Raw genomic sequence first — 465,130 nt, 5'->3', positions numbered from 1 at the left:
CCTGTGGGTGTTATAGAAGTCGACAATGGGATATGGGTTAAGTTGTGGCTTGGCGAGAGGCTAACAACCTGTCATTGCAATGTCAGAGTTTGGTTTTTTTTCAACTCCTTATATGCCAAAAGCGGCATTGAAACTTGAAGGTTGCAGCATGTGCACTGCATTTATGGGATATAGGCGTAATTGTATGTAGAAGCGCTGGTGGCCCAGAGGTAACATCGTGCGACTTTCGATCCGGAGGTAGCGGGTTCGAACCCCGGCTCGATCCAATGAGTTTTTCGGAACTTTGTGCGAAATGTCATTTGAAGGAAAACATCGTGAGGAAACCGGACTAATTCCAATAAGGCCTGGTTACCCTTCGGGTTGGAAGGTCAGATGGCAGTCGCTTTCGTAAAAACTAGTGCCTACGCCAAATATTGGGATTAGCTGTCAAAGCGGGCCCCAGGCTGCCATGAGCCGTGGCAAAATGCCGAGATAACGCAAGGTAGATGAGGATGAGGCGTAATTGTATGTATGTATGTATGTATGTATGTACGTATGTATGTATGTATGTATGTATGTATGTATGTATGTATGTATTTATTTGTAAAAGGGGCGTCCGCAAGCTAGCTCGGTCCCATGGATCGAATGAGCGGGTCAAGAGGATAGGGGCGATCGATTTTCGATACAAACGTAGCACCTATATTGACATCATGGAAAATATTTTCACACAAACGAAATTAAATCACGTTTATGCCCTATTCTTGTTTTTGAGCTATGCTTCAAATGCATCTACTGTTTTAAAATATATTTCCAAGAACGTTCCGTAAAAAAAAATCCAATTATGTATTTCAGGGAGGAAATGAGGAATATATCCCTTGATTTTTTCCACGTTTTTCAGATGTGAAAAAAAGAGGAATTATTTTTATCTGCCTGAATCACGTTGTAAAGTTAGTGCTTGTGATTTTAAGACTATTATTATTTACTACACAAGTTGTTCACAGAAATCGCGAAGCTTCTGGTTGAGGTAACTAGTGACTGAAGAGCTGGCGACAGTGGCGACTTCCTCGCACAACATATCAGCATTGCGATACAGCGAGGAAATGTCGCCAGTATCCTTGGTACAAGGGCCTATTTTAGACATTAGCTAGCTTTTAAGTTTATTCTTAGTTTCTTATATAATTATGTAAATATGTTCATGTAAATAAAGATTTTACTACACAAAGCATTAACCCCTCAAATGCCTTGTTCCAGATCTGTCCCAGACAAGTTAAACTGTAACTAACAAACTGAAGGAAGGAAGCAAATATTTGACAACGGCGTTCCAGGGGTTAATAATAAATGAATACATTACAAAGAAACGTAATTTTACTATATTGTACAGTTAGCTGCGAAATTACATAGAGAAATTAAGAATGAGTTGATTGATAAATTCGCTGTGCACTTTTTCCGCTCACAGTAAAATATTGGTGTGTCTTAGATGTACTGTAGCACTAACGTCAATCTAATATCAAATCTAGTTCTTATTTATACAGCTAGAATGGGGCTTCTTGTTTTTAATCAGGTAACTTTGTAGTTCACGCTACCTCTATTATAAGTTTCCTCGTTAAATTTGATACTGTTTGCAAATTGCTACGAGGAATTTAAAAACACATAAACTATGGAAAACAATAGTTTATGCGTCTATCTTTTTTATAAGTAGTGATAACTAAAAAATATTTCAAAGATTAAAATGTTTTGCAGTGATTGTATAGTTAGTCATCAATCGATAAAATAAATAATAGCGTATATCGTACCAACGATATAGGCTAGTTTCCTATACTTAAAATAAAATATTTTATGCAGTGCACGAAATAAACGGGCCTCCCGATCGTTTTTGCCCAGAACGTGCAAGTTGTGGAATGAGCTACCTTCTGAGGTGTTTCCCCTGCGCTATGACATGGGGTTCTTCAAGAAGCAGGTATTTAGGGTTCTCAAAGGTCGGCAACGCATAAGTGGCTCCCCTGATGTTCCTTATGTCCATGGGCGGCGATGACTGCTTACCATCAGGCGGCTCGTCTGCTCGTTTGCTGCCTATTTCATAAAAAAAAAGCACCACATAATATGAAAAATATGGACAGTAGGTTATGTTTAAACATAATTTCAATTTAATAAGTCAAAGAGAACGATATAAAGTAAATGAATTGACCGTGACGTCACTCCTTCGTATTTCATAGTAGTTCCATATTAGCAAATCGTTTTGACAGTTGTTAAAAAGAAGCTGATTTGACTAGTAGGAAACTAGCCTGTTAATTACCTAAGTACCTATTTGACATTTTGAATAACTCACTCTTCCATGTTTGGCGAAATAAAATGGTAATCGAAATCTGCCTTTTTCACTTCAAGTATTTGCATTGTAAAAGCGATAGCAAATATTCGGTTCAATGAGTCAAGAGATTAACGCGCTCAGACGGCCATGTAAACGGAATGACGTGGCGCCGCCACAATTGCTTACCTACAAATATAATCCTATTAATAGTAGGTATCGTTGATTAAATATTAGAAAATCATACCATCCCATACATTACAATGCGACCGCCTAAGAACGCGCATACACTACAGCGCACATAGATGGCGCCACAAAAAAAATGTCTTGTAGCTTTCGATTATACTTGTAGATTGGCGTTAAGTCATAAGTGTCACTTTCAAGCCATAAAGCTACAAGACATTTTTTGTGGCGCCATCTATGTGTGGTATAGTGTATGCGCGTTCTTAGGCGGTTGCATTGTAATGTATGGAATGGTATGATCTTCTTATACCTATTTAATGCCATTAGCAAATATTCGTAACAGCTGAATCTTCAATATGGCCGAAAATACACTATCATAATAATATATGTTTATAGATTATGATCAGTCGGACGGAAAAAGGACGGTATGTTGCCTATGATCATATTTATTGATGGCTTATTTGGCCGAGCGATCGATCGATACGCCGGCCGGTACATTACCACTTTTAAATTTATTCTAAGCCTAAATTTAATTTAATCAATACATTACCTACGTTCCCCATATGGTGACGGGTTTCAATTTCACCACCGCCTTTTCTCCTGTGGATGTAGTGCCATCCCTTTCAAATCAATATGTGTGAGAAAACGGGACGACAACACGATGTTGCCAGTTTTTAATTTCTAGTCTTTTTGGTCAGACTGATGAGGTCTGATGAGGTCATCATGTCGCTATTCTACTGAAAAAAAAATCGTAGATAGGCTTGTGTCTGTTTTTAACCCCCGACGCAAAAACGACGGGGTGTTATAAGTTTGACGTGTCTGTCTGTCTGTTTGTCTGTCTGTCTGTGGCATCGTAGCTCCCGAACGGATGAACCGATTTAGATTTAGTTTTTTTATCTGAAAGCTGAGTTAGTCGGGAGTGTTCTTAGCCATGTTTCATGAAAATCGGTCTACTATGTCGCGGTCGGGGGTTTTTTTTTTTTTAATTTATGCATATAGTCCACATCATTCATCCATCGGTTTTACTCAATACCCTAGTTTAATTTAGACTCCATCATCTCAATAGTCCTTACACTCCGGCGGGCGCTGTTTCAGCGTGATTCTCATGACACGAGCGAGGGCATCTACTCGATGTAGGTACCCCTTACATTTATTATTACAAGTACTAAGTATACCTGTTAGCGAGCTTTAATTACATACAATACAGGGTGTTTCAATGAACGTAATACAAAATCCACGCCAGTACCCATCACTGGCCAGTTCACGGAGTTTAGCCGTCGCGTGAACTCCTATATGCCTGAAGAGGGGCCTCCGAATTAGCCCGAAACATGTCGCAGCAATAGCGATATAATAACGTGAGTACAACCGTAGATTCATTAATTATTTGAATATGTCTCACGAAAGTTTAACGTGTGCAAAATATGTTTTTCAAACTCGTCTTCCTATTGCTAAAACACTATGTTAGGTCGCGTGTTGTTAAACTAGTTAATAATCATTAATATCATTGTTTACCTAAATCCTGTTATTTTGGTCACAACATGGTTACCCTACCTAGGTTGTTAAGAGAAAATAGTTTGAACACTTTGAACTGACATATTATGAATAAAATGCATTCTGACATGTTACCTGACACAATAATCAACACCTACGATGACACCTACAACTGAAGTATACTTAGCAAGACATGTCATGACGTCACAATGAGTGACCACATTTCGAAAATTGAATTTCATTTTTTTTTTATTATTATTATAAATGGGCTTACTCTTGGCCACAGACGAGCCAAAGGCAAATGAAAGACGTGGCCTACGATGGAGTGAGCTCGCCCAGAAGATGCCTGTTCACTCTTGATTTGAAGGTTGCCGGGTTATATGAGCTCGGAAATATAGCCGCCGGCAAGGAATTCCACTCCTTGGCAGTGATGCGCATAAGAAAAGAAGAAGCAAAGCGCTTCATGCGGATTCGTGGAATATCCACCAAGTAAGGATGGAGACCGGCCGTGCGTCTATTAAGAGTCCGATGGTAGAATGGGGACGGTGGAATAAACTCGTGTAGCTCTTGAGCACACTCCCCGAAGTGCAACCTGTAAAACACATTTTGTTAAAAAAAATATCAAAATTTAATTACGAATCTTAAGACCTGAATACGTGCATTATATTCTTCGTCGTTAATAGAGCCGGAATCACTTATTTTGTATTACGTTCATTGAAACACCCTGTATGCAAGTAAGCACTTTAGAACTGTCCTAGACAAAGATATATTTAAGAGTATTATGTAATAATCTTAAATATTTCAGTAGAAATGTAGGCTTAGTCAAATATCAGAAAATTCCCAATCGCGCATGAATACGCAAATTCCAAATCAATGAAAAGGTCCCAGACGATTTTCTGTTTAACATATTATTTTTTTAGGATTTATATGCATTATACATGAGTCTAATCAAAACATGTTTTTCAATACTTTTTCAATTCGCCGGAGTCGAAATCCCTAGCTCATTAAAAAATAAATGTCGACAATTCGTCGATAGCTCTCAGTGAGAAGAGTAGAAAAGTGATTATAATGTCAAAAGGATCTTAATCTCATAGTAATATATTTACAAAACGAAAGCGTACCTACTTTATACGAAGTATATTCTGTTTTAAAGAGAGCAAGAGGGAGTTCTTGGGTCGACCGGCAGGTGGCCGTCCGGCGGGTCGACCCAGGTATCGCTGGGATGACAGTATGGCGATGGCCACTGAGCCAAAATAGTTAGTTAGTATTTTAAGCTTTTGTTCTGTGATTTTAAAAGCTTGGACTCTGATTTTTACCATTGCTGTAAAACGCAATGTATTGCAAATTTATCATGTTTAAAACGTGAATGAATGACTGAAATCATTTATTACCAATGAACGTGGCAGTCAAGAGGCAACGTCAATAACAAATGATGACTTACACATGAAATGTAAGAAATCTAAAGACTTCACATTTTTTAAATTTTTGTACAAAAGCTCGTTGAGTTAGTTGTATGTGTTTTAATTGATATTCGCTAGTTACAGGAAACCCCCAGTATAAAGTGACATATATATTCCCACCCACGGCTTCACTTGTTCCCGCTTTGTCGGCCAGCCCTCTTCAGCCCGGGCCGTGGAGTGCTTGAGAATGAAGTTAGAAAACATGGAGGAGTTATTTTTACTCAGAGCACACCTCGGACAATGGCGATCAAATATAAGAAAGAGACGCGCTCCTACGCACACAGTCTAAGCTCGTGTAGGTGAACGCGTAATACCATTCTTGTATGAGTGAGATATGAGTATAACAGATCGACTTGTCGCTTTCTTGACAGGCTGTAACTGTGAGATAACCAATATGTGGGCGGCACTTACGGTGTCATAGTACTCATTATTATACTGTGCTGAGGGTATCCATATCTGCCGTTGAACTGCACTCAAAGCAATTTTATTACCTTAGCTAAGTTAAATGTCAGGAGATGAATGTTGATGGATGGAGAGGGAAGGGTAAGCCCAAACAACGATGGATGGATTGTGTGAAAGAGGACATGAGAAAGAAAGATGTGAGTGTTGAGATGACGAAAGATAGGGGAGAATGGAAGAGGAAGACATGTTGTACCGACCCCACATAACGTGGGATAAGGGTAGGAGGAAGAAGAAGAGCTAAGTTAAATTTCAAAACTGTCGTGTGTATCTATATTTGAAAATACTCGAAATACATAATGAAGAGAAATGCCGAACGAAGAACTGCCTGATGCGTCGCGTGAGAGACAGCTCAAACAGCCTTGTGAGCCTAGTGTTGGAATCGCCTGCTTTTGCTTTCTGGAGACACTGGGATAGTGTACAATTGTACATATGGCATCCAGAGGCCAAGTGTATAATATATTATAGTTTTAGTTTTTTAGATATAATATGTAATGTAAATGTTACTAACATAGGTTTAAGGGAGTGTACACTAACAATATGGATTTTTTCCGAAATAAAATTATTGAATTGAATACTCAGCCCCAGTATTACGGGAACTCTCTGCATACAGCAGATTATTTTTGCCTTAATATTTCAATATATTATTTTTTCTACTCGTCGACTTCAATCTGTCAATTAGGACACCACAGACTAAACTATAAGTGCTAACTTGTCAGTGTTTGATACTCTATGGCAGTTCCGACTCAACTATAATATCTCATTATAGTTAACTTTAGTTAACTGTAATAATTTCAAAAATAGAACTTCATACAATTTCTATACTAATGTGCAGATGCAGGAAAATTTGCCAGGTATCGCAAATTAGTATAGAAATTGTATGAAGTTCTATTTTTTAAATTATTACAGTTAACTAAAGTCAACTATAATGAGCTTATTATAATTGAGTCGGAACTGCCATAGAGTATCCAACACTGAAAAGTTAGCACTTATAGTTTAGTCTGTGGTGCTCTAATTGACAGATTACAGTCCACAAGTAGAAAGAATACTATTTTGCACCAACATACCATTTTTTATATTTACTTTCCATTCATAAAGTAAATATCGAGAGCAAACAAAGTCTTCAATTTTCGCGATAGTGATACTGATAGTCGATGCAATGAAAGCTACTGAGCGGACGACCATATAAAATGAAATTGGATTGCAAGATTGTCTGCTCAACAGGGACACCTCGGACCGAGGCGAAGTGACAATCTTCAACGCTACGTGGCAATCGAAACGCATTCTGGTTCTGCCTTGCCTCTATCGCACCGTAATAGCCGAATGGCATTTCTGCGACGCGATTCGAAAACGAAACGCCGCGAAAGGAGAGGTCTAACTCTGTCGCGCCAATACGCAAGAGCGATAGAGATATCTACGAGCGTTTCGTTTCGTGAGCGTTTGTGCCATTCGGCTACGTACCCAGGAGCGACTTACTCCGCGATCCTTCGCGGCCGCGAGTGCAAAGCCCATTCAGTGGTGACAACCTTAGCGCGCCGCACTAGAACTCAATGTCGGCTGCTCAGGTGCGGTCCATTTATTAATGTAGGTAAAAATTTATAATGGCGGCATTCTGTGAACATTAAAGGAGTGAGTCTTCTGTACTTGTACTATTATAATATTCTGTGCCACTACAGAAAACCGATAGGGAGAGAGCTACGATACACTTACGAAACGTAAGTGAATGGACGTTGGCTAGTTACCCGGGGACCGAGGCAAGGCGTCGCTGGTCACATCGCCACTTATATTTTTAAGGTTTGTTGTTCATTTGCAGAAATTGAAAGTACTTAATAACATGTTTCTCCTCCTCTGTTTCCTTAAAAGACTCTCCCTAAGAAATGCGACAACCAGATATTATCTTCACAAGAACAATCTTACTTAATAGATCTGTATGTATAGTTGATGGCGAGGAAAGACGTTTTTTATCCGAGAAATCCTCTTTTAATGGGGTAAAAATTATCTCACTTTCACCCGGTAGTCATAAAATTGAGGCAACGCCTGTTAATTGATTTATGCATTTTACTTAAACTGAACTATTATTGCCTTTATTTTTTTATCAGGCGCTATCTAAAATACTAAATTGACGCAGTCACCACTTCGACTATTTTGGCGAAATTATTTTATTTAGTCACGTAATAAATCAGTTTTATAACAAGAGGGAAAGTCCCCATCAATACTTTACGTTTCATGTCCAAGTTCAGGGTGTGTATGACTATTTGTGTAATTGTATATGTATAAAGAGAGGAGTACCTACAGTCGCTTTTCGGTGAAGGAAAACATTCTGAGGAAACCGGACTAATTCCAATAAGGCCTAGTTACCCTTCGGGTTGGAAGATCAGATGGCAGTCGCTTTCATAAAAATTTGTGCCTACGCCAAATCTTGGGATTAGTTGTCAAATTGGACCCCAGGCTCCGAACCGTGGCAAATACCGGGATAACGCAAGGAGGATGATGATGATGCAAGAGAGGAGTACTCGAGTGGAAAGATTTGCGAAGTCCAGCGTGGCTCCCGTATAGTAACTTAATTGGTCGGGTTCGAGTCCCGCCGGAAACGTATTTTTTTTTCCATTAATAAAAAAACTTGAAGCACGTATTAGTTTATGTAAATGTCAGCCAAGCAACTATCTAATGTATTTTACACAAGAAATGCCGCCTCACATCAAAAATCTCAATGTATCCATCCACGTAACACCTGGCTCGGTGTTGTCAGACGACCGTCAATTTTTAATTGGAGACATTTCCTTTCTACTGCCTTGAGGTCACGAGCCATGGGGCCTGAAATATGTAACGACCCATTTAAACCGGCCTTGAGTTATGTTACCGATTTTTATATACTGAGTAGATAATAAACAAATATATTACGATCCGCCTGATTGGAAACAGTCATTGGAACTCCGGCAGTGCTACATTTCGTCTTTTATAGTATAAGTAGTCAATTGTTACACCGTTAGGAAACTTTTAATTGGGCACATTATATGATACATAGCTATCCGTAACCAATGTAATCAAAATGTAATAATAGACTGTAGTTTGCGTGCTACGTGTGTGTCACACTCCTTTAGTATATAAGCATTAACTCTTCGTATTAGAATCAGAATACTTCGAACCAGAGGCCTTTTCTTAACGCCCAATACTACATGGCGACCTTACCAGGGCTGAAGAAACTTCCTACAAAATCAAATTGGCAGCGATTAAAGGACTATTGCATTCGGTTATTTAGCGTTGTCCAAATTTAAGTATTTATTTTTTATCTGTAGTACCTAGCGCATGAAAGAGGATGTCATGTTACTACAACATACATATAAAATACCTATTTTAGTTTTATATAATACTTACACTGGGACAGAACAACTTAAATTTCAGATGTTTAACCTTTTCTTTTATCGGGTATCTGTCCAGTTCTTGATCGCAGGACGAGCCTCAGGCAAAGGACTTTATATCGAAACGGACTTTCTTATTTCCGTTAAAATCAAAGGGCCATCTCTCAAGTTTTTCCTACTTCACAAAAACTTTATAAACCATTTCATGCGATAGGACGCTAAATTACGAGTTCGCGAAAAGGCTCAATGTTGAAAACATTATTTTCTCAAGTCTTATATTTAATATACGAGTATTACTTCCCATAATTTTCATTTAATAGAAATCTTCTTCTTCTTCTTCTTTACCTTAAGTATTATTTAAGGAAAATAAAATACCTATAAGTAGGTACGAATCGGATTCGCGCACTGCGGGTTCCGTACGATAAAATGTAATGTAACTTTATGCGAGTGTTTTCACTTCTGGGCAAAGGCACATGACCCCCAAAATTATTTAATCCGGCCAGTTGTTCAGGTAGATATCTTTTCGAGGTAGGGAGCCCTAAAAATAATTATAGACTAAAATCATAAATTAAATATAAAAAGATTACCCAAAGGTTGTCTGGAAGAGATCGCTCTTAAACGATAAGACTGCCTATTGATACCTCTGTTTAATTTGTTTTTGTTTCTTGTGCATTACTTGTAAACTATGTGAGGTGTGCAATAAAGAGTATTGCAGTGTATTGTATAATATTGTACGATTATACCATCCCATACATTAAAATGCGACCTATAAGAAGAGAATACCATTCCAGGCATTAAAAGCGACCGCCTTGCCTAAAGACGTGCAAAAAGAAGATGGCGCTACTAAAAAAATGGCTCGTTGCAATCTAGATGGCAACAAGGCATTTTTAGTGGCGCCACCTACTTTTAGCTCGTCTTTAGGCAAGGCGGTCGCTTTTAATGCCTGGAATGGTATTATCTTCTTATATTTATTTAATCTATGCTAAAATATATAAATAGGCACATACATAAAACAAAATAGAACACTTAAACTACTAACAAGGAAAAAGGACGCTAACAAAGTCGAATCACGAAGACTCGTAAGTATAAAAGCCAAGGATTCGTCTCTTTTATCTGCAACACTTATCAAACTACGTCCCTTCTTTCTTAATGGCAAATTAAGTTCGGGACATTACCGATAGGTATGCCAACAAAAGCCGCCCTAATAAAGGCCCGTTCACACGATACCAGGCTCGGAAAAACGTGCGACATTTAGAAAATAAATAGTCTGTTCCGTGTACTTTGGCATAGGCAAATAGTAGTATAGAATATACCTACATAATATATATTTGCAATATTTGCATGGTAACTTTATCCAATAATCTCGTTTAATTTTGGACGCATCTCAAAATCTTAAAAAAATGTTTCTGCAATACAGCCATAACTCTAAATACCTGTCTTTCAGGCCATGTATCTAAATTGGATGATCTTATGGAGGGTTATATCATTCCGAGTAAAAAAATCTAAATTTCAAATTCATAGACCTAAAACTCAAGAAGTAAGATCCTATTTAACAGCCTCAACCATACTCTCAAAACTCTGAGGCGCGATTTCTCGAAAAAACGGTTTTTAGGGTTCCGTAGTCAACTAGGAACCCTTATAGTTTCGCCATGTCTGTCTGTCCGTCCGTCCGTCCGTCCGTCCGCGGATAATCTCAGTAACCGTTAGCACTAGAAAGCTGAAATTTGGTACCAATATGTATATCAATCACGCCGACAAAGTGCAAAAATAAAAAATGGAAAAAATGTTTTATTAGGGTACTCCCCCTACATGTAAAGTGGGGGCTGAAATTTTTTTTCATTACAACCCTAACGTGTGATATATTGTTGGATAGGTATTTAAAAATGAATAAGGGTTTGCTAACATTGTTTTTTGATAATATTTATATTTTCGGAAATAATCGCTCCTAAAGGAAAAAAAAGTGCGTCCCCCCCCCTCTAACTTTTGAACCATATGTTTAAAAAATATGAAAAAAATCACAAAAGTAGAACTTTATAAAGACTTTCTAGGAAAATTGTTTTGAACTTGATAGGTTCAGTAGTTTTTGAGAAAAATACGGAAAACTACGGAACCCTACACTGAGCGTGGCCCGACACGCTCTTGGCCGGTTTTTTGAATTGTGGCCGTATAGCAGGCACAAGGCGATATGCTGCTTTTTACCTCGACTATTATTTATGTCAAATTATGAGCGTTTTCCGTGCCATGTTCATTACATTGCGTCATTTGATTGTTATTTGATTGCCCGTGTGGTGACGGGTTAAGAATTTCACGACCCCCTGTCTTCCCGTGGGAGTCGTAGAAGTCGTCTGTGGGATTTGGATTAAATTGTCGCGTAGGCGAGAGGCTGGAAACCTGTCACTGCGATGTCACAATTTTCGTTTTCTTTAAACCCCTTAATTGCCAAGAGTGACACTGAGACTTTAGTAGTTTCATGTGCTCTGCCTACCCTTTTATGGGATACAGGCGTGATTGTATATATGTATGTATACAACCTGCCTGCCTGCTGCGCCGCGGTCCCGGGTTCGAATCCCGGTAAGGGCATTTATTTGTGTGATGAGCACAGATATTTGATCCTGAGTCATGGATGTTTTCTATGTATGTAAGTATTTATATATTATATATTATATATATCGTTGTCTGAGTACCCACAACACAAGCCTTCTTGAGCTTACCGTGGGCCTCAGTCAATCTGTGTAAGAATGTCCAATAATATTTATTTAATATTTATTTATTTATTTATGTATGTATTTATTTGATTGGTGTACTGAATTCTGTGCAACCTCAACACTCAACGATCCGAAATGTGACTTAAATCGCATACGAGTTCGCGCGCCGCATCTCCTGTAGTCCTAGCACATGATTGCCGTGAGAGTATGTCGCCGCAAGATAGATCACACGTCTTCTTCTGACTGTATTAATGACATAAGGACGGGTAGTCTATCTCGCGGCGACATACTCTCGCGGCAATCATGTGCTAACCCTACTGAGGCGTCTTGTGCCGCCTCCAGTCAGCCCACCTCCCCTGCCTGGGATGGTCTGGACCTGGCTTAGCTTTAGGTTAAGTTAGGTTCATTTTGATCCATTTTGGTTCATCCTGCCTCGCCCTCTGGCGAGGAAGCGGTATCCGACCATGAACATACAAACGTGCGAAAAAAACGTGGCTCGGCTCATAGGGCCTATTAAAAAAAAAACTCCGTCTGAATGAGCCTTAAGGAAAGCACTTCGTGTGGCTTCTTATAAGATAATAAAATTACAAGCGTTGCGAGGATTACCAGACATCACAACTTTTCTCACGGCACAATATTATAGTGGAAGCATAATAATATGTGGCTATTAATGCGTTTAATATTGACTGTATCTCCATGATATAAAGCCTGCGTGCGTAGCCGAATGCCCAAACGCTTACGAAACGCTCGTAGATACCTATCTCTATCGCTCTTAAGACCCAGACCAGAGAGCCAGACTACCTTTCGCGGCGTTTCGTTTTCGTTTCGCGTCGTAAAAGTACCATTCGGCTACGGGGCCTGACTAGAAATATATGACTAGTTGACTACGCGCCATCTTGCGGAATTTAATTAGAACTATTTTTAACCCCCGACGCAAAAACGAAGGGGTGTTATAAGTTTAACGTGTCTGTCTGTCTGTCCGTCTGTCTGTCTGTCTGTCTGTTTGTCTGTCTGTCTGTGTGTGTGTATGTCTGTGGCATCGTAGCTCTCGAACGGATAAACCGATTTAGATTTTTTTTTTGTCTGAAATCTGAGTTAGTCGGGAGTGTTCTTAGCCATGTTTCATGAAAATCGGTCTACTATGTCGCAGTCGGGGGTTTTTTCAAAATTTTATCTTCATACTATACTGAACTGTCGACCCATACATCAGAATAACATCGCCCTCCTGACAATAGTCATATATTTCTCTTCACGCTTTACAGGAGGTAGTCAAAGCACTTTTCACCCGACGGAAAAAGTTAGGTGTATTTGAACAATGGTTGAAGAGTTGAAGTTGAAGAAGAAGAAGAGGTCTGTCAGTGGCAAAAGTGACATTTTCTTCAAACAAACATATCTCGTTTGACGCTGACATATCCTAAACATACCGTATCTAGATCTGATAATTCATGAATATTAAAGTTAAATTTGATCGATTTTTTTTGAAAATCAATCAATCTAAATTATGTACACACATAAATTTATGAAACATACACATACATACAGTCACGATCACTCCTGTATCTTATAAATGGGGTAGGCAGAGCAGATGAACTACTCAAGTTTCAGTGCCACTCTTAGCAAAAAAGCGGTTGAAAGAAAACGAAAAAGATTGTTCAGTGCTTCTAAATTATGTCACTTTTAAATATTTACATATACAAGTCAAAGAAAACCAACCACTTAACTCGGGGTTAGTGGGCTGTCATCTGTCAAATTCCATATAAAATGGTGGGTCAACCCTCGGGTTACTTCATTTTCTTTGGTGCAAGTGGCCCTTAGTAGGTTAACCCACGGGTTAACTCTCCATTTTCTTTGGTGCAAGTGGCCCTTAGTGGGTTAACCCACGGGTTAACTCTCCATTTTCGTTGGTGCAAGTGGCCCTAAGAGTAGTAATTCATAAATGTACTTAATTATATATTCAAAAGCTTGGCGTTATTATTTTATGTGCAACAACACAGTCCTAATAACCTATAAAATAACCTACTTCATAACAATACACAGCTTTAAGCCAGAAGCTACATAAATAACACAATACCGCACGTAACAAATACACCTGTGTCATAAAATACCTCATTTGTCGACAAATACATAAAAATATCTGATTTACAACCTTATAAAGTCACGGCACAAGTTTCAATGGCATTTTGTCAGTCTACTTTCAATTTCGCTTCTTATTGTAAGGAATGTCACGAAACGAAAACCATTTTCCGCTTTTCTGAAGCATGAAAGTTCGATCGAACTTCCCTTCAAACAACGCTATAGGCTTAAAAAGTTTGACTGCTTTACCCTTTTTATATTATGTTTCCGTATTAAGTAAACTAAAGTAGGTAAGGTAACGGACCCAATCATGGACAGTTTAAGAAAAATTTTCGCCTCTTTTTGATATTTCACTCATAAATGTAAAAATTCTACCGGTAAGCGTGTTAAATCTTGAATGTCCTATCCTTCTTTTACATTTCAAGCGTATTGCAGAATGGATACTCCTATTGGTTTCTTCATAGTTAACAAATTAAAAATAGGTGTTTTTTCTCCAATTATGGACGGCAGTTCTCCAGTAATGGATCCCCCATTATGGACAGTGAAATAAGTTTAAAATTTTACTTTTAAAGCCAACTGATACTCAATGAGTCAATATTATATACCATAAATACAATTAGTTTGAGTTATTTTAACATAGGATTGTTTCTTGTAAATTTTGGTTTTGTAAATTGTTCCTTGTCCATCATAGGAGGTAGGCAGTTTTTCGGTTCCAGTAATGGACACTCGCAAAATAACGCCATTTCTTTATATCTTTGGAGCAACAAACTAGTATGTTTTATACCGGGTACGTATCACAATGTCTAAAATTAAAAAACCTAACGTTAAATGACCTACGTTCAAAATACCTAAAATCAAAATACCTAATGATTTTAAATACCTAAGCAAGTTACACCTACGCACGAATTACCGAAATTTAAAATACCTATTGGACTAAATACCTAATGTTTGAAATACCAAAAACTATGTCACCTAAATTTTATACACCAACATTTGAAATACCCTATGGTCAAAATACCTAAAATGATTAACCGGTCAAAATACCGAAATAGTAGTGTAGGTTGCGCGAGCGTAAAAGAAGGTATATTGAAGTATTAATTTTAAGAATAGTATAGCTACGCATAATTTATCTAGGCATATTTTTGTTTGTTCGAATATATGTTGTGCATAAAGGTTTTTCGTCGAATGGTTTTTATGCATAACATTCTTTAGTCGAAATTTATCACGCAGAATTTTTATCATAGCTAATACTACTATATTGATGTTGCAGTTATAACCTACCCTAACCTAACCGACATTCATGCATTCTCAACAAAATATTGTATTTCTTGAGGTCGCAGTTCTAACCTAACCCAACCGACTCTCCTGACTGCATTTAGTATGGGTGGTTATTCTGATTTTAAGAAATATGCCAAATACAATTATGCAAGTCAATGTTATTCATAAAAAACGATCGGGGTAAAAAGTATTATGCGAACTTATTTTCGGACAACGTAATATTAGTATTATTTTAGATTATGTCAAATAATTTTTCTGACAAATTAACATTCGTCGAAAATCGATTATGAGAAGATTGTTATGCGAAAATCGTTTCGGACAATTAAAGGTATGCCAAATAGAGGGAGCCCGATTGGTTTAAATCCTATATTAGAGTAGGTTTAGGTTAGGTTAGAACTGTGACCACGCGCAAAAACAAACGGTTTAGAGATTAGGTTTAGGTTAGGTTAGTACTGTGACCACACACAAAAACAAACAGTTTACAGAGTAGGTTTAGGTTAGGTTAGAACTGCGATCACACAGAAAAGAACGGCTTACAGAGTAGGTTTAGGTTAGGTTAGAACTTTGACCCTACACATCAACGCACGACCTTTAAAATAGGTTTAGGTGAGGTTAGAAGAAGGTTAGGTTAGTTGTGACCAAACATAAAACAAATAATTTACAAATTGTAAAATTTTATAAAAATTAACGATTGAAATAGGTTTACAAAATTTAAATAATATTATGCGTAATAAATTTTATTTAATGTAAAACAAAATGAAATGAAAAAACACAAAACAAAATACCACGATATAAAGTATACTCGGAATAAGTTATCTACGAAGTAAAAGTCCACGGTTTAATTTGACTTGTATCGATCATTCTACGATATGAACTGTCGATGAAATGAAATTATTTGAAACGTTGTCTTTGAAATAATATTCGATTAATTGTCTGTCGACGATTCAAGGGTAAACCGGTTATTTAAGCCCCATTTATTAGGCATTTCTGCTTTTCGGATTTAATCATTAGGTATTTCGATTTTAGGTATTTTGAACGTAGGTCATTTAACGTTAGTTTTTTTGATTTTAGGTATTTTGAACGTAGGTCATTTAACGTTAGTTTTTTTATTTTAGACATTATAATATGCACCTTTTTAAACTTTAGGTATTTTGAATTTCGGTCGAAACACCATTATGTATTTTGATTTTAGGTATTTTGAACGTAGGTCATTTAACGTTAGGTTTTTTAACTATAGACATTGTGATACGTACCCTTTATACCTTATCTCATGCCTAATGCAGTAAGTAAAACGCATTCAAGTTTACACCGAGTATTATTTTTTTATTATTTTATACATGAACTCAACTCTCTTAGCAACATTACTAAGGATTCGTCTTGATATTTTTTTCAGTAAACTGATGAATTTTATCTTGTCGCCAAATCCTTCAGAAATAACCGAATTAATTGAAACTTCAAAATGAAACAGCTCTATAACTCTAGTTTATGGTACATAGCCGTCAGTTTTTAGAAACTGATTTTAGATACTTATTTTTAAGGATTTGTGTTTTTTTGTCCATAATGGCATCACCGTCCATTATGGGGTATTTCACCTTATCTATCGCTTCATATTATTGAGATTTATATGAGATTTTTTTTTAATTATCAAGATAAAAGACAAACTAGAAAAAACAAAGGTGCCAAAAGTAATTTTACTTATGTTTGAAATGAAATCAAATACCAGAAATTGAATTCGAATTTTTCATATAAACTTGCAGTATTGTTACATGGACTCATAATTAGCACATTCATGCTTAAACAATTATGAAACTTTGAAAGCAGGAAATCTTAAGAACTGGGTCATCTTAGGCACCGCGGTACCTTACCATCATCCATCAAATAGTTATAGCCTAGCTCATACGTCTTACATTAACATGTTTATGCGCATACAATGTAATGTCATCATATAGCAGAGCTTAGTGCGCGAGTCATGGCTTGAGCTCCCTGACACAATGGCAAAGAGATAATATTGTAAGTTAAATGCCCATGAACGCGATAGCATACTCGTAGTAGGAAGTAGGCATTATTTTAGAGAGTAGATGAGTTTAAGTATATAAATAGGTATATTTATTATGTAAGTGTGATAAATACTTAGAGGTATGTGAAATGATTAACTTAAATAAACTCGACAAGGGAACAAATGAAATTATTTTATGAAATATTTTCTTGATTTGTGATAGTGTTTAGTAAAATGTCCCACTGACAGCGGCTATAAAGCAATCTACAAAGTTTCACAGATTATAAACAAAAATAAATATCACTAAAGATAGAAAAAATCAAAAGTCCACACTTTCAGCTAACGCGGCTAAGATTTTTATATGTATACCACCAAACCACCAGCCGGCGCATTATGTTTCCAATTTTATCACTTATCTATGTGGATAAAGTAGGTATTCGTCACGCTTTGGCAAGTATGTCAGTGTGACAGTGACAGATATCTTGTCATCGTGAATAAGTGATAAAAACTAATGCCTACGCCAAATATTGGGATTAGTTGTCAAAAAGCGGAGGCTCCCATGAGCCGTAGCAAATGCGCGGATAACGCAAGGATGATGAATACACCGGCAGCATCAATAATGATACACCCAAGGCAACTAACCCCAGGATTTGGCTTAGAGTTTTGACGAAAGCGACTGACATCACCTACCAACCCAAAGGTTGTTCTGTTCTATATAGTGGCATGTTTAGAAGTCTTAAGGAGCATTTACTATGTGTAACTCATTTATTCTATCAAATCATTACACATAATTACATAAAATCAACCGAAACTTTCTTTCCTAACTTCGTTCAGCCAACCTTGTTAGGGACGTAAAGTATTGGGTTGGTAAGAAAGTAATGAGCGATCGATTGAATTCCACATAAAATTTTTGAGAGAGTTCTAGAATCTTCTATGGTCGAAAGTATATAAAGGGCGAGTCGCACAGTTTCTCGTCAGTCATTCACTAGCTGTCGCCGAGCTAATATAAGGAAGAAAATGGACGAATTAAAAGTGCATGTAAGGCATTGCTTACTATATGAATTTCAGTCTGACCATTCAGCCGCCGAAGCAGTGCGTAATATATGTCAGCGTATTGCTCCTGAAGTTGTGTCTGAGGCCACGGCGAAACGATGGTTCCAGCGGTTTCGTAGTGGCGACTTTTCATTATCAGATCAACCTAAGTCTGGTCGACCGGTGAAGATTGATGTAGCCAAATTAAAAACCTTAATTGAAGGAGATCCGAGGCTAACGAGTCGTACCCTTGCTACCGAGTTAGGCTGCTCTCATGTCACCATAGAAACACATTTACACGAGTTGGGAAAAAACTACAAATACAGTGTATACCGCACCAACTTGATAGAGATCAACTAAGCCGCCGTGCCGATATCGCATACAACTTCTGTCTTTTCGCCGCACATTCAACTGGTTGGACCATCTTATCACTGGAGATGAAAAATGGGTCTTATATATAAATCACACACGCAAACGTCAGTGGCTAGCTCCAAACGAAAAAGGAATAGAGGCACCAAAAACAGAGCCTCACCCGAAAAAAGTTATGCTGTCCGTTTGGTGGGATATTCATGGTATTATACACTGGGAACTCCTACCAAGTGGAATGACTGTTACCGCATCAGTATACTGTAATCAGCTTGAAAATTTAAACCAAAAAATCTGTCAGAATCGTCCACAGCATGCTAAAGTTTTTTTCTTACACGACAATGCTCGCCCACACATTGCAAAAGTGACTCGGCTAAAGATATTGGAGCTAGGTTGGAAAGTGATACCTCATCCACCGTACTCTCCAGACTTGGCACCTACGGATTACGCATTGTTCAGATCGCTAAGCAATGCCTTGAATGAAAAAAAGTTCGATGATCAAGCCCATCTACGACAGTACATAGCTGAGTTTTTTGAATCTAAACCTAAGAACTTCTTCGCCGATGCTATTCATTCTTTACCAGAACGATGGAGACAAGTAGTAGATAACGAAGGCCGTTATATTTTTGATAAATGATTAAAATAATAAATTAAATAAAAATTACAATATTGGTTATGATTCGCTCATTACTTTCTTACCAACCCAATAGTTTCTTGTTTTCCCCTCATTTGTTGCCGTCTTAGAAATATCGGGGCGTACATACTTAATTGATTCTTAGCAGGATGTAGGTAAGGAGTGGATTACCTACTTATCTAAAAATAAACGTACGGACATGCGCGTAGGTTGTGTAAGGTGAGGGTTCGGAGTAGAGTGGAAACGACTGTTTAGATTAAATGATGATTTAATACTACTCTCATACATGAGTAATTGGTCCTTATATATAACTTATCAGCTACGTACATAACTATACATAGTATACACTACACCATCCATCGCATGTTAAAAATAAAAATAATAAACATTTTATTTTTATTTTTGTTTAATATTACCTTCTTACAATAATAATATTTTCTCCAATTTTATTTAAAGTTTATAGTAAAATGAAGCTAAGACATAAAAAAAAACTTATAAAATACAAGGTTTGGTGCGATTTTTATGCACGACATCTTCTTTTCCATTTTTAAGTATTTTCACATTACATCCTAAATCCTCTAAAACTAAATAAGGTCCTACATAAATGCTTTGCATTTTATTATCTGATACATTTCTTAACCATAAGTAACTACTTTTGCTATAGCTAACAGGCTTTGAATGGGAATCATATTTCTCCTTCCTTTTAAGTTTGCTGTTTATTAAATGAGTGCGCGCATCTGCCTGTGCCAGCTCTAATCTATACTTTAATTCTAAAGGATAACTACCATGATTATATAAGGGATTAACGTTACTATTTCTTAAATTGCTAGGAAGCATGCATAACTTACCGAAAACTAATTCATGGGGTGTGTACTTCGTCTCCGTGTGCACGGTGTTGTTATACGTAAAGCACCAGTAAGGCAACCAGTCACTCCAAGAATTCGGTTTATTTTCGCATTGTATTCTTAAATAAGCTCCCATGGTTTTATGCGAATTCTCTAGAGCACCGATTGACTCATGGTGATACGCTGTGGAGGGTAAATGAGTAATTTTTAATAAATCACATACCTCTTTCATCGTGTTACTGATGAACTCGGTTCCTCGATCAGTGGCTATTTCCAATGGAATTCCATACCGCAGTACAAAGTTCTCAACAAATGATCGAGCTACAGTAACTGTATCTTTGGAACGTAATGGATATGCTTCCACAAACTTTGACAGTTCACACTGTAGAGTTAGCACGTAACAATAACCATGTTCATCTTTTGGCAAGGGTCCTACTGTGTCTAAATAAATCTTTTCTAACGCGCTATTGGCTGTAGTTGTTATTTCCATCGGCTGTTTAGTTGGTGCGCAATATTTTTGTTTTTGACATTGGGTGCATTTTGATACAAAATCTCGTATGTCTTTTTCCATACTAGGCCAATAATAGTGCTTTTTTATGTTATTAGACATCCTCCTAATCCCCGCGTGGCCACTTGTGGGGAGTAGGTGAAAGTCATTAATTATTACGCGTCTATCATGTAAATCATTTATTCTTTGTACATTACTTAACACACATATTCGTGGTCCGGACCAAACGTCATAGCTATTTATTTCTGCCCGCAATAAAATCTTTATTGAATTCATTTCTTATGACGCATAATTCTTTTATATTTATTTTCTTGCAAATTGCATCCAATTTTAAATCTCTCGCTAATTCGGCTCGCGATAGTAGCGATTGAGATGTTGGATTAAAATAAATACACGATTTGCTGGGCACGTAATTAAAATATATAGACGTCTCTTTTACGAAATTCTCTCTCATATTTTTTTTATAATCTCTACATGAAGTAATACACAACTCAGTAAAAATTTCCGGTTTTTTAATGATATCCACAATTCTTGGGTGATCAAGCCTCGAATTAGTAGGTATATTAAGAACCGAAGAACTTGTACTGTCTGTACCTTGCGTACTCTCGATCTTTCGTCTTTGCGCTCGTGTCATCACATTTATAACTTGCTCATTCATTTGTTTCAAATCCTCTGACGTAATATTTATGCGAGACAGAGCGTCTGCCACGGAATTCTGAGAACCTTTTAAGTATTCAACTGTAAAGTTATACTCCTCCAATTGTAAACGGAACTTTAATAACCTACTGGTAGGGTCTCTCATAGTAAACAAATACACTAGTGGTCGGTGGTCCGTTTGTACTTTAAACTTTCTACCATATAAATAGGGTCTAAAGTAGCGAATGCTCCATACTAACGCTAATAACTCTTTTTCAACGGTAGGGTAATTTAATTCTGTCTTGTTAAGACTTCGACTAGCGTAAGCGACTGGTCGACCATCACCGTTACACAAAACTGAACCTAAAGCTTTTCCTGACGCATCACATTGTAAAAGAAATTGGTTTTCCGCCGAAAAATTTGGATATTGCAGTACCGGTGGTTTAACTAGTGCAGATTTTAATATTTGAAATGACTGTTCACACTCATGGGTCCATATAAATGGTACATCTTTACAACACAATTTATTGAGTGGATAAGCTTTATCTGCGAAATTGACAATAAATTTACGATAGTAACTTGCAAATGCCACGAAACGTTTAACTTCGTCAGCTGTCTGAGGAGTCGGATAATTATTTAGAACTTTGGTTTTTTCGGGATCTGGCAAAATGCCCTTTTCTGAAACAACATGACCCAAATATAATATTTCTTTTCGTAAAAATTGACACTTGGCAGGGTTAAGCTTTAAATTTACTTTCCTTAATCTACTGAAAACGTCTAATAAATTTTGATTGTGTATGGCTAAACTTCTTCCGAAAACAACTAAATCATCCTGATATACCAAACACTGCTCATAATTGAGGCCTGACATGGCCACAGTCATCATGCGTGAAAAAGCGTTAGGTGAAGTTTTACAGCCTTGGGGAAGTCTGGTCATTTGATATTGATTTTTACTTGTTTGAAATGCTGTGAGTGGTCGGCTTGATTTATCTAAATTTATTTGATAAAATCCTTGATATAAGTCTAGATGCGAAAAATATATAGAACCTGATAAGGAGTCTAAAACCTCAGTTATATTTGGAAGTGGGAATTTATCATCTTTAATTTGATTATTTAACTTTCTATAGTCGATGACCACGCGCCATTTCTTTTGTTTTGAAGCATCTAACTTTTTAGGAACCAATAATAACGGACTCGACCACGCACTTCTTGCCTCTTCAATTATTCCATCATCTAGCATTCCTTTAATTTGCCTATCAATTTCAGCCTTTTGCGAGTGTGGCAATCTGTAAGGTTTGACATAAACTGGTGAACTACCCGGTTTTAATTCTATCGTCTGGTTGTAAAGCATTGTAGTGGTCAATTTATCGCCCGGTAGGAAAAAGACATCCGGATATTTTGCGCATATATTCTCAATTGATTTCTGTTCCTCTTCGTTCTAGTAGACCGAGTACATTTTAGGTGATCGACGAGTTTAAACTTTACTGGTTGAAAAACACTTGGAATAAGTAATGCTCCAGTGCCGTATTGTTTATGACACTCGTCTGGAGGTCGCGGGTTCGAACCCCGGCTCGCACCAATGAGTTCTTCGGAGCTTATGTGCGAAATGTAATTTGGTATTTGCCAGTCGCTTTTCGGTGGTTCCAATAAGGTCTAGTTTAGGCTTGTGCCGTTTCGTTCATTGATCGGAGCGCTCCGATCTCGTTCAATCGCTCCCACGAACTAGTTCGCTCTTTTAGGTCTTTGCTCATTTAGTTCAGCCAGACTAGCGACCACTGCGGTCGGAAAGGTCAGAACGAATGGGACCGAATAGTGTCAAAATGATACGAATAGTCCACAGATAGTAACATTCTCTATACTGAACTAAATGAGCAAAGACCGATTCTCAGAGCACAAAAAGATTCAGTTCATTTCGGTCATTGATGGGATTTTATTCCTAACAGTTCATAGTTCGTGAACGACACAAGCCTAGTCTAGTTACCCCTCGGGTTGGATGGTCAAATGGCAGTCGCTTGTGTAAAACTAGTGCCTACGCCAAATTTTTGGATTAGTTGTCAAAGCAAACCCCAGGAACTCATGAGCCGTGGCAAATGCCGGGATAACGCAAGGAGGATGATGATGACTCGTAGTATAACACGCGTTTTCAAACAATAGTGTTACCTTTGTCACTCTTATAGTGCGATCTCTGTCACTCTTAACAATGTGATAAGAAGATAACGATTTTAACGATTTGGAACTGTAATAATGACAGCCAATTGTAATATATTCATACGATAAGAATATCAAACGTGACGAGTCAGGAAAAGACTTAAGCACAGTATATTAAAAGAGTACTATCGTACAGTATGGCCACTCCCGCTCCCCGCTGAAAGTGCCGCCCACCCCCTCTCGGTTACCTCACAGTTACCGCCTGTCAAAAACACGAACAGTCGACCTGTCATATTTCACTCATACAAGCATAGTACGCGTTCACCTACACGAGCTAAGACTGTGTGCTAGGCATGCGCCTATTTCAATATATTTGATCGCCAGTGTCCGAGGACTTAAGTGAGATTTTTTATTCGTTAGATCCAGCTTTAGCTGATGGTAATGTAATAAAAAACACGAATAAAATATTTTCAGGTTTCCACGTCTTGCAAGTCACAAGTTCGCGGGAACATTTTCGAAGATTTTTCCAACTAGTAAATTTACCAAGTTCCGGGAAAGTTTACAACAAGCGGGGCTTTATAAGTAATTTCCGATAGACTAGAATGTTTCAGGAAACTTTGGTGCACGAAGTGTTTAGTGAGTCACTTAACTCGTAAAGTTGGTGGGTAGGTGTGTAACGGCCTGATTCGAAACTAGATCTGCGTAGGATGTGGATAGGATGTATGAAAAAACCGGCCAAGAGCGTGTCGGGCCACGCTCAGTGTAGGGTTCCGTAGTTTTCCGTATTTTTCTCAAAAAAGTACTGAACCTATCAAGTTCAAAACAATTTTCCTAGAAAGTCTTTATAAAGTTCTACTTTTGTGATTTTTTTCATATTTTTTAAACATATAATTATGGTTCAAAAGTTAGAGGGGGGGGGACGCACTTTTTTTTCCTTTAGGAGCGATTATTTCCGAAAATATTAATATTATCAAAAAACGATCTTAGTAAACCCTTATTCATTTTTAAATACCTATCCAACAATATATCACTTGTTGGGGTTGGAATGAAAAAAAATATCAGCCCCCACTTTACATGTAGGGGGGGGGGTACCCTAATAAAACATTTTTTTCCATTTTTTAGTTTTGCACTTTGTTGGCGTGATTGATATTGATATTGGTACCAAATTTCAGCTTTCTAGTGCTAACGGTTACTGAAATTATCCGCGGACGGACGGACGGACGGACGGACAGACAGACAGACAGACATGGCGAAACTATAAGGGTTCCTAGTTGACTACGGAACCCCAAAAACTACGTTTCTTCAAACAATAATAATATCATCAACGTTTACAATAACACAAGTGCTTAACGTTAGTTTTTGGTTTTAAATAAATAAATAAATATTAAAACACATTCTTACTAGTCATACATTATCAATTGAAATACCTACAGTTTTCGTACTTATTTTACAATGAAACTTTCGTTCGTTTGTTCGTTGTACTCCGTTATTATTTTATACTTACAATAAAACTTCTATTTTCAAGTTGTATTCTCACGAATACATATAATATAAGATTGACTTCTGGTGAGCAACGGGCAACCCTCAAATCCTTCGTAATTCCTTGTGGAACTATATGGAAGAAATAGGAAATTTATCGATCACTCGACAGTTGCATTCCCGAGCGTTGAACGTAACCGGATCAAAACCAACGTACAGAGGTCTCGAATTCTGTACATTTTAGGTGATCGACGAGTTTAAATTTTACTGGTTATTTTAAGTTTGAAAAACGCTTGGAATAAGTGCCCCAGTGGCGCTTCGTGGAAAATGATTTATTTTTAGGAAATTGTTTGCCTGCTACGGGCCTCTAAATCGTTTCGACGTCTGTTGTTTAGTGCATTTTTACGGCGGAAATGTATTTAGAACGGGCTTAGAATTGTAGTCTGAAATGTTCGGAACAAAGTTAATAGCTACTTTAACTTCATATTAGTGTTATTTTTGTAGTCATCCGCCAATAGTTTATACTCGTATCGTTTAAACTCTATAATTATACTATAAAACCAAAAATTACATACATTTTCAATGACCTTTACGCTATCGCGGAACATATTCTTAAACGTGAAAATAATACATTACGATACTAGTGCAGAAAAAAGGAAGTTAGAAATTAAAACACGACCGACGGGAGTGTTTTAAATCGACACGAGTTACGAATTTCCTTTCCGCACGTGTATTGTACGACGTTTTTCAGTACAAATGGACCTAAGTATCGACTTGGCAAGAAATTGACCACTTCTCGCACTAGTGTGTAAAAAAGCATCATCTGTACTGAAAAGTTATGTTACTATTGTACTTTTACAACGTCATTGTCAGTGTCAACAACAAAGTAACATCACATAGAAACATTTCGGACACTGGCGATCAAATATATGAAAGAGGCGCGTTCCTAGCACACAGTCTAAGCTCGTGTAGGTAAACGCGTACTATGCTTGTATGAGTGAAATATGACAGGTCGACTGTTCGCGTTTTTGACAGGCGGTAACTGTGAGGGGGTGGGCACTTTCAGCGGGGAGCGGGAGTGGCCATATTGTACGATAGTATTCTTTATTACACTGTGACATAACGTAGTCTACTGAAATCCGTCGCGTCGGCCGCCTTGTTTGACATTTAAATGTCAATCAATGAGTAGGCGTGGAATATTAAACGGGGCGAGAAACAATTTGGTTTTATTTTAGTCACTTTCCTCATTGACCTACCTACAAGGAAGGTTCAGAATGTTTCAGGCTGTCAAATTTCTCCAGAAAGTACTTTTAGACCTTTTCTTGTGTAACAGATACTTTAGGTCCCGAATTAAGTAGCGTTGGCACTTGATAAGAGCTACGCACGCTTTGTGTTTTTTTTTATAGAAGTTCACAAAAGGAAAGAACCTTAAAAAAATTGAAATTAAAAAGCCTGTAGCGCGTATTTTCTGTCAGTAAAGAGTAGAAAGTAATAAAAAACATGTACATGGTACTCATTTATAATTATAAATAGAGAAGCGCGACGTGAAATAATATTGATAACTTGTTTCCCATGAAATAATTCCCATAAGAGAAGTGTCGTTCAAGCAGCAGGGTTAGCACATGATGGCCGCGAGAGTATGTCGCCGCGAGATAGACTACCCGTCCTTATGTAATTAATACAGTTAGAAGAAGACGTATCATCTATCTCGCGGCGACATACTCTCGTGGCAATCATGTGCTAGGCCTACAGGGTGCATGAACAAACGCCCCATCGTTATCATTCCTTAGAGTTAAGTTGTTATCTCTGTCTTTGACTACAATACAGATGTAGTGCGAAAAGGGTTTCTTTCGTATTTTTCCGGAAACGTTCGTATTTGTCATGCTGTCAATGTCAGTACATCAGAATCTTGTACTGAGACTGACTGAAATAGCATGACACGTTCGTATATTGATTTAAACTAAGGTAACGGCGGCTATCAACGCGGGTATCGAAATCGACGTCCATTACCGCCGCATTTGCAAATACGCATTTTATAGGCAAACCGACCAATTTCTTAAAAAAAGTTACTCACACAAAGGAAGCCTGTTTAGTTGACTAACGCACATATAGGCGATAGAGAGTGTGAATGAAAGAAGACGCTCGCTATTTGACAGTTTTTGCCACGGGGCCGCGAGAAGAGGTTGTGTCATACTGACGTGTGACGCTAAACCTAAGTGAACTCCAATCTCATTTAGTAGTTTACATAATAATTATGGCAAACAGGTGAAAGTTATGCATTTCAAATTATTGTTTATAGTTTTCTACATGACTTCTGATTACTTTTTACGTATTGTTTAGCCTGGAAATGTGTTTAAAGTGGAAATTAAAAGACAGCGGTGAAAGGCGCCATTTCGTGAGTAGATTCCATTACTGTGGTATACCACAGTAATAGGTAAAGTAGTGATATTAGTTCTTTTTGCTTTATTTTAAGTATATGTGATCAGTTATATAATGTCTTACAGTTGTTTCAATCTTGATCTATTCACGCTATCAAAGAACTATTTACGCGGTATGAAAATTATTCAACAAAACCTTAATTTTTAGCAAAAACTTCATGACTGATTTCGTAGTTTCTATGAAAACCGTTAATTTGTAAATTTTTTTAAACATTGACATAAAGTCTGATGCTTACTTACCAGTTATGTAAGCTTGGTTTTAATATAAGGTTGCAATATTTTATTTTGATTTGTAATGAAAATACATCTGTATGACTTTATTTTTATGGGTCGGAATTAGATTTTATAATACTCCAATTTATGCCTATTACCGATGGTACGATCAGATAACCCTCGGTAATAGAATATATAAGAATCTATTACCGATCCATGCAATATTTGTTTGGGTCGGTAATGGGTTCCTATAGAAGTATCTATTACCGAGCGACATATTAGTCTTGTATCAAAATATGACATTTAGTGTACCGTAAGTACAGATTTCTTAGGTGAAACTGAGTCTTCTGTGGGTATTAATAAAGGAGGATAGTATAGGTATATGTATTTGTCATAATTTGTATATTCAACCGTCGGTATTAAGCTCCGAATTTTGAGATGGGTTTCTATTTACCGATGGCAGAAAAACACTGTCATTCATACCCTCGGTAATGAAATCTCAATTCGCGTTAATAGAATTGCAGCCTGTTCATTGCCACGGTAATAGAAAATTTAGGTATGTTGGCTTCAATAATCATTTTATGACATATAATAAACTAAAATGATCCTAAAACTCTTCAAAACTAATAGTTCAATAAATACTCTTCCAAAAAAAAAATATTTGTGGCCGTTAATGAGCTTTGATACCCTTAATTTTTTGGTATCTTTTGAAATCTTCCTTAAGTATCACGTTAATAGGCGCCACTACCTTAACACGATCTTCACTCATATTATTAAATTAAATCGGGAGTTAATCGCGTAAAACTTACGTTTTATATTTAACCCGACGTTTCGGACATGACATTACGTCCGTGGTCACGGGTAGACTGGCTGGGAGTTGTATCAACATCTTCTAGCTGTACGAGTTTTTCGAACTACCCGCACTTGATTGTCATCAGTCACTTTTACGCTAGGGTTGCCACTCTGCCTACATACAACACTCACGACATCCGATGGTATGGGACGGGAAGACAATCAATCAAGTGCGGGTAGTTCGAAAAACTCGTACAGCTAGAAGATGTTGATACAACTCCCAGCCAGTCTACCCGTGACCACGGACGTAATGTCATGTCCGAAACGTCGGGTTAAATATAAAACGTAAGTTTTACGCGATTAAGTCCCGTTTTAATTTAATAACACGTTCGTACGTTTCCGTAACAATACAAAGGCAAATCTTTTCGCACTACATTTGTACGCTACGAACGTGAGCGATAAACTGTTTGTCTATGCGCCCTATTTTTAGGGTTCCGTAGTTAACTAGGAACCCTTACGCCGTGGCTTGCGTGGGCGACGGCGATGCGACGCATACGAAATCAAACCTTATCGATATGGAAGTATGAGACGCGACGGCGACGGTCGCGCAACCGTCGCCCACGCAAGACACGGCGTTATAGTTTCGCCATGTCTGTCTGTCCGTCCGTCCGCGGATAATCTCAGTGACCGTTATCACTAGAAAGCTGAAATTTGATACCAATATGTATATCAATTACGCCGACAAAGTGGTAAAATAAAAAATGGAAAAAAATGTTTTGTTAGGGTTTGTAGGTTTTAAATGTTCATGTAAAGTGGGGACTCATTTTTTTTTCGTTCCAACCCCAACGTGTGATACATTGTTGGATAGGTATTTAAAAATTAATAAGCGTTTACCAAAATCATTTTTAGATAATATTCATATTTTCGGAAATAATCGCTCCTAAAGGAAAAAAAAGCGTATCTCCCCCTTCTAACTTTTGAAAAATATGAAAAAAATCACAAAAGTAGAACTTTATAAAGACTTTCTTACACTGCGCGTGGTCCGACACGCTCTTGGCCGGTTTTTTCTACGTAGCGTAGCAAAGAAAATGATAGGTTGAACCATGACGCGTGTGATATGTATATATGGGTTAACTTAAAATTATTCATGTATTTGGGTCAAAGGCTGAAGTGTAATAATAGACTTTATAATTCATTTGTCACATACATTTATCGTTTACCTTTTTTGATGTACGAGAACATAAATTTGTTCTTCTAAAAATAAAAGACATTTTCGCTATCTTGGCACTCAGATAAGTACTAGCAAGTTATATACATCCGTATAGACAGATAAAGTCTAAGAAAAAAACGTACTTCAGTACCATACCTCTACATACAAAGGTACGGTGGCCTAGATGGCATTACACCTTTGGGGTACGCTCTGCTAGATGGCGCTAATATTAATATTTGACATTTTTTTAACACATATCAAGCTTTGAATATGGGCCTAATTGTCAAAACTGAGGTTCAAAGTTCTAAGCCTGTGTCAAGAGATGGCAGTATAATATGCACTGTGATTACACATTTTACTTCGACAGTAACTCTCTATAATACTCGATCCCCTTTGGTACTAGGGAATAATTTATGTTTTCATTTGGTTTATAGATATTGCGTCCCTTTATTCTCTTTCGGATTAATAATAATCATCACTAGGGTAAGGACTTTTGATCGCATACCGTGGTTCTAAAATCCTTGGAGCCGCCATTATGAAAAAATTTCGAAGTCAAAGTCAAACAGTATGATGTCGATGACATTGAGCAAAAAACAAGAAGTACAATCGGGTTTAGAGTTAAATATTTAGGCTTGCAACAGTGTTACTGCGACTGTATTACTGCAGTAAAATCCGTGAATTAAGTGAGGCCCTGCCATGGGGAAAACATTTGCAAACATTGTTTACTAAAACATTGTTTAAATTTATGAAACGAAATGACGGCTAAACTTGTAGTTATAAGTCATTTCGTTTCATAAATTAGTTAAGTTCATAAAAAAATATAGTACCTAAGTAGTTAAGTTCATAAAAAATCTACGCGTCATATTGAAATTGTATCGTTTCGTCATTACCCTTTATGCCAATATCCATTTTTTTTCCTTATTTTTAACATGTCAGGTCAATTGAATTTCATAACCACTAAAATTTAATGCAAATTTAAATTCTCAGCAAAATCCAAACTAAAAACAACAACGGCTGAAAATCTCAGCATGCAAACGTGATTGAATGCAAGTGCATGCAGGTCCGCATTATAAACCTAACTGGTATTTCCAAAGCCTAGCGAATAAGCCTTAGAAAACCAATATATGCTTGATCCAAAAACACACCTTTATATGATAGGGAAAACAAACAGTGTGAGAAGGTATCTCATTGAAGAAATAATTTAATACATTTACTAAACTAAATATGCAATACAAATTCTCATTCTCAAGCACTTAACAATTGCTCGAACAGGAATTAGACGATAATGCAAAAAAGCTACAGAAACTTTTTTTTAAATTAGAAATGGGCTTACTCTTGACCACAGACTAGCCAAAGGCAAAGACGTGGCCTACGATGCAGTAAGCTCGCCCAGAAGATGCCTTGTTCACCCTTGATTTGAAGGTTGCCGGGTTATATGGGCTTGGAAATATAGCCGCCGGCAAGGAATTCCACTCCTTGGCAGTGCGCATAAGAAAAGAAGAAGCAAAGCGCTCGATTTTATCTTGACCTCAAGAAAATACTGGCCACCATAAAAATCATTTGGTTTTAGTAATAAATATGTAAGTATTGTAATAGTAACAGGCTGTTAATGTTTCGAAACTCGTTATTCTTAAACAGAGTCGCGCCATAAGGGTGCCCTTTTGCTCTTGCTTTACTTCGTTTGTTTTACAAGTTTCATTACAATCAAGAATTTTTGAATTGAATTAAAGAAAAACGTAGTTTTAAAAATAACATCGAAATGATTTGAATGGTACCCAACGCTTATTCCTTCTATTGAGCGAGCGCTCTGCCTAGAATCAGCATTGAAATAAATAAGTAAATAAATATTGGGGAAACCTTACACAGATTATTTATTTATTGATTTATTTATTTATTTATTTATACATAGAAAACATCCATGACTCAGGAACAAATATCTGTGCTCATCACACAAATAAATGCCCTTACTGAGATTCGAACCCAGAACCGCGGCTTAGCAGGCAGGGTCACTACCGACTGAGCCAGACCGGTCGTCAAAGTGCTAAACTCTCGAGTTCACCGTTCACTGGTTCCCTAAACCATCAAGACCTACATGGGCTGTGTATTTGGCGAACTGTTTGTCCGGGTCAGGGGTGAAAGAACTCTCGCGTGATCCAGCCGTGTGGCGAACTGCAATGCCGGCGATGTACGAAGGTGTGGCGAATTTGGAGTTAGACAAGAAAGCTTTAAGAACAAAAGGGGAATTAAAAGTCCCTCGTTGACCCAGATCGCTGTAAAGTCATCGAAGAAAGAACGTCGGGATGTTCTGTAAATTCATTAAGTATACGCGTTATAATGCGATTCCATATTTTTGAAGTAATACTTCTAATGCGACGTCGAAATGACAGCCTTAAACGTTTAACACTCAGTGTTGCCAACTCGAATTTTGAAAAACAACACATTACAAAAGGATTGAAATTACAAAGTATCAGGCGTCCATAGGTTACGGTGACCGCTTTCCACCAGGCGGACCGTATGCTTGTTTGCCAACGACGTAGTATAAAAAAAAAACACTTTTTCCTCGCGAAAAATAGTGCGTGGAGTTCGCACTATTTTTTTCACGTACACCTACGTCGTTATTGAACAACCTCACTTATTATGAACCCGCCGAAAAGAAAGGCATGACATTCAATAATGATATCAACGGTTGTCTATTGTTTACCCGACAGTCATTTAACATAATATTCATATGCCCGAATCTAACTTGCCTGAATTTCATTTGCCCGAATGATTTATTTACCATAAAAATTGTATGACATACTGGTTGTTTATCCGAATGCCATACTATTTGTTAGCCATATTATTAAGTGCAATAATATGGTTTAATATAATATTCAAACGCCATAAGCAATTATTGCCATATTAATTGTTGCCCATATTTGAACCTAATTTCTGATAGCAGTTTCATTTTCCAGGATGTCACAGTTCTAACCTAACCTAACCTACTTTTCAAGCAGTTTCATTTTCCAGGGGTCACAGTTCTAACCTAACCTAACCTACTTTTTTTTTTTTTTTTTTTTATACTACGTCGGTGGCAAACAAGTATACGGCCCGCCTGATGTAAAGCGGTCACCGTAACCTATGGACGCCTGCAACTCAAACAGTGTCACATGCGCGTTGCCACCCCATTAGAAACTTGTACATTCCCTTTTGCTGTGTTAAGTACTCATTTCTGATAGCATTTTCATTTTCCAGGGGGTTACAGTTCTAACCTAACCTAACCTACTTTTCAAGCAGTTTAATTTTCCAGGGGGTCACAGTTCTAACCTAACCTAACCTACTCTCTGATAGCAGTTTCATTTTCCAGGGGGTCACAGTTCTAACCTAACCTAACCTTCTTTCTGATAGCAGTTTTATTTTCCAGGGGGTCACAGTTCTAACCTAACCTAACCTACTTTCTGATAGCAGTTTTATTTTCCAGGGGGTCACAGTTCTAACCTAATCGAACCTACTTTCTGATAGCAGTTTTATTTTCCAGGGGGTCACAGTTCTAACCTAATCTAACCTACTTTCTGATAGCAGTTTTATTTTCCAGGGGGTCACAGTTCTAACCTAACCTAACCTACTTTCTGATAGAAGTTTCGTTCTCTAGTACTTCTAGTAGTGTCGCCTCTGTGATAATTAAGCATTTCGATGATTCTGCCAAATCACATTATGGAAATTGACTTTTCTGGTCGCTAATTTGGATGACAAATGATGGTATGGAATGTGGTAACTACTGATTTCGATGATTCTGACAAATGACATTATGGAAACTGACTTTATGGGAAACAAATTTCTGGCACTTGATTAATATAGTAAACAATGATTATGGCATAAGATGTTATGAGAAACAATATTATGATTGTTGAATAGGGTGGCAAATAAAATTATGGCAAATGAAATTCTGTCAAATGGGGGTATCCCGATATCAACAAGCCAAAATAACGAAATGTCTGTCGCTTATGTCATTTTAATCCGGATTCTCGAATTTACTTACAGAGGAAACAGTTGAAAGTGGAACCTCGATGTTATAATAGATACTTCAGACGAGTCATACTTAAAGCGTATTTTTTTCTATAAATCAAGTCCCAAGCTGACGACCGGTCTGGCTCAGTCGGTAGTGACCCTGCCTGCTAAGCCGCGGTCCTGGGTTCGAATCCCAGTAAGGGCATTTATTTGTGTGATGAGCACTGATATTTGTTCCTGAGTCATGGATGTTTTCTATGTATATAAGTATGTATTTATCTATTAACATGAACATATTTACATAATTATATAAGAAACTAAGACTAAACTTAAAAGTTAGCTAATGTCTAAAATAGGTCTTTATCTATTTAAGTATGTATATCGTCGCTTAGCACCCATAGTACAAGCTTTGCTTAGTTTGGGGCTAAGTTGATCTGTGTAAGGTGTCCCCAATAAAAAAAAAGTAAATTTAACAAAAATATCTAAACCGATAAGATAGGCTCTTATCGATTTTAGCGTTTACATACACGTGCCGAAACTAAATTTTTCAATTAAGGCGAAGTCCTCCGTAATTAATATAGCTTATGTGTCGACATATAAACATGTTATTAATTTTCGTGACTACATTAAACTCCCAACTTTGGTTGGAAAGCTGACATATTTCATTGTTCAGTTGTTCACTGACATAATAGCAGGGGCGGCTCACTCCGCGATTCTTTTGCCGCGCTACAAGTACATCCTGGCGGCCGCGAGTTCGCGGCCTACTCAGGGGTGGCGCGCGTTCTCACGGAATGCACGTTCGCACTTCTTATTGTTACTTTACGTCGCGAGTTTTTTTAAGGTTCATACGCGATGTCCGCGTGTCAAATGGCTAATAATACTTAGTTAAATAGACATCATGAATAAAATAAATACCATAGGACATTCTTACATAGATCTACTACTAATTAAGTCCCACGAAAAAGTTCAATATGGCTTGTAATGTTGGAACTTGAACAAAAATATATAAATACAGTATATATACCTAGATAGTACCCAAGACTTGAATATAATAGTATAACATTTTATGTGAGTATTAATTCGTTTTAATCCATAGGTAACCCTATCGCCGGACGCCGCGCACGTGCGGCTCGTTTCCTTGTAAGAATTTTGTAGGTATTTAAAAAGGCGGCATTTTGTAAACATCAAAGCAGTGGGCCTTCTGTACTTGTACTATTATATATTCTGTGATAATAGTTCCTGATCATAATATTTTAATGTTTAGAGATAACAATTAAGTGTGACAAATACAACTTGTCAGTAAACCTCATACCTATACCTATCTTTTGTATGCTAGTACTCACGTAAGTCAGAAACAGCATGATCGACTCTGCCGATGATTGAAAGGAGACTGTTTTGGACTGTAGGTATGTACATTAACTAAACTTTGTCAAACTTTGATTGACTTTGTTACCATGCAAAGTAGCGTGGTCTTGTGTTGGAGGCCAATCTCTTTTTGGGTCGTCGCGCCCACCAATTAAGTTAATAATTTAGTTAGGTACCGTCAAACATTCAATAATTCAGATATGTTGGTATTTTGACTAAAATTGTGTAAATTTTTCTTAAATTTTTGACGAGCGGTCTTAGCGTTGTACTCGATCAATCTGAGTAAGAGTGTCTTATAATATTTAAGTACTTATCATTCTCGGTTATTATGCACCGTTAACTGGCTGCCCTAATTGATAACGTTTCAAAATTTTCAATGTCCCTAAATCGAAAACCATTTCAAGATATACGCCTGTAGATCACAAAAATATATTTTTCAATTTTTTTTTCCATATTTTTAGTAAAAAAATCTTAAAAATAGTTTAAAGGGGAAGTGACGTTACAAAATTGTTCTGAGCTGCCACTATAACCAAAAAAAACTTTCCGGTTGGGATGTCACCTGAGTTTTACTGTGACACTTATCACCGCTCGTAGTATGGAAATTAGATGTAAGGAGCGAAATCTTTATAAGTATCAGAAGTGCACACATAAAACCATAGATAGGTTGCGCTGTAATTGCAGGTACATAAGGGTTTGACACGTCATTTTTCGCCTGTTCTACTTTGACAGATTTCCTTCCTTATACTTCTACATTCCACAGCTCGTAGTTATTCAATATTTGTTGACAGTGACACTTGACAGTCAGATATCTCGGACTGTTTAAGCTGACTGTTAAAACTTTATTTTTAGGAATGATTTTGTCGTTTTCTTAGGTGTATCAAACAACACATGTGACGTCATTAAGTTGAGTCTTGACGTTTGTAACTTATACGCTCTTTCTGCTCGAAGTAGTAAGTAATAAAAAGGGATTTTAGCGTTAAAATAGCAGTTTAATTGAAAAATAAAAAAATTCGTGTATCTTTTATTATAGAGTTCTTTCAAATCAAACAATAAAAAGTAGTACTCAAAAATATAAAATGTTGTCAATTATAGACTTTTTAAAATAAAAATAGGTATACAATGACCTAACCTCTTTACAAAACATTTCAAACTTTCCTAATAATTAAGAAAGTATTTTAGTTGTTTAAGACTTTTTTTACAAATTGCGAGCCCAGTCAGGTTACGGCTTCAAAACACGCGATTTTTATTACCGCGACACTTCAAAATCATGTAACACAGTCGCCGTACAAATTGTTTGCCATTAGTTTTATTTACTAGCTGTTTATCATTTTTTTGTTTATATGTTTATTAACACAAACATTCGTACCAAATGACTTTCTTAGATTATGTTTAGTGATAAAAATAATAATTAACAAAATAATATAAGGAGTCTAAGTAAGTTGATACATACAAATAAGTGTAGGTAATTAGCTATACAATAGTCATTTGTTTTACAAGCTGGCAAAGTTGTTGTTTAACCGCACGTGCCAATATTGATACCCCAGCAAGGGAAAGACTCCCATATTGAACCGCTAAAGTGGAATCTTGAGCTTTGCGATGGTTTCAAGGCACGTAGGTTAAACAAACTTTGCCACCGAGTAAAACACAACATTTTTCACCACACCAACACGAACAAAATACTGACTATAAAACATCAAACTAAATGAAATCCAGCAATATATTCAATGTTTATAATTGAAAATAATTAATGTGTAGGTAAATTCTACCAGCTCAAGGCATCAAATTAAATTTTTATGAAATTACTCTGCACTCTTGTGAATAAAATGCAATTTTGCTATTCGTTTTCGAATACCAAAATTGATCTTTACCAGTTGGTGTGCTGAATATTGCTTTTTTCAGCAGTTATCTACACAATGTACATTGATTTATTTTATTACAACTATATATATATATTGTTTATGTAAATTATTAGGGAGAAAGCCACGACTAAGGTAGGTATTTTATCCTTCAAAATGTCGATATAAATATTATGTGGCATCTATTCCTAATTTGTATAACCTATGACGGAAGGAATTTCTCATTCCGTATCTCTTACTATAATTAATATGAAAACCCAATTTTGTTTACATTAAAAAATCAGGAATGTTTTACACCCTACACAGCTGCTCTTACCACTTTTAAGCACAGTGTGCTCAAAATATAAACAGCTCTTACCTGTTTTCTTACATCGACGACAGAGGCCTCTGTTAATTTATAGACAACGGATATCCGGAGATAGTGGCGTCTAGCCACTAATTTACCGTCTTTAGTACGCGGCTAATTTCATTGTTCTGAATCGGGGTAAGAATGACTGGAGTTACAGCAACTATAAAAGTATAAATAAGTTAAAAATCGGTCAAGAGCGTGTCGGGCCACGCTCAGTGTAGAGTTCCGTAGTTTCCCGTATTTTTTCAACCTATCAAACTGTTTAACCTATCAAGATCAAAATAATTTTACCAGAAAGTATTTATAAAGTTCTACTTTTGTGATTTTTTTCATATTTTTAAACATATTTTTTTTTACTTTAGGAGCGATTATTTCCGAGAATAATAATTTTATTATAAAACGATTTTAGTACTTAAACCCCTATTCATTTTTAAATACCTATCTAATTAACAATATATCACCCGTTGGGGTTGAAATGAAAAAAAAATAGTCCCCACTTTACATGTAGGGGGGATACCCTAACAAGACATTTTTTTCCACTTTTTATTATTTTATCACTTTGTCTGCGTGGTACTAAATTTCAGCTTTCTAGTGCTAACGGTCACTGAGATTATCCGCGGATGGACGGACAAACATGGCGAAACTATAAGGGTTCCTAGTTGACTACGGAACCCTAAAAAGTAACAATGCTCGATACCCTCATATTGACAATGACTTAAGATTCAAAGTGGCATCTACCAATAATTTACACTGTAGAGTACTGGGGGCCGATTTTTGAGTCTCACTGTCACTAAAATACCGGTTGAAAACGGTGAATTGCCTACTATTTTCAGTGACAATTTCCTGAATTCGAACGCCGTGAGATTCAAAAATCGCCCCCCTGGTACTTTAATCTTACTAGTTTGTACCGCTTGGCAAAACAGAGAAGAAATGGAAGTAATTTTATTTATCATAGCAACACTTAACTGTTATCATAGAAAAGTGTCAAAATCTGTCATCTTTTCTACTCTTTTTGCCAGGCTGTGGTTTAAACAAGTTGAACACCTAAAATACCAATATTTCTACTACGACTCATGTACACTCTCGACATTCGTAGTAACTAAAATATGCGGACACGTATAACACCACTTTATTCCATACATTTTATTCATGAGGAAATAAATAAGTAATGTCTAGTCGTGGGATCTTGATCTATGCCCTTGTCGCCCATTTTATCTGGAAACTGATAATGTAATTACTAAAATAACTACTTAAGTGGTTTCAGTAGAAATATTGACGTAAGTATTATTTATTCAGTACAGTTTCGAAGGCCTAGCTGGTAGAAAAAGTGTCAAGACACGTATCAGTATTCATGTAACCTTTACTTTTCCTTCTGATAAATTATTCCGTGCGTTACGTTTATTTTATCACAGGCTAAGTAGGACGCTTGAGAACTATTTCAGTCTGGAAATAGGTTTTCCTTTTTGTACTACTTCGGTGGTAAACAAGCAGACGCCTAGTGGTAAGAAATCACAATAGCTCCTGATGCTTGGAATGTAGGAAAAAGGCAATTTTAAATCAATTCATCCATTGACCGCGTACCTATTGTTTTATGTTATGAATCAACGGTAAACGCATTGTCGATTTTCATACATTGCCTCAATTTTATGTATTCTGCGTGCTTCGTCTTTTGCATATAATATCGGCTGCGCGCTTAAAAAATGGAAGCAGTGTGATTTTTTACATACTTTTACAATGTCTATGACTTTCAACCAGTCATGGTTGATTGAACCGTGTTCTTTCCAACTTACAGTAAATAAGTTTTCGGTAAGCTGAAACTTTAGCTAAGTCCATTAATCTTCAGTTACTTACAAATCATTAATTCTTGTATAGTCAGTCACAGTCGGTAGGTTTTATGAAGTTTAGGCGCTGGAAACTCGTTTGGAGGATTTTTAAGGTTCTGAATTCCGTAACTCAAAAGAAAAACGGAAAATGTAGGATATCTTTGCAGTCTGGCACGTCACGCACGACTGATCCTATAAGGGTTTAAATATTTCCTTTTTTGGTACGGAACCGTAAAATATAAACAAAAATTGGTTTGATCGTTGTATGATACTTAATTATTAAAGCATTTACATACATAGGTTGCTGAGATAGAGAGAGACATTTAAAAAGTTAAGAATTTCACCGCCCCCTTTTCTGCCTTCCAACTGTTCAACCAACCAAACCAACCAATAACCACACTACGGAACGGCCCTACCGGGACCATTAAACGCGGGATACCTAAATGAAAGGTGGACTGATGAAACAGAGGCCAAACCCGGCAAAGACTGGCCACGAAAGGCTAAGAACAGGGAAGCATGGCGAACACTGGAGGAGGCGTTCACCCAAACAGGGGTCCCTACAAATAAACTCTAATTCAATTTATAAGATTTACCCATACACAAATCACACATCTAACAACAAAATATTGTAGAGAATTAAATAAAGGTTTTTTTTATGGATTCAATTGTGGTGTAGACGATGGACTAGCAACCTGTCACTGCATCATCACAATTTATTTTCATTTTAACTCTATAATTTATAGAAGTACCGCTTCTTTCCGCCATCGCCCTACGCGACAACATTTCCATCTTCATCATTTAGATAGCTGGCAGTCCTCAACTGTGCGTTTCTCCAGAAACTACCTGCCCCGCACAGCTAAACTGTGGAATGAATTGTCGCCAGCGGTATTTCCGGACCGATACGACCTTCAAACCTTCAAGAAAAGAGTGTACACCCATCTTAAAGGCCGGCGACGCACCTCCAACACTTCTGGTGTTTCGGGTGACCATGGGCGGCGGTGATCGCTTACCATCAGGCGACCTGTCTGCACGTTTGCTTCCTATCCCATAAAATATCCGCGGACGGACGGACGGACGGACAGACAGACATGGCGAAACTATAAGGGTTCCTAGATGGTGTACCCTTGTTTCGCCGACAAACTTTTCATCGAATATCATTTTATCGACAACAAATCATCGAAAGTTTAGTTCGAGTAATATTGTTTCGAGTAATTTTGTTTCAACTACTATTTATTTGAAATTTTCTTAGTTATTATAAATACTATTCAACGAATATTGTTTCATCGCTGATTCGTTTCAAAGTACTTCAAATAGCAGAACTACAAAACATCGCAATTCATTTATTCGACGTATTATTACAATACTTTCTCATTTGTCGTACTACACGTTAATAGATGTTTCTATTCTAGGAAACTTCAAATTGTCGATTTTATCGTGGCACATCACATATTTACGTCCATAATTAAAAAACTTTGACCATTGGCTTAAATCCTACAGTAGGTTTAGGTTAGGTTAGTAGAACTGTGACCACACACAAAAACGACCAGCTTACAGACTAGAGTAGGTTTAGGTTAGGTTAGAACTGTGATCACACAGAAACAAACGGCTTACCGAGTAGGTTTAGGTTAGGTTAGAACTGCTACCTATACTACAACCAATGGCTTTTAAATTAGGTTTAGGTTAGGTTAGAACTGTGACCACACACAAAAACGACCAGCTTACAGAGTAGGTTTAGGTTAGGTTAGAACTGTGATCACACAGAAACAAACGGCTTACCGAGTAGGTTTGGGTTAGGTTAGAACTGTGACCAAACAAACAGTTTACAAATTGTACAATTTTAGAAAGAAACATCATTGAAATAATATTATGCGTAATGAGTTGTATTTAATGTAAAACAAAATGAAATGAAAAAACTCGAAATGAAATACCACGATATAAATTATACTCGGAATAAGTTATCTACGAAACAAAAGTCTACGGTTTGATTTTACTTGTGTCGATTGTTCTATGATATGAACTATCGATGAAATGAAATTATTTGAAACGTTGTCTTTGAAATAATATTCGAAGAAGTGTCTGTCGGCGATTCAAGGGTAAACCGTTCCTAGTTGACTACGGAACCCTAAAAAAGAGTTCACTGAAACTCGTGTAGTTTCACGTGATCCACCTCCCCTTTCGAAAATATAGTTGTAAGTTTATGTACTTATGACTGTGTGTGTGTTACGATAGCCTGTATTTTTTTTTCAAATATCAAGTTTGCCGACTTATTAACTTATTCATTAAACATGTCTCGTTTCGATCTAACTTCTTCTGAACACAAACTATTAACCAACTAGCTCCAAAGAACACACAAGTTCCAAACATTAGATTAGTGACACCGTGGCAAGCACTTATCGAGCACGTTTTAACATAAAAAAAATCAAAATGAACATTTATTTTCAAGTAATTATATTACAATGCCCTTATCAAAGTCAAACAAAGCTACACTGGCTATATCTTTACACCACTGTCTCGGGAAGATTTAAATCCCTCAATTGGAGCAGGGTATCCACTACAGATATAGGAAGTATGTTCGGACGTGCCGGGCGATTAAAATTTGTTTGTATGTATGTATGTATGTATGTATGTATGTATGTATGTATAAACTCTTTATTGTACAAAACACAAATATGACACAGGATAGACAGTACAAAGGCGAACTTATCCCTTTAAGGGATTTCTTCCAGCTAACCTTTGTATAGAACAAGCATGTCCCAAATTCTTAAATCCACACACACTTGTCCTTTAAACAGAGGACTTTGCCACACCCCATCGGGGTCCACGTGCAGCTTTTTAAATGTGTAACACCCATTGTACATCCCATGGTTTGCAATAAAGATTTACTTATTTACTTGTTACTACTTTCCGACTGGCAAGAAACTCAGTGATCATCATCCTCCTTGCGTTATCCCGGCATTTGCCACGGCTCATGGGAGCCTGGGGTCCGCTTTGACAACTAATCCCAAGATTTGGCGTAGGCACTAGTTTTTACGAAAGCGACTGCCATCTGACCTTTCAACCCAAAGGGTAAACTAGACCTTATTGGAATTAGTCCGGTTTCCTCACGATGTTTTCCTTCACCGAAAAACGACTGGTAAATACAAAAGTTAATTTAACTTGCTCTCTATTGAATCGAATATACACGAGCTTAGCATACAGAGGTAGACAACGAAATTTTAATTCCCGTTTTTTATAAGCTTCAGTACAAGAAACTATTCGTGATAATTCACAAGCACGCAAGACGTGTTTTAAAGAAACCGCTTGTCTTATCTTTAAATCTTGTATACAGATTTATACTTAGATATGACTACTTCCTTGGATTTAAAGGATTCTTCCTACTTAAGTCACGCGAAACCCTTTTCGTACGGGTGACGCGTGACGGGGTCGAATCCACGACCTTTGCCCTCTCTACGGTAGCTAATAAATTTCAATAAAACATCTAAATATAGTGCATAAATCTAAAACAGGCAAATGTAACAGTTAGTTAGTTGAATAACCTAGGTACATATTTTTATTAATACAAAATAATATGACAGCAATGTAAAGCAAGTACCTACTTGTCATCGCAAACATGACTGTGTAGAAATTCAATTAGAGATTTGAGAAATTTTTCATAAATAAATTATGGGGTGCAAAAAAAGTAACTAAATAAAATCACCTATTATTTATGATAATGATAACACATTTATTTCAAAAGCTGAAATATCTTCTATTTAAAACTACTGGTGACCGTAAGGCTGGCTCGTTCCTCGCTCAGCGCATTGGCATCGCCATCCAGCGAGGAAGCGCAGCCAGTCTTATGGGCACATTAGGTACTGGCAGCGACTTGGGAGACATCTGTAGGTACAGTGTAGTCCCCCTAGGTTAAGTTAGGCTGCTTTATATATTAATTTTATTAAAGATTTGCAATATTGATAACCACAGAACTTAATTTAGATAGAAGAAACAAATTCATATATTTGTATAGGTGCCGAGCGTGTCAAATTTTGTACTGAAGTTGATTCTTGCCTGTAATTTTAAATATGTCTCAGGCTCTTGATTGTTCATAATTTTTGTGTTGTTGCAATTGAATATCACGTAACGAGGCATTTTTTATGTTTTGGTTGACTTCAACTTACAAAAATTGACGCCCGAAAGCCGCAAGCTGCGAGTAAAGACGGACAACTTACTCAGTGGATTTCACTGAGTTCATTTGACACGCTAAGTAGATACGTTTGCTTGATCTATGGTATATTTAATAATCAAACGAACTTACCTGTGAAGTTTGATTACAATTATACGAGTATCCAAATCCGAGACAACAAATATTATTTACTATGCAGCACACGGAATCGTACCGTCCAAAGTCACACATTTCAGAGATATAAAATTTAAAAAACAAGTTCTCGCCATGCATACCTACTACCTTCAACATAGCCCAGCGCCCTGCGGCGTAAACCCATCATTATTTTAGAGTAGATCTTTTTGTGTCGTGAAACCATTTTATTGTTATTTTCGGGGATGGGGGCGGGACTTTGTTGTCTCGGATTTGGATACTCGTATAATTGTAATCAAACTTCACAGGTAAGTTCGTTTGATTATTAATTATACTTCCTATCCAAATCCGAGACAACAAATATTATTTACTATGCAGATGTTCAGAGCCTTGCATGTCAATACAAATACTGAATGCGAAAATAAAATAAAGTATGGACATCAAAATACGATATAGTGTTAAATTTCGTATGAGTACCTACTTAATGGTATTAAGTATCTGATGATGTGACGTCATGATGACGTCATCAAGCAAATTAAAAGTTATTCCTATTATTTAAAGTTAAGTTATTCCTATTATTTTATATATAACCTATTGAAAATGTTATAATTATATTAAGCTTTAACTTATGAATATTTTTGATATTCCCTGGTTATGGTAACACTGATTAGTTTGCAACTTCTAAGGTCTTAGAACGGCGCTTTTTGGCTTTTAATGAAATGTTTTTAAATTAGTATTAATTACGTTTTAAAGTCAAGGTCATTATAGTTTCATCAGTTTTCATTTAAGGTTTTTCTGATATACAAGAAATCTCATGTAAAATTATGCGTAGCAACAAATTCCCTTTTGTGCATTGGCAATGCAAGCAATAAGCATACGCAGTTACAATGTTTTATTTATATTCCAAGGTGAATTAAAAGTCAAATTCAATTACTATGCAATTAAAAAGTAAGTCCATACAATGCCTTAGTATACTATTTTCTAAATATTGTTTTAAAACGTCATATCACTTTGTTCATATAACATAAGTAACGGTAAGTATTATATTAATTTATATAGATGCCAACAAAAAAGGCTCCTATACTTAAAAAGGAAGAAGTAAACTTAGCTAGTTACTAGTTTAATACTTAAACAAGTATTATGTAATTATTGCCGATGTTTTGAGGACAAACTATACAACATTCAATTTTAACATCTGATTGTAAAATTGTATAGAAGGCAAATGAGCAGACAGATCGCTGTCACCCATGAACACCAAAAACCTGAAGCATTAGAAGTTTTTTTTTTTTTTTTTTTTTTTTTTTTTTTTTTTTAGGTTTAAGGTGTGTTTGTCCGGTAATCCTTCAGAAGACAGTTCTGCTTATTCCACACTTGCCACAGTTTCCTTTATTAATTAATTGAGGGAGTAACAAACAACAAACATACATACTAATAAAATAAAATAACGTTACAGTAAAGCTGTACTATGTATTGTGATACAAAACTACAATTAACAAGAAAGAAAATAGGTAGTTGTGTTATACAATCAACTATCATAACTATTTAAACTTTCTAGTTATTAAGCGAGACAGTATGTCAATCAGGGATTTCAAATTTAAATATTAATTTCATTGGAAACTTTATTTTCTAATTGGATTTATTAATCTAGCTGTTCACGGCTGCAATAACTCTGCATAACTGCACAACTATATTGTGTGTATTAGTTTCCATCGGCGATTTTACCCCGGGTATATAGGCCTAGATAATGTGCACCACCCACGAGTCAGCCCCTGTTTTCCGTACCACAATTCCCCTATAGTTTAGAGCTCTAAATATTGTATTAGATTTCTCTTTCAATCGAGGTATGTTAATTAAAGTGTAGGATATAGTCGTTGCTCGCCTGAAAGGGATTTATTGCGCCTTGATTATTTATTTTCATCATTATAACTATTATAACAGCGAGTAATTAATGATGACACGTACTAAGCATTGTAAAGTGATTTGTGTAGGTATAGGCTGTGGTATAGGTCATAGAGCTATGACTGAAGGGTTAATACGGCGTATATTTTATTATTTTAGTGTATGCATGATGCTCATATGGTGTAGCAATATTATATTGTATGTCTTGTCAGAGCAATAGTATTAGCAATTTTAAGGAAAATAAGATTTACATTTTTGTTTACTGTTCAATCATTGGTTCATTGGTTCAATCCTTAGACGAAAGTGTTCTTATATTCTTTCTGTATAATGTGCGTTAAGTAGGTAGGTACCTACATAAGTTATATAACAACACTATTAAATCTGATTAACAAGTCTCGAGATAATGTAAATCTCATTAACATTAACACTTTTAAAGCGGAGTAATGTTACTATCTTTAATTTGTGAGAGACCAAGGAGCGGAGCGGCCGAAGAATAAACAGATTGAATACAGCGAGGAGAGAAGCAATCGAAGAACGTTGGAGTTGCGAGCGAAGAGCGAAGTGACCGATGAACGTAGCGACAGAAGCGTGAATCCACCGAAGCGTAAACCGATTGAAAAAACACAGTGGACAATGCACTGTGAGACCGGAATTCTCAATGTAGTTTGAACGAAAGAAGAGCTCCTGAGACAATTTGTGGAGAAAATATAGTCATTTTAAGGTTGACTTGATATGCATATAGCTAGAACGCTATAAATACAATGTTCTCTATAAAATGTATCTATAAAAGTGGAGCCATCGATACAGTTTTGAAGCAAAGATCACACTATTAATGTTTATTTTATTTATTTCCTAATAAAGTGGAGCCCACAAAGTTTCAACACTCAGAGAGCGGAGATCTTGACTTCATTCGTGGAGAATTACATAGTAAGTTTAATTTAAAATGATAACATTTTGTTTTAATTTCTTGTGTTTTATATATATAATTATGGTTAGTATTTAAATTTATCATTATTTTTTGACTAAGTTGTTTAAGATTATTTTAATTCCTTATTTATTGTATTATTATTTTTGTATTTTTGACATGTTTTGTTTATGCCATTAAAGGTTTTGAATTGAGTTGAATGGATAGCCTATCACTGTTAAAATGTGCCACAAACAGCTACTACGCCTTAAGCGGAGCCTTCGATACAACTTGTGAACAAAGATAGCAACGTTACTGTTAAAGTAGGGCACATATAGCTACAACGCATTTAGCGGAGCCCTCGACACAATTCATGAAGAAAAATAGCCACGACACTGTTAAAGTGGGGCACATATAGCTACAACGCATTTAGCGGAGCCCTCGACACAATTTGTGGAGAAAAATAGCCACGACACTGTTAAAGTGGGGCACATATAGCTACAACGCATTTAGCGGAGCCCTCGACACAATTCATGAAGAAAAATAGCCACGACACTGTTAAAGTGGGGCACATATAGCTACAACGCATTTAGCGGAGCCCTCGACACAATTTGTGGAGAAAAATAGCCACGACACTGTTAAAGTGGGGCACATATAGCTACAACGCATTTAGCGGAGCACTCGACACAATTTGTGGAGAAAAATAGCCACGCCACTATTAAAGTGGGGCACATATGGCTACAACGCATTTAGCGGAGCCCTCGACACAATTCGTGGAGAAAAAATAGTCACGCTACTAATAAAGAAGGGCATTTTACTGTAGGTTCAGATATAATTTTGCATGCCATTTTTGGCTAAACATGTATTGCTACTCAAAAATAGTAATGTACCAACTAATGTATACCATGTTTATCGCAATAAAGTAATTCATTCAATTCATTCACAAATGGCTACAACGCATTTAGCGGAGCCCGCGACACTATTTGTGGAGAAAAATAGCCACGCCACTATTAAAATTTGGTACATATAGTTACAACGCATTTAGCGGAGCTCTCTCGACAACATTGTAATCTCAATTTTCATCACTCATCAGGGTTTTATTTCTTTTCTACCCGATACTCAACCAATCATCCTTGACGCTATTATACTGGAGTACTATTTCAAGACATGCTTACAATATTTATTATTGACACAAGTAAATCTTTATTTACAATAAGCTCTTATAATTATAATCTCTAATGTCTTAACAATGTCAAACAATATCTAATGTTCTAATGTCTTTATTTTTATTTCTTTATGATTTAATTGCTGGACATAGACACATGTCATCCAAATAGTAGGTAATTACTTACAAAAAGAGACTTGCTCACATAGGGTACTTGTCTTCACACAAAACTGATAGAAAAAATTTGGATGTGATCATGATGCCGAGCTAGAAACCCGTAATGTTCGCATAAATCCTTTCGTCGGCATCGAAGTACGGCCCGTACTATATACAACAGCAAGCAACAGGCAACACTGTCAACACATTTGTGATCCCTATTACCACGGCATAAAGTCTAACGATAGTCAGTTAAAGGTGTTGCTGTTTGTGCCATGGATTCGGTATTAGTTAAGGCGCCTTAGGTAAGATCGTGCAAGCGCGTCCTGTTTTAATGCATCAGTTACTGGCAATGTGCAGTCGGTCATTATATTTATTAATACATTATTGAATGAATCAACAGAAAAAATATAGTTTAATTATTGGTTCCAGTAATTGTAAATATTGCTACAACTATTGCTCGTTTGACTTATAAATATTGTTGAATGTTGTTACAATTTAGATAACGATGCGTTTTTCTTTTAAACTTTTTATAAAAGGCGCTTTATCACCAACCAGAAAAAATATGTTTATAGATCAGACATGTTGTTAACGTATAATATACTGTTCTATACGCCTACGATATATACGAGTAAAATCATATTCGTAAATATTGAAGTCAGAGATCACATCGATTGTCAGTAGGTAGTTTAATAGTTACATATAGTAATATGTCAGTAGGTAGTTTAATAGTTACATATAGTAATATGTAATCTGTGATTTACGTATTACTTAAACACATATACTAGTACTTTCCTACTGCAACTTAAGTATTCATACCGAAAGCCTTTTGTTTGAAAAAGAAGGTAGTCGTAGAAAATCCTATCGTATGACCAAATATGACCGCAAATAAGTTTAGTATTTCGTTAACTTCTTAGTTCTAATTATCAATAGGCAAGTGAGGCAAGCTACTTAAATGATAGTACAATTGTGTGTTAATGTGTAAAATCACATTAGCTCGTAGCTACGATCGAATGAAAAACGAAACTATTATACACTCGCCGATAACCAGACTAAACTCGCCGGTACTATACGGCGGTCGGCAGTTGTTCAAATATGGTTTGAATTCTATAATCACCATTTAGCGCACTATAGGTACATAAGTAGGTATTAAATCACTTACCGAACTTCATAAATTCACAACATTTACACTTTTAGAGGAACACTTATTTTGACGAAATTACGTGTGACTCGGACGACACAAAAACATGTAATGATGGGTTTACGCCGCAGGGCGCTGGGCTATGTTGAAGGTAGTAGGTATGCATGGCGAGAACTTGTTTTTTAAATTTTATATCTCTGAAATGTGTGACTTTGGACGGTACGATTCCGTGTGCTGCATAGTAAATAATATTTGTTGTCTCGGATTTGGATAGGAAGTATAAATGACATCTGTGTTGATAACACATAAATTCTATATATCGTCACTACTTTGAAAAAATCTCGTATCTCACACTGCTCATCAAAGTTAAAACGTAGTAAGTCTCTATGCATTCTATACATACTAACTACATTCTTTTCTTCATTGACAGAAGAAGATACAAGTTTTTTTAAAAGTAGTGACGATATTTGGTTTATCGTTCGGCCGTCTGAGAATAAAACGGTGTCAAGAGACTCTAGTCTAGCCTCTCAATTAATCTGTTTATGACGAGTCTTTATACTCCAGATAGTTTGAAATCTAAAACGGGGCCAACTTCGTATAAGCCTGTTATGAGGCACAATCTTATTAGTCTGAAATATCATACTCGTACTCACTGTTGTAGTTGTGAAGCCTTAAGTGTTTCAATGTAGTGACAGAAGATCGTTGTACGTTAATAGGATCTAACTAGTAGGTAAAGAAACTAAGAAACAAAATCTTTTAGGTATTTCTAATTTGCGACATTGTTATAAGAGTGTTTATCTAGGCACAGGCAGAGTTCGTGAAAAAAATATTCATATTCATATTCTTTATTATATTCTAAATATAACATGTCACATAATAAACATTATACAATTTAGTTATTAACTGTAAATTGGTTAATATATACTTTAGACTTATATTGACCGGGATATAGACCGTGATTACCTTTTTGATTTTTGTCGAGCTCCCGATATTTCGACGCAGTTGCATGCATCATGATCACGGAAAACTGACGAAGGCGGGTGGATGTTAAAGTTGTATAGACAGCGCGCGATCTACCCTCCTTCGCGCGCGTCGGCTGCGTTCACTTTCAGCGTTACCACTGGTCGCGTTCACACTCGATGGTCTGTCCAAACACACTACACTCACAGTGTCACTACGTTTGTTCAATTCTGACTTCACCGGTTTTTTACACAAACAAATCACTGGATTCCATACATTAGATAGTTTGAAGCCATCCTCACGATTGAAATTTTTATATTTGTGAATCTCAATGGCTTCTCTTACCAATCTCGGTATGTAGTGGCGTTCCGTCGAAATTACCTTAGGACTATGCAACTCGATCCAATGATTTGCACCCGACTCAATGAGATGTTGAGCAATAGCAGACTTGCGAGTATCGTTCTTTTTGACTGCAGCAATGTGTTCTCTAATTCTGCAGGCAATAGTGCGCTTGGTCTGCCCTATGTAAGAACTGCCACAACTGCACTCAACTTTGTACACACCAGGTTTTTCCAGAGGAAAATTGTCCTTAGGTGACCGCAAGAACTGTGCAATTTTCCTGTGTGGGGTGAAGATAATTTTTACAGAGTAATTGTTTAGTATTTTAGAGATCTTATCTGTCACTCCCTTTACGTACGGCATAAACGCTGGTTGTCTCTCTAGTCAATATAAGTCTAATGAAAATAACCGTGAATCATTCAAAACTCTTAATATATACTTTTCTCAAACATGGTATGAAATATTGATGTTATGTGCCTTATAATTGGCAGCGAAGTATGACGTTGCAGGTGCGGCTAGGACGATTGATAGATAATGGAATTTCATACAAACCTTGCAGGCCAAGGCCGGCAAAGTCCTCTTTTTTAATTTCCAAACACAGATAATTGTGACATAACATTTAGCCAATTAAAAAAAAAACTATAAGGGGCTTTATAGACGTGCCGACTGCAACTGGTACGGGCCCTAGACAATATTTGATTTTGGGTGCGTTTTCATACAAAAAAAATTTTTTCGTTTTTTTTTGAATTTTTTTTAACTTTTTGTTTTTTTATAAGCGCATCAACGGGGAACGAAAATTCGATTATTTTTGCGCTACGACGCACCGTTTAGGAGATACAGCCATCCAAAGTTACTATTTTCAGTAGACTTTATTTATTTCATACCATGTTTGAGAAAAGCACTATACATACCTCGGCGGGAAATGGGGTTGCCCGCGTTGCAACCCCCTTTGTCCCGGCCTCTGTAGTAATGTACTATTATTAGGTTACTAAATATTTAAAAATTCTTCATAACTATAGAACGTGCACTGAGAGAAATTTGCATTGTGAATTTAATAAGTTCGACTTGTTGCGGTTTATCCGTTTGAAGCCAAACGTATGTTTAAAACAATATGTGTCAGGTTGTTTTTATAAAATCGACTTGTTGATTCAAATATATTGCCGATTCAAATGACAAGTAGCTTGTTGTTTGAACCAAAGAGCACGTAGGTGCTATTTTAACCAAAAAACTTGTTGAACGAACATGAAAACTGGTTGTAATTTCTCTCAATGATGTGCTCAAGAAGCCAACGTTTCAGTTTTGACTTAAAGCCAGAGAAAGAAGTAGCCGAGGTGACTGTGTCGGGCAGCTTATTATAAATAGTTGGTCACATGCGTGACCTTGTTCGACCGCGCGAGTCTTCTTTATAATAAAGTTTCAATGCCAATCAGCAATTTTGGGGTTGCAAGAAAACTATATTGCAGTGACAATGCTGAGCCTATCGCCCACCACAATTGCACCCATAACCCACAGTCAACTTCCCTACACCCATAGGAAGAAAGGGGGTTGTGAAATTCTGTCTCCTGGCTCGTAGTAAAGGCGTAATCAAGCAGAAACTGTTTAAAACATAACATACACTGCATGGTTCTATAGAATGACCAATTATTACGTCACCTATTCACGTCAAAATAGTCTGAATTGAACACCACGTATTTACATGAACGGGAAACAAGAGAAGTTCAATAAAGGCTTGTAAAACGAACCAATGATAGATGAGCAAAGTTTTGACGGTTCACTCACTAAAACTAGTACTTACATACGACCCGATTCGAATTTTTATTATACGTCTAGCTCTAGACACAACATAGATCGGATATGTCCGTATCAAAGTTGAGGTCTTTGTTCGAAGAATCTTTTGACAATGACGTATCCGGTCCATATATTCTTATAGTACTAGCCTCTGGCGATCATTGTAATACATGTAGTGTAAAGGTCCCTCGTCAACTTCACAGAGTTAAATTAACCTGCCAAATAAACCCAGTCAGAGGTCAGAGCTTCTATTTATTATTTATTTAAAATAATTTTCCTAGAAAGTCTTTATAAAGTTCTACTTTGGTGATTTTTTTCATATTTTTGAAACTTATGGTTCAAAAGTTAGGGGGGGGCACATTTTATTTTTATTTTTGGAGCTATTATTTCCGAAACTATTAAAAATATCAAAAAATGATTTTCGTACACCTGTTTTTAAATACCTATCCAACAATATATCACACGTTAGGGTTGGAATGAAAAAAAAAATCACTCCCCACTTTACGTGTACCCTAATAAGATTTTTTTTACCACTTTGTCGGCGTGATTGATGTACATATTGGTACCAAAATTTCAGCTTTCTAGTGCTAACAGTCACTGAGATTATCCGCGGACGGACGGACAGACATGGCGAAACTATAAGGGTACCTAGTTGACTACGGAACCCTAAAAAGGTAGAGGCTTACATGGCTAGCCCGATTTTGACGCACTTCAAAGTTGGCATCATTCGACGCGCGAAGGCTGCATAGTTTGAAGTTTATTTTGTTCCACGGTTTATTCAAGTAATGAATTCGCGACTGGAACAAACACCAGAACCGATAAGGATAATAAAAAACTTTCATAGCTTACAATACCAGACAATCAGAAACTATTGCGTCATCCGTTTCGGTCTTTATTTGTCTTATAAAATGACTTAGGTTTTCGGTTAGGTATCTCGCAAATATTGATATTGAGAATTGGACACAAATCGATCAAGCTAGGTGTCATCTCTAGGATAACACGCATTCCTGAGTCACAGTATAGTAAAGAGTACTATCGCACAGTAGGTATGGCCTCCCTGCCCCCGCTGAAAGTGCCGCCCATCCGCACTTGGTTACCTTACAGTTACCGCCTGTCAAGAACGCGACCATTCGATCTGTCTTTTCTCACTCACACAAGCATGGAACACGTTCGCCTACACGAGCTTAGACTGTGTGTAGGAACGCGCTTCTTTCATATAATTAGATCGCCATTGTCTGAGATGTGCTTGAGTTTTTATATTAATTTCCGAGCAAAACTTGATCTTACTGATATTCTACGTTATACAGGATGTAACAAAAATGGTGGTGATCCGTTTAAGGGCGTATTCAGTATCGTATTCTCATCAGGAAAAAGTAGAATAAAAAATTTTTTTCGCAAAAAATTTTTTATCTTTGTATGGAGATTCGACCGATTCGCGCGGCCCGGCTCATACAAAAGTGAAAATTTTTTTAGCGAAAAAAAAAATTTCTTCTACTTTTTCCTGATAAGAATACGATAATGAGTAGGTACGCTCTTAAACGGATCACCACCATTTTTGTTACACTCTGTATATAAGTTATTTATTGTATAACAAAAATAATCCACGAGTTTTTGGGTACCACAAGTTTAGTATTAACTCGGATTCGCATGATCCCTCACAAATTATCTGTAATGAGATCTAAAGCCTCATTCACTCGATTTCGCGTCGAATATTTCGAGATGATTAAATGAAATGAGTTCTCTTCGCTTTTTGACGTTTATTACAGATTAAAATCTTCTTCGGAACCATGATTCTATAATAGCGCATTTTTGTGTAAGTAATATGGTTGATTGGTTGACTTTGAATAAAGTAACCGACGATATTTGGAAATTTTTGCCAGAAGAATTGAATACCTATATATTTAGTTTACTCAAAATTTAAATTGTTATGAGATTCTGCAATATTCTGTAATTGTACTTCTAGAACTCTAACTTTGTGTCTTGGTCATGTAATAAAACTATATCATGTAAAGATACTTTTCTCAAACATGCAATGAAACCTACCTCTTTATATCGCACCATCGAGACTAAAGTGCATGACGGCGATTTGAGGGGAGCTGTTCGACTGCTTCTGTCAGACTCCGCCCTTGCTCCTTCTAATGAGAATACACTACTTGCTTTGAAACAGAAGCACCCGCCTCCATCTAGGTTAGTAGTTTTGCCACCTGAGCCTTGCATTACAAGCCCGTTTCTGACCGTAACGCCTTCAAACGTAGCCGCGGCAACCGCATCTATCTATAATGGGTCTGCCTCTGGTCTCGATGGGTTGCGACCCCAGCATCTCAAAGAACTGATTTCACCTGCCGCAGGTAACAACGGTCCCCGTTTGTTGGATTCCCTAGCCAAATTATGCAATTTCTTACTGAAAGGTATGCTAAACCTGGAAGTAAGACCATTTCTTTATGGGGCCTCCCTTTGTGCCCTATCTAAAAAAGACGGCGGAATCAGGCCAATTGCGGTTGGTAGTATTTTTCGACGCCTCACGGCTAAACTGTGTTGTCGAGCAGTCAGAGAAAGCATGGCTTGCTTCTTGCAGCCCCGACAGTTGGGGTTCGGCACAATTCTGGGTTGCGAAGCGGCAATACATGCCACGCGCCACTTCGCAACAGAACATAATAGTTCTCATGACATCATCATCAAGATAGATATAAAAAACGCATTTAACAGTGTAGAGAGAGACACAATTCTGAATGAAGTCCTAGATCAAATTCCACTCCTTTATCCCTTTATCTACCAATGCTACGCCTTGCCGAGTAATCTCTTCTACTCGGGTAACCTCATCCAGTCACAAGTCGGCGCTCAACAAGGCGACCCCTTAGGACCTCTTTTATTCTGTTTGGCCATACACAAAATTATTTCCGCAGTAAGCGCGCCATTGAACGTATGGTACCTTGATGATGGTGTCATCGGGGGCAGCCCAGAAGTTGTAATTGAAAACTTAAAAACTCTATTACCGGCCTTAAAAACAATAGGATTAGAAATAAATTCTACAAAATGTGAATTGTTCGCCTGCGGTAATGTAACTCCCGAAACACTCACCAATCTGGAAACAGTTCTGCCGGGATTGAGACAGATTGATAAATCCTCTTTCCAACTCTTAGGTGCTCCCATATTTTCCGAGGGTGTCAGCTCTGTATTACAAAGTAAAAGGCAGGCACTCGCGGGGGTACGTGAGCATCTGAATCACCTGTCGAGACACGTCTCTCTCATTCTTCTGCGGAACTGTTTCTCAGTACCTCGCACTACCTACACCCTTCGAACATCCCCAACCTGGCTATATATACAAGACCTACAACACTACGACGACACTCTAAAACTCATCCTGGAATCAGTGCTGAACGTAAGCTTGAGCGGAGATCAGTGGCTTCAGGCAAGTTTACCCGTGCGTTACGGTGGTCTAGGTGTTCGTCGAGTCCAGGATATCGGCCTGGTGGCCTTTTTGGCTTCAGCATTCGGTTCAGCTAATCTCGTCTCACGTATACTAGCTATAGATAGCACCGACACCTGTATACCATTCGCATCCGATGCTTTAGCCAAATGGGCCACATTATGCCCTTCCAACGACCGGCCGGAAAACCCGGCTGTTCAGAGGGGCTGGGACGATATCCTGTGCAGGCTCCGTCAAACTAACCTACAGGCTGGTGCCTCGGGATACGATCTAGCGCGACTCAAGGCGATTTCCCAGCCTGAGTCGGGTGCGTGGCTGCATGCCTTGCCTTCTCCTCAACTGGGGACACTGCTGGACAACGATTCCCTAAGAATCGCAGTGGCCTTAAGGCTAGGGAGCAAGGTGTGCAATGTTCACCGATGCATTTGTGGGGCGTCAGTTGAGGAGAACGGCCACCACGGACTCAGCTGCCTACGTTGCGCCGGTCGTTTCCCCAGGCACCACTCGATAAACGAAATAATTCGTCGTGCGATGCTCTCGGTAAGTGTTCCGTGCCTCCTGGAACCGCCAGGTTTGTCTCGAACCGATGGCAAACGTCCCGACGGGCTGACGCTGGTTCCTTGGCAGAGAGGGCGGTGTCTTATATGGGATGCAACGTGTGTGAGTACATTTGCTGCATCCCATATCAGACACACAGTTAAGACGGCAGGCTCAGCAGCAGAGACTGCCGCCAAAAACAAACGCCTGAAGTACTCTGCCTTGGAAGCCACTTATGACTTCGTGCCCTTCGCGGTTGAGACAGCCGGGCCCTGGGGAAGGGAGGCGCGTGAACTCTTCCGAGAGATCGGAAAGCGCCTCAGGGAGAAAACAAAAGATCCCCGTTCCGAGTCATGGCTTGTCCAACAGGTCTCCATCGCCATACAGCGGGGTAACGCTGCTAGCGTGATGGGGACCTTTGGACCCGGCATGGCCCGGAACGGGTTCCTTTAGGTATCGTACCTTTTTTTTTATATATGTAGTAATAATTGTTTTTTTTTTTATTATTTTATAATTGTACGCAAGTTAATAAATAAAAGTTGTTATTACAGGATTCAAAATAATACATGAAATATTGTCTTTACGTTCCTTAAAATGGGCTGGGAAGTATCGCTTTTTGGGCGCAACAACTCGAGAGGACTGTAAAGGGATTTCATATTATTTTTAGGACTAGGCCTGCAAAGTATCTTTTTTTATAAAATATTGTCCTTTAGAGCATTTTTTTTTTTATTTCATTGTATGTTTGAGAAAAGCACTATACATGCCTCGGCGTGAAAACGGATTCCCGGCCTCGTATCCCTATCCGGCCTCGCTTGCACGCTCGCTCGGCCGTATATACCCACTTGGCCGGAAATCCTCATTTTCCCGGCCTCTGATGTAATGTACTATTCATTTATACATAAATTTCATTTATAAAGAAATAAAACGCGACAATCAGTTATAAATTTTGTAATAACGTTTCTCTGAAATCTTGATTGGAATTTTATGTAAATACTAGCTTTCGCCCGCGTCTTCGCTCGAGCTAAGTTCGAAAATTGCGGAATGCTCCATATAAACTTCCACCTCCCATTTCAGAAAAGTGGGGGTCAGAAAGAGACAAAAAGTAGCCTATGTCATTCTCCATCCCTTCAACTACCTCCACTTAAAAAATCACGTCAATTCGTCGCTCCGTTTTGCCGTGAAAGACGGACAAACAAACAGACACACACACTTTCCCATTTATATTAGTAAGGATATATTTTTTTCCAAAAGAATATTAATTTATTCGCAATTTCGTTTCTATGAAAATTCCTTTCACTGGAATTTATTAAATAAGTTATTTGGGACGTCTGAATTCCATAAATTTTGATTTGAATTATATTATTTCTTATTTCTTAATAATCAGAAGAGTGTAACAACTTATTTAAAAATCGGTGTCTGATAATGTTATGTCACGTGCCGCCCAAACTAAAAGTTATTGGGTTGGTAAGAAAGTAATGAGCGAATCATAACCGATATTGTAATTTTTATTTAATTTATTATTTTAATCATTTATCAAAAATATAATGGCCTTCGTTATCTACTACTTGTCTTCATCGTTCTGGTAAAGAATGAATAGCATCGGCGAAGAAGTTCTTAGGTTTAGATTCAAAAAACTCAGCTATGTACTGTCGTAGATGGGCTTGATCATCGAACTTTTTTTCATTCAAGGCATTGCTTAGCGATCTGAACAATGCGTAATCCGTAGGTGCCAAGTCTGGAGAGTACGGTGGATGAGGTATCACTTTCCAACCTAGCTCCAATAGCTTTAGCCGAGTCACTTTTGCAATGTGTGGGCGAGCATTGTCGTGTAAGAAAAAAACTTTAGCATGCTGTGGACGATTCTGACAGATTTTTTGGTTTAAATTTTCAAGCTGATTACAGTATACTGATGCGGTAACAGTCATTCCACTTGGTAGGAGTTCCCAGTGAATAATACCATGAATATCCCACCAAACGGACAGCATAACTTTTTTCGGGTGAGGCTCTGTTTTTGGTGCCTCTATTCCTTTTTCGTTTGGAGCTAGCCACTGACGTTTGCGTGTGTGATTTATATATAAGACCCATTTTTCATCTCCAGTGATAAGATGGTCCAACCAGTTGAATGTGCGGCGAAAAGACAGAAGTTGTATGCAAATATCGGCAAGGCGGTTTAGTTGATCTCTATCAAGTTCGTGCGGTATCCAAACACTGTATTTGTAGTTTTTTCCCAACTCGTGTAAATGAGTTTCTATGGTGACATGAGAGCAGCCTAACTCGGTAGCAAGAGTACGACTCGTTAGCCTCGGATCTCCTTCAATTAAGGTTTTTAATTTGGCTACATCAATCTTCACCGGTCGACCAGACTTAGGTTGATCTAATAATGAAAAGTCGCCACTACGAAACCGCTGGAACAATCGTTTTGCCGTGGCCTCAGACACAACTTCAGGAGCAACACGCTGACATATATTACGCACTGCTTCGACGGCTGAATGGCCAGACTGAAATTCATATAGTAAGCAATGCCTTACATGCACTTTTAATTCGTCCATTTTCTTCCTTATATTAGCTCGGCGACAGCTAGTGAATGACTGACGAGAAACTGTGCGACTCGCCCTTTATATACTTTCGACCATAGAAGATTCTAGAACTCTCTCAAAAATTTTATGTGGAATTCAATCGATCGCTCATTACTTTCTTACCAACCCAATACTTATAATATATGTCAGCTCTCAATTCATCCTCTCATTTGACTCTTTGATCAGCAGTGTGGCCAATCCTTCATTATATTTACTGAATCATACATACATACATACAATCACGCCTGTTTCCCAGAGGGGTAGGCAGAGATCACGGATTTTTCATTTCCTACGATCCTGACAAATCACTTTCGCTTCACACACTTTCATAACGTTTCTCATACACACTCGTCGGTTTCGAGTACTTCTGACCTGGCCTTTTTGCAATATTTCCCCGATTTGAACAAGAAAAGTTCGCCTAGGTCTTCCACTTCCAACTGACCCTTCCACTCTTTTTTCATATACTTTCTTCGTTACTCTCCTCTCATCCATCCTCTCTACATGCCCGAACCACCTTAACATACCCATCTCAATCTTTGTCACCACATCTACATCCACTCTACACTTCTCTCTTATCACGCTATTTCTGATCCATATACAATTATACAGAATAATTAACAGTAGTCAGACTGATTCAGACTTCGCAATTTGTTTTGTTTTTATTTTAATTAGATACGCCAAAAACAATCCATTTATTGCACTATACTCCACCAATGATTTTATTGCACTATAACACTTTAAGTATTCTCGCGCTCTGTACACATATTCAAAGTCACACACAGGTCGAACGCGATTAATTAACATTATTTTAGCTTTTTTCTTTTTGCCAAACATCCGAAACCACCTGGCCGAAACGTTGAAAAAAAAAAAAAGGTAAAATAATGTAAATTAATCGCTTTCGACCTGTGAGTGACTTTATTGAACTATACATTGATAGATTTATATAGATTCTTGGCAATAATGCGAAACATTTTCATGACACAAAAAAGCATATAAATATAGAAAAATAATCCGGGGCGTTGCGGGCAAGGCACGTGTTTTAAACAAAATGTTTACCGCACTAGTTCAAGGTAAATAATATTGCAACAACTGTAAGAATATATGAAAACTAAATCCATTCTTAAGTTTAGTCTTAGTTTCTTATATAATTATGTAAATATGTTCATGTAAATAAAGAAATTTCTAAATCCATATGAACGTCATTAAATATTTTATCATTTAAAAGAAATTCGATTCTACGAGCTAACATAAGAAAACTACAACAAAAATGAATTCAAATAATTAATGAATCTACGGTTGTACTCACGTTAGAATGCTGTGACACACTTCAGGCATATAGGAGTTCACGCGACGGCTAAACTCCGTAAAAATGAAATCCTTCGAAAAAATGCATTCGATTGATATGACATTATCATAATTTTTTGAAGAATCGGGGAGTTTGTACTAGTTGATATGGTGAAACTGTACATAATCAACGGTCCAGATTATCTCTCGACGCGCCCTCAGTTCAGTCAACAGCCTTATTAGAAATCCCGATGAAACTACACGAAGTCGTATCATAACAAGATGAAAACGGTATACTTTAGTTAATTCAGAATCAGTCTAGTGGTAACGTAGTTAAATGAAGCAGAGAAAACCGCAACTCATACGCCACACTGAAAATGTTTGTGCAGACGACGAACTATGCCGTAGTTGGTTAGCCATAGTAATTGTGTTCGGATATTAACGGCAGCTATTGTGTGTGTCACACAACGGTAATTTAGCTGCCGGGTGCTGCCGTGTAGCTGCAAACTACAAGTGTTTGTCAATAAGTCCCTACGGTCAATCCTCCGTATCTTCTGGCCGAAGTTTGTGGAGTAAGTGCCGACAACCTCCGTACGCCCAGGAAGTGGCACTGCTGAAATGGAGATGGATCAGTCATACCCTTCGAAGAGGAGCTACCAACAGATACTGGTATCGCGCTTAAGTGGCGGCCTCGAGGAGGAAAGCGATCCCGCAAACGCCCCGTGCACACCTGCAGGCGGAGCGCAGAGAACGAGCTGGAACGAAGCCAATAATAGAAAGGCGTGGAAGGGTCTTATGGGGTGCCTTAGCACATTCAACAACAACATTACCATTATGGTGATTTTATTGATACAAAAAAGTAACGGATTAAACTTTGTATCTCTAAGAAATGCGGTGATGAACGAACATCACTCATTCTCCGATAGACGGTGATGGAGCGCCTTGTAATGGTGCAATAATATGCCTCGCTTTGCTCGTCGTTGTACCTACTTAAAATTGCTTTTCAATATCTAAGTACCTAAGTATCAAATTTTAAAAAGACATGTTTATCGTTTAAGAGGAAAACTGTTAATTATTTACATTCCACTACCCATACATATTACTTACTTAAAATATGAAATTTTCTATAAGGTACAGCGGGGCAAATCTAAACTGGGGCAAATGTAACTGATCCATTTTTTCCATGTTTTACAATATTTTCATTATGAAATAGAGTGTCCACCGGTTATATATAGTAGGCGTGTTCAGTGGATACATGTAGAACTCACCATCATAGTATGTAATGGAAAAAATGGATCAGTTACAATTGTCTCCCAGTCGAGATTTGGCCCGCTGCACCTTAGCTGAGTTTTTTTTCACACTTCGGGTCTCGACCCTATAGTAAAAGATCGAAAAGTGTTTGGGCTTACTACAGTATTCACAGTTTATTTTTTACCCTTGATAATATAATTTTATACTCAGTGTATAAAAAGTCTTATGCATTAAGTCAAACAGTTAACCTCTGTACGTTCAGTGCTGACACTGCTGACACGCCGTACATTTCAGGCAACAGCTTTAAATTAAAATTTCAGTATAACCGAGCACAAACCGGATTATAATTTTGCAAAAATGATATACAGCAGGCTCAAGGGATAAATTTGTGTCCTACTTGCGGAATTGCTGACGCGAAGTTACAAAGTATGGTAATTTTATTTTGCGAGATGTTTCTAAATTGAAAATTAACATTTTAAAGCTGTTTATTAGTTTGAATAATGTTGGAACTTGTTACCGTCAAAAAATCTACTTTTCAGTTTAAAGACGAATGACAGATAGATCATAATTATATTCATCATGAATTTCATCATCATTACCTTCCTTGCGCTATACAGTTAGAAAATGAAAAGGGAAACTGTCGAGTACACACAATAGTGTAAACTAGAAAAGATAAAATTTATTTGTGCATATATTACAGTTCTTTTGGTTTTTTTTATCACTCAAATTCGATAGTAACTACTCCATCAGATGATTTTGTACTAACAACTCGATGTTTTTCCATTTTTAAGAAAACGCCAAGTATAAAAATACGTTATAAAATGTCGAGCCTTTGTTTTTTTGTGTGTATGTTCTTTAATCATGCTTTCTTGGCATCTTTACAAAACGAACAATGTAAAAAATTGTTCAACAGTCTTACAAAGCTTTATCGTTAACTTTTGTCGTGCGAAGATAAACAAACGTCAAAAAGAGTCAAGAAGACGATGTACAATATCACAAGCAACTTGCAGACTCACAAATTGCCTAAGGTGCTCTTCAGTCATTCAGCGCCACAGAGTATGAAAGCTATTTTCTAACGTCTAACCTAGATCCAGTTAAGAAACTTTATTAGTAGTATTTTTCTTCACTGTGGGCACTGTGGCAGTTTCAATCTTGTGAGTGAGTTGAACAATAATTTGTGTTTGGATATACGAATCTTCAAGTTAAGCACTATAGAATACGTGCGAAGAATATACCTCAACAACTGAACAGTCATAATTTAGACCATCTCATTCCATATACGAAGTCCCCATAGTCGTAGATTTGCGATATTCTTATACATTTTAAATACAAAAACATTTTTCCTCAAGCTGAAAACAATATTTCTGTGGAACTGAAATTCCCGCCTCTTAATTTCCTGCCCATTCCGCTCGCTGACAAGACGTGGAAGCGCAGACCAGTCAGCAGCCGGAGTTGTCACGCAGAAGTCCAGTAGCGAGACTGTATCAACCGCATTTAAGCTTACTGTACTTAAACTCACTGTTTCCACACGGTAATATCAGATTTTCCGCTTCACACCAGGTATCAGGCTTTCATGGTGGTGACAGCTTCCAGCTTCCGTGCTGTTTAAACTTATTGGCTGAAAGTAATAGCTGTCATAGACAGCACTTTATTTGTTCTTAGGAAAGAACACATGTCTATAAGCAGTAGCAGCATCTTTAAATAATATGAAATATTTCATACCTTGTACTGAGGGCACGCTCATGGGGCCACAAAGGTCACTATAAACCATGTCACCTGGCTGCAATGGACCTCTGCTGGACTTCTAGAATGGTCTCCGAGCTTGTTTTCCATAGGCACAACCCTCACACACAAAACTGTCACAGTCAGTTAGTTCCACACCATTTATCACATTATTATTGCACATTTTCTGAATTTCTTTAATGTCCATGTGTCATAACCTCTCATGCCACGTACGCAAGTCTGATTTTTGTACTAAATTGCACTGATTCAATACAGTTTTCACTTTCGCTTCATATAAGTTATTTCTTCTTAAAGATGCACACATAACTTTTTTATTGTCCAGATAGATAAACGCGTCAGAGCCTTTTTTAACAATTTCATAGCCATGTCTTGTTATCACTCCTTCAGAGATTATATTTCTGTTTAAATTAGGGACATATAAAACGTCTTTCAAAACACTGGTTTCCCACTGACCATCGACCCATTTATTTAACAAAATGTCTCCTTGTCCGGCAACATCTAAAATTTCCTCATTGCCCAATTTCAATGGTGAACCTCTGTACTCGTGAATTTCTGTAAAATATTCCTTTTTAAATGAAATATGTCCAGAGGCGCCACTATCCAATATCCATCTGTCATCTTCCTTGGGTTCTTTCCACTCACAGTGTGTAACATTGAAAGCTAACATGTCACTTTTCCCTTGACTTTTCTTCGGAGCCCGACATTCTCTCGCATAATGGCCACGAACACCACAGTTGTAACAAGGATAGCGATGTCCTTGATGTTCCTTATTCTCTTTTGAATTTTTCTTACTTGAAGAAGGGCCGGGCTTAGTGGTAGTGAACACTTTCTTCTTCACCTGTTTAGAAACACACAAGGCGGTTTCATTTTCATCTTCCACACTTAGACTCGCCTCTTCATCCAGTAAACGAGCAGTCAAGTTGACAATAGTTTGGCTCTTAGTATCTAATGACATCCACGCCTGACGTAAGGATCTGAATTTAGGTGGAAGAGTACTCAATATCTTCGTCATAATGGCGGTATCACTGATACTCTCGCCGCTTTCTTTAAGTTGTTTAGCCAAGGATTCAACTTTAGCTATATGTTGAGCTATGCTATCCGTTGGACTCATCTTGTATTGATAGAATCTCTCGTGAATCATCATCTTAGTAAGCTCAGACTTTTGTTCATAAATAGATTCGAGCTTATTCAATATTTCTAACGCAGTCTCACAATTTTCAATAAGCGTAATTTGATTGAGATGCATGGCCGATGTCATGATGAACATCGCCATTCCATCATCTTTATTCCATTGTGTGGCATTCGATTCCGTTTTAGCTTCCTTTATATTTAAACCTTTCGCTCGTAATGCGCACATAATTTGTAACTTCCACTGCTTAAAATTTGTTCCATCGAATTTCTCGACTTTTCCAGTAACCTCCATCTTTGTTTCCGAGCCACTATTTCTCACTGCATTTGCACACTACTTTACCGTCTTTCTTTGTTAATCACTCACTCGCGTGGGCTAAGGGGCCCATAACCAATTGGCGATTTAAGAAAACAAGACTACTTTCTTTAAATAACATATATTAACGAATATAGAAAACTGACACCGGTAAGTAAAACGTGAGCAATCTGACAGAGAACATACAACTAGCTCCAAGTGGCTATTTAGGGAACCAAACTTAGAAAAATAAAGTGCTGTCTATGACAGCTATTACTTTCAGCCAATATCATATTTCAATATTTAATATTCAGTTGTGGCGAGGACGATGGGCTAGCAACTTGTTAACTACAATATCACAATTTAGTTTTCTATCGACCCTTTAACTGTTAAGAGTTTTTTTTTATTATAAATGGGCTTACTCGGGCATTGACACTTCAGCACCAGCAGTTTCATATAAAATCCTAGGGTCAAGTTTACCTACCTATAGAAAAGGCAATAAACAGCGAAGTTTATTCAGAAAGATCCAATTGATTCCATTGGTACATTTCTTCCTTTAACTTTATTTTCCTTCGTGTAGTTTCCAGTCCACTCTAATGAAATAAACTTTAAATATACAACCTTGTACTCGTTACATAAATTTCACAACTTTCTCGCATGTTAAAGTTAGATTTTCAATTTGACTTATAAACTTTTTTCTGGGTAAGTTTGGTGTTCAGTCGTGCTTAAGAGTTTAGGAGCTAATACAGTAAACGAGAAGGATGAATTCGCTACTCTTTACACATTGCACATCGGCATGCATAAATGTACCATAAATATAAAATCTAAAATTTAACATTCACACAAAGAAACAATTGAGATTCCGTGAATGTGTAAATATAACTAATTCCTAAACGTTACGTTTAATGAACATGATTAGTAAACCTTTGTTTCTAAAGCTTTTCGCTTGGGGCGCTCCTAATAATTCCATATCAAATGAAAATTACCGAAATATGCAAATGTATTGGAAGTACAAAATGTCACATAAAGAGACGTTTTTTAAGATTCTAATCCACCACAGTTAACAGATCAAATTCATGCAGCAGAGGTCTATGGATCTTCTTATACAATACATTTTTGGGAACCCTTAACGTTGGCAGACGGTTTGATGCAACCGACTCCAAATCTAAATGAAGATCTTGCAAACTTCAGTTACAATGACTTTAATAAAAATCTCGCTTAGGACTCACAAGAAAATAGCATCTAGGGATTAATGATATTAAAACTAAAAAATACAATATCGTTATGACCGCAATAGTTACGTGCCGTGTGTAAGGGCTTTCATTTGCTACTCGTCTGATGGCACTGTGGAGCAAAAATATATTATGCTTAGTACACAAAATATGGACACCTATTTTTTTTTACAAAATGTTAATTATTGAACGCAATGCAATTAGATTCTTTGGTAGCATATTAATAAGCCAGAAACCAACTTAAATCTGATTTTATATGTATAAAAGTGTAAATTTATTTTATATAATACATAAAAAAAATTAATAACTTAATAAACAAATTCATTATAAGTATTTGCTACTATATAGCTGCTATATTGTCGTCGGTTACCGCGATAGTTACGCCGTGGCTTGCGTGGGCGACGGTCGCGCGACGGCGATGCGACGCATACGAAGTCAAACCTTATCGATATGGAAGTATGAGACGCGACGGCGACCGTCGCCCACGCAAGACACGGCGTTACTCATGAAATAAAACCATGGAAACGGATTAAATCACGTAAAATTAATTTAAAATTCATCCCGACGTTTCGAACACTTTACAGCTGCATTCGTGGTCAACGGTTGACTAAGGAAAAATTACAATGTGCAAAAGCTTCCCACATACAAGAAATATTAACGAACCATGACCATCAATAATGTAGATTTTAAGGCAGGTTCACACACTATTAATAAAGCTAGTTATACAATACTCAAAAAAATTACCATTACATACTATGTTACAAAACAATTAGTCACAACACAATTAGTAACAATCTACACAAAATTGACAAAAACAAACTGCAAATGTCCAACACCATACAACACAAATGGCTCACAGTCTTCGTCGTGTTTGATCCATTATCAGCACGGGAAGCATGGTCGCGCGATAGACGATAAAATAGCAGGCCGTCCCTATCGCACTATTAGTAAGTGCGATAGGGACGGCCTGATATTTTATCGTCTATCGCGTGACCATGCTTCCCGTGCTGATGTACTACTGGATCCCAAGCCGGTGGTAAAGTAAAGCCATATTTTCTTAAAGTTTGGATATTTCTTGATCTCAATGGCCTCGCGCAACATTCTGGGTATATACCGCTTCTCCTTAACAAGAACCAGAGGCTTATCAAACTTTCAAACTTCAAACTTCAAACTTTTTATTTTGCAAGAATACACGTAAATACATAATAGGTCTTAAAACTAGGGAAGCGTCAGTGTATTCGACCAACAGGCATGCAAAAGATACTTAAACAGATTAAAAATTGAAGTTATAAAATGTCAACATGTAACTAACCTACCTTCGGAAATTGCAAAACAATAAATTTTAAATCATGTCAAAAAATAGGGTAGGTTCACATTAAAGGTATTAATGGTTACAAAGCTAGGCAGAACGGAACGGTTATACATTCAATGTCAAAATAAAACTAACACACTTATAGCCTGATTGGCTTTATCCATGACATGTTCAGAGACTGCAGACTTTTGCCGACGGTGCTTGACATCCGCTATGTGTTCCTTCACCCGTGTGGAAATACTTGGTTTCGTCTGCCCCACATATGACAGGCCGCACTTGCTACTTAACTTTTCAAAAATTTTTATGGTTGAAAATTAATGCTAGCATATCCAAAAAAATTTAAATATCCCAACTCCGTTACGTAATCTACAATAATGAATTTGAATCTCCCAACAAGACCTTCATACAAAAGTAAACATGTTCGGGGTTTGCTGTATATGACATATGACATGCGATGTTTACCTCAAAATTTCATTGAATTTAGGTTTAGCAAAATTATATTGTATACTTTCAAGTTTTACTCAGAAAATATTCTAAACTGACCACAGTGCAGTGTCTTAATTTCGGTTTGTGTAGTGACTGTAGCAAATTGCTACGGTGCCGGGCATTCTGAGTACCTTGTCTGGACGTGATGGAACAGCTTAGAACTCTTGAAATAACCGCAAACAATGAACATATTGTATGTAGGTACTAGCACTGAATAAATACACCGTGTCTTTTTTATTTCCGTTAAATTCAGCACGCCGTGGCTGTCGTGAGGCTCATTAACAGAATCTGGTTTATCGTTTTTTGTTAAATTCGATTATTTTTTGTTGTTTTCATATATAAAAATAGAATAAATTAATGATAAAGTATGTCTAACAATATCATTCCAAGGTTAGTGTCAAGTAACTGACGGCAAATGACAAAATCAAAAGTGGTAAAGGTATACAACCAATCAGTAATTTAACTATTTTTTTTCTTTAATAACTCAATAACAGTAAATAGAAATATACAGTTTCTTAGAGATAGTAATTGTATCTAATAAAAAAACACGATTTAGGTAGGTACGGTCATGCCAAAAGAAATTAGATACTCAAAATTTACATACTTTATTCTTTATTACAGCTATCTATTTTTTCGAAGTATTCACCGTGAACACGTATACACGTTTTCATCCGTCTAAACCACTTAGAAAATACCGATGACCACTCTTCTTTAGACACCTCAGAAATTTCGTAATTATACGCAGCCAACGCATCATCTTTGTTCTCAAATCGCCTTCCTTTTAATTTTTCTTTAATTTTAGGAAAAAGATAAAAATCACAGGGGGCTAGGTCAGGGGAATATGGGGGGTGGGGCAGAATAGTCACGTTTTTTGAGCTGAAATAGTCAAGTGTTCTAGCGGAAGTGTGCGGGGCAGCGTTGTCGTGGTGCCAGAGCAGGTGCCGGGTTCCTGACTTCGGCCGCTTGTCACACCAAGCTGACAGTACTCTTGGGGCACAAACTGTCACATACCATTCTGAATTAACTGTCTTTTGATCTTCTAGCACTATTGTATCAATATGTCCCGTCTTGCAGAAAAATGAGGCAACCATTTGTTTTTGTGTGCTTCGGGTTCGGCGACATTTTGTTGGCGTCGGCTCATCTTCAAAACACCATACTGTGGACTGTCGCTTTGTTTCGGAATCGTAGTTATATAGCCATGTTTCGTCACCAGTAAGTATATCATATACGTTTTTGTTCTCGCCTCGAATTTATCTATCATAAATTTGCACCAATCCACGCGACGGTCTTTCTGTAAATCGGTGAGCTTGTGCGGCACCCATCTTGAACAACGCTTATGAAGAGACAGTTTACTATGAATTATAGTTTGCAATGCTGCTGATCCAATGCCCAGTTCACGCTCGAGCTCTACATATGTAATTCGTCGGTTCGCACGAATATTTTTTTCCACAGTCTTTACATTTTCTTCAGTGACTGCGGTTGGCGGCCGTCCGGTCTTCGCCTCATCTTCAAAGCTCTCCCGTCCTCTTTTAAATTCATCAAATCAATTGAAAACAGTTGCACGTGAACACGCAGACTCTCCAAAAGTCGAGACTAAATAAAAGTTCAAAACACTCTTGAGGTGTTAAACATTTTTTAAAGTCATAATATATCATAACACGAAAATCACGTCGAGTAAGCTCCATTGTTGCGGAAAATTCCCGCCAAAATTATTTAGAAAAAAAAAATTAAAAAAGGAATCCTAAGAATTTCCAAGTGTTCCATTTTTAAATTTATAAGCAGATAACCTACCTTTACATTGGTGTATAACTGGCCAGTATCAATCAAATGACCATGGAGTATCTAACTTCTTTTGGCATGACCCTCATACCTACAGTGCAGTAGATTTGAGTACCTATCCAATTATTACCTATGAACTATTTAGGAATATAATTATATGGCTTATGGTATATAATAATTATAATAGATCATTAATAACTAGTCATCATCCTCCTGGCGCTATCCCGGCATTTGCCAAGGTTCATGGGAGCCTGGGGTCCGCTTCGACAACTAATCCCAAGATTTGGCGTAGGCACTCGATTTTACGAAAGCGACTGCCATCTGACCTTCCAACCCGAAGGGTAACCTAGACCTTATTGGAATTAGTCCGGTTTCCTCACGATGTTTTCCTTCACCGAAAAGCGACTGGCAAATATTAAATGACATTTCGCACATAAATTTCGAAAAACTCATTAGTGGGAGCCGGGGTTCGAACCCGCGACCTCCGGAACGAAAGTCGCATTTATAAAATGTGTGGTTTTTTGTTAAACGTTCATCCCACAAATATATTCCCAAATATCATTCGTGAATTTTACTCGCTTACGTAAATTTAAAGCTGCCCCTATAAACCCGTTCCTGCGATTGTCTGGCTCTGGGATAATCTGTAAAGAAAAATAATGATCATACCTAGTGATATGGGTAAATACCCTTTTCACAATAATTCTTGCCCTTCGTTTTAGTTGAGTGCCAAAGTGCCGCGACGTTAAATTCTTGCAAATAAATTGCGATTTCTGTTGCGATAATGTGGAAACGCACTAATTCATATTGAAATATTTTCTTCTATTTCATTATAGGCATTTGCGCAATTGAAGAAATTCTAATGAAATGAACATTTCTTCTAAATAATGTCATTTTATACATACCTACAAAAAGACAGACAGAAACTCACGTCTGTATTCCTAAAAGGGGTGGGCAGAGCACATATAACTACTCCAGTTTCAGTGTTACTCTTAGCAATTAAGGGAGTAAAAGAACTTGAAGTTATGATATTGCAGTGACAGGTCAGTCAGCCGCTCACACCACAATTTTATTTAACCCATATTCCATTAATCGACTTCTACGACAACCACAGGAGTCAGGAGGTGGTGAAATTCTTAACCCACACGGAGAGCGAAAATCACACTTGTGTTGAAGTCGACTGAACCACACTTGTGTTGCTGGATTAGAAACCAGCGTGCGTAGCCGAATGCAAAAACGCTCACGTAACGCTCACGAAACGGAACGCTCGTAGATATATCTATCTCTACAAATATCTACAAGCTCACTTTCGTTCGTAATGTATACTGTATTTAATCTGTGGCATCAAAGTAATTGTCGGCGGGAATTTTAGTTTTGACAGCTGTTAGAAAAAAGTTATCAAGTTAAATCGGTATAATGGAGAAAATTGGAGTTCGTGGTGTGATTCAATTCTTTTTTTTGGAAGGGAAAACGGCGAAAGAAATTCATGAAAGGATTTCTCCTACGTTGGGCAACTCTTGTCCTTCGTACGAGACCGTTCGACTGTGGGTAAATGAGTTCAAGCGTGGCAGGACAAGCATTGAAGATGCACCCCGACCAGGTGCTCCGAAAACGGCGGTTTTACCAGAAATCGTAGATAAAATCCACGATCTAGTTTTAGCTGATCGACGATTGAAAATACGTGAGTTAGCTGAAGTCTCAAGCATCTCGACGGAGCGGGTACATTTTATTTTGCATAATGAATTACACATGAAAAAGCTTTGTGCAAGGTGGGTGCCGCGGCTTCTCACTCCAGAACAAAAGCGTATCCGCATGCAAACATCTGCTGCAAACTTGCAGGTGTTTAATAAAAATCCCGTGGAGTTTATTCGACGTTTTGTGACCATGGACGAAACCTGGATTCATCACTATATTCCAGAGACGAAACAACAGTCGAGACAATGGATTAGCCATGGTGAGTCGGCTCCAAAGAAGGCGAAGTGCGTCCCATCAGCTGGAAAAGTGATGGCGTCAGTGTTTTGGGATGCAAAAGGAATTATTTTAATCGACTATCTTGAAAAGGGAAAAACTATCACTGGGGCATATTATGCGTCCCTTTTGGACCAATTAAAGGCAGCGATAGCTGAAAAACGTCCAGGGTTGGCAAAAAAAAAAGGTCATGTTTCACCATGACAATGCTCCGGTCCACTCATGTCGTCTCGTTGAACAAAAATTGGCGGAATTACGGTTTGAAATGCTTCCGCACCCTGCTTATTCGCCAGACTTAGCTCCTTCAGACTATTATCTATTCCCAAAACTCAAAAAATTTCTGTCAGGCCAAAAATTTCAGTCTAATGAAGAGGTGATACTAGAAGTAAACGCATATTTTGAAGACCTGGAAGAAACCCATTTCCGTGAAGGCATCGAGAAGTTGCAGAAGCGTTGGGATAAGTGCGTTGAACTTCAGGGAGATTACGTAGAAAAATAAAATATATATAACACATATATTCTTTTTTTATCATATCAAACCAAGTTACTTATCAAACCACCCTCGTATATTTTGCCATCAATCAATTCAATTTAAGAGCGGGGCTCTGGTCGGTGCAGCTTGATGAAGTTATCTCCTCTTTGGTCGATCCGAAGCCAGTCTTTTAGTGTCCTGGTACGACACGGTCCTTACATGTTCCTTTACTTGGCTCATATAACTCTTTCTTGGCCTTCCCCTTCCTCTCCTTCCATTTAATTTCCCTTCTATTATGTTTTCTTCTATTATGTTTATTTTGCCATGACAACAATTAAAAGTAGCTGTAAAGGCAAACCATGAAATCTCTACCCACAGTCCCTCATCCATTATAGTTCACGCATCATTAACAACAGGAGTGTTCCTGGGTATCGAGTATCGCTTTACTATGTCCATTAGTCTCCTAGTTACATAGTTACATAGACACTACTCTGACTTTTCTTTTCCTTGAATTTTACTATGTAACACTGACAGAAAGGCTCTTCATTTCCTTGAATACCCTAATCCTACGTAACTCTGCACGTGTAATAGTTATTTGTTATACAAGGGTGCAAAGTTGTATTTTACCACGGAGTGTGGAATTAGAAAACGAGCTAGTTAAAGGATTCTACAGTTGAAGTTCGATAATAGAATCCTGAACTTGGCGAATTTTTCAACACACGAGAAGTAAAATACATTTGCGGGTGTGTGTAACACGAAACTTTTCCCCTCACTATAGCGAAGAAAGTACAATGCAAAAAACGCGTTTATCACTGCTTCCAGTAGTTTCACAGGTTGTAAATCATCTCCATCACTAGATTCACCCACTATTAATAATTTTAAAGCAGAAAATTTGACTATATTCAAGGTCAATTTACTTTATCCACTAGTGGATAAAAAGCGTTTTTACCCGCTGGTATGAAAGGATAAAACACGTGTTTCTGAGCTAGTGAGGGGAAAAAATCTATATTTAGATACCTACTTATTTAGATTTTCACTTTATCAAGCTTCCACTTATCTGGGCCATTTTTTTCAACGTTGTCCACCCCACTTTTTTGGTAACATGGTTATTTTTTACGCGATTAATACTCAGAATCGCGAGGTCTTTCGATCCTGATAAGAGCAAAAAAATGTCCCAAGATTTCCATACATTTTTTCGAACCTTCCATTCCGTTACCGCCATACAAAATGTATGAAAAAATGGTAACAGAATGGGAAAAATCCTTGGGACACTTTTTTTCTCCTATTAGAATGGAAAGAGCTCGCGATTCTGAGTGGAAACCACATAAAAATTTCCAAATCCAAAAAAAAGTGGGGTAGACAACTTTGAAAAAAAATGGCCCATCTATCCTAACCTACTTAACTTTGACGACTTATTTCAGTGCAGACCTTTCTCGCAACTTTTCTATAGCGCCTTCGAGCTCGTGAGTGCCATGTCGCCTCCTTTGTTCTATTAATAAAGACACGTGCTGGCGAACGAATAAAGGGAACCTTTGAAAGTAATTTCAACTTAATAAGGAAAGGAAAAGAAAAAGGAGTCGCGCAAGATGCAAGTAGGTGTACAGGTATCTACTAACTTAATAAAATAAATAATTAAAAAATTAAAAACCACGACTGCAGTTTTAAAGCGAACTGAAAAGATGAAAATAATCTTTAGATATGCTGGTCAGTCAACTTGATTAATATAGAGTGTTTAGTCAGGTTCAAAAATAGCTAAAGCAAAAGTTAATGTTCTTGGAGGATATCGAGACCGTACCTGGATATTTTATTTCATTGCAGTCGGGGGACAATGGACAAAAACCTGACAGGAAGGTCATTCGGCATTCAGAAGTTATGGTGGAACAAAGAAACTCACATACATATATACTTACAAACATGAACGCTGAAAACAATACACTTTTTTTGGGGCAGTCGTGTAAAAAGAGACACCAACCTACTTGAAAGCTTCCTAAGTTCACGAATATTCGAATTAGCAAGCGAAACACAAACACCTCGATCACCTCGAAACAGTCACGATTTGTTTCCGAATTTAATCGTTTAAAGCCCCATTTAGATGGTACGAGTTTCTCGCCCGTTTTGGTTGAGAAACTCGTATGACATTATCGTATGCGATAATCGCCTGGCGATAATCGTACGACAACGTTTACATTCGTGCGAGAAATAAAAACTCGCATACGAGTATCGTATGCGATACTCGCCAGGCGAAATAGTTTAGACGGAGAGTTGAATTTTCGGGAGATATTTCCATACAATAAAAGTTATGGTAAATATCAGAGACCCGATAGACTGCCGGGACATGCAACGTAACCTGGATGCGATACATCGATGGAGTGTTAAAAACCGCCTCTCTCTTAATGTAGCCAAGTGTTACATTATGAGTTTCACCCGAGCTAGGCAGGAAATACCCGCGACCTATTTCATTGATAGCGAGCCGCTCTCCCGCACTCATTCTATGAAGGACTTGGGTGTGGTATTTGATCCTGGGCTTACGTTCCATGACCACATACGATCTTTGGTGACGGAAGGTTTCAAGCGCCTGGGGTTTGTTACACGCAACTGCAAAGAGTTTACGCATGTAGGAGTGTTTAAAATTCTTTACACTGCTCTTGTACGATCCAAACTGGAAGCAAGTGCGTGTGTATGGAATCCATACGAAACAACCTATGCATTGATGATCGAGAAGGTTCAGAAGTGTTTTTTGCGTACTCTCTATAAGAAATTGTACGGATACTACCCTTTCATGTATCCGACAGCTTACTTACAGGGCACGCTGGGATATAACGCACTGGCGACACGGAGACTGTTCGACCAGCTGGTGACAGTCCTCCGTATCCTGCGAGGTCGTCTTGACTGCCCTGAGTTAGTTGGTGAGGCATGCCGCCTATTCGTCCCGGACGGGCGCGCACGGTTCCGCGCCGACCGCCTGCGCCTCTTCGCGGTCCCTCCCGCTCGCACGGTCTCGCGGCGCAACTCACCAGTTTGCCGAGCGATGAACGCGCTCAATAAGCTCGGTGCTGTGCAGCACTCATGTGATGTGTTTGCGGATGGCTGGACGGTTGTTGAGAGTGAATGTTTGAAGATATGCGAAAGTCTGACCTAATATTAATTTACTGTGCTTTTATTTTATTTTTATTATTATTATTTTACATGTTCGTCGTACTGAATTCTATTTAAATGTATTTATCATTAATGTTATTTTGTCAAATAAGCTGTATGTACTTTACTTTAAGAAATGTAATGATTTAGGTCTCCTGTAATGTTACATTTTTATATTTTTTTAAATAAATTGAAATTGAAATTGAAATTGAAACATTTCTCGACTCGTCTAAACCGGTTCTCGTATGACATTTCTTCTAGAACGTGCGATTATCGCACGAATCGGAGCGAACCGATTTTCATGCGAGTTTTGCCTGTCAACTTCCGTGCTTAGTTGCTAATTAATTAATTATAAACACATATATTATATGCTTTTTTATAATATTGGATATCATTTACTTTGGATTTATTGGAATTTAAGTTGAATAGTACCCAATAATATTAAAAACACTATAAATTATTTATGATGACGGTTTAAATAATATTTATATAATAGGGAAAATAATGAATTCGACCGTAGCGTTACCTAGCTAATAAAATCTTGGTTGCGAATGTTGCGATACTTGCGATTAGGTTTAGGATATAATTGAACATGTTTTTAGGGTTCCGTAGTCAACTAGGAACCCTTATAGTTTAGCCATGTCTGTCTGTCCGTCCGTCCGTCCGTCCGCGGATAATCTCAGTAACCGTTAGCACTAGAAAGCTGAAATTTGGTACCAATATGTATATCAATCACGCCAACAAAGTGCAAAAATAAAAAATTGAAAAAAATGTTTTATTAGGGTACCCCCCCTACATGTAAAGTGGGGGCTGATATTTTTTTTCATTCCAACCCCAACGTGTGATATGTTGTTGGATAGGTATTTAAAAATGAATAAGGGTTTACTAAGATTGTTTTTTGATAGTATTAATATTTTCGGAAATAATCGCTCCTAAAAGAAAAAAAAGTGCGTCCCCCCCCCTCTAACTTTTGAACCATATGTTTAAAAAATGAAAAAAATCACAAAAGTAGAACTTAAAGACTTTCTAGGAAAATTGTTTTGAACTTGATAGGTTCAGTAGTTTTTGAGAAAAATACGGAAAACTACGGAACCCTACACTGAGCGTGGCCCGACACGCTCTTGGCCGGTTTTTTTTTTTTTTAATTAAGTGATAGCATAGCATTATACTCCATATGGGGTAAAAAAAAATCTGTCGAATTGAGCACCTCCTCCTTTTTTTTAAGTCAGTTAAAAATGCCAGTAAACGTTAACTCTATAATATTGATAATGATAACCCTAATTTATTTTTGGTTTTAGCAGTTACTGAGAGTTAGCTATAAATATAAAAATACCATGATTTACATGATTTCTGTTCCTAGGTAAAGAGAATTCATTTCGACTGAGTAGCGCATAAACTCGTATACGATTCTCGCATACGTGTTTTGTTTACACGGAGACATACAAACATCAAAGGCAAGGCGATAATCGCCTCCTCCCGTGCGATATCGTACGCATAGTTTACATGATACGATATTTTTTCTCGTACTTCGATAATCGTACGTTCGAGGCAAGAAACTCGTACCATCTAAATGGGGCTTAAGGAGCGGTGTTCCCAAAACCCCGCTTGGCGCACTGTGCGAAATCCCAGACAAAATTGACGGTTAGGTAAAAACACGGTTTCTGAAAACAGCTCAGATACGTTTTCAAATGACATGAATTATATTCGTTCATAATTATGAACTTCGTTATTACGTAGTACGTAAAAAAATATGCACATGTTGACACGCAAGAGAGCCCTACATCCCGTATCGAAAAGGAAATAGAATAAAAATTGACAAGGGCCCCTTTCTCACGCTCTGATTGGCTGCAAATAAATCGCTCCTTATTTTACCGTTGTTTAATGACGTGACCCTTTTAGGATCGGTTCCGAAAATATAATCAATTTGTATTGTGATATTGACAGTTAACCTTTATAATGTGAAGTCGTGGTTCATGGTTGTAGTTAATAGCTTTATTCACAAAGAATGCCTTGAGTCGTAATTACGTGATTTTTTTGAGGGACACCTTACACAGATCAACCTAGCCCCAAACTAGCAAACCTTGCACTATGGGTGCTAGGCGACGATATCCTGACTTATATAGATAAAAACATACTTATCCCCACCTCTGGTGTTTCGGGTGTCCATGGGCGGCGGTGATCGCTTACCATCAGGCGACTTGTCTGCTCGTTTGCCTCCTATCCCATAAAAAAAAAAAAAACTTATATAGAGGTACATAGAAAACATCCATGACTCAGGAACAAATATTTGTGCTCGTCACACAAATAAATGCCCTTACCGGGATTCGAACCCGGGACCGCGGCTTAGCAGGCAGGGTCACTATACGCGCTAGGCAAGACCGGTCGTCAATTACGTGATATTATAGGTTTTTGTGTAATCCCGAGTGGTGAAGTTTTAAGAATTTCACCACCCTCTTTCCTCCCGTGGGTGTCGTAGAAGTTGACTGTGGGTGATAGGTTCTATTCTTCTGTTGTGCTGTGGGCGATGGGCTGGCAATCTGTCACTGTAATATTACAATTTGTCTTATTTCAACTCCTTGTGGCACAGCCAATGTGGTACTGAAACTTAAGCAGTTTCATATATTCTGCTACTCCGTATGTCGTATGTACCTATGTTTTAACTAATCTGCTACACCTATTGGATTCGCTAGGTGCATGAGACTACTAAATTATGACTCACGTCACGTCCCAATTTTTATTAACGTTCGTTTTTCATAATTCATAAGACAGAAAGAATTAATAGATACTATTTTTTTTGTAAAATAGACTACGAATAGTTCCATTATTCTTTTTTCTCATCCATCACCATTTTTCTCGGCAAAGCGAAATATGTCATTTATACAACTCTAAAAGCTGAACGAAGATGATTCACTTGTAATTTATTTCCACCATTCATTCTGAGATTGAGTCTTTTGTGAAAGGGACACCTGTCAAAAAATCGACACCTGGGTCCTTATTTATGTCTTCTATATTGACAATAATTTCGAAAATAAGGATAAGGCGGTTATTAAGGTGTGACCATATTATAGGCATTTATTAAAATTGATAATATTTTATTTTATTTGTTAGGAAAACTTACAGCTAAAGTTACAATAAGGCTTATTTTAACATAAAAACAGTGAGCCAATAACAAGTTTCCACAGATAGAAACTGGGCAAAGTACATGCGTGCAAAGTTACAGAAAATTTTGAAATATATTTTAAGATCCATACAATACAATACAATAGTTCCATTACAATAGTTATCCATTACAATAGATCTATTACAATAGTTTGCGTATAATATCAAATCATCATCAGCCTCCTTGCGTTATCCCGGCATTTGCCACTGCTCCCCCTGAGCAGGGACCTGGGGGTCTGTTTTGACAACAAGTCCCAGGATTTTGCGTAGGCACTAGATTTACGAAAGCGGCTGCCATCTGACTTTCCAACGCGAAGAGTAACAAGGCCTTATTGGAATTAGCGTATAATATCAAATCATAGTTATTTAGATTAACTGCATGTTTTTCCAACTAATCACGTGCGAAGTACGTGCACTTCGAAATTGTCATTATTCACATCGCTAATACATACTTTCTATGAGCTGTCAGTTCCCTTACTTCACATTAGATACTGTGCTGTACATTGCTAGCAATTATTTTTTGTTAGAAAGTTTATAAAGTATTTTTTTATTCATTAAATTAAGGGCACGGTTTTGGTTAAGTTAAGGGTCATTCTACGAGACAGCGTTTTTTGTCTTATTCCTCTGTCTTTTTTTATTTTTGAAATTTGACCAATAAGGACATACTCTTGTGAAAATAGATTTATTTTTAGACATAACTATGGTTTTGGCCCATATTTTTGTAAACTCATTCATAAAATAAATTCATTTTAACTTTTTGGTCCAGAGGAATAAGAAATTTAGGCCCAGAGGAATAAGATAAGTCAGGATAGGTTAACAAAAATGTTAAAAAGCCGTATATTTATAAATTATATATTGTACTTTTGTTCACAAAACTATCAAAAAAGTATTCTAGAATATTTTTATATTTATTTTTATTAATAACATTCAGACTGTAAATGCACTAGGTGCTAAAAAGGTCTAATTTTTTTATTAATATTTTTAAAAAGATGTAAGTTTTTTTATTAAGTTACTTTAAAATATAGGAAATCACTTGAAAACTACTCTTCTTTTTGAAAGTCGGTTAAGAAAAACAAGAAAAATTTAGGAAATTCTTATTCCATTGTCCAAAATCCATAGGAATAAGGGACAAAGGAATAAGAAATTATCGAAAAAAAACCAATGATTCATAATGTGTATGTACAACGCGGCTGTCGTTAATAATATGAATAGATAGTACGTAAAGCAATTAATTAAGCAAAAAAGTACATTTTTAAAAGTTACACAAATCCCAAAAAACCGAACAGAGTAATAAGAATGATACCTGAACCACGGACAGAGGAATAAGATATTTACCTTCGTAATTCCGGAGCCACGTGCAACAGCCGAAACTTCCACCTCGTACCACGTTCCGAACGCGACTGATTATTCCCCGCGGGGGAAGTTTGTCTACAATCTTCAATACGTTTACGATACAGGCGAATAAAGCCCGCACCAGAGAAATAAGAATTTTGTCGCGGACATCTCTTATTTCCTAAATTTTAAATACAAAATTATAGATAAAAAAATACTTGTTAAATTTTAGTAATGTAGTAACTAATAATGTATCCATGTACTCAATCAAAATATTCGTTAAGATGACTGAATTGAAGTTATCATCACATGTTTAGAGAAAAATGGAGAACGGACACGACAGAGTAGTAAGAATAACGGATATATTTTTTTAATATAAAAAATTACAATGACCTTATACTAAAGCTAATCGATGTCCCAGTCGACTAGAGATATAAAGTATCTCTGAAAAAAAACCAGGATTTTAAACTAAAGTTTTCAATGAAATAAGCCTCCGGACATTGAAAATTAGGGTCTCGGAGAATCACCCTTAAATAACTATGTTGGCTACACTGTATAATTTTCGCATTTCTGCAGCTTGATTGGTTGATAAGTTTGCATCACGAAACGCACGATTCGCATAGACTGCATTCTTGACTATCATACGTGCTGACACGTATGCTCAGTCCTTACGAAGTAATAAAATAGTCAATGTATATTTTTTGATACGTAAGTAACGAAAAATGTTCCCGGTGTTAGAATATAATGATATACCTTTTTCTATTAAATTTTAACCTTTTTATGTAATGTATAATATATAAGTGATAATAGGCGTTCAAATAGATGCCTTGTAAGCGCGATCCTGCCTATAAGTAGAATAAAATTTAACTACTACTTTGGACCATACAAACTATTTCGTTTTTTTTTTAACATATAAAATTATTGCAATCTTCAAGCATTCGACGTCAAAGATGAGACAGTTATTTTCTACTATTTTATGTCTCATTGTAAATCAATAATAAATAATATAAAAATCGAAATAAGATGTGAATTCATATATTACTTAGTGTGACTACTTAAAAAAAAAACAAATCAAAATATTTGTTAAAATAATTTGATTTGTTCCCATGGTTGCGAATAAATAATATAATTAAGTTGACAGCTTGCTGTGGTTTAAATCGAATGGGTTGGCAACGCGCTCGTGACACTCCTTGAGTTGCAGGCGTCTATAGGTTACGGTGACCGCTTTCCATCAGGCGGACCGTATGCTTGTTTGCCACCGATGTAGTATAAAAAAATCGCTCGATTCAAAGGATGTCCAATGTGATATACAGAGTGGGGCCTGTAACAAAGGCGAAGAATTGAACTCTAGGCTATTCTCCTTATACTGATCAACATTTGTTCGGCGACTTTTAAAAATAACTTGTATTTTGATTTTTATCACCCTTGAAAGTTTTTTCTAAGAGGTAATGTATTGCGAATTCTGTTAAGTCTAAAGTGTGACAGACAACGTCAATGACAACAATAATGGCGTACATTGAAGCTAATATTTATTTTGTATGAAAATTTAAAAATTTAAAGACTTCATAATTTTTAAAAGTCGCCGAACAAATGTTGATCAGTATAAGGAGAATAGCCTACAGTTCAATTCTTCGCCTTTGTTACAGGCCCCACTCTGTATAAACCAAGAATATTATATACCATGGATATTGCGTGCCGAACATTACGTTGAAGCCAGAAAATTTGACCTTGAATTACGTCACGCCGGTCTTGCATCTCTTTCTTTAGGGTGTCCATGATTAAGCATACATTAGGGATATCCCGCGGAATTTGACGTATTACGTTTATACGACTGATTAATTTTGTAACTTATTAAATTCAAATCCGATCAATCGTTTTATCACGAAAGTGAACATCCATCCTCACAAACTCAAAAAGTAAGGTACATTAGGGCAATTCCGAAAGTCGTCTAATTAGGAAAGTCGCATAGAAATCACCATTATTTCCGTCATATCAAGATTCCCCTTTCGGAATTATCTGAACATTTCTGTCATTCGGAATTACTCTAATGCACCTTACTAATTTGTCAACCGCCAATAAGGTCCATTTCTATACCACTCTGCAGTTACTTTGCCTTACGCCACAAAATACGGTACAGTTTTTACCAGTGGTAAACTACTGGGATTTTTTCAGAACCGTTCCAGAATAAGAGCGTGGTGAGTGTTGCAACACGAGGCTTAAAATATAACTTTTCTTTTACTGACACCTGTATTTATTAAAAAATGTTTCAGTCACTTTAAACTATCACAATAATATTTTGGTAGTAACTACTGGGAAAACTAATCCCAGTAGCTATCAACCCCCGGTGTGGTAATTAACAATGTGGGGAAAATCCCAGTAGTTAGGACAGGTAAAAACTTGGTGGTAACTAGTGGGAATAGCCACAAAAATATAAGGGAAGTATTTGTCAATGGGGAAATAATGAAATACTAGGACGTTTTAAAACAGTATCTTTATTTTTAAGCGCCGCCCCAAATCTCAAGGAAGGTGGTTCTCAATTCGTACGTATTTCAATTCTCTTCGCATGTATATATATATATATGTATCTCAATTTAATGTTTATGCCACGATATCTCCGTCGTTACTGGACCGATTTTTAAAATTTCTTTCTGTGTCATAATCTTCAGGCTTAAAGTGCAAATCTGCAAATTGTCGAACGCTCTGAAACATTTCCTTTTATCGGTACAATCGACAGCCAACGCTGCCTCCTTCCTTCATCTTTTGGAACACTGAAAAGTTTAATATTATTCATGTTAATTGTAAAGACATAAACAATAAAGTTGGTATTATTATACTGTGATATGAACTATGAACATAGAAACCGTACCAAGTTGATAGATTTAGCTCCATTCAATAAGAGTAAATACCATGCAAGAAAAAAGATTGGTCACCCTAGTCGTAAAACCACACATAGCATTATTTTTCTTTAAAGGTCATATTTATCGTTCTAAACCTATTCGTGGGAATTTTGATATAATTTGAGACAATGAAAACAATATAATGATAAGAACTAACCAAGATTACAAGCAAAATAGCAGAAAATTTATTGCCAGCGAGGTTTATGAACATTTTGGTAAAATAAGTACTTACTTGTGAAATTTTACGTCGGATTTCGGTTTCCATTTACTTCCACAATGGTTCACTATGCAATACATAGCGCAGAACTTAAGTAAATCGTCGAAAAACGTTTATTTCACAAAATAAATATCTGAATCGGTGAATGACTTTTGACAATTCTGACATATCGGGCATATTTTTTTATTATTAGTGTTCCCATAGTACGCAGGAGGTAAATACCGGAGAAATAAGGTTTTTGATTGAGTTTTTTTTCGTATAATACAAAGAAAAGTAAGTCAATTTGATTGAAGAATGTTTTATACGTTTTTTTTAGTAACTAATCTGGCAATACATCACAGTGTCGGAAAGAGATAGAACATAGGAGTAAAGGTGAATGAACCTGGCTTCAACTCATTGGTCGGCACGCAAAATCCATGGTATATAATATTCTTGGTATAAACAAAGAAGAGAAACATTTGAGAGTGGTTTTTTGTCGTCATGGCAACGGGTTGTGGCTAACAGGACTTACACATCACTGTGACAACTTGACTGTCGCAACAAAGCCACTAAGATTTTGACGAGGGATAATACGGATTTCATGCTCGACCCTAAGTGTTGATTGAAATTAGAGATCAATCAATCATTCAGCGTAATATGCAGTAGGTACCTAACCAACGTCATACCACGTAAATGATTACGCTTCGTAACTGAGCATTTTTTTTTGCCACTTTTTTGAAATGTGATATTTTTGAAAAAAATTATGTTATTTCTAGTCAGAATCACTAGCTTTTTCAATCCTAGTAGTTAAAAAAATTGTCCCATACGATTTTTTCTTATTTTGTTACCATTTTCCGTACATATTGTGTGGGATAACAAAAGAGGAAAGTAACAAAAATGTATGGAAATTCTGGGACACTTTTTGTCTCCCAGTGAGATTGAAAGTACTCGTGATTCTGAGTAGAATTGACATAAAATTCCCTAAAAAAATCAAAATAAAAAAATGCCAAAAAAAGAAATGCTCAACTACGAGTATAATATGTAGGCCTGGCACATGATTGCCGTGAGAGTATGTCGCCGCGATAGATCACGCGTCTTCTTCTAACAGTATTAATGATATAAGGACGGGTAGTTTATCTCGCGACGACAATAAGGCGACATACTCGCGGCAATCATGTGCTAACCCTGATGGTAGGAAGTTTTCTCTATAACTCTTACGTATATAGTGGCTGTGGTAGTGGCGTGACAACCAGACTGCGGTTTGATCGTCACGTAGCGTCAACGATTGTCACTTAGTGTGTAGCCGAATGCACAAACGCTCACGAAACGCTCACTATAATATCTCTCACGATCTATCTCTATCGCTCTGGCGCGATAGAGCCAGACTACCTTTCTGCGGCGTTGCGATTTCGTTTCGCGTCGCAGAAATGCCAATCGGCTAGCAGGTAGGCCTGGGTACGTAGCCGAATGGCATAAACGCTCACGAAACGCTCACGATAATATTTCTTTCGTAGCTATCTATCCCTATCGCTCTTGCGTATTGGCGCGATAGAGCCAGACTACCTTTCTGCGGCGTTTCGATTTCGTTTCGCGTCGCAGAAATGCCAATCGGCTACGGGGCCAGCTAGGCCCGCAGATTGTACGAAACTTCTTGTAGTGACCAAAAATATGTACATAGTTTAATTATGTTTCAATAAAAAAAGTTTCTTTTTTTACGAGGATTTTGATAAACAACAAGAAATGGGCTGTTTATTACCTGCCGTAACAGTAGGTTCAAAAGTAATTCGTCATTTAGTGTCCGACCCCAATTATCAATTAATGGAAGAAAAATTGGGTCTTAAGAAGTATTTCGCCGAAAAACAATTAGTATCAGATAAAAGAAAACCGTAACGAAACAAAAAAAAATCGTTTGTAGATTAATCTTGTTTTTAATCCATACTAATATTATAAATGGGAAGGAAAGTGTGTGTGTATGTTTGTTTGTCCGTCTTTCACGGCAAAACGGAGCGACGAATTAACGTGATTTTTTAAGTGGAGATAGTTGAAGGGATGGAGAGTGAAGGCTACTTTTTGTCTCTTTCTAACGCGAACGAAGCCGCGGGCAAAATCTAGTTTTCCTATAAAATAAATATTTTTTATTGCTGTTGATTATAAATATTAATTGAATTAAATATGGAATGACAACAAAGTTTACTCGTATTTTACTTCGGGTATTACGCGGAGCTTCGAAAACCAGTGAAGGCCGAAATCCGAGCTCCATGTAGGACCGAAGACCCGGAGCGTCCCTGACAGTGACAGTATTCCCGAGCTCATATAACCCGACAACCTTCAAATCAAGAGTGAACAGGCATCTTCTGGGCGAGCTCACTCCATCGTAGGCCACGTCTTTTCCTTTGGCTAGTCTGTGGCCAAGAGTAAGCCCATTTATAATAAATATATAAAAGAAACTACTTGAGTAGTTTCATGTGCTCTGTCTACCCCTTCATGGGATACAGGCGTAATTGTATGTATGTATGTATGTATATAAAAAAAAAAAAAGTTTCCCGAGCATGCGAGGCCGAATACTGAGCTGCGGGCAGGCGAAACTACTTACACGTCTCACCATCGAGGATTCCCTCCAAATATTACCTAGTCTTGTCTCAGTGTTAGGCATGATTTATTTGATTTATTTGATTGGTGTACTGAATTGTACGAAACAGTCTACAATTTAATCAGAATCTCACGTGAATTCCGCGCACCGTATAAATACGATCTTAGCCTTAACCCAGGTGTTAACACTTTATATGAGATGCGTATCAAAATTAAAAACAAGCGGCATATTTCAATGTACCATCTGACAGCTATTCCATGTTTCTAAAAAAAGACACAATGAATGATGATCATTAAAGCTTGACTTCAAAACACTGGGTACCAGGCAGTGCCAGCAATCCTGGCTATTAAGCAGCATTTATTTCCCTGAAGTACAAACTTGGGCTTGTTCCCACGGTTGGCTGATATTTAGGCCAACATACTTATTGTACATTATCACGAAGTCAAATAAAAAAGTTGTCTTTGTTTGTTATAACCCCGACGATTTTTAAAACTACGTCTTTGTTATTAGTTATATTTAGTTACCTACATGATTACTGATTTCAATATGTATTGTGTTGTTCTTTTTATTGAGAGGATTGAGAAGAGTTTCTCATAGACATTGATAGTTTCCTTTTTTAACCCCCGACGCAAAAACGACGGGGTATTATAAGTGTCTGTCTGTCTGTTTGTCTGTCTGTGGCATCGTAGCTCCCGAACGGATGAACCGATTAAGATTTAGTTTTTTTTGTTTAAGAGCTGAATTAGTCGAGAGTGTTCTTAGCCATGTTTGATGCAAATCGGTCAACAATGTCGGGGATTTATTTCAAAATTTAAATTTTATGGTTAGGTTCTATTTTATCTTGCCCTACACTGATGATTATGTTGACTGAGTTGCCGGTCGAATCGTACGGTAGGTACTAATTATCAGGAGTTGCATAAGTTACATTTGAAAATAAAAATCAACCTCAAATTAAATGTACTTTATATTTATCATACTAACCACATAGGTATGTAAGTGACAAACAAGCCTATGGGCGCCAGTAATAACAGATTCTCAGGAATCTCAGGAATACTCGGAAGAAAGCTATAAAGTACCTATAGGTAAAGGAGATCCTGCCGACGCACAGGGCGGCATAAAATCTGATTTTCAAGTCTATCTAAGGTACCTAAATAATACAGGAAGATAATACATCTACAAAAACTGAGGCTCTAGGCAACACTACGCAAACATGATATTGCAAAAAATGATATCCAACTTCATAAGCCTTTTGTAATACACTAGAACCCTTGTATCCTTTAAAACGCTGTCGTAAAAGACCCACTAAAGTCCCTAATGAGGTCACAAGCGTAAAAGGTCCAGCTCAAAATGGCATTTACAAATGATGTGAGCCTTTTGAGGAGAAATTGGACTTCCATTGTAACAGTTTCATTTGTTTCTGTAATGGATTTTAAGGATTGTTGTTTTACTGCAGAATATTAGGTATCTATTTTTTTACTTACCCTTGTCTCGACTATTAAAAAGTGTTAGTGTAAACTAGAAGTATTTATTAAAAAGATTTTTGTATTTTACAAACATTTTAGCTCTTTAGCGATAAGACCGCCTGTTGTCTGCCTCTATTTATAATCATTTGTTTTGTCTCCGCTGTATCTTTTTTCTGTATCTCTTGCTGAGGTGTGCCAATAAAGAGTATTCTATCTATCTATCTATTTTCCCTAGGGAAATTTGACTAGGTTTGGGTTAGGTGCATTATCCTGTTTTGTGTACTAACACAATTTGAGCACACTATGTATATTGATATACAAAAATCAAAAATAAATCAAAATAATTTATTCAGCAAATAGGCCACAGGGGCACTTTTAAACGTCACATGTACATAGGTATTTAAAAAAATATTTAAAATTGAGTTGAAATTACAATTGATACTATTATATACTAATTCTAAGTTCTAACTAAAGTTAACTCTATACAATTAATTAGAGATGTAGAAGGTCTCTAAATGTCGAATTACAACCAAGAACTACACTAAATTTTAATATAAAAAGTACAAATACAAAAAAAAGTCTAAAATTACTTTAGAGGTGCAAATGACTCTAAATGTCACAACTAAAAATAAAATGTATATCTACTTAATCTAATTCTCCTTAGAGATGTATATGGTCTCCATGAGTCAAAATCATATATTTAAAATATTCACTAAAAGAAAGGAAACAAACGACAACCGAACAAAGTGTCCTAATTTAATAAAAATTAGAATTAAAGTTACTAAGTTATAACAGCCCCAGTAAGCTTAAACAGACCGGTCTTCACAGATGGCACCCGTTCACGAGTATGACGCGTATCTCAGCCATCGCCTCCCTCAACCTTTATTCGGGAAGGTGGCGACCCGATCAACGACGCCACCGCAGCAAAGACTTTTAAGTGTGCATGACATGTTCAAGCTTTACATATTTATTTATAAGAGTGACTTACAATATTTGAACATTATCAACATTCCAATTAAATAAGTGAAGTCTTTATTAATTACATTAACATCCTATACAATAAAAATTACACGTCAAAAAAAAACTAAACCTAACTTAACCTAGATATTAAGTAACACATTAAGTACACAGAGCAAAACACCAATCTATTCTTATCTAATCTATTCTTAACTAACTTAACTAACTATCAGTCAAAAAGCGATGGACAACCTCTGCACCAGGAATGACCCGGAGCGGGGATCTAGAAGTTATTTATAGCCTGACCAGAATTATATGACTACGCGCCATGTTGCGGAATTTCATTATAACTATTTTTGCATACTGTACTGGGTACGTACCCGAATGGCACAAACGCTCACGAAACGAAACTCTCGTAGGTATCTATCTCTATTGCTCTTGCGTATTGGCGCGAGAGAGCCAGACTACCTTTCGCGGCGTTTCGTTTTCGTCTCGCGTCACAGAAATGCCATTCGGCTACGGCACCTGAACTGTCATCGCATACCTACATCAGAAAGAAAGCGCTCTCTTGGCAAAATATACAATTTGTAACCCAATAAAAGTTTGTAATATTTTTGGTATATGTGCAAAAATGTGTACAAAGAGACTTATGACCATATCTTATACTATTAAACGAGCAATTCTTGTATATTTATTTATTTATTTATTTATTTATTTATTTATTTATTTATATATACCGACGATCTCGGAAACCGCTCTAACGATTTCGCTGAAATTTGTTTTGTGGGGGTTTTCGGGGGTGAAAAATCGATCTAGCGTAGCCTTAGATCCCGGAAAACGCGAATTTTCGAGTTTTCTTGAGTTTTTCTTTCGCATTTGTAAACGTAAAATATGGTCCTTAATTTCGCCGCGCGCGCATCGATTCCGCGTAGCTCAGTCGCACGAGGTCGGTCTAATGTACGCAGATAGATCGTAGGTGTCAGGGTTTCGAATCCCGGCCAGAAATTAAGTTTTTGTTTTTTGTCTTTTTTTTTGTTTTTGTATTTATAAGAGTTTTTTTTTTATCTAAAGACGTGATATATTAAAATAGAACCGAGCGAAGCTCGGTCGCCCAGATATTATTTTTTATATTTGGTACTCCCAGTGGCAGCTCACTAATGGAGAAAAAAAGAAAACTATCAACGTCTATGAGAAACTCTTCTCAATCCTCTCAATAAAAAGAACAACACAATACATAATTGATTAAATAAATATTTAGGTAACTACTTAAAAAAAGTTAAGTAAATATTTAAGTAAATATTTAGGTAACTATTAAAATAGTGCCAATACTGCCAATAATTATTTAGTGTTGTATTGTCTAAAGACCTCTTTGGTAACTCCAAAAACCATATTTGTAAGTCCAGTATTTCGCCAATCTACACTTTGTGATCTAATTTAATGTCACCAACTCGATGTTACATCGAAAACCCCTTTGAAATCACTACATAGTAGCATAAATAAGGTAGGTTTGCTATTTTCAGTGGTAATAATACCATTACCATTTCCTACCATTAACGTAATTATCAAAAATATGCCAAAGACGAAAAAACCTACGTCGACATGTTTGAAGTAATTAAGTAATGAGCTGTGGCTGAAATTTTGTAAACTACAAAACAAACGAACATTTGTTCTAAAATCAGCCCTTGTCAAAACGCCACCTACATATTTTGGGCAAAACTAAAATTAAACAACATTGTAAGTAGGGACTAAGCACGGTGTATGAAGTTAAGCGTCACCTTGTGTTTTTGCCACCCCTTCAGAGATGGCGCTGGACGTATAGGAATGCTCAGTTCACTATTGCTTCATTTAGTGTTAGAGGTTTACAAAAGATGGCGCATAATAAACATATAAAATTATATGGCCATACTAAAGTCCTATAAAGTATACACGCTCTTACAAAATTGTAAGTTTTATGTCCATAAAAAAATTATATACAATAATTTACTACAAATTGCCCAAAATTCCATATCGACACTAAACCTTTTCAGAAAAACGCTATGTTGACTAACTAGCCACCGAGACACTAGGCTGCCATATTGACTGTCAACTGACATCATCAATAAAATTAATTGTCATGAAGTAAACGCTACACTGAAATCGTAAGCTTAATATAATTCGCGTTTAGTGACTAGAAACGATGTCAAATCAATAGTATTATCGCCACATTATCTCAATGAAATAGCATTAAAATATGGAAATGATTGACGGAGAATATCTGAACTAAACGGGGTAAGTCAATTTCGAGAATTTTGATTAAAATAAAGATATCCGATAACGATACTAACTTCCCGTCATAGACCCACAGTGTGTCTCTAAAACCAACGCCAAATTGTATCTAAAACCATGGTATTTTCATTAAGGTAAACAATTCGCTTAGTATGATAGATAAAGGGAGAAGACCGCTACTAGGCGGGCCACGTCTGCCGTATGCATCCGGATAGGTTTGACGACCGGTCTGGCGCAGTCGGTAGTGACCCTGCCTGCTACGCCACGGTCCCGGGTTCGAATCCCGGTAAGGGCATTTATTTGTGTGATGTGATGAGCACAGATATTTGTTCCTAAGTCATGGATGTTTTATATGTATATAAGTATTTGTATCTAAATATATAAAAGAAGAAACTGACTGACTGACATATCAACGCACAGCCGAAACCGCTGGTCCTAGAGATTCCAAATTTGGCACGTAGGTTCCTTATAAGGTGTAGAGGAGCACTAAGAAAGGATTTTTCAAAATTCGCCTCCTAAGGGGGTAAAATGGGGGTCCAAATGTTATATGGAAAACAAGATTAGATTAGTACGCGGGCGAAGCCGCGGGAAAATGCTAGTATTATATATATATCGTTGTCTGAGTACCCACAACACAAGCCTTCTTGAGCTTACCGTGGGGTCAGTCAATCTGTGTAAGACTGTCCTATAATATTTATTTTATAGGTAGGCCAGTATAGTTGATAGCTATGAATGCCGCGAGTAAAGCGCGGGCGTGGCCCAGCCGGAGATGGTAAGACGACCTTGACACCTTTATTATCAATTGGCCAGAAATAGCACAACAGGAGCTGTGGAAATCTCGGGGAGAGGCCTTTGCCCAGCAGTGGGACACATAAACAGGCTATTTAAAAAAAAGATTGATGATGTGATGTTTATCATCCCTTTTCATTTTGGCGTTGGTTATAGGGACACCCGGTATACCGACCAATTCCAGCTTACATTTTCATTAGGACAACAACTGAAGGGTGTGGTTTGGATATCGCGATTCGGGCATTTCGCTTGTGCTTGCCTGTAGATGTATTGGCATGGGCGAGACGCACTATCATTTTTGAACGTCGTTCTCATAGCGATGTACCTTTAAATTGGCCTGAGGATACCTACAACGAGTTGCTAAGAGTGTCCACACTGATATTATATTCACTAGCGTCTGCCTAAATTACTTTCCATAAATTTCACTAGCACTAATATGCCTGCACGAGCATAGTTGGGTCACAGTATAATAAAGAGTGCTATCGTACAGTATGGCCACTCCCGCTCCCCGCTGAAAGTGACTCCCACCCCCTCTTGGTTACCTCACAGTTACCGCCTGTCAAAAAAGCGAACAGTCGACCTGCCATATCTCACTCATACAAGCATCGTTCACCTACACGAGCTTAGAATGTGTGCTAGGAACGCGTCTCTTTCATATATTTGATCGCCAGTGTCCGAGATGTGGTTGGGTTACGAAGACAGTTAAGTATCCACTGAATATGTCACACTGTCGCAGATCTGTGTTGACCCTGTCAGTGTCTTATAGTATGTAATGCTACTTGATATCCTTTTCGTCAAAACTAAGTCGGTGCAACAAAGTAAGTAAGTATGTTACTATACAAGGGTGTCCCAGAAGAACCACGCCACGGTGGCACTGGAGACCTAACCAATCTAACATGACCTCAGTAAAATATTTACCGTTTTCGAGTACGTGGTACTTCTGAGACAACCTGTATAGAAAAGGGATTCCTAAATATATATGAATTCATAAAACAAAGTAGATATTTTTTAAGGAATTTATTTCATCAATTTCAAACTACATTTTCAAAATTACAATTGATTATAACTACGTTAAGCTATAATTTTTACCTAACTTTTGATCCGGACCTACATCCTCATTTTTGAAAAAAAAATTTGACACGTTTTCAAAATTTTTCAAATTTAGAATTTAACAATATATCACTATCCTACCGTCCATTATGCGTTTACTACATAATATTTGAGAGCTAACAATAACCATGAGGGGAGCTAGGAAATCTTATTTATTTTTCTATTTTAATAGCAAGGTAAGTAAGTTTTTAGTGTTCGTTTCTAAGAAAAACATCTAAGTTATAGCTTCCGACCCATGGTATGCTAGGCTTAGGTACTTAAAAGCTAAGAGTAAAATCTATTTAGTTAAAATTAGTTGCACGCTTGCATAAGCTGCGCTGCGGTGGTTTAATGCTTACGTACATATCGTGTAAAACTGTCTCACATACAAATTCGCTCGTTCCCATACAAAACTACCGATTAGTACTATCACTATAGCTAAAATTAAACCATTATAACAAAATAAATCTGTTAAAAACGTAATTTAAGTTTCAAACAACGTATATTACTTCAAAATCAGGTACAAATTAAATAAATTAAGTCTAAGGTAACTGAAGCATTAGAGGAAGAATATGAGATCGTTTTGATTTTCATCAATTTGACAGTCACTAACCACATAAAGAGCCCACACACGGTTTCGTAGCAAAAAAAATATAAAAGAAAACTGTGAATTGAAAATTACGTTTTTCAAATGGTTTGTTAGCGACTGAATAAAGGTTACGATACGTTACAATTAAATTAAGTAATAAATATTAAGAGATGTCTTTAACTAAACATGCAACATTTTTTGGCTTTTCTTGTATCAAAATCACAGAAATCACTTTTAACATGGCGTCTACTGAATCTATACTATTCGCCAAGTTTCACCCGTCGCTCACGGCCTTCCGTGGTCGGGTTCATAATCATTCAAGGGCCCCATTTTCGCCATACTCTACTTACATCTAATACTTAACAAAAAATATAAATAAGTCAATGTGAAAGTTACATAACATGTGCAATCTTTTCTATAGTAAATACAGAATTTAAGTGCCGTTAAATTACACAGGCGAAAGCTTACTATTAAATAAAATCCTTACGAGTAATACAGTTCTGTTTCACAAAGAAATGCATTCGCAAGTCCCTATCTATATGTAGGAATCAGTCATACTGTTGGAATAAACATTGAGGCAGCCAAAAGCTAAGACGCCCATTTAAAAAGCACACGAAATAATACTAAGTTTTATGCCTACTTTGGCTTCTACTAGCAGTCACCAATTCTACCGGTTAACATCATCTCAACAAGATTGCGAAACTTGTTATCAACACGTACCATCTACTACCGACATCGATCTTCTCATATGTATAAGAAAGTACAATATTATAAGAAAAACAAATACACACGCGCTTTCGTTCAGAAATAAATGGAATACATCCATTCATATGGAGTTTCACAAATGGTTATTATAAAAATTATTGAGAGCTTTAGGCCTTGAGTAAAATATAAGTAAATATCGATAATTATATACATAACTGCACTTATTATAGCGCTGAATCAATAAATAGTTGAATACGGTATAGTTGCGTAAATAGCTGTCGAATAATACGGTTATAGCATAACATATTTTGACTATTGTAAGGTTATCAATTATCATTCTTTGCGTCAATCGTTTATCATGTTCGTTAGCTAAATAACACATGCTAAATTTAACTGATGAATAGCGTAAACTATTTCGTTACATATTTAATAACATATTGAAAACGTTGTTTGATTAATACGTGAATAAATAATCATAATATTCTTTGTACAAGTTGCCGCGATGTGGGACTAGCATAATAGTAGTGTTACTCACAGAATACATCTGTAGTTTGTCCAACCAAAGAAACCACCGGAAATTCTTTCATAGCGCAGACTACACAATTCTGGCCAATAATTAAATACATGAAGCATTTCCTTAGCAAATGATACATAATTACAATCTAATTCTTTGGTAATTTTCACTTAGTCCTTTTACCTTAAAAGTACATTAAATAGCGTTGTGCTGCTACAGATCAAAAAGTAAAGGACACTAAATATGAATATCCTTTCTTCTCTGATTCGAATCAGCGTAACTTCTCCTCAATCATTTTTGATTGCCCTCGAAGTTCTTTCACAGGTTTTTCCCAAACGTCGAATAGACGTGTTCATAGTAGAACAGCGGGTAAGGGTGTGGATAAGGCCATGTGCTCCGCGCCCCTGACTGGCAGTCTTTGTGCGGTGACGTAGTGACGCATCAGGGCAGGGACGGTAGGGAATGCCGTGGCCGCGCCACCCAAGGTGTACCCTTCGGTGTTGCGACAGATTCGCATGTGCATGAAGCCACGGGTTGACCTGTGGACAAAAAACAATGATTTCATTAGTTCATTGAAGTAGTACGTATGTATTTTAGTGGTAGAAGTAACTAAAGAAGAAATAAGTTTTTGATTAGGCATGGCATCTTGAGATGGAAGCACAAATTAAAATAGATATTTTTAGAATGGAGATTGTCTGGGGACCGAGATAAACGGCGGACTCAATGACAGGTATTTGCCTAGCAGTGGGCGATAAATGGCTGATATGATGATGAGTTTTACAAACAAAACCTAATAGAAACGATTTGATTTAACTTACTTTAAGCTTAATGAATAGTCGTGTTTCGCAGATTCGCTGTTTCGTACTAGAAAAGCGCCCTCATCTGCATCCCTTAGTAAACTTTCTGCTTCGACGCGCGTCAGCGTCCCGTGATACCACCTGAAATCAATAAAAAATATAATTTAGTTTTTGAAAATACTAAACATAATTATTACCAAATTCAATGATAGTATAAATCTTGAGTTTGAGAAATAATATAATATTTGAACAGATTTTGTATGCTTACCCTTGTCTATCAAGCGGTAGCGATGCGTCGACAAGATCTCTCGGTGGAACTATGGGTCCCAGGTTAAGGTGCAACCCCTTGGAGCTGCCGGAACCACTTCCACTATCAAAGTTCAACGACAATTTCTCTTTGTGCTTGTTACCTGAAATTAAAACAATAAATTCAGTAATATAGAAAAGATAACTTATGATTTAGTGTCACATTATCTTCCCAAAAAGTACCCTTAACCAAACAAAATGCTCCATTTCGTTTAACGTCAAGTAACACGCGATGGTCCTTAATCCCAAACTTCTAACTCAAATGTACAGCTACAAATTGATCGCAGCGTGTACAGGAAAAAGTTCCCTCAAAAAGCACTCAAGCAAATTAAATATTGGGAAAGCAGTGGCTAGAGAAGTTCGTGTGGAGCAATCTAAAGTCATACATCTTAATCGGCATAATGCGGCCGCAGTCAGAGCTACTTAATAGTAGCGATGGATGCAGGCCGACACTCCCTCCTCGGGCCTTTGTAGCAAGATTGACAAGTAAATCTTTCTGACGTTATTGAATTACGGTACGACTGGGAATTTTTAGGAAATATTAATTTTGTGAGTAAAAAAATACTGACCTAGATTTAAGTCCTGGACGCTTTGGCTGGAAGATGCATTTGAAATGACACTTCCAAAGTCATTATTTAGCTGCAGCGATTGTCCTCGCAATTTACGACGTAACTTGGGCATATCAAACGGCAGGGATCTCAGATCTGCTTCGGCTTCTGCTCGTCGTCTTCTTAACTTCGGCATATCGAATGGAAGATCTGAAAGATCTTGGTCCGGATCTTTACGCTCTTCCTCAGCATTGCTGTTCTTAAAGTTGATAAATGTATTTCTTGAGTCGACACCCTCTCGGGAGTGAATTGATATACCACTATCAGATCCTTGAATTTCGGCGTCACCCGCTGTTGTTGAATGACGGAATGTAAGATTTAATAAATTCCGGTTTTGTAATGCACGCCTTTTAGGCTTTGCTACAATTTCAACAGTCGTCTGTATCGTATTTCCAGTTTCGACGTCCTCAGGAGATACTTTTTGTGAGTTGTTATTTCTGTTATTATCAGACGTTTCAGATGCTGGTTCTTGCGATGACTTGTCTGATATAGGACTAAGAATATGAAGTTTGTTATTGTGATGGCCAAACCCCGACAGCTGCATATGATGTGATTTCGTGAAAGGGACATTGCCGGAATCTGAACTATGTGAACTAAGAGAAGACGACCGTCGGCTTTCTGAACTACTACTGCTCCTGTCCTCACTAGTGCTACTCCGAAGGGATTCCATACTTCCACCGCTACTGCTGGTTGCCATACTTTCGGTGCTGGAGTATTTGCGCCTCGGACGTGGAGCCCCGGGCCTACCTTTGAATTCCATTATAGGACCGACCCCCTTTGGCCCTGTGTGTCGATTCATTTCTGGTGTGTCAGAATCGGAAGTGGGTCGGCCCTTAATCTCTAAAAAAATACCGTCCTTCGATTGCCCCCTCTCATCATCGGCGTCACGAGATTCACGACCAGCGCTTAAGCGGTGCGCAGCGTCGAGTTCAGTGGACGCAGAGCCCTTTAAATCAACCATGCTAGCGTCGCTACTCGTTGGCATTTCACGTGCTCGCAATGATTTTACAGGTAACCGTAAGTCCTTCAGCCGCGGATGAGCTGGTTGCGTCTGCGGCAAGTTTGGGGCACTTTTGATGCTATTCATGGCGGAGCCGTCTTTCTGCTGAAATTTTGTTGGCAGGGGAGCTGTCGACGGAGGTGAGGGCGTGTAACCACGTAGTGGTAATTGAGAAGTGGAAGCATTGCGATCCTCCTCATCGATGTGTATTTTTTCAAGCTCTTCAGATAACGCTGACGCATTGCTTTCGTTTTCTCTTTTCTGGCGGATAGTAGGAATCTTTGATCGACGGACGCTATCAGTTTTCATTGTAACTTTTCGGCGGCCTTTGTAATCTGGTTCACCACGTTCTACAGCTTCAAAGGCAGACGATGCGGAAGATATAACTTTCCTGTCCTCAGCTTGTAAAAGTGCAGGGTGGTTGCTGACGCGATCAAAATCGTCCAAGTCATCGTCTGAACGTGCGATTTTACAGTCAAAGGCTGTTTCGTATATTTGGCGGGTGGTCATCTCTTGCGGCCAGCGTGGCAGCGGCGCCGGCACGTAAAAGACGCTACGAGAAGGTCGGTGCTCCTCTACATCTTCAGGCGCGGCGCACGCGCAGCCGGCCGCGTCACGCCCACGGCGCCTTGGCGGCATCCACGCGCTCTCACCCGACGAAGAGGATGACCGCTCTAGCTCACGAAAGCCATCCTCTGCGACAGAGAATCGCTTGGGCAAGTTGGGACGCGCGGCAACGTGTGGGGCGTCTAAGCTGGCGGACTTTCTATAGCGTGGGCCGCGTGATGAAGAAGTGGTGGACGCCGTCGGGGCCGACGGAGCCGGCGGCGGAGGGCAGGCGTTTTGAACAGGTCGCCGTAGTAATAAGGACTAGGGTTCCTACGCGGTGCGTTGGCGTATCTCGGGTCTGAGCGACCGCTATCGGGAGAATGCAGAGATGGTGCAGTCGCAAAAGGATCGAATTCGCCAAATTCGTCTTCCTCTCCGTCCGTCGATGACGAAGGATCTTCGGATGTTGATTCTGAAACAATTGAAAACAACATTCATATAATGTAATCACTTTAATACATTTGCACTCGGATATTAATAATTTTATATGGACATAGCAATCCCGAAACCAAATGGCACTCGTTCAAAGCTCTTAAGGGCATCCCAGGTAAACTAGGGCCGATAACAAGGCAGACACAAATGGTCGACCGCCGTCTGAGGTCGTTTCGTCTCAAGTGCCATCATTTAAATGAGCACGCCACCGTGCCATTGCTCTCGAGAAGCAAACCGATAATAAGGAATGTGAAATATATTTTTCTTAATATTACGTTCTTACAATTCGCCCTTTTTGTACAATTTACTAAATGCAACAAATAGCAAAATGTCAAGAAACAGAAAGCCTTACAGACTTCATCCATATTCAGGGGAATAAAGGGGTTTTTTTACAAAGTTAGTTTGTTAATGCTAGTCTCACTCACTCGTAGCAGCTAATGTAATTTAAAAAGCACCTGGAAATACCCTAATGAGAGTTCCTTGCTCCACACAACAAAGGAGACATTTTCAATGCACGTTAAGCTAAAAAAGCTGGGATTTATTAAGCCTTGAAACTGAAAGGATACTCCACAGTCATAGGAGGATTCGTATCCGAATACTGTGACATTCTCTGGCTTTAATACAGTGTGTTTCTTGGTAATAAAACTACAAAACTCTTTAGGTTTCGTGTGACTTAGCACATTTTAACTGATATCAACATTGAGTCATTCTTATATATAGTTAATGTCATATCTTCAATAGATAGGTATGATTATGATAATGTATATATTGATAAGCTATTCCAAGGTTTAGATATCAAACAGTGTAAATAATAATGTAAAGATTTACTGATATTTGTTTGTCATGTTCATTTATCCTCACTTATCATATGCCGGCACTTGAAAGTGATTCCTGCATAGTTACAAAAACTATGCAGAGTAGTTTGTAGCAAGATCCTCGCTACTTTCCCTGCATTTTTAGGTGCCTCACATTTCGAGTGTGTCCTATCTCTCCGTGAGGACAAAGGCCCTTTCTTCCGGCGCACAATCGCGCCGCAGTCTAGTTAGTGTATTGTTCTCGAGAGTGTAGGTAACTACTTACTCGCCACGGGATAAAAGAGAAAATAATGCAATGACCAGGCTATAAAAATACTGTGACAATGTTTATTTCATCACTGAATATAACTACATAGGGGTACAATTTTTTAAATACTTTTTGATGAATTTCAGTCTGTAGTATTTCACGTGATTTAGGTGTAATACTTACGCTAAACCTCGATTTAACAAGAATGATGATGAAGTACGTAGATAGTTTAAACTTGAACATACTCTGATATTGAAAGAATTCAACAAAACATTTATTTTGATCTGGAGGCCTTACAGAAAGTCTTACACTTACAGAAAGAGCAAAATGGACGCACCAACGTTACTATCATATGCTTGTCCACCTGATTGATACAAGTATATTTTAACTATGCGGATTTCGCCTATACTTGCCTAAACTTGTGAAATACCGTGAGCGATACGCGCATATACTTATCATTGTGATGACGTTCACAAATCATAATAGAGCTTTAAGAAATGTCCTTTAATTGCTGCTTTTGCCGTGTCACTACATTTTCCTACAGCCTTGTAAGCATACTAAGTAGCAATCTACCGTATTTTTTCATTAGCCAAAGAACGGGCAAGTTACCACTATTACCGGGCAACAATTGCAAGTTTTAATCAGCCCTATTGTCGCTCGTCAGTAAAGTCTAGACTGGAAAAATGTCCGGACGTAATAAGCAGAGGCTTTTGATTGCGGTCTACTCGTTGGAGCCAACTTTTTAGCATTGACGTCATGCGGATGAATAGATTGCATTATGATGATTTATAAAACCTTTTTTTTATGTTGTACGATAATGCTTTACTAACATTTCTAGCGACTTATCGCTATCGGGAGATATTTTAACACTTTCGGGCGCTCTCTCTGTGTCAAACACTATAAAAGGACGTCCACAAATGTCTAGCGTGCCCGAACGAAGCCGAACTGTGTCTTTTGTGGTTGATTCTATCATTGTATTTGCGAGAACTAGTAACACAGAGGTAAACTGAGACCCTCCATTTACCTCAGCTCTGTTTTTGTCTCTGTTTTGTAAAGAGGTGTGGAACAACTCATATCTTCTTAATTTTTTATATTATATTGTACTGAAATCATTAGATAAAGCGACCATGTCAGATCACCGAATCGTCTGAATTCCCAAAACCCCTAATTTACATCCAATATGCCATAATGTAGCAACTTTCCTTCACAACCACACACGTAATAGCGAACCTAACCTTTCCGGGGTTCAGAAAGACATTTGGCACGTAAATCGCGGCAATTTAACAAATTTTCTCGCGACGGGTGCCGGTCAACCACGCGGAAAAGCAATTACGACACGTAATGACGACACTTAAACTCCCTACGGCGCTAATAGACAATTTGCCCATTGGGTATGTTTTCCAATGTATCGGAGACTTGATCGAAAAGTGTCGGCTGTTTTCTTCACTAGCGCATAAAATAGAATTAAGTGGTTCTCGTTGAGCAACCAAATGTGAGTGTTGTTTAGTAAAACGTCCCACTATGTCGATTGCTATAGCTGCTTTGTCAGTTTATTAATATTAATGATCTGATTTTGATGTCCCTGTTAACATGAAAACAATATTAGATTCATGTGTTTGAGAAATAGAAATTCTGCTCAGCAACTATCATCTATTTTGCGGAGTCCCTCATATTAACTAGCATTGAAATTTTAGGCAGAAACAAGTGACACTTTTGACAAGTGGCATGATATGTATGAGACGTTTCGTTACAAATTCAGAGTCTCGCGCCAAGACGTATATTTTGTACAATTGTTACAAAATACCTAGCGTAATATTCGTTTTTTTATCAAACAAACCACGTCAACTGAATTCTAATAAAAGTAGTGTTCGTTAGCAAGCAGTTTAATTTGTATATAAATAATACTTAAATAACTTACCAGATTCGTAGTAAGGTTGTGAGCGATGTCTGGGCTGTCGCTCGTGTCTAAGCGGCGCCGACGGCGCTGGCTCCGGCGGTGACTCAGCCGAGCCCTCTGGCGCGCTCTCAGGGCTTCTCCTAGACACGCCAGGAGCTGACAAGTCAAAGTCCGTCCTCCTTGCCGATTCGTAATCAGCTCGTCTTCTAGCTGACTCAGCGTCAAACTCCACGCGTCTACCGGAATCCCCGTCGAATTCTCTGCCAGGGTATCGTCTCCCTGATTCGTAGTCGTAAGGACGACGGCACGAGTCGAAGTCGTAGTTGCTACGGCGTGTGTCGTAGCGCCATCTGGCGGAGTCTGGGGAGCGGCGTTGCTCGCGGGAGCGGCGGCTGCGCTGCGGCGAGCGGCGCGCTGTGTCGCGAGGTGTGCAGTATGCCTCTATGAATTCAACCTGTAACAATTAGAAAGACATTTGAATATTTTATAAAACTCTTCATACAGTAGATAGATAGGGATACCTGACATATTGTTTCAATCTGCATAGCAGTAACTAGCGTCCGTTAAAATTTATTATCTGGCAACCTTCCGTAATTGCATACCAAACTACTATTAGCAAGAAAGCCCTCTATCATGACGGTCGATTATGTGGCACGGTAAAGTGGTAATAAAATGCAGCGGTCACATATCCGTCCGGAACGGCCGGGACGGTCTCCCCTCCCGTCATTACCACGGGTCGGTTTATGGGGACGGGTATAAAGAATATTATGAGATATTGTACCAGCATTGACGATACGATGAGGTGATAACATTCCGAGGGACGGTGCCAAATTTAGTCCGTACCAAGACAAATTGTTATGGCGCCTTGTTTTGTTGTGACTGCTGGAAGAACGATGTTGGGATCACATTACGACATATAATGTTGACGTATGAATGAGTTTACATAGCCATAACAATTATCTAGTCCATTGCTACAAGATTGTATGAGCTACACCTAATCCCACACACTTCACTACACCTATCGTAAATAAAAACTTTAAATAATAATGTTCATTCATGATGAGCACCAATGTTTATTTGTCAGTTTATCAACAATGGAATTGTTTGCAAAACACTTTCATTATCTCACGATGGCATGCTTCACGTTCTCACTCTTAACATTTCATAAACTGCTCAATCTAGAATGACATTCTATTTATTTTTAACGAGTTTACTTTCCATGCCATCGCCTTTTCTAAATCACACATGGGTTGGAATCTGTTTAAACGGGATGATATCTGTTTAAGCTCGGGGTGTTTTTGGGCCATTAGAGCCCGTGATGAGTCCCCGCTTCCGCGCCCCCGGCTATGTTATAGGGCTCTCATTAAGGACCAAATTAGTGACAGCTCTGCAGGATCCACCTTGGCGCGTAAACAACTTGAGTGTTTAGTATTTATGCACCTATTAATGCTTTATGATGAAATGTTTTATGTGATACCGCAATGGAATTAAGTCATTTGGAAAGGTGAATGTTGCCTTGAATTCACAAGATGAGAACAGTTATAATAGTAGACATTTTATCATCTGTAAGAAATGTCCAAGTGTCCTTCACTCACAAATATATCCACTAAAAAATTGTAAATAGTTTTTAAGAGATAGTTTTGTCTAGTTCGGGTTTGTATTCCGGCATATCATTTTTTAAATAACCTTGAGTGTATTTGAGCCTGTTGAATGAATACGAAAATAAATAAATAATTGTTATTATTTTTCACAATTGCTCTATATCACGTTATAATATTGCTTCAACATTCAACGCAAAAGGTAAACAAAATGAACAGATTGGCATCAAGTAGGTATATAAAAGTCATAGCTCAAAAAGAGAAAGGGCTGAGATCCGGTCTGCCCTCAGGGCCAAAGAACTCTTTATTCAAACTTTTCCTATAAGGGCTTGCTTCATCTGGCGCATTGTTTAACGATCCGCCGTTATGCATGAAAATTATTTTACATAATTAAACGACGGGCAACCCTCGCCCTGATTTGCGATGTCTACCGAGGTTTGCTCGTTATTTGCATATTTTGCTAGTACTTAATTAAAAGATCTCTCAAATTTAAATGCAGAAAAAGTTATCTATTCGATGAACATGGCACTGAATTAGATGTTTTATCATCTTGATAGTATCTGCGATGCAAAAGTCAATTCATTGGCATTATTATGGGCGTCTCCAAAAAATAAATCAACTATTGTTTCCAACTAAATGTACTTATTTCAAGTTAGTGAATCGTTGAAGTACGCTTCTGTCGTACTAGATAGACTACCTAACTCCATGCAAATGATGTACCCATGGTCCAAATAGACGCACATTTTATTTACCGATTCAAATCAATGCCGTCATTCGGCCGGCCGTAAGGGTTAACTTTGAAAGGGATCAAATTGAATTCAGCTGAAGCTCGCATGCTCCCGTCTGTCCATTCATCAATTGTATCGCATAAAGGGGGAATAGTAGACAACAACTCACTTCCTGCGTACTATTCCACTAGATTGTACCTATAAAAGCAAACACGGTTCTATCGGTAATTAATAGAACTTTAGATTGGTTTTTATGATGAAACAAGCAGTCGACAATTTAGTAATCTGTATATGGTTTCAGCTGTGGTTACTGAAAGAGTAAGTCTAAATATTTCTCAAGTTATACTATTTCAACCAAGACTGGCTTCCCCTGGTCGATATTTCATATCACCATATCAATTTATCGTTAAAAACCAACTTCCGGTTTAATTCGATAAAGGTTGCAGATTAAAATCTATTTAACCTTTGGGATTGCTTGATATTATCTATTAAATTTAGGTACAATTACAATGATATGAAATATGACTCGTACTGTTATGGTATCCAGTGTTAGTGTAACTAACTGTGTGTCTCTGGTACCACTAGCTAACTTTTTATTGCCAGTTACAGGTTGTATGTGCTTACTCGTTTTCATTCGAGTGCTATTTAACAAAAACTATTTGATTGGAATATTATATTTTTATTTTTATTGAATAATCGAGTAAAAGTGTCCTTGCTAATAAATGTACCCACACCCAGGTCAATTGAAAAATGTCGAGACATTCTTACGCCTCGTTCTCCGTGATGTATTTGTTTCAGACTTCCCTTTTATTTTAATTAAATTCGACGAGTGAGGACAGACGGAACGGCGCAAAAACAGCAATAATATCGGCCTTGCCGACTGAAGCTTCTGTCTTTAACTCGGATGTTAATGTCATACAAAACCTATCTAAATACGCCCTTTTGTACACAAATAAGAATGAGGAAACTACAATCGATACATAATTAAAAGTCTCCATATCGAATTGTGAATCAACGAAGATTTATAGCTAGATGATTGACTTCTTAGAAACAGCACAACGTATCAAGGACCTCACAGATCCTGATGAATTCTAACCGCGTCGTATGACTCAGCGACCTTTTTACACCTTAAGTTTTCGGTGTCATTTAAAATATTTTAAGAGATAATGATATATTATCTAACCCCTAGTGTCGACTTCACAATGGTAGTGTGATCTCCAAATATTATTTCAAAGACACAACAATGCCGACTTAAGTACAACTGTACCGAGAATTTGATAATCTTTTCGTAGTTAGCAAAAACTAAGTTGCTATCAGCATGATTCATGATTACGTTTTTCGATGTTTCCATGTTGATAATGATAGTGCAACAAGTGCGTATTAAATATTGAGACTGAAGAACCAAAAATACGTAATATAATTGCGGTATATGCATGAGCTAAACCACTTCCAATTCAAGTGCCTAAACTTTATGACTACAAACTACAATTCATCGTCTATGGCGCAATACATAATGTCTACTTTTACTATTTAAATAACAGTTTAAGAAATAAAGTACGTAGATTAATACTCATGAAAATGCACATAATGATACATTAATGACCCAAGGAAGTCCATATAAACAATTCCGGGTTCGCCCGCGTGAGTAATCCGAAGAGCACGAAGGATATGGGACAAGCTACAGACGGCGGTGAGTCAGACCGTATTAATACCGGAGACACGCCTCCAGGGATACCAGTGTACGTAGCCAAATGAAGAAACGCTCGCGATAATATCATTTTCGTAGCTATCTATCTCTATCGCTCTTCCGTATTGGCGCGACAGAGCCAGACTGCGTTTCCATCGGCGTCTAGCGTCAAGGATTGTCATTCGGCTGGGCCGGCTGCTAAAATAGCTTCAGAGCGTCGCGTGACTCCAATAATCATTTGTTTACTTTCTAAATCTCGTATACAAAACACATTACCGAACCGAAAACATCCGTATTTCAACTTGTATAAAACTATTTTTATATCAAACGATCGCGGGAGATATGAAATTGAGACTGAAAGGAGTGTAACGCGCATTTCATAGGTCGTTGGTTTAACGGCAAAAATATTCCTAACAATTGAGTATTTTAGCACGTGACCTAGTTGAGTCAGTTTTATATTGGTGTTATATTTTTTTAGAACTATTAGTTATATCTTCAAGGACGTATTCATCATTCCTAAGCAAATGCCTATCATTAATATTTTGTTCTAGAAGTCTAATTTTATAAAGCAGTTACTGTGTGTCTGATAGCGTCATAAGGTCAATACAATTAATTTTATCAATTAGTCTACAAATAGGCCAATGAACATAAAAAAGATTAGGTACATTTAAAATTATTCTTAAAGGAAATATTGAAGAAATATTTGAATAAGTCATTTAAGTGAAGAATTATAAGCATTACAAAGAATATCTTGATAGAATCCCCCAGTTGTCCTCTTAATTAGCGTGGCTTTTAGCAGATGTTTCTTGAATTTATATGTATTGTGTGACTCACTCCACTCAACTCCACTGTTTACAATAACAACGAGGACAAAAAAAATCGTAGGTAATCTTATGCTTCGCACTTCAAGATTTATGATCGATAGGTATAGGTATTTCAGACGTAAAATATTCCTAAGAAATCTTGAATCGACATTTGTGTTTATTTAAAAGCGTAGTGCTCTTGTAGATATAGTATGACATAAGCGTAAGACCATGTTTAGATGTTATGTTCGAAGCTCGAGAATGTTTATGACGTAAGTATCAGTGAATAATTTAATCTTAATGATACTCATAATGATATGAAGTAAATCTGGTTATTAACTGGAAGATTGTAATGACGCAAAACTACAACACCAGTGGTATTATACCACCAAAGTCTGAAGTACCAACAGGCACAGGCATAAATATCGACAAGGTCCCAAAATATGAGGAACTGTGAGATTCGCGTATTTTACATTTATTTTAGAAAAGCCTATCCATATTTCGGAGTATCAGGACTCCATAAGTCCATAGGTGTATTATAGATTGCTAGAATGTGATGAGACTGGGGGTTGCTAGACAGCTGCTATCAGTCTGGCCACTCCCACCCCGTCAGATCACGTTCCGCAAACTACAGACCGCAAACAGGTACCTTTTTATTATTTTCACTTTCGTAGGCTTCACGTACGTGCTTTCATTATGCCGGGCTTGGTTAAAATCCCTGCCAACTGCCTCCGCATTATTTTAACCATAAAAAATATACTTAGGTACTGTATTTTTTGTTCGTTTATTTTTTTTATTTTTAATAGTACTAATAAATGCTGTGCTGTGATACTCGTCGAGTCTACATGCGTTGAGTATTAGCTCCGCTCTTCCTAAGACGGTGTGTACCCGCTTGGCTATAGCAAGTCTACCCTATGACGTACTTAATCTTATAAATCAGACAGGCATTTTAAATTGCAGGCATATGTATATTATGTGCTTTAGCAGAATCTTTCGTATTACGAAATGTCACGCATCGCGGGCGTTTCCTAGGCGCACATTTCGATATTTTAAGTGAGAGTTACATTTAATTATACTCCCATTCAAATACGTATTTCAAGTAGCAGAAGATCATTAAAAATAATACTTTCTAGAACATCACAAAAGAGAACTTAGATCATTACCCCGCATTTCCTGCTCACTTGACTAGGCTAGACAAACAATTGTTGCAAATGACAAAACAAGAGGAGGAAATAAGCTTAATTACTAAGTTGCCGGTCCGAGCCGAAGGGCCGAGGGCTTCCTTGAGGAGGCCCTTGTGACTGTTTCAATGAGGAAGCATGCAATTACGGAAGAAATTTACACACTTCCTTAAAAGGTCGTTGTACGCACTCAAATTTAGCATTAAAATCTTAAGCCGCGTAAAAATAGAACAAGATTTGGGTAGACAAAAAATCAACAATGACTAGAAACCTCATAACAACATAGGTTCATTGTTATGTTGATGAAAGGCAGGGATCAAATTAGTTCCTTTTCTTATCCGTTGTTCGTCTGTCAGTGCCCGCACACTTTGAAAGAGAAGTTTGAATGTATCATTCAGAGCTACAAGTTGTAAGTTATACCAGAGGGCCGGATGGAGCACAGATAAATCTTTGTTTATGAAGGGCCCTTAGAATTCGCTTAGAACTTTGTTAGGTCACGTCTTTACAAATTAGGTACTGATGGCACTCGACTGCCTTGAAACTTGAATTCCGTTTAGGAATTTGTGAAGTCATTAGACTGGTATTTTGATTGTAATTTTGTGATGACGTATGCGTTAATTGACGCACGGTTATTATATTGAGATGTTACAAAATTACGTAACAATTTATTGTTATTTATGAATTCCAGTAGGTCCTAGCCGTTTTTCCCAAAGTTTAATACGTAGTTAGGTACTTTGGAAATAGGCCAAAGATTAACTGTCGTATCGGACGCCAAACTTTGCTCTCTGAACTCTTAACTGAGTTAAGGCAGCCCCAGGGACTGACTACAAATCAATATCATCCACGACCTTATCTTTTATTGCTTTAGTTAGCTTATTGTTTTGTATGTCAAAAAAAATCTTATCGGGCTTATTGATATGGATGTTATTAGATCATGTATGCTATTGTCTTCTGCTAGTCATTCCGATATCAAGGCATGTATAGATGTAGTTAATAATTGAAAAGGAGGATAAAGTGGAAGGAATAATAAACCTTCTCAAGGACGAGGGAAAATCTGCCTTACAAATGGAAGGCTGGAGAATGTTGGGGTATATTGTTATCAATGCATACTTGAAGTTTAATAGGTAATATTAAAGAGCTGGTTCTAAACAGGGAAGCCATTAACCTAAATCAGAGGCCACAAATAACTCACCACATGCACCACTAGGATCCACTGCGCGATCTGTCGCATCTTTGATATCAACTTTTTGTTAGAAGGCATGGTTACAAAGTCATACAATCCAGTCTTGACTATAATGTAACAAACTATGCAAGGAATCCACAAATGGCACGGAACGATCGCTAACTTTATCGACCGTTTCACTTGTGACACGCACACACACACAATATAGAACTACACTTTCACAAAAACTTGTTCTTATTCTACGTACACGAAAGGTCTGTTACTCAGCAGTTTTTAATGTATAATGACGTGCACCCTAGGTGTTTGGCAGTAAAACCTGCGTTATAACACCTAGAACGGTTCTTTACTTCTCGAGTCCAACTGGAGACTGACAACACTGTTCAAACACTATACGCGAATGTGTAAAACGGTGACTCATCGCCCCGCATACTGTTTACCGAGGCTTGAGTCATCGCGGTCGGGCGCCGCGGGCGCGCTTCAAGCGCTTCGCTAACCGTCGGCTGAGGCGTAAACCGCTTACAAATGCCAAGCGCTGGAATGCTACGTTATAGGAAATCGACTCCATTAATACCTCCGTTCCGCACGTGTACAACGACAAACCACGCCATAATAGACTTTAAGCTTGTAGTCGCAAGAACTAAGGTCCTTATTCAGAGTTGGTTGGGTAGAGCGACGTTAACTTTCGCGTTTGAGTTAAAACTTGTGTTACGGCACGGCCTCAGTAGATCGAATGCCGTTTTGAGGTCGTTCGCGCGATAGGAACGCTAAAATATCTAACAAACTACTGTAGGTAATTGTCAGTACTGAGTAATCGTCTTATCTGTAGTGAAGGCGCACTTCGACTCTGTCTAATTAAAATAGATACGAACTAGATTAGAAATAGTTTCAAGCTTGTTTCGAAACCAGTGTCCGTACTCAGTTATCCGTGGTGCGAAACGGTAACTGGCCAAGCGTAACTTTTTCACCAACCAATGCTGCATTCGGGTGGTTCGTTTAAAGTTCTCTTCTTACAAAAAGAGCAATCGTTGCTGAATCAAGGATTTAGCTTAAAACAAACTTCTTATGATTAGATTGTCTCGTCGAACTCTGGCATTTACATTTGCATACGGCCGACCTTTTATAGGCCTTGTGTATACGTAATACAAACAAGATTTTAAGTTATGCAGCGAAATGTTTTAGACGTCCGTATTAAATTGAGAGAGGCAAACACACGTCTAGGTATTTTTTCGTGAGTTGGTTTGATAGCGCAGGAATTAAAAACTTGATACCAAGATTGTTTTCTTGATATTAATTTAAAGTAGAACATTTATAAATGTATGTATGTCTATGTACAGTGTAGGTATTGTAACTGCAATTGTCATACGATAAACAAACAAATACATGCCTTTCGTTTTCGTGTTGTTCTTTGGCGAGCATATTTTGTAAAATTTAAATCTAGCACGCTGTTAACAGAGTCAGTGAAATAATAAAACACTATTACTAAGATTAAAATCTCGTTCGCGCAGAAAAGGTATGAAATCGCTCCAAAACCTAGCCACCTAGCTTAACTATATACAGCTCAAACTTAAATAATAATTTTCTAGAGCCAGATTCCAGACACGCTAATGACACTTAAGTGCCAAGTCTTTCAAGGATAATGCACTTAGAGATGACATCACAAAAATGACTCACGCAAAAATGCCCCTTACGCAATGGACAAATTAAAAGGAAATGCACGCGAATATTTCAATTTACGAAATTCGCGAATGTGAGTCAGCGCAGAGTTTATAAAGTAAACCCGCAAAAGTAAAGGTACATGCCAGTATTTTGACTATTAACATTCGTCGAAGTCAACTTCTCCACACATGTAACTTTGAACTTAATAGAAGCAAAGTTTAAGACGAGGGAGGCAAAAGGGTTAGGCGGAACTGGAGTCAGTTTAACAGATATCAGCGATACATATCTCTAATTTTAATTCGTCTTGGGTGAACCTGCCTTAAATAAACAATGAATTATATATGAACTGTGGATGAGATGATCGAGTATTCGGAGTATTAGTACTTTTATACAGGGACAGTTTTATGGCAGTCATATTTTTTATGTTGCTCTTTCTATCATCCTTACAAACCAGTTACGGCATTAGTTTACTTAAGGGGTGTATGAGGATAGAATAATCTAGAAATTGGCCTAGTTAATCTGCAAGGGTTAATACGCCCGTCATTTAGAAAAAAATACCCTGTTCCAACATAGACTGTCGTATTTACCTTGTCCAAAACAATTCTCAAACAATTCCCAGTCCCAAATGTATAATAAAAAAAAATATTGGGGACACCTTACACAGATCAATTTAGCCCCAAACTAAGCAAATCTTGTACTACGGGTGCTAAGCGACGATTTACATACTTAAATAGATAAATACATACTTATATACATAGAAAACATCCATGACTCAGGAACAAATATCTGTGCTCATCACACAAATAAATGCCCTTACCGGGATTCGAACCCAGGACCGCGGCTTAGCAGGCAGGGTCACTACCGACTGAGCTAGACCGGTCGGTATGCTAAATTATGGTTATGATTTCGAAATGACGGGCGTTTTTTCAACCACTGCTAATCGTGTCAAATTAGTTTACTGAGTCACAATGCTGGTAATGAGACATAATCTGTGCTTCGATAAGCGCGGTGCAGTACTCTTTTAATTACCGAGTGGCTAATCAGGTGTTTATGACTGCCAAATGACTTGTTTACATTCAAGTTTCCTCCGCGATGACTAACGCAATTAGTATGTAATCGGGTGTGCATATGATTAAGGCGATTTAACTACTGTACATAGTTTAAAGTTTAAATATGACGCGCGTTGGCTAGTGACTACTTACAGAAATATCTAATAATATAGTTTGATTAAGTTTGGTTTACTAATGAATGACCAAAAAACTTTTGACTCTGAAAAAATGGCATCGCTAATAAGTTTCTTGCTCAAACACATTTTATCTTTCATATCGTCACTACTTTTAAAAAAACTTGTATCTTCGTCTGTCAATGAAAAGAAAATTGTAGTAAGTATGTATGGAATGCATATAGACTTACTGCGTTTTAACTTTGAGGAACAGCGTGAGATACGAGATATTTTAAAAGTAGTGACGATATATAATTATACGAGACCAGAAAATACTCTGAAATCTGAATTCGTTCGTAGAAACGACGGTATGAAATAAATGTGATATTATAGGTATCTTTGGCGTTAAGTTTCAAGCCGGCAGATACTCGCCGCAATACTAACTAACGACTTAAGTCATATTGCTATCTCTTTCATCCTTATGGAGACTCAGTGTAATAGAGAGTTAACGTACTATAACATCAGTCGGCAACAAGTATAAACATAATACTTCTACACTATCATTGATCATATCTTTTGAATTTTCTGACGGTCAGAAATATTCTAGAAAACTTGATGAAGTGTGTTGAACTAAGTTGCTTAGCGTAATGGGGAAACAGGTGTGTATATTTATGTACAGAGGCTTATTTTCACATTATCACTATGGTAATTGTCCTATCGGTGAGTCATAGGCGTTCCCTATCACTCTGGGTCACATATGGGCTGTGACGCTCACGTGAAAATAATGACTCATTTTATGTAGCAGGTGTTCTGTTTTTGACGTTTTAAGCGCGTCAGGGGTGTTGTTCTGAAACCGCCGTATTTGTGAAGTCGAACAATGTGAAAGTACCACATCTTTAAATTAAGTCACTGTGGTCATAGCGACGGCCTGGCAAATCCGCTGGTCGCAGGCTCGAGTCCTGCTAGAGGTGTGAATTTTTCCATTTTTCATGCATGATAAAAAAACAAATAAAAGTGCCATGTTCAATTGTCTCTGTTTGTTTCATAATTATTTGGGCCTTATATAACAGACAAAGCCAATAACACAAAATAATATACTTAGGTAGAAGTCTAGTGTATCTTCTTTATCTTTAAGTACTTCTTTACTATTTCAAATTTACAATTGCATCTCAACAGCTCGAGAAAAAGTAGCACAAATTGGATATGAATGCTTCGTATTTAAAAAGTTACTCCTACTAAATTTAACTTCTGATTAGCAGAAACGTCTGCAATCGATGCCGTTAGGCTTAGAATAAATTTAAAAGTGGAAAATGTCTGCCTTGGGTGAGACTTGAACTCACGGCCTCTGGATCGATACTCCAGCGCTCTGCCAACTGAGCCACCAAGACTTCAACCACCCTACTATATTGCACCTATCTTGAAATGATTCTGTTGTACGTTATGATTGACTTAACTTAACCCTTAACCCTTAGTGCGTTTTCACATTATCCGATCCGATATCGGATGTCGGACCGATATATCATACATTACAGGCGCCATCTTGGATTTTTTCTATTGAAATCCTTCCGACATCCGATATCGGATCGGATAATGTGAAAACGGCCTTAAATTCATAGTGATGTATATGCATCATCTATTTTTGACTCTAATGACAGCTGCATGTCAAAATTCAAATTTGAATAAATCTTCGTCGTCATGCATGCATGGGTTAAATGCATGATCTTGATAAAGATTTAGGGCCCATTTAGACTGTACGAGAACTCGCATACGAGTTTTATTACATTGCGGTATTTGATGGATGTGCAAAATAATATGTAACCTCAACAGCCCGCAACGTAACTAAAATCGCATGCGAGTTCGCACGCCGTCTAAATCAGGCCTTATTCAAATTTGAATTTTGAAATGCTGTCAATACATCACTATGCATTTAAGGGTTAAGACATTCCACATTTACATTTTAACTTTTAAGTAATATTGTGCAATCAATCTTAATTACTTTGTTCATAAAGTATTTTCAAATCTATCAAACCATTAATAACCGTTAGTTTAAATTGATTACACATACTTACGTCATTTCTGTTTGATAGAATTAGAAGACGTCATCATTTTACGAAGGTTCTTAAGTACCTATCTTACTTAGTATGGGTATCTATTAACATAGTTAGAAAAAGACAGGTAAACGCGGGCGAAAGACTGCAACTGTCACGCCATTCTTGTGCTAGACCAGCTGCGGAGCAAGCATAGAATCTCATCCGCGAGGTAGACTACCCGTCCTTTTCTAACTCTATTATAGAAGAAAGGGTAGTCTCTTTCACAAATACTCACTAAGGATAATTCAAGCGTACCCCAACAGCAGAACCATCGGAGAAATGTCATTCAGTCATTGTGTGTCTCGTGCCAATATACCTACGGGAAAGCACGGTATTCGAATTAAATCCTTTAGCTTTCCTAATGATATCAGAGCAAATTAGAATAACACAAAAAAGTAGATATAAGTACAGATGTCATATATACCATAGATCAAGCAAACGTATCTACTTAGCGTGTCAAATGAACTCAGTAAAATCTACTGAGTTGTCCGTCTTCAATCGCAGCTCGCGCTTGCAGCTTTCGGACGTCAATTTTTGTAAGTTGAAGTCAACAAAAACATTAAAAATGCCTCGTTACGTGATATTTAATAGCAACAAAAAAAAAATTATGAACACTCTAGGGCCTGAGACATATTTCAAATCACACAGGCAAGTAGGTAACAACTTCAGTACAAAATCTGACACGCTCGGCCGCCATACAAATAGATGAACTTGTTTCTCTAGTGTATATAAGAGTAGGTATTTCCGGGTTCCCGGGACAAGAAGTAAGCAGACAAAAATGGCTGTGTGTCGCGCCAATCGAATCCTGCGCTATGCCAGCTGGTTAGGCGAGTGTTCGACTTGCATAAATGGGAATAAAGCCGGGACCCAGGGGTCGGTTACAGTATAAAGCGGAAGCAAAAAAGTGACGACCGGCCTTTTGGGCAGCAAACATTTTGGACGCTAAACAGGGTTGCAAGCGTGAGAAATAAACTTAAATGTTGTGCGTCATTCGTAATGAATTTTAACTACCTGAGCTACGTAGTCTGCAACATCGTACATATTTAAGAAAAATCACGTCTGTCACTGTTAATTACCTATAAAAATGCGTTTAGGTGGAGTATAGGAGTCTTGATTCTATTGAAAACTTGGTTGCCTATGTAAATCATATAACCATAATGAATTATTTCAGGCAATAGATGATAAATGCCATACCTATCAATCGATTATTCTAAGGTACGTCTATGTATGTTTATTTTTCATGTAGGTACTTAGGTGAAGACGTCAAATAAAGTTACCTACACGCGTCTAACCCGAGAAAATGTATATATCTCAGAAATTTTAGAATCATACATGGAAGCGGCAAAATACTTTAAAAAAAAGTGCAAGTAGGTACCTATGCCATTAAAAAAAGTCCATTCGCTGCTAACTTACGCCAAACAATTACGACACCATAAAGGCCAAACCCTCCCAATTCAGAGTCGTTGAGCCTGAACAATTCCGACACCCAGGTACCATAGCCACAATCACAATCGCTTACGCTTCGTAGCACTCTCCCTATCACTCTTCTGTAGTGGTGCGACAGAGCCAGACTGCATTTCGATCGCCAGGTAGCGTCAACGATTGTCACTTCGGCTAGTCCGGCTGAGCATTGAAATCGTTCGCACTGCGACGCATATTTTACACGCCTATTTGAGCACTGGAAGTATTTGGCAAATACCAGTGAATCTATAAATACCAGCAAATCAATATACTCGCGAATAAGTTGGACTTAGAAAATAAATAACGATAAGAAACGCAATCGCAGTACATCCTCGGAAGTGACACTGTTGCCATGGCTACCATACGTGTATGACTGTAAAGTAAAAGCTACCAGTGCTACCTGACAGATGACGGCCTTCTGTCACATTTATTGACAAATTTGACAATGACTTAAGATTGAAAGTGGCATCTACTACCCTGTCTAGTCAAAGCAAAAGTAACTACCAATGTACTTTTACTTTACGTCACTTGATATCAGTTTACGACTTATACCTCTAACATTGATGAGTCACATGTGGAATACAATTTGATATAGGTACTTAGACGAAGTAAAATATTACAATAGTTATTTGTTATACAAGGGGGCAAAGTTGTATTTTAACGCCGAGAGTAGAATTGAAAAACGAGCAAGTGAAAGGTTTCTATAGTTGAACCACGAGCGAAGCGAGTGGTTCGAGAATAGAATCCTGAACTTGCGAGTTTCTTAACACACGAGAAGTAAAATACATTTGCACCCGAGTGTAACACAAAACTTTTCCCCTCACTACAGCGAGAAAACTACAACGCAAAAAATGCGTTTAGCACTGCTTCCAGTAGTTCCACAGGTGGTAAGTCATCTTTATTACTATAGATTCACCTACTTTTATCAATTTTAAAGCAGTTAATTTGACTTTATTCAAGGTCAAATTACTTTACCCACTAGTGGATAAAATGCGTTTTTACCCGCTGGTATTAAAGGACAAAACACGTGTTTCCGAGCTAGTGAGGGGAAAAATAACTTACAAAACTAGCACCAAGAAGCGAAAAAATTGCGATCGCGGTACCGTTCTAAGAAATAACTTAGAATTTAACAAAAGTTAAGAAGACTAATCGCGGTATTTAACGTAAATAAGTACATAATCGATAGTGACAGCAAATTCTTTGACCACCATACTTGTATGTTAACTAGACAGTTTTTTACGACTTATCATACTGATGAATGAGTCAAACTTTTGGGATACGATTCATAATAGGCGCGGTAAAGTAATAGGTAGTAGAAAATAACGATATACCTCAAAAAAAGACTAGCCGACGTATTGTGCTTCCAATTTTATCACTTATCCACGTGGATAAGACCATCTGTCACTGGGATCCTTTTAATTTACCGAAGATTTTTTTGTCGAATTTCATTTCCCAAACGAATTTTGCCAACTACACGTTTGTCAACTCAATCTTTCCCATAATAACATTTGACAACGTTAAAATCCGTCAAATGATAATTTCCCAAACTGTTGTAATGCAACTTTTATAACCCCAACTGTTAATTTCGCAAATGTTTCACTTGGACTAGAAAAGTTTGCTCAACTTTACTTTCGTCAAATTAATTACTGGACAAAATTATTTAGTCAAATAATTTGTTTAGTAAAAAAATTTTTCCTTAAAAACACACTATGCAAAACCAGTTTTTGACAAGTGTTTTAACATGATTGTTTTCATTTACCGAATTTCATTTCCCAAACAGATTTTAACAACTACTTACACGTTTGCTTCCCACAAACACTTTTGACGAAAATACCATAATTATGACGAGTCAAATAATCTTTAAAAACCTAAACATAGCCCAAAAACCTAAAAGTAGGTTTAGGTTAGGTTGGAACTGGGACCCCCACACAAAATGTTGCTAAAAAAGTAGGTTTAGGTTAGGTTGGAACTGCGACCCCCATACAAAACTTTGCTAAGAAAGTAGGTTTATGTTAGGTTGGAACTGCGACCCCCACACAAAACTGTTGCTAAGAAAGTAGGTTTAGGTTAGGTTAGAACTGCGACCCCCACACAAAACTGTTGCGAAGAAAGTAGGTTTAGGTTAGGTTAGAACTGCGACCCCCACGCAAAACTTTGCTAAGAATGTAGGTTTAGGTTAGGTTCGAACTGCGACCCCCACACAAAACTGTTGCTAAATAAAGTAGGTTTAGGTTAGGGAAGAACTGCGACCCCCACACAAAATGTTGCTAAAACAGTAGGTTTAGGTTAGGTTAGAACTGCAAACCCTACACAAAACTGTAGCGAAGAAAGTAGGTTTAGGTTAGGTTAGAACTGCGACCCCCACACAAAATGTTGCTAAGAAAGTAGGTTTAGGTTAGGTTAGAACTGCGACCCCCACGCAAAACTTTGCTAAGAATGTAGGTTTAGGTTAGGTTCGAACTGCGACCCCCACACAAAACTGTTGCTAAGAAAGTAGGTTTAGGTTAGGTTAGAACTGCGACCCCCACGCAAAACTTTGCTAAGAATATAGGTTTAGGTTAGGTTCGAACTGCGACCCCCACACAAAACTGTTGCTAAATAAAGTAGGTTTAGGTTAGGTTAGAACTGCGACCCCCACACAAAATTTTGCTTAAAAAAGTAGGTTTAGGTTAGGTTAGAACTGCGACCCCTACACAAAACTGTAGCGAAGAAAGTAGGTTTAGGTTAGGTTAGAACTGCGACCCTCACACAAAACTGTTGCTAAGAAAGTAGGTTTAGGTTAGGTTAAAACTGCGACCCCCACACAAAATGTTGCTAAGAAAGTAGGTTTAGGTTAGGTTAGAACTGCGACCCCCACACAAAATGTTACTAAAAAAGTAGGTTTATTTCGAATACGTTAAGATTTGGTTATATAAAAAAATGTCAAAGTAAATGTGGTTTATTTATATTTTTGTCAACTACTCGGTTTGAGTAAACAAGGTTTGTTAAAATAAAAAATGCCCAAGAAATGTTTTACCAAATGTTAGATTTGGCTTTTTTTCTGTTGGGATAATATTGGTTGGCAATTAATCATTTTGATTAATTGAAGTTTGGTAAAATGAACATTGCCAAAGTAAGGAAATGTCTAAATATTTATTTGGATATCATTATTTTGGCAAATATGTATATGTCACACGATAAGTTGGGAAATGATGAGTTGCCTTTTAAATTTTTGGGATACATTGTTTGGGATGTGAAAATCTGGCAAATAACTTTCGGTAATACATTAGTAACCCTCTGTCACTCTCACACTGACATACTTGCCAAAGCGTGACGGATACTTTATCCACATAGATAAATGATCAAATTATTGGAAGCATAATACGCGGGCTGGGTTCGCGGTTCCTAATATCTTTATTAAATATCGTAGAAAGTATCGTTCTTATGAGTTGTTTGTTAAAAAGCTGAAGGACTTCTTAATTGACAAGGCATTTTTTTACGGTCCGTGAATTCTATAGTAAGTTTAATTTAAAATGATGAATGTGTGTTTTTTTCCTTTGATATTTTGTTTTAATTTCTTGTGTTTTTTTTTTATATATATAATTATGGTTAGTATTTAAATTTATCATTATTTTTTGACTAAGTTGTTTAAGATTATTTTAATTCCTTATTTATTGTATTATTATTTTTGTATTTTTGACATGTGTTGTTTATGACATTAAAGGTTTTGAATTGAATTGAATTGAATTGAGTAACGAAAGCAAAGAAGAGTCGCGGTACCGAACAGCCAATGACAGTATGAGCCAAGGCCGTACGTGTACCTAAGTTAACTAGGCGGTTGTTTACAACTTATCACTCTTATGTTATGAGAGTGATGAGTCACACGTATGAGATATTGTTCGGAAAGGCGCGGTAAATTAATTACTTATCAATGCTGTGGGCGACTTATTCAATCCATGATTAAATCTAATAATTAAAATTTTGTGATGTATGGCTACAAAATGAAAATATTTTCTATAAGTTTCAATTAAAAGTAAACTGCTAAACAAATTTTACTAAAAAGGCACGAACTAAATAGCTGCCGCTAAACGAAGTAACACTTTCATTACGACTTTACAATTAGGTATTATAACTAGGCACAGTTGTGTCTGGTGCTAGTAAAATTCAAAATTTTATTGCAAAGAAATTTGACATTTCGTGGCGAATTTGTGTGTAACGTAAATTCAAGAAGACCTTCAAGTTTGCCACCGCTAACTCGTCTGGTATTGCAGGACTTGCAGATGTTCATGGGCCGCGCTAAACGCTTACCACCAGGCTATCCGTTTGCTCATTTGCCTCTCATTTCATATTTAAAGTAAAGTAAAAGTAAAAAAATCGTTTTCCCCTCACTAGCTTGGAAACACGTGTTTTGTCCTTTAATACCAGCGGGTAAAAACGCATTTTATCCACTAGTGGGTAAAGTAATTTGACCTTGAATAAAGTTAAATTAACTGCTTTAAAGTTGATAAAAGTAGGTGAATCTAGTAATAAAGATGATTTACCACCTGTCGAACTACTGGAAGCAATGATAAACGCATTTTTTGCGTTGTAGTTTCCTCGCTATAGTGAGGGGAAAAGTTTTGTGTTACACTCGGGTGCAAATGTATTTTACTTCTCGTGTGTTAAAAAACTCGCAAGTTCAGGATTCTATTCTCGAACCACTCGCTTCGCTCGTGGTTCGACTATAGAATCCTTTCACTTGCTCGTTTTTCAATTCCACACTCGGCGTTAAAATACAACTTTGCCCCCTTGTATAACAAATAACTATTATTCAAATAGGATTTTACAACCTCTTTCGAATCGTCAAAATTATATTAAAATTAAATTAAACAATAAGAATAAAATAAAAAAAATAGACCTGATACCATGCAAAGCTCGGGGCATATTCTAATGCAGTGGTAAGCAAGGTACAGTCAACTGCTTGGAACCCTAGGCCACTGTAGAACTATGTCATAGTGACATTATAAATTAGATTGTAAGATTTCTCTTACTACTTGTCATTTTGACATGGTTGTAGAATGGTCTAGGGTTCCAGTTGGTTGACTGAACGCCCCTGCTTCAGGTTCGGCCCACGAAAGGATTTTATCCGTCTCTCCACTGGTCCTTCAAAATAGTATTAAATATGACCAGCACTGTACTCAAATTTTTTTTGTGTAAGTCTGGCCCTCCTCTAAAACTCCTTCGGCTTTTGCCCACTGCTGTAGTGATAAGCGACCCCAAAAAACTAAAGCCCACTTCAATGGTGATGTCACTGACTTTCTCGCACCGCTCGCGTGACACACGGGTCATGTACGGGCATTGCTCGGTCGTGAATCTATATTTACACTTTAAGGATGGGCTACATCCTTTTTAGACATTTAGACGACCTAGAAAATGTAACATTTTATAATTAGGTATCTAATCTATCTATAAATACTTTGGTCGGAGACGAATTTAACGTTTCAAAGAGTTAGGGCGTCGTTTGCGGGAGAGGGGGTGCGATCCTCGTTCTGGGTCATATCTGGTCCAAGAGGTCTCCATTGCCGTCCAGCGGGGTAATGCAGCGGGAGTAATGGGGACTTTTGAGCCAGTACGATCCAGGGAGGAATATTTTAGTTCTAGTAACGTGTATGACCTACCAGATTTGTTGTTGTTGTTGTAGTCCTAAGGCACCCCAGAGGTGCAAAGGGCCTTCACAAGCTCGCGCCAGCCGCTCGTAGCTCATTTTCGACGGACCGCTTCCTTGAGTACCAGATTTGTATTGATTTAATTTAATTGTACAATTCAGATTGTTTGAATGAATGGTTTTCTCACAGAATAATTCGACAAAAATTTAACGTTTTTCATTTTAGTTTCAAGCTGATATGATTTTAACCAACTACATTGTCGGTTGTCGGTAAGATTGATTTAGAGTTGATTTTTTTATGGAAAATAGCGCCTTAATAACCGACAGTAAGTACCCTTTTGATTGTAAATGACACAAATGGGGACACTTTTATCCCCTAAAGTGGCAACGGTAATCAGGATGCTAATTATCTTCGATCGTCTTTTTTAGGGTTCCGTAGGCAAATTATTTTGAACTTGATAGGTTGAACAGTTTTTCAAAAAATTACGGGAAACTACGGAACCCTACTCGGAGCGTGGCCTGATACGCTCTTAGTCGGTTTTTTTAGGATGAGTCAGTCTTAGTGATTAAAGACTTTCAAAATCTTCAGAAGTTTAGATTCGGCATGAAGAACTGAATGAACTTAGCTAATTAGGCCTGATTTAGACGGTGTGCAAACTCGCATGCGATTTTAGTTACATTACGGGATGTTGAGGTTCCATAGAGCCATCAAATGCCGCAATGTAATAATGCTCGTATGCGAGCTACTAAATGGGCCTTTAAGTTGGCACATATCACCTTCTGATACTAGCTACATAACTCTACAGACATCTAGTCTACCCGAAACAATGACTTGTTTTCTTAATTGTTATGACACTGCCAACGCTTAGTCAATAGTAATATTTAACTACGCACTGACTTGTCATTACCACTCATTGCACTATGAGCCTACGCATAAGGTAGGCAATGACACACCCCCAATAGGTATGCTTACACTTCAGGACAAATAAACGGCCCAATCCAAAATTTAAGATACGTGATTTTTTTATAGGCCTGAAACATGAAATCAATTACAGACAAATACACCACTTTTGGCACTGTCTTAATATCCAGTAGGGTAAGCACATGATAACGATTACCCTTGTCTTACTGTATTAATAAAGTGGGACGGGTAGTCTATCTAGCGGGCATATTGTCGCTCCAAGCATGTGCTTGCCCTACTGGTGCCTTAAAGTTCCAATTGAGCCAAAAGTCTTTTACCTTTTTTATGTAAAGCTACTATAAATTGTATTTACACCGATGAATTTAGGTATGTGCTCAATATTCCATATTAAGGAAAACACATTAGTAATCTAATACACGAAGCCCCTGGTGATTTGTATTGCACAAGTTACCGATAAATGCTCTCGAATATTTTGCACGAATATCTCGTTTTGTTATAGTTTAGGAAAAAGAGAAACAAAATTATTAATAAAACTTTAAAAATTATTAATTTATTATGAATAAGAGAGCTATTCTTTTTTTGCTCTGACGTGTATTCTAACTAGAATGACGAGTGATTAACTAATAAGGGTCGGTAGTTACCAGTTGACTCATTTTTATTCACCCTGAGTCATTCAGGGATCTCATACATACCCACCTCAATCAATTGTTCTAAGCCGGTGATTAACATGATGATTTATAATTTATAATCAATGTGATACAGCTCAACTAGATGCAAATATTTTGTTAGTAGAATAGAAATGTTTTGTTTCCTGTGCATTACTTGTAAGCTATGTGAGGTGTCAATAAAGAGTTTTGTATTGAGATATAAAGAATTCTATTGTATTTGTAGTCTGTGACTTTCTTTTCATATTCATTAGAGAGTTAGAACAATAGTGTTTAGATGGGTTTAATTTTATTATAAGAGATAACGCGAGTTTCAAAATCCATGAACAGATATTTACTTCAATAATATTAATACCTTCTTAAACAGAGTTCTGTTACTTGTAGCTTACTCTGCAACTAGTTAGTTTCATTAGTTTGACAGCATAGAGAGTGAAAGTATTATTACATTTAAAAGTACACTTTCGCTTTGTACTTGTTCTATCAATCTCGTTGGAGAGTGAGATCTGGCTAACCACTCGATTTGAATATACATGTGTACATTGGTCATACATACGGCAGGTTCGTATTTTGAAATTTTGGTGACGCGAGCTGACATGTTTCGAAAGCGCAGTGGGGACGAAATTTTTTAAGTAATAATTATAGAGGTAATAAAATAACGATATTCGACGAACATCCGACATCCAAAACTTGAGTATTTCCTACATTGAGAAGAGATGAGGCAGTTTTCTGTAACTATGGCATACGAATTTAGGGGACATTAATATTTAGAATATTTGCAGAGAAAATAATTCACTTCAAATCCTACTTAACACAATTCAACAAGATAATCAATTAATTGCATTCAAGTGTCAAGTTTATTCTCACTTTAAAAGTTTGCGAGATGAGACAGATTCATGTATATGTAAATACCGCATAGGAATTCCAGAGGATATTTATAATGTGTATAGAGAGAATAATTAACTTAAAATCGTACTTAACACGATTATATAATAAATTAATTGCACTCCAGTGTCTAGCTTATTCTCACTTTGAAAGTTTTTGAAATCGCTTGTTACTTTCAAAGAAGGTATTTAAACTTTGCCCGCGGGCATAACACCCACTGCCTCGGGTATAGAGAAATCTCTGTATCTTAAGTTTTTTTGCAGGGTACGTAGCCAAATGAAGAAACGCTCACGATAATATTTGTTTCGTAGCTATCTATCTCTATCGCTCTTGCGAATTGGCGCGACAGAGCCAGACTGCATTTCTGTCGGCGTTTAGCGTCGACGATTGTCATTTGATTGCTAGTCAGAAATCTCAATATCTTAAACTTTTTTTGCAGGTTTACAAGAGCATGACGCAGGGTGCGGCGGATATACTTTTGTGACGTGACATGTATGAATAATGGCTTTGACACAAAGCTGGTAAATGGTAACTTTTAAAACGTATGAAGCGCCACTCAAACTATACATTTGATCGAGATTTTGGATATGGCAACACATCTCGTTCACACTAATACGATTATGTCAGATTCGCTTTTTATTATTTCAACCCTTAACTACTTTGCAAGTCAAATGTATAGGTAAGTATATGTCTATCATATACTAAACACATACCGATACCTACCGAAAAACTTTTACTTTTGAGCATACCATAAAAATACATATAAATGAATAGCTGTATAACACGCAATTTTATCATAGGTACAGCTATAGGTAATATTATTTCATGTTTTTGGTTTTGGTCCCAGTTAAAACCGTATATTAATATCAAAATAAGATGAAAATAAACAATTTGTAAGTTGGAATCTTCCCCAGCTCATCTTGCGAGCATACCACGGAATATATAATAGTACAAGTACAGAAGGCCCATTGCTTTGATGTTCACAAAATGCCGCCTTTTTAAATACATACAAAATTCTTACAAAGAAACGAGCCGCACGTGCGCGGCGTCCGGTGATAGGGTTACCAATGGATTCAAACGAATTAATACTCACATAAAATGTTATATTATTATATTCTTGGGTACTTTCTAGGTATATATACTGTATTTATATATTTTTGTTCAAGTTCCAACATCATAAGCCTTATTGAACTTTTCCGTGGGACTTAATCAGTAGTAGATCTGTGTAAGAATGTCCTATGGTATTTATTTTATTCAATATGTCTATTTAACTAAATATTATTAGCATTCCACACGCGGACATCGCTTGCAAAAACCTCGCGACGTAAAGTAACAATAGAAAGTGCGAACGTTCATTCCGCGAGACAGCGCGCCACCCCTGATTAGGCCGCCGGCATGTACTTGTAGCGCGGCAATAGAATCGCGGAGTGAGCCGCCCCTGAGCATACCTAAATATAATAGTAGGTATAACTGCAGTAGAAAACAGATGACCTTTTGAAGAACGCGCGAAACCAGTGACTCACTGAGTCATTCAACTTATGATCGTATCTGAGCAACGAACTCGGTCAGTTGTCCGCGTGACGCGACGCACATGGAAGCCCCCATCCTTATTAAGTCCTCTGACTCAGCCTTAAGTACAATGTTTACCTTCATAATGAGTGTTATGAATCAAGTGATTAAGTAATGGTATTTATGTTGCGTTTATTTGCGTTATCAGCGTTGTTAGCTTCAAGAATCTTCTGTTATCTTGTTAGGGCTAAAGTGTGCCGGTAATTTTTATGATACCGTGTAAAAAAAATTAGAAAGCGTTCACAGGTGTCATAGTTATAATTTATATTATGATATAATCAAACATGTAGTGCCTATCTAATCAGATGAATAATATTAGAAGCTTTTTATTATCTATGCCATTATCATTATCTACATTGGCAAATTATCGCACATTTAATAGTATGAATTCAATGTCACAAAGTGAATCATTTGTTCTAGAACAACCGATATTATAATGATACTTATAAGTGAAGTGACAGAGATGTATGGAAGAGAAAGACATGCTGCGCCGACCCCAAGTGACTGGGATAAGGGCAAGAGAATGATGATGACGACTTATAAGTAAAGTAACTTACATTAGAATTAATTTGATATCGTATTGATATTTGTAATTATATTTTATAAACAACTCGACGAGTAAATTTTCCAAATATAATATTTATTTAGAGTTATTTTGCATACTTACATTAATAATAGTATACACGTAAAAAAAATAATCTTCCATTTTTTATTAAGCTTTTACATAGATTGGTTTGGTTTTTGATATCGCCATTCACAAATAGCGTGCACCACGTGCTCTGTGCGTAAACAAAATTATGGTAGGTATAAGATAAGGAATTTATTGCGTATATTTATATCGAAAACTTCCAATTTAAGTAATAATCTAGACTAATAATATACTGATACAGGGAAATACCCTATTAAAAACCAATAATTTTAGTCAATCACTCTATTTGCTCAGATTTGTAATTTGTAATGCATTTAGTGCTAGGAGCGTAGCATAAAATAAAGAAATTGTATTCCTATGCGTTGCACCGAATGTGTTAAAAGTGTCAAAACTTAACATCTCAGTTGCTTTAAACACTTCAAGAACACAACTCGGTGCTTTTGTTAAGATTTTGTTTACGAGCTTCGAATTTTTAAAGTTAAAAAACTGTTTTAAGTAAGACTGGAACTAAAGAATAATGAGGATGAGATTCATCATTCAAAAATCAGCTTCAAAAAGTGAAGCACTCTTACGGTAGATGCTGCTAGTGTCTCCCTATGGGCCCATATAGTGAAAACATTTTTCCTATGAATGAGGCTCAGGATGGTAAATCGCTTAGCACGTGTACAATTGTACAAATGGCAGCCTTAATGCCTTAAGGCATTCTCTACAAGTCAACCCTTGGATCAAACTTACAGTTGGTGCAGGATTCTCGTCGTCCGTCTTTTTCGTTTCAATTTACTTTTCTTTTTATTATTATAAATAGGCTTACTCTTGACCACAGACTAGCCAAAGGCAAAGACGTGGCCTACGATGGAGTGAGCTCGCCCAGAAGATGCCTGTTCACTCTTGATTTGAAGGTTGCCGGGTTATATGAGCTCGGAAATATAGCCGCGGGCAAGGAATTCCACTCCTCCTCCTCCAACTTATGTGTACTTACTTTAGGTGCAGATATTTCATGGAAGGAGCTAGGCCGGGGCGCGGGGCCGGCAGCTATGCAGTCGGCTGGCACGCTGTAGTCAGCGCAAAGGGCTGCCTGCAACAATACCGCCTTTATTAAACATGGCCACACTGCAGCAATTACTGGAGGGTATGGGGTAATATTAGCTACGAAATATGTCGATAAAGTACTTAGGTAGCATAGACCATGAAAATGAGTACCGACCTATGAAAAATGATGAAAAGGAATATAAAATAATTCATTATAATTTTTTTTAATAAAATACATTAGTATTTTTAACAAAATTAATCACGTCCCCACAAAACTTAGTTATAAAGTTTCATGAATCGTGTCTTTACAATTCCAGTTGTTTATTTTGCAAGGTATCTTTCAAAACCATGTACTTATACCAGAAACTGCAGTGAATATTAGATAAACTTAATTCGAGGAGATTTGGAGAACCATGCTATAACAGGATTTTAATCTAATATCCAATTATGTGAGTACTTTGAGATAGTCAACAGTTAATAGCACGCGACTGAAAGACACAAAACCTACACAAGTACACAGTCATTATCACTCTGTTACATAAGTGTAGATCGTACACTATTAGTGTTATATGTATATGGTTAGTTAGCCAGTTGTGCTACTTTACTATGTATAAATATTTTGCCTGAATATTTATGTTTGTTGTTCACATTAGTATAAGAAAACAAAAGACATTCTGAGCCTTTTATATTTGTGCAAATAAAGCAAACTACCCAAGTTACCTGCTCGGATACCAAAAATAGTTTCCGTCAAAGCAAATATGTTGCAAAATAAATGATCGGGAATAAATCTCGCCACAAGAACCTTAAATACATCACTGTCTCGGTGACTGACGGCGGGCCCGTGCATTCTTAATCAGTCTCGATTGAACTGAAAGAACGAGACCCGCGAATGAATGAAATACGACCGAGCAAATGAGCAAATAAACGGTCAGTTTTGAATCCCTATTGATTGAGATAATAAATAATAAATAGGTAGTGCGTGGAGTCCTTTTGCGCGGATGAAGTGAAACTTCGTAATATGTTGTTCAAAATACGAGTTGGCAACACTGAGCTGTCACTTGGAAATAACATTAGAAGATTCACTTCAATAAATTATTTGGCGTTAAACTTTGGATTGAAAAATCATCTGAGTTAACGAATTCCCCATCTTTTTAACCCCCGACGCAAAAACGACAGCGTGTTATAAGTTTGACGGGTCTGTCTGTCTGTTTGTCTATCTGTCTGTGCGTCTGTCTGTGGCGTCATAGCTCCCGAACGGATGAACCGATTTAGATTTAGTTTTATTGTTTGAAAGCTCAGTTAGTCGGGAGAGTTCTTAGCCATATTTCATGAAAATCGGTCCTCTATGTCGCGGTCGGGGATTTTTTCAAAATTTTAATTTTGTGGTTATTTATGGTTCAGTACGTAGGTCTATTAAAGACCCATAAGCTTTTCTAACACTGAACTTTTTTAATAAGTTAAAATCAGCAAAAGCTATCATCATGTAAGTACAGTCATCAAATAATAGGTAATAGTGGAGTAAAAGTAAGGTACCCTGGACATAATTCAATAACTCGTCCTTTTTGATATTTTATTGGGTATTATTATTAAGCATCAAATAGTAATTATGTACATAGATAAAAAAAAATACGATCGTATTCATATCTTATAAAAATCATGAGATAAAGTACATTATCCCACTTTTCGCTAACAGCAAAATAGTTAACCGAAAACTTTGTTAGATTAACTTTGTGGTGCACTCAGATGCGATCAGTTATTAGCGATATTACACAGAAAATAAATCTGATTGTGTACTTTTTTTTACCGTTTTCATTTAATGTGAATATCTAGGTAGGTAAAAATGGTGACCATGATATATATATCAATTTGCATTGTATTGAGTATATATAGACATTTAGCACCGATCTTAAACATATATTTTTAACGCTTAAATAAACATGAATTTCTCAGTAGGTATAAATTGTAACTGAGATTTTTTTGCTTAAGACCAGGTTTTTGTGTACTATAATCATGATTTTATCAAAATTAATACTGTGAAGGTCGCGCTTAAGAAACTGTAAATGTCAGTAATTTAAAAGGGTGCAAAGTTGTCGTAGAGCGGCTGTCGCGGGGCGGGGGAGCGCGCGGGGCGCGGGCCTGGGAGAGCGCGCCGCGCACCGGCCGCGTCACCGCGGCGGATCGGTTAATAGGTTAGGGACGTAAGGTACCGGCCACACCAGAGCGTCGCGTGTCTCGGGGCGCGCAACGGACGTCCGCGCCACGCCACCTGAGTGTAATTCAAAAATCGTCTCCTCAGTACATTTTGTATAGGAAGGACGTAAGACGCGCCCCAGGCGGCGTGGCGCGCGCCGCGCCGCCTGGGGGCGCGTCTTACGTCTAAAATAAACACAACGGACGTGGCGTGGCGCGGGCGTGGCGAGGACGAGGCGCGGACGGGGCGCGGACGCAATCTAAATTACACACAAGAGGTGAAAACACGGCTCGATGCGTCATTATACAGGCTGATTTCGTTGCGGAAACGTCTTCCTCGTCCGATGATGAAGATGCGTTTGCCTTGCTGCAAATTCTCAATATGCAGAGGCACAGGAGATATTGGGTTCACCCTATGCGAAAATTATCCGAACATTACAGATATTTCGAAACCATGGAAAAGTTGCATGAATATCCCGATCTTTTTCGTACAGTTTATAAAATGTCAAATAAAAATGCAAATAATAAACCTTTGAATTCAGATTTCTTATCCCTCATGCCTGTTTGCCCCACCCAACCATACCCAGGCTGGCCCCGACTCCAAAAATAATTGATTTGTTTATAATTTGGATGTTTAGATTATTGCAATACGATAAGAAATCTGAATTCAAAGGTTTATTATTTTTTGCGTTTTAGTTTCTCCGTGTTTTGTAACGCGCTTATTTTTGAAGGCGGTTTTATATTAAAGAAAAATTTATTTATTTATTGATTTTAGTGGTTCCTATTGATATTATATACGTACAGTAGTGAAAGAATTATCCTTTAACTCCTAACCATTGAGGAGTTGACCTTCCATCATCAGCTCAGCGACATTAAAATTTTTACCATCAATTGTAAATATTGGTGTACCTATTAAAAATACACTAAAAACATTACATGTGCCTATAACATTTGAAGAGTTCCCTCGATTTCTCCAAGATCCCATCATCAGACCCCGACTTGGTGCCAATAGGACCATCTCGGGGTTATACCCGTTCGATTAAAAAAAAATAATTTGAAAATCGGTCCACGATTCTCGGAGATATCGAGTAACATACGTACAAAAAAAACCGGCCAAGAGCGTGTCGGTTCACGCTCAGTGTAGGGTTCCGTAGTTTTCCGTATTTTTCTCAAAACAATTTTCCTAGAAAGTCTTTATAAAGTTCTACTTTTTTGATCTTTTTTCATATTTTTTTAAACATAAGGTTCAAAATATAGAGGGGGGGACGCACTTTTTTTCCTTTAGGAGCGATTATATCCGAAAATATTAATATGATCAAAAAACGATCTTAGTAAAAGTAAACCCTTATTCATTTTTAAATACCTATCCAACAATATATCATACGTTGGGGTTGGAATGAAAAAAAAAATCAGCCCCCACTTTACATGTAGGGGGGGTACCCTAATAAAACATTTTTTTCCATTTTTTATTTTTGCACTTTGTTGGCGTGATTGATACATTGGTACCAAATTTCAGCTTTCTAGTGCTTACGGTTACTGAGATTATCCGCGGACGGACGGACAGACAGACAGACAGGGGGAAACTATAAGGATTCCTAGTTGACTACGGAACCCTAAAAAACATTCAGTCGAATTGAGAACTGTTACGTACGCGTGCTGGCTTGCTGGCTAGAACCGAACTGGGGGTACCCGCAGATCATCATGATCTACCCACATGTCAATATATAACATGCCTTTCCCTCAGGATAGATGACACTTCACTTTTTCGATTTTCTGTTTTAAGTCCGTTACACTACACTGTCTATTCACTTAATCTATATTGTTCACTTATACCCTACACATGCTTTCATAGTCTTTTGGGATTATTATAGTATTGGTAACTAATTATCTAACTATTGGCTATCTGCATTATAGTGAGCATCATCTCCACTATCAGACTCTATATCTGTGCTACCATATTCCTGGAGAGCTATCTTCTTCAAAGATGGTCTGTCGGACGGTGGGCTTTCACTCGACCGGGGTCGTTTGTTACTGATCAGTTCATTTCTTGACACTGAATCATTGGAATCCCGAACTATACACTCTTCTGGACCTTTAACCCCAATCATCTCTGCCCACTGGCTCGGCGGGGGAATTCTTATTGTGCCAAATCCCTCATCGTCTCCCCCTTCTTCCACTTGTTTTGATTCTTTACCCTTACTTGATGATTGCATTCCTACATCAGTCTGTATTTCTTCTCCTCTTTCACTCCTAGTAAAACCTAGCATCTGGTTAACATGTCTAATGAATAATTTTTTTTCTTGTTTAATTTTATATCTTAACACTCCAATCCTTTTCACTATTATTCCTTCTAACCATCTAGGCCCCTTTCTATAGTTCCTGAAACAGACTGTCTCTCCCACTCTGAACTCTCTCACTCGTTTTGTTTCATTTTCCTGGATATCTTCAGTCTCCTTTTGTTGAATAGAAAGGGGGTGAAGCCTATCAAAGTTAGTCCGAAAACGTCTATTGTTGAGGAGTTCTGCAGGTGTCTTACCGGTGACAGAGCTAGGTGTAGTCCGCAACCCATACAATATCTTATGCAACCTGGTTGCCCATGGGATATGTGACATCTTCTTTAACTTTAATTTCAAGGTCTGTACCGTTCTCTCTGCCTGGCCGTTAGACGCTGGATGATATGGAGGTACTAGTATGTGTCTAATACCATTGTTTTTAAAATACTGACATATCTCTTCTGATGCAAACGCTTTCCCGTTGTCACTCACTATTGTGTCTGGCAGCCCTTGTTCAGCAAATATCTCATCTAGCTTATTAATTACCATACTTGAACTCTGGTCACTAACTATTTTGACTTCTGGCCATTTTGAGTAAGAGTCAATTAGTACCAAGAAGACTTTGCCCATGAAAGGTCCTGCAAAATCAATATGCAACCTAGACCAAGCCTTTGGTGGCGTAATCCATCTATGAGTCACCTTGGCTGGCATATTCCTTACTTCTTTACAAGTTTGGCAATTCTGTATCAAACTCTCTATATCTCTGTCAAGTCCTGGCCACCAGAAATAACTTCTTGCTATTGCTTTGGTGATGACTATGCCATCATGATTGCTGTGCAGCTCTTTCAGAACACTTTCACGCAGTTTCAGAGGCACAATTACTCTACCTCCCCACAATATACAGTCCTTGTATTCTGTTAATTCATCTCTCCTTACATGAAAGTCTCTATATTTTTCTTCAACTGTACTTGGCCACCCATTCCTAATCCAGAACATCACCTTTGCTAACACACCATCAGTTTTACTCAACTTAGCTACCTCTTTAGCTGTCATCTGTAATTCAACTGGTGTCTCATTGAGGAACAAAACATTTACCTCTTGCAGTTCTTCTTCTTTTTCAGTACTTTCAGGTGCGGGCCATCTACTTAGTGCATCAGCATTCCCTATTTTTTTCCCTTCAACATATTTTAACTCGTAATCGTATGAGTTTAGCAATAGTGCCCATCTCAACATCCTGGGTGAAATCACATTAGGTATCGGCTTCTTCGGATCAAATATACCCAAAAGCGGTTTATGATCCGTCTGTATGACAACCTTACGGCCAAAGATATATGCGTAAAATTTCTGTACCGCAAAAATAATTGCCGCAGCCTCTTTGTCAATCTGCGAATAATTTCGCTCATGAGAGCTCATCGTCCTGGAAGCAAACATGATTGGCCTCAGGGAGCCATCCTCCATCCTGTGTTCCAGAACCGCACCCAAACCGTACTGCGAGGCGTCACATGTAATAACCACTGGTTTCTTTAAATCATAATGCACTAATGTATCCCCCGCAGTCAGCATTCTTTTTAAGAGACTAAATGCTTGTTGGCAATTTGGAGACCATACCCACTTGGCTCCTTTCAACAGTAACTTGTACAGTGGTTCCGCTACTGTTGCTTTTTGTGCTAGAAATCTGTCATAAAAATTCAGTAATCCAAGAAAAGCTTGCAACTCCTTTACATTCCTTGGCGCTGGTGTCTCCATTATAGCCTTTATTTTGTCTCCACAAGGATGCAACCCATTAGCATCAATCATGTGTCCCAGAAACTCTACACTTGCCTTCCCAAACTTGCACTTCTCCTTGTTGACTCTCAACCCTGCTTCCTTCAGGATTTGTAAGATGCGTTGAAGTCTATCCCTGTGCTCCTGTATTGTGCGACCAGTGACCACAATATCATCTAACAGCACCGCTGTTCCCGATACCCTCGCCAATAAGTTGCTCATCATGCGCTGAAATATCCCAGGGCAGGCTTTAACCCCGAACGCTAACCTCTTACATCTAAATAGACCTTTAGGAGTATTCAATGTTAGCAATTTTGAAGTAGGTTCATCTACAACCACCTGGGTGTAAGCTTGCTCCAAATCTATCTTACTGAATATTACCCCACCTTGCAACACTGCAAAAGCTTCGTTCAACGTTGGCAGAGGATAAGTATCAGTCTCAGTAGCCATATTCACTGTCGCTCTGTAATCCCCACAAAGTCTGACTTTCCCGTTCTTCTTAATAATTGGAACTATTGGGCTGGCAAACTCCGAATGACTCACAGGTTCCAACACATCTTCTTCAACCAATCTGTCAATTTCTTGTAAAACTCTTTCTTTAATTGCAAATGCCACGGGCCTACATTTCAAAAATTTTGGTTTCGCATCAGGTTTCAGAGGTATGGTTACTACTGGCCCGGTGTATTTTCCTAAACCAGACTGGAAAACTTCTTCATATTCTCCCAATAACGTATCTATACCTGCATCTTCTATCCGTACGTTATTAATACCATGAATGCCTATACCCAATTTTGGAAACCAATCCCGGCCTAACAAATCTGGTCCGTTGCCTCTTGCAATCAGCAAATTTAACTTTGTATGTATATTTTTAAATTTTACATCCACTTCAGCTTCTCCCAGCAACTCTACTTGATTTTCAGTCCAGGTTGTCAACCTAACCTTTGACTTATCCAAACTTGGCAGGTTACCATTCCAAATTTCCCTCGCTGTACTCTCTCTCAACATGGTATATGCTGCTCCGCAGTCAACTTCCAAGTTTACTAATCGACCATCTAATTGCACCTCTGCATAAAACGGAGCCACCACTTTGTTTGACACCCAGTTACACAAGACATCCTCATACAATCCATTAAGTCGACTTGATTCCTTCGACTTACCTTTGTCTCGTGTATCCGAACATACCTCTGCGATATGGCCCATTCTTTTACATACATAACATCTACTATATCTGAACCTACAGAAATTCCCATGTTTTTTGCCACACCGCCAACAATCCTTATTCTCCTTATTCGGTTCTAACGGTCTTGCTTTAATTTTATTAACTTCCATTGGCTCATCCCCGCTAGTTGTAGCAGGCGCCACGCTAGAGGTCGCCGTCGTCGCCGACGCCGCCATAACTATCACTCCGGCGTCCGCCGTTTCTGCCGTTAACGCCAATTTTACCGCTTGATCGAATGATAACGTCGTCTGCTGCAACAACTGCTTTTGGATATCCTTATCACGAATGCCACATACTAAGCGGTCGCGCAATGTGCGATCCAGATCGGTAAAATTGCACTCTATAGCCAATTTCCGCAAACTAGCCACGTACTCTTTTATATTTTCAGTGCCCGATTGACACCTCATATGAAACTTATACGATTGCACTATTTCATTTTGTTTAGGATTAAAATGATCGTCTAACACGGCCTTCACACTTGTATAGGTTATGTCCGTTATCTTTTTTGGCGAAATTAAAGATTCTACCAAATCATATAAATCACGACCACATACCGAAAAGAAATTCGCTTTTTTTAGTTCATCCCTTTCAATACTATTCGCGAGCAAACAATAGTCGAACCTATTCACGTAGTTTTTCCAATTATCTTTGTCCATATGAAATTCACTAAATTTTACCGCCATTTTATTCACAACACTAAATCAACACTTTTAAACATTCAAACACTATGTTTAAAGCACTTTTAGCCTATTTTCGAATTAAATCCCGTCGCCAGAATGTTACGTACGCGTGCTGGCTTGCTGGCTAGAACCGAACTGGGGGTACCCGCAGATCATCATGATCTACCCACATGTCAATATATAACAAGAACCTCCTACTTTTTTTGAAGTCGGTTAAAAAAACAACCTTTATTGCCGGCCGGCAAACGGCTAACCGATTGAAACAGAAACATAAATAAAAAGAGAGGGCGAACGGCGACACCTGCGTGTCGGCGATTTCAAAGGTAAGCGCACGTGCACCCGATCTCGCTACCTACGCCCAGGTGCGGGCGCGGCTTTCGACCTTCGCGCCGTGCAATAGAATTTAATGTCGGCTGCTCGTGTGCGGTCTGTTTGTTTTATAGAGTGGCGGCATTTTCAACATCAAAGGGTGAGCCTATTTTGTGCAAAATTCTGTTATATCAATAACTTCTCACGTCACTAGATTATCGACTTTGAATGTCGAGTATATTTATAGTATCATCACTTTATTTCAGTGTACGAATTTCGTATGTGTTAAAAATCATTGTTCTAGCTTCATAAACCAGGGAGGAAATAATGGAGAGCGTTTATATGTCTTGTTTTGCCTTAATTCAATATCATCACATATTTTTGTTGCTGATAAAATAATACATCCTATATATCAAGGCCTTGTAGCTCGGCGAAAGAATCGTGATCGCGGAGTGCGCCGGCACTGATTATAATTATTTTGTCCAGTTTTTATAATAACCTATACAAAAAGTACCGATAGAATAGGTATTCTAATCTATATCTGCATAGAACTATTTAAAACAAACCACAAAAGTTCATAGTTGATCGTTATTGGTACAGTCAGCAACTCAGCTGTGAATACAGATAAAGTGCCAAATATATGTATACACACACCTTAATGTACCAAGTACCAACACTTGTACAGGAAATAAAATACTCTATACATATTTTTGGCACTTTGTCTTGCCAGCTGTGTTGTTGACTGTACACGATCTAAAAAGGAGCCGAACGGTTATTATAATTACGCGGTGACTTGCGTAGTCGGCGGCCGCGCGATACATAGTGCTGTCTCTGTTCAGGCCCCGTAGCCGAATGCCATTTCTCCGACACGAAACGAAAACGAAACGCAGTCTGGCTCTGTCGCGCCAATACGCAAGAGCGATAGAGATAGATATCTACTTTCGTTTCGTGAGCGTTTGTGCCATTCGGCTACGCACCCTGTTCTCACTACCACGAATTTGAAGAACAATATTGCTGTCTCTCTCAATCTTTAGGCGTCATTCATATATTAAAGACTGTATCGTTAAGTATGAAGACAACTTTGAGTAGCCGTATTTATTTGCTATTATTTTTTTTTTCTTACAACAAGACATGGGCTTAATAAGGCACATAATAAGGTACACATTTTGTCCTAGAAACTCGACGTAAAGCATATGGTTTAGACAGTATTGACTTAATCCTCCCGAGTACCAATTACGATTCCGGACAAATGCTACTAGAAAATTCACAAAGTGCGTAAAAGACGATACGATTGTGAAAAAAAATTGTACGGTGCGAACCTCAACGACACATGATCCACAAAGCAGAATATCTGGACATAGTCTAGCCACTGTTATAACAAAAAATAAAACCGCCTTCAAAAATAAGCGCGTTACAAAACACGGAGAAACTAAAAAGCCAAAAAATAATAAACCTTTCAATTCAGATTTCTTATCGTATTGCAATAATCTAAACATCCAAATTATAAACAAATTAATTATTTTTGTAGTCGGTACCAGACCTGTTCGTCGCCTTGCTATTGCCTGTTTGCCCCACCCAACCATACACAGGCTGGTACCGACTCCAAAAATAATTGATTTGTTTATAATTTGGATGTTTAGCTTATTGCAATACGATAAGAAATCTGAATTGAAAGGTTTATTATTTTTGGCTTTTTAGTTTCTCCGTGTTTTGTAACGCGCTTATTTTTGAAGGCGGTTTTATTTTTTGTTAAAAAGTTTATTTATTTGTTGATTTTTAGTGGTTCCTAGTGATATTATATGTATCAGTCCGAATACATGTACATTGTACAGTAGTGAAAGAATTATCCTTTAACTCCTAACCATTGAGGAGTTGACCTTCCATCATCAGCTCAGCCACATAAAATTATTACCATCAGACGTAAATACTGGTGTACCTTTGAAAAATAGACTAAAATCATTACATGTGCCTATAACATTTGAAGAGTTCCCTCGATTTCTCCAGGATCCCATCATCAGACCCTGACTTGGTGCCAATGGGACCATCTCGGGGTTATACCGGTTCGATCAAAAAAAAAAATTTGAAAATTGGTCCACGATTCTCGGAGATATCGAGTAACATACATACAAAAAAAAAAAATAAAAAAAAACATTCAGTCGAATTGAGAACCTCCTCCTTTTTTGAAGTCGGTTAAAAATATAAAGTTCAGGATCTGTGTATGGCGGTCATTTAGAGAATGTGGCATGGTGCTTACTCTAACTCCGACTTTGATGTCGAATTTGACTATCATACACTGTTTATATCGATCTGGTTTAGGCACTGTTCAAACACCACGAATATCAATTAGACTTTGGCCTATGGCTAATTTTTTTATCTGTTTCTCTTATCCTGCTCTCATCAAAAATTTACGGCAATCCGGAACGTTGCTCAAAAATGCGTTTTTTTAATTATATAAATTCACCGCATTCATTCTGCGAGTACCCAATTGAAAAACCACGAAGAGGACTCTTAAAGAATATATTTTAGCAGCATATTAACCTTTGTTTGTTGAAATCGTACTTGAAAGAGTCATTGAAATATTCTCAAATTAAGCCAGACAGGGGTTGTCCGAAATTTATTTGCTAGACCTTAATGAAAGTACCATAAAGTCCCTAAAATAAAAAAAATATCAGACCTTCTTATATTAAATAGTGCTTACCAATACCTTCAGATCATACTCTCGGAACATAATAATACAAAATTATGCACATGTCAACATTTAGACGAGGTTTGTTTTGTCCTTATACTTAACGATACAGTCCTTACGTCATACTAAATGTGACAATCCATGTTAAAGGATTAAAAAAGCGTGACATTGGGGGGTCCAAATAGTAGTCCATAAACCACGTCTTTGACCAACGTGAGTGATATCTCTGTCACTCTTTACGTCTTTACTAACAGAAATTTAAATAACAATAGTGCTATCTCTGTCACTCTTTACTAACAGAAATTTAAATAACAAAAATGCTATCTCTGTCACTCTTTACTACCAGGAACTTAAATTATTATAGTGCTATCTCTATTCTCTGTCACTCTTTACTATCAGGAACTTAAATTGTTATAGTGCTATCTCTGTCACTCTTTACTACCAGGACCTTAAATTATTATAGTGCTATCTCTGTCACTCTTTACTGTGTGCGGGAAGTGCACATACCACGAGTTTGACTAACATGAGTGCTATCTCTGTCACTCTTTACTACCAGGAACTTAAATTATTATAGTGCTATCTCTATTCTCTGTCACTCTTTACTATCAGGAACTTAAATTGTTATAGTGCTATCTCTGTCACTCTTTACTACCAGGACCTTAAATTATTATAGTGCTATCTCTGTCACTCTTTACTGTGTGCGGGAAGTGCACATACCACGAGTTTGACTAACATGAGTGCTATCTCTATCACTCTTTACTACCAGGAACTTTAATTATGATAGTGCTATCTCTGTCACTCTTTACCACCAGGAACATAAAATTTATTATTACAGTGCTATCTCTGTCACTCTTTACTACCAGGAACTTAAATGATTATAGTGCTATCTCTGTCACTCTTTACTGTGTGCGGGAAGTGCACATACCACGAGTTTGACTAACATGAGTGCTATCTCTGTCACTCTTTACTATCAGGAACTTAAATGATTATAGTGCTATCTCTGTCACTCTTTACTTCTAGGAACTTAATAGTTATTTGTTATACAAGGGGGCAAAGTTGTATTTTAACGCCGAGTGTGGAATTGAAAAACGAGCAAGTGAAAGGATTCTATAATTGAACCACGAGCGAAGCGAGTGGTTCGAAAATAGAATCCTGAACTTGCGAGTTTTTTAACACACGAGAAGTAAAATACATTTGCACCCGAGTGTAACACAAAACTTTTCCCCTCACTATAGCGAGGAAACTACAACGCAAAAAATGCGTTTATCTCTGCTTCCAGTAGTTCCACAGGTAGTAAATCATCTTTATTACTAGATTCACCTACTTTTATCAATTTTAAAGCAGTTATTTTGACTTTATTCAAGGTCAAATTACTTTACCCACTAGTGGATAAAATGCGTTTTTACCCGCTGGTATTAAAGGACAAAACACGTGTTTCCGAGCTAGTGAGGGGAAAATATTTTTTTCGGTTTCGGTTTTGGTCTTGGTTTCGATGTCGGTTTTGGTGTAGGTTTCGGTGTCGGTTTCGGTTTCGATTTCGGTTTTCGTTTCCATTCCCGTTTCGGTTTCCGTTTTCGTTTTCAGTTTTGTTTTTGTTTAAACTAACAGAACTAAAACTAAAACCAAAACCAAACCAGAAACGGGAAACCGAACACGGGAAACCGAATATCGGATACCGTATATCGGATACTGGTTACCGGTTACTGTCTACCGTTTACCGGATACCGGTTACCGTCTACCGGTTACCGGTCACCGTTTACCGGATACCGGTTAACGGTCATTGGTTACTGGTTACCGGTTACCGGTCACCGAATACCGGAGACCTGTCACCGGTTACCGGTTAACGGTTACCGGATACAGGTTACCGGATACCGGATACCGGTTACCGGTTACCGGATACCGGTTACCGGATACCGGTTACCGGATACCGGATACCGGTTACCGGATGCAGGATACCGGATACCGGTTACCGGTTACCGGGTACCAGATACCAGAAACCAGGTTTTGATTTCTGATTTCTCATGTTACAACGTGTATAGATTAGTCGATACCAAGTCGGACACTTCCGATTAGGCGATTTCGGCTCGCATTGTTACGCAGCATTCGAGTGTTGAGTTTCTCACACATGAGGCCCCCTAATAAAATTTGTACCACTCATATTATTGATTTGACTCTCGCAACACAAACACCTCATGCCCACACAAATACACACAAAATAAAATCATTCACAAACTTCAAATCATTCAAAAACTCAACAGTCACACGCGCTCCTCGCGGTCCTCTAAGAACTCCCTTGCGAGAGTCGACACTTCAAAATGAAGCGACATCGCATCGGCTCATCGTCCACAAATCCGAAAAGATCCACCGATAAATTTGTACCGGAAAGACCTCACCGCGACAATGTCACATTACCCAAATTACTTCAAAAATCCTCTGAAAGTGAAACAGTTCATTAGGTTTACCGTAAGAGTGAGTGAGACAGACACGCACTGTGCTTCAAATTTGCCTCGCCAAAATACGTTACACACGACTCGAAAGAATACAGTCTTAAGCGCCGCCGCAAGCTTTCATACATATTACGTTGTTGTGATCCAAGCATCTCGTCAAGCTCGATAGGTACTATTATTGAGCTAACGACTTGACCAGTTTAACGTGACCTATCGGACTAATTGATTTGTATGACTTTTGTCACTTGTAATAAGGGAGCTCTCTTATACTGGACGGTGAAATATTTGTTATCGAAGCGTTTTGAAAACGCGGCGCCCTTGATATCGCCGAGCGAAACACGTGTCGACGACTCGCCGCCCGTTCCCGCTACTACTATACTAGCTATACCTACTCTGTGCACGACCTTATTCTGCAGGTAATAACGTTCATATTAAAGCGCAAGTAAGAAAAATATCAATTAAGTAATGAATCTTACATATTTGTTGTTTAATTGATTTCGTATAGTACTAAGAATATATTAACGGCAAAATTTACCATCTTTCAATTTAGTTAGGTATTTTTCCTTTCCTAAAATTATCAATATTTAAGATTTTGAACAAGCGCCAAAAGTATTGGTATAAGTTTTAATAATTTATCAACACACGTAATATTATATTCATAATAAATTGCAGGATTACGGTTAACAATATTTTCTAGTGAAATACGCCTGAAAATGTGTAACTTACTAAACCTTCTTTATAAATGATAGTTCTGTATGAATTATTTATAAAAATTAGATGTTTTTATATGAAATGCAGGTGTCACAACATAATACAAGCACTTTTTCCGGATTACATTTAATACTTTAGTTATAAAATCAAAAATTATTCAAAGTTCGTTTTTATTTTTTTTTAAATTGAATCAGAACCCTAATTTGATTAATAATTTGTATTTTAACTATCACTAATGATACTTTATACGACAGAAAAAGAAAATTACGGTTATCGAATTATGTCCAGGTCAAACTATTTTTCCTGGTCTATAATACATGTAATCAATTATACACAAAGAAAGCATCAAAAATATGTGACTCGTGCTTATTCCTAGAGCCATAACAGTATCTCACACAATTTTGCAGCCGTCGAAAATGCAATGTGTTTAAATAAAATCAAAGGAAAGAAATGTGCAAAACGTTCGATTGCTCTTTCAATCTAATTTAAAATACAAAGCTTGTCTCATTCTCGATAATCTATTTAACAGTACTGAAGAATTCGCCCCCATTTAGAAAAGAGCTAGAATTAATTGTTCCCAATTATCTTTTTGTTTTGGCCCCCAAAATTAAACCGTCTCCGTCATTAATTATGAGCCAAACGGCCAAGTTTAGCAGTTTAAAGTATTTCCTTCGAGATACATTTGTAAAGCTTTGGGCGTTGAAAGTTGCCAATTTATGGCCGCTCGCAAATATTTGCACAAGTTTTCAATAAGGTTTGCACTGGATAGGTTCGAATAACATTGCTCTGGCTGCAATCAAAGACCCTACAGACAGGAGATAAGGTAGTATTGGTAGTAACTATGACTTCTTTTTTATGATGGATGCTCTCCTAAAGACTGCCAAATAACAAACTGCATTCCTAAATATTTTTATGGTTCGAGGTATTAGCAGATAATAAGAGAGAATTGCAATTGCAGAGTTCTATAAAATAATTATTCTCATTGCTAATGGTATGGACTGTACGGAGTGAGTTGATGATAAATCAATAACATAATAAATTTTAAATAAGATAAGTTTATAAATTTAATTTTTAACAAAACTTGTGATAAAATTTCATTATTCCTACAAGAATAATATGATCAAACCCAAGTACGCCAAACATTCTCAGAATATTATTATCATTTCATTCTTTCACAGAGCAATTTTAAATTCTCATTTTTCATTGAAACATTTTAAAATTGCACCAGCTATCGCATCACGGTGCACTAAACGCTTACCCCTTGCTAGGGTTTCATATAAGATAATGGTTGTATAATGGCTATACAACATCTATACAGCCTTTATACAGCGTGTAGAAAGGGTGCATAGTTCTGATATTGAGTTATGCAGACGCCCTGTAGATGACAGCGACTAAGCTTATTGCTTGTCTGGCTATTTTGTGTTAGTCATATCATACGTCCTTGTGTGATCAGGTTTATGTAGAAAATAGAATATTATTTATTTATTAAATTCCAATAGTTCTACTACCTATCGGTAATATATATTACTCGTGAATTCTCATAATTATAGGAACTTAACCCGTATTATGTTATGTGTAACCACAAGCACACATTGCTGTTTAGTTACCTATTAATAATATTACTACCTAATACTAATTACCTATTTATGTATTAAGTAAAGATGCCTGCACTTTTCATTTTCACCTTTAAAAGAAAGAAAGAAAATAAATGGAAGGTGCAGTGGGGTACTTTCGAAAGTCGTCTTATTTCGAAAATCACATAAAAATCACAATCATTTCCATCATGTCAAGATTCCCCTTTCAGAATTACCGAGCATGTCTGTGATTCTAAATTACCCCACTCCACCTTATTCAGGACGTTAACACCATTCTTAATATCTATGATACACAAATGTGTAGAAAGAATTTTTCATTATAAATCACTAAATAGTGATAGGTATTAATATTAACATCACTGAAAAGATCTCGTCTCGTAAAAGAACGTCCTGAATTCTTTTTAAGCCAAAAAAAAACAGTACCTAATTTAAATCTTATTAGAATATAAGACTAGGACAAGAGAGATAAGGTATAAATTCGAAATTCAAAAACACTAACTAGCCTTGGTTCGTTTGTACTATTTTTCGTCCTTCGTCTTTTTATTTGCAATGAACTATAGGTACATATAAAACGCACGGAACAATAAAAGGTGCCAAGACCAATCTCGACCGTCCACATTGAACAAAGAGGGAGTCTTTCAAAGTCCTCGCCCCTCCAATAAGATTATCATACTGTCGGGCCAGCGGAGCGAATAGATAACATTATCACCACAAAAGAACTGCTGTTTAAGAATTAGTCTTTTAACTAATGTATAACGTGGCAGGTACTGAAAGTCCATTATGGGTGATGAAATATTTGGAAGAATTCTAAAGTTTTTGCTTCTGAAATATAATAGAAAAAAAATATAACTTGCTGAGGCTACACCAAAGGATAGATTCAGTTCCAAAGTAAAAAAACTTGCAAGATACAGTCAGCATCGATCGACCGCATCAAAGCTTTCAGTCGAGACAATAGTGTATACTTTTAAAACGACATATATATTACCTACACTACATCAACGCATTGGGAAAGGTACGGTAGGTAAGGTAGGTATAGTGTGTCAATTAAATCTGCAGCTGTATGTACATCATACTGAATTCTATTTATTCATAGTACTCATCCAGGATGCCAAAGTGCTTGAGTTGTTCATTATAAATTGAGTATTTTAATTTAGGTTGGAATCTAAATAAGTTAATAGAAGACAGAGAATCGTTAGCGACACTCTGAGTACTCCTTCAGAACAAGGGGTTCGCATGATTTATCGTCTTGTCCCTGTATTTTAAGATTTAATGGTGTGAAATGAACGATAATGCTACGGGATTTGAAATAATACGTGTTAAAATTGTATTTTTGGAAACTGGAGCTATAAATACCAGCATTAGGTGTTTATTACTTTTTCCTTAATCTTCGATATTCAAGACATTAAAGCTTTTTCAAATATGAAGTATCACATTAAGTAGTTTAAGTACCAGCCTGTTAGGTTCTCCGTATAATTATGCTGTCTCTATAAAGTGAAAAAACGCCGGAATTGGCTACAAGTGTAGCGCTACCAAACTATTGTCCGCAGTTTCACCAGAAGGATTATAATGGTACACCCACGCTGTCCCTGATACACAATTTTATATAACAGCCAGTGTAGGGGCACTATTACAATATAAAATTTCATTATTTAATTGTTTTAATTTTTTTCTTACAAATTAGTCAAGAATCAAGCATCAAAGTAGTATCGAAAAACTTGCTATTTATAGTTTATTTTAAATACAAGGATCGAATGTATTCAATACCATAGATTTTACAATTTTTTCGTCGCGGGTTTTATTGACTTCTTTAATATATACATATTTTTAAATAAAAGGAATAATGGAAAAATTCACACCTCCGGCAGGACTCGAACCTGCGACTTCTGGCCTTGCCGGGGCCATCCCGCTCCCAACTGTGCCACGGAGGCCTGCTGGATGCGTGCGAATTCATCCATGCCTTCCCTCAATTCTCAACCGCCTTAGGGTAGCGTTGTAGCAAACATCTACCCGTAAGAATACATCTCAACAGCTTAGCATATTTTTTCTTTAATATACCTTCACAATGTCATCGCGTCATCATACTATTAACGTAACCGTAGAGATAGTAGTTGACATGTTTTGCTCGTCAGTTGTTTATTTAAAAATATACCTATTGTTATGTTATGATACACGTTCGTGTAAATAACTTACTACGAATACCTGTCTCACAACTACTAACAACAATACTATGATCACATACATCGATACAATCGTAAGGACTAAGCGAAACCATCTACAAATTACGTGAGCTCAGCAAACGTCTAATCCGAGGTACATCTGGAAACGTGTACACACCGTATCTTGTTGTTACAGGATTTGCCGTCGTGACCGCCTAGGATGCGTTAGTCTAGATTAAAAACAATATCTAGATGGCTACATATTGGAGCAGACGATACAAGGTACGAGTATGTTCTGAATTAAGGATGCAGGCATAAATAAATTGGTGTTGCTTGTCGCTACAATTATCTGATGATTCAAGCTTTTCAAATGTTGGTCGACACATTCATTCAAATTTTGGTTGACACTATTGAAGACTTGAAGGCTACGCACTAAAAGATGTGTTAGTTTAAACATGTTTAAAGTTAACTGGGGACTGAAATCTTCTCGAGGCTGAGGCGTAGGGTTAGAGCCGGCGTAGCTTTATTTGACGTTCATATGCGCATTGTAATATGCCTACTTGAAAAATAAATATTTCATTTTCATTTTTTTTTTCATTTAATGTACTGTGTCTCTTAGTAGTAGAATGTGTAACTAAAATACTTGGCATTTTGGTAGCAAATAAGTTCGCAGCGTACGACGACAAAAACAAGCATTTAGTCAATTGTGCCTATATTGACACAAATGTTTCTATTCACAAACTATTTCACTTATGTGTTTACACTGAAACACACCATACTTGCCAGTATAAAAAACGTGAAATTCAAATTTCATACAGGAAATCTACTATCGCTACATATGGCTTTGCCAGAAGTATGAGATTGCGCTTTGATGCAGCGTAGATACACAGCCAGGAGTATTAGATTCGTTGTGGTGTGACACTTAGTATACCTACATACACGAACCTCGAAGCAATTGCCGCACATAGTTGAAATTGTAGACGAGCTGAAATTTAATTAACTACCCTATTGCGTGAAACCCCTCACATATCCGAGGTACCGTTTATATCGATTATCATCGACACAGTGTTATGTATCGACAAACAGGTATTAGAACAAATTTTGTAGTAAGTACTTCAATAAAAGCCACGAATCAGTGCTAATTCCAACATTGTATGATACAAAAATATGATGTCTTAAAGTGGCTATTTTCGATATAACAACTAATATGGTGCCTTGAAAAGTGAGAAACAGTTCAAAAGCAAGATTATTCAAATTCGTACGTTGTAGCAAGTTTTGCCATTCACCCAATATGCTGTCAAGAAAATATCTGCAATGAAGTAATTAGAACCTAAAGATGAATACATTATATTTGCTTGCCTAATACTCTGCCCTTGTTAAAAGTAATTATTTTTATGATGTTTATATTTTTTTACACACTTTAAGTGCACAAAATGTTTAGAAGTAATATGTCTTAGAAATCATTGTACCTACTTATATTACGTTTATTTAAGATTAAAACGAAATATACTTTCTGTATTATCTATCATGAAAGCAGGTTTTCCCGCAGTATATTGTCAATAAATCCTTTCATGCTTGCTAAAGATTTTCGTTTGGCAAACTCGATATAATTTTTATGAGTAATATTAAACCGTTCGAGCGAACCCCAATAAAGTCTCGAACAAAAATATGCTCAGTCAACAAACAAAAAAAGATTATTACTACTGTTTATGTTTCAAGCACCCTTTACTTAACGAATATTGTTTTGAAAATCTGGTAATAAACAGAGTTAAAGAGAGATATAGACCTATAAGACCTATGTTTATTAACAAAAATAAAATTTTGGCCTTATTATTACAATATGGTTTGTTGTAATCAGTAATAATCTAACATTTGCTGCATATGTTTTCAATTATAAGCCGACATTTGTTTAAGCCAAAAAAATATTCAATATTTATTGAAATAGGCCACGGGGACACTTTGACATGTCAATATTGTCAATGACAATATTACATTTAAAATAACCATCAATAATATGAATTGTAACATTAGTGTAAAGCCATTATAATTTTTTAGAGATTTATATAATCTCTAAATGTCGACTTTCATCTAAAAATAGAGGTAGAGAATGCCTTAATTCAATGAGTCCGCCAGTTGTACTTTTTTTAATTGTGCAATAATGTTTATACTTGTAAATAAATAAAAAATACACATGGCAAAGCCCATTTTCCGCTTACGGCTTACAAGCGATGGCAGTAACAGGTCAGTACCGGGCGGCGGTATTGTGGATCGACGAACCGATAAGATAGTCTGACATCCAATCACCCAGTGCTTATAGGTTTAATAGATAACCATCGCTCCCCGTAACAGGTAAACATGTAATATGTATAGCCATCGTATTAATTCTGTTGCAACAATGTAAAGATTAGTAACTACGTAAGTAGCTTCATAATTTCATTAAAATAAAATAAAACAAAATAAGATAAATTTACTGTACCGAATGGTGGTAAAAAAGTCTGAACTTACCAAATCTGGTTAAAAGGTTTTAACGTAGCAATCTAAGAGTAAAGATACGGCGATGACCCCTATAAAATGTTTTAAATTAGTCATAAAGTAATACAAGTTCTCAAAAAACTCGCAGCCTTAGACATGTTCTCGGAGAATAATAAGATTTTTAGTATCAATGTAATACACAGTGTCAATAATTCAGTAGAAATTTTAATTATGTCACGTTTGATATACCTTCAAACCACTTTTAATAGACCATGAAGCAAATACATGCCTACGTAGTACGTGCAATAAGTGAACTCATAGTAGCACTGAATGCGAGAACGCCAGCAACGTCCTTTTGTGGTCAAAATAGGCTCTGAATACCGTTTTAATCCTCTGTAACTATTCGCGCCGGTGTCCATATACCACAACAATACCACGGCAGAACTACTATTCACTTCGCTTTACCTCCGCTTAGCACAACCAGTTTAAGAGGGATCTAGTTATAAGTATAATTTATATGCAATCGCTGACCACAGTTATACTGGATTTCTGAACAATTGAAAAGCGATTGAAACACGTGGTCTGCATAGGTACCACATTTAATTACAGGTACGACCCCGACAGCGATGATCATGATTTAATAATGTTTAAATGGATTAACCAGGTTCTTCATTAGTACCAATAGTAAATGGATTGCATTTCTGTGCGATTTCTTTTGGCTCAGGATAGTTTTAATGTTTAAGACGAAAATGTTATAATTGAAATGTACATAAAATACCCATATTTAGGTGTATGAAACATTTGTACCTAAAATAAATATCAGCGTAAATAAAATAAAAACTATAAATAGAGCAGTCCCACGTTGGGTGCCACTTAATAAGGTTAAATAAAGCTAGTAATGACGAATGATGTCGGGCGCCCGATCTACCATTTGTATGAAAGGTAGGTCTAAACATATTGACTTAATATTGATAATATTTCATAGTGTCAAGTAAATAAAATTAGGAAATAACTATTTAACTGTCTTAATTAAACAAATACATCTTAAAAAACCGGCCAAGAGCGTGTCGGGCCACGCTCAGTGTAGGGTTCCGTAGTTTTCCGTATTTTTCTCAAAAACTACTGAACCTACCAAGTTCAAAACAATTTTCCTAGAAAGTCTTTATAAAGTTCTATTTTTGTGATTTTTTCATATTTTTTAAACATATGGTTCAAAAGTTAGAGGGGGGGGGACGCACTTTTTTTTCCTTTAGGAGCGATTATTTCCGAAAATATTAATTGATTGCCTGTGTGGTGACGGGTTAAGAATTTCACCACCCCCTTTCTTCCCGTGGGTGTCGTAGAAGGCGACTATGGGATATGGGTTAAATTGTGGCGTAAGCGAGAGGCTGGCAACCTGTCACTGCAATGTCACAATTTCGTTTTCTTTCAACCCCTTATTTGCCAAGAGTGGCACTGAAGCTTTAGTAGTTTCATGTGTTCTGCCTACCCCTTTATGGGATACAGGCGTGATTGTATGTATGTATGTATGTATGTATTAATATTATCAAAAAACGATCTTAGTAAACCCTTATTCATTTTTAAATACCTATCCAACAATATATCACACGTTGGGGTTGGAATGAAAAAAAATATCAGCCCCCACTTTACACATTGATATACACATTGGTACCAAAGTTCAGCTTTCTAGTGCTAACGGTTACTGAGATTATCCGCGGACGGACGGACAGACATGGCGATACTATAAGGGTTCCTAGTTGACTACGGAACCCTAAAAATGAAGTCCCTCGTTGAGCGCTACTTTTAGTCGAACCCACATACCTTTGTACGTCGTATGTTTTAAAAGAAAAACAATCTGTCGTTAGTAAATTGTTACGTCCTATACATTTGAAATAACTTGTCGAATATCCAAAATATTACATTTTTAAAACAATGTCCCGCGTTGGGCGCCACTTTTAGTCGAACCCAAATCAAAGTGTGTTATATATATGTTTTGTAAATGAAAAAAAAGGAACTGTAGATTGTAAATTGTTATGTTCTATAAATCAAAAGTCTCGTTTAAATAAAAATAACATTTCAAAATAACGTCCCACGTTGGGCGCCAATTTTTCGAAAATAGTGCAAATAGTGTTTCCTACTTCATTCAAAAGTTGCGGTACTTATCACATTACTTACCAAAGCTATAAAATCTAACGAAAATGGCAATCAGATGAAACGTCTCCGGTCATCTGATCGAAACCGCGAGGCGGCCCGGCGGGAATGCGGGATATTCGGAAGATTTCCATCTGGAATTAACCGCGGTCCCGATACTTCCGATTGGATCGCTTGCATTGTGCATTGAGCAACAAATAGCCTTTGAGACATATTTCAAATCGAAGCGGCTATAGCGTATTTATTGGTTTAACTAAAATTTGGTAAAGGACGAGGAAAGATATTAATTTTGTAAGTACTAGCGATTAGAGAAATATACAATTTACAGTCTGACCAAAAAGAGTAGAAATTAAAAAGTGGCAACATTGTAGTGTGATCCCTTTCATATCAATATATGTGAGAAAACGAGATGCACTACGATGTTGCCACTTTTTAATTTCTACTTTTTTTTTGTCAGACTGTAATTGATGACATTTTTCTTTCAAAAAGAGCACAGAAAAATATTATAAAAGGTTGTTGGTAGGTATATGTATAATTTCATGTAGTGACTGACAAAAACTAGTACGTTTTTTTGTCAGCTGTATCTAAGATTATTCAATAATAAGACTATAGACTGTGATCAGTGTGCGTAGCCGAATACACAAACGCTTACGAAACGCTCACGATAATATCTCTTTCGTAGCCATCTATCTCTATCGCACTTGCGTATTAGCGCGACAGAGCCAGACTTTGATTCTGCGGCGTTTGGAATCGCGGAAATGCCATTCGGCTACGGGGCCAGGTCAGCTTTCCACTCAGTAATGCAAAATAGGCCGTTCAGAAGGTAACCAAGTGACTCTAAATTAGTTTCCAAATTAACGTTTTTTAAAGGAATATTTCTTAGGTTCATAATCATTTAATATCTCTTTAACTAGGCATCTACCGTAGCGACATAGCGCATCCAACACAAAAAGGAACGTATATACCGAACAGACAATACTCAGCAGCTCATACATTTTTAAATCCAACCTCCCATTCAGCTCTTAACAAGAAACTCTATTCTTGTCCCTAGATTGTGCATGTGCATTGTGCGAGATTAAAACCATCCTCAGATGCTTGGGATTCCCTAAAGGGGTCCGATCTGAGGTTAGGGCCCGGCGATTGAATGTGGTCGGTGCAGCGAGGGCTGACCAGAACCTCTAGCCAGGCGTACAATCCTTGACGTTATGTAGCGAACGATAGTAAACGAACTCTCGCACCAATACGGAGGCGATAGAGAGAGATACTTCCTTGCACGATACGATACTGAGCTTCAACGAATGCACTCTTTGCTAGACGGCCGGTATAAAGTTGAAGCGTGCCTCGATTAACTAAGGATACCTACCCTACTTTCACTGAGGCATATCGAAAGAGGCGTATAAGCGTTGATAGACACAGAATGAAATGACGTTTTAGTTCAGTATGGCGATAGTGATGAATTGTATAGTGTGCGGGGAAGTTGATTTAAGGCTAAGGTATGGGAAAGGGTAGTGATTTATAATGAAAAGGATACAGTTAATGTTTAGTTTGGCTAATTTGAAAATAGTTTAATGTTTATCATCATTTTCTTTAGAGGAACATAATAACACACACATTAACAAAAATACTTTTAAACTTACTTATAATTAATTATCATATTTAATAATGTCATTGAGAAATAAAATGTACCTTATTTATTTGCCCACATATGTGTAAAATAGGTTTGTATGCGCTACTTTCAGTAGTTTGTCTTTTCTTGTAAACATATCAGGTGCCGTAGCCGAATGGCATTTTTGCGACGCGAAACGAGAACGAAACGCCGCGAAAGGTAGTCGGGCTCTGTCGAAACGCAAAACGATAAATTTTAACGATTTTTGATATCAAAAGCTTTATATCTACCATAAAGATAAATATAAATCTATACCTAATTGAAACTTTCCAGTTTGACTCATTTGGAAAGGGTTAACATTAATGCAAAGGGCGACACTTGACTTCCGGCCGAAGCGAACGAACACTGTCGAAATGTTAATTTACCGGAAATTAACGCTGTTCCTACTCGCTACCCTTGAATTTACTCTTATACTCATATATTAATGCTTTAAGGTAAAAAGGTCTTAACTGCCATACTTTTGAAGTATTTATAGACCTTTTGATTCGTTCCAATGCAATGAGTTATTTTAAAACAAACTTTGTATGGAGAAATATAACGTTCTAATTTCAATATCAGAGTAAAGACACCAGACGGAGGCATGTACAATATTTTATGTGTATTTATCTCTTCTATGATAATTGTATATATGTATTACGTATACACAAGCACTTCATTGTACATGTAATACATTACAAAGTCGAATTATAACTTATTATAAGGGATTTCTTCTACCTTTGAGCAATTGAGGACTTTGTAATGAATAAGTAGTCGAACATGAAAAAAAATGTCCAAAGTAGAACTGAACATATTGTATATCAGTATTTTTGGTAAATAATAATATTTATGAAAAGAAAAAAAATTACGTACCCCAATAAAAATAAAAGTATTAAGCCATTTTGAAAATGAATAAGTTCCAGCTACCCACAGATAGAAGATAAATAAAATGCATCCACACTACACAAGCACAATCTATTCCCATTACCGCACACTTGTAAAAAAACCCGGAGATAAACGTTGATAAATTATCTGCATGATAGCACATCAGCTGAAGCACTCCGCAGCGGGTAGCTTTATGTTCTTCATAGCTTCTGGCTATACTCGTACACGTGAGAAAATAACAGTCGGTCTTTTGGGAGCATGTGTGTATTTGTGTGTTTTTGAGAAGTGGTGTAACTTTTCACACGTTCGAAATATTTAAACTTAGTAACCGGGAACAATAAAGCAAATGTACAGATAGAAAAGATTTGCCTTCGTATCTTTACGGAAACGTACGAACGTGTCATGCTATTTCAGTCAGTCTCAGTACAAGATGTACTGACATTGACTGAACTAGTATGACAAATACGAACGTATCCGGAAACATAGGAAGGAAACCCTTTTCATACTACATCTGTATTTACATACCTATGTATATGCCACCACTATTATAACAATAATTATCAATATCGTCAGTATCACTATCATCACTCTCACTATTATCTCTATCACACTTTATAAAACAAAGTCTCCTGTCGCGTTCGTTTGTTCGCGAAACACTCATAAACGAATATATGTAAATATTGATTCTTGATCATCGTTTGAAGAACAATAAATGGAATCCGTTTCGTTTCCATACATGTTTACATGACATTTTGTTTCATTTTCTGCTTTTTAGCTACCCGGGATACCTACTCGTACTACTCACGTGTCTTTGAAATACATCCCCTTCGCTTTTTGTTCATTTAGGAGTCTGTTAAAGATAAAGTTCAACTTTTCTCTGCCTTCGTCCACAACCCAACATGGGGATGTTAGCCTCGCGTTACATGCATTTATCAACTTGATGGGGCGCTGCTCGATATCGCCAACTAGACGCCTGATTTATACTGCGTCAGCAAACGCCTATCTATTTGTAGTAAATAGCTGTAAATATACTTGACGAGTTATGACACCGCGCTCGGTTTCGATAAAGTTGATTAATCCAGTTTTGTGGGGATAAAGTGATGCAATATGTTGGTGGGAACAAACATTTTAGGAGATCCAATTATTATATTCTCTTTACGCATGAAGATAAAAGTAACTTTGGTTTCGACAAAGACTGTTCAATTCGAACAGTTTCTAAGATATAATTAACATGTAACTTCGATATCTTCGTGAGAAACAAAATTCGTAGTACTTACTGACTTTTTGTCATCCGACGATATTATACCGACTTCTCAGCGTCTAAAGTAACGTTTCTTCAAATAAAAACGTAACTTTTGCCTCTTATACACGATCCCTATCTATATCCAAGTTTAAAATTCGACTAAGTAGTCGGGTAGTAACCCGATTCGAACTGTAATTTTACTCGAATTTGTATACTTAGCCATTTGAATACTTTCAATCAGCCCGGCGCCGTTCTTTGATAATGATAATGTAACACTTTTCAACCTTCCCCAAAACAGACAACAAAGGATGTATATTTATTTTCCCCTCACTAGCTCGGAAACACGTGTTTTGTCCTTTAATACCAGCGGGTAAAAACGCATTTTATCCACTAGTGGATAAAGTAATTTGATCTTGAATATCGTAATTTTTTCTGCTTTAAAATTGATAAAAGTGAGTGAATCTAGTGATGACGATGATTTACCACCTGTGGAACTACTGGAAGCAGTGATAAACGCGTTTTTTGCGTTGTATTTTCCTCGCTATAGTGAGGGGAAAAGTTTTGTGTTACACTCGGGTGCAAATGTATTTTACTTCTCGTGTGTTAAAAAACTCGCAAGTTCAGGATTCTATTCTCGAACCACTCGCTTCGCTCGTGGTTCAACTATAGAATCCTTTCACTTGCTCGTTTTTCAATTCCACACTCGGCGTTAAAATACAACTTTGCACCCTTGTATAACAAATAACTATTACATTGTTTATCCGTATTATATATTAAATATTTTAAGAACAGTGACCGAAAACAAGCCTCGTCACAACACAAATTAAAAAAACAGTGTATCGTCACTTTTTGCTTGTTTGCGCCCATCGCATATCTTTTTTCGAGAACACCCCATGTTACGCAGCAGACTGTTAACCCTTCACTGTTCACTGTTGGCGCACGGTGTTTAAAATAAGGGACCGGGCCCTTTGCATATAAACCTATTTTTCTTCAAGAGGCAACCGAAACAGGGGTTAAAAGTGCACATCAAATAGGTATGAGACGTGATAAATAAAAAAGGGGCTCTAATTTGCTTGGGTCTGTGTATGTGTAAGCAAAGGATATCTTTAGTAAAAAGTGTATGTATACGGTACGGTATTGTGATACGGTATACGGTTTTGTCGATGATTTCAGAGAGACATAAAATAGTTTACTAATAGTTTACATAACATAGCATAACATAGGTTGTCTGGAAGAAATCGCTCTTTACCGATAAGACCGCCCGTTGTTTACCTTTTTTGGTGTTGTTTCTATATTTTGTATTGTTGCTTTTTATCAAGTTGTGTAATAAAGAGTATTTTTTATATTATTTATTCTATTTAATATGTGACCTGCCAAATCAACAATTATACATAACTTATCAACGCGACGCGGATTTGAATTATTATCAAACACTTGATTACTTTGAATTTGGACGAGAATTAATTATGTAGTGTTTTAAATCACTCTTCTTTTCATTTTACAGTCATTTAAAGTAAAATACATTTTTAAGCAGTCATTCCTTTAATACAATTACCAACACGAATGATTTGTATTGTATTGTAACATACATAGTTATAAGCTGAAATAAATGAACTCATTGCTTGCCCGAGTAATTAGGCATAGTATATACATGTCTACACGATCAAGTGCGCTCAATAAAAGATTAGCTTCGGACTAGTAATTTATAATAACAGTACGTGTACAAGCGTACACGCGCATATCCCAATTTTGCTCGAAATATTCACAAACATTTCTAGATTCTTTTCAGATAACGTCATCAGTCACACTAACAATGAACATTATTAGAAGAACACTTACCGAAACCAAATACTGTTGTATTATTTTCAGAGCTCAGTTACTCTTCAGTCTTAAACAGAGAAGGGGGAACCCTTTGATGTCGCCTTAAACGGATTAAAAATGAAACCGCAGCCATAACACAAAACAAAAGGCAAAACATTCACAAGCCAGTTTATTCCCAAAACTGTCAACGACATCTCAAAGGCTAAGCTAACCGCACTTCATCATCTTGACTTGAACTTTGATGAATTGTAAACTTTATTAGGTTAAGTAGAGGAGGAGTGTAATTTCAATTGTATGATTGTAATAATAGGTTTGGAACTGGTCCCACCAAAAACGATTAAGCAATGTTATAGGCGAATAGAAACAACTTTATCGGGTTAAGTAGAGGAGTTAGTCCGTTTTCACATTATCCGATCCGATATCGGATATCGGAAGGATTTCAATGGAAGAAATCCAAGATGGCGCCTGTAACGTATGGGATATCGGTCCTACATCCAATAACGGATCGGATAATGTGAAAACGTACTTGTAATTCCTATTGTGTGATTGTGATAATAGGTTAGGCACTGGGCACACCAAAAACTAGTAAGCGATTAGCTATCGGCGATTTATCATGGATATGTGTCATCCACCCTTAATTACGGCCTCATGCTTTGGGGAAATTCCGTTGACGTTCAGAGGGTATTTATTATACAGAAAAGATGTTTACGAGATATTTCTCGTAAACATCTTTTCTGTATAATAAATACGATGGCGGTGTTCGATTTGATGACAGTTGCAGACCTCTATTCCTTAAATTCAAAATTCTCCCCTTGGCTTCTATGTGCATTTTAAAGGCATGCCTATTTACCAAAAGCCATCCAGAATATTTTAAAAAGCGAGAAGAAATGTTTGCTAGAGAGTTAGCTTAGAGGTAAATCACTGTTTTTTTATACATATATCAAAGTAGATATTTATCTCATCAAACAATGTAAAATTAAGATAATTTTAAGATAAACACGAACCTGTTTTGTTTATTATTACTTTATGAAACTATAGGTCTATTTTCTGTTACATTTACTGTAGATAAGAAAAATGTGTATGACTGTTTGTTTCTGAATAAAAGGAAAAAAAAAAAAGAGTTACGGGCCCAGTACACAAATATGATATACCAGCCAGCTTGTAAATCTGATATTTATAGGAAAAATGCTTATAATATGTATATAGTGTTGTTTAATAACCTCCCGCTTGAATTAAGAATGTTGAATGGAAATGAATTTAAGAAAGAATTGACTAAATGGCTACAAGATCATTGCTTTTATAGTATTAAGGATTATTTAAACTTCAAATTGTAATATATAATAATGTTTTTTTTTTCTTTTAATATTTTATTTATAATTTGTAATGTGCAATAATTCATGTGTAAATTAATATTTTATTTTATTTATAATTACTAGGGAGTTGTTTTATAACATTAGGATCTAGTACTATTAAAATGATATGCATTTACCTGATGTACCATTACGGAATGTAATATACAAACACTTTGCATTTGCATGTTGGCTTTATGTCGACTGAATACTGATTCTGTATCTATTTTTTAAGACCTAAATTGTGACGTATTCTAGCAAATAAACATTTCTATTTTTATTTCTATTTCTAGAATTGATGAAAAGATAGTAGCTCTCGTGAAAATAAAAGAGAGAGCTAGAGATTATAGTTGATCGCTCGGGCTATCATCGCGTCTCTTTTATTTACACGGGAGCGACTATCTTTTGTTCATTTCTATCGACAATAGCTCATCGCTTCCTCGCTTTTGGTGGGACCAGTAAGAGTTTAAGAAACCAAACATTCGATACAGTGCCAAGTTTGAAGAGCCGCGGATTGCTGAAAGCATCGCTAACAAAAGAGCTCGCGTTTGAGTCCACTTCGTAAACGCCGCGTCAGCTTTCAGGCGCATCTGTGCTGGCAGCTGTTTACACAGAACAGCAAATATCAGCAAAAAATTAAAGGCCCTTATGTCATTTTAGGAACGGAGCATGATATTTCTTTGAGTTTTGAAGATGGCTTCATCAGTGTGCTTTATGTCAGCACCGCAAGTTTTACAAACTCTAGACAAAGAAATTAATTTAACATACTTTACTAAGTATAATGAATACGACATGAAGTAATATTTACAATTATAATATATCAATCTTATCTACCTACTTGTGGAGGGTTTCTAATTTTTCATTTAGCTCAAAAATCTGTTCTAGTTTTTTTTTCTGGGACTTATTCAAATATAATTATGTTATTATTTAACCTTTATTTCGCATACACTGAAATCTAATTTCTCATTATGGTTCAAGTGACATTAAACATATTACCAACTATAAGCTTTATATCCATTTCAGTAGACAAGAAGAGCGTATTCATTACTTTATGAAATCAACTGTTCCACTCAAAGTTGAGCCGTTACCGCGTCCCGAGGGACGCCTAATGTGATTAGCTGCTGGATTATGCAATAACTTTAAAACTGTGTCACATGTGTATGTGCCTGTGCCTCTACCGCAACTTTTTGACTTTATTTTCATACCATTATTTTTAAAATCGGGACTTAATCGCGTATAACTACATATTAAACTGACCTCCAACGTTTCAAGGACGGCGTTGTCCCCGTGGTCTCGGAACCCTAACTCACACTGTTTACAGAAAGCCTACGCACACTGACAGGTATTTGAATGCCCTTTCTCACCACCACCCGCGCCACCTGCAGTCAGTTGTCTCACCTGCAGTCTCATCGCTGGTGAATAGAGCGTATGATCTGTGTGACCCTGAATATTTGAAGGATGAGTTGTCACATATTCAGGAGGTGCTTAGAAGGAACGGGTACAAGAATAAAAAGTGGCAACCTAGACGGAAGGCAAGGGGGAAACGTCCTGAGGTGTCCAAACAACCGGCATTTCTGCCGTATGTTAAAGGTGTGACGGATAAGGTTGGTACAGTACTTGGAAAGTACTCTATAAAGACGGTGTACACGCCATTATCCAAAGTTGCAGGAAGCCTAAGATCACCTAAGGACGTTATACCGTTTCAATCACCTGGCGTTTATAAAATTGATTGCAGTTGTGGTAGCTCCTACATTGGAGAAACTAAGCGCACCATAGAAGAAAGGGTAAAGGAGCACATCGCGGCTGTGAAAAATCGTCAGGTCAACAAGTCTGCCGTGGCTGAACATTTGTTAGAGTCAGGGCCAAACCACTGGATCGAACTACATGACCCTAAAGTCCTTTCCACGGAACGCCATTTCTACAGTAGAAAAGTGCGTGAAGCCATTGAAATCAAAAAACATCGCAATTTCAATCGGGACGAAGGTTTTAGGATCTCATCCACATGGAATCCTGTCATTAATAAGTGTAAGCCGAAAATAATATCGACAGTCGTTAAATCAAATATCGTCAGTGTTGTATGTCGACAGAGTAACATCCCTAGTGCGCAAACAGTTCCAGTTGATAATCAAAACCAAGTGCGGGTAGTTCGAAAAACTCGCGCGGCTGTCAGAAGGTGTTGATGTCATTTCAAGCCAGTCTTCTCCGAGACCACGGGGACAACGCCGTCCTTGAAACGTTGGAGGTCAGTTTAATATGTAGTTATACGCGATTAAGTCCCGATTTTAAAAATAATGATGTGTAATAATCGTGAAAGTTTAAATCAGTGTTTATTTTCATACGTTACTCGACAGCGTAAGCGCCACGGAAAATGTATGTTTTTGGTTAGTTAACTGTTTTTTTTTTATTATTATGAATGGGCTTACCCTTGGCCATAGACTAGCCAAAGGCAAAGACGTGGCCTACGATGGAGTGAGCTCGCCCAGAAGATGCCTGTTCACCCTTGATTTGAAGGTTGCTGGGTTATATGAGCTCGGAAATATAGCCGCTGGCAAGGAATTCCAACGTATCTACCAAGAATATCTACAATGAATGTCATTTCACTAGTAAAAATAAACGATGCTCTTGTAAGTCAAAAACTTATTCTTTTTAATTCTATTCTATTTGCAAAAAGTCATGTTTAATAAGTTTTTGAACGTTAAAATCTTTATTTTATTTTTAAGTGTAAATAAGTACATGTTGTTAATATTGCGAACCAGTAAAGGAGTGAAGTTCATGTTTTATATTCATTTTGTGTGATAAAATATCATTGATAATGTAATACAGTAATGTTTAATAAGTTTAAGGTAATATAAATAATGTTTAGTAAGTTTTTGAATGTTAAAATCTTTATTTTATTTTTACGTGTAAATAGTACATGTTGTTATCATTGCGAACCAGTAAAGGCATCAAGTTCATGTTTTATATTAATTTTGTGTGATAATATATAATTGATAAGGTAATATGTATAACAATATTATACTATAACAAACATGCGATATATTTTTAGTCTTACAACCAAATACGATGTTTTCAGCAAATACCTGAAACAAAAACAAAATTTTATTTAGTACGGATAATAGACATATCAAATGACCCATTTTCTTCAAAAAGGTATATTAGGTACCTATACTACTTATATACAGTAAAGGGAGGAGGATATTAAAGAATCGAATCGGATCACCAGAAAATTCGCTTCTAAATTAAACCGTCAGTTAATTAAATGATATCAATCGCTGCTCGGATTTGAAATTTGGATAATTGTAGCCACCGGGCGTTTCGTCCTATCAATACAATCTCGATGAAACTTTAGATTTAAGAACATCGGTATATTTCTTTTTGAAGTGTATCTCCATAATAGTGTTGCTTAACTTCAAAACTGGGTAAATCCATTCTGCTATAAGGTTGATAATCTTTCAGATCATATTATATTTTTTAACACGCTTTTATTAGGTTGTCGTGTATGTAACTAACTATGTAATGGAATCTGCGGAGGCTAATTTAACCATCTTCCAAGGATCGTAGCGTAATGAAAATTGGCAGCTATATGTAGTTCCGATGACAATACAATAATATGGTACTGTTGAGCTGATCTGATGATGGAGTCGGAAGATATGAACTGGAACTACATGATGGAACATCGTATCATAGCCGTTTTTGGGTTTCTTAGAAAAGTCTTGTAATGAACTTTGACTACTTACAATTAGGTTTCAAGGTCTGATGATGAAGCCGAAAGATATGAACTGGAACTACATGATGGAACATCGTATCATAGCTGTTTTTGGGTTTCTTAGAAAAGTCTTGTTATGAACTTTGACTACAATTAGGTTTCAAGGTCTGCTGATGGAGCCGGAAGATATGAACTGGAACTACATGATGGAACATCGTATCATAGCTGTTTTTGGGCTTCTTAGGAAAGTCTTGTAATGAACTTTGACTACAATTAGGTTTCAAGGTCTGATGATGGAGCCGGAAGATATGAGCTGGAACTACATGATGGAACATCGTATCATAGCTGTTTTTGAGCTTCTTAGAAAAGTCTTGTAATGAACTTTGACTACGATAAGGTTTCAAGGTCTGATGATGGAGCCGGAAGATATGAACTGGAACTACATGATGGAACATCGTATCATAGCTGTTTTTGGGCTTCTTAGAAAAGTCTTGTAATGAACTTTGACTACGATAAGGTTTCAAGGTCTGATGATGGAGCCGGAAGATATGAAATGGAACTACATGATGGAACATCGTATCATAGCTGTTTTTGGGCTTCTTAGAAAAGTCTTGTAATGAACTATGACTACGATTAGGTTTCAAGGCCTGATGATGGTGCCGGAAGATATGAACAGAAAAGGGGGGGGCTCGTGGGGCGAAGCCCCCGCATAAAAGAAAGATCAACGTTGTATTTAAAACAAGTTGGGTTAGGGTTTTCTTGTTACCCTTAAGAGTAACGAAAAGGGGGCTCGGGGGCGAAGCCCCCGCATGAAAGAAAGATCAACGTAGTATTTAGAATAAGTTGGGTTAGCGTTTTCTTGTGACCTTTAAGAGCAAACAAAGGGGGGCTCGGGGGGCGAAGCCCCCCGCATGAAAGAAAGATCAACGTAGTATTTAAGATAAGTTGGGTTAGCGTTTTCTTGTGACCTTTAGGAGCAAACAAAGGGGGGCTCGGGGGGCGAAGCCCCCCGCATAAAAGAAAGATTAACGTAGTATTTAAAATAAGTTGGGTTAGCGTTTTCTTGTGACCTTTCAGAGCAAACAAAGGGGGCTCGGGGGCGAAGCCCCCGCATAAAGAGAAGGTAAACGTTGTATTTAAAATAAGTTGGGTTAGGGTTTTCTTGTTACTCTTAAGAGAAACGAAAAGGGGGCTCGGGGGCGAAGCCCCCGCATGAAAGAAAGATCAACGTAGTATTTAAGATAAGTTGGGTTAGCGTTTTCTTGTGACCTTTGAGAGCAAACAAAGGGGGCTCGGGGTGCGAAGCCCCCGCATAAAAGAAAGATAAACGTTGTATTTAAAATAAGTTGGGTTAAGGTTTTCTTGTGATCCTTAAGAGTAAAGAAAAGGGGGCTCGGGGGCGAAGCCCCCGCATGAAAGAAAGGTCAACGTAGTATTTAGAATAAGTTGGGTTAGCGTTTTCTTATGACCTTTAAGAGCAAACAAAGGGGGCTCGGGGGGCGAAGCCCCCCGCATAAAAGAAAGATCAACATTGTATTTAAAATAAGTTGGGTTAAGATTTTCTTGTGATCCTTAAGAGTAAAGAAAAGGGGGGCTCGGGGGGCGAAGCCCCCCGCATGAAAGAAAGATCAACGTAGTATTTAGAAAAAGTTGGGTTAGCGTTTTCTTGTGACCTTTAGAGCAAACAAAGGGGGGCTCGGGGGGCGAAGCCCCCCGCATGAAAGAAAGATCAACGTAGTAGTATTTAAGATAAGTTGGGTTAGCGTTTTCTTGTGACCTTTAAGAGCAAACAAGGGGGCTCGGGGGGCGAAGCCCCCCGCATGAAAGAAAGATCAACGTAGTATTTAGAATAAGTTGGGTTAGCGTTTTCTTGTGACCTTTAAGAGCAACCAAAGGGGGGCTCGGGGGGCGAAGCCCCCGCATGAAAGAAAGATCAACGTAGTATTTAAGATAAGTTGGGTTAGCGTTTTCTTGTGACCTTTAAGAGCAAACAAAGGGGGGCTCGGGGGGCGAAGCCCCCGCATAAAAGAAAGATAAACGTTGTATTTAAAATAAGTTGGGTTAAGGTTTTCTTGTGATCCTTAAGAGTAAAGAAAAGGGGGGCTCGGGGGGCGAAGCCCCCCGCATGAAATAAAGATCAACGCAGTATTTAAGATAAGTTGGGTTAGCGTTTTCTTATGACCTTTAAGAGCAAACAAAGGGGGGCTTGGGGGGCGAAGCCCCCGCATAAAAGAAAGATCAACGTAGTATTTAAAATAAGTTTGGTTAGGGTTTTCTTGTGACCCTTAAGAGTAACGAAAACCCCCGCATAAAAGAAAGATTAACGTAGTATTTAAAATAAGTTGGGTTAGCGTTTTCTTATGACCTTTCAGAGCAAACAAAGGGGGGCTCGGGGGGCGAAGCCCCCCGCATAAAAGAAAGATCAACGTTGTATTTAAAATAAGTTGGGTTAAGATTTTCTTGTGATCCTTAAGAGTAAAGAAAAGGGGGGCTCGGGGGCCGAAGCCCCCCGCATGAAAGAAAGATCAACGTTGTATTTAAAAAAAGTTGGGTTAAGGTTTTCTTTTGACCTTTAAGAGTAAACAAAGGGGGGCTCGGCGGCCGCAGCCCCCTGCATAAAAGAAAGATACGTTGTATTTAAAATAAGTTGGGTTACGGTTTTCTTGTGATCCTTAAGAGTAAAGAAAAGGGGGCTCGGGGGGCGAAGCCCCCGCATGAAAGAAATATCAACGTAGTATTTAAGATAAGTTGGGTTAGCGTTTTCTTGTGACCTTTAAGAGCAAACAAAGGGGGGCTCGGGGGGCGAAGCCCCCCGCATGAAAGAAAGATCAACGTAGTATTTATAATAAGTTGGGTTAGCGTTTTCTTGTGACCTTTAAGAGCAAACATAGGGGGGCTCGGGGGCGGAGCCCCCGCATGAAAGAAAGATCAACGTAGTATTTAAGATAAGTTGGGTTAGCGTTTTCTTGTGACCTTTAAGAGCAAACAAAGGGGGGCTGGGGGGGCGAAGCCCCCTGCATAAAAGAAAGATCAACGTAGTATTTAAAATAAGTTTGGTTAGGGTTTTCTCGTGACCCTTAAGAGTAACGAAAAGGGGGGCTCGGGGGGGGGGGCGTTTTCTTATGACCTTTCAGAGCAAACAAAGGGGGCTCGGGGGGCGAAGCCCCCCGCATAAAAGAAAGATCAACATTGTATTTAAAATAAGTTGGGTTAAGATTTTCTTGTGATCCTTAAGAGTATAGAAAAGGGGGGCTCGGGGGCGAAGCCCCCGCATGTAAGAAAGATCAACGTAGTATTTAGAATAAGTTGGGTTAGCGTTTTCTTGTGACCCTTAAGAGTAACGAAAACCCCCGCATAAAAGAAAGATTAACGTAGTATTTAAAATAAGTTGGGTTAGCGTTTTCTTATGACCTTTCAGAGCAAACAAAGGGGGGCTCGGGGGGCGAAGCCCCCCGCATAAAAGAAAGATCAACGTTGTATTTAAAATAAGTTGGGTTAAGATTTTCTTGTGATCCTTAAGAGTAAAGAAAAGGGGGGCTCGGGGGCCGAAGCCCCCGCATGTAAGAAAGATCAACGTAGTATTTAGAATAAGTTGGGTTAGCGTTTTCTTGTGACCTTTAAGAGCAAACAAAGGGGGCTCGGGGGCGAAGCCCCCGCATGAAAGAAATACCAACGTAGTATTTAAGATAAGTTGGGTTAGCGTTTTCTTGTGACCTTTAAGAGCAAACAAGGGGGCTCGGGGGCGAAGCCCCCGCATAAAAGAAAGATAAACGTTGTATTTAAAATGAGTTGGGTTAAGGTTTTCTTGTGATCCTTAAGAGTAAAGAAAAGGGGGGCTCGGGGGGCGAAGCCCCCCGCATAAAAGAAAGATCAACGTAGTATTTAGAATAAGTTGGGTTAGCGTTTTCTTGTGACCTTTAAGAGCAAACAAAGGGGGGCTCGGGGGGCGAAGCCCCCCGCATGAAAGAAAGATCAACGTAGTATTTAAGATAAGTTGGGTTAGCGTTTTCTTGTGACCTTTAAGAGCAAACAAAGGGGGGCTCGGGGGGCGAAGCCCCCGCATAAAAGAAAGATAAACGTTGTATTTAAAATAAGTTGGGTTAAGGTTTTCTTGTGATCCTTAAGAGTAAAGAAAAGGGGGGCTCGGGGGGCGAAGCCCCCCGCATGAAAGAAAGATCAACGTAGTATTTAAGATAAGTTGGGTTAGCGTTTTCTTATGACCTTTAAGAGCAAACAAAGGGGGGCTCGGGGGGCTAAGCCTGCCGCATAAAAGAAAGATCAACGTAGTATTTAAAATAGGTTTGGTTAGGGTTTTCTTGTGACCCTTAAGAGTAACGAAAACCCCCGCATAAAAGAAAGATTAACGTAGTATTTAAAATAAATAGGGTTAGCGTTTTCTTATGACCTTTCAGAGCAAACACAGGGGGGCTCGGGGGGCGAAGCCCCCGCATAAAAGGAAGATCAACGTTGTATTTAAAATAATTTGGGTTAAGATTTTCTTGTGATCCTTAAGAGTAAAGAAAAGGGGGGCTCGGGGGGCGAAGCCCCCGCATGAAAGAAAGATCAACGTTGTATTTAAAAAAAGTTGGGTTAAGGTTTTCTTGTGACCTTTAAGAGCAAACAAAGGGGGGCTCGGGGGGCGAAGCCCCCTGAATAAAAGAAAGATACGTTGTATCTAAAATAAGTTGGGTTACGGTTTTCTTGTGATCCTTAAGAGTAAAGAAAAGGGGGGCTCGGGGGGCGAAGCCCCCCGCATAAAAGAAAGATCAACGTTGTATTTAAAATAAGTTGGGTTAAGATTTTCTTGTGATCCTTAAGAGTAAAGAAAAGGGGGGCTCGGGGGCGAAGCCCCCCGCATGAAAGAAAGGTCAACGTTGTATTTAAAAAAAGTTGGGTTAAGGTTTTCTTGTGACCTTTAAGAGCAAACAAAGGGGGGCTCGGGGGGCGAAGCCCCCTGCATAAAAGAAAGATAAACGTTGTATTTAAAATAAGTTGGGTTAAGGTTTTCTTGTGATCCTTAAGAGTAAAGAAAAGGGGGGCTCGGGGGGCGAAGCCCCCGCATGAAAGAAAGATCAATGTAGTATTTAGAATAAGTTGGGTTAGCGTTTTCTTGTGACCTTTAAGAGCAAACAAAGGGGGGCTCGGGGGCGAAGCCCCCGCATGAATGAAAGATCAACGTAGTATTTAAGATAAGTTGGGTTAGCGTTTTCTTGTGACCTTTAAGAGCAAACAAAGGGGGGCTCGGGGGGCGAAGCCCCCTGCATAAAAGAAAGATCAACGTAGTATTTAAAATAAGTTTGGTTAGGGTTTTCTTGTGACCCTTAAGAGTAACGAAAAGGGGGCTCGGGGGGCGAAGCCCCCGCATAAAAGAAAGATTAACATATTATTTAAAATAAGTTGGGTTAGCGCTTTCTTGTGACCTTTCAGAGCAAACAATAGGGGCTCGGGGGGCTAAGCCCCCCGCATAAAAGAAAGATCATCGTTGTATTTAAAATAAGTTGGGTAATGGTTTTCCTGTGACCCTCAAGAGCAAATAAAGGGGGGCTCGGCAAAAAAGAAATACTTAAATTTTGTTTGAATTAGTTGAAATGTGACAATATTTTTTTCTAATCGAGTCAAACAAAATCCCACTAGCTGAGAGCTTCAAAACAATGTATGGCGAAAGTATGTCTCTCTAATGTCTTCAAAAAGTCCGCAATGGCACATGTCTATATTGTCTATCTTTTACGGATAACTTACTAGGTATAAACATATTTATGATAATACCGTAATAAGAAGGTAGACTCTAGTTATTATTAAGTAGCAATTAGCAATAAGTACACGTTAAGCCACAAATGACATGTAAAATCCGCCTACTTGAAATAAATTTATGTATAAATGTTAAAAGTTATTCATTATTAATGACTAAAAAGTCGTCAAGTCACGTCATTCAAGTCTATGCACCAACTTCAGCATCAACACAGGAGCAACTTACCGAATTTTATAACGACCTTGACTCGGTTATGTCCTCAATCCCAAACAAGGATATAAAAGTTATCATAGGAGACCTAAATGCTAAAGTGGGGAGGGATGAGAGTGGCGACTCCTCTGAAGTCCTCGGAAAATATGGTTTAGGAAAGAGGAATGAGCGTGGAGAAACTTTTATACAGTTTTGCACGGAGAACCATTTTACTATCATGAACACATGTTTCCAACATCACCCACGACGACTGTACACTTGGATCTCACCAGGAGGGGCATATCGCAATCAAATCGATTACGTTGCGATCCAGTCAAGATGGCGGTCGTCTATTGTCAACGTCAAAACGTTTCCGGGGGCCGACTGTGGCAGTGACCACCAGCTGCTTGTTGCAGATTTCCGACTCCGTCTTAAGCGTATCCTGAAACCAGTTGTCAGGAAATGCTTAAAGTTGAACGGCAGTGCCTTGCGTGACTTCAGTAAAAGATTGCCTCTCAAAATGAAGGACGTTGCCAGGGATCCTTTTGAAGACACAGAGACATCTTGGTGTAGCTTCAAGGCCGCTGTGTCTAAAGCAGCAAAAGAAGTCACTCCCTCTAACATAAATTCAGCGAACCGGAAACCATGGATAACTGATTTTACATGGGAGATTATCGAGCGTCAAAGGGCTCTCAAACAACAAGGCCTCAATACCGAAACGTCAAGGATGGAATATTCTAGATTACACACTTCCGTTAAAAAGGCATGCAGACGTGACAAGAATAATTCCATTCATGCATTGTGTGAGGAAATTGAAGCCCATGCCACAACTGCTCACACCAAAGACTTGTTCCAGAAAGTCAAAATCCTTACCCGCGACTACAAAACCAGAAATTGGCACATAGCCGACACTGATGGACAAACTTTATCAGATCTGGGCAAAGTATTACAGAGATGGAAGGACTATTCGGAACAACTTTATAGAGAAATCCCTGAACATCTCCTGGAACGGAATGACGCCGACCATGCACTGGAACCGGACATCCTCCTATCTGAAGTGGAAGACTCCATCAGGCGCCTGAAGATAAATGCTGTAGGAACTGACGGTATATGTGCTAGTCTCCTTAAAAATCTAGGCAGTGAGGGAACACAGTTCTTACACCAGATCTGTTGTAAGGTGTGGAGAACTGGTCAGTGGCCAAGAGATTGGACGGAATCGTTGGTAATACCTCTTCACAAAAAAGGCTCGACGCTCAGGTGTGACAACTACAGAACTTTGTCTATCATATCACATGCTAGTAAGGTATTTTTGAACATCATAAACTCACGATTAGCTAAGTTCTTGGACCACCAAATACCTGCTGAGCAAGCTGGCTTTGTGCCTGGGCGTGGAACTCGAGAGCAGATTTTTAACGTGCGCCAAATCATAGAGAGATGCCGCGAATGGAACAAGCCGTTGGTTCTGTGCTTTATTGACTATGCAAAGGCATTTGACTGCGTTAGATGGAAAAATATGCTCAAAGTGATGTCTGAGATGGGTGTTCCTGCCCATTTAGCGCATCTCATAGAAAACCTATATGCCGAAAGTACTGCCAGAGTCCGCATTGAGAATACGTTGTCAGACCAATTCAAGCCGGAAAGAGGAGTGAGACAAGGCTGTATATTGTCTCCCAAGCTCTTCAATATCTACGGCGAATATATTGTACGCAAGTCCACCGAGAACTGGGATGGCGGCATATCGATCGGCGGAAAGACAATATGCAACCTGCGCTATGCTGATGACACAACGCTCTTGGCTTCCGATGAGGAGGAGATGAGTCGTCTATTTAGGCGAATAGAAGCTGAAAGCATCAAATTAGGACTTCACGTCAACCATGCTAAAACCAAGCTGATGTTTGTATACAGGAAAGACCCACCTCCGCGAAGCCTTGAGCTAAAAGATCTCGATTGTGTCAGCACCTTTATCTACCTCGGCTCGCTAATATCTAGCAATGGTAGCTGTGACGCGGATATTATTCGGAGGATCCAGATAGCAAAGGGTGCCATGGCTCGGCTTGATAAGATCTGGAAGGACCGTGCTATACTGCAACAGACCAAGGTTAGACTGGTGCGTTCCCTGGTGTTCCCGGTCTTTATGTATGGTTCGGAAACATGGACCATCCGAGCAAATATGAATAAACGTATCGATGCGTTTGAGATGTGGTGCTGGCGCCGGCTTTTACGGATTCCATGGACGGCAATGCGTACTAACCAGTCCATTCTTGAGGAGCTACGCATAAAGCGCCGGCTGTCAACAATATGCCAGGACCATACTCTTAGTTATTTCGGTCACATTTCACGTCGCCCGCCAGATAGCCTGGAGAGAATAATTATGACGGGCAAAGTTGAAGGCACGAGACCTCAGGCACCTCCCCCTACTAGATGGTGTGCTCAAATTACTGCACCCATGCGATTAAAACTGCACGAGGCCATGCGCTTGGCGAGGAACAGACGCCTATGGAGAGACCTAGTCTTCAACAGAATGACATGATGTCACGATCCTCAGCATTGAGGGAACGACTAAAGAAGAAGAAAAAACTATGTGCTTTTAATTATAATATTTGATTGTAAAAGCGTGGGGCGCTGGAACAGGAAAGACTTTCTTGTAAACAAATACTAATCCGAACTTCCTGGCGAATGAAGTTGCATAAGAACATAACGTTTACATATGCCGCCTAAGGGTTACCAAAGAGAACCAAAGATATCTCGTCCACGAACAAGAACTCTGCATCCTGTCACTGTAGACACTTTCCCCTTTTGTACTTTGATTACCGGAAAAAAGCGGCGTTCTAAGTGTCGGTGACTGTTGACTCTCCTCGCTACTAGCGCATATTTTGTCTGAGTTCGACAAACTGGTACTTTGAACACTGACTTTTAATTGATTTGACTGTTTAATGTAGAACCTACTAGTCATGCTGCAACTCCAGTTAGCGCGTCAATCTGTGTAACCTCCTTCCCGTAACATAGCATAATTTGATTTAGCAGCAAGTTATACAAAAAGTCTTGCCTGTTCCAGCGCCCCACGCTTTTACAATCAAATATTATAATTAAAAGCACATAGTTTTTAAACTTCAGCTCACAAATAGAGACAACTTGAACGATCCATAATTTATTTTTGGCTTTTACGTGCATTTATAAAAGCGTGTTTTATAGTGTTTTTTAAACTATTAATTTATTATACATTTAACTTTAAAGCAGAATGGATTTACCCAGGTTTGAAGTTAAGCGACTCAATTGTCTTCCTTAGTCAAGTGAACCCCATAAGAGATAGAGATAGATAAGAGTAGATAAGTAAAACATTTAGTCTGTTCGGAAAGACTATAGATAGGTTGCAAAATGTATTCGTTCCCATACATATTATAACGACTGTTCTCTTTTCAATTTAAAAATAATTAAACGTAGGTATCATCACGTATCTAATCGAGATGAAATCTAACATACGAAAATATTCGATTAAACCCGCCGCATGTGGATTAGGCGACAACTCCGATTTCAATTAAGCGCGCTTGTTCGGCGGCGGCGACAGAGCTCCCGAATTGGCCCGTGAACTGGTAAAAATGTTTGGAGAATACATTGCCATTTTATTTTCGTGTTGTAATTCTACCATGCCGTTGTTAACTAGTGTGGCGGACGCAGCTTTTTTGGAACGTACGTGGGGAGCCTTAATTTTGCCGATTGTTTTTGCCCTGTTGATTTTGCAGACTTAGCATGTGCTTTTAGCTTGTATTATCAGTTTTTTTAAGGGTGGAAAAGGGGATATGGTTAAAACAAAAACTTGCTGAGTGCAAGTTATGTTTGTGTTTAAAGTATCAGAACTAAAAATCTATTGATAGTGTGTGCTTCATTATTTTGGGACTTATTCGGGATCGGGACAGTATTGAAAAACAATATTGTTTCGTTACAGTTTTAAATTTTATCTCCAGTTACAAAAATCGGATCACTTGGCACCAACATGCTTTTAACGAGCATTAATACCTATAACTACAGTTAGTTGCAAGAAAACTTCAAAAAGACATGAAAAACTAGTTCCAAAAGGACAGCAGAAAAGCATTATCTCTCAGCGACTTTCAGCAGCAGCTAAATAAAACCCAAAGTAAAAAACTAGGAGAAATGTTAGGGAACCGGCATGTGTGCAATTGGCTCCTTTTAAGTATTTCCCCACTTTCGAGGGAGTATAATCGCTTTCCTGCAGGCCTAGCCAAAGTGACTATGGTTGACGCTACATGGCGTACGAAACGCAATCTGGCTCTGTCGCGCCACTACAGAAGAGCGATAGGTGGGGCTAGCAACGAAACGCTTACGAAGCGTAAGCGATTGTGACATTGGCTAAGTACTCTGGACCCCATGATATTCAAACGAAGAAGGCCATAAGCGACTCTGAAGCTTTATATACTTACTGCTTTATTTTTATGGAACGAAATAGAAGGTACATTTTTGAACAAATAGCTGCAGACGCAAAAAGTTTCAATTGCGGCAACAACCAACAGAGAATAATTGTCGCCAACGGAAAACTGTTTTAATTGCATGCTGAATTAAGTGAACATTTTAGTACATATAAAAAAATGATCATAAAACTTTGTATCAAAGTATGTAGGTATTTACACTTACATATTATCTACCTACAATATTAACTTATTTACTTGCCAAATTTGTAACAGTCTACTCGTATTTGTGGTGACCGACAAAAATGCAGCATTTATGATGCAGTATTCCTGTTTCCATCCGAGTGCAATGCAGATCTTATAAAACCTACCTCCCGAGGGTTAGATGTGACTAGTTTAAATATAATCCCTTTACGCGATCAGAACAGTAGCATATTTGATAATCATTATCAAAGTAATACGTACATTAATAACCAAATGAAATACATGAAATAAAACTATGGAAACGGATTAAATCGCGTATAATGAATTTACAATTCATCCCGACGTTTCATTTCATGAGTAACTTTACTATCGCGGTAACCGAAGACAATATCAAATGAAATACATTATTAGTAAATACATTGAAGGGTAAGATTTATAAAGACCTCGTCAGACGTGTCGTCATGTATGGACCAAAGTGTTGGGCCCTAATAATTGAAAAGATATTGCATGTAGCGGAGATGAGAATATTAAGATGGATATGTGGAGTCACAAGAATGGATAAGATAAAGAATGAGTATTTAAGAAGAAGCCTGAAAGTTGCACCGATAGTAGAAAAAGAGCGAATCGACTATTGATCATGTGATGCGAAGGGATGAAAGATGTGACGAGAAAGGTATTACGAATAAATGTCGAAGGAAGTAATAGGAGAGGAAAACCGAGGAAAATGATGGACTGTGTGAAAGATGCTATGAAACGGAAACAAGTGAATGATGAAATGAAAGGTGACAGAGAGGTATGGAAGAGAAGGACATGCTGCGCCGACACGAAATGACTGAGATAAGGGCAGGCGAATGATGATTATGATGGAGAAAGAGATGGCTAGCCACGTAAGCTGGTGCTGAAGACCCGAGTTTCATTCCCAGCTTGGCTACCGTTACCGACTTGGTCGCTATTTCTTTGTTTTATGATATATATTTCAATCCATACTATATAATATTATAAATGGGAAAGTGTGTGTGTCTGTTTGTTTGTCCGTCTTTCACGGAAAAACGGAGCGACAAATTGACGTGATTTTTGAAGTGGAGATAGTTGAAGGGATGGAGAGTGACATAGGCTACTTTTTGTCTCTTTCTAACGCGAGCGAAGCCGCGGGCAAAAGCTAGTTTATTATAAAGAATAATATTTCATGAATATTATAAATGTTATGCTCGGATATTGCGTGGACAGACTCGGTTTGTTTTAAATAACCCTAGATAATGCTGGAGCACGTTTTCGTGTAAAAATGGAAAAAAAGGAACAAGGTTTTGCTTTGCCGTAAAAAAATAACATATTCCAACAGGCAATGTTTATGACGTATAAAAGTAGCAATATTTTATAGGCACCTACACAGTTAATATATTAAGACAGTTATACAATCCTTTGTTGTACGATTAATATTGAAACTGACATTTATATTTAATAAGGAAGATCCCCTCTTAAGTAAATGTATTAACTTACACCTGCATATTAAAAACAACCAAAGGTAGTACGCACACACTTACACACACACACACACACACACACACACACACACACACACACACACACACACACACACACACACACACACACACACACACACACACACACACACACACACACACACACACACACACACACACACACACACACACACACACACACACACACACACACACACACACACACACACACACACACACACACACACACACACACACACACACACACACACACACACACACACACACACACACACACACACACACACACACACACACACACACACACACACACACACACACACACACACACACACACACACACACACACACACACACACACACACACACACACACACACACACACACACACACACACACACACACACACACACACACACACACACACACACACACACACACACACACACACACACACACACACACACACACACACACACACACACACACACACACACACACACACACACACACACACACACACACACACACACACACACACACACACACACACACACACACACACACACACACACACACACACACACACACACACACACACACACACACACACACACACACACACACACACACACACACACACACACACACACACACACACACACACACACACACACACACACACACACACACACACACACACACACACACACACACACACACACACACACACACACACACACACACACACACACACACACACACACACACACACACACACACACACACACACACACACACACACACACACACACACACACACACACACACACACACACACACACACACACACACACACACACACACACACACACACACACACACACACACACACACACACACACACACACACACACACACACACACACACACACACACACACACACACACACACACACACACACACACACACACACACACACACACACACACACACACACACACACACACACACACACACACACACACACACACACACACACACACACACACACACACACACACACACACCGCAAAATCACGTTTTTATAAATATTGTTCTCGCTTTATGTACATATATATACCTCTATAGCGATCACTCTCTCAAGTCTCAGGGACCAGTTTGAAAAACCAGCGCCAGGCTACCAGGTAGCCTAGCACATGCTGAAACTGGAACCCATTTGCCATTGCTCGCTCAGGTTTTTTTTGTATTATTTTATGTTATAGTTGCCTTCAATTTATTTTAAATAATAATATTGTAGCTATAATATTGTATTCCACTGTTTTTGGCAAATAAAATTATTCTTAATCTTATAAGATTTACCTATAACGTTGAACATAAACATTTTATAGTAAACATTAACTGCAAAATATATTACATTCACAAAATTAAAAAAAGTCACGGTACATTAAAACCGATTCAAAACAAACTTAAACCGTGAAATCAAAACAACGACTATTCATAAAAAACCAATCAGATTCCACATATAATTTTGTGATTTTTGTAATAAGAGCAAAATCTTTGAGAATTTTGAAGGCACACAGCTTAAGAGAACCAAAATTAAATGTTTTTAAGAACCTTCTGTACAAACAACGCGAAAGTACCCACTAATTAAGATGTTGTATGTTGACTAAAAATAAAATATCCTGCGTTTGCTTTCGCGGTATTTTCCTTAGGTTGTTTACACAGTAAATTAGATTTACTGACTAACAGAACCTTTCGAAGATTGGTTGACATACAGCGTAAAACATCTTCACATCAACACGGAAAGATGATATTTTTCCCTCCTAGGAAGGATCAATGTAGCTCTTTTCTGCGAGAAGAGATCAAAATGACACTTGTATATTACAGGATATTATTTTAATTATATTTGAGAATCCCTTGCATCGTTCAAACAACGCATTATTTTTTTAATAAATCGGCTGACTCATGGCCACTGACTAGCCGAGCCGAAGACGTAGCCTACGATGAAGCGAGCTCGCCCAGGAGGTGCCTGAGTTGAGTCCCTTACCCTTGAGTTGAAAGTTGCTAAGAAATATTATAGACGCCTTACATATGCAACTTTGCTCTTTTGTGACACAATCTACTTAATTTTAAATACAAATACGCAAACACAAGACTCGCCCTTAAACTCTCACGTCATTTTCGCTGTTTTTGCAATAAAAAAGTGTTTTGAAACACGATACAAATCTAGAGTAAAGTGTTTTCCGCGATCCAGACGCACTCGGCAGAAAATTGATATAAACCTGTTGTGGGGCCCGCTCCGTTTGCTCAGGTGGCGGTGACTTATTTGTTTTATTTGCCGCAGGCAATAGTCGCCTTTCAGGCAACGTGGTTGGAGTTAAAGTAGAGAAAAGGTGTGAATAATGGAAGCCAGATAAATGCACCCTGCACCGAATAGGTCTTGAGTATAATGTGTTGTTCGCGCGGCGAAAACAAGCGGGAGAAGTAACCCTTGCGAGGTGACAGACGTGGAGGCGCTTTAAATATTTTATCTGGCCAGTGTTTTTTGAGTCTCTTCGCTTTGTTCAGACTATTCTAAATCTATTTTCTACTTCATTGATGCTTTCAGAAATCCATAATAATAAAATGCGAGACATTACTTTGCTAATCCGCGAGTGGTTCGCGGATTATCAAAGAAATTTCTAGAATTTTATTTTCATTGATGCTTCTTAATAATGAAATTGGTAGGAAACGACTAAAAAACATAACTACGAGTATTTGGGTGTTGTCTTTATAATAGTTTTCTTCGTTTACGTACCTAACAAATTGTGAATTTACGTAACACGTTATTTGGAAAAATATGTTATTCTTTGTGATAATTTCAAACTGTTTAAATATGTTTTGGCAACAGTAAAATAATAGTCGCAAATTATTGCCGTAGAGGGGTGATAAGGATACAAGCTTGGCCTGTGCGGTAGATAAAAACAATACGAGTTTAACTTCCAAATTTAGGATGAAATACAAAAATAGATTTAAAAGAAGAAAATTATAATAAACAGTTTACCACCAAGAATATTTGAGTTTTGCCAAGTTACTGAGAGCAATCCAGGAATAGGTTGACTGCCTCAGAAGAGCAAACACTCGAGGTAGACTAGAGTCAGACATTAAATCAAAAGCGGCCACGTGATCTAAATTCAATAGTCCCAAGAAGCTGTCCAAGTAACGAAGACAAATCAAAGTCACCGTGACCTGACGGACTTCACGCTCCCTTCTCAAGAACCCAACATTCTAAAAACGGCTTAAAACACTTAGGAAACTATGGCGCTTATGGCGTTTCGGATCTGAGGGGTGATTTAGCATCTATTTATCTTAAGCCCTCTGTTGGGCTGAGACGTATCGGACACTTCGATTAAGGTAACGGGAAAACAATAAATTCTTGGTCCTTCCGTTATAACACTTGTAATATAAGTGAATCATCATCATCATTCTCTTGCCCTTATTATTATTATTTATTATTTATTATTTATTTATTGGAAAACCAACAGCACATGAAACATGTTAACAGAAACAATAGAAACAAGAGGCCAATTACAGGTTCTCACCGATAGAAATCTTATAGAAATTAACTTCACTAGGTATTAGGTATTACAAGTAGGTATACAAATATGCTTAGACTAGACAAGTACATAAATCTAATGTTAATATAGATGCGAAACAAAAGAAAAAACCGGGAAGATTAAAAAGAAGAAAAATCATCAAGCATACGAAATAGAAAAGAAAACAAAAAATAAACATTAAAAGGCAAGCTCACATAAAGAATTTAAGAGTTAAATTACGCCGTATAGCCTGGGTATTTGCATTAAATACGTCAATATCGTGCTCTCTAGATAGCCTTATCCCTGTAATATAAGTGAATATAATAAATAAAATAAAATAAAAATGCCTTTTATTCCTCGCAACACTTATACTTAAAATAGTAAAATAAGTGATAGATAAGCCTCTTGCGATACTTCTGTAAGGATCTACCGGTAAAAACAAAAGTCTAAACTTCGTTTCCTGACCCCTTATTTACTCTTAAGGTTAGTGATCAGATCAGCCTAATTAATGCGTATTGCAAATGCAGAAATTACGACTTGAGTTTTTCACGATGGACCCTAGACAAAATGATTTGCACTTCGCTGCTATACTTAGGTACAGGTCTGCCGTCCTATCACTAAAACCCATCTAACCCACAAATGATAGTTTTGAGATATGGGCAAAAAACATAAAAACCCATATCTCTAGGAAATGTGTCGATTTAGTCCAGATTTCTTTTATTCTTAAATTAAAACTAAATTCACGCTAACATTATTTAAAATCAATTTAATTAAATATTGTTTAATTTATTAGAAATTCGCCATTTTGTGTTTAAGTTATGCAAATAATTCCTAAAATATGTATGATTTTACTGTTAAAACACGGTTAAGTATACTTTAGCCGTTTTTTAGGATTGAATAATACATAAAACATGGCTTAATAACGGCAAAGTAAATTTACGTGTTTATAGTAATCGTAACTGAGCATTGCATAATAATCTAAAAACATAGCTTAATAACCGCAAAGACACTAAACAATTTTATACTATCGTATATGCTCTAAAAAATGCTGTAACCGTTTTTAAGCTATGCAATGACTACTAACATCGAAATAATTTGTATGCATTCCTAATCTAAAAGCCCGCTATATGACAAACCAGCGACGATTACTAGGTTTTAGCATTGTCATTCTTTTTAAAAGGAGTTTATCATTTTAGCAATGTCCCGTTTACCTGCAGTACCTGCACTAAGTTTCAAGAGCAATTCAATTTGTTAAATGAATAAAAGACAACTGTATGATATTGTAACCATTTATTTGCATGCATAAAAAACCTCGTTATAAGTTATGTTACAAATTAACATATTTAAACTTAATATAATATTCTAACATTAGTGAAAACTAACATAACATTAATATGAAACAATAAAATTCGCTTTTTACATTGCAACAAATCAATTTGCTATACCGACACGGCGAAAGGTGTCGCTCTTGGATATCCAAAGTTACTCGTATTATTACTATAATACACTATTAAAATAATGTTTTTATTACCGAGTTATATAAGGTTAAAAACGGTTGACATTGGCAGTTCTTACAAAAAGAAACACGGATTTCATTTATTATTCGCCAAGCAAGTGAAAATAGCAATCTTTATTTATTTTATACTTCAAAAATTCAAAATACATTTAGGATTGTTTGACATAATAATTTTCTCTCTTTCCGCTTGATTCCGTTTTTCTTAAAATTTATTTTTCTTTTTTTGTGCGTTTGGTTTTCGACAGTTGTATTATTAATATTAATATTACGAGTGTAGTGCTCTATATCGACGGTGGTTCTACATCGATAAATGGTTATATGTACTTATGTGTAGGTCAGTCCTCCTTTTCTGTATGTAAAACTTCTGGATTTGAAGGGTCTGAATGAATTGGTACAGCAGGATACTTATATATCATACATCTTTTTTTTTTCTTTAAACTATAGAATCAATATAGAGATCTTTGTTAACAATTTCTGGTAAAATCAGGTGCATCATTGCTTAAAATTGTATTAACTAGGTTAGATTTAAGTCTGTTTCTCTGTTGTTTGTATGAATTGGAGCGGATAAATCAAGATAAAGCTTCATTTTGGATGATACATATGTTGTCATTTTACAATTTTTACATGCTAGGTATAGAGTTCTTCTTCTTTCGAGTCATCACTTGTAGTTTCAATACATCTGCGACGGAATAGTCAAAAACCTTCTTTCCTTATATCAAGATGAGAAGCATTTTGCGAATGATTAAAGAAGTAAACGTTGTTCGATTTTGTTACAACGAAGGATAAACCCAAATTCGATGATCGTCAGCAACGGTTTTAGCTTGGACCAGTAAAAGGGAGTTTTAAAATTGATGTGTTTTCGTCAGCATTGAAAATTAAAGCAGAAACGTTCGACGTGGCTAAGTTAGGCAAAGAATTATGAGGTATCAATCTCAAAAATTCTTGAAACAATACACAACGATAGAATGTTCCTTGGTAAAGATCGAGTTGAGCAATCCCCTTCTGTTCTACATTTATTAAACTTACTGCTGGTGTGATGACTTGTGGTCGGTTTTTCGGTATTCATTTTATTCGCAGATCTCTGTTATCGTTTGTATCCTGAAGTTCGTAACAAGCCTAAAAGAAATAACATTAATTAATGTGATTTTTGACTGCATTACTAAATCAGCTTGACGGTAATATAATGTTGCGCAAGTAATCCATGCCTACATAGGTACTAAAACATTGTAAGGTAAATAAATGCTTACAAAATGTATGTGGCTATGGCAATGCCTACATAGCAATAGGATGGTACAATGTAATTTCTTGACTTTTTTGTTTACGCTTTATTTGTACACAATAGTTTTAACTGGGCTCTTGATCGAATAACTTATGAGTTAGGTATTTACTTGTCGCGGCAAACGTGTGATAATACGTTAGCAAAACGCAAGTTGTGCTTGAAAAAAACCTTAAAAAAAAGATATTTAACACTTACCTGGTCTTCGGTTTCTTAACATTTTAAGGAGAAAATGTTCATTCACCGGTCACTACAGCCTTCGCACAACCTTCTGCGCGCGAGCCGCTCGGCCGACTGTCGGACTGGCGCAATAACTTTGGAAGGTATATTTTTACAACAAGCGGGGTTTTAGCGTAGCTTTGCTGGTTTGTCCTGTTTCAGTGTGGCATTATGAATATTTTTTAGTAATAAATTCACCGTAAAGCGCAGTAACTAGGTTTTAGTGATGTATTTGTAACCGAAATTACAATGAAAGTCTTTAAATACACGGTTAAAGGACTTTAGCCGTGTTTAAGCGTAGTATTTTATTTAAAAAAGTGAATGTTATAAAATGTAATAACGCAATTAAACGGCTTTAATGGGAATTTATGAAGCTTATGTCAAGTAACGTTGTTATAGTTATGTATCGTGTGATAAAACTATGAAGATAAACAACCGCTAAGCGCTTTAATATAAGTTATAGAAGACAAATGTGGGTTTGCGGTTTTATACTATTGGAAAGGGTTATAAAATAGTGCACTTAGCGAGGTATGTCGACTCTGTATCTCGGTAACTAAAAATGATAAAAATATGATTCCAAGACCAGTCGATGGGGAATTCTTTCCTATTTAAGAATATTTATCCAAATGAAAACTGGTAATATGCAGCTTAGAGGGGTTCTAGTGATAGGACGGCAGAGGTGTTTTGGTAACATCCAAAGAATATTAACGACTATACTTTTTAAGATAAGTACGTCAAAATCGACAAATATTAGCTTCATCATCAGTTATGTATCAGTGTCAAAATGAATCGCTGTAATAAGTTTTGATACGTTACTTGTATTTAATAAAAACGGGCACACATGTGTACTTATAAAACAGACTTCTACAAAAGGCGTGCCGGCATTGGTATGTAGCTTTTATTCCCCTGTGAGCTAATGTTATACGAAATTGTAATTACTTTACAAAAACATCATTTTATTATAAAACAAGCCAACAAATCCAATTAGTGTGCAAATCGTTTCACATGGCACGCTACTTGATGCAAGTTTCTGAAAAAAAACTAGCACTCCAAGTGGCTTTATAAAGGTGGCCAATGTTTACGCTGCGTTGGCAAGGCAACGAAGGCGGATACTTTACTAGCTTTTGCCGGCGGCTTCGCTCGCATTAAATTCGATAATTTCGGAATGCTCCATGCAAACTTCCCCCCCCCATTTTAGGGAAGTGGGGGGTTAGAAAGAGTACTTAGTGCCTTTTCACATTATCCGATCCAATATCACCCCAATGATTTTGTAACAGTCATTAGGAATTATAACAATATTATGACTAGTTTGAGTGACGTGTCTCTACAAAGTTATCTGACTGATTAAATTTCAACGATATTATTGAACTATAACTCTTATTTAAGTACTAACATGAATATTAATGCGAGCACGATATATAGAAAATAAGTTACGTAGTCGTTTTTTGCCAGTGTTGCCACTATCAGTGACTTGTGGTAAGAGTACTAAAGAATACACAAAGTAATGAGGGTTTTCAAAATTTTTTTTTCGCCAGGCGGCGATACCGAGGCGCCCGGTTCTTTCTTGACAGAAAAGTTCAAATGAACAATCTACATTCGATTTATAAATAATTCTCAGTTTAAGATATTTTAAGGAAATGCCACACCTCCACATATAATTAAAAATTATTATATATATGTATGTTTATTTATATATGAAATAAATATAATTATGTAATATACATTTTAATCTGACCATATATAGGTATATTTATATTTATTATATATAAGTATGTATATTGCGATTGCAATCTTGACCTGTGTTTTCATATTTAATTTTAAAATCGTGCACCAAACTAACTGTTTCTGTTTAGCCCGATGGTTGACTGGTAGAGAATGCCTCAAGGCGTTAAGTCCGCCATTTGTACTCTTTTTTTTTAATTTTGTGCAATAAAGTTTAAATAAATATTTAAATAATTCAAATTAAACATCATTACAGCACTTAAGCGTCCTTGAGCGTAAAAAAATTAACCTCTTCACTACTGACTAGGTGAAAATACTATAAGTAGGTATTATATTTTAGTAACATGACGCATTCATCACTTTTAATAGCAAAATTGCGTGAATAACCATCATAGACTGGACTATACCTAAACTATAATCACAACTATAACGACGTTCAAGTCCAAAATGTCATATATCATTATCAAATTGTAGGCTTTTAGTACTTTCTAGTTCTAGTTCTAGTTCAGCTAACCAACCCTATAATAACCTTTGTTGTGAAACCTAAATAACCTTCACCGCTATGAATCAAAATAGGTATAGGAATGAGTCACTTGAAATTACCTATATTTACTTGATACGGTATATTTTACTAGCCGTACTAAGCTACGTTGAAAAGGGCTTAAGTCTCTAATAGTCTAAGGAGTTTTATATTCTTTTCTAACTGAAGTTCTAGCAGATAGTAGATTGGTAACCGCGTTCGATCGCGTGCGGTAGCCGTTTAGGTTACAGTTCTTGTATAACCAAGGTTACAGTTATATTCATGTTTTTACGGTTTTGCTGCGATGACTAACCGGTCTATTTACATTACTTTATAAATGGATGGCTGTTACATTTATTATCTGGTCTCAAGGCCGCTATCTATTGACGAAAGCGTCAGTAACGTTAGCAAATTCTTTTAGTGGTGATAGGCTTTTAATTCTGCTTAGGGTAAACTCGCCTCATTCGGTGACACGCCTAATTCGGTGATACAAGTTTTGAAGCACTATTCCGAAAGGCGATTTTTAGGTAGTTTCACCGAATTAGGCGTGTCACCGAATGAGGCGAGTTTACCCTACCATTAGCTACCTATTGTTTAATTAAAGGATTATTTAAACATTACATACATACATACAATCACGCCTGTTATCCCATAACGGGGTAGGCAGAACACATGAAACTACTAAAGCTTCAGTGCCACTCTTGGCAAATAAGGGGCTGGAAGAAAACGTATTTAAACATTAATTTTCAGATATATACTTAATGAGCGACAAGTACGCCGAATAATACGAGTATCCAGTGCACTGTGGGCCACTTTAGTTAGATTATGCTACTTACCTTAGGAATTGACAGGTCACCATGTTTAATGTACTGTGAAGAAGGCTTATTATAATATACCTATATTCACTTGGCCTTAATTCGCCTTAATTACAATCTTTTCACTGGATTTGAATAATCTGTGGCCAAGAGTAAGCACGTTTTCTACTAAGATTGATTATTACTTGGTATAACCAGTTATTGCTCACATAAATCAAAATAACGACAAAATGATTTACTACGATACTTCAATTCAAAGCAGGACAATCAATATTCGGTCAACGGCAGTCGACAAGGCTACTTAAGCTACTGGTAACCACATTGCCCCAATTCAGCAGTGAGACATACGACCACAGATGTCATATATACCATAGATCAAGCAAACGTATCTACTTAGCGTGTCAAATGAACTCAGTGAAATCCACTGAGTTGTCCGTCTTTAATCGCAGCTTGCAGCTTTCGGGCGTCAATTTTTGTAAGTTGAAGTGAACAAAAACATTAATAATGCCTCTTTAAGTAATATTAATTGCAACAACACAAAAAAATATGAACACTCAAGGGCCTGAGACATATTTAAAATCATAGGCAAGTAACAACTTCAGTACAAAATCTGACACGCTCGGCCGCCATACAAATGAATGAACTTGTTTCTTCCATCTAAATCTAATTCTGTGGTTATATCCCTAGTTATTGCGCACATAAATCAAAATAACGACAAAATGATTTACTACGATACTTCAATTCAAAGCAGGACAATCAATATTCGGTCAACGGCAGTCGACAAGGCTACTTAAGCTACTGGTAACCACATTGCCCCAATTCAGCGGTGAGACATACCACCGTACAAGCGATGCCTTCTGCATAACTTATCGATCCTGATGACTCATGACTATGTTATTTTTATCTTTATTTTATATGCCGGATGTCCTGTTTGATGATTCTACGGAATTTTGGTGAATGAGAATGTCCTAACTCGGCGGCAACTTGGTGCAAAGTTGAACAATTTGGGAGAGTAATAGTTTTGAATGATTCACGGGCATTTTCATTAGACTTTTAGTTGAAACAGATCTTATAGTGTGGCATTACAAAAGTTAAGGAAATCTAGTGGCAATTTATAGACTACTTTCTCATGACGGGAAACATACTTCTAGTTCTTGACGTTCAAGTACGAAAAACGGGATACGAATAATGTCGTTAACTTTTATAATACTTATTGTCCACAAAAGTGAAGTTAGAACTAAATTTGTATAACCCTTATATTTAATTGTATGTTACCCGTCATCATGATACTTGATCAGCAGCAGAACAAAAACAAAAGGTCTTTATCCTGGCCAAATATAATTCTAATTTTGTGAGTGAGTTCCTGTCATTTCAAAGAAGTGACGATATGCCGAATTAGGTTATTCACCAAGCTCGAAGCGGGTTCGTTCACGGCAAACTCTAATTACTTATATGTTAAAAGGAGCGCAGTGAGAGCGTGGTTTCTTTTTGTGCATCGTAATGGTTTGGCTTTGTCGTTGTTGCATACAAGATTTGATCATATTGTTCATCAAATTTTGTTAAGTAATGTTAACCATACTTGCCAGACCTCATATTTATTAAGTAAGTAAGGCGCACTAGGGTAATTCCGAAAGTCGTCTAATTTCGAAAGTCGCACAAAAATCACCATTATTTCCATTATCAAGATTCCCCTTTCGGAATTACCAGAGCATTTCTGTGATTCGGAATTAACCTAATGCACCTTATTAAGTTTTTTTTTTAATATGGTAAGAACTTTATTAAACATAACATTAAACATCAAAATAAAAGAATCTCATTTAAACTAAACTAAACCTAACTTAACCTATTGGGACTACATTGTATCCACAGATGTCTCCCAAGTCGCTGCCAGTATCTAATGTGCCCATAAGACTGGCCGCATTTCCTCGCTCGATGGCGATGCCAATGCGCTGAGCGAGGAACGAGCCAGCCTTACGGCCATTTCAATAAGATTCTACGATTATTGTATGAAAACCTGAACTTCCTTAAGGTTATGCGACACAACCTGACACCATGACACAAAGAATCCATTAAGGCAGTAGGTACGTACTACAACTAAGAATCTTCAAGCTCAGGCCCCACCAAGAGTGCCTATCATAGTCCAACAATAGGTAAACTCTTGCTAAACCGTAACCGTCCATGTTACCAGGAATCACGTGGATGTGACGCATCGTTACGGATGGACACAGATTTTTCTACAATGAATCTCGTTATATGTTAATTTTTTGAATCACGCGTGTGAACGTTCTAAGTTCATCGAAAGGCAAATTCAATGCGTTCTAAGAAAACAATTCTTGGAATATTACGAATAGATATTCGCTTTATTAGAGCTGTGTCAACGGTCATTTCTTTATAAATGCCATATTGCTAACCTTGGAGTTTTAACTGAATGAGTTAATTTGTGGACAGTTTATTTTAGAAAGTTAAGGGTACTACAAATTCCTGTGAAAGAGAGAAGTCGAAGAAGAAAATTATAAAACAAAAAAACTTGAAGTAACTCTTAGGTATCAGTTACTTATAGATGATTGTAACGAATGTAAGGTTAACTAATTATTGTAAGCCAAACATCTTTGAGTTAAACCAAGTATTCAGACTCGTTACTCGTTAAGGCGGTTTTCCTACCATCTCATTCGTCGCCAAACACTAAAGTTTGGCTCCAACTGCAATTCTAATTCACAGAGCGACGTAATGGTAGCAGCACTTGACGTCTTTCCGCACCAAATAATATATATCCTATGTATTATATTTATAAGCGCTGGTAGCCTAGCGGTAAGTGCGTGCGACTTTCGTTCCGGAGGTCGCGGGTTCGAACCCCGGCTCGCACCAATGAGTTTTTCGGAACTTATGTGCGAAATGTGATTTGATATTTGCCAGTCGCTTTTCGGTGAAGGAAAACATCGTGAGGAAACCGGACTAATATTCCAATAAGGTCTAGTTACCCTTCGGGTTGGAAGGTCAGATGGCAGTCGCTTTCGTAAAAACTAGTGCCTACGCCAAATCTTGGGATTAGTTGTCAAAAGCGGACCCCAGGCTCCCATGAGCCGTGGCAAATGCCGGGATTACGCAAGGAGGATGATGATGTATTATATTTATAATAGTTTATAAACAGAGGAAAGTTCTTAAATATTTTGCTCCTTTTTTTAAATAGCCTATATACCCACTGACGGGCAAAGGCCTCCCCCCTAGATTTCCAATCCTCTCGATTAAGTGCAGCATTCGTCCAGTTGTGGAGAAAGGAGTCCAGGTCATCCCGCCATCTCTTTCCGGGCCGACCCCTCAGGCGTTTGCTTCTTAAATTTACTCCTTAAATTAATATAATCCTCTTTGATACTGACAAGTCAAGTAAACTAAGCCAAAGATCTACTCCAAGTATTCAGACTCACTATGTGTTCGTTCCGTCTTCGCTGTTCCATCTCATCGGCGCCGAACGATAAAGTTTGCCTTCAACTGCAATTCCAAGACACAGAGCATCGTAGTCTCTTCGTACTTCACGCGGTTGCGACGAGGTTACTTTCACTTGTACTTTACTTGTACAAGTTAACATGTGAAAAGTTTAAGAACTAACTGAAAGGTAACGTTAGGTATAGTTTTTTAAAAAGCTACTGGTATTTTAAAAGAACGTACTTATTTATATAAAATTCTGGGATATCCACCATTACACATAATTCTGCGGAGCGTTTGACGTCATCGCCTTATTGTTAACAGGAATTTTTAGATGGAAAAGTAAAGAGAAGACTAAAACTAAAAATATTAAACAATGTTGTGTATGTTGCATTATCATAAGGGTTTCCCAAAAACACCTACTGTTGGGCGAGAAAATAAAAATATAGACTAAGCAAAACTCCGAGGAACAGAAGAATAATATATACACACCATGGCCAATGAATAGAAAGCCTCAAATGACATTTTTGTTGGCCTCGGACGACAAATAGGTACATTTGTAGACTTTGACATTTTATACTTTACTGGCCTAGGTATGTATCTAATCTTTTATTTCTAGAAGCAATTGCAAATACCCAAGCATCAAAACTACACCTTTTTTTAATTTATTCATATCATAAAAAAAATTACAAAAATCTTAAGAACTAAGATGCGCCACAGGAACTTATGAGAAGTTTATGCGTGGTGCAAATGCATCACTCCGCTCAGCTGCACAGATAATAAGCAGGTAAGTACATATTTTAGGTAACGGTATGTAATTGGTGCAATTTCCCAAGGGCTTATTCTAGAATTAAGCTAGCTATTACGTTTTATGCTTAGATTTAGTTTCTATACGTGGGTACATTTGTTAAATCCTAATCACAAACCTAAAACCTAATCATTTATTTAAAGCATCTCTGGTACCAATTTCAAGTAACATCAATCTCTTAACTGTGTTTTTATAGCCCATTCGACCTGAGCACAGTTTCGAATATTCCTTATTTCCAAGGTATATTCTCAACGGATGGCTAGAATTGGAGAGCCAGTTATTGAGATAGCTAATGTAACAGCAACAACTTGTAAATTTGCTATATTTTTCAAACGCTATCAGGTAAACCCAAGTACGACACATATCTCAATAACTCTGACATGCAGCTATTCAAATTATAAGACCAATTTTATTACTGAGCCTGCCATGAATTATTGACGTCACAAAAACGTATCTAAGTAAATTTTGGTTCCATTAAGAAACCGTTTAGGGGCGCTATTTACTTTCTCCGTGCAATTAATATCATTTTACATAATGCTAATAAAACTATTAAAACCTGATGGTAGGCACTGAAAGTCTGGAAGCCTTGAAAGTTACTTTGACAACGTTCAAGTCTAAGCGTTCTATCAACATCGTAAAGTGCGTGTATTGTGAATACGTGCACTTGAACACTGTTGTTTATGAAATGTGTTTGTAAACAATGTTTCTCAGAATGTGTGTCTCATTACGCAACAGTGTTTACAAACGTGTTTATAAAGATTACGAATATGCGCTCTTGGCGTTTAAAGGAGAATTAGATAGTACATTTACACAGGCTAGCCTTTACTACAGATGAATTCTTTTTGGCATCATAATCGGTTCTGATGACAGCTTACGGTCTTCGGTTTTATTGATAGACTAATAAAATTGCCAATACGTTTTTCCTCGTCACAGTTGTTTGATTTGCTCGTACTATTTATGCATTATTTTCCATTTGGCTAGTGTATGCCTACAATTCTAGGCTTTCCACTACCTCCCGTTTCAATTCTGCCTTCCAAAATGTTTTGTAAAAACTTGTCATGCCATATCAGATATCCTAACATCCTAACATCGCTCTGTAAGCGATTCTTACATTCCTGCGCTCCCTAAGCCGCGATAAAAAAACACACATACATCATACCCCGCAGGCGGCCGGCGTAGCCGAATGGCAATCGTCGACGCTAGACGCCGACAGAAATGCAGTCTGGCTCTGTCGCGCCAGTACGCAAGAGCGACAGAGATAGATAGCTGCGAAATAGATATTATCGTGAGCGTTTGTGCATTTTGGCTATGTACTGATCTCTCGCTTGGAGATTTACGACATGACAATTGCAACGGCGTACGCGAGCGTGGCAAATCGCACCATTATTCAAAACATTCGAAAAAAATGCAATATGCTTACTCAGTGTCTTAACGTAATGCTTTATCTTTTGAGTAAAAGTACAGTGCAGGTACATCCGAGAATTCTACATAATATTGTACGTTATATGTAAAATACGTAGTGACATAAATACAAAGCTAGTTTTTTTTTTCATAAATAAAATATTTTTTGCTATCCCGGCAGTTTACCATGGCACATGAGAACCTGAGGCCCGCTTTGGCAGGAAATCCCAAGATTTTCCGCAGATACTCATTTTACAAATCTACTGCCATCTATCCTTCCAACCCAGAAGACAAACTTTTGGGATTAGTGCATATTTTACTTCACCAAAAGTAACGGCCCAATAATGAACGACATTTCGTAAGTATATGAGTGAAATATAAGATTAGTAAGGATTTGAGAAAATAACATTTACCTTCTAAAAAGTGAGCCAATTATGTAACCCTTATTAAATGCATTATTTTTTCTTTTTTTAACAAGAAATTAATATAATGTGATAGACAATGGTTTTCTGACTCTAGAAAAAATAATAAACATCGATTTAAATCAGTTTTAGAAGTAAAATAGGCTAAATCTTATTTATACATATAAATATATCATTATTGGTAAAATAATGTACACTATTTGACAAACCCCTATGATAAAATGTTTTAACATAAAATAGTTACTAACTCTGAAAAAATCTGCCTAAATCATATTAAGTATACATAATTATACTAAAAATATGATTCAGGCCATCGCCATCATCCAGTTTTTTCACACTTTTCCGTCATTTTATCTTTATCCTTAATTCTTAAATGCATGATTTTTATTTTTGGTTGGAAATAGTGTTTTTAATTAGTTATTTAGATGTAGGATCTAGGAAAAACAAATAAAAAAATCCAGCTTATATTTTGGCTAGTTTATTTAAAAATATATGCATTGTAGCCAAATGGCAACAATATGCATATAAGGGTTAACTACAATTAGTGCTCACTCGTTTGTAAATAGGAACTTAAAGTAAAACTACAAGTATGTATATTGTAAATATTCAAAGTTTTATAGATCGTTTCGTTATGTTAATAGCGTATAACTCTTTCTTAAGAGACAATAAAACCGTTTACGAGTTTATTAAAATCGCTGTGCCGTTTTATCTTTTCTTTTACTGTGTGTCTTAGAATAATAATACATCTTATGAGAATAAATCATTTAGTGTACATAAATAGCGAAAGCGTCACACTTTCTATCTAAAATAGTACATTAGGATACAAGTGCGTAAAAAAGGAAGTTCGAAACGAGTGGCGATAAATTAAAACACGACCGAAGGCAGTGTTTTAAATCGACACGAGTTACGAATTTCCTTTTCGCACGTGTATCGTACGACGTTTTTCAGTACAGATGAGCCTCCGAAGTTTTGACCTGGCATATAATGAACCACTTCTCGCACTAGTGCGTAAAAAAAACACCATCTGTACTGAAAAAATATATTTCTGAATCGAAACCAGCTGTTTAAAAAAGAAAGGTATAGATTCCAAAAGCATTATGCATTAGTACAGGCATACAATTCACAAATATACGCCTGTATTCCCAAACGGGGTAGACAGAGCACATGAATGGTTCAAGTTTCAGTCCCATTAGCTACCATAACCCATAGATAATGAAAAATGTGTTACAATATGTTGGACACCCCCGTATCCATTCACCCGCTCTAGTTTCAAAGACCCAGTTCTGAAAGTGCTGTCGCATCTCACCGCTCAGCGCTGCATTGGATGTAATCGGAAAATTGCTGACAGACCGACGGCCCTCGACGTTTGTACCGCTAGGAAAATTAAACTGGATAAGACAGTTTTGACGATTTATGGAAAGTTTTCAATAAAATTGCATAATACTTAGTAAATAATAAGTATTAAATAAATGTCACACACAAAGAAAAAAATTACCAATGCCTCCAAGTGTTCCAAGCTGGATTCGAACCAGCGTACTCCGTTAACCGGACGGATGCCTCAACCACTCGGCCATCGGTACACGAAAGCAAGGGACGAAATTTTCGAGTATATGATACAATTACCGATAATAAGTATATCTACTGGACACTCCGCGAATCCATTCCCCTACTCCAGTTTCAAAGCCCCAGTTCTGAAAGTGCTGGAGCATCTTACCGCTCAGCGCTGTATTGGCTGTAATCGGAATATTGCTAAGACGGCGGCCCCCGACTTTCGTACCGATAGGAAAATTAGGCTGAAAAAGCTGTTTTATAGATATGTTGCCGTTTTAAACTTTTTCATGCAAATAGGAAGCATGATATTTCATTGCTATCATTATTTTCCAAAGCAACATTTTTAAATATTTCCATGATAAATCATCCTATCATCAAATATCAAATATTACAGCCCGATTAAAATTTTAAGTAAGGTGAAGGCACTGGTGCTCGCCGACGCCACATCTCGGACACTGGCGATCAAATATATGAAAGAGGCGTGTTCACTCACTATACTGCACTGCACTTCCTACCTTTTGTAAATAAACACTTTCTTGACAACTTAAAACTCGTTTATTCCATAATCAAACTAGCTACTTATAGTATTTCAGAAAAATCTTAATAGCGTGAGGCAGCTTTTATATGACAGTTTATCAGCGACATCTAGTGGGACATTTGGAAGTATAATAAGTAAAATATTACATTTAACATTATCGGCCCCCAAGTACGACTTGTCCTTCATAAAGATCCATGTAAACAAAACAAAGCAAACTAGTGAAGTAATAACATGAATCAATAGTATTAAGATTAAATTGCGTAGTAATACTCAAGTAGTGTTATTCTTCACAAAACTAAGACACATTAACTTCTTAAAACGATAGTTAAGAATCCAGAGGTAGAGGACAAATTTTAGCAATGGGTCTGCGAACAGTACCATTTTTTAATTTCAACGTCACTACTCGTGTCAAACCATCTCTACCAGGATGCTTATCTACAATACGACCTAACAACCACTTTCCGGGAGGGAGTCTTTCATCTTTGACCAAAACTACTGTTCCAATATCAGGATCAGGATTAGTCACGGTCCATTTATAACGGTTTTGTAGTGTTGTTAAATACTCAGAACTCCAACGAGTCCAAAGCGATTGCAACATCCTTTGGAGCAACTGCCAACGATCTAGACGAGATACGGGCACAGTTGTGAGACTTTCTTCCGGAACAGTGATAGGAGCTTCGCCTATAAGAAAATGTCCCGGTGTAATTGGAGAAGCATCATCAATGAAATTGCTGATGGGAGTTAAAGGCCGCGAATTAACACAGGACTCCACTTGAGTCAACAGTGTGGCATACTCTTCAAAGGTCAAAAGAGTCTGCCCGATGACACGCTTCAGATGTGACTTTATCGACTTCACGCCGGCTTCCCAGAGTCCACCAAAATGTGGTAAGCCAGGAGGAATAAAGTGCCATGTGGTTTGATCATTTGCCAAAACCTCAGATATTTCTCCAACTACTTCTGAGTTCCGATTCCTAAACATAGTGTCGAGCTCTTTAGAGGCTCCAACGAAATTGGTACCACAGTCGCTCCACAGATCACTACAATGACCGCGTCTAGAAGTGAAACGACGAAAAGCAGCAATAAAAGCAGCCGAGGACAAGTCACTCACAAGTTCTAAGTGAATGGCCTTAGTCACGGTGCACACAAACAAGGCAATGTAGGCTTTACATGTACGTTGACATCTACCAGGGTACAATTTTAACTGTACTGGACCAGCAAAATCCACTCCACTTTTGCGGAAGGGCTTATCTGGCGTTATACGACACGCAGGTAACTGACCCATCAATTGGTTGATCGGTGTTGCAGACTGTTTGAAACAAGGAATACATTTATGAATAACCTTCCTAACTAAATTCTTAGCACCGATTATCCAATATTTGCTACGAATTCCGTTCAGAGTCAGTGTAGGACCTCCGTGCAAACAATGAATATGAGCATCATTTACAACTAAAGAAGCGAAATGACATTTCGAAGTTAGAACGACAGGTGATTTTGTATCAAAGTGTACATTAGCATTACGTATACGTCCGGTAACTCGAATAATGCCATTTGTATCAATAAATGGGACAAGTGAGGTCAAAACATCAGATTTCGGAAGCATTTGGCCTTTTCTCAGCATATATAACTCTTCCTGAAACCAAAATTCCTGAGAGAGTCGAATGCAAACTTTGGTGGCATATCTCAATTCAGTAACTGTAAGATGCTGAGGAAAAGTCTCCGACACTGTCTGATTATGTTTTGCATCAACATGTGCTTTACACAGTTTTACAAACCGTAACAGGTACGCTGTAACGCGAATCAATTTAGTGAGAGTAGAAAATCTAGCCAAATATGTAAGTCGGTCATCACTCTCATTCGATACACCAGCTTTAAGTGCTACTATCTTACTATCATTTCCTTTCGAATTTTCTTTGGCTTCGAGTTGTGTTGTTGGGATGTCGAGAGAGAGCGAACGACAATCATCAAAATCATTCATTTGGTGAAGTATAGTAGGTCCGCGCCACCACAATTCACAGTCTTTAAAAAGATCGGGACGAATGCCACGCGACGCAACGTCTGCTGGGTTATCAGCCGATTTGATGTGGTGCCACCGGCCACTACTTACATTATTAATAGTCTCAGTGACTCGATTGGCTACGTACGTTTTCCAAGTGCTAGGGTTTCTTCGAAGCCACGCTAAGACAATCATCGAATCTGTCCACGCAAAGACAGAGTCCTCTGGCAATTTAAGACTGTGCTGAACGTCTTTGAGTAACTTCGAGAGCAGTACCGCGCCACACAACTCCAATCGTGCGACTGATACTTGTTTCACAGGTGCCACCTTTGTTTTAGCAATGATAAGTGAGACGTGGATTCCGCGGGGCGTGATTACTCGCAAGTAAACAACAGCGGCGTAAGCTAAACAAGAGGCATCACTGAACCCATGAATTTCCACTCTTTCCTTGCCGTCAAATTGTGTGTGAACCCAACGATCTAAATACAAGGTCGGCATGTGACAGAGCTGGTCTCTGTAGTTTGACCACTCTGTGGCAAGTTCGAGAGGAAGTTCATCAGTCCAACCTATACCACTCAACCAAAGTTTTTGCAAAAACATTTTTGCAGTGATAATCACAGGCCCTAAGAAACCTAAAGGGTCATATGATTTAGCAATGTCCGACAGTACTGACGTTTTGGTAAAGCGTTCTGTGGGTTCTGAAATATCTATCTTAAGTTCGAAAACATCTCGATGTGAGTTCCATTTGATACCCAAAGCTTTGATGGTTTCATCAAGCTTGATCTCGATACTTGGTTGACTCGCCTTTTCTGAGTTTGGTATTTTCTTCAAGACGTCAGGACTGTTGGATGCCCATTTGTGCATTTCAAATTTACCTTTAGCCATAGCTTGTGTGATACGACTCTGTAACTTAGTGGCTTGTTCCACGTCATTCGCACCAGTGAGTAAGTCATCCATATAAAAGTCGTTGCTTATGACTTCAACTAAGTCTGGGAATTTCTCTTTTTCATCTTGTGCAAGCTGTTTCAGTGTGCGAATAGCGAGGAACGGAGCACATGATGTACCGTACGTCACAGTCAACAAACGCTTCTCGACAATTTCATCTTGTGGGGATGCACGCCACAATATGCGCTGATAGTCTACATCTTCTTTAGCGACGAGTATTTGGCGGTACATTTGCTTTACATCAGCTAGCAAACAAATCTTGTGAGTACGCCAACGAACTATGAGATCTCGTAAGTCTTGCAGTAGTGGTGGTCCGATTAGTAACTCGTCGTTCAGAGATGAGCCATCTGAGGGCTTTGCTGTTCCATCAAAGACCACGCGAAGCTTGGTTGTGGTGCTGAACTCTCTTATCACAGCATGATGTGGGAGATGGTAGACTTTGTGAGTTGGCTTATGTTGTGGGTCTACATCTTCTAAGTGATTCAGCTTCTGATACTGATCAATGAAGTCGGCATAATCTTTTTGGAATTTAGCCTTGTTTGCAAATCTCTTCTCCATGTGCATCAGTCTTTGTAGTGCGATTTGTCGAGAGTTGCCTAAGTTCTTCTCATGATCATCTTTAAACGGTAAACGTACGACGTAACGACCATCTTCTTGTCTAGAGTGAGTTTCTTTATAGTGCTCTTCGCATTGTGTCTCAAGATGTGTCATCGGTTTCTCATGTGGTTTGTACTCTTCAGTCTCCCAGAATTTGCGGAGGAGTTGATCTACCTCGTGGAGTGCGTGGTGAGCTACTATATTGTGGGGTGGTAGATTACTTCGTGATCCTGATGCTCCAGAGACAAACCATCCGAGTTTCGAGTTTTGTGCTATAAGTTTGTCATGGTTGTATTTCTGTAGTCCATCTAGCAGAATAAATGCATAGACCTCGGCGCCCAGTAGAACATCAATAGGTCCCGGTGATTGCATGTGAGGATCCGCTAGTTGCAATTGGGAGAGGGCAGGCCATTGTGAGATGTCAAACTCCTTTGAGGGTAGCCATCCATTAATCTTCGAGAGTACGTGAGCGTTAACTTGCATTATATAGTGAGTGTCTATTGGTGAGTAAATCTCTAAGTTAACGACGTGTCGTGGCTGTGAAGATTGGTGCTCTAAACCGGTGATATTAGCTGGCTGTAAAGTCTTCTTCAGGCGCAGCAGTTGCGCAGCAGACTCGGTAATGAAAGTCCCTTCTGAGCCTTGGTCAATAAGGGCTCTGAGTTGTACGAGAGAACCACTGCTATCCTTCAGATATATCTGTGTTGTGGCTAGTATCACTTGTTTGCCTTTTTGTGAAACCTTCAGACTTGTGAGTTGCTTAGTTTGTGCGTCATTAGGTTCTGTGGGTGTCTCAATTGTGACTGTATTCGCAGCTAAACTCTGGTGGTGCAATAGCGTATGGTGTTTGCGATTACAGGTTCTACACGTTGTGGCTTGTCTACAGTTCCGTATGGAATGTCCTTTGACAAGGCAATTGAAGCATAAGTTGTTGTTCTTTACAAAATCTTTGCGTTGGTCTATTTCTAGTTGTGCAAATTCAGTGCAGTGACAGATATAGTGACTTTTCTTACAATAAGTGCATTCCGTATCAACTTCAGTGGTGAAAGATCTCACACTCTTTACTTTAGGTGCAGTAGCTGATTGTTGAAATGTGATCTCTTTTTTCTCTTTCTTTTGTGCCGCTTGTACCATTTCCATTGCTCTGAATCGTCCCTCTAAGTATGATGTGAGCTTGTTAAAAGTGGGTAACTCTGTTGATGACCCAAGTGATTGCTCCCAAGCTTTGTGAGTTTCACTATCTAACTTGGATACTACAATATGCACGATGATCGAATCCCAAGTAGTTGTGTCAATCTTCAAATTCGCTAGACTACTGAGACACTGGTTTGTAGTATCAAGAAGATCCTTGAGGCCTTTAGAGCATTCGTTAGTGAGTTTCTTCTGACTGAGCAGGCGATTCAGTACGGTATTAGCTATCACTCTATCGTTGTTGTAGCGGCAAACTAAGGCGTTCCAAGCCTTCCCATAGTTGGCAGCTGTGAGTTCGAAATGACGGACGACTTGTTCTGCTTCACCCTTCAAGCTTGACCTCAAGTAATGATGCTTGTGTACGTCACTCAGACCCGGCTCATTGTGTACCATCGACATAAACAAATCCTTGAAGTGCATCCAATCTTGGTAATCACCAGAAAACGAAGGAAGGTTTATTGGCGGGAGTTTACTCTTCGTGACAACTTGGGGTTGAGCTGCCTGAGGCACTTGAGGTGAGGCACTATCTTGGGTTGTGACAGGTTCCGTCAGTTCCAACAAACTAGTCTTGAACTCCATATAGAAATCTTCCACATTGTTATAGAGCGCTTTCAATTCCTTTTTCTCTTCGGCGTCTTCTGAAGACTTGAGGAAATCTCGGTGTTCAGTAAGGAATTGATTCCAATATTCTTCAAGCGACTCTATGCGTATCTTCAAGTAACTCTGTGAATAACGCGTTGACGAAGTTTTCTTGTGGTTAGTGTAAAGTCTTTTAATCTGACTAAACAGTTCTTCTTGTGATGCTATGTTAGCCATTGTTGTTTAAAATTTGCTAAGTGTTTGACAGTCTATAGTTATTGTAAGTTAATTTTGAACACAATTTTTCAAAGTCATTTTTCACCCGAAATTACGCTAAGTCCAAGAATTCACAAAATCAACTAAATCCAAATTTCAGCAAATTTTTCTAAGTGTTTAATTTTCACGGTTTTTTGACTAAGTGTTTTTTCGACGGATTTTTTCTAAGTCCTAAATTCACTCGAAATTGCACTAAGTCTTTTTTCACGCGAAATATTCTAAGTCTATGTTACCGCGAAAATTAACTAAGTTTTTGACACTTCACTTTTATTTCCACTGTCACTGTACTCACGATTATCCGGTTCGAAGGACCAATGTTCACTCACTATACTGCACTGCACTTCCTACCTTTTGTAAATAAACACTTTCTTGACAACTTAAAACTCGTTTATTCCATAATCAAACTAGCTACTTATAGTATTTCAGAAAAATCTTAATAGCGTGAGGCAGCTTTTATATGACAGTTTATCAACGACATCTAGTGGGACATTTGGAAGTATAATAAGTAAAATATTACATTTAACAAGGCGCGTTCCTAGCACACATTCTAAGCTCGTGTAGGTGAACGCGTACCATGCTTGTATGAGTGAAATATGACAGGTCGACTGGTCGCGTTTTTGAGAGGCGGTAACTGCGAGGTAACCGAGAGGGGGTGGGCGGTGCTTTCAGCGGGGAGCGGAAGTGGCCATACTGTACGATAGTACTCTTTATTATACTGTGCCGACGCTGCACTAGTAGTTGACACTTTATGTCAAAATGACAAGATAAAGTGCCCATTTCGAATATTAGTGCATCATCGAAGACTAGTAAGTACTTTCACCTTATTTTCAATCTGACACCAAAATTCAAATTTCTAAAATCATAATCGAAACAAAAAATCACAAATTCATGTATTACTCGTTCTTTATAATGCAGTAAAATGTGCAAACCCCTACTTTATTGACGTCTTTATGTAAATGGCGGCGCTTCACTCGAAGAAATTAAACTTTTACGGCGAGAACCGGAATAAGTACTTAATAAAGGTTTTATTAAAGTTTGCTCCTCATAATTTTTAATTGCTGGTGACAACCAGGGCGAAATCTAATATCTAAGGATGATGTTTAAGAAAACAACATCAGTAATGAATATAATAGTATAGTTACTAAAACTTTTATTTTCATTTTATATCTTCAATAATAAAATTGACATAATTTCGTTATTTATTTATCAATCTTGTCATTTAGTTATTCCTTACAAGACAAATTATAGTTTCATATAATAAACAAAATATTTATTCACATCGTATCTAGAGCTATTTTTTGACGAATATTAAAGTTTGAATCAAGCAAAACGATACAACAAAATCATCAAAACATTTACTGAAATAGTTATTTGTTATACAATGGGGCAAAGTTGTATTTTAACGCCGAGTGTGGAATTGAAAAACGAGCATGTGAAAGGATTCTATAGTTGAACCACGAGCGAAGCGAGTGGTTCGAGAATAGAATCCTGAACTTGCGAGTTTTTTAACACACGAGAAGTAAAATACATTTGCACCCGAGTGTAACACAAAACTTTTCCCCTCACTATAGCTAGGAAACTACAACGCAAAAAATGCGTTTATCACTGCTTCCAGTAGCTCCACAGGTGGTAAATCATCTTTATTACTAGATTCACCTACTTTTATCAATTTTAAAGCAGTGAATTTGACTTTATTCAAGGTCAAATTACTTTACCCACTAGTGGATAAAATGCGTTTTTACCCGCTGGTATTAAAGGACAAAACACGTGTTTCCGAGCTAGTGAGGGGAAAAGTATTTTATTTTAGTTCGTTTGTTACGTACAATAAACAACATAATTCCAAAGTAATTCTCAGACATTGTAACTTTTCCAGCAATTTTGGTATCTCTTTAAAGGGGTATAATACTAACTTTTTTCCGCGGCTTCACTCGCGTTAGAAAGAGACAAAAAGTAGCCTATGTCACTCTCCATCCCTTTAACTATCTCCACTTAAAAAATCACGTCAATTCGTCGCTCCGTTTTGCCGTGAAAGACGGACAAACAAACAAACACACACACTTTCCCATTTATAATATTAAGTATGGATATATATCCGAAGCCAACTGCAATAGTTAATTAGGATTCATATATTAAAGATTTTTTTACTGTTATAACAGTAAAAAAAGCTTTAACAGACAATCTAACTACTACTTAAGTAACACATGTATGAATTCCTTTATTTCTTTCGTTGTCTGAGTACCCGCAACACAAGCCTTCTAGAGCTTACCGTTGGGACTCAGTCAAGCTGTGTAAAAATGTCCTACAACATTTATTTATTTATTTTTATTTACCATGCTTCACCGAAATTGCTGGAAAAGTTACGGTGTCGGCTAGTCATACCTTGGTTCATGAAGAAGGTACAATAAACAACTTTTTAGGGTTCAAACCTAGCGTGTGATATATTGTCGGATAGGTATTTAAAAATGATTGTTTTTTATATTGTTAATAATTTCGGAAATGATCGATACAAAAGTAAAACAAAATGTGTTCAAAAGTTAGAGGGGGCTCTAACTTTTAAACCAAAAGTTTAAAAAATATGAAAAAAATTATACAAGTAGAATATAAAGACTTTCTAGGAAAATTATTCTGAACTTGAGAGGTTGAATAGATTTTGAAAAAAATACGGGAAACTACGGAACCCTACACTGAGCGTGGACCGACAGTCTCTTGGCCGGTTTTTGATTTCCTAGAATGAAAAACGGGAAAACGGGAGAGTTTTTCTCGTCCATTACGTCTTGGCTTGGATTACGCAACGACGCGGCAAATCTCTATATCGTTAATTGGAAACTGAGTGCAACGAGCAAATACAAAAAGAAACAAAAGCTAGATTAAAAGCTGGTTTATGTAAACGACTTTCTTTGGTGCATTTCTGAGTACGTTATGTATTTGTTCTACATAGATTAAAGTCTGGTATTTCTTTGTCGGAACACGAGTTAAAATTTAGGAGCGGTTTCGCTATATGTCCGATATGAATCCGATCCGAATCCGTGAAAACTATTTGTATAATAATTTACACTCTAGATCCGAAGAATGACGGAAAGAAATCGGATGTAGTGCATAAAGTACCATAAAAATAGTTCTACAGCTATGACGGATCTTATTTTCACGGAAACCGCTCTAAGATATGAAGGTTTTGATCTCGTCCTGGATAAATATAAAATAAAAAAATAAACATAAAATAAATATTGGGGACATCTTACACAGATCAACTTAGCCCCAAACTAAGCAAAGCTTGTACTATGGGTACTAAGCGACGATATACATACTTAAATAGATAAATACATACAGGAACAAATATCTGTGCTCATCACACAAATAAATGCCCTTACCGGGATTCGAACCCAGGACCGCGGCTTAGCAGGCAGGGTCACTACCGACTGAGCCAGACCGGTCGCCTTATACAGTATATACGGGACTTATAAGGTTAATACGGGTGGAGGGTCCACAGATTACCAGCCGGCATAGGCGAAGTGACAATCGTTCACGCTTCGTAGCCTATCGTAGTAAATTTTTTTTTTCTATTTTAGTCATTGTTGGGAGTTAATCGGTCCTCGCTAGAGATACGGGCGGCCGGTTGCTCTTTGCTTGGTAACGGCTGGTTTTGTTGTATTTTGTGGTGATACTGGTGTTTTAGAAGTTAGATCTGGTAAGGTGGTAAGGTCAGGTAGGTAATAAGGGATTTGATTATGTTTTATTAAATCCTAAGGGGGTGAAATGGACCCCCATTTCACCCCCTTAGGAGGTGAATTTTGAAAAATCGCCATCGCCAGCTTGACCAGTTTGCACTTTTCACTTCGTTGTGTTGAAATGTTAATAATAATAATAATAAGCCCCCAGGGTAGCTTGTGGCGAGCTGAATGGGAAGTGGCGTCCCTTGGGTCCCATGCCCCCGAGAGTCGGTCAGGCCCCTCCCTCCGGCTTGCCTTCGCTGGCCGGCCAGAGTGAACACTGAGCAGGGGTCGCAGGACTCTCACCTCTGGCTTGCCTTAACCGGTCGTCCAGAGTGGGGTGCCAGAGCTATATGCTCGCAGGGTGGAAGTGAAATATGCATAAGACGCGAGTTGGCACAGTGGCTGTTTCGTACAGACTGGGTAGAAAGCGGCGCACACCTCTCCACACCCTGAGCCGCTCACGCTATGTTGTCCCCTTGTCGCTCCGTGCGAGCGGCCGTTTTCGGGGACCCATATAGTGAGTTGGCGAGTCACCGCCTGCCTATTTTTTCGTGTTTTTAAAACATATGATCAAGGCAGGTGCCATAGACCTTTCCATAGACCGGTCACTAGCACACTAACATCTCAACCCAATAGCCCAGTATAATTTGTTTCTTTTCATTGCAATAGTTTTACACTAACCGGGGCTTGTCCTTGGGTGCATTCTATAGTGCGGACAGGGACAATCGCCGGCTAGTGTCACATTACTTTAAATTAAACTGTCTTAAAGGGCCTCTGCGCTGTTGGCTTCGGCCCCACGCACGCCTCCCAAAAGTCCGGGACCCCATGGTCCCGAGAACTGGAAAAGACAAACAAATAATAATAATAATAATAATATTTATTTATCAAAAGAGACACACGTTTACATGAATATCCATCAGACTCCAAACTAGGCTGAGCCTGTATTTTGGACGTCTGCGAGAGCGAGTTGACAACTACATAATTTTATACATAATTAGATTTGTAACAACAGTGCTATTATAGCTATAGGTAACTATACAAACTAAATTATCATTAAAACTAATCTAAAATCTAAGTTAAATAGGTTCTATTACTAATATTATTTTCATTTGGGTGTGTACACTTGCGTGTAAGTCTGTGTTTGTGTAGGTAGTGTAAGTGTGTTTGTGTGTGAGTGTGTGTGTAAATCCCCTCCCCTCTCCCCCTCGGCTTCGTAAATTAACCGATATTGCGGCGCTGTCGGCATGAATCATGTTTAATAAAGACACATATATGTTTTATTGATAATCCGTAATCTGCTGGCAATTTTGGTCGGTATTTAATAAAATTATTTGGGACTTTGTTGTAGAACACAAATTACTAAAACGCAGAAAGGCTTTGTTATTTACTTGTTGAATTTATTTTGTTGTAAAACACATCCAATTTACTACAATAGGCTGATTGGAGTTGGACCAAGTGCGGAGATGTGATGTCATTGTTAATGTTAAAGTTCTTAATAAAACATAAATACTATTTCACATACTTAAGGATACTACTTCACATTGTTCTGTTCCGTTAGTTTAGACGTTAAAAAATTTAACAATAAATGAATATTCAAAAACTAGAAGAACAAACTACACACTATCCAAAATAATAATACATAAGTAAAAGTATTCTTCCAAGTCATTATCACAACAAATAATTGACTAATAACTAAATGTACCTACGTGGGCACTTAAATACTGTTTGTACTAATTATGTATTCTGTGATACTGTACAAGTGTCAATACAATACTATGATTAAGAGGATACGGTAGCGAAAATGCTAAAATGGAAAGGAACTTCAACTTGGGAATTTTAGTTAAATATACAAGTGTTATTAACTAGATTTATCGAAAAAAAATTGTCCATTAAGAACAACTCAGTCAAAATATATTTCAAAAAAATCTTTAAAGTCGAGGTTCCGCTCTCGACTCTTTCTTCCTTCAAAACTTAATCAATCGGAACGAAATTTGAGGATCTATGTCGGACCGTTAAGCTTTTTTGGTTAATTGTTACCAATCTTGAGTATCACACCTTTTCTTGCGCCACAATGAAAAAGGCCGTTTTTGAAAATTTTTGATTGGCTCTAGTTTTTAAAAAGCAGAATATCAAAAAAAATCAAAACGGTCCGACACAGATAAAAATAATAACAATCTGTGTTGCAAAAATCATTGCTCTATCTTCAAAAACCAGGGAGGAAATAGTCGAGAGCGTTTGTATGGAGAATTGACCCCTACCGTATCGTCTCCTTACATAATTATTACCTACGTAACCAAGTAACTCATTCTCATTACGTTGTTACATATTTGCACACATAACTTGAACGCCCTTGACTACCCGTGAGTAATGTATAGTTATCACGATAGGGAAACTTACAGATACCTGTATTATTAATACTATGCACTGATTAAATTAGTCATGCTTGTTGCCACTTCATTAACCTTGTAGTATCTTTATCATTGAAGTGAGTGGGATTGAATCATACTTATAAGTATGCTTAATTGCTTAACCTCAATTTTTGTTGAATTGTTTAAGCAAGTATTTAAGGAAAATTATGATTCTTCAAGATCTTACATTTCAAGAAAATACACTCTTCGAGTAGCAAATATACTCGTAGGCCCGATCCAGAAAAAAAAACCGGCCAAGAGCGGGTCGGGCCACGCTCAGTGTAGGGTTCCGTAGTTTTCCGTGTTTTTCTCAAAAACTACTGAACCTATCAAGTAAACGTACTACGTTGGGGTTGGAATGAAAAAAAAAGTCCCCACTTTATATGTAGAGGGGGGGGGGGGGGTAGCCTACCAAAACATTTTTCCACTTTTTATTTTACCACTTTGTCGGCGTGATTGATATACATATTAGTACCAAATTTCAGCTTTCTAGCGCTTACGGTTACTGAGATTATCCGCGGCCGGACATGGCGAAACTATAAGGGTTTCTAGTTGACTACGAAACCCTAAAAACCTGCAATCTAAGATGAAGACACGCATAACCTTTAACAGCGGCATTTGTTTCGTTTTTGAATTTGAAACTCTCAATGAATCTTAAAACCTTTTCAAGGATGAATATAGACCGTTTTGAGCAAGCTCGCTCCATCGTAAGCTCGGCTAGTCTGTGTCTATGAGTTATTCATTTACAGTTACAAACACGCTTAAAAATATTAAGTCGGTGATAACCTTTCGGGCGTTCCACAATAAAAGGATATTGCGCATCGCACGCAGCCGCGCCGCTGACGTCACGCCGCCGTCACGTGTCCGGAGGAGTTTTCCGAGTGAGCGCGCCATGACTCACCCTGGGCGTGTGCCGCATGGTAGAAGCAGATAGCGTATTGGGATAAGTATTTGGAAAAAAAAATAACCCTTAAATTGGCAAAAAATGCTGAAATTCGTGCGTTCAAAGTGTTCAAACCCACCCGGAGCTCAATAGTACTGACGATTTTAATTCAAAATCACATCCTAGTTACCGTTGCCAAATTAATAAATTAAATACTAACATTTATAACTATTGTATTGTATTGTAGAACGGGCGATTTTCCGCAACTCGACGTCTTGCGCCTATTTATAACTAATAATATATTTTAAAGCGAAGGTTGTATGTCTGTTATCATCCTTTTTATGCTTAAACCGCTAAACAGATTGAGCTGAAAGGCATATGAATGGTTTAAGTCGTTAGGAAGGATTAAGGTTCAAAATCACCATATGTAAAATAACAAAGATAAAAGTAAATACCTATAACGTGTGCCATAAAGAGATAAGTGTGACTTGCCTTTATTCTATTTGTTATGGGTATTTTGCTTATTATTTATACATTTGCTACACGCATTTAGTACTAAGTACATTAAGTACTAAGACTACTAAGGCCCGACCGAGATTCTCAGCCGCGAATAAATTGTATGAAGTCTCGGCCGGCCGAGATTTTCGGCCGAGACTTCATACAATTTATTTCCGGCCGAGAATTTTGGTCGGACCTTTTAAGTACTAGGGTCAAGTAGCCTATTCTGTAGGTAGGTACTCCACTTTAACTACCAAAGTCGCTATAAGTTTCTTAATTACAATAAAGCACTTAGCCTTGAACTCGACACAAACGAACATAGCGCACCCAAGACCGTCACAAGTGCTAACAAGACACAACGAACACTTTTAGTACTAACATTCGCAATTTATGAATATTACACGTACATTTGCAGGTGGAAAAGTTTCTATGCTACGTCGTGTCACATATCATCATCATCCTCCTTGCGTCATCCCGGCATTTGCCACGCACGGCTCATGGGAGCCTGGGGTCCGCTTTGACAACTAATCCCAAGATTTTACGAAAGCGACTGCCATCTGACCTTCCAACCCGAAGGGTAAACTAGACCTTATTGGAATTAGTCCGGTTTCCTCACGATGTTTTCCTTCACCGAAAAGCGACTGGCAAATATCAAATGACATTTCGCACATAAATTCCGAAAAACTCATTGGTGCGAGCCGGGGTTCGAACCCGCGACCTCCGGAACGAAAGTCGCACGTACTTACCGCTAGGCTACCAGCGCTTCTAATAACTTCTAACGTTGTGTCACATATATGAATAGATAATAGAAAGTACTGATATTGGTGGTATACACAACTTGCGCTAGTTGTGTTTTAATTATATGAGCCTTATATAGTGAGTGGCTAGTAAAAATGATATTTTAATACATTTTATCATATTGAAGCGCTGGTAGGTCACGGGTTCAAACCCCGCCTCGGACCAATGAGTTTTTCGGAATTTATGTGCGAAATGTCATTCGATATTTGCCAGTCGCTTTTCGGTGAAGGAAAACATCGTGAGGAAACCGGACTAATTCCAATAAGGTCTAGTTTACCCTTGGGATTGAAAGGTCAGATGGCAGTCGCTTTCGTAAAAACTAGTGCCTACGCCAAATCTTGGGATTAGTTGTCAAAGCGGACCCCAGGCTCCCATGAGCCGTGGCAAATGCTGGGATAACGCAAGAAGAATGATGATTTTGTCACATATTACTGACAAAAAAGGATTTATGATATGATCGAGTTGTAATTTTGTATCAACTACAATTTTGTAATTACATAATCCTCGCAAGTGCCAAGTCCTTATTCGCTAGATTAATGATAATTTTACTCAGTTCAATGTTAATAATTAAACTCTATAACAAAACGTTTCAAATATTTCATTCTATTAGCATGAATTCGAGCAGTCGACAAAATTAACTAGCCACATGTTATTGATACACTAATTATCGCACACCCCTCACAAACCTGTCACCTGGGAAACAAGACGTCTTCAATCCGAACAAAGCCGCCGAATACATAATTTACAGCACGAGAGCCGCAAAGGGCTCGCAGAACATTTTAATCTATCCTCCACGCAGCTCCTAATGTCTCTATGTACTTAACTAAATTACTTGCATAAATCATATTTAAACGTGACGAACGCTACCTCCGAAACGACTCTACTACGTGAGTATCTACCCTAATATTTCAGCGATTAGGAACAAATTCCAGTAAAAACAAAAATACACAAATGTTGTACGACAAATTTACCCAAAAATAGCATCTAGTCACGTAGTATTTCGGTTCATAGTCTGATTAAGTGCGAAGGAAAAATGCAGAGAGGGAAAACGGTTATCTACGGTAGACTTTTTTGGTATTATTTTCTCGGATGACATCTAGGGATTTATTTTTAAGTTTCGGAGCGAAAATTATTTTCAAATACTTAGCTGAAGTTTTAAAGGGGAAGAGTTGTGGGTAAACGGGCGTGAATTATGGAGGATGTTCGAGTAAAGTGGATTACAGTTTAGCGTGTCGTTCTCGTGTGTTAGTACGTTTATGTGGCCGTTAGGGAGTTAGTTCTGTGTTTTATGGTTTTGTTTTCAAGTACTATGATAACTGTATGACAGATACTATTATGATCTTTATCGTAGTTTACACATGTCGAGTTTACACTAACATTTCTCACTTGGAATGTTAGCCGTCGGGTCTCCAACGTTTAGGTCAATCAAATTTATTGAAATAATGTCAAAATTCTAACTAACTATTCTGGCTCAGTGATTCAAAGTGAATAGCGATACCTGGGACGACCCGCCGGACGGCCACCAGCCGGTCGACCCAAGAACGCTCTCTTGACAGCCCGATCGTTTCCCATTCTAAGTAAATGACCGAACCAGCGAAGTCTGTGGGCTTTCGTTTCGCCGATGATATTGGGTTCGGCCCTAACTCCTCGATCTCGGCATTTTTCCGGATCCTCCAGGTGCCATCGTCTCTCTGAATAGGTCCTAGGAATTCTAACTACTCAAAAATAACGATAGATGTTTTTACACTAAAGAAAAAAGGAATGAAACGTCGGGTTAAATATAAAACGTAAGTTTTACGCGATTAAGTCCCGTTTTAATTTAATAATATGAATGAAAATCGCTCTCAAATTGTACAACTCAATAAGACGAAGTACCCACCTTAATAAATAATGTGCCCTTTAAACTTGAACGCTTCAAAATTCATGACAATTCAAAGACACTCAATACCTTTTACCGATAAAATAAAAAATCTGTTCCCGTAGTAAACTCCGACCGTCTGTTACTTCCCACAGCGAAGCTGGCGGAACATTCCCGTTCCTTACCAAACGCTAGTGATTGCAACACTGAAGGAAAACCAGTCTATCTGTGACCTCGAAATCCGTATCCGTAACAATCGAGCATTAACTATTGACCTGCACGGTATTAAAAATAGTTGCCTAATATGTGTTCACAACTTTGACGTGTAAGCAATAGTATAGTCATATTTTTATCAGTTGGTCCGCATCTATATTTAATGCCTTGACTGTACTTAAACTGTACCTGAAAGAGAAGTATGGCCATTGTAAATGACAGATCAATAGGCTAGTTTCCTATAATTAAAATAAAATATTTTATGCAGTGCACGAAATAAAGCACAACATAATTAGAAGTGAAACATGGACAGTAGTTATGTTTAAACATAATTTCTATTTAATAAGTCAAAGAGAAAGATAAAAAGTAAATGAATTGACCGTGACGTCACTCCTCAGTATTTCACAGTAATTTAATATTAGCAAATCGTTTTGACAGTTCTTAAAAAGGAGCTGATTTGACTAGTAGGAAACTAGCGTATTTATGTGGTAGGGTACATCAAACAGATATCATTTCCAGATATAAAACCAGATTGGGAAAGTATGTCCAAACTACAGAAAACCGCAGTCAAATAATACCAGGGCCCATTTCTCGAAGCTACAAGTTACAATTTACAAGTGGTAGTTAATGTCTAGGTAGTATATGACATGTTCAAAAGAGACTTCCGCTTGTAACTAGTAACATTCAGTTTTGAGAAATAGGCCCCACACCCTACTAATAATTAGTGTTGTTTTACTGCACGATTACCCGTGAGTATGTTATTTTTCGGAAAATGTCAACGATAGTGCGAAGCAACTAACAACACACTACATAACGGTCGACAACTAACATGCTTCAGCAGGGCTATTATGCTTGTAGCAGGGCTATGGTCATGGTTTACCATCAGGAGGACTATATATACTTTTCGAAGCCACCGATATGGCTAATAAAGTCCCAATGGTGTTTTTACTAGCTTCTCTATTCCCACGCGCTCGGCACGTAAGCAGAATAGCACCGCTGGCAACATCGATGATTTATACTCACCCTTATCTGTAGGTACACTCCACTCCATTAAGATTAGGTATTCATGTTGTACACCTGATACTTTGAGTGTCGTGTATTGAGGCTGTGTGGGCGAAGATCGGGCTATTTAGTTTTATGGACGTGAGCGTTTTCTTGCCTTTGTTTTGCGCAGCGACTTTATGGTAGGTAAGAAAATTCTAGAAATAGATATTTACTTTCACGATTGGTTCTATCATATTAGCGAGTATTTTACAAGCATTCAAGATGCTAATATTATAACAATTTTACTTTAGTTGTCAATGGCACTGGATACACATGTGCCGTACGCCAAAAACCCTGTGGGTCAAAATAGCCATCCGCTGAGCACCACAAATTCAAAGGCTTCACGATATACCTGGTTAGAGATGGCGAGACGAGCTTGACGCCTCGACGCACACTCACAAAGACTAATTAAAGTAAGTTACATATGTATGTAGTAATGGAATGTATATAATACGCAAGTACCTATGACGGGTTAGCTTGCACGTTATTCTGTTAGCAAAGGAATATTCTAGATTTTAACTGACATGGATTTCCGCAAAGTAACGCCTGAATCCATCGGTGCGATTTATTTCATAAGTAATATTTCTTTATAAATACGACTAATTATTATTTTTGTTGGCGACTGGCTGGTGCGCGACCTCCTTCATAGTTTAAAATTATGTCACTTTCAAAAACTGTCCTCATGTTATGAAATATGATCAATCAGTCGTCAGTCTGCCTTCTGTCACGAAACTAAGCTTGTGTTTGTTTACCAATAATTAAAATTAGTGCATTTACTACATGTTTTCATCATTTCACGTCAATAATAACAGTCCACAACCCCGCTAGCTATCAATTTTCTTGCAGTGAGATGTACTTTCTTTTTCTCTTTGTCTATCCAATCTTACCTTCCAAGGTGGTTTCTAAATTGAAGTACATTGTATCGTCGGTAAACGACCAGATTAAAAATCGCCCATCGCCACGCGAAGAAGTCACGTTCGGCCACCAAATGACTCTCTCGGGAACCAGAGATTAACGTCTCGTGTCTGTCCTCGGTCTTAAATCACATTAAGGTCCCCTCTCTGTTTAATGTGTACTAAGGATGGACGTTACTTTGCCGTGAAGTACGAGTAACGCTGTGATTTCGAATATCGAGATGTTGAGACGTGATTGGAATAAGATGTGTATTTAAATCGAGAATTTATTTGGAATTGAATCAATAAGGTTGGCTGTACTGGTTTTGTTCTTTTAATAACAAGCTTTTATTGAACTTTGGGATTGGGTTTTTGGCGTTTTAAATAATGACATTTTATTAAACTGTGCATATTAGATTACTATACCACTAATATGTGCTTACTTTTATGGAAAACTCTGTTTAATGTGTACTATTTAAGGATGGGCGTTACTTTGCCGTGAAGTACGAGTAACGCTGTGATTTCGAATATCGAGATGTTGAGACGTGATTGGAATACGATGTGTATTTAAATCATGAAATTATATGGAATTGAATCAATAAGAATGGGTTTTTGGCGTTTTTAATGGTGATCTTTTATTAAACTGTGCAGATTAAATTAATATAAATTACTAAATATGTACTTAGTTTTATGAAAAACTCTCTGTTTAATGTGTACTAAGGAAGTAAGGATGGACATTACTTTCTGAAGTAACGCTGTGATTTGGAATACCGAGACGTTGAGACGTGATTAGAATAAGATTTTTGTGAATTTATTTGGAATTAAATCAAAAAGATTGATTTTGCTGGAACGATGAGCTTTTATTAAACTTTAAATGCTAAGTACTTGTAGCTTTTTTTAAGTTATGTATAATTGCAGTAAAATGGGTAGTCTTGTTGAAAAATCAGCCGCTAACTTGTGTCATGCATAGTCACAATTATAAATTTGAAAGTCATTATTTAATTAACAGAGAGTTTAGAGACGGTTTTTAAAAAATAATACAATAAGATAATATTTTCACAAATAATTTGCGGCTTTGTGTAAATAAAAAGTGCTAATTTGGCAAAAACATACATAAGAGTTTTGAATGATTCACGGTTATTTTCATTAGACTTATATTGACCGGGATATAGATTTTCCGTGATCATGATGCATGCAACTGCGTCGAAATATCGGGAGCTCGACAAAAATCAAAAAGGTAATCACGGTCTATATCCCGGTCAATATAAGTCTAATGAAAAACATACATGCCTGAGCTGCAAAAGTACATGGCAAAATCAATGAATTTATTCATAATTTCTCCATGCATTTCTGCAACTCACTATTCATCTGTAAGATAAACATTGTGTAGGGACCCAAATGATGCAAATGAACCGGAACGCGTAACCCCTAAAAACCAAATAATTCAAATACCTAACATTCGCCAACGGCCACATATTGTCCGAGGCCTATTCCACTCTTGTTTTTCGCCCCTGATTGCTAAACTTTATGGCGCAGCAAAAAACACGCACCTTTTTTAGCCTCGCGGTCAAATGCGTGTAACTGTAACGATATATTTATGACGGCGTGTGTGGATGCGCCTTTGCTTAGCGCGTAGACAAGTGCGTAATCGCTAAGGCCATTACAAGGTGCGAGAACTCGTGAGTTTCATTACATTAGTATACTGGTTTGTAAGTAACTTCAGTAGTTAACTCATTTAATTGGCCCTTTAATAATGACACATTAGAACGGACCGGGGCGGGCCGAAACGTCCAACGCTTTTTTTCTGAAACTTCAATGGTGTGTTCATCGAAATATTTTTCTTGTTTGAGAATATTAATCAATCGGAATATTAATTAATATTGATTAATCGGATTGTTTTTTTTATTTCTCTCTCTTTTTCTATTTCTATAATTTTTATCTATTCTTTAAATTGTCGTCTTGCTTTATGGTTCGAATTAATATCCATATAATTTTTGGTCTAAGTATATAAATAAGGTATATATTTATTGAGTATTTGTTTATTTATTATTATATACGAATATATTGGTGTATTAATTTGATTGTATATGTATATATCTGTTACCATGTGTATACAAAATTTGCATTTAATTCTTTTAGTGGTTGTACATTTTTAAATTTGTCACTCATCGTTAATTCGCTTCTACTCATTTCCTCAAAGGTTGACTGGAAGAGATCCCATTAAGGGATAAGTCCGCCTACATTGTATATTACTGACTCTGTAACTGTGTCTCTTTTGTTTCCTTTTGTACAATAAAGCTTATACATACATACATACATATTAACTGAAGTGCCATAAATGTATCCCCTGAACACGCGTACCCTATTACCACTGGACGCATATGGCACTCTTATGGTTTAAAACGTGGAAAATAATTCGATTAGTTGAAATTTTTCTCCAGTAGAAATTGGCCCGGTGCACCTTAGAAAGAGCTGCGTGCGTAGCCGAATGCACAAACGCTCACGAAACAAAGCGCTCGTAGAATATCTATCTCTATCGCTCTTGCGTATAGGCACGATAAAGCCAGACTACATTTCTGCGGCGTTTCGGTGGCATTTCGCGTCGCAGAAGGACCTGAACTTTTGTAATAACAGTTTAGGGGTTAAGTTGTGACAAAAACTGGCGATGGACGGTGTTGAGTATTTGTAATATTTAGTGGGATGTATTGTGGCTCGTTTAATTTGTTGCGTGCAAACCATTTGGATTAAGTAATTTGTTTTAGTAATATAATTGTCTGCCTGTCTGGCGATGTTAATGTTTCTATCGCAGACATTAAACAACCCAAAAAACAAATGAGTGTTAGTTACCAGTGCTCATTTGTTTTTGGTGTTGTTTTTAATTAAGTTGTTCCATTACATGCATTGAATTGCTTCATTGGATATTTTTGTGGATAGGTGTGTAGGCTTCCATGTCTAACAATGGCGATACTTCACTAAGATACGCATACCCAATGTTTGTTTTTTTCAGCCTGTAACTTTTTTATTATTATTCTGCGAAGCAGTTTTTTCAGACTTGAATCATTTTATCTCATCCATTAAAAGATTAAAGGAATGGCACAAAACCGTTTACCGATTTGATATAGACAACGACATCATATTTCACATTAAGTACTTGTGTAAGAGTATCTTTGACGCCCGGTCTGGCCTAGCGCGTAGTAACCCTGCCTGCTACGCCGCGGTCCCGAGTTCGAATCCCGGTAAGGGCATTTATTGCTCAATAAGGGTGATGAGCACAGATATTTGTTCCTAAGTCATGGATGTTTTCTATATATATAAGTATTTGTATATTATATATATATCGTTGTCTGAGTACCTGCAACACAAGCCTTCTTGAGCTTACCGTGGAACTCAGTCAATCTGTGTAAGAATGTCCTGTAATATTTATATTTATTTTTATTTATCTTACCCACATTCACTGATACTCTTAGCAAGAGCAGATTCTCAAAATCTGTTCTTCGCTCCAATAAACACTTTAGACGCTTGCATCTCAAGCGTAACTTCAACCCTCTGAAAGCCCGTAGAGGTGACCATCTGTCGTAGCTACGTGCTACGCGCCGCGAGCTACGCTCCCGGCTACGTCACATGTTCTGATTTAGAGCCTGCCTCTACGGAGGCTGATGACCCTTTGTGAAATAAATGTAGGTAGTGTGCAAATAGATACATCATTTTTAAAAGTTCATCTAAATTTCAGTAGTTATGAATTTAAATAACCGTCTGTATGACGTAGGGAACAAATCAAATTATTTTATTAAATAGTGGAGACCCGGGTTCGATTCCCGGCTTCGCCACTAGTGGGCTTGATCGCTTTTTCTTTAGTGTATGTTATCTATTTCAGGTTACAACCGTCTGTATGAGTAAGAAAGTGATCGTATTTGTAATGTTATTACTATTCTCGTTCGGCTAAAATGTCAGAAAAACTAATAATCGTTTTTATGTCTTCCTATTTGTAATATTTTACTCTTTCGTGTGTTTACGAAGGACAGGGACAAATGGAAAGAGTTAGGGGAGGCCTTTGCCTACAAAAGGCATACAGATAAAAATTAGAAAATATATACCTATATGTATGTTAACAACAAAATGAAATGTAACAAAATGTCCGAAATAAAGGCTATTTAATTTATTTATTTATTTTATTATATATTCTAATAAGCAGAGCACACGACATTGATCGAGTTTCAGTTCCACTCTTATTAGTAATTAAGGGCTAGAAAGGGCTAGTAAATAAAGAAATAATAAATAAATAAATATTATAGGACATCCTTTCACAAATTGCCTGAGGCTCACGGTAAGCTCAAGAAGGCTTGTGTTGTGGGTACTCAGGCAACGATGTATATAATATATAAATACGTATATGCATAGAAAACATCCATGACTCAGGAACAAATATCTGTGCTAACCCAGGACCGCTGCGTAGCAGGCAGGGTTACTACCGACTACGCCAGACCGGTCGTAAAGGCTTATAGAGAATATTCGCCCCGAATCGGGAGCAACGTTAAGTGCAATCGCACATAGTGCATACAAACAATTTAAATCGAGCTTTTTCGATTTTCGCCGTGTCACAAACATTTGCATACAAAAAGGCAATGTTTCGTTATGGTCGATTGGGATTTTTACACGTCACGGTTCTAAAATCACGACATACTCGTAGTTTGTTTTGAAAACATTGAGATATGGCAGTGAAAAATCTAAATAAAAAAAAACATCCCACATAGGTAATTTAGTTTTAATTCAACTACTATTATTTCCAAAAACTATGTTAAAATACACACCCCAGATTCGTAAAGATTGGTTACATGTACCAAATTCCACCTAAGAAAAAAATTAAATGTCACAAAGACAGATTTGACTTGATGTGACGTAAATTATGAATTACGACAAAAAATCTTGGACTATGTATGGAAGCTATGCTCTTATTATTATAAGATTTATCATACATAGTTAAAAAGCTATAAAAAATATAAAGTTACTTGACACGAGCCTTCATTCTAAAATTAATAGATGAATTCATCAAAAATCCCAATTAAAAGTAACAAATACGCACACAAAGAACAATTTATCTCTAACCCTCCTCATCTTCCAATTTAGGGGACAACGCATGAATTTACAAAATATAATATGTACCCCTTAGTCACAGGTTAACAGGGTTAAGGGACACATGACATGCCAACTAACAAGAGATAACGTTACACTGTGGCTGGTCGGAAGTGAAATTAATTGTAACAATAATTTACTGTAACAGGCCACTCAGACCGGTGTATAACTACCGTCTGCCTGTGGGCAAACTTTGTCTGCAACGTTTTGTTTTAAAAGATTCGATTGTGAAGTTGAGAGGAAAGGGGCCGGCTCTCCGTATAAATGCTGTCTCCATTTTTCTCTTCGGATATTGACATTATGAAAGATTTTTTTTTGTAAAATGTTTTACACATAACTCAAAACTACTGTGTATCTTCCGTGACGCCTCGTTTGTATTTTTTTTTGTTATAATTATTATGAGAAAAATCCACACAAATAAATGATTATTTATTGAACATGTTGAACAAATAGTCGTTGAATCTTTGATTTTTTTTAAAACAAATCAAAACCCTTTACTTGTACAACTACTACAAATCGAAGTAAATCAAACGAAAAAAAACATTACCGTCTGTTACACCACGTCATTGCCTGTCCAACAAATAAATATACATAGTACTAGCTTTTTCCCGCGGCTTCGCTCGCGTTCGAATGAGACAAAATGTAGCCTATATCACTCTCCATCCCTTCAACTATCTCCACTTAAAAATCACGTCAATTCGTCGCTCCGTTTTGCCGTGAAAGACGGACAAACAAACAGACACACACTTTCCCATTTATAATATTAAGTATGGATTGATGCTGAGTACTAATTTTAATTTAATGTTCCACAAATGGATACATACAAATATTTCAATGCAAATGTCAGTGGTCAATTGATCATGTAAAAATATTTTTAATATGTCCATACCCAGAGAAAAAAATATACACCGCGTGTATGAAGAAGCACCCATTGTCAATTGTTCAAACCGCAACCAACTTCTAATTCCACCAATTTTATGCAGACAGCGAATCGAAACTAAACGAACCGGTCACAAGTCTTAAAACTTATTTTAACTAAATTTTACCTGACTGAGAACTTATTTTAACTTATTGTTACCTGACTGCGATCGAAAAAAACGCATAATTAGTTGCCGGAGTGCCAATTGAATACCTGGAAAGAACAGACACCGTCATGAATATTCAGAAATGCTTTTAGTGAAGGTTTATTGAAAAGAAAAGGGGAGGCTTTTGGACTTACGGAACAATGATTTAGATGCTATAGGTACATATAGAGGTTAAGTATGCGTTACAATAGCATGGGGCCCCTTTAAATGCTATTTTATTCAAAGCTTTTTTTTGTGAAATTGTGTTACTGCCTTGCATACTTACCTGCGAATAACAATTTTGAACTTCTGTGTTTTAAAATTTGTAGGAAAGATGATAAAATTCAACATTTATTTATTGTTCCTATTAATACTTGTTCGCCTCGTGCACACTTCACCTGGGGCCTATTGCATAACAATTTACAACTCATATTACAAGCGGTAGTCCCCCTCCAATTCATTTTATAAGAAAGAGAGTTCCACTTGTAATACAAGTTGTAAATTGTTATGCAATAGGCCCCAGCTCGAGTTGTGGTCGTGTTTGTCGCTCCCGTATTGGCTTACATAGCCATGAAAAACGTTGTCGCCCCATTTGACACTGCTTGTATAGTATGTTATAGACTTTGAGGCCAATGATGAATGATATTAATACTTAATACAGTTGTAAGATAAAATATTACAAGTATAATTATATAGAAAAAATAATTTCCATACAAAATCGTAGCCTTATTTAATCATTTTACGTCTTAAATGTGACAGTGGAGGATGGCGCCCATTTCATAAATAACTAATCGTCTAAACGTCGTTTTTTTTATGTCGCACTGTACTACATGTGTTATTTTTATGTCTTTTTTACCACCTGTTATTAAAGAGAAGAAAGTAAGACTAAATAAGTACGTAAGTTTAAAACTAATTCATACGCGGATGTATATTTTATTCGGAACAAAAGCAAAAATGAAATAATTTCCAACAAATCTTGCGTCAGAGTTTAGCTTACGTTATAATTCACTAATAGATTTACTAATGGCATAAATATCTTTTTACTTATATCTTTTAATATCATCATGCCATAATCTCATAGCATACATAGTTATAATAACCTAGACCAATACCCGCCACTGAGCAAATCCCTTTATCTTTCCCGCCGACTGGGCGCCTCGTGTGTGAATAGACAAAATACCGATTAATTACTTTTGTTTCCTTTTGACCAGACTCACCCTCTCGCCAATTCGACCTTTACTATCAAAACGAAGTGTTGCAAATATCCTGCCCGTATAAGTACGTATAAGAACGAGCGAAATTCACGGAGCAATGATAACAAAATGTCAACATTTGGATATCAATTTCGAAGTTCGAATTGAGCACACAAAATGGGGGATTTTTATTTAGAATTCTCCCTCGGTATGCTGAAAAAACTAATTTGTAACTCGGTTGTAATTTGTACTCCCATTGGTAAGAATTGTGCATTATATACTGTCTTTATAAATTATTTCATCCTCCTTTCGTTATCCCGGCATTTGCCACGGCTCATGGGAGGTTGGGGTCCGCTTTGACAATCCCAAGATTTGGCGTAGGCACTAGTTTTACGAAAGCGACTGCCATTTGACCTTCCAACCCGAAGGGTAACTAGGTAGGCCTTATTGGAATTAGTCCGGTTTCTTCACGATGCTTTCCTTCACCGAAAAGCGACTGGCAAATGTTAAATGGCATTTCGCACTTGAGTTCAGAAAAAGTCATTGGTACGAGGCGGGTTCGAACCCACGACCGCACGTTCTTACCGCTAGGCCACCAGCGCTTTATTTTACATAAATATATTTTTCACTGTCTCATATGCGTAGCAGCAATGCATTTCATACAAAACCTATGACTCTGATATCGCGTCGACCGACATTCACAAACGATCCTCATCACATCACGCCAATACTGTTCAAATCGCGCAGGCTATAAGCTCGATAGCAACCCCAAACAGTAATGAAGTTGCACACTATTAAACTACTAACCAAATCATCATTATCATCAGTGAAATCTTCGTATCAGCATGCAATCGGCTGACTACAGTAAAGGTTCTGTTCGGAAGCAGACTGGGCTAATGAAACCATGTTACTCTTACGCGTTACTATTACGGCACGTGTATTTACTACTATAACTTTATTAGGTACTATATGAAGGGTACATTTTTCATATTTCATACAGGGTGTAACAAAAATGGTGGTGATCCGTTTAAGGGCGTATTCAGTATCGTATTCTCATCAGGAAAAAGTAGGATAAAAATTTTTTTTCGCAAAAAATTTTATCTTTGTATGGAGATTCGACCGATTCGCGCGGCCCGGCTCATACAAAAGTGAAAATTTTTTTAGCGAAAAAAAAATTTTCTTCTACTTTTTCCTGATAAGAATACGATACTGAGTACTTAAACGGATCACCACCATTTCTGTTACACTCTGTATAACTAGTGGTCATCAAATAAAACTATGGAAACAGATTATATCGCGTATAATAAATTTACACTTCATCCCTACGTTACGTAGTGGTCATAGCCAAAGGATTATAAATCATTCCTGTAATTTATGTCGCTTGTATTCCCAAACTTTTTAACTGGAACTGAACAATCGGCCCTCTAGATACTGTCATAAACAGTTGCCAATTTATATTTAAATTTCAGTCAATAGAGGTGTCAAAGTAGGGATTTTACCTTAGAGGTGGTTTATTCTAACAGCAAATATGTCATCGCGATGTGTATTCATTCTGCCATAAATCAAGTGTCGTGTGTCGATAACTCTGTTATGAATTTGTAATTACGATTCTCGAAGCGTTGGTGTTAGTCAAACTCAATTAAGTGCTAAAATCGTTTAGGTATGCTATGAGCTAATTTACAGCATTTACTAATGACGTGTCAATAATGTGTAATGACTGTGACACAGCAAACAAAATTCTTGATTTACAGGAGCACAAACTGAAATGTAAAATTTGAAAAAAGTGACCGTGCTTTCGAATGCAATAACCGAAAATACCGAAATAGGCAGTAACTAGCGTCGTGTGTACGTTTTACTAAATATTTAGTTTTAGTTAAGAAGTACTATCAGATGCAAAAGTGCGTGGCGAATTTATCAATGAATTCATTCATAATTTCTCCATGCACTTTTGCAGCTGATAGTACATAATCAAAACATAATTAATTTTGTTTTTTATCATGCAGAAACGTCTGCGAGCGATATTACATATTTTTAAATAAAAGGAAAAATGGAAAAATTCACACCTCCGGCAGGACTCGAACCTGCGACCTCTGGCCTTGCCCCCGCAAGCCCCCGGCAAGGCCAGAGGTCGCAGGTTCGAGTCCTGTCGGAGGTGTGAATTTTTCCATTTTTCCTTTAATTTAAAAATACAAAACATAATTGTGAATATTGTAAAATAGTTAAATTTTACGTTCCAGTAACTAAAATATTTTGTTATACACCGTGTTTCACTTAACACTAAAAACCTGAAAACACTTTGTTCAGAATCGAGAGTAGAATCGATTGAGCTATATCTTGATGGGGGTAATATTTTTATTTAAATTAGTATTATTAATTATTTTTTACGTGCCCATTCTATTGTACTCGTAATACAACATTGTGTATATCGCATTGCTAGAGGTTGTTTACCTTTTTTCAGTATTTAGGGGTATTAATACTGGCCGGTTACTTGGACGATTATTTTTTCCGCTACTAGTTTGACGTTGTTTGTCAGTTTAATCTTAATGTTTATCATAAGTCATAACAAATTGAACTCTTACCTAATTACAACCTTGTCATTTTGAATATTGAGTTTATTTGCTTACTGCGATTACCTGTCCAATTTGAAGTTTACTGTGACAAAGCTTTAAAGTGTTTTACAGTGACATCTTAGCTGTCTATTGGTAAACCTTATGTCGTTGCAGTAACGTACACAAATAAATAGTCTTATGGTTTATGATGGTAGTTAGCAATTATTTTATTGAGTGTAGAGCTAAAAGTGAAGTAGAGCTGTACAGAAAATTAAAAATTCAATTAAAAAAAAAGTAACGATCAGATTAAAAGATGAATACTCTAGATGAGTTTAAAAAAATAAAAATCAGTTGGGGTGTCTGAGGTTTTGAGTGACACCGGAAACACCGTGTATTATTTAAAAAAAAAACAACATGACTATTGAGTAGGTACAATATAGGTAAATGAGTTGTTTGCATTGTAATAATAATAAACTATTCTTATTCTTCTTATTCTATTCTTATATGTAACCTTTTCATTTGTGGCTAAACTAAAAGCGGGTGTCTCTCATAGCATAATTCTCTCCAATTTTTTACTTCTTCCCTTTAAACCGCATTTTTACCAAGCGGCAGACGAAATGATAATTTTCATTCAATCCAGTGAAGTATTTAATTTAGCTCAAACCGTTTACCGCTGAACTAATTCCTGGCCGCACGCACTAATGACGACCGTCATTTGTTTGTAATTACGCCGGAAAAATGCCCCTTTTTTTACACGACGATCACGTACTGGCCGCTGAAGAGTAATGCCACTTTAATTATAGGCTGGTGTTAACAACTTTTTGAAATGAAACTTCTAATGCGACTGCCAACTGACAGCGTGAAATGAAAATAAGGTAGTTTCATTTTACAATCTCCTTAAAACAAACATTCATAATAGGATAAAACTTGTCAAAAAATCAGTACTTAAAATATCTAAAAACTATATTATTAAAGAAAACTAAACCAATAAGACTTATATTAACCGGGACATAGACCGTGATTACCTTTTTGATTTTTATTGAGGTCCCGATATTTCGACGCAGTTGCATGCATCATAATCACGGGCAACGGTCAATACAAGTCTAATGAAACTAACCGTGAATCATTTAAAACTAAAACTAAACCAAGTTACACACAACAAAACACAAAACAATATTATAATCAAATCAACGCAATTACAGAGAAGTCAGACCAAAGTCGACGGAAACAATTTCGTTTTCTTTTTCCGCAATCACGAAGCTTTTTATTTTGAACAGTCGCCACTAGCTTATCAAAGCATACCCAACAGCAATACCAAAACGAGGGTAATCCCCAGAATTTACGTAACAATTTCTTTATTATGCCGGCACAAAGGGGCCGTGGACGCCACAAAAACCTGAGATTTACCCTAACAATGTCCTTTCTTTGGCCATGATGCGAGCATTTTTATAAACGTTTCCCTGTTGTGACAGACAGCTCCAAGAGGACATCTTTATAGTGTAAGAGGGAGGCCAATATTAGCATGGCCTGTACAAGTGTACGTGTGGTAAAGGTAGTACCTTTACCACACGTACACGTTATTGAAAAATAGGCCACTCAACATCATACCCGTAGAGTACGAGTATGATTACAAATAGTACTTTTACATCTATGGGCATTTTCAGAAATTGGGACCCACCCACATCTATTAGTGACATCGTCAGTTGTTAACAAACAGTTAACTCGCTGTCAGTTTTGAGCGCAGTTCTCGTTTGTCACTCTCACCAAAGTGTTTTGCAAAATTGAGGCTTCAACTTGAAAAAACACAGTGGTATCTTAAAGCGTTGTATAAAAACGTATTGCGTTTTCAAATTACTAGATTCTGAACTAAACAATCTCCAGCTTCCTTCATTTAGCTCAGAGTCTTTTGGCCGTTGCTTAAACCCGGTTTATACTTTCATTTCTCCAAAAGTATTCTACATTGTATCGCTGACCGCACGTTTTTTCGCCAATGCCCACTGAAAATGCCTTATTCAGTGAGGCACATTGGGCGGAATGGACACAGAAATGAACCTTTATAATGAACTCGGACGGAAATACGATTATACAGGTGGATGGTCAAGATAACGTGGATTTTAAGCTGGATACCGCATCTGGATCAGCCTTGCGTGTCATAAACGTTTCGTTGCGTGAGAACGAATTAACGACAGGGACTGTTTGTTTTGATCGAATGGACATGTTCAAGTTACCTAACAGCGTGCGTAGCCGAATGGCATTTCTCCGACGCCAAACGAAAACGAAACGCCGCGCCAGTTTGTCCGGCTCTGTCACGCCAATACGCACGAGCGATAGAGATAGATATCTACTAGCGTTTCGTTTCGTGAGCGTTTCGTGAGCGTTTCGTGAGCGTTAGTGCCATTCGGCTACGCACCCTGGATGACTACAATTTCGATTTGTATTTCACGACGCGACAGTCGAGTCGTGTGATAATCCCTATTATCCCTGCTAGAACTTTAGAGCTGCTAGCTTCCTTTTTTTAACCCCTGATGCAAAAACGACGGGGTGTTATAAGTTTGATGTGTCTGTCTGTCTGTCTGTCTGTCTGTCTGTCTGTACGTGTGTGTGTGTGTCTGTCTGTGGCATCATAGCTCCCGAACGGATGAACCGATATCGATTTAGTTTTTTTTTGTTTGAAAGCTGAGTTAGTCGGGAGTGTTCTTAGCCTTGTTTCGTAAAAATCGAACCACTATGTCGCGGTCGGGGGTTTTTTCAAAATTTTATTATTGTACTGCAAAACCTATGTATTTAGATGAGGCTTGAACGATTATGCTTGTAAATACGAGTATAACTTTCCTCATACCTTCTAGAATCAGACGTATAATGTTTCTTAATTCGATGTTGTTGCTTTATTAATTTGAGTGATTATGTTTGTAGTAAATAGGTGGGCGAGCACATTAATTGCAAGTTAAACATACGCAAGAGTAACATGTTAGCACTGATTGATTAGAACGATTATTATTTCACTGATTGATGAAGCCATATTACGAATATTTTTTGACGACCGGTTTGGCCTAGTCGGTAGCAACCCTGCCTGCTACGCCGCGGTCCTGGGGTCGAATCCCGGTAACCGGTAAAGGCATTTGTTTGTGTGATGAGCACAGTCATTTGTTCCTGAGTCATGGAATTTTCCTATGTATATAAGACATAAGTATTTGCATATTATGTATACAAATCGTTGTCTGAGTACCCACGTCACAAGCCTTCTTGAGCTTACCGTGGGGCGCAGGCAATTTGTGTAAAGATTTCCTATAAAGATGTCCTATAATATTTTATCCAGATTTCCCAATAAGTAGGTACCTATACGATATTGGTAGCATTAATAAAAAGTTGTGACAAATTAGAATAGAAAAGAATAATACTTTATTTAACATCAAACTGAACAAATAGTAGTAGTAAGTAGGTACTCATTGTATATCATAACATCAAATTATGTCAAGGTACCTACAACCAATGGTTTTTTTAACTACATACTTGATCCGCCACATGCTTCGTCAAAACACAGATGTAATCCGCCCAAGCGTCGTCAGATTTTTATTCTACATTATTAATAAAACAAACCACAACATCTGCAACACGCTTCGTCAACACACAAAAACTAACATAACTACAAACTATTTCCATCCCCTCTCTGCACCGTGTATGGTATACGTTTTAACCAATTCCTTGCCGACGGCTATATTTCCGAGCTCATATAACCCGGCAACCTTCAAATCAAGAGTGAACAGGCATCTTCTGGGCGAGCTCACTCCATCGTAGGCCACGTTTTTGCCTTTGGCTAGTCTGTGGTCAAGAGTAAGCCCATTTATAATAAAAAAAAAAAAAAAAAATAGCTCAATAAAACCCCGTACAAAATATCCTTTCGTCAAAACCCCATAAAATCTGATTTAAACCGGCATTAAATCAACGGCTTCCAATAAACGAGTCCTTTGTTTACACTGCACCAGTGTCGATGTTCGCAGTTCACCGTTAATTCTCATCTGGAACCCAAAGGGGAGTTCACACCTTATCTCCGGGAGGCAGTCTCTTTAAAAAACAAAAAAATGCAGAGATCTATCGCAAGGGTGCCCGCTTCAGAGAAAATCCTAAGAGATTACGCACTGAGTGATTGCTCTTTGAAAACTCTGCGGCGGCAGCGACGCAAGTGAATGTTAAGGCCGATGCATCTTATGATTTAGGTTTGAGTTTGAGGGAACTATTATTATCAACCAAAACTTAGTTACAGCCCAAACCCAACCCTCTAGCACTTTAAAAATAAAGCTCTCTTTTGTGTTCGCTTGAGTCACTATTATCGTATAAAAATTGCTGAATTGCCATCTCTCGACGTGACGCCTGTGTACCGTGATGGGGAAAGTTTTCTTATTATTTTTTATTTATTACATTCACGGCGTTGTTGGTGGCAAATTTCTTTCGTTAAATAGCTTGAGGTAAATGTTTACGTGCAATATTAAATTTCTTACTGGTTGGTTTTCCTTGAAGTATTTTTTTTGTAATTTAGTGATATTTTTATAACAAGCTCACTTCTCTCAGGTTCTGGCCTAAATAAATTATAATTGGAATAAAACGTAGGTAGACAGTTGTTAGGGTTCCGTAGTCAACTAGGAACCCTTATAGTTTCGCCATGTCTGTCTGTCCGTCCGTCCGTCCGTCCGTCCGTCCGTCCGTCCGTCCGTCCGTCCGTCCGTCCGCGGATAATCTTAGTAACCGTTAGCACTAGAAAGCTGAAATTTGGTACCAATATGTATATCAATCACGCCAACAAAGTGCAAAAATAAAAAATGGAAAAAAATGTTTTATTAGGGTACCACCCCTACATGTAAAGTGGGGGCTGATATTTTTTTTCATCCCAACCCCAACGTGTGATATATTGTTGGATAGGTATTTAAAAATGAATAAGGGTTTCCTAAGATCGTTTTTTGATAATATTAATATTTTCGGAAATAATCGCTCCTAAAGGAAAAAAAAGTGCGTCCCCCCCCCTCTAACTTTTGAACCATATGTTTAAAAAATATGAAAAAAATCACAAAAGTAGAACTTTATAAATACTTTCTAGGAAAATTGTTTTGAACTTGATAGGTTCAGTAGTTTTTGAGAAAAATACGAAAAACTACGGAACCCTACACTGAGCGTGGCCCGACACGCTCTTGGCCGGTTTTTTTTTATAATAAACATTAATTAATTCTGTGAAAAAGCAAATGATTAATCTAATTAACAGAATACTAACTTTCGTTTTTACAAAGTAGACATTTTCAAACCTTTTTTGCATACGAATTTTTTACCAACTTATAACCTCTGAACCGTATACATACTAACAACACCACAACCAATATTACTTACTTTTTTCAAACAGAAAGCAGTTAACCCTTTCTATTTCCTGTATTTTTAACCGGTCCGGAAACATAACCCGTGAGCGACACCTGATAGCCCGGCCGCTTCCGTTTCCGTTCGGCCGCCATGATTGTTTACTTCATTCGCAATCGTAGCATTATTTAATCAATGTTTGAACTCTGAACTCATTTAAGTTATTCTTTGTGTTGGAACTAAATTACACAATTCCGAGATTATGTCAAATCTGAAGAATTCTTTCCAATTGAATAAACTTTAGGTACTTCTTCGCAACTGTCACATTTTGTTTATAAACTGTTTAGGTCCATTTTGACGACTGGTCTGGCGTTGTCGATAGTGACCCTGCTTGCTAAGCTGCGGGTTCGAATCCCGGTAAGGGCATGTATTTGTGTGATGAGCACAGATATTTGTTCCTGAATCATGGATGTTTCCTATGTATATAAGTATGTATTTATCTATATAAGTATGTTTATATGTATCTATATATGTACAAGCTTTGGTTAGTTTGGGGCTAGGTTGATCTGTGTAAGGTGTCCCCCAATATTTATCTACATTTCGTGTTTACTATTTTATATTCGCACATTGATAGGTATCACAAATAAAAAATATGGATCTTTTATTGGACATCGTGTAAGGTTTTATCAAAACAGTGAGAGTTGGCAAAATTTTGTAAGTTCGATAGGGACGGCCATGTTTTATCGTTTATGGAACGACCATGCTTGCCTGCCTGCACGTGTAAGTTAGCAGTATTATGTATAACGTTAGATAGACATCCTTCAAGGCAATACTCGATTATAACTAAATTATAAGTCTTCAGTGTCGTGACATACATTCATTGTGTTCATATCTACATACTTGTTATTTAGATATGACATGTGACATGTGACATGTGACTTTTTTTTGTGTAGTACTATTTTGCTGTTCGACGAAGCCGAGAAGCGGAAACTTCGTTTAGCGACTCGGCCTGGACTTTGACGCTTTCCAGCCGGAGGTTCCATACATCCCTCAACCCCTTTTACGTTACTACCTCTGTTTTTATTTTTAATTTATGTCGCACTATCGGCACGCGTCAAAGCCACAATCTGCTCACTTTGGCGCCCCCCGCCATCTTGCCATTCTGTTGCCATTTTGTTTTTGACACTTCACTTTAATCACCGCGAAAACAGTCCCGTTTTCATTTCGAAGAGAGCAGTGTTTCCCGCCAAAGCAAAATGTTGTGTTTTAAATAACACCGCCTTTGTGTAAATGAACAGAAAAATGGTGTTTTAACGTCTAACGCTTTATTGCTGGGAGTCATTTTAATTTTGAGACAAAATATTGTACGGAATTAAAACTCTGATCATTCTATCCTAGTACCGTGACAATGTATGTTTTTAAGTAGGTGTTTTAGCATGTATACTGTAATTTATTCGTACGTTTATTCATAATGTATTTACTACAAGCACTTGAATAGTTTAACTTTATAGTTATTTTGCAGTTCAGCTTTAATAGCGCTTTTATATTGGCAATCCAACCTCACAACTAATTTACAGGCTGCTAGTAAAAATATGTAATCATTACGTTCTGAAAACATACCTTTATAAAGAATGCAAATCAACAAATGCAAATCTAAGGTCACACTTCGTTACATTTTGTAAAATCAACATCATGTAAAGGCCAGCATAACGAAGTTTATGCCCGCCGCCGTGATAGCCGAAACCCGCGCGATTTCATTTCAACCACCAAATAAAATTTAGCGGCCGCGCCGAATGTAAATTCAAATTACCCGCCCAGCCAATGCAGAACACAATAATTTTCAAAAATGACATCGAATCAACGATTTATTATCCATTTCCTGATGGGAGCGAACAAATGGATTCGCATTATCAATTGCGCTTAAGGCTTTCCATTTCGGTTCAATTAATGGGACATACGAATAATTCATATGTATAAAATCAGTGCACGGTACAAATTACTTCAATTTTTCGATACGATACGGAGTCCAATCATTTTCAAAAACGCGTCATTGTTCTTTGATTTACAATATCCGTAGCTGCCATTAAAATGCCTGTGCACTACAGATACAGCGCATAATCCCATACCATCGTACGTTCATATTTTAATCAGTCTTTTTACCCATACGAACTCTAATAGAAATGCAAATTGTAATACGACGATGTCACGTGTAAATTATTATTTAAGAATAAACGATTGATTGATTGAGTCTGTGAAAACCTTGACGAATACGAACTATTTTGAAGAAAATATGACGGTAAAGGATTATACTCTACATGAGATCTGGTCTGTAATGAGCATGACCTGCTAACAATCGAATGTTGCCTTTGTAGCATTCAAACAACCGCGAGCTTAAGCATGGACAGGATATGTTATGCCGTTCTCAAGAAAATTCTCCCATGTATATGGGGAATGTGTTCATCTCAAAATAGCCCTCATATTAAAATGAGACTGTTACCGAAAACGGCCCAAATGTAGAGTTATACTTACATTAATGTTTTGATTGAATATCGTGGCAGCAAATGAACTCCACCGCAATGTTTGTGACAGCGAACGCAGAGCAGTTCGTGCGAGCACCGAGTAAATAGTTATTGTTACGTTTCAATTCGCATGACGAACCCTGATTGATGCTGTGATGAGCTGCCAAATGCAAAATTGCATTTTAAACCCATTAAATAAAATTGTGAACCCTTAAACAATAATTATAAAACTATACTTAAGACTTATATTGACCGGGATATAAACCGTGATTACCTTTTTGATGTGATCATGATGCATGCAACTGCGTCGGGGGCGCGGGACCTCAATTAAAATCAAAAAGGTAATCACGGTTTATACCTCGGTCAATATAAGTCTTATGAAACTAACCGTAAATCATTTAAAACTCTTAAAACTATACTTGTACAGGGTTTCTTAAAGTAGGATCCACGGTAAGGCGGTTACAGGACTTGACACGACCGAATTTGAATTATTTCCATAAATAAAATATCGCTGATCATGGACCCCTCTCCCCAGAATTATGAAAATTGTGGATATGTGAAAGTGGTTTGTCACTGCAAAAAATTAGTAAACCCTGCCTCCAGTTACAAAAGAATACTTCAACTGTAAGGTGGTTTCAGATAAATCATTTACATAAGATTGTCTTCGGTTACCGCGATAGTTACTTATGAAATAAACTAAATTAATTATACGCGATTTAATCCGTTTCCAGGATTATATCGCGTATAATGAATTTACAATTCATCCCGACGTTTCGAACACTTTAAAGCATTCGTGGTCAACGGGTGAATTGTAAATTCATTATACGCGATATAATCCGTTTCCATAGTTTTATTTCATTAACTAAGAGTTCAAACAAAGCAACAGCTGTTTAAAAACTTTTCCCCTCACTAGCTCGGAAACACGCGTTTTGTCCTTTAATACCAGCGGGTAAAAACGCATTTTATCCACTAGTGGGTAAAGTAATTTGACCTTGAATAAAGTCAAATTAACTTCTTTGAAATTGATAAAAGTAGGTGAATCTAGTAATAGAGATGATTTACCACCTGTGGAACTACTGGAAGCAGTGATAAACGCATTTTTTGCGTTGTAGTTTCCTCGCTATAGTGAGGGGAAAAGTTTTGTGTTACACTCGGGTGCAAATGTATTTTACTTCTCGTGTGTTAAAAAACTCGCAAGTTCAGGATTCTATTCTCGAACCACTCGCTTCGCTCGTGGTTCAACTATAGAATCCTTTCACTTGCTCGTTTTTCAATTCCACACTCGGCGTTAAAATACAACTTTGCCCCCTTGTATAACAAATAACTATTAATAGGTCCAACAGCGCACAACAAACAACTCCCATTTGAATCCCAACCATCATTGTTTTCCGATGCCCTACGCTCCGTGCATAAATCTTAAGGATATGCTAATTTTATTTCATTAAAGCGGTTGGACCATAAGCAATATTGCTCCGCTGAATTACTGCGGACCCGCCCTCGGATTAGCTAATGGCCGTTTATCTTGTAAAGATCCCCTTTATAAGGACTCCTGTAAGACCATATATCCCTATTTAACCAAACCAATGTAACTATGACCTCAAGATTCACTAACAAGTGTGTGGAAGCAGAGATCAGGTACGCACGAAGAACTTGCTTGCAGTTGGTATGCGATCGTTATAGTCCTAGATGCGTTTTAATTTAAGTGACTCTTAAATAATCCTTCGGTACAAATTTTTACTTTCACGGTATTATTTAAGGGAGTTAATAAAAGCTCTGAACGAGGAAAACTAGGGTGTCGAAGTAAGCTTTTCAAAATTCTAAGAAAAGCTTGACTAACAAGAGCACTTACCTAACAAGTTTGTCTAGAAAATACTAAACATGTAAATGAAAATGCTCCTCGTTCCGGAGTGAAACTTGTCGAGCGATCTTCGATAATTTTACGCGAGTTACCCGATTTTACATGTATAATATGTCAGTGTCTCACGGTAGTTTTATTATTAAAATTGTCTAGAAAAGTTCACTTTGAGACAAGTTTCAATGATCAACTGTACATTTTCACTCTATTATTGAAATTTAACGAGCTGAAAAGGGTTTTAGTGACAAAAACAAATGTCTTCTTAGTAGTTCCAGATGATAATACTTTTACTTATTACTAGCTTTAATAATAATCTGTATACAAGCACTAGATTAAAGTCAGACAAAATGATACTTCGCTTAAACGTCCCTATCTATACCTATAGACATACAATCCTTACTTATTCATATGTACTCGTACATTAACAACCCAAGAGTCATTTCTACTATCCAAACACATCAAAATTGGGCCTATCATACCCAGAGTCGACCTGCAATTACGGGAACTGTCGTTGATTGCCTCATTATGGATTCCTTTACGGTTCAGTTACCCTGTAATTATGCTTCCAGGTCAATCCAGTATGATTTTAAGGTAAATGGGTATTATGTACGTACGAGTACGAGTAGGTACTAGAATTAAGTATTAGTCATTTGGGAGCAAACAGTAATATAACGTTTATTTTCAAATAAACAGTCGTTACAGAAAACATTTATTTTATATTATCTTTTGCCCGCGGCTTCGCTCGCGTTAGAAAGCGACAAAAAGTAGCCTATGTCACTCTCCTGCCCTTCAAGTATCTCCACTTAAAAAATCACAATTCGTCGCTCCGTTTTGCCGTGAAAGACGGACACACATTTTCCCATTTATAATATTAGTATGGATTAAGTCAGTCGCAAGTAGGAATACGGTCTGTCTGGACGTAAGCAGTTACCGTAACATACGGACGCCTGCAACTGTTTAGCACTGGCAACCATTATCATAATAACATAGCCCAGCAAATTGTTTAGACACCAAAGTTATATTACCCAAAACGGCCCGCTAGATGCGGTTCAAAATCCTAAAGGAACGATCACGTTACTTGGGTACATTCAACCAATTTGAATCATAGCCCACTGTGGAACCTTTGCACAGTAAACGTCAATGTGACTTCTTATGGCAAATGGAATACGGTTTAAATGAGACAGGGTTCTATACAGGGTAAACAATTACTAATCTAAGTCGTAGCAAAAGGTTAGTAACGAAGTATCTTTCAAGCAAACATCCAAATCTCTATTAAAAAACCTCGCAAATCCGGCTTTTTCAAATCCTTTTAAGGGAATTTCATCTCGCGGCGTAATGAACTAATTTAACTTCCAGATCTCGCAAGGAATGACTATTTCAAATCTCGGGGGGAATGATCCGACAAATGAACAAATAGACATAGACATAGACATAGACATAGAAAATTTTTATTCAACATCACATGAAAATGTTACAAACAATGAAGTGATACATTAGGATTTGATAAAGTAAAAAAAACTTAAATCTAGATAAGGGATAAATAAGGGATATTTAGCAGCTAAAGGGCAGTCATCTGGTGATGTTCATTTGTATTTGGGTCACGGAAAGTGTACGATTATAGACTGCGTAATCTGTGCATTGTTTTGTAAATGAATAGACCAGAGATTCTACAGAACAGTGAGTTTTTGAAGTTCTAGAATACTTTACTAGATAGCGTAAACATTGTGGATATTTTGGGGCGATGTTTAGTTTCTCGGTATAATGAATTTTACCTGACGTTTAGGCTTCAAGTAACATATTATTTATTAATTGTAAAAACTCACGGAAATGTTATTTCTATAATACTTACTCGATAAATTACCTATACACTTCTTTATAGACATTTACTGTTTAGAGGAACCTCAAAACGCGAGATGACGACCAAATAATATGTTTGGTTTTATAGGTACTTCAGTGATGAACAACTTTTGTTACGAGCAGTCATATGTAAATAAATTAAAAAAAATCTGTAGAACATTTTATTTTAACTGGCGTAGACCATTATTTTATCACTGAATAGAGCAATTTTACCTAACAGATGTTAATAAGAAGTTATATACAATTTACAGTTACCAGAATACATTTTCAGGAGGTAAGTTCCATTCTGCTGCGCTTTAGCATAATAATAATTATGTTCCGTACGAGACTCATAACGCCATCTCTGGTCCAAGCGATATAACCACATATGTCGCGTCATACCTATCGCGGCCAATACGAAGCGCGATATACACCGACGTCATCCTACGTCACGATATATTGTCCCCTGCTACCCAACTATCCTCGATACATGTACACGTAGATTAAGCATTTAGAATTACAAAAAAAAGCACGTAAAATTTGGAATTTTATTTCACCATCCAAGATAGTTAACCTTCTCACCTACACGCAACGCCTAATCACATTGCTTTTATTCATATTTTCAATAAAAATCAAAGGCTGCCCTTTGATTCTTATATTATTCTGTCGAATTGATTGAAAATAATTTAAGGTTGAAAGTCGAAAGACGGATCCAAAACGCGTGGAGGAGCTATTGGTCTATGAAGGAACTGATGAAGGGCGACCTTCCTCTGACCTTAAAACGGAGACTCGTCGACATGTGCATCCTGCCTGTCCTAACTTATGGTGCTCAAACGTGGTCACTTACCGAGGCGCAAAAGACCAAATTGAAGGTTTGCCAAAGAGCCATGGAGCGCAGTATGCTAGAAGTAAAACGGATTGACAGAATCCGTAACTCTACGCTGCGCTCTAAAACAGGCATTACTGATGTTGGAGTTAAGACCGCCAAGCTGAAATGGGGGCCGGCCATGTCTGTCGCATGCATCCGCAGAGGTGGGCAAAAATTGCCACGGTCTGGGTGCCGCAAGACGGGCGAGGATCTGGCAGACCTAGGCGGAGATGGCGGGATGACCTGGACGCATATCTTAGCGACTGGCCGGAGATTGCTCAAGACCGTGACGGATGGAGATCCATGGGGGAGGCCTTTGCCCAGCAGTGGGACACCATGTAGGCTATTAATAATAATAATAAGTGGTATCCACTGGGAAACTATCAAACACACTTTTACCTTATTGCATTTGTGTAGGTAGTTACTGTGATTACATCACAATTTTCTCTTTAAGAGGTAACTTTATTTCGCAATATTTTAATACAATTTAATATAAAATCATGACATTGTTATAAGTACTTTGTCCAGCCTTAAGGTAAAACCTTAGGGACCGATGCTCGTTATTCAGAGTGGCTAGTTAGTAACAAAGCCAATCGAGGCGATTACGCGGTCTACTAAATTAAGATAAATTGGAATGGATTAAAGCCAATTCAATTTAAAGTTACGATAGTTTTAATTTTATTTTGACTTTTATAAGAAATCGTAAAAACGTAATTATTACCATTCTTGAGCTTATCGTGGTACTCAGTCAATCTGTGTATGAATGTCCTGGAATATTTATTTATTTATTAATTGTATTAATCATTGTTATCAAGAAACATTAAAATATTGAGACTTATTGTTTAATTTTCAGATTGTTCAATATCAAGTAGATTTTGTCCGCTATTTTGTGTCAACTGATTTGCATAGCGCCTGATAAAAAAATATGGCAATAATATTTTTCAATGTGAGCTATGTACAAAATGCTCACATTAAATCTCGGAAATCATTTTCGGGATGATTTTATATCCCCGAGACGCGAACTATTTCTGTGCCATATTCAAACTAATTACATGCAGCGGTATAAGCGGGAAGAGCTTACACACACAGAGACTAACATACTTTATGCTCAACTGATCTCACCCACCCAACAGTTTAATCATCGCACCCGCTAACACCTCCCGCTTAATGAAATATAATCATTTCCTTGCATAAATGGTAATAACCGCTCTAATTCTATGCAGCACTTGAGCGAGCAGTCCGGTTCAATTGTTCGTGAAATCGAAAATTATGACCGATCCACACCGCCGTCCGAAACAGGCTCGATGCCCAATTTACGGCCTGCGTTGCTCTAGCCGAAGTGACAATCGTTGACGGTACGTGGCGATCGAAACGCAGTCTGACTCTGTCGTGCCACAGAAGAGCAATAGGAAGAACTAGCTACGATACATTTACGAAGCGTAAGCGATTGTGTATTTCGCTAGGTGGTTTAGACTATGAATATGAATGAACGGATCCGCAGCTGGCTTTATAGTAAGTGCCCGATTTATAGTTGCGAAAAAGCACTTTTGTAAATTGGTATAGTGTGTGCTAAATTTTCATTAGGTGTTTTCGAATAACTTTTGTTTCGAACGTAAATCACCAATACACATAGCTAATGGCTCTGTGAACCTTGCTAGCATAGGTACGTTTCAAAATGAATAATTTATTGGTCTACCATTTTAAAATAATAAAGAATGTTAGGCTAACAACATTTCACAGGAATCTATTCACTGAAATAGAGAGAGGAACCACTGAAATTGAAAAACTGAAATCTGATCCTTTTTGCTGTGTACTTAACATAGCAAAAGGGAATGTACAAGTTTCTAATGGGGTGGCAACGAGCATGTGACACTGTTTGAGTTGCAGGCGTCCATAGGTTACGGTGACCGCTTTACATCAGGCGGGCCGTATACTTGTTTGCCACCGACGTAGTATAAAAAAATCTGAACAATAGACATACGAAAGCATTATTAATGAAAAATATACTGAAATAGAAGCAGTAATGTTGTAAGTTATAGTTGGCATTCTAATGTTAGCTTAAGTCTAATTTTAATAATTATAATAATCGTAATGTAGCTAATCCGAAGTACAATCATACCTAACAACGTTAGCTCATCATCATAATATGTACTTATCAAACATCAACGTATCTTAAATACCCCTTCCACATTCTTCAAATTCAGCCGAAAACGCTCTGAACTCACACAAACACTTAATTGGGCGATTAAACTATTGTTCCACGCCCCTCTAGAGCCTTCGAGGATAATTCATAGCCTTTTATCACGGCAGATCTTCCTTTCATTCGGAATTTAATTTCATTTTCACCCTCTCAGTGTTTAAGAAAAGAATGACCGAATGACTTCAGTTTGAGGGACGCGAGATTTGAGGGGACTACTGTGTTTGAGGATAAGGTATTGAGGCTTCCGCGTAATTATAATGTCTTCGTAAATGTCAAACTTGAATGGGATAAGTTGCGCTGCAGGTTTGAGGGAGTCTCGGGTATATGAAAGACACAAGTTAAATAGGTATTTTGAGTTGAGCACCTTAGGTTTGAGCATTGACACTATGAAAAGTAATAGGACAACGTATACTAGTTTTAATTTTGTAAACGTATGTCCCTTGTGCCCCTTTATTTCTACTTTTTCATGGACCCGGTGTGGTGATGGGTTAAGAAATTCACCACCCCCTTTTGCTCTCGTGGATGTCGTAGAAGAAGTTAAATTGTGATGTGGGCGATGGGCTAGCAACCTGTCACTCCAATGTCACAATTTCGCTTTCTCTCAACTCCATAATTTTGAATAGTGACACTGAAACTTGAGCAGTTCCATGTGCTCTGTCTACCTCTTTTGTGAATGCCGGCGTTAGTATATGTATGTATTGATATATTGACCTTTTAGGACGTGAGCCTGACAACTGACGAGGGATTGACCTTTTCATAATCACTTCTAGTCTGTAATAATGTACACATGCTAAATATCAACTAAAACCCTAAATGAGGACAGCTCTTATGAAAAAATCTCCATGATATTAAATGAAGACCGAAGAACGCTTGGCTTTCATGCCATGCTTATGTATGAATATGAATACATCCGAGGGCTTACCGAGAACGTTTGGCGTGTTTTCTCTCTGTCGCACTCGTAAATTTGCATGCCTATGTGACGGGGTGGCAAGAAGTCGAAGGTCGTTCGCGGTGCAAAAGTTCCGAGAGAAATTCAAGTATTCTGCGTGGGTGAATAGGGTTATATTACAGAGATAATATTATTCTGATATTTGAGGCATCAGAAAGCAGTGAACCCAACAAAGTTCATTATTATTGTTGGTAATCGGTAAGCGATCCTTTCCTCTATTGGTAGTGGTTTATAGACGTAAGATGTACTGTATTCGAGTGGGACAATAGATAAATTTATATCTGGATCTTTTATATGGTGTCAACTGTGATATAACATTACCAAGCTGGGGTTCTTCAAAAAGCAGTTAATTATGTTTTCAAAGGTTGGCAAAGCATAGGAAACCTAAGTGGCTCCTCTGTTCTTACTTCTGTCCATGGGCACCGATGATTTCCATTAAGCAGCTCGTCTGCTATTCTGGCTTTACTGCCTCTTAAACATTTTTTACTTTCAAAATTTTACTTGCCTGCGAAATCTTCAAGCATTTGTTGTTCAAGTTTTTGCAAATTGTTCATCTTTTCCTATTTTTTTTCGATATTTATTGCCCAAAAGAAAAATCTAGCAGTACAAAAAGGCGGACTTAATGCTTTAAAGCATTCTCTACCAGTCAACCTCGAGGCTAATAGAGAGATTGTGAGCGGTCCTATAACTACATCCTAAGCCAATCTGCCCGTGTCAAGTCTATACTTGGTGTACCTTTTGCGAGTCGTTCATTACTTGGCGACAATGGCGCCGCCGACCAATCTTCGCCCAGACTAATCCGATCGAATTGCTTACGACGTTATTGGCTCTAAATCTTACAACAAACCTTACTCTTGAACATCTGAACTACTGATATACAAATACACTAAAGTTTTAGACGACGCATCGTAAATTGTTACTGCAGGGATCTTGATTTATCTCAGTTATAACAAAACTTATCATTCTCATGAAAATAATGTAATGGTATCTCCTTCAATGTGGAATGACTTGTCGCCTGCGGTATTTGCGGACTGACCTTCAAGCCTTCAAGAAAAAACCGGCCAAGTGCGAGTCGGGCTCGCGCACAAAGGGTTCCGTAGCAGCAAATATTTAACCAAAATTACAGTTAAATCAACCTATCTCAAAAACTATAAGAGATACTTTGATCAAACCAAAAATCGTTGAAAGAGTTAATTAGCATGCATCACCTCTATTTTTTTTAGAATTTTATACCCCGTAGTTATAAAAATAGAGGGGGGGGGACATACTTTTTACGACTTTGAGAGCTGATATCTCAAAAACCGTTCACTTTAAGAAAAATGTTTTTTAGAAAACTTTATATCATTTTAAAAGACCTTTCCATTGATACCCCACACGGGTATGTACATCGAAAAAAAAATTTTCATCCCTCAGTTACATGTATGGGGGGCCCCACCCCCAATTCTTTTTTTTACTATTTAGTGTCATAATTTTGTAGCGGTTCATACAACACATATTCCCATCAAATTTCATCACTGTAGTACTTATAGTTTCCGAGTAAATCGGCTGTGACAGACGGACAGACGGACAGACGGACAGACGGACAGACGGACATGACGAAACTATAAGGGTTCCGTTTTTGCCATTTTGGCTACGGAACCCTAAAAACGTGACCGGTGGACGGGAGTGATCGCTTATCGCTTACCATCTGCCCTGTCTGCTGACCTGTCTGCTCGTTTGCCTCCTATGTCAGAAAAAACATCGAAATTATGACGTTACCAGATTGGTTCATAATGGCAAAGGAAATCATGCCAAAGATGCCTCTTTTCAATGACCATTTAAGACTTAAAAAGCAGACAAAGGTAAGCATCTAGTGTCATCAACAGCTACCTGCAATACCAAAAGTATTACAAGTTCGATTCTGGCATTTAATATGGAATAACGATGATGAAAGAATGACCACTCAGTAATACTTCGACACTGCTAATAGACTACCATGTTTTTCCAAAATAAATCTCGAATATCGAATTTCACCACATCTAGACGTGTCTGGGCTCATTCTTCAAAGAATCACGAGCTGATTCGATCCCGACGATAAAAACATGTGTCCCAAATTTTCCATACAAAATTCGAGTTTCCAATACGTCACGCACGTAGTAAGTTCATACTAAAATCGTGACGTAAAATGAAAAAAAAAAATAGGACACATTTTTAGCCCAGACACGTGTGTGTAGTGAAAATCGATATACGAGATTTATTTTGGAGAAACATGGAATCTATTAGCAGTGTCGAAGTATTACTTAGTGGTCATTCTTTTATCAAGAATATATCGTCCTTCCATATTAAATGTCTGTAGGTACCATGTATGTAGGTACTGTAGGTGCTAGTAAAGTTTCACCTTTTACTGCTACTTTTGCCCATCGATTCGTTACAACCTCTCCGGTAGTTTGGGAACAAATATTTGTGCTCCGAACCGCTCTCAGAGTACTTATTGCGGTGTTAACAAATAGAAGTGGAATGCTTGAAGAGTTCAGAAAGACGTAAGTGCCAGTAATTTCCTACTAACATAACTCTTTTTTGTGGCAGCAAGGCATCTGTTTACATACGTATATGTGTAAGTATTACTAAGAAGTAACTTCTTTAACGGCAGGTGCTACTTCGTATCGTCTTTACGAATATGAATAGCAGACTTTGAATGATATTCCTACTAAATTGAAAGAAAATATTTAGGTACGTAATTAATGTATACTTACTACTAAGAAGTAGCTTTGATGACAGAGAACGGTCTTGCTAGGTGCTTAGTATCTTCTACATGAATAACTCGCTCACATTTTTTGTCTTAAATAGGTAGTTTAGTAGTAGCTTAGTAGGTTGATAGAAAAGCTTTTCTGCTCGTACTCATATTTTAAAATGTTTGATTTTGTATATATTAGTAGCATATATAATATACAGACAGTATTGGCCGACATAAAGAGTTCATAATTAATACTCGTATATGTGTAGGTAAAAGTATATATGTTTTTCAAGTTGTTAACAAAAGTGAAATGATGATATTTTAAAAATCTTATTTTAAAACGAATAAAATTAAGTAATTGTATTTTTTTATACATTTTAAACCGTTGCAAAGCAATAGAGGTACTGTCACTATGCTATTCGTTTCAATATACGCACACCCTCCCTTAGTTTTCTCTTTTTACATTTATTTTATTGGCTGAAGACATTTTACTTTAGGGTGTAAATTTGATTCGAAGCTTTGTACGTCTATAAGAATCTAAACTTGTATTTTCTAACACAATATTCTTTCTATTGATTTTAGGTGCTTGCAATAATTTTAATATTTATTCTTTAAAATTTACATTAGGAGTTGCATCAAAAACGTTTTAAATTCCATATTTTGATCTCTAAAACTGCTGCCATTCGGTGCAATTCGCAAAGTCACCAAGAATGATACATGTTTTCATTTTCGCATTGTGACAGGGGGGAAATGTGTGACGGGCGTGTTTCTCCAAAATCCAATATGACAAATTCGGTAGGACGTGATTGGAATGAATGGAGGTACAAAATTTATTTTGGCTTGTCCGAAGATGCTCCACCTGGGGCAGGATGGGTGAGTTTTTGATGACACGTCGTCTGGACGAGCGACGTTTGACGAGTTCATTAAAAAGTTTGTCGAAGTGCCACCGAATTTGAATTCGATGAAGCGTGGAACGCGTCTTAAGAGAGTGCGTCCCTATAAGAAAGCCTGTGAATTTGCGTTATTCATTGAATCGAAAATAAATATGCTCAGTTATTGTTATTATTTATTATGTATACCAACTGTGATAATTAAGTCGATGACAAGAATGAGAGGTATAACTTGTCCATGACTAAAATTACCTATTCAACGCATTTCTCGATTTTTCTTGCAATCATTTTGAATTTTCTCTCACATAAAATATTTTCAAGCATGCTTAATATTGACAGTAAAGTTTCTCGGAACACAAACGAACATATGAGCTAAAATAGCATAGCGTTTTTCCGTCCGCGAAGGGTGAAGCAGCGCTTTCGCGTTTTAATATTGAATTCGAAGAGCGAGCTCTTGTGCAAACACGGGTTCCGTGGAAATGCAAATCATTTCACACGTGGAACAATCGTAAAAATTGGCTCCTACGCTTGCTCTGCGTTTGATTTCTTTGCCGGTTCAGCGTCTTTATAGGTTTTATAAATAGCATTTGGCTTAGTCGGTTTATAAAATTGAAGCAAGATAAATCGGAAAAGCTTCGAAAGCGGTATAATATTTTGAAGGACGGCAGTACTTTTTTTGTACCATATTTGGTAATAGTAAACGAACTAATAAAAGGCTAATCAAATAAAAGGCTAGCAATGCTTAGTGCAGATTGCCTGATAACTATGATATGATATTCCTAGGAATATTCCAATGAGCCGGATTTTACTATATGTCGTCGTCGTGTACACGTAGATTCGTGTAGGTATGAATTTCGGAGATATTAGTGATTGTATAATAAAACATTTATTCCACTATCATTTTCATTCCTCTATTCAAAAGGGGCCGAAAGAGCCTTCATTTGTTGTGGGCTTTATCAAAATAGCGGGAGGGCATTTTAAACCCAATCAGGGGAAAATCAAAACGCGGAAAATAGAAGGGGGCTAACGGAGGGTTAAATTCACATCAATACGCTTTATGATTTGTGCTGACTTTACAATTCTTTTGCCGACTTACCCAGAAACGGCTGGTAAAATTGGGTTGCCAATAGCTATCCATGTGTACGAGCATTGCTAAAGAAATCGTATCTGCCTTCTTGTTGATGTCTTAGTAGAACCAAATCTATTTACACAGAGGCCTTCAATTTGAGATACGAGTATATCAAAAAACAATTTCATCCCTTAACACATTCACTGCCAGCAACACAAACCTTGTGCTCACCCTCGTACAAAATCATATCTACTGGCACACCAGCTAGGTACCGCATAAAGTGTGTTAGGTATAACAAATAAGAATTATAATTTTCAAATACAAAGACAATATTTCTTACACGTATTTGAAGTAGATTTAGTATTCATAAGATTATTGACATTTGCTTTTATTTTTTCATAAACAAACAAACCGATCAAACCTTATCGGACCCCACGACAATAAATCGAAATTAAACTCTCAGTTTTTCCGCTTTAATACGAAGACATCGGTATTTCGATAATGCTCCTGTTATCTCATACATCTCCCCTCACGGAATTTATCTGGGGTGAGCATGCGAAAAAATACCCTAGTAATGAGTACAGGGGTCAACTTTAGTACCTCTCTTATTCCTTTCATCTAATGTCTATGTTGTATAGAAAGGCCAACTCTAATTCATTGTGTATAGAAGACTGTTTTTAGATTGATAAGTTCTTTAGAGGTACGAGGATGTGAAAGTTATGTTGTTTTATCCGTCCATCTTCGCACTAATCTTGGATTTGCGGAAGTCGAATTAAATGGCACTTTTCACTCAGCTATGCACCATTTAATTTACCATTAAATAATATTTTATGTATTTTACTGCACCTATCCTGGCCGAAAACCATAAGAAATGAGGATCTGTGGAGTATGTACCGACAACCTCCGATCGCCCAGGAAGTGGTTCTGCGGAAAAGGAGATGGATCGGTCATACCCTTCGAAGAGGAGCTACCAACAGCGCCAGTATCGCGTTTGAGTGGCGGCCTCAAGGAGGGAAGCGAGCCCGCAAACGCCCCGTACACACCTGGAGGCGGAGCGTTGAGAACGAGCTGAGGGAATATGGACTGAGCTGGAACGAAGCCAAGGCGGTAGCTCAAGATAGAAAGACGTGGAAGGATCTTGTGGAAGCCCTATGCACCTATGGGGTGCCTTAGGACATTCAACAACAACAACACGGTGAAGCAAAACGCAACATAAAGTGTTTTCTAAGTATATAGTAGTATCTAGAGCACCGGTCTTGATAGTCCCGAGATCCTCCGATCGCAAATTACTATCAATAGTAATTGTAATTGTTTAAGAAATAGCTTACCAATAGGTACATCTCACCAAATAATTAGATCCATTTTTATAGGTACCTGCAAGAAAATAAAAATAGTTATTAGTAAAACATTTACGAAATAAATAGCATTGGCTACTTTTGTAATAGGTACTACTTAGCTTCTAACATAAGTTTTCGACGTTTTAGAATACGACGTTACTGGATAGAAAAAAGGTCACGGATGATTTTATGGAGAAAGTGATCAACGCCCCCATTTTTAATCGCCCGAGCGTATTTTAAAACATCAAAACTGTTACACAGGTTCTGGGTCTATAATAGCCATTATAGGAACTCGTAAATAAAAGTAATGTCGAAGTACTGAATGCGCCTAGCATAAAATAGCGAATATTAAACGGTTCTCAGGCACGCCACGCCAAAGCATGCTCCGAAATTATGGTCCCATTAAATAAACATATTGCGTACCGAAAATTCCTCATAAACCGAACATATCGGTACAGATATTGCTCTTTAGTTTCCTATAAGATTGCCCATTACCGGGGTCGCCCTACTGGCGATATTTCTTGTACAGTCTTTACTGAAATTCTGTTGGGTCGTGACAAAGTTTGAGATCGCCCCGGTATGTTAGAACGGCTATATATTGTCCTACTGTGAGCGGAACTTTTGTTTGATGAGATAACTTGTTATATTGAGGAACTGCTGAGGATGGCATGTTTGTGAAGTCGCGCGTTTATTAATTAAATGGATATCAAAGAGTCAATATAATTAAATGCTCTGAAGATATTTCACAGCATTTATGATCGTACTAGCTTTTGTCCGCGGCTTCGCTCGCGTTAGGAACAGACAAAAAGTAGCCTATGTCACTCTCCATCCCTTCAATTATCTCCACTTAAAAAATCACGTCAATTCGTCACTCCGTTATGCTGTATTAGTATAGATTACGGATTATATGTATAGATTACTAAGCTTTCTTCTTAGGATGAATCTATAATTACGCACAGTTCGTTGACCTCCTCCTTTAAAAGCCGGCAAACGGTTGACTAGGCACCGCTAAGTGCCTGCCTAGACGAAGGCTAGGCGAAGTGCTGAGGGTTAAGCTGCCACCCCTGTCCGTTTTAGGCGCTACGCGAGAGTATTCACGCGTAGAAACTACTTAGGTACAGATATAAATAGCGGATAGGTACATTAGATTAAAATGGCAAATAGTACTTATAGAAATATTTATAAAATGATTTTTCATATTTAAAAATTTAATGGCAAAACTTTTTTATGAATGAACATAGTATACCCTCGCTAATACCTATATGTACTTCTTGGTATATGGAAAACTAAAACTATAGAAAAAAATCTTAGCCAATTTTCCCCTATTTTTGATCGATAGTTACAAAAGCATGATAAATGACAGGGATATATTTTTTCAGGCTTTGTAACAAAATTTTAATGAATATTGTATTACGCACATACATTTGACCGTCGTCAACTTCTCCACATTCTACTGAGAAGATACTATTTGGATACTTTTGCGCCTAACAGTAGATTTCAATGTGAATACTAGCCAAACTTATCTTTGCCACATTAGCCATACGCTAAAACATATAAAATTCTTCAATAAATCAAGCACAAGTACGAAGAAATATGTAAATAGAATCTCATTCGTCACAAGCCCGATGAAACCTTTCCATTTACGAGGGCGTTAAATGTCGTCCTTGAGGAGTCCTTGTCGTAGATTTATCTATTACTTCATAAGGACGAGACATATGGGCGCCAAGTGTACAGTCCATGCAAACAATCGCGCGTGTGATGCGAACCCGTCAACCAATCGCGCTGCGCATTTCACTAAGGCGCATCAGAAGGTTCAGTCTATATGCAATTTTGAAAAATTTTGGGAACAAATCAAGTTATGTTTAACAAGTACACAGACATTACATTTTTATAAATAACTAGTACATAATTATTATCAACCTTTTTCTCGAATCACTACTTTGTAGTGATAAACTATCTAAATAGAGATGCCATAAATAGGTATTAAAGAAAAAACAACGAATACCTCCAGTGGTGAGGTGACGGCCGGTACAGTATTCAATCTAACTTGTATGAATTGCATTATCCTTACTTTTAAATCTTCGAGTCCTTGTCATTGCCGGAGATTTAGCGAGTCCCAATTGGACTGGCTGTCACACGTCAAGACTCCTAATTTGAAACTGCTCATTCAACCTTCCGACATTTGAAAGCCTGATTGACACTGAACGCGACCTAAATGTTTTATAAGTAGGAGGTTTTATGCCGGGATAGATTCGTCAGTAATATTTATTTATGTACAGACTGATCAATAACCTAATCACAAAATTAAAGATCTGAAAAAACCCCCGAACGCGACATAGTACACCAATTTTCATGAAACATGGCTAAGAACACTCCCGACTAAATCAGCTTTCGGACAAAAAACTTAATCTAAATCGGTTCATCCATCCGGGAGCTACGATGCCACAGACAAACACACACAAAGACAGACAGACAGATAGACAGACACGTCAAACTTATAACACCCCGTCGTTTTTGCGTCGGGGGTTAAAAACTAAAAATAACTAAACACATTTAATTTTCAACAAACAAAGGGAGCACTCACGATAGTTTCAACAAATTTATTGGCAACAAAATACCGCTGACCGCACTCAAAGGTTAGAGTCTCCGGCTTTACGGGTCGTCGAGTCGTGTGTACCGGGCTTTATGAGTGCAGTTTATGACTGATCTATCAAGAAGGATTATGTATAGAGTATCTACATTGCGGCAAAGTCTGGATTGACATTATTTTGTATAATTGGACAGGGCGCTCATCCACACACCTTGCAAAGTAAATGGTCGCGCACCGTGCGGTTTCAGAGGAATTTCCTCCCGCGGACACTCCGGCTGTGGAATGAGCTCCCTGCCGAGGTATTTCCGATGAACTACAGTATGGGGTTCTTCAAAAAAGGAGTGTACAAGTTTCTAATAGGTCGGCAACGCGCATGAGACACCTCTTGAGTTGCAGGCGTCCGTAGGTTACGGTGACCGCTTTCCATCAGGCGGGCCGTATACCTGTTTGCCACCGACGTGGTATTAAAAAAATGGTCTGACGTTTACAACCTAAGACCCTCTTCCTCCTCCTACAATAGCATCATAGAACCAAAGTAAGTAAACAGCCGAAATTTTGCTTACGACACAATTTAACCTATATCCCACAGTCGACTTTTACGACACCCACGGGAAGAAAAGAGGTGGTGAAATTCATAACCCGTCACTATTTATACGGGCAATATGGGGTGTTTTAGGTTTTCATTGGCTCATGTCACCCCTTGCATAACCGAAAATAACTAACTTATTACCCACTAATTATCAATCAGTTTCGTATACGTCCACTATATGTTCCGCTTTCCCGGGATCTTTAATTAAGTTACCGGCCGACACTGGCCAGTGGTCCGCAAACTGCGAACTACCGGCTTGTGAAATTAGCCGCTTGATTATAGACTCGCCTATGATAGGATGTATACGTATAGGTTAGGTATAGATCCATTCCTTAATCAATTACCGATATGTATAATTCATATGGCATAGATCTCCCTCGCACTTAGCGTTCTTCTTCTTCTCGTGTCGATAGTTTCTTCTTTTTTATATTAAGCGGAACCATCAGAAGGTCGCAATGCATATTGCCCGGTCTGTGGCGTCCCGTAGATCTTCCACGAAGTATGTGTGTGGATTCGCAGGAAAGAACAGTATGTGTGTCATGGTTTGAGGAGCCGTGCCACATGTGCGTAAGATGTCTGAGCAGCTTATGCTGCCCCACTTTACCAAGTTCTCCTTGCTCCGGCCAACTTGGTAACGCAGTCTGTTTAAGATCTGGAAGTCGGCACTTAGCGTTAGAAAATGATTTGAATTTAAAATCCACCGCTGGACGTTATGTAAATATTTGTAATTCGTAAAATCTGAATTGACTAATCATAGTTATTACTTAATCATGGAATCTGAACACACTTTTTAACCCCCGACACAGAATATATAATAGTACAGAATATATAATAGTACAAGTACAGAAGGCCCACTGCTTTGATGTTCACGAAATGCCGCCTTTTAAATGCCTACAAAATTCTAAAAAAGAAACGAGCCGCACGTGCGCAGCGTCGGGCGATAGGGTTGCCTATGGATTAAAACGAATCAATACTCAGGTGAAATTTTATGCTATTATATTCCAGTCTTGGGTACTTTCTAGTTATATACCTCTATATCCTCTATATTTACATATTTTTGTTTAAGTCCCAACATCACAACACAAGCCTTATTACACTTTTCCCTGGGACTTAATCAATAGTAGATCTGTGTAAGATGTCCTATTTTATTCATGATGTCTATTTAACTAAGCACCATTAGCCATTCACACGCGGAAATCGCATATAAAACTTAAAAAAAACTCGCGACGGCGACGTAAAGTAACAATAGAAAGTGCGAACGTGCGTTCCGTGAGAACGCGCGCCACCCCTGATTAGGCCGCGAACTCGCGGCCGCCAGCATGTACTTGTAGCGCGGCGATAGAATCGCAGAGTGAGCCGCCCCTGCCCCCGATACAAAAACGACGGGGTATTATACGTTTGATGTGTCTGCCCGTGGCATCCTAGCTCCCGAACGGATGAACCTTGAACATGATGAACATTTAGTTTTTTTATTGTTTGAAAACAGAATAAGTCGGGAGATCGCTCCACTATGTCGGATTTTTTTCAAAAAATTTTTGTATAGTAACCACTAGATTGAGAATTTTTGCAAGAAGTTAAAACGGAGACGTTTACTAATAGATAGAAAAACCATCTTGTTAAAATGATCGCTTTATTACATAGCAGTCTATCCTTAAGAATAAATATTAAAAATCTTGCTATAAGAAAATATTGTTGAAAAGTGATAATTTATTACCCGTCTACAAATAATCAGTGTCGGCAAACAGTAACTTTTAATCGAAAAAAAAAATCAATTAACTCCGATCCCACAGATTCAGTATCTTATCAAGTTTAGTAATTAAGGAGTGGACGACAGAGGAATCCCGAATTCCCCTCGTAGCGATCTCAAAGAATTCTTAAAGTCCAATTTGATTATGAAAGGGAAGTTATTAATTGAAGTTTTAAACGGCTCTGGGTCAGTTCGTGCATAATCCTTTTCGTTACCTTCTTAACTGGTCACATTTATAGTCCTCTGTTCTGATTCGTTAGCACTCCCACATCCTCACTTTTCTGTCTTGTCTACATTCCAATAATTTAAAATCCTACATGTTTCTTGATTCTTATTTTGATTGTGATGTAAATTACATTTACTTTAGTTACTCCTACGATTATGGAATAGATCAATCAGTGTAAAAAGTTTTGTTTTTGTTTGCGTTTGAATAAACGTCACTTGAGACAGAGTGAAAGATCTAATCGATATCGTATCAAGATCTAATTCATGAGTTCTTTGCAAAATTACAGTCAGCCATACTGCATAGTATGAACCGGATGATGGAGGTCAAAATGGCCTACAAAACTTTTCAATTAGAATTAAGCAATGCTAAAGTAAATGGAGCAACGATGTCACCTTTCAAAGCTTCAAGAAAAAAGCGTCCCATTTTAATAGGTAATCATCATCGCTGCGGCATCAAGCGACCTTTCTGCTTGTCTGCCTCATAGATTCGTAAAAAAATAAAAGTAACGAAATAGGATTGTGAACGAAGCGGCACTGCAGAGCCTTTTAAACGTCGAATCGGGTCAGCGGACGGCTCGGGCCGCTGAACACGGGCTTTGAATGACGGGAATCGACACTTGTCCATACAGGAAGTATAAATTGAACGAGTTTGAGGTTCGATTAAACTTTATTGTTCGCATCAGAATACTTTGACGTATCATAAATCTTTGCTTAGCGATTGACCTGCGACTTCGTCCACGTGGAATGATGATAATGTTGAGATTGATCAATAAAAACTAAGACATGATCTTCCCCGGGTCACAGACAGTCTTTTTATCGAAGTTTGTATTTTCCCTCGATATTTTTTACATGGTACCGAATACGAGTTGCCCTACTTATGGACATACAATACATGATATCCTTATTTAACATATCGCATACTATTGTCTTCGGTTACCGCGATAGTTACTCATGAAATAAAACTATGGAAACGGATGTGGGACAGACGAAACGAAGCATTTCTACACGGGTGAAGGAACACATAGCGGATGTCAAGCACCGTCGGCAAAGGTCTGCAGTCTCTGAACATGTCATGGATAAAGTCAATCATGCTATAAAGTTTGACAAGCCTCTGGTTCTCGCTAAGGAGAAGCGATATATACCCAGAATGTTGCGAGAGGCCATTGAGATCAAGAAATATCCAAACTTTAATGGAGAGGATGGCTTTACTTTACCACCGGCTTGGGATCCAGTAGTACATCTGATAATGGAACAAGCACGACGAAGGCTGTGAGGCATTTGTGTTGTATGGTGTTGGACATTTGCAGTTTGTTTCTTTGTCAATTTTGTGTAGATTAATTGGTTAATTATTTTTTAACAGAGTAATGGTAAATTTTTTGAATATTGTATAACTGGCTTTATTAATAGTGTGTGAACCTGCCTTAGAAATCTATATTATTTGTGGTCATGGTTCGTTAATATTTCTTGTAAGTGGGTAGCTTTTGCACATTTTAATTTTTCCTCAGTCACCCGTTGACCACGAACGCTGTAAAGAGTTCGAAACGTCGGGATGTATTTTAAATTCATTATACGCGATTTAATCCGTTTCCATAGTTTTATTTCATGATATCGCATACTCTTTTGATAACATTTAAGGCAAAAAAATAGATGACCCAGTATATGCGTTCAATGCGCGCAGCGATGTAGACGCGTTGATGAGTAATTAAAATAAATTGCGAATTTAGCGCGGCTATAGGCCGCGTTGGCGATTTGACACGATGGATATCTCCAAACCGAGTCAACCCATTGTGAACGAGTTCCTCGCCTTTCTGCAGCTAAAAAACAAGCTGTTGCGGGAAGGAAAGATGGATGCGGCTGCTGCTATGCAGATAAGTTCTCGTGCGTCGAGTTTTACCATCGAGGACATCTGCCAAGCGAAGCAAGTGCTGTGCCAGTCCCTGGGGATCGTCGGCACATATGTACCTCACCGGAGAGGTGATGAAACCGGGGAGAAGACCCTTCAAGATATTAAGAAGATCCTGAAGGAGAATGAAGACCGGATTCCGGAGTTTTTAGCGACGGATACCATCCTGACGTCGCGTGAGCCGGATCAAGTCGACGTTCGCTGCTTGGAAAAGGAAATCGTGGCCCTTAAATCAAGTTTAGCGGAAGTTAAAATTAAGTTTGAAGCGAGCCTAACAACAATAGCCGAATTACGCAACGAAATCGCTACTTTGCGGAATGCCCCGATTCGGACGGCTGATTCAAATATTAATATGGACATAAATCGGCCTGACACAAGTGTTCGGTCGGTCAGTTTGCGCAATGCTGACACGGTAAAAAGTGCAGCACGTGTCGCCGCTCCGCGCGCGCCCCCCCTGCGCGCGCGACCGCCCCCGGCAAACTCGACACTACGTCAGCGTGCTTATGCTGATGTTGTGGGTCAGCCTCGAACAGCTGACCGGGCCAAGGCACCTACTAAGGTGCGCGATGAACGGGCCCCACTCAAGAAGTCCTCCAGCGTCAGTGTGGATAAGGAGGGATTCACACTGGTGGAAAGAAAAAACAAGACACGTAGGGCGCCTCGAAAGTCTGTGTGTGGCACTGCAGAGCCGGTTAATTCTGGTCTACGGGTCGCAACACCGAGTAGGGCGCTGTATGTGTCTCGCCTGCACTACTCCGCCGTGGCAGACGAGGTGGTGGACTACGTTCGCCGGAAGACTGGCTACACGCTGAGGGTGCAACAGCTGCAGTCGCGTCACTACGTGCACTTCAGCTCGTTCGTTGTGCGCGTGCCGCGGCCGCTGCAGGACACCATCGCGAGCGCAGACTTCTGGCCGAAAGGTGTGGTTTTTCGGCGGTTCCGGGGCAACCTGCCGAATCCTACACCGGGGCAAACGACGCAACGGAGCCACGCTGTTACGTCATCGCCCAAATCAATTGTTTAGTTGTAAACTTTTATTGTTTGTTTTTCTTCATGTTCCTATTTACTGTTTTTTTTTTATTTATTTAAGTTTCATGACGCATTGGATTTATCTGTAATGTCATTGAAATATGTTTTCAAATAAATAAATAAATAAATAAATAAATAAATGTGGGCACTCGCAGGGCAGCCGTCGGAGAGGAATAAATAAATATTGGGGACACCTTACACAGATCAACTTAGCCCCAAACTAAGCAAAGCTTGTACTATGAGTGCTAAGCGACGATATACATACTTAAATATATAAATACATACTTATATACATAAAAAACATCCATGACTCAGGAACAAATATCTGTGTTCATCATACAGATACATGCCCTTACCGGGATTCGAACCCAGGACCGCGGCTTAGCAGGCAGGGTCACTACCGACTAAGCCAGACCGGTCGCCAATGGCGGAAAATTGTAAAACGTGTTTCTCAGGACACAGCATGATGGCCACCGACCACTCTGTCAAGAGTGATACGCAGTCTTCTGCCTTCTTCTTAGAAGGCAAAAGAACGGACAAGTCTCCTTAAACGTAAGCAATTCCACTAGCTTGCAATAAAAGGTACCTTAACTTTCTCACATCGACAGCCCGTCAGCAAAAGGGAATGTACAAGTTTCTAATGGGGTGGCAACGCGCATGTGACACTGTTTGAGTTGCAGGCGTCCATAGGTTACGGTGACCGCTTTACATCAGGCGGGCCGTATACTTGTTTGCCACCGACGTAGTATAAAAAAAAAAAATCAAACTTCCCTAAGTACCCATGATCTTCAATCTAAAACGGCCTTACTTAGCAACTCGCAGAAAACAGCCATATCACCATAACTATACGACAAACAGCCAAGGAGCAAGATCGAAAACTTCCATAGACAAAGTTCGAGGGCAGGGTAACGAAGCGGACCGCATCGCCACAACAAACAGGATCCAAACTAACCCGACGTCATTTGACTTTGTTGGACGTCTCAATAGGCAGATCGGTTAAATAAGTACAGTCAGTTGCACAGACATAGACATCGAGCTTCACTAATATATTCTTATATTTTTTTGATGTTGGAGGCTCTCCGAAGTCTGTGCAACGACAGACCTGACAGAACCTGTTTATTTATTGCTTTTGTGTTCAAGCTATGGAGTGACAGACCTAGGCAGGATTCCGAGTAGTGGTAACAAGAGAGTAGTTTTTGTCTTTCGGCCTATCGTTTACCTTCGTCCGTAGCGTCCATAGGTTACGGTGACCGCTTTCCATCAGGCGGGCCGTATACCTGTTTGCCACCGACGTGGTATTAAAAAAACCTTTTTTCCCCTCACTAGCTCGGAAACACGTGTTTTGTCCTTTAATACCAGCGGGGGAAAACGCATTTTATCCACTAGTGGGTAAAGTAATTTTACCTTGAATAAAGTCAAATTAACTGCTTTAAAATTGATAAAAGTAGGTGAATCTAGTAATAAAGACGATTTACCACCCCGTGGAAGCAGTGATAAACGCATTTTTTGCGTTGTAGTTTCCTCGCTATAGTGAGGGGAAAAGTTTTGTGTTACACTTGGGTGCAAATGTATTTTACTTCTCGTGTGTTAAAAAACTCGAAAGTTCAGGATTCTATTCTCGAACCTTTCCTTCAACAACCTTCAACTATAGAATCCATTCACTTGCTCGTTTTTCAATTCCACACTCGGCGTTAAAATACAACTTTGCCTTTGTATAACAAATAACTATTATTAAGGATTGTCCCGGAGCTGTAAGTTCACATTTTTGACACATGACATCGTCCACAAAACGTAAATTGGCGCGACCTAATGAAATTTTAAATAAAATCCTGTAATATTATTTAAAAAAATCAAGTACTTAAAAAGAATGTTTCGCTTACTTTAAACATAATCTAACACATGTTACATTTTTGCGGATCTTCGTTAGTGAGTATTTTGCTATATTAATTTATCACGCAGGATTTACTTATTATGTCATTTATCATTCATTTTTATTTTTAAACTAGTGCTGTGGCAAAGACTGTCATTCGATTCAAATGACATTTCAGGAAGTTGATAGAAATCGTATATTTGTTTTAGCGCCTCCTTGTACATAGGGCCTAATCGATTCAACCAATTCGTAAATAATCGTTAGATTTGGCAAACGATACGTCTTAGCCACATCGCAACATACTTCAAAACAAATGTGTCAAAAATGTGAACTTACAGATCAGGCACAATAAAATATTTACGTATACAACATGGTAATCATCACGTATAATATTCAAAGTTCGGCATCAGAAATTCTTCAGTCCAACAATAGTATGAATAGGATGCCGGACCCAGGCTGACTCACCAAAGTTCGTACAAGGCTGAATGCAAGACCCTAACGAACTGTTGGATAACTTCGGGAATTCCGCTTTAGTTCTACAAGTTTACAAGGTATTATCAAAAGACCTTCAAAACAATGAATATTTGGGATAACTACTTCTAATTATTATCTTGTGAACAGCGACGATCTTAATATTTTTACACGTACAATACGACGTATTTTAGACGTGTTAACCTTTTTTAAGACGGGGTGTTATAAGTTTGACGCGTCTGTCTGTGTGTGTGTCTGTCTGTCCGTCTGTATGTATGCACAGGGCATCGTAGCTCCCGAACGGATAAACCGATTTGGATTTTTTTTTGTCTGAAAGCTGAGTAAGTCGGGAGTGTTCTTAGCCATGCTTCATGAAAATCGGTCCGCTATGTCGCGGTCGGGGGTTTTTTCAAAATTTTAATTTTAATTGCGTATGTACCATATTGTACCTACATATTTACTGTTAAAAAAGTTGCGTAGAACTTACAACAAGTTACCAACTAATATTTCTATGTAAAGAAATAGCTAAACAGTGAACAGTGCTCCCAAACGGTTAGGTACTAGAACCAGAATGGTATAAAACAATACCGGCCAAAGAAACCTAAACGCAAAACATGAAAAAGGATTTATTTATTTAAACTTTATTTCACAAAAGAACAACTTTATGTACAAAAGGCGAACTTAATGCTATGAGGCATTTTCTACTAGTCAACCTTCACATTCACAGTATTATATTTATTTATTATGTATATAAGTATTTATATATTATATATATCGTTGTCTGAGTACCCACAACACAAGCCTTCTATATATACAATTTACACAGCATTACAGTTTGCACCAAAGCGCTGGCAAATTTAAACATGCTTAGTGAGAATAATTACAGTAATTATGGTTAGTTCATGCAAATACACAATATACAATTGGAAACAAAAAAAGGAAATAATAACAAACGGTAGAAATATGTCAAGAAAAAGGCTTTATGCAATACATGTCAAAAATGCGATAAACAGCACAGCATTTTATTTTCACTCATGCATCATCTCACAGAATCTCAAACAATCACGACACACATTCACCCATCTACTATTAAAAACTATCATATAGTCTAACCTCCCTATATTTCTATCTAGAAAATAACCAACAATTTCTAGCGGGCATAGTCCGAATGTATAAAGTTAGCAAAATGTATTCTACGCGGATTGAACGTACAAATACATGCAGGCGCCAACTCTGGCTAACGAAGCGAGTTTGTACGGCCCACCTAGCCTAGCCAAAGTGACAATCGTTGACGCTACGTGGCGATTGTAGCTCAGCCTGGCTCTGTCACGCCACTATCACAATATAATAAAGAGTACTATCGTACAGTTTTGGAGGAGGTAGGGTATAGCGAATGATATTCCGCTTTGTGTGGTAGGGCACAGCACAGCGGATATCGTCTCGCTCGAATCTAGAGCAGAGCCCAACTGGGAAAGTACCTCCGCCTTACAGAAGACCGCAGCCAAATAGCACTAGACCCTACTCATAGTGTTGTGTTCCTGCCGATGAGTAAGGCTGCCAGAGCTCAACGAGGGTACGGTGGGCTGAAGACGGGAGGACTTACGGAACTAATTTGTTCCGTCTATTGTTCTTTGAGTCGTCGGCAACCCGAACCCTCCTTAGAACTTGTACACTCCTTTTTGCTGTGTACTTATACTTAGTACAGCAAAAGGGAGTGTACAATTTTCTAATGGAGTTGCAACGCGCATGTGACACTCTTTGAGTTGCAGGCGTCCATAGGTTACGGCGACCGCTTTCCATCAGGCGGACCGTATGCTTGTTTGCCACCGACGACCGACGGTATGGCCACTCCCGCTCCCAGCTGAAAGTGCCGCCCACCCGCTCTCGGTTACCTAACAGTTACCGCCTGTCAAAAACGCGACCAGTTGTCCTTTCATATCTCACTCATACAAGCATGGTACGCGTTCACACACGAGCTTAGACTGTTTGCGTATTAACGCGCCTCTTTCATATATTTTATCGCCATCGCGTGAGCCACTACAGCAGAGCGATAAAGAGAGCTAGCTACGAAGCGTAAGGATTGTGACGCTGGCTAGGTACCCAGCTTTAGTAACGAATGTCACTGTACGTTAGTTTTCCTCTTGCAGTTGGTCCCTAAGGGTTGAACTGACCAACTTTTGCCTACGTCTGACCATGGTGGTTACAATTGTAAAGGGCTCTTTTGTGCGTGTTACTCAAACTAAACTAATTTTATAAACAGCTACGTACTATTTTAAGATGAAAATGCACAATGTATTTTGTTTTAACTGTTCATTTGTATCGGTTCAGATTCAACGTACGTTTTCCAATTAAATTCATTTTTAACCCCCGACGCAAAAACGACGGGGTGTTATAAGTTTGACGTGTCTGTCTGTCTGTCTGTCTGTCTGTCTGTCTGTCTGTCTGTCTGTCTGTCTGTCTGTTTGTCTGTGTGTGTGTCTGTCTGTGGCATCGTAGCTCTCGAACGGATGAACCGATTTTGATTTAGTTTTTTTTGTTTGAAAGCTGAATTAGTCGGGAGTGTTCTTAGCCATGTTTGATGGTAATCGGTCCACTATGTCGGAGGTTTTTCAAAATTTTAATTAGTTTTTTTTTTAATAAAAAAAAATTACAATGGTATGTGGCTGATTCTTAGCGGCCCGAAATGTATTACAAAAACACCTAAATACTATTTTTTTCAGCCTTCTAGCTCAAAAAATAAAGATTTTACACCGGGTTAGATTTTTTTGAAAAAAAAAATTATCCAAATCGGTCCAAAAAATGTCTATATATACGAAAATATAAAATTCGTGTGGCACTATTGTGCCACCGAAAGCCCAAATCTGAAGTCCATTTTGGTCTATCTCTTATCGTTTCCGAGATATAACGTCTTGAAAGTACGAAATGTACTAAACTTCTACTATTTGTTTGTGAAATCGTTGCTATCACATTCCATCAGGCGCTCATGACTAAATTGTATGGAAGAGTCGAAATCCGACTCGCACTTGACCAATTATCGTAGAAAGTTGTGTTTCGACGTAAAACGATGAGGTGTTATAAGTTTGACGTGTCTATCTGTCTTTGTGTGTGTGTGTGTGTGTGTGTGTGTGTGTGTGTGTGTGTGTGTGTGTGTGTGTGTGTGTATGTGTGTGTCTGTCTGTGGCATCGCATCGTGTCGTAGCTACTGAACGGATCTACCGATTTTGATTTATTTTTTTGTTTATAAAAGGTGAATTAGTCGAGTGTTTTTATTTATATTAGCTGTAGGTGAGGGCCTTTCTTCCCGTGGGAGAAGGCGACTGTGGGATGTGGGTTAAATTGTGGCGTAGGCGAGAGGCTGGCAACCTGTCACTGCAATGTCACAGTTTCGTTTTCTTTCAACCCCTTATTTGCCAACAGTGGCACTGAAACCTGAGTAGTTTCATGTGCTCTGCCTACCCCTTCATGGGACACAGGCGTGATTGTATGTATATGTAGCTGTAGGTGATGGCCGCTGGTCCAAGATGGTCGCCGCCACAAAAAAAAAAATATTTATTATGGATTACAGAGGCAAGCATAATCGCGCGATAAATGATATAAAAAACCCCCGACACAAAAAAAAGGTGAATTAAAGTAAAAATTAAATAAAAAAAGGGTGAAAAAAACTATAAGTGCGAGCTTTCAAAAAGTAATAAAATAACTAAATAAGTAGCTCTAGGAATACCTACCTTCCTTCTTACGAAATACCTACCTTCTTCTTCTTAGGAATATCTACCTACCTTCTACCTTCTTACGAAATACGTAAGATGAAAACCTAACTACGAAATTCTTGAACGTAAAACTTTTGGTACTTAAACATAAAATTACTTGAATTCTTAAACACAAGAAATATGACAAAATAAATTATTAATTATTATTCTCTTTATTGATTTCCATTCTTAATTAATGGTAAAGTGTTGTCGCGTCGGGGGACCGCTCTCAATATTAGCGCGAGGGCAGACGTCGTTGACGGTTGTGTTTCCGATGCAGTCTTTAGAGTCTTATTTTAAGATTGGGTGTTGAAATTTTTGCTCAGCACTTATCTAGTTTGTTTGGTTGTAAACATATACGTTACTTGTAATTCTAATACTTCCTTTGACATTTTGGTTGTATAGTTACATTGTTCATGTTCAGGTAGTTAGTTTAATGTATGTACCTAGTGAATTTTTTGTTAAACATTTATTAAGTTAGTTTAGCTGTGTAAATATTTAGTTTTTAAGTTTCAAGTTAGACAGGCAAAGAGCGGTCCCCCGACGCGACAACACTTTACCATTAATTAAGAATGGAAATAAATAAAGAGAATAATAATTAATAATTTATTTTGTCATATTTCTTGTGTTTAAGAATTCAAGTAATTTTATGTTTAAGTACCAAAAGTTTTACGTTCAAGAATTTCGTAGTTAGGTTTTCATCTTACGTATTTCGTAAGAAGGTAGAAGGTAGGTAGATATTCCTAAGAAGAAGAAGGTAGGTATTTCGTAAGAAGGAAGGTAGGTATTCCTAGAGCTACTTATTTAGTTATTTTATTACTTTTTGAAAGCTCGCACTTATAGTTTTTTTCACCCTTTTTTTATTTAATTTTTACTTTAATTCACCTTTTTTTTGTGTCGGGGGTTTTTTAAATTTATAATTTAATATAAATCAATAAAATTGATATGACTAGTAAATGCCAAGGTAGGTATTAGAGTATGGTTCAATGGGTCTTTGATGAGCATCCGGTCTTGCTACTAAATATTCAGTCTCGAGATTTTTAACCCCCGACGCAAAAACGACGATCGGGCGGACGGACGTCTGTCTGTCTGTGTGTGTGTCTGTCTGTGGCATCGTAGCTCCCGAACGGATGAAGCGATTTCGATTTAGTTTTTTTTTTTGAAAGCTGAGTTAGTCGGGAGTGTTCTTAATAGCTTAATAATGTTTCATGAAAATCGGTCCACTATGTCGCGGTCGGGGGTTTTTTCTAAAGTTTAATTTTGTGGTTAGGTTATTTTATTCCAAATTAATATTGTTCAAAACTCGCTTACCCATACTTACGCTAATTTCACCAACTAATTCAATTCTTTTTCCATACCTGGAACAAAATAAACGTAGTTATTAGTTAAATATTCACGTAATAAATAGCGTGATATTTATGCTAGTCTTAATTGTACCTGGAGCAGAGCCTTTAAAGTATGATGGAAAGTATTTAGCCGCTACCGCTACCGATTTAAGGGCCAACAATATCTGAGACCATAGATAAAATATGCTGAGAGCAGTAATCAACTTATCACCAAACAGCATGATAAGAGCTGCTAAGACGCGAGCAAATTAGAACAGCCATTCACGGAAACCTTAAAACTCGATCCCGAATTGTTCCCCCGGGAAATTATGGACTTAACACCTGACGAGGCTCAAATTTTAATGTCGACGCAGCCCCGAGCTTCCCTTAGGTTCCAGAATAAATTAACATGTTTTTGTTGTGACGTTTTGTCCGCCATCGAATTTCAATGAGTTTTAGGACGCCATTTTCTTGTCGAACAAAATGTAAACTTGCCATGTCTGTTTATTTGATAAAGCTCGGTGTTGAAGCAAATTCGATTCAGATCATACAATGGCTCCTTTGTGACGACACTGACGACTAAATCCATACTAACTAATATTATAAATGGGAAAGTGTGTGTGTCTGTTTGTTTGTCTGTCTTTCACGGCAAAACTGAGCGACGAATTGACGTGATTTTTTAAGTGGAGATAGTTGAAGGGATGGAGAGTGACATAGGCTACTTTTTGTCTCTTTCTAACCCACAACTTCCCTAAAATGGAGGGGTGGAAGTTCGTATGGAGCATTTCGCTATTTTCGAATTGAACGCGAGCGAAGCCGCGGGCAAAAGCTAGTATTATATAAATTATAACTATCCCCGATTTATTTGTATACCTACAACGTTTTTTAATCCAATCTATTTGTGCTGAAGTCTACTTCAATAAACTCTAGTTCAATGTACCTAGTGCATATTTGTTTTTTCATTGTATTTTCTCGGAAGCTTTAGTATTGTCGTGCTATTTCAGTCAACATTCCTTTTTATTTCTGTTTCTTATACTGAGACTAACTGAAATACCATGACACGTTCATACATTTTGCACTATAACGTACACCTTGAAGAATTTTAATGCAATATCCTTTAAGTCTTTTCTCACTGTTGATCAAAATACTTTCAGTGCAACTTTTCATTCGTTATTTTTGAAGGAAGTATTAAACATGCGAAATTTAAGTAGTAAAGCAGCGAACAAAATACGACCCAGTATATTACAGTTCAGTAGAATGCCTTGTTAGTGAATCCTGAAATATCCTCCCAAGGACCATAATGTTTCTTATCACGAAACTTTTGCCGCAAACTGGTCCTTATCGTCGTCCGGCGGCATCTTAATACCGGCGCAAATTGCGTGCAGATCTTGTGCCAAGTCGCTTGTAGCTGGTATTCCAATCGTTGACCAAGAACACGGTAGACCAACATTAGGATTTAAGCTTCAAGATCGAGTGAGGAATGTCGAGATCCGACGCCGCACCAAGGTGCAGGACGTGGGTGACGTCATTTCCAAACTCAAATGGAATTGGGCGGGGCATGTTGCCAGGCAGAGTGATGGCAGGTGGACCAAAATGTTGACCGAATGGTGGCCGCTATCGGATGTAAGAAGCGCCTGGCATCTATTGGCTCGTTGGGTGGACGACATTCGAAAAACTGCGGGGCACTTCTGGATGAGATTAGCCCAGGACCGGGATAAGTGGCGTACACGAAGGGAGGCCTGTGCTCAGCAGTGGGCGATTAATGGCTGAAATTATGATGATGATGATGAGGGTTTCCAGCACAGAATAAATAAAGATACCTCTGCAAATTATGACCTGCGTGCGGTATTTCGGGACCGATTTGACTTTCAAATCTTCAGAAGGACTAAAAGGCAGACTAGCAACGCACCTCAAACCCTTCTGGTTTTTCGGGTGCCCATTGTGCATATTGTATTGCGCATACGCGGTATCATCGAAACCGGGCGTTGGAAAATCGGACGTCAAGTTGCACCAATCTTAATAATTGCAATGCGAATCGAACGCAGCCGGAATCACCCTAAAGGGACAGTTTCATTTCATTTCATTTCATTAACCATAATGCAATATGATCATTACATGGTAAGTCAGCATTTTACAATATTTTATAACATCCATACTATACTAAATAATATAAATGGGAAAGTGTGTGTGTCTGTTTGTTTGTCGGTCTTTCACGGCAAAACGGAGCGACGAATCGACGTGATGTTTTAAGTGGAGATAGTTGAAGGGATGGAGAGTGACATAGGCTACTTTTTGTCTATTTCTAACGCGAGCGAAGCCGCGGGCAAAAGCTAGATTTACTATATAAGTAAGTAAGCTTAGTATTAACAGTGTTTTTTTTTTATTAAAGAATGATCCACGATTGACCCTGTGTCTGGTGTTAGGTAGTAAGTGTTCTTAACTTCATAGATGCGTTCGTTCGTTCAAATATTTGGGTTGTTTTAAACTGGTCAGTCCAAATGTTAGACTCGTCTACGCTCCCTGAAGTATAGGAATATGGTTGCGCCTTCTGACGTTGGCTCTCGCACTAAAGAGGTCTATTATAATTAGGCTGGGCACATGTCACTGTCAGGCACGGTTGTTACCTCCAGTCTTTATGCTAGGTTAACTGAAAGGCTTAAGTTTGTTGTTTATTCTCAGTGCAGCCATTTTACTTTGGGACCTTAATTATAAATACTTAAAAACTGAGCTACATGTAATGTTCTTGTATATCAATTTGAGCACACATATATGATAATGGTGGACATTGGTGTAAGTAGGTATTGTAGGTGTTATTTAACATTAAAACACATGATTCCAATGGGTTTTATTCACCGCTCGTTTACTTCCACATACTTACTTCCTATATCGTTTACGAGTAATGTGCCAGGTGCTATGGTCACATTACATTATGGTACATTAAGAAGGTAAAAACAAAAGATGAAGCAGAGATATAGTTACGTGAGCTTTCAAAAGAGCCTTGGGATTTTTCAATGGTAATACGGAAATAAGGCAATGTCTATTTAAGGATTACCTACGTCCGATTTCACCCAAAAACCAATAGCGCTTTTGAACTCTCTCGAGCTGTACTTACAATTAATATATAGGCCCACAATTTTTATACTTAAATAAGTTGTAGGTAGGTAGGTGTACTTAGAACAAACCTGAGATCAAATCAAATTTAAAATTGTTGAAATTGCGAAATAATTTACATATGAGTGAGACACGTTCGTGTGAGTAAAAATAATTGTTTTATAACCCACGTCCTCCTATGTTGGTATGCTAAAAACATTAAATTGTACTTCGAACAGCGCCTGCACGTTTGTATATGGCAATAAAACTCGTTTTGCTCATAACGACCCGAATTTTTCTTTAGGAGCGCTGTCATTTACATTTTTTACGCGCGCTCAGTGGAACATAAGTGACGTGTTGAATACAAAATGTACATTACACGGCCATATATGTAATGAGGACCGGACATTTCATTTTATTCACATAATACCCAACAATTTGTGGTACGTGCTAATAAATTAGAGGGGACAGCTTCAAACGAAATTATAATCCAAAATCCGACTTGGATATCAATTTCACACCCACAATCGAGACTTGTGACGATATGAGAGCCTCTATCATGATGTTTTGACGTTTTAGACTTGTGTTCCTACAAATGACATTGCGAGAAAGTCCACAGGGCCCCCAAAAGGTTACTAAAACCAAAAATTACTTGAATTTCCGTGATGCATTAGGTACACTAACGAGTAACATACTTTAAAATGTCCAAAACTTATAAGAAAATCAAAGCTACACACGTCGGCATGTCACCAAACACTCTTTGTTTGTTTAACCTATTGGCAACTTATATTGTATCCCACTCATAGACAAAGATCCCCCACTCGTCACAATCACAACACATGTCCGCCAGCCGTAACAGGACTCCAAACACACAAACTCTTTATTTGTAACATCAAAAATCTTTCAACTTATTCCTTGTATTCCCAACTTCCTATCCATTCATACATGCACCCCATACTGTAAACCACATGTACCCCAGAGCATCACAAATGACTGCGCCCCGCGTCACGTCCGAGGCGCAAGTTTACGTAACTATCTGAATATTTACAAAGTTGTCCGGACCTTCGCTCGTTAGGGTTAGGTGTCTTGGCCGTGTCCGATTTGGCGGAACATCATTAGAGATTTACACAGAGATTTGCATATGAATTAAGACTTTATATGACATGAAAGTCGTGGATTTAATAAGTAGGCAAAGGCACAAACTACTCTTTACCTGCGATAACGTTCCATCGCTGGTTTTTAATTATATATATGTCATAGACATCATAATATTAGACACTTTGGTGAGGAATGCAAGTAAGTAAATAATCTATAATTATAAATAGCGGATGCTGATCAAAATGTAATGTTCCAATTTTTTTTTTTTCGATTAAAATGGGATTTATCCAATTTTGATCCCATCCACTTAACAGCACTGATTTTAAATAAGTTAAGTCGCTGGACTTGTTAAAGAAAACGTGATACCTATTTCATTAGATATCTACTTAATACCGAATAAAACATAAATCATTTATTATTCGATATTTAAGCTTATTCAATAGAAACGAACGTCACAGAGAACTCCCAAAACGGAAATCAATATTTACCATTCAACGCCGCCGGTAAAACTATCACATAATTATCTACATGCCTAATATGCATTTTCATTATTAACGTCATTTAAAGTACATACATATTAAACGCATAACACATTGCAATTAATCAAATGGAGTCATTTGTGAGTGTTATCTGTACTTATTATTGTCAATAGTTGGTTCCTACATGGTGTTCGAAATTAAAGGGTCTCACTAACTAGGTACCAGTTCGCTGGACGGTAAACACTGATGTAAATCAATTTCAAGGACACCGTTGAAACGTCGGAGGTTTAGTTAAAAACTTAGTTATTCGGCGCTGTCCCTTTTACTTTTAACTGACAAACTAATTCAGTCCGGCGAATTGGCAGGTAGTCAGTACTACATACAATCACGCCTTTATTCCAAACGGGGTAGGCAGACTACATGAAACTGCTCAAGTTCATAGGTCATATGCTCTACCTTTGTCACACTGCAATTAAATTGTGAGTCAATGTTGTGATAGTTTGGTCCCCTTAAAGGGCATAAACAATATCATTTCAGTAATGAGCATCATTTGTATGACGGAAAAGAGTAGGTAAATAAAGATTCAGATCGCAAGTTATTCCAAGTGCAACTCGAGTAGCGGTACTTACGTAGGTATATCAGTCAAATCCTTCATATGCTAATAAGGTATGCGCTACGGTATCTGCTTCAAATTATTTCATCTTCTCTAGACGGTATTAGTTATTTGTTATACAAGGGGGCAAAGTTGTATTTTAACGCCGAGTGTGGAATTGAAAAACGAGCAAGTGAAAGGATTCTATAGTTACCAGAATAGAATCCTGAACTGGCGAGTTTTTTAACACACGAGAAGTAAAATACATTTGCACCCGAGTGTATAACACAAAACTTTTCCCCTCACTATAGCGAGGAAACTACAATGCAAATGCGTTTATCACTGCTTCCAGTAGTTCCACAGGTGGTAAATCATCTTATTACTAGATTCACCTACTTTTATCAATTTTACACCAGTTAATTTGAATTTATTCAAGGTCAAATTACGTTACCCACTAGTGTATAAAATGCGTTTTTACCCGCTGGTGTTAAAGGACAAAACACGTGTTTCCGAGCTGGTGAGGGGAAAAATAAATTAGGTACCTACCTAAAATGACTCGGTGAGCGGTTAATACAGAAGCAAAAAAAAATGTCTTGGTCATGTCCGAATTATGAAAACTTGCATTCAAGATAAAAAGGGCATGATTACGATTACGTAGCAGATCATTACACTAGACAGGCTCGTAGCCTAGTCAACCGCTTACCGCGTAGCGAACGATACGCAAGTCTGTGTTGCACAGAAAAGCGATAGAGTTGCGTATCCTTCGCCGCGGAGCATGCACGATTGATCACTTGTCTACAGGCAATTGAATACATATTCTGCAACGATAACTGTAATGACAAAACGGAGCGACGAATTGACGTGATTTTTTAAATGGAGATACATAGTCGAAGGGATGGAGAGTGGCATAGGCTACTTTTTTGTCTCTTTCTAACTCCCCCCTCCCCGCTTCCCTAAAATGAGGGGGAGGGTGGAAGTTTGTATGGAGCTGTCCGCAATTTTCTTTTATAACGCGAGTGACGCTGCGGGCAAATAAGAGTAGTTTAAATGTGTGGTTACAAATAGACTTGAAATTTATAACGACCGAAAATAAACTTGTTAATGAACCAGGCTGCACAATAAATGCATTAACGCGAAAAACAAAAATATATCGCAATCAAATAATAAACAGTTGGCAAGCATAATCCAGTGCACACCCGGTCCTGGCAAAATGACATTCCTTATCTAAAGGGTCCATATGATATGACTTATAAGAAAAGAGGACGAATTTCTGTTGGACTAGGGTATTCTATATTTAGAAACGTCTGCAATTTTTCTGATTGTTAAAAAGTTAAATTTATCATGTTTAGCGTACCTATCTTAACAGGCCCCGTAGCCGAATGGCATTTCTCCGACGCCAAACGAAAGCGATACGCCGCTGGCTCTGTCGCGCCAATACGCAAGCGCGATAGAGATAGATATCTACTAGCGCTTCGTTTCGTGAGCGTTTCGTGAGCGATTGTGCCATTCGGCTAGCCACCCAGTGTGCGTAGCCGAATGCACAAAAGCTCACGAAACGCTCACGATAATATCTCGAATCTTTAGCTGCGCGACAGCTACCTTTCTGCGGCGTTTCGATTTAGTTTCGCGTCGCAGAAATACCATTCGACTACGGGGCCTGATGGTGAGTTCCACATATGACTTAGAACTCCAGTTGCCGTATAAGTATAATCGTGTTAATTTAAAACAATAATATATTGAAAATGTACTTATTGCGCTGACAGCCAAAAAAACCTTTTACAAAAGAAAGCCACACACCCGGTACCAAGCAATATGAATAAAATATCGCGCCACGCGCCGCGGATTTACACTGCACAGCTTTATATGCGGGACATGGAGTACTGCGCACGTTTTACAGACTGTGACACGCCACTTATTGATTCTGAGTACGGGGTGGAACATAAATCGTTTAGTTTGCTTTGCCGATTTGTACAAGTTATTGAGAAAAGATCTTTAAAGTCAGTGGTAAATTATATTTGAAACAGCACGTCGGTTCAAGTATAAAATGCCTTCATAAAGATGACCACGATGATGAGATGATCGCTCTTTAGCGATAAGACCGCCTGTTGTCTGCCTCTATTTATAATCATTTGTTTTGTCTCCACTGTTTCTTTTTTTCTGTATCTTTTGCTGAGGTGTGCCAATAAAGAGTATTCTATCTATTTATCTATATATCTTCAAAGGAAAAACTGCTTATTACATTATGAGATAACCTGAAAGCAGTATCAAATACTGCTTCAAGTAACCTACTAAGATGACATCATAGAGACCGCCAATCGACTCTTAAATAATAACTAACAATAATATGTGTAGTTACAGTTCTCTAAACATCTAACAAAACGATATTTTTTCCTCTAGTTCTGTGGGTCTCCAATGATGTTCTTCTTTTCAGATTCAATTCTCTTCAAACAAGATAACCGCTTCAAAACCTTTCAGATCAAATGTTTTTCAACACGTGTCTATGAAATCAAAGACATAAGAAACTGATAAAATCTACGATCAGCAACATCTGATCTCTCTTGGCACACTTCCCTGCAACCCCTCCAAGAAAACGCAAACTAAGTATCTAAAAATCGAGTTTCCAATTGGACAATCGCCCAAAAGCATCCCTCACTTTCAGAACTAGCGTTTAAACAAACTGCAACGAGTGTAATCCACTTAACATAACCTTTACTTTTAAAAGAGCGTAACTTTACAGAAGTAACAATGACATTTAGTCGTTTATAAAGTAAAAATACAATTCCTACTTCAGTATTTATGAGCGTACACACACCGAACACATAAACACGGTGTAACATGAGGAAACTGAATATTATCATCACATTTTAAAACTAAAATATTGTATTAAATTTTCTGGATTACGCCCTGTTTTCAAAATGATTACCATTAAAACAAAAAAAAACTATGGATTGTCCGAAATAAATGTTTTTTTTTAAACAAAGTCGTTTCTTATTACCTCTCAGTCGGCCACTTTAATGGCGTTAGTGACATTATGGGACATAGTCTCACCATCCTCATTGATAGATGTTAAAAAGTGCCATGTAATAATAGGTTTTTAGAAAAAAAAACTCATGTTAAGTTTTATGAATAACATTTTCTTTTTTAAGTAATAATACATATATTTGTTCCTGAGTCATGGATGTTTCCTATGTATATATTATATATATATCGTTGTCTGAGTACCCACAACACAAGCCTTCTTGAGCTTACCGTGGGCCTCAGTCAATCTGTGTAAGAATGTCCTATAATATTTATTTATTTATTTATTTAATACATCCAAAGAACAAAAAATGATTGTGCTAATTAGCTCTAACTCATATAACATTGTTTCTTTCTTTCATCAGAAATGCGTGGTCACACCTCGGACACCGGCGATCAAATATATGAAAGAGGCGTGTTCCTAGCACACATTCTAAGCTCGTGTAGGTGAACGCGTACTAAACTGGTCGCGACTGGTCGCGTTTTTGACAGGTGGTAACTGTGAGGTAACCGAGAGGGGTGGGCGGGACTTTCAGCGGGGAGCGGGAGTGGCCATACTGTACGATAGTATTCTTTATTATACTGTGGCGTGGTTAAAATTATTCGGTTTCCTCATGTGACACCGTGTATACGTGTAACATAAATAAGGGTATGTTAAAGCGAGGAATGCTTCATAGCGAGATTATGATAAGAGCACTAGTGCTTACTCGTTCGTTGTACCCGGTGTAGGACTTGAATGACAATGTTGTGTTATGAGGACATTCTCGAGCAACAGATAATCGTAAAGAATACGCATTGTAGATATCGTTCCAGATTATTGCTATATGATACATTCTTACACCATATCGCTCATGAATAGTAATTTTATTCAATGCTCCCAGATGTTATCAGTTACATCTTTAGAACTAGTCAGAACATGTATGTCTATTGGGTACTAGTTATTTTGTTAAGCACTACAACGGCTCTCATTATTTGCACTACTTGTATCGAGTTTTTTCTAAGCAAATAGCTTATGAACTCTTACAGTTCCACTTTGAAATAGGTTACCAAGGCGAACTGAACGACCGTGCATAACAAGTGAATTCAAGAGTGTCACATCACTCAGTACTTCATAAGTAATTTTATTATTTACATTCCCTTACCTTCCTATAAAATTGAATCACCTCGGGAAAACTGCATCTGGTTGAAAATCATCTTAAACATTTTACAATTACAGAACACAACGCATTATTAACGTAACCACAAAATTAAAATTTTGAAAAAACCTCCGACCGCGACATAGTGGACCGATTTTCATGAAACATGGCTAAGAACACTCCCGACAGTCCCGACTAACTCATCTTTCAGACAAAAAAAACTACATCAAAATCGGTTCATCCGTTCGGGAGCTACGATGCCACAGACAGACAGACAGACAGACAAACAGACAGACAAACAGACAGACAGACAGACAGACAGACACGTCAAACTTATAACACCCCTTCGTTTTTGCGTCGGGGGTTAAAAAACAAAACCTGACAACCTGACGCAAGGACAACTCAAAATCGTGAATCCTTCCACAGTAGGTAATCCATTAATTCATCAATAAACGTTTTTAATCACTCACACTAAAATCCCGAATAAACTAGAGCTGGTCCCCGGCAGGGGTGACTGCAGTTCCCATTAATATTGTATGGAGCTACGTGTTCTGATTAAACTCGGAACTAGTATTAGGGGCTTCGAGGTGGGATGCGGACTCGTAAAAGTAAAAAGTTCGCTGGACGACTAGGTGTACGAGATTTTTGAATGGAAAGGAATTCAGGAGACATAATAAACATTATCCCCCTTATTCATAAACGTTCACTAAAGTTATCAAGCCGATAAAGTTCGTTTGTCCCTTTCTATCTCACGAATGCGTCGGAAAGGGACAAACGAACTTTATCGGCTTGATAACTTTAGTGAACGTTTACACTGAGAGAAAATACAACCAGTTTTCATGTTCGTTCAACAAGTTTTTTGGTTAAAACAGCGCCTACGTGCTCTTTGGTTCAAACAACAAGCTACTTGTCATTTGAATCGGCAATATATTTGAATCAAAAAGTCGATTTTATAAAAACAACCTGACACATATTGTTTTAAACATACGTTTGGCTGATTCAAACGGATAAACCGCAACAAGTCGAACTTGTTAAATTCACAATGCAAATTTCTCTCAGTGTAATGAATAAGGGGGTAAATATTTAGGAATACAGGGTGAAATAAAAAGGACCCTTTGCACAGTGACTTTTAAGGTCATAATGAACAACTTTTATTATGGGACCAATGCTGAAGTCATGAAGAAATTGGCTGTCCCATACATTCCGACTGACGTAATACCGCTCACTTCTATGGAATAGCCATATTTTCTTTTTGCATTTCCAACATAGGTTCCATAATAAAAGTTGTTGATTAAGACCTCGAAAGTCACTATGCAAAGTATGGCTGGTCCTTTTTATTTTAACATGATAATGATGAAGACAACTTAGGGATATAAATCTTAGCGATAAGTGGCTAAAATTGTAAATCACAACCTTGAAGACAACCTTCTTCTTCTTCCTGCCACATTCCCATTTTCAATTGGGGTCGGGCCTCCTTGTACGTAGGCGCCAGGACCGTCTGTCCTGGGTTGTCGTTGGTGAGATGTTCAGGGCTTTTAGATCCTTCTCGATTCTAGTCCACCAGGTAGAAAGTGAACTACCTCTGCCACGGGGTTTTGTTGGGATATTTAAGGCTAAGACAACCTTGAAGACAACCAACCTTTTAAAAATTCATTTGACACTATTAGTACTAGTTACCTCAATTATATTTTCACTTATTTTTTCTGATTTCAATGGCTAAGTTTACATATTAGGTACGTCAAGAAATGTCATTGTTCTACTCGTAAAAGTCGTAAATATGATACGACCAAACCCAGTCGCTGAGGCCGAAACCGGCCGGGACAAGATCACAGGATGACGATGACGATACGGTGATCATATCGGATATCAGCGGTAAAGGTGATGTATTTGTTTGAATAGATCATTTGTCTGCTGATGGATCGATGAGGTCCACAATGATCTGTGTGACCTTCAAGTGACTGAGTGGTATCAGATCGCACAGGATAGAAGCGAATGGCGGAATATAGTGTCGGTCAAGATCCACTTCGGGTCGCTGAGCCATCGCAGTAAGTAAGTAAGATCATTTGTCTAATATAATACGCAATATTGAACATCTTACCCAACTATAGGTAGTTTTTTTCCTGCATTAGCAACCTTATTTTCTTATAGGTAGTTTATATTATTATTAATTTTAGAACAAAACGCATGCATGATGTTGATGCAATTCCTCGCCAGTCTACCCGTGACCATGAACATAATGTGATGTTCGAAACATCGGGCAAAATATAAATGTAAGTGTTTACGCGATTAAGTCCCGCTTTGTTCTAAAATTATGAGTTCAAATCGTGTTAGTCTAAATCAATATATATTATTATTGTTTTTATTATAGGTAGTTTTTTCCTGCATTAGCAACCTTATTTTCTTATTCACATTTCCGAGAGTGAGATGCAAGTACGTGGTGTTTAAAATGTATGAATACGACTCCGTAGCCCCGACTGTACAAACTGCAAGTATTTGCATAGGTCTCGAGGGCTCCTCGGCGACGGAGATCTTTCAGACATTCTAATAAGGGTTGCGTACTGGGATTAAGCGCGGCTTGTATTTTCGACCATTTCCAGGGGCATTTGAAGAGCTACGGGTTAGTGGTCAGCGGTTAGCCAGGGTTTTAAAAGACTCAAAGAACATTTTAGCCCTTTAAGGGTCAAATAAGCCCCATAAGCCCCATCGTAACCTTGAAGTCCTAAAAACTTTTGAAAATAATAATATACAAATAAATGATCTTATTATTTATAAAGGTGATGTTATTGGGCAGCAGTTTTTGCCAAAGGTCTAGTGTAGAAGGATTATACTAGTGCTCGACAGTGCGTACCAGTAGATGCCACTTTCAATCCTGAGTCATCTATACTAATATTATAAATGGGAAAGTGTGTGTGTGTGTGTCTGTTTGTTTTTCCGTCTTTCACGGCAAAACGGAGCGACATATTGACGTGATTTTTTAAGTGGAGATAATTGAAGGGATGGAGAGTGACATAGGCTACTTTTTGTCTCTTTCTTTTTGTTTCTTTGTCCCCACTTCCCTAAACTGGGGGTGGAATTTCGTATGGAGCATTCCGCAATTTTCGAATTTAATGCGAGCGCAGTCGCGGGCAAAAGCTAGTTGTCAATAAATATAACAGAAGGGTGTCATCCATTGGATATTAGCGTGTTAAAAGACAGATATTTTTAAAGTATAGCTATATATATACGTATTCCACCCCTTTCACTAACACATTTCACTGATTCAGTCACACACAAAAGTTCAGCGGTCAATAAAAACAAAATGTCCAATACCCTCAGTGCTTAGTCCCAATATTCTCTCACTCTATCCACTAGAGATTCCCATTCAGATCCTATCACATTGAAACAGGGTACAAAATCGTAGGGTGTCATACAAGTCGCCCAGCATAGGTTAATCCGATTCAATTTCCTCCATATTAGCTCGTACGCAAAACAAAGGGTGTACTCTGAACCTATTATGTGTCCACTCAAATTGGTACTCTCTTAGTAATAGATATTGAAACCGTATCGTATCAGGTATTGTGTTTCTACCAAAGTAAGAGCTCAACGGGAAGTTTCTACTGTATTACAACATAAAAATTATCAGAGAAGTACTGAAAATTCCCAGAGCGGACACTAAGCTCTCATGAGCCGTGGCATTTTGGCAGCTTAGGGTCCGCGTTGGCATTTTTAAAAGGGATATTTTAGGAAGAAGAAGAAAAAGAAAACTGAAATGAGGTTCAAAATAGGAATAAAAAGAGCTAGGTATAGTAAATGACTGATATAAAAAAATGTTCGTATCAAAGGATCTATTCATAAATAAGAAGACGATGAAGAAATGTAAACTTTCAACATAACCAAGTAAAGAGCTTAAAAGTTATGTCTCGTCTCAAGCAAGATGTACATTTTATACCAGACATCTTTGACTTTGGCAATGATAAACAAGATGCAAAAGCATTTACAGTGAGGTTAAAATATTTGCCCGGAGTCAAATTTGCATGGCCAGAGATTAGTCTGCGTTTGGAGAGTGCTGGCAAACTGGCTTACGGGGCAAGTACACGATGGGCGCAACAGTACCTCGTATATACTCGTAGACTATCCGTCCTATTTAAATTAATACGGCTAGAAAAGGATGGCCAGTCGGGATACTCTCGTGCCCACTTTGTGCTCGCCTTTCTCACTGCAAGATCCCATGTTAGGAAGGGCAAACATTAACTTTCTAATTTCACTCGAATTTGCCTGAATTTGGGAAGGTTGGGCAAACATTTTTAATAACCCTGCGACGGATTAGGTGGACCGCACCGGACTAAGATGCTATAGGACATATTTTTGAGTAAGATGTGTAAACCCATATTTTTACACTTGACTGTACAGTCTGTGAAATGCTAAAACTGGCTATTTATTCCAATCTTTTTTAATTTGCTATATTTATTTAGATATGATATATTATTTATATTTATTGATATGATATTTATATATTATTATACATAAGTGTAAATGTGATTTGACGTGTAATATGACTTTACCAATAAATATGATTTATTTATGATAATTGATATGTATATAATTATGTATTCTTGTTCAGCTTCGTTTTTACTTCAAGCTTCAATTCAAACATACCTATATTTCTAAACAGATTCACAAACAGCGCCTGTAATTTTCTTGTACAACTGTTAGCAGCTTAAATGAGTTTGCTCTCAGCTGAAGTAGTCTTAGCAGTAATAGGAAAGCGACATGACTAGTGACACGTAATAGCCCCCCTTGCCCGAGGCTTGTATCAAGGCTCGCAGCCTGCATGAAATTACGTAAGCTCTCGCAACAATTTTTCAATCGAGTATGGCTCCGGGCGAAATCGCTTCGACGCTGAGGCGTTATTCCATCTAACTTATTGACGCAAATATTTTGGAACCAGTATAAATGCGCTCACATATAACGAAAAGTTTTCATAAATCTGTAGATCTTAGTTTTACTGGTTTTCCTAACAATCTAAGTCGTAGTTTGGTTATGAATACGCGAGCTACGCGCTAAATTGAGGATGTTTAGTAATAATTTAGGAGGATATATCGCTCGGTAAACATTTTCGGCGTACGCGTTGGTAAACCTTTATCGATACTTGAAAATACCGGATGGTTTCAGAATTAACACGTTATACGAATACATAAACATATGAAAGATACGTATTTATTCTATACAGATTAAACAGCGATTTCAACTCCAGGGTAGCGCCTAATAAAAAAAACCGGCCAAGAGCGTGTCGGGCCACGCTCAGTGTAGGGTTCCGTAGTTTTTCGTATTTTTCTCAAAAACTACTAAACCCATCAAGTTCAAAACAATTTTCCTAGAAAGTCTTTATAAAGTTCTACTTTTGTGATTTTTTTCATATTTTTTAAACATATGGTTCAAAAGTTAGAGGGGGGGGGACGCACTTTTTTTTCCTTTAGGAGCGATTATTTCCGAAAATATTAATATCATCAAAAAACGATCTTAGTAAACCCTTATTCATTTTTCAATACCTATCCAACAATATATCACACGTTGGGGTTGGAATTTAAAAAAATATCAGCCCCCACTTTACATGTAGGGCGGGTACCCTAATAAAACATTTTTTTCCATTTTTTATTTTTGCACTTTGTTGGCGTGATTGATGTACATATTGGTACCAAATTTCAGCTTTCTAGTGCTAACGGTTACTGAGATTATCCGCGGACGGACGGACGGACGGACGGACGGACAGACAGACATGGCGAAACTATAAGGGTTCCTAGTTGACTACGGAACCCTAATTAAAGGCTATGATTCAATTTGAGCAAAATTTTAACATCAATAATCAGGCGATGTCTGAAATATATCACTTTCGTTGATATGAGATGTACCTATGGATGATTTACATAAATAAAACAATAAAACAACAAAATAACTCCGTATCAAATTACAACTAGTTAAAGCGTTTCAGTAAATCTGATATTCATCATATGCGAAAGTATAAAATAAAATAGTTACCTATAACTAAAACTGACAAACTGCCAAAGTTCCCAGAATTGTGTCAATAGACAAACCCAAACTGTATTCAGCTTGCCGTCAACAGTTTGCTAAAATTAAGCGGTTAACAAAGCTGACGAGGTTTCGCTTCTCTCCGCCCTTGTTTTGTTCTAGACTTCCTAGAGTAGGTATAATATAATTGGATATCAAAGCCCGAGTTAGATTAGCTAACTTTCTGAAGTTGGGTATGAGCGTCACTCTGTATATTTGCACCCAGTGTTGTTGCTACAGAAAAAAGTAGGTAGATAATAAAAAGGAGTCAGCTGTCAAAATTACCAAGACTATTTTTTAGTGGAGTAAAATCATTTAACACTTTTTGGCAATGTTTTTATGATTATTAAAAGTTACATACATCATCATCCCCCTTTTGCGTTATCCCGGCATTGGATCATGGGAACCTGGGGTCTCTTTGGCAACTAATCCCAAAATTTGGAGCAGGCACTATTTTTACGAAAATGACTGCCACACGACCTTCCAACTCGAAAGGGTAACATGTTTTCCTTCACCGAAAAGTGACTGGCAAATATCAAATCATTTTCACATGCACATTTCGCACACAACTTCAAAAAAACTCATTGGTACGAGCCGGGGTTAGAACCCGCGACCTCAGGATTGAAACGCACGCACGTTACACGCTCTTACCGCTAGGCCACCAGAGCTTTTTTACTAAATATTACAGTACACTACTAAATAAATATTAATATCAGGATAAAATTAATCTGTCCCTTTTATTAATTAACATTTTGAGCGCTCCGTTTTATTACAAATCATAATTTTCATAATCGCCAGCCCATTTTTCAGCCTTAATGTCCCCGTCCGATGCCGCGTTTAAAACAAAAGATTGATATATTCTCTCTTTTTATTAGGTTAAGAATGATAAATATTTCCACGCCCTTGGTTTTTGGGAAATGTTGATGTTTCTTAATTATCTATGGAGATGTACCTCGGAAAATGTCACAGAGTCATTATTCATAGAGAACTTTACTAATTTCTAATTAAACCTTCCTAACTACCTACACATTTACAGACTATATAATATGAGTACTTAGTTGTTTATTGTGTTGTTATTTTAGCTTTATTTGGACTTTTACGCGAGTACAATCACATTTTTTTTTCTAAGGTAGGTAAATTTTATGTTCTTCCTACTCAGAATCACGAGCCCTTTCGATCTAGGGTAAAAAAACAAGAGACAAAAAAATGGTCCCAAAATTTTCTATTATTTTGCAAAGTGTAAAAATTAAATTTGGGCCGCTTTTTTCCGCCTAGTACGATGAAAAGGGCTCGTGATTCTGAGTAGGAAAACATAAAATTTATCTATTTTAGAAAAAAAAGTTTTAGGAATCTTTTTTCGCGAAAATGCCCGTTTATCTTTAACATGACGAATGACATGATTTTATACCTTCCTCAGTTAGGTATTGAGGAAACGACTAGCGACTGACGCAGACGAAGAAGATACAGTAAGTTTATACAAATTTAGGGTCTCGAAGGGACAAAGGACAAATACCATGTTAAATAATCAACAGACGTATTTTTATTTTTCTCAAAACTCTCCACACCAATCCTCAAATAATCAAAAACAATTTTATGCCTTCTACAAGTTACGTAAACATTGCCCATAGGGTCAGTGACATCTAGCGGTGTAACTGAGTAAGGCCTGATTTAGACAGCGTGCGAACTCGAATGCAATAGGCTAGTTTCCTATACTTAAAATAAAATATTTTATGCAGTGTACGAAATAAAGCACCACATAATTAGAAGAAGAATATGGACAGTACTTATTTTTAAACATAATTTCTATTTAATAAGTCAAAGAGAAAGATATAAAGTAAATGATCTGACCGTGACGTCACTTTCATAGTGATTCCATATTAGCAAATCGTTTTGACAGTTCTTAAAAAGAAGCTGATTTGACTAGTAGGAAACTAGCCTATTTTAGAGGTAGTTACATTGCGGGCTGTTGAGGTTATGTACAATTTTGCACAGCCATCAAATACCGCAACGTAATAAAACTCGTATACGTATTAACAAGTTACATTTGCAAATCGATTTCCAAAGTCAGTAATAATTGGCAGAATCACCGGTCTGACATGGTGACAGGCCCCGCGGGGCGGGAGTGATACCGCACACCTCATTACTAGTGTAGTGTAAAGGCCAGCACAGACGGACCAACTTCGTATCAGCCGACAGTTTGTCCCGTCTATTTTAAAATTAAAAAAGTACTTTAGTTAGGTATTTTTCCACTTTTAAGTTTATTTAAAATTTTATTAATTATTAGTCGGCGCCAACCAAGCATTCCGTCATTCCAGCCTGATAGTAGGTGAGCAATAGCTGAAGCCTATGGACGGCTGCGACAAATATGCGCCATGGCGACCCTAACACACTCTCGTTGGAACCTGCACGGGAAGCATGGTCGCGCGATAGACGATAAAATATCAGGCCGTCCCTATCGCACTTACAAATAGTGCGACAGGGACGGCCTGCTATTTTATCGTCTATCGCGTGACCATGCTTCCCGTGCTGGTCACCTTACTCACCGGTTGTAACGCTATAATTAGGAATCCTATTTAAGAATCCTGTCTCTAATTTAGGAATCCTGTCTCATATTTATCGGAAAGATTATGTCATCGGAAATATTAGGTTAACATAGGATTGGATGGCTTGGATTGTCGGTTACCTATTAATAATAATAATTAGTCACATTACGTCAATCAATAGCCTCTTTTCATTTAATTATAATAACGTCAACGACATCCGCATAGCTTTACACAAATTAACAGTAATTAACATTATACCTATGTTCTGGGTAATTACATAACTAAACCGAATAGACCACTACCAATAATTACCGTAATACAATTATGATCCGTATCACTTTTGATATAAGGCATTATGTAGTTACGGATGTATTCCGGTGTCCAGTTACTGTCAATTATCTATTAACATTGAATACAAGGTAATAATGGACTATATATAATTGTAAGTAGTTAAATATGACAAAATCAAATACAAGATACATCCGTATCTTGTATGTGTTCTTCTTCAATCGTTGCCTCAATGCTGAGGATTGAGATATCATGTCATGGGCATCTGTACCTTGCCTGTCTTGTTTGTAAATTTTAAATTCGTAAACGACTCTAACCAAGTGTATAGGACCGAATATCTCTTATACATACATACATACAACATACAATCACGCCTGTATCCCATGATGGGGTAGGCAGAGCACATTAAACAACTCAAGTTTCAGTGCCACTCTTGGCAAATAAGGGGTTGACAGAAAACGAAACTGTGACATTGCAGTGACAGGTTGCCAGCCTTTCGCCTACGCCACAATTTAACCCATATCCCACAGTCGCCTTCTACGACACCCACGGGAAGAAAGGGGGTGGTGAAATTCTTAACCCGTCACCACACGGGAAATATCTCTCTTATAATACGTTGCATTTTCGAAACCGATCCAACTCAATAGCGATTTGTTCCAAGGTTGGGTTACCTTCGTTCTAAAGGTGCGACCTAATTACCTATATAGCAAGAAATGTTTCGTAAAATTTTGTGACTTTGTATTTCAAAACATACAATAAACATTTTAAGGAATATATTGAATTTTTATCAAGAATCTATATAACAGTCTTTACAGACCAAGCCTAGGACCAGGTCAACATAAATTTAAAGAAGTTCAATCACGCGGCTCCAGAACTGAGGGCCTAAATACCAAGAAACATGTCCTTGTCCTGTGACAACCCTTGTAAATTCGTACGTAAGTGACTTAAGGCAACACTTTGAACGTATTTCGCAGTAAGCCCTCTGAACCTCCGAACCGATAGCAAAGTCGAACTGCCCTAAATCAATAAAGGATCACTTATTTCCAATCGGCGAGTAAACGGTAGTGATTTTCCGTGTTAATCTAAAAAGGGGCAACAGGCTAAATTAATAGTAATTATGCTCGCAAAGCCGTTAATTGAGTGATATTGGCAGCAAACTAATGAATTATTTATTGGTTTTTAACGCCGCTGGTATTTCAGTCAAAACAACGTAATATTTATGGCATATTTTGTGCTTATGATGAGTTTTTAGCGTTTGCGAAAGATGAAATGACCAAATGACCCAGGCTGACATTGGCTATAACCAAATCTGCTTTGTGACGTAAAAATAGAAGTTATATTGCATTTTTCTGCCACTATAAAGCCGCTCTAGCACTTATAGTAAACCACAGAAATCATACATACTACATATATGCCTGAAACAGTTTTCAACAAGTACTTATTCCCTCCGATTTTAAATATTGAATAAAAGCGGTACCTGTGTTTACAAAGAGTCCTCGAAACGCGAAAATCGAGGATTCGTTATCTACTGCCTATCTATTACGAGAATGCTGCAAACAAGTGACTACAGGAGGTATACGAAAATGCAATAAGTATTCAAAATATTGCGACAATTCCTTATTTTTCTAATACTACGAGTAATTTAATGGATAACACGTAGATTTTGCCAAACTACTGAGGCAACGATAAAGAAAACTACTTTTTCTAGCATATTCGAAGTCAACAAGGCAGGTGGCAATCTCTCGCACAAATCCCCAAGGATTAGGTACGGGCCGGTGGCCACAGGCGCGCTCCAACACCGAAATATATATATTTACCCATGGGAATTCCGTTTTGGTGTTGCTGAATCACGACATTTTTGTCTAGACTGTAATCTAGACTTTCCGAAGCTTCTAATCATTCTGGTTATCAAAAGGTACAGGGCAAAGAAAACTACATTTCCCAGCATATTATGTCAACAAAGAAGGTGGCGACCTCTCGCGCAAACCCCCAAGGATTAGCTACGGACCGGTGGCCACAGGCGAGCGCCGACCATTTATACAATTTACCCATTGATATTCGGTAACATGGTGAAGCTGAATTAAAAGAATAAAAACCGGCCAAGAGCGTGTCAGCCACGCTCAGGGTAGGGTTCCGTAGTTTTCCGTATTTTTCTCAAAAACTACTGAACCTATCAAGTTCAAAACAATTTTCCTAGAAAGTCTTTATAAAGTTCTACTTTTGTGATTTTTTTCATATTTTTTAATCATATGGTTCAAAAGTTAGAGGGGGGGGATGCACTTTTTTTTTCCTTAATATATCACACGTTGGGGTTAGAATGAAAAAAAATATCAGCCCCCACTTTACATGTAGGGGGGGTACCCTAATAAAACATTTTTTTCCATTTTTTATTTTTGCACTTTGTTGGTGTGATTGATATACATATTGGTACCAAATTTCAGCTTTCTAGTGCTAACGGTTACTGAGATTATCCGCGGACGGACGGACGGACGGACGGACGGACGGACGGACGGACGGACGGACGGACGGACGGACGGACGGACGGACGGACGGACGGACGGACGGACGGACGGACGGACGGACAGACAGACAGACATGGCGAAACTATAAGGGTTCCTAGTTGACTACGGAACCCTAAAAAGCTGTAATGTCCCTATACTTTTATATCGCTTAAATCTATATTCTAATCATTTACTTTTCAATTAAGGTACAGGGCAAATAAAACTACTTTTCCTAGAATTCGAAGTCAACAAGGCCCAGGCAGGTGGCGATCTCTCGCACAAATCCCTAAGGATTAGGTACGCACCGATGGGCTTTCGTGCGATTCCACGACCGTGCTCCGACCATTTATTTACCCATTGGAATTCGGTATCGAGTTGCTGAATTACGGATTTTTTTCTGTGATGTCTTCAGATTTCTGTTGCAGACATGAAACCAATCTAAAACACATTTTTTTTTTTCATTTAAAAGAGAAGTAATAGAGTAGGTACGAAGATGTAATGACAAAAATTGAGACACGCATGTTGAGATAGTTTGGACACGTGGAAAGAGTGTGTAAAAGAAGGCAGTGTATGGGAGAAGTAGTAGTGAAAGTTGGAAGGGGTAGACTTCGGAGGACTTATTCTGATAAAATCTCGGAAATCCTGAATAAACGCCACGATTTTGAGGAATGTTATGAAAGAAAGGAGTTAGGAGAGGGACACACATTGTTATTGTTACCTGGTCTACTACAAATTAAGAACTTAGCCTGAACATTTTTATGTTACCGAAAAATTACCAACGATTTTTTTTATAAAAGTTCTATAAATAAAAGCACGTAAATGTTCGAAACACCGAAAGCCTCGCTAAATAGGTCAATCAGCTAACTAAATTCCTTCTCGTTCGTTACCCTGCCAAGTTGCGAAGTAATACAGTTTTCACGTCGTCAACAGATGTCCGAGTGCCAATCAAATTAGGGCGGATTATCGAGTGGCAGTCGATCAGGCAAAGTCACGTTTGAGAATACGGGATTCTTTTGATAGCGGCTTTTTGGAAATTTGGGAACTTGGATTGGCTCATTATATTAATATCTCAATTTAAACTTTTCGCTAAAATATCCTGTTAAATATTGAGTTATTATCAACGGTCTCAACGGAACGAGTACAAACTGCCTCTCTTAAAATTATGAACCATTGTAGCAACGGCTTTAACCCTTTTATACACATAGGGATCATAATTATTATTATACGCCAATAGAATGTCTACCTTCGGAATCCGATTTAAGGTTTTACGAAACAAATTTTATCTCTTTGTTAAATGTCTTAGTTTAGACAGGTCTGGAGAAATGAGTTAAACAATGAAGTAGATGTGATATTTTTACACGCTGCGTTCCTACCCGGTTTACACGACCGTAAGTATCCAGTCTCATTTAAGCGATCATTCCGAGCCAATCTTGCGATTAAGTCGCACGCCGATTACTGAGGGTTCCCAATAAAAGTTCCCTTTGAGCTTTTTGTCAAAGAGATTGATACTGTTACGGTATTCTGGCAGAATTCAATTTCCCGATCAGTTTCTATCAATTTTCTTTTTTTCATTTTTCATGAAAAAATCTCTTAAAATAAATCATATTGAGATTACTTTTAAGCATCTTTCTTAAAATGTTACCTATTGACATCTATGAGCGTCGGCTACTCGTATGAGCCATATCGATATGAAAACAGGTTCTGTAGACGGAAAAGTTATGGAGTGTAAAATTGTACTCTTGCTGGCTACAGGCCCTGGCGTCGCAATGCTGTTGCGTCAGTGTTGCTTCCAGCTCGGCCATACTTACACTAAGTATTCATTTATTCGTCATATTTTTTGAATACTACATGTCAACTTCAGAGAATAATTTACTAATATACTTATCACCAATTCATATAGAGGTCAATAGACGCTAACGGATTCGCTAGTGCGGGGTTGACTTTACATTCGTAGTGCTACGAATGCTACGATCTACGAGTACATTCTCATCATCATCAACATGTCAGCCCTTTACCGCCCACTTCAGAGCATAGGCCTCTCTTCTAGTACGCCATGTATCCCGGTCCAAAGCTAGTTTCATCTAGTACAGCAGTAGTGCAGTACAGTCACCGGTATGAATAAGTGATGATTTCTGTACCTCGTCGCATTTAATCATTTGACAACTCTTCGTATGACATTTCAAATAAGATGTTAATGTGACAAGGTATAGAAATCATCACCTTACTTATGCCGGTAACTGTACATTCTAAGGTACAGCATTCTAAGGTGCGTCTACACCGCAGAAAACTTATGTAGTTGTCGCTCGCAGGAATAACACCTTTCGTACAAATTATATCAATCATTTAAAACAACTAGGTACCCAATTCTCTTAATCCCTTTAAGACTACTCATTTTACTACCAGAAAACTTCTTTTCTACCTAGCGTTCAGTACGGCCAAATGCGAAAAATGTTTTGCATTCAGTAAAATAATCATTAATTCACGTAAAATAAAATAAAATATATTAAAAAGAATAATAAGTTCCGAGGTATCAAAATGTAAATGTCAAATTTGATAAAATCTCACTTCCTCCTTTCATACATCACCTTACAAATTTTACGGATGTCAGTGTAGATACTTGACATCGCGGTTTAGATGTATATTACAACATCATGTAATTTAATGGTTTAGTAAAGTAAATATTCGGTAAAATGCGAGTCGGACCCTGGCTTTGTCTCTGATTAGTCGTAGTTATACGGGCGGCCGGCACATGTGCTCGTTTCGGTAATGGAATTAATTTAGCATCGGCACCAGGTGCTGGACTGATCGATAACTACAATATAATGTTCGGTGGTTGATACGAAAAGAATGGGATTGTAATGAGATTCCTACTGAAAAAAACGGAGAACAAAAAATGTTGTTAATAACATCTGACACGTCATTCTGTCGTATTCGAGCAATGTTTCTAAGATTCAAGTAAGATGAAACTGCGAAATGACACCGCACCGATCGCGTCGTCAAACTCAAAAGTGATTTTTCTCATCAAGAAATCATTTTTTTACACTGTCACATGCTATCTTTAGTATATTGGGTTGTTTCACGTGCGATCTATAGAGGTACACAATTACACATTAGAATTCGAAAGGGACCGTTTGTCAATTATTTGGATATTAGGTGCTGCCAAATGATGAGACAGCTACTCAACTCAAAATTCAAGAATAATAGAATTGAGCACAACGGAGTGAAGTTCGAAAAGCGACGGTGAAGAGTGCTTACACCTTAATCATGAGGATTAAATTTGAATAAACCCAGCGAATAAGGACAATTATTTATAATCTGTTTTAATCTGAAATAGGTTAAAATGATTAATCTTTTTTCTTGGATTCTATCTTCACGGTCTGATCCGTCATGAACGATTATTATGTATTAATTTTCCGGTAGTTAATACATACGCATGAACGAAAATATAGTAGTAGATATACAAGTATGACACAAGTACATATATCAGTAGTAAATACACACATGAAGGAGAAGGTAGGTAGTACCTGTTGGTGGACAAATTTAAATTATAATAAAAACTGTATTATCATATTAAATTAAAATTAATTTTATAGAGCTTCGCCGTACACAGGAGTTGTTGGAAGAAATGGAAGAGAACATAGGGAGTGAGTCGGTGAATGGAATCATATAAAACTCATAATTAAATTATACATGGTTGCGTTGAGAAACAGAATAAGAACAGAACTAATATTTAGGTAGAAATGGATGAAAAAACAGTAGCAGATATGCAAGTAACTCAAAAATAGTTAGCAGATATGCAATTAAAACAGAACCTAATATTTAATTAGAAATGAATGAAAAATTATTAGCAGTTATGCAAGGAACTCAGAGGGCTGGAATAAAAAAACAGTCTAAGTAATTAATTCCCAACTGAAAAGTAAATGTGGTTAAGGTTAGCATTAGAAACAAAGTACGAGACGGCTTTGAGAGCTCCCCCGCGAAAACAATACGAGCCATTAGGAGGAGACGTAATTGTTGTGGGCGTTTGTCGCCGCATTTGAATTGAGCTGAATGTGTAAGATATTTTCCCTCGCATTTCTATATTTGGTTATGTTGGAAACTATGTGAGAATTTATTGCGTAGCCAATACCCTTATTTAGCTTTATAAGGATCACGGTACTTCAATATGCTGAAATGTGAATGAATCAATACCCTTTGCGTCTATTGCAGATGACTTATGACATTAAAGACTGACCGTTTATGGTAGTTGCATATGCCGATGCTAGACTGACAGTCTACCTGACAAGAGAAATATTCGGAAAACAGCGTTGAAACTGTTGAAAGTTCTTACCACAAAACTTGCGAACTTCTATGTAGGTACACGTCAGTTGTCCTGCGAGTCTTTCCCAGTCTTGACTGTCTGTCTAGCGCAGCTTGCGTTCTCGCTACCCAGTCATATATCTAGAGAGCTCATGTTGTGTTAAACTGCATGGTGGTCAATATAGAACATATCACTCTATGCGCAAACTACCCAGAGAACTTAGGAACCTGGAAGGTTTGTAGCAGGTAATCCAAAATATGTTTAAAACCCGACCCGACCTCCTCTTCCTGAAATTTGTCTCCTAACCCATTTTACCAAGCATTTTCACACATACAAATCTTCATCGGAATATTGATAGAGCGTTCTTCGGTGGGAAATTTTATTGCTGTTAGATTCCGGAGGCGTGAACCGAATATTCGAGACTAAACCGGAATAGGTCCCCCGAGGAAATGATATTCACATGTTTTCATGTTCGGTGTGATTATTGCTGTATGCTTCCATAAATCGTGGATGTACTTGGTTTAGTATAGTCTCATAAACAGAGCTGAATACGGATTTTCAATCACTATATCCATTAAGGTTTATACGATTCTCTAAAAGAGTACTGTGTAATATAATAACATATGCACATAGTACGTATAAAAAAGTCTATAAGATGTATTTTTATTTTAGATAGATTAAAACTGAGAAATACTACAATACTAATGGTACTAGCTTTTACCCGCGACTTCGCTCGCGAAAGAAAGAGACAAAAAGTAGCCTATGTTACTCTCCATCCCTTTAACTATCTGCACTTCAAAAATCACGTCAATTCGTCACTCCGTTGCGCCGTGAAAGACGGACAAACAAACAGATACACACACTTTTCCATTTATAATATTAGTATGAATTCTAACAAATAAGGATTAAAACTACCTACTGACAAATTTTCAAATGAATATAATCTGAAATAACAAAATAATGCAGAAAGGAAAGAGGCGGGAAATACTTATAACAACAGATAAAGAAATATCTGAATTACTACCTGTCATAGAAGTTGATTGTTAATTCTTCTTACCTTAAATTATACAACTTCCTTGGTGTGAAGTTACGCTTGTTTTCATCTTCAAGTTAATCTTGTAAAGCCATAATCCGGGTCGTAAAGTAAAACATTTCCAAAGTGTTGCGCGGAAAGTCGGAAACACAAAACTTATTGACTTAATATTCTTCACACTTATTTTGCTGGACTTGCGAATTTTATACAACATTTTCAGAACACCATTTTTCTTCGGGGCTATATCGCGTCTAATAAATTACACAACAGCGCTTAAGCGCAAGAAGTTATTAATAGTTGCTATTATAACAATGACAACGGTTTGATGACCGGTCTGGTTCTGGTTAGTGGATAGTGACACTACCTCAACTGCCTGCTAAGCCTAAGGGCTTTTGTCGAATCCCGGTAAGAGCATTTTAATTTGTATGATGAGCACAGCTCTCATCTCACGGATGTTTTGTAACATTCTCTGAATATCCACAATACAAAGCCTTCTTGAGCTTACAGTAGCATAGCACTTAGTCAATCTGTGTAAGAATGTCCTAAATTTATATTTATGGTCATCATCATCCTTCTTGCGTTATCCCGGCATTTGCCACGGCTCATGGAAGCCTGGGGTCCGCTTTGACAACTAATCCCAAGATTTGGCGTGGGCACTAGTTTTACGAAAGCGACTGCCATCTGACCTTCCAACCCGAAGGGTAACTAGAGCTTATTGGAATTAGTCCGGTTTCCTCACGATGTTTTCCTTCACCGAAAAGCGACTGGCAAATATCAAATGACATTTCGCACATAAGTTCCGAAAAACTCATTGGTGCGAGCCGGGGTTCGAACCCGCGACCTTCGGATTGAAAGTCGCACGCACTTACCGCTAGGCTACCAGCGCTCATTCAGCGCAAATTTATACGTCGTACTCGTCGTACTCCTCGTACCATAATCAGTAAACGTTTCATCCAAGTATGATTAATTTTAGACGCACTTATACCTCCACTGGAGCAAATTAACTTGAGGGCACACTACCCCCGCTAGTTGGATTATTCAAATAACTTTATCCCCAACCAATCTAAAACATTAACTCGGTCTTGAGTTACGTACCTAAAAACAATTTCGCCTTAGATCGTTGGGCCGAGTCGTTTGAAATATTCAAATTGGCGATGAAAGCCGGCGATGGTTAGTTAGGCTCGCGATGGGGACCCAAACGTCAACATGTAAAATATCTGGTTACAGTCTGCGATCTCTTCTCTTCTGCGGTATAGATATACCGCATCTAGCTACATCTAAATATAAAGAATGTGATTTTCATTTGTTCTTAAAAACAAATCTAGACTGACCAAAAGGTGTTTTGCTACTAGCTACCCTTTCGAAATCTCCTTTAAACGCTAACACCTAATGAATCGTAACTCCGAAATGCAAAAGTCATCATACGTAATATACTTCGTTTCATAAGAAGGAAATGCCACACTCAAACATCCTATGCGAAGTTTTACAATAAAAGATTTTAAACTGAAACTTATGAGTCACGCTCAAAAACAAGCGCAATCTTTTTCTACGAAGAAGCTTTTTTTATTTTCACTCTTTCAAAGCATATTTCTTTATAGATATTTCATAATTCTTTGTAGATTTCAACTTTCTTTTAATATCAACTTCCTCTAAGAATATAAGTCCAAAGATCAGCACCACACTTGAATACTACGTTAAATATATACTCTATATGTAGACGTTTTTTTTAAGAATCCAAAATCCAGCACACACTCGAAGTAGCTAATATTATTTGGAAACTACGTTGCATCTTAAACAAGGTCGGTTCGGATTTCCGAAGCAGGATAGTCTGCATTTTAATGTACATTACTTGAGATCTACCGGGAATAGATACTCGCAGCCACTCAATATCCTAAACGTGATCGCACTGTTGATACCAAACACGAACAATACGAACATCGATACAATTGGTAACCAGGTACTGACAAGCGAGCTCACATCGAGTTGGATTACGTTGAAATTAATTGAAACGTGTAGGTACTTCGTGTTGATAGTGCTTTTAATCAACAGCTACTTTACTGTAATAATACTTCGATGACAGAAATCTTCAACATGGTTACTACGTTTTAGTTACTCGTTTTGTATTTGGTTTTGACAATTAAACAGAAAAGTGTACACGAAATATGTATTTTTGTTCTGCAAAGAATAAAAAAGCCGTATTCATTTACAACCCAATGCATTCATTGAGTTGTTATGCCGTCACAAATATCAAACAACAGTTATTTCTACATTAAATATGATTCAGAAAGCTATATTAAGCCTGTGACTGAATTCTAAATGACTTCGTCGTAGATTTAAATTCAAAGACATGCATGAGTTGCCATCACTGAAAACACACACAAGGAGAACAACATGCAACACGATGTTACCTTAAAACCACGATGAAATGCCACTTAAAGCGGCCGGATCTCGGTCTACTCAACAATCACTATTATCCTAGAACACTGGCACTAACGATATAGTATTTAGCACTCTGGTCTCTCAGACAAAATGTTATTGAAGCGTTTGTTTTTGTGCCGGGAGTGCCGGCACGAGACGGCCCTGCGAACGCTCGGGGGTGACTGTTAGTGTCACTCCGACCAGCGGGCTCACCCCATGACGTCATCCTAGACCAATGGGGTGAAGCTGCGAGCGCATGCGCTCCACGCTAGCCGTCGCGGCGCCTTTACTCCGGCTCGCGCTAAACTTCTACGCCACATCGCATTGCACCTAGTACATTGCAGCTTTGATTGATTACGATCGTCAGACCCACCATGTACCACCATCAATGTATTTTCTGAAGGCGTCACGTGAATTTTCCAGATTTTCGTGGAATTTCGGTAGTGAAGTATGCTTCTGGGGGTGACAGCTTTGAGAGCACCCCGTTGGGCTTTTCAAAGGACCAGCGTCATTCTTTTTGCGCCGCTTGGAACTGGATCCACCGCGTGTTTTAAATAATTGAGACGATGGTTATATGATTTAATTTGCCTTTTTGCGCGGCCGAATGTTTTGGCTGCGGTGGGGTGTATATTTTGTGCATAAAAAATTCCGAGTTGTACAAGGATTTCCTTTGAACAAAACTCGCAAATATCACCGACATGCGAACGTGAGAGTAATTAGACAGGATTGGCTATTTTTTTAAATGAGGAAGCTTTTCCGTGCCAGTTTAATTAAATCAATATGTCTGGTTGTAAAACTCATATATTCTTGCTAAAATTAGTTTTCTGAAATACCTTAGTGAAGTTGCTGATAGTTTTGATTTAATTATTCATTGTCAAAATGGGCACTAGTGTCAAGTTATTTTCGTTAAAATGGATAAATCTTATCAAGAATTTCTCGATAAAAACTGATGAATGGAAATTGAATGGTTAAAACTAGTTTCACTAAAATCTCATTCTCATGTATTACGGAAAACTAGTTTAAACTGTAAAAATCGCATTTTTACCAAAAACATTTTATTCTTTTTTATAGTAAAGTACCTATGTTTCTAATAAATGGTACTCAGTTTTGCAGATATCTAGTATATCTACTATGCTGGTAATGGTACTTATGGTTCTTCATTTGCCGTTGAATTACGACCATACTTGCATCATTGGATGAAAATTAAAAAATAAATTATTTCGATTTGAGTACAACAGGTATTACACGCTTTTAATCACATGTCATGAATAGCACCTTGATCGATAGTATCGAAATACAATCAGAAAGTGCTATTTCATACTCAATCACCGCCGTCTGGTCACCGGGCGATTTGCGATCCGTCTTACAACAATATGCTTTTAAAAGGCGATTTTTTTTCCTAGGCAGGAAAACACCTCTTAGGAGCCAGGACACATTTTTCGATTTAAAATTAATTTATATAATAAGATTTCAAAACTTGAACTTACACGTACACTGGGACTTACCTAGATGCAGTATGCAGCTTAACCTATCCGCGACACTATCCAGAAGTTGTAGGTACGTCTGTATTAGTTATGTCAACCCTTAAAGTTTCTTACAGATTTTCGTCCGGTACCCCGTTATATTTGTTTTGACAATTGGCATAGACATTAGTTATCTGGGAATAGAATCACTGTAACCTATGTCAAAACGTTCGATTCAATTCTCATAAACACGTAATATATATTTATTCAAGCACACAATTTTGGCGCCCAACGTGGGGCCCAAGTAACAAATTACAAACTAATAAGTATAAAGCCCGAATTTAATACTTTCTAACATACGTCACGTACATTTCTTTCACGTATCTAAATTTAATTTTGCAACTCTCATACGACATTACGAGTATGGCGATTTATTCATTCTTGAACACGCATGGTGAATAGGTACCTCTTAATTTCAGTTTTCAATTAAAACCACGACAACGCGTGCCAGGTATTTTCCTTATTTGACGTGAAAGGCTGAGGGCCTACCGCGAACATTCACCGTGTTGTCTCTTTGTCTTACTTGTACATTCATCATATTCCATTCTCTTTATTTTCCCTAAATTTCCCAACAACATAGTCTAAGTAGTACCGAATATTTGATGGGACTTTTTTAAATTATGTTTTAGTGTAACTACACCAAAAATTTTACTTTTCAACAGTCTGTTATAGAATATAGAACTCCATAGTAGGAGTATATTGATAGTTTAGCACCCTATAACCGATTAAATCAGGAGCTACTTTCCGGAAACCTATTAAAATGAAAAGATCACGTTTTTTGAAACTTGTTAATAATAATTTTGACAAAAAGAAATATGTATTCTGCAATTCAAGCTATATAACAGCACTGCGTTTTGCAATCCAAAAATTTTGATAAAGAAGTGAAAAAAGTCCGAAGCGTAAAGTCGCACACAAGTATCACACAGAAGAATCACCGTTGAACACTCGCAGTAGGCCCTCAAAGATTGCCGTCGTGATTTATCGTCAAGTTTTCGACGCCATATTTCATACAACCTGAGTCCTGTATTTTTTGCCTAGCCGAAGTGACAATGGTTGACGTTACGAGGTGGATACGGTTATTAAGCGTAAGCTATTACGACGCTGGCTAGGTATCCTTGTCTTGCCTTTCTGAGCAGCCGACAAAAAGCAGGCGAGACGCGACGATAAGTACCGAGTAATTGTTATGACTTTGATATTCGTTTGAAGCAGTAGAAGTAATGAAAGTATTTTTTGCGATAAAAGGATTTACGAAAAAGTTACGCAGCATTTTAAACAGAGAAATGACTCAATTTTGAACGTAATAAGCCTTGGTAAAGAGTACCACTAACTTTGAAACTATAGGTCTAGAGTCGCAGCGTGTATTAGTTTTTTACAGAAATTTTAAAGGATCTTGACGCTCTTGACGTAACTGGTAACCAAAGAGCTCACTTAATAGCTCAACGTATAAGCATTGCAATACACCGAAGAAATGTCGCCAGCTTCATTATTACAATGTCTCAAGGGCCTATTTTAATAGTTTTAGAATTAGTAGAACTCAGTGAATAGATATTAGAACTACTTTTAGTCTTATACCAAATTAGTTTAGTATATTATTTAGAACTTAAAATGTCTCATGATGAATTTGTCAATGAAAAAAACATGAAAGAAAAATAATCGTTTACGTGACTCAAGGACCTTTGATCTTAATGTGATATCAAATGTGTGTCAATAAAGATGCCAAGAGCGTTCTCACAGCTTCTTACAGCCCACACAGTTTTCTATAAATCAACGCAATGAGTCACATTCTAGTCTTGATACCGCTAATATGATCAGTGATGGTATGAACGTGACCACAATGAAACTGAAATATGTGAAAACAAATGAAAACTAAAATCGTAGCACTCTAATGTCTTAACAGATCTATTAGCTCCGATATACTCTTAGATTTATATTTTAGTTTATAGCTCCCGTATTTTTCACAGCGACTGTACCATGAGTCTATAGCAAATTCTAACGAAACACACGACAATGAAAAGGCAAAAAAAAAATATTTTTCATGAAATAAAACTATGGAAACGGATTATATCGCGTATAATAAATTTACAATTCATCCCGACATTTCGAACACTTTACAGCATTCGTGGTTCAAAACGTCGTGATAAATTGTTAATTAATTAAACGCGATATACTTAATCCGTTTCCATAGTTTTATTTCATAAGTAACTGTCGCGGTAACCGAAGACAATATTAAATTATTTTTCGTTAAAAAGTACGGTAAAATACTAGTATAGGTATTTAGGTAATGCTTCAGATAGATATAGCTACTTTTCAGTACAGATGGTGCTTTTTTTACGCACTAGTGCGAGAAGTGGTTCGTTTCTTGTTAGGTCGAAACTTCGGAGGGCCATCTGTACTGAAAAACGTCGTACACGTGCGAAAACTCGTGTCAATTTAAAACACTCCCTTCGACCTTGATTTAATTTACCACTCGTTTTCCAACTTCCTTTTTTCCGCACTTGTGTCGTAATGTACTATATTTTTGTTTCAAAGCATGCATTTAAAAAAAAAATAGTAATGTTGATATATTGTAACCTATCCGCAAGTTCCCAGGGTGGCTAGCCGAATGGCACAATCGCTCACGAAACGCTCACGAAACGAAGCGCTAGTAGATATCTATCTCTATCGCGCTTGCGTATTGGCGCGACAGAGCCAGCGGCGTATCGCTTTCGTTTGGCGTCGGAGAAATGCCATTCGGCTACGGGGCCTGGTCCGCATTTGTCATGTGTAACATGTGGCTTCAATCACCTTGCGGTATCGAAAATCTATCAATACCAAACGCGTTCAGTGTCGGATCGCTTTACTGAAGCCTCAAGCAATACAGGATGAATCAGACGTGAACAAGACTTTAAAACCACATACTGTACGGAACGCCGTTGTCAAAAATTTGATACTGAACTGTTAATTACAGTTTAAATCGTCTGGGACAGATCTGGAACAATGCGTTTGAGGGGTTAACGCACTCTTTTATCGTGTTTTTAACTTTTTTAAACTATATTTTATAATCTATACTCATTGAAAACTTACAACACTTCCTGAATAAAGTTACAGAAATAACATAATTACGAGTATAATATATACATACATACATACAATCACGCCTGTATCCCATAAAGGGGTAGGCAGAGCACATGAACTACTCAAGTTTCAGTGTCACTCTTGGGAAAAAGGGGTTGAAGGATAGGCTACTAGACTCGTATCGAATTTAGCACATCAAGTTATTGTTTTCTGTAGTATTTGACTTATGAAATCAATATTTATAGCTTGCGGGCATTAAAAGTGCGTGATGACTGCGCATTTTTAATTAAAGATGTGTGTATGTTTTTTTTAATTATGGACTCCGAAAACGATGTTGGCCAATGGAGTGACGTCACATAATTCAGATCAACTATAGGTATGGAAATTAGAGGGTGTGACAATGTGAAATATTTTTTCTAAATATACTGTCGTCATGTCATAGATATTCTATAGATTAATATGGCTGATGTTGTTTTTGCCTGATCACGTAAAAGTAAACTTTAAATATTTTTTTGTGGGTTTTAAGTCGTAATAAAATATGGTACTATTTTTTTTCGTTTAATTAGACAGTAATTAATAATATAAGACATACTTTGAAAAAGGGTCAAGTAGCCTATTGCAGTGACAGGTTGTCACCCTCTCGCCTACGCCACAATTTAACCCATATCCCATAGTCGACTTCTACGACACCGACGGGAAGAAAAGGGGTGGTGAAATTTTTAACCCGTCACCACACGGGCAACATATAATAAAATTACAGAAAACTTATATAATCATTACGACGACAGCAAAACTGATTATAAAAAAACTAAAATGTCACTGATGAAAGTGTTGAGTGGTTGAGTGGGATACTACTTATTTTTCAAAAGACTATCCTTATTGTAGTGCTTGCAAAAAAATTAAATTAGGTAAATCTTTATTTTCTGACTACAAAAAAAAATGTTGCTTGATTCTGCTCACGTCTTCTGATCATCCTGTATATCATGTGTCAACCAATATAAACAAAATTGTACGCGCAATATCAATTCGTAATCAGTAAACAAAGCGAGCATTGTCGAGAAACGAATTAATCAAGTAATCAAAAGCAAATATAAAGCTACAAACAGGAAAGGGTGACGATAGACTGGTCCTAATCCTAGCTAGCAGGGCACGACAGGTAAGCCGGCTAATTTATCATCCCGAAACAACAGGGGGTTGGATGGGGTTTACATAGAGATGTCACGAATATTCAGCGACTACTTAGTATTCGGCTATTTTGCCGAAAATTCGAATACTGAATATCTGTTAAAACTAAACATTGACTAAAAAAATAACAAAAATTACAAACCACCAAAAATTTCCATTGAAACAGGCCCAAATTATGAACAATAGGCTGATTAAGAAAAAAGTGATGTTTACTGCAAACCATTATTATCTATTTTATACGCTGGATGGATTGTGTGAAAGAGGATATGAGGAAGAAAGATGTGAGTGTTGAGATGACGAAAGATAGAGGAGAATGGAAGAGGAAGACGTGTTGTACCGACCCCACATAACGTGGGATAAGGGTAGGAGGAAGAAGATTATTATCTATTTTATATTTAAAAAGTGTTCTTAAAAAAGTTATTAAATGGCAAAGATATTTTTATTGAGCATTTGTTGATTTCAAATAAGTAATTTTATTTAATATGATTTACTTCGATGATATGATATTACTATATCTGACTGTTCTGAGCAAGAAAAATTGAGTTTTATTGGCGATGATTTTTTTAAATAAATATAAGTCGAAATGTACGAATGTCGGTAGGTCGGTACTCGGCCGAGAGTGCGGCCAAGTATTCCGTATTCGGCCAATAGCAATATTTGAGACCGGGGCATCCCTATTACATGCCCTCTTGTATAACGATTCAAACGAGGGACCTGTAAGTACGGCGCTATTAAACAAACAGGCAGTGTCCATATTATGAAGTTACGACTGGCAATACTGATGACAGCCAAATTGCCCGCACGTGTTGCCAGTCTTTACCTAATAATTTGAAGTTTAACTTTATAGGGTAGACGGTAGACATTTGTAAAAGCTCTATTCCCTTGCAATTCGTAAATATACCTCTACGATAGCGATGCTTCTAAATTAGTGTGAACGTTTCTGCTATTTATATTTGCATTTTGTCGATTTACTTATAGTTTATAAATTGTATTCATGTTACTTACAACCGTTATGTCACTAAAAACTGTGTTTAATTTTTAGTCCATCCATAGTGTATCAAGATCTGTTGACTGAATATTTTTTTTAAATAAACAAAAAGTCTGTATCCATTCAAGTAATTACGTAGATCAACTCTATTTACGATGTCTCAGATACTAGTAAACAATTTTGAAAGCATTAGCTATTCTTGTAAGTGCTCCAAAACCGTGCCATGGCGGAGTTTGCCCACTGTTACCATAGGTTACGGTACGGTACTGACCACTCAGCCCCTCGTGATTTCCGTAGCGCCTACATCCGTCTGTAACTTCTGCTAACGGACAAGTGGAGCGATAGCTTATATCGTTAGGTTAGGTTAAAAGACAATTTAGCTTTCTCGTGAAAAGTATTTATCAAATTCACTGGGTCTCAACACCTTTTATAAAGGATGGCTAAATTACGAGTCTTGTACGATCTCTTTCGACTTATGTCAAGTTCTTAAATTCGTCCCATTCTCATTAGTAGTCATTGTCATATTTGGATCGTATTCGTTGATTGACTTTTTCTTATTCCGGCACATTATTTATTCATCACCTCGACTACTAGTTACAAAAGCTTCTGGAAGCAATATAATCGTTCCATAACCGTGCCGTGGGGGAGTTTGCCCGCTGTTACCATAGGTTACCTAACCCCTCGTGATTTCCTTAGCGCCTACTAGTACATCCGTCTGTAACTTCAGCTAATGGACAAGTGGAGCGATAGCTTACAACGTTAAGCGTCTACAACTACGTACGTCTAGAATACCATTAAGAGTTCTCATAAACAATATTATGAGAAACATGTGTAGGCTAGTTAGCTACTTACCACTATGAATTCAGAATACGTAAATCGCTATCGACAAGGTCACGTAAAAATATGAAAAAAGGAACAGCGCCCCCAAACGGCTAGTTACTAGAGTCAAAATTTACATACATTTTCCGTGAAGTTTTCGCTTTCGAGTAATGTAGGTATTCTGAACTCTTGGTAACCACACATCCACACCACACTGTAATGAATGTTTATACATATTATCGCATTAAAATTTAGGATACAGTCAACATGTATTTCTTAAGACACAAACAACAAAATTAACAAAATAATTCTGAAATAAAACTATGGAAACGGATTATTTATATCGCGTATAATGAATTTATAATACATCCCGACGTTTCGGACTCTTTACAGGGTATTTAAAATAAATCTGGTAAACCTTAGCTAGAAATCTAGATATATAAACATACATGAAATACAGCCACATCTCCGAAAATTTTATTGGTCTCAAATATATCGGTACTAGCATTTGCCCGCGGCTTCGCTTGCCTTAGAAAGATACAAAAAGTAGCCTATATCACTCTCCATCCCTTCAACTATATCTCCAGTTAAAAAAATCACGTCAATTCGTCGCTCCGTTTTGCCGTGAAAGACGGACAAATAAACACAAACACACACACACACTCCCATTTATAATAAATAATAAATAAAAATAAAATAAAAATAAAAATAAAAAGCCTTTTATTTCCTGTTATTATGTACAATGAAATCTTTGCTATTTGTTAGTAATTGTTAGTTTTTCTCTAGTTCTAATTTAGTTTTTTGTTAGTGATTACATTTATATTTTAAGTAAGTTTACAATTATATCTTTTGATAAACAGGAACCCCTTAGGTGAAGGACTCCTAGGAATTTATAATATAATAATATAAATATGGATTGCATTTTCATTCCCAAACAGCCAAACGAATAATTTCGTTCCAAAACCACCCCACAAAATCCTACAGTACAAAACAGAATACCGACTCATGTTCCGTAATCTGCCTTTTAATGGTTCATAATGCAAGCCTTTTTTCCCAATAGACATGTCTATAGAGAAACATTGATGTTTCATGTTTGAAATGCGCTCGTTTGTGTCGTCCATTCGAGGAGGATTAAAATTGCAGCTTTGATGATGATAGCTCAGGTTTTATAGCGAATATTCCGCAAAACATTTGGTATTAATTTGCGTGGGGTACAGACAACATCGCAACGGATTGGACTACTACGCGTAAAAGGTATGTACTGAATGATTGTCTGAATAAAAAATAGGTACATAACTCTAATGACCCCTTGGACTATGACATGGGGTTCTTCAACAAGCAGGTATTTAGGGTTCTCAAAGATCGGCAACTCATAAGTGGCTCCCCTGATGTTGCTTATGTCCATGGCCGGCGATGTCTGCTTCCCAACAGGCGGCTCGTCTGCTAGTTTGCTGCCTATTTGACTGTATGCGATTAAATACTTGTCTTTTTATAATTAATTGTACCTGCAGATTTATTTATTATCTTTTTTACGCGGGCGAGACTCAAAATGACTAAACGACTGAAATATTTTCGATGTTATGTTTAAATTTTACAAACATAATTTTATTATGTTTAAATTTTAATTGAAACAGTCAGCTCAATTCAAATCCACACAGCCATCGAAAATAATTATTTAGGAACATTTTTGTAGTAATAATTCAAATACTACACATGCTACTATATTTTTCCAATACGGAACAAAAATATTGCATACTTACTAAACTCCAAAAAGTTTTCTTTGATATGTTTCTTACTTAAGTTATAGTTCAAACAGTAACAACCGAGTTACGTAATCCGAACACTGGGAGTTGGTTAAAATTAACTCGTGTGTTCTTGACACGGTTAAAGTTGGTCAGAAAACTTTTAAAAAGTTTTGTAAAAAAGCACAAAAAGTATAAATATTAATAGCTCTTTCCAAGAACCTCCTTTGACTCAAGCTTTGAACCATCCGGGTGAGTGCCTTCTTTATGGATTTAAGAGATCGTAGCAAATATATCGCTTCATATATCTATAGTTTATCCTTATCTTATCCTTGAAGTTTTAAGTTCAAGGTTTATAATTGTGGTTCCCACATAATATTTACTTTTATAACATTTAAGCCGGAAAGGCGGATATTAAGTTAGACTTCAGAATCATTTGTAAGTTTTACTTAAGTATCTAAAAACACAACTGTACTGCAGAATAAGATGAATATCGTTATATGTATGTATGTATGTATAAGCTTTATTGTACATAAAGGAAACAAAAGAGACACAGTTACAGAGTCAGTAATATACAATGTAGGCGGACTTATCCCTTAATGGGATCTCTTCCAGTCAACCTTTGAGGAAATGAGTAGAAGCGAATTAACGATGAGTGACCAATTCAAAAATGTACAACCACTAAAAGAATTAAATGCAAATTTTGTATACACATGGCAACAAATATATACATATACAATTACATTAATACACCAATATATACATATATATCATTCAAAATCAAAAAGCTTAACCTTAGGTCTCATGTGACAACTTGGGAAAAACTATTACGTATGTCCAAGTGTTCTTCTGAGTAAGTTTTACAGATAGATTTCTTTTGATAGTCTTTTTTTTTGATCCCGTTGAAATGGTAGAAATAGCCATAGAACACCTACTTAGCTGTTGACCTGGCAAGTGTCAGCCTTTGTGATAATAACTCAACGAATTCATTACATTCCCATTTTTTATGCTTATACCAGCTTATGGCAAGTTTTCAGCTTACAGAACCAGCAGTAATTAAGAAGGATGGTTTGAAGGATCTATCATTACAATAAAAACGCGCCAAGGTCAATAAACCACAACAATGTCTGGACTAGCCAATGCGTTGGAATCCGTACATTCCTAAGGCTGGAAGGTGCCGATCAATACATTCTTTCGAGACCACAGGCTGCTAATTATGTCAGGCGAAAACAAACTGTATCGTCTTAATTACAAATATTACAATGCTATTTTCTGATTGAAAAAGAAACTGTTGTTCAGCCCTAAGTAAACGTATTTCGGTTCCTTGATGATGAAGTAAACTGCTTACCAAATAGCAATCTGAAAAGACAAGCTTATATCCCATACCTGAAACAAATAAAAATAAATTATTAGTAATATTTCACTGATTAAGTACATACCTAAGTACTGACAGGAAAAAACGGTGACATTAAATAAATGTCAGTTTAATTTTGACTGTAGCTCTGTTAAATTGATAGACGTACATCAAATAATCGATAAACGGCTTCAAAAATACTTATATTAGTGTACTAACAGTCAAATAAATGAAGAATGTGCTGTCTCAGGCAAGGCAATACATTTTAATTCATTTATACTGGCCTTAGCGTTTATTTCAGACGATTTATGGTGCAATGTCCGAGAGACATCGCTTTAGATGGCTAAAGAGACCTATGCGAGAGCGACATATTCTGCCACATAGCTGACAAGGGAAGCTTGCAACCGATTGTGACGTTTTGCTATGGTGTCTTCTTTCCCTTCATTATAGCCTTTAAGTAACGGCCTTGCTGGCTGATTTCCATAAAATTACTCTTAAATCAATAATTTCCCTTAGTAATAGTCCCTTTTTGCCACTTTTTTCTACGTCAACAAAAATCAAGAAAGTGACGAGTGAAATACCATATCAGTATACTTAATGGCAAATATAAAAAGCGAAATGTACTCAATATATCAAAAACTCACCACATGACATACGATACCGCGGTCGAGTCTTTATTAAATTCTTATCTGATGTAGACGTTTTGAACTGTGGTGTGATATATGATGACAAATTTACAGCTTAATTTATTATTTCACTTAATTTTGGACTTCTTTCACCACTACAAAAAGCCTTAGATAGGTATCTTCATGCCAAAGGGTTTATTAGTTACCTACTTTATCCAAATATTTAAAATATGGAATTATCAAAGCTGCGACTACTTGCAGGTATGTAATACATATAAACATCGTATACTCATAAACTACCGAAGCTAAGTCCTTTTTAAGTATTTATTCGCTAAGTAACTTTGAAAGACTTTATAAATAAACCCACAAAAGACAAAAAAAACATTGGCTGGCTGTGTCTTAGATTATTTTAAGGATTCAGATTATCTTGACAAAACAAACAATATTAATTCTTTATTTAACAATAAATTGAAGCATCCATCTTAGTCTCTACACAAAAAATCCAGAATTTAATCCGAATACAAATAATAAGTTTAGGTTACAGGACCATTAGCTCGACAGTTTCTTGTTTTATCTAAGATACAGAAAACAAATGAGTTGGCTGGACAAAGGCTGTTCATATCTTGTTGCACCATCTTGTGACAAAACCTGCCACCTGGGTCTGTGTTCAGGGCCAAAAAAAATAAGCAATCTCATTCTTAATTGAATAATTTTAATAAACCTCTCTAAGGTAGTCAAGTCAACGTTAAAAATGTTTCTGGAATTTCCAGACTACTGTCTTAAATTTCAAAAACCTATAAATCTAGTTTTTTTTTTCAATTATTTCCAGAATTTTGCTAGCAAAATCAGTAAACTGGTTTAATTATAACTGTGAGATCTCACTATATCCACGAATACATACACTAGATAGAAATGGCTTTGCACTGATGCTTTTATTGTGCCAGTTGCCTTTCGGCGAAAGAAAACCCCGGGAAAACATGCAAACTATCCTAACCAGATCTAGTTTAGCCATAAGAGGACTATGGGATCAAATCTAAGTCGTCCAGGAGAGTAAACTTGTACCTACCTAGTAGTGCCCTGCCTGTGGTTCTATACAATAGGTTTTTTTACTCGCAAATGGACGGAAAACAGGAAAGTAATGAAAAATTCGACCGTGTCATATTTATATTTCATTAAATCTTTATCAAAACGAGGATAAAATAATCCTGCTTTCTAAGTAAGCCCTTGCGCGACTCGATATGAATCCGCAGTTTGCTTCGACTTCGACATAAAGACAGATAAACACGCGAACCAAACAAGTGGATGATAACGATCGGTATAAATCAGCGGCGTCATGCAAAAACCACATACCGACAGACAAGCCAATTCTAATTTACAGTAATATCATTATAACATTTAAAGGATATCATTCAAAATATCCCCCATCTCATGCTTTCCCGGAGCTGCTGCCGGCTCAGTCGAAGTTATACAATCGTTGATGCTAGATGGCAATCGAAACGCAGGCTGGCTGTCTGTCACGCCACGGGAGGGCGATAGAGATAGATTTGAAACCCTGCGAAGGCCGAAGGCCGAGCTCCACCCAAGGCCCGGAGCGTCCCTGAGAGGTTCGCCGGCGGTCCGGGAAGTTGGAGCTTAAACACGACCCAATAGTAAAAGTGTCTTGAGAAGCTCATGGGCCTGATAATCGTAAGCGTATTTGCATTTGGCTACGTACCCAGAAGAGCAATAGAGAGAGCTAGCTATTACGAAGCGTAAGCTATTGTAGCGTTGGCTATCTAGTCAATACAGGAGTATCTACTCCTGTATTGGTACGTGTGAATGTGAAACGCACAATGACTGAATGACATCATGCAGATGTCGTTCTGATGTCAGTTCAGGTTTGAATTGGCCTAAGAATGTACAGTTAGTGCGACAACGTCCCATCTCAGTGTGACGCGCTTGTTGAGATGAGTCTTTCGTTTACTAACGGATCGTTTCATTCTAGAAGTCGCATGCTTAGATTTGACAAATTGAATCTGAGTGAAATGACAGGAATGAATTAAGTGACACATAAAGTAGTCTGTCATTTTCTGAACATCTCAAATAAACTTGTGACACTTACATAGTTTGCCTTGGTCCTCTTCAATTTTTTTTGTAGCATATTTGTGACAATCCATAAGAAAAGGGCCCTTATGGCGGTTTCTAGTTACGGAGATATCGACGTTTTTGTAAAATCGTTCGAAATTATCGATTTTTGAATTTATGCAAAATAGTAAAATATACGAATAGACGTGCAATTGTAGCTTGGTTTCAGTAGTGTACGTTAAGTATTTCTATATTAAAATTCAGCTCAAAGTTTAGTAGAAAAGGGCCCTTATGCCAGAGCGCGTTCGAAAATATGAAAACTGTTGTTAAAAAATGTTGTAATTACTTACAACTTTTGTTTATAAGTTAGTTTATGTTATATAGGTACGATTCAATGAAGTACTTTGATACCTAATTTAAAAATTACCCGATTTAGGTACCTAGTCGTCACTTTAAAATAAAAATCTTACTCGTGAGTAGCTACTAAGTGCAATCTGACTTCAAACCTCACTCGGCGGCGTGTCAAAGCGAAGATGTTCTTCCTTTGACTAATGCCGCCGTTACCACTGTCTCTCTCTTACTCGCGACACTTCGCACGCCGCGCTGATTAATGATCAAGATTTTAAGTTTACTTCATATAACATTTTTTCTTTGGTATTCTGTTATAATACAAGATAAGTAACTAAAATAATAAAATACATTAGCAATGAGTAATTTTTATCTGTGATGGTCATAAGGGCCCTTTTCCCAAATGTATGGGAGTCAATAATTTGTGATTTTTATGTAACTTTAAAAATTTATAAATAAAAAAATAAGACATGCAGAATAATTCTGACACTTTAGTTATAAATGTGTAGACTGATTAAATATAATTTAGAAGTCTCTATACGAAAATTATTATTATTATAGGAGCAGATGTTAAATATTCTAATTGTGATATTCTGATTAAAATATACATATTTAATGAACCATGGGATTTTATTTCTATCCTTAAATGTAAGTTGAAACATATATAACTATGTACTATAGTTCAGATAGCAACATATTAGAAGAAAAGCCAAAAAAATATGTTTTCCTAATTTTTTTCTTATAAGCGACTTGCCCTAATCAAAGCTCGATTTTTCATGATCTGGAAGTCGATGAAACACAATCACAACTGATTCTCAAAGAAATGTACCTTGAGATACACAATCAATCGTCATCTATGTAACTTCCAATGGGAACACCCTTAAAGTGAGTTTCAAACTTCTTTTCACGTTTTCTCAAAAGTGCAATACTTAGCATGTGTATGCTTGATGATTTTTAAAAAAAAAAGTACGTGGCCTAGGGCCATGATTTTTTTTGTATTAGATAGCTTATTTAATGCAGATTTAGGATCTGTGCCTAACTCAATACCTGCCATAAGGGCCTTTCTGTGATGGATTGTCACATTTTGACAACGTCGTGACTTAACACAATACAAGAACTTGAACCCAATTTACGAGTTGCAATTTAAAATGGTTTTAGGAAATATTACTATTCCGTTACATTAATCTCTATTACCCGAAGGTTGCCTGGTAGAGATCGCTTTTTAGCGATAAGACCGCTTGTTGTTGCTTAGTTTCTTATTTGATCTTGTTGTATTTAATTAGTTAATGTGCCATTATTATTCGTAGGTCCAAATTTCTGACAGCTAAAATATGAATCAATTAGTTAACGATGGTGTCATTGCACTCATTGCACTGTTGCAGTTTGAATCGGGGCGTAACCTTAAAGAATTGCAAACAAAACGTCAACACATACAAAAACCCGAAATCAATGTTTGACTCGATCGATCATTTCATTCATTACTCTTGTCAGAAGCTGATAGCGTACAATAACCTGTTATATTATGAATTTATGACAAATTTGACAAGTGCGAGTCGGACTCAAGCAATGGCAGTTCCGCAAATTTAATATTTAAGGACTAAGTTTGTATTTATTTATCTCTAACCCATATGTGCCCAACACATTTTTTTCTCTCTATTTTTTGAGGTGACAACATTCTCCTACTTATTTTAATGAGTAGTAGCGTGTTTTCAGCAATGGGTCACAACGACCCTATGGGCATATATGGGCTAAACCATGTTAAATTCACATTTTTATATTTAGACTTATTTTCCTGTACATCAAAAATCGATAGAATTAATAAATGGCTTATACTCTGTGCCTTAAAACCTTTCAATAATTACTTCACACGTGATTAACTTTAAAACAAAACTTTACATGTGCGGAAAGTTTGTAAATTATAATTTGGGTAACCCACATTTCCTTTATAATATAATATCCACTCGGAGTTTGATTAAATCATTCTCCGACAGCAAAATTAACAAACTACTGGCAAACTATGCAAACTTTTTACATTGGGAGAAGCTAAATGAACGAGTTGATGCTTCGTGATTTTAGAGCTAAAATTACTTTAAATTATATAACGTTTCAGACAGAATAATGTCTATTATCAAAACTATAATTATTACTGTAAGTATTCATTAATAGCCACAGATTGATTATTTTTATAAACTTGACTGATAGTGACTTGTGCAGCGTCGGAAATAATAAAAAATTAAGTATTACCGAAGTCCACTCCTCCAATGTAAAATCATTTGGTGGAAACTAATTTGTGTTTTCTTATAGCTGCATTGTACTTCCCTTAATACCCAGATGCCGTAGCCGAATGGCATTTCTGCGACGTGAAACGAAAACGAAACGCCGCGAAAGGTAGTCTTACATTTTATTCTCAAGTAATATTAAGAGTGTTTAAATTTAATCTTAGTCTTATTTCTAAATTTATGTAAATATATGTAGCAAGTAGACTAATGTTTTTAGTTTTTAGTTAAGTTTAGCAAAAAATGTATTTTGATATCCATCTTTAGTACTCAATAATTGTAGATACTGTTAACGTAGGGAAGAGTGGGCCTCCCAACACAGGCAACTCCTTACTTACCGGGCGGCTCCATCCCCTAAATTATGACCATGTGTTTAAAGAAATAAATAATTTTTGTATTTTCTATTTTTTGTATTTTGTCTGGCTCTGTCGCGCCAATACGCAAGAGCGATAGAGATAGATATCTACGAGCGTTTCGTTTTGTGAGCGTTTGTGCCATTCGGCTACGTACTCAGCTTATGCTCTAATCTAACGAGCCAAGTAAAACTCAAGCACACGTGATCCGCGGTCATCGCCTCTCGCATCATTACGTTGCATTGTTGCATGTGCGCTGTTGCACGCATACTCCACTTTGACAGCGATATCACCAAGCAGGTGACTCATGATATCTTCTTATCTTTTAGGGTTCAGTATATTATCAGGAAATGTGGAACCATTACAGGATCACTTTGTTCTCCGTCCGTTCGTCTTGCCCGTCTGCCTGTCTGTGTGTTTGAAGTTCACAAATGATCTGCGGTAACATTCGGATACAATCTGCACCAGTTGGAAAGTCTGCTAGAAACCTTGCTGTCATTAACATTAATATATCAGGAACAATCAAAAATAATGTAACAAGATGATGCTGCTCTCATATCGCGCAAATTTTTTATGCGATATTTGCAATATTGAACTCGTGAGTATTCCAGCAGGCCTAGCACATGATGGCCGCGGGAGTATGTCGCCGCGAGATAGACTACCTGTCCTTATGTCATTAATACAATTAGACAAAGACGTGTCATCTATCTCGCGGCGACATACTCCCGCGGCCATCATGTGCTAGGCCTACTGGCCCCGTAGCCGAATGGCATTTCTCCGACGCCAAACGAAAGCGATACGCCGCTGGCTCTGTCGCGCCAATACGCAAGCGCGATAGAGATAGATATCTACTAGCGCTTCGTTTCGTGAGCGTTTCGTGAGCGATTGTGCCATTCGGCTAGCCACCCTGGTTACCCTTTGGGTTGGAAAGATGGCAGTCGCTTTCGTAAAACTATAGTAGTGCCTACGCCAATCTTGGGAATAGATGTCAAAGCAGACCCCATGCTCCTATGAGCCGTGCCGGGATAACGCAAGGAGAATGATGAGATGTCGTATTGAACTCATGCGATCACGGAATGTATGAAATTTGACGTTTACTTACAAAGTAAATAATATACGAGATTATATTCCAGTACCATCATTTTCACAAGCAGGGTCACTACCCATACCACCAGACAGGTCGTAAGTTAGTAATTATTATTTTTGTTTAAACTACCTATTTTTTTTATGTTTCCCGTCCTCGCTTTTGCCATAACATGTACTACGTAGGAAGTTGCAATGCCATATCAGATAACCAGTGGCCCGTATCTTTTACCTCTAGACATTAACTGCGATAATCCTACAGATTCTTCTATTTTTAAAATGTGAGTCAAACCTTCAAGGGTATCAAGTAATGCAGTAGTAGGAAAGAATAACAAAATACAAGATAAAAAACCTGCTATACTTACTTTTGGGTACAATGAAGTATCAAACTTATGTCACAGATTTCGTAATACCGCAGATACACCATTCGCTTCAGTTAGGTTGTATGCTGTCATGGATTAGATTCCGGTTTGCAGCCTTGCAGGAAATTAGTGACATGCTAATTATCAAAACCTACTGCCATTTCACCATGAAACTTAGAGAACTAAATAAGAGAGTCATTTTACCAAATCCTACCTAGCATGCGTGTAGTCCATGTTTGTAGGTGGCAAATTAAGGAAAGGCACAGTATAATAAAGAGTACTATCGTACAGTATGGCCACTCTCGCTCCCCGCTGAAAGTGCCGCCCACCCCCTCTCGGTTACCTCACAGTAACCGCCTGTCAAAAACGCGAACAGTCGACCTGTCATATTTCACTCATACAAGCATAGTACGCGTTCACCTACACGAGCTTAGACTGTGTGCTAGGAACGCGCCTTTTTCATATATTTAATCGCCAGTGTCCGAGGTGTGGGAAAGGTCTTGTTAACACCAGAAAATTGCATGTTTGCATAGTTTAAGTAGCATAAAACCAGCGTGACTCAGGGGACCGTAACCATAGCAATAAGAGGCAAGAAAAACTTGATTCACCCATCTACTAAATTTTATCCAAATGCGAAAGAAAACTAGAACATAATAAAAGCTTAAGAGACTGAAGTCTCGTCTAACGTTATTTAATCTACATCAAAGTCCATAAAGCCGCGAACGTCCTCAGTTATAAATCTGGCATAAAAAGATGACTATCGCAACCTCACTACGTGTCTAGAGGCATAGACTAGCGGCCTGATTCAAACTCTAATTTACAACACATATTAGTGTCAACTTACAGAGAAATAATACTAAACTATTGATTTTATTGACATCAAAGACATATCTTATCACACATATAGCTTATCACACAAATAAATGCCCTTACCGGGATGCGAACCCAGGACCGCGGCTCAGCAGACAGGGCCACTACCGACTGCGCCAGACCGGCCGTCAAACGAATAGAATATACATGTCTGGAATATTATATGTATGATATACAGCGCGTAAACGTAATAAGGGCGATAAATGAAACCAGGCGTATAATTCAATATTGTTATCATTAATTAAGAGGTGTTTTTGATTTACCCTTAATTTTCACCCCATAATGAATTTTTGAAAAAAATCTCAGCAGCAATGTACTGTAAACGTGGTTGCGATGACAATCAATGACAACTGTCAACGAGCGTTTAACGGGAGTGTGTTTGCATTACGTTGCGGGCCGAATTAATTTGTATGGATAAAAAAATATTTCGATTTTAAGTAAAAGTTATCTAATTACATTTTATACGTCCTATACTCACCACCGTTAAGAGGTTCGCCCGTATTAGGTTTACACCCTGTATAATATACTTGACTTATTGGATACATACTAGTTATGTATTCTGTAGAATGAGTTTATAAGACTTGTGCTAACTCTAACAATTGCTACGTAGCAATTCTGAGCCGAAACGACCCGAGTTCGCCCGCAGTTTTTGACCACTGCTCTGCATCTGCTTCTAGAAGTAGATACGATATTGGATCGGATACATGTCAGTATTCTCAGTAAGTCAAAAAAAAAACATCACTTCTGACACTGTCTCTGATATATTCTATCCATATCGCATCCAGAGCTAATATTTGACGTATATCCAAGTTCGAACCAGGCCGTTCATCGTGTGATATGATAATGACGTCACGTCACGTCATCGAACCTCTTTAATCTCCCGGAGCAAATTGCTTTCGGATGCTGATCGATATTCTGGCGCGATTAGATATTCGCACAGTCATTTTCTATTGTAGATCATAGGCAAAAACGACTCAATGGTTTTTATAAAATATTTACACTTAATATTGAGAGGAAAAGGGACAGGAACTTCTCCACGCATAGTTAGTGTCATGAGAGCAAAACTACATTTGTGTGAATGGGAGCTTTCGAACGGATCCTTCTCGTCCTAAAAAGTCTTCATTTTATACCCAAAGGTACTTAAATCTAAACCCCCTTATTCATAAACGTACACTAAAGTTATCAAGCCGATAAAGTTCGTGTGTCCCTTTCTATCACACCAGTACGTCGGAAAGGAACAAACGAACTTTATCTAACCTAACCACAAAATTAAAATTTTGAAAAAAACCCCGATTGCGACATAGTAGACCGATTTTCATGAAACATGGCTAAGAACACTTCCGACTAACTCAGCTTTCAGACAAAAAAAAACTAAATCTACCTCTAAATCGGTTCATCCGTTCGGGAGCTATGATGCCACAGACAGACACACACACAGACAGACAAACAGACAGACAGACACGTCAAACTTATGATGGGGTGTTAAAAAGCAGCTATTTTGACAGTTCTCATATTTTATGTTGAATGCCATTATGACAAGTAGTTACCTACAAAATTACAAATTTTAACATGTAATGCAACATTTTGCACTCGAGGAAATCGGATACAATATAAAGATTCCAATAATCAAATAAAAGCAAAAGCGTATATTCTAACAGTTAGGTATTCGAAATGACCAAATCGTATATTTATGATAAAAAACCTGCGAAACTCGTCGAACAGATAAAGAACCGTTGAATAAATACCGACCGTTCCCAGACTTCAACCTTTTCCTGGGCCCATTTGCTCTTTTACCGCTAAAATAACAAAAGTGGACCCTTAGTACATAGGACCTTAAGTACTTACCTACCTACCTACTTGAGTAAAGCTTAGGATTTAAAGTTTGAGCGAACTCTATTATCTATATATTTTTTCTCTTTCCTGTGAAAATTGTGACAAAGGGTGTATATAAAAATCTAAATTTTGTGTAATGATCTCTTTCAAAGTATACCTATGTATACACCGTGTTTTTTTTTTGTTTTCCGTTAAATTCGACACGTCTTAGGTTTATTATCAGGAACCACTCTGTATATCACTTTTAGTTAAATTGGCAAAATAAATTTTTCATCGTTTTCATACAAAATAAATTAATTTATTAGTGGGAGAGACCCTTAAGAATAACATTCAAGTTAGTGTCAAGTGATTGACGGTACATGCCAAGACAAATAACATTAGGAATTGGTAAAGGCTGTCACACACACGTGTTCAGTAATTTTCTTAATTTTTTTAATAACTCGATTAACCGGATGAGTTAAGACACTAGTTTCTTAGAGAAATTAATTGCATTTGATCTAAAGAACCTTCCCTTAAAGTTAAGGGAATTCAATAAAAACAGGGTGTATATTTGCCAAGGTTTTCGGATAAAACTATCTATCGGATACTTACTACATTCGTTTAGCGACTTATCGATATAAAAAAGGTGTATCTAAATACAAAATAAAAAAATAGAACCAGCCAACTCTAATACATTACATTACGTGAACAACTGTCAATAAAAAAATTAGACAGACAACTACATTGGTGCGTCATTGTTTTGTTTGTTTTACTATGACAGCAGATTGTTCCATCAAATTTTATTAAAAAAAATACCTTTAGATATCTTACAAATCCATTAAGTAGGTAACAAAACGAACTTGAAAACTATAAATAAATTGCCTAGATAACGCTATAACTAATACCCATTCATTTGTATCAGATTACAATCGGATTCCAAGACAGATAGGAGTCTGTATACAGCCAGTGTTCTGTCAAGATGAGTATATTATTGTCATCGCGTGTGACGAGTTAATTATATAAGTATTACGTGCGTGGGAGTATGTCGCGTTTTATATATAAAAACATATTAATTTTTAATTTCGAGACTATTATTTTTATTTATATGTATAATTTCACTTTGTGTGCACTCATGCTATCAATATTAGCGAACGAAACGCAATTCAATATAAACTGCTACTCAGGAATCTTGTCCAAATATAAACAACTAGCTTTTGCCAGCGGCTTCGCTCGCGTTAGAAAGAGACGAAAAGTAGCCTATCTTCTATTCACTTTCATCCCGTCAACTATCTCCACTTAAAAAATCACAACAATTCACCGCTCCGTTTTGCCGTGAAGGACGGACAAACAAACAGACACACACACTTTCCCATTTATAATATTAGTATGGATATCTCTACAATCTACTTTCAAATTGGTGTAGAGGTAATCAAGACAAGTAAGCCGCGAAAACTGAAGACCCGAGTTTGATCCCTGACTACTACGCAACTTCAAGACTTGACAGTTTTATCTATGGTGTCCATACACTAAAGAAAAAGCTCCATCCATCCATAAGTTATAAACTGATTTGTTTTATCATAGCGTTAATAACAACTTATAAGCAAACAGGTTATCTCTAGGTCCATGGGGTCCCAGCGCGAACAAGTTGTTCACAGAAATCGCGAAGCGTCTGGTTGAGGTAACTGGTGACCGAAGAGCTGGCGACTTCCTCGCACAATGTATCAGCATTGCGATACAGCGAGGTAATGTCGCCAGTATCCTTGGTAAGTAAGTAAGTAAGTAAGTAAATATTCTTTATTGCACCACAAGGATAACAGATTACAAATAGCAGACATTAAACATAGGTAGCAACAGGTACAATGCCTCAAGGGCCTATTTTAGACTTTAGCTAGCTTTTAAGTTTAGTCTTAGTTTCTTATATAATTATGTAAATATGTTCATGTAAATAAAGAGTTTAAACCAGCAAACATTGTGTTATGTCTACTTCAATGTTTAAGAAGCCATGGATATAGGCGTTCCTCCATTCCAGTTTCATGTTAAAACAGAAGCAGCAAAAACTCGAAGCACTATGTTACCTGCAGTCCAGCCTGACAGCTTCCGCTGGATTTACATAAGTAGGCGAGAATGTAGGCCACGGCGCGGCTGCTACAGGCTACAGTGGGTACCTACTACCTACTTTCCTCTATCATGCCTAGGTAAAAACAGAGAGGATCGAGCATATAGAGAATTACTGTCAAAGTAAAATGTGTCACAGTGCCATCTCTCGACACAGACTTAAAACTTTTAAACCTCAGTTTTGACATCAGCATATCTTAATTTCCCGGAAGCATACATCATAATATTCATAATCTGACAATGGATCCCATTTTACAGCCATTAAAAATAACCTAACAGCACATAATTCATAGACTCTCATATCATAAATGTTTATTAACAGCTTTGACCAATGTTGAGGTCACTGACCCCCTGGCCTTGCTTGGCGGATGTTCGGAAACACGAGATATTGCCATTAAATTAGACTTTCTTTTTGCAAACCCTTTTATTTGGGATTCCCGGGTGACATTTTGTATCTTTTTGTGAATCGGCTCTCGAGAATGTAAGCTTTTCCTTAATTAAATTATATAGGCACGTAAGTAAATTCCAGAATTGACGGTCGAATATGATTGAATGGTGTAAATTTACATATATATAGCTCATAATTATTCCGTTACAGCTACATAGGTAGGTAGGTAGGTATGCTTGTGAGAATCGGTCCAATATTTCTTAATAGTACAACGCAATTTAGAAAACGGGTGGTGAAAACAGTCATAGGGTGCCCGCAAACTGCAAGTTTTATAGAACTGCACGCTAACTGTAGCAGTTGAGTTGCAGTTGCAGCCCATCTGTATCGGGTCATAGCGAGTACTGGGGTATATCCAACGTGATGATGATCGCGGAAAAGCGATAGAGAGAGCTGCGATAACGATATTAGCGTAATCGACCGTAACATTAAAAATTACCCAGCAGGGCTATTATGCTTCCTATTTTATCATCAACGTGGATCTGTCGCTCTCACGCTGACATATTTGCAAACATTGATCCACATAGATAAGTGATAATATTGCAAGCATCATTGGCCTGCTGGGTACAGTACTCGGTCTCAATAAGTTTTTTTTCGCCATATTACCTACCTACACAGAGTTAAGATGCAAAAATATGGCGAGGGAACGTGGGGTAAGTAGTGCATTTAAACTAAAAACTATGCAAACTTTTTCACAAAGTTCAGAACAATCTGCAAAATATGCAGTCGAGTTGAAAGAACCCATTAACTCAACGAATTTTAATAAGTTACTAAAAGCATGTTAGATATCAATTTACACTCATATATCATAACAGAACAAACTGAATACATTTAAGAGTGAATTAATCACAGAAAAGACGGAATAAAGTAAAAAATCATGAAGATAGAGTAAATAAAGACGGTGTGAGTCACAGGTCAGCGCCTTCGTGCAACCTGTTATTGGATGTGTACACAGTGCGGCTACATTTTGAAGTTCACAAAGTTATCAAATATTCGTGTATAGAGATTCTATTGCTAGTTTTACCTCGATGACCTGCAATGGCGTCATATACTTTTGATCCTACAAGGAATTATATATTTTATTTAACAATATGTATGTCAAACTTCAAACCACTTGCCTGGGTAGCCGATACCCATAACACAAACCTTCTTGAGCTTGTTTTATGAATGCATTTTGGCAATACAGTGGCTATGCAAGTTGCTGTTAGGAAAATGAAGTATGCACTAGCCCTGCCAACTGAAACAGTTTAATTAAAATATCGTGAAAATTGTATTTATGAAACCTACAAAGGTAAACCATTTACGAATATGCTTAAACTAAGAACATTTAAATGAACAGTCATCTTTTTTATCCTAAACAGAATATAATTGTTTCCCGTATTTGGTATTACCTAACCTACTCTAATAAATTGGAAAAATTCCCACACTCGCTATAAATTATGATGCGATTGTTTATATTGTTTTAAATGGAACAAAAAATAGGTTATCGACTGTTCAGACCCTTTTTATCATTTAGTGTTTTAATTTATTAAAGCTACGTCAGACGTCGAGTGTCAAATATCATAAAATTATTATCTAATTAACATAATCAGCACGTTAAGAGAGTAATAAAATAATGTCAAAAAAATAAAAAAATGATACGAAATAGTTTGAAATTATTTTTCTAGTTTCATAATAGATTTCTCCGCCCTACCGCACTTCGTTCTCCTGAATTCTGAGGGTCTTGACCATGGTAAAAATTATTCATTCACAGATTACTAGACTAGCCTTTTTGATCCCTTGAGCCTTCTAAGAAGCGATTTGCTAACCTTTTTTTTCTGGAAGGGAAAAATGCGGTTACGCATACCACTCGGGTACGGGGATGAACCCGAGTGATTATGTGGGACTCCTTTACCCAAGTTTACCCACTAAACGACCCCCCCGTCTTACACCTCGGTGCTGTATTGGAGGACATGGGAAATACAGCTGTACGCTACGATGCCCCCCAGCAAACGGCTGTCAAGCCCCAACATTAGACAGATAGATTATCCGCCAGGAAAGGGGCATCGAAGAATACCCTCACCATGAGGACCTTCATTCTATCAGGTGACAGTCGTCCCCGTGACTGCCACCCAGAGGTCCTCGTAAAGGCGAAGCGATTTGCTAACCTGATCGAACCCACGCGTTGGACAGTAGCACTCCTACTGAACCAGTGAGCAAAAATTTTCTTAGTCTAATCAAAGTCAAAAGCCTGGCGATGCGGCAAATTGCTTTTGAAAGAAGTCAAATTGAATATATTCAGATGAAAACTAAAACAGTCAATAAATAAATTATCTACTCCAGGTTCGACCGAAAATTTGTCACTTAGCAATACGCGCATGGACCAATAGTGTGGTCTTGAAATACATGAGATTGCTAGTGTTCTAGAGTTCAAGTTTAAACTGGTGTCCGTAAGGCGATTGGCCGAGAGACGGTCAGTCGTGTCCCCTGTTAATTTACCTTTATCAACCCTCACGATTTGCATAATTCGCTTTTGCTTTATCGCCGCTTAGGAAAGTTAATTATGAACGTGTCCCAAGAGATTTATGTTTGCATATTATCAGTTATTTTGTTAAATTTGTTCTAAAAATATACACTGTAACTATAAATAACATCCGATTTCAAATAATTTAATTTGAATCGCAATCAATGCGAAGGTATGAAATGTGTTCCCGCCATTTAAAGTCCCTGACCTGACAAATGTAACCTCGGTCTCTTTAATTTCTTTCTTTACTCTAACTTTATTCACCCAATAGGATATTACTCGTCAGGCGTTGAAAGTCGGACCAGTGGAAGGCCATCGTAGTCTTCTACGATACCCACATGCGTTGGTTCAGCAATATCAAGAAGGGCACACGCCGCACACGCGTTGGGCTCAAGGGATCCTTTAGAAAGGCAAAAGGCCTGAGTGGAGGGCACTGCAACGTGCAGTCACAACCCTCGTTTCGACGAAGTATTAGAAATAGTAGGTAGGATATTACTAAACCGATGCGCGATTATCATACTGTCTTCACTGTCCATCAGCTGTGAGATGTGACTAGAGACAAGTTGGCATCCTTAGCTTATTTTTTCCCGAAGCAATCACTTTTGAGAAATCGGTTTTTTGCTTCTGCCTAAACATTATCAAAGACATATATAACTCCGTATAGACAGATACAGTCTAAGAAAAAAACGTACCTCAGTACCATACAGAAAAAGCTAGGTTCCGTGGCCTAGATGGCATTACACCTTTGGGGTACGCTCAGCTAGATGGCGCTAATATTGATATTTGACATTTTAACACATATCAAGCTAAGAATATGTGCCAAATTGCCAAAACTGAGGTTCAAAAGTTTTAAGCTTATGTCGAGAGATGGCAATCTATGCACTGTGATTACACATTTTACTTCGACAGTAACTCTCTATAATACTCGATCCTCTTTGACATTATCTTTGATCAATGATCACGTTGTAGGGTCAAATGGTTATTAACACGAGTGATACCTACGTAAACATCTAACGGTACCACTACTTAACAAAAAAACTAATAAATTAGTGTTACCGGATTCGTTACAAACTGTCCCATTAATCATTGAAATACCTAAAGATTACATTTTGTAGTTTAAAATTGCGTGAATATGGATTTTAAGTGGAAATGCGTGTTTGACTTACGAACCGGCTGAGTCATTGGACACGAACGGAGCCTCTACCATTTTTTGAAGTTTTTTAATACGTTACTCGATGGAGAAATTGTATATAGAAAGTGAATAATGCTATCAAACGGTTACTTTTTTTTTAATTATTATTATAGTTAAATGGGCTTACTCTTGGCCACAGACTAGCCAAAGGCAAAGACGTGGCCTACGATGGAGTGAGCTCGCCCAGAAGATGCCTGTTCACTCTTGATTTGAAGGTTGCCGGGTTATATGAGCTCGGAAATATAGCCGCCGGCAAGGAATTCCACTCCTACTATCTAGAATGAAAAAATAATACCGGTAAACCGGATCGAATAATGTGAAAAACGCTCTAACAGGAACGGAAAATATATAACAATTTTAGGAAGGATTCTATTCAATTCAATTAAAAAACTTTAATGTCAAAAACAACACGTCAAAAATTTTATAGGCAAATGTCATAGATGCCGCCTTTGATATATCGTCACTACTTTTAAAAAAACTTGTATCTTCGTCTGTCAATGAAAAGAAAATTGTAGTAAGTATGTATGGAATGCATATAGACTTACTGCGTTCTAACTTTGAGGAACAGCGTGAGATACGAGATTTTTTTAAAGTAGTGACGATATGTATCATATATATGTATGATGTCGGTTGTACATCCGATATCGAATCTGATGATGTGAAGTCGAACTTACACTATCATGGTAGGGGCTCAGGCCCGAAATAACGTGGGTGATACTTATTTATCGCCGTCAGACTGCAGGTGATGGCATTCGTCGCCGAACCTTCTTGCTCGCTTTAAATTATTAGCCACATACTCGTACAGTACGACCATGTATATAAATACGAGAGTGATTTACGAAATTTTACTAACAAGATCGACACGTCAGTGGCCATTGACGGCAACGAAGTTGACAACCGTCTCATAATCGAGTGGAACATAATAATTATCATGCAATTTACTAAGCCCCACACGCCAAGCGATCCGATCCTGAGGCCTTTGAAAAACGTGAGGTCTTTAAAAAGAGGTAGTACTTTGTCACAGTTTTTACCTTACTTTCTATATCAAGACACTGTATGAGAATCTTACAAAAACCACTGGTATGTCCAGTATAGGTATAGTCAACCAATTGAAACCCTAGGCCTCTGTAGAACTATGTCATAGTGACGTTATAAATCAGATTGTAAGAAATCTCTTTCTGCTTGTCATTTTGACATGGTTCTAGAGTGGCCTAAGGTTGCAATTGGTTGACTGTACGTCGTCTTCAAAATATTTTTTGATTAGCTTCAGATTAGCCACGCTACAAATAAATAACGTTTGCCCGCAATAGGTACTAACCATAAACACCCATAGCTAAATCGAATCAAAATCTCAAAATGTATTTTTGTAGAAATAGACTCTCAACGGTTAGTTCAAAAAGAACCTAGAATAATTATCCAATCTTCATAAAAGATTAGCACCTACGCAGCATGATTCAGACAACACCAATTATCTTTTAACAATAAAATCCACTGCTTTTATTGCTTAATCACACTAATGACTGATTGAAATGCTTTTTCCGTTACTTAGCCATATTTTAATATTTTTGACTCCTACTTCTAATTGCTACAATCAATAATTATTATTTTTACATTACGTTTACCTATCCTTAAAATGTTTACTACGTCGCTTGGAAAGAAGCATATGTCTCACATGATCGCAAGCAGTTACTGTAACCTAAGGATGTCTGCAATTTCAAAGGTTACATGAGTGACTTTGGCCCTTTAAAAACCTGTACCCTTTTTTGAAGAAGCCCATTCGCTACCCTCTCGAGAAAACCAGTACATCCAAAACTGTACGGTACTTAAAACTGGAGCAGCACTGTTGCCTTGAAAAGCAATCTGGGTCACCTTTTCAAGTTCTTAAGGAAGTAAATTAAGGTTTTCCCTTTACCGTAAAATTCCACAAAAAAGGAAAAACGTGCCCTAAAGAGATTACGAGTGTTTGTCCACAACGGTAGCCGTTGGCAAACATGTGTTAAGATCAACATCAATAAGACCTCGAGAAAACACCTGGTTTCAATCTTTAGAGTGATTCAACGCATGCATGAATTTATTGACTATAAAATGCATGGTGAAGTTAGATAAATACTTGCACTTCAATGCAGAGATCTGCCGTTGCACCAAGATGCAAGCCGTAGCTTTTGTCATCACCAAATTGGGAGGGACATGTTGCTAGGTAAAGTGCAGGTGGACTAAAATTTTAACCGAATGGTGGCCGCTTTCGGATGTCAGAAGGTTCTGGCAACCGTTGGCTCGTTGGATGGGCGGCATTCGGAAAATTGCGGCTTAATTCTGAAGACCCTCCCGCCGCTATACCTTGGGCGGCAGTGATCGCTTACCATCAGGCGTTCACGACCACCATCTGTCTATTCGTTTGTCTCCTATTTCAATTCAATTCAATTCAATTCAAAATATCTTTATTCATGTAGGCCTAGTTACAAGCTCTTATGAATAGTTCATTACATATATATTATGATCTTAATCTAACCTAATTATCAGAGCAATTTATTGTTGTAAATTATTGTTCATAATAATATTGAGTCTATAATATACAATTTCATATAAAAATAATCGTTAAACAAAAAATATATAATTAGGTATATGTATATATAAAAATACATGTCTAGAATATTTCTAGGAAAAATCCAATGTCCAAAAAAATACAATATTAATTTCATCAACAATAATAATAATAAAAAAACGTAAAAATAAGAAACCATTTCGAATAACAATTAATCCCACGTTGTTTTATCATTCATGTAGTCTTGTGTTGTATAATAAGCTTTGGAAATGAGTACACGCTTTACATGATTCTTAAATTTATTAATTGACAAGTCAGTAATATGATTCGGAAGTTTATTATAAAATCGAACACAATTACCCATGAATGATTTTTTAATTTTACAGAGCCGTGTGAAGGGCACCGCGAGTTTATGTTTATTTCTAGTATTTATATTATGTACATCACAGTTTTTCTTAAAATTACAAATGTTTTTATGTACATACATAATATTCTCATAAATATATTGACAATGCACTGTCATTATATTAATGTCCTTAAATTTATCTCTAAGTGAGTCTCTATGGTTCATTTTATATATTGCTCGAATAGCCCTCTTCTGCAGAATAAATATGGTATTTATCTCTGAAGCACTGCCCCAAAGTAAAATACCATATGACATAATGCTGTGAAAGTAACTAAAATAAACTAATCGAGCTGTTTTCACGTCTGTTAACTGACGGATCTTGCTCACTGCAAAAGCTGCAGAACTAAGTCTATTCGAGAGGTTAACAATATGGGGACCCCACTGAAGTTTAGAATCTAAAGTTATACCAAGAAAAACTGTACTATCTACCAGTTCTAATTCCTCATCCTTCACAACGACACTTGTTTGCTCATTCCTTACGTTACTATTAGTGACAAACTTAATACATTTAGTCTTTTTTTCATTTAATAATAAATTATTAGCATTGAACCAGTTCACTACTTTAGAGATAGCATTGTTTACATCACTGTGAGCTTGTTGCTGTCGTTTGAGTTTGAAAATAAGTGAGGTGTCGTCTGCAAACAATACTATATCATGGTGGGTCTTTACAAGGAATGGCAAGTCATTTATGTAGATAAGGAACAGGAAAGGCCCCAATATTGATCCCTGTGGTACACCCATAGAGACCAATGACCCAGTTGATCTCTGTCCATTGACATCTACCCTTTGTATTCTACCATTTAAGTAGGACTTGAGTAAATCTAGTGCTGATCCTCTGACTCCATAATAATGTAGTTTCCTGATCAATGTTTCATGACAAACACAGTCGAAGGCCTTAGATAAATCACAAAAGATACCTAAAGCATCTTGTGACTCCTCCCAGGCATCGAAAATATGCTTAATTAGCTCAACACCAGCATCGGTTGTCGAGCGACCCCGTGTGAAGCCAAATTGCTTATTATGCATTAAATTATTAACGTTAAAATGTCGTACTAATTGAGAAAGAACTAATTTTTCAAATATTTTACTGAAAGTTGGCAGCACAGATATTGGTCTAAAGTTAGTGGGGTCAGAGTGGCTGCCGGATTTAAATAAAGGAGTTATTTTGCTATGTTTCATTAGATCAGGAAACTCGCCGCAGTCAACACTGTTGTTGAATATAACTGCTAAGTCAGGCGCTACAATCTCAACTAAGGATTTTACGGCATGGACGGAGACCCCCCAGAGGTCACTAGTTTTTTTGACATTAATTGATTTAAATGCCTTTACTATATCTGAGGTACAAACATGTTCAAAATAAAGGTCTCTACAACACTCAGGAACGTTTTCCTCTAATAATGTGACGGCAGATAAGGGTGATGAATTTAAACCCTTAGTTGTGAATGCTGGTATCTCGGTGAAAAATTTTTCGAACTCTGTTGCTACTTCAAAATTGGAATCTATAATTTTGTTATCAATATTCAGTTTAATATCTTTTACTGCGTGTTTCGAGCGACCAGTTTCCACATTAATTACTTTCCACGTTGCTTTAATAATGTCAGAGCTATTTTTTATTTTATTACTAAGATAATTTCGCTTAGCGATATGACAATCTATCTTGAACTTCTTCGAATATTGCTTAACATGTTCTTTAAATTCATCACTCGTATTAAACCGCCGTTCTTCATACAAGGCATACAATGCACGTCTTCGTTGATGTAACTCTGCAGTAGCCCACTCACTAAAAACTGATGCACCACTAACTACGACCGATTTTGAAGTAAATATTGCATTATAATGTTGCAGAAAAGTGTGAAAGAATGAATTATACATACTATTAGGACTCATATCGGAAGACAGGGAGGGTAGCGCCTGAACCAAACTTTGCTTCATTCGTTCCACGCGGTCGGAGGTTACTGGTACAAAAGTTATTTGTTTTCTCAAAGTATTTTTCCTTAATGTCTCAAATACTATCAATTGGCCTAAATGGTCTGATTCTAAGTTGCTAATTACATCTTTAGTAGTAGGAAAAATATCAGTGAAAATATTATCTATACAGGTGGCACTAGTGGCAGTCACTCTAGTAGGCTCCATAAAAATATGATTGAGATTACATGATTTGAAAAGATTCAACAATCTGATACTTATTGTTGAATTTTCCAAGATATTTACATTAAAGTCGCCGCATATAAGTATTTTTTTACTAGAAGATGATATTTTAAGTAGCACAGATTCCATAATTTTTTCAAAAGTTTCAAAATTACTTAATGGCGGCCTATACACACAGACAACAATAAATTGCTCCAATTCTACAGCACTTAGTTCTATAGTCCGTTCAACAGACATGGAAACAATATCCTTACGTTCCTTAAATTTTAACTGGCTATTTATTATAATTAACGACCCACCATGTATGGAACTATGTCTGGTGAACGAACTTGCCACCTGGTGATTATTAAATTGAGGCATTAATTCATTGTTTTTTAACCAGTGTTCAGTAATACATAAAATGTCTACATAAAATTCGTTCATGAATAGTTCAATTTGTAAATCTTTTCCTCTAATACATTGAATATTTTGATGCACCAGGTGGATATACTTTCCTTGCTCACAGTATTGATTCTTATAGTTACTTAAAATTAAATTGCCAGAGACAGAATCTTTTGTCTTAGAAGCTAGTTTAAATCATTGGTTATGACTGGAACCAATTCCAAGTTCATACTTTGCTGCTCAATAGGAGCAGAGTTGTCTGCCAAATTCTTGGCAGAAATGTCAAATAAATAGGATAGCGATAAAGCTATTTGTCTTTTATAATAATTTGAAAGGTAACATTTACCTTTAGTCAAAAACACCATAGGCATATGATATTTACTAACAAATTTGTTAGTGTCAATTATGCTAACCTTACTACTATATGTACAAAGATTATATAAAGCTACATTCAACTTATGTCTAGTGTTATTTTCTTTTTTTTCTGCCTCTGACATCTTTCATAAAAAAACAAAACGTTTTTGGAGCTAATGCTAAACCAGAACCAGTCGGTGCTCGCCGATTGTCTTGATTTCGGGTGTAATCTAATTTACGAGTATGTATTATATAAGACGTAGGAACACTAGGAACCTTGTATAATTTGAGAGGCATGAAATATTTGAAGGTCAACCTTGTCCAAGGTATGTTTTAGCAGTTCGTCTTCAAGCTCATGCTTTTAAAGTTTTTAACCAGTATGTTTAGATACATATATTGAGAAAGTAATATTACCCAAAAACACTCGTAACTTAGTCGATATTCGTGAAAGCCATGTTTTATTATTCAGATATCAATCCACTCAGGCCCAGATAAACAGTAAATCGAATTATGTGTTTCATTACCGATTCGTCTTTGCTTTTTTAGGCTGTTTCGAAATCGACAAATGACAATTTGTCATAGCGATAACGCTTAACATGTGTTTGTTTGACCTCTGTGTGTAAGAGTTTAAATGGACACTAACTTTTGTTGTACTGTCGGTCTTTAGTAATTTTAAAGTCAACAAACAAATTTAATTTAATTTAAAATAACTTAAAAGTTAAAAGTTAAGGAACCGGGTCGGGAACACCACGCTGCGCTCTAAGACTCAAATAATAGACGTAACTCTAAAAGCGGCTAAGCTAAAATGGGATTGGGCTGGCCATGTCTGCCGAATGCCGGACGACTTGTGGGCCAAGATAACCACGGAATGGGAGCCCCACGAGTCAAACCGGGGATCCGGCAGACCACGTCGGCGATGGCGGGATAACTTGGACTCCTTTTTGAAAGATTGGCCAGATGTTGCTACAAACAGGGATGAGTGGAAAAAGAAGGGGGAGGCCTTTGCTCAGCAGTGGGACACATTAGGCTCTAAATAATAATAATAATAAATAATAACTTAAATTTATAATAATTAATAATATTAGAAAGATACTATATACAATGCAAGTTGAACTGAAAACTAAGATACCATCAGTACCTGTTTTAATACAATAACGGGTATTAAGACTCTCAAGACTTCATAAAAAGAACATAAGAATGACCGGCATCACCTATTGGGGAATTCAGTGTGCGCAGCCGAATGCACAAACGCTCACAATAATATTTCTTTCGTAGCTATATATCTTTCTCTGTCGCTCTTGCGTATTGGCGCGACAGAGCCAGACTACATATCTGCGGCGTTTCGGTGGCGTTTCGCGTCGCAGAAATTCCATTCGGCTATAGGGCCCTCTTAGCCACCATTTTTCAACGTAACTACTTTTGGGAAAAAGCAAAAAACTTGTGAGTCAAACCCATGTGTCCAACCATCACTGATACAATCAAATACATTATTTAGGGACAAATTACAACCAAAGCTTACATCCTAATATGTACCTAAATACAATGACCATTTCCAATCGAACGAAACGGATCAGATTGTTGAAAAAAAACCACGCGAATGAATCACTTTGTCGAACAAACATTTCCAAATGCAGGATCTCTCTCGTTCATCATTACATTATGATAATAAAATGAATTATGATTTTACTTTTATTTCCATATTGGTATGAACGACTTGTGCGGGTTGAGCATTTGTCATTTTTAAACCAGCAGTAATGGAATCCGACTCGAGTCAAACTTATTGATAACAATAAATTAGTTTTAATCTAATTTTACGGTTTAACGCACTTATTTTTGTCTTCATCTGTAAGCACTCTGTATATGAGTGCGGTCATGTTAAAATAATTTTATAATTATAATATTTAGGTATGCATTGAAATAATAACCCTATAAGGAAAATTAAGACGTAAAATTGTAAAGTCAAAAATGTTTGGTTGATATTCAAAATCACATCAGTTTTAATAGAGCATGGTTGGCATGGTCAGAATCAGAATCAAAATATTTATTCGTAATAAACTTAAAAACTACACGTTATGCAAAAATGTACGACTAAAACTATAAATGTATGATTGGTAAGTTTAACACGAAATGGTCCCTCAGCGTAATGCTGTCCCGGAAGTCAGCGCTGATCTTCCGACGAGACCATTTGTGAGACCAGACAGTAAGATGTACGCATCCTTACTGAAGGCACCATTTTGTCTATTGTCTATGGGATACTTTGACATTGGCATGGTGGATGGAAGACGCCCAAGTTGGGCGTCTTCCATCCACCATGCCAATGACTAGGGCCTGCTCCCGGTTCTCTCAGTACCGGGAATTTCCCGGTGCCCCCGGTACCGGGAGAACCGGTACTGAAATAATTTCCCGGTTCTTTCCCGGTTCTATGTTAAATAATCAAGATGCGAGTTTTTTCAGAGCTGTGTTGTGTATACTTTGTCAAACAAGTCTGTCAGTAAATAAGAACAAAGAAAACTATATGCATCCTTTTCTTTAGGGTGCTATAGAAAAGGATACCTATAGTTTTCTTTGTTCTTATTTACTGACATACTTGTTTGACAGAGTAGGTATAGGTATTACCAAATATAGCAGGAGATTATATGTTTCTAACTGTGATGTAGATATGATCGCGTGATTCGTGTGCTTGTGTGTGTATAAATTTTTTTATATTTATTTTTGAGTCGTCGGCAACCCGAACCCTCCTTAGAACTTGTGTACTCCATTTTGCTGTATACTTAACACAGCAAAAGGGAATGTACAAGTTTCTAATGGGGTGGCAACGCGCATGTGACACTGTTTGAGTTGCAGGCGTCCATAGGTTACGGTGACCGCTTTACATCAGGCGGGCCGTATTCTTTTTTGCCATCGACGTAGTATAAAAAAAATTAAAGTAAAACATTTATACCAATGCATTTAAACATTTATGCTACTTTGTTAAATGCTGATATAGCAATAAAGTTTGCAATAAATAAACTTTTTAACGAAAAATAAAACCGCCTTCAAAAATAGGCGCGTTAGAAAACACGGAAAGTTACTTACATAATGGTTTATTTGTATTTATTTGTTCAATAAACAAATTAGTAATAAAGTCATACATAGATGGAGGAACCGGTTAGAACCGGGAATCCCGGTACTGGTACCGCTCGGTACCGGGAAATTAAATTCTCAGTACCGGCCCCGGTACTGCAGGCCCTACGCCCAACCCACCAACCCGCTGGGTGGACAGTATTAAGTCCTGCCAGGGATTATTATTAATTAGGAGTGCAGAAACCGTATGAAATGGAAAGGAGAGCTTTGGTGCACTGCACATAATGAAACCTCACGTGGTCGCGATCCTTAGCCATAAGGAACCGCGGAAGAAAAGGTAATGGATAGGAGCAAATTAAATATGACCTTTTTATGATTATACAATGATTTTGAACAAGTTTCCTAATAACCCACTAACAAAAACAGGTATGCAGGGTAAAGCCAATTATTCTACCGCATTTTCAAAGTTACGAATTTCATTATTCATCAATATCTCGGAAAATTCGTATTAAACTCTTCCCCTAAACTCAATAAGCAAAAAATAATCCGGTTTTTATGTTTTGCGAGACTCCTCAAGTGCTTTTGTAAAGCTCTCTGCATGCTCCAGTGATTTTTCGTAATATATTTTCCATCATATCAACATTATTCTTTTATGGTCTTATTTTCTTGTGCAGACTCTTTAGTTTGGAGTTTCGAGTTTTACTTTGTAGGTTAGCTTATCGGCTAATTTTATACCTTTAAACGAGCAATTCTTGTATATTTATTTATTTATTTATACCGATGATCTCGGAAACTGCTCAAACGATTTCGCTGAAATTTGTTATGTGGGGGTTTTCGGGGATGAAAAATCGATCTAGCTTAGCCTTTGATCCCGGAAAACGGGAATTTTCGAGTTTTCATGCGTTTTCCTTTCGCGTTAGTAAACCTAAAATATGGTCGTTAATTTCGTCAACCGCGCATCGGCTCCGCGTAGCTCAGTCGTAAGAGGTTGGTCTAATGTTCGCAGGCACATCGCAAGTGTCAGGGTTTCGAAGTTTTATTTTTGTATTCATAAGAGTATTTTTTATTTTATTTAAAGACGTGACATAATTAAATAGAACCGAGCGAAGCTCGGTCGCTCAGATATTTTTTTATTAAGTATGTCGATTTTAATTGGGTATATCTCCCGGAGGAAATTGAAAGAGGATATTTAATTAAAGGGCACATTCGTCAAGGTGAAGGTACCTACTTCTTACATAAAAAAAAAAAAAATTTAAGAAAGCTTAACTAGAATATAGAGATTAGATACGTTATAATTAATAAACAGTAATTAGGCGAAAATAAAGATATACTTACATGGCAGCAATTTTTTTTATATACCTTTATTTTATTTCATAGAGTAGCCTACGAGAATTAAAACACTTATTGCGACGTATTTTTTTCCTGCACCGCCTTTTCATCGCTGAACAATATGTATGAACCCGAACAGAAGGCCCGCCGCTAACACCGACGTTCGCAATAATGGGCATCTTTCTTTATTACACCAATTTAACCCTTTACAGAGCACTGGTGTCAATAAAGACCAAGCTATAATACCTACTATCTTTTATTTTCTTGGACATATTATTTATATTACTTGGATAATAATTTTTCATGATCATGCTAATATGTTAAATTCGCAGTTTGCGCTCGCTCTAGCAGTGAATTTATTCTCTCGATACAGAGCTCTCAAAATAAAATTGAACAACCACAATTCACAACTTCTATGCATAATTTACTAACACTATCCATAAATCCATACAGTATATTTACCCATACTGTATATTTTTTTAAATTATAAATGGAAAAGTGTGTGTGTCTGTTTGTTTTTCCGTCTTTCATAATTTTAATTGATATAAGTAACAGCTTTCTAAAACATCGATAGTTACTTATGATTGTACTTGAAATATTGACGTGTACTTTATTTATTACCAATAAAATTATTATTATTTCAATTGAAAATTTAAAGAATTACATTTGAATTATATATTTTTATCTTTATCTTCCTGTGACAGAAAGGAGGCTCCGCTGGAAAGGAACGCACATATTTGTGATATCACTGCCGCCCGTGCCTTTGACCCCACAGAGGGATGAGGTAATACTTGTTTTAAAATCCACAAAGTACGTTATCTCAAATACGCTACTTTAAAAAATCATCAAATCTTGGTAAAAGTCCGCAAAATTTAAGGACTATGCATGCAGTTTTTTTAAGGTCATAATGGGGCAATTTTTTTGAAAGTTGTCCACCCCACATTTTTTGTAACATGGGTATTTTTTAAGCGATTCTCCAAATCGCGAGTTATTTCGATCCTGATAGGAGAAAAAAAATGTCCCAAGATTTCCATACATTTTTTCGAACCTTCTATTCCGTTACCGCCATACAAAATCTATGAAAAAATGGTAACGGAATGGGAAAAAAAACCTTGGGACACTTTTTTTCTCCTATTAAAATTGAAAGTGCACGCGATTCTGAGTGGAAACCACATAAAAATGTCCAAATTCAAAAAAAAGTGGGGTGGACAACTTAGAAAAAAATGGCCCAATGAACTAACTACCTATTTTTATTATGGGACAAATGCTAAATCTGACGCGATGCCGCTCATTTCTATCGAACACACAATTTTTCTCCACGATTTTAGTGTTAATTCCATAATAAAAATTGTTCATTACGACCTCAAAACTCACTTTGCAAAGTATGGCTAGTTCTTAAAATACAAACATCAAAAAACTTTTGGCCATAATTTAACTCAGTAGGTAAGCAAACATTTTCGTTTCTAAGTGTCAACAAAATTACATGTCCTAGGTCTGTTTGAAAAGCCTCATAACTTTAGCATGAGTCTACAATTGGTCCTCTAAAGTCAATTAGACTTTTTCACATGATTTGTATTTTGGCACTTGCAAAATGGTTGTACATACAAGAATAACCTAGTACACACCTACGTATTTCTATCGGTAAATTGTACCTGCCGGCCTAGTCGAAGTGACAATGGTTGACGCTACGTGGCGATCGAAACGCAGTCTGGCTCTGTCGCGCCACACTACAGAAGAGCGATAGGGAGAGCTGGCTACGAAACGCTTACGAACCGTAAGTGATTGTGACGTTGGCTAGGTACCCTGCATGTACAAATTTTGCGACTTTTTACCAAATTGAACTATGTCCTTTACCAATTATAATTGCAATTGTCAGAGTTAGGTATAGGATGATAGGAGGTAGGTAATCTAAGTTATTTGATGTTAATCAATACGCTACTTAGGGTATGAGAAATCGCTCGTTAGGTCGTTAGTATGAAGACGCTTACGCATCGGAAAGCAGAAAGCATGCGTACGCATTTCCATACTCGCAAGCGGTTTCTCATACACAAAATGCGGCTCGATGCTGATAAATGTGACTTCACCCCAATATGCACTATTTCTATTCCTCCTTATTGCAGATGAAGCATATTAAGGGCCCTTTATACGTGGAACGCCACATATATTTTGCATTTTTAACTTTATTTTCAATTATTTAATTCTACGAATAAGCAAAGGATCGTTTTTTGTTTTGATTAGGGATGTACCGACTATTGATTTGGCCGACTAGGCCGACTACCGACTAGTCGGCGCTTGGGTGGCCGATTAGTCGGCTAGTCGGCCAAAAAATAATTTTCGACTAAATTCACATTTTGAATGTCATTTTTGGTCCTTCGAACGCGCTTTTCATGATTTTTTACAAGTTCAAAGGTTCATGACAATATTTATATACATTTTCCATTTTTGACAACCGGCTTGGCTTAGTGGGTAGTGATCCTGCCTATGAAGTTGATAATCCTAGGATATTTAGGATACAGATTTATTTTGACAAAAAACAGGAATTACGAATAGTTACATAATACAATAAATACACTGATATTTGTTATTTTACAAACGGATAGTCGGCTTTCCCGACTAAAACACAGTTTTGATTAAGAACGGCGCGGCGTTCGTTCAAAACGTTAATTTTTAGAATTTTCAACATAATACATTAGACAAACAAACAGACAGACAGACAGACAGACAGACACGTCAAACTTATAACACCCCGTCGTTTTTGCGTCGGGGGTTAAAAATGTACAGTAATAACTTGGAAATTAATCTCCAAAAAATATCTAGACTCTGAGAAAGAGATTTTCAACGTTTAAATCAGCAACTCTCAAAAAGTTTGTACAAAAATTAAGGAAAAAGATAAATCATTTGTTTTTATTCCTATTTTGTTACCAAGATTTTTTTTGATTTTTTTTTGTTTTATTTCGTCATTAAGGTCATTAATTTTCATTTTCGTCATTATTTTCTTAACTATAACAATTATCCTGTATATATCTTACGAAAGTCGACTTATGTTTCTAAATGTTGGTAACAAAATAGGATCAATTTAAATTTGCTGACGTGGCTTTGTACAAACTTTTTGGGAACTGCTCAAATAACAATGCACTGACGTCATAATAAAGTGCTGTTATTTTCAAAAATACAAATCTTACTTAAAATCATAAATATTATACTTTGACAGCGAACACCAAACGCCTCTCACGCAAGAACGAGTATTTGATACAACATGAGTACCTACAAACACCGTATTTTTACCATGAAGGGGCTTACTACTTCATCTAGATGTTTCACTAATTAATAATAGGGATAATTTCGATTCAGATAAATGCTTGGGTAATTTCGAAAGGGGAATCTTGATATGATGGAAATAATGGTAATTTTTATGTTACTTTCGAAATTACCCCAATGCAACCTACCGTAAAAACTCGTCTTTTCGCCTAGTTTAGCTATTAAATGGCTGAAATTACCGCCTAGTTTTAAATGCAGGTTCCGTAAAATTTTGAAACAACCGTCAATAAAAACTAGGCGGTAATGTCAACTTTTATAAAGCCAGACTAAGTTAGGTTTATTTAGGAACAAACACTACAAACAGTTTAAAAAAAACTAATTTTAGAATTATGCGTATCTAAATTAAGTAGATTAACCCCCGACGCAAAAACGAACGGGTGTTATAAGTTTGTCGTGTCTATCTGTGTGTTTGTCTGTCTGTCTGTCTGTCTGTTTGTCTGTCTGTCTGTGTGTGTGTCTATCTATGGCATCGAAGCTCCCGAACGGATGAACCGATTTAGATTTAGTTTCTTTGTCTGAAAGCTGAGTTAATCGGGAGTGTTCTTAGCCATGTTTCATGAAAATCGGTCTACTATGTCGCGGTCGGGGTTTTTTTCAAAATTTTAATTTTGTGGTTAGGTTATTAGTAAAAATATACGTCTATATGTAAAACAATATTTGATATGCACCCAATTAAAATTAAAAATGTACAATTAAGTTACGTTAGTTTCTAAATGGTAATCGTAGTTTAGGCATTTTTCAAGAGCGAGGTCACCGTAGGCCGCGCCCGCGCTGAGTATTAATCCAATCGCTTGAAGAACACACGCGAATTAAACGTTCAGTCAAAAAATAATAGAATCTTCTTGTCGGAATTTATAATTATATCGTATAGAGGACTAACACCAAAAAGATTGGGATAGCCTGGTGAGTCTAACGCACTCAAAGCTCTTTATGAAAAGCTTCGTAGCCCGATAGACTAAAAAGCTAGACAGCTCCAGGTTATAAGGGGGGTGTTCACGTGCCATTAACTACATGGGTATTGTCGAAAAGGTCTTGTATAGCTGAAGGATATAGGGGGGATATAGGGCATAGGGGGTAATTGCACAGAAGATCCTCATGGTTCGAAGTGTATCCGTAAGGGAGTCCGCATATATAAGATAAGAAAAGATAATGGTATAGGGAAGGGTGGCTTTGAAAGCCGACAAATGAGTTGTACTGACCAACAGATTTTCCTGACAAACTAAACTCAAGTGTCATTGCCATTGTACTCAATTCAAGGGGGCGCCAAGCTACTCTGAGCAATGAAGGTACAATCTAATAAGCGACATAGGTATCTTCACCCTTCAGAGTAAAACAACAGGATTTTCCGTCAAACATCGTTTTAAAGGACAAGGTTCAGTACAATTTCCCTCGCAAGTTCACATTTAAACTGGTTTCCACACAATCTAACAACTCTGCGCTCGCGCATATGAGAACATCGTACAGATGCGTCGAGGACCGCAGGACCTTAGCATATATAATCGCGTCCGCGACCCCTTGCGACAGATTCGCACGGACTGCCGAAACGGAAGGATACCACTATGAAACTGGTGAGTCCTTGAAAGACATAAAACTATGAAGTGAATGGTGGAATTTTAGTGATTTTTTGTGTCAATTTTGCAACAAAAAAAAAGGCACTTTGTTCAACAATCTCCTACCTGGTAAATATTAAGGTGGCTCGCTTTCCATACAAAAAACATCTACCATTTATTTAGTCACCGCACACTACAACTAAATAAAAATATGCGCATACATCTACTATACATTATCCGTCGTCGCGGTAGTGAATGAAATACATTGTTTCATACAGAAATCATGGACAAATCCATGCGAATTTTTTATTAATTTTACGTAAATGTGCGTGCCAAATTTTGTGTACAGACACAGAGCCGTCATATTTCGCGCATTTTTAATTGACATTGTCATCAGTGACACTTGGCTCTTGACAAGTAATTATTAAAGATATTGGTTTAGTTAACTCAAGCAGACTCAGAAATAATGACGCATTTTGTCAATAAAGATACATATCGTATATTTCGGCACTGCTAATGTAAATCGAAATGGCGTCTTGGTCAAATGCACCGATTATGAAGCAGGTGATTCTGAGTTCCATCCCGCAGTTTTTTTTAATCATTTGAACTTTTTTTGGATTTTTTTTTATATATTTTTTAAATGGAATATTTGACTATTACTATATTGCTTTCCTATTTTTTATTTTCATACAAAAATACAATCCTTTATTATGCCTTTGTTGATAAAATAAAATATTACACGTCTGGTATAATACATTATACATAGGTCAAAGTGTGGGCATAGTATTAGTAATGTATTGCATTTACTGAGCTGGTTGATCTATGTTATTGTTGTGTGAATGTTTTTCTTCAACAACTAAATGGTTATATACAAGAATATGGGTAGCTTTTGCACATTGTAATTTTTCCTCAGTCACCCGTTGACCACGAACGCTGTAAAAGTGTTCGAAACATCGGGATGAATTTTAAACTCATTATACGCGATTTAATCCGTTTTCATAGTTTTTATTTCATGAGTAATTATCGCGGTAACTGAAGACAATATTAACTAAATGGTTACAAATAATAATTATCATCAATATAATCTGGTCCAGGCAGGCAATTATGGTCACGCGATAAATGATAAAACATCTGGCCGTCCCTATAATCGCACTTACTAATAGTGCGACAGGGACGGCATGATATTTTATCGTCTATCGCGCGACCATGCTACCCGTGCTGTACTAGCTTTAGCCCGCGGCTTCGCTTGCGTTAGAAAGAGACAAAAGTAGCATATGTCACTCTCCATCCCTTCAACTATCTCCACTTAAAAAACATGTCAATCCGTCGCTCCGTTTGGCCGTGAAAGACGGACAAACAAACAAACACACATTATCTTTGGTGAAACAACGAATTCTTCCACTTCAGATTATAGAGTAACCAGCTTTTCCCATTTATAATAAACTAGCTTTTGACCGCGGCTTCGCTCGCGTAAGAAAGAGACAAAAAGTAGCCTATGTCACTCTCCATCCCTTCAACTAAATCCCCTTAAATAATCACGTCAATTCGTCGCTCCGGTTTTGCCGTGAAAGACGGACAAACAAACAGACACACACCCTTTCCCATTTGTAATATTAGTATGGATTTGACATTATTATTTATACTTAAATAATTATATATGTATAGCCCAATTTCGTCGGCAACAGCGTGTTATGTAATGGCGTCGTTGGGGAACAATCGTCTGTCACGCCGTGAAGGTGCGTTCGATTCCCAGGATTCTATAAACTTTTTGTATTTTTTTGGATATAAATTTCGTTTTTTTTATTGACCGAGCAAGAATGGAGAGCCGAAGGTATCAATTTTATCTTAGAGAACATATTGATTTTTTATTGTCATTTTGATTTTCTATTTATTAAGTTGAGATATAAAACACAACTTTTAATACCCTCGCTAAATATAATATTTTATCGAAATCACTCCTTAGATAAAAAAAGTCCACTTGAGTTTTTAAAGCATTACGTTACTCAGTTAACTATTGCATTTTCATTTACTAATTTAAGATTTCAAAAGCAATTTGAATACCCTTGCTCCATCCAAATAAACAATTAGAAAAAAAATCATTCGGATCGTAGTTTAGAAACTAAAATTTATCTATACTTTTTGGAATTTTTTAAAATATCAGATTAGGATAATTATGTTAGAAATTCTGAGTTCGACGAACCCAAAAATTATTACCATGTAAGATAATAGGTTTTTAATCTTTTTTGTGGAAAACGCTCAGTAACTACTGTACGAGTACATATACATTTATGTATAATAATAAAACAAAAAATAGTGTCACATAGTGTTGTGTTCCTGCCGGTGAGTAAGGCTGCCAGAGCTCAACGAGGGTGCGGGGTGCTCACGACGGGAGGACTTACGGAACTAATTTGTTCCGTCTATTGTCCTTTGAGTCGTCGGCAACCCAAACCCTCCTTTGAACTTGTACACTCCTTTTTGCTGTGCATACGCAGCAAAGGGGAGTGTACAAGTTTCTAATGGGGCGGCAACGCGCATACGACACTCTTCGAGTTGCAGGCGTCCATAGGTTACGGTGACCGCTTTCCATCAGGCGGACCGTATGCTTGTTTGCCACCGACGTAGTATAAAAAAAAAAAAATAGAAAAGTCCTGGATTCGAACCCAGTACTTCCATGCAAATCATGCGATGGCACGTATTTACCGCAAGGCTATTTAAACAAGCTGTCGCCGCGTGAAATTATCGACTAGAAGGAATACAAATACACTGTTTGTATGTGTGAGTGGTACTTAAAAATAGTGTAAAATAGTAAATTTATTTACATTAAGGGGATTAACGTTACAATGAGAAGTTGAATGTTTGTTGTAATACGTCAATTTTAATATTAAATGTTCGCGAAGCATAATTGAAAGTATATAAATGCCTGTACGACTCCACAAAAAAAATAAGAGTGATAATTTGCAGATTAACGCCATCTAACGCAGCCTGAGCTTCGGGTAACCTAGGCGAGCCACCTTAAGTACGGAAATTAACTAGTAGGTAATTAAAGAGGTTAGGCAATAAAAATCGTACCATTTTTTTTAACTTATTGTAAATAGTAACCGACTTTTAAAATTTTATCTGAGCTGTTTCTTCTTGCTAGTTCTAAGGTTTTACAAAAATTAGTCAGTTGTAGTAAAGCAATTACCTACTCATAAATAAAAGTGTTATTTTTTCCCAAAATCATATGCAGGAATTCTAGTGTAAACTAATCGAAAAATAAATAAATAGATTAATATCTTCCTTTATTAAATACTAGCTTTTGCCCGTGGCTTCGCTCGCGTTAGAGTGAGACAAAAAGTAGCCTATGTCACTCTCCATCCCTTCAACTATCTCCACTTAAAAAGTCACGTCAATTCTTCGCTCCATTTTGCCGCGAAAGACGGACAAACAAACAGACACACACACTTTCCCATTTATAATATTAGTATTAGATCTATCAATAACACAAATTCAAAAAGTAGGTGTATAATCTCACAGAAAAAGCTTATATTGCAAAAAAAAAGTAAATTAATTGAATATGTATACTAGTAAGAGAAATGAGTTCATTGTATAATGATTAAACCATTTATAATCTTTGTAAATTTTGCTTCATAGGTACCTACCTTAAACAGGGATCTTTGTACTTTAGCAAAGCTAACAACGGGCCTAATCTTCTTGATCTAAAAACAACACTTTTTTGTCTTAACACGTTTTTGCCACAGTTACAATTTAAATTATTAAGTGTCATAATCATTCTCATCTCAATAGGCCAATCTCTGTTAAATAATCTTACTGACAATTAGCTTATTAATTTAAAAATACGAGCGCCGGCGTTGGTGTTCGTTAGTTGCCGTCAGCACTTTGTTGTCATCCAATTAATTGCTGTCGTATAATTTAATATCTACTTTTGGCTTCCCAGCAGTTTAGGTACACTGAAAGCATGGATTTTTTAAGTTCCTTCGCCACACGTTTCTTTAAAAATAGTCCAAAAAACAAGGCAGTCCGAAATAGTTCCCATGCAATAAAGAGATCATTTATCTCAGCGCGAACGTATTTATGTACTTTTAATGCAAATTTACTAATGAAAATTGCTTCAATAAATCAGCCCAAAACTACCAGGTTACTACTTGCTACTTAGGTTTACATTTATGCCTACTATAGTTAAATGATTCTTTAATTTTGTTCACAGTTACTCGCCTTCCTCGCCGTTCTGGCGATTTCGTACGCCGATGAAGAAGGCGCGGCAAGTCTAATCGAAGACTCTGAAGCTGTCGCTTCAGTGGAACTTCTAAAAACTTCAGCAGACACCAAAGCGGCAGCCAACTACGTGTCTCCCAGCCAAAGGCCTCCTCGCGGCTGGAATGCCCCCCAGATCGGTCAGCAGAACAACTGGAACCAGCCTCAAACCTGGGCTCCACCTTCAACAGCCGGATGGACCCAGCCGGCTAGCAACTACTGGAACCAAAATCAGAACCAGTACGGACAGTGGCCGGCTCCCGACTGGAAACCAGAGGGCAATGTCTGGAACCAGAACCAGTGGACTACCCCACCTACTTGGACCGCGGCCCCGAGCTGGAGCCCTCCTAGCTACGTCCCTGGGTGGCAGAACCCGACCAAGCCCCCGGTACAGCAGGACCAGCCCTGGACGCACCCTCAGCAGACCACCACACCTGTCGCTGTGATAAAGAACGACCAGTACTATGGAGACAACGGCAGCTACAAATATGAGTGAGTACTAATGTTTATTCATTTTGTGGCCCCTAATTTATTTTGGTATTGTGATACAGATTTTAATCTATTCTCATTCAGCTTTTCTCGGAAGAAGTATATTTAGCTCTGGCTTATAAAAATAAGGTGTTTTCTTTTGTGTATCTAAACAAAGCCTGCTCCGATTTTTTAAAAAAACTCATGCTGACTTTGGTAGACCTCAAGGCTCAAGGACCATTTAGGTACACGTTGCGAAAACTTGAGTTGAGTTGCAAGTTTCATTAGATTGCGATATGAGTGCCGTCTAATTATTTTCTTGCCTTTATATTCTTTTAGATATTAATTTTATTGTATTTTTTTTGCTGTGCTTTGTTCCTTTACAGCAGTTTCATTTTCGCAAGCGTATTTAACTTTCGTAGTGTTAACTCGTTAGCAGTTAGCAAAACACATTTAAACTCAAAACACGTGTCCATCGAGCCATAAACTTTATTGCCCCAGCTAATCGAACATTTTTACAGTGCCATCAAAGTCATGACGGTTTCAATCATTTAACATACTTATACGTACCTAAAGTTAAAGCTATGAAATATAGATGCGAACAAAGTGAATGATGGATGATACCGTTCTCATTTTGAATTTACAGCTCTATCAAACTGAATTCGATAGCTCTAAATCTCTGGACGTCAATGTTTTTTTTCACCTTTTTCCAAGTTGTTTACCTAAATGTAGACCTAGTAATGTAGAAATTGCAGAACATTCCCAAAAAGCGGAAACATTCTTGAGAATGTTCGCAGAACATTCCCGCAACATGCAATTTATTATTTAAACAAGAGAATATACATGAAATAATGTTTAAATGGGCATAATATAAAACTATATGTTATTATAGGTATAATATTGTCTATTACAGTTAGCTATTTTATTGATAAGTGATAAGTTACCTAAATTCTCACTATAAGTTGCTTAAATTCTCACTATACTTCAGGGAACATTTCCACTTTCAGACTTCACAGTTTTAGTCCTGACTTTTTTAAATTAGGTACCGAACTATTATTTCTTGATGCCTGTTTTTGGTCATGCCAATATATGTATATACAAAAAAAAACAAACAAAATAAAAACAAAAAGATCGCTGTCAGGATCGAACCTGAGAACATCAGCATACGAAGCCAGCGCACTACCACGGGACTACGTCTTGACTTGCTGAGTTCGACGAAATTATGATATAAACTACGAAGTTACTAAGTATTCTGATAAATTCTCGTTCTCGAGAACATTCTCAGAAGTTACCGAAAATTCTCATGTGGAATGTTCTGCAACTTTGGAAACTTCTCGACCGTGCATTGCTATGTGGACCCTAACGGTCAAAACGGTCCATTGTATCAATTTGACACAAAATGACAGCAAATCCGGTTTTTTGGTCAATTTAACTGTTTATAAATCGCATATCCTTAGAAAGCTTTTGCATAATTTATAGCGAACATCGAATAATTATAACTGTTTCGACATCCGAGCTCGTTTTAATAGACATTAGTCAGCCGGCAGGTCTTTTATGCGAAGATGGATCTAGTGTTTGTAGATTTATTGATATTTCGATAGAAAAGTTGTAATAGAGATAGATTGGGGCTGATAGTATCAATGGTCATTAATCTTTGTGAAAGATTTTAGTGGTTTTTCAATTTATTGCGAGTATAACTCGTCACTAATAAAAAACATTTACAAATAAGTATACACATGTACCACTCAATTTTTAAATTGATTCGTTTTTTGTAAAATAATATTTAGCTTGAACAAAATGCACCGTAGAAAAATATATATAGATGCTGATATAGATGGTACATATCGTCACTATGAAAAAAACTTGTATCTACTTCTGTCAATGAAAAGAAAAATGTAATAATGTATGTATGTATGGAATGCATATAGACTTACTGCGTTTTAACTTTGAGGAGCAGTGTGAGATACGAGATTTTTTCAAAGTAGTGACGATATATGGATTTACACTATAATTATGTGATCCTCAATTATCGTGATACTCAATTTTATACTGACTCTACTTACTTTAAAAAGCTTATTTTAGGGTATTTAAGCTTAAAACCGAGTAATACGGTAGCATGCGTTTAGTATACTACAAAGAAGAGGACAACTTTTAAGTACATATTAAACTATTTCAAACGTTTTGTTACATAAAACGAACATTAGCAATTTTAAATTGACTGGTAGAGAATGCTTAGAGGCTGGAGGGAGGAGTATTATTTTTGTGTGATTCAAAATAAATTCCTACACAAGCTAAAAGAGAGCATTGTTTGATTTATTATTATTTACATCAGATACCAGATTGCCGACGGCACCCACGTTGGAGAAGAAGGTTACCTGCTGAACCCGAATACGGACCACGAGAGCCTGGTCAAGAAGGGCTGGTACTCATACGTCGGCGCTGATGGCAAGACCTACACTGTGACCTGGTGGGCTGATGCCAGCGGGTTCCACGCGTCTGGCGACCATTTGCCTACTCCACCACCGGTTCCAGCTGCGATCCAAGCGTAAGTACTCTGTTTCATGATTTGTGCTTAGCCTCCTGATCTTTCTGGATGTAAGAACATTTAAGAAGGATTGTGGTATACTGCGTATGTAATACTTAAGACCAATACGATACAGGTCAATTATTTCTCCATACAAACGGTCTCGACTATTTCCTCCCTGGTTTTTGAAGATAGAGCAATGATTTTTTCAACACAGATTATTATTATTTTTATCGATGTCGGACCGTTTTGACTATTTCGCTATTTTTATTTTAAAAGACGCTAGAGCCAATCAAAAATTTCTAAAAACGGCCTTTTTCAATATGGCTCAAAAAAAGGTGTGATACTTAAGATCGGTAACAATTAGCCAAAAAATCTAAACGGTCCGACACAGATTATTTCATTGTTATTCAGATTCTCAAATTTCGTTCCGTTTGAATAAGTTTAGAAGGAGAATACAGTCGAGAGCGGAACCTCGATTTTAAAGATTTTTTTCGCAATATCTTTTAACTGAGTTGTTCTTAATGGACATTTTTTGTTCGATAAATCTAGTTAATAACACTAGTATATTTAACTGAAATTCCCAAATTGAAAGGGGTCCCTTTTTATTTTAGCATTTTCGCTCCCGTGCGTCTTAATTATTACTTCAAATCAAGAGTGAACAGGCATCTTCTGGGCGAGCTAGTAGGCCACGTCTTTGCCTTTGGCTAGTCTGTGGCCAAGAGTAAGCCCATATATAATAATAAAAAAAAAACTAAAATAACGAGGACATAATTATAATAATATAAACAAATGATGCGTGTTTTGCGTAATTGTAAGCAACTTCCCCGAACCGTCCGTCGTCCCATTTACAAAACTTTAGAACAACGCTACGAGTACAATCGCAGGTTTTAATAGCGATTGACAATATATGTATGTTTTCTTATGAACAACGAGACGATATTTCACCTTTACGTAGATTTCCTCTTTTAAACAAAAAAACTATTTTTAAAAGGTCCGTTAAAGATATTTTTCTAATAACTGACGAAAAGAGAAACGCAACTTTCAAGGCCTTGTTACATTTGGCAGACCTTCATTCATGAATATAGCCAAATATAGCCCAAATAATAATAACGCAAATGTCACACAACCCACCCGAGAGTAGGTATCTTCATCAACATATTTGAGGGAAATATGTAACCATACAGTTTCTTATATCGCCGAGCGAGAGGGCGTGCCAAGTGAATTACGACCAGAGTTGTTTGTGTCTGAGACAAATTGCCCGCTTCATAGCAATATTAAGGATTGCTTGAGCTTATAATCCAGTAGTTTTCCAAGGTGGAACATATTTTGGGATTGGTCTGGCTTGATTTATCATAGACATTTTATATTGAAGCGTAATATGTAAACTATTTACGAGTATTTGGTTGAACGCAGTTGAGATTTGGACCTTATCAAAGTCAGTGAAAACAAACTAAATTACATATGATAATGAACCATTTTCATAAAGACCATTGTACATTGTAAAATCCTCGGTTCCGCTAAATTATAGGAAATCCTGCTTATTAATTGTTCACAACTACGCGACTATAGTGTCCATTATGGTTACGCATCATCGGAAAAGAGAACATAAATAATTACGAGTAATAGATTTCACAATTCAGACATTCGGGTAGGTATTAGCGCTAACACCTTATATAAAAAAAAACCGGCCAAGAGCGTGTCGGGCCACGCTCAGTGTAGGGTTCCGTAGTTTTCCGTATTTTTCTCAAAAACTACTGAACCTATCAACTTCAAAACAATTTTCCTAGAAAGTCTTTATAAAGTTCTACTTTTGTGATTTTTTTCATATTTTTTAAACATATGGTTCAAAAGTTAGAGGGGGGGGGACGCACTTTTTTTTCCTTTAGGAGCGATTATTTCCGAAAATATTGATATTATCAAAAAACGATCTTAGTAAACCCTTATTCATTTTTAAATACCTATCCAACAATATATCACACGTTGGGGTTAGAATGAAAAAAAATATCAGCCCCCACTTCACATGTAGGGAGGGTACCCTAATAAAACATTTTTTTCCATTTTTTATTTTTGCACTTTGTTGGCGTGATTGATATACATATTGGTACCAAATTTCAGCTTTCTAGTGCTGACGGTTACTGAGATTATCCGCGGACGGACGGACGGACGGACGGACAGACAGACATGGCGAAACTATAAGGGTTCCTAGTTGACTACGGAACCCTAATAAAAACCACATAAGTATGTCTTCCTATGGGGTTTTTAATAAATAAATACTTTAAATAAACGACCTTTCTACATCTACGCCTATTTTTCAGTGCCATCGACCAAGCTGCAAAGGAGGAGGCTGCTAAACTCGAAGCCGAAAAGTACAAACCGCAACAGACTTATCATCCTCAGCCAACATACCCTCAACAAACTTACCCTCAACAGACTTACCCTCAACAGACCTACCCTCAACAGACCTACCCCCAACAGACATACCCTCAACAAACGTACCCCCAACAGACATACCCTCAACAGACCTACCCCCAACAGCCACAAGGTGGCTACCACCCGCAGCATACTAAACCAACTTACGGTTAGGTAAACAAATTATTACCATATTTTAAAGTAATTTATGTAGAAGTTTTGTCGTTGTATGTTATACATTGAGGAGAGCATTTCAGCGTAGATTTACATGATCATATCTCTAGGTACTCATTGGGGATATATGAGAAGTTGTATGTACAAATTAATCATGTACCTACCGTGATCGTGTAACGTTGTTAACCAGTACAAAAGGCCGAAGTATATTGCAAACGTATTTTTTTCTCCTTACTAAGGCAGAAAACCTGGTTTTACAATTCATATAACGTGGAACATTGTATATTTTCCGACAGACAAGTCAAATATAGAAATAATAACGGTAAGTTTTCAGACCGTTATGAGCCCTTTTAAAACAGACATACAGACGGACAGAGTCGCACCATAAGGCACTGGTCCCACCGCGAGCTAGGTAGCTATGAGCTATCGGCTATAAAAACGAACAAAAGATAGTCGCTCCCGTGCAAATAAAAGAGACACGGCGATGTTTATAGTTACTCGCCCAGCGGTGAGCTATCAAAATCGCCGTGTCTCTTTTATTCGCATGGCAGTGCTTATCTTTTGTTCGTTTTTATAGCCAATAGCTCATAGCTTACTAGCTCGCGATGGGACCAGTGCCTAAGGGCTCCATTTGTACCTTCTTGGTACGACACCCTAAAAATATCGGCCACCAAGCCGGTCTTGACGGTAGAGAGAGATTTCTATTGACATAATACGGATATTTAATCTATGATATAACGTCAATTCTGCGCAATGCGACGAGATTTCTGTATTTAAAGTAAGAATCATAACGCTCTAAAATTTCCCAAAGCAGTAATTATGCTCACGATCATGTGATTGTGATCATGATTCCTGTGTGTGTACGTACTTATGTATGTTTAGTATTTGTGATACTCAGGTAGTCAATAAAAGATACTTCAAATATGTTGTTTTACTTACTATTTACCTTATACTTAGTGGGTGATGTGATATGACTGCAAGGCGCAAGCTTACCTGAAAAGAATAAAATGAATATTAGTAAGATAACAAAAGACAAAAAAAATTACAATTGAAAAAAATCAAGGAGGATTATCTCCCTAATAAAATTGTTCTAACAAAGTTGGAACTCAAATTAATTTTGAACATTAACCTTAATATGTGTCAAATGTCATTAATGCCAGATATATTAAGATAAGTATCTGTGTGCAGTAGATCTAATGCTTAGACATTTTAGTCAATATATTTTAGTTTTAAACCCCAACTCTGCCAATAAAGAACAATCTTTTGTTTTTCCCATAATGGCAAAATAATTTAAATTCGATCTCTAAAGGGTTAAAATCCCTATCAGTTTCCATAACGAATATAACTCGTTAATCACACAAACAAACAGATAATTCATTAAGAGCCAATTAATTTATTTTTCCTTCCACGAAGCAAGGGCCCGAATTGAGAACCGGTTGGAGGCATTGACATTGGCCGTTACGTCGCTTGCATCATGTTATGGGGACAATAACCAAGAGGAAATATTTTATGCAGTAGTATGACTTAATAAAACCGCCCAAATTTATGCGCACCCAAATATTTGACCATTTGCAGCACCTAATACATCCATCAAAATTATACCAAGCGACCCTACAGCATGCATTAAAATTATGATGGTCGTGCCTTTGTCACTGATCACGTCAGGCGTCACTTTCGCACTTACGTTACCTTACATACTTGTTAAAACGTGACAGGTATGGTTAACAAAATAATAGAGTGATGATGTCCATCTTAGCCCTTAATGTAGTAAGAGCTCGCGCCGAATCTCCTTGAGATCGTAAAATGATGAGATTTTTCTGTGTAAAAATATTGTTGAAACATTAAATAGGTACTTATGTTGACGAGATAAACACATAATTTCTCAGTAGGTAATCATTGTGACAATTAAAAATGGCATAAAATTAATTCAATGCGTTTTTGTTAAAATATCCCTATTCTTTGTCTAAAATAACAAACACGTGTTGAATATATCTGCCGTATAGGGTCATTTAAGACAAAGTAATATGCATTCCCAGCATGTGTTGTAAGATGATCCGGTCTGCGTTTTGAAGCCGTTCGGGGTACTGTTTTACAACTTACACTGTGACTCAAAGCCGTGGGACGGCCGTATAAAACTGCCAATTTATCTGCTCGCTTATCCAACTGCGATAAAAAGACGCGAGGATCTTGCCTTTTTAATGAACAATCCAGGTCCTTACACTCTGAATCGAATTTTCAAGCTCGTATATAGGCGTTTATAGCTTAGGTTTAAAAGAAAGCTAACATTTGCATAACGTTGGCATTTGTATCGTTTCCAAGCAAAACTTCCCACTTTGTTGTTGGCCATTAGGGCACTTTGATAGGTTGTTTGTATAAATATACAAGCTAAACTCATCGTTATGGTAAGCGACTGAGAAGGACCTTTGATTAGACTTCGACACATTTGTTTATTGATAATTGAAGCCATGATGGTTTCTGTTATCGTTTTATAGCCTCTCGTCTCTCGTGTCTGCAAGTTTAAATTATATTTGTACGACAAGTAGGCATCTATGTAGAATTTTCTTGTAGTGGAGCACGGAGCGGATCTTACATTCATAAAAGGTCAAATAACAGAACTACTCACAAATATAAAATATACTTAGGTGGACTACCCTTGCGAATCCGAGAGTCATTGGTAAAGCTATTTATTGGCTTGCACTATTATTATTTATTTATAACACAAGAGGTACATTTATAACAAAAACATAATTTATGTTCCACAAAACGGTTTTCACAGTTTGACTGTGGGATCAGACTATAGTAATAAGTACTCACATATAAAACTCAAAATGATTAAAATGAACGGTGGTAACCTAACCACAAAAGTAAAATTCTGAAAAACCCCCGACGTAGTGGACCGATTTTCATGAAACATGGCAAAGAACACTCCCGACTAACTCAGCTTTCAAACAAAAACTAAATCTAAATCGGTTCATCCGTTCGGGAGCTACGATGCCACAGACAGACTCACAGACACAGACAGACACTGTTATAACACCCCGTCGTTTTTGCGTCGAGGGTTAAAAAGTGACAACTGTCAAAGCAAGTCGCGACAGTATCTCGCCGCGACATTAGATATATGTCGTCTTTTTCTAATTGTACTAATGACATAAGGACCGGCAGTTTATCTCACGGCGAGATTATCTTGCGCGGGTCATGTGCTAGCCTGTATATTGTCATTGGCGGTAATGGAGATTTGTCAGCATATGATACAACGGACTAGACCATGCGTCTTCGTAAATGAAACGATCTACAATGTATATTTAGTTTGTTATACCACACCTCGGACACAGGCGATCAAATATATTGAAAGAGACGCATTCCTAGCACACAGTCTTAGCTCGTGTAGGTGAACGCGTAGTATGATTGTGTGAGTGAAATGTGACAGGTCGACTATTCGTGTTTTTGACAGGCGGTAACTGTGAGGTAACCGAGAGGGGGTGGGCGGCACTTTCAGCGGGGAGCGGGAGTGGCCATACTGTACGATAGTACTCTTTATTATACTGTGGTTATACCTTGCGCAAGTAACTATGGCAGGTAAGTATGTTTTATTTTAAGAAGATCAAAGGAAAAACTTCAGTAACTTCAGCTTGTACACTGAGCTGCAAACGTGCATGGTGAATTTATCAATGAATTCAATCATAATTTCTCCAGGCAATTTTGCAGCCCACTGTATATAGACATAAACAGACAACTAAATAAAATCTCGTCAGGAAAAAGTCGAAAAATAAAATGAACTCGAAGGTGTGAAGTCTGGTTTTATTTCAGTGAGTCTAATAAACGGATTTTTGTTATACTTGTGTTACCTATTTATTTACTTTATTCATTTAGAGCACTTGGTTTACCTACAGATTAAGAATTAATTTTTTTTTATATAGGAAGGTATAATCAAACGGTCAAGGGTATTTAAAACTTTTGTTCAATTCCAAAAAATATAATAAAGAAAAGACTTTCCTGCTAATATAATACCCAAAAATTTAATCGAATGTACCTGCTACCTGAAAATAGGTTGGACTTGTTTTAAGAGTTTTGAATGATTCACGGTTATTTTCATTAGACTTATATTGACCGGTAATCACGGTCTATATCCCGGTCAATATAAGTCTAATGGACTTGTTTTAGCCTAGGTACTTATACGGCCCTCACACATATGTGGCAGTAACACGTGCTATGTTAGTAATAACACAACGCAGCACAAATCTCCCGTCTCCCAACACCCCATTATGTGCCCAATGACGCGTTACAATATTATTAAGGAGAATCTTACAACTTCATAGATCCGTAAGCATTTACTCTTACTTAGAAGCAACAATTAACCAGATGGTCATAAAACAATGATAATACGGCTGTTCATAAGAAAACACTGTAAAAAGTGAGACGCTGCGCGGTGAAACCTAGTTCAACTAACCGACATCTTTCACGAATGCCTGCGCGCGCGCCTCTTGCGTGCATATAAATATATGCGGAATTCATTTTCATTATCAGTCCATTTTCTTCTAGTCTTAAAGAGTGACGTGCATCATAATTGTTTGTTCCTTAAAAAGGAAACGGCTTCAGAAAAATGAAGCTCGTAAGTGAATGTGTTTGTGATATTTGGATTTTTGTGCATCTAAAAGTGTAAGTTAAACGCTGTTTTTGATTTCAGATCTCACTTTCAATATTAATGATTCACGTTACAAGTTTAGGGGCGCAAAAATTTGAGGATGAACAGTTTTTTCTACCACATTATCAACCGGGCTCAAGTTCGTTTCCATCCGATAGCTCGCTCTATTTACCACCAGAAACTCACACTGCTATACCATATTTTGCTATGAAGACAACGAATAAACTCCCATTCCAGTATCTACCCCCCACTGGTACGAAGGCACCTGCCTCGTTCCCGACACCGTTTCCAGTGATTATGTCTTCGTCTCTGATTCCAATTTTTGACGATGATGATGAACCAAAGCAAAATGAGCATCATGGTTCATCTCCACAACCTCCACCTCAGCAAAAAAGATTTAACAACACCCAAAGATCTCAGCAAATGAAAGAACCGGAAAAGCGAGAGTTGAGACCAATTCCCATCCCTAAATCAAACAATTATAACCATCCAGTTGATCGGATAGATATCAAGCCCGCCAATTTCCCAATGAACGCAGGTCAACAACAAAATGCCCAAGCAAATCAAGCGGCTGCTTCAAGAAGGACTATACCAATACTGACAGTGGATAGCTTGGGGCTAAGAAATGATGGAGCTGAAATGATGAAAGCAGGATCCTTTCCCACTCACCAGTACCTTCATCCTCCTACTGTGTTCATCTCGTCTTCAACAACCGAGCCTGCTATCCCGATCATTAGACTGTCGAATGAGATGGACTTGGACGGAAGCTTCAGTTACGAGTAAGTCCACCTATGTTAAACGTTTTTTTTTTTTCTTGAAGGTGTTTTCATTTACAAATAGCAACATTTTAAAAACACTATAATATATTGCTCATGTAACACCTAATTAGCGACAAAGAAGCCCAAATACTTTGTGTAAGATTATAACGCATTTATTGACAGCAATGACAGCATAACTTACTCATGATACGTAATTACTCACCGAACTCTATGGGCGCTTATAGTTTCAATGGTTATACACACAATCACTTATTTATATTAATTATTTAAGTATGTTCTCAACACTTTGTAATAATTGTAATATACCGGTTGAGCTCTCAATTGCACAGCCAACTTAGTTTTTAACCAGCTTTAAAGCTTAAACAGATAACCGTTTCCAGAGCTCTTGGCGCTGATCAGACCCATTACGTGCAGCACAGCCGCATGGAGAACATGGGTTCTGACAAGGAAGAGCAGGTCGTTGAGGGTTCGTACTCGTACGTCGGCGACAACGGACAGACATACACCGTACACTACATCGCCGACTCAAACGGCTTCCGAGCAACTGGGGACCATTTGCCGGTAGCGCCGCCAATGCCCGAAATTATCCAAAGGTTTGAAATTTTCGTCGAAAAATATACAGATCTTATTTATATTTATGTCAAAGAGTGAAACAGGTGTAATAAAATGTGTTTATATATTTCAGAGCCGTCCAATATAATCTTGCTGAAGAAGCAAAAAAACCTCCACATCTAAAATCATGGCAGGAGGATGAAAAAGCCTATGATGTCGAAGCCGAAAAAAGTCAAAGATACCCACAAGCTCCGCTACGTAATCTATTTACAGGGAGAAATCCTGAAGCCTTTTCGTATAGTTTCTCTCCGGGTTTAACACAAAACAGTCAGAACAATCAGAACATGCAAAACAACCAAAATATGCAAAACAATCAGAACATGCAAAACAATCAAAACGGTTTAGCGACCGCAGCCAGTTCCATTCAGTCAGTCAAAACCTCTATCGACTTCACAAAAGATCAAACACAGGTTAAGTTGAACAATGGACCAATTTCGCCACAAATAACTTTCCTGGCTTCACAGGGCGCACACGTTCCCTCGGTGAACTCGCCCCAGCAATCAATATCTAGAATATTCACGACTGAAAAGTCTAATATGCCGCAATTGATGAATTATGAAGCAGTTATTAAAGACTCCGATCAAGAAAGTAATAAGGCATTGTGGCGTTGGCAATATGGCTTAAACTCTAATAATGGTATTCAAAACACGAATAAAAATACGATATCTAGATCATCTGGTGATGAAATCATGATTAACTTTAGTGAAATGACTCCAGAACAATATACTTCAATGTTGCAATCACAGCTTGAACCAAACATTAGAAATAACGTGCAACAAATGCAATATACTGAAGATCAGCAAGCGAATGTTTATAAAAACTATAACGGAGATCAAACACAAATATATCAAAAGCAGAATTCTACAGAAGCCAATATTGGCAATGAATATCAAAATCTAGTTTCAAACAACGAGCGTGCCCATAATACATTTATAAACCAAAATTATGCTACGCCAAGTACACTTTCATACCAAAATCAAAATACATATCTTTATAACCAACAGACCACTAAACAAAATGAAAATAGTGATAAACAAGCCTACTCCAATGATGTGTCTCCGGCACCCCAAATTGCTGTATCATCTAGTAACCCCAAAACAATTGGTATAAGTCAAATGATGAATCTAATCAACAATCGAACCAAGTTAAGCAACCGGACGAACCCATTCAAAATTATCATCAATCAAAAATAGTAACACATCATGACTTTGTTCCTCCGAGTCAAACTGTAACCAAATCCTACGATTACGAAGAAAGTTTTTATGAGTCTAGAAAAATTAATGATCCTACCAAAGATATAAAGATCAATTACGCTAATTCGTCGCCTTCGCCTCTATACTACAGTGTGTCTTCAACTTTGCAAACTATTGATAATAATTTTAGATTTTCATCTACAGAGCAACCATCAAGTACTAGCAGCGAAGCTAGTATTAAGTTTGTTGACTTTATCCAACCCGATGATGGCAAGAGTCAAACAACTGCTAGTAACGAACCCAGTATCAGATTTGTTGATTTTATTAAGCCAGACGACAGCAAGTTTAAACCTGTTACACATAAAAATATCGAAGAATACAAAGAACCAACTACGACCCAGGCTAGTATAGATGACATTTTAGAAAACAACATATTCCTAAAGAATCTAGTTAGAACTAAAAAGAAAGAAAACAATTCAAATAATAATATCGAAACAGAGTCAGGCATTAAATATCAACCAGCTATTATAGCAGAGCCAAAAGTAGAAAAGATTCCAAAATTCATTCAATATCAAACACAAATGATGAATGACATCAAAGGATACAGAAAGAAGACAGCAGATTTGTCAGATATACTCAATTTTGTAGCCCAGAAGAATCACTTTGAATCGAATAAGGTAAAACCAAAAAACAAACCATTGAATTTTAGCAACATGAACCAAAGCAACAGAATGATGTACATCCCAGCGCATTCCGAAGATAATAACGAACAAGAAAGCGGTAAAACGGACACGAATAACTATAGAACCCTGAATAATCAGCAGCAAGAGGAATTACGTGGTATTATAAAAAATTACAAAGTCCTTCAACGGAATAACAACAACATTCGTAACGAAGAAGACAGTATGAATCAGTTGAGAAGGGACCTCAGTCCACCGCCCATAAAGATGCACTCTCCTAATTTACCACCGTTAGGACGAGCCGGGCCATCAATGAAGAGCTATTTACCACCCATTTTTGTATAGAAACACAAATACACTGTGATAGGTCCCTGTAGTTAATTGTTTTGTAAATATTTTTCAATCTGCATTTATTAGCCTATAAGGTTAGTTTAAAATAAATGATAATTAGTTCAATTGTCATCTAATTTTGTCCATGATCGACACCCTACTTTATCTCTACTAAGACTTTTTGACTATTCAGAATGCGGTACAGCGGAAATGTCACGTAAAATGCTAGTATATGTTATTTTTGGTCCTGGGAAGTAACCGTAACTGTCTTACGCCCCGTTAACTTTCTTCATACAATGAATGTCATTTTCTGAGACGTTTACGGTATACAGTAAAGTATTCTAAAATGTCAGAAACGCATTGTAGATGCTGATATAAGTACCCAATTTAAACTTCGGAAACAAATAATACGCTTTTACTTACATACATAACGAAAATTAAAGAGCGCGCTCATGACATCGCAACTAACAGATATATTATAATTGTGTCGCTTAACTTCAAACCTGGGTAAATCCATTCTGCTTTAAGGTTGAATCTATCTATCTCAGCCTTTAAAGCGGGCGTCTTCGGACATAGGCCTCCTCTCCATTGCTCCACGCTTGTCGGTCCATTGCCATCCGCATCCAGTTCTCGCCAGCTAGTTGGCAGATGTCATCTCTCCATCTAATAATCAACCTTATAGCAGAATGGATTTACCCAATTTTGAAGTTAAGCGTCACAATTGTAATAATGGCCAAAATTGCGATCTTGATATGCTATCGGATATTATGTCAGTATGAAAAGTGTAACGCCGTGGCTTGCGTGGGCGACGGTCGCGCGATGGTCGCGCGACGGTGATGGGACGCATACGAAATCAAACCTTATTGATATGGAAGTAGACGATGCGATGAGACGCGACGGCGACGGTCGCGCGACCGTCGCCCAGGCAAGACACGGCGTAATTCCTTCTTCAAAAATGAAAAAATGACCTTTGACAACTACACTATTTCTACAATTTAACAATTATTATAATTTGTAAGCCAAGACTGACACACCAATTACTAACTAAAGATATTTTTCATGAGAGTATCATACAAAGTTGTCTGTAAATACATACACAAAAGGTATGTGTTTAGAAAACAAGAAAGGAATGTTGTGTCGAAAGCATAAGTTGGATCAAAGAATCGCGTGCGGAGCGCCGGTGGCTCATCTATCGATCTTACTGAAAGCGTAACGAGGCGTTTAAGAAAACGCAAGTTTTTATACAGTCTTTAGAGGAAAACAACGCTTCTTTATAATGGACATGATTGGTGTTCTCAAATATCATTACAAATTATGCTTAATTCATTTCATTAGCGGTACTTAGGGTTTTTGTTCATTTATTTGTAATTTATTGCTTAAGTAGAGATTTAACGAGTAGCGTTTAATAGTGGGAGATTCTTACATTCTGGAATGTTTTATAATTAATGATTGTTTTTTTACCCACCAATAAATAAAGTATTAAGGTATTTTAATAACAGCATCAAATCTGAAATGAAGTATTAAAAGTATTTTTTTGCCCTGGGAGTAAACAACCATACGCCTAGCCTGATCCCAAGCAGTCACTGTAACTTCTTTTGCATTTCCAAAACATCGTTGAGCACTATCTACTACTACTGCCTGACAAAATAGAAATTAAAAACTTGCATCATCATAGTAAATAGTGTCCTTTCAATTCAATATAATGTAAGAAAACGGAAAGACTAGGTACAATGTTGCGCCACTTTTTAATTTCTAATAAATTTTGGCCAGCTGTAAGCTACCGGCTAAAATTTAAATATCGATGTCTTGTATCAATTGTGTATTTTTTTAAACAGCATCCTAATCAGAGTATTCTATTTTTTCTGTCAAATTAAACAAGTTGTTTTTATTCGAAACACAATTAAGCAAAAATCTACCTCTTCGTTAGGGATCCGAGTCTGAAACCTCTCCCTGGAACTGTTTTACATAATTTATTTTGAAGTATTTTTACAACGGAATATAGATCCTGTGGTTTCGAGATTTGGGTGCTTTTGTTCATTAGAAATACCTCTAGATTATTCTGTTCACATTTGTAGCGAATGTTTTTTTGTATTAGCAATTCAATAATAAACATAATTCTAAACTAAGGGTTTTAGGCGGATTCTTTTGTACATAATTAAATATGTATTCTTATTTTTGAAGGATATCTACTTAGTAATTCAATTATATTTATCTTAAGTATGGTTTCTTAAAATATTGATATTATAAAAAAAATGTAAAATATTTACTAATTTTAGACACGTATTTTTTCTTTTTTCTCGTAAACGAAAAATGACGACGATACAGTGCGTTGAAGTTTCGCGTGACCTCACGCCTAGGTACAATTTTTACTAAGAAGTGACGTCACAGTCAAGCCCCCACTCCGGAACTTTGATGCTCTATATCTTTGTATTTTTTCATTAATTAGTAAAAGCGAAAAATATGTGTTCAGTATTTTTGGACGATCTAACTGACGGACTAAACAGAATGCCATTTTTTTAGCTTTAGTTCTTCGTCAAATTGGTTCGTATGAAAAAAAATCACTTCCGCTATCCAATACGCGGTAGATACTCCACTAATTCGAAACTTAACTTATTGGCATCAAATGAACCAAGAGCCCTTTATAAAGTAAATCTGGGAAGTCCAATTAAAATGTAGTGGGTGCATGTGATAGAACCTTCAAAGACGAGAGCGCTTCAACTATCAAGGTTCGCCTTGGACAAACTGCTTACAGTGTATCTCTGAAATTGGCATTTTTCACACGTATGTAGGCCAATAGAATTTTTTCTTTTTCGAACGGAAGGTATATTTCTATAAGCCAGGAGTACAACATTTGCTGATGGTCTTGGGTTCATCTAATATTTACTGTATAGGACTCTTTATTGAATGTGAACGTTGTCTTAAATACTGTAGTAATTCATTATTTAAGATTATTATAATATAATTGGAATTTGTCCGTTGCATTGATACTTATATTACTTATGGACTAAGAGCCCAGAGCCGCCAGACCTTCCTCATTTTCTCAAGGATGAAACTTTGGGATAATGTAGAGTTCGTATCGACGTTTAATGTCTGCATATTACCTAGTTCGGCCCGCAGGTAAATTTTTTGCCATAAGGTTTATTAAAAAACATCAGCGGACATGGAAGAGAACAATCTCTCACCTCAGGATGCCGAAGACCGGGCAAAGTGGAGAAGGCTGAGCAGGAAAGCGGACCCTGGCGCTAGGCCGGGAAAACGCTAGGTTGAAGGTTTATTAAAAAAAAACATTAATATTCCTTAAATTCTCAAGGCTGATTTTTATATTATGTGTTATTAGATGTCGCTAATATATAAATTGTGTAATGATTTTGTAGACAGTTTTGTTTTAATTTTGTAGAGTTTAAGCGCTCGTAAGTTTGCTGCACAGATCCGCAGACGCTAAGGCGTAAAAATAAGACACTTAGTTACTATAAATCTTTGGTACAAATATATTGTATCCCTAAAATCCAGGCCCTTTCAGCTCCAGACGGTGACCGTATTAAGTGCACAGAATACGAGTGTAAGTCTTCACAATACGCGCCTCTGATTGCGCCGCGCCAGACTAAGCAAATTACATCGTATATTCGCGCAAACCTCGTTTGGCGACACCGACTTCTAATCATACTCCGTCTGCACCCTTAAATTTTACCAAATAATATCTATTTACCTACCAGTGGCGAATTTACCAGAAGGTCTAATAGCAAATGCTGAGCGCATTTGAGAGCCCCGCAGATGAAAACCTTATAGACTGGCAACCTGTCACTGCAATGTCAAGATTTCGTTTCCTTTCAAACCCAAAAATTACTAAAAGTGGCCGAACTTGGAGCAGTTTTTTGTGCTTTGCATCTGCCTGCCCCTTTTGTGAATACAGGCGTGAATTTACGTATGGACCGCCCTTACTCCTTGAGGACCAATTATTAAAAACATGCATTATTAAAATTGATTGATTCAAAACCATTTTCTCAAATAACCGTGCCAGGAAAGTTTATTGTTGAAATATAATAGTTTGGCTCAGGGCTTTGTTATTTTTTACAGACTGAGAGAATCATACATAAGTATTAAGGCGATCCAAAGGATTGTACTGCCTTAACATATATTAATATTTCCATTCTAGGGGCCTCCTTGTCGAATTTGGCCCCAGCGATGGCTTAATCCGGCACTGCACCAGACTTAAACTCAATAAAAAGCTAAAACGAACACAAGATGATATAAAACAGAATCCGTTTTAACATATTACGCTAATATAGGGTATCGGTAAACAAACAAAAGATTCCTTAACGTAAATATTTTTACCCTTCAGACCGCAGCATTGAAAAGGACATCAAAGTCAGACCCAAATGGAAACTCAGGAAAATATGTAAATTTTAATGCCACAGAACGCAAGATCAAAGTATGCATCGAGGACCGACTGATTTTCGCCCCTATTTTCTTTTATTTTCCTTTTCTGTGACGATTGTGAATGTGTGAGGCTCTTGTTCTTTACACTTTGTTTTCTAAATTTAGATCATTTTATGAATTGGGATAAAATAAAAGCGTTGACATTGTGAATGTTTATCTATTTGATTCACGTCTATCTTAGTTTTTTTATTCCTTTAAATACCTACTACCAAAGTGTATGCTTTGTTTAAAATAAAGTTTCGACCTCCGCATACAAATAGTCTACCGCTACGATGGATCTTATTTTTACGGATTCGGACCGGACATAGTGCGAAACCGCTATAAGTATGACCAATATTTAGTTTTTCCAACTGAAATGTGAAAACGAATGTGCAACTGTTTATTAATAACTAGTTAGTTGCAATTGTTAATTGTTTATTCTAATTACTTTTTTCATACCGAACTATACTGCGAACCTAATGTTTTTCCTCGTCGCACTTTTACGAACAGAGTCATTAACCACGAAACTTAATGGTCATGAAACTATTAACGCGTGATGAAATCTATTCAGCGAGAGCAATTAAGGCTATCTCATATAAAATAATATCTAATGGTTCGCCCGGACGTCCAAACGAGATAACTTTGGACATAATATAATAATGATGTTCCGATGAAACGCGTTATGGTAGAAAGGATAGCTACATTAATTTTGGACTATTTTGTGAGTAATTAGGTATAGTATACATGCTACCATTAAATAAATAAATAAATAAATATTGGGGGACACCTTACACAGATCAACTTAGCCCCAAACTAAGCAAAGCTTGTACTATGGGTGCTAAGCGACGATATACATACTTAAATAGATAAATACAAACTTATATACATAGAAAACATCCATGACTCAGGAACAAATATCTTACTTAATGCCATAAGGCATTCTCTACCAGTCAACCTTTAGGCAAAGCAGAGAAGTTGTAGGCGGTGCAAAATTACAAACATATAATATATATAAACACAAATGTAAATCAGGGACTTCCAAAACATGCTCAGTTTATTCATAACGGGAAAAGACGAAGGAATGTTTCAAATGTCATGAGTTTAAGTAATAATTTAAAAGGCACGTATTTAACCGGGCGACTAAATAACCATAGAAATGGGTATCAAATATAATAGTTTGGCGACTAAAATGGGGCCTCAAATTATTTCAATATGAGGTAGCATTTAAATGTCATTACGGCTACGGTTTATTCAGACGCGAGTACCAACTATTTATTTGGCAACTGAATTATTATATTGGAAACAATTTAAGAGAGACAGTTTAATAGGAAAACGGCTATCTATTAATATAAAATATACAGTTCTTTTAAAATATTTATATAGCAAATTAACATAAAAAGTACATTTAAAATTTATACATCGGCACTCATCACATGAGCTGTCATTTTAATAAAAAAAAAGGATTCTTATAAAATATAATGGTCGACAAAATATTGTACTTATGGGTATGAAATTAGGTGTTTGGGAGTGCTGGCAACTTCGTCTCTATACAATGAATTTAACTTTTCATGACGTTTACTCTATCGAATCTAAGGCCGGTCTTACGTAGTCTTAACGTCACTCTGAAAGATTCATTTTTTTGGCAGGAAAACCTTACTCAGAATATGCCTTGGCATAAATAGTTCCGCAGATTTTATAATATCCAATCTTATGCTGGCATAATGTTAATGAGGAAAATAATCTTCTAAATTAAGAGTACTTCCGTAGATTTTTGTTTGCATAATATTTAGGCAGTAAAAAGTTGTCCATCTTCTTCCTATTTCTGTTTTGATAGCGAGTCTCGTGTGTTGGGGATGCAAGATACCTAACACTCCTCCTCGCTTCGCTCGTCGTCGTACCTAACGGTGCCTCTGGGACTGTATTTCATTTCCTTTTTGCTATCGTTGTTTTGTTCATACAAAGTACCTAAGAATTATGCCATAGCAAATTTGGTAGGACTTATATTCTACTAAAAAAATAACCTAACACTAACCCACTTTTCTGCTAGCAGAAAATAATTCTGCTCCTATACCTCTAATATTATACTATACGATTAACACGGTACTTTTTTTTTAAATGCCATGTCGGTGGTAAACAAGCATACGATCGGCCTGATGGAAAGTGGTCACCGTAACCTATGGACGCCTGCTACTCAAGGGGTATCATATGCGCGTTACCGACCCATTAGAAGCTTATACACTCCTTTTTGCTGTGTATTTATTATAAAATGATTTGGTACGCGTTCCCTTACAGAGATATTTAAATACTACTCGTGGTTTACGGGTCGCAAATACGATGTTTGAATAGAATAAGTAGAATAGAATAGAATAAACATTTATTCGTGAACACAGGCAAGACAAAATACACATAATAACAACAAGACGGAAAGGAATGAAGTGCCACGAAATGGCCTCATCTCAGCGTGTTGCTGGTGACTTCCAGCGCTGATTTTCCGATGGGACCATCGTTTCCATAAAGAAACGATTTTATATGTTTTTTTTTTTTAAACCTACTTCCCAGTAATTTTTTTAGTTGCCTCCGCAATTTAAATACTATTTTAAACGATGAGCTAAGTATAATTATTTAAGTGCTAACATCTATATGACTACAAATATTAAAAATCTTACGCTTTACAATACTAGGTGCCAATTATTATTTTAGTCGCCAAAGTATTGTTTAATGTTCCTCGGCAATATTTTTGTCGCTTGAAATTTGCTGCCGTTTTTTCAATAATAATGATGCTTAATATTTGAGGCTCATATATTTTTTTTGTCGCCACAATATTAAAACACAGCCAAATTATATTATTGTATGCCCGACTTAACTTCCCGTTTAATATTTTAGTTGCCCGGTTAATTATATGCCAATTTAAAATATGTCTTCATCGCTCTACCACAGTAATTTTATAAAATTGAATACTACGTATTATGGAAGCCAAAGACTCGATTTATTGGAAGAAGTTTCAAGCCAAAATAAAACACAATCAAATAACATTTTGTCAACGAAATCCGATTACGAAAAGTAAGTTGAGGAATATGTAGGGTAACAAGTCATGCTAAGGAAAAAGGAATGGGATTGTTGTTATAATACAACAGACATGTATTTAAACAGATCTCGCTTGGTCCGGAGGGCGTCGTGGCGGAATGATCCCGATCCCAGTGCACCCTCACGAAAGGGAATAAAGGGTGAGTTGTAGGAATGGGTTAAGTGGGTAAAATCAAGTTCAAACGCAAGGAGAAAAGAAAAAAAACATTTTTGAATGTTGTAGTGTTAAAAACTACCACGTAGGTACCTACTGGGTAAAGCTAATTTCTCATTGTCAATGTTGGTAATAAATCGGGTTAAGGCATTCAGAAGTTATGGTGGAACAAAGAAACTCACATACATACATACTTACAAACATGAACGCTGAAAACAATACACTCTTTTTTGGGGCAGTCGTGTAAAAAAAAGACTTACAACTAGACACTACCACATAGTTACAATTGTTATTAATAGAACATCATCCTTTTTTTTTCTTCTGTGATCATTCGGAGCGACTAGTCGCGTGTAACAACTGCACTTGTTAAACTTAAGTAAAAATTATATTTAATTAAATTCGCAGCAACGTAAAAGTGACCAAGTGCACAGAGCGTAGTGTTCAGTTTAGTGTAACTCAACGCAAATCGAAGTGTGAACAGATTCGAGTACGCGCGCAGCGATTTATTTCGATTCGACCTCGACCCGAGTTCCTCTACCTGCGCCGCGCTAATGAAAGGGATGGGCGATAACACGGACGCTGTCGACTTCGATACGGAATCGGACACGGCATTCAAACCTACCTCCACATTGGTACCACGATCGCCGCCGCATAAATGCACATCTAATCCTGACTTATCATCTGAATTTCGCAAACGTAAATACGACAAAATGACAAATACTTCAGAAGAAGTCAAGGAATTGATCGAGCGTAAGTTCTCAACCTTCGAGAATAACGTCACTGCTACCATAAACACAGCTATAGCGGCCGGCCTAGCAACTGAGCTTGCCAAAATTACTACCACATTAAGCCAAATTCAACTGAATATCCAGAAGGTTAACCAGGACAACGCGACAATCAATCAATCATTAGATGAGGTCAAGGACCGCTTGACACATGTAGAAAACTCACTTCAATTTTCCAGCTCGCGTCAAGACTCTCATGAGGAAAGACTGCGTACTGTAGAATCCAGTGTGTCGTCAACCAACCAGCAGGTAGACCGCATCCAGACCCTTGAACGCACCATAGATAAAATGGAACAACAGTCGCGAATGAGTAACATAGAAATATGCAATATGCCTGAGAGGCGAGATGAAAACCTAATTAGTATTATCAGTGACATAGGAACCGCTATAAAATTTACTTTTACACCAAGTGACATTGTCTCAATACATCGTGTACCGCACGCCGACCCCAGCTGTAATCGTCCAAAAAACATAATTGTGCGTTTGACCTCAACTATGCTGCGTGACAATATATTGGCTGCGTTTCGCCTAGCGAAAGGACTGAATACTTCTCAAATAAACATAACTGGACCCCTGCAAAAAATATATCTCAACGAGCATTTAACGCTTAAAAACAAGCTGTTACTACGGCAGACTCGCGAGGCAGCCGCCAAGCACAGCTTTAAGTACGTATGGGTCCGGCATGCCACTATATTAGTGCGCAAAGATGACACTTCACCGATAATAGCTATTCGAGCTGCGTATGATCTAAACAAGATAACGCCGAGTTGTTCCTGACCTACTCAATATATCAAGACCTTTTACAAACATAACTGTGTACTATGATTTTGCTTATATATTTCTGTTAATCTTAATCCAGTGTTGCAGTCATTTAATTACCTCTTATATTCCATTAAAATCACGTAATTTACGCGTGGGCATCACAATGACTTTATACACCTATATACGTAAGTACCTAATTGTTAAGGGCGAGCTCGTTATCTTATCGCAGACCATGTTTTCATTGCAATACATTTTTACATTATTCCCATGCTCTCATTATTCAGTTTATCAATACATTCATTTTATTCGCCTAAGTAATCGTGTATAATACTTATTCAGTTTATTATCAAAACTGTCGAGGTCTCAGAACTAAAACAAATACTTTATATATGAATATTTTATCGCACAATTACGACGTAATTATTTTAACAGAAACATGGTTATGTCCCGACATATCGAATAACGAATTTATAGACAATCGATACGTAGTTTTCAGAAGTGACAGGGACCGAGCGGGCAGCGGCCGCGGCGTCGGCGGCGGCGTGCTGGTGGCCGTGCTGCGCGAGCTCGGCGCCGCCGTGTGCGCCCCGCCGCCCGCGCCGCCGGGCCGGTCGGCAATTTCTCCGCTCGTTGATAACATTGTCGTTTCTCTACCAATTAGCGCTCATCATAAACACATTATAAGTGCGGTATACATTCCCCCCCGACAACCGGCCATAACATATGAAACTCACTTCGAACAACTCCAGAACATACTTTTAAAATCAAACATAAAAAGTTATTGGATTGTAGGCGATTACAATTTTTCATCTTTAGTTTGGAAAACATGTGGTAATTTTTCAACTTTGTGTCCGGGTGAACGTGAATCTAATCACCAAAATTGTCTTAATGATTTTATTTCTTTATTTAATCTCACACAATATAACGTATTTCCTAACACGCGCGGCAAAATCCTAGACTTATTTCTATCAAACAACACTGAGTGCATAAGCGCACCTGCCCCCATCGCACTCGTTCCCCCGGACGCCCATCATCCTCCATTCTACGTAGTCATGACCCTACCTAAGACTCATAATAAAACATTATTTCCCAAACCGACATACAGGTATTGCTTCAATAAAGCCGATTATACCACAATTAATAACGATATTCATATGATTCCATGGTCAAACCTACTTATAGATCTATCCGCTGAGCGTGCCGTGGAAATGTTTTATGAACTCATTTACAAAATCAAAAAAGATCGCGTGCCTTATAAGAAAACACACTCAGATAAATTCCCTTGCTGGTTCTCACCTGCATTAATTCATATATTTAAAAACAAAAACAAAGCATGGGTCAAATGGAAGAAGTACCACAATCTGATAGATTATGAAACATTTTCAAAACTTAGGGACAGGTTTAAGACCGAGGCTGCTAATTGTTACAAATCCTATCTTGGACGGGTGGAAGATAGTATACCTGCCAATATAAAATACTTTTGGAGCTATATTTCTAATCGCAACCACTCGTCTGATATACCTTGCACCATGAATTATCAAAACATAAGTTCTGATAATAAAACACATATATGTAACATGTTTTCTACTTTTTTCCAATCAGTCTTCCAGCCCTCCACTATACCTAAAGACTTTTATGTGTCCGAGAATAACCCATCTTCTAATATTAATATCCACAGTTTACACATTCCATCTAGACTTATCTCACACGAATTAAATCATCTTGATTTATCAAAAGGACAAGGTCCCGATGACATCCCTCCCATATTTCTCAAAAACACAGTAAAAACTATAACTGCACCTCTAACTATTTTATTTAATAAGTGTTTAAGCGAGGGCGTGTTCCCTTCTATCTGGAAAACAGCTAACATAATTCCTGTACATAAAGGTGGCTCCAAAAATAATGTTGAAAATTACAGGCCCATATCAATCTTATCTACTCTATCAAAGGTCTTCGAGAAGTTAGTACATAAACTGATTTACCCCAATCTGCATAATCAAATTATTCCTTATCAACATGGTTTTGTTAGAAATAGATCAACAACCACAAATCTTCTTATTTACACTTCATACTTATTTGAAAGCATCGACAACAATACACAAGTAGATAGTGTATACACTGATTTTCGGAAGGCCTTTGACAGGGTAGATCATCAATTACTGCTAGAAAAGATTGCTTATAACGGTATTAGGGGAAATCTGTGGCGCTGGTTCAAGTCCTACATAACTAATCGAACCCAGAAAGTAACAATAAACGGATGCGAATCTTATGCTATAAAAGTCAGTTCTGGCGTCCCACAGGGCTCAATTCTGGGTCCCTTGTTATTCACACTTTTTATAAACGATATCAGTAATTGTTTTAAATTTTGTAACATCTTATTATACGCAGATGACTTAAAAATTTATCACACCATTAGTAACGTAAATGACTGTTATAGATTTCAGCAGGATTTGGACCGCTTCTCAAACTATTGTTCTATAAATAAACTTGACTTAAACTTAGATAAATGCAAAATCATTAAATTTTCTAAAAAAAGATCGAATATAAATAACCTTTATACTTTATGTAACACTGAACTAGAATTAGTTGAATCTATTAGGGACCTTGGAATTATACTCGACTCAAAGCTGCACCTTGACATTCACATAAATCACATCACAAGTAAAGCATTTAAGATGTACGGTTTTGTTATGCGTTCTAGTACTGAATTTAGACGACCAGATACCTACTTACAGTTATTTAAGTCTTTGGTTCGATGTCATTTAGAACAAGCTGTCGCAATTTGGAACCCCTATTACACTAAATATTCTGAGGCTCTCGAAAATGTACAAAAAAAGTACTTAAAAACTATGCATTTCCGATGTTACAAAAATAGATTATCTTACCAGGAGTTACTAAAGAAATATGGTCTATTAGATTTAGGTTCTAGGCGAATGCTACTTGAGGCAATGGTACTGTACGGCCTCTGCAACAACCACTTTGATTGTGTTGCCCTTAACAACAAACTTAGTTATAAGGTGCCCACCTATAGTCGACAGCGAGAAGCGCGCCCGCACCGACTGTTCGTGACCGGCCGCTGCCGCACGCACGCCGGTGAGCGCGCGCCTCTTCGCAGGCTCGTCCATACCTACAATACTCGTTTTAACCAGGTCGATATTTTTGGCTGCAGCATTGGTGTATACAAAAGACATATTACGAACATACTTAAAACTAGTAACTAAACATAATAATAATTGTTCTCGTATCCGATTCATTAGCCCTAGTATTTGTTCAATCTATGAATTGTAACTTAAAGTAAATTGCATCTACATGTCCCCTTCTTAAGAATCTAGTATTGTATTTCTGTTCATTATATTATCTTTGTTACCTAACTGAGCTTTAAGCTCCAGTATTATACCTACCTTAGTAATAAGTACGAATGAAAAACCCTCCGAATGATTTAATGTACTGTATTTAGTAAGTGGTGAACGGTGTTGGTCACACATACTGTAAACACTATTATCATACTTTAAATAAGCCTGTTTTGTAGTGACTGTTTGTTTACCTAAATAAATTGAAAAAAAAAAAAAAAAAAAAAAAAAAAAAAAAAAAAAAAAAAAAAAAAAAATCATCCCGACATCGATACAAAGCGACGCGCAAGTCGTCGCACGGAGTTTAGGTGGTCTACACATAGTTATGTCTGTCCCGTAGCTGGAATTTTCCCCCTTTCTCGCCGGGATTTACAGAAACTTTAACAATATTGTTGGAATCAATTTACACGCACGGGATAAACAAATACACGCAAATTGGGGTTTCTTCAAATCCGATTGAATTAACAAACTTTATACGATGTAAGAGACATTGAGTACGTACGTACGTAAGTTGGATATAATACATATGTATTAGGTACATTCACGTTTTCTAAGCTAGAGTAACTTTACTTGATATTTAGAAGGGTTTTAAACAGCGCGATATAAGGTATTTTAATTTGAAATGATTTTATACTATTGTAACGCTAATATTAGGTATTAGGAGGGTACATAGAAGGTAAGAATGTTTTTTTTTTCCTAGTGAAAAATAAACTAAACAGCCAGAATATTAAATATTTTACAAATAAGTACTATACTTTATATCTACTTAGGTACCTATAGCGATAATTCTCAGTCCCATCTCTTCCAGAGTTTGCAGTTAATATGAAGGTTATTTTTTTCTCAACAAATGCTTTAGCCTAAACAAAAGAATGCCGCATGCTTTGACAAATTATACCAAAAAACTGGCTTAGGTACCAAAACATCGTAAAGCAACGAGATTTTTATCTGTTACTCAAACATTATAAATTATATTTCCTGACAACGCGTGGACATGCAAACAGGCCAATTCTTACACTGACATCATAAGACATCTGAAGGATGTCATTTGGATGTCGTGCGTCGCTTGAGCTTGCCCGTGAGGGGACCGATTTTTGAAATTCGAACGCAAAATTTCGCCGCTCGAAAGTTTTTTTAAATAAATTTTTAGACCAACTTAAAAAGGAGACCAACGTAGTCGTATCAGTACCTCAAAAAAGCGGCAGAGACAAGAACGGAATGGCGTTTACTCCACAGACAAGAGGGGCTCTTAAATAATATGATGAAATATGATGATGATGAAAACAAGCTGCAGAAATTTGGAATCTAGTAGTATTGACCATTCGTTTTCAATTCTATTAGTAAAATTTAAATGGCTGGGGGTGGACATATTATTGAAAGAAATTCGAATACGAATGGTTGACATTCAAAAATCGGCCTCTTTTTTCTCACGGGATCTTTTTTTCTGTGTACTTAACACAGCAAAAGGGAGTGTACAAGCTTCTAATGGGTTGGCAACGCGCATGTGACACTCCAGTTGAATTGCAGGCGTTCATAGGTTACGGTGACCGCTTTCCATCAGGCGGACCGTATGCTTGTTTGCCACCGACGTAGTATTAAAAAAAATCGTCTCGCAGAATCGAAAACGAGTGGTCATTACCACTACATTTGAAATTACTAGCCAATTTTCAAAAATAGCATATAGTCGTTCTCCACAGACTTTCGAACAGCGAATTCGTGGGTTCTAACTTCAAAAATCGGTCCTCTGTACTGGCGCGGACGAGATGCGATGACTCAATGACATCTTTCGGATATCGTTCTGATGTCGATGTACGTTCGAATTTGCCTGTAAGTTTCGGACTCGTAAAGATGCCGAAATGAAAATGAATGACTTGATTACAGAGAAACGAATCACGCACGTAGGCATACTTTGTAATTTACACATGAGCTCGAAAATAATGTTTCCTGGACGAAAAAAATGTACCTACAGAACAGTGGCGGCGCGTCCAATATGCTGGGATTCAGACGGACTGCAAACTTCAACTGCACTTTGTACGACTGTGCAGTCACCGTCCGGTGACCGTGCGATTCACGATCTGTAATCTGGGCACGTAGCCGAATGGCACAAACGCTCACAAAACGCTGACGAAACGAAACGCTCGTAGATATCTTTCTCTGTAGCTCGTGCGTATTGGCGCGACAGAGCCAGACTACCTTTCGCGGCGTTTCGTTTTCGTTTCGCGTCGCAGAAATGCAATTCGGCTACGGCACCTGTACAGGTAAGAAGGCAGGTAGGGAAATCTTATGAACTCGTTCCTATATCCTCCTCCATCTTATCTCTCCTATATCTCCTATATCTCCATATATCATCTCCTATATCTCCATCCACCCATGGAATCCAAAATGGCAAAATAGAACTTTAATAGTTTCGTCATATTCGTCTGACTGTACGTGCGTTTTCACGTTATCCGATACGATATCGGATGTCAGAAGGATTTCAAAGGCAAAAATCAAAGATGTCGCCTTCAATGTACGGGATATCGGTCCTACACCCGATATCGGATCGGATAATGTGAAAACGAACTAATAGGAATGTTTACCTACATAACCTACATATCTATAATATTGTGTGTGTGTGTGTCCACCTCTCACGTCTGAAACGCACAAGTAAAAAAACTTGCACGAATCAAAGCGCTTGCCCAGTTTTACTACGAGTATGTTATACAACATTTTTTGCCCACGTATTTTAGGCAACTAAGCGCATTGCAGATTGCACTAGATTCATGTATCTCGTTGGGTTATTTATCGCAGAGGTCAAGGATTTATAGAAATCGCCCTTCATTCCCATTTGAGCTGTTTATTGGCTATCTTCCATAAGTTGTTTTTGGGAAAACATTTAAAACTGAAGTGTGATTGAGTTCTGAAAATTATGGAGTGTTAAAAATATTGAGGTTACATTTTGGATGCGAAGTTTAACTACAAAGGAACCAAATACAAAGAAACCTTCCTCTTAAATCACTCTATCTATTAAAAAAAACCTAAGTATCTACAACTACATATCGATACCTTTGGGTTCAATTGGCGTAAAGGACAAAATGCAGGTTTTCAGGAGAAGCAAAAAACAACTTTTTTTTTTGAAAAATGTTTATATCTTTTTTGTTTTTTGACCTATATTTGTGACGTATATAGAAAAATATGTAGATTTTTAGTATCCTTAACCTAGTGTAGCACCTGTAGTGATAAACTAAACGGTTTAGAAGTTAGATGGTTGTAAAGGACATGTCAAAATGCTATGAACGTCCTTTACACCCACGATTTTTTTGAACAATTAGAGTTGATATGGTCGTAAATGACGGTCTTAGATGATTTTTATACAAATTCGGGGCGTAAATGTAACCAGAATGGTACAAATGGCAACTGTTTTTAGCTTAGTTTACAATTGAAAAACTTGAAAAATGTATCAAAACGTAGTTAATATGCCATAGAATAGCCACAATAGTATTACAGTGTATATTTATCTAAAATATTTAGCAAAGACAAAGAACAAGACTATTTTATACCCAGTTTTGCAATAAAGAAACAACATTTGCTTAAAAACTATCTAGTATTTTGGAAAGTTATTATTTTAGTACTCGCCGCTGTCTCAACTCTCAATAAGTTACGCATTCAGTATTTAATTCTAGCAGGGAAACGCTTTCGTAGTTTAAGTAAATATAAAAACACTAATGGTAATCACGTAAACTTTAATCAGCAACTGTGAATAGTAGACTATATTAATACGACAGTAATTTTAAGTCTAAAGTAGAAAGAAGTTCTAAGAATAACTAAGAGTTAAAGTACCAATTTATAAACGCAAGTTAGGACGCGTATACAAACTGTGACCAACTAATAAATAATAGTAACTGTAGTCAAGACTACCTACTATGTTGATTCATATTTTTGATAATTTTAAAACAGAAGATTGTTATTTAGTCTTTAACCTGTTAAATAAGAATAATCTTAATTATGAGTTCAATCCTAGAAATATTATAGTCAATGCTTTAAGTACCTGTGAGTACATAGCCAAGTCACCAAACGCTAACGCTCATTCGCTAGCGAACCGCACCTGTTATTGTCGCACTAAATGTTAGTATAGTCTACTGTTAAAGTTTACTGGCGGCGTAGCTGAATGGCAATCGTCGACGCCAGACGCCGACAAAAATGCAGTCTGGTGCAATACGCAAGAGCGATAAAGATATATAGCTACGAAATACTTAGATATTATCGTGAGCGTTTGTGCATACGTTGTGGGTACGTACCCTGATTACCATAGTGTTTTTTTTTTAATTACCTACATCACGTCGCAGTATAATAATACAACGAAAGCGTTTCCCTGCTAGAACTAAAGGCTGAATGCGCAACCTACTGACTATTCAACAGCGGCGAATACTAAAAAAATAACTTTGAGCTTGTTGCCAAAGTATTAGTAGATCGTTTTTAAGCAAATATTGTTTCTTTATTACAAAACTGGATATAAAATAGTCTTGTTCTTTTTTGTTTCTAAGACTATACACTGCATTAAACTAATGTCTATTCTATGCCATATTAAGTACGTTTTGACACATTTTTCCAGTTTTTTATTGTAAACTTAGCACAACATTTGTACCATTTCGGTTACAATTACGCCCCGGTTTTGTATAAAAATCATCTAAGACCGTCATTTACGACCCTATCAAATCATGGGTGTAAAGGACGTTAATAGCTTTTGACGTGTCCTTTACAACCATCTATCTTCTAAATCGTTTAGTTTATCACTACGGTTGTTACACTAGGTTAAAGATACTCGTAATCTGCATATTTTTCTTATACACGTCACAAATATAGGTCAAGAAAACAAAAAAGTGGGTTTATCTTTCTCTTGGAAACCTGCATTATATGTCCTTTACGACAATTGAACCCAATGATATCGATTACAGTTGCGGATAAAATATTTTTAGTGCTGGTCGTAAAGGACGAAGAACAAAAAAACTTGTCCTTTACGCCCAACTTTACCACGCTACTATAGAAAGTGATCCTTAAAAAGTAAGGGCTTAAAGGGCAACAATATATATCAAGGTGAATTACGACTATATTTTTATTTGTAGATTTCCTTTACGACATAAATAATAATTTATAATTAATGACTTGATATTTACGCCCCTTCAGAAAAGCTATTTTTGCAAGTCCATAGTAGAAAATCTTGGTCGTAAAGGCAACTTTTTAAGAGATATCGAAATTTTAACTACACAGATCGATAGCGCTTGAAATTCTGAACAAAACTGTATATATAACTCATTTTCGCCGAAATGTCCTTTACGCCAATTGAACCCAGAGGTATCGATATTATTATAATAGACTTGAGCATACATAGGGACAGACCGACAGACAAGGGGAAGCGACTGTTTTATTTTTTTGTACAGTGAAGTGAGTAAATTGAAGAACTATAAATAAGTAAATCTATCCTCAGTTTAGTATGGTTCATCATCATCATCATCAAACATCTGACACACTCTTATCATTCTAATACCTAACCACAAAATTGAATTCATGAAACATGGCTAAGAACACTCCCGACTAATTCGGCTTTCAAACTAAAAAAAACTAAATCTAAATGGATTCATCCGTTCGGGAGCTACGATGCCACAGATAGACACACACAGACAGACAGACAGACAGACAAACAGACAGATAAACACGTCAAACTTATAACACCCCGTCGTTTTTGCGTCGGGGGTTAAAAATAAGATCGTGTATGATATTTTGGCGGCTACCGCTGTGTAACTTATTGTTGCTGGTGACAGCGATCATGACTTTACAGTTTGAAAAATAAAATCGATGATTTAAATCAATACATTAGCGCCGAAAAACTGTAAACTGATTAAACTGTCTAAAGCCACGCATGGCTGACTGATTTGAGAGATTAAACTATGCAATTCCGCCCCCTCGCTAAATTGTGCGCCTATCATCATGCTTAAAAAGTAATTAAAACTGGGAATATCCCTAACCGCTGTACAGATTCATAATTTCACTACCTGTAGGCATTGCGATACGCCCTGGGACCTATGTTATAACTATCGCTTGACGAACGTACGCGAGCGAAAAATAGGTTTGTAGCTTTTCATTACCATGAAGAGTACAAGGAATCTAGTGGAAATGGAGTGAAACGAGCTGTCAGTGAGTCCTGTCCTGAAAGGAGTAAAAGGTGTACAAGGCTGCGGAAGCTACCGACGAAGGTAGGTATAAAGTTTATGCGACTTATGTGTCGCACGAAGCTCTTCTTCGCGACTTATGTGTCGTACGAAGCTCTTCTTCACGACTTATGTGTCGTACTATAGATTAAATAAAATAAATAAACTTTTTAACAAAAAATAAAACCGCCTTCAAAAATAAGCGCGTTACAAAACACGGAGAAACTAAAAAGCCAAAAATAATAAACCTTTCAATTCAGATTTCTTATCGTATTGCAATAAGCTAAACATCCAAATTATAAACAATTCAATTATTTTTGTAGTCGGTACCAGACCTGTTCGTCGCCTTGCTATTGCCTGTTTGACCCACCCAACCATACACAGGCTGGTACCGACTCCAAAAATAATTGAATTGTTTATAATTTGGATGTTTAGCTTATTGCAATACGATAAGAAATCTGAATTGAAAGGTTTATTATTTTTGGCTTTTTAGTTTCTCCGTGTTTTGTAACGCGCTTATTTTTGAAGGCGGTTTTATTTTTTGTTAAAAAGTTTATTTATTTGTTGATTTTTAGTGGTTCCTAGTGATATTATATGTATCAGTCCGAATACATGTACAGTAGTGAAAGAATTATCCTTTAACTCCTAACCATTGAGGAGTTGACCTTCCATCATCAGCTCAGTTGATTTTTAGTGGTTCCTAGTGATATTATATGTATCAGTCCGAATACATGTACAGTAGTGAAATAATTATCCTTAAACTCCTAACCATTGAGGAGTTGACCTTCCATCATCAGCTCAGCCACATAAAATTATTACCATCAGACGTAAATACTGGTGTACCTTTGAAAAATATACTAAAAACATTACATGTGCCTATAACATTTGAAGAGTTCCCTCGATTTCTCCAGGATCCCATCATCAGACCCTGACTTGGTGCCAATGGGACCATCTCGGGGTTATACCGGTTCGATCAAAAAAAAAATTTTGAAAATCGGTCCACGATTCTCGGAGATATCGAGTAACATACATACAAAAAAATAATAAAAAAAAAAAACATTCAGTCGAATTGAGAACCTCCTCCTTTTTTGAAGTCGGTTAATAAAGGAAGATATGTAACTCAGTACATCGCTACACGGCCTACTTAACGCGAGTTATCGTCGCTGGTACCTCTTAGTTTTCGAGTTATTTACAGATGGCGCTATTTTCAATGTTTAAAAGTGCCATCTAGTGAGATAATAATTAATTACATTGCCGAGTAACCATATCTGAATATTCTGAATATGATTCAATATTTTGAGCCGGCGGCACCTCATTTTTTGGCTTAGGGGTTTGACTTGCATTTTTGAGATCTCAGGTTCGAGACCCAGCTCCGGTTTTTTTAATGTGTTGAAAAATAATTATGTTGTTATAATGCTAAATAGTATGCTAAAATAATGCTAAGTAGAAGAAGCATCATAGGGACTTTCTTGTGATGGAAAGCTACATATCATCCAGCAATAAAGAACAATTATTTAAAAAAATGTCGCATAGATATAGAATAGAGACAGACGACTTCGACAACCTACTACACGCTATAATAACCTAACCACATAATTAAAATTTTCATGAAACATGGCTAAGAACACTCCAGACTAACTCAGCTTTCAAACAAATAAACTAAATCTAAATCGGTCCATCCGTTCGGGAGCTACGATGCCATAACACCCCGTCGTTTTTGCGCCGGAGGTTAAAAAACCAAGTTGTTTCCAGTGAATATTACTCTTTTAACTTTGCCTAACACTATACCAAATAGTTGTCCGTTTTAATGGGGATCATATAAAAGTAAAAAGTAAAAATCGTTTATTGTTGCACATAAACACAAAGTCATTTGTTGCAAAAGATAGGTAAAATTTACATCCATTTGTGCATATCCTAATTATTGTTAACACAAGTTTCCAGGGGTCCCCGCACTAGGCTAGGCCTGTACCGCGGGAGACCTGTATTGCATTTATATGTCATGAAAGTTAGAAAAACAAGTTAGCTATATAATGAAAGTACAGTGTAAACAATGATTAAACATTGATTCTGTTGCCTAAAGTATTACAGTTTACAGAAGTTATTTTATACTATGGTTATAATTAAGTTATTACTAAATTACCTATTGAAGTAAGTTTTCAGTTTCATGGAAGTCTGTTGATAGTAGTTAGAAAATTAGAAAAACACAGTAACTATATAATTAAAAGTACAGTGTGAATATATATGTTTTAAAGCTTAAAGAAGACCTAACTCACGCTGGTTCGCGTCCCAACGCTTACCTTGCTTTGCTAAGCCTGTCGAAATACAGTACAGGGATAAGCTATCACAAAACATCGTACGTAAGTAAGAATTTCAATGACACATACGCTATTTTGACGGATTGTTAGGAGCAATGTCATCACAGCGATTAATTAGTGGAAAATGAACATCGCACCGTTCGACATTTTCAATTACAGCTCGTATCCGACACCATAGAGAAATAAAGGATAGAGTATTCACACCATACTTCAGTTTTCTTAGCAACACGCATTTTAATTTCATTGGCAACATTTAGCGTCAAGTAGGGGATTTATCAGTAATAAAACACGTTACCCAACAGCGTGAAAGTCACAGAAAATGTAAGTAATTTCTTCTAAGTGACGCAAGGTAAGTTACTTAGGCGATGATTTTGATAGCCCGCATGAAGTTGAAGAAGTCAAAATTTTATAGAAGTTTGACGTTTAAAATAACCGATACGGACCAGTAGGCCTAGCACATGATTGCCGCGGGAGTATGTCGCCGCGAGATAGATCACACGTCTTCTTCTAACTGTGTTAATGACATAAGGACGGGTAGTCTATCTCGCGGCGACATACTCTCGCGGCAATCATGTGCTAACCCTGCAGCGGATAGTGAACCTGCCTGCCTTTTCTGAAAGCTGCGGAGTTTGGTTCGAACCAATAATCAATTCAAAATAAACTAAAATAACCAAGGCCTCCAAGTGTTCAAAGCTGGATTCGAACCAGCGTTATTATCGCGACGGATGCCTAAACCACTCGGCCATTCGGACACGGTGACCAAGGTCGAAATTTTCAAGTATATGACACAATTACCGAAGGCTTGGGAGTTTTTAAAGCCCCGTTTCATGGAAATCTGTCCACTCCACTAAGTAGGGTTTTTTTTTTAATTTTGTTACTAGCATAATATGGATCATTTGTAATCAGATAATAAATTGGAATTCAAATTTAGGTATACATTTCATGTCATGTTAGAAAAATCAAGTAAGGTGTATTCGGGTAATGCCGTTAATCGGATAATTCCGAAATTCAATTGATAATCACCCGTGATTCCATAGTAATAAACCCTTTTCGGAATTTAGCGACGGTTTTTGACGTTCGGAATTACCCAAGTACACCTATTAAAACTCGTAGATGCACTTATGTGCGGAGTGAGTACTCTATGCATATTCCTCTATGCCGAAACCCAACGAAATTACACAATGGCCGAAGGGAGTACCTAGTCGGTTTAATGCGAGCGTAATCGAGTTGCAGACTTCATGCTTCAGATATTCCCGCTAATGGATACGCTTTTCAACGAGTATTTTTGTTTTTGAGTGACAGTTGGGAAGAAATTTACATACAGATATTCGCTAATGTTTTTTTTCTTAATTGGGGTGTTTTGGCTGGAAATCACTAAGTTTCATAAGTACATGACGTACTTAGTACATCCTTCAAGAAAAGAGCGCAGTCCTATCTTAAACACCGGTTAGGTAGGCAGTTAATGGTGTTCCCACAGTGGCTGTTATGTTATTTTACATTGTGTGACAGGGACAGCGTAATGCCAATGCCATCGCGCTGTCCCTGTCAAACAATGTTAAGAGGATACGGCAGCGAAAATGCTAAAATGAAAAGGAGCCCCCCTTTCAACTTGGGAATTTTAGTTAACACTTTCGAAACCGGGCTCTACGCGGCGCTACGACATTTTCGCTACATACGGGTTTCCCCATGTAATCGGCTACGCTTCTACGAGCGGTGTGCCCGACAGTCGGGTTCTTGGTAGCGAAAGTGTTAAATATACAAGTGTTATTAACTAGATTTATCGAAAAAAAATTGTCCATTAAGAACAACTCAGTCAAAAGATATTTCAAAAAAATCTTTAAAATCGAGGTTCCGCTCTCGACTCTTTCCTCCTTCAAAACTTAATCAATCGGAACGAAATTTGAGAATCTGAATAACAATTAAATAATCTATGTCGGACCGTTTAGCTTTTTTGGTTAATTGTTACCAATCTTGAGTATCACACCTTTTTTGCGCCACAATGAAAAAGGCCGTTTTTGGAAATTTTTGATTGGCTCTAGAGTTTTTAAAAAGCAGAATATCAAAAAAATCAAAACGGTCCGACACACAGATAAAAATAATAGCAATCTGTGTTGAAAAAATCATTGCTCTGTCTTCAAAAACCAGGGAGGAAATAGTCGAAAGCGTTTGTATGGAGAATTGACCCCTACCGTATCGTCTTAATAACATGTAATTATAAATATTTTTTTGTAACGACATACCATGTAATGCACATATTACTTTATGGTGAATAAAAACAATACAATACAATACAATAAAATCAGTGTGGGAGCACGGAGCACCATAATAGGACTACGCTATTACAGTCCCTATGTTGTTGTGCGTGTCTATAGACAATGCTGCAGTGGTGGTAATCGCTTACCATCAGGCAGATCATGCTATTCCGTATTTAAATTCACCATCCCCATTCTACCATCGGACTCTTCAGACGCACGGCCGGTCTCCATCCTTACTTGGTGGATATTCCACGAATCCGCACGAAGCGCTTTACTTCTTCTTTTCTTATGCGCACTGCCAAGGAGTGGAATTCCTTGCCGGCGGCTATATTTCCGAGCTCATATAACCCGGCAACCTTCAAATCAAGAGTGAACAGGCATCTTCTGGGCGAGCTCACTCCATCGTAGGCCACGTCTTTGCCTTTGGCTAGTCTGTGGTCAAGAGTAATTTATATACATAGTAGTGTGACTACTTTAAGACAGCACAAGTTGAAATATTTTCAATAGATTATAATTTAACTTGTGTTCATTAGAAGAGTAAGCCCATGTATAATTAAAAAAAAAATTCAAATTAAATTATTTTATTTATAAGGTACAGACAAACATTTACAAAGTTTTGTGCTTAACCTAAGAATATGTACATTTAACAATATATTGATTTATTTAGACTTGCGAAGCGCTGGTAGCCTAGCGATAAGTTTAGTGCGTGTGACTTTCGTTCCGGAGGTCGCGGGTTCGAACCCCGGCTCACACCAATGTTTTCGGAACTTACGTGCGAAATGTCATATGATATTTGCCAGTCGCTTTTCGATGAAGGAAAACATCGTGAGGAAACCGGACTAATTCCAATAAAGTTTAGTTTACCCTTCGGGTTGGAAGGTCAGATGGCAGTCGCTTTTGTAAAAACTAGTGCTTACGCCAAATCTTGGGATTAGTTGTCAAAGCGGACCCAGGCTCCCATGAGCCGTGGCAAAAGCCGGGATAACGCAAGAAGGATGATACCTAATGATGATTTATTTAGACTTTATTGCACAAAAGAATAACTTAATGTACTTACAGAAAGCGAACTTAATGTCATAAGGCATTCTCTACTCGTCAACCTTTGGGTAATGCAGAGAACAAATCATACAGACATATAAATATATATAAAAAGTTCTCCATGTAAACACATGTTAACAGAAACTTCCAGCAACAAAGGGAATATTTTTTCGAAGGCAGTCCTCGATATAAATGTGTAAAGTTTTCTCATAAGGTAAGTGGGCATTTTTAAACCCGGGCGTTCAAGTTCCCAGACTTTTCTCTTCAGACGTCGATTATGGCTCGGATTTAAGGTACCAACGGCAATTTATGCATGTTTCTATTAGGAGAGTACAGTGAAGACAGGTAAAATGTGAAACTACAAAAATAACGGAAGAGAGTTTGGGAGATTGTGTATTTATGTAATCCCCATCGAGTAAAGATATTTATTCTTATAAAGTAGGTACAAATTAGACTACAAATAAAACTAAATTAGAACTAAAAAACCTAAATACTTAGCTCTAAATAACATTCAAGTGACATGATTAATAAATAATTACAATAATCTTACATTAACATGCATAAACTTAAAAACTAGATCTAACCTAACAATACACACACAGACTATGTAATTATTTCATTTATTGTCGAAGATAATCACTGGATAAGGATTTATTGGATACTTACTGTACTTTTTTTTGTTGGATTGTGCAATAAAGCTTCAATAAATAGTGAATAAATAAATACAATCTTACCCTCTCAACTTAAGCAACAAGAACAAACCAAGCGGGGCAAATCTCGACTAGGGGCAAAATGTAACTGGTTCATTTTTTCCATGTTTTACAATGTTTGCATTATTAAGACGATACGATACAGGTCAATTCTCCATACAAACGCTCTCGACTATTCCCTCCCTGGTTTTTGAAGGTAGAGCAATGATTTTTTCAACACAGATTTTTTTTTTATCTGTGTCGGACTGTTTTGATTTTTTTGCTATTTTATTTTAAAAGACGCTAGAGCCAATCAAAAATTTCTAAAAACGGCCTTTTTCAATATGGCTCAAAAAAATGTGATACTCAAGATCGGTAACAATTAGCCAAAAAAATCTAAACGGTCCGACACAGATTATTTCATTGTTATTCAGATTCTCAAATTTCGTTCCGTTTAAATAACTTTTGAAGGAGGAAACAGTCGAGAGCGGAACCTCGATTTTAAAGATTTTTTCGCAATAACTTTTAACTGAGTTGTTCTTAATGGACACTGTTTTTCGATAAATCTAGTTAATATCACTAGTATATTTAATTGAAATTCCCAAATTGAAAGGGGGACTCCTTTCCATTTTAGCATTTTCGCTCCCGTAGTGTCTTAAATAGAGTGTCCACCGGTTATATATGGTAGGCGTATTCAGTGGATACATGGAGAACTCAACATCATAGTGTAATCATGAAAAAAATGGAGTAGTTACAATTGCCCCTCCCCCCCCCCCCCCTCCTTCTGAGATTTGCCCCGCTGTACCTTAGAGAAATCTACGAGTTCTAAAAAAAAGTTTTCATACAAATGAAAATATGGAAAATTTAACATCTCTATATTTCAGATAGAACTGTATAGGTATAAAAATATTCAAGTAAGTACCTACCTATAACTTTGCCTGTTTCACCACAAAGTGAATTTCCTCTACCCCTAGGACACAGACTTTCATAAAAGTACGGGAGCAGCTGGCGCGCGCATTAGTATGTTGATGAGGCAATCGCGATCGCGGGATAACGTGATTTATAGGCGGGCCCGCGCAAATGACACGATAAATCATTGTTTTATGAAAGGTGAAGGTGAAGAATGTACTGATTAAGTTGTGGGTGGTGTTTGTTTTGCTACTTTTTGGTAGTTCGGTTTATCCGAGGGGAGGGTGTCTTGGCAGAATGTTTGCAATCTGGACATCTACCCAAACAGTATATAAGATCCTACTCTATACTATAATAGATTCGATATAGGTACACTATGGTGACAATGTAAGAAATTCCGATGTGGATTTAGATTAGAGACCGGTATAAGTATTTTATTGTATAGACTCTCCTCTTCTTTTTTAGAAAGAGGAAAGAGATGTTTTCCACATCTATTAATCCCCCTAAAACGGGATTACCTTAGACCCTGGAGATATGCGTTAATGTATTCCAAAATCATCTAACAACAGTTACATTGATGTAGGGAACAAATCAAATTATTTTATTAAAATATTTTTTTTTGTTTTTTTTTAAGTAGTAACACTACTATATAAATTATAAACTGAAATAGATACCATACACTAAAGAAAAAGCGGTCAAGCCAGTGGGCACCAGTGGGTGGCGAAGCCTGGAATCGAACCCCTGGGTTCGAGACCCGTCTCTCGCTATATCGTAATCCTGCAAAAGGATTCATATAGGAGGTGCAAGCATAAATTGCTCGCCCTTAAAGTTGGTCAAAGGCGCCTAGCCTTCAGAGATAACATACAATAGAGAAATTTCGACGGGTACCTCGGCGGTCGGGGTGTTGTAGCGGTCGAACACGTCAGCCGCGATAGCTGGAGACCCGGGTTCGATTCTCGGCTTCGCCACCAGTGGGCTTCATCGCTTTTTCTTTAGTGTATGGTATCTATTTCAATTTATAACAGTTACATTGATCAATAATTAGACAAATAGAGTATATGTAAAGAGGCATCGTGGAATTTATGGAAACCGATACCTACATTTCACAACTCTTTTCTTTGGGCATAAGATTCTAATAGACACATTTTTCTCTTAGCCGATTTATTCAATAGCGAAAGCATAAAAAATACTGGGATAACATAGTCCACCCAAATACGACCAGCAAGTGTAATAAAGAAATTCCAATAAGGGTAAAGGCTGGGTAAAGGTCCAAACGACGACAAAAAGTGATCGCATTGTCAGCCCTGATTATAGCAGTCACTGGCAGACAAATGCGTCAAATTTTTCTCCCATTTTCCTTCGATAGGTGGTCGGGGGCGACCACGTCAGTGTAATTGATAGGACAGATGATATTAATGTCCCACCCTTGTACAACGTGTGCACACAATTTATGTTGCAATACTGCACCGCACGACCCCTAGCAGCTAATAAATTTTAACAAAATGTTCCAATATTCGGTATTGAAAGGTTGTTCGTAGATTATGATGGCTGTAAGAATAGTAATATAACACAGGTACAAAGTTATTATATTTATGCATTACATTTTCAGCACACACTTCGCGTAGGCGTTAAGACAAAAGGATAGCCTCAAAAAGCATCTAAGCGCCATCTCTGTTTTAACGACGAAACCTACACGAGCGTTTGAATAGAGCGCCATCTATGTAAGAATTGTGGGACTGCGTCGTAAGTTGCCACTATCACGAGTATATTAACTAGGTCATGCGACAATAGATGGCGCTATTTCATAAATTGTGCAGTACCTAGACTTCAAAACATAAATTGTATGTGAATCTTAAAATTAAAATAATGTAACTGCATATAATTTATGCCAAATCTAGAGTATACGAAATGAGAAAGAGGACTTACCGAGGAGGTTTGTTGTGAATGTTGGAACACAAAATGGTGTAGGTATTGGATTCTCTTATCCAATAAAAAAAATAACAATAACGATATATCTACCTATTAATGAAATTCCGATTTCGAAATCTGCTGTAGATTCACTATTTATATATGTATACAAAACTCAATTTTTATATTTTCCTCACAGATATTGTATTTACAAACTGACACTGTGACAGTTTTTTCTGTGGTCCCTTGTCATAATGTCAATGCTAAAGGAGGTCGTTATAGTCGGTATTTAACCTTAGACCCTGCGGTCATAAGGAAACCCGGAATCTAGATTGAAAAAAAAATCTGAAAATATCTCATTTATCTTAGATTCATTATCCATACTTATACTTATATAATATTATAAATGGGAAAGTGTGTGTGTCTGTTCGTTTGTCCGCCTTTCACGGCAAAACGGAGCGACGAATTTACGTGATTTTTTAGGTGGAGATAGTTGAAGGGATGGAGAGTGACATAGGCTACTTTTTGTCTCTTTCTGACGCGAGCGAAGCCGCGGGCTAAAGCTAGTTGTTACTAAATTTTGCACTCGAAACTTATCATCAAACTTGAGTTTAGGGGAGAGTCATAAAAATTATAGAGATTCATAATAGGTACATGTTTTCTATGTATCTAAGTATGTATTTATCTATATAAGTAAGTATATCGTCGCCTAGCACCCATAGTACAAGCTTTGCTTAGTTTGGGGCTAGGTGGATCTATGTATGGTGTCCCCCAATATTTAATTGTGCATTAGGGTAATTCCGAAAGTTGTCTAATTAGGAAAGTCGCATAAAAATCACCACTATTTCCATCATATCAAGATTCCCCTTTCGGAATAACCAGAGCATTTCTGTCATTCGGAATTACCCGAATGCACCTTATTTATTTATTTTATTTATAAATTACATAGGTAATCTTATCTCTTGCAATAGTCTCCTGAAATGAACGAAATTTGGTAGGTACCTTCTATTTAATTAGGTTCTGTAAGTACCTAGTTCTGTATGACCTAACCGTGAGCCAGCTACCTAGACCAACTCAATAATCGCGAAACGCGACGATATTGTGCCCGTTCAATATACGGTGCCATTCAGGTCTCCTTTCGCCGAGCTCTAAAGGGTCTTTGTGAAGAAGATGGCTCATCTAGATAAGAGGTTAACGCTTTCACGGCGTGAATGTTGGCGTATCCTTAAAGTCCCGGTATTACTTGGCATTAGCGAGCGTAGGTGGCTCAAGCATATCAGCAAACCATGGTAACATGAGCCCAAGATTGATAGTAACTATGCGATGTCCTTAGACTGGTTTAAGAAACCTTGAATTTCTCATACACGGTAAGTGAGTAGAATGACGCTTTCAGCTATGGACCCGACTATGAGACTCAATTTCATAAGGATGTCACCATAAAGAGAATTTATTTCGACGTAAACATGGTACACAAGGAATTTTATAAGGTTTGCCGACGATATCGACAATTTTGAAATTTTCACGTATGGTTTACAAGACGGTACTGTCGTTATTTCACATTTTATGTCGTAATCATAACAGAACTTCAATGTTTCAAAGTCTAACATACTTTTTTGAGCGATTGTAAACGCTCACGAAACGCTTACTAAACGAAACGCTCGTGGACATCATCTCTATCGCTCTTCCGTATTGGTGTGACAGAGCCAGACTACCTTTCGAGGCGTTTCGTTTTCGTTTCGCGTCGTAGAAATGCCGTTCGGCTACGGGGCCTGGGAAGAAAGGGAGTATCCCTTCGGAAGAACCACTCGAACTTGAAGCTTCGTCTCTGAACCGCCGGGTGACCTCAGTACACACTGACCTGAGAAGCGAACTCATCCGCCCGCTGCTCTCGGGAGAACCGCTCGACCTTGAAGCTATTGGAGCAGTAGAGCTCTCGTCTCAGAACCGCCGGGTGACCTCAGTACGCACTGACCTGAGAAGCGAACTCATCCGCCGGCTGCTCTCGGGAGAACCGCTCGAATTTGAAGCTGTTGGAGCGGTAGAGCTCGTTGTCGTCTCGGGAGCGTCGGCCGCGGCAGAACCGCCGGGTGATCGAGGTGTGTCTGTAATAATGTTGATGGGCTTTAGTTAGAAATATTCTATGGTGGAATAATTTCAAAGTTTGTGTTCATTTCTTTGCTTCCAAGTCCTCCAGCGTCAGAAGTAAGGCACTGAAGGCAGCACCAAAATAAATAAAACAAATACAGTAAACGGCGATAAAAAAATGCACTACGGTTTTTGGAAAGAGACAATTAACGTCACATAGGCAAGAAAGAGACAAAGCTCTACGAAGACGAAAAACCAATCTGCAATAATTATCGCCGGGCTTTTTTTCAGTTTTATTACACATGTCATGGAGATCATAACTTTCAGTTGCTAAAGAAAATGGTCTGAACGTGACTCATAGACCAAGAGCAGATAGTAATAGCAAATACCATGATTTACACAATGTTTTTCCCAATTTTTATATGTTAATTTAATGGTTAAAAGTGTTAAAACGAGATCGAACTAAATAAATACAAATCATAAAAATAAAATTGTCTGCATATGAAACTAGGAAAGTAGGTACCTACATCAAATTCCTGTGCGCTCTATCCATGAGAGCAGAATCATTAGCAAATGAACACCGACACTCCAAATTCAAAGGTTTATTTGCAGGAGTTGAATGTAATTATGTTACGATTCGTTATCCGGGATCCGGGTTATCGTTTTGTGTAGCCAACTCGCTGAAAAAATATGAAAGCGAACGGATTTGCACGGGGCAAAGGCAGTTTCAGTATTTTATAGAGGCGAGCCGCACGTTTTAATTATTCGGTAGCTTTCGCATTTTTTTATTTTTTGTAGAATAGTTGCGGGAAAATAGTTTTACATACATACACATAACATACATATAATCAAGCCTGTATCCCATAAAGGGGTAGGCAGAGCACATGAACTACCAAGTTTCAGTGCCACTCTTGGCAAAAAGGGGCTGAAAGAAATCGAACTTGTGACATTCCAGTGACAGGTTGCCAGCCTCTCGCCTACGCCACAATTTAACCCATATCCCACAGTCGACTTCTACGACACCCACGGGAAGAAAGGGGGTGGTGAAATTCTTAACCTGTCACCACACGGTTAATATAAATAGTTTTAAACGTGGTAAAAGATGATCCAAATAAATTCCTGTTGTCACTTGGCACTTCTGCTGCTGAACGTAACGAACGAGGAAGCAAACAAACATTTCATTACGCTCTGTGACCGCCTGTTGAATCTGTCAAAACACGTAGGTACATTTTTATTTCTGTCTAATGAGGAGGCACTCTCAATAAAGGTTATGACAGATGGCGCCACCCTATTAGTCCATTGCACAGATAAAGAATTTCATACGTGAGAGCGAGAAGATGATATGTTTTTTCTCTCTCACATATGAATGACAGTGACATGCCTAGGCACTTGCACAGGCGCCGTCTGGCGGGATAAAATGTCAGTGTGCCTCCTCATTGACATCACATACTGGTAGTGGCGACATCTGTCGAAAGTTAAATGTGACTCCTCATTGTTATTTGAATATCTGTGGAATCTGGTCTGGGCTAATTTTCTGAAGAAATTTATCGCTAGCGTCTTCGGGATTTTACTACACGGCTTTTATTTTCATGTATTGAAATATTTTCCGAGAACTCGGAGACAATGCTGTCCTTGAAACGTCGAAGGTACCTAAAGCGCTGTAAAGCGTTATAGGCATTTGCTAATAGACCCTATATGAATAAATAATAATAAACTTGCCGTTTAAGCCAAGAAAAACATAAAAACAAAGTTCAATTATTCCATCTACCTTTTTAACGTAACGTACGATAGACTTGCAAAGGGTCGCTAGCAAAAGTTAAACTTAAAAAAAATTGAACCGATGCGTTAATAATTTAGAAATAATAAGAAGTCATCGTTAACATGCTCAAACTTTGTCAAAAAACCGGATGTGACGTGATGTCCAGACCTATAGCAAAAAACAAAGAGGAACTTTTGCTGTAAAAAAAGAACGCCGTGTCCATGTCTAGGCATTTCACTCGCGTCCATTGAACCGTGCAGAAAAGAGACCTCGTAAAACGCTGAATTAAACATGAAACACTAGAAGTGGGCAAGTCTCCGTTCCTGCTCATGTAATATGTATATTTAGTTATTAAAGTCCGTAGATCGAGGCGAGAAATACGGTCCTACGTGTCGTCGTGAACCTAGTTTAAATTCCTAGGGATAACGCTAAATAGAGTTCTCTTTATATGGGTGTATATGACTATTGTCTTCTGGTTTTACGACATTAAAATTAACTAGTGCAAGTTTTGTTGTAGTCATAAGGCTAAATAAATGAGTCTTCTACTCGTATACTAAGGACCTTCGTTTTTTTACCAACATTGTCTCTATCTCTATTGTGTTGGGTCAGATAGACAACATAAAACAGTTAATCCATCAATAACCCAACTCGTTTAATATAATTCGATTTAGCTTCTTTAGCAAGAGTGAAGAGGTACCAAGGGTTCTGTAGATATGTGTGACTCAAACTCGTAAAGTGACATTATATGACTCAGCATCGCATCGCAGATCAATCTGCATACTAAAGTGATTATTATACGAGTTTGAGCAGTAAGGCCCAACTAACTATACGATGTTGAGTGTAGGTACTACCAGCGATATGCAGACAGACAAAGTTTGTTTTTAAAACATTTCAATAGGTATGCTTCTTTGTTGTACCACGTAGGTACTTATTTTAAATTAGATCGTTCAAAAGTTTTTTTTCCCGTAATGGTTTCTTCAAACCATCTCATTTATAGTTTAAGTGCAGTCAAGTGCAAAAATACGTATCGATTTTATCCGCTCAAAAATATGTACCGAGACCTTATTCCGCCGACATAAAGTGCTATGGGACATATTTTTGATAAGTTGTACGCACCCATATTTTTACACTTGACGTACAATCCTAATACTTCATAGAATGGCGCTAGATCAAAGATCATCTAAGTATGTCATTCTGTGATAGAGTCGATAGATCAACATCGAAATCAACAAATCAGGATGAAATAATTGAAGGTTATCACAACGTTACCCACCTGGAGTCACTAGAATGCAACGGCCATTGGATGCCAAAGATCTTCAGCCGAGCTGGAGGCCGTCGCTTCTGCTCGGTTCGAGTCTCCTCCACCGGCGGCGTATGGTGCCTGCTCCCCGATGAAGCCCTGGTACCACTTCTACGACGACGCCTACGCCTTCTCTCCACAAGAATAAAGTTATCCCCGTTCCTTATAATGTAAGAAGAGCGAAGGGTCGACTTCTCCTCCCCCTGTCTTTGTCTTATCAAATCAGCTGTTCTCAAAGTATGTATGTTCTGATACTCGGCCTCAGGTGGAGCGGATGGCGTCACTTCCTGGCTCGTTCCGCTTCCATCCCTCTTCTTGCGGGAGGAATGGAGACCGACTCGACGCCAAACCTTTTCCATGAATCCGTATTTCCGGTCATCCCATTATGGTTCAGTCGCCGGTGCGCTCTCTCAATGACACTAACACAACACCCGCATGGTCACATTTAGTTATCACATAGTCTGAATGGTCCATTACATAGTTTTAGTGTAGGTACACTATAAATAATCCGCACTGTGAAAGGAATAAAGTTTATGCAATTTTTATCACTGCTATCAGAAGCTAATCCGGAAAGGCGTATCACGTCACTGCACCGAACGCGACTGCATGTAAACGTGTAAATGTTCGTTTAAAAGGGACGCGAGCTTTTATGAATAATCTCTTTTATTAAGACGTACTGGGTTACTGGAATGAGGGGATAGAATAACGTGTTTTTTGACATCACACTTGCTGAGGTCCCGGCCCTAGTCAGGGTGCGGGCGCCGCTGCACGCATGCGCGCTCCCCCTCGTTGACCGAAAATCCAAAATGGCGAACCTCCGACCCCCTTCTTGTTATTGAATATCTAATTTTATCCGTGCATTCATTGTTAAACCCGGCTATAATGCATGCACGGCCTACATTCGGTTGATTATGTTAATCGCAATTATCACAAATAATATGGCTGACCCAAAGTTTGCTCGTTGTACCTACGCACGCTCAATAATGGTCCGTACAAAGCGCTGAGTAGGAATGAAATATAAATCCTGTATAAAAATGTATATAAATAAATTAACATCAAAATCATAAAAAAATATTTAAAGCAATAAGTCCGCCTTTTTGTAGGTACGATAGTATTTTTCTTTTGTACAATAGTGACTAAATAAATAATTGAATAAATAATAATAAAGCCATTTATTCCCACAAAAACATTATAAAACATGCAACAAAAACAATAAAATAATAATAACATTAAGAATTTACAATTTAAGATCGGCAAAATAGAAATTTCTGAAATTATTCATTTTTAAGTAATTTAAAATAAACTAAATTATTTATCAATATTCTCTTAACTTAAAATTTACAACTTTCTCGTATCATGCACAATTTGAAAGTGAATAATAACTTAATTAAAATTTAAGCATATTATTTTTCTTTAAATGAAATGAATACAATTATCTAAATTTTTAGAATTATATTATACATCGTTTTTGGGGACCCAATTTTGGGTAAAGGCCTCCTCCATACATGACCACGATTTTCTATTCTGAGCGAGTCTAGTCCAGGTACCACCGGCGAAGTCTTCGATGTCGTCTCTCCAGCGTCGGCGCGGATGTCCCCTGCGAGTTCTGCGTCGCGACTCGTCAATCACGAACCACCAGTGCAGTATGCGCTCGCTCCAGCGGTCGTCTTGCGCGCGGGCGACGTGACCTGTGAATTGAATAAATAGGTACCTTAAAACTTACAGGAGGCACTTGAAGCCAATCATTGTGTGTGCTTTTAGCACAGAATATATAATAGTACAAGCTTTTAGTCTATAACTTATTAATAAACAATTAATTTTAGAAAAGAATCGCTCAAAACCTGTAACTTTTGAACCATGGGTCCAAAAAAAATCTAAGTAAAATGTAATCTTTAATAAGCAAGTACTAGGCTTTTATTCGTGACTGTACAGTTGTACACAACACAACACGAAACACAAAAATGAGGTATATTAATTTTCACCACACCAACTGGTAAGGGCTCTCTTTGTTATTCGAAAACAGATAGAAAAATTGCACAAGGGTGCAAAGTAATTTCATACAAATTTTAACTTGATGTCTTAAGCTGACTGGTAGAATCCATACTTTACTAATATTATAAATGCGAAAGTAACTCTGTCTGTCTGTCTGTCTGTTACGCTTTCCCGCTTAAACCACGCAACCGATTTTGATGAAATTTGGAACAGACAATCTTTAGACCCTGAGACAGAACATAGGCTACTTTTTATTTCGAAAAAAAGGGATGAAGGGGTTGAAAAAGAGGTTGAAAGTTTGTATGGGATTTCTTAATTTTAAAAGATAAAACCATGAAACTTTATATTTTAGCACTTGATAAGAAATCATTGAACATCTTGATAACGGATAGGGATAGGGATAGGGATAGGGATTGGGATAGGGATAGGGATAGGGATAGGGATAGGGATAGGGATAGGGATAGGGATAGGGATAGCGATAGGTATAGCGATAGGGATAGCGATAGCGATAGCGATAGCGATAGCGATAGCGATAGCGATACGGATACGGATAATATGGGTATCGTTAAGAGGGATACGGATAATCGATCGGCGGTCTCTTACAATCAATGTGCTGTAAGACGATCGTTGTTTGCTTGCTTGAAGATTACGTTTGCGATAAGTATAAGCAAAATGTAAAAAATTTAAGGGATAATAGAAAAAAGTACTTTTTACCCACCGATCATAGTGTCGAAATACGGAAGCTAGTTTACCTATAAATGATGATTTTGAATCATAAAAATATTGATAAGTCGATTGATTTGATTTAGTTTGATGTTTTACAGTTCGTAGGTATTTTGATCGTGTTGGTGTGGTGAAAAATTTTGTGTTTCAGTCGATGCATAATTTTGTTTAACCTTCGTGCCTTGAATGAAACCCTCGCAACGCTCAATAATCCACTTTTTGAACCAGTCACTACGCTCGCGGTTCATTATTGGAGTCTTTCGTTTGCTCGAATATCAATATTGGCACGTGTGGTTAAACAACTACTTGGCTCCGAGCTCCAAACACTTTCTTACTACTGTTGAATAACGAACAACTATCATTGAATTACCCGCCATCTTGTGGATCATACGAAACACACTTTGAGTTTGAGAAGTCTATCAACAGAGGACGCTACATAACACATTTGATTTTAAATTGTTCCTTTCCAATCTACTTTCTTGAAGTTTGATTATAAAAAACAAAATCATGAATTATTTTTAACAATTGTCCTAAATTATTAAAATGATAAAATAAAAGGATCTAATACGCATATTCTAGAAGAGTCTGGTAACTTCATTACCATTCTAGCATTACATAGTATCTTCTTAGTAGTCTGTGATTTTAGCTAATGAGAAATTGTTAATAATTGTCATCGACTCCGTTAAATTATTGTTTGTGAATATTTCCCATAAATTTATTTGCTTCTGCTATGCTTCTGCGAAAATTTTGAAGTTTTAGCATATAAAATTAATAAATTTCGTTTTCCTTTATTATGTTAACATTATATTTTAGTTTCCGAACGATCCCCAAATCATCAATGAAAGTTGTGCACTAGCGCCTAACTTCAGACTTAAGTTTTTTTTTAATTCATGATTGCTGTAGTGGCAAAAGCAAAAACAAACTGCCGCTTTTGGTTTCTGAAAAGTATTTCAAGATTTTCAAGCAATAATGCGGTACGTGGCACATTATGGCGATTATGTAGTAGAAGAACAAAACCTTTATTTTTCACGCCAGAATCATAATTTTGAGTTAGGAAAAAAAAGGTTTGCTCAAGATAGACAATTTTTTTTATTTGAAAAGAATTTCAAGCAGACAGAATCAAAGTGCCTTTCGCTAGTAATAATAAGTATATATTATACGTGTATTATACTACTCTTTGTACTTGATAATGATGATGACTGTCAAGTTGTGCTTGCTAGACTGTATATTTAACAAATAAACGTATATCTATCTATCTATCTATTTATGGTGCTCCCAGACTGCGCTGTTATAAATGTTATATACACGGAAGTATAACTAAAGCAGTTATATAACACGGTGAGACAGGGACAGCGCGATGGCGCTATCCTTGTCAAGCCGAGTTTTATAACATGTATAACAGCACAGTGTGGTGGCACCATTATATTATATTGTCCTCATAAGGCACTGGTCCCACCACGAGCTAGTAAGCTATGAGCTACCGGCTATAAAAACGAACACAAGATAAGCACTCCCGTGGAAATAAAAGACACGGCAATGTTTATAGTTACTCGCCCAGCGGTGAGCTATCAAAATCGCCGTGTCTCTTTTATTTGCACGGGGGTGCTTGTCTTTTGTTCGTTTTTATAGCCGATAGCTCATAGCTTACTAGCTCGCGGTGGGGGGGTGCCTATCATTAATTCGCATAATTTGAATTCGCATAACATAATTGTTCATAACATTGAATAAGCATAATATTAAAAATGCATAATTCTTATTTCGCATAACAATGTATCTGCATAATTGAAATTTGCATACTATTATTTCGTATAACTTTAATTATCCTAAAATGAATTGACATACTTACTAACTGTATGGAGCAAGCGATTGGATCAATCAGGGGCTGATTTTTCAATTTCGAGCGCTCGATTTTGAGTGTTTAATTTTATACTGTCTCACTTATTAAGCATGAAAAAAATAGGGGTAAGTAAGGTACAGCGGGGCAAATCTCGAGTGGGGGGCAAATGTAACTGGTCAATTTCTTCCATGTTTTACAATGTTTGCATTATTAAAAAAAAACTGTTTATTTTTAAGAAACATACATGCATTTATGAACTTATCTGCTAATTATAAATTTAAATAGATATCATACACGAAAGAAAAAACGACAAGGCCCACTGGTGGCCGAGCCGGGAATCGAACCCGGGTCTTCAGCTTACGCGGCTAACGTCTTCACCACTAGACCACCCGCCCGCCGGCACGGCCCATTCATAATTTATATATAGTAGTGTAACTACTTGAAAAATTAAACAAATCAAAAAATATTCAATAAAATAATTTGATTTGTTCCCTAGTTATCTGCTAATCTTAAATTAAAAAAGATTATTTGAGTTAAGGAGTCTTTATTTTATTTATACATTACTTATTACTACACCTGCCAGAGTTGTGGTCGTGTTTGCCGCTCCCGTATTGGCTTACACAGCCACGAAAAACGTTGTTGCCCTACCTGACACTGCTTGAATAGTCTGTTAGAGACTTGAAGGCCGATGACTTATTAAGTTTTTTCGTTTTTCATAAGTGTTTTTCAGAAAATAGAGTGTCTACCAGTTATGTAGTAAGCGTGTTCCGTGGGTACATGTAATAATGGAAATAGTGTAATCATTGAAAAAATGGATTAGTTACAATTGCCTTTTAGTCTTGATTTGCCCCGCTGTACCTTACTAAAGAAATTGAAAATGGATAGTATTTAAATAATATTATTTCATCGTTCAGATTTTCGCAGATCGCACGTGCCAATACTGATTGATACCCGAGCAAGCGGAAGATTCCAATATTGAACCGCGAGCGTAGCAAGTGGTTCAAAAAGTGGAATCTTGAGCATTGCGAGGGTTTCAAGGCACATTAACCTTCGTACGGCACGTTAAACATTGCCACCGAGTTTGAAAACCAAAATGTTCACCACCCCAACATGAACAAAATACTGGTTATAAAACATCAAACTAAATCAAATCCATCGATTACTTCAATATTTATGATTCAAAATAATTCTATCAGCTAGCTTAAGACATCAAGTTAAAATTTGTATGAAATTACTTTGCACTCTTGTGGATAAAATGCAATTTTGCTATCTGTTTTCGAACAGAAAAGTTTAAGTAAGCCGTTACCCGTTAGTGTGGTGAAAATATGATTTTCTTGTATGCCATTTAAACATTCTACGAAACAAAGTTATGCTTACCTTCCCGATAAAGGACCTTCCCTATGCACCTTCCCGAATAAAGGTTGAGGGAGGCGATGGCTGAGATACGCGTCATACTCGTGAACGGGTGCCGTCTGTGAAGACCGGTCTGTTTAAGCTTACTGGGGCTGTTATAACTTAGTAACTTTAATTCTAATTTTTATTAAATTAGGACACTTTGTTCGGTTGTCGTTTGTTTCCTTTCTTTTAGTGAATATTTTAAATATATGATTTTGACTCATGGAGACCATATACATCTCTAAGGAGAATTAGATTAAGTAGATATACATTTTATTTTTAGTTGTGACATTTAGAGTCATTTGCACCTCTAAAGTAATTTTAGACTTTTTTTTTTTTTTGTATTTGTACTTTTTATATTAAAATTTAGTGTAGTTCTTGGTTGTAATTCGACATTTAGAGACCTTCTACATCTCTAATTAATTGTATAGAGTTAACTTTAGTTAGAACTTAGAATTAGTATATAATAGTATCAATTGTAATTTCAACTCAATTTTAAATACCTATGTACATGTGACGTGTAAAAGTGCCCCTGTGGCCTATTTGCTGAATAAATTATTTTGATTTGATTTGATTTGATTTTGACTTATTATACTTATACCAATTCATCGTTATAACAATTTACATTATGCGCATTAGCATTATACGAAATCTGTTATGCGAAATAATGATATGCGTATTAAACGTTATGCGTAATAAACGGTATGCCAATTCATATTAGGAGTATTCAGTTATGCGAATTAATATAGACCCCGCGGTGGGACCAGTGCCTTAGACCTCTTACTCATTTTACTTAATTAATTATACATTAAATAAAACAAAAATAGTAAACAGAACATATGTTTGATATTTTATTATAAAACTGTTTAATAAATAAGCATTTTAAATGAAATCCAAAAATAAAGCAGTCCAGGCTTAAAACTGTAATGAATGGAATAAATTATTTGATTGGAGCATTTTTCATAGATTTTGTTGTTGTTGCATTCCCATTAAGTTTACTTATTAGTTTGTTTCCCTGCCAAGTGGCTAGGAGGCTATCATTTGTCTTAAGATCAACTTGTAACTTTTCCCAGACTTTTTTCTTGGGGTTTAATACCTCATCTGGTTCGCCAGTTTCATAGCCCTCTACAACAACTCTGTCACCTGGTTTACTGCCTTCTGGAGGCAGCAATGGCTCCACTTGCTTAGGCTCATCAACAGAAGCACAGAGCACCATGCCTTTACTTTCCACACCTCGCATTTTGGCAGGTTTCAAGTTGCATAAGACTACAACATCCCTATTTTGCATCTCCTCAATAGGCACAAAATTAACTAGGCCAGATACAATGGTTCTGGGTTCTCCCTCACCCACATCAATTTTCTCAACATAAAGGGCATCAGCATCAGGATGTTTAGACACTTCAACAATACGCCCGACTCTTATATCCAGCCTTGATGGTGTAACTTCATCCGCTTCAGTATTACCTTTACCTTTAGTTTTTGATGGAGGTGGGTAGGCTTTCTTTGTAAGCTCTTGTAGCTTGGGATCCTTGAATATTTGTTGAACTGGTCCCAAAAGCCTATTAATAGCTTGCTCAACAGAAGCTTTCAGATCACCCGGATGAATGTCCTGCTTGGCAAATGATGCCTCAAGATCCTCGAAATTGCTGTATTCTACATCACCACCATATTCTGCTGCTCTACATATTTTGAAAGTCTCACCTGGTTTCATCAGTTGGAAAACCACATACTTGGTAAAAGAAAGTACTCCATTCTCTGTGATATTGCCAGGTTCACAAAAGGCCTTTTTAAGCTTTTTCTTTACATTCGCAGGATCATCCAAGAGATCAATCTTACTATCCTCTTCAGATGCAGACATTTTGCCCCCAGTTAAACCGGGCACCATGGGGTTCATGAGATGAACCCTCTTAGCATATCCGAGTTGTGGAAGATATTTCTCTGCTAAAGTAAATATTTTTCTCTGATCAACTCCACCAAACTGAGCATCTACCTTCAAGTATTCTTCATCCAATGCTTGGAGTCCAGGGTACAAGAGACCACTTAACAATGGATGATCTACTTGCTTGACCACTTCCGCTCCGGCTTTTTTTGCATCATGTTCAGTAATGACAGATGACATACGGTACACATCCAATGTGTATTCCTTATTAAGCTGATATTCAGTGCCCCTAACAAACTTTAACTTATCTAATGGCACACCAATTGAAGTTAGCATTGCTTTGATTGCTGCCTCATAGTATTGAGTACGGAGAGCCAATAGTTCCCATGGAGCTTTCATATTGTCTAAGTATGCATGCAGGTCAGCAAAGAGAATAGTTACTTCACAACCTGCTTTCAGAAAGTCTGCGATCTTAGACATCGGCACAAAGTAAGCAACATGAGGTCTACCTGTGGTGGCGGTGCCCCAGTAGATCTTTAAATCCCTTTGCTTAATAATTTCTGTAAGTTTTTCATCTCCTAGTACTTCCTGCAAATTTCTAGTGATAAGAAGTTTCTTCTCTTCCCAAGATGCCATGTTTTCTTAACGTCTCCTTTCTGAAATTACACGTTAAAGGTTAGGGATGAAACTTAGTAAATAAGAAACTAAAGTATGGACAAATATTAGTTAAAACTTACCACTTTGAGGTAATCAGATTGTCATATGCAACAAGATATCACTGCAGTAAACGATACATATAGATGATAGATAAAAAAACCAGTCACATATGGTGAAAATCAGTAAGAACACACGTAGACGTAAGATAGTGGATATGTAGCTTACGAAATATGGTTGAAACTGTAAAACTTAACCTCAAAATGACTAAGTACTGTTTTTACCTTCTATTCAACATAAATAACATTCAATTTGTGTAGGCGCCTTAGCAATGTAACTAAATCCCTAATGACTGCATAGTTTTCAGGTGTAAAAAAGGAGAAAATAGGAGTTTTTAATTATTTGTAAGTGACATGAAGTTAGCAACGTATCAAAACTTCTTGTTGCCAACCGCAAATTGGCGCTAGTATCGCCTGTAGGCCAGTGAATGCTCGCGTTTCCTGTCAAATGCGCCATTGCGCATGACAGTCAGTGCGGCCTTGCGGACTGAGGAGCGCTGCCAACAAAGGCCGAGTCGATGGGGTTACAAAAAGATTGTTAATTTGGACTTCAAAACCCTTTGTTGTTGTAATTATTATTATAAATAGGTTGTGAATCTGTGATTACTGTTAAGAAAATGTGTGAATGATATGAAACGTGACGACTAGCAAAGGAGTCAGCTGGTCCACAGTGCGAATAGTGAATAAGAAATGGCGGCCTTGCCAGCAGGTGTTCAGTATGGGTTATCATCAGAGTCTAGTTATAAAGAAAATAAGGAACTAGTGTTTGTGAAACTTACGGATTCAGCTCTGAAAGCTATAGAAGACTTCATTAGGAATAATAGGGTAAGTACAAACGCCATATTGTAACAACCAAAATAAAGATAGAGAGGCCAACAATGTCAGAGGCGCCATACTTATATTACAGTAATCAAATTGAAACTGCAAAATAAGTGTTTTTTGCTAAGAATCAGCGTCGGTTTGAGCTAATTTTCTTGTTAAAGAAGTGATACGACTAGAAAACCGAACGATAGATACGTTCTCAACAATGTCACGCCACGTCAACATGTAGAATATTTTGCTCCATTATTTTCACCGATTTACATTTCATACGGCTATAATTAGAGGATTCTGGTCATTTTGTTGCGGAATTTGACGTTTACTCAGGAGTTTGGTTACAATCCAATTTATTGTTACGCCTTACGGCTCCTGTAAATAGAACTACATTGCAGTAAATATCTGTCTTGTGACTAGGTAACTGATTATTATTTCAAATACACTCAAAGGTTATCTGGAAGAAAATACCTATTAAAGTTTAACTTTTATTGCTAAGTCGGTATCTTATTACTGATATACGAAAAGGTATACAGCTGATTTTAAATAGCAAGATGAAAAGAAGGTCATCCTTTTTTTTGTATATTAATAATTTATGCATTATTCAAAATACAAATTAGATTTTCATAAAATATTGATATGCAACACTGAGAGAGAATTAAAGTAATTACAGAAAATAACTTACAACTAGAGATGGGCCAAATACGGACTTTGCCGAATATGAATATTAATATTCGGTTGAGCCATATTTTATATCCTGACTTAGAGTTATAAACGTTTCAATGATTGGTAAAGGGTACACATATTTATCTTAATGTTCCTATAATTTAGTGCAAGAGAAAATTTTGTTTTTTTTTTTCTTAAGATACATTATTTTTACTTTCATACAAAATTATTGTATTTTATATTTTAACGCATTTTTAACTCCCTTAGGTAGTTCCTTAGAATGCAGAAATAGGATGAAATTATGTGATGAATTACGAAACAACTTGCGCTATTTATTTACTTTGTTTATTCGGTAAATATTCGGCAATGTAACCAAACTATTCGGCCGAATACGAACAATGAAAAACTTGCCGAATGCCGAATATTTACCGAATATTCGTCCCATCTCTACTTACAACCTTTTTTCTTAGCTAAAACAAAAGAAAATTGCTAAATTTTTAATTTAAATTAGCAATAGTTTGATCATTTTGTGAAGATAATAAACATTCCATGATTGCCTGATGCTCTAAGCTATTGGTATCTTCATAAACCACAATACTTATTAAAATTATAGATTTCTTAAACAATCTACAGCTATTAAGAAAAATAAGATTTTTTATCAACTGTTCAAAATATTCAATTGATGTTTATTTATATTAAAAACTTTCAGAATCTATAACAAACCCTAACATATGGAAAAGAACTTTAGTCACATCTTCCTTGTACACAAAATAAATTAACTACATACTATATAATGTAAGGTAATTCAAGATTAAACCATGATAACCAAAGGTGGAAAACAGAGTTGTTTTCACAGTAAGTTGTTATTTTTTTTTTTATCTTTAAAAACATCCTATTTTTGCTACCATTCTCATATGAGAAGGAAAGAAAAAATAATTCAAAATCGAAGAATAAGCCTCTAGACTAATATGTTACCTATCATATATCATTAAAAGGAGTCATTTATTTCTGGGTAACTAGTAATAATTATTTACATTAATATTAAATAATCTATCGCTAACAAATCTTGATCTTGTATCTAATAGGTTTCAAACACACCTTCGTAACTCCCTGCAGTTGCAGGCATCCATTTGCTATTGTGACTGCCATCAGGCTGGCCATACGCTTTTTATTCCACTAACATATGAAAAAGATGTTTCTATGTTGTGGTGGTAATCCGTTATCAACATTTATTATTTTGTGTTTAAAACTGATGTCAAGTGTAAGCTTAATATTAAATCTTAAACATAGCTTATAATAGTTGCTTACAATAAAGCTAGCAATTATTGGTAAAAAGAATAATAATCATACTATGTATGTGTTGAAAGATATTGCCTGTTGCTGTTGATGCCAAAGTATCATAGATGGCGCTACATGTAGGATACATCTTTACGTTTTTATGAAAATATATTATAATTGTAATGTTTGTGAACTATACTGGATTACACATAAGAAGAAAAAATTCGTTAAAAATACATCATTGCCAAAAATATGCAATTGATAAAAAATATTTCACGGTCTTGATTTTTCCTTAGGTGTTTATTTCTATATTATGCAAGAAACTACATTTTAATGGTGCAATATGCATGACTTTTCTTATGCAACCTGTACCATAGGCTGTTATGGAGCATTCCATGGGCTGTCCCATGCAAACACATTATGTTTCGTATGTTGCGATTTTTTTTTTCGGCTTTTAAGCATGTAATCAGTTTTCTGTGCATAATTCTGCACTGCACTACCTCAGAAAAAGCCTCTTTTACCCACCCAATTTTGAGGAAATTCTCGTTTGTACGGGATATCGGTAGACTTTTTCATGACATCCTTATATGCCTGTTTTCTATGATTGTTTGAAAATGTATAGTTTCATTTTATCCACAAGAGTGCATGAAAGTAATTTTATACAATTTTTTACTTTATGTCCTAAGCTGAATTTGCCTATAAATTGTGATTTTCAACCATAAATTTACAGTAAATTGATTAGTTTGATGTTTTACATTTAGTATTCTTCTCAGTGTGAAAAATTGTGTGGTTCACTTGGTAGTAAAATTTTAGTTTCACCTTCGTAACTAGATACTTCATACTTCATACCTTTACCACACTCAAGATTGCACTTCTTGTCACATATTGGAATCTTTTGCTTGCTTTTGCCCTAAACTTTGCCCCATTGTAAAACAAATAACTATTACTAGTTACTTATAATTGACAACCTACAAAATAATTAATCTAAATATTTAAACATATATTCTTTGAGAAGAAACCAGACTAATTCCAATAAGGTCTAGTTTACCCTTCGGGTTGAAAGGTCAGATGGCAGTCGCTTTCATAAAAACTAGTGCCTACGCCAAATCTTCGGATTAGTTGTCAAAGGGGACCCCAGGCTCCCATGAGCCATGGCAAATGCCGGGATAACGCAAGGAGGATGATGATTCTTTGAGAATACGCTGATAATGAACTTAACATTTACAACAACAAAAATACTAAAATTAAATTTATTGCTAATCCATTTGAAATTTGTCATATCCTGATTTCCTAAAATATCTTTGGTATTCTCATCTTTCCACTGGAGTAGAGACACATCTCTTCTCTGCTGAATTGTGCTCTACTTATTTCTACTTACAGAAAGGCAGTCTTACATGTGCCGCTTAACTTGAAACTTGGGTAAATCTATTCTGCTATAAGGTTGATTATCTTTCAGATCAATATTATATCGAGGATTTACTGGTGAAACCCGATAAGTTGAGCAAACTGGTTTTTTTAAGGATAGTATTATAATTCAATGCCTTATCGCGTAAAAAAAGGAACTTTACTATAATGTACCGATTAATTTAAGTATATCAAACCAATTATTGATTGATAATCAAAATGTATAAGGCACTTTGAAAGTTACACATTGCACTATTGCTTGCCTCTATGTCTAGCATAGGCTGCACATATAAGTATCATTAGTATGATAAGTAATTAATACTAAGCACTAATAACCTGTATGTTCCTAACTAATAAATAAAATCTGAAAACTAATTAAAGTATCAAAAAAGAAATGGTCATGTGTCTTCAGATAAACTGATCATAGGGATCTCACCATTTTTTTAATACCCTATAAAATCGGCGATTGACCGTAGTCACACCTGATGGAAAATAAAGACCAAGAGACGGAGACCGATATTTTTTATTTAATCAACCTTAAAGTAGAATGAATTAACCCAAGTTTGAAGTTAAGCGACACACGTGTGCATATCTTGATTGATATGGTTTTATTTATGAGTATCCCAAATAATCTAATATTTACCATGTACTAAGTGTAAATATGAAGAAAATAACAAGGATATTATAGAATATAATTTATTTTAACAATGCCCTGGTCATAAGAATGTTTTGTTGACTTGCCCTACACTACTATTTATTAAATGAAAAATGATGTTAGTGTCATAACTAAATAATAACATCCATTAAATGCACTGTAATTATAAATAAATGTTTCATTATATTGCTTCGTCAATGCTTTGTGGCTTCTTAAGAAAACAAGTAAATACTATCATAGAAATATATTTTTTCAATCTTAAGTTAATTTGTCTAATTATCAATAGGAAATGGTGGATAAAAAAACATAAATTGTTTCTTATATGAGTTAAGACACATTTAATTCTAGTTTCTTAATAACTATCTATTTAATTTGTTAACTATTTCATTTTATATCCTAATGAGTACATTAACACAGTTATATAATAGATAGATATACATTAATACCTAAAGTTCAACATATATATATGACTATTCTCAAGAGGGTTCTGTTATTCTGATGTATTTGGTGACTGTTCAGTATAGTATGAAGAAGATAGTACTAATGAAATTCAGCAACATGGCGGATAGGCTTAAAAAATAGGAGTATAGGCAAAAAAAAAATCTGCGATAAAAGCTCTAACTCATGTCCAAAAGGATTCAAATTTCAAATCCGCTTCCTCCTGCTTCATAGGGGGTCAATTCAATACCAAGTGGGCCAGTCAACATAAAATTAAATTTATAGGCAAAAATATAAATACTTTAAACAAAAAGAAACAGATCCTTATTCATATAGAAACAGCCTATCATTTTATAAAAAGACATTTGTCCAAAAAATATAATCCAAAGTGAGTTCATAGGAATGGCATGCACTCCCAGTATGGCGTTCCCTGAAAAATACGGTCTCGGTCTCTTGGTCTTTATTTTCCGTCAGGTGTGACTAGGGTCAATCGCCGATTTATTAGGTATAGAGTATTAAAAAAATGGTGAGATCCCTATGGTCAGTTTATCTGAAGACACATGACCATTTCTTTTTTGATACTTTAATTAGTTTCAGATTTTATTTATTAGCTAGGAATATACATAGGTTATTAGTGCTTAGTATTAATTACTTATCATACTAATGATACTTATATGTGAAGCCTATGCTAGACATAAAGGCAAGCAATAGTGCAATGTGTAACTTTCAAAGTGCCTTAATTTTGATTATCAACCAATTATATACTAATTAATCAGTAGTACCTATAGTAAAGCTCCTTTTTTACGCGATAAGGCATTGAATTATAATCCTATCTTCTAGCCAATCTGTCGTCATAAACTCAATAATGTCATACAAAGGGCAATAAGCGATTGATAGTTTTAGTTATATCCACCCAAGTAAGGTGCACACAAATAGGAATTCTGGACACGCCTCTAATGTCCAAGGCGCTAGTGCAAGTTATGATATTTATGAGCAGTTTGATATATCCGATGGCGACTGTAATGGGGCCCATAGATTACCAGACCAATATAATATTGTCCGTCGAACTGGTAAAGGCCGAAACAGTCTGACTACAAACTATGTTGTGTCTGGTTGTATGGGAACTATTCCCATATAAGTTGCAGTTGATCTAGCGGGGTTTCTGTATCGGGCCTAATCTTTTATCCCTCACACAAACATTGTATCAGAAGTATTACCCACAAATGTAGTTGTTCATGCAAATAGCATTAAAGCTACTATTTATTCCCAAGTTGTTTGGCGCGTGTCCGTTCGGTTGCACGTTTGGGTCGGGTTTCGCAAACCGCGTTAGGTAAGAATCGGGCAGCACGACAATGTCGGCCGGTGAAAGTACATCTTAAGACTCCATTACTCGTGCCGTATAAAAGTCTAATTAACTTGTTCCTCTTGCTTTGATTAACTGAGATATCTTCACTAGAAGGCTGAGGTTTCCGTGGGCTGTAGACGGAACTTATCCTATGTTATGCGAATATTATGCTAACGAGTCAATTTCTATATACCCATAACTGTAATTTTCGAGGTTTTGAGGAAGTAATCAAAGAAAACTGATTCTAAGAGGAATTTACGTAACGAATGCCTGAAGTTATCGCTGATTCACAGAATTTCTGGTTGTGTACCCCTGCATGCCCAATCTGCCCAATGCCCAGAGACTGCAAGATACCTGGTTGATTTTTGGGGATACAAATTCATGTGTTTAGGTAAATTGTATATAATATGTATAAAACTGAGTGCTAAGGTATCGTTGTTTTTGGCAATGATATCGACGCCTAGAACACTAACCCTTGACGACTTTGACCGATAAGAAGACTGGTAGACTTGTATACCTGCATCTAATCGTTAGATGATCTTGTAAACGTATTGATAGACATTAATAATTATTTAGACCGTGCGTGTATGTCTGACTTCGGTCTGCTGCATTGTCATCAAAGGCAAAAACAAAAGAACAGAGTGGACTATTAAAGCTAGCCCACCTGTTTATAAATTCGTCGGACGTGCACGTGTTTAACAGCAATCTTTTCAGTCTGCGCGTATCGCGATCCATTCTCCATTCACGACAGGCGAACATCAACACTCCCTTGTGTCCGGACAACCCAAACTCCCTTAATACCCCCAGCTGACCTACGTCAGGTTCGCCGGTCGTTTTTTGTTACGGTTTTGTGAGCGTGCCACCTGGCCTTTTTTCCTGAGTTCGGGATCCATTGAAAGGAATGAATCACTTTGTTGCGTCGCCGATTGAGTAGGTAGGCTTGCATGGGTGAGGAGAAATGTAAATGGCCGGTCTCGAAGGATAACGGACGACAACAATCGAATTAATTTGTAGTTATGTCCTACTGTTTCCTTACTATGTAAATACTATGTCAAATAAATAGGATATTAAGTATTCAATAATAAACAAACATTACGACATCTAAGGCATTTATTACTCGTTAAAAATAAGGTATCCTATAGTGGCCTAAGATACAAATTGGTTGATCGTACAAAAGTTTAAATAGTTCTAATAAATGTCAGTAAATATTTAATTACCAATATCAATCAAGAACATCGTAGCTTATTCTTTCTTAGAGAGGATTATTATTCATCCATCTTACCATTAGTCCCGTCAAGCCTGTATTAAGAATGTTAAGATGTTAACGACCAATTTTTTGACCTAATAATTGTTTAAATATAACACTAAAATGTAGCAAAAGAGCCTGAAACAGTTGAAAGGGAGATGTATCGGTAAAGAACTAAAGATGTAGCGGGATACGCGTGACGGTAACGATGGGATCGGGGTCATCGCACCCTCCCCCCGGCTTGACACCTGGTTGCCCTTAGGTTACTCGCGAACACATGTTGCGAGCCAAGAAATCCTTACTAACGATGTTTTTTTTTCTAAATAAACAACGCAAAGAAAGAACTTATTAATCTTGAGCTCTATTTCTTTGATAGACCATAGATAAACCATAATCTAGTTATAGAGTACACTTGGTTGCCCTAACAGACGACGTTTTTTTTTTCTAAACTAATTTGAGTCTCTTTCTTTGGTAGTATAATAGTCCATAGACAAATGCCCAAGCACAAGCCCACTTTAGCTGGTTTTCCTAAGCGGGCTCGAGAAAACATTTAGAGCCCAGACCTAGAGGTCTCGAAGCGTCATTAGTAAGGACACAACAACACTTTTTACTAGATATTTCTTTGCTCGACCATGGCACAGACAGAGGTGCCATACTTACCAAATGATATCAAACACTTATCTGTTTAATGAATACAATGTGAAGTGTGAGTTTTTGCTGTTAACCGACATTGTTACACAAATCTACGTCCAAATTCAAGCTTGCATGGACCTATGATATACACCTACCTACAAAAGCATACAAGCAGTATATCATTCAATAAATTTATTGTATGCTAAATTTGACAGTTACCTATGAGGCGACAGCTGTCGGAGCCATGTCTAATCGGTCCGTTACATTTATGAAATCCTTTTTAAGGTCACTTCCGCTACATCAAAGTAAACATTTGAGAAAATAATGCATGCGATATTTTGAAGTGGAGAATTCCAGGGCAGCTAGCTATCTTCAACTCGCGGCCCGACGGGCGTTTAAGGTGTCCAGTAAACTAACCTTTTAAGGTACCTTTACCCACTTTTTGGTATACATGTAGCCCGGGGTTACCAGACAAAATGGTCGTTGTGGCCCTAATAAGAATGGTTGAGTTAGCTGCCCTAAAGGCAACATTCGTTTTAACAATGTTTAACGATAATTCCACTGATAATGAGATAAAATTGTTCTGAAACTAGATATTACAATTTATTAATTCCTTTGCCGTAACTCGTTATCTACATACTATAATTTGTAAACCTCGAGACGCTAGGTAATAGATGCCTGAATGAATTCTGTACTAATTTATCAGTAAATGTTGATTGAAGCCTTTAATCTACGAACACCTGTTTATGTTAGGCTGGAACCAACACTAAACCAAACCCGTTTGCTAAATGTCAGCCAATCTCCGTCGAGAACAAGCTGCAGCTTGCGTAAGCTGGATTTAAAGGGACTTTTCATGCACTAAGGATTTTATGAGACGGAATATGTGGCAATTCTAACAATTACTTATTATAGTCTGAGTCAGATAGAAAAATTGTACTCTCCCTTTTCGTTTGGATGCGTTGTGAAAGGCAAATATCGGTTCTCTCGTTCTGTTTATACTCGTATTTGGAATGAGACAGTTTTTGGTCAAAATAAGTATTTTTTTCTCATCAGACTTGGTGCTCAGGTATTAATATCATGGTCAAAGTACGATTATTTTGTTCATATTTATTTCTCATAGGTACATCATCAGCGGAAATGATCTTAGATTTAAATTAAATAATTTACATGCTTATCTGTAGAAATAATAAGAAATAAATAATGAATCACTTATTTTTGCCCTCATTTACAAATTAATTAGAATTATATTTGTACCTTAATTAAGGCACATGCAAAAAATATTCTTGCTTGTCATGTAACAAACAATTATTAAATTATTATCAAAGAATAATTACATCATTCTTTTCTATTTATTTTAATGGCTGTATTGTAGACAGTGGCGCCGCCTGGTGGTTATATGACACATTTATAGTAAAATTAATTTTAAGTTCCTATTCAAATTCCATTATATGTGCCGTTATCTGCGTAAAGGGACCTTATTGTCGGTGGCGCTTACGTCCCGCGGCGTCGTATTTGTATACGAACAGCGCCCATAACGCCGTAAGCGCCATCGACAATAAGGTCCCTTTACCCAGAAAACGTCACATATAGATGTTAAATGACTTTTACTACATAATAAAATATTCATAACTTACGTCGTCATCTATTACATGTTGCTTGTCTTTCATGTGAATGACGCAAAAATCGTAATAGATAAATTTTGTAGAATCGTAATGTAAATTTAATTTTCTCAAACATGCAATGAAATATTGTCTTTACGTTCCTTAAAATGGGCTGGGAAGTATCGCTTTTTGGGCGCAACAACTCGAGAGGACTGTAAAGGGATTTCATATTATTTTTCAGGCCTAGGCCTGCAAAGTAACTTTTTTTTATAAAATATTGTCCTTTAGAGCATTTTTTTTTATTTCATTGTATATTTGAGAAAAGCACTATACATGCCTCGGCGTGAAAACGGATTCCCGGCCTCGTATCCCTATCCGGCTATATATATACCCACTTGGCCGGAAATCCTCATTTTCCCTGCCTCTGTAGGCCTAGCACATGATGGCCGCGGGAGTATGTCGCCGCGAGATAGATGACACGTCTTTGTCTAATTGTATTAATGACATAAGGACAGGTAGTCTATCTCGCGGCGACATACTCCCGCGGCCATCATGTGCTAGGCCTGCTGATGTAATGTACTATGTTTATCTCGTTATCATGCATAAGGCACGCACGCACGCCAGTGCGTGGATTTGAATAAATTTAGCCTGATAGGTAATTCGCACCTGTTAAACATATTATGTACATTTGATAGCAGCCGATCCATAAAGTCACTTGATAATAGTAATAAAAATGGCTAAGCTAAGGCCAATCTAATCAAAATTACCTAACCTTTCTTATCTACACTCAAGTCCTGGTCACATTGTGTATTTTACATTATTTATTCAAGTTTTAATGGGGCTCCCACACTGGGCTGTTGTATTACATTTATAACAGACAGTGTAGGAGCACCATAAGTCCAGTCGTTTGTATCACTTTAGCACCTCGTTGCACTTCATTTTGACCAGCTGAAAAAATAATATATTATTATAATACCCACTGTGCTTATCATCCTGACTTCGCAAATATTCTGTGATTTCATAATGTACCGGAACGTCCGGAACGTAATTTCAACTACTTAGTCTGAAAGATAAAGAAGTGACTCATCAACAACAATTCTTCGCGATCATCTAACAGCATCGATGATCTATCGCCTCTTGATGTGAGGATTAAACTTTTAAGTTTATTAGTAACCGTGTCAAGAAAAACTTTAACTTGGGTCTGAATCCTGGCATAGAGCATTGTTTACTTGTATTTTTATCACGATCGAACTCAAATAATTTATGCTAAATGCGTATCTATCCTCCACTATGATTTCAAACAGGTATTTGCATATTCTAGAAATCTCGTTCGTAAAATAGTTGATAGAACATCATTACTTTAATTATGAACTATCGAGCGATTGGCCCTAGTCATTCCTGAAATAACTGAAGACACAGCCTTAGATGGAAGGTCATATGTCCAATAGTCTATTCACTCTTGCTTTAAACTTTGAATCGTAAAATTATTGTCGTTTTGGCAATACTTATGTATGTCACAGATACTAGTTAGTACATTTCCAACGATGCAAAGCCAAAGCCACGCCTGGCAAATTGACGGCTTTCTTATCTCGACGAAACCACTCCCTCGAGTACCGAACTGACCTCAGCAACCAAGTTTACATATGGATTAACGAGTTTACTTGTTTTTACGGTATCTTTGGACTATTTAGGTATGTTTGTGTAGCACTAATTTCCATTAGCATTGATTTAAAAGACATGACCGAAGTATCACATTACAAGTGTACCTATTGTAAATTCTTCCAGCAGCTGAGCCAATTTGATATTTTATGATCAAGCCTCGAATTAGTGAATTGATTTTGCTAAAATCTATAAATGCCTTGCGTTGCCTTAAATAGGTATTGTAACCATTTTTCATCAAGAAGGCAATTATTCGATTTATGATATATTTACATTACCTAAAAATGTATGTTATCTCGTAAATGTATGTTATTATTAGGTACGCAATTAAATTTTAGAAATATAATTGGCCAGATGGTTGTTAGACATAATTACTTGGAAAACTTTAAACAATAATTATTATTTTCTTTCTAGAGGTACATGACTGTCATGTCATGTTACACCTTTCGGCCAAAGGAACTAGCAATTAGTCCTAAAAAATATAATTCAATAATAATTAATAAAAACATATCTTGTTAATTATTTTATTCAATATGATCCCTTATAGTCTAAAAAAAAGGCCTGGAAAAATAACATGAAACAATCATTATTATAAAAAAATTATATAATTCTGGGATATACATAAACCTGTAAAATAAAACGGTAGTTTCTAACTCAGTACAGTTAAACAAAACTCAAATGGCACGCAAGCGATTCCTGGAGAACAATAATTCCGTGTCGTGACCAATTTCACGCAAACTATAATCGTGGTAATTAATATACTTAGTTACATAATCTACTTTATTGTCTAGTATGATGTGAACAATATCATAAACTATTTATGGTAACATTTATTGAATCATTTAACGTTAGTTGTTGCATGTAAAATGCTATTGAACTATGATAAAAAAGTGAGATAGGTAATATACGGGGACGGGGCGTCCCGAGACTATGAGACATGAACTTTTAAAAATAACATATTTCAATAACGAAATTTAACTCTTATACAAGTTATAGACATCCGTAAAAACACGTCCTTTGCCCTCAATAGAATTTACGAACAATGTAAACAAACCTTGTATTCAAAATGTCTTCAATTTTCATTCTACCTCATCAAATACTTGCAAAATACATGTATCGTTCTGTCAACTCATACCACGTCATTCATGATCTTAAAGTTCTGACACCATTAAAACAATAAAATAGTGTTAGAATAACTTTATTTCATTGAATAGTTTGTTTACGTTGTTCACAATTTCTATTTACAGCGATTTCTTTAAGCTCTGACGTTAGTAGTAATTGACAGACAAAGATATGTCATTTATTTGTGAAATAGGTACCCACATGGGCAACGCGTTATCATCTTACACATGTTTTGTAAAACAGTCTCACGATGCTCTGCCAAGAGTAGCGTGCAAATATGTTTTTCTGTTTACTATTTATCATGCAACATTTTTAGAATACGAAACATACATTACTTCTAAATATATATTGCTAAACTTATCAAATTTATTTTTGTCTTCACCTAGGCTACAATGTTCATCATATTCATAAGCAATAAAACTGTTAGATAATAGTTCGATCGAACATAATATCTTGTGATCTCATTCCAAATATTTTCTTGTTTACAATTATGTCTTTGTATGGTTTTCTAATACTAGTAAACACTCTTTTTCTAATACTAGTAAAAACTCTGGCTTATACTTATATAGTATATACTTATACATATACTTATACTCTTCATAAAATATTGTTTTTTATGACTAAAACTTTGAATTCTCTCATCGAAGCGAGCAAGAGGTGACATAGTTTATGATCAAACGAACTTCTTGAAGTGAAGTTCGATCGAAATTATATGAGTCACTTCATTTGAAGATATAAATTTATATTTTATGAAGCTATCATCAGCAGCTTATGTTTGGCGTATAGTGAAAACGCTATTTGGCATTACTACTCTCGCGCTAAATGCAATAAAGTATAATATAAACACATGTCGAACATGTATGCTATAATATAGGAATTATGAGTTGAGTCGTATTTTGTGATGTTGCATAACGAGATGGTAAAGGTTTTTGGCTAAGGCCGCCGACAAAATACTCTAAGGTCATATCGTTACGTTCCTTAAAAGCTATCGGTGCAACTATTTGTGTACAAGGTTTATAAAAGTCATGTAGTAGAACCAGCCTACGTACTTATTCGCGAAAAAGGTAAACAAGTTTTCAGAGCAAGTTTTAGAGCCTATTATGTCTTATCAATGAATGATAGTAATGATAATTTATTGTTTTTAATATACTAAATATCAAGAGATAAGATTTTGATCAGTTGAAAACTTGAAATCAAAATTTTGATCTTGCGGTTTTGGAATCTTTCGCTTGCTCAGGTACCTAACATTAGCACTGGGAGATAAAGAACAGATTTGTATTACCCTTGTAAAACGAATGACAAACGTCTATCACATCATATTACAAAAGTGACGGAAATAAAAGTTTGAACTTCGGTTATTTTATCATCAATATCAGTATTATCTTAGACGTGCGCATTTGAACTTCATTGTTGCAATTCCTATAATGAAACGTTGCTACCATTACGCAACGGCCAGTAGATAGTCAGTGATAACGCAATTGGAATGATGCGTGCATTATCTTGTTCTAAGCCTTCGTAAACCAGAAGGAATCTTCACAATAATTTTAAACGCTATTTCAACGTGATAGCGTACAATTTATATATTCTGACACCTTTATATACTCGATAAAGTGAACTTCATACCTTATTTAGTCAGTACAATTCCACACTGTTTGTTGACACGTCGAGATATTGCGAATCTTGGGACATACGATAATATGCCATATGTCCCATACAAAATCAATGGCTACTTTAATAAGATAAATGTTTATCTCTATCGCTCATGCAAATTCGAGCGATAGGAACAAAATATAGTACAGTGTTTCGCGGTAGGGTCTCAAATTATGTTTTCAAAATGGCATGTATAGTAAAAACTCAATAAAACAAGTGTAATTTTTCACTGCTTTGTTGCTTGTTCAGAATACATACCTATATTTAAACACTTAATTTCGACCTTGATATTAAAAACTAGTTTTTTGACATTCGCAAATCAAGTTGAAGTCTTGAGTGGATGTGATTCGCTGCACTTTGTCTTCATGTATATTTTAACTTTGTAAAATATATTATTCTTTAAATAGGTATTATACGTACTTCAGATTAAACTAGGGATTGCAATCCGGTCCGGCGGATCCGGTAATCCGGCCGGATCCGGTGCTCTTTTCATGCTACCGGATCCGGTAATGTAATTTAATATGTTAGAATAGTGCTAAAAAATAACATTTACGCTAACATTTGAACGTAGCTCAACAGGGGATTGCAATCCGGTCTGATTTCCAATCAAAAAATAATTTGATACGAACGTTTTTTACATTACTAGGCCGTTTGGAAGTAAAATAATGTGCTCAAGTGACGGTCCGTTGAGGATGAACTACGAGCGACCGGGTCGAGCTGGAGCGAGGCCACGAGGGCAGCTGAACATAGGAAGGCATGGCGCGAGCTTGAGAAGGCCCTTTGCATCTCTGTGGTGACGTAGGACTACAAGAACAACAACGTTTTCAGCATGATATAAGAAGTATGAGGACACATTGCTACAAGAATCACAAAAAAACAATTCAAAGCTTAAATATGAACATTTTTAAAAGGTATCCATTAAAATAATATCACTGAGTTTTATCGACGAGACGAGACTGCAGCCGCCATTATGATCCGGAGTACCTTCATGAGGGAAACCCCAACAATTAAAAAGTCCCTGGTACCTGAGGCATGGAATCTGATGGTCGCCGTGTTGATTCGATCGGAATGTATTCTTATAATGGTTCTCAATATGTATAACTTGTAGGTTTCAATGCGTTCCATTGTCGTTATAAGGAAAATCTAGTCTTTAACCCTTTTCCAGGCATATAGCGACTTATTACTTTCAAAATGGTCAAATTAGTTTCCACTTAAAAGAAATATGACTTGTTTTCAAACAAATCATCAAAGCTGGATTTTAGGAAAAGAAAAATGTTAATAAGTAATTATAAAATACAAGTAAAATTTTCACAAGTCCGTTTTTCCAAGTACAGTACAAAAGGCTACGAATTTAAAGAAAAACGCTTAGCAGTATTTAGCCAAAGTAATTGCTAACACAAACTCTTAGTATAAAAGATAATACTTATTCAAGTGCGAAAACAATACAAACACAAAGATTATTCCAAGATTACAAACAGAGGTAAACAAAACAGGGCCTTATCGCCAACAACCAACCATACAACCTTTTAGCAATAAAACCTCTTATGTTATTCAACTTTTGCAAAACACCATTTTTGGCGCGGTTACACGACCTTTCCGATTCGGAATCACTCCAGGATTACTGATAATTGTGACGTAACAACCACCGCCACATACGGCACTAAGAGTCACGGCCATGGGTGCCGATGCCGCCAGTTCCGGGTCATCCCCACCGCGTCTAGACGATGCAACGAATTTCACTGCTAGGCGGTTAAGTAAGTAACTAAAGCAATTTTTAAGTTTACATCATCAACCCAGCCTAGTTGTTTCTCGCGTTCGTCCATCGTTGTGCAACTACACGACTATCCGACACTTGCTTTGTGACCAAACTTGTTGCCCAACATGTCGGGCTTCTTATCCAATTAAGCCTGATTAAACCCTTTTCTAAAATGGATTGACATATTTCTGTACTATTGAATAATGTGTTTTAACTTAACCTTTCGACTCCGGAATGACATAATGATATGTTCTTAATCATAACGTCAGGTGCTAGTCTCGAGCGTTTACTGTTGATGGATTTTTAACCGTGTTGTATTACACAATGTTACAAACATTGGCCTCCTAATAGTTATTTGTTATATACAAGGGGGCAAAGTTGTATTTTAACACCGAGTGTGAAATTGAAAAACGAGCAAGTGAAAGGATTCTGAGTTGAACCACGAACGAAGCGAGTGGTTCGAGAATAGAATCCTGAACTTGCGAGTTTTTTAACACACGAGAAGTAAAATACATTTGCGCCCGAGTGTAACACAAAACTTTTCCCCTCACTATAGCGAGGAAACTACAGCGCAAAAAATGCGTTTATCACTGCTGCCAGTAGTTCCACAGGTGGTAAATCATCTTTATTACTAGATTCACCTACTTTTATCAATTTTAAGGCAGTTAATTTGACTTTATTCAAGGTCAAATTACTTTACCCACTAGTGAATAAAATGCGTTTTTACTCGCTGCTATTAAAGGACAAAACATGTGTTTCCGAGCTAGTGAGGGGAAAACAAATTTACAACATCACTTAACATAAAAAGGTTATACTCTCAAGTTATTAATTTCTTCCGATTAATAAAGTAAGTGCGTGTTTAAAAAGCGTATTCATTGTAGTGTATTTAGGTTAATGCACACTCAAAATTCTTGAGCAAGTACCTGTATACCTTATCATACGCGTGCTGTTTAATGTATGTGAATTTTATCATTGTAGCATAATAATGGAGACCTAAAGCGACTAATTATAGGATCCAACATTTGTACATGAAATGGATATAGTCAATAACATTTTCTACACTAAATATTTCCATTATTTCTGATTTTCATTTGGTTAAGATAGAGAAATAAGTATCCCTACTTACTCCATATATTCGTTTTCTTCTTAAACGCGAGTTATTTTCGTAGATATAGACTATGAAATTAATGAAGTTTCGGTATGAACAGTAACGTATGGAATTTCTCTATCCTTTACACCTACATAGACATTTTTGTAAATCTAGCAGGCTAATCGAAATCCTTTGCATAACGCAACAACGTATTATGATTCATCGAACATTTGTACGCGCATGCATGTGAATTACCGTAACGCAAATTAGTCGAGTTAAATGTCTATATATTTTCCTTGTACTCTAGTGGATGTGTTCAAAACATACTGCGTCACTGACTGCGGAGTTAGAAACCTTCGGTCAATAACATATCAGCCCTTATGAGTTGAAAACTATGTATAAGCAATACTTTATGTTACATCCTTCATTATTACTAATATGATATAAGTTATTACTTAAGGATTTACTAGTTAAACATGTTTAATTATAAATTAGCCTTTCCTGTTACCATAATTCCTTCTGTGCAGTGCCTTTTGTATCCGTTGATTGATTCTTTCATTTTATTTAATGTGTTGTTTTTCCGTTTCAGGATAAATTGGCAAAACCTACGATACAGTTCCTACCCGGAAATGAAGGGGTAAGTGTCTTCTTTCTTTATACTTTTTACTCTACAAAATGATAACGAACCTTGCCGACATTTCTGTCATTGAACAAATGATTCCGTATAATACAATCGCGTTAACATTGTAAACTGATGTGGCAATCAGGCCAGTTTGTAGGAGATGCAAAAAATCCGGTGCAAGTTAACTAAGAAACTCGGTGCATGCGAGCGTGGTGGAGGCAGCGCAGGCCACCTCGCCGCCGTGCACCGGGGCCTCGGAGCGCAGGCCTTGACTCGCCTCGAGCGTACCAGTTAACGTTTGCGGCACTCGATACGCTTGCGAAATTATATGATGACCCACTTAGCCGATTTCGTTTTGCTGCTTGCTTGTTGCTGTCGGTAATCTATAAACTTTTATCCTAGCCCAGACTTTAAACTAGCTATCACTCGTTTGTTACAAACAGACGTTAACCTACTCAATAATCGTGTCTCAATCGACCGATTTCAATCCCGCCGCGACGATTCACATTGAACGCTGACCGTTTAATCAACTATTAGCTTGGATTGCTTCCCGATATCGACCATGTTGAGGTTGCAACGTCAGTCGCAAAAAGCGAGACTAATGCAATTTTGTTTACAAGTTGATTATCCCCGGCTGATCCCCGCGGCGGCGGCGCGCGACGCCCGGCGCCTTCGACCGGTTTACTTGTTGCCACTGTCCGACTCGCCTGCCGGTTTGACGTGATCTTTTCTCGTTGCTCGCAGTAAGCCCCCCTGCTCATATGTAAACGACCCCAGGAACCTCATTTTACGTCTTCACACATCTCAACCTGCACGTTGCATCATTCAAATGCTTACCTAATGAAATCCTGAATCGATTATCGTACCCGATCCATCCGCGTTTATGTTATTTTATTTTATGCGTTGTTTTTATGATGTCGTGATTAACCTCTGGGTCGTCGTGCCGGTGTGCAGTTTTTTTACATAACGACATTGGCTTGCAAAGTCAGACAATTGCTTTAAGTGCACTCGATCACGCAAATATACTAGCTCAACCTTGGCTTTGTGATTTTTATAAATAATCCCAGAAACTTTGAGGGATTAATGGCTCTTCTGCGAATCATTACCACCGTTTCATTCTTCGAATATCTCGCTATCGGTGCTTTAGGTGTGAGACTCTCTGGCATCCATCCAAGTTGCACATTATAACCACAATTCAATGAGTCGTGGACCAGAATAGTAAATAAGATAGAGTGGACGGTATAATTAACAAAAAATAAAACCGCCTTCAAAAAAAGCGTGTTACAAAACACGGAGAAACTAAAAAGCCAAAAATAATAAACCTTCGAATTCAGATTTCTTATCGGATTGCAATAATCTAAACATCTAAATTATAAACAAATCAATTATTTTTGTAGTCGGTACCAGACCTGTTCGTCGCCTTGCTATTTCCTGTTTGCCCCACCCAACCATACGCAGGCTGGCCCCGACTCCAAAAATAGTTGATTTGTTTATAATTTGGATGTTTAGATTATTGCAATCCGATAAGAAATCTGAATTCGAAGGTTTATTATTTTTGGCTTTTTTAGTTTCTCCGTGTTTTGTAACACGCTTTTTTTGAAGGCGGTTTTATTTTTTGTTAAAAAGTTAATTTATTTGTTGATTTTTAGTGGTTCCTAGTGATATTATATGTATCAGTCCGAATATATGTACAGTAGTGAAAGAATTATCCTTTAACTCCTAACCATTGAGGAGTTGACCTTCCATCATCAGCTCAGCCACATAAAATTATTACCATCAGGCGTAAATACTGGTGTACCTTTGAAAAATACACTAAAAACATTACATGTGCCTATAACATTTGAAGAGTTCCCTCGATTTCTCCAAGATCCCATCATCAGACCCCGACTTGGTGCCAATGGGACCATCTCGGGGTTATACCCGTTCGATCAAAAAAAAAATTTTGAAAATCGGTCCACGATTCTCGGAGATATCGAGTAACATACATACAAAAAAAAAATAAAAAAAAAAATTCAGTCGAATTGAGAACCTCCTCCTTTTTTGAAGTCGGTTAAAAATAGCTACCGTTCCAGTGGCTATGATGCTACTGCACCTCACAGGTACGGCCGTTGTCCCCGGGCTAGGCTGCTCTCATGGTCTATTGTGTTGTGCGTGAGCGTGCGCCTGGACACATTCTCAGTGCACGTTTTAATCAATGCATAAAATCTGGCGCGATGAACTCGCGTCCTTTCTTCCGATGACATGCACTCATTAACTGTAAATTAATGTTGGCGTTTTTGAAACGGGTAACGAACGGAAGACAATGAACTTCACGTGTTAGTTTCGCTGTCATAACTATTTGCATTTCTGCAGATTGTGTAAGTGTATTATTTATTGTCCTTAGTAAACGTCGGAACACTTTACTAGCAAAACAGGTGTAATACAAAGTGACAGACTGTGGATTATTTTAAAGAGCATGATAAATTACTGTCCACCTAGTCTGACGCTATTGTGATTTCAGTTGTAATTATTTCAAACTGATGTGCTATATTACAAAACAGCGATTTCCGTCTTTAATATTTATGCTGAATTCGTTCGACAAATTGGCGAGCCGACGAGGCTCTAGTTACAAACTTATTTCACAAAATTCCGTAATACCGTCAGCAGTATTTTTGTTTTCTTGGAAGTACTTACATTGTTTTTGCATTAAAATTGTTTTTCTTTAAATTAGATCTTTTATCAAAGATAGCGTAACGTTATCGTGAATGTTTCAAGCATTATCAAATGATTCACGAGTCATAGATGTACGTTGAACCCGTTCTGTATTACAAAACTGAATGTTCATCCATCACAAATAAGTTGGATGCGATTCGAGGCGGTCACCGTCGGGTCGACGTCCTGCCCGCGACTTTATAATACCTCTGAAGTTAGCTCAAACCCCGAAGGTTTAACTTCAGGGACAATAGGCACTTCTGTTCGATTCATTATTACCCTACACACTTTACCGTAGGAATTATTTGAAATGGTTTCGCATAAATTACTGGTTGTTGAAGTTATATATATGTATATGCGCAATAGGCAGTTTAGGCGCGTTTTATTGCCATGCCCGTGCTTTGAGAATAGCCGTGTGGCACGCGGTGCATTTCAATTGGACCTTTCTTCGCCTGGAACACTATAAAGGGAGTCAATTTTAAAAATGTGACAAAAATTCTGCTTGAAATGTTAAGGAAACTCTGAAATTGGATTTTCCGCGAAAAGCATATCTGATGAATCTGATGATACTGCTGATTTTTTGTGTGTCTTCACCGAGTCAGATCTTAATAATCAGACATATAAAGATATGTCTGATTATTAAGATCTGACTCGGAAGATTCTAGTTCTGGTCATAATGATGCCCCTAATGAATACTGCCCATAATTAATGGATATTGTGTATTCAAAAGTTCTGCTTTTTCAGCCCGAACAAAAGGGAGGCTGACAAGATTTTATCAGATCACAATGACTGCCCATCGAGCTAACAATAGTGTTTATACTGGCAAGGACAAACTATTCAGGAGCACGTCCACTTAGCAATGATCTTGAATACAGCCTATTGTTTAAGGCTCCTCAGTCTTACTCTAAAACTCGCGAATTAGCGAATGGAAAACACTTATTGCATAACTGGGTCTTACACCTGGTACCTGGTGTTACGGATATCTTAACACCGAAGTGTTCAATATTCTATAGTGACTGCTATAGCTATTGGTCTCTACATAATAATTGGCCTGTCCCTGCAAATCAAACAAGCAAGCGAAACAAAAGTCTGTTTGTTAAGTGTCCAATCAATAACAGAACTTTTCTATAACAGTCACTTACTCTAAAGAACAGCTGTTTTTTTCCGCGATTTCGGGGTTAGCCTCGTAGTAAAAGTTGTTGTGTATTTAGCTCAAGTCAATCTTATTACGTAGACTGTCGATGTATAGATGATAATTGCCCTGGATTTTAGAGTAACGATAATATTCCGTTATAACACATCTATACTTTAATGCGTGTTCGGATGGCAAGGTGCTAATTTAAACATATAACTGTACTGATCTGCCATAACAAGTTTACACCTTTATCCATCAAAGTATGTGATCATGCTTTTGACCAAGAGCAAACTTTTAATGTAAAGATTAGATCCGCGATATGCTTTAATATTCTCATGAGAGTCATGAGCAGATTATAAACGCCAAGTTGCAAATCTATTTAGTTCAACAGTTCGTGCTATGACTAACAAACATGCCCACATCCCTGAGATCGGATCAGCGGGTGCCAGCCGATTACAAACACGATCTCTGTACTAACCGGAACAAAATAGTAAGAGAAGGTTACCTATAATCAGTTATCTCGTACTGAGGCCGGTTGGTTGCTTACACTGGTCCAATGGCCATGGGGTCAATGTTGGATACATTCAATTGATGTCCGTGAAGGTAATTTACTTTTATAATTATATATGTTTAAAATTATTGAGAATATCAAAGCCACTTGAACACTAGTACACTATCCTGGCACTCACGATAACGCGTGCCTTGATTCGATTTGTCATGAATCATGATATTAAAACTGAGTTTTGATAAATTTGCACGTCATCGTGAATGTCTATCTACAGCATAGTTGCTCGAAGCATGAAGAGATTCTTTTTTTTTGCAACTCTTTTAATATCCCGAAATTCTTTTAGCAACTTTGAACAACGGTGAATGACCCAAAATTTGCCAATACAACTCAGATAGTCTAAGATAAATCAGCTCAGTAATTTAGCTTAGCCGTCTTTCTAGCCGCCCCTTTCAAAGCATTCTTTGAAACTCTCAGCCTGTACCGATAATTCCAAACGTTCTTCGAAAGCCTGAATGACAAGTGTAATGGCATCTCGATTTGTAAAATGTTTGTTTACCTACTTATGAGCAGGGTGCCAGGAGCGCCGGCGGAACCGTGCCGATTTCCTCGTGGTAATTGCCGAAGTATGCGGACGGCGCTGTCGTCTTATTGGGTCTGTGCTACGCGAACGCTCACTTTCACTTCGCAAACGCAGCTCCGCTGGACAAAGCTTCCAGCCGCATACCGACGCCGCAAGTGGACGCTCTTTGATACACCTTACAATGATATGATATGTCAACATTGCGAATTTACACCTGTAGTCTGAAAAATACGGCATTACGAAATGTTATTTTACGGAATATCTTAAGGTTTTGGGCTCACGATAAGAATTGTAATTTTTTTTATCACGTCGGTGGGAAACAAGCTTACGGTCCGCTTGATGGAATGCGTAATTGTAGATAGTTTGGGCACCTGTACAAGTTTTAGAGCCAATCTCACATTAAACTCCTTGAGTTGCAGGCGTCCATAGGTAGCTGTGACCGCTACCATTTTCGCTTGTTTTCCACCGACGTAGTAAAAAAACCACTTAGCAGAATTGAAGATAATGTAGTAGGTATCTTTGACATATAAAAGTCGTTTGAGATGTCAGGTAATTTATTTAATATCTTAGTCGAGGCTGCAACCTCTATATTTGGCCTCAAATTTAGATGTGTTCTTATTAGTCTCATCAATGCAGCATTGACTGGAGAGGTAAATTGAGTAAATTCCATTTTTTTGTGATCTAAAGACATGATCACATTATGTTGTATTACAACATCTTGTAGTAATGACTTGCCTGTCTTTCGGTGTTTGAGAAATGATAATTATTTCAGATACTTATCAAGATATTTCAGGTGATAGAGTTATTAATGGTCGACACTATAACGGATTTACGATCGATTTTTAATGCTTGTTAATTGGTAATTAATCTAGCATACCATCCAAGTGCCAATATGCGTCTGCTTGATTTCATTCGCGGTCACCTTAAGTATTAATTATTTAAAAGGTTTTTACATTTCGGATTCTTGTATATTTTAATACCTTTAGTTTTTAAACTTTTAACCAGGTGAAAAAAAATCATCTCTTCTTTTCTTGTGAATGCATCTTCGGTTGGCTGTTAGAAAATCGACGTTTACATTACCCATTAGTACGTAATAAGTAAAGATGTACTTTATATTCATACCTGCTGGCTATAAAAGTGGTCTATATTCATGTGGGTAGAGTAATACAAATTTATTGCCTTATTTAATACTGTAGAACTATGTCATAGTGACGCTATAAATCAGATGGTAAGAAGTCTCTTACTGCATGTCATTTTGACATGGTTGTAGAGTGGCCTAGGGTTCCAATTGGTTTACTGTACACATGACGGTATACATGGTGACATTCACGATGACGCGCAGTTTTGTCAAATCTAACCTTTAATAGTATAAAAACACGAACCGGAGCACACGTCCTCGTGGATAGCACGATCTACGGTATCAAAGCCTTCTTCAAGGAAGTTCTGAATTTAAATTAATATACTGATTTCTGCCTAGTCGGAGAAAATCATAAATGGGTTATTTTAGTTAATTCTGAATAAAAAAACAAACCTGACTGAGATAACTAATCTCGCTAAAACGTAAAAAGCCCATGAAGTGAGACGTATTAGGCACACTTCCAGTCGCTCAATATTACTAATACGGATACAAGATGTACATAACTATTTCGTCTACTCACTTTCACTTCGTGGCATGATTTTTTCGCAAATTCTCAGTCCGCCAGACATAGAGTAAATTGTATCATATAGTTTCCCAAATAAATAGAGGTTATTTGGTCGAATGACCTTTGCGCAAGTTTCGTTCGACCATTAAGGACACGGGCGACCGTTACAACAGTACTATGATTAAACTTGCTTCATTTCTGATGTTGCTTATTATGCTAGGATTTTAATTTGCTAATAATTTGCTTTCCGTTTCTACAGCGTTCAGTGCAACGCTGTTGTACATCTACAATATTGACTAGAAGTACCTAAAGAATACTATACCTTGGTAACAGAAAATACAAAAATAACGTTATTTGATATTCAAAAGTCCTCAAATTATCACAAAGCTCTGAGAGCAATAAAAATACACATTTACAGTAACAGTGACCAATATCAACTTTTTGTAGGTATACATTCTCAATATAGATAAGACAAACACCTATCTGATTTTGTCTGCAGGTCTGAACAATAGGTATTACGGTATACTTCGCGTAAGACCCGTTACATGTTATCTAGTATGCGCTATACGGTTTTATGACTCGATTAAATACCTATTAATCGTTCGTGGAAAGCGATGGTATTAAATACTATTGACCAAGACTGTAGGGGAAACATAATAGATAAAATAATCGGTTTTGCAGAACTTGAGTGGGAAGTGTTTCAAATGGCGCTTATAAGGTGTCTCCGCTAGAAGAAAGCCTTCCCTTTATCATTGACAGATTGTTTGACATTGTCCACAGCGTGTGGCCGAGCCGGTATCCCACGCGTAACATTTGCCTCACAAGCATTTGTCCGTCGCAGTCGGTTTAATGATGTTTTTCCATTAAAGAAGGGAAAGCTGTCGTGTGCCCGCGTCCATCAAACATAGTTAATACCGCTTTCGTTCGATACCTGACTAGGAAGTGCGTTTCGACGCTAATACCTATTATGACTTGTTAGTGCTGATTCTAACAAATAAGGTATAATATAAGGTGAAGCCGTACGTACAAGTAATAACATGTTTACAGTTTTCTGGTACCGATTTGTTGCAAAATACACGTGATAGTCTATTTTGAACATTCCTACTTATATTATAAATGTGAAATTAACTAAATCCAGACGTCTGTTGTTAACCTCTTCACCTGCAAAACTGACGATTTGATTAAAATGAAATCTGGTATATGAAATGAACATAGTTTCGAGTCCTTAGAAAAGACACAGTGTAGTTTATTTCTTAAAAGGGTGCCAAATGAAGGAGCAATTTACTGTTTCTACGAACAAATCACGTACAGTGCAACTAGTATTGAATATTGCAATAAAATCTAAAATACTTCGCTAGTTTCCATGTTTACATTACTGTAGGAATTCCCTCTATATTTTATCAAACCACAAACCGAAGATAAAAGTAACAGTCATTTTTTGAACATTTAAAAAACCTTAAGTATGTAATGTATGTATATACAACGTGATACCCAAGTTTATCGTGACAAACATAACTAAACAGCATTAGTTCACGTGTCGCCACTTAGACGATTTAACGGCGGGCTAAATGGCCGTCTACCGAACGGATCGTAACCCAAGTAACATTTTAGTGCTATAATTTTGGTTTTCGACGCCAAAAGCTACTATAGATGTCGTATAAAGGTTTTCGGCGTGACCACTTGTCGTATAAAAGCCTCCAGTAACACCTTTTAGCTCTATAAGCTTATACCGCTAAAAGGTGTTATTAGGAAGTGATGTAAACGTTTATATCACCATTTTATATAGCCGCTATAGGCCTGGTCTATAACAGGATCAAATATGACTACTATAGATCTATATTATTGTATAATAGTGTTAGGAATCACTGCTATGCAATCAATTTGCGCTATTAAGGTTCCCGACAAGCCGCTATAGTTGTTGCGTTATACAGCTAAAAGGTGTTATTAGGAAGTGATGTAAACGTTTATATCACCATTTTATAGAGCCGCTATAGGCCTGGTCTATAACAGGATCAAATATGACTACTATAGAACAATATTATTATATAATGGTGTTAGAAATCACTGTTATGCAATCAATTTGCGCTATTAAGGTTCCCGACAAGCCGCTATAGTTGTTGCGTTATACAGCTAAAAGGTGTTATTAGGAAGTGATGTAAACGTTTATATCACCATTTTATAGAGCCGCTATAGGCCTGGTCTATAACAGGATCAAATATGACTACTATAGAACAATATTATTATATAATGGTGTTAGAAATCACTATAAACTGAAATAAATGTCATATACAAAGAAAAAATGACCAAGGCCTCCAAGTGTCCAAAGCTGGACACTTGAAGCTAAAAAATACAAATTAAATTATTTTCTATGAGGATAATTTAATTTGTTCTAAGAATTAGAAATCACTGTTATGCAATCAATTTGCGCTATTAAGGTTCCCGACAAGCCGCTATAGTTGTTGTGTTATACAGCTAAAAGGTGTTATTAGGAAGTGATGTAAACGTTTATATCACCATTTTATAGAGCAGCTATAGGCCTGGTCTATAACAGGATCAAATAACCTACTAAAGAACAATATTATTGTATAATAGTGTTAGGAATCACTGTTATGCTATCAATTTGCGCTATTAAGGTTCCCAACAAGCCGCTTATAGTATTTTTAGTAGTCGTATTTTAACAGAAATTAAAACCTAACTATACCACTATTTTGGGATATAGTGGCTTTGGAAAACACTGCTACAGTATTTAACACTGTAGTAGTGATATGAATACCATTATAGAGCTATTTTGCTGTATAATGAAGTTTTCAGGATACGTTTATATAGCTTTGAAAAGCGTTAATAGTCGTTTTCTAATGCCTTTTATATCTCATCGCCGTATACGTCACAATTACTCTTTTATATCACAGAACTGTGGAATAATGGTTTCGGTATCTCTTTTAAAACACAATAGCGTTATAGCTGAGTTTACTATATGTTTTATAAAAAAAAAACTGTTTAGAAGATCTTTCTATAGTAAAACATTGAAAACAAGTATTGTTTTATATATAAAGAACTTATAAGTTAAACTGGATCATAGTTAAAGTCTCATGCAACCCTAATTAAATCCACAATGGCGGGCTTATGGCAGTGAATGCGTATGATAAGTATAAAATAAAGACATAGTCGAACTATAAAAGCGTATGTTTTACTTCTTGGATCCATAGTAGAAACTATGGTGCCAATAATTTTATTGTATTAAATTATATTTATTTATTTTATTCAAAACAGGTATAAATCGAGGGCGCACTTAAAATACTCCATTAAACTAATATTCTTTTAACGGTAAAATTTCCATCGCATACCTTTTTGCAGTAATGATGGAATTATACGAAATCCAAATTATTTTGATTGACACTAAACTTCACAAGTTCACACGCCACTTTTCATAAAGTTCCTCGTTTAGAACAGTTTTTGTTAAATAATACACACTGTACATTAAATCATTTTAGAAATTTCATTCATTCGCATTAAAAGGGACGGCAACTGCTATTACAGAACAAAAAACCTGTATAACGAAATCTCAAATGCTACTATAGCATAAATTGATACTATAATAGCGTTACTGTGTCCTCTATGTCAACAAATTAGCACAATAGTCATCATCACATCACCATTATAGACCTTAAACGTCACGGATGATACTGCTATAGCCCTATTATATCACTAAATGGCTGCATAATTGCGCCAAATCGGCTCTACAGTACCAATATAGACTATTTATAGGACCATTTAATGTGATTTAATTTGGTGCTCGCGACCACTATAGGACCAGAAATTGTTACTTGGGAAATCTGCTAAGTGTGAAGCATAAAATCTTTCGTGATAAGGATTGCTCGTTAATTTCACTGATAAACGGAATCCTCTTTTGATACGGCGTTTGTCGGTCATTCTACGTTTCATGATTGTAGGAAAAAGTATGATAGATGAATTCGTATAAACGTGAAATGCCCAAATAGCTCATCATTAATGATGAGATGACGGGTGATAGAGATGTGTGGAAGAGGAAGACATGCTGCGCCGACCTGCGAATGATAGGATTTTTTTACCAAACTCCATAATTATATTACCCAATACTGATCATTTCAAAAGATGTTAAAGCAGTGGTAAATGCTATATTTTCAAACAAAACAATCAAGGACCACCTGAGTCATTGTGGTTATGAATATTTACTGTAGTTATTCATTGGACAAAACAATCGAAATTAATAGCCTACGCAAGCCAGTATTTCTTCCAGAATTATTATTAAAACTAAGCCCAATATTTAAAAAAAATTGTTTTTACGAAGTAAAAAACCTATTACAAATATTTAAACTCCAAAGTCAGTGTAAATTATCTCAGTACAAATCGTGTACCAGTTCTCATAAATTGACATTGGATATACCTTGTTCCTCAATGTTTTTATAGAGCTCGGCTTGCCCTACTGGCCTCCTATAGACATTGCATACGTAACTACACGGCCTTGCCAAACTTGCTCGTATAAAACAAAAGATGCCGTCTATTGTTTTACTATCAATTTATTTTTCTATAACCTAACCACAAAATAAAAATTTTGAAAGAACCCCCGACATAGTGGGCCGATTTTCATGAAACATGGCTAAGAAAACTCCCGACTAATTCAGCTTTCAAACAAAAAAAAAAAATCAATATGGGTGATGGGCGAGAGCTATGATGCCACAGACAGACACATATACAATCAGACAGACAGACTCGTCAAACTTATAAGACATAAAGATAATAGATTACATATAAGGCTACTAAGGTAAGAAATATCTCAGATCTCATGTAATTGTCGGGCTAAGCGGAGCAGAGGTGTGACTTTTCCCTTTTTTTGCTGGCCCAGGTGTGTATACCTATTATTTTTCTGTTTGACGGAGCCGGGAAACGGTAACTTCGTTTAACGCAGTGACCTGAAGTTTGACACTGGCCGGAGGACAGAAAAATATCTTATAAGATAAATATCTACATACATTTTATTGCTATAGAGCAAAGGGCAATATTCTTTGGAAAGAGGCAGACTAATCTAACCCAAAAGGATTCAAAACTGAAAATAAAACAACGGAGAATGATATCGGGAATAGATTTTCCAGTTTGCAAATGTAAAATATTTTTAACGAAAACATCAGACATTTGTTTCTATGTTGCTTTTTCGCCAGTCAATAATATTTACATCTGAGTCGCAATAGCTCTGGCTGACCTTATTAATGAAATAAGATATAATATGTGACCTGCCAAATCAACAATTAAACATAACTTATCAATGCAACGCGGATTTGAATTATTATCATACACTTAATTACTTATACTTTGAATTTGGACGAGAATTAATTATGTAATGTATTGTATTAAATCACTCTTCTTTTTCGTTTTACAGTCCTTTAAAGTAAAATAAGTTTTTAAGCAGTCATTCCTTTAATACAATTAACAACACGAAAAAAAAAAACGCTTAGTCATCCTAGGTCTGATGTATTTAAACGAAAAGAGATGATTGCGACCTTACAGAGCAACAATGTTGTTAGTCAGTAAACATTACAAACATGCAGTTTATCGACAGCTGATTTGCGTTATTAGCGAGACACATAATTACTCACATAAACCTCCGACTGACTGAACGGTGTTTACTTACGTTGGTAAAGGCGCTCTCGTACAGTCGAGATGGGAACCATAGACGGAACAGAAATAAAGACTGCCGATGACAGTCATAGAGAAATAAGCAAACATAACATAACATAAACATATAACATATAATCACGCCTGTATCCCATGAAGGGGTAGGCAGAGCACATGAAACTACTCAAGTTTCAGTGCCACTCTTGGCAAATAAGGGGTTGACAGAAAACGAAACTGTGACATAGAGTGCTTAAAATCGCCGTCGATAGAAATTGTCAACAATGTAAACAAACCATTCTATAAAATATCAATATTCTAGCACAATTTTATTATTTTAAAGGTTGAGGATCATAATGTGATATGAATTGATTAAATAACACATGGATTTAGCCAGTATCTGATGAGTTAAAATGGAAATTAAAGACATTTTGACTACAAGGTTTGTTTACATTGTTCACAAATTCTATAAACGGCGACTTTACGTCATAAAATATAAAATACTTATTACTGAGACTTGTTAAAAGTGTAACACAGCTCAACTTAAGTGTAATATTTTCTTTCTTTTTTATTGTTTAATCTTCTACGACAGTGCTTATTGAGTTCTTTACTACGATCCTAATACGATACAGTTCATTAGTGTGTGTCTGTCAAGTCTCGAAGTCAAATTGTTTGACTATACTATGTTAAGTAGCTGTTTGCGGCGTATTAGCGAAATCGAAGGAGGATCTTTCCACAAAGATTAAAGCTAAGTTGCCATTATCATTGTTATCAATCGTTATCATGCCAAATTATCGGCGTCTTAGCTTTATCAGAAATTGCATCATATTCCCAATAGCAACAAGTTTCTGGAACAATCCGGATATGTATTATTTTTTGTTAGAATTTTAGTTGTTATATGACTCCTTATATTTGGTATTAAGAGTAACAAGATGATATGAACTTGCTTAATAAACTAAGATAGCGAGTGGATCCGGGGAACAGATAAAATTTGAGAGCTAACTATTAACAAAAATCATTTCGAGTAGTCCTCACACGGAGAAAAAAGTCTCGTCCATGATACCTGAATAGTGTAATCTGAACGAGAAAATCTAGTAAATTCTGGGACAATTGTTCACATAGTATAAATAACTAAACTAGTCTGTTTAAATGCGTTGAGCTTCGTGAACTAGTTATCTTGTAATTGCTACACATTAAAATAGCGTGTATTACTAGAATATTTAGTAATCATAACACGTGGACTGTACAAATAAATAATATTTTCTTGCAGAGCTTAATAAATGAAATGTGACCTTGACAATATATTCTTGTAAAGGTAATATATACATTACGTATCATAAAATAAAAATATTGTAAGGGTCACACAGTCAAATTGTGTGTATTACTAGATTATTCAGTATTTATAACAAATGGAGTGTCTAAATAAACAAAATAATGTAAACTCGACAAGAAATTCTTGTAAAGGTTATAAAACTTTAGTTAGGCCAATAATAGGTATCGTTAAGAATACAAGTCATCTGATATATATTACATTCTCTTCATTTATGTAAACTTCATTGAATGGTTGATAGAACAAGAAAGTTAGTTACAGCAACTGCATTTATGGTACTCTCTAATAAATATACAATTGCGTTAACGTGTTATATTTTTATCGGTACCTATGAATTTGTCTGTGCACTGTATAGACAACTAACATTTCTTGTAAATGTAAAAAAAGGTTTGTTGTCTATACAAGGTGGTTCAGTAGGATTAAAGGCCGAGCCACGCCAGATACGTGTACGTAGACGTGTGCGTGGCGTGCGCGCTGTAAAGTACGAATCTTCAAAAGAGATGATACACCGCTCGGGAAACACGTCACACAAGCGGTGTAATCTCTAATGAGGATTCGTCATTTACACCGCGTACGCTACGCGCACGTCTACGTACACGTATCTGGCGTGGCTCAGCCTTTAATCCTACTGTACCACCTTGTATAGACAACAAACCTTTTCTTATATTTACAAGAAATGTTAGTTGTCTATACAGTGCACAGACAAATTCATAGGTACCTACCGATAAAAATGCAGGTTGCTAGGACCAGTTCCAAGAGACAGAAGCCTAGAGTTGAAACTGGGATCCGGAAACCTGGGTCACCCAGCATATGGAATGGATGCTATGAGCGGTGAAAATTGGTGAATCTGAAAGTAAATAAAATAATTATATAATTTGTTAAAAAATATATTTCAACGATCCTTAGTGTAAGACTTTGTTCATATATTCGTCAGTGTTAATAGAACCGTCCTTCATTTCGTCCAAAATTTATATTTTGCAGAATTTTTCCACTTTTGTTCCACAGTATGGCATGGGTCACAGGAAACTTGCAACCATTGTAAATCATCTGAAAAAGACATTAAAATTTCTATGAATAAATTTTACATTAAGTAATATTCTACGTCCACTTCAGATATATATAAAGACTGTCCACGATAAAAAGTGGTCATATATAACATGGTAAATCTTGAGAATAATGAGAATTTATAAGCAGCATGTTTGTCAAATAATTTGTAGATATTAAACTACATTATAAAAAAAAAATACAAACAAATTATAAACTTTAGGTGGCCTATGAATTTTAGCAGTATGTATCTCATGATAACAATATTTTTTTGTACAGTGTCTTCTTGCAGTCTTTAAGTACAACAGTTTTAATGACAAAAATATTTTTTTAATGTTTAATTATAATAGCCAAAATATACCCTATTACATACTGATTTTACGATAGTAATAATTTTTCTGATTGTAATCAGATTAAGAAAGTACTGAGATTTTCTAACTTTGCTGAATTCGAATTTTTGACACTTTTTGGCTCTCCATACAAAAACAACTGTCAGTGCTTGGAGTAGAAAGTCTTCCTGACTACCAAAAGTCGAAATGAGTTTCAAAAAGTATTTTTTGTCTGCTAAGATGTCATTCTAATGTGTGTAAAACAGCTTATAAAAATATAAGTATTTATAAAATTGTGCCAGGAAGCGTGTGAAGTTTGTTAAAAAACACTGTACAAGAAATGAAATGCTTGATGGTATACATTCGGCGAAACCTCAGACACACTAAAGCATTATAAGGAATAGCTTTAATTATTATATAGTTTTATGTATACAGATTTATCAAAATATAATATTGCTTCAAAATGTGCATTCAGGAAGAAAGATTTATCATGTTATGTATGACCACTTTTTATCGTGGACAGTCCATATTAGTTCAGTATTTAGATTTTGCCCACGTAATGTCGTATGAATTTGTATGCAATGTAAAATGAATACAACATTAAATGCCTTTTTACTCACCATTCTAATTATCTACTAAGTTCTACATGATGTACGGTATGTGACTCACCTGCTTTTGCCAACTCTGCCATCTCCCATCCTTGCAAGAGTTTTTGCACCTCTTCATCCATTTCCTAAAATGGAAACTACCAAACGAATGGATAATACGTAGTGAGTACGTTTAACGATAACTAATATAACCTATTGCGATCCGCGTCCACGCGTAATCTCTCATGACACGTAAATGGCCGCCGACCACGCCGCAAAACATTGCGTTTAGTTACACAAGCAAAACATTTATTTATGCGGACAATATTTTTGTTATAACAATTATTTTTCGGTGTATATTACGAGAATATCATTGTTATTTTTTACAAGAGGCGCAAAGTAAAATCAACTATACTGCTATAGCATTCACTAAGATATACAATGGTACTTAAACATGGCGTTTCGTTACAAAAACGAAACACATATTTATACTAACTAAATACTTTTTCAACAGAACTATTTGTTCACCAGTATACATTACAAGAATATTATTGTCATTATTTACAAGAGCTGCAAAGTAATACCAACTTATAAAACAGTCATATCAACTATACTGCGATGGCATTCGCTACGATACAAATAATAGAGTTGACAGCGATGCGTACATATTTATACAAACTTAATATTTTTAAATATAACTCTTCGTTGAGTTTACATTACAAGAATATTCTTTTTATTTCTTTACGAGAACTACAAAGTAATGGCAACGTATAAAAAAGTTACAGGAAGTATACTGTGATAGTAACCGCTAAGATTAAGATTGTAAAGATAATTTTTATTTTTTTGGCATTACAAGAAGCTTCTTGTTAATAGAATTATCGTAACCTTTATTCTATTAGTTGTAAATAAAACTAGAGTTCTCGTATATGTAATTCAAACAGAACTGTTTAGTGCATATTAATGTTTGCTTAGTTCTATTGAATTCAAAATATAGTAAACGTAACAATACAGTTGTTTTTATTACGAGATTGTAGTATCAGTTACGATAAATCTATTTTACTAAACGTTCTGGTAGTATTGTTAAAATATTTTTTTTCCGTGCATTTTTGACTAGTCTCTGTTATTACCGCCGCTTGCTTATTATCTGTACGGCCTGGAAAGTAAGAGCTCCTCCCTAAAGAGACAATTGATTTTCTAATATTACGCACACAAATGAAGTGTTCATTGTAATCAAATCATCAATCATTAATGAGGTTCTCAATCAAATGGTTAAGATTTCCCTTCATTAGTTAATTTTCGTTTTATCCTTTCCAACAAACATATCAAAATAGATTAAGAAAAGCATTCAATGAGGCAGAAAGCATTAAATTAAATAATCAGCCCCTCTAGCACAACTTGCCTTGTCGCGCGCGAGTCCATACTTGAAGTCGCGCTTGATGTATGGACTCGCGCGCGACAAGGCAAGTTGTGCTAAAGGGTCAGGTGTACAGCATAGTGTGTTCCTGAGATAAATTTTCGGTCTCAAATATAATTAGAGCGTTCTTATTTCATAATTACCTTCTTAAGGTTTGCTTCACAGCAGTGCTTCCTAACATTTTTAGTACTTTCACTAACTACTTCACTAACTAGGGATCTTTATTTAAACCCTTAATATTTAGATGTTATTTTTTATTAGCTTTCATAGGTACATACTTGTTTTACCCCTCCGAGGGTTATTAACTAATTACCCCAGATTAGACCCGCTGCCTTACATAGCTTCTATTGCATAATCAAATAATATTTGGTTGTTTTGGAGTCGTCAAAATATTGATACAGTTGTTGTTGTTTTTTCCTTTAATATAAAAATGTTTAGAATCGTTAGCAGACGTTTCTGCTTAATAATAAAAATTAATTGATACAGTTGATCAACATACTGATAGTGATAACTTATCATTGTTCATATCACGCGTTTTCATCATTAACAAAAATATATTGTTTATACAAAATATCGTTCTCAAGATACAAGATAATACCAGAGGTCGGAGCAAAAAATACAAGTAATATTTTACACATAATATATTTCATTTTCGCTCCCAAGTCTGTCATTTTGTTCACCTTTGGTAACGTCTCCTATGAGTATTTTAGTACCTACGTACATGCAAATTGAACTTTTAACATTGTCTGACGACAGTTATTGACCGTCATCTTTTATTTAAATATGTATTGGTTATATGTAATTTTGACGGTGAAGTTCGAAATTTATCAAAAATTTCCCCGTAATGTTATCGAGAAACGTAGAACTTCAATGACTATTTGATTCTTTAAATTATTCAATCTATTTAAGAAGATTATCTGTTATTAGACTAAAACCTAAGAGGTTATCACGCTATTTCGGCATAAATTAGTGGGCATGAGTTTTTACATAAAACGCGCTGACGTTTCCAATCCAACGGTAGAGTACGATGACTTGCGTGACCTTCTGACCGTAGCCACCGTGGCCCGAAGGGACTCCCAGATACTTGTTATTTTGTAGTAGTTGCCGCGATAACATTGTGTTATACTATGACGCACTCTTATCGTTGCGCATTGCTTATTTATTCATCTCTCCAACACAATAAGAGCAGTGGACAACAGGAAAAAGATCTCCAGAACCTTTTGGGTAGCGACGACAATTTAAAATCCAATTTAAATAAAAGAACTCAATTTATTGCCAATCTCGTTATCACCAAATTCGAGGCTAAATTCTCTCCAACAGAAAAGTAAGCCAAGTTTTTTCTACTGACAAAAAGCTAACATTACGTAACTACCTATTGGTGCCGTATCATTCTCATTTTGAAGGCATGTCCGTCAAAGCTGTCCAGTAAAAAATATACTCGAATCGGTCATGGATTAGCTTTCTCTTGAATAACCCATGGGTGTCTCATTATTTAATGGTTTTATTTTGTAATTTTTTTCATTAGATTGTTGACGTCGAATGACAAACACAATATAGGTCAAGAAAGAATAATTATACAAGTAGACTATTGTGAAGTTAATGTCGTGCATATTTACTGCAGACTGCAGTTCAATAACACGTTTAACTTTGTTTTAGTAAACCATATGTCATTGTAATAAGGATAATAATGGTCATTTTATTTGCTGACGATGGTACTGATCCAAAGAAATGAGTTTTTCTATTTTGTATACAAATTGTTCCTATTCAGAGAAGGAGAGTAAAGTACAATCTGCATAAATTGGATAAACAAATACTTTCAACACTGTCTAGGTCAAATAAGTGCACTATTTCCATTATAGTCCGACGAAAACATCATAAATTTGGGTCGACTCGACCGTACAGAAGAAGAAATAAACGTAGTGCATAAACAGCCTGGCTTACATTACGAAAGCTCGCAATGGAGCCTATAATAAATTGTATCTGGCAGCTTACGTAAGCCAGGTAAAAGTTACCGCTGGCTTGTGCCACTCCAAACTTTAGTCAGACGGGCTTTTTGGCCTAGCTGACATGTAAAAATCTGTGAACTTGACATTTAGTAACAACTATTCGTGCTGCAGTGACTATGATCTTTTGACATTTGACCCAGCTAGGAACGAAACTACTTGCCATATCGGATAGCCGGTTTAATCACACTAGAGATTGTACATGCACTTTTGCAGATTACTGCATATTTTACTAAGAATTCCTCTTTCTAGTTATTTAAAATTTGTATTGCCTGCCCAAAACGATAAAACAATTTCCATAGTAACACTGAATGCGCTGCGGTAGGTACTTACGTATAAATGCATTCCGTTATCGTGTACGATATGCTTTAACTAAATGAAGTAATAAATCTGAAATATTGACGCAAAGAAAACAATTGCATTTACTTAGGTAAGTCAATGAGAATGTTACTGGCACGGCCTTCACCCCGAAACCTATTTATACTGTATAATAAAAAGAGAAGTCTACCGAATAAGTATGACTAATCTTAGCAGGCGAGGGCCTATAGTATGAGTGACTTTCAATATGGGCCATTAAACCATGGTGAACGTTTTATGGGTTGGCCATTGTAATGGTATTTCACGTGTTGATACCATCATCTTATTTGCGAACTCTTAAATTTTTTACACTTCTTTACGGATAAAGTAGTTAAAAATATGAAAAGAAAGTAAAAGCAGTATGACCTAATTTCGTGGCTCGGTAAAAATACTAAACGCCCCCACAGATCCCAAACTTGGAATGGAGCAATATGAAACCGGTCCCGTTACCCACTTTATTGTTTTCGTCCTGACGTCTCAAGCAGGCTTTTATGTCGAGGATTATAATCACAGATTATATAATATGCATTAATTTATCTATATACTAGGTAAACATACCCGAAATATTTGTCGAAACGCGTAATCGTAATGCTCGTGTAAGGCGCGATATTTTAGTCTAACCAATAACAATGACATTACCATTTAAAGTTCTACGTCTTCAATAAATGTCAGTATTAAATTTCATTGACACACCGTTCTTGTGGTTTTATTGGTAAAGGCTTTCGTATCATCGACACCTTAAACCCAATGTCATACACGGTACAAGGATACTTTCCAAAGTTCGAATGCCAACAGAGTATCGTAAAATTATGTGATTTTGGTAAAAAAGGACCGGTAAGCTTGTATAATAATGCGAGTTTTAAAAACACTTGAAATGTTCTGTTCGTATTTTCTAAACAACGTAACATACAGAGTGGGGCCTGTAACAAAGGCGAAGAATTGAACTGTAGGCTATTCTCCTTATACTGATCAACATTTGTTCAGTGACTTTTAAAAATTATGAAGTCTTTAAATTTTTAATTTTTCATACAAAATAAATATTAGCTTCAATGTACGCCATTATTGTTGTCATTGACGTTGTCTGTCACACTTTAGACTTAACAGAATTCGCAATACTCTGACTCCTCTTAGAAAAAACTTTCAAGGGTAATAAAAACTAAAAATACAAGTTATTTTTAAAAGTCGCCGAACAAATGTTGATCAGTATAAGGAGAATAGCCTAGAGTTCAATTCTTCGCCTTTGTTACAGGCCCCACTCTGTATAACGTGTTAACGTGCCTAACCTTTTAAATTATGTGTCTAAGCAAGGTAGATTTTTTTTTCTGAATTAATTTATTTAAACTATGGATCTTCTAATTTACATGGGATCGTCATGAAAACATCCTGTTGGCAATAAAAACTAAATCAATTACGAAACAAAAGGAAGTTAAAGGAAGAACACACTATAATATACATCCATTTCGATAGAAATCGACCTAACATTGTCAGAAACGGTCCAGCAATCTCATTAATTAACGTAATTTTGTCATCTATATGAATGGTTGGTTAGCAACCAATAAAATCAGGACAAAAATGTGGTCTGCAATAAATAAAAATAAGAATCACCAATAAATTATTAAGAATAAATTGCTGTCCGATTAAATGATACCACCAATTAAATTCACATACTGCCATTGGCCTTTCTGTTATTGACATTAAGATTTTAATTACCACCGAATGTTTTACATAAGCGTATTGAGCTTTGCACTTGTATGACAATAATTTTATGGACAAATATGGTATAGTATACCATTCGAGGAGAAATTTAATCTTAATTTGATTATAATGATTGAAGTAACCGAGAACACGCTTGCAAGGTTAACATTGACCAAGGGCAACTTGTCGCTCGCAACGCGAACAGCTTTTGCAACTTATTTTAATGAGTTCCCTTGTTTTTTATTCATATTATATGTTGGAAAACTTTAGATCATTTTCAGTCGGAATCAAAAATAATGAACAAAGCAAACCCACTACAATTCGACGTAGTTTCAGCGCCAAAACAGCAGAGAAACACATCAAAAAGCATTACTTCTCTTTGTCAGTCGGGTAAAAAGATAATTTAGTTGGGAAATATCCGCTTGGAAACAATAAGGGGCGCACCTCGACATGCCTATCTCGGCGATGGCATATTGAATCCAGCCACCGCGCAGTTTCGCAGTCAATTTGTCTGCTTTATTGTGTGTTCCACGCCGCCGTTGTTTGCCTTCGCCCGTCGAACATTCTGTCTGCCAATATCATTCAGAACCAACGTGTCTACGCTTTTGCACCTTAACACATTATCGGAAGACACAAACGACATCGACCATACATTTATTTACTAACTCACGACGGCTCTGATATCCTCGTATAAAGCGGTGGAAAACTGTTGCAATAGTTTTTAAATATCCATTCAACACGTTCTGATGAGGCCACCTATTACACATATTCTACTTAGAACCTGGACATTACAGTGTAAATAAAACTCGTTACGTTTTAGCTGTTATTTATTCACGCGTATCCGATTTCCTTTGTTTAGCGTGTCTTTTAGTCTAGATATTTGATACAATTACTATTGTGTCATGTCAGCACTATGATGTTTCCTGCAAATTCGTTTCACATTACAAATGCTGCAGCCTTCGTTACCTTTAAATGTTCTTTAGTGGCCCGACTTCCCTGAGGCGATCAATCGTACTTTAGAAGTACTTTAGATTGACAATCACGATTACCAGTTTATACCCCCATCGAAGAAATTATCAAACGCAGTTAGGCAGTTACGCATTATTAGTGTACATTTGATTGAAGCCACACCAAATGATAATTTTGATTATGTTATTGAGATTATTGCTAGTCGTTTCTTATTCTTCCGATCTTCATTCGATTTGGCAGATTCGAAATACCCATTGGTACATGAACTGAAGCATAAATCGTATTTCAGTAGACTAGTCAAGAACATCCATCGTTAGTGACATCCCTACTTGTGCTAAAATTAGCAGGGCTAATCGCTTAGAGGGGCATTTTCAGAATATGGGACCATCCCAATTAGCGTAAGTTGTTAACAAAAATTAAGTCACTGTCCGTTTTGTGACGGCAATTAAGCATGAAATTTCAATAAAAATATTGTTTTTGTGTTAATAATTATACATTCAGATTGTGAAAAAAGTAATTTTTTATACAGAGAGATATTATATGCTTAATTTTTGTTAACAACTTACGCTAATTGGGGGGACCCAAATTCTGAAAATGCCCAGAGACGGGATTATTGCGCACGTTTTTAAAAGGATCATAAGATCTAATTTCAATAGACCTTTCATTTTAGTGCAATATAAAAACAGGGCTTGATACACATCCTCATAAACCTATATAATGTGGTAGGTTCTCAGACGTAATTTACATCCGTAGAGACGGAGGCGTGGCCGTCGTCACGTCGCGTCGGCGCCAAATCTCGCCGGCGGATTGTTCCTGATCTCAATTTTCTCGTCTAGCATAAAATATATTCATTTCCCTCCGACAGATTTAAAATTAATACATGAAGCGAGATGAGGGTCAAGGATTTGTATCAAATACTTGTCTCCAGACCAGTGTCAAGTCATTATACAATGTAGGTATGTATTTTAGAGATTATATAGGCCGTCTAATTTAGATCTACGAATGTCTTTATAAACTTTTTCTTTAAGTTTATAGCGATATCCCTATTTTTTAAATGCGATATCTGTAGTATTACTTAATTTAGTCTGACCAGATTCTCAAAATTATCTCGATTCTGATTCTATCATTAAACCATTTCAAGACATTTTTGATTGCGTTAGTAGCGTCCATTTTTGCAGCTGAAGTATTGTACCAAGTATTACTCTTCCCTCATATTCCACGTCGATTTCATGTTCAATTATGCACCCCATTAAGATCGCGAGCGTGATCTTCGACAAAAATTCCTCGTATCCGATCTCGACTCTCGCGCGTCTCGCACCTTGATCCAAATACTTGTCACAATGTCTCGGCGACATCGTCACTAGTCGTCTTAGACTGCACCTCGCCTTGCGCACCACCTTGACGGAACACAGGCAAACGGTCATAGATAATTGCACATTGCATCTTAATTTCATCATTCCTAGTCTTACTAAATATCTACCAAGCTATTCTTCTCTAAACGTTTCTCTTAAATCGGTTGCGTTGCTAAAGTTAGCGTTGCAAATTTTAGGATTTCATTATCTGAAATTTACGGTACGTAAATTAATTTTAATGCCAGCCACACATATACGTGTGTGTGTGTAGGCAACAATGATGTGATTAGGTTGTGCGAGTTAGTAAAAGTAATGCTGAGTGAATGCACAATGGCCGTCTTCTGTTTAGTGAGAACATCCATTCACCTTTTACTTACCATTGTTTTTGAAGACGAAATCTTATTACAAGGTGATCATACGGACAGCATACCATAACAGGGACGAAAACATGCTTAATCTACATATTTAATGTTCTATATTGTATGAATCATCGAGTAAATAAACAATCTTGAGCGCAGGGCTAGGTGCCGGAACTGTTACGGAGTGGTTGTATTTAGGTTAGAGGTAATTAACTTATGATCGCAGTTGGAACTAATTTAATTCAGTTTAATTAACCGAACGACATGTGTACTCAGCTGCACGCGCGGTGGTCTGACGGCACCTCTTCTGCTTCAATAAAATTTTCGCAACAAAATTTCAACATTTTAATGTATCTCAATTATGAAAGATTTCTATATATTTCGCTTTGTATCAAAAGGTGTGCCGGCAACATTTGTTACGCAAGTCGATCACGTGGTCCGCCAGTGGTTATGTCGAACGAGTCAAGTATGTATCGACGGAACTCCTATCGGGCGTTGAGTAACTGGCTTTGGAAAGAGCGTCGTAACGTAGTTTCGATACAGCCTCGCGACGTAAGGCCGTGGTTGCAGTCACGTCGGTGAGAGGCGCCCCTCTCTGACGGAAGGTCGCAACTCGCTAGTGGCAGCAGCCGCGAAGGAGAACGGCCCCAGAATGGATCCTTGCGGAGACCTGCCCGACAGCCGTGAGCGAGAGCCTTGCATGCAAACAATGCATACGCCGACTTTTCCTCTACGGAAACACGATTCTAAAACCAATAACTTTTGTTTACCGACTATCTCGAAATTTTCCTAATGATTTTATCATTGGCCTTTCCGGTAATCAACTTTGTTTACATGACGTCATAAAAGATATGAAAAGACATTTCGATAAACGCCCTTTATGTTGATTGCGTTAAGCACATGGATAATAATATCTAATCAATTCATTACACACGCGCAAATAACTAATGTGTGCATAGTTCATTCACCGTAACGAACTATGTAAGTAAAGTCATCCCGAAGATGACCTCAAACTTTCGCAAGGGCTTGCAAATGCAACTATCAGAGTGTTTTTCTTGAATATGAGATAATGTTTTCGCGATGTTTCTTTATTTCAATGTAACCGAACGAAGAAATGTGAAGGCAAGGTATTCTGGTTCGGGCGTCACGCTTTAAGACTCGCATCGGCCAATAAGAGAGCGTTTGGCGCATAGAATCCAAGCAAAATGAGGAGTGGGCGCACTTGACTGGCAACAATGCGCGAGCTTGGAATATTGTTTTATTTTTCACATATAATTAAATGAATCGGTGTTACCTCACCGCTGCCGAGGATTGCGACAAGCGCGGCCACACCGTCCATTAGAAAGTCGGCGAATATGCAAATAGTATCGTAGAAACCTCACGAATAACTGGCCACTCACTTCTGCGATGAAAGTTACTAGGTACTACCGTTAATAAATTGTGTTACGACAATATCCTCGACCTCTATGCGTTGCCAAATCTGTAAACTGGTTTTTATAATGAATCTATTGGTTTGAAGTTTTTTGTTATTTTTAAAACGACTCTACATGTCTCAAAGTTTCATACTAAAAACGCTTTTACTTTTAACTAAACATATTGTTACGCTTAATTAATTTTAATTTTGTAGTGTCATTTATCGTTACGTCTTTGTAGTTGAGAATTTTTCCATTGTAATTCTTGCTGAGTTTGTCTTAATATGTCGCTTTGTTTTATTGTTTGCGGCTTATTTACCGTATTGTAATTATAATTCGACAGTTGTTTTGTCTTATTTTCCATATTGAGTTGAAGGAAATACATAAAGCCGTAAGCAATTAGCGTCGAGGCGATCACATCCCATCCGCGTGGAATCCCCGCCACCAGCCGTGTTCGAGTGAACCATATATTATCGCGGCTAGTGACGTGGGCCGCTATCTCAATATCATCATTCTGTATTCACGTTCCGCGTATCTAAAGTCGAATTTACATCGCGCGACCTGTACTCTGCCGTGTCACGTCAACAAGATAAAAAGCGGTATCACAAGACTTCTGTGCATTATGACTACTTGCGCTCGCTTCTCAAAAATGATTTATTTATTGAATTACTCCCGACAAGAAGGAAGCCATTAACTGTCAGCAAAACAACGCCCGGGCCCGTCCCCAGCCTACTACGTAGAATTGTTTGTTACTTTATATCTCACCGATCGAGAGCCGAACCGGTCCGTTTGTAGCGGCCTCTCACTTTGCAACTCCGTGTACCGCTTGCCGCGTACTGTGAAATTAGGTAACCACAATATATCTACAGGATAAAGAAATCCCCCTCGATTTAAACAAAAAACTGCTTAAACGCCCGTTTAAATATAATGAATGACGCAAGTAAACAGACTACCGGAACAGTGAACATGACGTCCAAGAAAGAATCACGGAGCGACTAAAAGGCGTTCGAATACCTTGAAAAACGGATGATGGATTTCCTTGTATTTTCCAGCCTTACCGAAGCGTACAATCAAACGACCTTCGCTAGAATACAAATAACTATACCAACGACCTTGACATAATACAATATGCAGATGCATTGCACTCATTACCCATATATATCTATAACTAACCATTTGTTTTGTTATGTTAGTGACAATACCAGAAAAGAAAGAGCAACAGGCAATATTATGGCAGAACATGAGCACACAGATGATGCGGGCGAGACGGCTGATCGCCGAATGCCAAAGTATTCCGTCGCGTAGCGCTCTTTATATCGGGCAGTGGTGCCGCAGAGAAAGCCGCCGCGCTCCCCGCGTGCCCTCGCACGCCGCCAACAGCGGGTTTTTTCCTCATTAGCTCCGTACTGTGGCTTGTGTTTATCAGTCGCGACTTGCGTTTTGATAGACGTCACACAAATGTTTTTGTGCGATTAGCGACTCTTCGATGAAATTGAAAAACATATGTCTTTTTGTTTATAAATGCTCCCCGGTGCTTAGATGAGTTTTATGGCGTAATTTACGCAATTACCTTGATGACAGCCGGCAGTAAACACGGCTCAATGAGCGGAAATCAATGCGGAACTAAACAGACCACCACAATCGACAAATGACGTTTTGAGCCTCATTTTCACCTGTAATTTCAGCGTTAGCTTGTAAAGCACGTGATCCAGTGGGTGTCAGTTAACAGGTTAGCGGCGGGACTTGTTGGGTTATTGCACGGTCCCCGCTTGACGGCGCACTCTTTAATAGGTTAATTGTCTGGCATTGTGGTGCTGGCACACATCGCAGCCGCGACCTTAAAGTGGCTAGCGGCCACGCATGTAGGTGTACGCGTCACCGGACCGACCATTCACATCGCTCACTCAGAGCCCACCTTAACCGAACCAGTATACCAAAAAACCTTCCACTACGCATACTTCTTAAAGATCTCGGATTCACACATAAAGTGGTTCCTTTAAGGCGATAGTTTATGAGGCGAAGTGAATACCAGAGACGCTGGACGATCTATAATGTGATTTTTCCTCACTACGTAAAGCGCGTAACATAAATATCGAATGACGAATTGACTTGTTCAAAGACATGCACGTGTTTGTTCTGCCAATCCCCTAAGCGAGTCAATAGGCCGCCACTTTCATTTTCCGTCGCAGTCACTTTTACATGAAACAATCATTTGTTGAACACAGTAATGAAGAACATGATAAATATCTGTTCGTTTGCGACCAACCGGACCGTGAATCCAAATCCGTACGACCTCCTTAAACGGATTCTTCGTATCGGTACAGTTGTATTTAGATGACATTGTTGTCCCACTTCCGAGTGAGAAAATAAAGTGAGTTTTACTCCGGTAGCTTGCGGATTTCGTTTATAAAAATGTGTAGGAGCGTGATGGTGAAATGGTACGATGCGTTCCGTCGTGCAGCGACGTTGCCAGTCCAGGGGAGTCATTCCAAACTGCTTACCGAACTTATGTCAAGCCGGCGTTCAGTGAAACCAGTGTATAGCTCTGCTTAGGCTTCTAATTGCAAGTACACTGGTTTATCAGTCGTTCACTCTCGGTAAGCCTCAAGAATGCAAGTCAGGCGCTGAAAGTCACTGCTTACCGACTCACCGCGGCCGCACCGACTGCACAGAGCTATTAGCCCAGGATAACCATATTTGGCTCTACAACGAGACCTGTCGTGGGTTTCTCGTGGGAGTCTACTGTTCTTTTATTGTCAACATCAACAGCAGGTGTTTGTTATCGCATCCGACCGATTGAGTGTGGACAATGACTACTTTACTTCATTTTCAATTGGCTCGATTAAAACGAAGCAAACAAAACTAAAACGAGTATCGTGCAAACTATATATGTAGTGTACAGTTTCAGTGTATATGCTCTATATAAATAATGCAAAAACTGCTTTTATGACGTCTAACACTATTTGAAAACAGGAAATAGCGGAAACCTCAGGCTTTCTGGTTATATCTCCATATTTATCATTTCAAGATCTTTGCTTTCTGTATCTCATTCTCAATTTTGTTAATCATGCGCATCATCGTCATTATTGATAGAGATAATATAGCTGCAGCATTCTTTTCGTAAATTTATACATGCTCGTAAAAGAACCGTACTTGTGTATAATAGTTTCTCCAACATTAATGAGATATGCTCAAGGGCATAATTTGGTTGAAGATAATACATATTTAGATCGCAATTAACCCGGCCTAGTTTACCTAATGGCAGCACACGTCTACGTACTGCATGTTTTGTGTAATATTTGATTGTGTTAGATTGTTCCGCATTCTGAATTATGATGGCTCTTTTTAAAGCATAGTAATCAATAATTTACACTAAATATAGGCTAAGATTTCAACTTTTATAAAGACAGGCAAAGACGGGACGAAGTATTACCGTATCAGGTGGTTCTAGATTAACTAATAATACAGTACTCTTTGTCCAAGTAATGCACAAGAAACACAATCCAAAGAATCAATCAAACAGAGTTCAAGCCTGACCAGAAATATAATGATGACTATTGTCACGAGGCCGCTGTTATTCTGATGTATGGGCATTTTCAGAATTTGGGACCCCCCAAATAACGTAAGTCATTAACAAAGATTAACTCACTGGGAGTTTTGTGACGATAATTAAGCATGAAATTGCAATAAGAATATTGTTTTCATGAATTGTTTAAGCGATTCAGAATGTGAAAAAAGTAAATTTTTAGACAGATTTTATGCTTAATTGATGTCACAGAACTGACAGCGTGTTATCGTAAGTTGCTAATTAGGGGGACCCAAATTCCGAAAATGCCCGTATGCGGTGATAGTTCAGTATAGAAAAGAAAATAATCTTATGAAATTCCGTAACACGGCGCGGTGGGCGTTTAGTCATATATTTCTGGCCAGGCTATAACAAGATGCGGTATTACCTAACCCTAAACCTCTGGAGACCTAAGTTCGATCCCTTGAGCTTACTGTGTAAAAAACCGTATTAACATTCCATTTTTCTTGTTTTCAGAAAATCTCAATTCCGGCACCCGCAACTAGCAATGGCCCGACTCATGAATCTACGTTTCACTTCAGCATCAATAGTAATGCAGAAATGGAGGGTCCACAGGTAAACACCAATATACTACTTATTGCCCTTGCTTTGCCCACTATGATCAAGGAAGCAGTCGAGTAGTCCTAGTTTAGTAATTATAGAAGGAATAATCACCCACTTACAAACTCCACATTTCATTTAAGCTATTTCTCAGTCTTTTTATGTGCAAATTCAATTATTGTAACTAAAGTCCCGCTAGATGTCGCTATTATCGCACTATGTTTCCCGGCCATGAATTAATTCCTGTAGAATATGATACAGCAGAAAATCATTTGACAAACTAGACGCTACTTTTGAAATTCTACAGTTAGCAATATTTGCGTTTTTATTTCAAAGTAACAGACATAATTATAAGAAAAAAGCTGTTGCCCTTGATATTTAGTTCAGTATGGAGAGACGGTACATTTAAAGCTGATTGGTTTATACTTTTATGACGTCGACAAATCGTACAACGGCAACACTACTCGATAACGATTAACCAATAAGCGAAAGATAGTTTCCTAGATAGAGGGCGCGATAATATTTATATTATACAATTACTTATTCTGAGCCGTAAGCCATAATTATTTCCATTATATGGGTCCAATAAAAATCGTCCGTTTATCCATGATTATGAGAATATAATTTTATTGCTAATGTTTTAGATATGTACATATGTACAGTAAGCTCCATTACATGTGGCGTTCTTTGTCTAAAGGGACCTTATTATTTCATTTATAATAACGATCTTTTTTTCAGAATTTATGTCAAATAGAAAGGACCTTATTTCACATGAACAAGTCCCTTTAGGCATGTAAAACCACATTTCTTAATAATTTAAACATTTAAGTTGAAACACCTGTAGGCCTAGCACGTGATTGCCGCGAGATAGATGACACGTCTTCTTCTAACTGTATTAATGACATAAGGACGGGTAGTCTTATCTCGCCGCAATCATGTGCTAGGCCTACTGTATTTGGATTGTCTTCGTGTGTCCACCAATGACATGTTCAACAACAATTGGACTTAGCCTCAATATATTCTAATGCATAAAAGTGAAAAAATTATCTTCAATTATGGGTGGAGTCGTACACAAACGAGAGCCTAGAGATAACCGTAATTATTTACTAAATTCAAGATGATTACAGATTGTTTAATTAACTTCAGGTTACATCATAGTGATATTTACAATTTTGTTTTAAACGAGACACTTTTAGTTTATCAACTTGGCCGTGGTTTATAAATCGTTTTTACAGCCATTAGTGGCTATGAAGTGACAAATGTTAATAGTTCTTCTCATAAATATATCTAAGACAAATAAATTTACTCTTAAGGGGATCACTGATTGAAAACAACAAAATAGCAATAAACTGAAATAAATGTCATATACAAAGAAAAAATTACCAAGGCTTCGAAGTGTCCAATGCTGGATTGGATCCTTGGTAATTTTTTCTTTGTATGTATATTGACATTTATTTCAGTTTATAGTAAATAATAGTAGTGTGTCTACTAAAAAACAAATTAATTTCCTATGAAAATAATTTAATTTGTTCTTAGAGTGAACAAAATAGCTTAATGCTATTTTGTTCACTCTAAGAACAAATTAAATTATTCAGTATTTTTTCGAAGTATTTAATAATTCGGATAGAAATATATATCTACTTAAAGTAAATGCATGAGTTGACCGTGACATCACTCAACTGTAGTTTATATAAATTCAATTAACAGATATGTAGTTCAAATTCGTTTTGACATTTCTTAAAAAGTAGCTGATTTGACTATATAAAAGGAATGATGCCTATAACTTAGAAGCTGTTGTCATCCGAGAACCTGATATTGGCCTCTTAAATATTACTCTAGTTAATAGTTTTCTGAAGCACCGGTAATGCTCACATTCATTAACATATAAACTGTGTAATTATATAACTTCAATATCATCTGATTGGTTTCACTGTTGAGCAAATATTGTTCCATGTTTACGTCATTCATATAGCGTATTGCGTAGAAAACAGTTGACATAGCAAATTTCACTGAAAATTGGGAAAACCAAATTAAAATTGACGCATTTCATGGCCTTCATGGGTTTTATTCTGTTTTTGAGTAACTCGAAGATTACGAGTTTCAGTTGACTTCAGAGTGGCTACCGTGGTTTTTTAATAGGTTACTTGTTAGCGTAAGCTAATCGTCTGGCATGGTATGGGCATGTGATGCGAAGGGATGAAAGTCATGTGACGAGAAAGGCATTGCGAATGAGTGTGGAAGGAAGTAACGGGAGAGGAAAACCGAGGAAAAGGTGGATGGATTGCGTGAGAGATGATATGAAGCGAAAGCAAGTGAATGATGAAATGACGGATGATAGGGAGGTATGGAAGCGGAAGACATGCTGCGCCGACCCCAAATGAATGGGATAAGGGCAGGCGAATGATGATGACTTGTTAGCGTAAACGTCACGGAAAATTACATACATTGTATGGAGAAAGTGAACAGCGCTCAGTGTTATTAGAACCAAAATTACATGCATTTTCCATGACTACTGATGTGCCGACGGAAAGTTTCCAAATTTCTGAAATTTTCACATAGGAAAACTTCGGAAACTTTCCATTCATTGTATGGACAGTTGTATGGATGGAAACTTTCCATTTCATAAATTAAAATTCCCTTTATTTTTCGTGAAACTTTCGTGAATTTTTCATGAAATTGAAGGTTTTTTTGGAAAGTTTCCGCAATTTGCACATCACTATCCATGACGCTTACTCTATCCAATTACATACTCAAAACTCATGATATATGCTCTTATTGAAACGTGATGATGGACCTATTATGAACTATTTAAACAGATGTGTTAACTTGAATTGTCAGAGTAAAGCTACGCTTACACGGACTATGTTTTCACGGCAACATATGGCAATGCCCATCGCTGTTTTCTTTTTTGTTAATATGGCATTTTGTTGCTATAGCTCAGGAGGCCACCGCTCTCTTACTGACATGTTAACCTCTATTTCGAACGAACGATAAGGATATTGGAAGTCAAAACTATTGTATACGAGTCCCAAAGTATATACTTCGAATAATTTGTTCAATGTATATGTGCAGCTTGTAATTGTAACAGTTGGTAACATCAATTCTTATCTCAATATTCGTTTTTACTTGAACTTGGCATCTGTTCAGTTATACTTGAAAACATAATTAGCGATTAATAATCGTTCTAGAATAATAAAGTAAGTTTAATCAAGTGATAAATGTTATTTACTCGTAGAAATGTGAAGTATCAAGTAAATTGTGTTGTATAGCTGTAAAATACCTATGTGAGGTTGTAATGAGACTAACATTACAGATGTGCGAAAAGTGTAGATTTGCCTTCGAATTGTTACGGAAATGTACGAACGTGTCATCATGCTATTTCAGTCAGTCTCAGTACAATATGTACTGACATTGACTGAACTAGCATGACAAATACGAACGTTTTCAAACACAGAGAACCTCCTATAGAGTAGAAATCTTGTATATTTTGTTCGCGATACGAGTCACCAGTGTTTGGGGTGCGAGGAGCGGGCGGGGAATGTGTTAAGCGCGCTGTGATTGGCCGTTTCAAGGACGGCGGGCAGTCGCGCCAGATGAAAAGGGACAGAAGTATGACTGTCCCTCTACTGACGCGTAAGTGGCCAATATAAGTTGACCTATGCCGGCTCTGAATAAATTATAAATATGACTTATTTGTGGAATGTAATGCCGTCTGTTTTTTTAAATTTGAGCTTCTTGTTACCTTTCCACACCATTTCACACTACAGGTGGACATCTTTAAGGCATCAAAATACCCTTTTTCAATTTTTTAGTGCGAAAAACACGCGCTGCTTTCGGGTCTGTTACTTGGTCGATACTGATCGGGCACGGCGAGCGCCCGCGCTTATATCAGTGCAAATACTAGGAAGGCTGGCGACCGCGAGTCGTCTTGTAATAGATGTCTATAGGGGTTGGTCTGTGTTTTCAAAGGAAACCCTTTTCGCGCTACATCTGTACTAATTAATCTAACTTGTAATGAAGCTGCATCACAGAGAGTTTTTTTTTCGTTACAATGTACCTACATACTTACATTTTTTCTACATACTAGCGGACAACGCAAAGTTTGTATCAATTCCCACTTATTGAATGTAATCAGTACTAAAGTTTACATAAGGTGGTGCATTTCAGTATAGCACAGCACAATGCACAATGTAGGAACGCTTTAAAACTGAGCATGCTCTGGTGCAGGTAACCTATACCTAAACTAAAGGTTGATTGTGTCATAAAGGCAAAAAGATGGTTAAAAAAAAAAACTAAAACAGATCCTAATATCTTTTGTGCAAAAACATTCCAAAAAACCGGCCAAGTGCGAGTCGGGCTCGCGCACAAAGGGTTCCGTAGCAGCAAACCAAAATTACAGTTAAATCAACCTATCTCAAAAACTATAAGAGATACTTTGATCAAACCAAAAATCGTTGAAAGAGTTAATTAGCATGCATCACCTCTATTTTTTTTAGAATTTTATACCCCGTAGTTATAAAAATAGAGGGGGGGGGGACATACTTTTTACGACTTTGAGAGCTGATATCTCAAAAACCGTTCACTTTAAGAAAAATGTTTTTTAGAAAACTTTATATCATTTTAAAAGACCTTTCCATTGATACCCCACACGGGTATGTACATCGAAAAAAAAATTTTCATCCCTCAGTTACATGTATGGGGGCCCCACCCCCAATTCCTTTTTTTTACTATTTAGTGTCATAATTTTGTAGCGGTTCATACAACACATATTCCCATCAAATTTCATCACTGTAGTACTTATAGTTTCCGAGTAAATCGGCTGTGACAGACGGACAGACGGACAGACGGACAGACGGACAGACGGACATGACGAAACTATAAGGGTTCCGTTTTTGCCATTTTGGCTACGGAACCCTAAAAGTGCAGATTTTCATGTTACTTATTCGTTTTTGTTGCTTGTCGATAAACTATCAATGTAATTGTTTTGACCTACACATCTCCATAAAAACGATTTACGTTACTGTTTCCTCCCTCGCTCAGCTGATCCAAGATGGAGGTCGATTAATATTCTCTATGGCCCCCTGTGTAATACGCTTTCCGCTTGGGTTTGTGGGTCGCGGAACGGTTACTACGCCCGATAATGTTGACCAAATTGATGACATTTTTACACACTTTTCTTTTTTATGTGCTACTAATAAATAAATGGTATTTGACGTTTTAGTCATATGTGTTTTGTCGAACGGGTTCTTTCCGATTTTACCTGATGGCTACTGCATGCTTCAGTCTGCGTTTTTCTAATCGTTTTCAAATATTTTATTTCTTGCATGATCTGAAATAATTTATTTTAAAAACAGTCAACAATTCAGAATTACTATGTTGTATTTTAAGAATAACTTTTCATATTGACCCTGGTTAGTTTACTATTATGCAGGCACGACAGTTAACGAGTCCTTAATGAGAGGTCTAATCTATTTTAAATACACTTCTGATTACTTCGTTAGGTGTCCTGACACCTGTCAGGATTATTTTGTAAATATTTATGACAGTTGTAGGCAAAAGATTGAGACTTGTCTGGTAAATAGCTCAGTACATTGTTCCCTGATAAGGTAAATATTTTTTTATAAAATAGTCCGATTCGTCGTGTAGACTAAGGACCCACAGATTACTAGTTCAGACTGTCAGTTGACCCCAAATGCAAAGAGGGTACAGTATAATTATATATATATATATATAGTACTACTGTCAAAGTAAAATGTGTAGGTACTGTGTAGTCACAATGCATAGACTGCCATCTCTTGAAAGAAGATTAAAACTTTTGAACCTCAGTTTTGACAATTTGCCCCATATTCTCAACTTCATATGTGTTAAAACTGTCAAATATTAATATGAGCGCCATCTAACTGAGAATCAACCAAAGGTGGATTTTTCTTGATGTCTCCGACTCCGAGTTACGGCTTTTTCTTAGACTTCGTGTTTATACGGAGTTATATGCGTCTTTGCAAAAGGTAACAGTAGCGATCAACAGACAGGCCCAAAGATCCCAGAGTATCTATTTGCAACGCGAATTGCGAATATCATAGATGTAATAAGAAAACGTCCTTGCGTAGGTACATAGTAGTGTATATGGGTCCCGTCACACTTGTGCAGATGTTATTGCAGTTTTCTTCCACCATTGTGGTACGAATTAGCAAAAAATGCTAGTAGTGGAGTAGATTCGGAATGCGCCGCTCAGCACGTACTGGGATTGTTACTCAATAGCCGTTAGAAAGTGCGATTTCAGGCACTGGCCGTTCGTGTTGCATTACAAACACTTAGCAAACGGTGACCCAGGAAAACTTTTAATTTTTACTATAAAATTGAAAGCGGTGGAGATTTTCTTCTGTTTACAACTTTTTCTAAGTGACGTTTTAATTGTCTACAACTGGGACATGTTTGAAATCGTAAGTTCTCGAGTTTAATCGTACGGCCCGTGTGTTACGAAGACGATGACAGAGATGCAGTAAAAATTTAACAACAGACAGATTTTCTTGTATTTTCTGGTTTATCAAAGTGTCGGCAAGTGTAAGCAGCAGTGTTTGTTGGTTATGGAAAATTACATTCCAAAGAAGTGTATTTCATAGTTGTTTTATTTCTAATAGTGCTCACTAGATGGCAGCATGTTCGCATATATACTTTCTTATCCGTTAATCATTTCTACTTTTAGTATTTCAGTAGCAAAACATGTCCATTGAGTTTTTTTTTTATATTGTGAATTGTGGGTTGAACCTGTACTCTTCAGTACTTCAAATTTTGGATATAGGTATGTTTAACAGATTTTATTTGAAGAAGAATGTGAAAATGGCATGATAAAATAGTGCTATTGATGGTCCGTAGGTACTCTAAGACCTAGGCTAGAATAGGTCGTATAGGAGTGGAAATAAAATAATATCTGGCGGTCTAGCACAACTTGCGCTCTCGCCCGCGAGTCCATACCTACTTGAAGTCGCGCTTGATGTAGCTATGGCTTCATATAGCGCGCAAGAACGCAAGTTGTACTAAACCCGGATGCTCAGTCATCTATTTCCCTTAACTGAAGACCGCCTCACGAAGAGGAGGCGCGACCCGCTATAGCCCCCACAGCGCCCAGCGCGGAAAGGGCCACTCACATCCCAGCAAGGGTGTCGAATGAAGATACCTACACCACCACGCAACTTGTGCTAAACCGCTTGGAGTCCATAACTATATCCCCAGTATTAACCGTAGCACGTTTGTGTTCCAGGGTTCGTTTGAGTGCGTCAGGAGCGGCGGCGCGCGGCGGTTGGAGGCGTGCGGGCCGCTGCCGCGGCGGATGCGCGTGCAGGCCAACGACGACTCGTACGAGGCCACCAAGGACCGCATGGCGAGAACGGTGGCCGCCGAACAGAGTAAATGGTGAGTGTCGCCAGGCCCCTATCTCACTCTGACTATGGTCACCTTGCTAGTCCTACGAGTAAACCTGCACGAAACTAGCTTCGAGCACCGGCACTTGAATAAACCTTCTCCGGCGGTCGGTTATACCACGCACTAGCGTTTTCTGAACGTCGGCGTTTTAGACAACTCTATGAAAATTGAAAACTGAGCAGCAACGCTATTTTCCATAGCGCTGACTAGACACCGATGCTCAAAAGACGCTAGTGTATGTGGCCCTTTGTGTTCGCTCGGAGATTGCGTTCCTTGGTTTTCTTTTGAGACGCTACTCAGTTACCTTTTAGACACAGAAATGTATGTCTAATGGTGACCATTGTCAAGTTGGTGAAATGGGGACCTGTTATCCCTTGGGCTTGTTTAGGCACCGGAAAATAGGAAATGGTTAGTGCTTTTATGATAATAAAATTCATAATCATCAAGTTGAAAACACTCATTATTTGGTCGACTACTAAAAGGGGACCATACAATATAGTTATTATAGTTGCCTATGATAGCTAGTAAGATTGCTGGCACCTGATTGAGACCTTCCAAAAGTGTGTCTTTGGTATGTGTAAACCACTCCCAGCTTTTGTGCTCACCCCTATCAGTCGTACAAGTAATAATAAACTTTAACTGAAGCATCCTCTGGTCATCATTTTTAATAAACAGTGTTTCCCAACCTCTAATTAATGTGGTAACAGTTCATTACAGAAATAACCTGCGTATGAAAAGCCAATAGCAATTTTAAAGCCCTCTAATTAAGCCTAATGAAATCATTAATAGCTAATGAAATGCTTAACTCGCCTTGGAAATCAATTAGTGTAATAAACTAGTCGTACCGGTTGATATTCGGAAATAAAGTGCAACTTTTAATAGCACCAAATTATCAAGTGAAGTTGAGTTTTATGTAAATCTTAAAACTAAGCTATGGCAAATTTCATCAAAATCATAAATTTTTATTTTGTAAATATAAATAAAAAATATAAAAATAAATATTGGGGACACCTTATACAGATCAACTTAGCCCCAAACTAAGCAAAGCTATGCTATGCAAAGCTATGCTAAGATATGCTTATGAAAGTCTCAATGGGTTAAGCACTTTTCATGTACACAACATACTAAACTCATTTGTCAATCACTGACGAATCAACTAACAGTTTTAATTTCATACTTTTATGCCACTTCTAAACACGTTTGGTCTAAAACAACTGTTTTAATAGAAACAAGTATATTCTTATTATGTCAATGTCAATTATGCCTAGCATAACCCAGTTTGTGCAGAATGAATGTCATCTAATTGAAATGCTATAAAAGTATAAAAGAAATAGCGAAATACCTACCCGTTACCATTCGCCTTATTGAAACCATCTGTGGTTAACGGCACCAAACCATATCTGGTAATTGTGCATACATACTGACAATCATTCGTTTGTATGTCTTTCCCATCACGGAACAATGGTGTTCCGGACCTTTGGGAGGCGTGCGCGGGGCCGAAGCCAACGCGTAGAGGCCCTTTCGACACTTTAATGAAATGTATTTATTAATATTATTGATTCGCTAACTGGTAAAGGAAGAAACTACGAGGGCCTACCGTGGATCTCAAAAATTTTCATTTTTAACTCCCGACGCAAAAACGAAGGGGTGTTATAAGTTTGACGTGTCTGTCTGTCTGTCTGTGTGTGTGTCTGTCTGTGGCATCGTAGCTCCCGAACGGATGAACCGATTTCGATTTAGTTTTTTTTGTCTGAAAGCTGAGTTAGTCGGGAGTGTTCTTAGCCATGTTTCATGAAAATCGGTCAACTACGTCGCAGTCGGGGGTTTTTTCAAAATTTTAATTTTGTGGTTAGGTTATGTTATGTGTCTATCACTTCACTATAATAAAGTTAGCAACAGCAATAGAGATTGGATAATGTGGATTTTCGCGGTAGGCCCACTGTTGGGCATATCCATAGTTTGCGATCAATACTTGGTTGACATATTCAAATATCGTTTAATACTTATTGACTAAGTATTCTGAAATTCTGTGGCATAATTATTCATTTCACAATAGGCAATTGAAAATACAGAAGGAGACTATGAATCATCTATAAAATCCCATTGGATTTCCTTTTGCCACGTAATAATGTTGAAATTAATATTGTACTTAATCCAAAATTGCACAATATAAGGCAAGGTTTGGGATTTTCATAGCTATCTATCACATACATATCTATACAGTGTAGTGTGGACTTATTACCTAATGTTATGTAATGAAAATGCATTTATACAGTATTTAGTATTAATAATTTGTAACCCACTTAGAATCTTGCTCGTGCTCTACTGTAATAAATGTCCTTCATCTACTCGGATACATTTTCCTGTGAACCTTAATAACATAGCGAATAAACTTTACAAACCGATGATTTTAAAAGAACCGCTTATATTTCCAGCACCCGAGTGATAAAACCGAACCAAACGGACATCGGTCGGCGTGTGAAAGTGCGCTCCTCTCATCCCCTATACTCGTCCGGGCCCGCCGCGCTCGGGGCCGAGCGGCCGGAGCGGGCCGAGCGGCCCGAACGGCCGGAGCGGCCCGAGCGGCCCGAGCGGCCCGAGCGGCCGGCCACGCGGCCCGCGCCCGCGCCCGCGCCGCAGCCGCAGCCGCTCCCCCACCAGCCGCAGAGGCCCCCTCAGAACCCGCAACTCGCGAGGCGGTCCATCAAGTACGTATACCTATTTTACTCTCATACCTCTCACCTCTAGCTTCTTACTGAAGGTCGGTGGCACCAAACCGTCTGTTACCGAATTTAGCCTTCGCGATTTCCAATATTTCCATAGACTTCTGCTATTTATTTAGTCGTATGGCAGACTTCTGCTGCGTCACGTTGACATGTTTATTAACTGTGGTCGATACGACTGGCCCTAAATCTCTCTAGGATTTTATTAAAGCTAGCTAACGGTGTTACTTTGAGTGTTGTGTCATTAATGGTTTATCATAATAATAATAACTCCACGGCTGAATTCGGCCACGGCGACTGCTGTCAACTCCGGTGCTGTCGCTGATGTCTGTAAAGATTTATAACGGCTTAACTTTAAAGTTTGTTTCTTTACTGAATTTCTATAATTAAATTGACGCTTCACAACACTCTTTTTAACTAACCACAGTAACAAGCGATAGCAATGTGGTAAAGATATAGGGCCAAATATATCAAACGCCAAAATGTGGTTACATAATTATTCCCAAACACCATCTAGTCTTATTATTACAATCAAATATGCTACAAATTCGCCCGCGTAAACATCGAGATGCTATTTCACTTTGTCACACTCTAATAATAGATGGGTGATTCTTCCTGGCAATCTACCCACTTATCGGGCGTCTACTTACTGTGATATCAGTGAGATTGATGGCCGTATGCCATTGGGGAGCTTATGTTCGTATCACAGACATTGAGAGTTTTGGCAGAGATTCCAAAGAAAGAAATCAACAAATAGATAAGTTTAGGAAGGAACTCGAAGACTTTCCTTTCCCTCTGTATACAAGTTTATGTTTTTTTTTTGTTTGGTGTGGTGGCGGCACAGGTCTCGTGGGCAAGGACCTTGCCCTTAAAAAGCCTTGCTCATAAATAAATAATAAATAAATAAATATTATAGGACATTCTTACACAGATTGACTGAGTCCCACGGTAAGCTCAAGAAGGCTTGTATTGTGGGTACTCAGACAACGATATATATAATATACAAATACTTATATAAACATAGAAAACATCCATGACTCAGGAACAAATATCTGGCTCATCACACAAATAAACGCCCTTACCGGGATTCGAACCCGGGACCGCGGCTTAGCAGGCAGAGTCACTACCCGCTAGGCCAGACCGGTCGTCAATGTCGTCTTCGTTCATGTGCATATCTTCTGCCTTATGCGACTTCTAGAGGATTTGATGAGGTGGTGCTATTATTTTCCGATGGCGTCACCACACGGCACCACACGTCTTTGGTTGTTGACGATTATTGCTAAAACCCCGTAATATTGAAATGAACACTGCAATTAAAAAATTCACGGGAAAATATTTTTATCTTTCCTCTTTAACTAGCTAGTGTCCGTTTTTCCATCAGCCTTCAGTGTCGTTTTTATACCGCCGCATAAAGTCGCGCAAACGGCGTTTCTTACAAAGACTTCCTCAAATTACTTAAACAAGTTATTCAAGAACTAAGGAAAACATTACCTTAGCGTAATTAAATACCATTCGATACAAATATTGTGTTTCTGCATTCTAGCAAAAACGACGGACTTGCCTAATTGCCGCCATTATCGAGCTAATAGTACATTGTCTTGCTCCGTCGGATTTGGGCATTATTATAGAGATGCAACTAATATTCGACTACAATTCGGTATTCGGCCTCTTAAATATGGTATTTGGCTGAATGTTTTTTTTTATTTTTGACGTGTTCGGCCACTTTGTCGAATAATTATGATTTATGATCGACTTCGGCCTTTGTAGGCTACTAAATGTATTAATAATAATAATAATAAGGATTGAGCGAGGAATATTCCAGGGTGACAGTCTGAGTCCATTATGGTTCTGCCTAGCTCTGAATCCCCTCAGCACCCTGCTGAAGGATTCTGGGCTAGGTTGCCGGCTTCGGAGAGAGGGTGAAGTCATCTCTCACCTTCTGTACATGGACGATCTCAAACTATTTGCACCGAACACCCAAGACCTGATGGTGCTATTGAAAACCACAGAAGTTTTCAGTACCGCCATCAGAATGGAGTTTGGTGTCGATAAGTGTGCGGTTATGCATGTACAGCGGGGGGAGGTTGTAAATTCAGAAAATTTACAACTTTCTGAGACGATGTCGTTCAGATCTATCTCTGAATCAGAAACCTATAAGTACCTTGGTATGTCACAGTCGTTGGGTATTGAGGATGTTGGCATTAGACGGTCGGTGAAGGAGCGCTTTTTCAGTCGGCTCACAAAAGTCCTTAACAGTCTTTTGTCAGGAGGCAATAAAGTGCGCGCCTTTAACGCCTGGGTAATGCCTCTACTCACATACTCCTTTGGCATACTAAGGTGGACCCAGACCGAGCTGGACGCCCTGGATCGGAGGGTCCGGTCACTGCTTACCACACACCGTATGTTACACCCGCGCTCGTCTGTTATGAGATTGTACATCCCACGGAAGTGCGGAGGTCGAGGCTTCCTAAACGCCAAAAATCTCCACAACCGTGAGGTGTACAATCTCAGGAATTACTTCCTTAACAACGAGTGTGGGATGCATCGTGATGTGGTGGCAGTGGACGGAAACCTCACGCCGCTCTCCTTGGCGAAAGAGAACTGGCGCAAACCTGTGGTACTAAGTACTGCGGACCGCAAGGCGGTATGGGAGAGCAAGCAGCTACACGGGCGGTTCTACAAGGCCCTCACGGGACCCGATGTAGACCTGCTCGCATCGGTGAACTGGTTACGATTCGGGGACCTCTTCGGAGAAACTGAGGGTTTTGCCTGTGCAATTGCGGACGAAGTTATGATGACGAACAACTACCGGAAATATATCCTGAAGGACGGCACGGTCGACATTTGTCGGGCATGCCGCCGTCCCGGAGAATCACTCAGGCATATCATTTCCGGTTGTTCTCATCTTGCTAACGGTGAGTACTTGCACAGGCATAATCTCGTAGCCCGGATCATTCACCAGCAGCTTGCTCTTCAATACGGCCTTGTGGACCGCGAAGTACCGTACTACAAGTACTTACCTGCGCCAGTTCTTGAAAATGGCCGTGCCACGCTCTATTGGGATCGATCTATTATCACTGACAGGACTATTGTAGCCAATAAGCCTGACATTGTGATAATAGATCGACCGCAACGCCGGGCCGTGCTCGTTGACATCACCATCCCCCATGATGAGAATCTCGTGAAAGCCGAGAAGGACAAGTCCAGTAAGTACCTAGACTTGGCTCACGAGATAACCACCATGTGGGATGTTGATTCAACGATCATTGTCCCGATAGTCGTTTCAGCGAACGGTCTCATAGCGAAGAGTCTCGACCAACATCTTAAGAGACTCTCGCTCGGTGGTTGGATCAAGGGCCAGATGCAGAAGGCGGTGATTTTGGACACAGCGCGGATAGTCCGACGGTTCCTCTCTCTGCAGCCCTAACCACCGGCAGCTTGGGCCCTGCCCCGCTGCTGGCGGCACCCTAGGTTAGGTTTTTTATAATGTGTTTATATGTTTTATATTGTTTTGTAAGTGTTTTATTTTATTTTACTTTTATACTCATATTGTAAAAAACCTAATCTAAGAAAAGAAATAAATAAAGGAAATAATAATAATAATATATACTTTATTGTGCACCACTTATTAAAAGGAGATTACATTAATAAAACGATTAAAACTAGGTAACAACAGGCGGTCTTATCGCTATTGTATTCTTGTTAAGCTTTTTTTATTACGATTAATTGGATGATTATTACGCTATGGAGTTCGGTTTTTATGTTTTGTTGGCGAAGACTTTATACTTAACGTGCCTCAATATTCTCATGTTATACCAAATACTCAGAGAGAGAAGCCGAATATTCGGTATTCGGCCAAAGCACTATTCGAGACATCTCTAACTACGACGTCAAAATCAGTTTTCATTATTAGTTTGGTTGTTTTTAACCAGCCAACGCTTACACGGCTATTACATATGATTCACCAAGGCTAGCTGTTATTGACACGTACAAACATGACAAACAATCTGATACCTCAACGCAAAGCAATAAGATTCATAATAATTTACTTTTGCTTTATATATGTATACATTATTCGCGTTCTTACAATAGAAAAAGCAAAATTGTAAATATTATCGTTGTATTGTATACGGCAACGCGTCACATGACTTCGAAAAGTGGAAATACTTGAATTTTAATTAACTATTGCAACACTAGACTGTTTTTCTGAATTATTTACACTGCTTTGGTAAGAACAATGGCTACTAACATTTATAATAGTCATCTGCCATTAATAAATATTACATTAAACTAAACTATAATTAAGAAATTGAATACCAATCAAATCTCTAATTAAAATTAAAATCTCGAAGTAGTAACATTATGTCGTGGGAAACAGATTTTTTCTTTAAGATGATCTTAGAAAGGGCAATGACAGAATAACATTGTAGAAAAACCCTGGGTTTCCCAAGTTACCTCGATTATGTTTCATGAGTAATAGGTATAGGTACGTGACTTAGAAAAAAACTATTCTAGGTACTGAACGTAACAATAGGTTAGGAAACCAAAGAGATTTAACATGTTGACTGCCCCGCTCTGAATTGTATTGACCCATATGTGGGTACACGTACTTTCGGTGGTATGTATGTATGTTTATATGAATATTCCCTAAATTGACACGCTTGGGATGTTAGTCAGACTGGTACTGTACACTCCACTTTTAGTCTCACTGTAAATTTACAGATAGAGGTCTACCCAAAAACGCAAGTCATTCTAGCTAGGAATGTCACTAAGGATCAGTTCCATCAGCGCATTTAGCGTTCGCAAAATGTTTTGCATGTGAGAACTGTGGTTGATGCACATAGCCCGAAATGACATGGTCTGTCTGTATTTAGGAATAAACAGTATTTATTTTGGTGGTCTATTTTAGTTGAAACAATTAATTAATATGTTTTTGTTTTCTTCTTTTCAGAGAAAGACTTATACAGTTATTAGCATTGAAACCCTTCAAAAAGCCGGAGTTATACTTAAGGCTCAATCAAGGTACGTTTTCCATTCCTTTCCGTTAATATTACAACTCAGTTCAACAAATATTCTGCATAAAATGTTATAATTGAATATTCGTTGACATGACCACAGATATCGTATGTTTTGTAACGTTTTTATTAAAACATGGATTTTAATTTTAGTCCAGTATCTTAACACAAACTAAAAAATACCGCACTGCGTCAGAAAGCGGTCGTAATTTATAATCGTTCGCTTGTATGGCGAGAACCAGCCCTGCAGGTTCTCCGGCATCTGAGCAAAGTTCACGAGTGCCCACTAGCCGGGTTCTTGGTCGCGAAAGTGTTAATATTATATTAAGAAACTAAACTGACCCAAATACAGATGAATTAATTCCCGATTTCTTCCAAATTGCCCACGAAAAAGCCATGTTTCAATAAAAGCCTTCCAAATCATACTATATCCTATAAGTAAGTACAAAACTCTAACACCCGGCCTACCATTACAGAGGGAATCAAGGACAAGGAACGCAGTGTGGTGAACAAGATCCTGCCTCAGATAGGCTCCCTGAAGGACAACTGTTACCACTTACATAGGCACATATGGAACGACGTCAACGAAGATTGGCCGTTTTATACCGAGGAGGAGAAACGCATACTCAAGAGGTCGGTCGTGACTTCGTACAGCGTACAGTCAACCAATTGGAACCCTAGGCCACTCTACAACCATGTCAAAATGACAAGCAGTAAGAGATTTCTTACAATCTGATTTATAACGTCACTGTGACATAGTTCTACAGTGGCCTAGGGTTCCAATTGGTTGACCGTACCATTCTAGCTTTGCAAGGCATTGGCATTATGCGTGGAAATTTCAATGTAGACATAGGTCGGGGCTTATAAATCAATACACTAGCCAAAAACTGTAAAAATAGACTATTTAAAAATAACTCACTTGGAACTTAATCTCTAAATTTACTTTATAGTAACTGAGGAGGTCCTTTTCAAACGGGCAAACCTCATCAGGGTTTATTTTTCTATGAAAACATGGAAACCAGAACCAAAGCCCTTATTGACTAATAAGGCCTGTAAAGATACCAAACCAATACCATAAAACAAAGTTCTAGACACAGGAAAAGATTCACCCAAAGCCTCGATCATAAATATCACATTTGTATGTAAGTATGTGACATTTCCACGTTTGTGTCAAAATCAGTGCAGGGCTAGATTTACTCTACGACCTACGTGATTCTAATTCTACCAAGTCCCTTGCTAAAACCCCAAAGAACACTGCAACTATATAGAAAAAATCGTATATTCGACATTATCCACTCTGTAGCTCGCCAAATAGGTACATGACTACTTGGATGGACGCTATACCTAATGGATGGACGCTATGTTTGATAAAATATACAAGCGTGTCTTATAAATATTAAATTTTCACCTATAAATAGCTTGGAAGGAAGCTATGCACTCCAGTTTGCCTCAACTGCCGTTGTAAATTCATGGTCTTGAATTAAATAATGAAACTATGTTTTCACCTTACATTTATGACCGTAACTGTCGACATGCTCAGCAAACGTGTCTTTACAAAATAGGGGCACAAATGGCTTGGGGAATCCCTAGTACATAAACATATAATTTGAAAAAACATAGTTAAACTACGCCCATGCAAATTATGTTTTTAATTAAAGAAAATTGTAAAAGCCTCAGTGATTTATACAATTATCTGTCTAAATGTGATCTGGCTTGTACATTTTTCAGTTATGAAAGTAAAATAAACAAAAATTTACATTCAGCCTAGCATGAAACTTAGATACTTAAATAGTCTAGAAAAAGCAATTTGTCAAAACATATGTTTTAAGCTGAAAACAGTATGCATATGGCATTCTTTATTTGCATGCATATTATATAGTTTGACCTTGTGCCGGCTCGTTCACCGAGGTCGACAGATAAAGACTGAGTAAAATGTGACCTTACTGACGAACACTCTAATATAGACCAGTTGTGGTAAAGACTGGATGCACAGTTTCGACACCCCTAGATTACGAGTATATGATATACATGGTACCACTTTTGTAACTATGTATGTGATTACATGATTGAGCCAGTCTGCTCACCAATAGTTTATAAATTAGACATAGATGTAGAAACTTGAAACTGCTTAATGTGGATTTTTAACTTCTACATACATACATATAATCACGCCTGTATCCCATAAAGGGGTAGGCAGAGCACATGAACTACTAAGTTTCTGTGCCACTCTTGGCAAAAAGGGGTTAAAAGAAATCCAAATTGTGACATTGCAGTGACAGGTTGCCAGCCTCTCGCCTACGCCACAATTTAACCCATATCCCACAGTCGACTTCTACGACACCCACGGGAAGAAACTTCTGATTAGCAGAAACGTCGGCAATCGATGCCATTAGGTTTTTTTGCTTAATGTGGGTTAATTATTGTGTGACGCTTTGACATAGGTACGTTTCGAACGCCATCTATTAGCTATATAGCGGTGGTCGAGTCCCCATTATAAAATCGCGTACAGGTGGGATGACATGAAGGATGACATAAAACAGTTCTTAAATACTGTTATCATTGGTCATGTTGTGTTTGTATTTGACACTGACACTTTATTTAATTTGCCTTGTACAGGAAATGATTTGTTTTTTTTATGAACACCTGCAGCGGAGTTTTCGTTGCAATTCGTTTCTACTGACTTTGATTTGGAATAATCAAGAACGTATTACAGATTTAAGACAATAATTTAGCTTTTTGTCTAATGAGAGTAAAGAATTTATTTGATGTTGATAGTCTCCATAGTCGTAGCTTACCTATACATATATTGGTCTCTATGTACAAATAACACTTAAAACTTGTAGATATCTGAAACTATTACACTATCACTATAGTTTACAATTTGTCAATGATATTCAAAAGACAACTTTACACGAGTTATTATTGTAATCATATTTGAATGAAACTAGACCTAACCTTCGCATTGTAATGGAAAACTTGCTTTCATAGTATCGGGTCAACTGTAATCATATCGCAAATAATGCAATTTTATTATGGAGATTAGAATTTATCTTGTACGAAAAACAACATTATTGTTATTTGATGTTTTTGGTTGTACAAAGTTTAAATAAGATTTACCTCTAGCGCCATTCATTAAAAGTTTACAATTAAATTCTTACTTTAGATTTAAAACTCATTGAAAGTCATTTGTACTAATATTAGGCCATTGAACCCCAAGAGGTTAGAGGTATTTTTTGAAGGTTTTAATGATAATTTTTGATATTATACATTAAGTTTATCAGTATCAACTGCTATTCAAAATCTTCATAATTTCTATCATAAACTATTAGAAAACTTAACGATTTTACCCGTTAGGAATATGCCCATCAAGACGAGTGCTACTGTCATTTTAAGGCTGACCCCACACATGTGGTCAAAACCGCGGCGTTTGGGTCTGCCATTAACTTGACAATTAATTGTGAAGATCAGTAGATATAGATACTTAGAGTGTGGACGATAGTCCTTTTGTTTAGGCGCCCTGGGCTTTAATAGCCTTAATTGCATGTGCACAGTCTGGCAAAAAAAGAGAAGAAATTAAAAAGCGGCAACACAGTAGGGTCGTCCCTTTCAAATCAATATATCGTCACTACTTTTAAAAAAAACCTTCGTCTGTCAATGAAAAGAAAATTGTAGTAAGTACGTATGGAATGCATATAGACTTACTGCGTTTTAACTTTGAGGAACAGCGTGAGATACAAGATTTTTTAAAAGTAGTGACGATATGTAAGAAAACAGGACGATATTACGGTGTTGCCACTTTTTAGCTTCAACCTTTTGCCAGTAGGCCGGCAAAAGGTTGAAGCTAAAGCAGGGCTAGCACATGATGGCCGCGAGAGTATGTCGCCGCGAGATAGATGAAACGTCTTCTTCTAACTATATTAATGACATAAGGACGGGTAGTCTATTTCGCGGCGACATACTCTCGCGGCAATCATCTGCTAACCCTGCCGGTTCGTTCGCTAGTTTATAATGTGACTTGTACTAATATCGTTATCAATCAAACAGGCGGAAACCTCAAAATCTAACACCGCCGGTGTCGTCGGACTCGACCAACTCCCTGTCGCCGCGCGCGTCGCCGGGCGCCAAGCGCGCCGGCGCCGCCGACGACGTGGTGGCCGCCAAGAAGCAGCGCATCTCACACTACCGCCGCGTCTCCCCGCCCTCCTCCGGCTACGCCACCGGCTCCTCCGGCGCCTCCTCCGGCGAGCGCCACGCCTCCGACAACGAGGACGACCGGACCACAGGTAACGTCACTGTACACACGCTAGCGGACCTGACTCAGCGCATCTCACACTACCGCCGCGTCTCCCCGCCCTCCTCCGGCTACGCCACCGGCTCCTCCGGCGCCTCCTCCGGCGAGCGCCACGCCTCCGACAACGAGGACGACCGGACCACAGGTAACGTCACTGTACACACGCTAGCGGACCTGACTCAGCGCATCTCACACTACCGCCGCGTCTCCCCGCCCTCCTCCGGCTACGCCGCCGGCTCCTCCGGCGCCTCCTCCGGCGAGCGCCACGCCTCCGACAACGAGGACGACCGGACCACAGGTAACGTCACTGTACACACGCTAGCGGACCTGACTCAGCGCATCTCACACTACCGCCGCGTCTCCCCGCCCTCCTCCGGCTACGCCACCGGCTCCTCCGGCGCCTCCTCCGGCGAGCGCCACGCCTCCGACAACGAGGACGACCGGACCACAGGTAACGTCACTGTACACACGCTAGCGGACCTGACTCAGCGCATCTCACACTACCGCCGCGTCTCCCCGCCCTCCTCCGGCTACGCCACCGGCTCCTCCGGCGCCTCCTCCGGCGAGCGCCACGCCTCCGACAACGAGGACGACCGGACCACAGGTAACGTCACTGTACACACGCTAGCGGACCTGACTCAGCGCATCTCACACTACCGCCGCGTCTCCCCGCCCTCCTCCGGCTACGCCACCGGCTCCTCCGGCGCCTCCTCCGGCGAGCGCCACGCCTCCGACAACGAGGACGACCGGACCACAGGTAACGTCACTGTACACACGCTAGCGGACCTGACTCAGCGCATCTCACACTACCGCCGCGTCTCCCCGCCCTCCTCCGGCTACGCCACCGGCTCCTCCGGCGAGCGCCACGCCTCCGACAACGAGGACGACCGGACCACAGGTAACGTCACTGTACACACGCTAGCGGACCTGACTCAGCGCATCTCACACTACCGCCGCGTCTCCCCGCCCTCCTCCGGCTACGCCACCGGCTCCTCCGGCGCCTCCTCCGGCGAGCGCCACGCCTCCGACAACGAGGACGACCGGACCACAGGTAACGTCACTGTACACACGCTAGCGGACCTGACTCAGCGCATCTCACACTACCGCCGCGTCTCCCCGCCCTCCTCCGGCTACGCCACCGGCTCCTCCGGCGCCTCCTCCGGCGAGCGCCACGCCTCCGACAACGAGGACGACCGGACCACAGGTAACGTCACTGTACACACGCTAGCGGACCTGACTCAGCGCATCTCACACTACCGCCGCGTCTCCCCGCCCTCCTCCGGCTACGCCACCGGCTCCTCCGGCGCCTCCTCCGGCGAGCGCCACGCCTCCGACAACGAGGACGACCGGACCACAGGTAACGTCACTGTACACACGCTAGCGGACCTGACTCAGCGCATCTCACACTACCGCCGCGTCTCCCCGCCCTCCTCCGGCTACGCCACCGGCTCCTCCGGCGCCTCCTCCGGCGAGCGCCACGCCTCCGACAACGAGGACGACCGGACCACAGGTAACGTCACTGTACACACGCTAGCGGACCTGACTCAGCGCATCTCACACTACCGCCGCGTCTCCCCGCCCTCCTCCGGCTACGCCACCGGCTCCTCCGGCGCCTCCTCCGGCGAGCGCCACGCCTCCGACAACGAGGACGACCGGACCACAGGTAACGTCACTGTACACACGCTAGCGGACCTGACTCAGCGCATCTCACACTACCGCCGCGTCTCCCCGCCCTCCTCCGGCTACGCCACCGCCTCCTCCGGCGAGCGCCACGCCTCCGACAACGAGGACGACCGGACCACAGGTAACGTCACTGTACACACAGGTAACGGCATTGTCCTACCCACTATAGCTGCTCAGCGCATCTCGCACTACCGCCGCCCGAGTCTACCCTCGTCCGGCTACGCCACCAGCTGCTCCGGAGCCTCGTCCAGAGAGAGGCACGCCTCGGACAATGAGGACGACCGGACCACAGGTAACGTCATTGTCGTACCCACTGGCTGACTGGTATAACTGGCTTTCGTTAGCGGACCTGACTCAGCGCATGTCGCACTACCGCCGCCCGAGTCTACCGTCGTCCGGCTACGACACCGGCAGCTCCGGCTTCTCGTCCGGAGAGAGGCACGCCTCGGATAATGAGGACGACCGGACCACAGGTAACATCCCTGGTGTACACACGCTAGCTTAATGCTATAGCCGGGTTTCGTTAGCGGACCTGACATCAGCTCATCTCGCACTACCGATGGCCCAGTCCGCCCTCGTCCGGCTACGCCACCGGCGGCTCTGGCGCTTCGTCCGGAGAGAGGCACGCCTCAAATGATGACCGGAGTATTAATACACGCTTGCTGGCTCACAACGAGTACACGCTGGCCTACGGCCGGTACACACTGGATCATGGTGTTGTGTTACCCAGGTTTCCGCCGTAAGCGAAGTGGGCTCATCACTGTGGCGAGATAATTGACTTATATGACTTGTTTATGCGGTTGACAATGACAAAACAAGTTACTCTTAATTATCAATATTTACCATTATGTTTGTAAAGAGGCTATTACGAACTCCGTTTAGAATTCGCGGCTGGTAGCTCTGATAAAACCTTAAATTTCATAATTAATAACTTCGCTCGAAGTGGCAACCCAACTTTACACGGTGCGAGATGTTTTCATTATGCAACATTTCATCGCCCGGCTGAATTGGATATAATCTCCAATAGTCCATAATGTATCAAAAAACCTCCTATGCAAGCTCGCACTGCGTCTAAATAAGCCTTTATAATCTGTGGCTCACTTGATGAGAGAGGTTTGATCAATGAATCGATTGATTTCCAAATTACCAGATCGCTGAAATATCCATCATGTTCCTATAATAAATATTCCAAATAAGTTCTCTACTATATCTTCGATTACATATTTGTACTTAAAATGAATGCACGTAAATTTGTAAATATCCTATATGATTACCTAGTTTAACTATATTTAATTTCATTCCATTTTCTTATTATTGAGTATATTTAAATTCCTTTACGTAAATCAATGTTAAATACGAACATGCATAATTTATGCACATACACCGTAACCGTAAATGAACAATAAGGCAAACATCGACAAACAAATACAACTTGTCGACAGGTTTCATTAAATAACGAGTATAATGACTCACGATAAGAACGTGACCAAAACACGGTGTATAAAACAATTGATGAAATCGCTTTCTACACTCATAATCAGTGATAATCGTTCAACTGATATGAGCGTTTCCGTTTTAACGAAGTATATTTCATGTTAGGTTATTTTAAAAATCGATTCCATTTGGCTAGATTTAAAGCCAGTTTACATTGTGTAAGAAGTCGTATGCGATTTTATAGTACATTGTGCAACAAGGGGAGGAAGTTGAATATTACTAACGAGAGTAAGTTAAATCGCGACGGCTTGCCGGAGCGATTTAAAGACTCGAGTTTGTAATATTCATACTCCCCGAGTTACACATAATGTTTTTCATCACACTCGCAATATAAAAAATATGTAAATATATGTAAAAAAAATAATTACGGTACTAAGAACGATTTTTGTATAACTCACGCTCCGCCTGCGTGCAATAGCACATTTAGTTTGCGGGTGTGGTAAAAAATACATTACGGACTATTGAGGTTACGTCTAATTCAGTTGATCGACCAAATCTTACCGCCCTTTGTACTTTCATATGTCATAATCATAGAACATTTCCTCTTTTTACGATAAGAACAACTAGTCTCTCGATATAACCCAGTACTTTGCAATTTATCGATGGATTCATACATAAGAGTTTTAGCATTCTTTCTCAGATTAAGGTCTGATGTCAGTTTAGTCTAAGTACGTAACTTAACACAAAATCACCTCATTAGGAAAGGTCCCTAATGACTATTAATTACAACAAAATGCATAATAAAGAGTATATATTAAACTACTCATGTATTTTTGTTACAGTCAAAAAGGATAACGGTTACACCCTCAGTTTTAACACTGTCAAGGAGCTTTGCCCCAGTCCTGTGAAGGCGAACGGTTATAGAAGTAGTCCCCCAGTAGAGCAAACTAGTATCACAGGTATGTATTACCTATATACTTCTTAACCATTAAGAATAGAAGAATAATAATAGTTTATTTAAAAGAAATATTTTGAATATTATTCGTCAATATCCTGCGGCTCCACACTTGGCTATGCCTGTCACGTTGCAACCAGATAAGTAAAATTAAGAATCAACTTAAAATAGGGAATTTGACTGTAGTTTGAAATAAAATAGTTATATATTAAGATTAAAATAAAAAATATAAATGTTGTGTGTGTGGTTGTTTATGTAATTAGTTTATAAAATATATGTTTTTGATGAAGATTCTGCCAAAAACCTGCCGAATACCATGACCGCGCAGAAACTTGTATTTTCGGTAGGTACATATGAGGTTTTTTCCCGCACTATTTCGCAAAGTAGTATATTTCTTGTCAGGTCAAAACTTTAAGGGTCATAATTACCTACCTATGTACTGAAAAACGTCGTACGAAACACGTGCGAAAAGGAAATTCATAACTTTTCCGCGCTTGTATTGTAATGTGTCATTTCAATGCTCTCACATTCGACCGAAGTCTCCAGTCATATTTCAGCCTTAACTAGAGCTAAAGTTTAACCTTCGGTTTCGCCAATACCTATGAAGACTATTAAATAATGTGTTTAATTTTGTTTTCTTACAGAAAAAGACATCACAAATACGGAACCCTTAGAAAATACTGAATTAACGTCGGTGCCCGATGAGACCATGACTGATTTGGAAGAGATTGAAAGGTAACTATTATCCTATTTCATATCACAGAGCATATTAAACATAAAATAATTACAGTACGAAATGTATTATTTTATACAGAATGACAAAACACTTACAATCTATAAAATAACCTTTGAAGGTTGATTCGTAGAGGATCGTTCCTCTTTTGAGACGGTTTTTTTTTGTCATAAAAAAAAACTAAATAAATAGGTATCTAACGCCCCTTAAACGATTAACGCTAAAACATCGCGTGTACAAACATTTTAAGGTCATAATCATAATTTGTTTGGTATATTTAGTGGCCAAGATCATTAGTTCAATAACTTAGTAATAAGAGAACATTTCGAAAATACCTTAGTACTTAATACGAAAGGGAATAGGGTAACTGCGACAGTATTGGCTAACTACAAATTATAGTATCAGCCTTTCCAAGAAACAAGGGATAAGAAGTCTTATGAGAGTGGTCAATAACATAGGAAAGACGACCGGTCTGGCGCAGTCGGTAGTGACCCTGCCTGCTATGCCGCGGTCCCGGGTTCGAATCCCGGTAAGGGCATTTATTTGTGTGATGAGCACAGATATTTGTTCCTGAGTCATGGATGTTTTCTACGTATGTAAGTATTTGTATATTATATATATCGTTGTCTGAGTACCCACAACACAAGCCTTCTTGAGCTTACCGTGGGCCTCAGTCAATCTGTGTAAGAATGTCCTATAATTAAAAAAAAAAAGGAAAGCACCCTAGTGTTAATAAATAGTTTCATTTTCGTGAAAGTAAAAGTCGCAGTGTTAGTCTATCGAACTAGACAAATACTATAATTTGAAGGTTACACCTCTGCATTCAGTCTTTGGCACGTTTCCAGCCTCTGCCATGTGTAATCATCTTGCGTTAGAAAATTGTACGGATAGGTAATTCAGAACCGGTTTCTCATAGAAAGTTGCGTTGAATGACATGCACTTTTTAGCAATTAGTTACCTTGAGTGCTATGGGCCTAAGTGTATCATTGGTCATGTTGTTTTTATAAATGGATGAACCGTTTTTAGTTCCGTGTAAAATGAAATATCGTCATAAGATTTCTAAACTACATGTCGTTTTTGGTTACCGGTTTAGACGGGCGTGTGTCTGTTTTTTTTAGTAGCTAATAGTTATACTATGTCCCACTGCTGGGCAAAGGCCTCACCTGTTTTCCGCCACTCGTCACGGCTTTGTGCATGCTCCCGCCAGTCGTCGCAAAATGAGTCCAGATCTTTCCGCCATCTCATTTTTGGCCTACCTCTGCCAATTTGTGTGACAGAACATCGACAAGAAATTGTTCAGCGACCCAAATTCAAATTGTCGTAAATTATATCATCATCCTTCTTGGATAACCTTTGCATTCGCGTCGGCTCGATGTTTTGACAACTAATCCCAAGATTTGGCGTAGACACTAGTTTTACGAAACCGACTGCCATCTGACTTCCAACCCGAAGGGTAACTAGGCAATAGGCCTTATTGAGGTTAGTCCGATTTCCTCACGATGTTTGAATTGTCGTGAATTATATGTTCCCGCTTAAATTATCTAGGATCATCGAAACTATGAGCATGTTAAGTGTAGATATTTGCAGGTGATTGTACTGTTACTTTGTCGAACGTAATATATTTCCGTGAATTTCGCAAGCGCGCTAATCTGATCCGTGACGTCAGAAAGTGAAAGTAGTCCGATTGGCCATTCTGTAGGTATCTAGGCTTCGATTGTGGGTTATTGTTTGAAATTAGAACTTGTAATAGAAGTAAAATTATTATGTTTTTAATAAATCATTAACTCAGTTTAGAAATGCAGAGGCAGTTCAGTCGGTTGCACCAATGAGTTTGTCATACGCACCGCACGATAAGCCTTGCTCGTACTTTTTGTTGTATGTTATGTGTAAAAATACATCCTTGGCTCATGTAAGGTTTAGCTGGGTAAAAAGGCGTTTAACATTCATTGTAGATAATGATTATAATGAAAGATATTTTTTTACTATTATTAATTAAATAGAGATATCAAAAGTTATTAGAAGTTTATTTATTGTTTTGAAGATATTTATGACTAAAAACACGAGTCTTTATTACTTTAATGAGTTGGGAATCAAGCAAATCACCACAATTCATTAATGGTTTCAAAATTGTTTGTTACCTCAATTATTATGATTAAGATTTTTATGTCTAATCAACTTGGTTTACCCAATTATATTTCAATTATAAGAGTATTCTGTTAGTATAATTACTAATCTTGCGACCAAGATTTATTTGTCACTCTACACGGAAACTTGTAATGTTTCTATCTATTACCACTGAAAATACTTATAATAATCTGTCATTCCAGGCAATACCCGCCAATAACGAGTTCGAGTACGCGGCGAGCCTACAAGAACGAGTTCGCGGAGCTATACACCGAGTACCAATCCCTATACGCGCGCGTCGCGCAAGTCGCCAAGCTGTTCACGTCGCTCGAACTCCAGCTCAAACGCGCGCCGCCTCACTCACCGCACCATCAGGTACGGAATACCAACCCTATACATGGAACGTATATTATAGCCTTAACACAGAGTAACAATCCATATAGCCACGAGATACGCAAATCTGTTTACCATGCTCAAACTACAGCTAAAACTCGCATCGCCTCACTCACAACACCATCAAGTGCGGAATACCAAACCTAGCCATTGAACGTGAATTTTAAACGTGTAAGTTAAAACCGCCTAACTCTTCTCGAGCCTTAGCTCAAGAGCGAGCTGCTCTACTCGCCTCACAATCAGGTATGGAACGGAATACACAACTTACACGAACAGTGACTTATTTACCCGACCGAGTTTGATCTTTCCCTACATGCACAGACAGTCAACCAATTGGAACCCTAGGCCTCTGTAGAACTACGTCACTATGACATAGTTATAAATCAGATTGTAAGACATTTCTTACTGCTTGTCATTTTGACATGGTTGTAGAGTGGCCTAGGGTTCCAATAGGCTACTTGACCCTTTTTCAAAGTATGTCTTATATTATTAATTACTGTCTAATTAAACCAAAAAAAATAGTACCATATTTTATTACGACTTAAAAACCCGCAAAAAATTATTTAAAGTTTACTTTTACGTGATCAGGCAAAAACAACATCAGCCATATTAATCTATAGAATATCTATGACATGACGTCAGTATATTTAGAAAAAAATATTTCACATTGTCACACCCGTCAACCACTATGAATTTTAATACAATAGAGGTTGCTTCTATGGAGATCAGATTACTACCTCTAATTTCCATAGTTGATCTGAATTATGTGACGTCACTCCATTGGCCAACACCGTTTTCGGAGTCCATAATTAAAAAAAAACATACACACATATTTAATTAAAAATACGCAGTCATCACGCACTTTTAATGCCCGCAAGCTATAAATATTGATTTCTTAAGTCAAATACTACAGAAAACAATAACTTGATGTGCTAAATTCGATACGAGTCTAGTAGCCTATTGGTTGACTGTACAAACCGTTCAAGACGCGAGAGCCGCATCACCAGGTACGAATACCCACTCTTGTACTCACGATGAAACCTCGAAATAACCAAAAAGTGACAAGTATACATATAGTTCTGTAGCCGACAGATTGAGAAACAAAAACCTCCGTATACTTTACATTGTAGCCCGTTATTGACATAACCTTTATGACGTTGCAGAGCATAGAACAACGCATCGTAGAAGAATACCGGCGCGTGCAGAACGACGGCGAATACCAGGCGCAGAAGCGTCGCGTTAACTACTTGCATCGCAAGCTCACGCACATCAAGCGGATGGTGCAGCAGTACGATGAACTGGTGAGTGTGCATACAACTTTCTTCAGACACCGTCATTAGGTACAGAATACCAACCTTTGTGAATGTCTTCCTGCGTCGCAAGCTCACATTCTCGTACATCAAACTAATGGTCTTGAACACATGAACTGGTGTGTGATAGACTGACAGTGTACATTCGACTTTTTCCGATTGTGATATTCTGCTATTGGTTGCCTAAGACGACAGCGCGAGCTGCAACACTGGTTTTTAATAAACTAAGGCCCAGTTGCATCAACCACATTGGACAGACACGACACATCATCGTCAGACGTCTATGAAACTTCCCATACAATAAAATTTAACGAATGCTTTAACGATGACAGACTGTTTGATGCAACCGGCCTTAAGTGTTACAAACCTGGTAAAGTTGACGAAATATAAAGTAAGTCGCTTTAATAAGCGAACTTGTTTGAGAGCACGGCCCAGTGAATATTTCATCTACCGTAATAATATATCATAATCTGAGGTTTGTATTTTTACTTTTCAAGTCTGTCACACGGTTAAAGGACCTTCCAGTAAGTGTAGTTTGTATTTTTTTTGTCGTTCATGAAATTAGTTTTGAATATACATGCAACGCAGTGAAGTAACACGACACGTATTTTAACTCTTCGAACGTCAAAGAAGACTCGCGCATTTGACAATCAATGCGACGCATCGTGCACGATAAGTGCGGTGTCCAAAGGGTCAGTCGAAAAGTCGGTAAAAATTCATTTTTTTTAAATTAGCATAGTAATGTGTACGTTTTGTTGACAGCGGAGCCTGAAGTCGGAGCGCGTGTCGACGGCGAGCGCCAGCACGACGCAGGCGTACTGACGGTGACGCGCCTCGCCCGCCGCCGCCGCCCGCCGCCTGTAGCCGCGGTCACGCCGCGTGACGCGTGACCGGTGACCGCGTGACCGGTGACCGCGCGACCGCGTGACCGCGTGACCGTTGACCGGTGACCGGCGACCGGCAGGCGGAGACAGAGTGCCTTGTGTCGACTACGGTCCGCCGTCGATTTGATCAGTGCGCGTTGCGACTCCGATCCGGCCCGATTGAAACCTCGGTCGCGTTTCCGATCTATCCACACAGTGCCATGTTCGTTTGCGGATTCGCAACCGTGCGGACTGACATGATTGTTTCGTTAATGATTTTAAGGATTATTATTATAGTTTTAGTGATCCCGTATCTCGTCGAGCGCCGCGGCCGAGGTCCCGGCGTGTTCCCGTGTCGACGTTCTTCCATTAATTGTACGACGACCTCGGCCGCCCGGATATGTAACGCGCGACTCCCGCGCCGCGCGCGCGACTGAACACCTACACCGTCACAAACTCCCGATGAGAACCCGCAGTGCATACATAACGATAACATAGTTATTATAATGATAGAGCAAATTATTTTACATTACGAGCTTTTATATCACTTCACTTCGTATATTTGTTTGTTTATATATTTGCAAATTTATAGTCGCCCACTTCCAGTGTTGTATAAATTTGAGGACAATACATTAATATCGACCAATGAGCTGTATTGAAAATGAAATTATAATATGAACTTATTTTTTATATTTATAATATGTATATATAAATTCTCTCAATGATCTTCATAAAACTGTCTCTTGCTTTCATATACATAAATATATTTCGAAAATGTATATATTATACGTAATAACTGACCATTATTTTATAAATTATCAATGATTTACCGTACTTCCTGTAATATAATTTCAAAATAATATCAAATGAGAGAATAAACTGTTCTTGAAAATAACCGCGTACTATCGATGAATATCTGGCAAATGAAACATCGGACAAACATTTTTCGAAGTTGTAATATGAAACCATTCAACTCGTTGTGAAGTCAACATTCATCTTAGCTCTTACTTTGTGTAAAATATATGAATAGAAAAACAAATTATTATCTACATAATATAGTCCACTTGATATTTTTTCGTCCACATTTTATTCCATTCGAAAATAATTGCCGTCTAATGTTGTTGTTGTCCAAATGAAATTTGCTTATACTGATTGAATTATTTTACTATTACCAACAATTTTGACAAGTCAATTTTAAGACTATTGGCCTTGGATTACAATTATAACATCTTAAGTCGGTGATGTTATTGTCAATGTCCACGATCCTTTCGAATGCTGTTTGGAAGGTTGTCCATCTTCGTCCCTTTAAGGAATCCATCCATTTATAGATGGACGTTTGTTTTGTTTTATGATATCTTGCCCAGGTTCGTGTTGTATATAGTATTTAAAATAATGCCTCCGATTGCGCTTGGCGTATAAAATAATGTCCTTGTTGTGTCCGCATATTTATTTGTCTTCTAATCGCCATTGAAAGATCTTGTAAATATTATAATACGCTTGAGATTGACGGTCGATACTGACTGCTTTTATTTGAAAAATTCCATACAAGTTGTGTCCTAAAATTGCGACAACCGGCCAGTGTGAAACATCCACTAGGAGTAAGAAATTATTTTGGTCCTCTTCGGAACTACCCTCCAGAACACAATAAACTCTTAGTACATATAGTGTGCTCGGGCGAGGCGGTGGCTGTTAAGAAAGTTACTGGAAAATCCAAGTCAAATTACTTCCATGACAACCTAACCCTAAACTCTTTGGAGTCTAAATTTGCGAGCCAAAAATCTGTCGTGACATTAACTAATATGGTCTTTTCTAATTTAATTTTAACTTGATTTCAGTAGCTAACTTGCTTGCTCAGTAACAATGAAAATATCATAATAAAAGTGCTAAACAATTTTGATAAACATGTCAAACGAGATATAATTTACTATACTTAGTTTTCAAGCTTTGGAGAATTCAATCAATTAATAAATAACTTGTCAAATCTAAATCAAATTCGTTACACGTTACTTTGTTTAAAAAATAGTAAATTAGATACTTTTAAAATATTCAAAATAGGGTAAAAGGTTATTTTGTACATCAGAAGTAGGCCACCGTCGTCAGCCCGAGGGAGAGCCGTCTTGCATATTTTGTCCTGATGTTAACGTCCATATTGAAATGATTTATAGCGTTAAGTAACTCTGGTTTCATTGCTCGAGTCCAGCTAATTCCAAACGCATGAATCAATTCTAAACGCCAGAAGCGTCCTAAATTCTAATGTCATTTAATGTACATATTATATACTTCTTTGTTATTATATGCGTATACGTATTATTATCATTGTAATATAAGATGCAAGGATGCATAGGTTTACGAAACCTTGTTGAAGGATACTGTTTATTCGGTTAATTTTGTCAATTATTGTGTCAAAATGAAGTTATTATTTCACTGTAATTGTCAATTGTTTCGAAGCTCGCACGAGCGGCTCCATTGCGACAGCATGTTTAGTCAATTCAACAAATGCGAGGCCTTTTAGTTGCTCAGTTAATAGTTGTCGTTTAATTGCTTTTACTCATTAAAATGCTCAATGTTTGTGGTCATGATATTAGGTAATTTTCGTTGGATTTTTATTTATTAGTATTTATTTGTCTGTCATTGTAAATTTGGACACTTTGACCGTGTCTCGTTTTATTCATCATGACATCGCTTGCCCTTCTCACGTTTAAATTCAGTATCGAAATTATGGATATCATCACAATGGTAATAAAATGGTAATAGGATCAATCAAATCGATAGGAACAAACGTTAAAAATGTTATTGTTACCACTAGTTTAAGCACTCTGAATTGTTTTATTATAATTATTTGTTTTCACGATGAGATACTGATTTCTTGTGTTAGTAATTTCAGGGAAATTGTTATTTATTGAAGTGGATATTGTGTAAGATGCATTCCATTTGTCAGAACCGTTGGTTAAGCACTGTTCATTGACGCACGTGATTCGTGACTAGTGTATGAGAAGTTGAAGTATATTTTTACAAAGATTTAATATCCTCGTAGACAAAGCTGGTCTGTAATCTATTGGCGGGAACAAGAGACTGGACCAGACTAGGGTCGTCTCCTGTTGCTGTCGATCTAACATCGACTTTGAAGAACAATATTTTGTATGAGATAAATAAGATATCCCTAATGTTGAAATTCGATACATTGTCACAAAGGGAGGAAGAAAATGTCAAATGTTGCTCGATTGTTACCGATTAAGTAATTAGGAAGTTATGTATTTTGTCATATTTCTTATACAAAGGAAAAATATCTCAATGAAATATCATAGTCCAATGTATATATTTAGAGTCTAGTATCACATCTTTTTAAACTGAGTTAGAACTAATTCCAGATATGTATTGGTCTTTGCGGCATGACAAACGCGCCACGTCGCTTGTGGTGCTGCGTTCACGCGCTCGTGCAGCTTGCGCGGCGAGTGAACGCAACACGGTTGTTGTCCGCGAACTCCGCACCTCGAGATGGGACGGTCACGTGACCCCAATACTAACCAAGCAATGAATCGGGCCTATTTTATGATATATTGTTATCGGGTGGCTAATTTGTCATGTGCAAACTTAACGCGTTATATTAGCTGATATCGTAGCGGCTAAGGCGGGCGTTACATAATGATCCTTACCTTACTTTTATTTTTAGATATAGTTGAGTTTGCGTATTCTGATCAAATGTTATTGTAAATTTGGTGTACAGTAGAGTGGAGCGGGTCGCCTGCGCCGCATGTATAATATGTATATAGTCCGCGCGGCGCCGGCGGCGGCCGAACGTGCTGCGATATCCTTGTGCCCGAGAGATCACGCGTACACGAGTCAGACGTATAGACGATGCGGTAGTGTTATTGTGTATAGATGTGTTTATACAAGCTCGAGTCGAGACTTGCCAGCCGGTTCGAGCGAACGACGACTTGCTATGAATCCTGACATCGGCTCACGTTAATTAGCTTTTAAATATTTCATCAAAATATAAAATACACAAAAAAAAATGGATATAAATTTCTCGACCAAGTACTGGTTGTTTTTAAATTATTAAAATGTAAAAAAAAATTAGTGTATAAACAAGTGTACAATTATGAGTTATACATACTTTTCTTTTCGGCATTTCATGTAACAGTGGAAGGGACTTCGACCGCGGCCGAGCGGCAGGCTGTTGCGCCCTACACTGTCGAAAGTTCTATGATTATGTTTGCAATTACTTTTGCTCATATCCCTCTTCCATTGCTTTATTTTTGTTTTGTCAACTGACTAAGTGTAATATATATAATTTTGTTAAGGCAGGGTATAGAAGAGGTACTTTTATAATTTGAAATGCTTGATGATTTGTTTGAATATTTAAAATTGAGTTGATTTTATCCATTATGAAGGGAGTTCCGATTAGTTGTTTTTTTTTTATTTGGAGTTCGAATGAGGCAGCGGATTAGCTTATAATTGTCAAGTTACCACAGATACAATAGTCAAGAGGTAGGCTCTCTTTGGCGTTGCCTTAACTGTTCCAAGCCGCGGTCTCGGTGGTCGCTCGCGAGTGCGACCCACAGCGGGTAGTCAGTATTACACCACGCAAATCCCTTGAGCTGAAGAGAGGTTGTGTAAAGTATCGTTATAAAAGGTACCTATTCAAAATCTGGATAAACAGACTAACTTTTAAAAGCAATGTTCATTCATTTCGATTATGGGATCAGTGCCAAACTTTCTCTTTTCTTGTTTAGCTCAAAATGTTGCTGTTTGGTTAGTCTGCCATTTTGTGAATATTTTGTTTTGATAGTAATATGTAAATCTTTTATAATATATTTGTTTACAATAAATAAATGACAACATTATAAATAAATAAAATTGTATTTTCCATTTAAACTGATGAAAAAAATATAAAAAGAATAATATGCAATGAAATTTGTTGTTTTATTTATTTTTATCGTAATTAATGCTCAAAGTAGTTTTACTGGTCTGTAAACGTTCGTACGTAATTTAGATTTTATGAAGGTACTCAGAAAAAAAACCGGCCAAGAGCGTGTCGGGCCACGCTCAGTGTAGGGTTCCGTAGTTTTCCGTATTTTTCTCAAAAACTACTGAACCTATCAAGTTCAAAACAATTTTCCTAGAAAGTATTTATAAAGTTCTACTTTTGTGATTTTTTTCATATTTTTTAAACATATGGTTCAAAAGTGACACACTTTTTTTCCTTTAGGAGCGATTATTTCCGAAAATATTAATATTATCAAAAAACGATTTTAGTAAACCCTTATTCATTTTTAAATACGTATCCAACAATATATCACACGTCGGGGTTGGAATGAAAAAAAAAATCAGTCCCGACTTTACATGTAGGGGGGGGGGGTACCATAACAAAACATTTTTTTCCACTTTTTATTTTACCACTTTGTCGGCGTGATTGATATACATATTGGTACCAAATTTCAGCTTTCTAGTGCTAACGGTTACTGAGATTATCCGCGGACGGACGGACAGACAGACATGGCGAAACTATAAGGGTTCCTAGGTGACTACGGAACCCTAAAAAGGAGGAACATAACGTCCGGTGGCAAGCAAAACTAGTTAAATTCTACTAATAGTTCAGAGCCATTGTGAACCGAAGTGACTTATCCATAACAGGGTTGACTTTGCTTGTCACGTGACGATAATAATTATATGCATAAAAATAAATGCATAAAAGCAGGGAAAATAGAGGTACCTAATACCTCTAATCTCCATACGTAAAAGTTTCTGACAAGGTTTAGCACACAACTGGCGTTGTCGTGCGCGCGAGTCCATACATCAAATAAATGCAATCCATAGTCGCGCGCGTATCACGACGCGATGCCGCGAACGCGAGTATGGATTCGATACGCAGAAATAATCCACACTTGCGTTCGCGGCATCGCGCCGCGTAATGTGGAGGGCGCCAGACGCGACTTCAAGTATGGACTTGCCTTGCGACAGCGCAAGTTGTGCTAGACCGCCTGGTAACAACACATGACCGTACCGCACCAAGGAATATCCTGCTATGCTATCCTAACCTCCTGGGTCCTGCACGGGAAGCATGGTCGCGCGATAGACGATAAAATATCAGGCCGTCCCTATCGCACTTACAAATAGTGCAATAGGGACGGCCTGCTATTTTATCGTCTATCGCGCGACCATGCTTCCCGTGCTGGTGCCTTTGTACGAGCACAGAATATATAATAGTACAAGTACAGAAGACTCACTCCTTTGATGTTCACAAAATGCCGCCGTTCTAAATTCTTACCTACATAACAAACGGACCGCACGCGAGCACCCGAAATTGAATTCTAATGCGCCGCGCCAAGGTCGTCACCTCTGTATCTCGCGGCCCGCCGGCATGTACTTGTAGCGCGGTGAAAAAGAAAGTTCTAAATTCAAAAGCACATAAATTTGCCAGGGATCCAGGAAGATAAGTGGGAGCCAAAGAGCATTGAATCACTAGTGGGAGCGAGGACTAATTTTTTTTTCGCTTTCACTCGTGTGCCGCGGCCGTGTTTTATCTACTTAAAACTCGGACAGTACATGGAGAGAGGCAAGAATTTTATATATAAGATTCTTGGAGAGAGGTGATATTCACAGAGATTTATGGATATTCACGAAAAATAGCCCCGAGAATAGTTTAAATTAAAGTATCTACCTGTC

At 37.5% G+C, this 465,130-nt stretch overlaps 6 protein-coding genes across 8 annotated transcripts; 3 read left to right on the top strand and 3 right to left on the bottom strand.

Annotated features, from left to right (window-relative positions):
• Positions 1-54,169: 54,169 nt before the first annotated feature.
• On the top strand, positions 54,170-56,029 carry LOC125234221. Its single transcript, XM_048140430.1, has one exon. The coding sequence runs from the start codon at positions 54,170-54,172 to the stop codon at positions 56,027-56,029; it is 1,860 nt and encodes a 619-aa protein (XP_047996387.1).
• A 34,855-nt stretch (positions 56,030-90,884) lies between these two features.
• On the bottom strand, positions 90,885-96,264 carry LOC125233837. Its single transcript, XM_048139971.1, has 4 exons — positions 94,452-96,264; positions 93,845-93,986; positions 93,598-93,717; positions 90,885-93,318 (listed from the first exon to the last, which is right to left on the bottom strand). Exons 1-4 carry the CDS (start codon positions 96,127-96,129, stop codon positions 93,132-93,134), a joined length of 2,127 nt encoding a protein of 708 aa, XP_047995928.1. The 5' UTR covers positions 96,130-96,264; the 3' UTR covers positions 90,885-93,131.
• LOC125233842 lies at positions 96,240-374,489 on the bottom strand. Its single transcript, XM_048139980.1, has 5 exons — positions 373,798-374,489; positions 370,653-370,782; positions 124,329-124,424; positions 99,512-99,944; positions 96,240-96,511 (listed from the first exon to the last, which is right to left on the bottom strand). The coding sequence occupies exons 1-5, from the start codon at positions 374,181-374,183 to the stop codon at positions 96,240-96,242; spliced, it is 1,317 nt and encodes a 438-aa protein (XP_047995937.1). The 5' UTR covers positions 374,184-374,489.
• On the top strand, positions 322,695-333,062 carry LOC125233845 (adhesive plaque matrix protein-like). The gene is made up of 4 exons (XM_048139982.1): positions 322,695-322,783; positions 326,973-327,511; positions 329,820-330,032; positions 332,330-333,062. Exons 1-4 carry the CDS (start codon positions 322,775-322,777, stop codon positions 332,595-332,597), a joined length of 1,029 nt encoding a protein of 342 aa, XP_047995939.1. The 5' UTR covers positions 322,695-322,774; the 3' UTR covers positions 332,598-333,062.
• Positions 374,490-380,597: 6,108 nt separating the features above from the next.
• LOC125233840 (tyrosine--tRNA ligase, cytoplasmic) lies at positions 380,598-382,744 on the bottom strand. Of its 2 annotated transcripts, none has more exons than XM_048139978.1 (2): positions 382,589-382,744; positions 380,598-382,306 (listed from the first exon to the last, which is right to left on the bottom strand). In XM_048139978.1, the coding sequence occupies exon 2, from the start codon at positions 382,284-382,286 to the stop codon at positions 380,712-380,714; it is 1,575 nt and encodes a 524-aa protein (XP_047995935.1). In that variant the 5' UTR covers positions 382,287-382,306; positions 382,589-382,744; the 3' UTR covers positions 380,598-380,711. The 2 variants fall into 2 exon arrangements, with proteins under 2 accessions (XP_047995935.1, XP_047995934.1); XM_048139977.1 differs by lacking the exon at positions 382,589-382,744 and adding an exon at positions 382,388-382,569.
• A 68-nt stretch (positions 382,745-382,812) lies between these two features.
• LOC125233838 (RNA polymerase II elongation factor Ell) lies at positions 382,813-460,729 on the top strand. 2 transcript variants are annotated; one of them, XM_048139972.1, is made up of 13 exons: positions 382,813-383,188; positions 400,309-400,356; positions 429,438-429,536; positions 436,780-436,931; positions 439,376-439,648; positions 444,615-444,685; positions 445,155-445,311; positions 448,723-448,961; positions 452,929-453,045; positions 453,686-453,776; positions 456,102-456,273; positions 457,455-457,592; positions 458,364-460,729. In XM_048139972.1, exons 1-13 carry the CDS (start codon positions 383,054-383,056, stop codon positions 458,421-458,423), a joined length of 1,752 nt encoding a protein of 583 aa, XP_047995929.1. In that variant the 5' UTR covers positions 382,813-383,053; the 3' UTR covers positions 458,424-460,729. The 2 variants fall into 2 exon arrangements, with proteins under 2 accessions (XP_047995929.1, XP_047995931.1); XM_048139974.1 differs by lacking the exon at positions 452,929-453,045.
• The last annotated feature ends 4,401 nt before the right edge of the window (positions 460,730-465,130 follow it).

The sequence above is a fragment of the Leguminivora glycinivorella genome, chromosome 15, assembly GCF_023078275.1.
Source record: "Leguminivora glycinivorella isolate SPB_JAAS2020 chromosome 15, LegGlyc_1.1, whole genome shotgun sequence".
NCBI classification, from domain to species: Eukaryota; Metazoa; Arthropoda; class Insecta; order Lepidoptera; family Tortricidae; genus Leguminivora; species Leguminivora glycinivorella.
The sequence above is the reverse complement of the archived record's forward strand: the minus strand, read 5'-3'. Positions and strand labels throughout refer to the sequence as shown.

Bases quoted from the DNA above. Each gene is read 5' to 3' on its own strand.
- LOC125234221 (XM_048140430.1), top strand. From the start codon at position 54,170: ATGGCTTGCTTCTTGCAGCCCCGACAGTTGGGGTTCGGCACAATTCTG.
- LOC125233840 (XM_048139978.1), bottom strand. From the start codon at position 382,286: ATGGCATCTTGGGAAGAGAAGAAACTTCTTATCACTAGAAATTTGCAG.
- LOC125233842 (XM_048139980.1), bottom strand. From the start codon at position 374,183: ATGGAAAAGGTTTGGCGTCGAGTCGGTCTCCATTCCTCCCGCAAGAAG. The intron at 124,425-370,652 runs GTCAGTGCGTAC...GTATTGTTGCAG, and splicing joins CGGATGAGTTCGCTTCTCAG to GCAGCCCTTTGCGCTGACTA. The intron at 99,945-124,328 runs GTAAGTACACAT...TAATTGTTACAG, and splicing joins ATGAAATATCTGCACCTAAA to GTTGAATTCATAGAGGCATA.
- LOC125233837 (XM_048139971.1), bottom strand. From the start codon at position 96,129: ATGCCGCCAAGGCGCCGTGGGCGTGACGCGGCCGGCTGCGCGTGCGCC. The intron at 93,987-94,451 runs GTCAGTATTTTT...TTTTAATTTCAG, and splicing joins CGTCCAGGACTTAAATCTAG to GTAACAAGCACAAAGAGAAA. The intron at 93,718-93,844 runs GTAAGCATACAA...TATTGATTTCAG, and splicing joins CTACCGCTTGATAGACAAGG to GTGGTATCACGGGACGCTGA.
- LOC125233845 (XM_048139982.1), top strand. The intron at 327,512-329,819 runs GTGAGTACTAAT...TATTTACATCAG, and splicing joins AACGGCAGCTACAAATATGA to ATACCAGATTGCCGACGGCA. The intron at 330,033-332,329 runs GTAAGTACTCTG...CCTATTTTTCAG, and splicing joins GTTCCAGCTGCGATCCAAGC to TGCCATCGACCAAGCTGCAA.
- LOC125233838 (XM_048139972.1), top strand. From the start codon at position 383,054: ATGGCGGCCTTGCCAGCAGGTGTTCAGTATGGGTTATCATCAGAGTCT. The intron at 400,357-429,437 runs GTAAGTGTCTTC...TCTTGTTTTCAG, and splicing joins TCCTACCCGGAAATGAAGGG to AAAATCTCAATTCCGGCACC. The intron at 445,312-448,722 runs GTCGGTCGTGAC...TCAATCAAACAG, and splicing joins GAGAAACGCATACTCAAGAG to GCGGAAACCTCAAAATCTAA.